This window comes from Bombina bombina, chromosome 3, assembly GCF_027579735.1.
Source record: "Bombina bombina isolate aBomBom1 chromosome 3, aBomBom1.pri, whole genome shotgun sequence".
NCBI lineage: Eukaryota > Metazoa > Chordata > Amphibia > Anura > Bombinatoridae > Bombina > Bombina bombina.
Window position 1 is genome coordinate 1,147,758,320 of NC_069501.1, and position 576,716 is coordinate 1,148,335,035.

Below are 576,716 nucleotides of genomic sequence, written 5' to 3' on the forward strand. Positions count from 1 at the left end.
ATTACATTATTATCTATGAAGAATATAGGAATATATAAAAAAAAAAAAATATGCGTAACAGGTATCGGGATTCGTAATTTAGGACTAACGCGGTCTGGTTAGCACACATGAAGAATTGCTAACTTCAATGCGCATTATTGAAATAATTAATGTAAAATATTTATAAAAATGAATACAAATTATACATACTGCAAAATATTCTAAATATTCCATAGAATATATCTATACTTCTGAGAGTATGTATAATCATTTTTAATAAAATAAAAAATACATGATTTTCATTGTGAAGAACATAGGAAGTTAAAATATATACAGTATATTATATTTATAATATATTTTATTTATGTTATGTTTAATTTAATGCAACTTTTTTTCTTCCCCAACCCTTTACGTGCACACTCATGTTGTACTAACCTGATGAGCGTAAATCACAATTGTGAGTGAGCGAACACATAATACAACTCGTAATACGTGCGCTATTTATGTTGCTTGAAAAAGCCAAAACAGTTCAAAATGAGATAACCCCTATAGGTTCCTTTCTGCTCTGTGTGCGTATATATATTATCATCCAATAAGTCATATATTTTGTTTTGTTTAAATAATTTTACATTTTTTTCAAGCAATAATAATTTGCTGCAGCTGGGCTAGACACCCCCTACCTTGTGTGCCGCAGGATTGTGTATCATTCAACTTGTCATGGGGGACGGACAGTCAGAGTGGAAAAATGGAATGTTAACTAAAAAATGTATATTGCAATTATGCTTCTTTTCACATACAAATACACTACTGTGGGTTTCAAATTGTATGAAAGTATAATTCACTGATATATAATCTCCTGATGAAGCGGTCATAGACAATGAAGTTCCAGGCCTACCATAGAAAATCCTCTTGATTCTGTTGCATGAAACTGAATACTGATACAAACCAAATTCTTTCAAGAATAAAAAAACAATAGAGACATTTGTCTTGTCAATTAAGAACTTAAAGATAACCTTTCTGGGCTGCTGTTCCTGCCCTTCATGGGACTCTGCGCATCATCTACTGCTGTCAGGAATAATAAGTGAAATCCAGCATTGAAAGCTTCAAGGACACACAGACAACAGCTCAGTATTGTGACAGACACACTGCTCCCTGAAGCAACTTCACTATCTCCAGCAAGATCGGCCTTTAAATGAATCCCATCATCAGGAAAAAAACATACGCCTAGATTATGAATTCTGCGTTAGCTTTAAAAAGCAGCGTTAAGGGGTCCTAACGCTGCTTGTTAACGCCCGCTGGTATTACGAGTCAGGCAGGAAAGGGTCTACCGCTCACTTTTTTTCTGCGACTTTTCCAGACCGCAAATCCCCTTACGTCAATTGCATATCCTATCTTTTTAATGGGATTTTCCTAACGCTGGTATTACAAGTCAAGGAAGAAGTGAGCGGTACAGCCTCTACCTCCAAGACTCCTACCGCATATAAAAGTCAGTAGTTAAGAGTTTTATGGGCTAACACCGGAACATAAAGCTCTTAACTACAGTGCTACAAAGTACAACACCCATAAACTACCTATAAACCCCTAAACCGAGGCCCCCCCACATCGCAAACACTATAATAAAATTATTTAACCCTAATCTGCTGACCGGACATCGTCGCCACTATAATAAATGTATTAACCCTTAAGCCGCCGCACTCCCGCCTCGCAAACACTATAATAAATTTTATTAACCCCTAATCTGCCCCCCCAACGTCGCCGCCACCTACCTACAATTATTAACCCCTAATCTCCCGCCCCCAACGTCGCCGCTACTATAATAAAGTTATTAACCCCTAAAACTAACCCTAACAGCCCCCTAAGTTAAATATAATTTAAATAAACCTAAATAAAATTACTATAATTAAATAAATTAATCCTATTTAAAACTAAATACTTACCTATCAAATAAACCCTAATATAGCTACAATATAACTAATAGTTACATTGTAGCTATTTTAGGATTTATATTTATTTTATAGGCAACTTTGTATTTATTTTAACTAGGTACAATAGCTATTAAATAGTTAATAACTATTTAATAGCTGCCTAGTTAAAATAATCTCAAAATTACCTGTAAAATAAATCCTAACCTAAGTTACAAATACACCTAACACTACAATATCAATAAATTAATTACATTAATTAACTACAAATATCTAAAATAAAATACAATTAAATAAACTAAACTATATTAAAAAAACAACCCTAAATTACAAAAAAAAAACAACATTACAAGAAATTTAATCTAATTAAACCTAATCTAAGCCCCCTAATAAAATAAAAAAGCCCCCCAAAATAACAAAATTCCCTATCCTAAACTAAATTACAAAGTAATCAGCTCTTTTACCAGCCCTTAAAAGGGCTTTTTGCGGGGCATTGCCCCAAAGTAATCAGCTCTTTTACCTGTAAAAAAAAGAAATACAATACCCCCCAACATTACAACCCACCACCCACACACCCCTGCTCTAAAACCCACCCAATCCCCCCTTAAAAAACCTAACACTACCCCATTGAAGATCACCCTACCTTGAGCCGTCTTCAGCCAGCCGGGCACCGATGGGGCAGAAGAGGACATCCGGACCGGCACAAGTCTTCATCCGATCGGGGCAGAAGGGGTCCTCCATCCAGCAGAAGTCTTCATCCAAGCAGCATCTTCTATCTTCATCCATTGACCTTGCATTCTATTGGCTGATCCAATCAGCCAATCGGATTGAACTTCAATCCGATTGGCTGATTAAATCAACCAATCAGATTTTTCCTACCTTAATTCCGATTGGCTGATAGAATCCTATCAGCCAATCAGAATTAGAGGGACGCCATCTTGGATGACGACATTAAAGGAACCTTCATTCGTCGTTAGTCGTCGGAAAGAAGAGGATGCTCCGCGTCGGATGTCTTGAAGATGGACCCGCTCCGCGCCGGATGGATGAAGATAGAAGATGCCACTTGGATGAAGACTTCTGCTGGATGGAGGACCTCTTCTGCCCTGATCGGATGAAGACTTCTGGCCGGATCGGATGAAGACTTGTGCCGGTCTGGATGTCCTCTTCTGCCCCATCGGTGCCGGATGGATGAAGACGGCTCAAGGTTGGGTGATCTTCAATGGGGTAGGTTTTTTTAAGGGGGATCGGGTGGGTTTTAGAGTAGGGGTGTGTGGGTGGTGGGTTGTATTTGGGGGGGTATTGTATTTCTTTTTTTACAGGTAAAAAAGCTGATTACTGATGTTGGGGTGGGGGTATTGTATTTCTTTTTATTACAGGTAAAAAAGCTGATTACTTTGGGGCAATGCCCCGCAAAAAGCCCTTTTAAGGGCTGGTAAAAGAGCCGATTACTTTGTAATTTAGTTTAGGATAGGGAATTTTGTTATTTTGGGGGGCTTTTTTATTTTATTAGGGGGCTTAGATTAGGTGTAATTAGATTTAACTTCTTGTAATGTTTTTTTATTTTTTGTAATTTAGTGTTTGTTTGTTTTTGTAATATAGTTTAGTTTATTTAATTGTATTTTATTTGAGATATTTGTAGTTAATTTATTTAATTAATTTATTGATAGTGTGGTGTTAGGTGTATTTGTAACTTAGGTTAGGATTTATTTTACAGGTAATTTTGTAATTATTTTAACTAGGTAGCTATTAAATAGTTATTAACTATTTAATAACTATTTTACCTAGTTAAAATAAATACAAAGTTGCCCGTAAAATAAATATAAATCCTAAAATAGCTACAATGTAACTATTAGTTATATTGTAGCTATATTAGGGTTTATTTGATAGGTAAGTATTTAGTTTTAAATAGGATTCATTTTTTTAATCATAGAAATTTTATTTAGATTGATTAAAAATAGATTTAAGTTAGGGGGGTGTGAGGGTTAGACTTAGGTTTAGGGGTTAATACATTTAATATAGTAGCAGCGACGTTGGGGGCGACAGATTAGGGGTTAATAATTGTAGGTAGGTGGCGACGACGTTGGGGGCGGCAGATTAGGGGTTAATAAATATAATATAGGTGTCGGCGATGTTAGGGCCAGCAGATTAGGGGTTCATAGGGATAATGTATGTAGCGGTGGTGTCCGGAGTGGCAGATCAGGGGTTAATAGTATAATGCAGGTGGCGACGATGTTGGGGGCGGCAGATTAGAGGTTAATAAGTGCAAGGTTAGGGGTGTTTACACTCGGGGTTCATGTTAGGTGTAGACTTAGAAAGTGTTTTCCCATAGGAAACAATGGAGCTGCGTTAGGAGCTGAACACTGCTTTTTTGCAGGTGTTAGTTTTTTTTTCCAGCCGTCTCAGCCCCATTGTATCCTATGTGGAAATCGTGCACGAGCACGTTTTTCCAGCTTACCGCTACCGTAAGCAACGCTGGTATTACAGGTAGAAGTGGCCCTAAATTTGCTCAACGCTCACTTTTCTGAGGCTAACACAGCCATTCAGAAAACTTGTAATACCAGCGTTGTTTAAAGTGAGCGCTGGAAAAAAAAGGAGCGTTAGCTCCGCAAGTTTTTACCGACAAAACTTGTAATCTAGCCGATTCTGTATTACTTGGAAAATCAAGTTTTTAGTTTTACTAATAGCAACTGCATACTAAAATGAAAACAATATAATGAATATAAACCTCTTAAAATGCAACTGTTTGTCAAAACTTAGATGCTGCACGTTCCTGCTTATTTTTTGACATGGATATGGGTATCTTTGGCATTTACCCCAGGTGTGTCAAGTGTAAACTTTCCTCTTAAAGGACCAGTAGTTTGCATAAGCAACAAATGCATGATAAAAAGACAATGCCATAGCACTTAGTCTGAACTTCAAGTAGTAGATTTTTTCTGACAAATTTCAGTTATGTCTATTTCCACTCCTCCTGTACCACGTGACAGCCATCAGCCAATCACAAATGCATATATGTATTTACTGTGAATTCTTGCACATGCTCATTAGGAGCTGGTGACTCAAAAAGTGTAAATGTAAAAAGACTGTGCACATTTTGTTAATGGAGGTAAATTGGAAAGTTGTTTAAAATTGCATGCGCTATCTTAATCATGAAAGTTTCATTTTGACTTGAGTGTCCCTTTAAGTGATGTCAGTAGCAACCTTTTCATTTATTGTTTTCTTAATCTATTATGCTATCCAAAAGTACATAATGCATATAGTTTTTTAATCATCACCACAACATAAAAGTTCAGCATAATAGGTTACAAGATTTCACAAGGAAAGTACTATATGTTCTCAAGATCTGCATCTATTTTAAAGGGATATGAAACTCAAAAAATATATTTTGTGATTCAGACAGAGATTACCATTTTAAAACATTTCCGATTTACTTCTATTTAAAATGTGCTTCTTTCCCATGATATTCTGTGTTGAAAAGATACCTAAGTAGGCATCTAGAGCATTACATGGCAATGGAATGGTCTTGCAAATGGATAACATTCTTGCAAAACTGCTGCCATATAGTGCTTCAGAAATGGGCTGGCTCCTAAGTAGACATCCCTGCTTTTCAACAAATGATACCAAGAGCATGAAGAAATATTGATAATAGAAGTAAATTAGAAAGTTGTTTAAAATGGCATGCTCCATCTAAATCATGGAAGAAAAATGTTGGTTTTCATATCCCTTTAAAGCATCATCTTGAAATGTATGTTGAAACTTTGCCTAAAGGGATATTAAAATCATTATACACTCACGCAAACATATATATTTGAGCACTGCATTATAAAATATCTGTAGGCAAAATAAATGCTTAAACAAAATTTAAAATGTCATTCTATTAGCATCATATCACTTGAAAAGCCTCTTGAACTTGTTTTATCTTATCTTAATGACCGATATATGAGCTCCTGCACTGAAAGAGCAATCACTGTGCAGCATGTATAAGGTTCAGGATTCTGAATTTCATGAAATACTGTCTTGTATGGTGTTAACATCTACGATTGAAAGTACATGGTAAAGTTTGCTACTATGCATAATTAAACATTTACGAGTGGAGAGGTAACAGTTACGCGCAAGCGAAAAGGGGGTTTATCACAGGTGCTTGCGCGGGCTGGTGTTTATCTCGTTGAAAGTAAATGCGATCGCTTTTCTTCATTCTCTTGGTATTTTTATTTGAAATGCAAGAATGTAAGTTTAGATGCCGGCCCATTTTTGGTGAACAACCTGGGTTGTTCTTGCTGATTGGTGGATAAATTCACCCATCAATAAACAAGTGGTGTCCAGTGTCCTGAACCAATAAATAGCTTAGATGTCATCTTTTTCTAATAAAGATAGCAAGAGAACGAAGAAAAATTGCTAATAGGAGTAAATTATTAAGTTGCTTAAAATTGCATGCTCTATCTGAATCACAAAAGAAAAAATGTGGGTTCAGTGTCCCTTTAATGTGTGTCAGGTTAGCACAACTTTAGAGCTCTGGTTAACTGTTTTGCGAAACAAAAAAGTGTCACAAAACACATCAAAAATACATGACAAAGTTATAATAACACTATCAAATAAAAATTATTTTAAAAAATATTACAGAAAAAAGTTATAATGGCTCAAAAGATACAAGGTCTATACCCATATATAATTAATTTATATAAACACTGTATATATTTATATTCTCTCTGTCTCTCTTATTAGTGCACTTGAGAATATGCAATCGTGTTTACGCGCAAGTAGGGTATTAGGTCCCCCCCCCATTTTTTTGGCTCCATTGACTTTATGGAGGAATATGTTATCATGCGCGCGGTATTCTAAGTTTGCTTTTTACGCCCGTTAGGTTAGCACATAAACGAAAACAGTTTCCTTTCAACTTGTAATACAAGCGCAACCCGATGCGTGCAAAAAGCTTACTTCTAGCGCAGTTAACGTTCGAGCTGGAGCACTAAATAGTGCTCCCCTTTGAATCTGGTCCTTTATGTGGAATAAAATATTTAAAGGACAGTAAACACCTTGTAATTACAAAACATCTATGTTGTGTTGCTATAGAATAACATATCAGCCAAGTCTTAACATCTCTAAAACAAATATCCTTTTTACAGCAATTATTTTTCAGTAGCCAAACTCCACCAACCATGTGTTCTACAGGGTTTAACCGACCCTGCAACAGTCACGCCTCTCCAGGCAAGCCTGTAACTTAGTTCAGTGGGTGTAACTGTTAACATACACCCTCCCATCTGTACTAGACTAAGGGCTAGATTTATCATAGCTGAGGCGTACAGGGGCATGTATACGCGCCCCTGTACGCCTCAGCTCGCCTGTGGCGGGGCGAAATTACCCGTAGGTAATTAACATTGCACACGAGCGCAATTTTGCGCTCGCGTGCAATCCTGCCCCCTGTCCGCGCACAGCCAATCACGCGCGGGCAGGAGCTGTCAATCTCCTCGGTCGGACTCGACCGAGGAGATTGAATTTCGCCACAATAGAGGTGGCGAAGATCTTAGGGAAGCAGCGGTCTGGTGACCGCTGCTTGATAAATCACGGCGAGCAAGTTCTTGTGAGAACTTGCTGCCGTAGGGGCTTGATAAATCTAGCCGTAAGAACAATGCCCAAAATCCCCTTTAATGCCACTCACACTAAACTTTCTCTGCTAAAACCACTTTAAAGGGACATTAAACAGTAAATAAATGCTAGATAAAACAATGCATTCAAAGTAAAGATTAGTCTAAGAATAAAATCTAGATGTATTTTTTAAAGTCTAATTAGCTGTTTAACTATTGACAAAATCAGTGTAAAGTTTTAGTGTCTATAAAAAAATGGGAGCTGCCATGTTGTTCCCAAAACACAATTCAGTAAAAATATATCTAAAAATATAATACTGTTATACTAGTCTCTTTGGTAACACAATTCAAATATTAGGCAAAGGCAAAAACTTCACAGTGCATTTAAAAAAATAAAATTAAACACATATACACACAAAATAACAGTAACTTTAACAGAATAGCCTCTGCTCCAGGGAAATTGAATGGAAACTGGTCAAGTTGAGTTCAAGTCAAAATGAGTTATAGTTTCTAACCATGCCCCTTCCAGAGTGGGCAAGGAAGGTAGCCACAATTTTTGTATGGCAGGCCTTAAACCCAATTTGCAAGCCCTGGCTGAAGTTATAAGATAAATTATAATTTTAGTTATGTATATATAATACACACATACCCTTATCAGCAATCCCATTTTGACATAATGAGGATTATGTTGATACCAAAAATGACATGCCTGTCATATTTGGCCACCCTGCAACATAAAAGTGATTAGTGCATGTCTAAAGATATCCTAGAGTGTCACCTCTGATCAACCTCAGGTTTGTGTCTTGACAGGGATACTGTTCTCTGTCACTATGTGTTGACAGGTTGGGTCATAAAAATCACTCTCCTAGGAAGAGCAGATTGCACCTTATATGTGGTTCTCCGGATGTTGGTAATCCCAAAGTCCATTCTCCAAAACAAACCTTGCCCTTCTGGTTAGAAGTTGTAAAAAAAGAGACACAGAAATATAGGCCGAAAAGAAAGAAAAATTAAACCCTCACATTCTAAAATCATGAGGTTTTCATGGCACAAAAAAAAAGCAAATAATTACATTTTCATAAAAAATAAAAACGTATTAAATTTACTAATTCACCACTAATTAATTGCAACCGAAATTTTCAGATTATGACCATTCCTCCATAATAAACTTTTAAAAGACACAATATATGATTGCTTGCTTAAAGGGACACTGAACCCAAATTATTTATTTTCTCATTCAGATAGAACATGTAATTTTAAGCAACTTTCTAATTTACTTCTATTATCAATTGTTCTTCATTCTCTTCTTATCTTTATTTGAAAAAGATGGCATCTAAGCTAAGGAGCCAGACAATTTTTGGTTCACACATGGACAGCATTTGTTTATTGGTGAATGAATTTATCCACCAATCAACAAGAATAGCCCAGGTTGTTAACCAAAAATGTGCCGGCATCTAAACTTACATTCTTGCTTTTCAAATAAAGATACCAGGAGAATGAAGAAAATGTGATAATAGGAGTAAATTAGAAAGTTGCTTAAAATTGTATGCTCTATCTGAATCACGAAAGAAAACATTTGGGTTCAGTGTCCCTTTAACTACATAAACAGAAGAAAAATTTAAATCAATGACACAGCACATACTTACAATCTGAGCACATTTTGTACTGCTTTAGGCAACTGATTTAACAAAAATAACTAGAATGTCATCTTGCATTCTAATTTCTAGCGTCTGCTAGCTTTGAATTGTTCATTTTCAAACATGTTTGGATTTGTAATTGTATAATTTCATGTCTCCGAAAGTACAGAACATTAATCATGATTACTTTCTAAGTCTGGAATACATTAGAGACTAATAAATGTATAAAAAATAGATCAGGACAAACATTTTTTGCCACCTCTGTGTAAAAATAATTTTTACGTGTTGTTATGTTATACAATGATAGATCAGATAACGACAGATAGAGAACAAAGACTTAGTTTGGCGTAGGCCTTTTAGTACAGAAATTCAAAAGGAAAAAAAACAAAACAATTTACAGCAAATTTCTTAGTTGCTTAGGATTTTTATTGGACCAACATTGAGTTTTAAAGAGACATGATAATTCCCCTATAAAATACATTTTTAAGGACATATTTGCTTTACCTATTTCTCTGAAATAAATATGTATTTTTAAAATATATTTCTATGCAAGACTGTCTTTATACAACCATACTTTAAATTCCTCATATACTTGTTAAATATGTTGGAGTATTTTTTTTGCCCTTTATCACTAATATTTTATTCATAAAAAATTGATATATAATTGTGTTTAAACTCTGCAAGGGGAATAAACACTCCAGAGCAGCAACACACTACAGGGCCTAGCTGAACACATCTGATGAGCCAAAAAGAGACAAATGTGTGTAGTCACCTAACACCAGAAAGCTCCCAGTAGTATGGAATATGTATATACAGGTGGCCCTCGTTTTACAACGGTTCAATTTACACCGTTTCAGAATAACAACCTTTTTTTCCAGTCATGTGACTGCTATTGAAAAGCATTGAGAAGCAGTCCATATATTAAAATAGCCAGTAGGTGGAGCTGTCCGCTTGTGTTGCAGCAAAGTCAAGCAAGCTGAAATTATTCAGTTTAACCAGACCTGAGCAATCGAGCAGATTTCAAAGGAACAAGATCTTCCTGTCTATAAATCAGTCCAGATTGGAATGCATAGAAAGAACTGTTTGTAGAAAAATGCAAGTGAAGTCTGTGTTGTTTGATTATTTTATTAGGTTTATAATGCTGTTTAGCATTTAAAGTCTTCATTTCAAAGCTTTAAAAATAATGTATTAGGTGTTACTTATGACAATTTTGAGAGGGGCCTGGAACCTATCTCTCTCACTTCCCATTGACTTACATTATAAACTGGGTTTCAATTTACAACGGTTTCGATTTACAACCATTCCTTCTGGAACCTAACCCCGGCGTAAACTGAGGGCTACCTGTATTCTATTTCAACAAAGGATACAAAGTGAATTTGAAAATAGAGATTTTAAAAAAGTGTTTTAAAATCACATGCTCTATCTTGAAGGGATACTAACCCCAATTTTTTTCTTTCATGACTCAGGGCATGCAATTTACTCCTATTAAGAATTGTACTTCGTTCTCTTGCTATCTATATTTGAAAAGCAGAAAGCTAAGCTTAGGAGCTGGCCAATTTTTGATTCAGCGCCTGGGTAGCACTTGCTGATTGGTGCCAGCAAGTGCTACCCAGTGCTGAACCAAAATGGTCCGGCTCCTAAGCTTAGATTCCTGCTTTTTTTAAAATAAAGATTGCAAGAGAACGAAGATAAATTGATAATAGGAGTAAATTGGAAAGTTGCTTAAAATTGCATGCTCTATCTGAATCATGAAAGAAAAATGTGGGATTTAGTATCCCTTTAATAATAGAAGTTTAATTTTCACTTTCCTATCCCTTTAATATTATTTGCTAGAAATAAACCCAAATGTAGTTTGAGTCTAAAGTTATTTTCCAATAATTACACTCTTGTCTTTGTACAGCAAATTTATAAACGTATTAATTATAGCTAATGTTTTGAGTTAGCAACATTATTTAAAAAAGAAAAAAACATAAAAAGAAAATTGTTTTACATTTATTTATAAATCCACTAGAAATGCAAAAGCTCTCTCACATATGCTTTTCAAAAATAGGTATTATTTTCAAACAATTTAAGAACTTAAAAAAATATATTGATTCTCAAATTCCCAATAAGGACAAACTATTGCTGCAGCGTATACCGGGCACCATAAGTCAGGGGATAGTGCTCTTTTATTAGCAACAGGACAAACTGCGCTTTCACCAGGGGGGCAGATCCCTTCGGCTGCTAAAATAAACTCCAGTGAGGAGCGTCCCATTTTCTGCTTGCCCTTATTATTCCACATCCCCTTCCCAGCCTGATGCCATGAGGATATAGGCAGCCATATTGTGAAGCTGTCAGCTCTGAGAAGTCCTCCATCCTCCTCCTATAACGGCCCACAGAGCCACCTCCCTCTCATTCTGTCCTCTATCCTTCCCTCCCTCGCTTCCTCCCCAGAGAGAGACTGCGCGGCCCCAGCCCCTAGTGAGCCGACATCCTCCCGGAGCCAAATAACGGAGTTTGTGGGGCAAGGAGGAGGACACAGCCCCGGAACGGAGGCCTCTCTACAGGTAATGGGGCAACTAAACTATAAGTGAGGTGGGCGCCGTGTGAATGTATAAAGTAGTCACTTTATTCTGCAGGGCCCTTAGGGGGGAACGGAGAGGGACATATTCCGACTGTGTAACTTTAGCTTTTGCACTTATATAACATTAACCACTTATTAACCCTGTATATCTATATTGTATACACTCAGAAAACTGTGTATTTAACCCTTTGGCTGTCTGAGACCCTGTGCGTTGTATCTGTTTGGCAGCTAAGCTAAACTCCCTCTGTTAATTCTGGCCATTGCAAGAGACTTGTGTGAGTCATTGCAATATATTAAATGGGTATTTTGTGTTTATAAACCGCTGTTCAGTCTGCTTTAAAAGATGCTGACACGTGACAAAATAATTCATGCTGATTCATCTTTAAAGTTAATAAACTTATGTTGTGTTAAAATGAGGGTACCAAAGTGACATTGGGACACTTCCTGTAATGCTATGAGCCAGGGAGGGCTCTCTTCTCTGATGGTACAGACCATAGTTGCTCAGTCACATTAGATTGCAAGCTCTTTCAGCAAATTATTTTTAGCTTTATGCAGTCTCAGTATTTCGTTTTGTTGCTGAAGCAAATAAGGATGTCAACACCTGCACTTTATCTGGATATGTTTGAGTGGAGTAAACCCTTTGAAATGTTTACCTGTGGGTATGCTACTTATATTTCTGTAACACATGACCTCATTAGTAATTAATAAGTAATTAAGGTATTAATCAATACAACACATTGGGCTCCATGTACTAAGCCGTCAATTCATCCGTCATTGTAGACGCGGATAAACTCGCCGTTACTCGCCGCGGGCGAAATGGTGTCCGCTGTCGCTATGTACTAATATTCCCCCAATAAATAGACAAGTCTAGCCCGCCGCGAGCAGTTGCGGATTGTTGATAAATTTGACGCCTCGCTCGCCGCGACTAAGCTGATGTACTTAACTTTCAGTTGAATTGTCTGGCCAATTATTAACACGTGACATGCAAGGTGTCACGAACATCATAGTAGTCACGGGAATAGAATTTTGCTCCTATAAAAGTTCAACTTATCTAAACAACTTTTTTATTATTGTTCAAAATTTTTTGAAGAGTGATAACAGAGCGTTATTTTTGTAATATTTATTTACAATTTGGATATGGCTTCATCTGGATCTGATAATATATAAATATTAATATAAAAATAATTATAAAGATTGACAACTATACAATACAAATTTAAAATATAGATTACTCTTTAATTACAGTCGACAAATTGGGCGCAATTTATGTACATGGAAATGAGAGACAAATTAGACGCCAGTTATGCTGTAAGTACAATGCTGATATTACTGCCTTTTATATATGTCTAGACTGGCGTCTAGATTGACTTTCCTATTGTTTTGTACCTTGCCCGCCACCTAAAAGGTGGCGAGGCAAAAATAACGAGGTGGGAGCGGAAATTGTAGCGAGCGGACAAATAGATTTTTTAGTACATTCGTTTTTGGCGAGTTGGTGGTCAAATGTGTCTAATTACAGTGAAAAATGGAGCGGTAGCGAGGTTTGGCGGATAAGTACGCTCGCAATTTTAAAGATGCGAGTTTTAACATAATTGACGGCTTTGTACATATCAGTTTGCGAATTTTGACGCGAGATTTGTTGCGGGTAGCTCGCTGACTGCTTAGTACATGGAGCCCATTATAGTTGTTTTACACTTTTTTATTTCACTGTGTCCCTATTTTTTCTTTAACAATTCAGGAAATGAGTTTATAAAATAAAGCTAGTTGACTATTTTCCTTTATCAGGTTCTATTTAATGTGGCCCATTTGATGCAAGATAAGTGTTGTAGCACAGCTTTCTATTTAGCCTTATTTGTAAACAGAGTGTGTATATATCAGTGAGTCAGGATGGCATCCATAGGTTTACATGACACATGGACATAAATAATACTTTCTGTGCTACACACAGGTTTTCTGTTTGGTGATAACCATAATTCTCCCTATTCTGTTATTATTATTTTTTTTTAGCTTTAGAGGAACAATAAGATATTGTGTATACAGGAGTGATAAATTATATCTATACTTTAATAGAAGGGGGAAAAGTTACAAGTGTGTTTCATTTTAAACATAGGAAATAGGATAATTTCTTACTAGTTTGGGACTAGTGGAAATTTCCATTCTTGCTGCTTATGTTATTTATTATGATTGCATAGCATTATGTTCTTTGGAATGTCAACACTAATTCAAAGTAAAATAGAAGTATCATTTTATTCTATAAGGGACAATAATTTACAGTGTACTTCAATATATTATATGTAACAGTACATGTGTATATATTTCCTGTCAATTATACACAGATATTAAGTTGAGAATATTTTTTTAAAAAAAATGTGGAATTAGAGGAGATCAACTATCAGGACTAGCAAAGTGTCCCCCCCCCCCCTTTTGTGCTTATTTTTGACACATACATTGGCTTTGGCACATTTTATTAATTAAAGGGGCACTGAACCCACATTTTTTCTTTTATGATTCAGATAGAGCATGCAATTTAAAGCAACTTTCTAATTTACTCCTATTATCAAAGTTTCTTCATTCTCTTGCTATCTTTATTTGAAAAGCAAGAATGTAAGTTTAGAAGCTGGTCCATTTTTGATTCACAACCTAGGTTGTCCTTGCTGATTGGACAGCACCAATAAACAAGTGCTGTCCATGGTCTGAACCAAAAATATGCTGGCTCCTTAGCTTAGATGCCTTCTTTTTCAAAAAAAGATAGCAAGAGAACGAAGAAAAATTGATAATAGGACTAAATTAGAAAGTTGCTTAAAATGCATGCTCTATCTGAATTATGAAAGAAAAAAAAATGGGTTTAGTGTCCCTTTTAAGGTAATTTTTAATTTATTTTTTGCATCTTGTAGTGTAATTGTCTAGTTTGGATTATATTGCATTTTAAAACCAATTATATCAACCAAACTATATTTACTTCCAATTGATAGAGAGATCCACTCTCGCTACAACGTTAAGACTTTCTCTTTTGAAGCGTATAGGAGTCAGTCATGTTAAGTCACTTTAATAAACCCACCTATAACAAAAGGCATACTCTGAAATCGTGACCAGGCATTGGCCCTTAAGGAACTAAGTTGGACAACCTTTTAAGCCACTCAATAGTTGCTAGGTTACTCATTGAGACAAAATCAGGGCATACAAAAGGCCTGTATATGAGTGGCATAGATCAGACACACTTTAATTTACTGTTTATTAATAAACTCAGTACATACTAGGAATGGCGCTTGTTAACACCTTATAGCCTTAGCAGAAAAAACATGCTAAGAAATTGCTTCCCCCCTGCATTTTTTTACTTAATACAGGGTACAAAAACAATTAACTGATTTAGTATTTTTAAAGTTATTGCATTTTATAGTAAATGGACTCATCTATATTTATTTTAGGATTAAAAAAAATATATAGATCAGGAGGTGCATCTTTTTTAATGCTCCCTAACCTGAAATATTTAATAAATTATTGTTATAAATAATAAAAATGCAGGTACAAATCCCTAAATACAGAAATTCTAAAATCCAGACTTTCATTAATATTATTTTTTTTTTATATATATACAGTATATAAACATCACATATTACTTTTCAAATTATAGTTCTGTACTATCTTTCTGAATGTACTATTTATACACAAGTGCTGTATTCAAAATAATATATAACTACATTTTTAAGTGACATGTAAATACTGCATACATGACATAAGATGTTGTTTACACTTGGTCCCATCCCCTCTGAAAGTTCTCTTATTTTGCAGATGAAAATATACAAATATTCTGAAATCCAAGGGTTTTGTACCTAAAAAAAAATACATTTTATATGCTGTACCTTGTAGTTCACCCCCGTTGTCGGCATATTGTATAATTTCATAACCTATCCATCTTGCTATATAAATATTTTATTCAAGTGCACATGCCAACTCCTATGCACGTGGCTCTGCACTCATTGTGTTATCCTCTGGGCAGGTACCAAATCTGACGGGATTATTATCCTTCATCCATATAACATTTGCACTTCTAGCTGTCCTATAGGCAGAACGAGTAGTGTAGCTTAAAGTAAGTGTAGTCAAAATTTAAACTTTCTTGATTGAGAGAGAGAGCAGGCAATTTTAAGCAACTTTCTAATTTACTCCTATTATCAATTTTTCTTTGTTCTCTTGGTATCTTTATTTGAAAAAGCAAGAATGTAAGCATAGGAGACGGACCACTATCGGAGCACTATCGGATTGGTGTCTAAATGTAGCCACCAATCAGCAAGCGCTACCCAGGTACTGAACCAAAAATGGGCCGCTCCTAAGCATACAAATAAAGATACAAAGATAAATTGATAATAGGAGTAAAGTAGAACGTTGTTTAAAATTGCATGCTCTATCTGAATCATGAAAGTTTAATTTTGACTAGACTATTCCTTTAAAAGAACCACAATAAACGTATTTGGTTAAAATTACCTTTGGGAAGATATAGTTGAATTCACAGATTTAGTACAGCAATGCAGAAAATTATGGAAAAAGTCTACAACATTAAATAATTAGCTTTTAGATGAAACATGGTTTTGGTATAAAGTTCTAACTTTTTAAACTTATCTTTTTAAAAATTATAGAAATGCTTTTTATAAAGTAAAAATGTGATTTTTTTAATTTTTATATACATTCAAATGTAAAAATAACATTGATTTGTTAGGTAACATATTTTTTGCATTAATAACTCTATCCAACTACGGCCTAGTTTCCATTGCTATTGTAAACTAGTAACAAGAAGTGTCTCCATTAAAGTCTATAGGTACTGTGGGGCATATTTATCAAGCTCTGTACAGAAGTTAGGAAGCAGCGGTCTAAAGACTTGCTCCATAACCTGTCCGCCTGCTCTGATGCGGCGGACAGAAATTGCCAGAAATTCACACGATCAAATACTATCAGGTTGATTGACACCCCCTGCTAGTGGCCGCAAATCTGCAGGGGGCGGTATTGCACCAGCAGTTCCCAAGAACTGCTGGTGCAATGATAAATGCAGAGAGCGTATGCTGTCAGCATTTATCAATGTGCAACTGACATGATCCGCTGTATCGGATCATGTCTGCTCGCACCATCTTAAATAGGTCCCTGTATGTTTTGTTTCCACAAGTTTTACAACAGCAATGGGAACTAGACCTCTGTGTTTAAAGGGACACTGTACCTAAATTTTTTCTTTTGTGATTGAGATAGAGCATAACATTTTAAGCAACTTTCTAATTTACTCCTATTATCAAATGTTCTTTATTCTCTTGGTATCTTTATTTGAAATGCAAAAATATAAGTTTAGATGCCAGCCCATTTTTGGTGAACAACCTGGGTTGGCTTTGCTGACTGGTGGCTAAATTCATCCACCAATTAAAAAGTGCTGTCGAGAGTTCTGAACGAAGAAAAAAGCTTAGATGCCTTCTTTTTCAAATAAAGATAGCAAGAGAACAAAGAAAAATTGATAATAGGAGTAAATTAGAAAATTGCTTAAAATTTTATGCTCTATCTGAATCACGAAAGAAAAAATTTGGGTACAGTGTCCCTTTAAGCTCAGCAATGGGGTGAGCACACAGGTAAAGTTCATTGGCTGGGTGTTTTGTCTGCCGCTTCTGATTGGCTGACCTGCTGTGTCCCGTTAGGTACCTGGAAGGTTTGCAGCAGGCAAGTATGATTTTAAACACCTGGTTATCAAGGGTCAGCAATGCAAAATTATTTACTCAAACAATTAGAATATGTAATGTTTGTATTAGAATGTCCCTTTTTATAAAATGATTTTTTTTTTTACAAATATTTAACTTAAAACCGTTTAATAGTTTTTCTGCTTTAAAAAGTTATCTAGTGATAGAAATACAAAAATTACACATTTTAAATTTAGAAAATGTTTTTTTGCATTAAAATAATACTTTAATTAAAGGGCCATAATACCCAAATGTTTAAACACTTGAAAGTGATGCAGCATAGCTGTAAAAAGCTGACTAGAAAATATCTCCTGAACATCTCTATGTAAAAAAGAAAGATATTTTACCTCAAAAGTTCCTCAGTAGCCACCTCCCATTGTAAAGGATTTCTAAGCAGCATTTTAGTGTGTTTGTCCTGGGACATCTGAAGGGACTAGCATCGTGCACTCTCATATTATTTCACCAATCAGGTAAAGGAAGTTTACAATGAAATCTCATGAGAGTTAAGTCAAATCTCATGAGATCACAGTAAGAGTTCATGACCTCAGCACTGCTGATGCTGATTGGCTGCTGTTCATTTCTTCATTTTTTTAATTTTTTTTTACCTGCAGCTGGGAGCAGCTGAGTATAACTTTTTACACAGAATTTACTCTGCTGAGCTGAGGAAATTGTGAGGTAAAATATCTTCCTTTTTTACATAGAGATGCTCAGGGGATATTTTCCTGTCATCTTTTTACAGTTATACTGCATCAGTTTCAAGTGATTTAGCATATGAGTATTATGTCCCTTTAAAGTAGTTTATGGGGTCAAACAGGGCTTGACAAAGCCACTGGCTCCTAGAGTATTAGCCCATGCCCCTAACTTTTGTTTTTTATCTATCTATCTATCTATCTATCTATCTATCTATCTATATCCTAAAAGTTTGTTTGGCTCCTAAATATTAAAGAGATTTGTCGACCCTTGACCGGTCAGATTTTTTAGAATAAATGCATAGTATATTTCTTGAAAGTAACTTTGCAGAAGTTCTGCATAAGAAATAAAATGTTTTATAAGTCTATTGAATATGTTTGTCTTTTTCTTTGGCCAGTTAGAGCCATAAGCTTCTGCAGTTACCAAAGCAATAGATGTACAGCAGCCTAGAGAGTGTGGTATGCTCCCCAGCATCTCTCAAAGCAGCAGAAAATCCACTATTTTCACCCTGTGAATTATTATATGGGAGAGGTGAGAGAGCTCTAATTAGCAGGACTGTGGAGTTGGAACAGAAACAGTTTGACTCAGTTTTTTTATATCTCATACTCCTTCATAAAAGCTCAATGTATCTATTAAAGGGACATTTTTAAACATGTTCCATAATTCTGCACTATCCCAGAGGCGAGCTGCGGCGGACAGGAGCGCATATGTACGCCCCTGTCAGCCGTAGCTTGGTAAATCGACCTCTATGTATTTAGCCCCTGTAGAGGGTATAAAACACAGTAAAAGTTGTGCTCCTGTGTCATTTAGATACAGCTGGTGAGGAAATGTGAAGCAGACTTACAGGTGTCCAGTCACTAGCCATATCCTCATCTGGAGCAGAAAGGGAGTGTCCCAGGGCTGCAATATTGAGTTCACAGTTTACATATTGTTGTCCTTCAGACAGAGCTAACCTTGCAGGATGGAAGATGAAAATGTGCCTACTGGGGGTTCCACTTATGATCTAAATACTGAGGAAGCCCAAGACTGCAGTGGGGAAAGGTGACAGCAGGTACCTTCCACGTTGCTGGCTCTAGCTGGATAATGCCCTGATGTCACTTAGTGGAGCCACAGGGATTTGTAACTTGCCCATATTCTTCCCAAAGCAAAATCAATTGCATGACAAGTTCTGTATTTAAAATATATTGGGCAAATTTAAATATTTTAATATTATAATCCTGAGCAACGCAAATTATACATAAGACTTGCCCCAGCTATGAATGCGGAGACATTCCCTGTATAACAAGAAGACCATCACACCTACAACCACCACTAGAAATTTAGGGTCCCTTACTAAATCATTGATTGGGTCCCTTCTTTGACCTGTACAATATTTAGCCAAGTGACTAAAATTTGTGCGTACTTTATTCTTGTGTAGTCAAACATTAAAATGTTGTAAAAGTATTAACACACCCACAGAAGCACACACTGAGACTCGCATACAAACACACATCCACTCACACAAACACTCATACACACACAGCAAACATAGACACACTGAGACTCGCATACACACATCCACTTACACAAACACTCATACACACAGACACACTGAGACTCGCATACAAACACACAAACACTCATATACACAGACACACTGAGACTCACATACAAACACACATCCACTCACACACACTCGTACACACACAGCAAACACACATCCACTCACAAAAACACTCATACACACACACACACACACACACACACACACACACAAAGACACACTCAGACAAATATTTAAACATGCACAATAACATTTTCTTTGAAGTAGAATAAACAAGCACCTTTTTAAATAATAAAAGTCTCATGTGGATCAGTGGGTCTGCAGTTCAGGATGCTTCTCCTTTGTGTGCCGCTCCTGGAACATCTTCCTTCCCCGTCCAGGTGTTCCAAGTGATAGGAGCCCCTCTCTTCTGCTAGGATTTACAGGCCTCTTGCTCTACATCATTCTAGGACTTTCCAGCAATTTGGCCTACAAATGGTCCAGCCACACCAGACTAAATTTTTTTTGCGGCTAGCTGTGGCAGTCAGAGTGGAGTAAGTAGGGGTCCCATGGGAGCCCCAATCCAGGGCGCCAGGGACTAATTTTAAGGCCCCTGTCTTGAGTGCCCCCTGATGGCAGCCCTTATCATACCCACCTGTATATCTTATCATAGCTAAGCATGGGGTTAGATATATACAAGTAACCTTTATTCCCCACCTCCTGACATATAAATGGTACTTGGGACCTTACAACTTTTAAAATGGGGAGTCCAACATTGTTAATAAGATTAACAATGTTAATAAGAAGTCATATGCCCTTCTTGCTGTCATGTGATTGCACATGTAATAAAAAGTTTAGCAACACTAAATTATATTGGGCTGTTTTGTGGTGGTAGGACAGTTAATGGGCCCCCAGTAACCTCCTCTACCACTGTTGATGGACAGAAAATCTTTTGGTTGAACAAGGATGGAATGAACACCTTGTAATAATAAGAGATTTTTGTTGTCTTGTCTTGCTATAGAATAATACAGGGCTCGACAAACCCAGGAGCCTGGGAGCCACTGGCTTCTAGAATTTTACCCCTGGCTCCTAACTTTTTGGGTTATTCTCCATATATCTATATACAAATCCAACTGTCTGGCTCCTAAATATTCTTACTGGCTCCTAATGTTTGAACATATTTGTCAAGCTCCTAAAAATATGCCTGGCTCCTAAATATTCTTACTGGCTCCTAATGTTTGAACATATTTGTCAAGCACTGGAATAATATATCAGCGAAGTCTTGCCTTATTTGGAAAATCCAACCAATACTCGAGTTTTAGTATAAAGTGCATTGTTTTGCTAAAGACAATTAGGGAAAAATATGTAGCAGGGCTATCCTTGTTCGGTCTGCAGTGTGCATTTCAAGCTCTGAGAATTCGAAAATCCACAATTGTCAGATGAATTATGTGAATAAAAGGAAAAATAAATAATGAAAGTATATTCCAAATGTTTTTTTCTCTCTCTCGCTTTCTCTTTTTCTCTTTCTCTTTTTCTCTTTCTCTTTTTCTCTTTTTTTCTCTTTTTTTCTCTTTCTTTTTCTCTTTCTCTTTTTTTCTCCTTTTTTTCTCCTTTTTTTTCTCCTTTTTTTTCTCCTTTTTTTTCTCCCTTTTTTTCTCCTTTTTTTTCTCCTTTTTTTTCTCCTTTTTTTTTCTCCTTTTTTTTTCTCCTTTTTTTTCTCTTTTTTCTCCTTTTTTTTCTCCTTTTTTTTCTCCTTTTTCTCTTTCTCTTTTTTTCTCCTTTTTCTCTTTCTCTTTTTTTCTCCTTTTTCTTTTTTTCTCTTTTTTTCTCTTTTTTTCTCTTTTTTTCTCTTTTTTTCTCTTTTTTTTTCTCTTTTTTTTCTCTTTCTCTTTTTTTCTCTTTTTTTCTCTCTTTTTCTCTCTCTTTCTCTTTTTTTCTCTCTCTTTCTCTCTCTTTCTCTCCTTAGAGGGAACACATTGTCCTTGTTGTCACCCATGGAGTTCAGTTATTTCTTCAATATTCTGTTTTAACTAAAATCAATATTTTTATAGAGGAAAAAACACTCTGTTCTATTAAATATTTTACGACAGGTTTTATTTTGGATTAGGAAAGCCAAAATTAAACTTGCTGTTCTCTTGGTATCCTTTTTGTTGAAAAATAATATATTTTTATATCCTATAATACTGGTAGCTAGCTGGTGCACACATTTCCCTCTTTCCATTGGTTGACTAGATGTGTTCACCTAGCTCCCAGAAGTAAACTGGAAATTTGGTTTAAAATGGTATACTCTGTTGGAATAATGAAAGGGAAAAAAAAAAAAAGTTTCATATCCCTTTTAATGTCTCACTAAGATACCCCTAAAATATATTGCATGTATATAGAACAGAAGTGTAAAAATGTCAAAGCCTTTCCTTGTAAAATGGCGCAAACATTCCAAAAATATGTCCAACGTTAAAGGGATCATAAACCCAAATTTCTTTCTTTCATGATTCAGAAAGAGCGCTCTTAAGCTTACATTTCTGCTTTTTAATTATAGATAGCAAGAGAACGAAGAAAAATTGATAATAGGAGTAAATTAGAAAGTTGCTTAAAATGGCCTGCTCTGAGGCCTATTTATCATAGGTCTTGCGGACTTGATCCAACAGTGCGGATCAGGTCCTCAAGACCTCGCTGAATGCGGAGAGCAATACGCTCTCCGTATTCAGCATTGCACCAGCAGCTCACAAGAGCTGCTGGTGCAACGCCGCCCCCTGCAGACTTGCGGCCAATCGTCCGCCATCAGGGGAGTGTCAATCAACCTGATCATACTCGATCGGTTTGAATTACGGAGATTCCTGTCCACCTCATCAGAGCAGGCGGACAGGGTTATGGAGCAGCGGTCTTTAGACCGCAGGCTCGCCAGAAACACAGGCCCTCAAGCTCCATACGGAGCTTGATAGATAGGCCCCTATATCTGAAAAAAATTGGGTTTAGTATCCTTTTTAAGTGGGTTAATTTTGAAGTTGGTATGATTGTTAAATTGCACATTCTTGTGAAAAACATTAAGCTGTATAACTTCCTGATTGACAAATGTTTGTGGGTTTTCATCAACCACAAGTTTTATTTTATGTTATGGTTGTCACCTGCTCCAGACAAAATGATTTTCTTCTTGTATAGTTTATTTGTTTTCAAAATAACAGAGTTTTGTTAGCGTTCTGTAAACTGTTCACTGACAGAGAGATCTAACGAGAATGAAATGGATGTCCACGTGATTTTGTTTTTTCTGTGGACATCTATCTGTCTTTGCTGTGCTTTGAGTCTGTTTCATATGAGTCTGTTTCATATGTGTTTTCAGAAGTAAAAATGTTAACTGAGATTTTCTATGGAAAGTTATCTATTTAGTTTGGATGGTGCTACATAATGATTTATTTTGCCTGTATCTATCCTATCAAGCTGATTTATATTTTATTGTTCAGGTCACGATCTGAGCAAACGGTTATGTAGGCAAAATTGCTACACATCTTACTGGGTGTACAGGTGGCCCTCGTTTTACAACGGTTCAATTTACACCGTTTCAGAATAACAACTTTTTTTCCAGTCATGTGACTGCTATTGAAAAGCATTGAGAAGCAGTGCATTTATTAAAATAGCCAGTAGGTGGAGCTGTCCGCTTGTGTTGCAGCAAAGCCAAGCAAGCTGAAATTAATCAGTTTAACCAGACCTGAGCTATCAAACAGATTTCAATGGAACAAGATCTTCTTGTCTATAACTCAGTCCAGATTGGAATGCATAGAAAGAACTGTTAGCAGAAAAATGCAAGTGAAGTCTGTGTTGTGTGATTATTTTATTAGGTTTATAATGCTGTTTAGCAAATGTTTTTGTTCATTTAACTTAGTTTAATTATATATTCTGTGTTGTGTGATTATTTTATTAGGTTTATAATGCTGTCTAGCATTTACAGTCTTCATTTCAAAGCTTTAAAAATAATGTATTATGACAATTTTGAGAGGGGCCTGGAACCTATCTCCCTCACTTCCCATTGACTTACATTATAAAATGGGTTTCAATTTACAACGGTTTCGATTTACAACCATTCCTTCTGGAACCTAACCCCGGCGTAAACTGAGGGCTACCTGTATATTTAGACGCTTATTCTCATTTACATTACTCTGTGCAAAGATCAAATAAGTCCTTTCTGAAATAGCCATTTAATACTTTCTATTTACCTGTCTAATGTGCTAATAATACTAAGTAAGTGACTGTGGATCTATAACATTTTATGTAAATTAAACCCATATAGCTTTTAGAAATAGCCATGATTGCATCATATTATTAGCATTTGGGATGCAATGTTAAAGGGACAGTCTACACCAGAATTTTTATTGTTTTAAAAGATAGATAATCCCTTTATTACCCATTCCCCAGTTTTGCATAACCAACGCAGTTATATGAATATACTTTTAACCTCTGTGATTATCTTGTATCTAAGCCTCTGCAAACTGCCCCTTTATTTCAGGTCTTTTGACAGACTTGCAGTCTAGCCAATCAGTGCCTGCTCCCAGATAACTTCACGTGCACGAGCACAGTGTTATCTATATGAAATACATGAACTAACACCCTCTAGTGGTGAAAAACTGTTAAAATGCATTCTAAAAAGAGGTGGCCTTCAAGGTCTAAGAAATTAGCATATGAACCTCCTAGGTTAAGCTTTCAACTAAGAATACTAAGAGATCAAAGCAAAATAGGTGATAAAAGTAAATTGGAAAATTGTTTAAAATTACATGCTCTATCTGAATCATGAAAGTTTATTTTGGCCTAGAATGTCCCTTTAATATATGTATGTGACCATCTTGCTTTGCTGCTTTATGAGGAGATAACCAGTCTTCATGCTTTTAAAACAGTCCGGTTAGGTGAAGGCCTTCAGGTCTCGGCATTATAAAGGTTATAGTTCTTTCGACAAACTTTGATATTTCTGAAGCCATAAGTCAGTCTATGTCTATTTAGTGTGTGTATATGTATGTATGTGTGTGTGTGTGTGTATATGTGTATATGTGTGTATATATATATATATATATATATATATATATATATATATATATATATATATATATATATATATATATATATATATATACATATATATATATATATATACATATATATATATATATATACACACACACATACCTACCTTGCCTGTATGTGTCTCTTTATAGTTCTACATCTGGATGACATTGTAGTGTTTAGTGAGACTTAGGAGGAACAGCTGAAGCATATAGCCAGTGTACTTGAGTGCATTGTTACAGCTGGGCTAACATTGAAAACAAGACCTTACCAGCCGAGTATGGAATAAGTGCAGAGCAGAGGGAGAAATACTGATTCCTAAGCAAAGTCAAGTGCAGTCCCTAATGACCTGGTTACTTCATAAAACTAACAAACTGGTTATATCCAAATGTACTACAGGGTACTAATGATCCCCCCCCCCCGTTGCACCTAGCAATACATTTTAAATGACCTCCTCCTGCACAAATGAATAACACCTGCATGTGAAAGGGCCTTTAATACCCTGACAGTAGCCTTTGCTGTTGCCCCTTAGTTGCATTCCTATGATTTCACCAGGTGTGTGCTGGGGCCAGTTGCGGGATAGGGGCTGTTTGTCTTAGCGCCGCCCTGCCTCTCACTAACTTGCTATGTCTGTGAGCCAGGTCATAGTCAGTCCCACCCTTTCTGATATCCAGATTATGACTGGGTCCTGCACCTTCGCCACCAGCATTACATCAAAATGATCCTCCTCACAATGGCTGACTGTAGGCTGCTAATTGGCTCCCTGCAGAGTTGACTGATGAATTTGCATTCCGTGCAGGATTGGTCTGTGACCACTTGAGACAGCCCTACACTGGGGTAGGTAAAGTGTATGCATAGATTATTGCTGCTCATATTGAAATAGCACTGTTCTTGGGGTTTGCATGTGTCTTGTCCTCTAGTACAGTGTTTCTCAACTGCGATCCTCAAGTACCGCCAACAGGCTAGGTTTTCATTATAACTGAACTACAGCACAGGTGACATAATCGACTGATGGTGGAGAGCAGGTTAGTAACCATGGTTACTGATCTGCTGATTATTTCACCTGTGCTCTAGTTCAGCTATAATGAAAACCTGTTCTGTTGGGGGTACTTGAGGACCGCGGTTGAGAAACACTGCTCTAGAATATACTTGCATATTGCCCCTTTTGTGTTATCACCTTGTGTTTATCTGTAAACTGTAATTTTGGATTTATCGCTTGCCTGCCCTATGGACAAGGGCATAAGTACAGGGGTCTCAGATTTTGCATTTGAGACTGGCCCCATATATCTAGATACCCCTTCTGGCCCTTCAGTCACAAGTGGCATTCCCTCTGTGGGGCCCGGTCTTGCCTCATGTTTGACCCTTGTGTGTGCCCCCTCCTACAGAAAGTGTATGAATTTGCCTTTATAGTTCCAGGGTTTCCAGGATGGCTACCACAATGTTGTACAGAAAAATTAGCCACCATATTTGTATGGGAAGGCTGGGCAAATGCATATTCTGTAGTGTGGACTAACGAAGGGGGAAGGACAACAGTCACGGACAAGCAGCTCCTCTTAATGGTGCCTGTTTTTGTGTGACTTTGCGTGTCTGGGTTGCATTTGTGTGTGCCTGTGAATGTCTATGTGTATGATTCATTTCTAATAAAACACCTTACATTTGCTACAAAATTGCTCAGGTTCCTGTTATTTTGAGAGGCTATGACTGCGCAGGCTGATGAGCAACAAGTCAATATTTATTTAAATGTGAACTTAAATAGTTTTTTTTTTTTTTTTTAAATTACATTTTCAGTTTTATACTCTTTAATGACAACCAACTTACAAAAAAATAGGGAAAGAAGGGTGTTGAGAAAAGCATTACAAGCTTTAAAAGTTTCTGTAAATTGTCAGATTTGGTGAATGGTTAAATAACATAACAGTGGAGTGGGTTGATCTGTCTTTAAAAATTGCTTGTATCTAGACCTGTCCTTACAGTGCCATAAAACAGGTTGAGATCTGTGCATATCCTAAAAGGGCTAATTAATATAAAATAGTTTGCATAAAAAATTTGTTTAAAAATTGCTGGTAAGTATTTTAAAATTTTCAAAAATAAGCAAAATTAATTGCATAGCTAAGCTGCCTGGAGCAGCTTACTCCACCCCTCTTATCAGTGTTTAGACACAGGCATTGTATTTCAACTGAGTTTACTGCTTCTTAGGCATGCTCCAGCAGATAATTCCTATTCACTTTTTTGCATTCTACCAAAAGAACAATGAACATAGATACAGCCATAAAAGGAATTGTGGTGGTGGTGGGGGGGGAGTTAGAGCTTTACAATTCAGAAACTAAAAAGAAAGGGTTAATGGCAAGGCACTGCAGTATAAATTTGCAGGTAAAGTAATTAAAGTACATATATTATTTTGTCTCTATCCCAACTTGTTTTTTATTTTAATGAACTGTTTTAGATCCACATTATAGCATTGCTTCCAAAATGTGATTGGGTATAATTATATTGTAATTTAAGAAATCTGTACAAAATATTTATTTCTACCATGGTCTATTGTTGAAAAAGCATTTTATCTTCTTCATCTCTCTTAGAAGAGGTAAGGCCGTGAACCTGAGGTGAACAAATAAACTGGCTGAAAAATATTAATGATTTTGGGAGACAATCCAAATTGTTTGAGTGACAACTCAATTATAACAAAGTATTATATTGTTACAGGCGTGAGTATAGGAGTTCTGTTTCTGTTTAGCCTTTTATTTTATTTATCTTTGCAATGTTTAGTTGTATTCATAGTTATGTTTGAATATTTTTTATTATTTTATTTCTTGATCATATACAATGCAGAAAAATTTTCAACCAGAAAAGGAAAAAAAAAAAAAGGGGGAGCGTGTATTATAATATTAGCACATAGCAATTCCAATAAATCCAAATGATATTCCCCCAATTCCTCCCATATATCTTAAAGGACCAGTCAACACAGTATATTTGCATAATCAACAAATGCAAGATAACAAGACATTGCAATAGCACTTAGTCTGAACTTCAAATGGGTAGTAGATTTTTTTTTTTTTCTGACAATTTTAAAAGTTATGTATTTTTCCACTCCCCCGTACCATGTGACAGCCATCAGCCAATCACAAATGCATACATGTACCATGTGACAGCCTTCAGCCATTCACAAATGCATACACACTTATTCTTGCACATGCTCAGAAGGAGCTGGTGACTCAAAAAGTTTAAATATAAAAAGACTGTGCATATTTAGTTAATGGAAGTAAATTGGAAAGTTGTTTAAAATGGCATGCTATATATGAATAATGAACATTTGATTTTGATTGAGTGTCCCTTTAATACTCTTCATGTTTCCAGGGGACACATTTTTGAATGTAGATGGCCCTGCAAAATATACAAATAACAAATCCTACCAGTCAGCCTTCTGTTTTGGAATCTACTCTGAAAAGGTTGTTACAGATTTATCATCACTTGAACCTCTTAAACAGTAATAAAGCAATAGAAATATGGTATGCTGCAAGGTTCTTATCTTTAGTAATGATCAAATAAACATGGTTCTAGGAAGGATAGGGGGGGGAGAGGGAAGTGGGGGGAATAGGTATTATTCCCACTCCCAGCGGTCCTCCGAAATCCACAGGAGATACTTAGACTCAGTGTTCAGGAATCAGATTGGGTCACATGTTCTCTTCTGGAGGGAGTCTAATTATTAATCCAATAGTACCATATTTTCTGAAATGAGGCCCTATTGTTTAATGTGTCCGCTGCAGATTCATACATGGTATAAGTGTAGCAAATTTTATTGTGTATTTCCGGCCATGGAGGAGATCCTACCTTCCAATATTTTGCTATACAGACCCTTGTCACTGTACACAGGATTCTGATGAACGTGTTAATATATCTATGGAATTTATCTATGTGTTCGTGTAAAAGTGCCTGTTGAATAGTAAGAGTAACCTCCTCCTCCAACAGTTGGCTAATAAGAGTAGAGAGTTTCTGCCAAGTCCTCTGTATCTCCCCACAGTCCCACCACATATGTTTGTAGGACCCTAGTTCACTGCATCCTCTATAACATAAGTTACTGCCGTTTGGTTGCATATGAGCCGTCCTTATTGGGGTAAGATACCATCTAAATATAGTCTTCATAACGTTTTCTTTTAGATCCATGCTAATTAATCCCCTATCAGCCCACTGGATCATTTCCTCCCATTCCTGTATTCCTTTAAGTGAATTCAGATCTTTCTCCCATGCCTTTATTACTGAGGATTTAGTTCTGTTTGGGGTTGTCTGCAGTGTTATGTATATTCTAGAAATGCTGTGTTTGGTCCTTGCCAAGCTTGCGCCACAAGTCTCTAATACCGTAGGTTGCCCAGTTTTTGATTGTTTAAGGAAGGAGTGCAAGGAGGAGCGCAACTGGAGATAAAGGTACCAATGGAGTTTTGACTGCAATTGGGTGAAGGGTAGCAGCTGTCCCCCCTTCACTATGTCCGACACCCTGTAGAGCCCCTTGTTTTCCCATTTGGCAACCAGCATGCGAGAGTCACCCGCTAGAAAGTATCTAATTGGGGTCAGTAAAGAATGTTTAGGAAACAAGTCTGCTCTCTTAAGTGTCTGCATCCATGTCTTTGTGGTCCGGTCTGAGATGAATGTTTTAGAATGAATCTTAGTTGTGTGAGTACCATAAGATTGAATCTCTTTCTTCCCAACTCCATCTCCAAAAACACCCAAGTAGCTTCTTCCGATCTCCTCATGAGACAGGAATCTTGGGCTAGTCTACCAGCCCTATAATATTCCAGAAGGTCCGGAGCACCCACTCCCCCCCGCTGCTCTGCTCCTGCATACCACCTGTTTCGCTATTCTAGCCGACTTCGGTCCCCTTATAAATGCTAGTATTTCAGTCTGTATTTTAATATCTGTTTTAACTAATTTAATGGGGAGGGCTCTAAAGAGATACAAAATCCGTGGGAGCATTTTCATTTTAAATGCTACTCTCCCCACCCAGGAGAAACCACATGTCCGCCACTTTAAAAGATCTTTTCTGAACTGACTAAGGAATGGGGTGTAGTTATATTTATATAAAGATTGCATCTGTGTCGGGAGATTGATACCCAGATATCTGATTGTTTTTGTAACCCACCGAAACTCAAAATTAAGTTCAATTATTTTCCGCGTATGTGGGGGGATGGCCATTGGAAGGAGTTCGCTTTTTTCCATATTTATTTTATACCCAGAAATGTCTGAAAAATCCTTCAATGTCGAGTGTAAATTGGGGAGTGATATGAGTGGTTTGGTAATGGTGAGCAGAATGTCGTCCGCAAATAGAGATTTCTCTTGTTAAGTGTATCCAGTCCACGGATCATCCATTACTTGTGGGATATTCTCCTTCCCAACAGGAAGTTGCAAGAGGATCACCCACAGCAGAGCTGCTATATAGCTCCTCCCCTCACTGCCATATCCAGTCATTCTCTTGCAACTCTCAACAAAGATGGACGTAGTAAGAGGAGAGTGGTGTATTATAGTTAGTTTTTTAACTTCAATCAAAAGTTTGTTATTTTTAAATGGTACCGGAGTGTACTGTTTCATCTCAGGCAGCATTAGAAGAAGAATCTGCCTGTGATTTCTATGATCTTAGCAGAAGTAACTAAGATCCATTGCTGTTCTCACATATTCTGAGGAGTGAGGTAACTTCAGAGAGGGAATGGCGTGCAGGTTTTCCTGCAATAAGGTATGTGCAGTTAATATTTTTCAAGGGATGGAATTTGCTAGAAAATGCTGCTGATACCGGATTAATGTAAGTAAAGCCTTAAATGCAGTGATAGCGACTGGTATCAGGCTTATTAATAGAGATACATACTCTTATAAAAGTGTAATATAAAACGTTTGCTGGCATGTTTAATCGTTTTTATATATGTTTGGTGACAAAACTTATTGGGGCCTAGTTTTTTTCCACATGGCTGGTTTGATTTTTGCCTAGAAACAGCTCCTGAGGCTTTCCACTGTTGCAATATGAGTGGTAAGGGCCAATTTTAGTGCTTTTCTGTGCAGATAAAAATACTGACAGAGACATTCAGCTTCTTCCTGCATGATCCAGGACATCTCTGAAGGGCTTAAAAGGCTTCAAAGTCGTGTTTGAGGAGGGTAACAATCACAGTAGACTGTGGCAGTTGTTGTGACTGTGTTTAAAAAACGTTTTTGTCATTTATTATTCTTTTTTTGTTATTAATTGGTTAATCATCCATTTGCAAGTGGGTGCAATGCTCTGCTGACTTGTTACATACACTGTAAAAATTTTGTAAATGTAACTGCCTTTTTTCACTGTTATTTCAAATTTTGTCAAAATTTGTTTCTCAAAGGCACAGTAACGTTTTTTTATATTGCTTGTTAACTTGCTTTAAAGTGTTTTCCAAGCTTGCTAGTCTCATTGCTAGTCTGTACAAACATGTCTGAAACAGAGGATACTTGTTCATTATGTTTAAAAGCCATGGTGGAGCCCCATAGGAGAATGTGTACTAAATGTATTGATTTCACCTTAAACAGTAAAGATCAGTCTTTATCTATAAAAGAATTGTCACCAGTGGCGTCTGTCGAGGGGGAAGTTATGCCGACTAACTCTCCCCACGTTTTGGACCCTTCGCCTCCCGCTCAAGGGACGCACGCTAATATGGCGCCAAGTACATCAGGGACGCCCATAGCGATTACTTTGCAGGACATGGCTGCAATCATGAATAATACCCTGTCAGAGGTATTATCCAGATTGCCTGAATTGAGAGGCAAGCACGATAGCTCTGGGGTTAGACGAGATACAGAGTGCGTAGATGCTGTAAGAGCCATGTCTGATACTGCGTCACAATATGCAGAACCTGAGGACGGAGAGCTTCAGTCTGTGGGTGACGTCTCTGAATTGGGGAGACCTGATTCAGAGATTTCTAATTTTAAATTTAAGCTTGAGAACCTCCGTGTATTGCTTGGGGAGGTATTAGCTGCTCTGAATGACTGTGACACAATTGCAGTGCCAGAGAAATTGTGTAGGCTGGATAAATACTATGCAGTGCCGGTGAGTACTGATGTTTTTCCAATACCTAAAAGGCTTACAAAAATTATTAGTAAGGAGTGGGATAGGCCCGGTGTGCCCTTTTCCCCACCTCCTATATTTAGAAAAATGTTTCCAATAGATGCCACTACACAGGACTTATGGCAGACTGTCCCTAAGGTGGAGGGTGCAGTTTCTACTTTAGCAAAGCGTACCACTCTCCTGGTTGAGGACAGTTGTGCTTTTTCAGATCCAATGGATAAAAAAATTAGAGGGTTACCTTAAGAAAATGTTTATTCAACAAGTTTTTATTTTACAGCCCCTTGCATGCATTGCGCCTGTCACTGCTGCGGGCGGCATTCTGGTTTGAGGCCCTGGAAGAGGCCATCCATACAGCTCCATTGACTGAAATTGTTGACAAGCTTAGAACTCTTAAGCTAGCTAACTCATTTGTTTCTGATGCCATTGTTCATTTGACTAAACTAACGGCTAAGAATTCCGGATTCGCCATCCAGGCGCGTAGGGCGCTATGGCTCAAATCCTGGTCAGCTGATGTGACTTCAAAGTCTAAATTACTCAACATTCCTTTCAAGGGGCAGACCTTATTCGGGCCTGGTTTGAAAGAAATTATTGCTGACATTACTGGAGGTAAGGGTCATACCCTTCCTCAGGACAGGGCCAAATCAAAGGCCAAACAGTCTAATTTTCGTGCCTTTCGAAATTTCAAGGCAGGTGCAGCATAAACTTCCTCTGCTTCAAAATAAGGGAACTTTTGCTCAATCCAAGCAGGCGAAACCTAACCAGTCCTGGAACAAGGGCAAGCAGGCGAGAAAGCCTACTGCTGCCTCTAAGACAGCATGAAGAAGCGGCCCCCTATCCGACAACGGATCTAGTAGGGGGCAGACTCTCTCTCTTTGCCCAGGCGTGGGCAAGAGATGTTCAGGATCCTTGGGCGTTGGAGATCATATCTCAGGGATATCTTCTGGACTTCAAAGCTTCTCCTCCACAAGGGAGATTTCACCTTTCAAGATTATCTGCAAACCAGATAAAGATAGAGGCATTCCTAAGCGGCATACAAGATCTCCTTGTAATGGGAGTGATCCATCCAGTTCCGCGGACGGAACAAGGACAGGGATTTTATTCAAATCTGTTTGTGGTTCCCAAGAAAGAGGGAACCTTCAGACCAATCTTGGATCTAAAGATCTTAAACAAATTCCTCAGAGTTCCATCATTCAAAATGGAAACTATTCGGACCATCCTACCCATGATCCAAGAGGGTCAGTACATGACCACAGTGGACTTAAAGGATGCCTACCTTCACATACCGATTCACAAAGATCATCGGTTCCTAAGGTTTGCCTTTCTAGACAGGCATTACCAATTTGTAGCTCTTCCCTTCGGGTTGGCCACTGCCCCGAGAATTTTTACAAAGGTTCTGGCCTCACTTCTGGCGGTTCTAAGACGGCGAGGCATAGCGGTGGCTCCGTATCTAGACGACATCCTGATACAGGTGTCAAGCTTTCAAATTGCCAAGTCTCATACAGAGATAGTTCTGGCATTTCTGAAGTCGCATGGGTGGAAAGTGAACGTGGAAAAGAGTTCTCTATCACCACTCACAAGAGTCCCTTCCTAGGGACTCTTATAGATTCTGTAGAGATGAAAAATGTACCTGACGCAGTCCAGGTTATCAAAACTTCTAAATTCTTGCCGTGTCCTTCATTCCATTCCACGCCCGTCAGTGGCTCAGTGCATGGAAGTAATCGGCTTAATGGTAGCGGCAATGGACATAGTGCCATTTGCGCACCTGCATCTCAGACCGCTTCAATTATGCATGCTAAGTCAGTGGAATGGGGATTACTCAGATTTGTCCCCTCTACTAAATCTGGATCAAGAGACCAGAGATTCTCTTCTCTGGTGGCATTCTCGGGTCCATCTGTCCAAGGGTATGACCTTTCGCAGGCCAGATTGGACGATTGTAACAACAGATGCCAGCCTTCTAGGTTGGGGCGCAGTCTGGAACTCCCTGAAGGCTCAGGGATCGTGGACTCAGGAGGAGAAACTCCTCCCAATAAATATTCTGGAGTTAAGAGGAATATTCAATGCTCTTCTAGCTTGGCCTCAGTTAGCAACCCTGAGGTTCATCAGATTTCAGTCGGACAACATCACGACTGTGGCTTACATCAACCATCAAGGTGGAACCAGGAGTTCCCTAGCGATGTTAGAAGTCTCAAAGATAATTCGCTGGGCAGAGTCTCACTCTTGCCACCTGTCAGCGATCCACATCCCAGGCGTAGAGAACTGGGAGGCGGATTTTCTAAGTCGTCAGACTTTTCATCCGGGGGAGTGGGAACTCCATCCGGAGGTGTTTGCTCAACTGGTCCATCGTTGGGGCAAACCAGAACTGGATCTCATGGCGTCTCGCCAGAACGCCAAGCTTCCTTGTTACGGATCCAGGTCCAGGGACCCGGGAGCAACGCTGATAGATGCTCTAGCAGCTCCTTGGTTCTTCAACCTGGCCTATGTGTTTCCACCGTTTCCTCTGCTCCCTCGACTGATTGCCAAAATGAAACAGGAGAGAGCATCAGTGATTCTGATAGCGCCTGCGTGGCCACGCAGGACCTGGTATGCAGACCTAGTGGACATGTCATCTCTTCCACCATGGACTCTGCCTCTGAGGCAGGACCTTCTAATACAAGGTCCTTTCAATCATCCAAATCTAATTTCTCTGAGACTGACTGCATGGAGATTGAACGCTTGATTCTAGCAAGGCGTGGCTTCTCAGAGTCAGTCATTGATACCTTAATACAGGCTCGGAAGCCTGTCACCAGGAAAATCTACCATAAGATATGGCGTAAATATCTTTATTGGTGTGAATCCAAGAGTTATTCATGGAGTAAGGTTAGGATTCCTAGGATATTGTCCTTTCTCCAAGAGGGTTTGGACAAAGGCTTATCAGCTAGTTCTTTAAAAGGACAGATCTCTGCTCTGTCTATTCTTTAGCACAAGCGTCTGGCAGAAGTTCCAGACGTCCAGGCATTTTGTCAGGCTTTAGTTAGTATTAAGCCTGTGTTTAAAACTGTTGCTCCCCCGTGGAGCTTAAACTTGGTTCTTAAAGTTCTTCAGGGAGTTCCGTTTGAACCCCTTCATTCCATTGATATTAAGCTTTTATCTTGGAAAGTTCTGTTTTTGATGGCTATTTCCTCGGCTCGAAGAGTCTGAGTTATCTGCCTTACATTGTGATTCTCCTTATCTGATTTTTCATTCAGACAAGGTAGTTCTGCGTAACAAACCTGGGTTTTTACCTAAGGTGGTTTCTAACAGGAATATCAATCAAGAGATTGTTGTTCCATCATTGTGTCCTAATCCTTCTTCAAAGAAGGAACGTCTTTTGCATAATCTGGACGTAGTCCGTGCCTTGAAGTTTTACTTACAGGCTACTAAAGATTTTCGTCAAACATCTGCCCTGTTTGTCGTTTACTCTGGATAGAGGAGAGGTCAAAAAGCTCTCTCTCCTTTTGGCTTCGGAGCATAATACGCTTGGCCTATGAGACTGCTGGACAGCAGCCCCCTGAAAGGATTACAGCTCATTCTACTAGAGCTGTGGCTTCCACCTGGGCCTTTAAAAATGAGGCCTCTGTTGAACAGATTTGCAAGGCTGCGACTTGGTCTTCGCTTCACACCTTTTCAAAATTTTACAAATTTGACACTTTTGCTTCTTTGGAGGCTGTTTTTTGGGGAAAGGTTCTACAGGCAGTGGTTCCTTCCGTTTAAGTTCCTGCCTTGTCCCTCCCATCATCCGTGTACTTTAGCTTTGGTATTGGTATCCCATAAGTAATGGATGATCCGTGGACTGGATACACTTAACAAGAGAAAACATAATTTATGCTTACCTGATAAATTTATTTCTCTTGTAGTGTATCCAGTCCACTGCCCGCCCTGTCCTTTTAAGGCAGGTCTAAATTTTAATTAAACTACAGTCACCACTGCACCTTATGGTTTCTCTTTTCTCGTCTTGTTTCGGTCGAATGACTGGATATGGCAGTGAGGGGAGGAGCTATATAGCGGCTCTGCTGTGGGTGTCCTCTTGCAACTTCCTGTTGGGAAGGAGAATATCCCACAAGTAATGGATGATCCGTGGACTGGATACACTACAAGAGAAATAAATGTATCAGGTAAGCATAAATTATGTTTTTTCTTTTATGATTCAGATATTTTAAACAACTTTCTAAGTTACTTCTTATATTTTTTCTTCCTTTGGTATCTTTTGTTGAAAAGCAGGGACCTATGCTTAGCCGGCCCATTTCTGGAGCACTATATGGCAGCAATTTTTCATGAATGTTATCTATTTGCATGAGCGCTAGATGGGAGCACTATTTCCTGTTATGTAGTGCTCCAGATGCCTACCTAAGTATCTCCTCAAAACAGAATATCATTGGAATGAAGCAAATTTGATAATAGGAGTAATTTGGAAACTTTTAAAAAATGGTGTGTTCTGCCTGAATCACAAAACAAAATGCATATCCCTTTAACTCCTTCCTGCTCAGACTTATTTGTCTACATCGGAACAAAGTTCTGATATAAACAAAAAACGAAAAAACTGATATCACGTGATCGTTCACGTGATTTCAATGATGGGATTGTTCCTTCCAGCCCACAATCCCATTCAGGAAGCGCCTTTGGCTTCATTAGAGCCAAACGGTGATGACGTTCTATGCCGTCCTGAGGGCTTTATGCTGTCCTATCCGCACTAGGCTTTAGAGCGTCATAAAGTCGGGAAGGGGTTAAACGATCTAAAAATTCTCAGAAAATTAAAATGCATGGATGTTTGAGTGCCCACTTAGGTAGTAGATGGGATATTCATTTTGTACTAAAGGTATTATTTATCTAGAAGAGATATTGGAGGCAGAAGCTATGACATAAGTTCTGTTTACGGATTCCTTCCCTCCCTGTATCTGCTTTCCTTCAGACAATAACTGAAGAAGAACCTCAGTCGGTGAAAAGGATGGATCTATTAGGACACGTCTTTAGAATTTTATATCCATTGGACAAGGATGCTCAACAGCTACCTTCTTATTTCTTACCTGGCAAAAAGAGACCCTTTCTTAGTGGCAGCCATCAAACCTATAACTATCATCCTTTTATTTGATCAGGGATGAATTATTAATTTATGTTTAAGAGAATACCTAGAAAAGGAATCTGGTTTGATGGCATTAGAGAGTTTAGCTTGATTGTTCTGCCAATCACCCCTCTTGATAGCCGGAATCACTATGGTAGGATAATGCATTTCTCCTCTACTGACAAAAAAAAGTAATAATAATAATACTAAAAAAAATGATATAATATCTTTATTTTTATTTGCAACATGCCAATTGATTCTGCAGAATGGGGTAAGCTAACTGAGATGGATGTAATGATTAAGTAAAAGCTTCACAGGATAACTCATTAAGGAATAGCTTATTTAAAGGGACATGCAAATCAAATGTTTTCTTTCATGATTCAGAGTATGTAATGTTAAACAACTTTCCATTTTTATTTTGATTGTTTCCTTTGTTGAAAAACATACTTATGTAGGCTCATTAGCTGCTGATTGGTGGCTGCACATATATGCCTCATGTTATTGGCTCACTGATGTATTGAGCTAGCTCCTAGTAGTGCAATGCTGCTTCTGCAAGAAATGATACAGAGTGAAGCAAATTAGATAATAAAAGTAAACTGGATAAATGTTACGGACAGAGAGAACATTTTTTGGATGCATACAAAGGCGCTCTACATTTCTTGATGAACTATTTAGGAAAATCTTATCCATCAAAACATATACACATTGTGTCAAAAAATAACAGTTTAGATTTCTTAAACTTTCACTAGCGCCCTCACGCCCCCCCCCCCCCATTTTTTTAAAAATACACAAATTAAGTTTGAAGGACTTTTTTTATTGTGAGGTGTCTGGAATCGCTGTCTCCAGCGCTCTCACTCTCTCACATCTAGAATCTCTTATCCTTCACATAGTAGTAGCAGCAGGACACACACCTACTTCTAATTCCACTTTTTAAATATGGAAGATTTATTCGAATTTAGAGACCAAATATTCCTTGAAATGAAAGATGATAATAGTCCACCTATGAGTTATAATACATCCGATAAAATTTCAGATTTAATGCAAAAATTAGAATCATACATGATTAAAGAATTAAAACAAAAAATGGAGCTTACTTTCTTAAACAAATATACAGTGAAAAACATCATACCAAGTGGTTTAAAACTAAACAAAAACTGTACATTTCAACTAACTGATATACTACAAGCTGAGTGGACAGACACATTAAAGAAAGCCTCTAATACCCTCATTGACATTCTGAAAAGATCAAGAAAAGAGACACTAGTAGAGATTGAACAAAATATTTTAGAAATTAAAGAAAAATTAAAAGATAAAAAAAGTAGTAATGAATATAAAGAGAAACAAAAAATAATTGACAAATTATCAAATCTCAATAAAGATCTTCTCAGAACCAAATGGAGTAAAATGGAAAGGGATATTAATGATAACAATCCGACATCCAATGAAAATATTAATAGAGAGGAACCAGAACCTACACATAGAAAAAGAACAAAAAAATTATTATACACAAGCTAAACCCATCAGAACATCTTATCCATATAATAATAAAAAAAATGAACAAGAAAATAGGAGAAATTACTATACCTATAATAATAACTATGAACAGGATAGATTCTATCATAGAAATTGGCAATATGACAGACCAAGATATCCTAGATATCAAAATAGAGAACACTTTTACTCTGAATTTTCGACACAACACTTTTAGGCAAAATCCACATAGAGAATATAAAAATAGACATAATAATTGGGAATATCCCAGAAATATGAATAGAAGGAATAGCTCTAAACAAGAACAATACTGGGAAACACCAACATATAATCGTTATGAACCCCTTGGAAATAAAAAATTAGCAAAAGAAAACCAAATAAATGACAAACCAGTTTTTTTAGAGAGGAGCCCTCTAAAGGAGGGCACCTCAAGGGATTTAATCAGACGAGAAAGAGATCAAAATGCATGAAAAAAAAGAAGCCTAGAGGAAAGAGAGGAAGAGGAAGGTCTAAACGAGGCAAAGAGGTTGAAATAAACAAACATCAGGGTATTTTTAACTTAAGTAGTAAAATCCTGAACAAAGAGGAAGAAAGGGTCCTAAGTTTGGGCTTATCATTCGCCCCAACAATACGGATGAATAAATTTAATTCTCATATTCATGTTAAAAAATTTGTCAGGAATCTAACCATTAAAAGATTCTTTCTTAAAAACCCCATAGAAAGGCAGTTAAATTTGAAACAAGATGGTATTCAACACCCTAATCTAAAAATGAAATCAAAATGTAACCCCATTCATGAAAAAGGGAATTATTTAGAAACCTTTTAAAGACTAGAATGTAAAGACATCCAAAAATGCAATTTACCAAAAATAAAAAAATATAACATGAGTATAAAAGAGAAAAAAGTAATGGAGAATTTACAAAATAACACAGAGATTACAATAAAATCTGCGGATAAGGGTAGTGGGATTGTCCTGATGGATACCACACAATATTTAAGAGAAGCCCATAGGCTCCTAAATGATAATAAAACCTATAAAAGACTAGAACTGGATCCAACAGAAAAATTTTATAAAAATCTAAACAAACTGCTATCAGAAGGTAAAAAATCAGGAATACTCAACAACAAAGAACTAGAATTTTTAACACCTAAATTCCCCAGAGTCCCAATATTCTATTTTCTGCCGAAAATTCACAAATGTCTAATTAACCCCCCCCCCGGCAAACCAATTATCTCTGGTATTGACTCTCCATCAGCAAATTTATCAAAATATGTAGACACCTTTTTTGCAAACGCACGTGAAAGAGTTAAATTCTTATCTCAAAGATTCAACTCAGGTCCTCAACCTATTAAAAACTATTAAATGGAAGAGTAATATGATTCTAGCCACTTTTGATGTCACTTCGTTATATACGGTTATTAATCACTCTAAAGGCATACAAGCAGTTGATTCCTTCTTGAAATCAGATTCAAATATGACAGACCAACAAAGAATTTTAATTCTAAAAAGTATTAGAGATATATTAGAAAATAATTATTTCTCCTTAAACCAAATTTTTTTTTTTTACAAACAGAAGGTACGGCTATGGGCACAAGGTTTGCGCCTAGCTATGCCAATCTTTTCATGGGCTCTTGGGAAGAAAATTTCTTCAGAGATGGCAGCTATGGCGCAAACCTTGTGCTCTACAAAAGATATATAGACGACCTGCTTATAATTTGGGAAGGAACAGAACAGGACCTAACTAAAATGTTTAACAATATGAACACTAATGATTTAGGCCTAAAATTCACTTCTAATTGGAGTAAGAGTTCGATAACATTTCTAGATTTAGAAATAATGGTTATAGATGAAACAATAAAGACTTGAACACACTTTAAAAAAACTGATTCTAACAACTACATACACTCTAAAAGCTGTCATTTAGAAACTTGGAAAAAAAGTATTCCAACAGGCCAATACTTAAAGGACCAGTCAACACATTAGATTTGCATAATCAACAAATGCAAGATAAGACAATGCAATAGCACTTAGTCTGAACTTCAAATGAGTAGTAGATTTTTATATAACAAATTTCAAAGTTATGTATATTTCCACTCCCCTTGTACCATGTGATAGCAATCAGCCAATCACAAATGCATATACGTATAGTCTGTGCATTCTTGCACATGCTCAGTAGGATCTGGTGACTCAAAAAGTGTAAATATAAAAGACTGTGCACATTTTTTTTAATGGAAGTAAATTGGAAAGTTGTTTTAAAATTACATGCTGTATCTGAATCATGAAAATTTAATTTAACCTGAGTGGCCCTTTAAGAATAAAGAAAAACTGTTCAAGAACTATAGACTTTGAAAATCAATCTAAATTACTAACAGATTTCTATCTAGAGGGTATAACAAGGAAACTACTAATATAGCCAAGGAAAGAGCTAGGAATACAGAAAGGGACAATTTATTAATGTACAAAGAAAAACAAAATGATCTTAAGGAAAAAATTAAAACACCATTTATTACTGATTATCATGCTGATCACAATATAATAAAAAGAATAGTGAAAAAACACTGGCACCTTATTAAGGAAGATGACATTTTAGGAGATAAGATTTCTGAGATACCAAATTTTATATTTCGAAAAGCAACTAATCTGAAGAATATACTAGCTCCCAGTGAGTTTAAACCACCTAAAAGAACTCAGTTTAAACAAAAAGATCTGAATGGAAAAGCAATTGCAGGCTTTTTTTCCATGTTACTCATGCAAGGCTAGCAAACACAGCAAAAAACTAAATAATATCAAAATAAACAAGATAGATAAACCTTTTACAATTAAAGATATAATAAGGTGCACAACTAAAAATGTAATATACATCCTAAAATGTTCCTGTAATCTCTTCTATCTAGGTGAAACAAAAAGAATGGTAAAGGATAGAATCAGAGAACACTTAAACAATATAAAGAATGGGATTGATGATACACATCTTTACAGACATTTTAAAACAGTCCATAAAGGGAATAAATAAAGACCTGTCATACTAGGGTATTAAAGTACATAAACATTGGAGAGGTGGAAACCTTGAAAATAAATTGATTAAGGAAGCAGAACTAATATATAAGTATGATACATTATACCCTAGAGGTCTGAACTCTGAATTAGATCTTTCCCCCTTCCTATTTGAATAATATTATGAATTATCCCTCAATAATGTTTCATTCATTTTCACACTAATAAATGGCACAAATGGTTTATATAGACACCACATGAACCCATTGAAAATATACAAATATCCAACAGATCTATTAAGTTGTATACTTCAAGCAATTGGAAAACTGTGGTGACAGTGTAACCCGGGTTATTTCTTTGTAAATAAAGTATTCCTTTCCTGCGTGTAAAACACTAAGTGCAGGAGTTTTTGGAATACCTTGGTTCTGAAAGGCCAAAGTGCCAAACTGTTATTATTTTACGGACCAGAAGATCAAAGACCAGACAGTGACGTCAGACGCCGATAACATGCGACGGGTCTGAGCCTTCAGTCGCATCGAGGAAAGAAGCAGTGATTGAACTGTGCACAAAGGGATAAGGTAACTCATACGATAAGTATCTTAACACAACTCTGCTCCCTTTTGATCCGCCAAGTTTGGGACTTAAATTGAACATTTTATACCTATTTGTTGCCAAAGACTTTTTTGCTGTAGCGGAAATATTGCTGTGAAAAAAAACGGTTTACTGAGAGATTTTACATTTTTTTTCTGTTGCAGAGACTCCTTTGTTGTACCGAAAACATTGTTTGAAATAACTGGCTATTAGAGATTTATATTTTATGTCATAATGTTTTATGCCCTTTTTATATATTTCAGTATTTATATTGGGGAGACCGTTCCCCTTATTCTATATCTCAAACCCTTATTTCTATATTTGTATAATAAATTACTTATATTAAGATCCATTTCTCTTCTTATTGGTTTTCTTGCATAAATTTGCACGAATAAATATAAATTCACATATAATTTGCATTTAGAAATTTTTAAAACACTAACTGATTCGAGGAAATTTACAATTTAAACACACATGAACTTTTCAGCATAGCTTCTACTTTCTATATATTGTTAAATATGAACAATTGAATGAAAAGCATTTATTTGTTGCACAAGAAATATTGCACATTGCACGTTATTCACATTTGACACTTATGATAAAACGATCATAACTGTACTCTAAACGCTATATAGCAAAAACTGCATTACTGTTTTTCAACTAAATAAGAACAAATACTTATGAAAGAAATCTTTGTTTTTACAAATTACATTTCTTGATTAACTCTTTAGGAAAATCTTATCCATCAAAACATATACACATTGTGTCAAAAATAACACTTTAGATTTCTTAAGCTTTCACTAGCGCCCTCACGCTCCCCCCCTTTTTTTATAATATACAAAGGGCGCTCTACCAGGAACAAATAGCCTGTTCTATGGCAAGTCACACCTAATATAGGAGCAGCCTCTTTTTGCTCAGTTCTGCTTTTCATCAAGAAAAACTTTCCTGAAGCATATCAGTCTGATCCTGCCAAGTAAGGTCAGTCCAGCTCCGAAATACAAGGCAATTCTCCTTTAAACAAGGAACATGACAACCGCCAGAGACGATCATTTCAGCCCCCTATGGGCCTCTATCAGTGACGGTTCAGCCATATTCGCTCATGGAGCCTTCACTGAACAAGGAGTCAAACGTCTGGTTTCCTCCCTATCACCCTTAGGGAGACCATCCCAGGGTCATTATTCAAATGCATACAAAGAGAGAAGTGCTCCTACCAGGAATTGAACAACAGCTTAATAGCTTGTTCTTTGGCGAGTCACCACCTAATATAGGGGCAGCCTCTTTTTAGCCCGGTTCTGCTTTTCACAAAGGAAAACTTTCCTGAAGCATATCAGTATGATCCTGCCAAGTAATGTCAGTCCAGCCCTGAAACACCAGGCAATTTTCAGGGCTTGACTGATATACTTCAGGAAAGTCTACCTCTGTGAAAAGCACACTGCTCTAAAAGAGGCTGCTCCTGGGTGTTAAATCACCATAGAACAGTTCCTGGTAGAGCGCTTCTCTCTCTGTATAAATTTTTATTATGACCCTGGGGAGGTCTCCCTAAGGGTAATGGGAGAAACCAGATGTGGGACTCCTTGCCCAGTGTGCTTAGAGGAATGTGGTTGCACCTCACTGACGAGACCCATAGAAGGGCCTAAAACAATCGTCTGGGGTTGCCCTGGTTCCTAGTTCGGAGGAGAATTGCCTGGTTGTTTCAGGGCTGGACTTACTTGGCAGAATCAGACTGATATACTTCAGGAAATACTTCTCTGTAAAAAGCACACTGGTCTAAAAGAGGCTGCTCCTGGGTGGTAAATCACCAATAGAACAAGCTGATGAGCTGCTGTTCCATTCCTGGTAGAGCACTTCTCTCTGTGTAAATTTGCTTATTTCTCTTGTTAAGTGTAGTCAGTCCACGGGTCATCATTACTTATGGAATATATCTCTTCCTAACAGGAAGCTGCAAGAGGATCACCCAAGCAGAGCTGCTATATAGCTCCTCCCCTCACATGTCATATTCAGTCATTCTCTTGCAGCCTAACTAAAGATAGGGTCGCTGTGAGAGGTTCCTGTGGTGTGTTTTTAACTTAGTTTATTTCTACAATCAAAAGTTGTTATTTTAAATGGCACTGGAGTGTGCTGTTTAATTCTCAGGCAGCATTAGAAGAAGAATCTGCCTGCGTTTATTATGATCTTAGCAGACGTAACTAAGATCCACTGGCTGTTCTCATCTGAGGAGTGAGGTAACTTCAGAGAAGGGGAATAGCATGCAGGGCCCCCCTGCAAATGAGGTATGTGCTAGTAATTATTTTTCTGAGGAATGGAATTGACTGAGAAAATACTGCTGATACCAATGTTAAGTAAGTTCAGCCTTAAATGCAGTGATAGCGACTGGTATTAGGCTGATGAGTGTGTGTACACTGAATGTATTTTTCTAAGGAATAGAATTGACTCTGAAAATACTGTTAATACTGAAATAATGTATGAGCCTTAACTGCAGTAAAAGCGACTGGTAGCAGGCTTATTAATAACAATTCATAACTTTTCAAATGTATGTTTAAAACGTTTACTGGCATGTTAATCGTTTTTTGTGAGGTACTTGGTGATAAAACTTATTGGGGGAATGATTTTACCACATGGCCATCTTTGTTTTCTGCATAGAAAACGGTTTTCTGAGCTTCCCCACTGTTGTAATATGAGTGGGAGGGGCCTATTTTAGCGCTTTTTTGCGCAGTAAAAAATTCAGTCACAATCTGTCTACTTCATCCTCCATGATCCAGATCGTCTCTAGAGAGCTCAGGGGTCTTCAAAATTCATTTTGAGGGAGGTAATCAGTCACAGCAGACCTGTGACAGTGTGTTTTGACTGTGAGAAAAACGTTAATTATTAAATTGTTAATCGTTTTTTGGGTATTAAGGGGTTAATCATCCATTTGCTGGTGGGTGCAATCCTTTGCTAACTTAATACATTTACTGTGAAAAATTGGTTGCTATAACTATTTTTGGTTCATTGTTTTTCACACTGTGACAGCTTTTTGTGCTTCTTAAAGGCACAGTAGCGTTTTTTATATTGCTTTGTAAATTTATTTAGAAAAGTATTTCCATGCTTGCTAGTCTCATTGCTAGTCTGTTTAAACATGTCTGACACAGATGAATCTCTTTGTTCACTATGTTTAAAGGCCAATGTGGAGCCATAGAAATTTTGTGTACTAATTGCATTGATGCTACTTTAAATAAAAGTCAATCTTTACATGTAAAGAAATTATCACCAGGACAACGAGGGGGAAGTTATGCCAACTAACTCTCCTCACGTGGTCAGTACCTTTGCCTCCCGCCTCAGGAGGTGCGTGATTTTTGTGGCGCCAAGTACATCAGGGAGGCCCTTACAAATCACTTTGCAAGACATGGCTACTGTTATGACAGAAGTATTATCTAAATTTGCCAGAATTAAGAGGCAAGGCGCGATAGCTCTGGGTTAAGGACAGAGCGCTGCGGATGAGGTGAGAGCCATGTCAGATACTGCGTCACAGTTTGCAGAACTTGAAGACGGAGAGCTTCATTCTGTGGGTGACGGATCTGATCCAGGGAGACTGGATTCAGAGATTTCTAATTTTAAAATTTAAGCTTGAGAACCTCCGCATATTGCTAGGGGAGGGTATTAGCGGCTCTGAATGATTGTAAACACGGTTGCAATTCCAGAAAAATTATGTAGGTTGGATAGATACTATGCGGGGTACCCGGTGTGTACTGACGTGTTTCCTATACTAAAAGGCTTACAGAGATTATTAGCAAGGAGTGGGATAGACCTGGTGTGCCTTTTTCCCCTCCTCCATATTTAGTAAAATGTTTCCTATAGACGCCACCACACGAGACTTATGGCAGACGGTCCCTAAGGTGGAGGGAGCAGTTTCTACTTTAGCTAAGCGTACCACTATCCCGGTGGATGATAGTTGTGCTTTTTCAGATCCAATGGATAAGAAATTAGAGGGTTACCTTAAGAAAATGTTTGTTCAACAAGGTTTTATCTTACAGCCCCTTGCATGCATTGCGCCTGTCACTGCTGCGGCGGCATTCTGGTTTGAGTCTCTGGAAGAGGCCATTCGCACAGCTCCATTGGATGAAATTATGAACAAGCTTAAAGCACTTAAGCTAGCTAACGCATTTGTTTCTGATGCCGTCGTACATTTAACCAAACTTACGGCTAAGAACTCCGGATTCGCCATCCAAGCGCGCAGAGCGCTATGGCTTAAATCCTGGTCAGCTGACGTGACTTCTAAATCTAAATTGCTTAATATTCCTTTCAAAGGGCAGACCTTATTCGGGCCCGGCTTGAAAGAAATTATAGCTGACATTACGGGAGGTAAGGGCCATGCTCTACCTCCAGGACAGGGCCAAATCAAAGGCCAAACAGTCTAATTTTCGTGCCTTTCGTAACTTCAAGGCAGGAGCAGCATCAACTTCCTCCGCTCCAAAACAGGAAGGAGCTGTTGCTCGTTACAGGCAGGGCTGGAAAGTTAACCAGTCCTGGAACAAGGGCAAGCAGGCCAAGAACCTGCTGCTGCCCCCAAGACAGCATGAAGAGAGGGCCCCCTATCCGGAAACGGATCTAGTGGGGGGCAGACTTTCTCTCTTCGCCCAGGCTTGGGCAAGAGATGTCCAGGATCCCTGGGCGTTGGAGATCATATCTCAGGGATATCTCATGGACTTCAAAACTTCTCCTCACGAGGGAGATTTCATCTTTCAAGGTTATCAGCAAACCAAATAAGAAAGAGGCGTTTCTACGCTGTGTACAAGACCTCTTACTAATGGGGGTGATCCACCCAGTTCCGCGGATGGAACACGGGCAGGGATTCTATTCAAATCTATTTGTGGTTCCCAGAAAGAGGGAACCTTCAGGACCAATCTTGGACTTAAAAATCCTAAACAAATTCCTAAGAGTTTCCATCATTCAAAATGGAAAACTATTCGAACCATCCTTCCCATGATCCAAGAGGGTCAGTACATGACCACAGTGGACTTAAAGGATGCCTACCTTCACATACCGATTCACAAGGATCATTATCGGTACCTAAGATTTGCTTTCCTAGACAGGCATTACCAGTTTGTAGCTCTTCCCTCGGATTAGCTACGGCTCCAAGAATCTTTACAAAAGTTCTGGCTCATTTCTGGCGGTACTAAGACCGCGAGGCATAGCGGTGACTCCGTACCTAGACGACATTCTGATACAAGCGTCAAGTTTTCAAACTGCCAAGTCTCATACAGAGATAGTTCTGGCATTTCTGAGGTCGCATGGGTGGAAGGTGAACGTGGAAAAGAGGTTCTCTATTACCACTTACAAGAGTTCCCTTTCTAGGGACTCTTATAGATTCTGTAGAGATGAAAATTTACCTGACAGAGGCAAGGTTATTAAAACTTCTAAATTCTTGCCGTGTCCTTCATTCCATTCCACACCCGTCAGTAGCTCAGTGCATGGAAGTAATCGGCTTAATGGTAGCGGCAATGGACATAGTACCATTTGCGCGCTCTGCATCTCAGACCGCTGCAATTGTGCATGCTAAGTCAGTGGAACGGGGATTACTCAGATTTGTCCCCCCTACTAAATCTGGATCAAGAGACCAGAGATTCTCTTCTATGGTGGCTTTCCTCGGCCACATCTGTCCAAGGGGATGACCTTTCGCAGGCCAGATTGGACGATTGTAACAACAGACGCCAGCCTTCTAGGCTGGGGCGCAGTCTGGAACTCCCTGAAAGCTCAGGGATTATGGACTCAGGAGGAGAAACTCCTCCCAATAAATATTCTGGGAATTAAGAGCAATATTCAATGCTCTCCTAGCTTGGCCTCAGTTAGCAACTCTGAGGTTCATCAGATTTCAGTCGGACAACATCACGACTGTGGCTTACATCAACCATCAAGGGGGAACCAGAAGTTCCCTAGCGATGTTGGAAGTCTCAAAGATAATTCGCGGGCAGAGTCTCACTCTTGCCACCTGTCAGCGATTTACATCCCAGGCGTGGAGAACTTGGAGGCGGATTTTCTAAGTCGCCAGACTTTTCATCTGGGGGAGTGGGAACTTCATCCGGAGGTCTTTGCTCAACTGATTCATCGTTGGGGCAAACCAGATCTGGATCTCATGGCGTCTCGTCAGAACGCCAAGCTTCCTTGTTACGGATCCAGGTCCAGGGACCCGGGAGCGGTGCTGATAGATGCTCTGACAGCCCCTTGGGTCTTCAACATGGCTTATGTGTTTCCACCGTTCCCGATGCTTCCTCGTTTGATTGCCAAGATCAAACAGGAGAGAGCTTCAGTGATTCTGATAGCGCCTGCGTGGCCACGCAGGACCTGGTATGCAGACCTAGTGGACATGTCGTCCTGTCCACCGTGGTCTCTGCCTCTGAGACAGGACCTTCTAATTCAGGGTCCTTTCAACCATCCAAATCTAATTTCTCTGAGGCTGACTGCATGGAGATTGAACGCTTGATTCTATCAAAGCGTGGCTTCTCGGAGTCGGTTATTGATACCTTAATACAGGCTAGGAAGCCTGTTACCAGAAAAATTTACCATAAGATATGGCGGAAATATTTATATTGGTGCGAATCCAAGAGTTACTCATGGAGTAAGGTTAGGATTCCTAGGATGTTGTCCTTTCTACAAGAGGGTTTAGAAAAGGGCTTATCTGCTAGTTCGTTAAAGGGACAGATTTCTGCTCTGTCTATTCTTCTACACAAACGTCTGGCTGAAGTTCCAGACGTTCAGGCTTTTTTGTCAGAGGCTTTAACTAGGATTAAGCCTGTGTTTAAGACTGTTGCTCCGCCGTGCAGCTTAAACTTAGTTCTTAATGTTCTTCAAGGCGTTCCATTTGAACCCCTTCATTCCATTGATATCAAGCTGTTTTCCTGGAAGGTTTTGTTTTTGATGGCTATTTCCTCGGCTCGAAGAGTCTCTGAGTTATCTGCCTTACATTGTGATTCTCCTTATCTGATTTTTCATTCAGACAAGGTAGTTCTGCGTACTAAACCTGGGTTCTTACCTAAGGTAGTTACTAACAGGAATATCAATCAAGAGATTGTTGTTCCATCACTGTGTCCTAATCCTTCTTCAAAGAAGGAACGACTTTTGCATAATCTGGACGTAGTCCGTGCCCTGAAGTTCTATTTGCAGGCAACTAAAGATTTTCGTCAAACTTCTTCCCTGTTTGTCGTTTACTCTGGACAGAGAAGAGGTCAAAGGCTTCGGCTACCTCTCTCTCTTTTTGGCTTCGTAGCATAATACGTTTAGCCTATGAGACTGCTGGACAGCAGCCTCCTGAAAGGATTACAGCTCATTCTACTAGAGCTGTGGCTTCCACCTGGCCTTTAAAAATGAGGGCCTCTGTTGAACAGATTTGCAAGGCTGCGACTTGGTCTTCGCTTCACACCTTTTTCAAAATTTTACAAATTTGACACTTTTGCTTCTTCGGAGGCTATTTTTGGGAGAAAGGTACTTCAGGCAGTGGTTCCTTCTGTTTAATGTTCCTGCCTTGTCCCTCCCTTCATCCGTGTACTTTAGCTTTGGTATTGGTATTCCATAAGTAATGGATGACCCGTGGGACTGACTACACTTAACAAGAGAAAACATAATTTATGCTTACCTTATAAATTTATTTCTCTTGTAGTGTAGTCAGTCCCACGGCCCGCCCTGTCTTTAAGGCAGATCTAAATTTTAATTAACTCCAGTTCACCACTGCACCCTATGGTTTCTCCTTTCTCATCTGCTTTGGTCGAATGACTGAATATGACATGTGAGGGGAGGAGCTATATAGCAGCTCTGCTTGGGTGACTCCTCTTGCAGCTTCCTGTTAGGAAGAGATATATTCCATAAGTAAGGGATGACCCGTGGACTGACTACAACTACAAGAGAAATAAATTTATCAGGTAAGCATAAATTATGTTTTTTAAATAACATTGCGCTGATTTTCAGACTCCTAACCAAGCCCCAAAGTTTTTTAAGTAGACTGTTATCTACCTACTCCAGCTTGCTCTTGTTTGTGTAAAGTGTCTTTTCATATGCAGAGGAATGGGGAGGGGGGGAGTGTCTGCTCATTTTGTGCTACACATCCCACTTTCAGTTGGTGTTCCAGCTAACTTTTTTCAACAGAGCTAAACTGGGAGCTTCTAAGTAAGGTTTTATACTGGATTTTTATATCCGTATCTGTGCATAGTATTCTTTAGTAGTTTCTATTACATGCATTTTTTTTTTAAAAATTGGTGTATACTGTCACTTTAAGCAGGCTTCTCTAGGAGCGGCCTGAATGTTTAGCACCCTTACTGAATATGACCAATATTTGCCTGAACAAGCAGTGTAGGTACTACTTAGACGCATTCATATGGTTCTTTTTTTTAGACTAATAACTAAGAGTAGTATGTCTTTATCATTAGTGTTCTTGAAGGGTGAACCATCAGTCAAAAGAATATTGATGGCTTATAGGGACACTGTAAACTAGATTTTTCTTTGCATAAATGTTTTGTAGATGATCAATTTATACAGCACATCTGGGAGTGTTTTTGTTACAATGTATAGTTTTTGCTTTTAGATCAGTATCTGTCCCTTTAAGAAGTTTATGAACATCGTTAAAGTATAGAAGTAATAAACACATAATGGAACCTCTTACTAGTCTTAGACATTTACTCAGAAATCAGATTAAAAACCGAAGGAACCGTATAAACTTTCTAGCATTCAATAGCCTAACAACATTCTAAATTCACCATTTTTCTCCTAAAGAAAAAATTGCTAGAAAACAAAAATCATGTGAACACTGCACTTCCTAAGCAGGGCTACCCAATAATAAGACACTAAATACTTGGACTTGTATCGGTGCTTCCTGTGGATGCCTCTTGTGACTGAACCAGAAGACTTAGTTGCAACAAACTGACTAATGTAACAAGGCAGAAATGTCTAACATAGTGAAGAAAAAAAAAAGTGGATTTAACGTTATATAAATTTTAGCATTTTTCACAAAGATGAAAAATAACCCTTAAAACCAGCAAAATCGTCCTATAAATCCAAGAGGATTATTTGTTTTTACTACCAAATTCTGTAGTACCGTGTGTGGTTAACATAAATACATCTGAGTAAAACAAATACAGTAAGAGGTCTGCTCTAAAGAGCTTTATAATCTACAGATTGAAAGGTGAGGAAAGTGAAAATGCTGGGTAGCTTGCCACATGGTCTGACGTTGCAGCAGTTAGACCAGGCAGTGGAATATTTATTATTATTATTATTATTATTACTATTTAGTTAGGAAGAAGACAACCTTTTAGAATAGAGGTGTGAAGGTTTTCTATATAGCTGGGTTTTCAGAGCGTGCTTAAACTAAACCAGAATTAAAGGGACATAATACTCATATGCTAAATCACTTGAAACTGATGCAGTATAACTGTAAAAAGCTGACAGGAAAATATCACCTGAGCATCTCTGTAAAAAAGGAAGATATTTTACCTCACAATCTCCTCAGCTCAGCAGAGTAAGTTCTGTGTAAAAAGTTATACTTCACCTGCTCCCAGCTACAGGTTAAAAAAAAAAAGAAAAAAAAAGAAATGAACAGCAGCCAATCAGCATCAGCAGTGCTGAGGTCATGAACTTTTACTGTGATCTCATGAGATTTGACTTGACTCATGAGATTTCATTGTAAACTTCCTTTACCTGATTGGTGAAATAATATGAGAGTGCACAAGGCTCATCCCTTCAGCTGTCCTAGGACAGACATACTAATATGCTGCTTAGAAATCCTTTACAATGGGATGTGGCTACTGAGGAACTTTTGAGGTAAAATATCTTTCTTTTTTACATAGAGATGTTCAGGAGATATTTTCTAGTCAGCTTTTTACAGCTATGCTGCTTCACTTTCAAGTGTTTAAACATTTAGGTATTATGGCGCAGCAGTATACTGCTGGGAGCTAGCTGGTTACACATGTTTCATCTCATTAGCTCAAAGACAATACCAAGAGAATGAAGCCAATTAGATAACTGAAAAGTCGTTAAAAATTGTATGCTCTGCCTGAATCATAAAAGAAAACATTTTGGCTTCATATCACTTTAAAACTGTGGGGAAAAAAAGGTCAATGTTTCAGCTATGTTATGTGTGTTTACATATTATATGGGAGGCACCCCTAGTGACTACTGGAAGGATTCTACCCACTGTAAGAATGAAGGATGAGAATAAAATGCTCTATTTTGATTAAAAAAAAAAAAAAAAAAAAAAAATCTAATTCATATTACCTTCTTTTACTATGTATTTAACATCCTCAAAATTATTAATAATATTAAAGCTAATTAATTATTAAAGCTACACTGCTGTAACACCTTCTTTCTGTCCCAGCTAAGGGTATAGCCAGTGACTGGAGCACATGCATTTGTTCCTGCTTCCCATTTGTCCACCAGATGTATCCTCACACTTTGATCATGTCTTTAACCCATTTGAGTTAAACACATAGAAAATAATTTGTTTAAATAATTGAGCATTGAATTTTTACACTGGAAAGTCACCTTAAACTTGGAATTTAAATTGTCTCAGCTGCTTTTATGTCCTTATTGTCTGTCTGTATTCCATTGAGTGACAGATATCCTCTGTATTTTATTTACAGGAGAGGACAATCCCTCATTTAAAATACTAGAAAAGAAAACACGAGAAAATGCCGAAACCGGTGAGTTACCTAATGTAGATCTTGTTACAGTATTGCTTTCCAACATAATCTTTCATACTTTAGCTTGCCAGAATACCATGTCATGAGTAAAGCTATTTAGAGCTGCAACAACTAATCAGTATAATCGATCAGTTGGTTTGTGCACAGCACCAGCTACTTTGCCCCAATGAGCTCCTGCACATGATATTGTGTTTTATAGTTATGCCCTTAGCCTAAAGGACGTCTACATACATTTTTACTTTTCACTTTTTTTAGGACAGTATACATTTCTTTTTAAGTTTACAACTACTCCTGTCTTATGTGCAACCCAGAAATAATAGCAGTCATCATTTGGATTGTTTATATAAAATCATGTGATTTGGGACTATGCTTTGCATGATATAGTGCTGAGCGTGTTATATACAGGCTGTGTTCTTTTACTAATGTATAGTCTTTAGCCCTTTTGCCATTTTTTTCTTTCTATTTTTAATTGTACCAAATTCATGCTCTGTATCTGTTATTTTAAGAGTGGACTAGATATTTGTTCCCCTAACCTTATAGCTGGTTGTTTACCACTGCATATAGGTATTCAGGATATTTTTATGTTAAAATTAAGTCCAGGCTTACTTTGTTGAGAGACCGCTTGCATTGGTGGAGAAGGAGCAAAGATAAATAGCCCACCTTGGTGAAATTGGCAAAACCCTTCTCAGGCACCTCAACAGCATCTGAGCGCCTCTTCTCTGCTGCAGGCAAAATAGCTTGCAAAAAGCGAGCCAGCCTCAGCCAGGAACATGTGGTTATGGTGACATTTTTGCATTTCAAAGCAAACTTTCTGAAAGAGTGAATAACAGAATCTTCTAAACAGCAGTAGTCTACTTTCTAGTTCTACCTCTTTTCAAACAGTTTGTGGTTTTGTTTTGCTTCATTATAAAAATGTGTTCTGCTGCTTAAAAAATTGGACAAACAGTTGTGTTAATGTAAAGTTTTAGTCTGAACTTTATATTTATAACATTTAGTATATGGCTTTTATTTTAAATATAGGAAAAAATGAATTTATTTTTTAGTCTATTAATCGGCCTCTTATTTTTTGATTATTTGATTATGAAAATAATCGTTAGTTGTAGCCCTAGATTGTTGATAGGAGCTACTTGATATCTTAACTGAAGGAATGTGACTAATATGATTGAGCTATAGGTGATAACTATAATCCCAGATTACTGATGACATTTACACGAGTAAAATCACTGATATAGCGTATCAGTAGGTGACTTTGTATAGCTCTTTCTCTTATATTACTCGTGTTTTTATGTATATGTTTGTATTGCTTCAAATGAGTTTAATATGTTGCTTGTTTACTTATTTATTTAGTTATTTAATCCACGTAGTATATTTTAGTGTTAATGTTTTTTATTTTTTGTTTGTTGATTTTTTTTTTATTTAAGTCTATGCACCATAAATTCAATAGAAAGGTAAATTTTGTTTGCATTTCATATGATGGTGTTTTCTCATATTTGAGTACTTCTGTCAACCCAAAAATAAACACGGAAAGTTATTTTATATAAGTGCATGGTCTGCTTAATGACCAATGACGGAAATTTTCTCTCATGGAACAATTGAGCAGATTTAAGCTGTGTCCTTAAAGGGACATGAAACCCATTTTTCTTTTTCATGATTCAGATAGAGAATACAATTGTAAATAGATTCCAATTTATTCCTATTATCAAATTTGCTTCGTTCTCATTTTATTATTTGTTGAACAGATAGCTAGATAGGTAGCGTGCACTTGTCTGGAGAACTACATGGCAGGAAACAGTGCTGCCATCTAGTGCTCTTGCTAACATATAACATTGTTAAAAAAAATACCTTTGCTGCAGGCACGTGCACACGCCTGAACGCACCTTCCTGCTTTTCAACAAAGGATAACAAGACAACAAAGCAAATCTGATAATAGAAGTAAATTGGAAATTTGTTTAAAATGATATGCTCTATCTGAACCACAAAAGAAAATTATGGGGTTTTATGTCCCTTTAAGTGGTTAAAACTGGTGAGCCAGTAAGGAGATGCATATACAAGTAGTCACTAATTTCTGGCTGTTTCCTCCTTAGGACTTGCAATGTGCTTTGCCTTCTGAGCGAGATATTGCAGGGTTAAATGCATGGGTAGAAAAAAGAACAGTAATGCAAAACAAAAAGCATGCATTAGCATGTCCCTTTAAATATAGCAAAACTCTTCATCCACCTGCTCCTGTATAGCAGCTTAAAACTACTAATCTTCTTTGCAGCTATGATTCTTGTTTTGTTGAATATAATACAGACTCCAACAGGCAAATGTGGATTTTCACTTGTGTAAACATGTTCTGATCATTGTAATATTACTTGGTATCTGCTAGTCATAATCTGTCTTCAGTAAATGGTGACGGTCTGTACGCTCCCACGGGATCAGACTCTTCTGTGCATGTGTGTTTGCTAATGTTGTTGTGTTTGTTCTTGTGCAAATTCATTTTACCCCATTGTAAAGCTATGCAGAGTGCATTATTTCTCCCTTATAGTTGCAGGGGTTAAAAATGCTTCTCCCTTTAACTGTCTCAGCCATATTGTCTGCTGTAAAGGCCTAAGATTCTAGTGTTGACTCCAACCTCAAACAATTTAATCAAAATATACTTGTAACTCCACGAGTGCATTATCATTATGTAAATATTCATATATGGAGTGCTGATGGAAGGATGTAGCCAACAAATACCTGCACACCGTTCTGGGGTAGAGCATGGGAAATGCCAACTGCTTAAACCTTGTGATGTCATATTTGGTGTCTATTGATTTTTAATTCATACATAAAAAATATGACATTTTTGTGTAGCATGCACAACATGTTCTATGTGGATGTAAGGGATCAGTCCAGGATTTAACCCAACTGCTAGAGTGATAAGATAAACACGCTAGCACACTGAGAGGAAACCAGGACGTGACCCACTCAGAAAAGAATAAAAGACATTTTATAATGCAGAAAACTGAGTACTCACTGGTGTTGCAGGGTCACTGGAAAGTCTCTAGAGAGATGAGGGAGTAATGTACAGAGACTTATGTTGGTTGAGGTATACCGTAAGAATGGTCAGGCAATTCAATGGTCAGCAACCGTTTTGAACAGGCAGGGGATGATCCGTTAGAGTGGTTTCGTTAACAATGGTCAATGTCCCTTCAAGCAGGTTTGTAGGATAAGGCAGCAGAGTAGTCAGGCAAAGCAATGATCAATGTCCCTTTTAAGCAGGTTTATAGGATAAGGCAGCAGAGTATTCAGGCAAGCCAAGGTCAAAATCCAGTAAGCGGTAATAAGGTAGAGAGAGCAAAAAGACACTGAGCCACAAGCAGGTAAATACACTTACAAACGGGCCCCGAGGAAAACTACTGCCGGCATTTAAGGCCATTGACGAGAGGAGGTCGTGACGAAAAAAGGGGCGTTTCAGGAAGGCCGCGTCATGTTACTAGGTGACGTGGCAAGAACACAGAGGAGATATGGGAGCCACGGCGATGAATGGATCGTGACTGTTCCTATTTTATATATATATATACTGTATTCATCCCTAGGTCTCCATAAATGTCTAGCTGAAATATTGAAGTTTTGTTGCGTGAATCTGAGTTTATTTGCAAAGCTGCCTCCTATTTAACACATTTACTTTTATGATACTTTAGGAGTTTGGAGTGTGCATGTGTCTTGTGTTTCTCCAACATAGGTGTGTCCGGTCCACGGCGTCATCCTTACTTGTGGGATATTCTCTTCCCCAACAGGAAATGGCAAAGAGCCCAGCAAAGCTGGTCACATGATCCCCCCTAGGCTCCGCCTTCCCCAGTCATTCTCTTTGCCGTTGCACAGGCAACATCTCCACGGAGATGGTTAAGAGTTTTTTGGTGTTTAAATGTAGTTTTATGCTTCAATCAAGAGTTTGTTATTTTAAAATAGTGCTGGTATGTACTATTTACTCTGAAACAGAAAATAGATGAAGATTTCTGTTTGTAAGAGGAAGATGATTTTAGCAACCGTTACTAAAATCGATGGCTGTTTCCACACAGGACTGTTGAGATGAAGTAACTTCAGTTGGGGGGGAACAGTGTGCAGACTTTTGCTGCTTGAAGTATGACACATTTCTAACAAGACTTGGTAATGCTGGAAGCTGTCATTTTCCCTATGGGATCCGGTAAAGCCATTTTATTAACAAGATATTAAAGGGCTTAAACAAGGGCTTTAAAGACTGGTAGACATTTTTCTGGGCTAAAACGATTATTTTATAAACATGTTTAATGGCTTATAGCTTTGAGGAGTTGTTTTTATCTTGGGAATTTTGTTAAAAAAAACGGCAGGCACTGTATTGGACACCTTTTTCACTGGGGGCCTTCTCTAATCATAGGCAGAGCCTCATTTTCGCGCCACTAATGCGCAGTTGTTTTTGGGAAGCAAGGCATGCAGATGCATGTGTGAGGAGCTCAGATACACAGAAAAAGCTTGCTGAAGGCGTCATTTGGAAATCGTATTCCCCTCTGGGCTTGGTTGGGTCTCAGCAAAGCAGATACCAGGGACTGTATAGGGGTTAAATATAAAAACGGCTCCGGTTCCGTTATTTTAAGAGTTAAAGCTTTCAAATTTGGTGTGCAATACTTTTAAGGCTTTAAGACACTGTGGTGAAATTTTGGTGAATTTTGAACAATTCCTTCATACTTTTTCGCATATTCAGTAATAAAGTGTGTTCAGTTTAAAATTTAAAGTGACAGTAACGGTTTTATTTTAAAACGTTTTTTGTACTTTATTATCAAGTTTATGCCTGTTTAACATGTCTGAACTATCAGATAGACTATGTTCTGTATGTGAGGAAGCCAAGGTTCCTTCTCATTTAAATAGATGTGATGCATGTGACAAACAATTTAGAGAAAATGATGCCCAAGATGATTCCTCAAGTGAGGGGAGTAAGCATGGTACTGCATCATCCCCTTCTGTGTCTACACCAGTCTTGCCCACACAAGAGGCCCCTAGTACATCTAGTGCGCCAATTCTTCTTACTATGCAACAATTAACGGCTGTAATGGATAATTCTATTAAAAACATTTTAGCCAAAATGCCCACTTATCAGCGAAAGCGCGACTGCTCTGTTTTAGATACTGAAGAGCATGAGGGCGCTGATGATAATGGTTCTGACATGCCCTTACACCCTGTCTGAAGGGGCCAGGGAGGTTTTGTCTGAGGGAGAAATTTTCAGATTCAGGAAAAATTTCTCAACAAGCTGAACCTGATGTTATTACATTCAAATTTAAATTGGAACATCTCCGCGCTCTGCTTAAGGAGGTGTTATCTACTCTGGATGATTGTGACAATTTGGTCATCCCAGAGAAATTATGTAAGATGGACAAGTTCCTAGAGGTCCCGGTGCCCCCCGAAGCTTTTCCTATACCCAAGCGGGTGGCGGATATTGTAAACAAAGAATGGGAAAGGCCCGGCATACCTTTTGTCCCTCCCCCTATATTTAAGAAATTGTTTCCTATAGTCGACCCCCAGAAAGGACTTATGGCAGACAGTCCCTAAGGTCGAGGGGGCGGTCTCTACTCTAAACAAACGCACTACTATCCCTATAGAAGATAGTTGTGCTTTCAAAGATCCTATGGATAAAAAGTTAGAAGGTTTGCTTAAAAAGATGTTTGTTCAGCAAGGTTACCTTCTACAGCCAATTTCATGCGTTGTTCCTGTCACTACAGCAGCGTGTTTCTGGTTCGATGAACTAGAAAAGTCGCTAGATAAAGATACTTCTTATGAGGAGATTATGGACAGAATTCATGCTCTCAAATTGGCTAACTCTTTTACTTTAGACGCTACCTTGCAATTAGCTAGATTAGCGGCGAAAAATTCAGGGTTTGCTATTGTGGCGCGCAGAGCGCTTTGGCTAAAGTCTTGGTCTGCGAATGCGTCATCCAAGAACAAATTGCTTAACATTCCTTTCAAGGGGAAAACGCTGTTTGGCCCTGACTTGAAAGAGATTATTTCAGATATCACTGGGGGAAAGGGCCACGCCCTTCCTCAGGATAGGTCTTTCAAGGCTAAAAATAAACCTAATTTTCGTCCCTTTCGCAGAAACGGACCAGCCTCAAGTTCTACATCCTCTAAGCAAGAGGGTAATAAGTCTCAAGCCAAACCAGCCTGGAGGCCAATGCAAGGCTGGAACAAAGGTAAGCAGGCCAAGAAACCTGCCACTGCTACCAAGACAGCATGAGATGTTGGCCCCCGATCCGGGACCGGATCTGGTGGGGGGCAGACTTTCTCTCTTCGCTCAGGCATGGGCAAGAGATGTTCTGGATCCTTGGGCCCTAGAAATAGTCTCCCAAGGTTATCTTCTGGAATTCAAGGAGCTACCCCCAAGGGGAAGGTTCCACAGGTCTCAATTGTCTTCAGACCACATAAAAAGACAGGCATTCTTACATTGTGTAGAAGACCTGTTAAAAAATGGGAGTGATTCATCCTGTTCCATTAAGAGAACAAGGGATGGGATTCTACTCCAATCTGTTCATAGTTCCCAAAAAAGAGGGAACTTTCAGACCGATTTTGGATCTCAAGATCCTAAACAAATTTCTCAGGGTTCCATCGTTCAAAATGGAAACCATTCGGACAATTCTTCCTACCATCCAGGAAGGTCAATTCATGACCACGGTGGATTTAAAGGATGCGTATTTACATATTCCTATCCACAAGGAACATCATCGGTTCCTAAGGTTCGCATTTCTGGACAAACATTACCAGTTCGTGGCACTCCCATTCGGATTAGCCACTGCCCCAAGAATTTTCACAAAGGTACTAGGGTCCCTTTTAGCGGTGCTACGACCAAGGGGCATTGCAGTAGTACCTTACTTGGACGACATACTGATTCAAGCGTCGTCGCGGTCTCAAGCAAAGGCTCATACGGACATTGTCCTAGCCTTTCTCAGATCTCACGGGTGGAAGGTGAACGCAGAAAAGAGTTCTCTATCTCCGTCAACAAGAGTCCCCTTCTTGGGAACAATAATAGACTCCTTAGAAATGAAGATTTTTCTGACAGAGGCCAGAAAATCAAAACTTCTAAGCTCTTGTCAAGTACTTCATTCTGTTCTTCTTCCTTCCATAGCGCAGTGCATGGAAGTAATAGGTTTGATGGTTGCGGCAATGGACATAGTTCCTTTTGCGCGAATTCATCTAAGACCATTACAACTGTGCATGCTCAGACAGTGGAATGGGGATTATACAGACTTGTCTCCGACGATCAAAGTAGATCAGAGGACCAGAGATTCACTCCGTTGGTGGCTGACCCTGGACAACCTGTCGCAGGGAATGAGCTTCCGCAGACCGGAGTGGGTAATTGTCACGACCGACGCCAGCCTGGTGGGCTGGGGCGCGGTCTGGGAACCCCTGAAAGCTCAGGGTCTTTGGTCTCGGGAAGAATCTCTTCTACCGATAAACATTCTGGAACTGAGAGCGATATTCAATGCTCTCAAGGCTTGGCCTCAGCTAGCAAAGGCCAAATTCATAAGGTTTCAATCAGACAATATGACGACTGTTGCGTATATCAACCATCAGGGGGGAACAAGGAGTTCCCTGGCGATGGAAGAAGTGACCAAATAATTCAATGGGCGGAGAATCACTCCTGCCACTTGTCTGCAATCCACATCCCAGGAGTGGTAAATTGGGAAGCGGATTTTCTGAGTCGTCAGACTTTTCATCCGGGGGAGTGGGAACTCCATCCGGAAATCTTTGCCCAAATAGTTCAATTGTGGGGCATTCCAGACATGGATCTGATGGCGTCTCGTCAGAACTTCAAGGTTCCTTGCTACGGGTCCAGATCCAGGGATCCCCAAGGCGACTCTAGTGGATGCACTAGTAGCACCTTGGACCTTCAACCTAGCTTACGTGTTCCCACCGTTCCCTCTCATTCCCAGGCTGGTAGCCAGGATCAAACAGGAGAGGGTATCAGTGATCTTGATAGCTCCTGCGTGGCCACGCAGGACTTGGTATGCAGGCCTGGTGAATATGTCATCGGCTCCACCATGGAAGCTGCCTTTGAGACGGGACCTTCTTGTTCAAGGTCCGTTCGAACATCCGAATCTGGCTTCGCTCCAACTGACTGCTTGGAGATTGAACGCTTGATTTTATCAAAGCGAGGGTTCTCAGATTCTGTCATTGATACTCTTGTTCAGGCTAGAAAGCCTGTAACTAGAAAAATCTACCATAAAATATGGAAAAAATATATCTGTTGGTGTGAATCTAAAGGATTCCCATGGAACAAGATAAAGATTCCTAAGATTCTATCCTTTCTACAAGAGGGTTTGGAGAAAGGATTATCTGCAAGTTCTTTGAAGGGACAGATTTCTGCTTTATCTGTTTTACTTCACAAAAAGCTGGCGGCTGTGCCAGATGTTCAAGCTTTTGTTCAGGCTCTGGTTAGAATCAAGCCTGTTTACAAACCTTTGACTCCTCCTTGGAGTCTCAATTTAGTTCTTTCAGTTCTTCAGGGGGTTCGGTTTGAACCCCTACATTCTGTTGATATAAAGTTATTATCTTGGAAAGTTTTGTTTTTGGTTGCAATTTCTTCTGCATGAAGAGTTTCAGAGTTATCTGCTCTGCAGTGTTCTCCTCCATATCTGGTGTTCCATGCAGATAAGGTGGTTTTGCGTACTAAACCTGGTTTTCTTCCGAAAGTTGTTTCTAACAAAAATATTAACCAGGAGATAGTCGTGCCTTCTTTGTGTCCAAATCCAGTTTCAAAGAAGGAACGTTTATTGCACAATTTGGATGTAGTTCGTGCTTTAAAATTCTACTTAGAAGCTACTAAGGATTTCAGACAAACCTCTTCCTTGTTTGTTGTTTATTCTGGTAAAAGGAGAGGTCAAAAGGCAACTTCTACCTCTCTCTCTTTCTGGCTTAAAAGCATCATCCGATTGGCTTATGAGACTGCCGGACGGCAGCCTCCTGAAAGAATCACAGCTCACTCCACTAGGGCCGTGGCTTCCACATGGGCCTTCAAGAACGAGGCTTCTGTTGATCAGATATGTAAGGCAGCGACTTGGTCTTCACTGCACACTTTTACCAAATTCTACAAATTTGATACTTTTGCTTCTTCTGAGGCTATTTTTGGGAGAAAGGTTTTGCAAGCCGTGGTGCCTTCCATCGAGCCTGATTTGCTCCCTCCCATCATCCGTGTCCTAAAGCTTTGGTATTGGTTCCCACAAGTAAGGATGACGCCGTGGACCGGACACACCTATGTTGGAGAAAACAGAATTTATGCTTACCTGATAAATTACTTTCTCCAACGGTGTGTCCGGTCCACGGCCCCGCCCTGGTTTTTTGAATCAGGTCTTGATGAATTATTTTCTCTAACTACAGTCACCACGGTATCATATGATTTCTCCTATGCATATTCCTCCTTTACGTCGGTCGAATGACTGGGGAAGGCGGAGCCTAGGGGGGATCATGTGACCAGCTTTGCTGGGCTCTTTGCCATTTCCTGTTGGGGAAGAGAATATCCCACAAGTAAGGATGACGCCGTGGACCGGACACACCGTTGGAGAAAGTAATTTATCAGGTAAGCATAAATTCTGTTTTTATGTGGTAGCAGTTATTGTAACAAAGTAATACTGCTCAAGATATCTGAACGGTTACCTCAGTATGCACCCATAGAAAGGTTCTAAATTGCAATAAAGGAGAGAAGGAAAAAAAAAGTGGTAAATTTAATAGATGTAAACTGGATTTTTTTTCCCCCCTAAAAGTTTACACACTGTCTTAATCATGAAAGTTTACAGGACCATTAAAGGGATATGAAACCCAAAATCTTTCTTTCATTCTCTTGGTATCTTTTTTTTTTTGTTGAAAAGCAGGGAAGTTTGCTTAGGAGCCGGCCCATTTGTGGAGCACTATATAGCAGCAGTTTTGCAAGAATCTTATCAATTTACAAGATCACTAGATGGCAGCACTATTTACTGCCATGTAGTGCTCCAAATGCTTACTTAGGTATCTCTTCAACACCGAATATCACCTAAATGAAGCACATTTGATAATAGAATATTTTTGGGTTTCATATCCCTTAAAATACAGTAGAATTGCATAATCAATAAACATAATTCATAGTTAATACAACAGCACTTTGAGTTTCAAATGAGTACTAGATTTTCTTCATAAATGGAAAGAATCCACAGCTGCATTCATTACTTTTGGGAATTCAGAACCTGGCCACCAGGAGGAGGCAAAGACACCCCAGCCAAAGGCTTAAATACCTCCCCCAGTCATTCTTTGCCTTTCATCCCAGGAGGTTGGCAGAGAAGTGTCAGAAGGTTTCAATAGTCTCTTATGGACGGTAGTACTCTTCGGCATGGGACTGGAATTTTAAGTAGTCCTGTCAGCCTCTCAGTGAGAGCATGGGTGAAAGTTAGAGTCCGGAGATGCAGGGAGTCTTTCTGCAAAAGCATCCCAACTCATATTAACAGCTCCACAAGCAATCAGTGTTGACGAGTTTCGCTGCCTGCTTTTCTTCTATAAGGTAAGACGAGTCCACGGATTCATCCTTTACGTGTGGGATATTATCCTCCTGCTAACAGGAAGTGGCAAAGAGCACGACAGCAGAGCTGTCTATATAGCTCCTCCCTTAGCTCCACCCCCCAGTTATTCTCTTTACCTACTCTAAGTACTAGGAAGGGTAAAGTGAAAGAGGTGATAAAATATTAGTTTTTAATTTCTTCAAGTAAGAGTTTATTTTAAATGTGTACTATTTACTCTCAGGCAGCAGATGGATGAAGACTTCTACCTAGAGGATGATGATCTTAGCATTTGTAACTAAGATCCAGTGCTGTTCCCACAGAGGCTGAGGAGTACAGGAAACTTCAGTGTGAGGAACGTTTTCATGCTTTGCAGCAGTGAGGTATGTTCAGTCATATATTTCTGGAGAGACTGTGTATTTCAGAAAGGCTGACAGTATCCCCATGAGGGTAAGGGTAAGCAGTAATCCTAAGAGCTAATAAGAAGGGCATTACTAAGCTTGCATAATAGGCTAATTACAAAAATGGTTGACACTGACTTGTAAATGTTTGTGGGCAAACGTTTTTATGAACTGGGAGTGCTGTTTAACGTTTTGTGGGCAATAACGTTTTGGGCAACTTTATTGAGGGTACACTTGGCTTGGCTTATTATTTTTTTGGGTCTCAGAACCCACATGGCTAGTTGAAAACCGCTCTGGTGCGGTTCTTTGAGGCTGTAGAGACATCGAGTGAGATGGGCGAGGTCTATTTTCACGCCTCAGATGCGCAGTTATTTTCTCTCAGCAAGCTCCAACTCCTGAGGGCCCTGGTGAATGTTAACCCCATATTTACTATCCCTGAGGGCAGGTAGGGCCACAGCAGGGCTGTGGCAAGGTGCTGAGTTTTTTTTTTCTCCGGATTTAGGCCTAATTTCAATCCTGTTTGCACATTAAAGGGTTCAATTTTAAAATTCCTTGTGGGGCAATCTTAACTACATATATTGTGTCTGCTTGCAAAATTTTGAAAAATTTTGTGCATTTTAAAACTGTTTTGCAGAACGTGTATGCTTTTTTTTTCCCTTAAAGGCGCAGTACCGTTTTTTAAGATTGTTATCTAACGCCCGCACAAGCGACGCCAAGTACTTCTAGTGCGTCTAATTCTTTCACCCTGCAAGATATGGCCGCAGTTATGAATACTACCCTCACAGAGGATTTATCTAAGCTGCCTGGGTTGCAGGGGAAGCGCAGTAAGTCTGGTGTGAGAACAAACGCTGAGCCCTCTGACGCTTTATTAGCCATATCCGATGTACCCTCACAATACTCTTAGTTGGGGTGAGGGATTTGCTGGCTGAGGGAGAGATTTCTGATTCAGGAAATATGTTCCCTCAGACAGACTCAGATATGACGGCTTTTAAATTTAAACTAGAACACCTCTTCTCAGGGAGGTTTTAGTGACTCTGGATGATTGTGACCCTATTGTAGTTCCAGAGAAATTGTGTAAAATGGACAGATTTCTAGAGGTTCCTGCCTACACTGATGTTTTTCTGGTCCCTAAGAGGATTTCGGACATTGTAACTAAGGAGTGGGATAGACCAGGTATTCCATTCGCTCCCCCTCCTACTCTTAAGAAAATGTTTCCCATATCAGACAACATGCGGGACTCGTGGCAGACCCTCCCTAAGGTGGAGGGAACTATTTCTACCCTGGCTAAGCGTACAACTATACCTATTGAGGACAGTTGTGCTTTCAGAGATCCTATGGAAAAGAAATTAGAGGGTCTCCTGAAGAAAATGTTTGTTCATCAAGGTTTTCTTCTCCAACCTATGTCGTGCATTGTTCCTGTAACTACTGCAGCGTCCTTTTGGTTCGAGGCTCTGGAGGAGGCTCTTCAGGTTGAGACCCCATTAGATGATATTCTGGATAGAATTAGGGCTCTCAAGCTAGCTAATTCTTTCATTACAGATGCCGCTTTTCAACTGGCTAAATTTGCATTGAAAAATTCAGGTTTTGCCATTTTAGCGCGTAGAGCGTTATGGCTTAAGTCCAGGTCTGCTGATGTGTCATCAAAAGCTAAGCTGTTAGCCATCCATTTCAAAGGTAAGACCCTATTCGGGCCTGAACTGAAAGAGATAATTTCAGACATCACTGGAGGAAAAGGCCATGCCCTTCCTCAGCATAAGACAAATAAGATGAGGACGAAAAAAATAATTTTCGTTCCTTTCGGAACTTCAAAGGTGGTCCCTCTTCCTCTTCCCCTGCCGCAAAACAAGAGGGGAATTTTGCTCAATCCAATTGAGTCTGGAGACCTAACCAGACTTGTAACAAGGATAAACAGACCAAGAAGCCTGCTGCTTGCCACCAAGACAGCATGAAGGGGTATCCCCCGATCCGGGACCGGATCTAGTAGGGGGCAGACTTTCTCTCTTTGCTCCAGCTTGGGCAAGAGATGTTCAGGACTCCTGGGCTTTAGAAATCATAACCCAGGGGTATCTTCTAGATTTCAAAGATTCTCCTTCAAGTGGGAGATTCCATCTTTCTCAATTGTCTGTAAACCAGACAAAAAGAGAGGCGTTCTTACGCTGTGTAGAAGACCTATATACCATGGGAGTGATCTGCCCAGTTCCGAAAACACAACAGAGGCAAGGTTTCTACTCCAATCTGTTTGTGTTTCCCAAAAAAGAGGGAACCTTCAGACCAATTTTGGATCTCAAGATTCTAAACAAATTCCTCAGAGTCCCATCTTCAAGATGGAGACCATTCGGACTATGCATATCAACACATCCCTATCCACAAATATCATCACCAGTTCCTCAGGTTCGCCTTTCTGGACAAGCATTACCAGTTTGTGGCTCTTCCCTTCGGGTTGGCCACAGCTCCCAGAATTTTCACAAAGGTGCTAGGGTCCCTTCTGGCGGTTCTAAGGCTGCGGGGCATAGCTGTGGCGCCCTATCTGGACAATATCTTAATCCAGGCGTCGACTTGCCAACTAGCCAAGTCTCACACGGACATCGTGTTGGCTTTTCTAAGATCTCACGGATGGAAGATGAACGTAAAAAAAGAGTTCACTTATCCCTCTCACAAGAGTTCCATTCCTGGGAACTCTGATAGATTCGGTGAATATGAAAATGTTTCTGACAGAGGTCAGGAAATCCAAACATTTTATCCATCTGCCGTGCTCTTCATTCCATTCCTCGGCCGTCAGTGGCTCAGTGTATGGAGGTAATCAGCTTAATGGTAGCGGCAATGGACATAGTTCCGTTTGCTCGCTTGCATCTCTGAGCATGCATACAACAGTGGAATGGGGATTATGCAGATTTATCTCCTCTGATAAATCTGGACCAAGAGACCAGAGACTCTCTTCTTTGGTGGTTGTCACAGGATCATCTGTCCAAGGGAATGTGTTTCCGCAGGCCAGCGTGGGTCATAGTGACGACGGACGCCAGCCTATTGGGCTGGGGTGCAGTCTGGAATTCCCTGAAAGCACAGGGTTTGTGGACTCAGGAGGAGGCTTTCTTCCCGATAAATATTCTAGAACTGAGAGCGATATTCAATGCGCTTCAGGCGTGGCCTCAGCTGGCATCAGCCAGATTCATAAGATTCCAATCGGACGATATCACAACTGTAGCATATATCAATAATCAGGGGGGGAACAAAGAGTTCTCTAGCGATGATAGAGGTTACCAAAATAATTCGATGGGCAGAGACTCACTCTTGCCATCTATCAGCAATCTATATCCCAGGAGTGGAGAACTGGGAATCGGATTTTCTAAGTCGTCAGACTTTTCATCCGGGGGAGTGGGAACTCCATCCGGAGGTGTTTGCACAATTGATTCGGCAATGGGGCACACCAGAATTGGATCTGATGGCGTCTCGTCAGAACGCCAAACTTCCTCGTTACGGGTCCAGGTCAAGGGATCCTCAGGCAGTACTGATAGATGCTCTAGCAGTACCCTGGTCGTTCAACCTGGCTTATGTGTTTCCACCATTTCCTCTCCTTCCTCGTTTAATTTCCAGAATCAAACAGGAGAGAGCTTCAGTGATTTTGATAGCACCTGCGTGGCCACGCAGGACTTGGTATGCAGACCTGGTGGACATTTTATCTCTTCCACCATGGACTCTGCCACTGAGACAGGACCTTCTGATTCAAGATCCGTTCCAGCATCCAAATCTAGTTTCTCTGCGGTTGACTGCTTGGAGATTGAACGCTTGATCTTATCCAAGCGGGGTTTCTCGGAGTCGGTCATAGATACCTCGAAAGCCTGTCACCAGAAAATTTATCATAAGATATGGCGTAAATATCTTTATTTCTCTTGTTAAGTGTATCCAGTCCACGGATCATCCATTACTTGTGGGATATTCTCCTTCCCAACAGGAAGTTGCAAGAGGATCACCCACAGCAGAGCTGCTATATAGCTCCTCCCCTAACTGTCATATCCAGTCATTCTCTTGCAAGCCTCAACCAAGATGGAGGTCCTAAGAGGAGTGTGGTGTTTTATACTTAGTTTATTCTTCAATCAAAAGTTTGTTATTTTTAAATGGTACCGGAGTGTACTGTTTATCTCAGGCAGTATTTAGAAGAAGAATCTGCCTGCGTTTTCTATGATCTTAGCAGAAGTAACTAAGATCCATGGCTGTTCTCACATATTCTGAGGAGTGAGGTAACTTCAGAGAGGGAATAGCGTGCAGGTTTTCCTTCAATAAGGTATGTGCAGTTAATATATTTCTAGGGATGGAATTTGCTAGAAAATGCTGCTGATACCGAACTAATGTAAGTAAAGCCTTAAATGCAGTGAGAGCTACTGGTATCAGGCTTATTAATAGAGATACATACTCTTATAAAAATGTAATATAAAACGTTTGCTGGCATGTTTAATCGTTTTATATATGTTTGGTGATAAAACTTATTGGGGCCTAGTTTTTTTTTCCACATGGCTGGCTTGAATTCTGCCTAGTAACAGTTTCCTGACTTTCCACTGTTGTAATATGAGTGGGAGGGGTTTTTTTGTGCAGCAAAAATTACAGACAGACATCCAGTTTCTTCCTGCATGATCCAGGATATCTCTGGAGGGCTCAAAAGGCTTCAAAGTCATTTTTAAGGGAGGTAACAAGCCACAGTAGAGCTGTGGCAGTTGTTGTGACTATTTAAAAAAACAACAAAAAAAACCCCCAAAAAAAACGTTTTTGTCAGTTATTATTCTGTGTTTGGTATTAAGGGGTTAATCATCCATTTGCAAGTGGGTGCAATGCTCTGCTAACTTGTTACATACACTGTAAAAATTATGTTAGTGTAACTGCCTTTTTTCACTGTTTCAAATTTTGGCAAAAATTTGTGTTTCTTAAAGGTGCAGTAACGTTTTTTATATTGCTTGTAAACTTGTTTAAAGTGTTTTCCAAGCTTGCTAGTCTCATTGCTAGTCTGTTTAAACATGTCTGACACAGAGGAAACTACTTGTTCATTATGTTTGAAAGCCATGGTGGAGCCCCATAGGAGAATGTGTACTAAATGTATTGATTTCACCTTAAACAGTAAAGATCAGTCTTTAACTATAAAAGAAATATCACCAGAAGATTCTGACGAGGGGGAAGTTATGCCGACTAACTCTCCCCACGTGTCAGACCCTTCGCCTCCCGCTCAGGGGATGCACGCTAATATGGCGCCAATTGCATCAGGGACGCCCATAGCGATTACCTTGCAGGACATGGCTGCAATCATGAATAATACCCTGTCAGAGGTATTATCCAGGTTGCCTGAATTAAGAGGCAAGCACGATTGCTCTGGGGTTAGGAGAAATACAGAGCGCGCAGATGCTGTAAGGGCCATGTCTGATACTGCGTCACAATATGCAGATCATGAGGACGGAGAGCTTCAGTCTGTGGGTGACGTCTCTGATTCGGGGAAACCTGATTGAGAGATTTCTAATTTAAAATTTAAGCTTGAGAACCTCCGTGTATTGCTTGGGGAGGTATTAGCTGCTCTGAATGACTGTAACACAGTTGCAGTACCAGAGAAATTGTGTAGGCTGGATAAATACTATGCGGTGCCGGTGTGTACTGATGTTTTTCCTATACCTAAAAGGCTTACAGAAATTATTAGCAAGGAGTGGGATAGACCGGGTGTGCCTTTTTCCCCACCTCCTATATTTAGAAAAATGTTTCCACTACACGGGACTTATGGCAGACGGTCCCTAAGGTGGAGGGAGCAGTTTCTACTTTAGCAAAGCGTACCACTATCCCGGTTGAGGACAGTTGTGCTTTTTCAGATCCAATGGATAAAAAATTGCAGGGTTACCTTAAGAAAATGTTTATTCAACAAGGTTTTATTTTACAGCCCCTTGCTTGCATTGCGCCTGTCACGGCCACGGCGGCATTCTGGTTTGAGGCCCTGGAAGAGGCCATCCATACAGCTCCATTGACTGAAATTATTGACAAGCTTAGAACACTTAAGCTAGCTAACTCATTTGTTTCTGATGCCATTGTTCATTTGACTAAACTAACGGCTAAGAATTCCGGATTCGCCATCCAGGCGCGTAGGGCGCTATGGCTTAAATCCTGGTCAGCTGACGTGACTTCGAAGTCTAAATTACTCAACATTCCTTTCAAGGGGCAGACCTTATTCGGGCTTGGTTTGAAGGAAATTATTGCTGACATTACTGGAGGTAAGGGTCATACCCTTCCTCAGGACAGGGCCAAAGCAAAGGCCAAATAGTCTAATTTTCGTGCCTTTCGAAATTTTAAGGCAGGTGCAGCATCAACTTTCTCCGCTTCAAAGCAAGAGGGAACTTTTGCTCAATCTAAGCAGGCCTGGAAACCTAACCAGTCCTGGAACAAAGGCAAGCAGGCCAGAAAGCCTGCTGCTGCCTCTAAGACAGCATGAAGGAACGGCCCCCTATCCGGCGACGGATCTAGTAGGGGGCAGACTTTCTCTCTTCGCCCAGGCGTGGGAAAGAGATGTTCAGGATCATATCTCAGGGATATCTTCTGGACTTCAAAGCTTCCCCTCCACAAGGGAGATTTCATCTTTCAAGGCTATCTGCAAATCAGATAAAGAAAGAGGCATTCCTACGCTGTGTGCAAGACCTCCTAATTATGGGAGTGATCCATCCAGTTCCGCGGATCGAACATGGACAGGGTTTGTATTCAAATCTGTTTGTGGTTCCCAAAAAAGAGGGAACCTTCAGACCAATTTTGGATCTAAAGATCTTAAACAAATTCCTCAGAGTTCCATCTTTCAAAATGGAAACTATTCGGACCATCCTACCCATGATCCAAGAGGGTCAGTACATGACCACAGTGGACCTAAAGGACGCCTACCTTCACATACCGATTCACAAAGACCATCATCGGTTTCTAAGGTTTGCCTTTCTTGACAGGCATTACCAATTTGTAGCTCTTCCCTTCGGGTTGTCTACAGCCCCGAGAATCTTTACAAAGGTTCTGGGCTCACTTCTGGTGGTTCTAAGACCGCGAGGCATAGCGGTAGCTCCGTATCTAGACGACATCCTGATACAGGTGTCAAGCTTTCAAGTTGCCAAGTCTCATACAGAGATAGTTCTGGCATTTCTGAGGTCGCACGGGTGGAAAGTGAACGAGGAAAAGAGTTCTCTATCCCCACTCACAAGAGTCTCCTTCTTAGGGACTCTTATAGATTCTGTAGAAATGAAAATTTACCTGACGGAGTCCAGGTTATCAAAACTTTTAAATGCTTGTCGTGTTCTTCACTCCATTCCGCGCCCTTCGGTGGCTCAGTGTATGGAGGTAATCGGCTTAATGGTAGCGTCAATGGAGATAGTGCCATTTGCGCGCCTACATCTCAGACCGCTGCAATTATGCATGCTGAGTCAGTGGAATGGGGATTACACAGATTTGTCCCCTCTGCTAAATCTGGATCAAGAGACCAGAGATTCTCTTCTCTGGTGGTTGTCTCGAGTCCACCTGTCCAAGGGTATGACCTTTCGCAGGCCAGATTGGACAATTGTAACAACAGATGCCAGCCTTCTAGGTTGGGGTGCAGTCTGGAACTCCCTGAAGGCACAGGGATCGTGGACTCAGGAGGAGAAACTCCTTCCAATAAATATTCTGGAGTTAAGAGCAATATTCAATGCTCTTCTGGCTTGGCCTCAGTTAGCAACACTGAGGTTCATCAGATTTCAGTCGGACAACATCACGACTGTGGCTTACATCAACCATCAAGGGGGAACCAGGAGTTCCCTAGCGATGTTAGAAGTCTCAAAAATAATTCGCTGGGCAGAGTCCCACTCTTGCCACCTGTCAGCAATCCATATCCCAGGCGTGGAGAACTGGGAGGCGGATTTTCTAAGTCGTCAGACTTTCCATCCGGGGGAGTGGGAACTCCATCCGGAGGTGTTTGCTCAATTGATTCATCGTTGGGGCAAACCAGAGTTGGATCTCATGGCGTCTCGCCAGAACGCCAAGCTCCCTTGTTACGGATCCAGGTCCAGGGACCCAGAAGCGACGCTGATAGATGCTCTAGCAGCGCCTTGGTTCTTCAACCTGGCTTATGTGTTTCCACCGTTTCCTCTGCCCCCTCGACTGATTGCCAAAATCAAACAGGAGAGAGCATCTGTGATTCTGATAGCACCTGCGTGGCCACGCAGGACTTGGTATGCAGACCTAGTGGACATGTCATCCTTTCCACCATGGACTCTGCTTCTAAGACAGGACCTTCTGATACAAGGTCCTTTCAATCATCCAAATCTAATTTCTCTGAGACTGACTGCATGGAGATTGAACGCTTGATTCTATCAAAGCGTGGCTTCTCCGAGTCAGTCATTGATACCTTAATACAGGCACGAAAGCCTGTTATCAGGAAAATCTACCACAAGATATGGAGTAAATATCCTTATTGGTGTGAATCCAAGAATTGCTCATGGAGTAAGGTTAGGATTCCTTGAATATTGTCTTTTCTCCAAGAGGGCTTGGACAAAGGATTATCAGCTAGTTCCTTAAAGGGACAGATTTCTGCTCTGTCCTTTTGCACAAGCGTCTGGCAGAGGTTCCAGACGTTCAGGCATTTTGCCAGGCTTTGGTTAGAATTATGCCTGTATTTAAACCTGTTGCTCCTCCGTGGAGCTTAAACTTGGCTCTTAAAGTTCTTCAAGGAGTTCCGTTTGAACCCCTTCATTCCATTTTTATTAAACTTTTATCTTGGAAAGTTCTGTTTTTGATGGCTATTTCCTCGGCTCGGAGAGTCTCTGAGCTATCTGCCTTACAATGTGATTCTCCTTATCTGATTTTTCATGCAGATAAGGTAGTTCTGCATACCAAACCTGGGTTTTTACCTAAGGTGGTTTCTAACAAGAATATCAATCAAGAGATTGTTGTTCTATCATTGTGTCCTAATCCTTCTTCAAAGAAGGAACGTCTTTTACATAATCTGGACGTAGTCCGTGCCTTGAAGTTTTACTTACAAGCTACTAAGGATTTTCGTCAAACATCTTCCCTGTTTGTCGTTTACTCTGGACAGAGGAGAGGTCAAAAAGCTTCGGCAACCTCTCTGTCCTTTTGGCTTCGGAGCGTAATACGCCTAGCCTATTTGACTGCTGGACAGCAGCTCCCTGAAAGGATTACAACTCATTCTACTAGAGCTGTGGCTTCCACATGGGCCTTCAAAAATGAGGCCTCTGTTGAACAGATTTGCAAGGCTGGGACTTGGTCTTCGCTTCACACTTTTTCAAAATTTTACAAATTTGATACTTTTGCTTCTTCGGAGGCTGTTTTTGGGAGAAAGGTTCTTCGGGCAGTGGTTCCTTCCGCTTAATCCTGCCTTGTCCCTCCCATCATCCGTGTACTTTAGCTTTGGTATTGGTATCCCACAAGTAATGGATGATCCGTGGACTGGCTACACTTATCAAGAGAAAACATAATTTATGCTTACCTGATAAATTTATTTCTCTTGTAGTGTATCCAGTCCACGGCCCGCCCTGTCCTTTTAAGGCAGGTCTAAATTTTAATTAAACTACAGTCACCACTGCACTTTATGGTTTCTCCTTTCTCTGTTTGTTTTCGGTCGAATGACTGGATATGACAGTTAGGGGAGGAGCTATATAGCAGCTCTGCTGTGGGTGATCCTCTTGCAACTTCCTGTTGGGAAGGAGAATATCCCACAAGTAATGGATGATCCGTGGACTGGATACACTACAAGAGAAATAAATTTATCAGGTAAGCATAAATAATGTTTTGTGAGAATCCAAAGGCTACTCATGGAGTAAGATCAGGATTCCTAGGATTTTGTCCTTTCTCCAAGAAGGATTGGAGAAGGGGCTATCAGCTAGTTCCTTAAAGGGACAGATATCTGCTTTATCAATTCTACTGCACAAACGTCTGGCAGATGTTCCAGACGTTCAGTCGTTCTGTCAGGCTTTAGTTAGAATCAAGCCTGTGTTTAAACCTGTTGCTCCGCCATGGAGTTTAAATTTAGTTCTTAAAGTTCTTCAAGGGGTTCCGTTTGAACCTATGCATTCCATAGATATTAAGCTTCTATCTTGGAAAGTTCTGTTTTTAGTTGCTATCTCTTCGGCTCGAAGAGTTTCTAAGCTATCTGCATTGCAATGCGACTCGCCTTATCTTGTTTTCCATGCTGATAAGGTGGTTTTGCGTACCAAACCTGGATTCCTTCCTAAGGTTGTTACTAATAGGAATATCAATCAGGGAATTGTTGTTCCTTCTCTGTGTCCTTATCCTTCTTCTCAAAAGGAGCGTCTGTTGCATAACTTGGACGTGGTTCATGCTTTGAAGTTTTACTTGCAAGCGACCAAAGATTTCCGTCAAACATCTTCTTTCTTTGTTGTCTATTCTGGAAAACGTAGAGGTCAAAAAGCTACGGCTACCTCTTACCTTTTGGCTGAAAAGCATCATCTGTTTGGCATACGAGACTGCTGGACAGCATCCTCCTGAAAGAATTACAGCTCACTCTACTAGAGCGGTGGCTTCCACATGGGCTTTTAAAAATGATGCTTCTGTTGAACAGATTTGTAAGGTTGCGACTTGGTCTTTGCTTCATACCTTTTCCAAATTTGATACCTTTTCCAAATTTTCCAAATTTGATACCTTTGCTTCTTCAGAGGCTATTTTTGGGAGAAAAGTTCTTCAAGCAGTGGTGCCTTCTGTTTAACCATCTGTCTTGTCCCTCACGTTCATCCGTGTCCTGTAGCTTTGGTATTGTATCCCACAAGTTAAAGGATGAATCCGTGGACTCGTCTTACCTTATAGAAGAAAAGTAAATTTATTCTTACCTGATAAATTAATTTCTTCTATGGTAAGACGAGTCCACAGCCCGCCCTGTCATTTTAAGACAGATTATATTTTTTTTATTTAAACTCGGTCACCTCTGCACCTTGTAGTTTCTCCTTTTTCTTCCTGTACCTTCGGTCGAATGACTAGGGGGTGGAGCTAAGAGAGGAGCTATATAGACAGCTCTGCTGTGGTGCTCTTTGCCACTTCCTGTTAGCAGGAGGATAATATCCCACAAGTAAAGGATGAATCCGTGGACTCGTCTTACCATAGAAGAAATTAATTTATCATGTAAGCATAAATTTACTTTTTTCTCTCAAGTCCATGGCAGAAGCGACGCTACCATCTGTCACACTTGAAGGGCCGCGTTTCTGTTCCATGGTGTTAATTCCGGTAAGATAGTTTCATTTTACATCCATTACTTTCATCATGGATGTATTGTAATTACAACTGTTTACCCGAGAGGGGCTACAACCTTTTGGGGATAACTTTAGGGTGTCAGTGATGCTCCTTTTTGTATCTCGGAATAGAGGGTTAATATCTCCTGAGGGGGGTTATTGAACAGGGGGTTTATAATAGTTTATGTGATTCTGTCTGCTACTGTGTAGTGTTGCTTCGGCTCATTGCTATTTTGGAACATAACGGCATATGTCTAGTGACGCAGCCTTTACGGTCGGGTGTCACGGTTTACCTTGTGACCGGGCGTGGCCAAATTTTGGCTCTCTATTTCCGCGTTCCTTACCATGTGGCGACGGAGAAATCCTGGTCCGCTGGTGTCTGGTTCCCTGGAGGTGGTGAGTGCCCCAGCCATTGGGGGTGTAAGGTGCCATTTAAATTTTTCTTATGGGTCCATTTTTATATCCCAGTTATGGAGGATTCTGATTTTTTTGGAGACGGATATCTCTGATTCAGACTCTACTTCTTGCGAAGAATATGAATTGGCCCGGGTGATACATGCCTATCAGTTATATTACGAATGCGGTTTTAGAGTGCTCTGTTCCTCGGAATCGGGGAATCAGGTGCCCACTGAGCCCTCCGCCTCTGGGGATTCTATTTCCAACGAGGCGAGTTCCCTACCACCAACTCTTACTATGCGTGCAGGTAACCCAAACGCTACTTATCCTTCTATGGATTGTGGCCTGTTCCCACCATAGGTTACGACACGGTTCCACATGGCCATATCTGTGGCACTGGCGGATCTGCACCTCCCGGGAGTGTGCTTACGATATTGTCCGTGTTCTGTTAACCGGGGCTCGGCAGGCGTGGGATTGCTTGGTCCAGTTCAGCCCTCCGGGGGAGCGACGGCCTCGGGGTCAACCTTCGTGACCGGTGTTTTCTTTTGTCCTGGCGGAGGTATGTTGCGCCTTTCATTATAGACTGGCCCGCCTTCGTGTTCTACTGAGGTACGTTTTTGGCGTTGCTAGAGGATCCCACTCTTAATGGGTCTGGGGATTCTCAGTCTTAATCATTGACTGGCTTGCTTGCATTGACATAAGGGGATGAAGTAATCTTCTTATAGTCTTTGTTATTTGCGTATCCTTTTCCAGTTCTGATCTCAGAAGTCTCTGACCCCTGTTGGGCTGGTACTGCTGGTCTGTCCGTTCTTCCTGGGCGATAACCTACGGGTTGCCTTATCTTTTTATTTTAATCCGGTGAGGAAGATTTTTATTTGGTCTAAAGCTCATGTTGTGATGTTTCCTTCAGGAACTTTCTTCTCTGGAATTAATGCTCATGATTTTGTGGTCGCACTGTTTACTTTTACAAGAGTGAGTACATACTAGTCCTATGTTCTGTCTGACTGTTCTTTATCCCTCCATCTCGGGGGAGACTCTGAGTCCTTGACAGTACTGGGGCCCTTGGTTTCAGGCTGGTCCTGAATGGGTACAAATCCTTCTGCCTTTGAGGCCTAGTTCAGACAAGTGGCACCTTTTTTATGTCCGGCTGTTCTGGTGAGGGCCTATTGAGCACAATATGATTTGTGGTGTTTACTTGTTATTTTACAAACTTCAACTAGCATCCTGAGAGGGTCCGTAGTTGCTTAGGGGCATGGGGAATTGGTTCAGTCCTCATTCCCCTTTCAATCTAGTGGGCCGGGACTCCGTTTGAGATCCGCGGCGACATACTCGGTCGTTTCCGATGTTTCCAGGAACTAGAGCGTTCCTTCCTGTTGTGGGTTGGAGGCTTTCAGGATTTAGGTCCTTCATACCGCCGTTATTACAGTTTTGCCTTTCATGATCTCTTCAGAAGTGTCCTTTTAGGATGTGTTCCATTTAGAGATTCTCTTCCTTTGGGTCGAGACTTTCTGGACTTTGTCCAGTTTTTCTGCTTGCTGTGAAGGCCATGAGGCTCTGTCTTCCTTCGGGAGTTAGTCATCTCCATATCAGGGGCGATAGGAGGCGTTATCTCTATTTCAAAGCTTTTTTCTTAGGGGATGTTTTTTCTGCCTGGGTTTGGGATGCTTTGCATTCTTCTCCCTTGGGTGTTTTCCTCTGGAATGTTAATCTGAAATGATTATGGAGACTAGCCTTTTTTCTACTCTCTCTTTTGGTTGACTCTGTTCTCCTCATTTCCCTTGTGTTGCCCTTGGGGCCTTTGGTCTCTAGAGAAATTGTGTGACTTTGTCGTGGCCTAGCACCTTTTTGGGGGGGTGTTGACCTCTGGCCAAGGGGGTTCTCTTCCCTTTGGGCTGGGAATTATGAGTGATCCCTGTATCCATTCTCCGGGTTCCCCAGTTATCATCCCCTGTGAGGTCTGATTACTTCAGAATGGGTATCTTGTGTTCCCTGGGGTGTTGTTTGTTCTAGGACGATTCTGGGTCTTGGATCCTACTTGTATGTCTGGAAATTTTTGATCCTGTGGACTGGTTCGGGATGACTCTGTTTTTTTAGGGACCCTATGTCGCGATATAGGGGCTAGCTCATTGGGCTTGCAAGCAGGAAGGCCAGAGTTCACATCCACCTTTGGGTACTGGTTATAAACTTTAAGGCCTGACTTGTCCTTTGGACGGAGTGTGCTCCTCTTTATGGGGAGTTTCTTTTTTGTTGGGTCAACAGTGGTGTTTGGATGATTTTTTTTGATCATACTATGTCTTCATGTCTTGTGGACATGTACGCTGTTCTTATCTGTGCCCTTCCCTTTTGAGGGGATAGTTGGTCTTCCTTATGGGCTGGGGTTTCCTCTCTCTGGAGGGTCATTGTCCTACCCTGTGTGTAGGAGGTTGGATCAGGTGGCTTATTTCTGTAAGGGGCAGCATCTGCTGCTCTGTGGACTCTGTTCCACCTGTTGGAAATTAATCTCTCTACGTAGAGACTTTCTAAGAGAGTTGTGACAGGTCTTACTACGGATCTATTGCACTTTTCTCTGTTCCAGGTCCTAGGGAGTTCTTCTTGGAAGTGCCTTATTTTGGAGGAGCAGATTGGGTTGGCACCCGAGCTCTGTTGGGGTGGGTGTGTTCCCCCCTTTTTCTTTCCATTCCCTGGGGGCTTGTGGTTGGGGTCTTTCTGTCCCCCCTGTCTATCAGACATGTCTGTCGCTTGGGCTGGTCCAGTGTTGGAGCAGAATCTGAGATCTGTTTGTTGCTCTGCTATTTAGTCCTCAGAGCATTTGAGGTACAGTAAGCCTCTTTGAGGTTTCTCCTTTTTCCACATTCAAGATTTGTGGGAAGGACTGGCGGCTCTTAGCCTGCGACGTTATCCGCTGGTTAGTGGATACTTAGCAATCTGGAGGATCCTATCTTCAGCTGCTTTCTACTTGCTCTGCAAGTATTTAAGTTTCAGAGTAATTTTTAGATGACTGCCGCGTGCCGTGTTTTTGCTTCAGGTGTTGTTCGTCTGACCTATCTGAGCTTGCTGCACGAGGTTTAGTTTCTGAATATTTCGGTTTTCTGAGCTACATTTTGCGACTTGGGGACTTTAGTCTTCCGTTGCTTTCTAGATGCGGTTACACTATGTTAGGGGAAGATCCCCTCTGTTTCAGACTCCAGGCCTTATCCAGTGGTTTCTGTATTTCTAGGGTCTGGGTGTCGCCTCCCCTTGTTTCTATAAAACTGGTTGGGTCTCTGTTAGCCTGACCTGGTTTCTTCGTTTTTTTGCTCTGTGTTTGTGCCCTTTTTAGTTTTTTTTTTTTTCTGGAGTAATTTATGCTAGCTCAGCATACTAATGCACTGTGGTTACTCTGCACTGTAGCAAACCGAGGGTTGCAAGTTCGATCCCCGGGGAGGTCTACTCAGCCTTTCCTTCTTTCGAGGTTGATAAAATGAGCCTCGAGTCCCTTATGGGGGATTAGCCACGCTTTACAAGTACAATCATGTTTTCTCGGTGTCTTTACTTTATTGTGGAAGAATACGGTAGTTCCCTTTCTTTAGTAAGGGGTGTGTTGTTTGGAGACTGACTCTGGGGCGACGGTGTCTCTTGGAGGCTGTTGGCTCAGTAGAGTCTAGTTCCTGCGGTCTCTAGCAAGGCTTGTGGACTATCTGCGGGTCAGTGTCCTTGGGCCTTTTCCTTTTTTTCAAAGTTGTTCTCGGCTTCGGACGAAGCAGGGTTTTGTTGGGTATGGGTTTTCAGACCTGGTGCCCTCAGAATGGGCCGCCTCTTGTACCCTCCTGTTTTTGCATTCAGTATCCTCTATATAGCTTGGGTATTGTTTTCCCAAAAGTAATGAATGCAGTTGTAGACTCTTTCCATTTATGAAAAAAAATGTAAATTATGCTTACCTGATAATTTTCTTTTATTCAGCTGGAAAGAGTCCACAACTCCCCGCCCGTATTTTTTCTGTGGGGCGTCTGTTATTTTTGTTCTTCCGGCACCTTTTCACCCTGATAGTTCTTCTACTGTTCCTTATTCCCTTGGCAGAATGACTGGGGGATGAGGGAAGTGGGGGACGTATTTAAGCCTTTGGCTGTGGTTTCTTTGCCGCCTCCTGGTGGCCAGGTTCTAAATTCCCAAAAGTAATGAATGCAGCTGGGGACTCTTTCCATCTGAAGAAAAGAAAATTATCAGGTAAGCATAATTTTAAGTTTTTAAAATGTATTAAATGACCAATCAAAGCATATTCCTGTGCTGGCAAAGAATAACTTTTGTCATAATTATTATTATTTTTTTTTATTTTTTTTTATTGAAGTCATAGATCAATACAGAGTATAGGGTATGTCTCAAAACATTCACAAAACAATGTATACAAAGCATAATTAGGAGACAATATATTCTAATATCTCAAACATTTCCATAAAATATGGGCTATCACTTAAAGAGACTTCAGTTTTGTTTTAGAGTGTAACAAATGTAATATAAGCAAAAAATGGTCCTCTCCTAGCTGTATGCAAAGAAACGTAAGGTATCTATTCAGATAAGGGTAAGACTAGTGAGGGGGTTACTCTATAATTATATGAGGGAGGGGGATGCAGCGGGCAAGAGCCGCTCAAAATATAATAGGGAGGGAGGTGGGGGGCGGAGCCAGCTAGTATGTCCTTACCAGAAGCAAATTTAGGTGGGACTAGAGTATAATTACTTAATATAAACAAAATCACACTCATCAACACCTTTGTACTCCAATAGTGGGAGCCTGAGAAGATATAATATATTATCAAGAGGAGGGGGGGACGTTAGAAAAGCTGGAGTCTGGGGGACCTGGGGTACCTCTGGGTGAGCCCCTCTCCTAGGGGAGTGCCACCTATAGGCGATGTGGGAAAAAGGAGAAGGGATATGACCCGCAGGCATTGAGTACCGGCGGGAAAGGTAGGAGAGAGGCTCAATCAAGACAACTATTATGAGCTAGTAATGTGAGCAAGAGCATAGATCAATTAGGGATGACAATCATACAGTCACAGAGAATGATAGCCAATAACAAAAAATATGAATATAACACAGCATTTAAGCAGAGAGAGGTCATATACACCACTATAAACAACAATAACTATTAAACACAATATAGAACAGGTTTTGAACTTGTTACCCAGTTACTGTTAGTGATTCATGAACTAGTATGTTGCTGGCAGTAGAAATAACTCCCCTTAAGATTTCCCAGCTAATTGTACCGTATGTTAGTAATTTTAATATATGTCCCAAGTATTTGTGTCAATTAGCTGCCTATCAATAGTATATAAGTTGCTATATGGTATACCGGGAGGGGAGTGTAGGAAGCTAGTATTGTAAAGGCTTTCACAGAGTGCAACAGTTATATGATCATAGATATAAACAGAGTAATAAAACAGCAGCAATGAGTAAGACAGTTGAAAAATGAGACGGCCACCATGAGAATAACTAATATAGAGAGCTTCATATGCAAGTCAATAAGTACCCTGCTGCGCTAATATATAAGAGGATAAAGGGCCATGTAAATCAACAGATACCTCAGCAACTCAACATATGTAATAACTAGCGTTGAACAATGAATATATAGCGTATATAAAATATAAACAGTAGTGTGCGTCCCAGGATCAACTTTACAGACCTCATTAGGATAACTATGAAAGCACTATATGTACTATGAGGCAGTTCATCAACTCTGGGGAAAGACATATAGAAAGACCCTGTAACACTGTAAGGTCTGTGTACACATAAGGGTTAACATAGGCTAACATTCACTCTCAAGGACCACATAGTAAATATATAAACTGAGAACAGTGTGGGCTAATAAGGCTATGCAATAGCGTAATAGATAAGCAAAGTTAAAAAAAACTGCTAGTCAAAACAGCACATATTAGCAAACATTTTTAACCAAAGAACTGGTGAGCATATTTATGCTTAGATATGAGAGTCATAAGGGTTGCTTGCACTATACCATGTACAGGGCTACATGTGAAGATCAGACTCATAGGTCATCATTTATACTTGCACATCCAGTGTATTATGTGTGTACAGTCCTTTCACATAGAGACCTATGGAGTGACGACTGTAGTCTTATCCTATCCCCAATCGGAGTATCATGAGTACCGGGTAATACAAAGGAGTGTGCCATCGAGGGGAGAGTTTTAGTCCCGCCAAGCTTGTCAGAGCTGGAGAACGGTAGCGTCTGCGAGAACGCAAAATCACCTCCGCTACAGCCTCTGAGTACATAGAAGAGCGATCCAGACCTCCAAACAGAGCCATCTCACTACACTGGTTCCTCTTATGTCTCGGGTGGTCGGCCGCACCCGCTCGATCTAGTGGAGATAATGCCCCAGTCTCAGACTCCTGTTCTCTGGGAGTTAACTCAAATGCGGTGTTAAGGTTCTGCACGACTTGAGCTGCTTGTGTCTTCCTGAAGGGTAGCTCAGTAGCAAGTACGTGAAATTGAGCGGATTCAATCTTAGCGTGGGCATACTGTTGGTTATTGCACTGCACAGCTCGATCATCTTCCGCCTCCATTTTGGGGTCTCTGTTGTCGTTCTCTCCATGTCGGGCTCTCATTAAAGCCCTTAGTTGAGCAAAATTACTATCCATCTTTTTAGCCAGGATGGCCAATAAATCTTTAATTGTTGTGTGAGGCGCTCCTGCCATGTTGAATTATTCTCTTGTCAGGCTCGAGTCATGTGGCGCTTTCAGCTGGAAGTGAGACTTGAGTATTGTGTTCAGACATCAAAGTCTTGTTAATAGCATCTCTCCAGAGACTTAAACCCCTCAATCAGTTCAGTATGATATGGGGAAAATATGCTTCCCTATTGTGATCCATTATTGAGCCATTTTCCTTCTGTACTAAAAGATTATGTGGGAACTGTTAGCAGAGCTCTAGAGAAATGCCGACATGTTAGTCCCCGGCTAGCTCCGCCCCCCATCATAATTATTATTTGACCTACCACTGCCCACCAACCAAGTTGTCCTTTTCAGCCAGCGACCAATCTGTCCACAGATGTTAATTGTATACAAACAAGCAACTCCTTTTCAATTACATTTAAACTGCTTTAATTTAAACTTATTCATGCAAAATATTTTAACCTGCTAAATCGTGCTCTTTCATATGCATGATAGAAACAGTTTAGTGCTGTGAATGCTATTCAAACTTATTTTTAGTCTTGGTTGATTTAAAGCTAAATACAGACCTTGGAACATATGAATTGCTAACGTGTAATTATGAAAGAAGCTGTAACGAAACTTGGTTTATTTTTACATCTTCTGTAAAAGCCTATTAAAAGCACAATTTGCTCACATGTACTTTATTAACGTAGTCGCACCCACCATATCACAGGAGACCACACTATAGTTTTCTAGTCATGGGTTAAAAGTTACTAATCCACTCAATGAAAAAGATAGGAGATATAGATACCATACAGGGCTCAAAATTTCAAGCCCTAAACTACTAGCCAGCCCAAAATGTTACTCTCCACACCCACTAGCCCCCCCTCTTTGCATATGTTTAGCCAATGTGAAACACCTTATTGTGCAGTAATTTTTTAATGTTTTTGTTTTACCATAAATTAAATAATGCTACATACAGAAATCAATTAACAATAATAAGTGCTACATAGCAGTTAGCAACATCAACAAGGGTTCTGGGGATGACAATAGCTGGACAGAAAAAGGAAGTTGTTGAACTGAGAGAAAGCAGAAAGTGTTGACATTAATGTGTGGTCATAGCAGACCTGGAAAAAATTGTTTTATAATTATCATCTCTCAACTATATTTTTCTTTATAAATGGAGAGAGTCCACAGCGGCATTACTTTTGGGAAATAAGAACCTGGCCACCAGGAGGAGGCAAAGACACCCCTGCCAAAGGCTTAAATACTCCTCCCACTGCCCTCATCCCCCAGTCATTCTTTGCCTTTCGTCCCAGGAGGTTGGCAGAGAAGTGTCAGAAGTTTGTTTTGTCTCTTATGGAGGGAGATACTCTTTGACATGGGATGGGAGTTTTAAGTAATCCTGTCAGCCTCTCAATGAGAGCCTGGATGAAAGAGTCCGGAGATGCAGGGAGAGTCTTTTGGTGAAACCATCCAGACTCCTATTAACAGCTCCACAAGCAATCGGCGTTGTCGAACTTCACTTCGCTGCCTGCTTTCTTCTCTCAAGTCCATGGCGTAGGCGCTGCTACTATTCGTCACATTTGAAGGGCCGTGTTCCTGTTACACGGCGTAGATTCTGGAAAGATCATTTCATGTTACTTCATCTGTATGTACATCTTGTACTTGTTTCCTGTAAGGTACTATCCTGCGGGACTTATAAAGTGTAAAAAATAGGGCCTCAGTGAGGCTCCTTTTGGTTCTTGGAATTGAGGATTAATATCTCCCGAGGGGGATACTTAAACAGGTTTTTTTCTCCAACATTGGTGTGTCCGGTCCACGGCGTCATCCTTACTTGTGGGATATTCTCTTCCCCAACAGGAAATGGCAAAGAGTCCCAGCAAAGCTGGTCACATGATCCCTCCTAGGCTCCGCCCACCCCAGTCATTCTCTTTGCCGTTGCACAGGCAACATCTCCACGGAGATGGTTAAGAGTTTTTTGGTGTTTAAATGTAGTTTTTATTCTTCTATCAAGTGTTTGTTATTTTAAAATAGTGCTGGTATGTACTATTTACTCTGAAACAGAAAAGGATGAAGATTTCTGTTTGTAAGAGGAAGATGATTTTAGCAGACAGTAACTAAAATCGATTGCTGTTTCCACATAGGACTGTTGAGATGAAGTAACTTCAGTTGGGGGAAACAGCAGACTTTTCTGCTTAAGTTATGACTAGCCATATTTCTAACAAGACTGTGTAATGCTGGAAGGCTGTCATTTCCCCTCATGGGGACCGGTAAGCCATTTTCTTAGTCAAAAACAAACAGAATAAAGGGCTTATTATGGGCTAAAAAACTGGTAGACATTTTTATGGGCTAAATCGATTGCTTTATTTGTGCATATTATTCAAATTTAGGCTAATAATTGACATTATAATCTTGGGGAACGTTTATAAAACGGCAGGCACTGTATTGGACACCTTTTTCAGTCTGGGGGCCTTTCTAGTCATAGACTGAGCCTCATTTTCGCGCCATTAATGTGCAGTTGTTTTTTGAGAGCAGGGCATGCAGATGCATGTGTGAGGATCTAAGAATCTCTGAAAAAGCTTTTAGAAGGCATCATTTGGTATAGTATTCCCCTCAGGGCTTGGTTGGGTCTTAGCAAAGACTGTATCTGGGACTGTATAGGGGTTAAATTGAAAAACGGCTCCGGTTCCGTTATTTTAAGGGTTAAAGCTCTGAAATTTGGTGTGCAATACTTTTAAGGCTTTAAGACACTGTGGTGAAAATTTGGTAATTTTTGAACAATTCCTTCATACTTTTTCACATATTCAGTAATAAAGTGTTTTCTGTTTGAAATTTAAAGTTTTGCCCATGCAGGAGGCCCCTAGTACATCTAGTGCGCCAATACTTATTACCATGCAACAATTAACGGCTGTAATGGATAACTCCATAGCAAATCTTTTATCCAAAATGCCTACTTATCAGAGAAAGCGCGATTGCTCTGTTTTAAACACTGAAGAGCAAGAGGACGCTGATAATTGTTCTGTCATTCCCTCACACCAATCTGAAGGGGCCATGAGGGAGGTTTTGTCTGAGGGAGAAATTTCAGATTCAGGAAAAATTTCTCATCAAGCTGAACCTGATGTTGTGACATTTAAATTTAAATTAGAACATCTCCACGCACTGCTTAAGGAGGTGTTATCTACTCTGGATGATTGTGACAATTTGGTCATTCCAGAGAAATTATGCAAGATGGACAGGTTCCTAGAGGTTCCGGTGCCCCCCGACGCTTTCCCTATACCCAAGCGGGTGGCGGACATAGTAAATAAAGAGTGGGAAAAGCCCGGCATACCTTTTTGTTCCTCCCCCTATATTTAAGAAATTATTTCCTATGGTCGACCCCAGAAAGGACTTATGGCAGACAGTCCCCAAGGTCGAGGGGGCAGTTTCTACTCTAAACAAACGCACTACTATTCCTATCGAAGATAGTTGTGCTTTCAAGATCCTATGGATAAAAAATTGGAAGGTTTGCTTAAAAAGATATTTGTACAGCAAGGCTACCTTCTACAACCAATTTCATGCATTGTTCCTGTCACTACGGCAGCGTGGTTCTGGTTCGAGGAACTAGAAAAGTCGCTCAGTAGAGAAACTCCATATGAGGAGGTTATGGACAGAGTTCACGCACTTAAATTGGCTAACTCTTTTATTTTAGATGCCGCTTTGCAATTAGCAAAATTAGCGGCGAAAAATTCAGGGTTTGCTATTGTGGCACGCAGAGCGCTTTGGCTAAAGTCTTGGTCAGCGGATGTGTCATCCAAGACAAAATTACTTAACATTCCTTTCAAAGGTAAAAATTTATTTGGACCTGATTTGAAAGAGATTATTTCAGACATCACTGGGGGAAAGGGCCACGCCCTTCCACAGGATAGGTCTTTTAAGGCTAAAAATAAGCCTAATTTAAGTCCCTTTCGCAGAAATGGACCAGCCTCTAATTCTGCATCCTCTAAGCAAGAGGGTAATGCCTCACAACCCAAACCAGCCTGGAAACCAATGCAAGGCTGGAACAAGGGTAAGCAGGCCAAGAAGCCTGCCACTGCTAACAAGACAGCATGAAGGAGTAGCCCCCGATCCGGGACCGGATCTGGTGGGGGGCAGACTCTCTCTCTTTGCTCAGGCTTGGCCAAGAGATGTTCAGGATCCTTGGGCGCTAGAAATAGTTTCTCAAGGTTATCTCCTGGAATTCAAGGAACTACCCCCAAGGGGAAGGTTCCACAAGTCTCACTTATCCTCAAACCAAATAAAGAGACAGGCATTCTTACATTGTGTAGAAGACCTGTTAAAGATGGGAGTGATACACCCAGTTCCAATAAAGGAACAAGGAATGGGATTTTATTCCAATCTGTTCGTAGTTCCCAAAAAAGAGGGAACGTTCAGACCAATTTTGGATTTGAAGATCCTAAACAAATTTCTCAGGGTACCATCGTTCAAAATGGAAACTATTCGAACGATTCTACCCACCATCCAGGAAAGTCAATTTATGACTACCGTGGATCTAAAGGATGCGTACCTACATATCCCTATCCACAAGGAACATCATCAGTTCCTAAGGTTCGCTTTTCTGGACAAACATTACCAGTTTGTGGCTCTTCCATTCGGATTAGCCACTGCTCCAAGGATTTTCACAAAGGTGCTAGGGTCCCTTCTAGCGGTTCTAAGACCAAGGGGCATTGCAGTAGTACCTTACTTGGACGACATTCTAATACAAGCGTCGTCCCTGTCAAAGGCAAAGGCTCATACGGACATCGTTCTAGCCTTTCTCACATCTCACGGATGGAAGGTGAACAAAGAAAAGAGTTCTCTGTCCCCGTCAACAAGAGTTCCCTTCTTGGGAACAATAATAGATTCCTTAGAAATGAGGATTTTTCTGACAGAGGTCAGAAAATCAAAACTTCTAAGCTCTTGTCAAGTGCTTCATTCTGTTCCTCGTCCTTCCATAGCGCAGTGCATGGAAGTAATAGGATTGATGGTTGCAACAATGGACATAGTTCCTTTTGCACGAATTCATCTAAGACCATTACAACTGTGCATGCTCAAACAGTGGAATGGGGATTATACAGACTTGTCTCCAATGATTCAAGTAGATCAAAAGACCAGAGATTCACTCCGTTGGTGGCTGACCCTGGACCATCTGTCCCAGGGAATGAGCTTCCGCAGGCCAGAGTTGGTCATTGTCACGACCGACGCCAGTCTAGTGGGCTGGGGAGCGGTCTGGGAATCCCTGAAAGCTCAGGGTCTATGGTCTCGGGAAGAGTCTCTTCTCCCGATAAACATTCTGGAACTGAGAGCGATATTCAATGCTCTCAGAGCTTGGCCTCAACTAGCAAAGGCCAAATTCATAAGGTTCCAATCAGACAACATGACGACTGTTGCTTATATCAATCATCAAGGGGGAACAAAGAGTTCCCTGACGATGAAAGAAGTGACCAAAATAATTCAATGGGCGGAGGATCACTCCTGCCACTTGTCTGCGATCCACATCCCAGGAGTGGAAAATTGGGAAGCGGATTTTCTGAGTCGTCAGACATTTCATCCGGGGGAGTGGGAACTCCATCCGGAAATCTTTGCCCAAATAATTCAATTATGGGGCATTCCAGACATGGATCTGATGGCGTCTCGTCAGAACTTCAAGGTTCCTTGCTACGGGTCCAGATCCAGGGATCCCAAGGCGGCTCTAGTAGATGCACTAGTAGCACCTTGGACTTTCAACCTAGCTTTCGTATTCCCACCGTTTCCTCTCATTCCCAGGCTGGTAGCCAGGATCAATCAGGAGAGGGCCTCGGGGATCTTGATAGCTCCTGCGTGGCCACGCAGGACTTGGTATGCAGACCTGGTGAATATGTCATCGGCTCCACCATGGAAGCTACCTTTGAGACAGGACCTTCTTGTTCAAGGTCCATTCGAACACCCAAATCTGGTCTCCCTCCAACTGACGGCTTGGAGATTGAACGCTTGATTCTATCAAAGCGTGGGTTTTCAGATTCGGTGATAGATACTCTGGTTCAGGCCAGAAAACCTGTAACTAGAAAAATTTACCATAAAATATGGAAAAAATATATCTGTTGGTGTGAATCCAAAGGATTCCCATGGAATAAGATAAAAATTCCTAAGATTCTCTCCTTTCTTCAAGAAGGTTTGGAGAAAGGATTATCTGCAAGTTCTCTAAAGGGACAGATCTCTGCTTTATCTGTCTTACTACACAAGACTGGCAGCTGTGCCAGATGTTCAAGCATTTGTTCAGGCTCTGGTTAGGATCAAGCCTGTTTACAGACCTTTGACTCCTCCCTGGAGTCTAAATCTAGTTCTTTCAGTTCTTCAAGGGGTTCCGTTTGAACCCTTACATTCCATAGATATTAAGTTACTATCTTGGAAAGTTTTGTTTTTGGTTGCAATTTCTTCTGCTAGAAGAGTTTCAGAGTTATCTGCTCTGCAGTGTTCTCCTCCTTATCTGGTGTTCCATGCAGATAAGGTGGTTTTGCGTACTAAGCCTGGTTTTCTTCCTAAAGTTGTTTCTAACAAAAATATTAACCAGGAGATAGTTGTACCTTCTTTGTGTCCGAATCCAGTTTCAAAGAAGGAACGTTTGTTACACAATTTGGACGTTGTCCGTGCTCTAAAGTTCTATTTAGAGGCTACTAAAGATTTCAGACAAACATCTTCCTTGTTTGTTGTTTATTCTGGTAAAAGGAGAGGTCAAAAAGCGACTTCTACCTCTCTTTCCTTTTGGCTTAAAAGCATCATCCGATTGGCTTATGAGACTGCCGGACGGCAGCCTCCTGAAAGAATCACAGCTCACTCCACTAGGGCTGTGGCTTCCACATGGGCCTTCAAGAACGAGGCTTCTGTTGACCAGATATGTAAGGCAGCGACTTGGTCTTCACTGCACACTTTTGCCAAATTTTACAAATTTGATACTTTTGCTTCTTCGGAGGCTATTTTTGGGAGAAAGGTTTTGCAAGCTGTGGTTCCTTCCGTTTAGGTGACCTGATTTGCTCCCTCCCTTCATCCGTGTCCTAAAGCTTTGGTATTGGTTCCCACAAGTAAGGATGACGCCGTGGACCGGACACACCTATGTTGGAGAAAACAGAATTTATGCTTACCTGATAAATTACTTTCTCCAACGGTGTGTCCGGTCCACGGCCCGCCCTGGTTTTTTAATCAGGTCTGATGAATTATTTTCTCTAACTACAGTCACCACGGTATCATATGGTTTCTTCTATATATATATTTCCTCCTGTCCGTCGGTCGAATGACTGGGGTGGGCGGAGCCTAGGAGGGATCATGTGACCAGCATTGCTGGGACTCTTTGCCATTTCCTGTTGGGGAAGAGAATATCCCACAAGTAAGGATGACGCCGTGGACCGGACACACCGTTGGAGAAAGTAATTTATCAGGTAAGCATAAATTCTGTTTTTAATCATGTTTATGTGATTCAATCTGCTTATGTGTAGTGTTAACTGGGCTCTTGGGTTAGAACGTAGGGGCCTTTGGAAGTGTCACAACCTTATGGTTAGGTGCACCTTTTTTGGACTGTACCGTTCACCTTGTGACTGGACGTGTGTACGTTCTGGTCTTCTATTTTCGCATTCCTGACTGTGTGGCGACTGGTGAGTGCCCCAGCCATTGTGGGTGTCGGGTGCCGTTTTAGATTTTTCTTTAGTCCATTCTATTATATTCTCTATACAGTTATGGAGGATTCTGATGCTGAGACTGTTCAAATTTCAGATTTTTCGACTTGGTGAAGAATGCGAATTGGCCCCGTTGACACTGGTCAATCAGTTATGTTCGATATGCCGTATTAGAGCGCCTTGTTCCTCGTGCTCGGGGAATCAAGGGTCCACTGAGCCATCCGCCTGTGGGGGTTCTCTCCTCCGAGAGGCGAGTTCCCTACCGCTTCCTACTACTACACATGCGGGTAACCCAGATTATGTTTATCCCTCCTTACAGGGTGGCTTGTTTCCCCCCCACTCTGGAGGTTGCAGCTCGTTTTTGCTTTCACATATTGTTGGCGATTTATGCGCCTGCAAAGACCAGACGTTTATTTGCGTTTGTGCTGGATTGTCCCGGGTCTCCCGGCCTTGGGTGGGCCTATACAGTTCCCTGCGGTTGTAGCTGTCCCTGAGTGTTGTGCCTTTCGTTGCAGAATAGTGCGCCTTCGCTTTTTACTCACACATTTTTGAGTTATTAGAGGACCCTATCCTCTAATTAATAAATATATATACAGGGAGTGCAGAATTATTAGGCAAATGAGTATTTTGACCACATCATCCTCTTTATGCATGTTGTCTTACTCCAAGCTGTATAGGCTCGAAAGCCTACTACCAATTAAGCATATTAGGTGATGTGCATCTCTGTAATGAGAAGGGGTGTGGTCTAATGACATCAACACCCTATATCAGGTGTGCATAATTATTAGGCAACTTCCTTTCCTTTGGCAAAATGGGTCAAAAGAAGGACTTGACAGGCTCAGAAAAGTCAAAAATCGTGAGATATCTTGCAGAGGGATGTAGCACTCTTAAAATTGCAAAGCTTCTGAAGCGTGATCATCGAACAATCAAGCGTTTCATTCAAAATAGTCAACAGGGTCGCAAGAAGCGTGTGGAAAAACCAAGGCGCAAAATAACTGCCCATGAACTGAGAAAAGTCAAGCGTGCAGATGCCACTTGCCACCAGTTTGGCCATATTTCAGAGCTGCAACATCACTGGAGGGCCCAAAAGCACAAGGTGTGCAATACTCAGAGACATGGCCAAGGTAAGAAAGGCTGAAAGACGACCACCACTGAACAAGACACACAAGCTGAAACGTCAAGACTGGGCCAAGAAATATCTCAAGACTGATTTTTCTAAGGTTTTATGGACTGATGAAATGAGCTGGATTGGTAAAGGGCAGAGAGCTCCAGTCCGACTCAGACGCCAGCAAGGTGGAGGTGGAGTACTGGTTTGGGCTGGTATCATCAAAGATGAGCTTGTGGGGCCTTTTCGGGTTGAGGATGGAGTCAAGCTCAACTCCCAGTCCTACTGCCAGTTTCTGGAAGACACCTTCAAGCAGTGGTACAGGAAGAAGTCTGCATCCTTCAAGAAAAACATGATTTTCATGCAGGACAATGCTCCATTACACGCGTCCAAGTACTCCACAGCGTGGCTGGCAAGAAAGGGTATAAAAGAAGAAAATCTAATGACATGGCCTCCTTGTTCACCTGATCTGAACCCCATTGAGAACCTGTGGTCCATCATCAAATGTGAGATTTACAAGGAGGGAAAACAGTACACCTCTCTGAACAGTGTCTGGGAGGCTGTGGTTGCTGCTGCACGCAATGTTGATGGTGAACAGATCAAAACACTGACAGAATCCATGGATGGCAGGCTTTTTGAGTGTCCTTGCAAAGAAAGGTGGCTATATTGGTCACTGATTTTGTTTTGTTTTTGAATGTCAGAAATGTATATTTGTGAATGTTGAGATGTTATATTGGTTTCACTGGTAAAAATAAATAATTGAAATGGGTATATATTTGTTTTTTGTTAAGTTGCCTAATAATTATGCACAGTAATAGTCACCTGCACACACAGATATCCCCCTAAAATAGCTATAACTAAAAACAAACTAAAAAATACTTCCAAAACTATTCAGCTTTGATATTAATGAGTTTTTTGGGTTCATTGAGAACATGGTTGTTGTTCAATAATAAAATTAATCCTCAAAAATACAACTTGCCTAATAATTCTGCACTCCCTGTGTATGTATGTGTATATATGTATGTATGTGTGTGTATATATATATATATATATATGTGTATATATAAGCTTGCATTGTGTGGCTGTTTTAGGGTCTCAGGTATTGGAGAGGACCTTGACGTGGTACCTGAGCTTGTCCCATTTGGCCAGATGCGGTGACTAACCTTTCCAGTTTTGCTTTTAAATCTTAGCTGAGAGCTTGCAAGTGAGTGCTGGGTTTTCTCTGTGTGTTGTATTAATTTGTTTTGTAATTTTCCCTATGGTTCTTGCACCCAGACCTGTCTGGGGTTAACTGCTTGTGGCTCTGGGGACAGCACAGCTTCCTGTGAGTGCCAGTGGCACCCAGGGCTGAGCATGTTGCAGGGTCATAGGATGTGTACCCGGTCCGGTATGAGAGTGCAGTTCCCTTCCGTGTTTTGTATCTGTCTAGGGTGATTACATATTCCTGTGCACCCTTTTTTTGTTTTCAGTTTGTTTGGATTTGAAAGCTTGCATTGTGTGGCTGTTTTAGGGTCTCAGGTATTGGAGAGGACCTTGACGTGGTACCTGAGCTTGTCCCATTTGGCCAGATGCGGTGACTAACCTTTCCAGTTTTGCTTTTAAATCTTAGCTGAGAGCTTGCAAGTGAGTGCTGGGTTTTCTCTGTGTTATATATATATATATATATATATATATATAACGACAAGCGCACGGGGGGGGGGGGGTGTTTTTGCATGTGTGGTATGCAACAGTAAGAAAGGCACTCATCTGGTTTCACCTCAGAAAATTATGAGGTATCTGCAAAGAATGGGTAATGTCAAACACCAAAGCGTGGTTCCCTTTCTCCTCCCTCTCCAAATCCCTTGTGTGGATACTAGCTTGATGAGTGAGATTCAGTAAAGCTCCAGGATGATACTCACAGGATTAGAGCATGAGATGGTTCAAGGGAAGGAGTGAATCTAAGGGGATTTTAAAATGACCCAGAAAAATACTTGTGTGCTGTAGTAGATTTAAAAAACAATTTATTTTCCACATAAACGTTGGACAAAATACACTCATAAAATGACAACCAAAATAAAATAAAACAAAAGCCTTTGTTTTATAAGGTGAAAATGCTGCAATTAGTGCCACAATTGCGAGTGAGAAATATAAGACTTTGTAGAAATCAAAGCCCTTAAAAGCGTGAGCAGCTCAGCACTGAATGTGTAGTGACACACAGCAGGAGCTGAAGGACCGCTGTTTCGCTTGAATCTCGTGCTTCGTATGGCGGGGCCTGATGCGTTTCACAGCGCTATTGGCTGCTTCTTCAGAGGTAGGGGCCGCCTCTCCGCTCTGTTTTATATGCTGTCAGTTTCTGGTGCCTTAGTGGTTATTTTGGTTAATGGCAAAGTTGATTGCGCCCCCTGACATAGAAAATTTAAAGATTAAATTAGACTTCTCTTCAAGTCCGTTCTGAGAACATAAAATTTAAAAGTATATGTACACACGCATCTTATCTTTTTACATCAATGGGCTTGTTTCAAGGTGCATGTATATACAAAATATAAACACACTGTGTGTGATATATATACCCTGGTTGTTATTTTTGGTTAGTAAGAGTTGCAGTTACTACCATTTCTCTGTGTGTGTGTGTGTGTGTATATATATATGTATATTTGTCTCATAGAATGGTCTTCAGAATTGTGCACTATTCTAGATAAAACCCAATTCTGATATAGAAAGTGGCATAATAACCCACTTTTTTCTACTGTGCTAATGCCTATTTCTGAATAACTGGTCTTACATGCTATGCTACTGCCTTGTTTACCAACTGTCAAATCGCCAGAATCAATAAGTTCACTAGTCCTGCTCCTGTATTCTTACTATCAATAAAATGTCATTAAGCCTGCAATTAACATGTATTTTATAATCCTAAAGATATAACTTTGCAATGCCAAATTTTAAATCACCCTGATTTGTGCAATTCTCATATTTTTATCCCTACACATTTGATCTATCCTTGCTGGAACATCAACTCAGGTACTCTGCAAAAAACAAATGAACAAAAACACCTTCCCTTGAAGCACAAAAAGCACAATTTCAAGGTAGTTTAATGCTAGTATTTCTTCTGTTATGTGTGATCAGTCCACGGGTCATCATTACTTCTGGGATATAACTCCTCCCCAACAGGAAATGCAAGAGGATTCACCCAGCAGAGCTGCATATAGCTCCTCCCCTCTACGTCAGTCCCAGTCATTCTCTTGCACCCAACGACTAGATAGGATGTGTGAGAGGACTATGGTGATTATACTTAGTTTTTATGACTTCAATCAAAAGTTTGTTATTTTAAAATAGCACCGGAGCGTGTTATTACTTCTCTGGCAGAGTTTGAGGAAGAATCTGTCAGGATTTTTTACTATGATTTTAACCGGAGTCGTTAAGATCATATTGCTGTTCTCGACCATCTGAGGGAGGTAAAGGCTTCAGATCAGGGGACAGCGGGCAGATGAATCTGCATTGAGGTATGTGGCAGTTTTTATTTTCTGAATGGAATTGATGAGAAAAGCCTGCCATACCGTTAAAATGACATGTATGTATACACTTCAGTATTCTGGGGATGGTATTTCACCGGAACTACTGTGTTAAAGGTCACTAATCCTTTTAATAACTATTCTCATGTTAAACGTTTTTGCTGGAATGTAGAATCGTTTACATTGCTGAGGTACTGTGTGAATAAATATTTGGGCATTATTTTCCACTTGGCAGTTTTTTGCTTTAATTGTGACAGTTTCGTTTCTCTTCACTGCTGTGTGGGAGAGGGAGGGGCCGTTTTTGGCGCTCTTTGCTACGCATCAAAAAATTCCAGTCAGCTACTTTTATATTTCCTGCATGATCCGGTTCATCTCTGACAGATCTCAGGGGTCTTCAAACTTCTTTGAAGGGAGGTAAATTCTCTCAGCAGAGCTGTGAGAATTCTTATAGTGACTGTGAATAAAAAAAACGTTGTTTTGTTTTCTTATGTACAAATTTAATTAGTGTTGTTTTTTACTAATGGGAACAAACCTTTGCTAAAAGTTGTGTTGTTTTAAAGTTTGATGCTATAACTGTTTTTCAGTTCATTATTTCAACTGTCATTTAATCGTTAGTACCTCTTTGAGGCACAGTGCGTTTTTTTGCTAAAAAAGATTATAACCAAGTTGTAAGTTTTTTTGCTAGTGTGTTAAACATGTCTGACTCAGAGGAAGATATCTGTGTCATTTGTTCCAATGCCAAGGTGGAGCCCAATAGAAATTTATGTACTAACTGTATTGATGCTACTTTAAATAAAAGTCAATCTGTACAATGTGAACAAATTTCACCAAACAGCGAGGGGAGAGTTATGCCGACTAACTCGCCTCACGCGACAGTACCTGCATCTCCCGCCCGGGAGGTGCGTGATATTTTGGCGCCTAGTACATCTGGGCGGCCATTACAGATAACATTACAAGATATGGCTACTGTTATGACTGAAGTTTTGTCTAAATTACCAGAACTAAGAGGCAAGCGTGATCACTCTGGGGTGAGAACAGAGTGCGCTGACAATGCTAGGGCCATGTCTGATACTGCGTCACAGCTCGCAGAGCATGAGGACGGAGAGCTTCATTCTGTGGGTGACGGTTCTGATCCAAACAGATTGGACTCAGATATTTCAAATTTTAAATTTAAATTGGAGAACCTCCGTGTACTACTAGGGGAGGTCTTAGCAGCTCTCAACGATTGTAACACCGTTGCAATACCAGAGAAACTGTGTAGGTTGGATAAATACTTTGCGGTACCGGCGAGTACTGACGTTTTTCCTATACCTAAGAGACTAACTGAAATTGTTACTAAGGAGTGGGATAGACCCGGTGTGCCGTTCTCACCCCCTCCAATATTTAGAAAGATGTTTCCAATAGACGCCACCACTCGGGACTTATGGCAAACGGTCCCCAAGGTGGAGGGAGCAGTTTCTACTTTAGCTAAGCGTACCACTATCCCGGTGGAGGATAGCTGTGCTTTCTCAGATCCAATGGATAAAAAATTAGAGGGTTACCTTAAGAAAATGTTTGTTCAACAAGGTTTTATATTACAACCCCTTGCATGTATCGCGCCGATTACGGCTGCGGCAGCATTTTGGATTGAGTCGCTTGAAGAGAACCTTAGTTCCTCTACGCTAGACGACATTACGGACAGGCTTAGAGTCCTTAAACTAGCTAATTCTTTCATTTCGGAGGCCGTAGTACATTTAACCAAACTTACGGCTAAGAACTCAGGATTCGCCATACAGGCACGCAGGGCACTGTGGCTAAAATCCTGGTCAGCTGATGTTACTTCTAAGTCCAAATTACTTAATATACCTTTCAAGGGGCAGTCCTTATTCGGGCCCGGTTTGAAAGAAATTATCGCTGACATTACGGGAGGTAAGGGCCACGCCCTACCTCAAGACAAGGCCAAAGCTAAGGCTAGACAGTCTAATTTTCGTCCCTTTCGGAATTTCAAGACAGGAGCAGCATCAACCTCCACTGCACCAAAACAGGAAGGAGCTGTTGCTCGTTACAGGCAAGGCTGGAAGCCTAACCAGTCCTGGAACAAAAACAAGCAGGCCAGGAAACCTGCTGCTGCCCCAAAGACAGCATGAACCGAGAGCCCCCGATCCGGGACCGGATCTAGTAGGGGGCAGACTCTCTCTCTTCGCCCAGGCCTGGGCAAGAGATGTTCAGGATCCCTGGGCACTAGAGATCATATCTCAGGGATACCTTCTAGACTTCAAATTATCTCCCCCAAGAGGGAGATTTCATCTGTCAAGTTTGTCAACAAACCAGATAAAGAAAGAAGCGTTTCTACGCTGCGTACAAGATCTGTTAACAATGGGAGTGATCCATCCGGTTCCGTGGTCGGAACAAGGACAAGGGTTCTACTCAAACCTGTTTGTGGTTCCCAAAAAAGAGGGAACTTTCAGGCCAATCTTAGATTTAAAGACTCTAAACAAATTCCTAAGAGTTCCATCGTTCAAAATGGAAACTATTCGGACAATCTTACCCATGATCCAAGAGGGTCAGTACATGACCACAGTGGATTTAAAGGATGCTTACCTTCACATACCGATCCACAAAGATCATCACCGGTATCTAAGGTTTGCCTTCTTAGACAGGCACTACCAGTTTGTAGCTCTTCCATTCGGATTGGCTACGGCTCCAAGAATCTTCACAAAGGTTCTGGGTGCCCTTCTAGCGGTACTAAGACCGCGAGGGATTTCGGTAGCTCCGTACCTAGACGACATTCTAATTCAAGCTTCAAGCTTTCAAACTGCCAAGTCTCATACAGAGTTAGTTCTGGCATTTCTAAGGTCGCATGGATGGAAAGTGAACGAAAAGAAGAGTTCTCTCTTTCCTCTCACAAGAGTTCCATTCTTGGGGACTCTTATAGATTCTGTAGAAATGAAGATTTACCTGACAGAAGACAGGTTAACAAAACTTCAAAATGCATGCCGCGTCCTTCATTCCATTCAACACCCGTCAGTAGCTCAATGCATGGAGGTGATCGGCTTAATGGTAGCGGCAATGGACATAGTACCTTTTGCACGCCTACACCTCAGACCGCTGCAATTATGCATGCTAAGTCAGTGGAATGGGGATTACTCAGATTTGTCCCCTACTCTGAATCTGAATCAAGAGACCAGAAATTCTCTTCTATGGTGGCTTTATCGGCCACACCTGTCCAGGGGGATGCCATTCAGCAGGCCAGACTGGACAATTGTAACAACAGACGCCAGCCTACTAGGTTGGGGCGCTGTCTGGAATTCTCTGAAGGCTCAGGGACTATGGAATCAGGAGGAGAGTCTCCTACCAATAAACATTCTGGAATTGAGAGCAGTTCTCAATGCCCTTCTGGCTTGGCCCCAGTTAACAACTCGGGGGTTCATCAGGTTTCAGTCGGACAACATCACGACTGTAGCTTACATCAACCATCAGGGAGGGACAAGAAGCTCCCTAGCAATGATGGAAGTATCAAAGATAATTCGCTGGGCAGAGTCTCACTCTTGCCACCTGTCAGCAATCCACATCCCGGGAGTGGAGAACTGGGAGGCGGATTTCTTGAGTCGCCAGACTTTTCATCCGGGGGAGTGGGAACTTCATCCGGAGGTCTTTGCCCAAATACTTCGACGTTGGGGCAAACCAGAGATAGATCTCATGGCGTCTCGCCAGAACGCCAAACTTCCTCGCTACGGGTCCAGATCCAGGGATCCAGGAGCAGTTCTGATAGATGCTTTGACAGCACCTTGGAACTTCAGGATGGCTTATGTGTTTCCACCCTTCCCGCTGCTTCCTCGATTGATTGCCAAAATCAAACAGGAGAGAGCATCAGTAATTCTAATAGCACCTGCTTGGCCACGCAGGACTTGGTATGCAGATCTAGTGGACATGTCATCCTGTCCGCCTTGGTCTCTACCTCTAAGACAGGACCTTCTGATACAGGGTCCATTCAAACATCAAAATCTAACTTCTCTGAAGCTGACTGCTTGGAAATTGAACGCTTGATTTTATCAAAACGTGGTTTTTCTGAGTCGGTTATTGATACCTTGATTCAGGCTAGGAAGCCTGTTACCAGAAGGATTTACCATAAAATATGGCGGAAATACCTATACTGGTGCGAATCCAAAGGTTACTCCTGGAGTAAGGTTAGGATCGCTAGGATATTGTCTTTTCTACAAGAAGGTTTAGAAAAGGGTTTATCAGCTAGTTCATTAAAGGGACAGATTTCAGCTCTGTCCATCTTGTTACACAGACGTCTGTCAGAAAATCCAGACGTCCAGTCCTTTTGTCAGGCTTTAGCTAGGATCAAGCCTGTGTTTAAAGCTGTTGCTCCACCATGGAGTTTAAACTTAGTTCTTAACGTTTTACAGGGTGTTCCGTTTGAACCCCTTCATTCCATTGATATAAAAATGTTATCTTGGAAAGTTCTGTTTTTAATGGCTATTTCCTCGGCTCGAAGAGTCTCTGAGTTATCAGCCTTACATTGTGATTCCCCTTATCTGATTTTTCACTCAGACAAGGTAGTTCTGCGTACTAAACCTGGGTTCTTACCTAAGGTAGTCACTAACAGGAACATCAATCAAGAGATTGTTGTCCCATCCTTGTGTCCAAATCCTTCTTCAAAGAAGGAACGTCTTTTACACAATCTGGATGTAGTTCGTGCCCTCAAATTCTACTTGCAGGCAACTAAAGATTTTCGCCAAACTTCTTCCTTGTTTGTCGTTTACTCTGGACAGAGGAGAGGTCAAAAAGCTTCTGCTACCTCTCTCTCTTTTTGGCTTCGTAGCATAATACGTTTAGCCTATGAGACTGCTGGACAGCAGCCTCCTGAAAGAATTACAGCTCACTCCACTAGAGCTGTGGCTTCCACTTGGGCCTTTAAGAATGAGGCCTCTGTTGAACAGATTTGCAAGGCTGCAACTTGGTCTTCGCTTCATACTTTTTCCAAATTTTACAAATTTGACACTTTTGCTTCTTCGGAGGCTATTTTTGGGAGAAAGGTTCTTCAGGCAGTGGTTCCTTCTGTATAATGAGCCTGCCTATCCCTCCCGTCATCCGTGTACTTTTGCTTTGGTATTGGTATCCCAGAAGTAATGATGACCCGTGGACTGATCACACATAACAGAAGAAAACATAATTTATGCTTACCTGATAAATTCCTTTCTTCTGTTGTGTGATCAGTCCACGGCCCGCCCTGTTTTAAGGCAGGTAAATATCTTTTAAATTATACTCCAGTCACCACTTCACCCTTGGTTACTCCTTTCTCGTTGATTCTTGGTCGAATGACTGGGACTGACGTAGAGGGGAGGAGCTATATGCAGCTCTGCTGGGTGAATCCTCTTGCATTTCCTGTTGGGGAGGAGTTATATCCCAGAAGTAATGATGACCCGTGGACTGATCACACAACAGAAGAAAGGAATTTATCAGGTAAGCATAAATTATGTTTTATCGCTTGTAAGAGTTCCTTGTTGTTTGTCTAATCCAGTTTACTATGCACATTTACATAGTTATGCAAAAATTCCTAGGTGAAGAAATATTGTCTTACAGTTAAAGAACATTGTTTTCATTCTCATATGATCAAAAGTGTTAATGTCCATAGTTTTGAGGACAATTCATTTTAGTGTATGCATAGCTAACAATCTATTATTATTTATTATAATACTTTATAAAGTGCCAACATATTCCATGGATACAATTCATATAAGTAAAACAATGATAAAATACTTGTAAGAGACCAGACAAAATTTTACAAATACAAGGGGAGTTGAGGGGCCTATTCCAGTAGTATCTATCTATCTATCTATCTATTTTTCTCCAACATAGGTGTGTCCGGTCCACGGCATCATCCTTACTTGTGGGATATTCTCTTCCCCAACAGGAAATGGCAAAGAGCCCAGCAAAGCTGGTCACATGATCCCTCCTAGGCTCCGCCTTCCCCAGTCATTCTCTTTGCCGTTGTACAGGCAACATCTCCACGGAGATGGCTTAGAGTTTTTTGGTGTTTAACTGTAGTTTTTATTATTCAATCAAGAGTTTGTTATTTTAAAATAGTGCTGGTATGTACTATTTACTCTGAAACAGAAAAGAGATGAAGATTTCTGTTTGTAAGAGGAAAATGATTTTAGCAACCGTTACTAAAATCGATGGCTGTTTCCACACAGGACTGTTGAGAGGAATTAACTTCAGTTGGGGGAAACAGTGAGCAGACTTTTGCTGCTTGAGGTATGACACATTTCTAACAAGACGATGTAATGCTGGAAGCTGTCATTTTCCCTATGGGATCCGGTAAGCCATTTTTATTACATAAAGAAAAAAAGGGCTTCACAAGGGCTTTTTAAGACTGTAGACATTTTCTGGGCTAAAACGATTGATATATAAGCATATTTTATACTTCATAGCTTTGAGGAATTATTTTATTCTTGGGAATTATGTAAAATAACCGGCAGGCACTGTATTGGACACCTTATTCTCTAGGGGCTTTCCCTAATCATAGGCAGAGCCTCATTTTCGCGCCTCTATTGCGCACTTGTTTTTGGGAAGCATGACATGCAGATGCATGTGTGAGGAGCTCTAATACATAGAAAAGACTTTCTGAAGGCGTCATTTGGTATCGTATTCCCCTTTGGGCTTGGTTGGGTCTCAGCAAAGCAGATACCAGGGACTGTAAAGGGGTTAAATATAAAAACGGCTCCGGTTCCGTTATTTTAAGGGTTAAAGCTTTCAAATTTGGTGTGCAATACTTTTAAGGCTTTAAGACACTGTGGTGAAATTTTGGTGAATTTTGAACAATTCTTTCATACTTTTTCACATTTGCAGTAATAAAGTGTGTTCAGTTTAAAATTTAAAGTGACAGTAACGGTTTTATTTTAAAACGTTTTTTGTACTTTATCAAGTTTATGTCTGTTTAACATGTCTGAACTACCAGATAGACTGTGTTCTGTATGTGGGGAAGCCAAGGTTCCTTCTCATTTAAATAGATGTGATTTATGTGACACAAAATTTAGAGAAAATGATGCCCAAGATGATTCCTCAAGTGAGGGGAGTAAGCATGGTACTGCATCATCCCCTCCTTCGTCTACACCAGTCTTGCCCACACAGGAGGCCCCTAGTACATCTAGTGCGCCAATACTCCTTACTATGCAACAATTAACGGCTGTAATGGATAATTCTATCAAAAACATTTTAGCCAAAATGCCCACTTATCAGCGAAAGCGCGACTGCTCTGTTTTAGAAAATACTGAAGAGCATGAGGACGCTGATGATATTAGTTCTGAAGTGCCCCTACACCAGTCTGAGGGGGCCAGGGAGGTTTTGTCTGAGGGAGAAATTTCAGATTCGGGGAAAATTTCTCAACAAGCTGAACCTGATGTGATTACATTTAAATTTAAATTGGAACATCTCCGCGCTCTGCTTAAGGAGGTGTTATCTACTCTGGATGATTGTGAGAATTTGGTCATTCCAGAGAAATTATGTAAAATGGACAAGTTCCTAGAGGTCCCGGGGCCCCCCGAAGCTTTTCCTATACCCAAGCGGGTGGCGGACATTGTAAATAAAGAATGGGAAAGGCCCGGCATACCTTTCGTCCCTCCCCCTATATTTAAGAAATTGTTTCCTATGGTCGACCCCAGAAAGGGCTTATGGCAGACAGTCCCCAAGGTCGAGGGGGCGGTTTCTACTCTAAACAAACGCACCACTATACCCATAGAAGATAGTTGTGCTTTCAAAGATCCTATGGATAAAAAATTAGAAGGTTTGCTTAAAAAGATGTTTGTTCAGCAAGGTTACCTTCTACAACCAATTTCATGCATTGTTCCTGTCACTACAGCAGCGTGTTTCTGGTTCGATGAACTAGAAAAGGCGCTCAATAAAGATTCTTCTTATGAGGAGATTATGGACAGAATTCATGCTCTCAAATTGGCTAACTCTTTCACCCTAGACGCCACTTTGCAATTGGCTAGATTAGCGGCGAAAAATTCTGGGTTTGCTATTGTGGCGCGCAGAGCGCTTTGGCTAAAATCTTGGTCAGCGGATGCGTCTTCCAAGAACAAATTGCTTAACATTCCTTTCAAGGGGAAAACGCTGTTTGGCCCTGACTTGAAAGAGATTATTTCTGATATCACTGGGGGCAAGGGCCACGCCCTTCCTCAGGATAGGTCTTTCAAGGCCAAAAATAAACCTAATTTTCGTCCCTTTCGCAGAAACGGACCAGCCCCAAGTGCTACGTCCTCTAAGCAAGAGGGTAATACTTCTCAAGCCAAGCCAGCCTGGAGGCCAATGCAAGGCTGGAACAAAGGTAAGCAGGCCAAGAAACCTGCCACTGCTACCAAGACAGCATGAGATGTTGGCCCCCGATCCGGGACCGGATCTGGTGGGGGGCAGACTCTCTCTCTTCGCTCAGGCTTGGGCAAGAGATGTTCTGGATCCTTGGGCGCTAGAAATAGTCTCCCAAGGTTATCTTCTGGAATTCAAGGGGCTTCCCCCAAGGGGGAGGTTCCACAGGTCTCAATTGTCTTCAGACCACATAAAAAAACAGGCATTCTTACATTGTGTAGAAGACCTGTTAAAAATGGGAGTGATTCATCCTGTTCCATTAGGAGAACAAGGGATGGGGTTCTACTCCAATCTGTTCGTAGTTCCCAAAAAAGAGGGAACATTCAGACCAATCTTAGATCTCAAGATCCTAAACAAGTTTCTCAAGGTTCCATCGTTCAAAATGGAAACCATTCGAACAATTCTTCCTTCCATCCAGGAAGGTCAATTCATGACCACGGTGGATTTAAAGGATGCGTATCTACATATTCCTATCCACAAGGAACATCATCGGTTCCTAAGGTTCGCATTTCTGGACAAGCATTACCAGTTTGTGGCACTCCCGTTCGGATTAGCCACTGCTCCAAGAATTTTCACAAAGGTACTAGGGTCCCTTCTAGCGGTGCTAAGACCAAGGGGCATTGCAGTAGTACCTTACTTGGACGACATACTGATTCAAGCGTCGTCCCTTCCACAAGCAAAGGCTCACACGGACATTGTCCTGGCCTTTCTCAGATCTCACGGGTGGAAAGTGAACGTAGAAAAAAGTTCTCTATCTCCGTCAACAAGGGTTCCCTTCTTGGGAACAATAATAGACTCCGTAGAAATGAGGATTTTTCTGACAGAGGCCAGAAAATCAAAACTTCTAAACTCTTGTCAAATACTTCATTCTGTTCCTCTTCCTTCCATAGCGCAGTGCATGGAAGTAATAGGTTTGATGGTAGCGGCAATGGACATAGTTCCTTTTGCGCGAATTCATCTAAGACCATTACAACTGTGCATGCTCAGTCAGTGGAATGGGGACTATACAGACTTGTCTCCGACGATACAAGTAGATCAGAGGACCAGAGATTCACTCCGTTGGTGGCTGTCCCTGGACAACCTGTCACAGGGGATGAGCTTCCGCAGACCAGAGTGGGTCATTGTCACGACCGACGCCAGTCTGGTGGGCTGGGGCGCGGTCTGGGGACCCCTGAAAGCTCAGGGTCTTTGGTCTCGGGAAGAATCTCTTCTCCCGATTAAATATTCTGGAACTGAGAGCGATATTCAATGCTCTCAAGGCTTGGCCTCAGCTAGCAAAGGCCAAGTTCATACGGTTTCAATCAGACAACATGACGACTGTTGCGTACATCAACCATCAGGGGGGAACAAGGAGTTCCCTGGCGATGGAAGAAGTGACCAAAATCATTCAATGGGCGGAGACTCACTCCTGCCACTTGTCTGCAATCCACATCCCAGGAGTGGAAAATCGGGAAGCGGATTTTCTGAGTCGTCAGACATTTCATCCGGGGGAGTGGGAACTCCATCCGGAAATCTTTGCCCAAATTACTCAATTGTGGGGCATTCCAGACATGGATCTGATGGCCTCTCGTCAGAACTTCAAGGTTCCTTGCTACGGGTCCAGATCCAGGGATCCCAAGGCGACTCTGGTAGATGCACTAGTAGCACCTTGGACCTTCAAACTAGCTTATGTATTCCCGCCGTTTCCTCTCATCCCCAGGCTGGTAGCCAGGATCAATCAGGAGAGAGCATCGGTGATCTTGATAGCTCCTGCGTGGCCACGCAGGACTTGGTATGCAGACCTGGTGAATATGTCATCGGCTCCACCATGGAAGCTACCTTTGAGACGAGACCTTCTTGTTCAAGGTCCGTTCGAACATCCGAATCTGGTCTCACTCCAACTGACTGCTTGGAGATTGAACGCTTGATCTTATCAAAGCGAGGGTTCTCAGATTCTGTCATTGATACTCTTGTTCAGGCCAGAAAGCCTGTAACTAGAAAAATCTACCACAAAATATGGAAAAAATATATCTGTTGGTGTGAATCTAAAGGATTCCCTTGGGACAAGGTAAAAATTCCTAAGATTCTATCCTTTCTTCAAGAAGGTTTGGAGAAAGGATTATCTGCAAGTTCTTTGAAGGGACAGATTTCTGCCTTGTCTGTGTTACTTCACAAAAAGCTGGCAGCTGTGCCAGATGTTCAAGCCTTTGTTCAGGCTCTGGTTAGAATCAAGCCTGTTTACAAACCTTTGACTCCTCCTTGGAGTCTCAATTTAGTTCTTTCAGTTCTTCAGGGGGTTCCGTTTGAACCCTTACATTCCGTTGATATTAAGTTATTATCTTGGAAAGTTTTGTTTTTGGTTGCAATTTCTTCTGCTAGAAGAGTTTCAGAATTATGTGCTCTGCAGTGTCCTCCTCCTTATCTGGTGTTCCATGCAGATAAGGTGGTTTTGCGTACTAAACCTGGTTTTCTTCCGAAAGTTGTTTCTAACAAAAACATTAACCAGGAGATAGTCGTGCCTTCTTTGTGTCCGAATCCAATTTCAAAGAAGGAACGTTTGTTGCACAATTTGGATGTAGTTCGTGCTCTAAAATTCTATTTAGATGCTACAAAGGATTTTAGACAAACATCTTCCTTGTTTGTTGTTTATTCTGGTAAAAGGAGAGGTCAAAAAGCAACTTCTACCTCTCTCTCTCTTTTTGGATTAAAAGCATCATCAGATTGGCTTACGAGACTGCCGGACGGCAGCCTCCTGAAAGAATCACAGCTCATTCCACTAGGGCTGTGGCTTCCACATGGGCCTTCAAGAACGAGGCTTCTGTTGATCAGATATGTAAGGCAGCGACTTGGTCTTCACTGCACACTTTTACAAAATTTTACAAATTTGATACTTTTGCTTCTTCTGAGGCTATTTTTGGGAGAAAGGTTTTGCAAGCCGTGGTGCCTTCCATTTAGGTGACCTGATTTGCTCCCTCCCTTCATCCGTGTCCTAAAGCTTTGGTATTGGTTCCCACAAGTAAGGATGACGCCGTGGACCGGACACACCTATGTTGGAGAAAACAGAATTTATGTTTACCTGATAAATTACTTTCTCCAACGGTGTGTCCGGTCCACGGCCCGCCCTGGTTTTTTAATCAGGTCTGATAATTTATTTTCTTTAACTACAGTCACCACGGTATCATATGATTTCTCCTATGCAAATATTCCTCCTTTACGTCGGTCGAATGACTGGGGAAGGCGGAGCCTAGGAGGGATCATGTGACCAGCTTTGCTGGGCTCTTTGCCATTTCCTGTTGGGGAAGAGAATATCCCACAAGTAAGGATGACGCCGTGGACCGGACACACCGTTGGAGAAAGTAATTTATCAGGTAAACATAAATTCTGTTATTTATCTATCTATCTATCTATCTATCTATCTATCTATCTATCTATCTCTTACAGAAACCTCTGGGAGACCATGATAATGTGAATGAATTAATGGAATACATTTTTCAGAAAATGTAAACATTGCTGCCATGAATATACATCCTCATGCTACATAATTAAAAAATTAAACTTTGGACTATAAGGTATCTGAAAGGGACAGTAAACCCAGACATTTTTATTATAGTAATGTAAACTGTTTATATGAATAATTCCTCCGTATACATCTATTAAAACTTTTTTGTTTAGATACTAAACTTACCTTAAATTTTTAATGATTTCCAAGCCCTCCTTGATATTCATTATTCCAGAAGGCTACCTGGGTGCCAAGCTTCTGACGGTTCACGGCACCATGCACAGTTCACTCTGTCAGACATAACTTGGAAAATGCACGCTTTAGCTGTGCCACAATCGGCAATGATGATTCTGGCACAGATTTAGAGCCCTGAGAGTTAAACATCAAACAAGGAGCATCAGGTGAAATTAAACTTAAAGTGATGGTAACCTCCCCTTTTTAAAATCATATCCGGAATGTTAGTGATTGTTACTTTTTAATATAGATCTGAAATTCAAATACCCCGTGCTCCGCCACCGACTTCTAAAGTCAGATTTCCTGTGAGCCAATGGTTTGATTTGTTCTCCATTCAGCTCTCTAGCTACAACAAAAGTGCCATATGGGGAGAGCACTGATTGGACAACAATTCAAACCTTTTGCTAAGAGAAAAATGTACTTTTGGAGTGGGTGGCAGAGCACGGGGGATTTGAATTTCATATCAACGTAAAAAGTGATAACACATCTTCATTACAACAGATAAATTAAACTCCATCTAAAATATCACTAATATTCTGGATCTGATTTCAAAAAGGACAACGTTTTTCAATCACTGTAATATTATTTGTGCGTTTCCAAAAAAAACTGAATGAATTGCAATTTCAACCCCCTTGTACTCTCTCTAAATAGCTCCAAGAATAAAGTGTAAAATAAAACCACCTGAGGTTCCCCTCCGTTACTCCACCCACCTTTGTGATGTCACATACTGTCAAAAACCCGTTGCCGGGCTTCCAGGGGGCAAATGATAATGATCCATGCTCGCCAAACGTGGCTCCTCTGTGCTAGATCCCGGCCTCCCTGGATCTCTGTGTGTTCCAGCAGTTGCCTCCTCTGGGACAGACACCAGAGGCAAGGGAAGATACTGAGCACTGAGTGGAAACAACCTCCAAGAGCCAGAAGGAGCGGAGAGCAGGTAATCCCAAGGCATTTAGTTACGTGCGGTCTCCGTTACTGGCTGCAGCTCTCTATCAGGTTGTTTGTACTCTGCGCTCGGTTTCTTACCTTGCCTCTGGTGTCTGTCCCAGAGGAGGCAACTGCTGGAACACACAGAGATCCAGGGAGGCCGGGATCCAGCACAGAGGAGCCACGTTTGGCGAGCATGGATTATTATCTTTTCTTTTCAAAAAGCGTTTTATTAAAATAAATACAATTTTAAAACAAAAAAAATCTGATTTAAAAAATCGATTTGTATCCACCCTGGTTTTCAGATACATACTGTATGAAGCTGGTTTTCTATAGAGATCACATGCTGCAAGAAATTTTAGCTGATAAATATTTGGCTTTTGAGTGCATTTTGTTCTCATTGTCTGGGCTTTATTCTTGCATAAAAACTTTGACTCGGCTATGTAACTAGCGCTGCTGATTGGATCAGCGGTAGTTACCGCTTGTTACCAGCATGGATCTTCGGGTCCTTAGTGGTGCTTTTTAACTATGGTTGAGTTAAACACATAGCTGTGCAGCATTGCTAGTGATAAAATCATGTGCTCAAATGAATTAGAACATGTCATTTTTATCACTATAATGGCCCTTTAACTGCAGGTTGTTGCAATAATTGTGATGCTTATTTGGTCTCTTTCAATCTTGATTGGTATTATGGGTAATTGTTATTGTTACCTCAGATGTAGAGCTTGGGTGATTGATACCTTTCTATTTTAGTGATAGAATACTTTAAAGTGAAGGTCAATTTTTTTTGTATTCTAAATACATCCGTTTGAAGTTTATGCTAAAAACATTAAAGTCGCTCACTTTATATGAATAAATATTTTTTACTTTGCAAACAAAATCTATATTCAATGTACCTTCGTTACCACGCTTAGCTCCGCCCATACAACACTTCCTTATTCTTCTCCTCTCACGCCGCTTTGTTTATTACAAGCGGACTACGCTCGTGCACCCTTGTTGTCTTTGCAGTGTGCATGCGTATAGTTAGCTCAATAGCGCATGCGCAACATTCACGGACGTTACTGTTGGCCAATTCGTTATTTAGATGCGCAGCCTCCTCATTCTTACCTGTTCTTATTGATCGGAGCTAATTGCTGAGGATGCGAATGAGCGATGCTGTGGATTCAAAGTAACAACAATTTTGAGAGCGGACAACGCGTGCGCGTAACATGAACGCGCATGCCGACGATGACGCAACGTTTCTTAAAATGCATACGCGGAAGGTCTCAATGACGAAACTAAAAAGGGGCTGGACGCTACGGGGTACAACAATAGATTGGAGGTTAAATGTGTCACTCAATCGAGGCTCGCTGACGGGCGGAATATACAGCATATACGGAGCGCATTAAAAACTTTTAACTTTAAACTTTTAAATTTTAAACTTTTGCTTGGATTTATCGAGTATTTGATGAATGAACATCATACTTATTTTCGATAACATTTTAAAAAATGCTAAGCACAACCCCAGACTTGACCTTCACTTTAAAAACTGGCGATCTACTTCAGATTAAACCTAAATAGGCTCATTAGAGCTAAGGCTCATGCATAGGTATTTAAGTATTCCATGGAAGCAGTGTTTACAACAGCGTATAAGATTGCTACAAACCTAGTTGCAATCACTGCAGACATATAATGCTAAAGACGCATGCTCCTGAGCTCTTATGTCCCTGCCTAGGTTTACTCTACAACATATGAGAACAAAGCTAATTTGGTAATAGTAGTAAATTGGAAGCTGTTTAAAACTGCATGATCTATATAAACCACTGGTTTTCAATCCTGTCCAGGCCAGATTTTTAGGATTTCCTTGGGTGAGAGCAGGTAAATAAGCTATGTTTACTGATCAGCCGATTTATTTTACCTGTGCTCTAGTTCAGATATCCTCAAAATCTGGCCTTTTAGGAAGGTCTGAGGACAGGTTTTAAAACCAGTAACCGTTTACTCTTGACGTTAATTTTAATTTTGTGGCTGGGCTAGTGTTAAGTTGGTGAAACCACTACTATTGCGTTAATCACACAATATGTACATTTCCTAGCATTTGTAAGATGATTTCCGTAACTAGTTTCCTGCATCTGTAAACATTACTGTTATTGGCAGTCATGGTGTTAATTTCTTGTGTACAGAAAGAAGCTAACCTTAAAGGCATCATACCGTATTAATGAGACAATCCTGCTAGGGCCTACAGACAATTAGTTGACTACATTTGATTACGCCTCTAAACATGCAAACTATGAATTTCCCTTGTGCACACTTGTTTTTATTATCCTGATCAGTCTTTGAATGACTGTAGAGTGAAAGACTATGAATACATGAAATACCTTTCAAACTAATAATATATTTCCTATAAAAATGCAATACAAAGTTTTTATAAATCATGGTAGTTGTAGAAAGTGTGTAATTATCATATGCAAAATGCATTTTAGAGACTAATACAATTGTATGTATGTGTTTGTATATGTATTATATATATATATATATATATATAGTGCAGAATTATTAGGCAAGTTGTATTTTTGAGGATTAATTTTATTATTGAACAACAACCATGTTCTCAATGAACCCAAAAAACTCATTAGTATCAAAGCTGAATAGTTTTGGAAGTAGTTTTTAGTTTGTTTTTAGTTATAGCTATTTTAGGGGGATATCTGTGTGTGCAGGTGACTATTACTGTGCATAATTATTAGGCAACTTAACAAAAAACAAATATATACCCATTTCAATTATTTATTTTTACCAGTGAAACCAATATAACATCTCAACATTCATAAATATACATTTCTGACATTCAAAAACAAAACAAAAACAAATCAGTGACCAATATAGCCACCTTTCTTTGCAAGGACACTCACAAGCCTGCCATCCATGGATTCTGTCAGTGTTTTGATCTGTTCACCATCAACATTGCGTGCAGCAGCAACCACAGCCTCCCAGACACTGTTCAGAGAGGTGTACTGTTTTCCCTGCTTGTAAATCTCACATTTGATGATGGACCACAGGTTCTCAATGGGGTTCAGATCAGGTGAACAAGGAGGCCATGTCATTAGATTTTCTTCTTTTATACCCTTTCTTGCCAGCCACGCTGTGGAGTACTTGGACGCGTGTGATGGAGCATTGTCCTGCATGAAAATCATGTTTTTCTTGAAGGATGCAGACTTCTTCCTGTACCACTGCTTGAAGAAGGTGTCTTCCAGAAACTGGCAGTAGGACTGGGAGTTGAGCTTGACTCCATCCTCAACCCGAAAAGGCCCCACAAGCTCATCTTTGATGATACCAGCCCAAACCAGTACTCCACCTCCACCTTGCTGGCGTCTGAGTCGGACTGGAGCTCTCTGCCCTTTACCAATCCAGCCACGGGCCCATCCATCTGGCCCATCAAGACTCACTCTCATTTCATCAGTCCATAAAACCTTAGAAAAATCAGTCTTGAGATATTTCTTGGCCCAGTCTTGACGTTTCAGCTTGTGTGTCTTGTTCAGTGGTGGTCGTCTTTCAGCCTTTCTTACCTTGGCCATGTCTCTGAGTATTGCACACCTTGTGCTTTTGGGCACTCCAGTGATGTTGCAGCTCTGAAATATGGCCAAACTGGTGGCAAGTGGCATCTTGGCAGCTGCACGCTTGACTTTTCTCAGTTCATGGGCAGTTATTTTGCGCCTTGGTTTCTCCACACGCTTCTTGCGACCCTGTTGACTATTTTGAATGAAACGCTTGATTGTTCGATGATCACGCTTCAGAAGCTTTGCAATTTTAAGAGTGCTGCATCCCTCTGCAAGATATCTCACTATTTTTGACTTTTCTGAGCCTGTCAAGTCCTTCTTTTGACCCATTTTGCCAAAGGAAAGGAAGTTGCCTAATAATTATGCACACTTGATATAGGGTGTTGATGTCATTAGACCACACCCCTTCTCATTACAGAGATGCACATCACTTAATATGCTTAATTGCTTAATTGGTAGTAGGCTTTCGAGCCTATACAGCTTGGAGTAAGACAACATGCATAAAGAGGATGATGTGGTCAAAATACTCATTTGCCTAATAATTCTGCACTCCCTGTGTGTGTGTGTGTGTATATATAGTGTATTTATTTCTCCAACATAGGTGTGTCCGGTCCACGGCGTCATCCTTACTTGTGGGATATTCTCTTCCCCAACAGGAAATGGCAAAGAGCCCAGCAAAGCTGGTCACATGATCCCTCCTAGGCTCCGCCTACCCCAGTCATTCTCTTTGCCGTTGTACAGGCAACATCTCCACGGAGATGGCTTAGAGTTTCAATCAGACAACATGACAACTGTTGCGTACATCAACCATCAGGGGGGAACAAGGAGTTCCCTAGCGATGGAAGAAGTGACCAAAATCATTCTATGGGCGGAGTCTCACTCCTGCCACCTGTCTGCTATCCACATCCCAGGAGTGGAAAATTGGGAAGCGGATTTTCTGAGTCGTCAGACATTGCATCCGGGGGAGTGGGAACTCCATCCGGAAATCTTTGCCCAAGTCACTCAGCTGTGGGGCATTCCAGACATGGATCTGATGGCCTCTCGTCAGAACTTCAAAGTTCCTTGCTACGGGTCCAGATCCAGGGATCCCAAGGCGGCTCTAGTGGATGCACTAGTAGCACCTTGGACCTTCAAACTAGCTTATGTGTTCCCGCCGTTTCCTCTCATCCCCAGGCTGGTAGCCAGGATCAATCAGGAGAGGGCGTCGGTGATCTTGATAGCTCCTGCGTGGCCACGCAGGACTTGGTATGCAGATCTGGTGAATATGTCATCGGCTCCACCTTGGAAGCTACCTTTGAGACGAGACCTTCTTGTTCAGGGTCCGTTCGAACATCCGAATCTGGTTTCACTCCAGCTGACTGCTTGGAGATTGAACGCTTGATCTTATCGAAGCGATGGTTCTCAGATTCTGTTATCGATACTCTTGTTCAGGCCAGAAAGCCTGTAACTAGAAAGATTTACCACAAAATTTGGAAAAAATATATCTGTTGGTGTGAATCTAAAGGATTCCCTTGGGACAAGGTTAAGATTCCTAAGATTCTATCCTTCCTTCAAGAAGGATTGGAAAAAGGATTATCTGCTAGTTCCCTGAAGGGACAGATTTCTGCCTTGTCTGTGTTACTTCACAAAAAGCTGGCAGCTGTGCCAGATGTTCAAGCCTTTGTTCAGGCTCTGGTTAGAATTAAGCCGGTTTACAAACCTTTGACTCCTCCTTGGAGTCTCAACTTAGTTCTTTCAGTTCTTCAGGGGGTTCCGTTTGAACCCTTACATTCCGTTGATATTAAGTTATTATCTTGGAAAGTTTTGTTTTTAGTTGCAATTTCTTCTGCTAGAAGAGTTTCAGAATTGTCTGCTCTGCAGTGTTCTCCTCCTTATCTGGTGTTCCATGCAGATAAGGTGGTTTTACGTACTAAACCTGGTTTTCTTCCAAAAGTTGTTTCTAACAAAAACATTAACCAGGAGATTATCGTACCTTCTCTGTGTCCGAAACCAGTTTCAAAGAAGGAACGTTTGTTGCACAATTTGGATGTTGTTCGCGCTCTAAAATTCTATTTAGATGCTACAAAGGATTTTAGACAAACATCTTCCTTGTTTGTTGTTTATTCCGGTAAAAGGAGAGGTCAAAAAGCAACTTCTACCTCTCTCTCTTTTTGGATTAAAAGAATCATCAGATTGGCTTACGAGACTGCCGGACGGCAGCCTCCCGAAAGAATCACGGCTCATTCCACTAGGGCTGTGGCTTCCACATGGGCCTTCAAGAACGAGGCTTCTGTTGATCAGATATGTAGGGCAGCGACTTGGTCTTCACTGCACACTTTTACCAAATTTTACAAGTTTGATACTTTTGCTTCTTCTGAGGCTATTTTTGGGAGAAAGGTTTTGCAAGCCGTGGTGCCTTCCATTTAGGTGACCTGATTTGCTCCCTCCCTTCATCCGTGTCCTAAAGCTTTGGTATTGGTTCCCACAAGTAAGGATGACGCCGTGGACCGGACACACCTATGTTGGAGAAAACAGAATTTATGTTTACCTGATAAATTACTTTCTCCAACGGTGTGTCCGGTCCACGGCCCGCCCTGGTTTTTTTAATCAGGTCTGATAATTTATTTTCTTTAACTACAGTCACCACGGTACCATATGGTTTCTCCTATGCTAATATTCCTCCTTAACGTCGGTCGAATGACTGGGGTAGGCGGAGCCTAGGAGGGATCATGTGACCAGCTTTGCTGGGCTCTTTGCCATTTCCTGTTGGGGAAGAGAATATCCCACAAGTAAGGATGACGCCGTGGACCGGACACACCGTTGGAGAAAGTAATTTATCAGGTAAACATAAATTCTGTTTTTCTAATTCATTCCTAAAATAAACAAATTGTTTCCCTTTTACAGTCCTCATTTCAAACAGATACAATAATGGGTGATGGTCGTCAAATCTCACCGGCATGGACAGAAATCTAGCAAATTCTTTAGGATTCTTTTTAGCATTGTATTAGATATAAATTGTGTTTCTATAATGATTTGATTGACCTCACTAGTGACGAGACTGATTAGAAAAATCTCGCCAGAGCTGAGAGCTTTAGATCATCAAACCCTATTTCACTTGCATATTTTCAAAAAGGGTCTCTTAAGGCAAAAATGTAACTTTAATGATTCAAATAGAGCATGCAATTTTGAGGAACCAGCTCCTACTGAGCATGTACAAGAGTTCAGTGTATATGAGACTGTGATTTTCCGATGACTGTCAAATGATACAGGGGCAATTATATTTAAAGGAATTTTGAAATGAATTAGAAACAATCTACTGCTCATTTACAACTGAGAGAAGGTGCTAATGCATTGTGTTTTGTATTATGTGTCGTTTAATTATTTTTACTATGTGTTGTTTGATTATGCAATTCTATTGTATTTTAATGGTCCTTTAAAGGAATAGGCTAGTCAAATTTTAACTTTCGTAAATTCAGAGCATGCAATTTAAGAAAATTTCTAATTGACTCATTCCTTTTTCTTTGTTCTCTTGTATTGTAAGCTTAGAAGATGGCCCATTTTTTGTTTAGCACCTGGGTATCGCTGATTGGTGTCTAAATCAGCTGATTGGTGCCTGATAATAGGAGTAATTTAGGAAGTTGCTTAAAATTGCATGCTCTGTCTGTATCATGAAAGTTTAATTTTGACTCGACTATTCGTTTAAAGCTTTTCCCTTGTCTGATCAAATCCGTTTTCTTAACAGATGTAACAAAACCCTAATGAGTCTGTTTATTTTTGGACACTAAATTTAGTTGCTTTGTAAATCAGTTTACAACCGATGCCCTCTTCATACCTATATCTATCAATCAAATTTAAAGGATTGCCTAAAAAACTCTTTGCAATTTGAAAGTAGAATTATAATCTTACAATATCTAAATTAAGAAAGAAACTATTAAATAATTCTTTGAATTAGGTCAAGGAGATGAGTAAAGAAAAATCAGAGAGAGTTCTTGAAAACAGACTTGGTAAAAAAATAAGGAAGCTCGTAAAAAAGAAAATAAATCGGAAAAAGTTAGTAGATTAGTCATTATCTATACCAAATTGCAAAAATAATTATTGGAATTCCTAAAATGCCAGATAAAACTTTGGTTTTCATAGCAGGAAAACCCCCAAATTAAATCTCTAATCCAAAGAAGAGGGACACGAGATGATGAATAGTTAAACTTGACATGTGATCCAGATTTGTAAATGGAGTTGTGTGGGGACTAACTAGAGCAGTTAGATTAGTAAAGAATGTTCTATTCAATTTGAACTGTACTTCTTAGAAACAGAATATATCAGGTCTATCTCTTGGAGCCCTTAAAGCTCCACAATCTAGTAAATAGGTACCTGTGCATACCTATGGAATGGATAACATATTAAAGAAATCTGCTTTGCAGATTTTCTTCATGGGATACAAATTTTCCTGTGTATAATCAAAATTCATTGATACTTTCTTCATTGTTAAGGAACTGCAAATTCATAAAAAAATTCATAAAATTCCATGAGATAGTAGAGATAAATATTTTCACCATTGTCAAAGCATGCAAAGTTGAAGAGGTTTCATATTCAACCAATCAAAGGGAAGAACATCTGATGCTGTAACCAGATCTAGCACATCCATACTTTGATCTATAGATGGGTTTGAAATTTAGAGAAGTTGAGAACAAACTTAGATCTCTGATCCGCTAGAGAAAAATGCACATGCACTGACTCCTAGAAAATAAACTCTTGATAAATGAGAGAGAACTCTCATTTATAAAACGCTAGAATGTTGATATGAAATACAGCTGAAGGAAAAATAGAACCTGAACCATTATGTTGTCCATGAATAGAGCCACTGAACTAAATCAGTACTTAATAGAGACAAGCCACTAACCAATATATAATATGTACGTGTACATATGTACACTATCTCACAAAAGTGAGTACACCCCTCAGTTTTATGACAACACTGAAGAAATGACACACTGCTACAATGTAAAGTAGTGAGTGTACAGCCTGTATAACAGTGTAAATTTTCTGTCCCCTCAAAATAACACACAACCATTAGTGGAAATGTCCAAATAGGGCCCAAAGTATCAATATTTTCTTCTTGAAACAGGGAGAGTCCACAGCTGTATTCATTACTTATGGGAAATACAGAACCTGGCCACCAGGAGGAGGCAAAGACACCCCAGGCAATGGCTTAAATACCTCCTCTACTCCCCTCGTTACAGCAGGTTGGCAGAGATGTGTTAGAAGATAACGGAATAGCCTCTTATGGAGGGTAGTACTCTTTGTGTTGGGACGGGAGTTTTAAGTAGTCCTGTCAGCCTCTCAGTGAGAGCTTGGATGATAGTTGGAGTCCGGAGATGCAGGGAAAGTCTTTCTGCGAAACCATACTGACTCATATCAACAACTCCGTAAGCAATCAGCGTTGCTGAGTTTCGCTACCTGCTTTCTGCACTCAAGTACATGTCAGAAGCGACGCTACTATCTGTCACACTTGAAGGACTGTGTTACTGTTCCACGGCATAGATTCCGGTAAGATCGTTTAATTTTCCTTTCACTGTGGAATATATGTAATGATAGAATATAGGGGTGCAGAAAATAATCATTAAGCCGATGCATCGCGATGCAGCCTTGAACGATGCTGCATCGATGCAGTGAAGCCCATAATCAATTCAGGGTCAGTGATGTCATCAGGCAACGTTACGTTAGGTGACCCTGCGCTCCTGCCCTTATCACTACCGCGGCTGCTCACTCACTGCTGGAGGGTAATGTGCTGAGGCTCATACATTGTTTGGCGCTGCAGCGCCATCTTACTCCTCCTCTCTCCCACATATTAAGCCCCGCTCACTCACTGCTGGAGAGTTATGTGCTGAAGCTCATACACTGTTCGGCGCTGCAGCGCCATCTTACTCCTCCTCTCTCCCACATATTAAGCCCTGCTCACTCACTGCTGGAGAGTTATGTGCTGAGGCTCATACACTGTTCAGCGCTGCAGCGCCATCTTACTCCTCTCTCCCACAGTTCACTGTGTAGACTGGTTTGTTCAGCCGTGCCTCCTTATACTTCCCCCTCTCACAACCTAGACTGAGTTTGTGTAGTGACACCTTTGCTGGGTTGTTGACAATGAGAACAGCTGGTATATTGAGGTGTAACTGCTAGGCATAACCTTAGTGTTTCTCCACGAGTTTGATTGCATTTATAAGCTTATGTTCTGATTTATACTAACTCGTGTTGGTGGAAAGGTTAATGGGGTGATCAGTTTATTCTCAGATATTTAAAGTACGTCTGTGCAGAGAGCCAGCTAGCAACACAATTTATTGACACTATGCCGCTCCGTTACTTTGCAAAGTAAGTGGGAGGAAAGGGAGTTAAAGTTTAAAGGTTAAGGGTTGCCGTTTACAGCATAGTGCCTGCAGCGTAGTACTAGACAGCACGAATGAATAACTTGCAGCAGATACATCAGCCTCAACAGCCACTGAGCAGTAAGGTAATGTTAACTGCTGATGTCTGTGGAAGATATAGAAATTAACCCATTATTGACACCAATACACTGTAGCATATTTATTGCATTACACTATTTATTCACTCTTAGTATATAAAATGTGCATGTATGTAAATAAAAATACCTGTTCATCCACACCATAAAACCTGGAAAATAAATTCTGTCTAAATGTTTTAACCTGCTTCTAAGTTATAAAACAATATGTCAAGCCATAATGTGTATTAGTGCTGTAGGCTATTGCATGCTATTTTGTACTGAATAAGCGCCCTTTTGGGTTCCCTCCTCCAATTTTTTAAAAAACTGGAACTTCCACTATGTGATTAAAGTGATTAGTATGCTTGATCACATGACTCATGTATGTGTGTGTGTGTGTGTGTGTATATATATGTATGTATGTATATATATATATATATATATATATATATATATATATATATATATATATATATATATATATATTACGGAATAGAACAAGTTCATGAAAATCATGGGCAGTAATAGTGATGCATCGCGGAATCGAATCGTTGACAGGATAATCGTAATCGAAATGTGAGACAAGTGAAGATGCGCACCCCTAATAGAATACAGGGTCTCATTGGGACTCCTTTATCTTTATGGAATCAAGGGTTAATATTTCCTAAGGGGGATTAATGAACAGTGTGGGACTTTTAATCATATTTATGTGATTCTGTCTGCTGTTGTGTATGGATTTTGGGCTCAGGGCTTTTGCGGAACATTAAGGTTTTTTGAGCTACGCAGTTTCTTGATGGGACTGGCACGCTTTTCCTTGACCTGTAGGTCTTTCTCTACTTGTCTGGGTCATAGGAGGTGGTGAGTGCCCCCGCCAGCCATTGGGGGTGTGAGGTGCCAGTTATTTTTGTAAAAATTTTGTTCGGTCAAGTTATTTTTCTGAGGAGGATTTCTCGGATTCAGATTCTTTTTCCTGTTTAGATTGTATGGAGGCACAGGTAATCCAGCCCAATCAATTATGTTCTGTATGCCGTAATAGAGTGCTTTCTGCTTCCTCTGGGGCACGTTACCCCTTATCTGGAAGGAGGCTTATTTTCTCCATAGGTTGCAGCTCGGTTGCGCATGGCCATACTCTTGGTGTTGGCGCGTTTACAGTTTGACGGCCAGCTAAGAGCTTATCTGTGGCCTCTTCCCCTGGGGGTGCCAGGTGAGCCGAGTATTTACTCTGGAGGAGCGGTTCCATCTGAGACTTCAGGGGTACTTCTGTCAGGGTTGAGGCCTTCAAATGCCCCGTCGGAGATGGATTTTGCTTTCATATTCAGAATAACGCGCCTGCGTGTACTGCTGAGGCAGGTTTTGGAGATTTTGGAGGAATTCAGCCTTTATTGGCCTCTGGATCCTCAGTCTTCTGATTCTGATGATGAACAGTGCTAGACAAATGGAGGGATGTGTTGCTATTCCTGATTGTCTTTTGTTTTGTGTATTTAATCCCATTTCTGAGCTCTTGAGGAATCAGGACTCCGACAGACTGGTCCTGTTGGTTTTCTATCTTTTGGCGCTTACCTGAGGGTGTGGCCTTCTTTCTTTTTATCCAGTTAGGATGTGTTTCTTTTTTTCCCGGAGCTCGAGACTGTTGTAGACTTTTCCTTTTAGGAAACTAAAAGGATTTTGATACTAACGATTTTATGGTCGCGATGGTTGTTGCTTCCGGCGGAAGTCACATATGCAACCCCCCCAAAAAAAACACACTTATATATGTTAAGACAATATTTAGACCTCAGGGCTTATTTGTCTGTTGCTTTTCTGTGTGTTTAGTCTTGCCCTGCTAGGGATTAGACCTTTTTGTTAGCCCTTGAACAGTTTCAGTTGTATCCTGGTCTGCATGCTGGTCCTGTTTGGGTACTAGTTCACTCTGTTCTTGTGGTTTTATCAGACATTTTGTTTCCTTGACTACAGGCTGGTCCTGTTTTGGGTACTAGGATTGTTTACTTCTTGCTACGGGGTTGTTCTTTTTTTCTTTAAGTTTTTGGACCTTTCTATCCTGGGTATCAGGCTTGTCTTAGGTTACAAGGTTTTTGGTCCCTGCTTTTCCCGGGATTACGATTACTGCTATGTCAGGATTTTTGTTGTTCCTGAGTCCTTGGACAGGAGCTAGAGTCCTCCTTTCTTGGGAAGGATCAGATGTCTGCTTGGAGTTCTCCAGTACCAGGTGTAGGGGGCCCTGTTTCCCCCCTATTGGTACTCCTTGTGGATAAATTGTCCGATTTTGGATCTCTTTCGCCAGTATTTATCTCAGCTTATTGAGGATTGCTGGCTTGCATTTACTCCTTTTTGGGTAGGACTTCAGAGAGACTAGGTTCTTAGGGACCATTTCTTGGTCCTTGTAGTATATCCACTTTTTTGATCCTATATGTTTGGGGATCTGGGGGATTCTAATGCAGTCTCTATTGCCATCATCCGATGGGAGTTTTAGGTTTCTTCGTTCATTCGTTTGCTCCTTGCTCTATAGGGTTCTGAGGGCTGATCCAGACTGGATCTTTAGAGACTGTCGTGTTCTCTCTCTCATGGAGTTCTGAGCTCTTTGGGTCCTTCCTTGTCTGTGGACTTTGTGGGTGTTATCATAGACTCCCTTTTGGGGCTGCATTGACAGCCACTTGGATACTCATGTGTGATCAGAGTTCAAATCCCCTTTGGGTATGGCATCTGTAATTTGTTGGGGCAATTTTACTTTTCCAGGCAACTTTGTGGTTATTGCACAAGGTTTTTGGTCTTGATCCGGCTCCTGGTGTTGGGGGTTCGTTTTCTTAACATGCTCCTTGTCTTTGACTTGGCATTTCGGTTATTTTGTTTTCAGGATTTTATAGTCTTTGGATCTGTCCGACATCAGCAGGGGGACATCTCCTTGTTACTACTGAGGTGGTTCCCTTTCTCGCTTCTGGAGAGATGGAGTTTTTTTTTCTGGTTATTTCTTTATTGAATGTTCCTGGGTTTACCTGTTTTGCTTCGAGTTGGAAGGATCTGATCTGCTGCGCCTATACTATTGGCTCCTCTAGAGGTAGTTTCCTCATCTGACTCTTCGAGTTCAGTGGGCAGAGGGCCTCTCGTCTGCTGTACCCTCCCTTCAGTTTTCTAACGGGTAATAAGGATAGGTATCCTGGATTCCGCCTGGATTCCAAGTTAGTTTCTCTGAATGTTGGTGCCTCCTTCCTTGTTCCTTTTATTAGGAACTCATGGTTGGAGATTCATTATCTGATCACTGGGCATCGCCAAAGCTGGGATATTTTAATCACTCTTGTCCTTGGGACATTGACAGTCACTTCTATGATAGGACTGTTCGCTTGGAGTAGGGGTCAGATATTCTGACTGCTCTGTTTTGGCATCAACCACGTATTTTGTCTCTAACAGGATCCTTTCTTAGGTTGGGAGGCCTTGCAGGAACCTTCCCTTAGCAGTGGTGGGTTCTTTCCTTTGAGTTTTCTTTTATACTTGCCAAGAATGTCCTGGCGTATGTTTTCTAGCTACTTGGTTGTCTCGTTACTATGGTTTTCACGTTTTTAGTCTGACGGCCTATCTGATGGAAGCCTGTGGCTTTCATTTGTGGCATAAACGTATGTTACTATTCCGTTTCTGTTCTGCTCCCGGGGTTTTTTCGGACCTACGGGTGTTCAGTTCTCTGTGCTAAGTTAGCTGTCTATGCTAAGGTAGTCTTGTTCTACCTTTTTATCCTTTTTGTCCTTCTGGGGCTTCCGTTCCGGTTCAGTCTTTACTTTGGATCCATGTGGGAGGTGTTCTGGAAAATTTACCTTTCCTTGCTCTCCGTTGGTAGTGTGTTTTCTACGGGACTTTGACAGCCTGGTAGCTGCTCTTTTTGAGTTGTGCTAGGGGCTTCTCTCTCTGTTTTGTCCTTGAATTTCGGAATGTTTAGGGAGGTTCTTTCGGACCTTCTTATTTGTTTCTGCCCTTCTTTCAGTTAGGGTGAATGTGGTGTGGGAGTTTTGTTTGTTCCCCTTGCCATTTCTTTGCTTCTAGAGAGTGGGACTTGGGTCTCCTCAGGGACTTTTGTGCTCTGTGGGGTTCAGAATTTAGAGTGCTCTCTAACTGGGATCCTTATGGTTCTAATTGTTGGGCAGTTACCTTGTTCTCTTTTGTGCTTCCTGCTTCTATTGAAGTAGTTTTGTGTTAAGCGGGAATCTGGGTTGTGTTAAGCTGTGGTGCCATCAGAATGGTCCGCCTTTTTTCTCCAACATAGGTGTGTCCGGTCCACGGCGTCATCCTTACTTGTGGGATATTCTCTTCCCCAACAGGAAATGGCAAAGAGCCCAGCAAAGCTGGTCACATGATCCCTCCTAGGCTCCGCCTACCCCAGTCATTCTCTTTGCCGTTGTACAGGCAACATCTCCACGGAGATGGCTTAGAGTTTTTTAGTGTTTAACTGTAGTTTTTATTATTCAATCAAGAGTTTGTTATTTTAAAATAGTGCTGGTATGTACTATTTACTCAGAAACAGAAAAGAGATGAAGATTTCTGTTTGTATGAGGAAAATGATTTTAGCACCGTAACTAAAATCCATGGCTGTTCCACACAGGACTGTTGAGAGCAATTAACTTCAGTTGGGGGAACAGTGTGCAGTCTCTTACTGCTTGAGGTATGACACATTCTAACAAGACGATGTAATGCTGGTAGCTGTCATTTTCCCTATGGGATCCGGTAAGCCATGTTTGTTAAGATAGTAAATAAGGGCTTCACAAGGGCTTATTAAGACTGTAGACTTTTTCTGGGCTAAATCGATTCATTATTAACACATATTTAGCCTTGAGGAATCATTTATTCTGGGTATTTTGATATGATTATATCGGCAGGCACTGTTTTTGACACCTTATTCTTTAGGGGCTTTCCCTAATCATAGTCAGAGCCTCATTTTCGCGCCGGTATGGCGCACTTGTTTTTGAGGACAGCATGGCATGCAGCTGCATGTGTGTGGAGCTCTGATACATAGAAAGGTCTTTCTGAAGGCATCATTTGGTATCGTATTCCCCTTTGGGCTTGGTTGGGTCTCAGCAAAGCAGATTCCAGGGACTGTAAAGGGGTTAAATATAAAAACGGCTCCGGTTCCGTTATTTTAAGGGTTAAAGCTTCCAAATTTGGTGTGCAATACTTTTAAGGCTTTAAGACACTGTGGTGAAATTTTGGTGAATTTTGAACAATTCCTTCATACTTTTTCGCAATTGCAGTAATAAAGTGTGTTTAGTTTAAAATTTAAAGTGACAGTAACGGTTTTATTTTAAAACGTTTTTTGTGCTTTGTTATCAAGTTTATGCCTGTTTAACATGTCTGAACTACCAGATAGATTGTGTTCTGACTGTGGGGAAACCAAGGTTCCTTCTCATTTAACTATATGTATTTTATGTCATAAAAAAATTTAGTAAAAATGATGCCCAAGATGATTCCTCAAGTGAGGGGAGTAAGCATGGTACTGCATCATCCCCTCCTTCGTCTACACCAGTCTTGCCCATACAGGAGGCCCCTAGTACATCTAGTGCGCCAATACTCCTTACTATGCAACATTTAACGGCTGTAATGGATAATTCTATCAAAAACATTTTAGCCAATATGCCCACTTATCAGCGAAAGCGCGACTGCTCTGTTTTAGAAAATTCTGTAGAGCATGAGAACGCTGATGATATGGTTTCTGAAGGGCCCCTACACCAGTCTGAGGGGGCCAGGGAGGTTTTGTCTGAGGGAGAAATTTCAGATTCAGGAAACATTTCTCAACAAGCTGAACCTGATGTGATTACTTTTAAATTTAAGTTGGAACATCTCCGCGCTCTGCTTAAGGAGGTGTTATCCAATTTGGATGATTGTGATTATCTGGTCATTCCAGAACCACTATGTAAAATGGAAAAGTTCTTAGAGGCCCCGGGGCCCCCCGAAGCTTTTCCTATATCCAAGCGGGTGGCGTACATTGTTAGTACAGAATGGGACAGGCCCGGTATACCTTTAGTACCTCCCCCCATATTTATAAAATTGTTTTCCTATAGTCGACACCAGAAAGGACTGATGGCAGACAGTCCCCAAGGTCGAGGGGGCGGTTTCTACTCTACACAAGCGCGCCACTATACCCATAGAAGATAGTTGTGCTTTCCAAGATCCTATGGATAAAAAATTAGAAGGTCTGCTAAAGATGTTTGTTCAGCAAGGTTCCCTTCTACAACCAATTGCATGCATTGTCCCTGTCACTGCAGCCGCGTGTTTCTAGTTTGATGAGCTAGGAAAGGCGATTATTAGTAATTCTTCTTCTTATGAGGAGATTATGGACAGAATTCGTGCTCTTAAATTGGCTAATTCTTTCACCCTAGACGCCACCTTGCAATTGGCTAGGTTAGCGGCGAAAAAATTCTGGGTTTGCTATTGTGGCGCAGAGCGCTTTGGTTAAAATCTTGGGCAGCGGATGCGTCTTCCAAGAACAAATTGCTTGACATTCCTTTCAAGGGGAAAACACTCTTTGGCCCTGACTTGAAAGAGATTATCTCTGATATCACTGGGGGCAAGGGCCACGCCCTTCCTCAGGATAGGTCTTTTCAAGACCAAAAATAAACCTAAGTTTCGTCCCTTTCGCAGAAACGGATCAGCCCCAAGGGCTACGTCCTCTAAGCAGGAAGGTAATACTTCTCAAGCCAATCCAGCCTGGAGACCTATGCAAGGCTGGAACAAAGGAAAGCAGGCCAGGAAACCTGCCACTGCTACCAAGACAGCATGAAATGCGGGCCCCCGATCCGGGACCGGATCTGGTGGGGGGCAGACTCTCTCTCTTCGCTCAGGCTGGGGCAAGAGATGTTCTGGACCCTTGGGCGCTAGAAATAGTCTCCCAAGGTTATTCTCTGGAGTTCAAGGGGCTTCCTCCAAGGGGGAGGTTCCACAGGTCTCAGTTGTCTTCAGACCACATAAGAAGACAGGCATTCTTACATTGGGTAGAAGACCTGCTAAAAATGGGAGTGATTCATCCTGTTCCATTAGGAGAACAAGGGATGGGGTTCTACTCCAATCTGTTCATAGTTCCCAAAAAAGAGGGAACGTTCAGACCAATCTTAGATCTCAAGATCTTGAACAAGTTTCTCAAGGTTCCATCGTTCAAGATGGAAACCATTCGAACACTTCTTCCTTCCATCCAGGAAGGTCAATTCATGACCAAGGTGGATTTCAAGGATGCGTATCTACATATTCCTATCCACAAGGAACATCATCGGTTCCTAAGGTTTGAATTCCTGGACAAGCATTTCCAGTTCGTGGCGTTTTCTTTCGGATTAGCCACTGCTCCTAGGATTTTCTCATAGGTACTAGGGTCCCTTCTGGCGGTGCTAAGACCAAGGGGCATTGCTGTAGTACCTTACTTGGACGACATTCTGATTCGAGCGTCGTCCCTTCCTCAAGTAAAGGCTCACACGGACATTGTCCTGGCCTTTCTCAGATCTCACGGATGGAAAGTGAACGTGGAAAAGAGTTCTCTATCTCCGTCAACGAGGGTTCCCTTCTTGGGAACTATAATAGACTCCTTAGAAATGAGGATTTTTCTGACAGAAGCCAGAAAAACAAAACTTCTAGACTCTTGTCGGATACTTCATTCCGTTCCTCTTCCTTCCATAGCGCAGTGCATGGAAGTGATAGGTTTGATGGTAGCGGCAATGGACATAGTTCCTTTTGTGCGCATTCATCTAAGACCATTACAACTGTTCCTGCTCAGTCAGTGGAATGGGGACTATTCAGACTTGTCTCCGAAGATACAAGTAAATCAGAGGACCAGAGACTCATTCCGTTGGTGGCTGTCCCTGGACAACCTGTCACAAGGGATGACCTTCCGCAGACCAGAGTGGGTCATTGTCACGACCGACGCCAGTCTGATGGGCTGGGGCGCGGTCTGGGGATCCCTGAAAGCTCAGGGTCTTTGGTCTCGGGTAGAATCTCTTCTACCGATAAATATTCTGGAACTGAGAGCGATATTCAATGCTCTCAAAGCTTGGCCTCAGCTAGCGAGGGCCAAGTTCATACATCAACCATCAGGGGGGAACAAGGAGTTCCCTAGCGATGGAAGAAGTGACCAAAATCATTCTATGGGCGGAGTCTCACTCCTGCCACCTGTCTGCTATCCACATCCCAGGAGTGGAAAATTGGGAAGCGGATTTTCTGAGTCGTCAGACATTGCATCCGGGGGAGTGGGAACTCCATCCGGAAATCTTTGCCCAAGTCACTCAACCGTGGGGCATTCCAGACATGGATCTGATGGCCTCTCGTCAGAACTTCAGAGTTCCTTACTACGGGTACAGATCCAGGGATCCCAAGGCGGCTCTAGTGGATGCACTAGTAGCACCTTGGACCTTCAAACTAGCTTATGTGTTCCCGCCGTTTCCTCTCATCCCCAGGCTGGTAGCCAGGATCAATCAGGAGAGGGCGTCGGTGATTTTGATAGCTCCTGCGTGGCCACGCAGGACTTGGTATGCAGATCTGGTGAATATGTCATCGGCTCCACCATGGAAGCTACCTTTGAGACGAGACCTTCTTGTTCTAGGTCCGTTCGACCCACTCCAGCTGACTGCTTGGAGATTGAACGCTTGATCTTATCAAAGCGAGGGTTCTCAGATTCTGTTATTAATACTCTTGTTCAGGCCTGAAAGCCTGTAACCAGAAAATTACCACATAATTTGGTATATCTGTTGGTGTGAATCTGCAGGATTCCCTTGGGACAAGGTTAAGATTCCTAAGAGTCTATCCTTCCTTCGAGAAGGATTGGAAAAAGGATTATCTGCAAGTTCCTTGATGGGACAGATTTCTGCCTTGTCTGTGTTACTTCACAAAAAGCTGGCAGCTGTGCCAGATGTTCTAGCCTTTGTTCAGGCTCTGGTTAGAATCAAGCCTGTTTACAAAATTTTGACTCCTCCTTGGAGTCTCAACCTAGTTCTTTCAGTTCTTCAGGGGGTTCCGTTTGAACCCTTACATTCCGTTGATATTAAGTTATTATCTTGGAAAGTTTTGTTTTTGGTTGCAATTTCTTCTGCTAGAAGAGTTTCAGAATTATCTGCTCTGCAGTGTTCTTCTCCTTATCTGGTGTTCCATGCAGATAAGGTGGTTTTGCGTACTAAACCTGGTTTTCTTCCAAAAGTTGTTTCTAACAAAGACATTAACCAGGAGATAGTTGTGCCTTCTTTGTGTCCTAATCCAGTTTCAAAGAAGGAACGTTTGTTGCACAACTTGGATGTAGTTCGTGCTCTCAAATTTTACTTAGCAGCTACTAAGGTTTTCAGACAAACTTTGTCTTTGTTTGTTGTTTATTCTGGTAAACGGAGAGGTCAAAAAGCAACTTCTACCTCTCTCTCCTTCTGGATTAAAAGCATTATCCGATTGGCTTATGAGACTGCCGGACGGCAGCCTCCTGAAAGAATCACAGCTCACTCCACTAGGGCTGTGGCTTCCACATGGGCCTTCAAGAACGAGGCTTCTGTTGATCAGATATGTAAGGCAGCGACTTGGTCTTCACTGCACACTTTTTCTAAATTTTACAAATTTGATACTTTTGCTTCTTCTGAGGCTATTTTTGGGAGAAAGGTTTTGCAAGCCGTGGTGCCTTCCATTTAGGTGACCTGATTTGCTCCCTCCCTTCATCCGTGTCCTAAAGCTTTGGTATTGGTTCCCACAAGTAAGGATGACGCCGTGGACCGGACACACCTATGTTGGAGAAAACTGAATTTATGTTTACCTTATAAATTACTTTCTCCAACGGTGTGTCCGGTCCACGGCCCGCCCTGGTTTTTTTAATCAGGTCTGATAATTTATTTTCTTTAACTACAGTCACCATGGTAACATATGGTTTCTCCTATGCAAATATTCCTCCTTAACGTCGGTCGAATGACTGGGGTAGGCGGAGCCTAGGAGGGATCATGTGACCAGCTTTGCTGGGCTCTTTGCCATTTCCTGTTGGGGAAGAGAATATCCCACAAGTAAGGATGACGCCGTGGACCGGACACACCGTTGGAGAAAGTAATTTATCAGGTAAACATAAATTCTGTTTTTTCCCTCCCGTTTGCATTGTGTCCTTCCCATAAGTAATGAATGCATCTGTGGACTCTCCCGTCTGTTTTTTTCTGTGGGCGACCTTAAAATCTATTTTTATTTGTTCTTCTGGCACCTTTTTTCACCCTGATATTTCTCCTACTGTTCCTTGTTCCCTTGGCAGAATGACTGGGGGATGAGAGAAGTGGGGGGGGGGGGGAGGTATTTAAGCCTTTTGGGTGGGGTGTCTTTGCCTCCTCCTGGTAGCCAGGTTCTGTATTTCCCATACCTAATGAATGCAGCTGTTGACTCCTCATTCAGAAGAAAAGAAAATGATCAGATAAGCATAATTTTAAGTGTCTGTGTGGCCACCATTATTTTCCAGCACTGCCTTTAACCCTCTTGGACATGGAGTTCATTAGAGCCTCACAGGTTGCCACTGGAGTCCTCTTTCACTCCTCCATGACGACATCACAGAGCTGGTGGATGTTAGAGACCTTGCGCTCCCCCACCTTATGTTTGAGGATGCTCCACAGATGCTGAATAGGGTTTAGGTCTGGAGACATGCTTGGCCAGTCCATCACCTTTACCCTCAGCTTCTTTAGCAAGGCAGTGGTCGTCTTGGAGGTGTGTTTGGGGTCGTTATCATGTTGAAATACTGCCCTGCAGCCCAGTCTCCGAAGGAAAGGGATCGTGCTCTGCTTCAGTATGTCACAGTACATGGAGAGGGGGTACTAATGGCACTAATAAGGTAGAATGGCAGGGATGCTCATATAAGTAATTGATTTATTGGTCTAAACAATTGATAGATACAATAGTGTAATGTAGTGATGAGCAGTGGTGCTATGTACTGTGTATGTAGAACAAGAATGAATCGGTCATGGACTGACACAAGTGTACATATGTATAGCACTCACATTCCTTTCAGGCCTAGTTGGATAGATAGGGGTAGGAAAAGGTAGGGGAGGGGGGAGTATGTACAGTTAAAAATTAATCTTTAATAGGGATTGTTTAAAATATCACATTCAATAATCAATTCTTCTTGCAAACAAGAGGAACCGCTATGGGCACCACATGTGCACCCACATATGCCAATCTATTCCTCGGATGGTGGGAGCACAACACTGTCTTCTTGCAAGAACATGAAGAATACATAAAACATATCTCGCTTTGGCTAAGGTACATAGATGACATTCTGTTAATATGGGAGGGACCTAAGGAGAAACTGGATGCCTTTCTACTAAAGCTAAACAACAATGACCTGAATATCAAACTAACATACCAATCCAGTCAAACTGAGATAGCATTCTTAGATTTAAGAATCTTCAAAAAAGATGTTATGGTTGGAACAGATTTATTTCGAAAGGAGACGGCAACCAACACCATCTTGCATAGTACGAGTGCACATGCCCCTAGTACAATAAAATCCCTACCCATAGGTGAATTTCTGAGGACTAAAAGAAACTGCTCTGAAGATGAACTATTCCAAACTAGAGCCAAAGAAGTAACAGACCGACTTAGCCAAAGAGGGTATAGTAAGACATCTATCAAAAAGGCAAGACAAAGAGCCAAGAACACTAAAAGACAAGACTTGTTAAAAACAAAATCTCGCCAAAAGGATGGGAAAACTAGATTGGTATTAACCTATAATGCTCAACGTCAGGAAGTGGTTAATATTGTAAAGAAACATTGGCCTTTTCTTCAGTCAGACCCTATACTTGCTAAACTAATTGGACCTAAAATAGAGATTAGCTACCGGAGAACCAGGAACCTCAAAGATCTGATAAGCCCCAGCCACTTTGTTCGCAAAAATAAAACCATGACCAACAGAAGTATACCTAACGGGTCATACCCTTGTGGTACCTGTATCAGTTGTAAATTCCTAAAAAAGACAACAACTGTCAAACACCAATTCAATAAAATATATACCATCAAATCTTTTATTAACTGTAATACAGAAGGAGTAATCTATGTCCTAAAATGTAAATGTTCCAAGGTATACGTAGGTATGACGCGAAAATTACATCAGACATACAGAATAAGAAATCTGTTACATCTGTAGCATACCATTTCTACAGATACCATCAGGCAAATACAGATGGCTTGAAATGTTACAGAATTCAAAAAGTGAAGCTTGGCATACTTGGGGGCAATAAAGAAAATGTTCTACTGCAACTTGAAAGTAGATGGATATACCTACTCAATGCAGTTCAACCTAATGGGTTAAATGAACACAACAACTATTTTTCCTATCTGTGAATGATTGATATTGCATAATAACCTGCAAATAACAATATAAGGATATAAACATTATCAACCAAGAACAAACTCCTAAAATAACTATATAAACATCGATTTAGTAGAAAATATTATTTGTCTGTATTACTACTTGTAAAATTAACTCGAACCAAAAAAAGTTTTTTTATTAATATGAAACAAACGATATAAAGCGTTAAGATAACACACAATCTTATTAGATATTAGTCACTAAGCAAATTAATAACACCAAATAGTAAGTTCCTTACTATTATTGAGTTAACACATGATCCTATTAGATATTAGTCACTAAGTAAATTCAGTAACACCTAAACAAAAAGTAAGCTCCTTATTTAGCAGCACATTTTTTTCAAATCACTTCACTTTCAATCACACATAGTTATCTCTTATGTCAGCATTGACAGCCAATATTTCTCCAACATTGGTGTGTCCGGTCCACGGCGTCATCCTTACTTGTGGGAATATCTCTTCCCCAACAGGAAATGGCAAAGAGTCCCATCAAAAGCTGTCCATATAGTCCCTCCTAGGCTCCGCCCACCCCAGTCATTCTCTTTGCCGTTGCACAGGCAACATCTCCACGGAGATGGTTAAGAGTATGTGGTGTTTAGTTGTAGTTTTTTATTCTACTATCAAGAGTTTGTTATTTTAAAATAGTGCTGGTATGTACTATTTACTCTGAAGCAGAAAAAGATGAAGAGTTCTGTTTGTGAGAGGAAGATGATTTTAGCAGCAGTAACTAAAATCGTTTGCTGTTTCCACATAGGACTGTTGAGATGAAGTAACTTCAGTTGGGGGAAACAGTTAGCAGACTTTTCTGCTTAAGGTATGACTAGCCATATTTCTAACAAGACTGTGTAATGCTGGAAGGCTGTCATTTCCCCTCATGGGGACCGGTAAGCCATTTTCTTAGTCTCAAACAGAATAAAGGGCTTAATATGGGCTATAAAACTGGTAGACACTTTTATGGGCAAAATCGATTGCTTTATTTGAGCATTTTATACATGTTTATGTTTGAAATTCACACTTATAAGCTTGGGGAACGTTTTTTAACGTCAGGCACTGAGTTAGACAGCTTTCCAGTCAGGAAGGGCCTTCGCAGTTGTAGGCTGAGCCTCATTTTCGCGCCATTACTGCGCAGTTACTTTTGAGAGCAAGACATGCAGATGCATGTGTGTGGATCTGAAAGTAGTTGGAATGGTTCCTAGAAGGCTTCATTTGGTATCGTATTCCCCCCTGGGTTTGGTAAAGTCGCAGCAAAGTCTGTAGCTGGGACTGTAGAGGGGTTAAAACTGTAACCGGCTCCGGTTTCTTTATTTTAAGGGTTAAAGCTCTGAAATTTGGTGTGCAATACTTTTAATGCTTTAAGACACTGTGGTGAAAATTTGGTAAATTTTGAACAATTCCTTCATACTTTTTCACATATTCAGTAATAAAGTGTGCACTGTTTAAAATTTAAAGAGACAGTAACGTTTTTGTTTTAAAATGGTTTTTGTGCTTTATTGACAAGTTTAAGCCTGTTTAACATGTCTGTACCTTCAGATAAGCTATGTTCTATATGTATGAAAGTCAATGTGTCTCCCCCTTCAAAATTGTGTGATAATTGTGCCATAGCGTCCAAACAAAGTAAGGACAGTACTGCCACAGATAGTAAAATTGCCCAAGATGTTTCATCAGATGAAGGGAGTAGACATAGTTCTACATCATCTCCTTCTGTGTCTATGCCAGTTTTGCCCACGCAGGAGGCCCCTAGTACTTCTAGCGCGCCAATGCTTATTACTATGCAACAATTGACGGCAGTAATGGATAACTCCATAGCAAATATTTTATCCAAAATGCCTGCATATCAGAGAAAGCGCGATTGCTCTGTTTTAAACACTGAAGAGCAGGAGGGCGCTGATGATAATTGCTCTGTCATACCCTCACACCAATCTGAAGGGGCCATGAGGGAGGTTTTGTCAGATGGGGAAATTTCAGATTCAGGAAAAATTTCTCAACAGGCTGAACCTGATGTTGTGACATTTAAATTTAAATTAGAGCATCTCCGCACGGCTTAAGGAGGTGTTATCTACTCTGGATGATTGTGACAACCTGGTCATTCCAGAAAAATTATGCAAGATGGACAAGTTCCTAGAGGTTCCGGTGCACCTATACCCAAGCGGGTGGCAGACATAGTGAATAAGGAGTGGGAGAAGCCCGGCATACCTTTTGTCCCCCCTCCTATATTTAAGAAATTATTTCCTATGGTCGACCCCAGAAAGGACTTATGGCAGACAGTCCCTAAGGTCGAGGGGGCAGTTTCTACTCTAAACAAGCGCACTACTATTCCTATCGAGGATAATTGTGCTTTCAAAGATCCTATGGATAAAAAATTGGAGGGTTTGCTTAAAAAGATTTTTGTACAGCAAGGTTACCTCCTGCAACCCATTTCGTGCATTGTTCCTGTCACTACAGCAGCGTGGTTCTGGTTCGAGGAACTAGAAAAGTCGCTCAGTAGAGAGACTCCGTATGAGGAGGTTATGGACAGAGTTCACGCACTCAAGTTGGCTAATTCTTTTATTTTAGATGCCGCTTTGCAATTAGCTAGATTAGCGGCGAAAAATTCAGGGTTTGCAATTGTGGCGCGCAGAGCGCTTTGGCTAAAGTCTTGGTCAGCGGATGTATCTTCCAAGACAAAATTGCTTAATATCCCCTTCAAGGGTAAAACTCTCTTTGGGCCAGAATTGAAAGAGATTATCTCAGACATCACTGGGGGAAAGGGCCACGCCCTCCCACAAGATAGGCCTTTCAAAGCCAAGAATAAGTCTAATTTTCGTTCCTTTCGCAATTTCAGGAATGGACCGGCCTCTAATTCCGCATCCTCTAAACAAGAGGGTAATGCTTCACAAACCAAACCAGCCTGGAAACCGATGCAAGGCTGGAACAAGGGTAAGCAGGCCAAGAAGCCTGCTGCTGCTAACAAAACAGCATGAAGGAGTAGCCCCCGATCCGGGACCGGATCTAGTAGGGGGCAGACTCTCTCTCTTTGCTCAGGCTTGGGCAAGAGATGTTCAGGATCCCTGGGCACTAGAAATAGTCTCTCAGGGTTATCTTCTGGAATTCAAGGAACTACCCCCAAGGGGAAGGTTCCACATGTCTCACTTAAACTCAAACCAAATAAAGAGACAGGCATTCTTACATTGTGTAGAAGACCTGTTAAAAATGGGAGTGATACACCCAGTTCCAACGGCGGAACAGGGAATGGGATTTTACTCAAATCTGTTTGTAGTTCCCAAAAAAGAGGGAACTTTCAGACCAATTCTGGATTTAAAGATCCTAAACAAATTTCTCAGGGTTCCATCGTTCAAAATGGAGACCATTCGAACGATTCTACCTACAATCCAGGAAGGTCAATTTATGACTACCGTGGATCTAAAGGATGCGTATCTACATATTCCTATCCACAAGGATCATCATCAGTTCCTAAGGTTCGCCTTTCTGGACAAACATTACCAGTTTGTGGCCCTCCCATTCGGGTTAGCCACTGCTCCAAGGATTTTCACAAAGGTACTCGGGTTCCTTCTAGCGGTTCTAAGACCAAGGGGCATTGCAGTAGTACCTTACTTGGACGACATTCTGATAACAAGCGTCGTCTCTCTCAAAGGCAAAGGCTCACACAGACATCGTTCTGGCCTTTCTCAGATCTTGCGGATGGAAGGTGAACATAGAAAAAAGTTCCCTGTCTCCGTCGACAAGAGTTCCTTTCTTGGGAACAATAATAGATTCTTTAGAAATGAGGATTTTCCTGACAGAAGTCAGAAAGTCAAAACTTCTAAACGCTTGTCAAGTTCTTCATTCTATTCCACCACCTTCCGTAGCTCAGTGCATGGAAGTAGTAGGGTTGATGGTTGCAGCAATGGACATAGTTCCTTTTGCGCGAATTCATCTAACACCATTACAACTGTGCATGCTGAAACAGTGGAATGGGGACTATACAGACTTGTCTCCAGTGATTCAAGTAGATCAGAAGACCAGAAACTCACTCCGTTGGTGGCTAACCCAGGACCACCTGTCCCAGGGAATGATCTTCCGCAGACCAGAGTGGGTCATCGTCACGACCGACGCCAGTCTAGCAGGCTGGGGCGCGGTCTGGGAATCCCTGAAAGCTCAGGGACTATGGTCTCGGGATGAGTCTCTTCTCCCGATTAACATTCTGGAACTGAGAGCAATATTCAATGCTCTCAGGGCTTGGCCTCAACTAGCAAAGGCCAGATTTATAAGATTCCAATCAGACAACATGATGACTGTTGCTTATATCAATCATCAGGGGGGAACAAGGAGTTCTCTGGCGATGAGAGAAGTGACCAAAATAATAGAATGGGCGGAGGATCACTCCTGCCACCTATCTGCGATCCACATCCCAGGAGTGGAAAACTGGGAGGCGGATTATCTGAGTCGTCAGACATTCCATCCGGGGGAGTGGGAACTTCACCCGGAGATCTTTGCACAATTAACTCAATTATGGGGCATTCCAGACATGGATCTGATGGCGTCTCGTCAGAACTTCAAGGTTCCTTGCTACGGGTCCAGATCCAGGGATCCCAAGGCGACTCTAGTGGATGCACTAGTAGCGCCTTGGACCTTCAACCGCGCTTATGTGTTTCCACCGTTTCCTCTCATTCCCAGGCTGGTAGCCAGGATCAAGCAGGAGAGGGCCTCGTGATCTTGATAGCTCCTGCGTGGCCACGCAGGACTTGGTATGCAGACCTGGTGAATATGTCATCTGTTCCACCATGGAAGCTACCTTTGAGACAGGACCTTCTTGTACAGGGTCCATTCGAACATCCAAATCTGGTCTCCCTCCAGCTGACGGCTTGGAAATTGAACGCTTGATTCTATCAAAGCGTGGGTTTTCAGATTCTGTGATAGATACTCTGGTTCATGCCAGAAAACCGGTAACTAGAAAAATTTACCATAAAATATGGAAAAGATATATCTGCTGGTGTGAATCCAAGGGATTCCTATGGAATAAGATCAAAATTCCTAAGATCCTTTCCTTTCTACAAGAAGGTTTGGATAAAGGATTATCAGCGAGTTCTCTAAAGGGACAGATTTCTGCGTTATCTGTCTTACTACACAAACGACTGGCAGCTGTGCCAGATGTTCAAGCATTTGTTCAGGCTCTGGTTAGGATCAAGCCTGTTTACAGACCTTTGACTCCTCCCTGGAGTTTAAATCTAGTTCTTTCAGTTCTCCAAGGGGTTCCGTTTGAACCTTTATATTCCATAGATATTAAGTTGTTATCTTGGAAAGTTTTGTTTTTGGTTGCTATTTCTTCTGCTAGAAGAGTTTGAGTTATCTGCTCTACAGTGTACTCCACCCTATCTGGTGTTCCATTCAGATAAGGTTGTTTTGCGTACTAAGCCTGGTTTTCTTCCAAAGGTTGTTTCCAACAAAAATATTAACCAGGAGATAGTTGTACCTTCTTTGTGTCAGAATCCAGTTTCAAAGAAGGAACGTTTGTTACACAATTTAGACGTAGTCCGTGCTCTAAAATTCTATTTAGAAGCTACAAAAGAGTTCAGACAAACATCTTCTCTGTTTGTCGTCTATTCTGGTAAAAGGAGAGGTCAAAAAGCGACTTCTACCTCTCTTTCCTTTTGGCTTAAAAGCATCATCCGATTGGCTTACGAGACTGCCGGACGGCAGCCTCCTGAAAGAATCACAGCTCACTCTACTAGGGCTGTGGCTTCCACATGGGCCTTCAAGAACGAGGCTTCTGTTGATCAGATATGTAAGGCAGCGACTTGGTCTTCACTGCACACTTTTGCCAAATTTTACAAATTTGATACTTTTGCTTCTTCGGAGGCTATTTTTGGGAGAAAGGTTTTGCAAGCCGTGGTGCCTTCTGTTTAGGTAACCTGATTTGCTCCCTCCCTTCATCCGTGTCTTAAAGCTTTGGTATTGGTTCCCACAAGTAAGGATGACGCCTTATTTATTTGGTAATCTCTTGTATTTTAATTCAAGAAAGGTCACCTTATCACATATTCACGATGATATCCACTAAGATCAGTTTAATATTATTATAAACTTAACTTATTGCTTCTTTATGATTATAAGTTTTTGGTGTGAATTGATACATAAGGATAACTAAAAGACGAATAATTATTCTACACAATAATTCATGATAAATTCACTGAATCAATGATTATACATACATTAATAATGATTGTATATTTAACAGTCAGATCTTATTTGATCTATATATCTAAGTTAATAATAAAAGAATAAAAATACTACAAATATAAATTTTGATATGACATCAGACTGGATAACAGTATATAAAAAATGAAATAAGGCTGTCTGTTGAATAAGTCAGATGGAGTTAGAAGATAGCTATCTTTTGGATATATCCTTATTCTCTAGTGAATACAACTGTTCACATTATCTTAATACAGCCAATGATCCTGTAGCACAGTATGGGAAACTTTCTAAAACCACTCGTGATTGGATATCTGTAAAACACACTCTGAGTGGAAGGTGACATCATAGTAGGCGGAGTATTTGTAGCCTATAAATACTCACGTTTTACGCCGCGCTGTACCCTTTGATAAAGCCAAATGTGGCGAAACATGTCAGGGACTAGTTTAATTCTTTTTGTTATAAGAGAGAATATTTTAACTTGCAGGGATAGAAATTGTTGGTGTTGATATCAGCGGTACTTGATAAAACTTAATACTAGTATGAATGTGGATAGTCACATATATTCTGACCATATTTGATCTACCTTTAGCGATACTTTATAAACTTAACAGTAGTACGAATGGGGATGGTCACATATATTTTGACCATATATGATCTACCATTATAGGTGTTATTATTCAGCAGACACTGGCTACTGCCACTTGAGGATTTGTACTCTTCCTATCTTAAGTGCATAAAAACGCTAACGGCTATTGATATTTAGCAGTATCTAACTTGTAGAACTATATACAAGTTAATTCTACTTACAGTTTAATGTATACAGCTTATATCAGACACTAAACAGATAGCAGCTACAGCGTTTTGCCGCAGCTGCTTGCTTGGATGACTGAACATACATTAACTATAAAATAACTAGATAATCAGTAAATATATGAACCCACGCTGCATATAGTCCAAATGCACATAATGTATACTTAAAATCTAACAAATAGCAACTACAGTGATTTATTATAATTGTATGTCTGGATAGTTGAATATACATCTATTCTATATAACAACTTAAATTTGTAAATATTTAAGCTTACGCTACATATATCTGAATCGCATATCATGTACATTTAACATAAGTCAGCAACTATAGCGATGCGCCGCAGCTGCATGACTGGGCGGTTGAATACAAACCAATTATAGGGAAAACAACTGAATACTTAGAAATATATGAGATTATATTATATTTATATAAAACAATTGTATACTTGTAAATATATGAGCTTAGGCTGCTCAACTTATATTTAATAAGTATTCATATGCGATCACCATAACTAAAGAAGAAACGTAGATGGCTATGCACAAAATCACTATACATTATTTATCTATAAACTTTTTGCTGTAGTCGCCCATTACTTTATATGCACTATTTTAAGAATAGTTTGATATATATCACTTTAAAACTACTTTGAACCGCACAAGTACTTATAAGATACATATAACCGCTATTTCATAATTGTATCAATCCTATAGTAAAAAAGAGTTTAGATTGGGATGTTTCTCCTCTCTCTCTATTGTTAAATTATCTGGCTATGAACACATCAAATCTTGTGTAAACACACAAAGTTACGGAAAGGGGGAATATTATTAGCTCAAGAATATACTGCAATACTATAATTTAGGATAGCACGTTAATTATATATTTCTTTCATGTAATTAGCAAGAGTCCATGAGCTAGTGACGTATGGGATATACATTCCTACCAGTAGGGGCAAAGTTTCCCAAACCTCAAAATGCCTACAAATACACCCCTCACCACACCAACAAATCAGTTTTACAAACTTTGCCTCCTATGGAGGTGGTGAAGTAAGTTTGTGCTAGATTCTTCGTTGATATGCGCTCCGCAGCAGGTTGGAGCCTGGTTTTCCTCTCAACGTGCAGTGAATGTCAGAGGGATGTGAGGAGAGTATTGCCTATTTGAATTCAATGATCTCCTTCTACGGGGTCTATTTCATAGGTTCTCTGTTATCGGTCGTAGAGATTCATCTCTTACCTCCCTTTTCAGATCGACAATATACTCTTATATATATACCATTACCTCTGCTGATTTTCGTTTCAGTACTGGTTTGGCTTTCTACAACATGTAGATGAGTGTCCTGGGGTAAGTAAGTCTTATTTTCTGTGACACTCTAAGCTATGGTTGGGCACTTTTTTATAAAGTTCTAAATATATGTATTCAAACATTTATTTGCCTTGACTCAGGATGTTCAACATTCCTTATTTCTCCAACATAGGTGTGTCCGGTCCACGGCGTCATCCTTACTTGTGGGATATTCTCTTCCCCAACAGGAAATGGCAAAGAGCCCAGCAAAGCTGGTCACATGATCCCTCCTAGGCTCCGCCTACCCCAGTCATTCTCTTTGCCGTTGTACAGGCAACATCTCCACGGAGATGGCTTAGAGTTTTTTAGTGTTTAACTGTAGTTTTTATTATTCAATCAAGAGTTTGTTATTTTGAAATAGTGCTGGTATGTACTATTTACTCAGAAACAGAAAAGAGATGAAGATTTCTGTCTGTATGAGGAAAATGATTTTAGCAACCGTCACTAAAATCCATGGCTGTTCCACACAGGACTGTTGAGAGCAATTAACTTCAGTTGGGGGAACAGTGAGCAGTCTCTTGCTGCTTGAGGTATGACACATTCTAACAAGACGATGTAATGCTGGAAGCTGTCATTTTCCCTATGGGATCCGGTAAGCCATGTTTATTACGATCGTAAATAAGGGCTTCAAAAAGGGCTTATTAAGACTGTAGACTTTTTCTGGGCTAAATCGATTGATTATTAACACATATTTAGCCTTGAGGAATCATTTTATCTGGGTATTTTGATATAATAATATCGGCAGGCACTGTTTTAGACACCTTATTCTTTAGGGGCTTTCCCAAAGCATAGGCAGAGCCTCATTTTCGCGCCGGTGTTGCGCACTTGTTTTTGAGAGGCATGGCATGCAGTCGCATGTGAGAGGAGCTCTGATACTTAGAAAAGACTTTCTGAAGGCGTCATTTGGTATCGTATTCCCCTTGGGGCTTGGTTGGGTCTCAGCAAAGCAGATACCAGGGACTGTAAAGGGGTTAAAGTTCAAAACGGCTCCGGTTCCGTTATTTTAAGGGTTAAAGCTTCAAAATTTGGTGTGCAATACTTTTAAGGCTTTAAGACACTGTGGTGAAAATTTGGTGAATTTTGAACAATTCCTTCATGTTTTTTCGCATTTGCAGTAATAAAGTGTGTTCAGTTTAAAATTTAAAGTGACAGTAACGGTTTTATTTTAAAACGTTTTTTGTACTTTGTTATCAAGTTTATGCCTGTTTAACATGTCTGAACTACCAGATAGACTGTGTTCTGAATGTGGGGAAGCCAGAATTCCTATTCATTTAAATAAATGTGATTTATGTGACAATGACAATGATGCCCAAGATGATTCCTCAAGTGAGGGGAGTAAGCATGGTACTGCATCATTCCCTCCTTCGTCTACACGAGTATTGCCCACTCAGGAGGCCCCTAGTACATCTAGCGCGCCAATACTCCTTACTATGCAACAATTAACGGCTGTAATGGATAATTCTGTCAAAAACATTTTAGCCAAAATGAACACTTATCAGCGTAAGCGCGACTGCTCTGTTTTAGATACTGAAGAGCATGACGACGCTGATAATAATATTTCTGAAGGGCCCCTAACCCAGTCTGATGGGGCCAGGGAGGTTTTGTCTGAGGGAGAAATTACTGATTCAGGGAACATTTCTCAACTAGCTGAACCTGATGTGATTGCATTTAAATTTAAGTTGGAACATCTCCGCGCTCTGCTTAAGGAGGTATTATCCACTCTGGATGATTGTGACAAGTTGGTCATCCCAGAGAAACTATGTAAAATGGACAAGTTCCTAGAGGTGCCGGGGCTCCCAGAAGCTTTTCCTATACCCAAGCGGGTGGCGGACATTGTTAATAAAGAATGGGAAAGGCCCGGTATTCCTTTCGTCCCTCCCCCCATATTTAAAAAATTGTTTCCTATGGTCGACCCCAGAAAGGACTTATGGCAGACAGTCCCCAAGGTCGAGGGAGCGGTTTCCACTTTAAACAAACGCACCACTATACCCATAGAGGATAGTTGTGCTTTCAAAGATCCTATGGATAAAAAATTAGAAGGTTTGCTTAAAAAGATGTTTGTTCAGCAGGGTTACCTTCTACAACCAATTTCATGCATTGTCCCTGTCGCTACAGCCGCATGTTTCTGGTTCGATGAGCTGATAAAGGCGGTCGATAGTGATTCTCCTCCTTATGAGGAGATTATGGACAGAATCAATGCTCTCAAATTGGCTAATTCTTTCACCCTAGACGCCACTTTGCAATTGGCTAGGTTAGCGGCTAAGAATTCTGGGTTTGCTATTGTGGCGCGCAGAGCGCTTTGGTTGAAATCTTGGTCGGCTGATGCGTCTTCCAAGAACAAGCTACTTAACATTCCTTTCAAGGGGAAAACGCTGTTTGGCCCTGACTTGAAAGAGATTATCTCTGATATCACTGGGGGTAAGGGCCATGCCCTTCCTCAGGATCGGCCTTTCAAGGCAAAAAATAAACCTAATTTTCGTCCCTTTCGTAGAAACGGACCAGCCCAAAGTGCTACGTCCTCTAAGCAAGAGGGTAATACTTCTCAAGCCAAGCCAGCTTGGAGACCAATGCAAGGCTGGCACAAGGGAAAGCAGGCCAAGAAACCTGCCACTGCTACCAAGACAGCATGAAATGTTGGCCCCCGATCCGGGACCGGATCTGGTGGGGGGCAGACTCTCTCTCTTCGCTCAGGCTTGGGCAAGAGATGTTCTGGATCCTTGGGCGCTAGAAATAGTCTCCCAAGGTTATCTTCTGGAATTCAAGGGACTTCCCCCAAGGGGGAGGTTCCACAAGTCTCAGTTGTCTTCAGACCACATAAAAAGACAGGCATTCTTACATTGTGTAGAAGACCTGTTAAAAATGGGAGTGATTCATCCTGTTCCATTAAGAGAACAAGGGATGGGGTTCTACTCCAATCTGTTTATAGTTCCCAAAAAAGAGGGAACGTTCAGACCAATCTTAGATCTCAAGATCTTAAACAAGTTTCTCAAGGTTCCATCGTTCAAGATGGAAACCATTCGAACTATTCTTCCTTCCATCCAGGAAGGTCAATTCATGACCACGGTGGATTTAAAGGATGCGTATCTACATATTCCTATCCACAAGGAACATCATCGGTTCCTGAGGTTCGCATTCCTGGACAAACATTACCAGTTCGTGGCGCTTCCTTTCGGATTAGCCACTGCTCCAAGGATTTTCACAAAGGTACTAGGGTCCCTTCTAGCTGTGCTAAGACCAAGGGGCATTGCTGTAGTACCTTACTTGGACGACATTCTGATTCAAGCGTCGTCCCTTCCTCAAGCAAAGGCTCACACGGACATTGTCCTGGCCTTTCTCAGATCTCACGGATGGAAAGTGAACGTGGAAAAGAGTTCTCTATCTCCGTCAACAAGGGTTCCCTTCTTGGGAACAATAATAGACTCCTTAGAAATAAGGATTTTTCTGACAGAGGCCAGAAAAACAAAACTTCTAGACTCTTGTCGGATACTTCATTCCGTTCCTCTTCCTTCCATAGCTCAGTGCATGGAAGTGATCGGGTTGATGGTAGCGGCAATGGACATAGTTCCTTTTGCACGCATTCATCTAAGACCATTACAACTGTGCATGCTCAGTCAGTGGAATGGGGACTATACAGACTTGTCTCCGAAGATACAAGTAAATCAGAGGACCAGAGACTCACTCCGTTGGTGGCTGTCCCTGGACAACCTGTCACGAGGGATGACATTCCGCAGACCAGAGTGGGTCATTGTCACGACCGACGCCAGTCTGATGGGCTGGGGCGCGGTCTGGGGATCCCTGAAAGCTCAGGGTCTTTGGTCTCGGGAAGAATCTCTTCTACCGATAAATATTCTGGAACTGAGAGCGATATTCAATGCTCTCAAGGCTTGGCCTCAGCTAGTGAGGGCCAAGTTCATACGGTTTCAATCAGACAACATGACAACTGTTGCGTACATCAACCATCAGGGGGGAACAAGGAGTTCCCTGGCGATGGAAGAAGTGACCAAAATCATTCTATGGGCGGAGTCTCACTCCTGCCACCTGTCTGCTATCCACATCCCAGGAGTGGAAAATTGGGAAGCGGATTTTCTGAGTCGTCAGACATTGCATCCGGGGGAGTGGGAACTCCATCCGGAAATCTTTGCCCAAGTCACTCAGCTGTGGGGCATTCCAGACATGGATCTGATGGCCTCTCGTCAGAACTTCAAAGTTCCTTGCTACGGGTCCAGATCCAGGGATCCCAAGGCGGCTCTAGTGGGCTGTTAGGCTGTGGGCTGTTAGGCTCGCAGGGGCTGAAAATGCTTCATTTTATTGCGTCATTCTTGGCGCTGACTTTTTTGGCGCAAATTTTTTTTTCTGTTTTCGGCGTCATACGTGTCGCCGGAAGTTGCGTCATTTTTGATGTTCTTTTGCGTCAAAAATGTCGGCGTTCCGGATGTGGCGTCATTTTTGGCGCCAAAAGCATTTAGGAGCCAAATAATGTGGGCGTCTTATTTGGCGCTAAAAAAATATGGGCGTCACTTTTGTCTCCACATTATTTAAGTCTCATTTTTTATTGCTTCTGGTTGCTAGAAGCTTGTTCACTGGCATTTTTTCCTATTCCTGAAACTGTCATTTTAAGGAATTTGATCAATTTTGCTTTATATGTTGTTTTTTCTATTACATATTGCAAGATGTCCCATGTTGAAGCTGAGTCAGAAGATACTTCTGGAAAATCGCTGCCTGGTGCTGGAGCTACCAAAGCTAAGTGTATCTGCTGTAAACTTTTGGTAGCTGTTCCTCCAGCTTTTGTTTGTATTGAATGTCATGACAAACTTGTTAATGCAGATAATATTTCCTTTAGTAAAGTTACATTACCTGTTGCTGTTCTGCCAACATCTAATATTCAGAGTGTTCCTGATAACATAAGAGATTTTGTTTCTAAATCCATTAAGAAGGCTATGTCTGTTATTCCTCCTTCTAGTAAACGTAAAAAGTCTTTTAAAACTTCTAATTTTTCAGATGAATTTTTAAATGAACATCATCATTCTGATTCTGATAATGGCTCTTCTGGTTCAGAGGATTCTGTCTCAGAGGTTGATGCTGATAAATCTTCATATTTATTTAAAATGGAATTTATTCGTTCTTTACTTAAAGAAGTCCTAATTGCATTAGAAATTGAGGATTCTGGTCCTCTTGATACTAAATCTAAACGTTTAGATAAGGTTTTTAAATCTCCTGTAGTTATTCCAGAAGTTTTTCCTGTTCCTGGTGCTATTTCTGAAGTAATTTCCAGGGAATGGAATAATTTGGGTAATTCATTTACTCCTTCTAAACGTTTTAAGCAATTATATCCTGTGCCATCTGACAGATTAGAATTTTGGGACAAAATCCCTAAGGTTGATGGGGCTGTCTCTACTCTTGCTAAGCGTACTACCATTCCTACGGCAGATGGTACTTCCTTTAAGGATCCTTTAGATAGGAAAATTGAATCCTTTCTAAGAAAAGCTTACTTGTGTTCAGGTAATCTTCTTAGACCTGCTATATCTTTGGCGGATGTTGCTGCAGCTTCAACTTTTTGGTTGGAAGCTTTAGCGCAACAAGTAACAGATCATAATTCTCATAGCATTATTATTCTTCTTCAACATGCTAATAATTTTATTTGTGATGCCATCTTTGATATCATTAGAGTTGATGTCAGGTATATGTCTCTAGCTATTTTAGCTAGAAGAGCTTTATGGCTTAAAACTTGGAATACTGATATGTCTTCTAAGTCTACTCTGCTTTCCCTTTCTTTCCAGGGTAATAAATTATTTGGTTCTCAGTTGGATTCTATTATCTCAACTGTTACTGGAGGGAAAGGAACTTTTTTACCACAGGATAAAAAGTCTAAAGGTAAATTTAGGTCTAATAATCGTTTTCGTTCCTTTCGTCACAACAAGGAACAAAAGCCTGATCCTTCATCCTCAGGAGCGGTATCAGTTTGGAAACCATCTCCAGTCTGGAATAAATCCAAGCCTTTTAGAAAATCAAAACCAGCTCCTAAGTCCACATGAAGGTGTGGCCCTCATTCCAGCTCAGCTGGTAGGGGGCAGATTACGTTTTTCAAAGGAATTTGGATCAATTCCGTTCACAATCTTTGGATTCTGTGGCATACATCAATCATCAAGGAGGGACTCACAGCCCTCTGGCTATGAAAGAAGTATCTTGAATTCTGGTTTGGGCGGAATCCAGCTCCTGTCTAATTTCTGCGGTTCATATCCCAGGTATAGACATTTGGGAAGCGGATTATCTCAGTCGCCAAACGTTGCATCCGGGCGAATGGTCTCTTCACCCAGAGGTATTTCTTCAGATTGTCCAAATGTGGGGACTTCCAGAAATAGATCTGATGGCCTCTCATCTAAACAAGAAACTTCCCAGGTATCTGTCCAGATCCAGGGACCCTCAAGCGGAAGCAGTGGATGCATTGTCACTTCCTTGGAAGTATCATCCTGCTTATATCTTTCCGCCTCTAGTTCTTCTTCCAAGAGTGATCTCCAAGATTCTGAAGGAATGCTCGTTTGTTCTGCTGGTAGCTCCAGCATGGCCTCACAGGTTTTGGTATGCGGATCTTGTCCGGATGGCCTCTTGCCAACCGTGGACTCTTCTGTCACAAGGTCCTTTTTTCCATCAGGATCTCAAATCCTTAAATTTAAAGGTATGGAGATTGAACGCTTGATTCTTAGTCAAAGAGGTTTCTCTGACTCTGTGATTAATACTATGTTACAGGCTCGTAAATCTGTATCTAGGGAGATGTATTATAGAGTCTGGAAGACTTATATTTCTTGGTGTCTTTCTCATCATTTTTCCTGGCATTCTTTTAGAATTTCGAGAATTTTACAGTTTCTTCAGGATGGTTTGGATAAAGGTTTGTCTGCAAGTTCCTTGAAAGGACAAATTTCTGCTCTTTCTGTTCTTTTTCACAGAAAGATTGCTAATCTTCCTGATATTCATTGTTTTGTACAAGCTTTGGTTTGTATAAAACCGGTCATTAAGTCAATTTCTCCTCCTTGGAGTTTGAATTTGGTTCTGGGGGCTCTTCAAGCTCCTCCGTTTGAACCTATGCATTCATTGGACATTAAATTACTTTCTTGGAAAGTTTTGTTCCTTTTGGCCATCTCTTCTGCCAGAAGAGTTTCTGAATTATCTGCTCTTTCTTGTGAGTCTCCTTTTCTGATTTTTCACCAGGATAAGGCGGTGTTGCGAACTTCTTTTGAATTTTTACCTAAGGTTGTGAATTCCAACAACATTAGTAGAGAAATTGTGGTTCCTTCATTATGTCCTAATCCTAAGAATTCTAAGGAGAAATCATTGCATTCTTTGGATGTAGTTAGAGCTTTGAAATATTATGTTGAAGCCACTAAGAATATCCGAAAGACTTCTAGTCTATTTGTTATCTTTTCCGGTTCTAGGAAAGGTCAGAAGGCCTCTGCCATTTCTTTGGCATCTTGGTTGAAATCTTTAATTCATCATGCTTATGTCGAGTCGGGTAAAACTCCGCCTCAAAGGATTACAGCTCATTCTACTAGTTCAGTTTCTACTTCCTGGGCGTTTAGGAATGAAGCTTCGGTTAATCAGATTTGCAAAGCAGCAACTTGGTCTTCTTTGCATACTTTTACTAAATTCTACCATTTTGATGTGTTTTCTTCTTCTGAAGCTGTTTTTGGTAGAAAAGTACTTCAGGCAGCTGTTTCAGTTTGAATCTTCTGCTTATGTTTTCAGTTTTTTTCATTATAAAATTTAAACTTTATTTTGGGTGTGGATTATTTTTTCAGCGCAATTGTCTGTCTTTATTTTATCCCTCCCTCTCTAGTGACTCTTGTGTGGAAAGATCCACATCTTGGGTAGTCATTATCCCATACGTCACTAGCTCATGGACTCTTGCTAATTACTTGAAAGAAAACATAATTTATGTAAGAACTTACCTGATAAATTCATTTCTTTCATATTAGCAAGAGTCCATGATGCCCACCCTTTTTTGTGGTGGTTATGATTTTTTTGTATAAAGCACAATTATTCCAATTCCTTATTTTTTATGCTTTCGCACTTTTTTCTTATCACCCCACTTCTTGGCTATTCGTTAAACTGATTTGTGGGTGTGGTAAGGGGTGTATTTGTAGGCATTTTGAGGTTTGGGAAACTTTGCCCCTCCTGGTAGGAATGTATATCCCATACGTCACTAGCTCATGGACTCTTGCTAATATGAAAGAAATTAATTTATCAGGTAAGTTCTTACATAAATTATGTTATTTATATATCCTAGATGGTAAAGACTCTTAGCCAAAGGAAGTATTAGATTAGCGATACATGTTACTACTTATATGATAACAATATTCCTCTTTAGACAACCGCATTAAAATTGTTACTAATATTAGCCTAGACTGAAAGTCACTAAGCTTTCCCTACATTAACCATCAGTATGCGCTGAATATCTATATCTACTATCTATATAAATATGTGATTTAACGTTCAGTATCAAACTTATAACTGCATCGGTTGCTTTAATACTTTTATATAGAGTATAGCGTATACAATTTTGGGATATAACTATATAAATAACATCTGGTGTGAATCATATGATAACAGCGTAAGCTGAACGTGATTACATAAATATTCATTCACATCTATCTATGCTGAATATCCATATCCTGAAATAAATATGTGCTATTAAATTTTCAGCAACTAGATTTATACTCCCTGATAAGAGCCTAATTGCAACTTTATATGTAGAGATTATTTCTCTTCAAACCTAACATTTAACTGGAGACCTCCTTATAAATAAACTCTTAAAAGGTAATTCACCAGTGAAACATTTTTTCAATATATACTAACTATGGATTAACGACATCCTAGGTTGGAATCTATGATCATCATTGTTACTGATAGTGAATTGACCATTATATTTTTGTAACGCATCAACACCTCAATTTCCTTGTGTTTTTAAGTTGTTCTTTCTGTGTGTATGTGAAACATTATATTTTAAACAATTCCTATTAAAGATTAATTTTTAACTGTACATACTCCCCTCTCCCCTACCTTTTCCTACCCCTATCTATCCAACTAGGCCTGAAAGGAATGAGAGTGCTATACATATGTACACTTGTGTCAGTCCATGACTGATTCATTCTTGTTCTATGTCACAGTACATGTTGGCATTCATGGTTCCCTCATTGAACTGTAGCTCCCCAGTCCCGACAGCACTCATGCAGGCCCAGACTATGACACTCCCACCACCATGCTTGACTGTAGGCAAGACACTCTTGTCTTCGTACTCACCTGCTTGCCGCGACACACGCTTGACATGATCTGAACCAAATAAGTTTATCTTGGTTTCATCTGACCACAGGACATGGTTCCAGTAATCCATGTCCTTAGTCTGCTTGTCTTCAGCAAACTGTTTGCAGGCTTTTTTGTGCATCATGTTTAGAAGAGGCTTCCTTCTGGGATGACAGCCATGCAGACCAATTTGATGCAGTGTATGGCGTATGGTCTGAGCACTGACAGGCTGATCCCCCACCCCTTCAACCACTGCAGCAATGCTGGCAGCACTCATACGTCTATTTCACAAAGATAACCTATGGATATGACGCTGAGCATGTGCACTCAACTTCTTTGGTTGACCATGGCGAGGCCTGTTCAGAGTGGAACCTGTCCTGTGAAACCACTGTATGGTTTTGCCCACCATGCCGCAGCTCTGTTTCAGGGTCTTGGCAATCTTCTTATAGCCTAGGCCATCTTTATGTAGAGCAACAATTCTTTTTTTCTTTTTTAAAAGGTACGACGAGTCCACAGATTCATCCTTTACTTGTGGGATATTATCCTCCTGCTAACAGGAAGTGGCAAAGAGCACCACAGCAGAGCTGTCTATATAGCTCCTCCCTTAGCTCCACCCCCCAGTCATTCTCTTTGCCTACTCTAAGTACTGGGAAGGGTAAAGTGAAAGAGGTGATAAAATGTTAGTTTTTATTTTCTTCAAGCAAGAGTTGTTTATTTTAAATGGTACCGGTGTCTACTATTTACTCTCAGGCAGCAGATGGATGAAGACTTCTGCCTGGAGGCTGATGATCTTAGCATTTGTCACTAAGATCCAGAGCAGTTCCCACAGAATGGCTGAGGAGTACAGGAAACTTCAGTGTGAGGAATGTTTTCATGCTATAAGCAGTGAGGTATGTTCAGTCATTTTTTTCTGGAGAGACTGTGGTATTTCAGAATTGGCTGACAGTATCCCCATGAGGGAAAGGGTAAGCATTAATCCAATAACATATAGAGGGGTATTACTAAGCTTGCATAAGGGGCTGATAAGAAAAATGGTTGACACTGAGTTTGAATGTTTGTGGAAGCGTAGAGATCAAAAAGCTACGGCTACCTCTCTTTTTGGCTGAAAAGCGTCATCCATTTGGCATACTAGACTGCTGGACAGCAGCCTCCTGAAAGAATTACAGCTCACTCTACTAGAGCGGTGGCTTCCACATGGTCTTTTAAAAATGATGCTTCTGTTGAACAGATTTGTAAGGCTGCGACTTGGTCTTCGCTTCATACCTTTTTCCAAATTTTCCAAATTTGATAATTTTGCTTCTTCGGAGGCTATTTTTGGGAGAAAAGTTCTTCAAGCAGTGGTGCCTTCTGTTTAGGCATCTGTCTTGTCCCTCCCGTTCATCCGTGTCCTATAGCTTTGGTGTATTGTATCCCACAAGTAAAGTATGAATCCGTGGACTCGTCGTACCTTACAGAAGAAAAGTAAATTTATGCTTACCTGACAGATTATGTTTTTTGATTTAAACTTCAGTCACCTCTGCACCTTTTAGTTTCTCCTTTTTCTTCCTGTACCTTCGGTCGAATGACAAGGGGGGGGAGCTAAGGGAGGAGCTATATAGACAGCTCTGCTGTGGTGCTCTTTGCCACTTCCTGTTAACAGGAGGATAATATCCCACAAGTAAAGGATGAATCTGTGTACTCGTCGTACCATAGAAGAAATCAATTTATCAGGTAAGCATAAATTTACTTTTTCAGGTCCTCAGAGTTCTTTGCCATGAGGTGTCATGTTGAACTTCCAGTGACCAGTATGAGAGAGTGTGAGGGTGATAACACCAAATTTAACACACCTGCTCCCCATTCACACCTCAGAGCTGTCACATGACACCGGGGAGGGAAAATGGCTAATTGGTCCGAATTTGGACATTTCCAATTAGGGGTGTACTAACTTTTGTTTAGACATTAATGGCTGTATCTTGAGTTATTTTGAGTTGGAGGTGGCAGTACGCTAAGCTTCCAAGTTATGTTAAAGGTCAATGGATCGGCAGGCTGCTCTGTTAGACACCCTGGCGATTCCTTAGGATTTCAGTCTGATATCCCTGTTCCTCAGTTTGCTCTCCTTCCACGAGTCATTGCTCGTATCAAATGGGAGTGAGCATCTGTATTTTAATAGTTCCTGCATAGTCTCGCAGGATCTGGTATACAGACCTAGCGGAGATGTAATTTTTTCGACCTTGGTGGTGGTTCCTGAGGAAGGACCTTCTAATTAAGGGTCCATTCTTTCATCCATTTTTCGTTTTCTCTGAGACTTTCTGCTTGGAGATTGAATGCTTAGTTCTGTCTAAGTGTGGTTTTTCTGAATCGGTCATTGAGACCATGATTCAGGCTCTCAAGCTTGTTACTGGTAACTTTTACCGTAAGATATGGTGTAAATTCCCTGATTGGTGTGAATCCCAGGACTACTCTTGGAAGTAGGGTCAGGATTCCTAGGGGGTTTGCCCTTTCTCTGGGAAGGTCTGGAGGACGGTTTATCATTCAGTTCTCTGAAGGGTCAGATTTCTGCGTTACCCTTTTTTTACACAAGTGTCTGGTGGTTGTGCCAGACGTGTAATCTTTTTGTCAGATCCTGGTTGGTATCAGGCCTGTGTTTGAGTGTATTGCTCTACTTGGAGTTTTAACCTTGTTTTTAAGCTTTTGTAGCAGACTCGGTTTGAGCCATAGCATTCCATAGATTTTAAATTTTTATCTTGGAAGTTTTCTTTTTTTTGCTTTATCTCCTGCTCAGAGTTTAGGTACTCTTGGCTTTGCAGTGTGATTTGCTTGATCTTATTTCGGATAAGGCGGTTATTTATCCTAAGTGGATAAGTGAATTTGTTGTTACCTCTCTGTGTCCTCATTCTTATCTCTTGAGGAACGTGTGTGCACAATTGCTACTTGATACTTAACAGTTTGGCTGTGGTGCTTTTTGCCGCCTCCTGCTGGTCAGGAGTGATTTTCCCAACAGTAATTGATGACATTGTGGACTCACCATATTCGGAAATAAATACATTTATCAGGTAAGCATAAATTTTGTTTTTATTTTTTCTGAGCCTCATGTCTCTCAGGTTGATGCTGTTCAGGCAATGCCACAGTTTTCTCCTTAAGCGTCCCAAGCCTTTATGGCGTCACATGCAGTGCTCTGTGGTTCCTCTCAATCTCCTGGATGAGTGTATTTGCTTACAGATTTTGCAGCTCAGGTATCTGCGACTGTAAATGCTTTTCCTTACCTACAGGGAAAATGCAAGAGGACATTTTATATTTTCAGATAGTAAGGTTTCTAATACACATGTCGCTCTCTCTCCTAAGTCTGGTGAGGAGGATTCGCCGGTAGTTTATGAGGATGAAATCTCAGATTTCGACAGTATAATTCCTTGCTGAAGTCATCGCCTTCAGATGTATGCTTGTACACCTTGTGTATTGTTAAAGGAGATTTTGGCTACTTGGATGACATCGATAATCCTGTCGTCGTCAACCCTTGAAAGTTTAGTAAACTTATCATTACTTTGATGTCCTTCCTTATGGAAGTGTTTCAAGACGTGCTATAGAATTTTTTACAGGAATAGGAGTAGCTAGGGATACCTTTCTTCCTTTCTCCCGTCCTTTAAAGGATTTTCCTGTCGCTGACTCCATTAAAAATGCACTGTGCCTTAAGTAGAAGGGAGCATTTCTACTATGGCTCAGAGAACTTCAATCCCTATATAAGATAGCTGCTCCTTTACGGATCCATGGATAAGAAGGAGGTTTATTTGATCATTTAGAGTGATGCCTTGTCTAATTAGACTTGCTGTGCTAGCCCACAAGGCATTGTGGCTGAAATCTTGGTCAGCTAAGAAGCCTACCTGTGGCTTAGTGCTACAGCCTAGGCTTTCTAACACTGCAGATGCAGGTTCAATCTCTAATTTGACAAAGACATGTGACAACCGTGGCCATATTTGGAATATATTTTATGTTTCCTCTAAGTCCGGAAATCCAATACAGGCATATAGCAGTAGGGGTGGGGGCTGCTCCTTTCAAAAATGACGTGCCTTGCTGATATCACATACATTGTAGATGCAGTTAACCCAGCAGCTAGCTAGCAGAGAGGACTGCAGTTTTAGCCTTTTTGGCAGCTGTGGGGTTAACTGCATCTGCTATGTATTTGAGCCGTTTCTCAGAGAGCAGGAGATTGTTTGTGAGGTTCCATAATGATTACATACCCTAATTTTTTTAGACGTCCCTAGGGGGAAATATAAGTAAGTGGCTTTCCCTCCTCTTCACATCTCCTGCTGGGCTCTGCTTTTAGACTTCTATAGATTAATCGACTGCTACGGAGATCACAAACAGAAAGCCATTTTACAAATGTGTGCTAAAAGCAACCACTAGATGGAGCTGGTTTGCAAGAAATCACATACAAATCAATGCAGTATAGCCACATCTGAGATTTTTTTTTTTTTTTAGAAAAAAATCGCGTACTCAAGGTTTTTAAATCGCAGCGATTAATCACGGTTTTAAATTGCATATGCGATTAATCGTGCAGCCTTAGTTCAGGACCTTCCTCTCTGAGAGTGACAGTTCCAGTAAGGGAACAGGGTCTAGGTATTTATCTCAAGTTCTCAGAGTACAGTCCTTCAAAGTAGTATTTTTCTCCTTTGATTCAAGAGGGTCTGTTCATGACAAATAAAGGCCTGAAGGCTGTGTATCCTCTTGTTCCCTTTATCCGGGATCATCTTGATTTTTCTGGGATTTGCCATCCTAAAAAGATGCTCTTAGGTCTTGGATTTCCGGAGTGCCCTACTGGACAATATATGGTTCAGGTGTCATCCCTCATTCGAACAAACTGTTTCAAGAGATCTTGTCTTTTCTACATTCGCATGGATGGGAAGTGAATCTGGGGAAGAGTTTCCTTGTTCCAACTACAAGGCTATTTTTTTATTTTTTTTTTGGGACCTTAATAGATTCTCTTTCTATGAGAACGTTTCTAACAGAGGTCAGACAAACAAAGATCTCTTCCGCTTACCTCTCTTTTCAGTCTACTGTTCGGCCAACAGCAAGCTTTAGTTGTCCAGTAGATTGCTTCGCCATCTTGTATCCAGAGGGTTGGGAGTTTGAATTCAGCTGCGGATTTTCCCTTCACTTCAGTGGCTCAATGTATGGAGGTAATTGGTCTGATGTTTCCAGGGACATCATCCCTTTTCTCGAGTACATTTGAGAGCTTTGCAGTTTTATGCATGCTCAGTCAATGGAGTGGTGACCATTCGGATCTATCTGAGGATAGATCTAGTTCAGTTTTAGAGACTATTTTCCCTGGTAGTTTTCTCAGGAGTATCTGTCTCAGGGCCCATGCTTCCAGAGTCCTTCCTGGGTTATTGTGACCATGGACGCAAGCCTGCTGGGCTTGAGAGCAGTCTGGAACCCAGAGAACGCTCTCTCCATCAAAATCTTGGAGTTGAGGGCGAATTTTCATGCTCTGTGGGTTTGTCATCAGTTGTCCTTAGCCCAGTTTTTCAGGTTCCAGTCGGACAATATCATCTTAGTGGCTTACACTAACCACCGGTGAGGAACTTGGGGTTCCTTAGGAGGAGGTGGTTCAGTTTGTTGAGTGGGCCGAAGCTCACTATTGCTGTCTATCTGCCATCCACATTCCAGGAGCGTACAACTGGGAAGTGGACTTTGTAAGCAAATAGACCTTTCTTAACGGGGAATGGACTCTCTATCCGGAGGTGTTCTCCCGGATAACCCTTAAATGGGGGGGGGGGGGGGGGGGGTGGCGGGAGTTGATTCTGATGGTGTCTCAGCAGAATGCCAAGCTTCCAAGGTACAGTTCAAGGTCAAAAGAATCTGCAAGCCGCCCTGATAGTTGCTCTGGCAGTTCCTTGGGATTTCAGTCAAGCATACCTGTTTCCTTTCTTTGCTCTCCTTCAAGTCTTTGCTCGTATCAATCTGGATAGAGCATTGGTAATTCTAATAGCTCCTGCATGACCTCACAGGACCTGGTATGCAGACCTAGTGAAGATGTCATCTTTTCCACCTTGGTGGTTGCCTCTGAGGAAGGGCCTTCTAACACAGGGGGTCCATTCTTTCATATAGATATAGTTTCTCTGAAACTGATTACTTGGAGTTGGAACGCTTAGTTCTATCTAAGCATGGTTTTTCTGAGTCGGTCATCGTGACCATGATTCAGGCTTGCAAGCCTGTTACTAGAAAGAGTTACCATAAGATATGGAGTAAAAATCTTTATTGGTGCAAATCCAAGGGCTACTCTTCCTAGGATTTTGTACTTTCTCCAGGAAGGCCTAGAGAAGGGTTTGTCGGTCAGTACTCTGAAGGGTCAGATTTCTGCATTATCTATTTTATTACACAAGCGTCTGGCGGACGTGCCAGATGTGCAATCTCTTTGTCAGGCCTTGGTCAGAATCAGGCCTGTGTTTGGAGCCTTAACCTTGTTCTTTGTTTTGCAGCAGGCTCCGTTTGAGCCATTGCTTTCCATAGATATTAAGTTATCTTGGAAAGTTTTAGTTCTAATTGCTATCTCTTCTGCTCGGAGAGTTCCAGAAATCTCAGCTTTGCAGTGTGATTTGCCTTATCTTTCATGCTGATAAGGCAGTTCTTCGTTCTAAGTTAGGCTTTCTTCTTAAAGTGGTTTTGGATAGAAATTTTAGTCAGGAAATTGTTGTTCCTTTTCTATGTCCAAATAATTTTTATTATAAGGAAAGCTGGTTGCACAACTTGGATGTTGTGCGTGCTCTAAAATTCTATTTAACAGGCGACTAAGGATTTTCGCCAGTCTTCTGCCCTGTTTGTGTGTTTTCTCAGGAAAACGTAGGGTCAGAAAGCTTCAAATTCTTCTCTTCTTTATGGTTGAGAAGTATAATTCATTTTGTTTGAGACTGGCGGTTAGCAGCCTCCTGAGAGAATTACAGCTCATTCCACTAGGCTGTTTCCTCTTTTTGGGCCTTCAACTATGAAGCTTTTGTGGAACAGATTGCAAGGCTGCAACTTAGTATTTTCTGCATATTTTTTACAAATTTTTTAAATTTGATTTGCCTCGGCTGAGGTTTCTTTTGGGAGTAAGGTTCTTCAAGCGGTGGTGCCTTCTGTTTAGGGAGGGACAAGAAAGGTAGACCTAGTCCTCTGTGTCCTCTAGCTTGGGTATTGGTTCCCAACAGTAAATGATGACATTGTGAACTCACCATATCTTAGGAAAGAAAACAAAATTTTATGCTTACCTGATAAATTTATTTACTTCCAAAATTCTCCATGGAGTTGTGTCTGTGGCTTTCCAGCCAAGCCCAACTCCCTAGAAACAAGAGCAGCCCATAAACCAGTGCACTGGAAATCCACAGACACAACTCCGTGGAGAATTTTTGAAGTTTCTACCAGAAAGGTGCATCCATTGGCTAAAAGTGTTCTACAGAAATATCAACCAGCCAAGAAATCATAGGAGGGGAATCATTACAGACTAGAGGACCACTACTTCTTTGGCTCATCCCATGTGTTAACATTACCTCATGATTGGGGTAATTTCTGGTAAGAAGACAATCATTTACCAGTCCTCATCTGCATTTCCTTACTTATTTTGTGGGACTTTAGTATCTATTATTATTAATTAATTATTATTATACTTTGAAGAAGTTTATCAATTCTGTGCGCTGAATTATTCTGATTGTTTCTTCTTGATTTTCTTATTTTAACAGTATTAAGGGTACACTGAATCTTTGTTTTACATGCTGCATGATATGATATAGAATATACCTACACAATACATTTATTGATACTCATCTATATTCGATCTAAGTTTTAGCGCTGGTATTACATCTTGACTTATACATATATGTATATGTATGTATGTGTAATAATAATAATATTATTTATTATTATTATTATATTTTTTTTTCTTGTAGCTACATTCTTTAATTCTTTCCAGAATTATTCTCTGTTCAGGTTTTTAGAAGTCATTGCCAGTTGAGGTGCCAAAGATAAGCTTGTTGGATGATGTGTGGCAGATGGCTTCTAATGATACTGACTGTTGAACCATCACATAACGTTTAGCTGTTGACACTAATCCTCACATAGAAAGCAACTTTAACAACCATTACAGCCATTAAGTCACAAGGTTGTAGCTCTTAGGATCCCCTGTGCTAAATATAGTGGGATGGGTAATTAACACATTTAAAATAAGCGATTAGATGTTATTGTCTTCATTGGGAAATATTCAGATTTTCTGTGACAGTGTCATATTTATCTTATACAGTATGTGACATATTTGCATTATTCAGTAATTATTCATATTTAAAAAGAAACACGCCACTAAATGTGAGCAATGAAACACAATACTGTACTCTATGGTGGATACGGTTAATGCTCTGTAGTACACCCATCAGAGTGGATACAATAGAGGTCACTGTCCTAAAGTAGCAATTGCTTAAACAGTTGTTCTCTAGTTAGTGTTGGCAGATTGTAAACAAGTTGATGTAACTAAATATATTGGTAAGTATTAGTTAAAGGGACAGTCCATATCCTCAAGATTCAGACAGAGCATGTCATTTCAAGTCTTTGTTAATTTGAATTATATTATCAAATTTACTTGTTATATGTTCTCTTGGTATCCTTTGTTAAAAAGCGTATGCACATATCCTCAGCTGCAGCAATGCACTACTGGGTGCTAGCTGGTGATTGGTAACTATAGCTGGTGAATTTCAGCCAATTTCCAATAGTGCATTACTGCTGCATTGGATTTGTTCCCTTTACAGTATATAAGCAATAGTAAAAACAACAGAATTTATGCTTACCTGATAAATTACTTTCTCCATCGGTGTGTCCGGTCCACGGCGTCATCCTTACTTGTGGGATATTCTCTTCCCCAACAGGAAATGGCAAAGAGCCCAGCAAAGCTGGTCACATGATCCCTCCTAGGCTCCGCCTACCCCAGTCATTCGACAGATGTACAGGAGGAAATATGCATAGGAGAAACCATATGATACCGTGGTGACTGTAGTTAGAGAAAATAATTCATCAGACCTGATTAAAAAAACCAGGGCGGGCCGTGGACCGGACACACCGTTGGAGAAAGTAATTTATCAGGTAAGCATAAATTCTGTTTTCTCCAACATAGGTGTGTCCGGTCCACGGCGTCATCCTTACTTGTGGGAACCAATACCAAAGCTTTAGGACACGGATGAAGGGAGGGAGCAAATCAGGTCACCTAAATGGAAGGCACCACGGCTTGCAAAACCTTTCTCCCAAAAATAGCCTCTGAAGAAGCAAAAGTATCAAATTTGTAAAATTTGGCAAAAGTGTGCAGTGAAGACCAAGTCGCTGCCTTACATATCTGGTCAACAGAAGCCTCGTTCTTGAAGGCCCATGTGGAAGCCACAGCCCTAGTGGAATGAGCTGTGATTCTTTCAGGAGGCTGCCGTCCGGCAGTCTCATAAGCCAATCGGATAATGCTTTTAAGCCAAAAAGAAAGAGAGGTAGAAGTTGCTTTTTGACCTCTCCTTTTACCAGAATAAACAACAAACAAAGAAGATGTCTGTCTGAAATCTTTAGTAGCCTCTAAATAGAATTTTAGAGCATGGACTACGTCCAAATTGTGTAACAAACGTTCCTTCTTTGAAACTGGATTCGGACACAAAGAAGGTACAACAATCTCCTGGTTAATATTTTTGTTGGAAACAACTTTCGGAAGAAAACCAGGCTTAGTACGCAAAACCACCTTATCTGCATGGAACACCAGATAGGGCGGAGAACACTGCAGAGCAGATAACTCAGAAACTCTTCTAGCAGAAGAAATTGCAACCAAAAACAAAACTTTCCAAGATAATAACTTAATATCTACAGAATGTAAGGGTTCAAACGGAACCCCTTGAAGAACTGAAAGAACTAGATTAAGACTCCAGGGAGGAGTCAAAGGTCTGTAAACAGGCTTGATTCTAACCAGAGCCTGAACAAACGCTTGAACGTCTGGCACAGCTGCCAGCCTTTTGTGAAGTAAAACAGATAAAGCAGAAATCTGTCCCTTCAGAGAACTTGCAGATAATCCTTTCTCCAAACCTTCTTGTAGAAAGGATAGAATCTTAGGAATTTTTATCTTGTTCCATGGGAATCCTTTAGATTCACACCAACAGATATATTTTTTCCATATTTTATGGTAAATCTTTCTAGTTACAGGCTTTCTAGCCTGAATAAGAGTATCTATTACGGAATCTGAAAACCCACGCTTTGATAAAATCAAGCGTTCAATCTCCAAGCAGTCAGTTGGAGGGAAACCAGATTCGGATGTTCGAATGGACCTTGAACAAGAAGGTCCTGTCTCAAAGGTAGCTTCCATGGTGGAGCCGATGACATATTCACCAGGTCTGCATACCAAGTCCTGCATGGCCACCCAGGAGCTATCAAGATCACCGAAGCCCTCTCCTGATTGATCCTGGCTACCAGCCTGGGAATGAGAGGAAACGGTGGGAATACATAAGCTAGGTTGAAGGTCCAAGGTGCTACTAGTGCATCCACTAGAGTCGCCTTGGGATCCCTGGATCTGGACCCGTAACAAGGAACCTTGAAGTTCTGACGAGAGGCCATCAGATCCATGTCTGGAATGCCCCATAATTGAGTTATTTGGGCAAAGATTTCCGGATGGAGTTCCCACTCCCCTGGATGGAAGGTCTGACGACTCAGAAAATCCGCTTCCCAATTTTCCACTCCTGGGATGTGGATTGCAGACAAGTGGCAGGAGTGATCCTCCGCCCATTGAATTATCTTGGTCACTTCCTCCATCGCCAGGGAACTCCTTGTTCCCCCCTGATGGTTGATATATGCAACAGTCGTCATGTTGTCTGATTGAAACCTTATGAATTTGGCCTTTGCTAGATGAGGCCAAGCTTTGAGAGCATTGAATATCGCTCTCAGTTCCAGAATGTTTATCGGGAGAAGAGATTCTTCCCGAGACCATAGACCCTGAGCTTTCAGGGGTTCCCAGACCGCGCCCCAGCCCACCAGACTGGCGTCGGTCGTGACAATGACCCACTCTGGTCTGCGGAAGTTCATTCCCTGTGACAGGTTGTCCAGGATCAGCCACCAACGGAGTGAATCTCTGGTCCTTTGATCTACTTGAATCGTCGGAGACAAGTCTGTATAATCCCCATTCCACTGTCTGAGCATGCACAGTTGTAATGGTCTTAGATGAATTCGTGCAAAAGGAACTATGTCCATTGCTGCAACCATCAATCCTATTACTTCCATGCACTGCGCTATGGAAGGATGAAGAACAGAATAAAGTACTTGACAAGAGCTTAGAAGTTTTGATTTTCTGACCTCTGTCAGAAAAATCCTCATTTCTAAGGAATCTATTATTGTTCCCAAGAAGGGAACTCTTGTTGACGGACAGAGAACTTTTTTCTATGTTCACTTTCCATCCGTGAGATCTGAGAAAGGCTAGAACGATGTCCGTATGAGCCTTTGCTTTTGACAGAGACAACGCTTGAATCAGGATGTCGTCCAAGTAAGGTACTACTGCAATGCCCCTTGGTCTTAGAACTGCTAGAAGGGACCCTAGTACCTTTGTGAAAATTCTCGGAGCAGTGGCTAATCCGAATGGAAGTGCCACAAACTGGTAATGCTTGTCCAGAAAAGCGAACCTTAGGAACTGATGATGTTCCCTGTGGATAGGAATATGTAGGTACGCATCCTTTAAATCCACCGTGGTCATAAATTGACCTTCCTGGATGGTAGGAAGGATCGTTCGAATGGTTTCCATTTTGAACGATGGAACCCTGAGAAATTTGTGTAGGATCTTGAGATCTAAAATTGGTCTGAATGTTCCCTCTTTTTTGGGAACTATGAACAGGTTGGAGTAAAACCCCATCCCTTGTTCTCCTATTGGAACTGGATGAATTACTCCCATCTTTAACAGGTCTTCTACACAATGTAAGAATGCCTGTCTTTTTATTTGGTTTGAAGATAATTGAGACCTGTGGAACCTTCCCCTTGGGGGTAGTTCCTTGAATTCCAGGAGATAACCCTGAGACACTATTTCTAGTGCCCAAGGATCCTGAACATCTCTTGCCCAAGCCTGAGCAAAGAGAGAAAGTCTGCCCCCCACCAGATCTGGTCCCGGATCGGGGGCCATCCCTTCATGCTGTTTTGGTAGCAGTGGCAGGCTTCTTGGCCTGCTTACCCTTGTTCCAGCCTTGCACCGGTCTCCAGGCTGGTTTGGGTTGAGAAGTATTACCCTCTTGCTTAGAGGATGTAGAATTAGAGGCTGGTCCGTTTCTGCGAAAGGGACGAAAATTAGGCTTATTTTTAGCCTTAAAAGACCTATCCTGAGGAAGGGCGTGGCCCTTTCCCCCGGTGATGTCTGAAATAATCTCTTTCAAATCAGGACCAAACAGTGTTTTACCCTTGAAAGGGATGTTAAGCAATTTTGTCTTGGAAGACACATCCGCTGACCAAGACTTTAGCCAAAGCGCTCTGCGCGCCACGATAGCAAACCCTGAATTTTTCGCCGCTAATCTAGCTAATTGCAAAGCGGCATCTAAAATAAAAGAGTTAGCCAATTTAAGTGCTTGAACTCTGTCCATAACCTCCTCATACGAAGATTCTTTATTGAGCGACTTTTCTAGTTCTTCGAACCAGAAACACGCTGCCGTAGTGACAGGAACAATGCATGAAATTGGTTGTAGAAGGTAACCTTGCTGAACAAACATCTTTTTAAGCAAACCCTCTAATTTTTTATCCATAGGATCTTTGAAAACACAACTATCTTCTATGGGAATAGTAGTGCGTTTGTTTAGAGTAGAGACCGCCCCCTCGACCTTGGGGACTGTCTGCCATAAGTCCTTTCTGGGGTCGACTATAGGAAATAATTTCTTAAATATAGGGGGAGGAACAAAAGGTATGCCGGGCCTTTCCCACTCCTTATTTACTATGTCCGCCACCCGCTTGGGTATAGGAAAAGCATCGGGGGGCACCGGAACCTCTAGGAACTTGTCCATCTTACATAATTTCTCTGGAATGACCAAATTGTCACAATCATCCAGAGTAGATAATACCTCCTTAAGCAGTGCGCGGAGATGTTCTAATTTAAATTTAAATGTTACAACATCAGGTTCAGCTTGTTGAGAAATTTTTCCTGAATCTGAAATTTCTCCCTCAGACAAAACCTCCCTCCTGGCCCCTTCAGATTGGTGTGAGGGTATGTCAGAACCGTTATCATCAGCGTCCTCTTGCTCTTCAGTGTTTAAAACAGAGCAATCGCGCTTTCTTTGATAAGTAGGCATTTTAGATAAAATGTTTGCAATAGAATTATCCATAACAGCCGTTAATTGTTGCATGGTAATAAGTATTGGCGCACTAGATGTACTAGGGGCCTCTTGTGTGGGCAAAACTGGTGTAGACACAGAAGGGGATGATGCAGTACCATGCTTACTCCCCTCATTTGAGGAATCATCTTGGGCAATATCATTATCTGTGGCATCATTGTCCCTACTTTTTTTGGACACTATGTCACAATCATCACATATATTTAAATGGGGAGAAACCTTGGCTTTCATACATATAGAACATCGCTTATCTGATGGTTCAGACATGTTAAACAGGCTTAAACTTGTCAACAAAGCACAAAAAACGTTTTAAAATAAAACCGTTACTGTCACTTTAAATTTTAAACTGAACACACTTTATTACTGAATATGTGAAAAAGTATGAAGGAATTGTTCAAAATTCACCAAATTTTCACCACAGTGTCATAAAGCCTTAAAAGTATTGCACACCAAATTTGAAAGCTTTAACCCTTAAAATAACGGAACCGGAGCCGTTTTTACATTTAACCCCTATACAGTCCCAGGTATCTGCTTTGCTGAGACCCAAACCAAGCCCAGAGGGGAATACGATACCAAATGACGCCTTTTATAAGCTTTTTCAGTGGTTCTTAGCTCCTCACACATGCATCTGCATGCCTTGCTCTCCAAAAACAACTGCGCATTAGTGGCGCGAAAATGAGGCTCTGCCTATGACTAGAAAGGCCCCCATCTGAAAAAGGTGTCCAATACAGTGCCTGCCGTTTTTCTTAAAACAATCCCCAAGATTATAATAACTATAAGAGTTATAATCTGCCAAATATGTTTAGTAAAGTAATCGTTTTAGCCCAGAAAAATGTCTACCAGTTTTATAAGCCCTTATGAAGCCCTTTATTCTTTTACTTAAACTAAGAAAATGGCTTACTGGTCCCCATAGGGAAAATGACAGCCTTCCAGCATTACAAAGTCTTGTTAGAAATGTGGCCAGTCATACCTTAAGCAGAAGAGTCTGCAAACTGTTTCCCCCAACTGAAGTTACTTCATCTCAACAGTCCTGTGTGGAAACAGCAATCGATTTTAGTAACGTTTGCTAAAATCATCTTCCTCTTACAAACAGAAATCTTCATCTCTTTTCTGTTTCAGAGTAAATAGTACATACCAGCACTATTTTAAAATAACAAACACTTGATTGAAGGATAAAAACTACATTTAAACACCAAAAAACTCTTAGCAATCTCCGTGGAGATGTTGCCTGTGCAACGGCAAAGAGAATGACTGGGGTAGGCGGAGCCTAGGAGGGATCATGTGACCAGCTTTGCTGGGCTCTTTGCCATTTCCTGTTGGGGAAGAGAATATCCCACAAGTAAGGATGACGCCGTGGACCGGACACACCTATGTTGGAGAAAGAGCATTTTCTTTTTGCACTTCCATGTCCCTTTAACCTGTTACATTTACAGTTTTAATTAAATGGATTATAAAACATTGGATCTTATAGTGAGTGTGCCGTCATATTATTAAATATATACAGTATGTTAAATTAGCCTGTATGGAGTTAAGCTATGAAGACCTCTTTCAGGGCTTAGCTGTTTGCCTTAATTTGGAAGGCTCTGCTTTTTTTATTGAGGAGCAACAGTATGTTGTGTAAAGTTTGCACTTCAGCCCTAGACACTGCTCAGTTGGATTGTGGGAAAACAATTTTAGAATTTTTTGTATACAATATTTTTTTCTAGGATATTAATGTTATCTTGTTCAGTATTACTAGATAAGAAATGCTAATTAAAATCTTCTTGCAAACAGCATCTAATCCAGTGATTTTCAACCTTTTTTTTTGCCGTGGCACACTTTTTTACATTAATAAATCCTGTGGCACACCACCGTCCCAAACTTTTACAAAATCACACATTGTAGCCTAATACAGTATGTGTATATATATATATATATATATATATATATATATATATATATATATATATATATATATATATATATAATCTCTATCTATCTATCTATCTATCTCATACCTCCCAATATTTCAAAATTTGAAAGTGACACCCCCGCACTGGGGAAATGTCCCCCGCACTGGGAAAAGTACCCACCCCCCCCCGCGCACAATGGGAAAAGTATATGTGTATATATATATATATATATATATATATATATATATATATATATATATATATATATATATATACACAAGCATACATGCATAAAAACATGCACATAAAAGCATACACACACACCTACAAATGCATACATACATGCGCACACATACATACATGCGCACACGCACACATACATGACAACAAAACAATTCAGACAGCAGATACAATACATACTGTATATAAACTAATTTACTTAATTCTATTGACCTATTTCTTCTCTTGGTATCTTTAAAATGTTTTCCTCCTGAACTCTAGTAAAAAACAACAACTCTGTTTTCTTCAATAAGCTACGACGAGTCCACGGATTCATCCTTTACTTGTGGGATATTATCCTCCTGCTAACAGGAAGTGGCAAAGAGCACCACAGCAGAGCTGTCTATATAGCTCTTCCCTTAGCTCCACCCCCCAGTAATTCTCTTTGCCTACTCTAAGTACTAGGAAGGGTAAAGTGAAAGAGGTGATAAAATGTTAGTTTTTATTTTCTTCAAGCAAGAGTTGTTTATTTTAAATGGTACCGGTGTGTACTATTTTCTCTCAGGCAGCAGATGGATGAAGACTTCTGACTGGAGACTGATGATCTTAGCATTTGTCACTAAGATCCAGAGCAGTTCCCACAGAATGGCTGAGGAGTACTTAAGAAACTTCAGTGTGAGGAACGTTTTTCATGCTATATATCTGTGAGGTATGATCAGTCATTTTTTTTCTGGAGAGACACTGGTATTTCAGAATTGGCTGACAGCAGGGTGGATTTAATTTAAATCAAACTCATTTAATTCACGACTTAAATCACTAGTCAGCGAGGCTTGATTTAAATCATAGTTTTCTACATAAAGACTAATTCTTGCTGGTATAACTTTAATATGCAAGTAGATGAAGATTTTTAGAATAACAACTTTTCATATTGTTTTTTTTTTTATCCCCAGTTTAATAGGTTAATCAATATAATTCTTATTTGGACAACTTTACTGTTGTACTTAGGAAGGAGAAAAATAATCATTACCTTAATAATAACAATTTAAATAGATTTATTCAACTGAAACAATAACATTACAGCATATGTTATTTGCTTAAACAAACATCCATGTTTGTTAACTAATTTGGCTAAACAAAATTATATATATTTTAAGAAACTTAGACGGTCAGCCCAGCCTACACATGAAAAACTTAAATACTGTCATCTGTATCTCACTCGTCAGCTTCTTCTTTGTTTATAATCTGGAAAAGATAAACAAGCTTTCCTGCTTTATCGGGTCCCAAACAATTTCTCAATTTAGAATGAATGAGTCCAAAGGAAGAGAATATTCTTTCAATGCCTGCAGAAGATGCTACTGCTGTTAAAAGTGAAATCATTACTTGAACAGTCTCTAAATCCAAGTGCTTAAGTGACTTCCACCAGTTCACTGGTGTGACTTTCTTTAAAATATCTTCAGCAAACATATATTTCTTAAATGGTTCCCCCTTAGCTTTAAAGTTTATTATAGTTGGCATTACAGATGGATGATTGCTGGATACCCATGTCATAGCTAACTCCTCTTCCTCAGCACTTAAAGGGACAGTCTAGGCCAAAATAAACTTTCATGATTCAGATAGAGCATGTAATTTTGAAGAATTTTCCAATTTACTTTTATCACCAATTTTGCTTTGTTCTCTTGGTATTCTTAGTTGAAAGCTTAACCTAGGAGGTTCATATGCTAATTTCTTAGACCTTGAAGCCCACCTCTTTCAGATTGCATTTTAACAGTTTTTCACCACTAGAGGGTGTTAGTTCACATATTTCATATAGATAACACTGTGCTCGTGCACGTGAAGTAATCTGTGAGCAGGCACTGATTGGCTAGACTGCAAGTCTGTCAAAAGAACTGAAAAAAGGGGCAGTTTGCAGAGGCTTAGATACAAGATAATCACAGAGGTTAAAAGTATATTATTATAACTGTGTTGGTTATGCAAAACTGGGAAATGGGTAATAAAGGGATTATCTATCTTTTAAAACAATAAAAATTCTGGTGTAGACTGTCCCTTTAAGTTTTGACCCTGATACTGGATATTGACAATATTTGCCAAAAAATGAGCTGGAGACGGTGCTTGTCCCAAATCAGATTTAAATCCAAAAAATCAGATTAACCCCTTAATGACAAGTGACGTACCAGGTACGTCCTGCAAAAACTTGCAGTTAGTGACAATGGACGTACCTGGTACGTCACTTGTCTAAGAGAGTGCTGGAAGCGATCGCAATCGCTTCCAGCAGCTCTCAGGGTATTGCAGTGATGCCTCGATATTGAGGCATCCTGCAATACCCTTTAGAAAGCATCCGATGCAGAGAGAGCCACTCTGTGGCCCTCTCTGCACCGGTAGCGATGGTGCCGGTTCGTTGGTGGGTGGGAGCGCAACAGGGAGGCGGGTGGGCGGCCCATCGCTACCCGGCATCCGGCTCCTGTAAGTGCAATGTGCACGCCGGGTGCCGGGAGCGTGCGGGGGCGCGCATGCGATTACCTACCCACACTGACACCAATGAGTGGGAAGAGGGGGGGAAAAAGTAAATATATGAGGATCTGGGAGGGGGAGGGGGTTGGGGTATTGTGGGGAGCTGCTACACTACAGAAAAATTTAAACTATCAATAAAAGATAAAAAAAAACACTTTTTTGGGGGGCAAATTGGGTACTGGCAGACAGCTGCCAGTACCCAAGATGGCGGCAATTAGGTAGGGGAGAGGGTTAGAGAGCTGGGGGGGGGGATCATGGAGGTTGGGGCTAAGGCAGGAGTCCATCACAGCTAAAACATTTTATTTTTTTTTATTAAAAAAAAGAAAAACTCCTTTTATTTAGTACTGGCAGACTTTCTGCCAGTACTTAAGATGGCGGGGACAATTGTGGGGTGGGGGAGGGAAGAGAACTGTTTGGGAGGGATCAGGGGGTGGGATGTGTCAGGTGGGAGGCTGATCTCTACCCTAAAGCTAAAATTAACCCTGCAAGCTCCCTACAAGCTACCTAATTTAACCCCTTAACTGCTGGGCATAATTTACGTGTGGTGCGCAGCAGCATTTAGCGGCCTTCTACTTACCAAAAAGCAACCCCAAAGCCATATAAGTCTGCTATTTCTGAACAAAGGGGATCCCAAAGAAGCATTTACAACCATTTGTGCCTTAATTGCAGAAGCTGTTTGTAAATAATTTCAGTGGGAAACCTAAAGTTTGTGACAAAATTTGTGAAAAAGTGAACTTTTTTTTTTTATTTGATGACATTTGGCGGTGAAATGGTGGCATGGGCCTAGATCAATACTTTGGGTTGTCTTCTAAAAAAAAATATATACATGTCAAGGGATATTCAGGTATTCCTGACAGATATCAGGGTTCCTATGTAACTAGCGCTAATTTTGAAAAAAAGTTGTTTGGAAATAGCAAAGTGCTACTTGTATTTATGGCCCTATAACTTGCAAAAAAAGTAAAGAACATGTAAACATTGGGTATTTCTAAACTCAGGACAAAATTTAGAAACTATTTAGCATAGGTGTTTTTTGGTGATTGTAGATGTGTAACAGATTTTGGGGGTCAAAGTTAGAAAAAGTGTGTTTTTTTCAATTTTTTCCTCATATTTTATATTTTTTTTATAGGAAATTATAAGATATGATGAAAATAATGGTATCCTTAGAAAGTCCATTTAATGACGAGAAAAACGGTATATAATATGTGTGGGTACAGTAAATGAGTAAGAGGGAAATTACAGCTAAACACAAACACTGCAGAAATGTAAAAATAGCCATTGTCATTAAGGGTAAGAAAATTGAAAAATGGTCCGGTCATTAAGGGGTTAAAATAAAAAAAATCAGATTTAAATAAAAAAAAAAATCAGATTTTTTTTTTTAATTTTTTTTTTTTAAAAAAAAATTGATTTTTATCCACCCTGGCTGACCGTATCCCCATGAGGGTAAGGTTAAGCAGGAATCCTAACAGAAGAGGGGTATTACTAAGCTTGCATATAGGGGCTGATAGAAAATGGTTGACACTGAGTTTGAATGTTTGTGGGCAAACGTTTATTGACCTGGGAGTACTGATATAGTTTTTGGCAGTGAAGTTTTTTATACTTTATTAGAGGGTACACTTGGCTTCTGTTTCTGGGTTTGAGAACCCACATGGCTAGTTTGTGACCGCTCTGGTGCGGTTCATTTGGGCTGAGAGACATCGCGTGAGATGGGCGGGGCCTATTTTCGCGCCTCAGTTGAGCAGTTGTATTTGCAAGTCTAGCAGCAAGCTCCAACTCCGGTGGGCACTTGTGGAAGTTTTGGGCCAAATCGAAGCTTTAATTCTATTGTTCCAGCAGGGCTGTGGCGAGGTGCAGGGGGAGTTTTTTCAGGATTTAAACCGTTATTAATGATCCGTTTTTTTACATAAGGGTTCCTTTCCTTGTGGGGCAAACGTAGCTGCTTAATTTGAATTCTTATACAAAAAATTGGAAAGATTGGATCAATTTAAAGCAGTTTTGCAGAACGTGTATGCTTTTTTTCTCTTAAAGGCGCAGTACCGTTTTTTCAGATTGTTTTTTCACTAAATAAAGTGTTTTCAAGCCTGTTTGTGGTCATTACTAGCCTGTTTAACATGTCTGACATTGAAGAAAGCCAATATTAAATGTGTTTAGAAGCCATTGTGGAACCCCCACTTAAAATGTGTCCCTCATGCACTGAAAGGGCAATAAATTGCAGAGAACATATTTCTCTTTTAAGGTGTATCCAGTCCTCGGATCATCCATTACTTTTTGGATATTCTCCTTCCCAACAGGAAGTTGCAAGAGTATCACCCACAGCAGAGCTGCTATATAGCTCCTCCCCTAACTGCCATACCCAGTCATTCTCTTGCAACTCTCAACATAGCTGGAGGTAGTAAGAGGAAAGTGGTGTAATATAGTTAGTTTTTTCTTCAATCATAAGTTTATTGTTTTTAAATGGTACCGGAGTTGTACTATTTTATCTCAGGCAGCATTTAGAAGAAGAATCTGCCTGTGTTTTTCTATGATCTTAGCAGAAGTAACTAAGATCCACTGCTGTTCTCACATATGTCTGAGGAGTGAGGTAACTTCAGAGGGAGAATGGCGTGCAGGTTATCCTGCAATGAGGTATGTGCAGTTTTAAGTTTTTCTAGGGATGGAATTGCTAGAAAATGCTGCTGATACCGGATTAATGTAAGTTAAGCCTAAATACAGTGATTTAATAGCGACTAGTATCAGGCTTGCTATCAGAGGTATATACTCTGATTAATGTGCAATATAAAACGTTTGCTGGCATGTTTAATCGTTTTTATATATGCTTTGGTGATCAAACTTATTGGGGCCTAGTTTTTTCCACATGACTGGCTTGATTTTTGCCTAGAAACAGTTTCCTGAGACTTTCCACTGTTGTAATATGAGTGGGAGGGGCCTATTTTAGCGATTTTTTTTGCGCAGTTAAAATTACAGACAGAGACATTCAGCTTCCCTCAGCAGTCCCCTGCATGCTATAGGACATCTCTGAAAGGCTCAAAAGGCTTCAAACGTCGTGTATTTAGGAAGGTAAAGCCACAGTGGAGCTGTGGCAGTTGTTGTGACTGTTTAAAAACGTATTTTTCGTTTTGTTAATCCATTTTTTGTATTAAGGGGTTAATCATTCATTTGCAAGTGGGTGCAATGCTCTGCTAACTTGTTACATACACTGTAAAAATTTCGTTAGTTTAACTGCCTTTTCTCTTAAGTGTATCCAGTCCACGGATCATCCATTACTTGTGTGATATTCTCCTTCCCAACAGGAAGTTGCAAGAGGATCACCCACAGCAGAGCTGCTATATAGCTCCTCCCCTAACTGTCATATCCAGTCATTCTCTTGCAAGCCTCAACCAAGATGGAGGTCGTAAGAGGAGTGTGGTGTTTTATACTTAGTTTATTCTTCAATCAAAAGTTTGTTATTTTTAAATGGTACCGGAGTGTACTGTTTATCTCAGGCAGTATTTAGAAGAAGAATCTGCCTGCGTTTTCTATGATCTTAGCAGAAGTAACTAAGATCCATGGCTGTTCTCACATATTCTGAGGAGTGAGGTAACTTCAAAGAGGGAATGGAGTGCAGGTTTTCCTGCAATAAGGTATGTGCAGTTAATATATTTCTAGGGATGGAATTTGCTAGAAAATGCTGCTGATACTGAACTAATGTAAGTAAAGCCTTAAATGCAGTGAGAGCTACTGGTATCAGGCTTATTAATAGAGATGCATACTCTTATAAAAATGTAATATAAAACGTTTGCTGGCATGTTTAATCGTTTTTATATATGTTTGGTGATAAAACTTATTGGGGCCTAGTTTTTTTTCCACATGGCTGGCTTGAATTCTGCCTAGTAACAGTTTCCTGACTTTCCACTGTTGTAATATGGGTGGGAGGGTTTTTTTTGTGCAGCAAAAATTACAGACACAGACATCCAGCTTCTTCCTGCATGATCCAGGATATCTCTGGAGGGCTCAAAAGGCTTTAAAGTAGTTTTTGAGGGAGGTAACAAGCCACTATTTAAAAAAAAAAACAAAAAAAAAACGTTTTTGTCAGTTATTATTCTGTGTTTGGTATTAAGGGGTTAATCATCCATTTGCAAGTGGGTGCAATGCTCTGCTAACTTGTTACATACACTGTAAAATATTTGTTAGTGTAACTGCCTTTTTTCACTGTTATTTCAAATTTTGGCAAAAATTTGTGTTTCTTAAAGGTTCAGTAACGTTTTTTATATTGCTTGTAAACTTGTTTAAAGTGTTTTCCAAGCTTGCTAGTCTCATTGCTAGTCTGTTTAAACATGTCTGACACAGAGGAAACAACTTGTTCATTATGTTTGAAAGCCATGGTGGAGCCCCATAGGAGAATGTGTACTAAATGTATTGATTTCACCTTAAACAGTAAAGATCAGTCTTTATCTATAAAAGAATTATCACCAGAGGGTTCTGACGAGGGGGAAGTTATGCCGACTAACTCTCCCCACGTGTCAGACCCTTAGCCTCCCGCTCAGGGGATGCACGCTAATATGGCGCCAATTGCATCAGGGACGCCCATAGCGATTACCTTGCAGGACATGGCTGCAATCATGAATAATACCCTGTCAGAGGTATTATCCGGGTTGCCTGAATTAAGAGGCAAGCGCGATTGCTCTGGGGTTAGGAGAAATACAGAGCGCGCAGATGCTGTAAGGGCCATGTCTGATACTGCATCACAATATGCAGATCATGAGGACGGAGAGCTTCAGTCTGTGGGTGACGTCTCTGATTCGGGGAAACCTGATTCAGAGATTTCTAATTTAAAATTTAAGCTTGAGAACCTCCGTGTATTGCTTGGGGAGGTATTAGCTGCTCTGAATGACTGTAACACAGTTGCAGTACCAGAGAAATTGTGTAGGCTGGATAAATACTATGCGGTGCCGGTGTGTACTTATGTTTTTCCTATACCTAAAAGGCTTACAGAAATTATTAGCAAGGAGTGGGATAGACCGGGTGTGCCTTTTTCCCCACCTCCTATATTTAGAAAAATGTTTCCAATAGATGCCACTACACGGGACTTATGGCAGACGGTCCCTAAGGTGGAGGGAGCAGTTTCTACTTTAGCAAAGCGTACCACTATCCCGGTTGAGGACAGTTGTGCTTTTTCAGATCCAATGGATAAAAAATTGGAGGGTTGCCTTAAGAAAATGTTTATTCAACAAGGTTTTATTTTACAGCCCCTTGCATGCATAGCGCCTGTCACGGCCGCGGCGGCATTCTGGTTTGACGCCCTGGAAGAGGCCATCCATACAGCTCCATTGACTGAAATTATTGACAAGCTTAGAACACTTAAGCTAGCTAACTCATTTCTTTCTGATGCCATTGTTCATTTGACTAAACTAACGGCTAAGAATTCCGGATTCGCCATCCAGGCGCGTAGGGCGCTATGGCTTAAATCCTGGTCAGCTGACGTGACTTCGAAGTCTAAATTACTCAACATTCCTTTCAAGGGGCAGACCTTATTCGGGCCTGGTTTGAAGGAAATTATTGCTGACATTACTGGAGGTAAGGGTCATACCCTTCCTCAGGACAGGGCCAAAGCAAAGGCCAAACAGTCTAATTTTCGTGCCTTTTGAAATTTCAAGGCAGGTGCAGCATCAACTTCCTCCGCTTCAAAAGGATGCCTACCTTCACATACCGATTCACAAAGACCATCATCAGTTTCTAAGGTTTGCGTTTCTAGACAGGCATTACCAATTTGTAGCTCTTCCCTTCGGGTTGGCTACAGCCCAGAGAATCTTTACAAAGGTTCTGGGCTCACTTCTGCCGGTTCTAAGACCGCGAGGCATAGCGGTAGCTCCGTATCTAGACGACATCCTGATACAGGCGTCAAACTTTCAAGTTGCCAAGTCTCATACAGAGATAGTTCTGGCATTTCTGAGGTCACACGGGTGGAAAGTGAACGAGGAAAAGAGTTCTCTATCCCCACTCACAAGAGTCTCCTTCTTAGGGACTCTTATAGATTCTGTAGAAATGAAAATTTACCTGACGGAGTCCAGGTTATCAAAACTTTTAAATGCTTGTCGTGTTCTTCACTCCATTCCGCGCCCTTCGGTGGCTCAGTGTATGGAGGTAATCGGCTTAATGGTAGCGTCAATGGAGATAGTGCCATTTGCGCGCCTACATCTCAGACCGCTGCAATTATGCATGCTGAGTCAGTGGAATGGGGATTACACAGATTTGTCCCCTCTGCTAAATCTGGATCAAGAGACCAGAGATTCTCTTCTCTGGTGGTTGTCTCGAGTCCACCTGTCCAAGGGTATGACCTTTCGCAGGCCAGATTGGACAATTGTAACAACAGATGCCAGCCTTCTAGGTTGGGGTACAGTCTGGAACTCCCTGAAGGCACAGGGATCGTGGACTCAGGAGGAGAAACTCCTTCCAATAAATATTCTTGAGTTAAGAGCGATATTCAATGCTCTTCTGGCTTGGCCTCAGTTAGCAACACTGAGGTTCATCAGATTTCAGTCGGACAACATCACGACTGTGGCTTACATCAACCATCAAGGGGGAACCAGGAGTTCCCTAGCGATGTTAGAAGTCTCAAAAATAATTCGCTTGGCAGAGTGCCACTCTTGCCACCTGTCAGCAATCCATATCCCAGGCGTGTAGAACTGGGAGGCGGATTTTCTAAGTCGTCAGACTTTCCATCCGGGGGAGTGGGAACTCCATCCGGAGGTGTTTGCTCAATTGATTCATCGTTGGGGCATACCAGAGTTGGATCTCATGGCGTCTCGCCAGAACGCCAAGCTCCCTTGTTACGGATCCAGGTCCAGGGACCCAGAAGCGACACTGATAGATGCTCCAGCAGCACCTTGGTTCTTCAATCTGGCTTATGTGTTTCCACCGTTTCCTCTGCTCCCTCGACTGATTGCCAAAATCAAACAGGAGAGAGCATCGGTGATTCTGATAGCACCTACGTGGCCACGCAGGACTTGGTATGCAGACCTAGTGGACATGTCATCCTTTCCACCATGGACTCTGCCTCTAAGACAGGACCTTCTGATACAAGGTCCTTTCAATCATCCAAATCTAATTTCTCTGAGACTGACTGACTGCATGGAGATTGAACGCTTGATTCTATCAAAGCGTGGCTTCTCCGAGTCAGTCATTGATACCTTAATACAGGCACGAAAGCCTGTTACCAGGAAAATCTACCACAAGATATGGAGTAAATATCCTTATTGGTGTGAATCCAAGAATTACTCATGGAGTAAGGTTAGGATTCCTAGAATATTGTCTTTTCTCCAAGAGGGCTTGGACAAAGGATTATCAGCTAGTTCCTTAAAGGGACAGATTTCTGCTCTGTCTATTCTTTTGCACAAGCGTCTGGCAGAGGTTCCAGACGTTCAGGCATTTTGCCAGGCTTTGGTTAGAATTAAGCCTGTGTTCAAACCTGTTGCTCCTCCGTGGAGCTTAAACTTGGTTCTTAAAGTTCTTCAAGGAGTTCCGTTTGAACCCCTTCATTCCATTGATATTAAACTTTTATCTTGGAAAGTTCTGTTTTTGATGGCTATTTCCTCGGCTCGGAGAGTCTCTGAGCTATCTGCCTTACAATGTGATTCTCCTTATCTGATTTTCATGCAGATAAGGTAGTTCTGCGTACCAAAGCTGGGTTTTTACCTAAGGTGGTTTCTAACAAGAATATCAATCAAGAGATTGTTGTTCCATCATTGTGTCCTAATCCTTCTTCAAAGAAGGAACGTCTTTTACATAATCTGGACGTAGTCCGTGCCTTGAAGTTTTACTCACAAGCTACTAAGGATTTTCGTCAAACATCTTCCCTGTTTGTCGTTTACTCTGGACTAGGGCTGCAACAACTAATCGGTAAGTTTGATCATAAAAATAGCTGTCAACAAATCTCATTATCAATTAGGTGGTCAGCGATTAGTTGGTCAGTTGCACAGTACCAGCTGCTTTAATCTGATGATCTACTGCAACTAAGATTGTGCAAAAAAAATTGAATTAATTTATTTTTTTAATCGTTTTTCTATCCGATTAATCGGACAATAATCATCCGATTAATCGGATAGAAAAAAAAATAATAAATAAAAATGTTTGCACAATACCATGTGCAGGAGTTCATCGGATTGAAGCAGCTGGTGCTGTGCAATTAACCAACTAATCGCTGACCACCTAATTGATAATGAGATTCTTTGACAACTATTTTTATGATCAATCTTGCCGATTAGTTGTTGCAGCCCTACTCTGGACAGAGGAGAGGTCAAAAAGCTTCGGCAACCTCTCTGTCCTTTTGGCTTCGGAGCGTAATACGCCTAGCCTATGAGACTGCTGGACAGCAGCCCCCTGAAAGGATTACAGCTCATTCTACTAGAGCTGTGGCTTCCACCTGGGCCTTCAAAAATGAGGCCTCTGTTGAACAGATTTGCAAGGCTGCGACTTGGTCTTCGCTTCACACTTTTTCAAAATTTTACAAATTTGATACTTTTGCTTCTTCGGAGGCTGTTTTTGGGAGAGAGATTCTTCGGGCAGTGGTTCCTTCCGCTTAATCCTGCCTTGTCCCTCCCTCCCATCATCCGTGTACTTTAGCTTTGGTATTGGTATCCCACAAGTAATGGATGATCCGTGGACTGGATACACTTAACAAGAGAAAACATAATTTATGCTTACCTGATAAATTTATTTCTCTTGTAGTGTATCCAGTCCACACCCCCGCCCTGTCCTTTTCAGGCAGGTCTAAATTTTAATTAAACTACAGTCACCACTGCACCCTATGGTTTCTCCTTTCTCTGTTTGTTTTCGGTCGAATGACTAAATATGACAGTTAGGGGAGGAGCTATATAGCAGCTCTGCTATGGGTGATCCTCTTGCAACTTCCTGTTGGGAAGGAGAATATTCCACAAGTAATGGATGATCCGTGGACTGGATATACTACAAGAGAAATAAATTGATCAGGTAAGCATAAATTATGTTTTTTCACTGTTATTTCAAATTTTGGCAAAATTAGTTTCTCTTAAAGGCACAGTAACGTTTTTTATATTGCTTGTTAACTTGATTTAAAGTGTTTTCCAAGCTTGCTAGTCTCATTGCTAGTCTGTATAAACATGTCTGACATAGAGGAAACTCCTTGTTCATTATGTTTAAAAGCCATGGTGGAACCCCATAGGAGAATGTGTACTAAATGTATTGATTTCACTTTAAACAATAAAGATCAGCTGTTATCTTTAAAAGAATTATCACCAGAGGATTCTGACGAGGGGGAAGTTATGCCGACTAACTCTCCCCACGTGTCGGACCCTTTGACTCCCGCTCAAGGGACTCCCGCTAAAATGGCGCCAAGTACATCAAAGACGCCCATAGCGATTACTTTGCAGGACATGGCGGCAATCATGGATAATACCCTGTCAGCGGTATTAGCCAGACTGCCTGAATTTAGAGGAAATCGCAATAGCTCTGGGGTTAGACGTAATACAGAGTGCGCAGATGCTTTAAGGCCCATGTCTGATACTGCGTCACAATATGCAGAAGCTGAGGAAGGAGAGCTTCAGTCTGTGGGTGACATTTCTGATTCGGGGAAACCTGATTCAGATATTTCTACTTTTAAATTTAAGCTTGAGAACCTCTTTGTATTACTTGGGGAGGTATTAGCTGCTCTGAATGACTGTGACACAATTGCAGTGCCAGAGAAATTGTGTAGACTGGATAAATATTATGCAGTGCCGGTGTGTACTGATGTTTTTCCAATACCTAAAAGGTTTACAGAAATTATTAATAAGGAGTGGGATAGACCCGGTGTGCCATTTTTTCCCCCCCTCCTATTTTTAGAAAAATGTTTCCAATAGACGCCACCACACGGGACTTATGGCAGACGGTCCCTAAGGTGGAGGGAGCAGTTTCTACTTTAGCAAAGCATACCACTATCCCTGTCGAGGACAGTTGTGCTTTTTCAGATCCAATGGATAAAAAATTAGGTTACCTTAAGAAAATGTTTATTCAACAAGGTTTTATCCTGCAGCCACTTGCATGCATTGCGCCTGTCACTGCTGCTGCGGCGTTCTGGTTTGAGTCTCTGGAAGAGGCCTTTCAGACAGCTACTCCATTGACTGAAATACTTGACAAGCTAGCTAATTCTTTTGTTTCTGATTCCATTGTTCATTTGACTAAACTAACGCCTAAGAATTCTGGATTCGCCATCCAGGCGCGTAGGGCGCTATGGCTTAAATCTTGGTCAGCTGACGTGACTTCAAAGTCTAAATTACTTAACATTCCCTTCAAGGGGCAGACCCTATTCGGGCCTGGTTTGAAGGAAATTATTGCTGACATTACTTTATGTAAGGGTCATACCCTTCCTCAAGACAGAGCCAAATCAAAGGCCAAACAGTCTAATTTTCGTGCCTTTCGAAACTTCAAGGCAGGTGCAGCATCAACTTCCTCTGCTACAAGACAAGAGAGAACTTTTGCTCAATCCAAGCCGGGCTGGAAAGCTAACCAGTCCTGGAACAAAGGCAAGCAGGCCAGAAAGCCTGCTGCTGCCTCTAAGACAGCATGAAGGAACGGCCCCCTATCCGGTAACGGATCTCGTAGGGGGCAGACTTTCTCTCTTCGCCCAGGCGTGGGCAAAAGATGTTCAGGATCCCTGGGCGGGCGTTGGAGATCATATCTCAGGGATATCTTCTGGACTTCAAAGCTTCCCCTCCTCAAGGGAGATTTCACCTTTCGAGATTATCTGTAAACAAGATAAAGAAAGAGGCATTCTTACGCTGTGTGCAAGACCTCCTAGTTATGGGAGTGATCTGTCCAGTTCCACAGTCGGAACAGGGACAGGGTTTTTATTCAAATCTGTTTGTGGTTCCCAAAAAAGAGGGAACCTTCAGACCCATTTTGGATCTAAAGATCTTAAACAAATTCCTCAGAGTTCCATCGTTCAAAATGGAAACTATTCGGACCATCCTACCTATGATCCAGGAGGGTCAGTACATGACCACAGTGGATTTGAAGGATGCTTACCTTCACATACCGATTAACAAAGATCATCATCGGTTCCTAAGGTTTGCCTTTCTGGACAGGCATTACCAATTTGTGGCTCTTCCCTTCGGGTTAGCTACAGCTCCAAGAATCTTTACAAAGGTTTTGGGATCGCTTCTGGCGGTCCTAAGACCGCAAGGTATATCAGTGGCCCCTTATCTGGACGACATCCTGATACAGGCGTCAAGCTTTGAGATTGCCAAGTCACATACGGACATAGTTCTGGCATTTCTCAGGTCACATGGGTGGAAGGTGAACGAGGAAAAGAGTTCTCTATCCCCACTCACAAGAGTCTCCTTCCTAGGGACTCTGATAGATTCTGTAAAAATGAAGATTTACCTGACAGAATCCAGGTTATCAATGCTTCCAACATCTTGCCGTGTTCTTCATTCTATTCCGCGCCCTTCGGTGGCTCAGTGTATGGAAGTAATCAACTTGATGGTAGCGGCGATGGACATAGTGCCATTTGCGCGCCTACATCTCAGACCGCTGCAACTATGCATGCTCAGTCAGTGGAATGGGGATTACACAGATTTGTCCCCTCTGCTAAATCTGGATCAAGAGACCAGAGATTCTCTTCTCTAGTGGCTATCTCGGGTCCATCTGTCTAAAGGTATGACCTTTCGCAGGCCAGATTGGACAATTGTAACAACAGATGCCAGCCTTCTAGGTTGGGGTGCAGTCTGGAATTCCCTGAAGGCTCAGGGATCGTGGACTCAGGAGGAGAAACTCCTCCCAATAAATATTCTGGAGTTAAGAGCAATATTAAATGCTCTTCTAGCTTGGCCTCAGTTAGCAACCCTGAGGTTCACCAGATTTCAGTCGGACAACATCACGACTGTGGCTTACATCAACCATCAAGGGGGAACCAGGAGTTCCCTAGCGATGTTAGAAGTTTCCAAGATAATTTGCTGGGCAGAGACTCACTCTTGCCACCTATCAGCAATCCATATCCCAGGTGTAGAGAACTGGGAGGCGGATCTTCTAGGTCGTCAGACTTTTCATCCGGGGAAGTGGGAACTCCATCCGGAGGTGTCTGCTCAATTGGTTCATCGTTGGGGCAAACCAGACCTGGATCTCATGGTGTCTCGCCAGAACGCCCAGCTTCCTTGTTATGGATCCAGGTCCAGGGACCCAGAAGCGGCACTGATGGATGCTCTAGCAGCGCCTTGGGTCTTCAACCTGGCTTATGTGTTTCCACTGTTTCCTCTGCTCCCTCGACTGATTGCCAAAATCAAACAGGAGAGAGCATCAGTGATCTTGATAGCGCCTGCGTGGCCACGCAGGACCTGGTATGCAGACCTAGTGGACATGTCATCCTTTCCACCATGGACCCTGCCTCTGAGACAAGACCTTCTACTACAAGGTCCTTTCAATCATCCGAATTTATTTTCTCTGAGACTGACTGCATGGAGATTGAACGCTTGATTCTATCAAAGCGTGGCTTCTCAGAGTCAGTCATTGATACCTTAATACAGGCACGAAAGCCTGTCACCAGAAAAATCTACCATAAGATATGGCGTAAATACCTTTTATTGGTTTGAATCCAAGACTTACTCATGGAGTAAGGTTAGGATTCCTAGGATATTGTCCTTTCTCCAAGAGGGTTTGGAAAAAGGATCATCAGCTAGTTCTTTAAAGGGACAGATTTCTGCTCTGTCTATTCTTTTGCACAAGCGTCTGGCAGAAGTTCCAGACGTTCAAGCTTTTTGTCAGGCTTTGGTTAGAATTAAGCCTGTGTTTAAACCTGTTGCTCCCCCATGGAGCTTAAATTTGGTTCTTAAAGTTCTTCAAGGTGTTCCATTTGAACCCCTTCATTCCATTGATATCAAACTTTTATCTTGGAAAGTTCTGTTTTTGATGGCTATTTCCTCGTCTCGGAGAGTCTCTGAGTTATCTGCCTTACAATGTGATTCTCCTTATCTGATTTTCCATTCAGATAAAGTAGTTCTGCGTACAAAACCTGGGTTTTTACCCAAGGTAGTTTCTAACAAGAATATCAATCAAGAGATTGTTGTTCCATCATTGTGTCCTAATCCTTCTTCAAAGAAGGAACGTCTTTTACATAATCTGGACGTGGTCCGTGCTTTAAAGTTTTACTTACAAGCTACTTAAGATTTTCGCCAAACATCTACACTGTTTGTTGTTTACTCTGGACAGAGGAGAGGTCAAAAAGCTTCGGCAACCTCTTTCTTTTTGGCTTCGGAGCGTAATACGCTTAGCCTATGAGACTGCTGGACAGCAGCCCCCTGAAAGGATTACAGCTCATTCTACTAGAGCTGTGGCTTCCACCTGGGCCTTTAAAAATGAGGCTTCTGTTGAACAGATTTGCAAGGCGGCGACTTGGTCTTCGCTTCATACCTTTTCAAAATTTTACAAATTTGATACTTTTGCTTCTTCGGAGGCTATTTTTGGGAGACAGGTTCTACAGGCAGTGGTTCCTTCCATTTAAGCCTGCCTTGTCCCTCCCTTCATCCAAGTACTTTAGCTTTGGTATTGGTATCCCACAAGTAATGGATGATCTGTGGACTGGATACACCTTACAAGAGAAAACATAATTTATGCTTACCTGATAAATTTATTTCTCTTGTGTTGTATCCAGTCCACGGCAGGTCTAAATTTTAATTTAAACTACAGTCGCCACTGCACCCTATGGTTTCTCCTTTCTCGGCTTGTTTCGGTCGAATGACTGGATATGGCAGTTAGGGGAGGAGCTATATAGCAGCTCTGCTGTGGGTGATCCTCTTGCAACTTCCTGTTGGGAAGGAGAATATCCCACAAGTAATGGATGATCCGTGGACTGGATACACCACAAGAGAAATAAATTTATCAGGTAAGCATAAATTATGTTTTTAGCTGATAAAAGTATGTCGCAGGATGATCTCAGTCAGAAGGGAATCGGGTTATGCCATCTAATTCTCCCCAAGTGTCACAACCATTAAAGCCCGCACAAGCGACGCCAAGTACTTCTAGTGCGTCTAATTCTTTCACCCTGCAAGATATGGCCGCAGTTATGAATACTACCCTCACAGAGGTTTTATCTAAGCTGCCTGGGTTGCAGGGGAAGCGCAGTAGGTCTGATGTGAGAGTAAATGCTGAGTCCTCTTACGCTTTATTAGCCATATCCGATGTACCCTCACAATGTTCTGAGTTGGGGGTGAGGGATTTACTGTCTGAGGCAGAGATTTCTGATTCAGGAAAGATGTTCCCTCAGACAGAGTCAGATATGACTGCTTTTAAATTTAAACTAGAACACCTCCGCTTGTTGCTCAGGGAGGTTTTAGCGACTCTGTATGATTGTGACCCTATTGTAATTCTAGAGAAATTGTGTAGAATGGACAGATATCTAGAGGTTCCTGCTTACACTGTTTTTCCGGTCCCTAAGAGGATTTCGGACATTGTTACTAAGGAGTGGGATAGACCAGGTATTCCGTTTTCTCCCCCTCCTACTTTTAAGAAAATGTTTCCCATATCAGACACCATGCGGGATTCGTGGCAGACGGTCCCTAAGGTGGAGGGAGCTATTTCTACCCTGGCTAAGCGTACAACTATACCTATTGAGGACAGTTGTGCTTTCAAAGATCCTATGGATAAAAAATTAGAGGGTCTTCTAAAGAAAATATTTATTCATCAGGATTTTCTTCTGCAACCTATAGCGTGCATTGTTCCTGTAACTACTGCAGCTGCCTTTTAGTTTGAGGCTCTAGAAGAGGCTCTTCAGGTTGAGACCCCATTAGATGATATTCTGGATAGAATTAGGGCTCTCAAGCTAGCTAATTCTTTCATTACAGATGCCGCTTTTCAACTGGCTAAATTAACGGCAAAGAATTCAGGTTTGCCATTTTAGCGCGTAGAGCGTTATGGCTTAAGTCCTGGTCTGCTGACGTGTCACCAAAATCTAGCCATCCCTTTCAAGGGTAAGACCCTATTCGGGCCTGAACTGAAAGAGATCATTTCAGACATCACTGGAGGAAAAGGCCATGCCCTTCCTCAGGATAAGACAAAAAAGATGGGGACCAAACAAAATACTTTTCGTTCTTTTCGAAACTTCAAAGGTGGTCCCTCTTCCTCCTCCCCTGCTGCAAAGCAGGAGGGGAATTTTGCTCAATCCAAGTCTGGAGACCTAACCAGACTTGGAACAAAGGTAAACAGGCCAAGAAGCCCGCTGCTGCCACCAAGACAGCATGAAGGGGCAGCCCCTGATCCGGGACCGGATCTAGTAGGGGGCAGACTTTCTCTCTTTGCTCAGGCTTTGGGAAGAGACGTTCCGGACTCCTGGACTTTAGAAATTGTGACCCAGGGGTATCTTCTAGACTTCAAAGATTCTCCTCCAAGGGGGAGATTTCATCTTTCTCGATTGTCTGTAAACCAGACAAAAAGAGAGGCATTCTTACTCTGTGTAGAAGACCTATATACCATGGGAGTAATCGGCCCAGTTCCAAGAACAGAACAGGGGCAGGGGTTTTACTCCAATCTGTTTGTGGTTCCCAAAAAGAGAACTTTCAGACCAATTTTAGATCTCAAGATCCTAAACAAATTCCTCAGAGTCCTATCCTTCAAGATGGAGACCATTCTGACTATTTTGCCAATGATCCAGGAGGGTCAATATATGACCACCGTGGATTTAAAGGATGCATATCTGCACATCCCTCACCACAAAGATCACCAGTTTCTCAGGTTCGCCTTTCTGGAGGATGATATCTTAATTCAGGCGTCATCTTACCAAATAGCCAAATCTCACACGGACATCGTGTTGGCTTTTCTCAGATTTCACAGGTGGATGGTGAATGTAAAAAAGAGTTCATTTACCCCTCTCACAAGAGTTCCATTCCTGGGAACTCTGATAGATTCGGTAGACATGAAATTCTTTCTGACGGAGGTCAGGAAATCAAAGATTTTAACCACCTGCCGAACTCTTCATTCCATTCCTCGGCCGTCAGTGGCTCAGTGTATGGAGGACTAATGGTAGCGGCAATGAACATAGTTCCGTTTGCTCGCTTGCATCTCAGACCACTGCAACTATTCATGCTCAAACAGTGGAATGGGGATTATGCAAATTTTATCTCCTCAGATAAACCTGGATCAAGAGACCAGAGACTCTCTTCTTTGGTTGTTACAGGATCATCTGTCCCAGGGAATGTGTTTCCGCAGGCCAGCATGGGTCATAGTGACGACGGACGCCAGCCTATTGGGCTGGGGTGCAGTCTGGAATTCCCTGAAAGCACAGGGAGTGTGGACTCAGGAGGAGGCTCTCCTCCCGATAAATATTCTAGAACTGAGAGCGATATTCAACGCGCTTCAGGCGTGGCCTCAGCTGGCTTCGGCCAGATTCATAAGATTCCAGTCAGACAATATCACGGCTGTAGCATATATCAATCATCGGGGGAACAAAGAGTTATCTAGCGATGATAGAGGTTACGAAAATAATTTGATGGGCAGAGACTCACTCTTGCCATCTATCAGCAATCTATATCCCAGGAGTGGAGAACTGGGAAGCAGATTTTCTAAGTCGTCATACTTTTCATCCGGGGGAGTGGGAACTCCATCCGGAGGTGTTTGCACAATTGATTCATCAATGGGGCGCACCAGAATTGGATCTGATGGCGTCTCGTCAGAACGCCAAACTTCCTTGTTACGGGTCCAGATCAAGGGATCCTCGAGCAGTACCTTGGTCGTTCAACCTGGCTTATGTGTTTCCACCATTTCCTCTCCTCCCTCGTCTGATTGCCAGAATCAAACAGGAGAGAGCTTCAGTAATTTTGATAGCACCTGCGTGGCCACGCAGGACTTGGTATGCAGACCTGGTGGACATGTCATCTCTACCACCATGGACACTACCACTGAGACCGGACCTTCTCATTCAAGGTCCGTTACAGCATCCAAATCTAGTTTCTCTGCGGCTGACTGCCTGGAGATTGAACGCTTGATTTTATCCAAGCGGGGATTCTCTGAGTCGGTCATAGATACCTGTCAGGATATCACTTAGCAATCTGCCTTTTCCTTGCTTGTGTGTATATGTCATGCTGTACCTTTAAATCCTCTCTACAATTCAGATTCCTATAAATTCACAGCAGCCCTCACTACTTTGCTTTGTATTGAATCTGGTAACTCCTCACTAAGCCTTGTGAAATCCTCACATTACCTTGGATACTTGCTGTCCGTTTGCTGAATTAGCCTGCAGTAACTTCTTTTCAGTAGCCACACTTCTACATCTGGAAGTTCTTAACGCTGCACTATTTCCAACCTGAGACTATTCTGCTGGATCTAGGATTACTCCGCGGTGACGTCACACGCCAGCTACACAGAACCTACCGACACTGTCTTTCCTCCCACCGCTCCATTACAGAGACCGGTCTCCGTTCTAGCCTACCTGACTACCAAAGATTGATCTGCCTCCCTGTTATTATTTATTTCAGGTACCTAAACATTTATTTCATATGTGGATTTGCGGCAGGATTACCGTATAGCATTCAAGCTATCACTGCTTCTCATGAGAAATGTTTATTACCCCCACGCTCACAATTTAACCCTAATATCTATGATTGCTAGAGTATACTTGTAATATATATTTCCTATTATTTCCTCTGCAACGTTGTATGTCTTTTTGGTTTGTGAAGTAAAGGGCTCTGCTGCAAGTTTTAGTGTCAACATCACAGGTGGCAGCATTAGAGTTTCTTTCACTTTGTCTACCATTATATTATCTGCTAAGTGGTTAATGAGGGTTGCAGATTACCATCTAGGTGATTTATTTGTTTACCTCACACTTCTTAGCAACAACACCACATTTATTAATCTCAACAGCTGTGGTTTAATACTAGTAAACTTTGTTCTCCTAGAGATTCTAACTTGCCTGACAATACCTTGATTCAGGCTTGAAAGCCTGTCACTAGGAAGATTTATCATAAGATATGGCGTAAATATCTTTATTGGTGTGAATCCAAAGGCTACTCATGGAGTAAGATCAGGATTCCTAGGATTTTGTCCTTTCTCCAAGAAGGATTGGAGAAGGGGTTATCAGCTAGTTCCCTAAAGGGACAGATATCTGCTTTGTCAATTTTACTGCACAAGCGTCTGGCAGATGTTCCAGACGTTCAGTCATTTTGATAGGCTTTAGTTAGAATCAAGCCTGTGTTTAAACCTGTTGCTCCGCCATGGAGTTTGAACTTAGTTCTTAAAGTTCTTCAAGGGGTTCCATTTGAACCTATGCATTCCATAGATATTAAGCTTCTATCTTGGAAAGTTCTGTTTTTAGTTGCTATCTCTTCGGCTCGAAGAGTTTCTGAACTATCTGCATTGCAATGTGACTCGCCTTATCTTGTTTTTCATTCTGATTAGGTGGTTTTGCGTACCAAACCTGGGTTCCTTCCTAAGGTTGTTACTAATAGGAATATTAATCAGGAAATTGTTGTTCCTTCCCTGTGTCCTAATCCTTCCTCTAAGAAGGAGCGTCTGTTGCACAACTTGGATGTGGTTCGTGCTTTGAAGTTTTTCTTACAAGCGACCAAAGATTTCCGTCAAACATCTTCTCTGTTTGTTGTCTATTCTGGAAAGCGTAGAGGTCAAAAAGCTACGGCTACCTCTTTCTTTTTGGCTAAAAAGCATCATCCGTTTGGCATATGAGACTGCTGGACAGCAGCCTCCTGAAAGAATTACAACTCACTCTACTAGAGCGGTGGCTTCCACATGGGCATTTAAAAATGATGCTTCTGTTGAACAGATTTGTAAGGCTGCGACTTGGTCTTCACTTCATACCTTTTCCAAATTTTACAAATTTGATACTTTTGCTTCTTCGGAGGCTATTTTTGGGAGAAAAGTTCTTCAAGCAGTGGTGCCTTCTGTTTAGGCATCTGTCTTGTCCCTCCTGTTCATCAGTGTCCTATAGCTTTGGTATTGTATCCCACAAGTAAAGGATGAATCCATGGACTCATCGTACCTTATAGAAGAAAAGTAAATTTATGCTTACCTGATAAATTAATTTCTTCTATGGTACGACGAGTCCACGGCCAGCCCTGTCATTTTAAAAAAACATAATTTTTGTAAGAACTTACCTGATAAATTCATTTCTTTCATATTGGCAAGAGTCCATGAGCTAGTGACGTATGGGATATACATTCCTACCAGGAGGGGCAAAGTTTCCCAAACCTCAAAATGCCTATAAATACACCCCTCACCACACCCACAATTCAGTTTAATGAAGTGAAGTGGGGTGATAAGAAAGGAGCGAAAGCATCAAACAAGGAATTGGAATAATTGTGCTTTATACAAAAATATCATAACCACCACAAAAAGGGTGGGCCTCATGGACTCTTGCCAATATGAAAGAAATGAATTTATCAGGTAAGTTCTTACATAAATTATGTTTTCTTTCATGTAATTGGCAAGAGTCCATGAGCTAGTGACGTATGGGATAGCAGATACCCAAGATGTGGAACTTCCACGCAAGAGTCGCTAGAGAGGGATGGATTAAATAGACAGCCAATTCCGCTGAAAAAATAATCCATAACCCAAATCAAAAGTTTTAATCTTAAAATGAAAAAAACTGAAATTATAAGCAGAAGAATTAAACTGAAACAGCTGCCTGAAGTACTTTTCTACCAAAAACTGCTTCAGAAGAAGAGAAAACATCAAAATGGTAGAATTTAGTAAAAGTATATAAAGAAGACCAAGTTGCTGCTTTGCAAATGTGATCAACAGAAGCTTCATTCTTAAAAGCCCAGGAAGTAGAAACTGATCTAGTAGAATGAGCCGTAATCCTTTGAGGCGGGGATTTACCCGACTCCACATAAGCAAGATGAATCAAAGATTTTAAGCAAGATGCCAAAGAAATGGCAGAATCCTTCTGACCTTTCCTAGAACCAGAAAAGACAACAAATAGACTAGAAGTCTTCCTGAAATCTTTAGTAGCTTCAACATAATATTTCAAAGCTCTAACTACATCCAAAGAATGTAAAGATCTCTCCAGAGAATTCTTAGGATTAGGACACAAAGAAGGGACAACAATTTCTCTACTAATGTTGTTAGAATTCACAACTTTAGGTAAAAAATTAAATGAAGTCCGCAACACCGCCTTATCCTGATGAAAAATCAGAAAAGGATAACTCAGAAACTCTTCTAGCAGAAGAAATGGCCAAAAGGAATAAAACTTTTCAAGAAAGTAATTTAATTTCCAGAGAATGCATAGGTTCAAACGGAGGAGCCTGTAAAGCCCTCAAAACCAAATTAAGACTCCACAGAGGAGAAATTGACTTATTACAGGCTTAATACGAACCAAAGCCTGTACAAAACAATGAATATCAGGATGATTAGCAATCTTTCTGTGAAAGAGCAGAGATTTGTCCTTTCAAGGAACTTGCGGACAAACCTTTTTCCAAACCATCCTGAAGAAACTGTAAAATTCTAGGATTTCTAAAAGAATGCCAAGAGAATTTGAGAAGAACACCAAGAAATGTAAGTCTTCCAAACTCGGTAATAGATCTTTCTAGACACAGATTTACGAGCCTGTAACATAGTATTAATCACTGAATCGGAGAAACCTCTATGACTAAGTATCAAGCGTTCAATCTCCATACCTTCAAATTTAATGATTTGAGATCCTGATGGAAAAATGGGCCTTGAGATAGGTCTGGCCTTAACGGAAGTGTCCAAGGTTGGCAACTGGCCATCCGAACGAGATCCGCATACCAAAACCTGTGTGGCCATGCTGGAGCCACCAGCAGTACAAACTAACGCTCCATTAGGTATTTGGAAATCACTTTTGGAAGAAGAACTAGAGGCGGTAAGATATAAGCAGGTTGATAATTCCAAGGAAGTGACAACGCGTCCACAGCTTCCGCCTGAGGATCCCTGGATCTGGACAGATACCTGGGAAGTTTCTTGTTTAAATGAGAGGCCATCGGATCTATTTCTGGAAGCCCCTAGATTTGAACAATCTGAAGAAATACCTCTGGGTGAAGAGACCATTCGCCCGGATGTAACGTCTGGTGACTGATATAATCCGCTTCCCAATTGTCTATTCCTGGGATGTGAACCGCAGAAATTAGACAGGAGCTGGATTCTGCCCATACAAGTATCCGAGATACTTCTTTCATAGCCTGAGGACTGTGAGTCCCCCCTTGATGATTGACATATGCCACGGTTGTGACATTGTCTGTCTGAAAACAAATGAACGATTCTCTCTTCAGAAGAGGCCAGAACTGAAGAGCTCTGAAAATCGCACGGAGTTCCAAAATATTGATTGGTAATCTCGCCTCCTGAGATTCCCAAATCCCCTGCGCTGTCAGAGATCCCCATACAGCTCCCCAACCTGAAAGACTCGCATCTGTTGTGATCACAGTCCAGGTTGGACGAACAAAAGAGGCCCCTTGAATTAAATGATGGTGATCCAACCACCAAGTCAGAGAAGATCGTACATTGGGATTTAAGGATATTAATTGTGATATCTTTGTATAATCCCTGCACCATTGGTTCAGCAAAGCTGGAGAGGTCTCATGTAAAAACGAGCAAAAGGGATCGCGTCCGATGCAGCAGTCATGAGACCTAGAATTTCCATGCACAAAGCTACCGAAGGGAATGATTGAGACTGAAGGTTTTGACAAGCTGAAACTAATTTCAGACGTCTCTTTTCTGTTAGAGACAAAGTCATGGACACTGAATCTATTTCGAAACCCAAAAAGGTTACCCTTGTCTGAGGAATCAAGAAACTCTTTGGTAAATTGATCCTCCAACCATGTCTTTGAAGAAACAACACAAGTTGATTCGTATGATATTCTGCAGAATGTAAAAACTGAGCAAGTACCAAGATATCGTCCAAATAAGGAAATACCGCAATACCCTGTTCTCTGATTACAGAGAGAAGGGCACAGAGAACCTTTGAAAAGATCCTTGGAGCTGTTGCTAGGCCAAACGGAAGAGCAACAAACTGGTAATGCTTGTCTAGAAAAGAGAATCTCAGAAACTGATAGTGATCTGGATGGATAGGAATATGAAGATATGCATCCTGTAAGTCTATTGTAGACATATAATGCCCTTGCTGAACAAAAGGCAGAATAGTCCTTATAGTCACCATTTTGAATGTTGGTATCCTTACATAACGAATCAATATTTTTAGATCCAGAACTGGTCTGAAGGAATTCTCCTTCTTTGGTACAATGAACAGATTTGAGTAAAACCCCAGACCCCGTTCCAGAACTGGCACAATTACCCCAGCCGACTCTAGGTCTGAAACACATTTCAGAAACGCCTGAGCCTTTACTGGGTTTACTGGAATGCGTGAGGGAAAAAATCTTCTCACAGGCGGTCTTACCTTGAAACCTATTCTGTACCCTTGTGAAACAATGTTCTGAATCCAAAGACTTTGAATCGAATTGATCCAAACATCTTTGAAAAATCGTAACCTGCCCCCTACCAGCTGTGCTGGAATGAGGGCTGCACCTTCATGCGGATTTGGGAGCTGGTTTTGACTTTCTAAAAGGCTTGGATTTACTCCAGACTGGAGATGGTTTCCAAACGGAAACTGTTCCTTTAGGGGAAGGGTCAGGCTTTTGTTCCTTATTCTGACGAAAGGAACGAAAACGATTAGCAGCCCTATATTTACCTTTAGATTTTTTGTCCTGAGGCAAAAAGGCTCCCTTCCCCCCCAGTAACAGTTGAAATTATTGAATCCAACTGAGAACCAAATAATTTATTACCTTGGAAAGAAAGAGAAAGCAACGTTGACTTAGAAGTCATATCTGCATTCCAAGACATAAGCCATAAAGCTCTTCTAGCTAAAATATCTAAAGACATATACCTGACATCAATTCTAATGATATCGAAAATGGCATCACAAACAAAGTTATTAGCATGTTGAAGAAGTTTAACAGTGCTGTAAGCATTATGGTCTGACACTTGTTGCTCTAAAGCCTCCAACCAGAAGGTGGAAGCTGCAGCAACATCAGCCAAAGAAATAGCAGGTCTAAGAAGATTACCTGAACATAAATGAGCCTTCCTTAGAAAGGATTCAAGCTTCCTATCTAAAGGATCCTTAAAAGAAGTACTATCTGCCGTAGGAATAGTTGTACATTTAGCAAGAGTAGAGAGAGCCCTATCAACTTTGGGGATTTTTTTCCCAAAACTCTAATCTATCAGATGGCAAAGGGTACAATTTCTTAAACCTTGGAGAAGGAGTAAATGAAGTACCCAGACTATTCCATTCCCTAGAAATTACTTCTGAAATAGCATCAGGAACTGGAAAAACTTCTGGAATAACTACATGAGGTTTAAAAACTGAATTTAAACGCTCATTAGTTTTAATATCAAGAGGACTAGACTCCTCCATATCTAATGCAATCAACATTTCTTTAAGTAAAGAACGAATAAACTCCATCTTAAACAAATATGAAGATTTATCAGTGTCAATATCTGAGGCAGAATCTTCTGAACCAGATTGATCCTCATCAGAAATAGATAAGTCAGAATGATGACGGTCATTTAAAAATTCATCTGAAATATTAGAAGTTTTAAAAGACCTCTTGCGTTTACTAGAAGGAGGAATAACAGACAGAGCATTCCGAATAGAATTAGTAACAAATTCTTTTACATTAACAGGAACATCCTGAACATTAGATGTTGAAGGAACAACAACAGGTAATGGATTATTACTAATGGAAATATTATCTGCGTTTGATAGTTTATCATGACAACTAACACAAACTACAGCCGGAGGAACAGTTACCAAAAGTTTACAACAAATGCACTTAGCTTTGGTAGAACCGACATCAGGCAGCGTCTTTCCAGAAGTAGATTCTGATCCAGGGTCAGGTAGTGACATCTTGCAATATGTAATAGAAAAAACAACATATAAAGCAAAATTATCAAATTCCTTAAATGGCAGTTTCAGGAATGGGAAAAAATGCAAAACAAAACAAGCCTCTAGAAACCAGAAGCAACTAAAAAGTGAGACTGAAATAATGTGAAAAAAAACTGGCGCCAAGAATGACGCCCACATTTTTTGGCGCCAAGAATGACGGCCATATTTTTTGGCCCCAAAAACTATGACGCCGGAGATGACAAAATTTTTGCGCCAAAAAAGTTTTGCATCAAGAATGACGCAATAAATTGAAGCATTTTCTGCACCCGCGAGTCTAACAGCCCGCAATTTAGAAAAAAAGTCAATTGAAAATTGAAAATTTTTAAGGTAAAAAAAAATATGATTCATATGCATTTTCTCCCAAAAAATGAAACTGACAGTCTGAAAGAAGGAATACTGATTATCCTGAATCATGGCAAATATAAGTTTAACACATATATTTAGAACTTTACATATAAAGTGCCCAACCATAGCTTAGAGTGTCATGAATAGAAATAAGACTTACTTACCCAAAGACACTCATCTACATAAAGTAGATAGCCAAACCAGTACTGAAACGAGAATCAGTAGAGGTAATGGTATATAAGAGTATATCATCGATCTGAAAAGGGAGGTAGGAGAAGAAATCTCTACGACCGATAACAGAGAACCTATGAAAAAGATCCCCTAGAGGAAGACCATGATATTCAAATAGGCAATACTCTCTTCACATCCCTCTGATATTCACTGCACTCTGAGAGGAAAACCGGGCTTCAGCCTGCTGCGAAGCGCATATCAACGTAGAAATCTAGCACAAACTTACTTCACCACCTCCATGGGAGGCAAAGTTTGTAAAACTGAATTGTGGGTGTGGTGAGGGGTGTATTTATAGGCATTTTGAGGTTTGGGAAACTTTGCCCCTCCTGGTAGGAATGTATATCCCATACGTCACTAGCTCATGGACTCTTGCCAATTACATGAAAGAAAAAAGATTATATTTTTTTTTATTTTAAACTTCAGTCACCTCTGCACCTTTTAGTTTCTCCTTTTTCTTCCTGTACCTTCGGTTGAATGACTGGGCGGTGGAGCTAAGGGAGGAGCTATATAGACAGCTCTGCGCCACTTCCTGTTAGCAGGAGGATAATATCCCAAGGATGAATCCGTGGACTCGTCGTACCATAGACGAAATTAATTTATCAGGTAAGCATAAATTTACTTTTTCCTTCTTTTGAAAAACGTTTCCCTCCTGGACTCTAGTAAAAGTATGGAGGTGCTTGCTTGGTTAAGCTTTTTTTTAGTGATATTTGACCAGCAGTCAACTTGCACACCGAAATTACCAAGAAAGAAGATATAAAGGTGGTAACAGTAAATTTGAGGACTTTTTTTGAACGTTACACTCCTGAATCATAATGGAGGTGCTTGGTTATGTTTTTTTCAGAATATGATTTGACCTGCAGTCAACTTGCACTGCACACACAAATTACAAATAACATGATATAATGTTGGTACAGTAAATTTCAGTAACCGTCAGTAAATTTGGGGAATTTTTATTTTTACCTTATTACACATTGACACTCCTGAAACCCCAACGGCTGGCTCCTTCCTCTTCCTCTCCAGTGAGTCTCCATTCCTCCGGTCATGTTCCTTGTGCTGAGAAGTTCTGGAGGAGGAGCAAAGCTACGCCAGCATGCATGGGGGATTGAAGTGTTGCGGTGTGCTGTGTGTAGAGCCGACACTAGACACGTGTTGTTGTGGGTGGGGGTTCCTTCCAAGTGTGAACACGAGTTGGGTTACGCACACACATATATAGCCTGAAGATAGAACGTTACACTCCTGAATCATAATGGAGGTGCTTGGTTATGTTTTTTTCAGAATATGATTTGACCTGCAGTCAACTTGCACTGCACACACAAATTACAAATAACATGATATAATGTTGGTACAGTAAATTTCAGTAACCGTCAGTAAATTTGGGGAATTTTTATTTTTACCTTATTACACATTGACACTCCTGAAACCCCAACGGCTGGCTCCTTCCTCTTCCTCTCCAGTGAGTCTCCATTCCTCCGGTCATGTTCCTTGTGCTGAGAAGTTCTGTAGGAGGAGCAAAGCTACGCCAGCATGCATGGGGGATTGAAGTGTTGCGGTGTGCTGTGTGTAGAGCCGACACTAGACACGTGTTGTTGTGGGTGGGGGTTCCTTCCAAGTGTGAACACGAGTTGGGTTACCCTCAGTCATTTCACTCAAAATAAAAAAAATAGCCCAGAATAAAAACAAAGCAAAATTTTTAAAAAATATGTCACACTGTTGTCAGTCTGCCGCGGCACACCTGAGGATCTCTCACGGCACACTAGTGTGCCACGGCACACTGGTTTAAAAGCACTGATCTAATCATTCAGTGCCTCCTCAACTTTATGGGCCTGGGCCATAAAAGCTTAAAGTGCCCATTATAGTAAAAAAATTATGTACATTTTAAACTATTGACAATAGACTACTGTCTGTTTAACCACCGCAAAAGAGGTTAAACACACAGTGGAAATACCGCTTTGGACTCTGAGCACTGCTGGTCCAGAGCGTAAAAAATGTCACTGTTCCAATCAGTAGCACGACTCACGTCAGAGCATTTCTACTGTGTTTTTAACTTCTTTGCGGTGTTAAACACACAGTAGTCTAGGGTTGATAATCTCTTAAAATGATGTGCTCAAACTGATTAGAGTGTCATTTTTAAAAAATTTTTTTTTTAGTATAATATCCCATATTGAACTCCCCCATATTCCTTGTAGTTGCTCCTGCCTTTTAAAAAATACTTTTGGCAATGTCCAAAGTTCCATTATTATATTGGGGTCAGGTGTTAGTTTTATAGTGCTGGACCAGATAAAGAAGATTCACAATTTTAATGAACTGGATCAATTCATAACATAGATTTCATGGATGTTTATTTATATATTTCATCTGTCTATTGCTTATATTTATCCACTCGTCCATGCTGTGGTCCATTTCTGTTTTCAGTTTTTGTAACAGAGCTAGGAGAGAACCTCTTTTGCAAGTCTTAATATTTTGTTTGGCATACATATTCACCCTGCTATTAATAGCAATCATTTGAGCCTGCAATTTTAATATTTCCTTCCTGAGATAGGGAGAGTCCACGGCTTCATTCCTTACTGTTTGAAAATACAACACCTGGCCACCAGGAGGAGGCAAAGACACCCCTGCCAAATGCTTAAATATCGCTCCCACTTCCTCATTACCCCAGTCATTCTTTGCCTTTCGTCATGTTAGGAGGTGGCAGAGAAGTGTCAGAAGATTCGGAGAGTCCTGAAAAAGGGTATCTACCCTTTGAGATAGAACTGGAGTTTTAAGTAGTCATGTCAGCCTCACAGTTGGAGTATTGATGAAAGTTAGAGTCTGGAGATGCAGGGAACATTTTTCTGCGAAACCATCCAGACTACTGCTAACAGCTCCTAAGCAATCAGTGTTGACGAGTTTCACTGCCTGCTTTCTCTCACACAAGCCTATCCGGATGAGGAGCGGTTTGGGTTGCCAGGAAGGCACAAGGGTTGTGGACTCAGGAGGAGTCCTCCCTCCCGATCAATATTTTGAAGGCTTGGCCACTTCTGGGTTTGTCCCAGTTTATCAGATTCCAGTCAGACAATATAACATCAGTGGCTTACATCAACCATCAGGGGGGAGCGAGAAGTTCCTTGGCAATGAAGGAAATATCTCAGATTCTGGAGTGGGCGGAGGCCCACAGCGGTTCACTGTCAGTGATACACATTCCGGGTGTGGACAACTGAGAGGTGAATTTTCTCAGCAGGCAATCCTTCCACCCAGGGGAATGGTCTCTCCATCCCGAGGTGTTTGCAGAGATATGCAGCAAGTGGGGGGCGCCAAAGATAGATCTAATGGCGTCCTGTCACAATACCAAGCTACCCAGGAATGAATCGAGGGATCCCCAAGCGGATCTAATAGATGCACTAGCTGTGCCCTGGAAGGTCAAACTCCTATATCTTTTTCCTCCATTACCGCTTCTTCCTCGAGTGGTGGCCCGCATCAAGCAGAAGAGCAGGTTATCCTGATTGCTCCATTGTGGCTGCGAAGGACGTGGTTCGCGGATCTAGTGGGGTTGTCCTCATCTCCTCTGTGGAAGTTACCTTGTCGCAGAGACCTGCTGATACAAGGTCCATTTGTTCATCAAAATCTAGATTCTCTGAGGCTGACTGCGTGGAGATTGAACCCTTAGTCTTAGCCAAGAGAAGTTTCTCTGAGAGTGTCATTGATACTCTTATTCAAGCTTGTAAACCAGTTACTCAGCGTATCTACCACAAGGTGTGGAGAACCTACTTATTCTGGTGTGAAGAGCGTGGTTTTTCCTGGCACAGAGTTAAGGTTGCCAGGATCTTATCTTTTCTCCAAGAAGGCTGCAGAAGGGCCTTTCTGCTAGTTCCCTGAGGGGACAGATTTCGGTCCTGTCGGGTTTTATTGCACAAGAGACTGCCTGAGCTTCCAGACATGTAGTACTTTGTTAAGGCTCTGATTAGGATCAGACCTGTGTTTAGATCGGGGGGCTCCTCCTTGGAGCCTAAATCTTGTTCTTCGGGTTTTGCAACAGGTTCCGTTTGAGCCTCTGCATTCCGTTGACATTAAATTAACTTGGAAGGTTCTCTTTTTATTGGCTATTGCTTCTGCGCTCAGAGTTTCTGAGATCTCTGCTTTGCAATGTGAGGCCCCTTAACCTAATTTTGTACGTAAAACTGCCTCATCTGCATGAAAAATCAGATTTCTCCAACATAGGTGTGTCCGGTCCACGGCGTCATCCTTACTTGTGGGATATTCTCTTCCCCAACAGGAAATGGCAAAGAGCCCAGCAAAGCTGGTCACATGATCCCTCCTAGGCTCCGCCTACCCCAGTCATTCTCTTTGCCGTTGTACAGGCAACATCTCCACGGAGATGGCTTAGAGTTTTTTAGTGTTTAACTGTAGTTTTTATTATTCAATCAAGAGTTTGTTATTTTGAAATAGTGCTGGTATGTACTATTTACTCTGAAACAGAAAAGAGATGAAGATTTCTGTTTGTATGAGGAAAATGATTTTAGCAACCGTCACTAAAATCCATGGCTGTTCCACACAGGACTGTTGAGAGCAATTAACTTCAGTTGGGGGAACAGTGAGCAGTCTCTTGCTGCTTGAGGTATGACACATTCTAACAAGACGATGTAATGCTGGAAGCTGTCATTTTCCCTATGGGATCCGGTAAGCCATGTTTATTACGATCGTAAATAAGGGCTTCACAAGGGCTTATTAAGACTGTAGACTTTTTCTGGGCTAAATCGATTCATTATTAACACATATTTAGCCTTGAGGAATCATTTTATTTGGGTATTTTGATATAATAATATCGGCAGGCACTGTTTTAGACACCTTATTCTTTAGGGGCTTTCCCAAAGCATAGGCAGAGCCTCATTTTCGCGCCGGTGTTGCGCACTTGTTTTTGAGAGGCATGGCATGCAGTCGCATGTGAGAGGAGCTCTGATACTTAGAAAAGACTTTCTGAAGGCGTCATTTGGTATCGTATTCCCCTTTGGGCTTGGTTGGGTCTCAGCAAAGCAGATACCAGGGACTGTAAAGGGGTTAAAGTTCAAAACGGCTCCGGTTCCGTTATTTTAAGGGTTAAAGCTTCCAAATTTGGTGTGCAATACTTTTAAGGCTTTAAGACACTGTGGTGAAAATTTGGTGAATTTTGAACAATTCCTTCATGTTTTTTCGCAATTGCAGTAATAAAGCCTGTAACTAGAAAGATTTACCACAAAATTTGGAAAAAATATATCTGTTGGTGTGAATCTAAAGGATTCCCTTGGGACAAGGTTAAGATTCCTAAGATTCTATCCTTCCTTCAAGAAGGATTGGAAAAAGGATTATCTGCAAGTTCCCTGAAGGGACAGATTTCTGCCTTGTCTGTGTTACTTCACAAAAAGCTGGCAGCTGTGCCAGATGTTCAAGCCTTTGTTCAGGCTCTGGTTAGAATTAAGCCTGTTTACAAACCTTTGACTCCTCCTTGGAGTCTCAATTTAGTTCTTTCAGTTCTTCAGGGGGTTCCGTTTGAACCCTTACATTCCGTTGATATTAAGTTATTATCTTGGAAAGTTTTGTTTTTAGTTGCAATTTCTTCTGCTAGAAGAGTTTCAGAATTATCTGCTCTGCAGTGTTCTCCTCCTTATCTGGTGTTCCATGCAGATAAGGTGGTTTTACGTACTAAACCTGGTTTTCTTCCAAAAGTTGTTTCTAACAAAAACATTAACCAGGTGATTATCGTACCTTCTCTGTGTCCGAAACCAGTTTCAAAGAAGGAACGTTTGTTGCACAATTTGGATGTTGTTCGCGCTCTAAAATTCTATTTAGATGCTACAAAGGGTTTTAGACAAACATCTTCCTTGTTTGTTGTTTATTCCGGTAAAAGGAGAGGTCAAAAAGCAACTTCTACCTCTCTCTCTTTTTGGATTAAAAGCATCATCAGATTGGCTTACGAGACTGCCGGACGGCAGCCTCCCGAAAGAATCACAGCTCATTCCACTAGGGCTGTGGCTTCCACATGGGCCTTCAAGAACGAGGCTTCTGTTGATCAGATATGTAGGGCAGCGACTTGGTCTTCACTGCACACTTTTACCAAATTTTACAAGTTTGATACTTTTGCTTCTTCTGAGGCTATTTTTGGGAGAAAGGTTTTGCAAACCGTGGTGCCTTCCATTTAGGTGACCTGATTTGCTCCCTCCCTTCATCCGTGTCCTAAAGCTTTGGTATTGGTTCCCACAAGTAAGGATGACGCCGTGGACCGGACACACCTATGTTGGAGAAAACAGAATTTATGTTTACCTGATAAATTACTTTCTCCAACGGTGTGTCCGGTCCACGGCCCGCCCTGGTTTTTTTTAATCAGGTCTGATAATTTATTTTCTTTAACTACAGTCACCACGGTACCATATGGTTTCTCCTATGCAAATATTCCTCCTTAACGTCGGTCGAATGACTGGGGTAGGCGGAGCCTAGGAGGGATCATGTGACCAGCTTTGCTGGGCTCTTTGCCATTTCCTGTTGGGGAAGAGAATATCCCACAAGTAAGGATGACGCCGTGGACCGGACACACCGTTGGAGAAAGTAATTTATCAGGTAAACATAAATTCTGTTTTCTTCCTAAGGTTGTGTAAGATCGCAATATCAATCAGAAGATTGTGGTTCCTTCCTTATGTCCTAATCCTTCTTCATCGAAGGAACACTTCACAATTTGGATGTGATTTGCGCCTTGAAGTTCTATCTTCAGGCTATATATGTGTGTGCGTATGTATGTATATTTTTGCTGTGATTTTCCTCTTACTCATTTACTGTACCCACACATATTATATACCGTTGTTCTCACCATTAAATGGACTTTCTAAAGATTCCATTATTTTCATCATATCCTATAATTTACTATAAAAAATGATAAAATATGATGAAAAAATTGAAAAACACACTTTTTTTTTTTAACTTTAATCCCCAAAATCTGTTACACATCTACAACCGCCAATATCACCCATGCTAAATAGTTTCTAAATTTTGTCCTGAGTTTAGAAATACCCAATGTTTACACGTTCTATGCTTTTTTTTCAAGTTATAGGGCAATCAGTACAAGTAGCACTTTGCTATTTCCAAACCTTTCCCCCCCCCCTCAAAATTAGCGATAATTACATTGCAACACTGATATCTGTCAGGAATCCCTTAATAACCCTTCACATGTGTATATATATATATATTTTTAGTAGACAACCCAAAGTATTGATCTAGGCCCATTTTGGTATATTTCATGCTCCATTTCACCGCAAAATGCGATCAAATAAATTAAATCGTTAACTTTTTCACAAACTTTAGGTTCTCACTGAAATTATTTACAAACAGCTTGTGCAATTATGGCACAAATGGTTGTAAATGCTTCTCTAGGATCCCCTTTGTTCAGAAATAGCAGACATATATGGCTTAGGCATTACTGTTTGGTAATTGGAAGGCCGCTAAATGCTGTTGCCGTTATACTCAGCAGTGAAGGGGTTAATTAGGTAGCTTGTAGGGTTAATTTTATTTTTAGTGTAGAGATCAGCCTCCCACCTGACACATCCCACCTCCTGAGCCCTCCCTGGCCCCTCTCAAACAGCTCTCTTCCCTCCCCCACCCTACAATTGTCACCCCCATCTTAAGAACTGGCAGAAAGTCTGCCAGTACTAAAATAAAAGGCTTTTTTAAATATATATTCTGCAGTGTAGGATCCCCCTTAGCCCCAAACCTCCCTAATTCCCCCCCCCCCCCCCACAGCTCTCTAACCCTCCCCACTCTACCTATTTGCTGCCATTTTGGGTTACCCAGTTTGCTAAATATTAGCCACTTTTTTATAATAAAAACGAAAAACACTATTTTTTTTTTGTAGTGTAGCTGTCCCCCACAAAACCCTACCCCCTCCCCGATCCCTTTCCAGACACTTATTTTCCCCCTCTCCCTCCTTCCCTTTCACTGAAGATGTAACATAGTGTAGCGGTCCCAACCGCTCCTGCTCCTGTCCCCTCGCGCATGTTCCCAGACCTCTCACCAGAACTCCTCCAGCGATGGGCTGCTCACCCTCTCTCTGCATCGGGTGCTTATCAGAGTGTATTGCAGGATGCCTCACTTCCAGCGCTTGAAACCCCTGAGGACGTGCCAGGCATGTCCTTGCTCGTTAACGACCTGTCTTTTGTAGGACGTGCCTGGCACGTGCTTGGCCGTTAAGGGGTTAAAAACTATTATTATTATATTGTGTAGGATTCTATTTAGCGCTCACCCGCAAGACCGATCATGCTATGTAATTGCAGAAATTGCAGCTTGTCTGCAGAAAGATCAGGAGCTGCTCCACTGTGGGGCAACTCCTGGAAAGAATGATCATCAGTGGTTGCAAAGCTATGTTAGCACAACATCAATCAGCTCTGGGCATGCACTCATTAAGATGCTGCTGGCCCCCTGTAATTTATTTAAAACGTTAAAAAGCCTTGAGGACTAAAATAATTTAGCATTAGTGTCTGCTCCCTGAACCGGTGCGCTAACTCTTCGGCTGCTACCGGGGCTGAATCTCAATCGTAAACAGGGCTCGACAATCCCAGGAGTCTGGGAGCTACTGGCTCCTAGAATTTTACCCCTGACTCCTAATTTTTTGGGTTATTCTACATATATGTATATACAAATCCCACTTTCGGCTCCTAAAAATGTCTGGTTCCTAAATGTACTTACTGGCCCCTAAATTTTAAACAGATTTGTCAAGAACTGAAATACTCGTGGTTTGCAGCAACTGCGCTTTATCTCCAGTTTGACTGGATTATATGGCGTAAGTACGTTTACAGTTTGTCTCTGTAAACAAATTATGTGTTGCAAAATTAGATTTGCAGAGCAGTATCGTGGGAGTAGTGTGGAAGCTGTGAAATATGTCTGGTTCAGATGCAATCGTTCTAAAAGCTGGAGATATGGGGATAGATAAAAGCATTGGACAGATGCTAACATGCTCTCTACTCATTTCTCTTGTTAAGTGTGTTCAGTCCACGGGTCATCCATTACTTATGGGATATATTCTCCTTCCCAACAGGAAGTTGCAAGAGGATCACCCAAGCAGAGCTGCTATATAGCTCCTCCCCTCACATGTCATATCCAGTCATTCTCTTGCAACCCTCAACAAAGAAGGAGGTTGCGAGAGGAGTTGGAGGTTTTACTTAATTATTCTTCAATCAAAAGTTTATTTTAAATGGCACCGGAGTGTGCTGTTTTTTCTATCTCAGGCAGTATTTGGAAGAAGAAAATGCCTGCGTTTTCTATGATCTTAGCAGGCGTAACTAAGATCCACTGGCTGTTCTCGACATTCTGAGGAGTGGGGTAACTTCAGAAAATGGGAATAGCATGCGGGGTCTCCCGCAAATGAGGTATGTGCAGTACAATATTTTCTGGGAATGGAATTGACTAAGAAAACACTGCTGTTACCCGTATGATGTAAGTACAGCCTTAAATGCAGTAGTAGTAACTGGTATCAGGCTGATAAATGTATGCACAGTAGAGTTATTTTCTAGGGACTAGAATTTGACTGAAAAATACTTTTAATACTGATATAATGTGTGAGCCTTAACTGCAGTAGAAGCGACTGGTAGCAGGCTTAGTAATAACTTTACACAGCATCTGAAATGTTGTTTTTAAAACGTTTACTGGCATGTTAATAGTTTTGTGAGGTACTTTGGTGATAAATCTTTTTGGGCATGATTTTTTTCCACATGGCTAACGTATATTTCTGCATAGAAACCGTTATATCAGGTCTCCCACTGTTGTAATAGGAGTGGGAGGGACCTTTTTTTAGCGCCTTGTTGCGCAGTTAAAATTCTAGCAGTGTCTTCCTGCTTCTTCCTCTTTGATCCAGGACGTCTCCAGAGAGCTCAGGGATCTTCAAAATTCGTTTTTGAGGGAGGTAATTAGTCACAGTAGACCTGTGACAGTGTGTTTGACTGTGATAAAAGCGTTAAATCTTAATTTGATATCCGTTTTTGGGTACTGAGGGGTTAATCATCCTTTTGCTAATGGGTGCAATCCTCTGCTAATTAATACATTTAAAGAATTGTTGACTATAACTGAATTAGCTCTTTGTTATTCAACTGTGTTTTAAAAAAAAAAAAAAAAAAATGCGCTGCAGCGTTTTTTATATTGCTTGTAAACTTATTGAAAGTAATTTCCAAGCTTGCTAGCTTCATTGCTAGTCTGTTTAAACATGTCTGATACAGAGGAATCTGCTTGTTCATTATGTTTAAAAGCCGATGTGGAGCCCAATAGAAATATGTGTACCAATTGTATTGATATTACTTTGAATAAAAGTCAATCTGTACCGATAAAGAAATTATCACCAGACAACGAGGGGGAAGTTATGCCGTCTAACTCTCCTCACGTGTCAGTACCTTCGTCTCCCGCTCGGGAGGTGCGTACGATTGAGGCGCCAAGTACACCAAGGCCCATACAAATCACTTTACATGATATGGCTAATGTTATGAAAGAAGTATTATACAATATGCCCGAGTTAAGAGGCAAGCGCGACAACTCTGGGTTAAGGACAGAGCGCGCCGATGACACGAGAGCCATGTCTGATACTGCGTCACAATTTGCAGAACACGAGGACGGAGAGCTTCATTCTGTGGGTGACGGTTCTGATTCGGGGAGACCGGATTCAGAAATTTCAAATTTTAAATTTAAGCTTGAGAACCTCCTCGTGTTGATAGGGGAGGTGTTAGCGGCTCTGAATGATTGTGACACGGTGGCAATCCCAGAGAAATTATGTAGGCTGGATAAATACTATGCGGTACCGGTGTGTACTGACGTTTTTCCTATACCAAAGAGGCTTACAGAGATTATTAGCAAGGAGTGGGATAGACCCGGTGTGCCTTTTTCCCCTCCTCCGATATTTAGAAAAATGTTCCCTATAGACGCCACCACACGAGACTTATGGCAGACGGTCCCTAAGGTGGAGGGAGCAGTTTCTACTTTAGCCAAGCGTACCACTATCCCGGTGGAGGATAGCTGTGCTTTCTCAGATCCAATGGATAAAAATTAGAGGGTTTCCTTAAGAAAATGTTTGTTCAACAAGGTTTTATATTACAGCCTCTTGCATGCATTGCGCTTGTCACTGCTGCAGCGGCATTCTGGTTTGAGTCTCTGGAAGAGGCGATTCGCACAGCACCATTGGATGAATCTTTGAGCAAGATTGGAACCCTTAAGCTGGCTAATGCGTTTGTTTCGGATGCCGTAGTGCATTTAACCATACTTACGGCTAAGAATTCCGGATTCGCCATACAGGCGCGCAGAGCGCTATGGCTTAAATCCTGGTCAGCAGATGTAACTTCTAAGTCTAAACTACTAAACATTCCTTTCAAAGGGCAGACCTTATTCGGGCCCGGCTTGAAGGAAATTATTGCTGACATTACTGGAGGTAAGGGCCACACCCTTCCTCAGGACAGGGCCAAATCAAAGGCCAAACAGTCTAATTTTCGTGCCTTACGTAATTTCAAGGCAGAAGCAGCATCAACTTCCTCCATTCCAAAACAGGAAGGAACTACTGCTCGTTACAGACAGGGTTGGAAAGGCAACCAGTCATGGAACAAGGACAAGCAGGCCAGAAAGCCTACTTCCGCCCCTAAGACAGCATGAAGACAGGGCCCCCTTTCCGGAGACGGATCTAGTGGTGGGCAGACTTTCTCTCTTTGCCCAGGCTTGGGCAAGAGATGTACAGGATCCCTGGACGTTGAAGATTATATCTCAGGGATACCTTCTGGATTTCAAAACTTCTCCTCCACAAGGGAGGTTTCATCTGTCAAGGTTATCAACAAACCTAGTAAAGAAAGAGGCATTTCTACAATGTGTACAAGACCTCTTAGTGATGGGAGTGATCCACCCAGTTCCGCGAACGGAACAGGGGCAAGGGTTTTATTCAAATCTGTTTGTGGTTCCCAAGAAAGAGGGAACCTTCAGACCAATCTTAGACTTAAAAATCTTAAACAAATTCCTAAGGGTTCCATCGTTCAAGATGGAAACCATTCGGACCATCCTACCCATGATCCAAGAGGGTCAATATATGACCACAGTGGACTAAAAGGATGCCTACCTTCACATACCGATTCACAAAGATCATTATCGGTACCTAAGGTTTGCCTTTCTAGACAGGCATTACCAGTTTGTAGCTCTTCCCTTCGGGTTAGCTACGGCCCCGAGAATTTTTACAAAGGTTCTGGGCTCACTTCTGGCGGTACTAAGACCGCGAGGCATAGCGGTGGCTCCGTACCTAGACGACATTCTGATACAAGCGTCAAGTTTTCAAAATGCAAAGTCTCATACAGAGATAGTTCTAGCATTTCTGAGGTCGCATGGGTGGAAAGTGAATGTGGAAAAGAGTTCTCTGTTACCACTCACAAGGGTCCCTTTTCTAGGGACTCTTATAGATTCTGTAGAGATGAAGATTTACCTGACGGAGTCCAGGTTATCAAAGATTCTCAATGCTTGCCGTGTCCTTTACTCCATTCCAATACCATCAGTAGCTCAGTGCATGGAAGTAATCGGCTTAATGGTCGCGGCAATGGACATAGTGCCATTTGCGCGCCTACATCTCAGACCGCTGCAACTATGCATGCTAAGTCAATGGAACGGGGATTACTCAGATCTGTCCCCTTTGCTAAATCTGGACCAGGAGACCAGAGATTCTCTTCTCTGGTGGTTGTCACGGGTTCATCTGTCCAAAGGAATGACTTTTCGCAGACCAGATTGGACGATTGTAACAACAGATGCCAGCCTACTAGGCTGGGGAGCAGTCTGGAACTCCCTGAAGGCTCAGGGATCGTGGACTCAGGAGGAGAGACTCCTCCCGATAAACATTCTAGAATTAAGAGCAATATTCAATGCTCTTTTAGCTTGGCCTCAGTTAGCAACACTGAGGTTCATCAGATTTCAGTCGGACAACATCACGACTGTGGCTTACATCAATCATCAAGGGGGAACCAGGAGTTCCCTAGCGATGTTGGAAGTCTCGAAGATAATTCGCTGGTCAGAGTCTCACTCTTGCCACCTGTCAGCGATCTACATCCCAGGCGTGGAGAACTGGGAGGCGGATTTTCTAAGTCGCCAGACCTTTCATCCGGGGGAGTGGGAACTCCACCCGGAGGTATTTGCTCAACTGATTTGTCGTTGGGGCAAACCGGATCTGGATCTCATGGCATCTCGCCAGAATGCCAAGCTTCCTTGTTACGGATCCAGGTCCAGGGACCCGGGTGCGGTGCTGGTAGATGCACTAGCAGCCCCTTGGGTTTTCAACATAGCTTATGTGTTTCCACCTTTTCCGTTGCTACCTCGACTGATTGCCAGGATCAAACAGGAGAGAGTATCGGTGATTCTGATGGCGCCTGCGTGGCCACGCAGGACCTGGTATGCAGACCTAGTGGACATGTCGTCCTGTCCACCATGGTCTCTACCCCTGAGGCAGGATCTTCTAATTCAGGGTCCTTTCAACCATCCAAACCTAATTTCTCTGAGGCTGACTGCTTGGAAATTGAGCGCTTGATTCTATCAAAGCGTGGGTTTTCGGATTCGGTTATTGATACATTAATACAGGCTCGGAAACCTGTTACCAGAAAAATTTACCACAAGATATGGCGTAAATATTTATATTGGTGTGAATCCAAGAGTTACTCATGGAGTAAGGTTAGGATTCCTAGGATATTGTCTTTTCTTCAAGAGGGTTTAGAAAAGGGCTTATCCGCTAGTTCACTAAAGGGACAGATTTCTGCTCTGTCTATTCTTTTACACAAGCGTCTGGCAGAGAATCCAGACGTCCAGGCTTTTTGTCAGGCTTTGGCTAGGATTAAGCCTGTGTTTAAAACTGTTGCTCCTCCGTGGAGCTTAAACTTGGTTCTTAAAGTTCTTCAGGGTGTTCCGTTTGAACCCCTTCATTCCATTAAGCTTTTATCTTGGAAAGTTCTGTTTTTGATGGCTATTTCCTCGGCTCGAAGAGTCTCTGAGTTATCTGCCTTACATTGTGATTCTCCTTATCTGATCTTTCATTCAGACAAGGTAGTCCTGCGTACTAAACCTGGGTTTTTACCTAAGGTTGTTTCTAACAGGAATATCAATCAAGAGATTGTTGTTCCATCGTTATGTCCTAATCCTTCTTCAAAGAAGGAATGTCTTTTGCATAATCTAGACGTGGTCCGTGCCCTGAAGTTCTACTTACAGGCAACTAAAGATTTTCGACAAACTTCTTCTCTGTTTGTCGTTTACTCTGGACAGAGGAGAGGTCAAAAGGCTTCGGCTACCTCTCTCTCTTTTTGGCTTCGTAGCATAATACGCTTAGCCTATGAGACTGCTGGACAGCAGCCTCCTGAAAAAATTACAGCTCATTCCACTAGAGCTGTGGCTTCCACCTGGGCCTTTAAGAATGAGGCCTCTGTTGAACAGATTTGCAAGGCTGCAACTTGGCCTTCACTTCATACTTTTTCCAAATTTTACAAATTTGACACTTTTGCTTCTTCGGAGGCTGTTTTTGGGAGAAAGGTTCTACAGGCAGTGGTTCCTTCTGTTTAATGTTCCTGCCTTGTCCCTCCCATCATCCGTGTACTTTAGCTTTAGTATTGGTATCCCATAAGTAATGGATGACCCGTGGACTGAACCCACTTAACAAGAGAAAACATAATTTATGCTTACCTGATAAATTTATTTCTCTTGTAGTGTGTTCAGTCCACGGCCCGCCCTGTCTTTTTGAGGTAGGTTCTAAATTTTTAATTATAACTCCAGTCACCACTGCACCCTATAGTTTCTCCTTTCTCGTCTTGTTTCGGTCGAATGACTGGATATGACATGTGAGGGGAGGAGCTATATAGCAGTTCTGCTTGGGTGATCCTCTTGCAACTTCCTGTTGGGGAGAATATATCCCATAAGTAATGGATGACCCGTGGACTGAACACACTACAAGAGAAATAAATTTATCAGGTAAGCATAAATTATGTTTTTTCTTTTTGTTAATATGGAATTTATATCGAATTAGAGAATATTAATGACCTTATCTACAGAAGAAAGTTATTTAATGTAACTAATGCCAGTAGGTTTAAGGACATACTGTGAAAAGTTTAACAGAGGTTTTCATTGTTCTAAATAAACATACATAATGAGAACTTTGCATTGATTGTTTGTATTTCATGCAATGATCATCATTTTCTTTTCAGGAACAAATTTTACATCACAAAAGTTATTACTTGATTAGAATTAATACATTTTTAATTTATACCAACGAAAAAATAGTGGATTTGTCAATAGTGAAAGAAAACAATTTTTGTGTTTATTTACAAACTACATACAGTCACACACACATGCATGTGTGGTGTATTTGTTGTATATGTGATTTATGTAAGTGTGTTGTTTATGTGTATTACCTTTTACTTCACTTTTAAATTTGACTACAATCGGTAATATAGTACAGCCACATTTAAGTCTCTTTGCCAGATATCCTGTTGTATATTTCTTCAGAAATGTTCAGACCAAGAATAAAGATAGGGTTGCGAAAGCATTCACTATCATTGTACTGGGTTTTGGGGGTGGGGGGGGGGGAGTTTGAAGAACCCTGCTTTAGAATTCCCTAGCAAATTATTTTTTTCTGCAAAATTCCCTGATATTTTAATTTTGAAACTTGCAGGAAATAAAATATTTATGCGTTTTTTGTATAGGGTTAGAATATGCCCTCTACATATTTAGTATTATTCATTTGGAAGTTGGAACAGTGCTCATGAATATTTTGGAATGTCATTCTTAAAACATTTTTTTTAGATTTTGTAGCAAATTTACAATGAGATGATTATTATATACTTGAGCAGAGATTAATCTTCGAATGGTCTTCACTACTTACGTACCAGGTCTCTAGAATTTCAATCAGTTAATGTCATTGGGTGATTCAGACGATCAAGTGAAAGAATCTTTTCCTTTTGATGGTACTAAATTATTTGTTCTTTCCTCACTTTCTGGCACTTTTTTTTATTTTCCGTGCATGAGTGGAGGTATTTGCGCATCTATGGTACTTGGTCTCCATATGAGGAGTTGATTCTCAGGGGGACTTGTTGCCACATAGGGATTGATGTATTAATCAAGGGCAAACAGTGGTGTACATATTTGCCCCTGTCTATCCCAGCTCTCCTCTGGCGGGCAGCAATGTGCTGCCCAAATTATTTAACATTGCACACCAACGCTATTTCTTTCATGTAATTGGCAAGAGTCCATGAGCTAGTGCCGTATGGGATATACAATCCTACCAGGAGGGACAAAGTTTCCCAAACCTCAAAATGCCTATAAATACACCCCTCACCACACCCACAATTCAGTTTTACAAACTGTGCCTCCTATGGAGGTGGTGAAGTAAGTTCGTGCTAAGATTTCTACGTTGATATGCGCTTCTCAGCATTTTAAAGCCCGATTCCTCTGAGTACAGTGAATGTCAGAGGGATGTGAAGGGAGTATCAACTATTGAATGCAATGGTTTTCCTTGCAGGAGATCTATTTAATAGGTTCTCTGTTATCGGTCGTAGAGATTCATCTCCTACCTCCCTTATTCAGGTCGACGATATACTCTCATATTCCTTTACTGCTAACTGTTTCAGTACTGGTTTGGCTATCTGCTATATGTGGATGGGTGTCTTTGGTAAGTTTTTTTTTTATTACTTAAGACACTCTCAGCTATGGTTTGGCACTTTATGCATTAATAAAAAGTTCTAAATATATGTATTGTACTTATATTTGCCATGAGTCAGGTTTATGTATATTTCCTTTTGCAGACTATCAGTTTCATATTTGGGAAAAAACATATTTAGGAAAATATTTTTCTTACCTGGAGTATAGTCTTTTTTCAATTGACTGCTTTTTCATTTATTTTTGCTTGCAAAATTAGCATTTTGCACCCTCGCGAGCCTAAAGTTTATTGCGTCATTTTTGGCGCGAGAATTTTTTGGCGCGGATGTACGTCCGATGACGCAAATTCGTAATTTCCGGCGTCTTATTTGACGCTGAGTTCCTTGCACAAGTTTGCATCTACAATGACACGAGTGTGTCATTTCCAGATGTTGTTGGCGCCAAAAAATTGTCAGTTTGCGTTGTGTGTCATACTTGCCGCCAAATAATTTCATTATTTAAAACCCCATTCCTATATGCCTCTTGCCTTTTTCTATATCAGAGGGCTATGCTGTTTGCATTTTTTCCTATTCCTGATACTGCCTAATAAGAAAATTGATAATTTTGCTTTATATGTTTTTTCTTACATTTGCAAGATGTCTCAATCTGAGCCTGTCTCAGAATCCACTGTTGAAACCCTGTTGCCTGATAACAGTTCTGCCAAAGCTAAGTTCATCCTTTTTAAATTTGTGGAGATTATATCTCCAGCTGTGGTATGTAATAGTTGTCATGATAAGCTTTTGCATGCAGAGAATGTGTCCATCAGTAATAGTACAATGCCTTTTGTTCCTTCAACATCTAATGTAGATGATATACCTGTGAATATAAAAGATTTTATTGCTGATGCAATTCAGAAGGCTTTGTCTGCCATCCCGCCTTCTAATAAACGTAAAAAGTCTTTTAAAACTTCTCATAAAGTTGATGAAATTTCAAATGACCGACAACATACTGAATTATCCTCCTCTGATGAGGATCTATCTGATTTAGAAGATTCTTCCTCAGATATTGACACTAACAAATCTACTTATTTATTTAAAATGGAGTATATTCGTTCCTTGTTAAGAGGTGTTGATTACATTGGATATTGAGGAAACTAGTCCTCTTCATATTAAAACTAGTAAATGTTTAAATTCTGTTTATAAACCTCCTGTGGTTACTCCAGAGGTTTTTCCAGTTCCTGATGCTATTTCTGATATGATTTCAAAGGAATGGAGTAGACCTGGTACTTCTTTTATTCCTTCTTCAAGGTTTAAAAAATCGTATCCTTTGCCAGCAGTTAGTTTGGAGTTTTGGGAAAAGATCCCCAAAGTTGATGGGGCTATTTCTACTCTTGCTAAACGTACTACTTATTCCTATGGAAGATAATACTTATCTTATCTTTTAAAGACCCTTTAGATAGGAAACTTGAATCTTATCTAAGGAAAGCTCATTTATATTCTGGCTATCTTCTCAGGCCTGAAATTTCTATGGCTGATGTTGCAGCTGCATCAACTTTTTGGTTGGAAAGTTTAGCGCAACAGGAAATGGATCCTGATTTGTCTAGCATTGTTCCCTTGCTTCAACATGCTAATCATTTTATCTGTGATGCCATTTTTGATATCCTCAAAATTGATGTTAAATCTATGTCTTTAGCTATTTTAGCTAGAAGAGCTTTGTGGCTCAAATATTGGAATGCTGACATGGTATCCAAGTCTAGATTACTATCTCTTTCTTTCAAAGGTAATAAGTTATTTGGTTCTCAGTTGGATTCGATTATTTCAACTGTCACTGGGGGGAAGGGAGTTTTTTTGCCTCAGGATAAAAGACCTAAGGGTAAATCTAAAGCTTCTAACCGTTTTCGTTCCTTTCGACAAAATAAGGAACAGAAACCTAATCCTTCCCCCCCAAAGATTATGGTTCCAATTGGAAACCTTCAAGTTGGAGTAAATCCAAACCGTTTAAGAAACCAAAGCCAGCCCCCAAGTCTGCATGAAGGTGCGGCCCTCATTCCAGCTCAGCTGGTAGGGGGCAGATTAAGATTCTTCCAAAACATTTGGGCAGATTCTGTCCAAAATCAATGGATTCAGAGTATTGTCTCTTAAAGGAACCGAATATGATTCAGAGTGAGACCTCCTGTGAGAAGATTTTTTTCTCTCACGGATCCTAGCAAATCCAGTAAAGGCTCAGGCTTTTCTGAAGTGTGTTTCAGACCTGAAGCTTTCAGGGGTAATCATTAGGGTTGCACCGATACCGATACTAGTATCGGTATCGGTGCAGATACCAAGTATTTGCATGAGTACAAGTACCGATACTTAAACCGATACCTCCACTTCCTACCCATACATCATCTTGTGGTGTTTTTCAAACTGCATGTTCCCATTTCATTTAAGCTGGAGTGGAAACTTAACTAAAACTTGTTCACTTCTGTTTTGCCAATACAAATTGCTGTTATTTGTATTATTGTACGTCAGAGCAGTGCTCCGAAAGCCGCTACTATACACCTTGTTCAGGCAAACCCCTAAAGTACTGGGCAGTTAATAAACTGAGATTTCCAGCTCTGGCTAAAATGGACCAAAAATATATTTCTGCCCCATGCAGTAGTGTGAAAAGTGAGACTGTTTAGCTTAGTGTCAAACGTCCTTACTGATAGCAGAAACAGAATTATAACTGAACATGCAGAGATGCTTCTGTTCATTAAAAAGAACCTGCCACTAACTTTTAAAAATATTCAAATAGCTAGATTTCCTGTTATACTGTTAGTTCTCATCTTGAACAAGTATGTTCAAAACATACTGTACTCTGAGGACTGGGAATAAAAAGAAGCCCTGGAAAAATATGAAGACCAGTCCTATTTTCTGTTGAGTCCGAAGAATTCAGATGCCCCATTTTTCTCAAAGGGGATTACTGGGACACTCCATTCCCAATATTTTTTCCAGAATTAAATTATATTACTTTGTATTAAATACAAATGTCAGATTGATGTTATATAGGCACCATACAACCCAATAGCATCCAGTAATCACCCCTTTAAATTGTAGCTTTCCTGCCACAGCTGCTGCAGCTGTTATTTATTGTTGTCATTATTAATATATTTGATTGTAATATTTTTTATTTATAAACATGTTCTGTGAACTTTGTAACAACAAATAAAACTGTTTTATTATTTCAAAATGTCTTGAGTTACAGTTCATAATTATAAAGAAGCTATCTTAATTCATTAGTCTGCATTGTGCTTGGAAAACTGTCATGATATTAAAAAAGAAGTATCGGTAATTGGTATCGGTGAGTATTTGAAAAAAAAATATCGGTACTTGTACTCGGTCTTAAAAAAATGGTATTGGTGCAACCCTAGTAATCATGCCAGTTCCGTTTCAGGAGCAGGGTCTGGGGTTTTATTCAAATCTATTCATTGTCCCAAAGAAAGAAAATTCATTCAGGCCAGTTCTAGATCTGAAAATTTTGAATCGTTATGTAAGAGTGCCAACTTTCAAAATGGTGACTATAAGGACAATTCTGCCTTTTGTTCAGCAAGGGCATTATATGTCTACAATAGACTTACAGGATGCATATCTTCATATTCCGATTCATCCGGACCACTATCGGTTTCTGAGATTCTCTTTTCTAGACAAGCATTACCAATTTGTCGCTCTTTCATTTGGCCTAGCGACGGCTCCAGGAATCTTTTCAAAGGTTCTCGGTGCCCTACTCTCTGTAATCTGAGAACGGGGTATTGCGGTGTTTCCTTATTTGGACGATATCTTGGTAGTAGCTCAGTTTTTACATTCTGCAGAATCTCACACGAATCAACTAGTGTTGTTTCTTCAAAGAAATGGTTTGAGCATCAATTTACCAAAAAGTTCTTTGATTCCTCAGACAAGGGGTCACCTTTTCTTTCATGTAATTAGCAAGAGTCCATGAGCTAGTGACGTATGGGATATACATTCCTACCAGGAGGGGCAAAGTTTCCCAAACCTCAAAATGCCTACAAATACACCCCTCACCACACCCACAAATCAGTTTTACAAACTTTGCCTCCTATGGAGGTGGTGAAGTAAGTTTGTGCTAGATTCTACGTTGATATGCGCTCCGCAGCAGGTTGGAGCCCGGTTTTCCTCTCAGCATGCAGTGAATGTCAGAGGGATGTGAGGAGAGTATTGCCTATTTGAATTCAATGATCTCCTTCTACGGGGTCTATTTCATAGGTTCTCTGTTATCGGTCGTAGAGATTCATCTCTTACCTCCCTTTTCAGATCGACGATATACTCTTATATATACCATTACCTCTACTGATTCTCGTTTCAGTACTGGTTTGGCTTTCTACATCATGTAGATGAGTGTCCTGGGGTAAGTAAGTCTTATTTTCTGTGACACTCTAAGCTATGGTTGGGCACTTTTTTATAAAGTTCTAAATATATGTATTCAAACATTTATTTGCCTTGACTCAGGATGTTCAACATTCCTTATTTCAGACAGTCAGTTTCATATTTGGGATAATGCATTTGAATCAATCATTTTTTTCTTACCTTAAAATTTGACTTTTTCCCTGTGGGCTGTTAGGCTCGCGGGGGCTGAAAATGCTTCATTTTATTGCATCATTCTTGGCGCGGACTTTTTTGGCGCAAAATTTTTTTCTGTTTCCGGCGTCATACGTGTCGCCGGAAGTTGCGTCATTTCCGTTCTTTTGCGGCAAAAGTGTCGGCGTTCCGGATGTGGCGTCATTTTTGGCGCCAAAAGCATTTAGGCGCCAAATAATGTGGGCGTCTTATTTGGAGCTAAAAAAAATATGGGCGTCACTTTTGTCTCCACATTATTTAAGTCTCATTATTTATTGTTTCTGGTTGCTAGAAGCTTGTTCACTGGCATTTTTTCCCATTCCTGAAACTGTCATTTAAGGAATTTGATTAATTTTGCTTTATATGTTGTTTTTTCTATTACATATTGCAAGATGTCCCACGTTGCAACTGAATCAGAAGATACTTTTGGAAAATCGCTGCCTGGTGCTGGAGCTACCAAAGCTAAGTGTATCTGCTGTAAACTTTTGGTAGCTATTCCTCCAGCTGTTGTTTGTGTTGAATGTCATGACAAACTTGCTAATGCAGATAATATTTCCTTTAGTAAAGTTTCATTACCTGTTGCTGTTCCGTCAACATCTAATACTCAGAGTGTTCCTGATAACATAAGAGATTTTGTTTCTAAATCCATTAAGAAGGCTATGTCTGTTATTTCTCCTTCTAGTAAACATAAAAAGTCTTTTAAAACTTCTCATTGTTAAGATGAATTTTTAAATGAACATCATCATTCTGATAGTGGTTCTTCTGGTTCAGAGGATTCTGTCTCAGAGGTTGATGCTGATAAATCTTCATATTTATTTAAAATGGAATTTATTCGTTCTTTACTTAAAGAAGTCCTAATTGCATTAGAAATTGAGGATTCTGGTCCTCTTGATACTAAATCTAAACGTTTAGATAAGGTTTTTAAATCTCCTGTAGTTATTCCAGAAGTTTTTCCTGTTCCTGGTGCTATTTCTGAAGTAATTTCCAGGGAATGGAATAATTTGGGTAATTCATTTACTCCTTCTAAACGTTTTAAGCAATTATATCCTGTGCCATCTGACAGATTAGAATTTTGGGACAAAATCCCTAAGGTTGATGGGGCTGTCTCTACTCTTGCTAAGCGTACTACTATTCCTACGGCAGATGGTACTTCCTTTAAGGATCCTTTAGATAGGAAAATTGAATCCTTTCTAAGAAAAGCTTATTTGTGTTCAGGTAATCTTCTTAGACCTGCTATATCTTTGGCAGATGTTGCTGCAGCTTCAACTTTTTGGTTGGAAGCTTTAGCGCAACAAGTAACAGATCATAATTCTCATAGCATTATTATTCTGCTTCAACATGCTAATAATTTTATTTGTAATGCCATCTTTGATATCATTAGAGTTGATGTCAGGTATATGTCTCTAGCTATTTTAGCTAGAAGAGCTTTATGGCTTAAAACTTGGAATGCTGATATGTCTTCTAAGTCTACTCTGCTTTCCCTTTCTTTCCAGGGTAATAAATTATTTGGTTCTCAGTTGGATTCTATTATCTCAACTGTTACTGGAGGGAAAGGAACTTTTTTACCACAGGATAAAAAGTCTAAAGGTAAATTCAGGTCTAATAATCGTTTTCGTTCCTTTCGTCACAACAAGGAACAAAAGCCTGATCCTTCATCCTCGGGAGCGGTATCAGTTTGGAAACCATCTCCAGTCTGGAATAAATCCAAGCCTTTTAGAAAATCAAAGCCAGCTCCTAAGTCCACATGAAGGTGCGGCCCTCATTCCAGCTCAGCTGGTAGGGGGCAGATTACGTTTTTTCAAAGAAATTTGGATCAATTCCGTTCACAATCTTTGGATTCAGAACATTGTTTCAGAAGGGTACAGAATTGGTTTCAAGATAAGACCTCCTGCAAAAAGATTTTTTCTTTCCCATGTCCCAGTAAATCCAGCGAAGGCTCAAGCATTTCTGAAATGTGTTTCAGATCTAGAGTTGGCTGGAGTAATTATGCCAGTTCCAGTTCTGGAACAGGGGCTGGGGTTTTATTCAAATCTCTTCATTGTACCAAAGAAGGAGAATTCCTTCAGACCAGTTCTGGATTTAAAAATATTGAATCGTTATGTAAGGATACCAACATTCAAAATGGTAGCTGTAAGGACTATCCTGCCTTTTGTTCAGCAAGGGCATTATATGTCTACAATAGATTTACAGGATGCATATCTGCATATTCCGATTCATCCAGATCACTATCAGTTTCTGAGATTCTCTTTCCTAGACAAGCATTACCAGTTTGTGGCTCTGCCGTTTGGCCTAGCAACAGTTCCAAGAATGTTTACAAAGGTTCTCGGTGCCCTTCTGTCTGTAATCAGAGAACAGGGTATTGTGGTATTTCCTTATTTGGACGATATCTTGGTACTTGCTCAGTCTTCACATTTAGCAGAATCTCATACGAATCGACTTGTGTTGTTTCTTCAAGATCATGGTTGGAGGATCAATTTACTAAAAAGTTAATTGATTCCTCAGACAAACCTTTTTGGGTTTCCAGATAGATTCAGTGTCCATGGCTCTATCTTTGACAGACAAGAGACGTCTAAAATTGATATCAGCTTGTCGAAACCTTCAGTCACAATCATTCCCTTCGGTAGCCTTATGCATGGAAATTCTAGGTCTTATGACTGCTGCATCGGACGCGATCCCCTTTGCTCGTTTTCACATGCGACCTCTTCAGCTCTGTATGCTGAACCAATGGTGCAGGGATTACACAAAGATATCTCAATTAATATCTTTAAAACCGATTGTACGACACTCTCTGACGTGGTGGACAGATCACCATCATTTAGTTCAGGGGGCTTCTTTTGTTCTTCCGACCTGGACTGTAATTTCAACAGATGCAAGTCTTAATGGTTGGGGAGCTGTGTGGGGGTCTCTGACGGCACAAGGGGTTTGGGAATCTCAGGAGGTGAGATTACCGATCAATATTTTGGAACTCCGTGCAATTTTCAGAGCTCTTCAGTCTTGGCCTCTTCTAAAGAGAGAATCGTTCATTTGTTTTCAGACAGACAATGTCACATCTGTGGCATACATCAATCATCAAGGAGGGACTCACAGTCCTCTAGCTATGAAAGAAGTATCTCGAATTCTGGTTTGGGCGGAATCCAGCTCCTGTCTAGTTTCTGCGGTCCATATCCCAGGCATAGACAATTGGGAAGCGGATTATCTGTCGCCAAACGTTGCATCCGGGCGAATGGTCTCTTCACCCAGAGGTATTTCTTCAGATTGTTCAAATGTGGGGACTTCCAGAAATAGATCTGATGGCCTCTCATCTAAACAAGAAACTTCCCAGGTATCTGTCCAGATCCAGGGATCCTCAAGCGGAAGCAGTGGATGCATTGTCACTTCCTTGGAAGTATCATCCTGCCTATATCTTTCCGCCTCTAGTTCTTCTTCCAAGAGTGATCTCCAAGATTCTGAAGGAATGCTCGTTTGTTCTGCTGGTAGCTCCAGCATGGCCTCACAGGTTTTGGTATGCGGATCTTGTCCGGATGGCTTCTTGCCAACCGTGGACTCTTCCGTTAAGACCAGACCTTCTGTCGCAAGGTCCTTTTTTCCATCAGGATCTCAAATCCTTAAATTTAAAGGTATGGAGATTGAACGCTTGATTCTTAGTCAAAGAGGTTTCTCTGACTCTGTGATTAATACTATGTTACAGGCTCGTAAATCTGTATCTAGGGAGATATATTATAGAGTCTGGAAGACTTATATTTCTTGGTGTCTTTCTCATCATTTTTCCTGGTATTCTTTTAGAATTCCGAGAATTTTACAGTTTCTTCAGGATGGTTTGGATAAAGGTTTGTCTGCAAGTAACTTGAAAGGACAAATCTCTGCTCTTTCTGTTCTTTTTCACAGAAAGATTGCTAATCTTCCTGATATTCATTGTTTTGTACAAGCTTTGGTTCGTATAAAACCTGTTATTATGAGTTATTGTGAGTACATGAGGCCCACCCTTTTTTGTGGTGGTTATGATTTTTTTTGTATAAAGCACAATTATTCCAATTCCTTATTTTTTATGCTTTCGCACTTTTTTCTTATCACCCCACTTCTTGGCTATTCGTTAAACTGATTTGTGGGTGTGGTGAGGGGTGTATTTGTAGGCATTTTGAGGTTTGGGAAACTTTGCCCCTCCTGGTAGGAATGTATATCCCATACGTCACTAGCTCATGGACTCTTGCTAATATGAAAGAAATGAATTTATCAGGTAAGTTCTTACATAAATTATGTTTTTAGGTTTCCAGATAGATTCAGTGTCCATGACTCTGTCTCTAACAGACAAGAGACTATTAAAATTGGTTTCAGCTTGTCGGAACCTTCAGTCTCAATCATTCCCTTCAGTAGCTATGTGCATGGAAATTTTAGGTCTCATGACTGCAGCATCGGATGCAATCCCCTTTGCTCGTTTTCATATGAGACCTCTCCAGCTTTGTATGCTGAACCAATGGGGCAGGGATTATACAAAGATATCACAATTAATATCCTTAAATCCCAATATTCGACTCTCTCTGACTTGGTGGCTAGATCACCATCGTATAGTTCAAGGGGCCTCTTTTGTTTGTCCAACCTGGACTGTGATCACAACAGATGCAAGTCTTTCAGGTTGGGGAGCTGTCTGGGGATCTCTGACAGCACAAGGGGTTTGGAAATCTCAAGAGGCGAGGTTACCAATCAATATTTTTGAACTCTGTGCTATTTTCAGGGCTCTTCAGGTTTGGCCTCTGTTGAAGAGAGAACCGTTCATTTGTTTTCAGACAGACAATATCACAACTGTGGCATATGTCAATCATCAGGGTGGGACTCACAGTCCCCAAGCTATGAAAGAAGTATCTCGGATACTTGCTTGGGTGAAATCTAACTCCTGTCTAATTTCTGTGGTTCACATCCCAGGTATAGACAATTGGGAAGCGGATTATCTCAGCCATCAGACTTTACATCCGGGGGGGGGGGGGGTGGTTGCTCCATCCAGATGTGTTTTCTCAGATTGTTTAGATGTGGGATCTTCCAGAAATAGATCTGATGGCTTACCATCTAAACAAGAAACTACCCAGGTACCTGTCCAGGTCCAGGGATACTCAGGCAGAAGCAGTGGATGTGTTAACAGTTCCTTGGTGTTACCAACCTGCTTATATTTTCCAGCCTCTAGTTCTTCTTCCAAGAGTAATCTCCAAAATCATCATGGAACAATCGTTTGTGTTGCTGGTAGTTCCAGCATGGCCTCACAGGTTTTAGTATGCGGATCTTGTTCGGATGTCCAGTTGCCAACCTTGGCCACTTCCATTAAAGGGACAGTCTAGTCCAAAATAAACTTTCATGATTCAGATATGGCATGTAATTTTAAACAATTTACTTTTATCACCAATTTTGCTTTGTTCCCTTGGTATTCTTAGTTGAAAGCTTAACCTAGGAGGTTCATATGCAAATTTCTTAGACCTTGAAGGCTACCTCTTTTCAGAATGCATTTTAACAGTTTTTCACCACTAGAGGGTGTTAGTTCATGTGTTTCATATAGATAACACTGTGGTCATGGACGTGAAATTTTCTGGGAGCAGGCACTGATTGGTTAAACTGCAAGTCTGTCAAAAGAACTGAAATAAAGGGGCAGTTTGCAGAGGCTTAGATACAAGATAATCACAGAGGTTAAAAGTATATTAATATAACTGTGTTGGTTATGCAAAACTGGGAAACGGTAATAAAGGGATTATCTATCTTTTAAAACAATAAAAATTCTGGTGTAGACTGTCCTTTTAAGGCCAGACCTTCTGTCTCAAGCTCTGTTTTTCCATCAGGATCTCAAATCATTAAATTTAAAGGTATGGAAATTGAACGCCTAGTGCTTAGTCATAGAGGTTTCTCTGACTCAGTGATTAATACTATGTTACAGGCTCGTAAATCTGTTTCTAGGAAGAATTATTATCGAGTTTGGAAGACTTACATTTCATGGTGTTCTTCTCATAAATTCTCCTGGCATTCTTTTAGAATTCCTAGAATTTTACAGTTTCTTCAGGATGGTTTGGATGATGGTTTGTCTGCAAGTTCCTTGAAGGGACAAATCTCTGCTCTTTCTGTTTTATTTCACAGAAAGATTGCTAAGATGATATTCCTGATATTCACTGTTTTGTACAGGCTTTGGTCTGTATCAAGCCTGTCATTAAATCAATCTCTCTTCCTTGGAGTCTTAATTTGGTTTTGAAGGCTTTACAGGCTCCTCCGTTTGAGCCTATGCATTCTTTGGACATTTAAACTACTTTCTTGTAAAGTGTTGTTCCTTTTGGCCATCTCATATGCTAGAAGAGTTTCATAATTATCTGCTCTTTCTTGTGAATCTCCTTTTCTGATTTTCCATCAGGATAAGGCAGTTTTGCGGACTTCATTAAATTTCTACCTAACGTTTTCTAACAACATTAATAGAGACATTGTTGTCCCTTCTTTGTGTCCTAATCCTAAGAATTCTTTGGAGTGATCCTTACATTCTTTGGATGTGGTTGAAGAGCTTTGAAATATTATTATGTTGAAGCTACTAAAGATTTCAGGAAGATTTCTATTCTATTTGTTATCTTTTCTGGTTCTAAGAAAGGTCAGAAGGCTTCTGCCATTTCCTTGGCATCTTGGTTAAAGCTTTTGATTCATCACGCTTATTTGGAGTCGGGTCAGGCCCCGCCTCAGAGAATTACAGCTCATTCTACTAGATCAGTCTCCACTTTGTGGGCTTTTAAGAATGAAGCTTCAGTTGATCAGATTTGCAAAGCAGCAACTTGGTCTTCTTTGCATACATTTATTTACTAAATTCTTTTATGTATTTGCTTCTTCGGAAGCAGTTTTTGGTAGAAATGTTTTTCAGGCAGCAGTTTGATTCCTCTGCTTATGTTTAAGTTTTTTCTTTTCATTATGAGAATAAACTTATATTTTGGGTTGTGGATTTATTTTTTTCAGCGGACAATGGCTGTTATTATTTTATCCCTCCCTCTCTAGTGGCTCTTCTGTGCAGTTTCCCATCTTGGGTATTACTATCCCATACGTCATTAGCTCATGGACTCTTGCCAATTACATGAAAGAAAACATAATTTATGTAAGAACTTACCTGATAATTACATTTCTTTCATATTGGCAAGAGTCCATGAGACCCACCCTTTTTACGGTGGTTATGATTTTTTGTATAAATCACAATTATTTCCAAATTCCTTTGTTGATGCTTAATACTCCTTTCTTTATCACCCCACTACTTGGCTTTTCATTAAAGGGACAGTCAACACCAGAATTTTTGTTTTAAAAGATAGATAATCCCTTTTTTACCCTTTCCCCAGTTTTGCATAACCAACACAGTTATATTAATATACTTTTACCTCTGTGATTACATTGTATCTAAACATCTTTTGACAGCCCTCTGATCACATGAGATTTTATTTATTATCTATTGACTTTTATTTTAGCCAATTAGTGCAGTGTCTGCCACAATTCACGGGCGTGATCACAATGTTATCTATAGGGTTTACCTGAACTAGCTCTCCCCTGCTGTGAAAAGCAAATACAAAAGCATGTGATTAGAGGCGTCCTTCAAGGGCTTAACAATTATCATATGAGCCTTCCTAGGTCTAGCTTTCAACTAAGAATACCAAAAGAACAAAGCAAAATTGGTGATAAAAGTAAATTGGAAAGTTGTTTAAAATTGCATGCTCTATTTGAAACATGAGGTTTTTTTTTGGACTTGACTGTCCCTTTAAACTGAATTGTGGGTGGTGTGGTGAGGGGTGTATTTATAGGCATTTTGAGGTTTGCTAAACTTTGCCCCTCCTGGTAAGATTGTATATCCCATATGTCACTAGCTCATGGTCTCTTGCCAATATGAAATAAATGAATTTATAAGGTAAGTTCTTGCATAAATTATGTTTCTCTTGTTAAGTGTAGTCAGTCCACGGGTCATCCATTACTTATGGAATATATCTCTTCCTAACAGGAAGCTGCAAGAGGATCACCCAAAGCAGAGCTGCTATATAGCTCCTCCCCTCACATGTCATATTCAGTCATTCTCTTGCAGCCTAACTAAAGATAGGTCGCTGTGAGAGGTCTGTGGTGTTTTTTAACTTAGTTTATTTCTACAATCAAAAGTTTATTTTAAATGGCACCGGAGTGTGCTGTTTGTTCTCAGGCAGCATTAGAAGAAGAATCTGCCTGCGTTTTCTATGATCTTAGCAGACGTAACTAAGATCCACTGGCTGTTCTCATCTGAGGAGTGAGGTAACTTCAGAAAAGGGGAATAGCATGCAGGGTCCCCCTGCAAACGAGGTATGTGCAGTAATTATTTTTCTGAGGAATGGAATTGACTGAGAAAATACTGCTGATACCAATGTAAAGTAATTTCAGCCTTAAATGCAGTGATAGCGACTGGTATTAGGCTGATGAGTGTGTGTACACTGAATGTATTTTTCTAAGGAATGGAATTGAAAATACTGTTAATACTGAAATAATGTTATGAGCCTTAACTGCAGTAAAAGCGACTGGTAGCAGGCTTATTAATAACAATTCATAACTTTTCAAATGTATGTTTAAAACGTTTACTGGCATGTTAATCGTTTTTTGTGAGGTACTTGGTGATAAAACTTATCGGGGCATGATTTTTTACCACATGGCCATCTTTGTTTTCTGCATAGAAACAGTTATCTGAGCTTCCCCACTGTTGTAATATGAGTGGGAGGGGCCTATTTTAGCGCTTTTTTGCGCAGTAAAAATTCAGTCACAATCTGTCTACTTCATCCTCCATGATCCAGATCGTCTCTAGAGAGCTCAGGGGTCTTCAAAATTCATTTTGAGGGAGGTAATCAGTCACAGCAGACCTGTGACATTGTGTTTTGACTGTGATAAAAACGTTAATTATTAAATTGTTATCCGTTTTTGGGTATTAAGGGGTTAATCATCCATTTGCTGGTGGGTGCAATCCTTTGCTAACTTAATACATTTACTGTGAAAAATTGGTTGCTATAACTATTTTGGTTCATTGTTATTTCAACTGTGACCGCTTTTTGTGCTTCTTAAAGGCACAGTAGCGTTTTTTATATTGCTTGTAAATTTATTTAGAAAAGTATTTCCAAGCTTGCTAGTCTCATTGCTAGTCTGTTTAAACATGTCTGACACAGATGAATCTCTTTGTTCACTATGTTTAAAGGCCAATGTGGAGCCCAATAGAAATTTGTGTACTAATTGCATTGATGTTACTTTAAATGGTGGCTTTCTCGGCCACATCTGTCCAAGGGGATGACCTTTCGCAAGCCAGATTGGACGATTGTAACAAGACGCCAGCCTTCTAGGCTGGGGCGCAGTCTGAAACTCCCTGAAGGCTCAGGGATTATGGACTCAGGAGGAGAAACTCCTCCCAATAAATATTCTGGAATTAAGAGCAATATTCAATGCTCTCCTAGCTTGGCCTCAGTTAGCAACTCTGAGGTTCATCAGATTTCAGTCGGACAACATCACGACTGTGGCTTACATCAACCATCAAGGGGGAACCAGAAGTTCCCTAGCGATGTTGGAAGTCTCAAAGATAATTCGCTGGGCAGAGTCTCACTCTTGCCACCTGTCAGCGATTTACATCCCAGGCGTGGAGAACTGGGAGGCGGATTTTCTAAGTCGCCAGACTTTTCATCCGGGGGAGTGGGAACTTCATCCGGAGGTCTTTGCTCAACTGATTCATCGTTGGGGCAAACCAGATCTGGATCTCATGGCGTCTCGCCAGAACGCCAAGCTTCCTTGTTACGGATCCAGGTCCAGGGACCCGGGAGCGGTGCTGATAGATGCTCTGACAGCCCCTTGGGTCTTCAACATGGCTTATGTGTTTCCACCATTCCCGATGCTTCCTCGTTTGATTGCCAAGATCAAACAGGACAGAGCTTCGGTGATTCTGATAGCGCCTGCGTGGCCACGCAGGACCTGGTATGCAGACCTAGTGGACATGTCGTCCTGTCCACCGTGGTCTCTGCCTCTGAGACAGGACCTTCTAATTCAGGGTCCTTTCAACCATCCAAATCTAATTTCTCTGAGGCTGACTGCATGGAGATTGAACGCTTGATTCTATCAAAGCGTGGCTTCTCGGAGTCGGTTATTGATACCTTAATACAGGCTAGGAAGCCTGTTACCAGAAAAATTTACCATAAGATATGGCGTAAATATTTATATTGGTGCGAATCCAAGAGTTACTCATGGAGTAAGGTTAAGATTCCTAGGATATTGTCCTTTCTACAAGAGGGTTTAGAAAAGGGCTTATCTGCTAGTTCGTTAAAGGGACAGATTTCTGCTCTGTCTATTCTTCTACACAAACGTCTGGCTGAAGTTCCAGACGTTCAGGCTTTTTGTCAGGCTTTAGCTAGGATTAAGCCTGTGTTTAAGACTGTTGCTCCGCCGTGGAGCTTAAACTTAGTTCTTAACGTTCTTCAAGGCGTTCCATTTGAACCCCTTCATTCCATTGATATCAAGCTGTTATCCTGGAAGGTTCTGTTTTTGATGGCTATTTCCTCGGCTCGAAGAGTCTGTGAGTTATCTGCCTTACATTGTGATTCTCCTTATCTGATTTTTAATTCAGACAAGGTAGTTCTGCGTACTAAACCTGGGTTCTTACCTAAGGTAGTTACTGACAGGAATATCAATCAAGAGATTGTTGTTCCATCACTGTGTCCTAACCCTTCTTCAAAGAAGGAACGACTTTTGCATAATCTGGACGTAGTCCGTGCCCTGAAGTTCTATTTGCAGGCAACTAAAGATTTTCGTCAAACTTCTTCCCTGTTTGTCGTTTACTCTGGACAGAGAAGAGGTCAAAAGGCTTCGGCTACCTCTCTCTCTTTTTGGCTTCGTAGCATAATACGTTTAGCCTATGAGACTGCTGGACAGCAGCCTCCTGAAAGGATTACAGCTCATTCTACTAGAGCTGTGGCTTCCACCTGGGCCTTTAAAAATGAGGCCTCTGTTGATCAGATTTGCAAGGCTGCAACTTGGTCTTCACTTCACACTTTTTCAAAATTTTACAAATTTGACACTTTTGCTTCTTCGGAGGCTATTTTTTGGGAGAAAGGTACTTCAGGCAGTGGTTCCTTCTGTTTAATGTTCCTGCCTTGTCCCTCCCTTCATCCGTGTACTTTAGCTTTGGTATTGGTATTCCATAAGTAATGGATGACCCATGGACTGACTACACTTAACAAGAGAAAACATAATTTATGCTTACCTGATAAATTTATTTCTCTTGTAGTGTAGTCAGTCCACGGCCCGCCCTGTCTTTAAGGCAGATCTAAATTTTAATTAAACTCCAGTCACCACTGCACCCTATGGTTTCTCCTTTCTCGTCTGCTTTGGTCGAATGACTGAATATGACATGTGAGGGGAGGAGCTATATAGCAGCTCTGCTTTGGGTGATCCTCTTGCAGCTTCCTGTTAGGAAGAGATATATTCCATAAGTAATGGATGACCCGTGGACTGACTACACTACAAGAGAAATAAATGTATCAGGTAAGCATAAATTATGTTTTCTACGCTTGCGTGCAACCCAGACGAGACCGGGGAAGTTGAAATTCTCACTACCGCATTAATTTTATCATGGGACAGATACATTACATTTCTGCTGAAGGAATTTGTATGGCAAATATCTGGTCTTGCATATACTTCCTATGGTTTTTACCTGGTCTTGCATATACTTCCTATGGTTTTTATCAGTTTTGCAGGTTTTCATTCCTTCCCAGCAGCATTTGGTAAGAATGTTTTGCAGGCAGTAGTACATTTCTGAAGTTTTATCTTTCTACCTGTGCCTGAATCAGCAGTACTTTTGATACTGGCAACTGTCAAGATTTCTATGTTATCTTGAAACTAAGAATCATTTATTTTTTATCATTTCAATATTTAAAATTATTACCTATAAACACTCAACCTAACATAAAAGCTTATGGCAAGTTTTTTTTTTTTTTTTGGGTTGCAGCATTGCAAGTCTACCACAGACCCCACAATTGATATGTAGACTGTTAGAATAACAATAATATACTGTATATGTATAACAGTTATTGTATTTATCTGCCACACTAGCAACTATAACTGCCTGACGTTATCTCCTGTTCGTTCTTTCTTTTTTTTTTAAATTAGTTATTTATTTTATTTCTGTTCATAAATGACTTATACTGATCTATCGTCATGGATACTGTATTGATATTAAAATTCAATAAAATACAATAAAAGAAAAAAAAACTCATGCATTTTCTTTAGAAATTGAATATTGTAAATTTAAACCTGATTCTAGAATTTGAAGGATAGAATGTACTGAGGATTGGGAAAACTGACAAAACTGTTCTGTAATTTTTTTTTTCCACCTATAAGAAAATATAATCTATAACTTGTGTAAATCAATCTAGTAAGTTGATTCAAAGCATATGGTGCAGTAAAGGAGCAAAAAGCTCAATGTTATTGGCATTTCTATGTATTTATTTTGTATAAAATAGTGTAGTTACATTCAGATGTAATACTGTTTTTTTTTTTGTTTTTTTTTCTTCATGCAGATCAATGTACGGGTTACCACCATGGATGCGGAGTTAGAATTTGCTATCCAGCCGAATACTACTGGTAAACAACTATTTGACCAGGTAGCTTTAATAGTTTTATTTGTCTTTTGACTTTACTGTATTTTAAAATCTCGAATGCTAGATGATACAGTATACTTAAAATGAAAAATAAATTGTTTGCCTTTAAAGGGACAGGAAACCCCAACATTTTCTTTCTTGATTAGGATAGAACATACAATTTCAAACATCTTTCTAATTTAATTCTATTATCAAATTTGCTTCATTATCTTGTTATCCATTGCTGAAGAAACAGCATTGCACTACTGACAGCTAGCTGGACATATCTGGTTAACCAATCACAAGAGACAAATGTGTGCTGGCACCAATCGGCAACTAGCTCCCACTAGTGTAGGATATGTGCGTATTCTTTTTCATACAAAGAGAACAAAGCACATTTGAAAATAGAAGTGAATTTAAGTGTCTTAAAATGACATGCTCTATCTTAATCATGCAAGATTTATTTTGACTTTCCTATCACTTTAAGTGATTTATATAACTCTTAAAAATACAAACAAAATATAAACATTTAACAGTAAAATTATCAAACTACTGAGAGCTGTCCAAGTCCTGCCATAAGGATAATGATAATGTTTTAATATTAATTGCTATTACACCTTTATTTTATTTTTTTAAATGGTTAGCCTCTTTCACTAGCAGACGTTTCAGTACATGAGTATGTAACTTTTTAGAATTACTGCTAAAGCTCTGTTTACAGCATTCATTTTATTTTTGTACATTTACATTTTAAGGTGGTAAAAACAGTTGGTCTACGGGAAGTATGGTTCTTCGGACTTCAGTATGTGGATAGCAAGGGTTACTCTACATGGCTTAAGCTGAATAAAAAGGTATGTTCTTTCTTGTTTTCATTCTCTCTTTCCCTTTGTTCCTTCTGAAAGGTTCTTTGATTTTATTTATTTTGAGCCTTTTCAACACTGGTTTCATTTCAGGCTAAATGGTTTTATTTTTAGACATGCAGTTGTTGGCACACGTGACTGCCAGGACAATGTTTTTTCTTTCTTTTTTCTCTTTAAAGAAAAATTGGTTTAATATAATTGTCAGGGTGCCAGGAATCGGTCTGAGACGAGAAGTGCAAAAATAATCACACCTTTATTAATAATAAAAAATAATAAAAAGTCCACAAAACAAATAACAAGCCAGGAATAAAAACCAGAGCTGGTAGTCAGACGAGCCGAGTTAGGAGCCAAAGCGAGTAGTCAGACGAGCCGGAATCAGGAACAAGGAGAACAGCAGAGTCAGGAACAAGCCAGGAATCAGGAACCAGGAGGGACGTCAGACAGCCAGGTAATACACAGGAGCTCTCACAAAAAAGGTCTGAGACAACGCAAGGGCAAAGCATACTGAACAGAGGCCCTTTAAATAATAAGTGATGACATCACAATTCTGAGACTGCATCCTGTCTCACACTGATGATGAACACCAGTATGGCCATAAAAGGAAGTGCAGGAAATGAGCAGCATCACACAGTATGCACCAGAGTCAGCAAGAGAGGTGAGTAAAATGGCTGCCAGCAGCACATGGCAAACAAAGGAGGGAAAAAACCCTTACAATAATGAACTGAAACAAGGTTTTTTTTAAGAAGTTAGAAGTTTTGGAATAAATCATGTTGGTTTTTATACCATATATAGCACTATGATGTAAACATAAGCCAATAAAAATAGCGTAATTGTACAAAACGCAACTAAAACACCAAACCTATTAATGGCTAGATTATGAGTTGAGCGGTACTTTGCGCTCCCGCTCACTAATTAACTTAGCTAGACGGAGGCTTTTTGCATGTGTCGGGTAGCGCAAGTGTATTGCAAGTTCAAAGTAAGCTGTTTTTCTCTTGTTAAGTGTATCCAGTCCACGGATCATCCATTACTTGTGGGATATTCTCCTTCCCAACAGGAAGTTGCAAGAGGATCACCCACAGCAGAGCTGCTATATAGCTCCTCCCCTCACTGCCATATCCAGTCATTCTCTTGCAACTCTCAACTAAGATGGAGGTCGTAAGAGGACTGTGGTGTTTTATACTTAGTTTATTTCTTCAATCAAAAGTTTGTTATTTTTAAATGGTACCGGAGTGTACTGTTTATCTCAGGCAGTATTTAGAAGAAGAATCTGCCTGCGTTTTCTATGATCTTAGCAGAAGTAACTAAGATCCTTTGCTGTTCTCACATATTCTGAGGAGTGAAGTAACTTCAGAGGGGGAATAGCGTGCAGGTTTTCCTGCAATAAGGTATGTGCAGTTAAAATATTTTTCTAGGGATGGAATTTGCTAGAAAATGCTGCTGATACCGAAGTAATGTAAGTAAAGCCTTAAATGCAGTGATAGCGACTGGTATCAGGCTTATTAATAGAGATACATACTCTTATAAAAGTGTATTTTAAAACGTTTGCTGGCATGTTTAATCGTTTTTTACATATGTTTGGTGATAAAACTTATTGGGGCCTAGTTTTTTCCACATGCCTGGCTTGAATTTTGCCTAGAAACAGTTCCCTGAGGCTTCCCACTGTTGTAATATGAGTGGGAGGGGCCTATTTTGGCATTTTTTTGCACAGCAAAAATAACAGACACAGACATCCAGCTTCTTCCTGCATGATCCAGGACTTCTCTAAAGGGCTCAAAAGGCTTCAAGTCGTATTGAGGGAGGTAAAAAGCCACAGTAGAGCTGTGGCAGTTGTTGTGACTGTTTAAAAAACGTTTTTGTCATTTGTTCCGTTTTTGGTATTAAGGGGTTAATCATCCATTTGCAAGTGGGTGCAATGCTCTGCTAACTTATTACATACACTGTAAAAATTTCATTAGTGTAACTGCATTTTTTCACTGTTATTTCAAAATTTGGCAAAATTTGTGTTTCTTAAAGGCGCAGTAACGTTTTTTATATTGCTTGTAAACTTGTTTAAAGTGTTTTCCAAGCTTGCTAGTCTCATTGCTAGTCTGTTTAAACATGTCTGAGACAGAGGAAACTACTTGTTCATTATGTTTGAAAGCCATGGTGGAGCCCCATAGGAGAATGTGTACTAAATGTATTGATTTCACCTTAAACAGTAAAGATCAGTCTTTATCTATAAAAGAATTATCACCAGAGGGTTCTGTCGAGGGGGAAGTTATGCCGACTAACTCCCCCCACGTGTCAGACCCTTCGCCTCCCGCTCAGGGGACGTACGCTAATTACATCAGGGACGTCCATAGCGATTACCTTGCAGGACATGGCTGCAATCATGAATAATACCCTGTCAGAGGTATTGTCTAGATTGCCTGAATTAAGAGGCAAGCGCGATAGCTCTGGGGTTAGGAGAGATACAGAGCGCGCAAATGCTGTTAGAGCCATGTCTGATACTGCGTCACAATATGCAGAACATGAGGAAGGAGAGCTTCAGTCTGTGGGTGACATCTCTGACTCGGGGAGACCTGATTCAGAGATTTCTAATTTTAAATTTAAGCTTGAGAACCTCCGTGTATTGCTTGGGGAGGTATTAGCTGCTCTGAATGACTGTAACACAGTTGCAATTCCAGAGAAATTGTGTAGGCTGGATAGATACTATGCGGTGCCGGTGTGTACTGATGTTTTTCCTATACCTAAAAGGCTTACAGAAATTATTAGCAAGGAGTGGGATAGACCCCGGTGTGCCCTTTTCCCCACCTCCTATATTTAGAAAAATGTTTCCAATAGACGCCACTACACGGGAATTATGGCAGACGGTCCCTAAGGTGGAGGGAGCAGTTTCTACTTTAGCAAAGCGTACCACTATCCTGGTTGAGGACAGTTGTGCTTTTTCAGATCCAATGGATAAAAAATTGGAGGGTTACCTTAAGAAAATGTTTATTCAACAAGGTTTTATTTTACAGCCCCTTGCATGCATTGCGCCTGTCACTGCTGCGGCGGCATTCTGGTTTGAGGCCCTGGAAGAGACCATCCAGACAGCTCCATTGAATGAAATTATTGACAAGCTTAGAATGCTTAAGCTAGCTAACTCATTTGTTTCTGATGCCATTGTACATTTGACTAAACTAACGGCTAAGAATTCCGGATTCGCCATCCAGGCGCGTAGGGCGCTATGGCTTAAATCCTGGTCAGCTGACGTGACTTCAAAGTCTAAATTACTCAACATTCCTTTCAAGGGGCAGACCTTATTCGGGCCTGGCTTGAAGGAAATTATTGCTGACATTACTGGAGGCAAGGGTCATACCCTTCCTCAGGACAGGGCCAAATCAAAGGCCAAACAGTCTAATTTTCGTGCCTTTCGAAATTTCAAGGCAGGAGCAGCATCAACTTCCTCCGCTTCAAAACAAGAGGGAACTGTTGCTCATTCCAGACAGGCCTGGAAACCTAACCAGTCCTGGAACAAGGGCAAGCAGGCCAGAAAGCCTGCTGCTGCCCCCAAGACAGCATGAAGGAATGGCCCCCTATTCGGAAACGGATCTAGTGGGGGGCAGACTTTCTCTCTTCGCCCAGGCGTGGGCAAGAGATGTTCAGGATCCCTGGGCGTTGGAGATCATATCTCAGGGATATCTTCTGGACTTCAAAGCTTCTCCTCCACAAGGGAGATTTTATCTTTCAAGGTTATCAGCAAACCAGACAGACAGAGGCATTCCTAAGCTGTGTGCAAGACCTCCTAGTAATGGGAGTGATCCATCCAGTTCCTCGGACGGAACAGGGACAGGGATTTTATTCAAATCTGTTTGTGGTTCCCAAGAAAGAGGGAACCTTCAGACCGATCTTGGATCTAAAGATCTTAAACAAATTCCTCAGAGTTCCATCATTCAAAATGGAAACTATTCGGACCATACTACCCATGATCCAAGAGGGTCAGTACATGACCACAGTGGACTTCACATACCGATTCACAAAGATCATCATCGGTTCCTAAGGTTTGCCTTTCTTGACAGGCATTACCAATTTGTAGCTCTTCCCTTCGGGTTGGCCACTGCCCCGAGAATTTTTACAAAGGTTCTGGGCTCACTTCTGGCGGTTCTAAGACTGCGAGGCATAGCGGTGGCTCCGTATCTAGACGACATCCTGATACAGGAGTCAAGCTTTCAAATTGCCAAGTCTCATACAGAGATAGATCTGGCATTTCTGAGGTCACATGGGTGGAAAGTGAACGTGGAAAAGAGTTCTCTATCACCACTCACAAGAGTCTCCTTCCTAGGGACTCTTATAGATTCTGTAGAGATGAAAATTTACCTGACGGAGTCCAGGTTATCAAAACTTCTAAATGCTTGCCGTGTCCTTCATTCCATTCCACGCCCGTCAGTGGCTCAGTGCATGGAAGTAATCGGCTTAATGGTAGCGGCAATGGACATAGTGCCATTTGCGCGCCTGCATCTCAGACCGCTGCAATTATGCATGCTAAGTCAGTGGAATGGGGATTACTCAGATTTGTCCCCTCTACTAAATCTGGATCAAGAGACCAGAGATTCTCTTCTCTGGTGGCTTTCTCGGGTCCATCTGTCCAAGGGTATGACCTTTCGCAGGCCAGATTGGACGATTGTAACAACAGATGCCAGCCTTCTAGGTTGGGGCACAGTCTGGAACTCCCTGAAGGCTCAGGGATCGTGGACTCAGGAGGAGAAACTCCTCCCAATAAATATTCTTGAGTTAAGAGCAATATTCAATGCTCTTCTAGCTTGGCCTCAGTTAGCAACACTGAGGTTCATCAGATTTCAGTCGGACAACATCACGACTGTGGCTTACATCAACCATCAAGGGGGAACCAGGAGTTCCCTAGCGATGTTAGAAGTCTCTCAAAGATAATTCGCTGGGCAGAGTCTCTCTTGCCACCTGTCAGCGATCCACATCCCAGGCGTAGAGAACTGGGAGGCGGATTTTCTAAGTCGTCAGACTTTTCATCCGGGGGAGTGGGAACTCCATCCAGAGGTGTTTGCTCAACTGGTCCATCGTTGGGGCAAACCAGAACTGGATCTCATGGCGTCTCGCCAGAACGCCAAGCTTCCTTGTTACGGATCCAGGTCCAGGGACCCGGGAGCAACGCTGATAGATGCTCTAGCAGCTCCTTAGTTCCTCAACCTGGCCTATGTGTTTCCACCGTTTCCTCTGCTCCCTCGACTGATTGCCAAAATCAAACAGGAGAGAGCATCGTTGATTCTGATAGCGCCACACAGGACCTGGTATGCAGACCTAGTGGACGTGTCATCTCTTCCACCATGGACTCTGCCTCTGAGGCAGGACCTTCTAATACAAGGTCCTTTCAATCATCCAAATCTAATTTCTCTGAGACTGACTGCATGGAGATTGAACGCTTGATTCTATCAAGGCGTGGCTTCTCCGAGTCAGTCATTGATACCTTAATACAGGCTCGGAAGCCTGTCACCAGGAAAATCTACCATAAGATATGGCGTAAATATCTTTATTGGTGTGAATCCAAGAGTTACTCATGGAGTAAGGTTAGGATTCCTAGGATATTGTCCTTTCTCCAAGAGGGTTTGGACAAAGGCTTATCAGCTAGTTCTTTAAACGGACAGATCTCTGCTCTGTCTATTCTTTTGCACAAGCGTCTGGCAGAAGTTCCAGAAGTCCAGGCATTTTGTCAGGCTTTGGTTAGGATTAAGCCTGTGTTTAAGAACCAAGTTTAAGCTCCATGGGGGAGCAACAGTTTTAAAGTTCTTCAGGGAGTTCCGTTTGAACCCCTTCATTCCATTGATATTAAACTTTTATCTTGGAAAGTTCTGTTTTTGATGGCTATTTCCTCGGCTCGAAGAGTCTGAGTTATCTGCCTTACATTGTGATTCTCTTTATCTGATTTTTCATTCAGACAAGGTAGTTCTGCGTAACAAACCTGGGTTTTTACCTAAGGTGGTTTCTAACAGGAATATCAATCGAGATTGTTGTTCCATCATTGTGTCCTAATCCTTCTTCAAAGAAGGAACGACTTTTGCATAATCTGGACGTAGTCCGTGCCTTGAAGTTTTACTTACAGGCTACTAAAGATTTTCGTCAAACATCTGCCCTGTTTGTCGTTTACTCTGGACAGAGGAGAGGTCAAATAGCTTCGGCAACCTCTCTCTCATTTTGGCTTCGGAGCATAATACGCTTAGCCTATGAGACTGCTGGACAGCAGCCCCCTGAAAGGATTACAGCTCATTCTACTAGAGCTGTGGCTTCCACCTGGGCCTTTAAAAATGAGGCCTCTGTTGAACAGATTTTCAAGGCTGCGACTTGGTCTTCGCTTCACACCGTTTCAAAATTTTATAAATTTGACACTTTTGCATCTTCGGAGGCTGTTTTTGGGAGAAAGGTTCTACAGGCAGTGGTTCCTTCCGTTTAAGTTCCTGCCTTGTCCCTCCCATCATCCGTGTACTTTAGCTTTGGTATTGGTATCCCACAAGTAATGGATGATACGTGGACTGGATACACTTAACAAGAGAAAACATAATTTATGCTTACCTGATAAATGTATTTCTCTTGTAGTGTATCCAGTCCACGGCCCGCCCTGTCCTTTTAAGGCAGTTCTAAATTTTAATTAAACTAGAGTCACCACTGCACCCTATGGTTTCTCCTTTCTCGTCTTGTTTCGGTCGAATGACTGGATATGGCAGTGAGGGGAGGAGCTATATAGCAGCTCTGCTGTGGGTGATCTTCTTGCAACTTCCTGTTGGGAAGGAGAATATCCCAGAAGTAATGGATGATCCGTGGACTGGATACACTACAAGAGAAATAAATATATCAGGTAAGCATAAATTATGTTTTTTTTCTCACGAGCTCTAACCTAATACGCATAAAAAGCCAAAGTTCGAATAGCACAACCATTCCCCCATAGACTTCAATGGAGTAGAAAAGTAGAATAAAACATAACACACACACTTGCATGAAGTCCCGATAGCTTTTTCTCAAGTGCACTAAACCAACAGGAAATATTATTTCACATTTCAATGTTCTTCACATAGAAGAATGTTGCATATTTTACCTAAAAACCATATAATAGAGAGAATATTTATACATACATTTTCCCTTTTCTGAGGAATATTGGAATGGCAAATATTTACATTAAATACATAGTTAAACACTTTATTCAATATAAATATTGCATAAATCTGCTTTTACATATTTTCTTCTCTAATGGAAAGAGTCCACAGCTGCATTCATTACTTTTGGGAAATAAGAACCTGGCCACCAGGAGGAGGCAAAGACACCTCAGCCAAAGGCTTAAGCCCTCCCACTCCCCTCATCCCCCAGTCATTCTTTGCCTTTCGTCCCAGGAGGTTGGCAGAGAAGTGTCAGAAAATTGTCTCTAATCCTGTCAGTCTCTCAGTGAGGGCTTGGATGAAAGTTAGCTACTATCCGTCACACTTGAAGGGCTGTGTTCCTGTTCTACGGCGTAGTTTCCGGTAAGATCGTTTCATTTTCTTTCTTCGTGAATGTACTCTACTAATATTTACCTGAGAGGCTACCACCTTGCTGGACTAACTTAACATAAGGGTCTCAGTGAGTCTCCTTTAGTATCTTGGAATCGAGGTTTAAGATCTCCTGAGGGGGGTTATTGAACAGGGTATTTTTAATCATGTTTGTTATGTAATATAATCTGCTTATGTGTAGTGTTAATCGGGCTCATGGCTGGAACATAAAGGCCTTTCAAAATTACACAACCTTATGGTTGGACTATATGGTTTACCTTCTGGCTGGGCGTGATCACGTTCCGTCCTCCATTTCCGCATTCCTGACCGTGTGGCGACGGAGAAATTCTAGTTTGCAGAGGTCTGGTTCATAGAAGGTAGTGAGTGCCCCAGCTATTGTGGTTGTCAGGTGCTGTTTTGTTTTGTCTTAAAATAGTCCATATTGGCATATTCTCTATACAGTTATGTAGGATTCAGACTCGGTTACGGAGGATTCTGAGACTGTTCTAATTTCAGATTCTTCGTCCGGGGAAGAATCCGGATAGGCCTCGTTGACTCATATTAATCAGTTATGTTCGGTGTGCCGTATTAGAGCGCCTGGTTCTTCAGGCTTGGGGAATCGAGGGTCAGCTGAGCCATCCGGCTCTGGGGGGTCCTGTCCTCCAAGAGGCGAGTTCCCTACCACTCAATACTTCTACACATGCGGGTAACCCAGATTATGATTATTCCTCCATGCAGGGAGGCTTGTTCTCCCCCCCGGAGGTTGCAGCACGTTTTCGCTTACACATATTCTTGACGATCATTCGTCTGCAGAGTCTAGACGTTTATGCGCGATTGTGCTCATGCCCTATTGTCCCGGGTCTACCGCCTTGGGGAGGGCCTGTACAGTTCCCTGTGGGTTTAAAAGAGTAATATAGCCGCACCACCAACTGTGTTTAAAACATTATTGCTTTATTGTGCCAATTAAAACAGACAACGTTTCGGACCCATGTCCTTAGTCATGTCTAACATAAAACTTTAAAATCAAACCTTAAATAGGCTAAAGCTCCGCCTACCCCACCTGTTTTCGCATGTGTTAACCTTTTAGTTATCCTTTCTTGAACTCAATGCCATCTAGTGGCCAAATTCTGAATATTTTATTATTCAAAGTGACCTTCAACAAAGGATATATAAAGAAGTTAGTCAAAATTCTTTGTATCATTTCATTTTTACCATCAAATTCTTAAACAAAAAATATTTTGTTATTAGGTGTATAGTTATTTATATTCACTGGCATATACTCCAATCCATCTCCCTGTTCATTCCATTAGGGGTCATGGTCCCTAACTAATGTATCCAATATAATTCCCTGTACTTTAACATCTTTGTTCTATTACCACCCCTCCTAGGTATTTTTATATGTTCAAGTACCTGGAATCTGAGCTGATTAATTTGATGTCCAGCCATAATAAAATGGTTGGACACAGGAGCATCTAATTTTCCTGTCCTGATATTACTCTTGTGTTGGTTGATGCGCTCCCGTACCTTCTGGGTGGTCTCGCCAACATACTCCAAACCACATGGACACTTAAAGGACCAGTCAACACAGTAAATTTGCATAATTAACAATTGCAAGATAACATGGCAATACAATAGCACTTAGTCTGAACTTCAAATGAGTAGTAGATTTTTTTTCTGACAATTTTAAAAAGTTATGTCTTTTTCCACTCCCCCTGTACAATGTGACAGCCATCAGCCAATAACAAATGCATACACATACCATGTGACAGCCATTAGCCATTCACAAATGCATACACACTTATTCTTGCACATGCTCAGTAGGAGCTGGTGACTCAAAAAGTTTAAATATAAAAAGACTGTGCACATTTAGATAATGGAAGTAAATTGGAAAGTTGTTTAAAATAGCATGCTCTATCTGAATAGTGAAAGTTTAATTTTGATTGAGTGTCCCTTTAATTATATATATTACAAATTTAGAATTGCAAGTATAGTAATTCTTCAACCTATATTTTTTACCTGTGGAGGGGTGAGTAAAAGTTGGGCCTTTGATAACATTATTGCAATTCTGGCAATTAAGACATGCAAAACATCCCAAGTATCTATCCCCAATATGCCCCTGATTTATATTCCTCTTTGGACCCACGTCAGCTTTAACTAATGTGTCTTTGAGGTTTTTGCCCCTTCTAAATGCAGTCATGGGGGGGGACTAGAAAATTCTTTCACATGTGGATTAGAGATCTGTAAAATATACCAATGTTTTCTTAACACTTTCTGTATTTTACTACTCCAAGGGGAGTATTCATTAACAAAGATAATTTTTGTATTATTCTTACTTCTTGTCCTCTCTTTGAGTAAATCGGTCCTAGGGGTTTGTAATGCATCCCTAATTCCCTGCTGAATTAAATCTGACGGATATCCTCTCTGTTTGAAGAGTTTACCCATTTCTAATAGCCTTTCTTTTACTAGATTTTCATCAGAGACAATCTGTCTCACACGCATGAATTGGCTCCTGGGTAAACTTTTCAACAGAGCAGGAGGGTGTGCACTATTAAAGTGCAACAAATTGTTATAGTCTGTTTGCTTTTTGTATAGGTTTACAGCTAGCATACCCTCCTGTTTATAAATAGATGTATCAAGAAAGTCAATTCTTTCTCTTGTTAAGTGTGTTCAGTCCACGGGTCATCCATTACTTATGGGATATATTCTCCTTCCCAACAGGAAGTTGCAAGAGGATCACCCAAGCAGAGCTGCTATATAGCTCCTCCCCTCACATGTCATATCCAGTCATTCTCTTGCAACTCTCAACAAAGAAGGAGGTCGCGAGAGGAGTTGGAGTTTTTACTTAATTATTCTTCAATCAAAAGTTTGTTATTTTAAAATGACACCGGAGTGTGCCGTTTTTTGTATCTCAGGCAGTATTTGGAGAAGAATCTGCCTGCGTTTTTCTATGATCTTAGCAGACGTAACTAAGATCCACTGGCTGTTCTCGACATTCTGAGGAGTAGGGTAACTTCAGAAAGAGGGGAATAGCATGCGGGGTCCCCCGCAAATGAGGTATGTGCAGTACATTATTTTCTGGGAATGGAATTGACTAAGAAAATACTGCTGTTACCCATATGATGTAAGTACAGCCTTAAATGCAGTAGTAGCGACTGGTATCAGGCTGATAAATGTATGCGCAGTTGAGTTATTTTCTAGGGACTAGAATTTGACTGAGAAAATACTGTTAATACTGAAATAATGTTTAAGCCTTATCTGCAGTGGAAGCGACTGGTAGCAGGCTTAGTGATAACTTTGCATGACATTCAAAATGTTGTTTTTAAAACGTTTACTGGCATGTTATTCGTTTTGTGAGGTACTGTGGTGATAAATCTTTTTGGGCATGATTTTTTTCCACATGGCTAACTTATTTTCTGCATAGAAACAGTTATATCAGGTCTCCCACTGTTGTAATATGAGTGGGAGGGACTTTGTTTTAGCGCCTTGTTGCGCAGTTAAAATTCTAGCACAGTCTTCCTGTTTCTTCCTCCTTGATCCAGGACGTCTCTAGAGAGCTCAGGGGTCTTCAAAATTCGTTTTTGAGGGAGGTAATCAGTCACAGCAGATCTGTGACAGTGTGTTTGACTGTGATAAAAGCGTTAAATCTTAATTTGATATCCGTTTTTGGGGTATTGAGGGGTTAATCATCCTTTTGCTAATGGGTGCAATTCCTCTGCTAATTAATATTTCTCCAACATTGGTGTGTCCGGTCCACGGCGTCATCCTTACTTGTGGGATATTCTCTTCCCCAACAGGAAATGGCAAAGAGTCCCAGCAAAGCTGGCCATATAGTCCCTCCTAGGCTCCGCCCACCCCAGTCATTCTCTTTGCCGTTGCACAGGCAACATCTCCACGGAGATGGTTAAGAGTTTTTTGGTGTTTAAATGTAGTTTCTCCAACATAGGTGTGTCCGGTCCACGGCGTCATCCTTACTTGTGGGATATTCTCTTCCCCAACAGGAAATGGCAAAGAGCCCAGCAAAGCTGGTCACATGATCCCTCCTAGGCTCCGCCTACCCCAGTCATTCTCTTTGCCGTTGTACAGGCAACATCTCCACGGAGATGGCTTAGAGTTTTTTAGTGTTTAACTGTAGTTTTTTATTATTCAATCAAGAGTTTGTTATTTTAAAATAGTGCTGGTATGTACTATTTACTCTGAAACAGAAAAGAGATGAAGATTTCTGTTTGTATGAGGAAAATGATTTTAGCAACCGTTACTAAAATCCATGGCTGTTCCACACAGGACTGTTGAGAGGAATTAACTTCAGTTGGGGGAACAGTGAGCAGTCTTTTGCTGCTTGAGGTATGACACATTCTAACAAGACGATGTAATGCTGGAAGCTGTCATTTTCCCTATGGGATCCGGTAAGCCATTTTTATTCAGACAGTAAATAAGGGCTTCACAAGGGCTTATTAAGACTGTAGACATTTTCTGGGCTAAATCGATTCATATATTACACATATTTAGCCTTGAGGAATCATTTAATCTGGGTATTTTTGTTAAATAATATCGGCAGGCACTGTTTTAGACACCTTATTCTCTAGGGGCTTTCCCTAATCATAGGCAGAGCCTCATTTTCGCGCCGGTATTGCGCACTTGTTTTTGAGAAGCATGACATGCAGTCGCATGTGTGAGGAGCTCTGATACATAGAAAAGACTTTCTGAAGGCGTCATTTGGTATCGTATTCCCCTTTGGGCTTGGTTGGGTCTCAGCAAAGCAGATACCAGGGACTGTAAAGGGGTTAAAGTTAAAAACGGCTCCGGTTCCGTTATTTTAAGGGTTAAAGCTTCCAAATTTGGTGTGCAATACTTTTAAGGCTTTAAGACACTGTGGTGAAATTTTGGTGAATTTTGAACAATTCCTTCATACTTTTTCGCAATTGCAGTAATAAAGTGTGTTCAGTTTAAAATTTAAAGTGACAGTAACGGTTTTATTTTAAAACGTTTTTTGTACTTTGTTATCAAGTTTATGCCTGTTTAACATGTCTGAACTACCAGATAGACTGTGTTCTGAATGTGGGGAAGCCAAGGTTCCTTCTCATTTAAATAAATGTGATTTATGTGACACTGAAAATGATGCCCAAGATGATTCCTCAAGTGAGGGGAGTAAGCATGGTACTGCATCATTCCCTCCTTCGTCTACACGAGTCTTGCCCACTCAGGAGGCCCCTAGTACATCTAGCGCGCCAATACTCCTTACTATGCAACAATTAACGGCTGTAATGGATAATTCTATCAAAAACATTTTAGCCAAAATGCCCACTTATCAGCGTAAGCGCGACTGCTCTGTTTTAGATACTGAAGAGCATGAGGACGCTGATGATAATGGTTCTGAAATGCCCCTACACCAGTCTGAGGGGGCCAGGGAGGTTTTGTCTGAGGGAGAAATTTCAGATTCAGGGAAAATTTCTCAACAAGCTGAACCCGATGTGATTACATTTAAATTTAAGTTGGAACATCTCCGCGCTCTGCTTAAGGAGGTATTATCCACTCTGGATGATTGTGAGAATTTGATCATCCCAGAGAAACTATGTAAAATGGACAAGTTCCTAGAGGTCCCGGGGCTCCCAGAAGCTTTTCCTATACCCAAGCGGGTGGCGGACATTGTAAATAAAGAATGGGAAAGGCCCGGTATTCCTTTCGTCCCTCCCCCCATATTTAAAAAATTGTTTCCTATGGTCGACCCTAGAAAGGACTTATGGCAGACTGTCCCCAAGGTCGAGGGAGCGGTTTCTACTTTAAACAAACGCACCACTATACCCATAGAAGATAGTTGTGCTTTCAAAGATCCTATGGATAAAAAATTAGAAGGTTTGCTTAAAAAGATGTTTGTTCAGCAAGGTTACCTTCTACAACCAATTTCATGCATTGTCCCTGTCACTACAGCCGCATGTTTCTGGTTCGATGAGCTAGTAAAGGCGATCGATAGTGATTCTCCTCCTTATGAGGAGATTATGGACAGAATCCGTGCTCTCAAATTGGCTAATTCTTTCACCCTAGACGCCACTTTGCAATTGGCTAGGTTAGCGGCGAAGAATTCTGGGTTTGCTATTGTGGCGCGTAGAGCGCTTTGGTTGAAATCTTGGTCAGCGGATGCGTCTTCCAAGAACAAACTCCTTAACATTCCTTTCAAGGGGAAAACGCTGTTTGGCCCGGACTTGAAAGAGATTATCTCTGATATCACTGAGGGTAAGGGCCACGCCCTTCCTCAGGATAGGTCTTTCAAGGCCAAAAATAAACCTAATTTCTCCAACATAGGTGTGTCCGGTCCACGGCGTCATCCTTACTTGTGGGATATTCTCTTCCCCAACAGGAAATGGCAAAGAGCCCAGCAAAGCTGGTCACATGATCCCTCCTAGGCTCCGCCTACCCCAGTCATTCTCTTTGCCGTTGTACAGGCAACATCTCCACGGAGATGGCTTAGAGTTTTTTAGTGTTTAACTGTAGTTTTTCATTATTCAATCAAGAGTTTGTTATTTTCAAATAGTGCTGGTACGTACTATTTACTCAGAAACAGAAAAGAGATGAAGAATTCTGTTTGTATGAGGAAAATGATTTTAGCAACCGTAACTAAAATCCATGGCTGTTCCACACAGGACTGTTGAGAGCAATTCACTTCAGTTGGGGGAACAGTTTGCAGTCCCTTGCTGCTTGAGGTATGACACATTCTAACAAGACGATGTAATGCTGGAAGCTGTCATTTTCCCTATGGGATCCGGTAAGCCATGTTTATTACGATTGTAAATAAGGGCTTCACAAGGGCTTATTTAAACTGTAGACTTTTTCTGGGCTAAATCGATTGATTATTAACACATATTTAGCCTTGAGGAATCATTTTATCTGGGTATTTTGATATAATAATATCGGCAGGCACTGTTTTAGACACCTTATTCTTTAGGGGCTTTCCCAAAGCATAGGCAGAGTCTCATTTTCGCGCCGGTGTTGCGCACTTGTTTTTGAGAGGCATGGCATGCAGTCGCATGTGAGAGGAGCTCTGATACTTATAAAAGACTTCTGAAGGCGTCATTTGGTATCGTATTCCCCTTTGGGTTTGGTTGGGTCTCAGCAAAGCAGATACCAGGGACTGTAAAGGGGTTTAAAGCTTAAAACGGCTCCGGTTCCGTTATTTTAAGGGTTAAAGCTTCCAAAATTGGTGTGCAATATTTTCAAGGCTTTAAGACGCTGTGGTGAAAATTTGGTGAATTTTGAACAATTCCTTCATGTTTTTTCGCAATTGCAGTAATAAAGTGTGTTCAGTTTAAAATTTAAAGTGACAGTAACGGTTTTATTTTAAAACGTTTTTTGCACTTTCTGATCAAGTTTATGCCTGTTTAACATGTCTGAACTACCAGATAGACTGTGTTCTGAATGTGGGGAAGCCAGAATTCCTATTCATTTAAATAAATGTGATTTATGTGATAATGACAATGATGCCCAAGATGATTCCTCAAGTGAGGGGAGTAAGCATGGTACTGCATCATTCCCTCCTTCGTCTACACGAGTCTTGCCCACTCAGGAGGCCCCTAGTACATCTAGCGCGCCAATACTCCTTACTATGCAACAATTAACGGCTGTAATGGATAATTCTGTCAAAAACATTTTAGCCAAAATTAACCCTTGTCAGCGTAAGCGTGGCTGCTCTGTTTTAGTTACTGAAGAGCATGACGACGCTGATATTAATATCTCTGAAGGGCCCCTAACCCAATCTGAGGGGGCCAGGGAGGTTTTGTCTGAGGGAGAAATTACTGATTTAGGGAACATTTCTCAGCAGGCTGAATCTGATGTGATTACATTTAAATTTAAATTGGAGTCTCAATTTAGTTCTTTCAGTTCTTCAGGGGGTTCCGTTTGAACCCTTACATTCCGTTGATATTAAGTTATTATCTTGGAAAGTTTTGTTTTTAGTTGCGATTTCTTCTGCTAGAAGAGTCTCAGAATTATCTGCTCTGCAGTGTTCTCCTCCTTATCTGGTGTTCCATGCAGATAAGGTGGTTTTACGTACTAAACCTGGTTTTCTTCCAAAAGTTGTTTCTAACAAAAACATTAACCAGGAGATTATCGTACCTTCTCTGTGTCCAAAACCAGTTTCAAAGAAGGAACGTTTGTTGCACAATTTGGATGTCGTTCGCGCTCTAAAATTCTATTTAGATGCTACAAAGGATTTTAGACAAACATCTTCCTTGTTTGTTGTTTATTCAGGTAAAAGGAGAGGTCAAAAAGCAACTTCTACCTCTCTCTCTTTTTGGATTAAAAGCATCATCAGATTGGCTTACGAGACTGCCGGACGGCAGCCTCCCGAAAGAATCACAGCTCATTCCACTAGGGCTGTGGCTTCCACATGGGCCTTCAAGAACGAGGCTTCTGTTGATCAGATATGTAGGGCAGCGACTTGGTCTTCACTGCACACTTTTACCAAATTTTACAAGTTTGATACTTTTGCTTCTTCTGAGGCTATTTTTGGGAGAAAGGTTTTGCAAGCCGTGGTGCCTTCCATTTAGGTGACCTGATTTGCTCCCTCCCTTCATCCGTGTCCTAAAGCTTTGGTATTGGTTCCCACAAGTAAGGATGACGCCGTGGACCGGACACACCGATGTTGGAGAAAACAGAATTTATGTTTACCTGATAAATTTCTTTCTCCAACGGTGTGTCCGGTCCACGGCCCGCCCTGGTTTTTTTAATCAGGTCTGATATTTTATTTTCTTTAACTACAGTCACCACGGTACCATATGGTTTCTCCTATGCAAATATTCCTCCTTAACGTCGGTCGAATGACTGGGGTAGGCGGAGCCTAGGAGGGATCATGTGACCAGCTTTGCTGGGCTCTTTGCCATTTCCTGTTGGGGAAGAGAATATCCCACAAGTAAGGATGACGCCGTGGACCGGACACACCGTTGGAGAAAGAAATTTATCAGGTAAACATAAATTCTGTTTTTCGTCCCTTTCGTAGAAACGGACCAGCCCCAAGTGCTACGTCCTCTAAGCAAGAGGGTAATACTTCTCAAGCCAAGCCAGCCTGGAGACCAATGCAAGGCTGGAACAAGGGAAAGCAGGCCAAGAAACCTGCCACTGCTACCAAGACAGCATGAAATGTTGGCCCCCGATCCGGGACCGGATCTGGTGGGGGGCAGACTCTCTCTCTTCGCTCAGGCTTGGGCAAGAGATGTTCTGGATCCTTGGGCACTAGAAATAGTCTCCCAAGGTTATCTTCTGGAATTCAAGGGGCTTCCCCCAAGGGGGAGGTTCCACAGGTCTCAATTGTCTTCAGACCACATAAAGAGACAGGCATTCTTACATTGTGTAGAAGACCTGTTAAAAATGGGAGTGATTCATCCTGTTCCATTAGGAGAACAAGGGATGGGGTTCTACTCCAATCTGTTCATAGTTCCCAAAAAAGAGGGAACGTTCAGACCAATCTTAGATCTCAAGATCTTAAACAAGTTTCTCAAGGTTCCATCGTTCAAAATGGAAACCATTCGAACAATTCTTCCTTCCATCCAGGAAGGTCAATTCATGACCACGGTGGATTTAAAGGATGCGTATCTACATATTCCTATCCACAAGGAACATCATCGGTTCCTAAGGTTCGCATTCCTGGACAAGCATTACCAGTTCGTGGCGCTTCCTTTCGGATTAGCCACTGCTCCAAGGATTTTCTCAAAGGTACTAGGGTCCCTTCTAGCGGTGCTAAGACCAAGGGGCATTGCAGTAGTACCTTACTTGGACGACATTCTGATTCAAACGTCGTCCCTTCCTCAAGCAAAGGCTCACACGGACATAGTCCTGGCCTTTCTCAGATCTCACGGATGGAAAGTGAACGTGGAAAAGAGTTCTCTATCTCCGTCGACAAGGGTTCCCTTCTTCGGAACAATAATAGACTCCTTAGAAATGAGTATTTTTCTGACAGAGGCCAGAAAAACAAAACTTCTAAACTCTTGTCAAACACTTCATTCCGTTCCTCTTCCTTCCATAGCGCAGTGCATGGAAGTAATAGGTTTGATGGTAGCGGCAATGGACATAGTTCCTTTTGCGCGCATTCATCTAAGACCATTACAACTGTGCATGCTCAGTCAGTGGAATGGGGACTATACAGACTTGTCTCCGAAGATACAAGTAAATCAGAGGACCAGAGACTCACTCCGTTGGTGGCTGTCCCTGGACAACCTGTCACAAGGGATGATCTTCCACAGACCAGAGTGGGTCATTGTCACGACCGACGCCAGTCTGATGGGCTGGGGCGCGGTCTGGGGATCCCTGAAAGCTCAGGGTCTTTGGTCTCGGGAAGAATCTCTTCTACCGATAAATATTCTGGAACTGAGAGCGATATTCAATGCTCTCAAGGCTTGGCCTCAGCTAGCAAAGGCCAAGTTCATACGGTTTCAATCAGACAACATGACGACTGTTGCGTACATCAACCATCAGGGGGGAACAAGGAGTTCCCTGGCGATGGAAGAAGTGACCAAAATCATTCAATGGGCGGAGACTCACTCCTGCCACCTGTCTGCAATCCACATCCCAGGAGTGGAAAATTGGGAAGCGGATTTTCTGAGTCGTCAGACATTGCATCCGGGGGAGTGGGAACTCCATCCGGAAATCTTTGCCCAAATTACTCAACTGTGGGGCATTCCAGACATGGATCTGATGGCCTCTCGGCAGAACTTCAAGGTTCCTTGCTACGGGTCCAGATCCAGGGATCCCAAGGCGACTCTAGTAGATGCACTAGTAGCACCTTGGACCTTCAAACTAGCTTATGTATTCCCGCCGTTTCCTCTCATCCCCAGGCTGGTAGCCAGGATCAATCAGGAGAGGGCGTCGGTGATCTTGATAGCTCCTGCGTGGCCACGCAGGACTTGGTATGCAGATCTGGTGAATATGTCATCGGCTCCACCATGGAAGCTACCTTTGAGACGAGACCTTCTTGTTCAAGGTCCGTTCGAACATCCGAATCTGGTCTCACTCCAGCTGACTGCTTGGAGATTGAACGCTTGATCTTATCAAAACGAGGGTTCTCAGATTCTGTTATTGATACTCTTGTTCAGGCCAGAAAGCCTGTAACTAGAAAAATTTACCACAAAATATGGAAAAAATATATCTGTTGGTGTGAATCTAAAGGATTCCCTTGGGACAAGGTAAAGATTCCTAAGATTCTATCCTTTCTTCAAGAAGGATTGGAGAAAGGATTATCTGCAAGTTCCTTGAAGGGACAGATTTCTGCCTTGTCTGTGTTACTTCACAAAAAACTGGCAGCTGTGCCAGATGTTCAAGCCTTTGTTCAGGCTCTGGTTAGAATCAAGCCTGTTTACAAACCTTTGACTCCTCCTTGGAGTCTCAACTTAGTTCTTTCAGTTCTTCAGGGGGTTCCGTTTGAACCCTTACATTCCGTTGATATTAAGTTATTATCTTGGAAAGTTTTGTTTTTGGTTGCAATTTCTTCTGCTAGAAGAGTTTCAGAATTATCTGCTCTGCAGTGTTCTCCTCCTTATCTGGTGTTCCATGCAGATAAGGTGGTTTTACGTACTAAACCTGGTTTTCTTCCAAAAGTTGTTTCTAACAAAAACATTAACCAGGAGATAGTCGTGCCTTCTTTGTGTCTGAAACCAGTTTCGAAGAAGGAACGTTTGTTGCACAATTTGGATGTTGTTCGCGCTCTAAAATTCTATTTAGATGCTACAAAGGATTTTAGACAAACATCTTCCTTGTTTGTTGTTTATTCTGGTAAAAGGAGAGGTCAAAAAGCAACTTCTACCTCTCTCTCTTTCTGGATTAAAAGCATCATCAGATTGGCTTACGAGACTGCCGGACGGCAGCCTCCTGAAAGAATCACAGCTCATTCCACTAGGGCTGTGGCTTCCACATGGGCCTTCAAGAACGAGGCTTCTGTTGATCAGATATGTAGGGCAGCGACTTGGTCTTCACTGCACAATTTTACCTAATTTTACAAGTTTGATACTTTTGCTTCTTCTGAGGCTATTTTTGGGAGAAAGGTTTTGCAAGCCGTGGTGCCTTCCATTTAGGTGACCTGATTTGCTCCCTCCCTTCATCCGTGTCCTAAAGCTTTGGTATTGGTTCCCACAAGTAAGGATGACGCCGTGGACCGGACACACCTATGTTGGAGAAAACAGAATTTATGTTTACCTGATAAATTACTTTCTCCAACGGTGTGTCCGGTCCACGGCCCGCCCTGGTTTTTTAATCAGGTCTGATATTTTATTTTCTTTAACTACAGTCACCACGGTATCATATGGTTTCTCCTATGCAAATATTCCTCCTTAACGTCGGTCGAATGACTGGGGTAGGCGGAGCCTAGGAGGGATCATGTGACCAGCTTTGCTGGGCTCTTTGCCATTTCCTGTTGGGGAAGAGAATATCCCACAAGTAAGGATGACGCCGTGGACCGGACACACCGTTGGAGAAAGTAATTTATCAGGTAAACATAAATTCTGTTTTTTATTCTTCTATCAAGTGTTTGTTATTTTAAAATAGTGCTGGTATGTACTATTTACTCTGAAACAGAAAAGGATGAAGATTTCTGTTTGTGAGAGGAAGATGATTTTAGCAGACAGTAACTAAAATCGATTGCTGTTTCCACATAGGACTGTTGAGATGAAGTAACTTCAGTTGGGGGAAACAGTTAGCAGACTTTTCTGCTTAAGGTATGACTAGCCATATTTCTAACAAGACCATGTAATGCTGGAAGGCTGTCATTTCCCCTCATGGGGACCGGTAAGCCATTTTCTTAGTCAAACAAACAGAATAAAGGGCTTATTATGGGCTAAAAAACTGGTAGACATTCTTATGGGCTAAATCGATTGCTTTATTTGGGCATTTTATTCATATTTATGCTGACAATTTGCATTTATAAACTTTGGGAACGTTTATTAAACGGCAGGCACTGTGTTAGACACCTTTTCCAGTCAGGGGGCCTTCCTAGTTATAGACTGAGCCTCATTTTCGCGCCATTACTGCGCAGTTGTTTTTTTGAGAGCAGGGCATGCAGATGCATGTGTGAGGATCTAAAAATTGCTGGAAAAGCTTCTAGAAGGCGTCAATTGGTATTGTATTCCCCTCTGGGCTTGGTTGGGTCTCAGCAAAGACTATAGCTGGGACTGTATAGGAGTTAAATTTATAAACGGCTCCGGTTCCGTTATTTTAAGGGTTAATGCTCTGAAATTTGGTGTGCAATACTATTAATGCTTTAAGACACTGTGGTGAAATTTTGGTAATTTGTGAACAATTCCTTCATACTTTTTCACATATTCAGTAATAAAGTGTTTTCTGTTTAAAATTTAAAGAGACAGTAACGGTTTTGTTTTAAAACGTTTTTTGTGCTTTGTTGACAAGTTTAAGCCTGTTTAACATGTCTGTACCTTCAGATAAGCTATGTTCTATATGTATGAAAGCCAATGTGTCTCCCCATTTAAATTGATGTGATAATTGTGCCATAGCGTCCAAACAAAGTAAGGACAGTACTGCCACAGATAATGAAATTGCCCAAGATAGTTTCTCAGATGAGGGGAGTAAACATGATACTACATCATCTCCTACTGTGTCTACACCAGTTTTGCCCATGCAGGAGGCCCCTAGTACATCTAGTGCGCCAATGCTTATTACCATGCAACAATTAACGGCTGTAATGGATAACTCCATAGCAAATATTTTATCCAAAATGCCTACTTATCAGAGAAAGCGCGATTGCTCTGTTTTAAACACTGAAGAGCAGGAGGGCGCTGATGATAATTGTTCTGTCATACCCTCACACCAATCTGAAGGGGCCATGAGGGAGGTTTTGTCAGATGGAGAAATCTCAGATACAGGAAAGATTTCTCAACAAGCTGAACCTGATGATGTGACATTTAAATTTAAATTAGAACATCTCCGCGCACTGCTTAAGGAGGTGTTATCTACTCTGGATGATTGTGACAACTTGGTCATTCCAGAGAAATTATGCAAGATGGACAAGTTCCTAGAGGTTCCGGTGCACCCCGACGCTTTTCCTATACCCAAGCGGGTGGCGGACATAGTAAATAAGGAGTGGGAAAAGCCCGGCATACCTTTTGTTCCCCCCCCCCCTATATTTAAGAAATTATTTCCTATGGTCGACCCCAGAAAGGACTTATGGCAGACAGTCCCTAAGGTCGAGGGGGCAGTTTCTACTCTAAACAAACGCACTACTATTCCTATCGAAGATAGTTGTGCTTTCAAAGATCCTATGGATAAAAAATTGGAAGGTTTACTTAAAAAGATTTTTGTACAGCAAGGTTACCTTCTACAACCTATTTCGTGCATTGTTCCTGTCACTACAGCAGCGTGGTTCTGGTTCGAGGAACTAGAAAAGTCGCTCAGTAGAGATACTCCATATGAGGAGGTTATGGACAGAGTTCACGCACTTAAATTGGCTAACTCTTTTATTTTAGATGCCGCTTTGCAATTAGCTAGATTAACGGCGAAAAATTCAGGGTTTGCTATCGTGGCGCGCAGAGCGCTTTGGCTAAAGTCTTGGTCAGCGGATGTGTCATCCAAGACAAAATTGCTTAACATCCCTTTCAAAGGTAAAACTCTATTTGGACCAGAATTGAAAGAGATTATTTCAGACATCACTGGGGGAAAGGGCCACGCCCTTCCACAAGATAGGTCTTTCAAGGCTAAAAATAAGTCTACTTTTCGCTCCTTTCGCAATTTCAGGAGCAGACCGGCCTCTAATTCTGCATCCTCTAAGCAAGAGGGTAATGCCTCACAACCCAAACCAGCCTGGAAACCGATGCAAGGCTGGAACAAGGGTAAGCAGGCCAAGAAGCCTGCCGCTGCTAACAAAACAGCATGAAGGAGTAGCCCCCGATCCGGGACCAGATCTAGTGGGGGGCAGACTCTCTCTCTTTGCTCAGGCTTGGGCAAGAGATGTTCAGGATCCCTGGGCGCTAGAAATAGTTTCTCAGGGTTATCTCCTGGAATTCAAGGAACTACCCCCAAGGGGAAGGTTCCACATGTCTCACTTATCCTCAAACCAAATAAAGAGACAGGCATTCTTACTTTGTGTAGAAGACCTGTTAAAGATGGGAGTGATACACCCAGTTCCAATAAAGGAACAAGGAATTGGATTTTATTCCAATCTGTTCGTAGTTCCCAAAAAAGAGGGAACTTTCAGACCAATTTTGGATTTGAAGATCCTAAACAAATTTCTCAGGGTACCATCGTTCAAGATGGAAACCATTCGAACGATTCTACCCACTATCCAGGAAAGTCAATTTATGACTACCGTGGATCTAAAGGATGCGTACCTACATATTCCTATCCACAAAGAACATCATCAGTTCCTAAGGTTCGCTTTTCTGGACAAGCATTACCAGTTTGTGGCCCTTCCATTCGGGTTAGCCACTGCTCCAAGGATTTTCACAAAGGTGCTAGGGTCCCTTCTAGCGGTTCTAAGACCCAGGGGCATTGCAGTAGTACCTTACTTGGACGACATTCTAATACAAGCGTCGTTCCTGTCAAAAGCAAAGGCTCATACAGACATAGTTCTAGCCTTTCTCAGATCACACGGATGGAAGGTGAACATAGAAAAAAGTTCTCTGTCTCCGTCGACAAGAGTTCCCTTCTTGGGAACAATAATAGATTCCTTAGAAATGAGGATTTTTCTGACAGAGGTCAGAAAATCAAAACTTCTAAGCTCTTGTCAAGTGCTTCATTCTGTTCCTCGTCCTTCCATAGCGCAGTGCATGGAAGTAGTAGGGTTGATGGTTGCAACAATGGACATAGTTCCTTTTGCACAAATTCATCTAAGACCATTACAACTGTGCATGCTCAAACAGTGGTATGGGGACTATACAGACTTGTCTCCAATGATTCAAGTAGATCAGAAGACCAGAGATTCACTCCGTTGGTGGCTGACCCTGGACCATCTGTCCCAGGGAATGAGCTTCCGCAGACCAGAGTGGGTCATTGTCACGACCGACGCCATTCTAGTGGGCTGGGGCGCGGTCTGGGAATCCCTAAAAGCTCAGGGTCTATGGTCTCGGGAAGATTCTCTTCTCCCGATAAACATTCTGGAACTCAGAGCGATATTCAATGCTCTCAGGGCTAGGCCTCAACTAGCAAAGGCCAGATTCATAAGGTTCCAATCAGACAACATGACGACCGTTGCGTATATCAATCATCAGGGGGGAACAAGGAGTTCCCTGGCGATGAAAGAAGTGACCAAAATAATTCAATGGGCGGAGGATCACTCCTGCCACCTGTCTGCGATCCACATCCCAGGTGTGGAAAACTGGGAGGCGGATTTTCTGAGTCGTCAGACATTCCATCCGGGGGAGTGGGAACTCCATCCGGAGATGTTTGCCCAAATAACTCAATTATGGGGCATTCCAGACATGGATCTGATGGCGTCTCGTCAGAACTTCAAGGTTCCTTGCTACGGGTCCAGATCCAGGGATCCCAAGGCGACTCTAGTAGATGCACTAGTAGCACCTTGGACCTTCAACCTAGCTTATGTATTTCCACCGTTTCCTCTCATTCCCAGGCTGGTAGCCAGGATCAATCAGGAGAGGGCCTCGGTGATCTTGATAGCTCCTGCGTGGCCACGCAGGACTTGGTATGCAGACCTGGTGAATATGTAATCGGCTCCACCATGGAAGCTACCTTTGAGACAGGACCTTCTTGTTCAGGGTCCATTCGAACATCCAAATCTGGTCTCCCTCCAGCTGACGGCTTGGAGATTGAACGCTTGATTCTATCGAAGCGTGGGTTTTCAGATTCTGTGATAGATACTCTGGTTCAGTCCAGAAAACCGGTAACTAGAAAGATTTACCATAAAATATGGAAAAAATATATCTGTTGGTGTGAATCCAAAGGATTCCCATGGGATAAGATAAAAATTCCTAAGATTCTCTCCTTTCTACAAGAAGGTTTGGAGAAAGGATTATCTGCAAGTTCTCTAAAGGGACAGATCTCTGCTTTATCTGTCTTACTACACAAAAGACTGGCAGCTGTGCCAGATGTTCAAGCATTTGTTCAGGCTCTGGTTAGGATTAAGCCTGTTTACAGACCTTTGGCTCCCCCCTGGAGTCTAAATCTAGTTCTTTCAGTTCTTCAAGGGGTTCCGTTTGAACCTTTACATTCCATAGATATTAAGTTACTATCTTGGAAAGTTTTGTTTTTGGTTGCAATTTCTTCTGCTAGAAGAGTTTCAGAATTATCTGCTCTGCAGTGTTCTCCGCCCTATCTGGTGTTCCATGCAGATAAGGTGGTTTTGCGTACTAAGCCTGGTTTTCTTCCTAAGGTTGTTTCTAACAAAAATATTAACCAGGAGATAGTTGTACCTTCTTTGTGTCCGAATCCAGTTTCAAAGAAGGAACGTTTGTTACACAATTTGGACGTAGTCCGTGCTCTAAAATTCTATTTAGAGGCTACAAAAGATTTCAGACAAACATCTTCCTTGTTTGTTGTTTATTCTGGTAAAAGGAGAGGTCAAAAAGCGACTTCTACCTCTCTTTCCTTTTGGCTTAAAAGCATCATCCGATTGGCTTACGAGACTGCCGGACGGCAGCCTCCTGGAAGAATCACAGCTCACTCCACTAGGGCTGTGGCTTCCACATGGGCCTTCAAGAACGAGGCTTCTGTTGATCAGATATGTAAGGCAGCGACTTGGTCTTCACTGCACACTTTTGCCAAATTTTACAAATTTGATACTTTTGCTTCTTCGGAGGCTATTTTTGGGAGAAAGGTTTTGCAAGCTGTGGTGCCTTCCGTTTAGGTAACCTGATTTGCTCCCTCCCTTCATCCGTGTCCTAAAGCTTTGGTATTGGTTCCCACAAGTAAGGATGACGCCGTGGACCGGACACACCAATGTTGGAGAAAACAGAATTTATGCTTACCTGATAAATTACTTTCTCCAACGGTGTGTCCGGTCCACGGCCCGCCCTGGTTTTTTAATCAGGTCTGATGAATTATTTTCTCTAACTACAGTCACCACGGTACCATATGGTTTCTCCTATATATATTTCCTCCTGTCCGTCGGTCGAATGACTGGGGTGGGCGGAGCCTAGGAGGGACTATATGGCCAGCTTTGCTGGGACTCTTTGCCATTTCCTGTTGGGGAAGAGAATATCCCACAAGTAAGGATGACGCCGTGGACCGGACACACCGTTGGAGAAAGTAATTTATCAGGTAAGCATAAATTCTGTTTTTTCTCGTTAAGAATTGTTGACTATAACTGAATTAGTTTTCCTTGTTATTCAACTGTATTTCTTCTGTTATGTGTGATCAGTCCACGGGTCATCATTACTTCTGGGATATAACTCCTCCCCAACAGGAAATGCAAGAGGATTCACCCAGCAGAGCTGCATATAGCTCCTCCCCTCTACGTCAGTCCCAGTCATTCTCTTGCACCCAACGACTAGATAGGATGTGTGAGAGGACTATGGTGATTATACTTAGTTTTTATGACTTCAATCAAAAGTTTGTTATTTTAAAATAGCACCGGAGCGTGTTATTACTTCTCTGGCAGAGTTTGAGGAAGAATCTGTCAGAGTTTTTTACTATGATTTTAACCGGAGTAGTTAAGATCATATTGCTGTTCTCGGCCATCTGAGGGAGGTAAAGGCTTCAGATCAGGGGACAGCGGGCAGATGAATCTGCATTGAGGTATGTAGCAGTTTTTATTTTCTGAATGGAATTGATGAGAAAATCCTGCCATACCGTTAAAATGACATGTATGTATACACTTCAGTATTCTGGGGATGGTATTTCACCGGAACTACTCTGTTAAAGGTCACTAATCCTTTTTAATAACTATTTATCATGTTAAACGTTTTTGCTGGAATGTAGAATCGTTTACATTGCTGAGGTACTGTGTGAATAAATATTTGGGCATTATTTTCCACTTGGCAGTTTTTTTTTTTTTGCTTTAATTGTGACAGTTTCGTTTCTCTTCACTGCTGTGTGGGAGAGGGAGGGGCCGTTTTTGGCGCTCTTTGCTACGCATCAAAAAATACCAGTCAGTTACTTTTATATTTCCTGCATGATCCGGTTCATCTCTGATAGATCTCAGGGGTCTTCAAACTTCTTTGAAGGGAGGTAAATTCTCTCAGCAGAGCTGTGAGAATTCTTATAGTGACTGTGAATAAAAACGTTGCTTTGTATTTTTTATGTCAAATTTAATTATTGTTATTTTACTAATGGGAACAAACCTTTGCTAAAAGTTTTGTTATTTTAAAGTTTGATGCTATAACTGTTTTTCAGTTCATTATTTCAACTGTCATTTAATCGTTAGTACCTCTTTGAGGCACAGTACGTTTTTTGCTAAAAAAGATTATAACCAAGTTGTAAGTTTTTTGCTAGTGTGTTAAACATGTCTGACTCAGAGGAAGATATCTGTGTCATTTGTTCCAATGCCAAGGTGGAGCCCAATAGAAATTTATGTACTAACTGTATTGATGCTACTTTAAATAAAAGTCAATCTGTACAATGTGAACAAATTTCACCAAACAGCGAGGGGAGAGTTATGCCGACTAACTCGCCTCACGCGGCAGTACCTGCATCTCCCGCCCGGGAGGTGCGTGATATTTTGGCGCCTAGTACATCTGGGCGGCCATTACAGATAACATTACAAGATATGGCTACTGTTATGACTGAAGTTTTGTCTAAATTACCAGAACTAAGAGGCAAGCGTGATCACTCTGGGGTGAGAACAGAGTGCGCTGACAATGCTAGGGCCATGTCTGATACTGCGTCACAGCTCGCAGAGCATGAGGACGGAGAGCTTCATTCTGTGGGTGACGGTTCTGATCCAAACAGATTGGACTCAGATATTTCAAATTTTAAATTTAAATTGGAGAACCTCCGTGTATTACTAGGGGAGGTCTTAGCAGCTCTCAACGATTGTAACACCGTTGCAATACCAGAGAAACTGTGTAGGTTGGATAAATACTTTGCGGTACCGGCGAGTACTGACGTTTTTCCTATACCTAAGAGACTAACTGAAATTGTTACTAAGGAGTGGGATAGACCCGGTGTGCCGTTCTCACCCCCTCCAATATTTAGAAAGATGTTTCCAATAGACGCCACCACTCGGGACTTATGGCAAACGGTCCCCAAGGTGGAGGGAGCAGTTTCTACTTTAGCTAAGCGTACCACTATCCCGGTGGAGGATAGCTGTGCTTTCTCAGATCCAATGGATAAAAAATTAGAGGGTTACCTTAAGAAAATGTTTGTTCAACAAGGTTTTATATTACAACCCCTTGCATGTATCGCGCCGATTACGGCTGCGGCAGCATTTTGGATTGAGTCGCTTGAAGAGAACCTTAGTTCATCTACGCTAGACGACATTACGGACAGGCTTAGAGTCCTTAAACTAGCTAATTCCTTCATTTCGGAGGCCGTAGTACATTTAACCAAACTTACGGCTAAGAACTCAGGATTCGCCATACAGGCACGTAGGGCGCTGTGGCTAAAATCCTGGTCAGCTGATGTTACTTCTAAGTCCAAATTACTTAATATACCTTTCAAGGGGCAGTCTTTATTTGGGCCCGGTTTGAAAGAGATTATCGCTGACATTACAGGAGGTAAGGGCCACGCCCTACCTCAAGACAAAGCCAAAGCTAAGGCTAGACAGTCTAATTTTCGTCCCTTTCGGAACTTCAAAACAGGAGCAGCATCAACCTCCACTGCACCAAAACAGGAAGGAGCTGTTGCTCGTTACAGGCAAGGCTGGAAGCCTAACCAGTCCTGGAACAAGAGCAAGCAGGCCAGGAAACCTGCTGCTGCCCCAAAGACAGCATGAACCGAGAGCCCCCGATCCGGGACCGGATCTAGTGGGGGGCAGACTCTCTCTCTTCGCCCAGGCCTGGGCAAGAGATGTTCAGGATCCCTGGGCACTAGAGATCATATCTCAGGGATACCTTCTAGACTTCAAATTATCTCCCCCAAGAGGGAGATTTCATCTGTCAAGGTTGTCAACAAACCAGATAAAGAAAGAAGCGTTTCTACGCTGCGTACAAGATCTGTTAATAATGGGAGTGATCCATCCGGTTCCGCGGTCGGAACAAGGACAAGGGTTCTACTCAAACCTGTTTGTGGTTCCCAAAAAAGAGGGAACTTTCAGGCCAATCTTAGATTTAAAGATTCTAAACAAATTCCTAAGAGTTCCATCGTTCAAAATGGAAACTATTCGGACAATCTTACCCATGATCCAAGAGGGTCAGTACATGACCACAGTGGATTTAAAGGATGCTTACCTTCACATACCGATCCACAAAGATCATCACCGGTATCTAAGGTTTGCCTTCTTAGACAGGCACTACCAGTTTGTAGCTCTTCCATTCGGATTGGCTACGGCTCCAAGAATCTTCACAAAGGTTCTGGGTGCCCTTCTGGCGGTACTAAGACCGCGAGGGATTTCGGTAGCTCCATACCTAGACGACATTCTAATACAAGCTTCAAGCTTTCAAACTGCCAAGTCTCATACAGAGTTAGTTCTGGCATTTCTAAGGTCGCATGGATGGAAAGTGAACGAAAAGAAGAGTTCTCTTTTTCCTCTCACAAGAGTTCCATTCTTGGGGACTCTTATAGATTCTGTAGAAATGAAGATTTACCTGACAGAGGACAGGTTAACAAAGCTTCAAAATGCATGCCGTGTCCTTCATTCCATTCAACACCCGTCAGTAGCTCAATGCATGGAGGTGATCGGCTTAATGGTAGCGGCAATGGACATAGTACCTTTTGCACGCCTACACCTCAGACCTCTGCAATTATGCATGCTAAGTCAGTGGAATGGGGATTACTCAGATTTGTCCCCTACTCTGAATCTGAATCAAGAGACCAGAAATTCTCTTCTATGGTGGCTTCATCGGCCACACCTGTCCAGGGGGATGCCATTCAGCAGGCCAGACTGGACAATTGTAACAACAGACGCCAGCCTACTAGGTTGGGGCGCTGTCTGGAATTCTCTGAAGGCTCAGGGACTATGGAATCAGGAGGAGAGTCTCCTTCCAATAAACATTCTGGAATTGAGAGCAGTTCTCAATGCCCTTCTAGCTTGGCCCCAATTAACAACTCGGGGGTTCATCAGGTTTCAGTCGGACAACATCACGACTGTAGCTTACATCAACCATCAGGGAGGGACAAGAAGCTCCCTAGCAATGGTGGAAGTATCAAAGATAATTCGCTGGGCAGAGTCTCACTCTTGCCACCTGTCAGCAATCCACATCCCGGGAGTGGAGAACTGGGAGGCGGATTTCTTGAGTCGCCAGACTTTTCATCCGGGGGAGTGGGAACTTCATCCGGAGGTCTTTGCCCAAATACTTCGACGTTGGGGCAAACCAGAGATAGATCTCATGGCGTCTCGCCAGAACGCCAAACTTCCTCGCTACGGGTCCAGATCCAGGGATCCGGGAGCGGTTCTGATAGATGCTTTGACAGCACCTTGGAACTTCGGGATGGCTTATGTGTTTCCACCCTTTCCGCTGCTTCCTCGATTGATTGCCAAAATCAAGCAGGAGAGAGCATCAGTGATTCTAATAGCGCCTGCATGGCCACGCAGGACTTGGTATGCAGATCTAGTGGACATGTCATCCTGTCCGCCTTGGTCTCTACCTCTAAGACAGGACCTTCTGATACAGGGTCCATTCAAACATCAAAATCTAACTTCTCTGAAGCTGACTGCTTGGAAATTGAACGTTTGATTTTATCAAAACGTGGTTTTTCTGAGTCGGTTATTGATACCCTGATACAGGCTAGGAAGCCTGTTACCAGAAAGATTTACCATAAAATATGGCGTAAATACCTATACTGGTGCGAATCCAAACATTACTCATGGAGTAAGGTTAGGATCTCTAGGATATTGTCCTTTCTACAAGAAGGGTTAGAAAAGGGTTTATCAGCTAGTTCATTAAAGGGACAGATTTCAGCTCTGTCCATCTTGTTACACAGGCGTCTGTCAGAAAATCCAGACGTCCAGGCTTTTTGTCAGGCTTTAGCTAGGATCAAGCCTGTGTTTAAAGCTGTTGCTCCGCCATGGAGTTTAAACTTAGTTCTTAACGTTTTACAGGGTGTTCCATTTGAACCCCTTCATTCCATTGATATAAAATTGTTATCTTGGAAAGTTCTGTTTTTAATGGCTATTTCCTCGGCTCGAAGAGTCTCTGAGTTATCAGCCTTACATTGTGATTCTCCTTATCTGATTTTTCACTCAGACAAGGTAGTTCTGCGTACTAAACCTGGGTTCTTACCTAAGGTGGTCACTAACAGGAATATCAATCAAGAGATTGTTGTTCCATCCTTGTGTCCAAATCCTTCTTCAAAGAAGGAACGTCTTCTACACAATCTGGATGTAGTTCGTGCCCTCAAGTTCTACTTGCAGGCAACTAAAGATTTTCGCCAAACTTCTTCCCTGTTTGTCGTTTATTCTGGACAGAGGAGAGGTCAAAAAGCTTCTGCTACCTCTCTCTCTTTTTGGCTTCGTAGCATAATACGTTTAGCCTATGAGACTGCTGGTCAGCAGCCTCCTGAAAGAATTACAGCTCACTCCACTAGAGCTGTGGCTTCCACTTGGGCCTTTAAGAATGAGGCCTCTGTTGAACAGATTTGCAAGGCTGCAACTTGGTCTTCGCTTCATACTTTTTCCAAATTTTACAAATTTGACACTTTTGCTTCTTCGGAGGCTATTTTTGGGAGAAAGGTTCTTCAGGCAGTGGTTCCTTCTATATAATGAGCCTGCCTATCCCTCCCGTCATCCGTGTCCTTTTGCTTTGGTATTGGTATCCCAGAAGTAATGATGACCCGTGGACTGATCACACATAACAGAAGAAAACATAATTTATGCTTACCTGATAAATTCCTTTCTTCTGTTGTGTGATCAGTCCACGGCCCGCCCTGTTTTAAGGCAGGTAAATATCTTTTAAATTATACTCCAGTCACCACTTCACCCTTGGTTACTCCTTTCTCGTTGATTCTTGGTCGAATGACTGGGACTGACGTAGAGGGGAGGAGCTATATGCAGCTCTGCTGGGTGAATCCTCTTGCATTTCCTGTTGGGGAGGAGTTATATCCCAGAAGTAATGATGACCCGTGGACTGATCACACAACAGAAGAAAGGAATTTATCAGGTAAGCATAAATTATGTTTTTTAAAAGCGCTGCAGTGTTTTTTATATTGCTTGTAAACTTATTGAAAGTGATTTCCAAGCTTGCTAGCTTCATTGCTAGTCTGTTTAAACATGTCTGATACAGAGGAATCTGCTTGTTCATTATGTTCAAAAGCCGATGTGGAGCCCAATAGAAATATGTGTACCAATTGTATTGATATTACTTTGAATAAAAGTCAATCTGTACCGATAAAGAAATTATCACCAGACAACGAGGGGGAAGTTATGCCGTCTAACTCTCCTCACGTGTCAGTAACTGCGTCTCCCGCTCGGGAGGTGCGTAAGATTAAGGCGCCAAGTACATCAAGGCCCTTACAAATCACTTTACATGATATGGCTAATGTTATGAAAGAAGTATTATACAATATGCCTGAATTAAGAGGCAAGCGCGATAGCTCTGGGTTAAGGACAGAGCGCGCTGATGACACGAGAGCCATGTCTGATACTGCGTCACAATTTGCAGAACATGAGGACGGTGAGCTTCATTCTGTCGGTGACGGTTCTGATCCGGGAAGACCGGATTCAGAAATTTCAAATTTTAAATTTAAGCTTGAGAACCTCCGCGTGTTACTAGGGGAGGTGTTAGCGGCTCTGAATGATTGCGACACGGTGGCTATCCCAGAGAAATTATGTAGGTTGGATAGATACTATGCGGTACTGGTGTGTACTGACGTTTTTCCTATACCAAAAAGGCTTACAGAAATTATTAGTAAGGAGTGGGATAGACCCGGTGTGCCCTTTTCCCCTCCTCCGATATTTAGAAAAATGTTCCCTATAGACGCCACCACACGAGACTTATGGCAGACGGTCCCTAAGGTGGAGGGAGCAGTTTCTACTTTAGCCAAGCGTACCACTATCCCGGTGGAGGATAGCTGTGCTTTCTCGGATCCAATGGATAAAAAATTAGAGGGTTACCTTAAGAAAATGTTTGTTCGACAAGGTTTTATATTGCAGCCTCTTGCATGCATTGCGCCTGTCACGGCTGCAGCGGAATTCTGGTTTGAGTCTCTGGAAGAGGCGATTCGCACAGCACCATTGGATGAGACTTTGAGCAAAGTTAGAACACTTAGGCCTAGATTTAGAGTTCGGCGTTAGCCGTGAAAACCAGCGTTAGAGGCTCCTAACGCTGGTTTTAGGCTACCGCCGGTATTTGGAGTCACTCAAAATAGGGTCTAACGCTCACTTTTCAGCCGCGACTTTTCCATACCGCAGATCCCCTTACGTCAATTGCGTATCCTATCTTTTCAATGGGATCTTCCTAACTCCGGTATTTAGAGTCGTTTCTGAAGTGAGCGTTAGAGCTCTAACGACAAAACTCCAGCCGCAGGAAAAAAGCAGGAGTTAAGAGCTTTCTGGGCTAACGCCGGTTCATAAAGCTCTTAACTACTGTACCCTAAAGTACACTAACACCCATAAACTACCTATGTACCCCTAAACTGAGGTCCCCCCACATCGCCGCAACTCGATTAAATTTTTTTAACCCCTAATCTGCCGACCGCCACCTACGTTATACTTATGTACCCCTAATCTGCTGCCCCTAACCCCGCCGACCCCTGTATTATATTTATTAACCCCTAACCTGCCCCCCACAACGTCGCCGCAAGCTACTTACAATAATTAACCCCTAATCTGCCGACCGCAAAGCGCCGCCACCTACGTTATCCTTATGTACCCCTAATCTGCTGCCCCTAACACCGCCGACCCCTATATTATATTTATTAACCCCTAATCTGCCCCCCTCAACGTCGCCGACACCTGCCTACACTTATTAACCCCTAATCTGCCGAGCGGACCTGAGCGCTACTATAATAAAGTTATTAACCCCTAATCCGCCTCACTAACCCTATCATAAATAGTATTAACCCCTAATCTGCCCTCCCTAACATCGCCGACACCTAACTTCAATTATTAACCCCTAATCTGACGACCGGAGCTCATCGCTACTATAATAAATGGATTAACCCCTAAAGCTAAGTCTAACCCTAACACTAACACACCCCTAACTTAAATATAATTTAAATCTAACGAAATTAATTAACTCTTATTAAATAAATTATTCCTATTTAAAGCTAAATACTTACCTGTAAAATTAATCCTAATATAGCTACACTATAAATTATAATTATATTGTAGCTATTTTAGGATTAATATTTATTTTACAGGCAACTTTGTAATTATTTTAACCAGGTACAATAGCTATTAAATAGTTAAGAACTATTTAATAGTTACCTAGTTAAAATAATAACAAAATTACCTGTAAAATAAGTCCTAACCTAAGTTATAATTAAACCTAACACTACCCTATCAATAAATAAATTAAATACAATTTCTACAAATAACTACAATTACATAAACTAACTAAAGTACAAAAAATAAAAAAATATTTACAAACATAAGAAAAATATTACAACAATTTTAAACTAATTACACCTACTCTAAGCCCCCTAATAAAATAACAAAGACCCCCAAAATAAAAAAATGCCCTACCCTATTCTAAATTAATAAATTTAAAAGCTCTTTTACCTTACCAGCCCTGAACAGGGCCCTTTGCGGGGCATGCCCCAAGAAATTCAGCTCTTTTGCAGGTAAAAAAAAACATACAATACCCCCCCCCCCAACATTACAACCCACCACCCACATACCCCTAATCTAACCCAAACCCCCCTTAAATAAACCTAACACTAAGCCCCTGAAGATCATCCTACCTTGTCTTCACCATACCAGGTTCACCGATCGGTCCAGAAGAGCTCCTCCGATGTCCTGATCCAAGCCCAAGCGGGGGGCTGAAGAGGTCCATGATCCGGCTGAAGTCTTCATCCAAGCGGGCCAGAAGAGGTCTTCCATCCGATTGAAGTCTTCATCCAAGCAGCATCCATCCAGAGCGAAGCGGCAGCATCCTGAAGACCTCCACCGCGGAACATCCATCCTGGCCGACGACTGAACGACGAATGACGGTTCCTTTAAATGACGTCACCCAAGATGGCGTCCCTCGAATTCCGATTGGCTGATAGGATTCTATCAGCCAATTGGAATTAAGGTAGGAATATTCTGATTGGCTGATGGAATCAGCCAATCAGAATCAAGTTCAATCCGATTGGCTGATCCAATCAGCCAATCAGATTGAGCTCGCATTCTATTGGCTGTTCCGATCAGCCAATAGAATGCGAGCTCTATCTGATTGGATCAGCCAATTGGATTGAACTTGATTCTGATTGGCTGATTCCATCAGCCAATCAGAATATTCCTACCTTAATTCCGATTGGCTGATAGAATCCTATCAGCCAATCGGAATTCGAGGGACGCCATCTTGGGTGACGTCATTTAAAGGAACCGTCATTCGTCGTTCAGTCGTCGGCCAGGATGGATGTTCCGCGGTGGAGGTCTTCAGGATGCTGCCGCTTCGCTCCGGATGGATGCCGCTTGGATGAAGACTTCAATCGGATGGAAGACCTCTTCTGGCCCGCTTGGATGAAGACTTCAGCCGGATCATGGACCTCTTCAGCCCCCCGCTTGGGCTTGGATCAGGACATCGGAGGAGCTCTTCTGGACCGATCGGTGAACCTGGTATGGTGAAGACAAGGTAGGATGATCTTCAGGGGCTTAGTGTTAGGTTTATTTAAGGGGGGTTTGGGTTAGATTAGGGGTATGTGGGTGGTGGGTTGTAATGTTGGGGGGGGGGTATTGTATGTTTTTTTTTACAGGCAAAAGAGCTGAATTTCTTGGGGCATGCCCCGCAAAGGGCCCTGTTCAGGGCTGGTAAGGTAAAAGAGCTTTTAAATTTATTAATTTAGAATAGGGTAGGGCATTTTTTTATTTTGGGGGTCTTTGTTATTTTATTAGGGGGCTTAGAGTAGGTGTAATTAGTTTAAAATTGTTGTAATATTTTTCTTATGTTTGTAAATATTTTTTTATTTTTTGTAACTTAGTTCTTTTTTATTTTTTGTACTTTAGTTAGTTTATGTAATTGTAGTTATTTGTAGAAATTGTATTTAATTTATTTATTGATAGTGTAGTGTTAGGTTTTATTGTAGGTAATTGTAGGTATTTTATTTAATTAATTTATTGATAGGGTAGTGTTAGGTTTAATTATAACTTAGGTTAGGACTTATTTTACAGGTAATTTTGTTATTATTTTAACTAGGTAACTATTAAATAGTTCTTAACTATTTAATAGCTATTGTACCTGGTTAAAATAATTACCAAGTTGCCTGTAAAATAAATATTAATCCTAAAATAGCTACAATATAATTATAATTTATATTGTAGCTATATTAGGGTTTGTTTTACAGGTAAGTATTTAGCTTTAAATAGGAATAATTTATTTAATAAGAGATAATTTATTTCGTTAGATTTAAATTATATTTAAGTTAGGGGGGTGTTAGTGTTAGACTTAGCTTTAGGGGTTAATCCATTTATTATAGTAGCGATGAGCTCCGGTCGTCAGATTAGGGGTTAATGTTTGAAGTTAGGTGTCGGCGATGTTAGGGAGGGCAGATTAGGGGTTAATACTATTTATGATAGGGTTAGTGAGGCGGATTAGGGGTTAATAACTTTATTATAGTAGCGCTCAGGTCCGCTCGGCAGATTAGGGGTTAATAAGTGTAGGCAGGTGTCGGCGACGTTGAGGGGGGCAGATTAGGGGTTAATAAATATAATATAGGGGTCGGCGGTGTTAGGGGCAGCAGATTAGGGGTACATAAGGATAACGTAGTGGCGGCGCTTTGCGGTCGGCAGATTAGGGGTTAATTATTGTAAGTAGCTGGCGGCGACGTTGTGGGGGGCAGGTTAGGGGTTAATAAATATAATATAGGGGTCGGCGGTGTTAGGGGCAGCAGATTAGGGGTACATAGGGATAATGTAAGTTGCGGCGGTTTACGGAGCGGAAGATTAGGGGTTAATAATATAATGCAGGGGTCAGCGATAGCGGGGGCGGCAGATTAGGGGTTAATAAGTGTAAGGTTAGGGGTGTTTAGACTCGGGGTACATGTTAGAGTGTTAGGTGCAAACGTAGGAAGTGTTTCCCCATAGGAAACAATGGGGCTGCGTTAGGAGCTGAACGCTGCTTTTTTGCAGGTGTTAGTTTTTTTTTTTCAGCTCAAACAGCCCCATTGTTTCCTATGGGAGAATCGTGCACGAGCACGTTTTTGAGGCTGGCCGCGTCCGTAAGCAACTCTGTTATCGAGAGTTGCATTTGCGGTAAAAATGCTCTACGCTCCTTTTTTGGAGCCTAACGCAGCATTTTTTTGGACTCTCGATACCAGAGTTAATTTTATGGTGCGGCCAGAAAAAAGCCTGCGTAGCGTTAACAGCCCATCTACCGCCAAACTCCAAATCTAGGCCTTAAACTGGCTAATGCGTTTGTTTCGGATGCCGTAGTGCATTTAACCAAACTTACGGCTAAAAATTCCGGATTCGCCATACAGGCGCGCAGGGCGCTATGGCTTAAATCCTGGTCAGCAGATGTAACTTCTAAGTCTAAACTACTTAACATTCCTTTCAAAGGGCAGACCTTATTCGGGCCCGGCTTGAAGGAAATTATTGCTGACATTACGGGAGGTAAGGGCCACACCCTTCCTCAGGACAGGGCCAAATCAAAGGCCAAACAGTCTAATTTTCGTGCCTTTCGTAACTTCAAGGCAGGAGCAGCATCACTTCCTCCGCTCCAAAACAGGAAGGAACTACTGCTCGTTACAGACAGGGTTGGAAAGGCAACCAGTCATGGAACAAGGGCAAGCAGGCCAGAAAGCCTACTTCCGCCCCTAAGACAGCATGAAGACAGGGCCCCCTCTCCGGAGACGGATCTAGTGGGGTGCAGACTTTCTCTCTTCGCCCAGGCCTGGGCAAGAGATGTACAGGATCCCTGGACGTTGGAGATTATATCTCAGGGATACCTTCTGGATTTCAAAACTTCTCCTCCACAAGGGAGGTTTCATCTGTCAAGGTTATCAACAAACCTAGTAAAGAAAGAGGCATTTCTACAGTGTGTACAAGACCTCTTAGTGATGGGAGTGATCCACCCAGTTCCGTGAACGGAACGAGGACAAGGGTTTTACTCAAATCTATTTGTGGTTCCCAAAAAAAAATCTTAAACAAATTCCTAAGGGTTCCATCGTTCAAGATGGAAACCATTCGGACCATCCTGCCCATGATCCAAGAGGGTCAATATATGACCACAGTGGACTTAAAGGATGCCTACCTTCACATACCGATTCACAAAGATCATTATCGGTACCTAAGATTTGCCTTTCTAGACAGGCATTACCAGTTTGTAGCTCTTCCCTTCGGGTTAGCTACGGCCCCGAGAATTTTTACAAAGGTTCTGGGCTCACTTCTGGCGGTACTAAGACCACGAGGCATAGCGGTGGCTCCGTACCTAGACGACATTCTGATTCAAGCATCAAGTTTTCAAAATGCAAAGTCTCATACAGAGATAGTTCTAGCATTTCTGAGGTCGCATGGGTGGAAAGTGAACGTGGAAAAGAGTTCTCTGTTACCTCTCACAAGGGTTCCTTTTCTAGGGACTCTTATAGATTCTGTAGAGATGAAGATTTACCTGACGGAGTCCAGGTTATCAAAGATTCTCAATGCTTGCCGTGCCCTTCACTCCATTCCAAGCCCATAAGTAGCTCAGTGTATGGAAGTAATCGGCTTGATGGTCGCGGCAGTGGACATAGTGCCATTTGCGCGCCTGCATCTCAGACCGCTGCAACTATGCATGCTAAGTCAGTGGAACGGGGATTACTCAGATCTGTCCCCTTTGCTAAATCTGGACCAGGAGACCAGAGATTCTCTTCTCTGGTGGTTGTCACGGGTTCATCTGTCCGAAGGAATGACCTTTCGCAGACCAGATTGGACGATTGTAACAGATGCCAGCCTTCTAGGCTGGGGAGCAGTCTGGAACTCCCTGAAGGCTCAGGGATCGTGGACTCAGGAGGAGAACCTCCTACCGATCAACATTCTAGAATTAAGAGCAATATTCAATGCTCTTCTAGCTTGGCCTCAGTTCGCAACACTGAGGTTCATCAGGTTTCAGTCGGACAACATCACGACTGTGGCTTACATCAATCATCAAGGGGGAACCAGGAGTTCCCTAGCGATGTTGGAAGTCTCGAAGATAATTCGCTGGGCAGAGTCACACTCTTGCCACCTGTCAGCGATCTACATCCCAGGTGTGGAGAACTGGGAAGCGGATTTTCTAAGTCGCCAGACTTTTCATCCGGGGGAGTGGGAACTACACCCGGAGGTATTTGCTCAACTGATTCGTCGTTGGAGCAAACCGGATCTAGATCTTATGGCATCTCGCCAGAACGCCAAGCTTCCTCGTTACGGATCCAGATCCAGGGACCCAGGAGCGGTGCTGGTAGATGCACTTGCAGCCCCTTGGGTTTTCAACATAGCTTATGTGTTTCCACCTTTTCCGTTGCTACCTCGACTGCTTGCCAGGATCAAACAGGAGAGAGCATCGGTGATTCTGATAGCGCCTGCGTGGCCACGCAGGACCTGGTATGCAGACCTAGTGGACATGTCGTCCTGTCCACCATGGTCTCTACCTCTGAGGCAGGACCTTCTAATTCAGGGTCCTTTCAACCATCCAAACCTAATTTCTCTGAGGCTGACTGCTTGGAGATTGAACGCTTGATTCTATCTAAGCGTGGGTTTTCGGATTCGGTTATTGATACATTGATACAGGCTCGGAAACCTGTTACCAGAAAAATTTACCATAAGATATGGCGTAAATATTTATATTGGTGTGAATCCAAGAGTTACTCATGGAGTAAGGTTAGGATTCCTAGGATATTGGCTTTTCTACAAAGAGGGCTTAGAAAAGGGCTTATCCGCTAGTTCACTAAAGGGACAGATTTCTGCTCTGTCTATTCTTTTACACAAGCGTCTGGCAGGGAATCCAGACGTCCAGGCTTTTTGTCAGGCTTTGGCTAGGATTAAGCCTGTGTTTAAGGCTGTTGCTCCTCCGTGGAGCTTAAACTTGGTTCTTAAAGTTCTTCAGGATGTTCCGTTTGAACCCCTTCATTCCATTGATATTAAGCTTTTATCTTGGAAAGTTCTGTTTTTGATGGCTATTTCCTCGGCTCGAAGAGTCTCGGAGTTATCTGCCTTACATTGTGATTCTCCTTATCTGATCTTTCATTCAGACAAGGTAGTCCTGCGTACTAAACCTGGGTTTTTGCCTAAGGTTGTTTCTAACAGGAATATCAATCAAGAGATTGTTGTTCCATCATTGTGTCCTAATCCTTCTTCAAAGAAGGAACGTCTTTTGCATAATCTAGACGTGGTCCGTGCCCTGAAGTTCTACTTACAGGCAACTAAAGATTTTCGACAAACTTCTTCCCTGTTTGTCGTTTACTCTGGACAGAGGAGAGGTCAAAAGGCTTCGGCTACCTCTCTCTCTTTTTGGCTTCGTAGCATAATACGTTTAGCCTATGAGACTGCTGGACAGCAGCCTCCTGAAAGAATTACAGCTCATTCCACTAGAGCTGTGGCTTCCACTTGGGCCTTTTAAAAATGAGGCCTCTGTTGAACAGATTTGCAAGGCTGCAACTTGGTCTTCACTTCATACTTTTTCCAAATTTTACAAATTTGACACTTTTGCTTCTTCGGAGGCTATTTTTTGGGAGAGAGGTTCTACAGGCAGTGGTTCCTTCTGTTTAATGTTCCTGCCTTGTCCCTCCCTTCATCCGTGTACTTTAGCTTTGGTATTGGTATCCCATAAGTAATGGATGACCCGTGGACTGAACACACTTAACAAGAGAAAACATAATTTATGCTTACATGATAAATTTATTTCTCTTGTAGTGTGTTCAGTCCACGGCCCGCCCTGTCTTTTTGAGGCAGGTTCTAAATTCTAAATTATAACTCCAGTCACCACTGCACCCTATAGTTTCTCCTTTCTCGTCTTGTTTCGGTCGTATGACTGGATATGACATGTGAGGGGAGGAGCTATATAGCAGCTCTGCTTGGGTGATCCTCTTGCAGCTTCCTGTTGGGAAGGAGAATATATCCCATAAGTAATGGATGACCCGTGGACTGAACACACTACAAGAGAAATAAATTTATCAGGTAAGCATAAATTATGTTTTCTTCACTCAGTCAGTTTAAATTTTATATGCTGTGTAGCACAATTTAGATCATTAACAAATTGTTCCAGGGTTCCAATATCGCCCAACCAAATGCCAAAAATATCATCTATATAGCGCCACCATGTGGCGCCATATAGATGAAACAGCTGCTGGCTGTAAACAAAATATTCCTCAAATGTATTCATGTATATATTTGCATAGGTTGGGGTGACATTGGAACCCATGGCAGTACCCTGTAATTGCAGATAAAAATTATCTTGAAATAGGAAGAAATTGCATCTTAAAATAATGTTCAGAAGATCCAAAACAAATGCTCGCTGTTCCTTACTTACTTATGTCTTGTGTTAAACACCTATTCACTGCACCATGCCTGCCTCATGGGTAATTGAGGTATAAAGGCTTGTTACATCAAGACTAAATAGTATACCTTTATTATTATCAAGAATTACATTTTGTATTTTGTTGATAAAATCCCCCGTATCTTTAATATAGGAGGTGGAGTATATATAGGGTCTAAGGACTCTATCCAGATAAATGGATGCTTTAGATAGTGTGGAACCCACCCCTGCCACTATTGGGCGGCCTGGAGGTCTTTCCAAATTTTTATGGACTTTAGGGAGTGTATATAGGACAGGTATAATATCCTCTGTATCCAAAATAAACTTCACTGTTTTGTTATCAATCACCCCAATTTTTTCAGCTCTTATTACACATACTTCCAGCTCCTTCTTTATTTTATAAACTGGATTCATTGATAACAATTGATAAACTTCCCTATCTGCCAATTGATCCATAATTTCCTGTACACAGTAATCCTTCTCCAGAATTACTAAGGCACCACCCTTATCAGCCTCCTTGAAAATGAGTTGAGTATTCTCCCTCAGGCTCTTAAGGCTGCTCCTATCCTCCCTATTAAAGTTGTGGGACCCATATAAATGTTTGGAATAATGATTTTCTATGTTTCTGCATAAATTTTCAATGTCATGTTCTACTAATTGTATGTAGGTGTTAATACCTGAGTTTACAGTTTGTGGCATGAAATTACTTTTATTGTGCAAACCCAGTGTTATATTTTACATATTTTACAGATCTCTAATCCACATGTGAAAGAATATTCTAGTTCCCCCATGACTGCATTTAGAAGGGGCAAAAACCTCAAAGACACATTAGTTAAAGCTGACGTGGGTCCAAAGAGGAATATAAATCAGGGGCATATTGGGGATTAGAACTTGGGATGTTTTCCATGTCTTAATTGCCAGAATTGCAATAATGTTATCAAAGGCCCAACTTTTACTCACCCCTCCACAGGTAAAAAATATAGGTTGAAGGATTACTATACTTGCAATTCTACATTTGTTATATACCTTATTAAGTGTCCATGTGGTTTGGGGTATGTTGGCGAGACCACCCAAAAGGTACGGCAGCACATCAACCAACATAAGAGTAATATCAGGACAGGAAATTAGAAGCTCCTGTGTCCAACCATTTTATTATGGCTGGACATCAAATTAATCAGCTCAGATTCCAGGTACTTGAACATATAAAAATACCTAGGAGGGGTGGTAATAGAACAAAGATGTTAAAGTACAGAGAATTATATTGGATACATTAGTTAGGGACCATGACCCCTAATGGAATGAACAAACAGGGAGATGAATTGGAGTATATGCCAGTGAATATAAATAACTATACACCTAATAACAAAATATTTTTTGTTTAAAAATTTGATGGTAAAAATGAAATGATAGAAAGAAATTTATTTAACTAACTTCTTTATATTTCCTTTGTTGAAGGTCACATTGAATATCTTTTGAAAAGATTCAGAATTTGGCCACTAGATGGCATTGAGTTCAAGAAAGGATAACTAAAGGTTTACACAGGTGTAACACCAACACCAACCTAACACAGGGCTCCATAATGTGTGATATAATTCCGCCACTAGGGGGAGGCCAGGAGCCCACACAAGCTTAAAATCCCTCCCACCTCTGTTCAGTTCTGTTCTTGGCCTCCCAGGAGAAATTTGAGAATAGAGGTGTCCAGCTACTTATGAATTAATGTTTGGGAGCTTAGACCCATGTGAGTCCCTTATCTCTGGGACATCTGGTGGTGGGGTGCTACTATAAGTTAGTCACTTATCATAGCGCACACACACAGCCCTGAGGCTATTAGAAGATACTCTGACACTAGTACAGCATAGTCGGGGGACTTAGCCTGCTCTCCTTTCACGCTCCCCCCCCCCCCTAATCTTAGGTACCTGACTGCCCTATCTCACTCTGGGGGACATACCTACAATACTGGTAACCATTTTAACTGGAGCCCTGGGGACACCTTTTTTTTTTCTGCTTCTTTGGCCTCTCTGATGCACTGACGCCCTTTTCCCTTCTACTATGGAGCTGAAGCTGAGGAGGATTACAGTTTACAGGCACATTTTAACTATCTTCAGCATTATTACAGCCTACTTTTCGATCTGGTCACCGGAGGGGGGATGCGTACCCATACAGGAGCTGCCAATGGGCTAATGTATGGTGTTAATATTAATTATTTTCTTTCATGTAATTAGCAAGAGTCCATGAGCTAGTGACGTATGGGATATACATTCCTACCAGGAGGGGCAAAGTTTCCCAAACCTCAAAATGCCTATAAATACACCCCTCACCACACCCACAATTCAGTTTTACAAACTTTGCCTCCGATGGAGGTGGTGAAGTAAGTTTGTGCTAGATTCTACGTTGATATGCGCTCCGCAGCAAGTTGGAGCCCGGTTTTCCTCTCAGCGTGCAGTGAATGTCAGAGGGATGTGAGGAGAGTATTGCCTATTTGAATGCAGTGATCTCCTTCTACGGGGTCTATTTCATAGGTTCTCTGTTATCGGTCGTAGAGATTCATCTCTTACCTCCCTTTTCAGATCGTCGATATATTCTTATATATACCATTACCTCTACTGATTCTCGTTTCAGTACTGGTTTGGCTTTCTACAAACATGTAGATGAGTGTCCTGGGGTAAGTAAATCTTATTTTCTGTGACACTCTAAGCTATGGTTGGGCACTTTGTTTATAAAGTTCTAAATATATGTATTCAAACATTTATTTGCCTTGACTCAGAATGTTCAACTTTCCTTATTTTTCAGACAGTCAGTTTCATATTTGGGATTATGCATTTAAATTATTCATTTTTTCTTACCTTCAAATTTGACTCTTTTTTCGCTGTGGGCTGTTAGGCTCGCGGGGGCTGAAAATGCTTCATTTTATTGCGTCATTCTTGGCGCAGACTTTTTTGGCGCAAAAATTATTTCCCGTTTCCGGCGTCATACGTGTCGCCGGAAGTTGCGTCATTTTTTGACGTTATTTTGCGCCAAAAATGTCGGCGTTCCGGATGTGGCGTCATTTTTGGCGCCAAAAGCATTTAGGCGCCAAATAATGTGGGCGTTTTATTTGGCGCTAAAAAATATGGGCGTCGCTTTTGTCTCCACATTATTTAAGTCTCATTTTTCATTGCTTCTGGTTGCTAGAAGCTTGTTCTTTGGCATTTTTTCACATTCCTGAAACTGTCATTTAAGGAATTTGATCAATTTTGCTTTATATGTTGTTTTTTTCTCTTACATATTGCAAGATGTCTCACGTTGCATCTGAGTCAGAAGATACTACAGGAAAATCGCTGTCTAGTGCTGGATCTACCAAAGCTAAGTGTATCTGCTGTAAACTTTTGGTAGCTATTCCTCCGGCTGTTGTTTGTATTAATTGTCATGACAAACTTGTTAATGCAGATAATATTTCCTTTAGTAAAGTACCATTGTCTGTTGCAGTTCCTTCAACATCTAAGGTGCAGAATGTTCCTGATAACATAAGAGATTTTGTTTCTGAATCCATCAAGAAGGCTATGTCTGTTATTTCTCCTTCTAGTAAACGTAAAAAATCTTTTAAAACTTCTCTCCCTACAGATGAATTTTTAAATGAACATCATCATTCTGATTCTGATGACTCTTCTGGTTCAGAGGATTCTGTTTCAGAGATTGATGCTGATAAATCTTCATATTTATTTAAAATGGAATTTATTCGTTCTTTACTTAAAGAAGTATTAATTGCTTTAGAAATTGAGGATTCTGGTCCTCTTGATACTAATTCTAAACGTTTAGATAAGGTATTTAAATCTCCTGTGGTTATTCCAGAAGTTTTTCCTGTTCCTAATGCTATTTCTGCAGTAATTTCCAAAGAATGGGATAAATTGGGTAATTCATTTACTCCTTCTAAACGTTTTAAGCAATTATATCCTGTTCCGTCTGACAGGTTAGAATTTTGGGACAAAATCCCTAAAGTTGATGGGGCTATTTCTACCCTTGCTAAACGTACTACCATTCCTACGCCAGATGGTACTTCGTTTAAAGATCCTTTAGATAGGAAAATTGAATCCTTTCTAAGAAAAGCTTATCTGTTTTCAGGTAATCTTCTTAGACCTGCTATATCATTGGCTGATGTTGCTGCAGCTTCAACTTTTTGGTTGGAAACTTTAGCGCAACAAGTAACAAATCGTGATTCTCATGATATTATTATTCTTCTTCAGCATGCTAATAATTTTATCTGTGATGCCATTTTTGATATTATCAGAGTTGATGTCAGGTTTATGTCTCTAGCTATTTTAGCTAGAAGAGCTTTATGGCTTAAGACTTGGAATGCTGATATGGCTTCTAAATCAACTCTACTTTCCATTTCTTTCCAGGGTAAGAAATTATTTGGTTCTCAGTTGGATTCTATTATCTCAACTGTTACTGGTGGGAAAGGAACTTTTTTACCACAGGATAAAAAATCTAAAGGTAAAAACAGGGCTAATAATCGTTTTCGTTCCTTTCGTTTCAACAAGGAACAAAAGCCTGATCCTTCATCCTCAGGAGCAGTTTCAGTTTGGAAACCATCTCCAGTCTGGAATAAATCCAAGCCTGCTAGAAAGGCAAAGCCTGCTTCTAAGTCCACATGAAGGTGCGGCCCTCATTCCAGCTCAGCTGGTAGGGGGCAGGTTACGTTTTTTTCAATTCAATTTGGATCAATTCTGTTCACAATCTTTGGATTCAGAACATTGTTTCAGAAGGGTACAGAATTGGTTTCAAGATGAGACCTCCTGCAAAGAGATTTTTTCTTTCCCGTGTCCCAGTAAATCCAGTGAAAGCTCAAGCATTTCTGAATTGTGTTTCAGATCTAGAGTTGGCTGGAGTAATTATGCCAGTTCCAGTTCTGGAACAGGGGCTGGGGTTTTATTCAAATCTCTTCATTGTACCAAAGAAGGAGAATTCCTTCAGACCAGTTCTGGATCTAAAAATATTGAATCGTTATGTAAGGATACCAACGTTCAAGATGGTAACTGTAAGGACTATCTTGCCTTTTGTTCAGCAAGGGAATTATATGTCCACAATAGATTTACAGGATGCATATCTGCATATTCCGATTCATCCAGATCATTATCAGTTCCTGAGATTCTCTTTTCTGGACAAGCATTACCAGTTTGTGGCTCTACCGTTTGGCCTAGCTACAGCTCCAAGAATTTTTTCAAAGGTTCTCGGTGCCCTTCTGTCTGTAATCAGAGAACAGGGTATTGTGGTATTTCCTTATTTGGACAATATCTTGGTACTTGCTCAGTCTTTTCATTTAGCAGAATCTCATACGAATCGACTTGTATTGTTTCTTCAAGATCATGGTTGAAGGATCAATTTACCAAAAAGTTCTTTGATTCCTCAGACAAGGGTAACCTTTCTGGGTTTCCAGATAGATTCAGTGTCCATGACTCTGTCTTTAACAGACAAGAGACGTCTAAAATTAATTACAGCTTGTCGAAACCTTCAGTCACAATCATTCCCTTCGGTAGCCTTATGCATGGAAATTCTAGGTCTTATGACTGCTGCATCGGACGCGATCCCCTTTGCTCGTTTTCACATGCGACCTCTTCAGCTCTGTATGCTGAATCAATGGTGCAAGGATTACACAAAGATATTTCAATTAATATCTTTAAAACCGATTGTTCGACACTCTCTAACGTGGTGGACAGATCACCATCGTTTAATTCAGGGGGCTTCTTTTGTGCTTCCGACCTGGACTGTAATTTCAACAGATGCAAGTCTCACAGGTTGGGGAGCTGTGTGGGGATCTCTGACGGCACAAGGAGTTTGGGAATCTCAGGAGGTGAGATTACCGATCAATATTTTGGAACTCCGTGCAATTTTCAGAGCTCTTCAGTTTTGGCCTCTTCTGAAGAGAGAATCGTTCATTTGTTTTCAGACAGACAATGTCACAACTGTGGCATACATCAATCATCAAGGAGGGACTCACAGTCCTCTGGCTATGAAAGAAGTATCTCGAATTTTGGTTTGGGCGGAATCCAGCTCCTGTCTAATCTCTGCGGTTCATATCCCAGGTATAGACAATTGGGAAGCGGATTATCTCAGTCGCCAAACGTTGCATCCGGGCGAATGGTCTCTTCACCCAGAGGTATTTCTTCAGATTGTTCAAACGTGGGAACTTCCAGAAATAGATCTGATGGCGTCTCATCTAAACAAGAAACTTCCCAGGTATCTGTCCAGATCCCGGGATCCTCAGGCGGAGGCAGTGGATGCATTATCACTTCCTTGGAAGTATCATCCTGCCTATATCTTTCCGCCTCTAGTTCTTCTTCCAAGAGTAATCTCCAAGATTCTGAAGGAATGCTCGTTTGTTCTGCTGGTAGCTCCGGCATGGCCTCACAGGTTTTGGTATGCGGATCTTGTCCGGATGGCTTCTTGCCAACCGTGGACTCTTCCGTTAAGACCAGACCTTCTGTCTCAAGGTCCTTTTTTCCATCAGGATCTGAAATCCTTAAATTTAAAGGTATGGAGATTGAACGCTTGATTCTTGGTCACAGAGGTTTTTCTGACTCTGTGATTAATACTATGTTACAGGCTCGTAAATCTGTATCTAGAGAGATATATTATAGAGTCTGGAAGACTTATATTTCTTGGTGTCTTTCTCATCATTTTTCTTGGCATTCTTTTAGAATACCGAGAATATTACAGTTTCTTCAGGATGGTTTAGATAAGGGTTTGTCTGCAAGTTCCTTGAAAGGACAAATCTCTGCTCTTTCTGTTCTTTTTCACAGAAAGATTGCTATTCTTCCTGATATTCATTGTTTTGTACAAGCTTTGGTTCGTATAAAGCCTGTCATTAAGTCAATTTCTCCTCCTTGGAGTTTGAATTTGGTTCTGGGGGCTCTTCAAGCTCCTCCATTTGAACCTATGCATTCATTGGACATTAAATTACTTTCTTGGAAAGTTTTGTTCCTTTTGGCCATCTCTTCTGCCAGAAGAGTTTCTGAATTATCTGCTCTTTCTTGTGAGTCTCCTTTTCTGATTTTTCATCAGGATAAGGCGGTGTTGCGAACTTCTTTTGAATTTTTACCTAAAGTTGTGAATTCCAACAACATTAGTAGAGAAATTGTGGTTCTTTCATTATGTCCTAATACTAAGAATTCTAAGGAGAAGGGGGTGTCGGGCAAGCACTGACGTATGCGTGACGTGACGCATTGAGAGCTGCGCCAGTCGGGCTGAGCGAGACGCCACTGGTCAGGCGTCCTCGCACACATTCGAGCCCGATACAAAGTTTGGCTGCGGGGTGGAAGTGGGCTACGGACCGGGATCCACAGCCGGTCGACTCAATTCCACCTACAAGGCCATCTACGCAGGCATATCAGACCGGATCCTTAGGTGAGACGAGCAAGGGGGGAGACAGCGCAAGGAAAATCTCTAAGTGTTTCTTTTTATAGCAGCGAAGCAAGCAGCAATTTTTCTCTTATTTACAAACATATGGGTGTTGGGTCCTCCTTGCGTAGCCTCTCAGGATCTGGCTCTTAAATTTTTTACTTCTGAGAGGCTTGCCAAATTCTCACTGCAATAGTTAAGCAGTGTTGAAAACCCCCTATTAAAATTAGGTCTGTGGAAATAGGGTAATGTAAGTGGAGTATGCCATGGCCCACTGCACACATACTTAAAAGTTATACCAAAAGGACTTTTGTGTTGGAAAATATATCGGATAAGTGGCCTGTGAGGGCAAGAGTGACTTTATTGCATTTCCCTCGCTAACAATAAGTTTGGGAGACGAGGTTATAAAGGATACTGAGATATTGCCAAAGACAAAAGGCTCAGACGGGCTATTCTGTATTTCCTGAGGCTGCTTTACTCCTGCAACGAAGCCAAACGTGGAAACAGCGAGCTGGGCTGCTGTAAAAGGTCTAGCCTGACTTACTAGGCACACTTGGGTGCCGCAACTTTTGTGAGTATTCTGTGAAAGTTTAAGCTGAATCATTAGATGCATTCCTAACAGATTTACACATGATTCTTCTTTTCTCTATGCATTTTGTGTCTTGCTTTATGCCTCTACGGTCGTGCACTCCACGCCTGAACCACGTCGGATGTAAAGATATCCTGGGGAAACAGCGAGCTGGACTGCTGCTAAAGGTCCAGCCTGAATCTATTGGCACAAGAGAGTGCCTTACCAGAATGTGAGTACCCTGTGTTTACTATATGTGGGGATAAGAGGGGGATCGACAGATACACACATGAGGAGGCCTTGTCTTCTTTCTTTCCCTGCACAGATTGAATATCGAAGTTTGGAGCCCCTTTAAATTTTCTATGGTCAACAAGTGGACATAATCTCTTTAAACCTCTGCCAACTCAGAGGGGGAAGCTGGGGAGAATCAGCAGACAGAACTTTTTTGCAGCTCTGGAATAGAATCCACTTGAGTATCTGATTGACTCTTGTCCTATATTTTGTGTCTTCTGTATAATTATATTTTTTGTCTTTTTCTTTTTCCTTTTTTTTTATTATTGGGCAATTCCTATTAATGGCACTTTGCTATGAAATGGTCGTGCAGGGATTAATGACTAAATTAACAAGTTCTAGGTTATCACTTATCTAAAAGGTTATAGTCAATTCTAATCTAGACAAATAAGATATAGAAGGAACAGATAGGAAAATCTTTGCAAGAATTGGAAGGGAACTTATTTGAATATCTGATTGACTCTGGCTTCTATTTTTATGTCCCCATTTCTTTCCATGTACTGCCCTATATTCTATTCTACTGCATTCTCTTTTTCTCTTTTTTTCTTCTGAGATACTTTTCATTAATGGCATGATGCCATAAGAATTGCTGAGAAGGAGTTAATGATTAGACCAATAGCTTTAGGTCACCACTAACACAAAAGCCTCTAGTTAAATTCAAATTAGCCAACTAAGGTAAAGTCTCTTACTTAGAAGTAAATAGGGGTAAATAGAAAATTTTAAGGCTCTTACAACTATTCTTTATGGATAAATTCCTCCTCCCCTCAGCTAACAATAAAACAGCAAGTATGGCAAGTAGAAGGCAGCAGGAAAAAAAGTTAATAAGACGAAGCACTGAGAATAGTCAGGAAATTTCACAAGAAAATGTGGTTGAAACAGTAAACAACTCTGATTTATTAAAACAAATAAGTGAAGTATTTCTTCCTAAATTTGAGGCAATTCAATCAAGCATAGACTCAGTGTCACAAGATATCAAGCAGATGGTTACCAGAATGGGTTTAGCAGAACAGCGAATATCAGATCTGGAAGACAGAGATATAGAGAAAGATAAGGACTTAACATATATTCAGAAACAAGTCAAATATCTTAGCGATAAAGTTGAAGATATGGAAAATAGATCTAGGAGAAACAATGTAAGAGTGATTGGGGTCTCTGAAACAGTATCTGAAAGAGAGCTAATCCACTTTGCTTCAATCCAACTGCCCTCCTTGTTAAACATCAATGAGCCAACATGCACATTCATAGTAGAAAGAGCTCATAGATTAGGCAGGGTAAGAGATCAAGAGGATGATAAGAGTAGACCTAGACCAATTATTATCAAATACTTGAACTTTCAAGAAAAGGTCAAGATCATGCAAGCTTATAGAGCACAAAAAACAGTCCTCTTTCAAAATAAGAAATTATTAATTTTCCAAGATTTTGCATATGAAACAGCTAGCAAGAGGAAGTTATGTGCCCCCATCTGCTCACGTTTGATCCAGGAAGGCAGGATAGTTAGGCTATTGTATCCAGCCAGAATCAGTATACAGACTAAAGAAGGTTTTAGGATTTTTGATAATCCTCAGGACCTAGAGGACTTTTTGAGAACAGAGCAAAGGTAAAAGTGATCAGATGAGGGATACAAGCCTTATATCAGAGATAGCCATGCTGAGTAAAGAGTGGAATAGGAGAAGGGAGAAGAAAGGAGATAAATCTTTAGGTGCAGAAAAGGGGTCAAGTAAGAAGCTAAATATTATAAGTAGGGGGCAGGATAGGAATGTTAGGAATGTGTGCGAAAGGGATTCTTTCTCTTTTTTTTTTTTTTTTTTTTTTTTTTTTTTCTCCTCCCCTCATCCCCCCCCCCTTCTCTTAGATTTTCCATGTCTCTACCTAGAAGTAGGAAAGAAGTATAAGATATGACGGAATTATGTAAATTTGGTTCATGGAACGTGGGAGGGTTTACCTCCCCGGTTAAAAGGAAAGCAATATTACAACACTTTAACAAACTTAAAATTGATATTGGCCTCCTACAGGAGACCCATTTAAATGAGATAGAAAGTCAAAAACTCAAATGGGGATGGGTGGGCGAGGTTATCTATTCGGCAGGAGTACAGAGAAAAAGAGGGGTAGCTATACTTTTTAGGAAATCATTAAAATATAAAATTCTAAAACAAGAAATTGATCAACAAGGGAGATTTATCATATTAGAGATAGAAATAGGCTTAAAAAGATTCGTGTTATGTAATGTTTATGGTCCAAATGTAAAAAAAACCGAGTTCTGGGAACCTCTTCAAAATAAATTATTAGAATACAATCAAAATATAATACTAGGAGGAGACCTGAATCTGGTGGCATCTAGCTTCCTAGATAGGAATCAGAGGGGGAAAGAGGCTATATCAGGCGGCAAGGATACAAAAATTTTTAAAAAATTCTGCTTTAATCTAGGCTTATTAGACATCTGGAGGAACATTTATCCAGACAGTAAAGAATTTACGTGTTTATCCAAAGTATATAAATCATTTTCACGAATCGATATGTTCTTAATTAGCGACAAATTGTTCTCTCTGGCAAAAAAAGCCGAAATTTTGCCTATCACAATTTCGGATCACGCCCCCATCACTATCTCTTTGTCTATCTTGAATCCTAAACCAGGGAATCACAGATTATACTTTCCAACATATCTTTATAATAATTTAAAATTTAGAGGCTTTTTGCTAGAGAAATGGAATCTCTATTACAATGAGAATAAAGGATCAGTCTTGAATATAGAGTCTTTGTGGCAAGCTTTCAAAGCCGTGATAAGGGGAGAAATTCTGGCTTATATGATAAAAGTAAAAAGGAAAAATGATGCTTATTGGATCCAACTTTCTAAGCAGATTATTAATAAATTTCAAAAATATGTTGCAGATAATAGTCAAGAGAACTGGAGAAACTATTTGGAAGTCAAAAAACAAAGAGACAATTGGCATATATCAAAAGAAATCCAGCATGAGCTGAAAAGAAATAGCAACTATATGCAGTTCGGTAATAAGATAGGGAAATTCTTAGCCAGATTGGTAAGTACTAGAAAATCTAACAGTATAATATCAATAATAAAAACCAAACATAAAACTTGCACTCTCCCCCATGATATTTTAGAGGAATTCACGCACTACTTTAAACAATTATATCAGGCTCAACCTATAGATAAAACAAAAAAAGCTCTCTTCTGGGATAGGATTAAAACACCTCAAATAGCCAAAGACGATCTGGATCTCCTCAACTCTCCAATCAAGGAGGAGGAGATTAAAAACTCTATTACGAAATTAAAGCTAAACAAAGCGCCAGGCCCGGATGATCTTCCTGGAGAATTATATAAAATTCTTGCAGATTCGGTTACCCCCATTCTCTGTGAGCTTTTCAATGGTTTCCTACAAGATAATCAAACACCTTCTAAATATTTTACAGAATCTAGAATAATCTTAATTTACAAACAAGGTAAAAATAAAGAGCTAATGGAGTCTTACAGACCCATCTCTCTGTTAAACGTGGATTACAAAATCCTTACCCACATCTTAGCAGACAGACTGCAAAAAGTGATTAGTGAACTGGTCCATCCTGACCAAACTGGTTTTATCAAAGGAAGGACACTTATTAAAAACCTCAGGAAACTAGAAATAGCAATTAATTACTGTGAACAAAAAAAAGAAGGGAGAGAAAAGCTCACAGAGGATGCAGCAATTATTTCGATTGATACTCAGAAAGCGTTTGACACGCTACTTTGGGATCATATGTTGACAACTATTAATAAGTTTGGTATCCAGGGTAAATTTTCCCATATTATTGCCTTACTGTACTCTAATCCAGGGGCGAGTCTAAGTATTAATTCCTTAACTTCAGAACACTTTAGACTCCAGCGAGGAACGAGACAAGGTTGTCCGCTATCCCCGTTGCTTTTTAACTTAGCGTTAGAACCTCTGGCAATATTGTTTAGACAAGAACTGCTAGGGATAAATATCAATGGACACAGAATAATCCAAGCCATATATGCCGATGATCTGCTTATATTTGCTCAAAATCTCCAATATAATCTGCCTATAATTATGGAAGCTTTAGAATCTTTTCAGGCTTTCTCCGGCTTTGCAATTAACAAAGAAAAATCAGAACTTATGTGGCTTATCAAATTAAAAAGCTCTCCAGAAACCCCTTTTAAAGTAACCAAAGATCATATTACATATCTAGGGATAAAATTTGCATCTAACTCTAAGAGATGGTACAAGTTAAATTTTGTACCAGCTATTGCATCACTCCAGGCAGATTTAGAAAGATGGAAGAACCTGCCTATTTCATTTATGGGACGAATACATTTAATAAAAATGATTTCTCTCCCTAAATTTTTATATATTTTTCAGGCTCTCCCACTTCTACTACTGAGGAAAGATTGTCAGTTAATCAATAAACTAATATCGCAATTTATTTGGTGCAAAAAAAAAACCTAGGATAGCGTTGAAACGTTTGAGTGCCAGGAAAGAGGCTGCAGGTTCGGCTCTTCCCGATTTTGAGATGTATAACATAGCTTCTAACCTAAAATTTGTTTGGGACTGGTTTTCGGAAACAGGACACTTCTCCTTGCTAGAAATTGAAGGAGCTCTAATAGCACCTTATGCCCTGAAAGCATTAACACACATGCCTTTAAAACTAATTCCTATAGAAACAAGGGGGATGCTTATCATAGACCAACCAATACGGGCCTGGCGTCAATTCTGTGCTAAAATTGGGATCAGCTATCGGGGTTCAGCTTTCCTCTCAATTAAAGGTAATCCTGAATTCGAGGTAGGCTATGACTCAGCTAGATTTAATGCCTGGTCAGACCGTGGGATTAATCATATTGCACAGCTAATTAAAAAAGAAGATAACTCGATTAAATCTTTTAATGAATGTAAATCGGAATTTGACATACCAAATCGTTTATTCTTCTCTTATTTACAACTACGGCACTATGCTGATCAGTGTAGGAAAATAATGGCTTTAGAGTGGGACAATGATATATTAAGGCAGATAACTAGTATGTTTCAAGCAGGAAATTATTCTATCACAAACTCTTATAATGCTTTACTTACTTCTCAAGAACAAAGCAATAAAAGATATTTGGAACTTAAATGGGATATAGCAGGTGATAACTTACAAGAATTAGATTTATTTAAGAACTCGGGAGATAGGGTAGCAAAGGCAATGAGAGGGGAATACTTTAGAGAACAACAGTTAAAGATTTGGTATCAATGCTATTTTACACCTAGCTGGCAGGCTCGGTGGGACAAAAAACATGAGAACATAGCCTGTAGGAAATGCAAGTATTTGGCAGCAGATATGTTCCATCTTTTTTGGTCCTGTCCTGTAATCCAAAGATTCTGGGGGAAAATCTCATTTTGGGTCACTAAAATCTTAAACCAACACTTTCAAGTTAGTAAACATGCAGTCTTTTTTTTAGCAAACCAGGAAGAAGTAGGCCCTAGTTATTTATTAATAAACACAATGATACTGTTCGGTAGGAAACTGGTTTTAAAATATTGGCAGTCTAACAAAGAACCCAAATTCTCTGAATTTAAAAAGGGGATAACATATCAAATGTTTCTAGAACAAGCCTTAGTAAAAGCACAGATAGATAACAATATTAGGTTCTTTATAAATAAATGGGGGATTTTCATTAAATCTCTGGATCAGGAAACTCAAAAATTGATCCTGCAGCCATTTAAAAATTCTCTTTTCTTATTGGAAGCTAACCTTAGAGGTGAGTGGCTACTTGACTGAAGGATTTTGGTGAAAGCTGGGTGAGGAGAGGGGGGGCTGTGTGGGTTTTTTTTTTTTTTTTTTTTTCCTTCTTTCTTCTTCTTTTCTCTTCTCTGTTTTTCTTTTCTCTGTGTGTGTGCCAGTTAGGATCTAGAGTTTATAGCATTAATGGTGATCAGAGTTTTGGGAGGGTTTTTATGTATTAAGAAAAATTGCCAGGTCAGAGTTGTCTTTCTTTCATTTCTCGAGTGGATAGGTGAATTTCTCCACCCATTTAAGGTGTCCTTTCATGTCTAAGCGAGACTGTATTCTGTTTTGTATTAACGTACACTTTATTGCAAGCATTTTTCTTATTTGCTTTTTTGTTGGATTCACCTACTGTTAAATGTTTATCTTTCTTGGCAAAATAAAAAAAAAGAAATTTAAAAAAAAAGAATTCTAAGGAGAAATCGTTGCATTCTTTGGATGTTGTTAGAGCTTTGAAATATTATGTTGAAGCTACTAAATCTTTCCGAAAGACTTCTAGTCTATTTGTTATCTTTTCCGGTTCTAGAAAAGGCCAGAAAGCTTCTGCCATTTCTTTGGCATCTTGGTTGAAATCTTTAATTCATCTTGCCTATGTTGAGTCGGGTAAAACTCCGCCTCAGAGGATTACAGCTCATTCTACTAGGTCAGTTTCTACTTCCTGGGCGTTTAGGAATGAAGCTTCGGTTGATCAGATTTGCAAAGCAGCAACTTGGTCCTCTTTGCATACTTTTACTAAATTCTACCATTTTGATGTATTTTCTTCTTCTGAAGCAGTTTTTGGTAGAAAAGTACTTCAGGCAGCGGTTTCAGTTTGAATCTTCTGCTTATGTTTTTCATTAAACTTTATTTTGGGTGTGGATTATTTTCAGCAGGAATTGGCTGTCTTTATTTTATCCCTCCCTCTCTAGTGACTCTTGTGTGGAAAGATCCACATCTTGGGTAATCATTATCCCATACGTCACTAGCTCATGGACTCTTGCTAATTACATGAAAGAAAACATAATTTATGTAAGAACTTACCTGATAAATTCATTTCTTTCATATTAGCAAGAGTCCATGAGGCCCGCCCTTTTTTGTGGTGGTTATGATTTTGTATAAAGCACAATTATTCCAATTCCTTATGTTATATGCTTTCGCACTTTTTTATCACCCCACTTCTTGGCTATTCGTTAAACTGAATTGTGGGTGTGGTGAGGGGTGTATTTATAGGCATTTTGAGGTTTGGGAAACTTTGCCCCTCCTGGTAGGAATGTATATCCCATACGTCACTAGCTCATGGACTCTTGCTAATATGAAAGAAATGAATTTATCAGGTAAGTTCTTACATAAATTATGGTTTTTTTTAGGTGTCAGAGGTGTTAATTGGGCTACTGTAGAAGGCTCTCTACCATTTTATTATTGGGGAATGTGTTATTACCACATACTATGTTTTGCTAAGTTATATCTGCATATTATAGAACATAGTAAATCTGTCCTCACTGAAACCATGCTACATCTTGTATAGGAGCACTGCTGACATCTCCTCTTGTATGTATTTGTTTATTTTGCAAATATGTTCCAGTGTGCTAGGTCAAGCAACTCAGTGACAATTGTCAACCTCAGTTTTTGCATACAAATCAGCTGCAACCTTCTAATGCCCCTAAGGAATTATGTCCTGTGTATGTTACTCAGGTGGCTACTACTGACTTTACCCCTGAATTTAAAAATAGCTTGCACAGGGCTATGGCAGAATATTTAGCAGCTTCCATTGAAGTCTATGGGGAGAATAGGTTAACGCAGTTCCATTATCTGAAGTCCAACTCTTTTTTATACGCGCACTACCCATCGCGCGCAAAACGTTTACCTCTAGGGAAGTTAACATGCAAGCTGGAGCGCCAAATAGCGTTTCAGTTGTATTCTAACCCATATAACACAACACAAAACAAAAGCAGAAGATCACTTTTAAACCTTGTGAAGGAGTGAAGTTCTTTATATGCACTTTAAATTGCAAGCTGTTTAACATTCCAGATTTCTATGAATCTCCCTTGAGTATTTCAGGGGTATAAACCAAACAATTAAGAAGTATGATTGATTGATTTTTAAATGCATTATTTTTTTCTTTATTGCATGAGGTATATAGCTCATTTAAAAACTGAAGGCTGATGTACCTAATGCTAATAAAATTGGTTGATTTTCCGTTTTCTGTTTGCTTCCTAGGTAACCCAGCAAGATGTTAGAAAAGAAAATCCTCTTCAATTTAAGTTTCGGGCTAAGTTTTTTCCTGAAGATGTATCAGAGGAGTTAATTCAGGAAATTACCCAAAGACTTTTCTTTCTGCAAGTTAAAGAAGCAATATTAAATGATGAAATTTACTGCCCTCCCGAAACAGCTGTGCTGCTTGCCTCATATGCTGTCCAAGCCAAATATGGAGATTACAGCAAGGAGGTCCATAAACCAGGATACCTGGCCAATGACAGGCTTCTTCCCCAACGGTAAGTGAGAAGTATAAATATTATATCTGAATGTCCTTCTCTTCACTTCCATTCTTTTGGTGAAAGAAATGGCATAACATTTTTGTTGTTATAATGGATAATGGAGTATGTCCTCCTTTAGAAAAAATAACTTAATGCCTATTTTCTTTAGATATTTTCCGTTAGCTTTTTAAAAAACAAAACAAAAAAAGCCTGAGGATTCTATCACAAACCCTTTATTATCTCATATTACTTTATAAAAATATATAAATCTGTAATAAGCTGTGATTGTTCAATAAGGATTTTAAAAATGAATTTGCAAGTTATTACAGTGCTTGCTTATTAACACTTTCTCTGCTGAGCCATTTTCACACGCCTGTGCTGGATGTATTTTTAGTTGTTTGACCTTCACTACATTTACAGGTACATTTTTAACTTTTTTTTTTTTTTTCTGTGAGGCACCTACACAAGCTAGATCTATTTTTTTTTCAGCAGACCAAACATTCTTAGAAAATAATTTAGTTTGTAGAAATATCACAATATGGAAAAATTATGTTGTATGAGATGCAAAAAATAAAGAAATGGTGTAATTTTATATGTTTCATATAGTAAATAGCAGCATGGGTGTATTTTTTATCGAAATATTTCAAGCCCACATTTATTTACCCGCAATTAGTATAAGTTCACCTTCCTATTCAAATTAACAATTCCAAATCGCAAGAGAAGTTTATAATTTTCTTCTGTTATGTGTGATCAGTCCACGGGTCATCATTACTTCTGGGATATAACTCCTCCCCAACAGGAAATGCAAGAGGATTCACCCAGCAGAGCTGCATATAGCTCCTCCCCTCTACGTCAGTCCCAGTCATTCTCTTGCACCCAACGACTAGATAGGATGTGTGAGAGGACTATGGTGATTATACTTAGTTTTTATGACTTCAATCAAAAGTTTGTTATTTTACAATAGCACCGGAGCGTGTTATTACTTCTCTGGCAGAGTTTGAGGAAGAATCTGCCAGAGTTTTTTACTATGATTTTAACCGGAGTTGTTAAGATCATATTGCTGTTCTCGGCCATCTGAGGGAGGTAAAGGCTTCAGATCAGGGGACAGCGGGCAGATGAATCTGCATTGAGGTATGTAGCAGTTTTTATTTTCTGAATGGAATTGATGAGAAAATCCTGCCATACCGTTAAAATGACATGTATGTATACACTTCAGTATTCTGGGGATGGTATTTCACCGGAACTACTCTGTTAAAGGTCACTAATCCTTTTAATAACTATTTATCATGTTAAACGTTTTTGCTGGAATGTAGAATCGTTTACATTGCTGAGGTACTGTGTGAATAAATATTTGGGCATTATTTTCCACTTGGCAGCCTTTTTTGCTTTTATTTGTGACAGTTTCGTTTCTCTTCACTGCTGTGTGGGAGAGGGAGGGGCCGTTTTTGGCGCTCTTTGCTACGCATCAAAAAATTCCAGTCAGTTACTTTTATATTTCCTGCATGATCCGGTTCATCTCTGACAGATCTCAGGGGTCTTCAAACTTCTTTGAAGGGAGGTAAATTCTCTCAGCAGAGCTGTGAGAATTCTTATAGTGACTGTGAATAAAAACGTTGCTTTGTATTTTTTATGTCAAATCTAATTATTGTTATTTTACTAATGGGAACAAACCTTTGCTAAAAGTTGTGTTGTTTTAAAGTTTGATGCTATAACTGTTTTTCAGTTCATTATTTCAACTGTCATTTAATCGTTTAGTACCTCTTTGAGGCACAGTACGTTTTTGCTAAAAAAAGATTATAACCAAGTTGTAAGTTTTTTTTGCTAGTGTGTTAAACATGTCTGACTCAGAGGAAGATATCTGTGTCATTTGTTCCAATGCCAAGGTGGAGCCCAATAGAAATTTATGTACTAACTGTATTGATGCTACTTTAAATAAAAGTCAATCTGTACAATGTGAACAAATTTCACCTAACAGCGAGGGGAGAGTTATGCCGACTAACTCGCCTCACGCGGCAGTACCTGCATCTCCCGCCCGGGAGGTGCGTGATATTTTGGCGCCTAGTACATCTGGGCGGCCATTACAGATAACATTACAAGATATGGCTACTGTTATGACTGAAGTTTTGTCTAAATTACCAGAACTAAGAGGCAAGCGTGATCACTCTGGGGTGAGAACAGAGTGCGCTGACAATGCTAGGGCCATGTCTGATACTGCGTCACAGCTCGCAGAGCATGAGGACGGAGAGCTTCATTCTGTGGGTGACGGTTCTGATCCAAACAGATTGGACTCAGATATTTCAAATTTTAAATTTAAATTGGAGAACCTCCGTGTATTACTAGGGGAGGTCTTAGCAGCTCTCAACGATTGTAACACCGTTGCAATACCAGAGAAACTGTGCAGGTTGGATAAATACTTTGCGGTACCGGCGAGTACTGAAGTTTTTCCTATACCTAAGAGACTAACTGAAATTGTTACTAAGGAGTGGGATAGACCCGGTGTGCCGTTCTCACCCCCTCCAATATTTAGAAAGATGTTTCCAATAGACGCCACCACTCGGGACTTATGGCAAACGGTCCCCAAGGTGGAGGGAGCAGTTTCTACTTTAGCTAAGCGTACCACTATCCCGGTGGAGGATAGCTGTGCTTTCTCAGATCCAATGGATAAAAAATTAGAGGGTTACCTTAAGAAAATGTTTGTTCAACAAGGTTTTATATTGCAACCCCTTGCATGTATCGCGCCTATTACGGCTGCGGCAGCATTTTGGATTGAGTCGCTGGAAGAGAACCTTAGTTCATCTACGCTAGACGACATTACGGACAGGCTTAGAGTCCTTAAACTAGCTAATTCTTTCATTTCGGAGGCCGTAGTACATTTAACCAAACTTACGGCTAAGAACTCAGGATTCGCCATACAGGCACGTAGGGCGCTGTGGCTAAAATCCTGGTCAGCAGATGTTACTTCTAAGTCCAAATTACTTAATATACCTTTCAAGGGGCAGTCTTTATTTGGGCCCGGTTTGAAAGAAATTATCGCTGACATTACAGGAGGTAAGGGCCACGCCCTACCCCAAGACAAAGCCAAAGCTAAGGCTAGACAGTCTAATTTTCGTCCCTTTCGGAATTTCAAAACAGGAGCAGCATCAACCTCCACTGCACCAAAACAGGAAGGAGCTGTTGCTCGTTACAGGCAAGGCTGGAAGCCTAACCAGGCCTGGAACAAGAGCAAGCAGGCCAGGAAACCTGCTGCTGCCCCAAAGACAGCATGAATCGAGAGCCCCCGATCCGGGACCGGATCTAGTGGGGGGCAGACTCTCTCTCTTCGCCCAGGCCTGGGCAAGAGATGTTCAGGATCCCTGGGCACTAGAGATCATATCTCAGGGATACCTTCTAGACTTCAAATTATCTCCCCCAAGAGGGAGATTTCATCTGTCAAGGTTGTCAACAAACCAGATAAAGAAAGAAGCGTTTCTACGCTGCGTACAAGATCTGTTATTAATGGGAGTGATCCATCCGGTTCCGCGGTCGGAACAAGGACAAGGGTTCTACTCAAACCTGTTTGTGGTTCCCAAAAAAGAGGGAACTTTCAGGCCAATCTTAGATTTAAAGATTCTAAACAAATTCCTAAGAGTTCCATCGTTCAAAATGGAAACTATTCGGACAATTTTACCCATGATCCAAGAGGGTCAGTACATGACCACTGTGGATTTAAAGGATGCTTACCTTCACATTCCGATCCACAAAGATCATCACCGGTACCTAAGGTTTGCCTTCTTAGACAGGCACTACCAGTTTGTAGCTCTTCCATTCGGATTGGCTACGGCTCCAAGAATCTTCACAAAGGTTCTGGGTGCCCTTCTGGCGGTACTAAGACCGCGAGGGATTTCGGTAGCTCCGTACCTAGACGACATTCTAATACAAGCTTCAAGCTTTCAAACTGCCAAGTCTCATACAGAGTTAGTTCTGGCATTTCTAAGGTCGCATGGATGGAAAGTGAACGAAAAGAAGAGTTCTCTCTTTCCTCTCACAAGAGTTCCATTCTTGGGGACTCTTATAGATTCTGTAGAAATGAAGATTTACCTGACAGAAGACAGGTTAACAAAGCTTCAAAATGCATGCCGTGTCCTTCATTCCATTCAACACCCGTCAGTAGCTCAATGCATGGAGGTGATCGGCTTAATGGTAGCGGCAATGGACATAGTACCTTTTGCACGCCTACATCTCAGACCGCTGCAATTATGCATGCTAAGTCAGTGGAATGGGGATTACTCAGATTTGTCCCCTACTCTGAATCTAAATCAAGAGACCAGAAATTCTCTTCTATGGTGGCTTTATCGGCCACACCTGTCCAGGGGGATGCCATTCAGCAGGCCAGACTGGACAATTGTAACAACAGACGCCAGCCTACTAGGTTGGGGCGCTGTCTGGAATTCTCTGAAGGCTCAGGGACTATGGAATCAGGAGGAGAGTCTCCTGCCAATAAACATTCTGGAATTGAGAGCGGTTCTCAATGCCCTTCTGGCTTGGCCCCAGTTAACAACTCGGGGGTTCATCAGGTTTCAGTCGGACAACATCACGACTGTAGCTTACATCAACCATCAGGGAGGGACAAGAAGCTCCCTAGCAATGATGGAAGTATCAAAGATAATTCGCTGGGCAGAGTCTCACTCTTGCCACCTGTCAGCAATCCACATCCCGGGAGTGGAGAACTGGGAGGCGGATTTCTTGAGTCGCCAGACTTTTCATCCGGGGGAGTGGGAACTTCATCCGGAGGTCTTTGCCCAAATACTTCGACGTTGGGGCAAACCAGAGATAGATCTCATGGCGTCTCGCCAGAACGCCAAACTTCCTCGCTACGGGTCCAGATCCAGGGATCCGGAAGCAGTTCTGATAGATGCTTTGACAGCACCTTGGAACTTCGGGATGGCTTATGTGTTTCCACCCTTCCCGCTGCTTCCTCGATTGATTGCCAAAATCAAACAGGAGAGAGCATCAGTAATTCTAATAGCACCTGCATGGCCACGCAGGACTTGGTATGCAGATCTAGTGGACATGTCATCCTGTCCGCCTTGGTCTCTACCTCTAAGACAGGACCTTCTGATACAGGGTCCATTCAAACATCAAAATCTAACTTCTCTGAAGCTGACTGCTTGGAAATTGAACGCTTGATTTTATCAAAACGTGGTTTTTCTGAGTCGGTTATTGATACCCTGATTCAGGCTAGGAAGCCTGTTACCAGAAGGATTTACCATAAAATATGGCGGAAATACCTATACTGGTGCGAATCCAAAGGTTACTCCTGGAGTAAGGTTAGGATCGCTAGGATATTGTCTTTTCTACAAGAAGGCTTAGAAAAGGGTTTATCAGCTAGCTCATTAAAGGGACAGATTTCAGCTCTGTCCATCTTGTTACACAGGCGTCTGTCAGAAGATCCAGACGTCCAGGCCTTTTGTCAGGCTCTAGCTAGGATCAAGCCTGTGTTTAAGGCTGTTGCTCCGCCATGGAGTTTAAACTTAGTTCTTAACGTTTTACAGGGTGTTCCGTTTGAACCCCTTCATTCCATTGATATAAAATTGTTATCTTGGAAAGTTCTGTTTTTAATGGCTATTTCCTCGGCTCGAAGAGTTTCTGAGTTATCAGCCTTACATTGTGATTCCCCTTATCTGATTTTTCACTCAGACAAGGTAGTTCTGCGTACTAAACCTGGGTTCTTACCTAAGGTAGTCACTAACAGGAACATCAATCAAGAGATTGTTGTTCCATCCCTGTGTCCAAATCCTTCTTCAAAGAAGGAACGTCTTCTACACAATCTGGATGTAGTTCGTGCCCTCAAGTTCTACTTGCAGGCAACTAAAGATTTTCGCCAAACTTCTTCCCTGTTTGTCGTTTATTCTGGACAGAGGAGAGGTCAAAAAGCTTCTGCTACCTCTCTCTCTTTTTGGCTTCGTAGCATAATACGTTTAGCCTATGAGACTGCTGGACAGCAGCCTCCTGAAAGAATTACAGCCCACTCCACTAGAGCTGTGGCTTCCACTTGGGCCTTTAAGAATGAGGCCTCTGTTGAACAGATTTGCAAGGCTGCAACTTGGTCTTCGCTTCATACTTTTTCCAAATTTTACAAATTTGACACTTTTGCTTCTTCGGAGGCTATTTTTGGGAGAAAGGTTCTTCAGGCAGTGGTTCCTTCTGTATAATGAGCCTGCCTATCCCTCCCGTCATCCGTGTACTTTTGCTTTGGTATTGGTATCCCAGAAGTAATGATGACCCGTGGACTGATCACACATAACAGAAGAAAACATAATTTATGCTTACCTGATAAATTCCTTTCTTCTGTTGTGTGATCAGTCCACGGCCCGCCCTGTTTTAAGGCAGGTAAATATTTTTTAAATTATACTCCAGTCACCACTTCACCCTTGGTTACTCCTTTCTCGTTGATTCTTGGTCGAATGACTGGGACTGACGTAGAGGGGAGGAGCTATATGCAGCTCTGCTGGGTGAATCCTCTTGCATTTCCTGTTGGGGAGGAGTTATATCCCAGAAGTAATGATGACCCGTGGACTGATCACACAACAGAAGAAAGGAATTTATCAGGTAAGCATAAATTATGTTTTACTTGACATGACTAAGGGCAACAGGCCCGAAATGTGGTCTTGATTTGTGTACCATTGGGAGATTCCATTATACATGGGAACTTTTGCATACGTTTGAGTGCTGCTGTCTTTTGGACTTTTCACGTTTGCACACTTTGATGTTTTTGGTGTAGAACCTCAGACAGATTTGTACCACAGCTGACTCACATTGGTGCTGGACACGGTTTTCTACTGTAAAGTTTATCATTTTAGTTGCTATTTGCCATTTTGCAGTTTATACAAAAAAGGATTAGGTATACAATATCTAACCATACAAATATTGCATAGATTTATAATTAATCAAAATTTTGATTTTCCACAGGAATGGCTTAACCCATTATGACAGTGCGTGCATGTTCCTACCATAAACTCACTCAGAATAGCAAAAAATATATTAAAACAATAAAATAACTCATAACATAGTTTTACCAAAAGTCATTCTATATAGAATTTCTCAAAATAACACATATTCCTCTTTCACATAAGAAGTCACATACCCCACTAATTAAAACAGAGGGGTTGATAGGGGCTCTGTAGTAGCCCCCTCCCCCACCGCTAGAAATCACTTTTTCTGGTAGGGCAGGTGATCACCAATTTTTAAAATATTATTTTTTATTTTCTCATAAATTGGTGAAAGTCCACTAGATCATCACATGTGTGATTTTACTCCCTGTCTACTAGGTGGAGGCAAGACCCCTTCATACTGGAGCTTTGAACTCTCCCAAAATCCTTTCGTCAATTTTTTGTCTCCTTGATGGAGTGAGGTGAATTTGTAAGTGCTGATCTACAAATAAAAAAAGGATTCTCTAACCTATGCAAAATCTTCTTCTAGTGCAAAAATGTCAAAGGCCTCCTAGGTGAAATGTGGATTTATCCACTACTCCTTTCAGAGTGCTGCTTCTTTTATGCTGGCACTGTGCCCCCAGGCCAGATGTGGATTTATCCGCCAATCTCCAGGCTTAGTGACTGATCCTTGGCATCTTGCTTGCACTGCCTTGGGTGGGGTTGTTGCGTTAGCGGTCTTGGATTTGCTATTTTCTGATATACCATCAGTATTTCCTTACTTAAAACCTTATATTCTAATACGGAGGAAATGGGTACAGCTTAAGTCATTTGGAGGGGAGATCTACTGAACATTTAATCCCTTCTAACCCCTGTTTACTCTCTAAGGATAATTAGGTGTGTTTCCCTGCTCAACTTTACACTTCTTGTTCAGTAACCATGGCTAATTCTAGACAGAGTACTCCATTGTTGTCTTATTCCCAGACTTCCCAGGGGTCTGCACTACCCAGAAATTATACCCTAGGAATTGCCACTGACATTATTAGTAAGACGAAGTAAGAACATCATTCACGATATCTACAGTGGATAAAGCATGGGTTCCAATGAACAGTGTTCTGAGAAACTGACACCTGCCAATTTGACTACTGCCATCGTAGGCTACGGGTCAAGAATGTGAAACAGATTTATATATGTACATGTACCATGTAATGTGATCAAAAGAAAAGTTTTTTTGTTCCAATGAGCTAGGGCCATCCTTAACAGAGTTTTGTAAGTTTCCGTAAACATCTGTATGACCAAAATTTGTTGTGCACCATGACACAAAGATGACAGCCGTGGTGCAACCAAGTAAAATAAAACTAAAAAACTACTGTTTTTTCAATACCAACACATAGAGGTAAGCACTAAAAAAAATATGAAAATTAAAAATGGTCAATCACTTGAGAGAGATTGACCCTGTTATGCCTCCAGCTGCCAAACACAGATGCATGCATGAAGCAGGCAGTTATCATTCTAGACTTTTAGCTCAACTGGGATCTCTCATAAAGATAACCCTCTTCAATTCCCCTCTGAGACAAGAGATATATTTAACTTCCACAATTCCTCTTCTGAGGGTGGATTATCAGAAAGTAAGGGCTCTTTTCCTGAACCTCCCTGAATCGGTGACAGTCGATGTTTCCTTTAATTTCAAAGTAGATTCATTCTTCTTTATGGGAAGTTTTAAATGCTTTGGAGGTGGATGACCCTCCTTTTCCTTTCTACCTTCCTTCTTCATTTCAAAGCTCTGGTATGTATTGGTGTTTTGCCTGCTCCTTGTGATCAGGAAGTGTAAACATGCATGTGATAATCTTGTGGACTCTCACCATTATGAAAGAAATTTGTTTTATTAGGTAAAAAATGTTTTTTTTTTCTCTTTTGGTAATACAGATGTTCCTTTAATTAGAAAACAAAATATAAATTTTTTTACTATAAAATAAATGCATATGGGTGTTCCACCTGCCTTATTAAACACTAGAAAGTTTCACAATGAATGAATATTTGTGAGCTGGTATTCACATTTAAATAGACACCAGACCAATGTCAGTTTTCTCCTCAGGACCAATTTATGGGCACACCAACCAGCTGATTTTACAACCACCCCGCTAAAATTAAGCCAATATTAAGCTAAAATTTGCTAATATTGTTTTTTTCAATGTTGTACACATCATTAAATTATGCAACTAACTTGTGCTGCATAGAACACTTCCATAGTGTATATTAAAGCGCTTAAACATGTTTTTATTAAAAACACCAATAAAAGAATTAAAAAGAAAAAAGGCGGCATAATAATGAAGGTATAATGAAAAATTGTTTTACTATGTATAATTAAGCATGTAATATTGCAATATCAAATTTGGTTACTGTTTGTCGGATATCATTTTCAGTTTAAGGGGTTGAATAGTGTACTATTGTCGAAAGGCCTCTGGGAGTGAGGCGTGCAGTAATAGCACGGTCTTGCCACTGTCAGCGAGACCTGCTGTATTACAGGGCTCCAAACCCCTTTGGACATGTTATGTACAGGGTATGTCAGTGTTGTTAATGGGTTGATGTGCAAAATGACACTAGTCCTGGAATCAAACCTTGACCTATACAATCTTGCTTATTTTGTGATGTCAACATTTCATTCTAGTGTTCTGGAACAGCATAAGTTGACAAAAGAACAATGGGAAGAAAGGATACAAACCTGGCATGAGGAACACAGAAGCATGTTAAGGTAACAAGTGTATCTGTTTGTTTATTCATATTTGTAGCTACTGAATAATTAGAAAATAGCATGATGTTTTGTTTTTGTGTAGTAGATGAACAGCTTTGTGTTTTATTTTATACAGTGGCACTTTAATTCCATTAAATGGGTCAGCAGTGCTCCCAGAACTGACAAACTTAATCCAGATAAAACTCGCCAGTAGATTTGTGCATTTGGCATTTTTGTTCAATGCCAGATTCTATTTTGTGTTGTAGTTGTTCATTGGGTTCTATTCTCTACTCCTGAGATAACAAGAGAAAAGGCGTGGTCGAAGGAACTTGGCCTTTCTGAATGACAGCTGGTATATTAATTTAACCTAAAGCTGTTTTTTCAATTAAACAGTATTTTTTTCCTCTAATCAAATTTAGGTTTTCAGCTAGCTGGGTTTAAAAAAAGAAAGAAAAGATAAATGGAATCTGATGTACTGTACCTCTTATGCTCTAGTTTATGGAAAAGAAAAAGTCAACACCTCAAGTGTAATGTGATCCTTTTTATCAGTCTAGATAATCGGATTTTTTAATGTTGTAAAAAGCTTTTATGTTTGTAAAAAATATATATATTTAATGTTTTTTTTATTTATGTATCTACAGGGAAGATTCTATGATGGAGTATTTAAAAATTGCACAAGATTTAGAGATGTATGGTGTCAACTATTTTGAAATAAAAAATAAAAAGGGAACAGAACTTTGGCTGGGAGTTGACGCATTAGGTCTGAATATTTATGAGCATGATGACAAGTAAGTAATTTATTTTTTTATTTAATGCATTAGTTAAAGAAAGGTTATATCTATGTAACAGGGTTTGGCCTAGGCCCACAATTACCCCTGTGGGTCTTTCCCCATCTACCTCCATGTGCTCTGCAGGCTGATCCTGAGCCTCCGCTACCTGGGAGTTGGGATATATGACTGTGGCAGTGCCTCCACCTGACTGGGCATCCAGGACAAGGATTGGTTTCCCAGACAGGAACATAATAAATAACTACAACACACACACTGATAACAGTAAACAGTATGAACATTTATTAAAGGATTATGGCAAATTAAAGTAAGGCTAACTAACACACCAACTCTGTCTAACCCAGCCCAGGCCCACCTAATGGCTGATGTGTACCAGTTGGTGCACATAAATGTTGGGGCCCTTTAAGGTAATCCATATGCATTTAAACAGTTACAACTCATAGGAAGCTGCAATCCACAGGAAGAGCTGTGTATAAGTATCTGTGATGGACAGAATGCCCTGTCAGTATGACAAGGGGAGAGGATACTCTTTTACCACTAAACAGGATTCAACTGCACAAGCTGAAGGGGAGCTCCAGGGTCTACCAGTCATTTACTTTGTCTGAATCCAGCTCCACAGATCTCTCACACGGTCAGACTGCAGCTGGCAGCATACACTACATCAGCAGATTAGAGAAATGCTGTTACTTTACACAAGATGGAGTCTCTATGCAGCTCATCTCACTGCCAGGCCTCACACACTCCTTCACTGTTTTGTCATGTGTGCTTCCTCTTTGTAGTTTCAACATCAGGATCTTCCCTGTAGGCTCAATTGATCACATGACCAACCAGTCTGATAGTTAACTAGGCAACGTCTCCTGCAGTCACTGTATTCAGGTGCAAAAGTTCAAAAGGAAAATGTGAGTGGCTTTATTTATATAATCTCAATAATGTTATGTTACATGAATGGTCAAATATATGCTTTATTAACAGCTTAAAAACACATATGCTCCTATATAGAAACGGATGATACTGGTACAGTAAAGATTTAGAATGAACCTGCCTCATTCCTTGAAAATAACTGTAACTGTTAGTGACTGTAGGTATCAATGAGATTTATGATCATATAGTAACTAATACACAAGTTAACTTTATGTTCTAGGCAAGTAACATGCTCCCTACAATTCGTTAATTACCCACCTTAATTAAGGGTTCTTGACTATAACCTTCCTCAGTGAAGCATAGGTTTTTGTCCTCCTGTGGCTGGGGTGCTCTAAAAACTAGATGTGCATTCAGAGGTTTCGGATACCTCAGAATACAGAAGAAGGTGGCCGTTCATGGGGCAGGAGTCCCGAAACATTTCTGTTGAACTAATAAAAAAAATTTCTTCACACAGAGTGCAGCTTCCTCCTTTTTCCTAGTATACTGAAATCTGCCTGTGTTAAAATCACACACTACTTTATACATAGCCTAGGAACCTTCCCCCCATAGGGTAATTACATACTGCTCAAGTAGCATTGATCATGTTTGCTGGCTGCTTGGCAGATATTGGTCCTAGGGAAATATGTTAACCAACTTGGGCCATTCCATGTGCCCACTGCATGCACATTTTATGGCATATCATTTTTATGATATTTTTACAAGGCCATAGATACCGGACACCACACACCCCAGTTTAAATGGCTTGCATTTCCCATGTAGTCTCTCAGCACTAAAACTTACCTAGGCTTGTTTAGGCTTACTTGATACCTGCTTTTGTCATCACCTAAAATATCTCTACATGGATACTGAAGATGATTTCTGTGAAGTGTTATTCATAATTACTAACAACTAACTCTGACCTCCAGCTGTGTAAAAACCTGTCAGGGTGCCAGGAATCAGACTGAGACGAGAAGTGCAAAAATAATCACACCTTTATTAATAGCAAAAAATAATAAAATGTCCACAAGTCAAATAACAAGCCAGGAGTCAAAACCAGAGCTGGTAGTCAGACGAGCCAAGCCAGGAGCCAAGGCGAATACTGGCCGAGTCAGGGGTCAAAGCGAGTAGTCAGAAGAGCAGGAATTAGGAACAAAGAGAACAGCGGAGTCAGGAACAAGCCAGGGATCAGGAACCAGAATGGACGTCAGACAGCCAGGTAATACACAGGAACTGGAACTCACAAACAGGTCTGAGACAACGCAAGGGCAAAGCATACTGAACAGAGGCCCTTTAAATAATAAGTGATGACATCACAATTCTGAGACTGCAACCTGTCTCACATGGATGATGTACACCAGTCTGGCCATAAGAGAGCGTGCAGGAAATTAACAGCATCACACACTATGCGCCAGAGTCGGCAAGAGAGGTAAGTAAAATGGCTGCCAGCAGCACATGGCAAATAAAGCAGGGAAAAAACCCTGACAGTACCCTCCTCTTAACGACCCCTCCCCCGCGGGAGGACAAAAGGATTATTGGGGAAACGGGCATGGAAGGCACGGAGAAGGGCGGGAGCATGAACATCAGAGGAGGGAACACATGAAGGCTCCTCCGGACCGTAGCCCCTCTAGTGAACCAAATACTGTACGCGGCCCCTGGACATACGAGTCAATGCTGCTGACCTCATATTCTTCATGGTTGTCAACAAACATGGGACGAGGCAACACAGTGGTAAACCGATTACAAACCAATGGTTTTAAGAGGGAGACATGAAAAACATTGGAGATGCGCATTGCAGGAGGAAGGTCAAGAGCGTAGGCCACATGATTGACCCGTCTGAGTATTCGAAAAGGACCAACATAACGGGGAGCCAGTTTATTGGAAGGCACATGAAGGTTCATGTTGCGGGAGGACAGTTAAACCCTCTCACCAACCTGGTAGGAAGGCGCGGGCATACGCCTACGATCAGCCTGGTACTTTTGTCGCTGCATAGAACGATGACGGCAATCCTGAATCTGCACCCACGTGGAACGGAGTTGACGGAGATGCTCCTCCAAAGCCGGAATACCCTAAGATATGAATGAATCGGGCAACAAGGATGGTTGAAACCCATAATTCGCCATCAACGGGGATAACTTGGAGGAATTATTAATAGCACTATTACGAGCAATCTCTGCCCAAGATAACAGTTCAGACCAATTATTGTGGTGATCTGAGACATAGTAACGGAGGAACTGTTCCAGAGCTTGATTAGACCGTCCCGCAGCCCCATTGGATTGAGGGTGATATGCCGAGGAGAAGGAAAGCTGGATCCCCATTTGAGCACAAAAGGAACGCCAAAATCTGGAGACAAACTGGCTACCCTGGTCCAACACTATCTCCTTGGGTAGCCCATGTAAACGGATGATCTCCCGGGCAAAAATTGAAGCAAGCTCCTGAGCGGTAGGCAGCTTCTTCAAGGAATGTAATGTGACATTTTAGAAAAACGGTCAACCACCATAAGGATAACAGTATTGCCACTGGAAACAGGGAGCTCGACAATGAAGTCCATGGAAAGATGTGTCCAAGGACACTCACCATTAGCAATAGGTTGAAGAAGACCCACAGGAAGACGTTGAGGAGTCTTATTCTGTGCACAATCTGAGCAGGAGGCAACATACGCAGCAACATCAGAACTAAGACCTGGCCACCGAAATTGTTGAGTGACAGACCAAATCATTTGGTTCTTGCCTGGGTGACCTGCGGCTTTAGGATAGTGGTAAGTGTGCAAAAGTTTAGTTCGAAGATTCTCAGGAACAAAACACTTACCACTAGGTTTCTCAGGAGGTGCATTGGTTTGTGCAGCCAGGAACTCCTCCCCCAAGGGAGAAGTCAAATTAGTATGCATGGTAGCCAAAATATGGTCAGGAGGTATAATTGGAGTAGGTACAGACTCTTCCTTGGACAGATGCGAAAATTGTCGAGAGAGGGCATCAGCCTCAAGAACGAAAGGCAGGACAGGGTTAGGATGAGCCAGAACTGGAGCGGCAGCAAAGGCAGTCTTAAGACTATCAAAGGCCTTAGTGGCAGTAGGTGACCAATGGAGGGGATCATTCTCTTTACGGGTCATGTCTGTGATAGGTTTGACCAAGGAAGAAAAGTTTTTAATAAACTTTCTATAGTTATTGACAAACCCCAAAAAACGTTGAATAGACCGAAGACCAACTGGGCGAGGCCACTGCAGACAACTTGTCAGGATCCATGGAGAACCCTGCAATGAAGATAACATAACCTAGGAAAGTTACTTGAGTCTGATGGAACTCACATTTCTCGAGTTTACAAAACAGGCCGTTCTGACATAGTTTCTGAAGAACCCGTGTAACATCAGAACGATGAGCCTCCGGGGTGGGTGAGTGTATGAAGATGTCGTCTAAATACACCCCAACACACTGTTGCAACATATCTCATAGGATATCATTAATAAATTCCTGGAAAACAGCAGGAGCATTACATAGGCCAAAGGGCATTACAAGATATTCATAATGCCCGCTCCTTGTGTTAAATGCTGTTTCTCTTGTAAGGTGTATCCAGTCCACGGATTCATCCATTACTTGTGGGATATTCTCCTTCCCAACAGGAAGCTACAAGAGGATCACCCACAGCAGCTCCTCCCCTAACTGCCACCTCCAGTCATTCTCTTGCAGCTCTCGACAAGGGAAGTATCAAGAGAGATGTGGTGAATTAGTGTAGTTTATTTGCAATCAAAAGTTTGTTATTTTTAAACGGTACCGGCGTTGTACTGTTTTTTTTACCTCAGGCAGAAATTAGAAGAAGAGTTTTGCCTGAGGTTTTTGATGATCTTAGCAGGTTGTAACTAAGGTCCACTGCTGTTCTCACACATAACTGAAGAGTATGGGGATACTTCAGCTGGGGGAACGGCCTGCAGAATTAACTGCCCTGAGGTATGTTCAGTATATTTTTTTCTAGAGGAATGATAAGAACTAGAAAATGCTGACAGTGCCTGATATATTTAAGGTAAGCCTGATTGCAGTGATTTAATAACGACTGGCATCATGCTTGCAGTAAAGGCTAATATTCATATTACTTTCTATTATGGCTTAGTATGTAAAACGTTTGCATATATATAAAGAACGTTTTTTACTGAGGGTGATAAATCTTTATTTGGGGCCTAGTTTTCCACATGGCTGACTAGATTTCTCCTAGTAGTAGTTATTTATGGCCCTTTCACTTTGAGTGCATGGTGGGAGGGGCCTATTTTTGCAATCTAATTGCGCAGTTGTTTTTACATTCTGAGAAATCCAGCTTCCCTGAAGGAGTCCCCTGACATATTGGAACTCTGTAAAGGGTTTTTGTGCCTACAAAAGTCGTTTTATGGGCAGGTAGGAGCCACAGTAGAGCTGTGGCAGTTTGCTTGTGACGTTTTACCGTTTTTTACCGTTTTTTTCCTTAGTTTTTGAGCCTGAGGGGTTAATCATCCATTTGCATGTGGGTGCAATGCTATTTTAGTCTGTTATACACACTGTAAAAATTTCATAAAGTTAACTGCTTTTTTCACTGTTTTGCAGTTTTTGTTTTTTTCTCTTAAAGGCACAGTACCGTTTTTTTATAATCTACTTTTTCACATTAATTAAAGTGTTTTCCAAGCTTGCTGGTCTCATTACTAGTCTGTTAAACATGTCTGACATAGAGGAAACTCCTTGTTCATTATGTTTAGAAGCCATTGTGGAACCCCCTCTTAGAATGTGTACCAAATGTACTGATCTTACTATAAGTTATAAAGACCATATTCTGGCTTTAAAAGATTTATCAACAGAGGAAATTGACAAGGGGGAAGTTATGCTGACTAACTCTCCCCACGTGTCAGAGCCTATAACTCCCGCTCAAGGGGCGTCAAGTACATCTAGTGCGCCCATTGCGTATACTTTACAAGACATGGCGGCAGTTATGAATCATACCCTCACAGAGGTATTGTCCAAACTGCCAGGGTTGCAAGGAAAGCGAGACAGCTCTGGGGCTAGAACAAATACAGAGCTCTCTGACGCTTTAGTAGCTATGTCTGATATACCCTCACAATGTGCAGAAGACGAAGAAGGAGAGCTTCTATCTGTGGGTGATTTTTCTGATTCAGGGAAGACACTTCAACCTGATTCTGATATGTCTACATTTAAATTTAAGCTTGAACACCTCCGCATGCTACTCTGGATGACTGTGACGCCATTGTAGTCCCAGAGAAAATGTGTAAATTGGATAAATACTATGCAGTGCCTGTTTATACTGATGTTTTTCCAATACCTAAGAGGTTTTCAGAAATTATTACTAAGGAATGGGATAGACCAGGTGTACCGTTTTCTCCCCCTCCTGTTTTTAAAGAGGTTTTCCATAGATGCCGCTACACGGGACTTGTGGTAAACGGTCCCTAAGGTGGAGGGAGCAGTCTCTACCCTAGCAAATCGTACAACTATCCCTGTCGAGGACAGTTGTGCTTTTCTAGATCCAATGGACAAAAAATTAGAGGGTTACCTTAAGATAATTTTTATTCAACAAGGTTTTATTCTCCAGCCCCTTGCATGCATTGCCCCTGTCACTGATGCTGCGGCCTTCTGGTTTGAGTCTCTAGAAGAGGCTCTACAGGTAGAAACCCCATTGGATGATATCCTTGACAAGCTTAAAGCTCTTAAGCTAGCCAATTCATTTCTCTCTGACGCCGTTGTTCATTTAACCAAGCTAATGGCTAAAAACTCAGGTTTTGCTATTCAGGCGCGTAAGGCGCTATGGCTTAAATCCTGGTCAGCTGACGTTACTTCAAAGTCTAAGCTTCTCAATATTCCCTTCAAGGGGCAGACCCTATTCGGGCCTGGACTGAAGGATATCATTTCTGATATTACTGGAGGAAAAGGTCACGCCCTTCCTCAGGATAGGTCCAACAAATTAAGGACCAAACAGACTAATTTTCGTTCCTTTCAAAACTTCAAGAGTGGCGCAGCTTCAACTTCCTCTAATACAAAACAAGAGGGAAATTTTGCCCAGTCCAAGCCGGTCTGGAGACCTAACCAGGCTTGGAACAAAGGAAAGCAGGTAAAAAAACCTGCTGCTGCCTCTAAGACAGCATGAAAGATCAGCTCCCGATCCGGAAACGGATCTAGTAGGGGGCAGACTTTCTCTCTTCTTGGGCAAGAGATGTCCAGGATCCCTGGGCGTTGGAAATTGTGTCCCAGGGATATCTTCTGGATTTCAAAGCTTCTTCCCCAAAAGGGAGATTTCATCTCTCACAATTATCTGCAAACCAGATAAAGAGAGAGGCATTCTTACATTGTGTTCAAGACCTAGTTATGGGAGTGATCCACCCAGTTCCAAAGGAGGAACAGGGGCAAGGCTTCTATTCAAATCTGTTTGTAGTTCCCAAGAAAGAGGGAACTTTCAGACCAATCTTAGATCTCAAGATACTAAACAAATTTCTCAGGGTCCCATCCTTTAAGATGGAGACTATTCGAACCATCCTACCTATGATCCAGGAGGGTCAATATATGACTACCGTGGACTTAAAGGATGCTTATCTTCACATTCCGATACACAGAGATCATCATCGGTTTCTCAGGTTCGCCTTCCTAGACAGGCATTACCAGTTTGTGGCTCTTCCCTTTGGGTTAGCTACGGCACCAAGAATCTTTACGAAGGTTCTAGGGTCACTCCTAGCGGTCCTAAGGCCACGGGGTATAGCAGTAGCCCCTCACTTAGACGACATTCTGATACAGGCGTCGAATTTTCAAATCGCCAGGTCCCATACGGACATTGTGCTGGCATTTGAGGTCTCATGGGTGGAAAGTGAACGAAGAAAAGAGTTCTCTATCCCCTCTCACAAGAGTTTCCTTCCTAGGAACTCCGATAGATTCTGTAGAAATGAAGATTTACCTGACAGAGGCCAGGTTGTCAAAACTTCTAAATTCCTGCCGTGTTCTTTATTCTACTTCTCGCCCTTCAGTGGCTCAGTGTATGGAAGTAATCGGCTTAATTGTAGCGGCGATGGACATAGTGCCGTTTGCCTGTCTACATCTCAGACCGCTGCAACTTTGCATGCTCAGTCAGTGGAATGGGGATTACACAGATTTGTCCCCTCTACTAAATCTGGATCAAAAGACCAGAAATTCTCTTCTCTGGTGGCTATCTCGGGTCCATCTTTCCAAGGGTATGACCTTCCGCAGGCCAGATTGGACAATAGTAACAACAGATGCCAGTCTTCTGGGCTGGGGTGCAGTCTGGAACTCCCTGAAGGCTCAGGGCTCGTGGACTCAGGAGGAGGCACTCCTTCCGATAAACATTCCTGAACTAAGAGCGATATTCAATGCTCTTCAGGCTTGACCTCAGCTTGCTGCGGTCAGGTTCATCAGATTTCAGTCGGACAATATCACGGCTGTAGCGTACATCAACCATCAAGGGGGAACAAGGAGTTCCCTAGCAATGTTGGAGGTTTCAAAAATAATTCTATGGGCAGAGGTTCACTCTTGCCATCTATCAGCTATCCATATCCCAGGAGTAGAGAACTGGGAGGCGGATTTTCTAAGTCGACAGACTTTTCATCCGGGGGAGTGGGAGCTCCATCCGGAGGTGTTTGCACAGTTGATTCAACTTTGGGGCAAACCAGAACTGGATCTCATGGCGTCTCGTCAGAACGCCAAGCTTTGTTGTTACGGATCCAGGTCCAGGGATCCCAAGGCAGCGCTGATAGATGCTCTAGCAGCGCCTTGGTCCTTCAACCTGGCTTATGTGTTGCCACCGTTTCCTCTGCTCCCTTGTCTGATTGCCAAGATCAAGCATGAGAGAGCTTCGGTGATTTTGATCGCACTTGCGTGGCCTCGCAGGACTTGGTATGCAGATCTGGTGGACATGTCATCCCTTCCACCATGGACTCTGCCGCTGAGGCAGGACCTTCTACTTAAGGGTCCTTTCAACCATCCAAATCTAATTTCTCTGCGTCTGCGTCTGACTGCTTGGAGATTGAACGTTTGATTTTATCAAAACGTAGTTTCTTCGAGTCGGTCATTGATACCTTAATTCAGGCTCGAAAGCCTGTCACCAGGAAAATCTATCATAAGATATGGTGTAAATATCTTCATTGGTGTGAATCCAAGGGTTACTCATGGAGTAAAGTCAGGATTCCCAGGATATTATCTTTTCTCCAAGAAGGATTGGAGAAGGGATTGTCAGCTAGTTCCTTAAAGGGACAGATTTCTGCTCTGTCTATTCTTTTGCACAAGCGTCTGGCGGATGTTCCAGACGTTCAGGCGTTTTGTCAGGCTTTAGTTGGAATCAAGCCTGTGTTTAAACCTGTTGCTCTGCCATGGGGTTTAAATTTAGTTCTTAAAGTTCTTCAAGGGGTTCCGTTTGAACCTCTGCATTCCATAGATATCAAGCTTTTATCTTGGAAAGTTCTGTTTTTGGTAGCTATCTCTTTGGCTCAAAGAGTTTCAGAGTTATCTGCCTTACAGTGTGATTCCCCTTATCTGATCTTCCATGCAGATAAGGTAGTTTTGCGTACCAAACCTGGGTTTCTTCCTAAGGTGGTATCTAATAAGAATATCAATCAGGAGATTGTTGTTCCGTCACTGTGTCCTAATCCTCCTTCAAAGAAGGAACGTCTATTACATAATCTTGACGTGGTTCGTGCTTTAAAGTTTTATTTACAAGCTACTAAGGATTTTCGTCAAACATCGGCATTGTTTGTTGTCTACTCTGGACAGAGAAGAGACCAAAAGGCTTCAGCAACTTCTCTTTCTTTTTGGTTAAGAAGTATAATCCGCTTAGCTTATGAGACTGCTGGCCAGCAGCCTCCTGAAAGAATTACAGCTCATTCCACTATAGCAGTGGCTTCCACATGGGCTTTTAAAAATGAGGCTTCTGTTGAACAGATTTGTAAGGCGGCGACTTGGTCTTCGCTTCGTACTTTTTCTAAATTCTACAAATTTGATACTTTTGCTTCTTCGGAGGCTATTTTTGGGAGAAAGGTCTTACAGGCAGTGGTGCCTTCCGTTTAAGCGCCTGCCTTGTCCCTCCCTTCATCCATGTCCTTTAGCTTTGGTATTGGTATCCCACATGTAATGTATGAATCCGTGGACTGGATACACCTTACAAGAGAAAACAAAATTTATGCTTACCTGATAAATGTATTTCTCTTGTGGTGTATCCAGTCCACGGCCCGCCCTGTCATTTTAAGGCAGGTGTTTTTTATTTTTAAACTACAGTCACCACTGCACCCTATAGTTTCTCCTTTCTCTTGCTTGTCTTCGGTCAAATGACTGGAGGTGGCAGTTAGGGGAGGAGCTATATAGACAGCTCTGCTGTGGGTGATCCTCTTGCAGCTTTCTGTTGGGAAGGAGAATATCCCACAAGTAATGGATGAATCCGTGGACTGGATACACCACAAGAGAAATAAATTTATCAGGTAAGCATAAATTTAGTTTTTCCATTCGTGGCCCTCCTTGATCCTAACAAGATTGTACGCTCCTCTCAAATCAACTTTAGAAAAGAGTGTAGCTCTCTTGAGGCGGTCAAAGAGTTCCCTAATGAGTGGAATAGGATATGCATTCTTAATGGTAAGACGATTAAGACCCCTGTAATTGATGCATGGTCTTAAAGGGACAGTATACACTCATTTTCATATAACTGCATGTAATGGACACTACTATAAAGAATATGCACAGATACTGATATAAAAATCCAGTATAAAACTGTTTAAAAACTTACTTAGAAGCTGTCAGTTTGGCTCTGTTGAAAAGGTAGCTGGAAAGCCCATTGCAAGTGACAAATAAGACACTCCCCCCCCTCCCCCTTCTTTTGCATATGAAAAGACCCTTTACACAAACAGGAGCAAGCTGGAGTAGGTAGTCGAGCGTATTCACATAAAACTTTGGGGCTTGGTTAGGAGTCTGAAAATCAGAGCAATGTTATTTAAAAATAAGCAAAACTATACATTAATTAAAAAAAAAAAAACTTTATGGGCTATATAAATAGATTATCTACAAAACATTTATGCAAAGAAAAAAAAAAGAGTGTATAATGTCCCTTTAACTCGCCACCCTTTTTCTTCACAAAGAAGAAGCCAGACCCTGCAGGAGAGCAGGATTTGCGAATGATCCCCCGTGACAGAGCATCGGCAACATACTCCTCCATAGCACAATTCTCCGCAACAGACAGAGGGTAAACACGGCCCCGGGGAGGAATGGCTCCGGGTTGCAGGTCTATGGCACAATCGTAAGAGCGGTGAGGAGGCAACATACCGGCACACACCTTGTCAAAAACATCTAGGAGCTATCAGTACTCCTCTGGCAATTGAGATACCGAAAAAGTGCATAAGACTTTAACTGGTTTCCGAAGTGGAAATACATTGCGGAGACCACAACAAAATTTCGGACCTGAGCCAGTTGAGACTGGGATTGTGCTTTTGGAGCCAGGGATAACCCAGAACAACTGGAAAATGCGGAGAATTTATCACCTGGAACTGGAGGGTTTCAAAATTGAGAGCCCCAACAGCCATGGACAATGGAGCAGTTTCATGAGTAACGAGAGTGCGCTGAAGGGGCCTGCCATCAATGGCCTCAATAGCAAGCGGAACAGACCGAGGCAAAACAGGAATGGAGTGCTTTGATACAAAAGCACTGTCAATGAAATAGCCTGCAGCACCGGAGTCAACAAGAGCCTGGGTGACTATGGAGGAGTCCATCCCAGGAAAGGACAAGCGTGACCAAAGGTTTCTCCTTTAGCAGTTACGGGGACGAGGATAAACCACCCAGTCAAATAACAAGCCAGGAATCAAAACCAGAGCTGGTAGTCAGACGAGCCAAGTCAGAAGCCAAAGCGAGTAGTCAGACGAGCCGGAATCAGGAACAAAGAGAACAGCGGAGTCAGGTACAAGCCAGGGATCAGGAACCAGAAGGGACATCAGACAGCCAGGTAATATACAGGAACTGGAAGTCACAAACGGGTCTGAGACAACGCAAGGGCAAAGCATACTGAACAGATGCCCTTTAAATAATAAGTGATGACTTCACAATTCTGAGACTGCAACCTGTCTCACATGGATGATGTACACCAGTCTGGCCACACTATGCACCAGAGTCAGCAAGAGAGGTGAGTAAAATGGCTGCCAGCAGCACATGGCAAACAAAGCAGGGAAAAAACCCTGACAAAACCATAAAAATTGACTAGTGTTAAATTCAGAGAAATATAGACCTAGGGGGACTTTGAATTCAGATACCTCATTGTGATAATGTTGTTCAAAAGTTACACCATTTAGTTAAATTCTGAGTTCACATGAAATTGTTTTAACCCCTTAAAAGCTTGTAGGAAGATATCCTACACTTTACATAACACCATAGATTTTGAATTCACATGATTGTATTAATTCCTTAATGGCTAAGAGAAAAATATTTCTCCAACATAGGTGTGTCCGGTCCACGGCGTCATCCTTACTTGTGGGATATTCTCTTCCCCAACAGGAAATGGCAAAGAGCCCAGCAAAGCTGGTCACATGATCCCTCCTAGGCTCCGCCTACCCCCGTCATTCTCTTTGCCGTTGTACAGGCAACATCTCCACGGAGATGGCTTAGAGTTTTTTAGTGTTTAACTGTAGTTTTTCATTATTCAATCAAGAGTTTGTTATTTTCAAATAGTGCTGGTACGTACTATTTACTCAGAAACAGAAAAGAGATGAAGAATTCTGTTTGTATGAGGAAAATGATTTTAGCAACCGTAACTAAAATCCATGGCTGTTCCACACAGGACTGTTGAGAGCATTAACTTCAGTTGGGGGAACAGTTTGCAGTCTTTGCTGCTTGAGGTATGACACATTCTAACAAGACGATGTAATGCTGGAAGCTGTCATTTTCCCTATGGGATCCGGTAAGCCATGTTTATTACGATTGTAAATAAGGGCTTCACAAGGGCTTATTTAGACTGTAGACATTTTTTGGGCTAAATCGATTGATATTAACACTTATTTAGCCTTGAGGAATCATTTATTCTGGGTATTTTGATATAATAATATCGGCAGGCACTGTTTTAGACACCTTATTCTTTAGGGGCTTTCCCAAAGCATAGGCAGAGTCTCATTTTCGCGCCGGTGTTGCGCACTTGTTTTTGAGAGGCATGGCATGCAGTCGCATGTGAGAGGAGCTCTGATACTTATAAAAGACTTCTGAAGGCATCATTTGGTATCGTATTCCCCTTGGGTTTGGTTGGGTCTCAGCAAAGCAGATACCAGGGACTGTAAAGGGGTTAAATATAAAAACGGCTCCGGTTCCGTTATTTTAAGGGTTAAAGCTTCCAAATTTGGTGTGCAATATTTTCAAGGCTTTAAGACACTGTGGTGAAAGTTTGGTGAATTTTGAACAATTCCTTCATGTTTTTTCGCAATTGCAGTAATAAAGTGTGTTCAGTTTAAAATTTAAAGTGACAGTAACGGTTTTATTTCAAAACGTTTTTTGTACTTTCTTATCAAGTTTATGCCTGTTTAACATGTCTGAACTACCAGATAGACTGTGTTCTGAATGTGGGGAAGCCAGAATTCCTATTCATTTAAATAAATGTGATTTATGTGATAATGACAATGATGCCCAAGATGATTCCTCAAGTGAGGGGAGTAAGCATGGTACTGCATCATTCCCTCCTTCGTCTACACGAGTCTTGCCCACTCAGGAGGCCCCTAGTACATCTAGCGCGCCAATACTCCTTACTATGCAACAATTAACGGCTGTAATGGATAATTCTGTCAAAAACATTTTAGCCAAAATGAACCCTGTTCAGCGTAAGCGTGGATGCTCTGTTTTAGTTACTGAAGAGCATGACGACGCTGATATTAATATCTCTGAAGGGCCCCTAACCCAATCTGAGGGGGCCAGGGAGGTTTTGTCTGAGGGAGAAATTACTGATTTAGGGAATATTTCTCAGCAGGCTGAATCTGATGTGATTACTTTTAAATTTAAATTGGAACATCTCCGCATTTTGCTTAAGGAGGTATTATCCACTCTGGATGATTGTGAAAATTTGGTCATCCCAGAGAAACTATGTAAAATGGACAAGTTCCTAGAGGTGCCGGGGCTCCCAGAAGCTTTTCCTATACCCAAGCGGGTGGCGGACATTGTTAATAAAGAATGGGAAAGGCCCGGTATTCCTTTCGTCCCTCCCCCCATATTTAAAAAATTGTTTCCTATGGTCGACCCCAGAAAGGACTTATGGCAGTCAGTCCCCAAGGTCGAGGGAGCGGTTTCTACTTTAAACAAACGCACCACTATTCCCATAGAGGATAGTTGTGCTTTCAAAGATCCTATGGATAAAAAATTAGAAGGTTTGCTTAAAAAGATGTTTGTTCAGCAGGGTTACCTTCTACAACCCATTTCATGCTTTGTCCCTGTCACTACAGCCGCATATTTCTGGTTTGATGAACTGATTAAGGTGCTCGATAGTGACTCGCCTCCTTATGAGGAGATTATGGACAGAGTCAATGCTCTCAAATTGGCTAATTCTTTCACTCTTGACGCCTCTTTGCAATTGGCTAAGTTAGCGGCTAAGAATTCTGGGTTTGCTATTGTGGCGCGCAGAGCGCTTTGGTTGAAATCTTGGTCGGCTGATGCGTCTTCCAAGAACAAGCTACTAAACATTCCTTTCAAGGGGAAAACGCTGTTTGGTCCTGACTTGAAAGAGATTATCTCTGATATCACTGGGGGTAAGGGCCATGCCCTTCCTCAGGATCGGCCTTTCAAGGCAAAAAATAGACCTAATTTTCGTCCCTTTCGTAAAAACGGACCAGCCCAAGGTGCTACGTCCTCTAAGCAAGAAGGTAATACTTCTCAGGCCAAGCCAGCTTGGAGACCAATGCAAGGCTGGAACAAGGGGAAGCAGGCAAAGAAACCTGCCACTGCTACCAAGACAGCATGAAATATCGGCCCCCGATCCGGGACCGGATCTGGTGGGGGGCAGACTCTCTCTCTTCGCTCAGGCTTGGGCAAGAGATGTTCTGGATCCTTGGGCGCTAGAAATAGTCTCCCAGGGTTATCTTCTGGAATTCAAGGGACTTCCCCCAAGGGGAAGGTTCCACAGGTCTCAGTTGTCTTCAGACCACATAAAAAGACAGGCGTTCTTACTTTGCGTAGAAGACCTGTTAAAGATGGGAGTGATTCATCCTGTTCCATTGAGAGAACAAGGGATGGGGTTCTACTCCAATCTGTTCATAGTTCCCAAAAAAGAGGGAACATTCAGACCAATCCTAGATCTCAAGATCTTAAACAAATTTCTCAAGGTCCCATCTTTCAAGATGGAAACCATTCGAACTATCCTTCCTTCCATCCAGGAAGGTCAATTCATGACCACGGTGGATTTAAAGGATGTGTATCTACATATTCCTATCCACAAGGAACATCATCGGTTCCTAAGGTTTGCATTCCTGGACAAACATTACCAGTTCGTGGCGCTTCCTTTCGGATTAGCCACTGCTCCAAGGATTTTCACAAAGGTACTAGGGTCCCTTCTAGCTGTGCTAAGACCAAGGGGCATTGCAGTAGTACCTTACCTGGACGACATTCTAATTCAAGCGTCGTCCCTCCCTCGAGCAAAGGCTCACACGGACATCGTCCTGGCCTTTCTCAGATCGCACGGCTGGAAAGTGAACGTGGAAAAGAGTTCTCTATCCCCGTCAACAAGGGTTCCCTTCTTGGGAACAATTATAGACTCCTCAGAAATGAGGATTTTTCTAACAGAGGCCAGAAAGACAAAGCTCCTGGACTCTTGTCGAATACTTCATTCCGTTCCTCTTCCTTCCGTAGCTCAGTGCATGGAAGTGATCGGGTTGATGGTAGCGGCAATGGACATAGTTCCTTTTGCGCGCATTCATCTAAGACCGTTACAACTGTGCATGCTCAGTCAGTGGAATGGGGACTATACAGACTTGTCTCCAAAGATACAAGTAAATCAGAGGACCAGAGACTCACTCCGTTGGTGGCTGTCCCTGGACAACCTGTCACGAGGGATGACATTCCACAGACCAGAGTGGGTCATTGTCACGACCGACGCCAGTCTGATGGGCTGGGGCGCGGTCTGGGGATCCCTGAAAGCTCAGGGTCTTTGGTCTCGGGAAGAATCTCTTCTACCGATAAATATTCTGGAACTGAGAGCGATATTCAATGCTCTCAAGGCTTGGCCTCAGCTAGCGAGGACCAAGTTCATACGGTTTCAATCAGACAACATGACGACTGTTGCGTATATCAACCATCAGGGGGGAACAAGGAGTTCCCTAGCGATGGAAGAAGTGACCAAGATCATTCTATGGGCGGAGTCTCACTCCTGCCACCTGTCTGCTATCCACATCCCGGGAGTGGAAAATTGGGAAGCGGATTTTCTGAGTCGTCAGACATTGCATCCGGGGGAGTGGGAACTCCATCCGGAAATCTTTGCCCAAGTCACTCAACTTTGGGGCATTCCAGACATGGATCTGATGGCCTCTCGTCAGAACTTCAAAGTTCCTTGCTACGGGTCCAGATCCAGGGATCCCAAGGCGGCTCTAGTGGATGCACTAGTAGCACCTTGGACCTTCAAACTAGCTTATGTGTTCCCGCCGTTTCCTCTCATCCCCAGGCTGGTAGCCAGGATCAATCAGGAGAGGGCGTCGGTGATCTTGATAGCTCCTGCGTGGCCACGCAGGACTTGGTATGCAGATCTGGTGAATATGTCATCGGCTCCACCTTGGAAGCTACCTTTGAGACGAGACCTTCTTGTTCAGGGTCCGTTCGAACATCCGAATCTGGTTTCACTCCAGCTGACTGCTTGGAGATTGAACGCTTGATTTTATCGAAGCGAGGTTTCTCAGATTCTGTTATCGATACTCTTGTTCAGGCCAGAAAGCCTGTAACTAGAAAGATTTACCATAAAATTTGGAAAAAATATATCTGTTGGTGTGAATCTAAAGGATTCCCTTGGGACAAGGTTAAGATTCCTAGGATTCTATCCTTCCTTCAAGAAGGATTGGAAAAAGGATTATCGGCAAGTTCCCTGAAGGGACAGATTTCTGCCTTGTCGGTGTTACTTCACAAAAAACTGGCAGCTGTGCCAGATGTTCAAGCCTTTGTTCAGGCTCTGGTTAGAATCAAGCCTGTTTACAAACCTTTGACTCCTCCTTGGAGTCTCAATTTAGTTCTTTCAGTTCTTCAGGGGGTTCCGTTTGAACCCTTACATTCCGTTGATATTAAGTTATTATCTTGGAAAGTTTTGTTTTTAGTTGCAATTTCTTCTGCTAGAAGAGTTTCAGAATTATCTGCTCTGCAGTGTTCTCCTCCTTATCTGGTGTTCCATGCAGATAAGGTGGTTTTACGTACTAAACCTGGTTTTCTTCCAAAAGTTGTTTCTAACAAAAACATTAACCAGGAGATTATCGTACCTTCTCTGTGTCCGAAACCAGTTTCAAAGAAGGAACGCTTGTTACACAATTTGGATGTTGTTCGCGCTCTAAAATTCTATTTAGATGCTACAAAGGATTTTAGACAAACATCTTCCCTGTTTGTTGTTTATTCAGGTAAAAGGAGAGGTCAAAAAGCAACTTCTACCTCTCTCTCTTTTTGGATTAAAAGCATCATCAGATTGGCTTACGAGACTGCCGGACGGCAGCCTCCCGAAAGAATCACGGCTCATTCCACTAGGGCTGTGGCTTCCACATGGGCCTTCAAGAACGAGGCTTCTGTTGATCAGATATGTAGGGCAGCGACTTGGTCTTCACTGCACACTTTTACCAAATTTTACAAGTTTGATACTTTTGCTTCTTCTGAGGCTATTTTTGGGAGAAAGGTTTTGCAAGCCGTGGTGCCTTCCATTTAGGTGACCTGATTTGCTCCCTCCCTTCATCCGTGTCCTAAAGCTTTGGTATTGGTTCCCACAAGTAAGGATGACGCCGTGGACCGGACACACCTATGTTGGAGAAAACAGAATTTATGTTTACCTGATAAATTTCTTTCTCCAACGGTGTGTCCGGTCCACGGCCCGCCCTGGTTTTTTAATCAGGTCTGATAATTTATTTTCTTTAACTACAGTCACCACGGTACCATATGGTTTCTCCTATGCTATTATTCCTCCTTAACGTCGGTCGAATGACTGGGGTAGGCGGAGCCTAGGAGGGATCATGTGACCAGCTTTGCTGGGCTCTTTGCCATTTCCTGTTGGGGAAGAGAATATCCCACAAGTAAGGATGACGCCGTGGACCGGACACACCGTTGGAGAAAGAAATTTATCAGGTAAACATAAATTCTGTTTTTCTCCAACATAGGTGTGTCCGGTCCACGGCGTCATCCTTACTTGTGGGATATTCTCTTCCCCAACAGGAAATGGCAAAGAGCCCAGCAAAGCTGGTCACATGATCCCTCCTAGGCTCCGCCTTCCCCAGTCATTCTCTTTGCCGTTGTACAGGCAACATCTCCACGGAGATGGCTTAGAGTTTTTTGGTGTTTAAATGTAGTTTTTATTCTTCAATCAAGAGTTTGTTATTTTAAAATAGTGCTGGTATGTACTATTTACTCTGAAACAGAAAAGAGATGAAGATTTCTGTTTGTAAGAGGAAAATTATTTTAGCAACCGTTACTAAAATCGATGGCTGTTTCCACACAGGACTGTTGAGAGGAATTAACTTCAGTTGGGGGAAACAGTGAGCAGACTTTTGCTGCTTGAGGTATGACACATTTCTAACAAGACTTGGTAATGCTGGAAGCTGTCATTTTCCCTATGGGATCCGGTAAGCCATTTTTATTAAATAAGAATAAAAGGGCTTCACAAGGGCTTTAAAGACTGGTAGACATTTTTCTGGGCTAAAACGATTGATTTATAAGCATTTTTAATAGTTTATAGCTTTGAGGAGTTATTTTATTCTTGGGAATTATGTTAAATAACCGGCAGGCACTGTATTGGACACCTTTTTCACTGGGGGCCTTCTCTAATCATAGGCAGAGCCTCATTTTCGCGCCACTAATGCGCAGTTGTTTTTGGGAAGCAAGGCATGCAGATGCATGTGTGAGGAGCTCAGATACATAGAAAAAGCTTACTGAAGGCGTCATTTGGTATCGTATTCCCCTCTGGGCTTGGTTGGGTCTCAGCAAAGCAGATACCAGGGACTGTATAGGGGTTAAATATAAAAACGGCTCCGGTTCCGTTATTTTAAGAGTTAAAGCTTTCAAATTTGGTGTGCAATACTTTTAAGGCTTTAAGACACTGTGGTGAAATTTTGGTGAATTTTGAACAATTCCTTCATACTTTTTCACATATTCAGTAATAAAGTGTGTTCAGTTTAAAATTTAAAGTGACAGTAACGGTTTTATTTTAAAACGTTTTTTGTACTTTGTTATCAAGTTTATGCCTGTTTAACATGTCTGAACTATCAGATAGACTATGTTCTGTATGTGAGGAAGCCAAGGTTCCTTCTCATTTAAATAGATGTGATGTATGTGACACAAAATTTAGAGAAAATGATGCCCAAGATGATTCCTCAAGTGAGGGGAGTAAGCATGGTACTGCATCATCCCCTCCTTCGTCTACGCCAGTCTTGCCCACACAGGAGGCCCCTAGTACATCTAGTGCGCCAATACTCCTTACTATGCAACAATTAACGGCTGTAATGGATAATTCTATCAAAAACATTTTAGCCAAAATGCCCACTTATCAGCGAAAGCGCGACTGCTCTGTTTTAGAAAATTCCGAAGAGCATGAGGACGCTGATGATAATGGTTCTGACATGCCCCTACACCAGTCTGAGGGGGCCAGGGAGGTTTTGTCTGAGGGAGAAATTTCAGATTCAGGGAAAATTTCTCAACAAGCTGAACCTGATGTGATTACATTCAAATTTAAATTGGAACATCTCCGCGCTCTGCTTAAGGAGGTGTTATCTACTCTGGATGATTGTGACAATTTGGTCATTCCAGAGAAATTATGTAAGACGGACAAGTTCCTAGAGGTCCCGGGGCCCCCCGAAGCTTTTCCTATACCCAAGCGGGTGACGGACATTGTAAACAAAGAATGGGAAAGGCCCGGCATACCTTTTGTCCCTCCCCCTATATTTAAGAAATTGTTTCCTATGGTCGACCCCAGTAAGGACTTATGGCAGACAGTCCCCAAGGTCGAGGGGGCGGTTTCTACTCTAAACAAACGCACTACTATCCCTATAGAAGATAGTTGTGCTTTCAAAGATCCTATGGATAAAAAATTAGAGGGTTTGCTTAAAAAGATGTTTGTTCAGCAAGGTTACCTTCTACAACCAATTTCATGCATTGTTCCTGTCACTACAGCAGCGTGTTTCTGGTTCGATGAACTAGAAAAGTCGCTCAATAAAGATTCTTCTTATGAGGAGATTATGGACAGAATTCATGCTCTTAAATTGGCTAACTCTTTTACTTTAGACGCCACTTTGCAATTGGCTAGATTAGCGGCGAAAAATTCGGGGTTTGCTATTGTGGCGCGCAGAGCGCTTTGGCTAAAATCTTGGTCAGCGGATGCGTCTTCCAAGAACAAATTGCTTAACATACCTTTCAAGGGGAAAACGCTGTTTGGCCCTGACTTGAAAGAGATTATTTCAGATATCACTGGGGGTAAGGGCCACGCCCTTCCTCAGGATAGGTCTTTTAAGGCTAAAAATAAACCAAATTTTCGTCCCTTTCGCAGAAACGGACCAGCCCCAAGTTCTACATCCTCTAAGCAAGAGGGTAATACTTCTCAAACCAAGCCAGCCTGGAGGCCAATGCAAGGCTGGAACAAAGGTAAGCAGGCCAAGAAACCTGCCACTGCTACCAAGACAGCATGAGATGTTGGCCCCCGATCCGGGACCAGATCTGGTGGGGGGCAGACTTTCTCTCTTCGCTCAGGCTTGGGCAAGAGATGTTCTGGATCCTTGGGCGCTAGAAATAGTCTCCCAAGGTTATCTTCTGGAATTCAAGGAGCTACCCCCAAGGGGGAGGTTCCACAGGTCTCAATTGTCTTCAGACCACATAAAAAGACAGGCATTCTTACATTGTGTAGAAGACCTGTTAAAAATGGGAGTGATTCATCCTGTTACATTAGGAGAACAAGGGATGGGATTCTACTCCTATCTGTTCATAGTTCCCAAAAAAGAGGGAACATTCAGACCAATCTTAGATCTCAAGATCCTAAACAAATTTCTCAAGGTTACATCGTTCAAAATGGAAACCATTCGGACAATTCTTCCTACCATCCAGGAAGGTCAATTCATGACCACGGTGGATTTAAAGGATGCGTATCTACATATTCCTATCCACAAGGAACATCATCGGTTCCTAAGGTTCGCCTTTCTGGACAAGCATTACCAGTTTGTGGCACTTCCATTCGGATTAGCCACTGCTCCAAGAATTTTCACAAAGGTACTAGGGTCCCTTCTAGCGGTGCTAAGACCAAGGGGCATTGCAGTAGTACCTTACTTGGACGACATACTGACTCAAGCGTCGTCTCTACCACAAGCAAAGGCTCATACGGACATTGTCCTGGCCTTTCTCAGATCTCACGGGTGGAAAGTGAACGTAGAAAAAGTTCTCTATCTCCGTCAACAAGAGTTCCCTTCTTGGGAACAATAATAGACTCCTTAGAAATGAGGATTTTTCTGACAGAGGCCAGAAAATCAAAACTTCTAAGCTCTTGTCAAATACTTCATTCTGTTCTTCTTCCTTCCATAGCGCAGTGCATGGAAGTAATAGGTTTGATGGTCGCGGCAATGGACATAGTTCCTTTTGCGCGAATTCATCTAAGACCATTACAACTGTGCATGCTCAGTCAGTGGAATGGGGATTATACAGACTTGTCTCCGACGATACAAGTAGATCAGAGGACCAGAGATTCACTCCGTTGGTGGCTGACCCTGGACAACCTGTCACAAGGGATGAGCTTCCGCAGACCAGAGTGGGTCATTGTCACGACCGACGCCAGTCTGGTGGGCTGGGGCGCGGTCTGGGAACCCCTGAAAGCTCAGGGTCTTTGGTCTCGGGAAGAATCTCTTCTCCCGATAAATATTCTGGAACTGAGAGCGATATTCAATGCTCTCAAGGCTTGGCCTCAGCTAGCAAAGGCCAAATTCATACGGTTTCAATCAGACAACATGACGACTGTTGCGTATATCAACCATCAGGGGGGAACAAGGAGTTCCCTGGCGATGGAAGAAGTGACCAAAATAATTCAATGGGCGGAGACTCACTCCTGCCACTTGTCTGCAATCCACATCCCAGGAGTGGAAAATTGGGAAGCGGATTTTCTGAGTCGTCGGACATTTCATCCGGGGGAGTGGGAACTCCATCCGGAAATCTTTGCCCAAATAATTCAATTGTGGGGCATTCCAGACATGGATCTGATGGCGTCTCGTCAGAACTTCAAGGTTCCTTGCTACGGGTCCAGATCCAGGGATCCCAAGGCGACTCTAGTGGATGCACTAGTAGCACCTTGGAGCTTCAACCTAGCTTATGTGTTCCCACCGTTTCCTCTCATTCCCAGGCTGGTAGCCAGGATCAAACAGGAGAGGGTATCGGTGATCTTGATAGCTCCTGCGTGGCCACGCAGGACTTGGTTTGCAGATCTGGTGAATATGTCATCGGCTCCACCATGGAGGCTACCTTTGAGACAGGACCTTCTTGTTCAAGGTACATTCGAAAATCCGAATCTGGCCTCACTCCAACTGACTGCTTGGAGATTGAACGCTTGATTTTATCAAAGCGAGGGTTCTCAGATTCTGTCATTGATACTCTTGTTCAGGCCAGAAAGCCTGTAACTAGAAAAATCTACCATAAAATATGGAAAAAATATATCTGTTGGTGTGAATCTAAAGGATTCCCATGGAACAAGATAAAAATTCCTAAGATTCTATCCTTTCTTCAAGAAGGTTTGGAGAAAGGATTATCTGCAAGTTCTTTGAAGGGACAGATTTCTGCTTTATCTGTTTTACTTCACAAAAAGCTGGCGGCTGTGCCAGATGTTCAAGCTTTTGTTCAGGCTCTGGTTAGAATCAAGCCTGTTTACAAACCTTTGACTCCTCCTTGGAGTCTTAATTTAGTTCTTTCAGTTCTTCAGGGGGTTCCGTTTGAACCCCTACATTCCGTTGATATCAAGTTATTATCTTGGAAAGTTTTGTTTTTGGTTGCAATTTCTTCTGCTAGAAGAGTTTCAGAGTTATCTGCTCTGCAGTGTTCTCCTCCTTATCTGGTGTTCCATGCAGATAAGGTGGTTTTGCGTACTAAACCTGGTTTTCTTCCGAAAGTTGTTTCTAACAAAAATATTAACCAGGAGATAGTCGTGCCTTCTTTGTGTCCGAATCCAGTTTCGAAGAAGGAACGTTTGTTGCACAATTTGGATGTAGTTCGTGCTCTAAAATTCTATTTAGAGGCTACAAAGGATTTCAGACAAACATCTTCCTTGTTTGTTGTTTATTCTGGTATTCTACCTCTCTCTCTTTTTGGCTTAAAAGCATCATCAGATTGGCTTATGAGACTGCCGGACGGCAGCCTCCTGAAAGAATCACAGCTCATTCCACTAGGGCCGTGGCTTCCACATGGGCCTTCAAGAACGAGGCTTCTGTTGATCAGATATGTAAGGCAGCGACTTGGTCTTCACTGCACACTTTTACTAAATTTTACAAATTTGATACTTTTGCTTCTTCTGAGGCTATTTTTGGGAGAAAGGTTTTGCAAGCCGTGGTGCCTTCCATCTAGGTGACCTGATTTGCTCCCTCCCATCATCCGTGTCCTAAAGCTTTGGTATTGGTTCCCACAAGTAAGGATGACGCCGTGGACCGGACACACCTATGTTGGAGAAAACAGAATTTATGTTTACCTGATAAATTACTTTCTCCAACGGTGTGTCCGGCCCACGGCCCGCCCTGGTTTTTTAATCAGGTCTGATGATTTATTTTCTCTAACTACAGTCACCACGGTATCATATGGTTTCTCCTATGCAAATATTCCTCCTTTACGTCGGTAGAATGACTGGGGAAGGCGGAGCCTAGGAGGGATCATGTGACCAGCTTTGCTGGGCTCTTTGCCATTTCCTGTTGGGGAAGAGAATATCCCACAAGTAAGGATGACGCCGTGGACCGGACACACCGTTGGAGAAAGTAATTTATCAGGTAAACATAAATTCTGTTTTTAAAAAACATGCCTTTGCATGACAGTATCAGCATTCTCAAGGGTTTTTGACTACGTTGCAGTGATTTCAATTAATTGTAAGTTCATCACTTTATTTCCTTCTTAATATGAGGAGAGTCCACGGCTTCATTCCCTACTTGTGGGAATATAGGAGGAGGAGGCAAAGACACCCCAGCCAAAGGCTTAAATACCTCCCCCATATCTTAGTCATTCTTTGCCTTTCGTCACAGGAGGTTGGCAGAGAAGTGTAAGAAGATAGAGTATTTTCTTATAAGGGGTATCTACCCTTTGAAATGGGACTGGAGTTTTAAGTAGTCTTGTCAGCCTCTCAGTGAGAGCATTGACGAAAGTTAGGGTCTGGAGATGCAGGGAGAGTCTTTCTGTGAAACCATCCAGACTCGTATTAACAGCTCCTAAGCAATCAGTGTTGACGATTTTCACTGCCTGCTTTCATCACTCAAGTCCATGTTAGGAGCGATGCTACAAGACTGTCACACTTGAGAGGCTCTGTTTCTTTTCCATAGCATAGATTCCGGTAACATCGTTTCATTTTTTACACATATGGTAACGCTAGAAGACAGGGTCACAGTGTGGCTCCTTTTATCGGTATGGAATCAAGGGTTAATATCTCCTGAGGGGGGATTATTGAACAGTGGGGATAAATCTCATACATTTTTATTTGATTAATACTGCGTTGTGTGAGATGTTTTCTGAGGCTCATAGGCTGAGGTTGGAACATACAGGTTACTTTCTTATCGTGCTGGTTATTGGAGAGACGCGGTTTACTCTGTGTGCCTGGGTCATAGGAGGTGGTGAGTGCCCCAGCGATTGGGGGTATAAAGGTGCCGTTTTTATATTATATATAACGTTCGTTGTTATTTTAGTACATAGCCCACAGCTATGGATGAATCTGACGTTTTAGAGGATATTCCCTCTATACCTAAGACTAATGCCTGTTTATATTGTCAGGAGGCCGAGGTATACCCGCCCTCTCAATTATGTTCCACATGCCTAGAAAAAGTGATCATGTCAAAAAAGGTTAACATGTTTGATACCATTGAGCCTTCCACCTCTGAGGGGTGCACACCCTGCTTTCATCTCCTAATACACAGGCAGTTTCCCATAGCACACCTGATCCTCTATCTGGAGGAGGCCTTTTACCTCCAGACTTTACTGCGCCGTTACAAACGGCGGTATCTGCGGCCATTAGTGCTCCACCTCGCCCTGCTAAGCTAGGGTTGCCACCTCGGCCATGTTTTTCTGGACACTTATGAGTTACACATGCTGCAGTGAAATCAGGAAGGAACATGAATAGTGCTGACCAGGGGTGCAATTCATGTGCCCCTCTGCACACCCTGCAGCATGTGTAATGCATAAGTGTCCAAGAAAACATGGCCGAGGTGGCAACCCTACGCTAAGCGCAAGCGAAAGGGCAAACATTGTTCTCCTTCCCAGGGGTCATCATCTAGTTTATTGGCTATACCTAATAGACGGTTATCTGATGAAGTTCTTTCTGATACTTAAGAGTGTGAACTTTCTGGGTCTGAATTGGCTGCCTCTAAGCCTCTGATTGCGGAGGAACCAGATTTTAGATTTAGGATGGAGCACTTCCGCTTTCTTTTAAAAGGAAGTTCTGGCTACCTTAGAGGTTCCAGAGGCCAAACTGCCTGAAGAACCTTTAATTCCTAAACTGGATAGAGTTTACAAAGACAGGGTTGCTCCTCAGACTTTCCCTGTTTTTGTAAAGATGGCAAACATTATTAAGAACCAATGGGAGAGGATTGGTTCTTCCTTCACCCCTTCGTCAGCCTTTAAGAAACTGTTCCCGGTCCCTGACTTTCAATTGGAGTTATGGGGTTCAGTCCCTAAGGTAGATGGTGCTGTCTCCACGCTGGCAAAACGCACTACTATTGTCAGAGAGGTTTAGAGAGGAGCGCCAGTTAAGTCAAGGTCTGGTGTGTATGTGTGAGAAATGTATTCACACTTTAGTAGATAGAACCCTTTGTGAGGGCTGAGTGCCTGTGTCTAGCTACAGAGGCTATTGCGATAGTAAGACCATAGAATAGAGAAATGCAAAAGATATGATACAATTTATTACAATTACAGATTCAATCTATAAACATGGATCCATGGTACATAAAAATATGAAAACCGTTTAGAAATGATAATACATAAAATTCCAAGGGGAAAATATTCCTCCAAGGGCAAAATGTCCCCAAAATAGTATACAGAGAGTGGTAGATATAATTGGACTAGACTACCCTCTGCTTCATATCATCATATAAAAACCTGTACAACAGGTTGGTGGAATAGTTTCCACTGATATAGGAAATACAATCTTATGCAAATAAGGATGCAGCTGACCAATATATCATGTGTGAACAATATATCATAGGTGAAAAACATAATGCTAAAAAATGTGATCAAAATGAACTAGTGTGTACACAATCTAGTGTAAAAAATGTTCTCAAAAAATGATGGCACAAGAAGGTGTGAAAAGTATATAAAAAAGTGTAAAAAATGTGTTACAGATCACATAGCGAGTGATATGTAGTGAAAAGCAAAAAAAGTGAAAAATGAACAATGTTAAATGTAGGTGAACAATCACAGAAACGTGAACAATATATTTTCATAGAATGTCACAAATATAAACAATATAAAATACAGAGTGGAATCGAATCAATGTCTATAAAAAATCGGATAGTGATGATGTTGTGGCGATCCTGATAAAAAAGTGTGTCCAAAAAGTTATGATAAAAGTAAGTGATTCCAATAAAGGCGTTTCTTATCCTCCAATGAGTCTTAGTAGTTTTGAGAAAGGCCCAAGCTGTGGGCCGAAACGCGTTGACAACTATATGGTGAGCTATATTTCTTGATTTATTTACATTTTAACAGTATTATACTATGTTATTTTTCTCTATCCTTAGGTTTTGAGGATTTTCCATCTTTTTTATATTGCTATCTTTTTATATTGCCATTTTTGTTTTTATTTTTGCTTTGATACTGAAGCTTTGGAATTGTTTTATATTGGATTACTAAGACTCATTGGAGGATAAGAAACGCCTTTATTGGAATCACTTTTATCATAACTTTTTGGACACACTTTTTTATCGGGATCGCCACAACATCATCACTATCCGATTTTTTTATAGACATTGATTCGATTCCACTCTGTATTTTATATTGTTTATATTTGTGACATTCTATGAAAATATATTGTTCACGTTTCTGTGATTGTTCACCTACATTTAACATTGTTCATTTTTCACTTTTTTTGCTTTTCACTACATATCACTCGCTATGTGATCTGTAACACATTTTTTACACTTTTTTATATACTTTTCACACCTTCTTGTGCCATCATTTTTTGAGAACATTTTTTACACTAGATTGTGTACACACTAGTTCATTTTGATCACATTTTTTATCACTTTTGTCGTTTTTGTGTTTCTTTTCACCTATGATATATTGTTCACACATGATATATTGGTCAGCTGCATCCTTATTTGCATAAGATTGTATTTCCTATATCAGTGGAAACTATTCCACCAACCTGTTGTACAGGTTTTTATATGATGATATGAAGCAGAGGGTAGTCTAGTCCAATTATATCTACCACTCTCTGTATACTATTTAGGGGACATTTTGCCCTTGGAGGAATATTTTCCCCTTGGAATTTTATGTATTATCATTTCTAAACTGTTTTTATATTTTTATGTACCATGGATCCATGTTTATAGATTGAATCTGTAATTGTAATAAATTGTATCATATCTTTTGCATTTCTCTATTCTATGGTCTTACTATCGCAATACCCTCTGTAGCTAGACACAGGCACTCAGCCCTCACAAAGGGTTCTATCTACTAAAGTGTGAGTACATTTCTCACACATACACACCAGACCTTGACTTAACTGGCATATTCGCATCACAACAGCTGTGCATGCTGAGAAAGTGGAACAGCTATCATTCGGCTTTGTCTCAACAGATCTCTCTGGACAACCGGTCAAGAGAATCACTCTCTTGGTGGCTCTGTCCAGATCACCTGTCCCAAGGGACATCCTTTTTAAAACCATCTTGGGAGATTGTGACTACAGATGCGAGTCTCTCAGGATGGGGAGCAGTTTGGGGAGCCAAGAAGGCTCAGGGCCTTTGGTCTCGGGAGGAGAGCTCTCTTTTGGTCAACATTCTGGAACTTTGAGCAATCTTCAATGCTCTGAAGGCTTCGCACTTTCTGGGTTCGTCCCAGTTTATCAGATTCCAATCAGACAATTTCACCTTGGTGACTTACATCAACCACCAGGGAGGAACGAGGAGCTCCCTAGCAATGAAGGAGGTGTATCTGATTCTGGAGTGGGTGGAGGCCCACAACTGTTCGCGGTCAGCGATCCACATTCCGGATGCGGACAACTGGGAAGTGGATTTTCTCAGACAATCCTTTCATCCGGGAGAATGGTCTCTCCATCCCGAGGTGTTTGCGGAGATATGCAACAGGTGGGGGACTCCGGGGATAGATCTCATGGCATCCCTTCTCAATACCAAGCTTCCCAGGTATGGGTAAAGATCCAGGGATCCTCAGGCGGAGCTAATAGTTGCATTAGTGGTGACTTAGAGATTCAGTCTAATATGCCTTTTTCCTCCATTACCTCTCCTTCCTCGAGTAGTGGCCCGCATCAAGCAGGAGCGGGCATTAGTGATACTGATTGCTCCATCGTGGCCGCGAAGGATGTGGTTCGCGGATCTAGTGGGGATGTCGTCATCTCCTCCATGAAAGTTACCTTGTCGCAGGGATCTGCTGGAACAAGGTCCTTTTTGTTCATCAAAATTTAGGTTCTCTGAGGCTGACTGTGTGGAGATTGAAGCTTAGTCCTAGCCAAGAGAGGTTTCTCTGAGAGAGGTATTGATACTCTTATTCAAGCTCGTAAGCCAGTTACTCGTCGCATCTATCGTAAGGTGTGGAGGACCTACTTATTCTGGTGTGAAGAGCGTGGATTCCCCTGGCATATGGTCAGGGTTTCCAGGATTCTTTCCTTTCTCCAGGATGGTCTCGAGAAGGGCCTTTCTGCTAGCTCCCTTAAGGGACAGATTTCGGCCCTATCTTTTTTACTGCACAAGAGGCTTGCTGGGCTTCCAGATGTTCAGTCTTTTGTTCAGGCTCTGGATAGAATCAGGCCTGTGTTTAGATCTAGCGCTCCTCCTTGGAGTTTAAATCTTGTTCTTAATGTTTTGCAGAAGGCTCCGTTTGAACTTATGCATGTAGTTGACATTAAATTACTGACTTGGAAGGTTCTTTTTCTACGGCTATTGCTTCCGCGTGCAGAGTCTCTGAAAAGACTGTTCTTCGTCCTGGGTTAGGTTTTCTTCCTAAGGTCGTTTCAGATCGCAATATCAATCAGGAGATTGTGGTTCCTACCTTGTGTCCTAATCCTCCTCCATCTTTGAAGGAACGGTTACTTCATAATTTGGATGTGGTTTGGGCCTTGAAGTTCTATATTCAGGCTACAGAGGATTTTAGACAGACTTCTTCTTTGTTTGTTGTCTATTCTAGGAAGCGTAGGAGCTTTGGGGAGAAATGTTTTTTTGCCCTCCTGTTCATTCAGTGTCCTCTGGACTCCTGGAGCTTTGGGTATGTTTCCCACAAGTAAGCAATGAAGCCGTGGACTCTCCTCATATTAAGAAGGAAAAAATAAATTATGCTTACCAGATAATTTCCTTTCCTTCTGTATGAGGAGAGTCCACGGCCCCCGCCCGTATTCTCCGAAGGGCGAACCTAAATTTTGTTTTGTTCTTCTGGCACCATTTATACCCTGATATTTCTCCTATTGTTCCTTGTTCCCTTGGCAGAATGACTGGGATATGAGGGAAGTGGGGGAGGTATTTAAGCCTTTGACTGTGGTGTCTTTGCCTCCTCCTGGTGGCCAGGTTCTGTATTCCAACAAGTAAGGAATGAAACCGGGGACTCTTCTCATACAAAAGGAAAGGAATTTATCTGGTTAGCATAATTTGTTTGTTTTTTTTACAACTTTTTTTTTTAAATTTGTATAAAAAGAAATGTACTTCTGTTATCAATTTTGCTTCATTGCCGTTATATACTTTTATTGAAGGAGCAGCAATGCACTACAGGGAGCTAGCTGAACATATTGTTAAGCAAATAAAGAGGCATTTATGTGCAGTCACCAATCAGCAGCTAGCTCCTGAGCCTACCTAGATAATAGTAGTAAATTGGAAAGTTATTTAAAATGTATATGCTGTATCTGTATCATGAAATAAAAATTTTGTTTGATATCACTTTTAAGTGAAGCTTTTATGTTTTCTAAATAACGTGTGTAGTTAAAGTGGTTGTAAAGTTTAACCCCTTAACGACCAACGACGTATGGGGTACGTCCTGCAAAAAATACCCCGTACGTTGTTGGTCTTTTGAAAGCGGTGGAAGCGATCCTGATAGCTGCCTGTACCCAAGATGGCTCCCAATAAGGTAGAGGGGGAGGGTTAGAGAGCTGTTTGGGGGGGATCAGGGAGGTTGGGGGCTAAGGGGGATCCTACACAGCAGAATAATTTTTTTTTTTTTTTGTAAAAACAAAACAAAAAAACAACTTAATTTAGTACTGGCAGAGCCAGTACTTAAGATGGTGGGGACAATTGTGGGGGAGGGAAGAGAACTGTTTGGGAGCTGTTAAAATTAACCCTATAAGTTACCTAATTAACCCCTTCACTGCTAAACATAATACACGTGTAATGCGCAGCGACATTTAGCGGTCTTCTAATTACCAAAAAGCAACGCCAAAGCCATATATGTCTGCTGTTTCTGAACAAAGGGGATCCCAGAGAAGCATTTACAACCATTTGTGCCATAATTGCACAAGCGGTTTGTAATTAATTTCAGTGAGAAACCAAAAAATTTGTGAAAAAGTGAACAATTTTTTTATTTGATCGCATTTGGCGGTGAAATGGTGTCATGAAATATACCAAAATGGGCCTAGATCAATACTTTGGTTTGTCTACTACATTACACTAAAGCTAAAATTAACCCTACCAACTCTCTTTAAAACCATTTGTGCCATAATTGCACAAGCTGTTTGTAAATAATTTCAGTGAAAAACCTAATGTTTGTGAAAAAAAAAGTGAATGATTTTTTTTATTTGATCGCATTTGGCGGTGAAATGGTGGCATGAAATATACCATGGGCCTAGATCAATACGATGGGTTGTCTTCTAAAAAAATAATATATTCATGTCAAGAGATATTCAGGGATTCATGATAGATATCAGTATAACAATGTAACTATCGCTAATTTTGAAAAAAAAAAGTGGTTTGGAAATAGCAAAGTGCTACTTGTACTTATGGCCCTATAACTTTCAAAAAAGCAAAGAACAGGTAAGCATTGGGTTTTTCTAAAGTCAGAACAAAATTTAGAAACTATTTAGCATGGGTGTCTTTTGGTGGTTGTAGATGTGTAACAGATTTTGGAGGTCAAAGTTAGAAAAAGTGTGTGTGGTTTTTTTTTTCCTCTTATTTTATAAAAACTTTTTATAGTAAATTATAAGAGTTGATGAAAATAATGGTATCTTTAGAAAGTCCATTTAATGGCAAAAAAACCCCAGTATATATAATGTGTGGCTACAGTAAATGAGTAAGAGGAAAATTACAGCTAAACACAAACACCGCAACATTTTTAAAATAGCCTTGGTCCCAATTGGTCAGAAAATGGGAAAAGTGCTGTGGTCCTTAAGGGGTTAATGAATAAGTTGCCGGTATCTGAAAATTAAGCTTTTTTAAAAATTACTTTTTCTTTATGGAAAACAGACTGGCGATCCTCCGCCCGCATCTGCTGCTGTAGTTAGCACAGCGATGACGAATCCGGCTTTCTCCAATTGTTGTAATCGAAAGCGAATTCGTCATCGCTGTGCTAACTACAGCAGGAGAAGCGGGCAGAGGATCGCCCGTCTGTTTTCCATTAAAAAAAAGGTAAGTATTTTAAAAAAGAAGCTTCATTGTAAAGTTTAAATAATTAAATTGCCCCTGTTTTAAGAGTATTTTTAGATACCAGGCACATATTCATTAAACTTTACAATCACTTTAATAGTCCCTTTGACCAGACCTATAGAGCAGTGTTATAGCCTGCCGTGACTATTGACTTTAGCATACAGTGCGTTGTAGGAATAAAGAGCAGTGAACTTGATCTGTAAATTAACTGTGAGCTGTTGCTGTATAGAAAGACCATTTTTGCCAAGTAGCTAATAGGTCTGCCAGCTCAAAACAAGGTTTTCTTTCTACAGCCTGTCATAGATTTCAACAGCATTCAATAATAGTTGTTTTTCCCAACTGAATTTTTGCCACAGCTGTCAAAAAATGTTTTCATATTCTCTATATTTTCATCATAACTCTTGTGTAAGAAATCCCTATTTTTCCATAACCGCTAACAGAAATCTTGTTTTTGTTTGAAAAAAATAACTTAAATTATAAGTTTTGTTAAATCTGGCCTTTCGTTTTCCCCTGCTGTGGGTTTTTAAATGAGTGCTTCAAATGTCTGTTCGCTAGCAAGTATTTAGAGTTCACTGGAGCTCTTTATTGTGAAAACATGTTTGTTAGTGCCTTAGTAATTTAGTTTGCTCCGTGCTCCCTGCTATTTTATTGGCAGCTTTGCCAATGCAGAGTTGTCTTTCTGTTAAAATTTTGTTATTTTTTCTCTTCTAAGGTTGACACCGAAAATTGGTTTTCCTTGGAGTGAAATTAGAAACATTTCATTTAATGACAAGAAGTTTGTTATAAAACCAATTGACAAAAAAGCTCCGGTAAGAGATGCTTTTGGCTTACTGTTTACAGTGTGTAATTCCTGTTATGTTATACAGTGGTACTATGCTTGCTTTTAAATATATTCTCTTTTTTTAATGAGACTGTTAAAGGATATTTTATAAAATGTTAAGTTATGTATAATGAAACAACTTTGCAATATATTTTTATTTATTTTGTCCCCTTTTATATAATTAAGCTTTGATAATTGAGCAATTTCTAATTCTCAGAACTTGAAATGTACCCTGTTGACTTTAAAAGCCTAACCCTGCTACATATCTGTCCCTTATTGGCTTTATCAGATAACAACTCAATGTAGTTTGACACTGGCTAGCCTTGTCTGCAGACAAAAATAAATAAATTGCCAAATAAGGCAAATGGTGTGTGGAGTTTGGCTATTGAAGAATAATTACAGTAAAAAGGATGTTAGTGTGTTTCAAAAATGTTAATATATGCTAATATATTCCATAGCAACACTATATTGTTCTATAGCAACTCAACAGAAATGGCTTGTAAAGCTAGAATTATGCTTTTTAATGTGAGTTTCTGTGCCTATTACAAGATGAAGGTAAAGGTCAAATGTTTGTGCGCAAGTGAAGCCCAATGCAACTTGTGAGAGCGCCAATGCATTCGCCCCATAGGCTTCAATGGAGCGTGTTATGAAAAAAAAAATAACACAAACCAAGTGTTTTCAACCTGATGCGAGTTATACATTCCAATGTTCTTCACATAGAAGAAAAATGTATTTGTATGTTTAAAAAAATAATATATATATATTTAAAGCGCACTCTCACTCAAAACTACATCCACCAGGGTGCCAGAGGTTAAATATAAAGGCTCAAATAAAGGCACTCACTGATGTATATATATCTCCAAGGAAGGATAAGCACAGTCTTACAAAATTCAAGCAACTGCCAGGGTACACTTTAGCCAATATTCAAAGTCCCTTCAAAGAAAGGCACTCGCTGGTCTTCATAAAAAATAACTTTTATTTTAGGTCATCATAAAAAAGACATAACGTTTTCGTGTAATGCAACACCTTTGTCAAATGTCATGCTAAAAAAACAAGCCTCCAAGAAACAGAAGAAACATATATGTATGCTTTTTTTGGATTCTGTTTCTTGGAGGCTTGTTTTTTTAGCATGACATTTGACAAAGGTGTTGCATTACCCTGAAACATTGTCTTTTTTTATGATGACCTAAAATAAGTTATTTTTTATGAAGACCAGCGAGTGCCACCAGCGAGTGCCTTTCTTTGAAGGGACTATATATATTCGAAAAAGGCATGCATTCACTGGATTTGTGAAAAAAGTGCTTTTATTGACACATCGAAAATAGGTAACGTTTCGGGGATCAATCACCTTCATCTGACTCATACTCACCAGCCACTTTATTAGGTACACCTTGCTAGTACCGGGTTGGACCCCTTTTGCGTTCAGCACTGCCTTAATTCTTTGTGGCATAGAACAAGGTGTTGGAAATATTCATCACACATTTTGGTCCATATTGACATGATAGCACCACGCAGTTGCTACAGATTTGTCGGCTGTACATCCATGATGGGAATCTCCAATTCCACCACATCCCAAAGATTGCAATCTGGTGACTTTGCAGGCCATTGGAGTACAGTTAACTCAATGTCATGTTCAAGAAACCAGTTTGAGATGATTTGAGCTTTGTGACATGGTGCATTAGCCTGCTGGAAGTAGCCATCAAAAGATGGATACACTGTAGTCATAAGGGGCTGGACATGGTCAACAACAATACTCATGTAGGCCGTTTCACTTAAACAGTGCTCAATTGGTACTTTGGGGCCCAAAGTGTGCCAAGAAAATATCCCCTTTAAAAATAGAAAAAGCTCCAGTAGATAAAGTATAAAAAGGGTAAACTTTATTAAACCATTCAAACATGGAGGGACGATACCCCTTACAAACAGAAGACTAACCTGTTTCGTCCGAAGCCGTATTCATAGTCCTTAAAATCATTCACACACTGTGAGTTTAAAAAGCCCACACCGGGCCCTAATTGGTGGGATTATTTCCCTTGAATTTGCATTTAAAGATACAGGGCCAATAGTATATATAGTTTCATTAGAGTTGAACACATATTGCAAATAGACATAGCTGGAATCTCTCTACGAATACCTGTCCACTGAATCCAATTACTTTACTTGTATTTTTTCTATTATTTGTTTCAGATTACATTTACTATATATATATATATATATATATATATATATATATATATATATATATATATATATATATATATATATATATATATATATATATATATATATATATATATATATATATATATAGTAAATGTAATCTGAAACAAATAATAGAATATATATATATATATATATATATATATATGGATAATATTAATTTCAAAGCTAAGGACATCTCTTGGATACGTATAAATGAGATTGTATACTAACCCAAAAATTAAAATAAAAAATGGTGGTATAGTAGTATCACTATAGCATAACAATGCTATAATAATATTACATCTTGAGCAAACATCGGACATATATTGCACAGGTACATTTCATTGGAAGAGCATAGACTGGTCGGATTAAGATTGATTTTATTCAAATTACATAACAACACTTAGATCCATTTGAAAAAAATTATCACATCATTAAGCCAATGTCTCATATTATTTGTGAACATAAGTCAATCAGAATAACAATATTTATTCTGCAGAGGAAAAGAGTTGGGATACACAAGAATCATTATATACATCCATTTCAATAATGAGCATATAATGCATATAGATGATTGAATAAACAGATGTATGCATAGGCGAGATCTTCAGTAGTAGTTAGCAAACCATGCTAAAGAACTAATGTCCTTGCTATGAGTATCCATAGAGGTAACTTAATTTAAGTAATCAATCATATAAATACATACACACACATGCATCCACATACATATATATGAATGTATATAGACACATGTAGATATGCACAGAAGAGGGTGAGGAAGAATCAATTCAGCACCAGTAATTAACAGTCATATTCAGATTCAGGCCAAGCGGTATCTTGGTCTCCAGTCTGAATATCCAATACATTTCTTGTCTAGATAATACTTGGAATTTATCCCCTCCCCTCTTCTGTTGTTGCACCTTCTACAGTGAGCACCATTGCAGGTTGATGTAATAGGTCGCACGACAATTCAGGCATGATGTAATGTTAAAAGTTTCCCCTGTAACAAATGCTCTGAAATGTTGTGTCCACTTGTACATGTTCACAAGCCTTACATTGGGAATATCCACATTTGAAGGTCCCTTTTGTGTCTCAGCCATGACGATGATTCGATTGCAGGTACTGGTCTCTTAAGCTGTGAGGGAGATATCTTACTTCCTACAGATTTATACCGTCTATAGGAGAACCTACAGCCTTGTTTGACCGTATCTGCAAGGGCGTCATCCGCTACAAGTAGTTGAAAATGTTTTCGTACAATACCACATATCTCCTGGTACTGAGTGGAATAGTCTGTTACAAATGTTAGTTTATTATCTGACACTCCTCTATGTTCTTTGTTGTTTCTCAATAGAGTATCCCTTTTCATGCTGGTTACTTCTCCTCTATCTCTTTTGATCACATTCATGTTATATCCCCTATCAAGTAGTCTCTTTTGCAAAACATCCGCATGTTTCTCAAAACTGCCCTTTAAGGTACAGTTCCTTTTCAAACTGACAAATTGTCCTTTGGCCACCGAATAAGGGGACATGTCGAGGGTGACAATTCTTAGCATGTAAGAGACTGTTACCAGAGATTGGTTTCCTATAAACCTCTGAAGGAATACGTCCTGATGACCACCCTCTCAGTTCAAGATCCAAATAGTAAACCCTTGAGTTATCGAAGTCATAAGTAAATTTTAAGTTCAGATCATTCTGGCTTAACGACTCAACAAAATCTCTAGCTGATTCACTTCCTCCCTTTCAAATAAGTAACAAGTTGTCAATGAAACAACAATATACTCCAATGTATGGCCTATAAGGGTTACTATCTGCATAGATGTGAGACCGCTCCCACCAACCCATGTAAAGGTTGGCATAGGTTGGCGCAAATTTAGCGCCCATTGCGGTCCCACATCTCTGCAGATAGAACTCATTTTCAAATTGGAAAAAATTGTGCATCAGCAAGAACTTGGTTACCTCCATTATAAATAATCTGAGAGGCTCACTGTGTGTTTCCCTGATCAAAAAGTATTCAATCGCTTTTAATCCCATGTCATGGGGTATAGATGAATACTGGGAAACATCCACAGTGAGCCATCCCGAATCCATAGTCCATTCAATCTGCTCTACCACATTCAGGACATGTTTCGAGTGCCTGATGTGGCTAGGAAGTATCTTAACCAAAGGCTGTAGGACATCATCTAGCCACTCTAAGTGTTCCAGCATAGAGCCTATACCACTTATGATAGGCCTACCTTGTACATTACTAGTCGACTTATGCGCCTTTAGTAAGTGATAGAAAATCAGAGTCACAGGGTGCTTCACGTATAGATATTGAGCCGTGTCGTCAATAAATCCCTGCTCTAGTGCCCCATCCAAAAGGTGCATAAGGCAACGCTGAAAAATTCTAGTGGGGTCCTGACTTAATTTCTCATAGTTCCCACTGTTCCCCAGTTGCCTGAGTGCTTCCTCAACATAATGGGACCTGTTCATGAGCACAACCAAACCCCCCTTAGCAGCCTGTTTAATTACTATGTTCATGTTCTCGCCTAAGTTGTTTAAGGCCAACTGTTCATATTTAGTCAGATTTCTCTTAGACTGTTTTTGGGTAAGTCCTCAGGTTTCTCTCTACTCTCTTATAAAAGGTTTCAACTATGTTACCTCTACTATGTACGGGATAAAAAGTAGATGGGTTTTTATACTTCTTACTCAAAACTGACCCGCTCCTGTCATATTCTGGTATACTCTCACTCCCCAGATCTTCCAGAGCAATAAGATCACGGGCTTCTGCGAAGGAGAAACCCTGATTTGCACTGGTGTTCCCTAGTGCCTGAGTAGGATTAACATCTGAATCAGTTTGTATTGAGGAAAAATGTTTGCATAAAGTTACATTACGTACAAATTTATTGAGATCTAACATAGTTCGAAACAAATTAAAGTTTGCAGAGTGTACAAAACCCAAACCTAAACTAAGGACTTTTCTCCAACATAGGTGTGTCCGGTCCACGGCGTCATCCTTACTTGTGGGATATTCTCTTCCCCAACAGGAAATGGCAAAGAGCCCAGCAAAGCTGGTCACATGATCCCTCCTAGGCTCCGCCTACCCCAGTCATTCTCTTTGCCGTTGTACAGGCAACATCTCCACGGAGATGGCTTAGAGTTTTTTAGTGTTTAACTGTAGTTTTTTATTATTCAATCAAGAGTTTGTTATTTTAAAATAGTGCTGGTATGTACTATTTACTCTGAAACAGAAAAGAGATGAAGATTTCTGTTTGTATGAGGAAAATGATTTTAGCAACCGTTACTAAAATCCATGGCTGTTCCACACAGGACTGTTGAGAGGAATTAACTTCAGTTGGGGGAACAGTGAGCAGTCTTTTGCTGCTTGAGGTATGACACATTCTAACAAGACGATGTAATGCTGGAAGCTGTCATTTTCCCTATGGGATCCGGTAAGCCATTTTTATTCAGACAGTAAATAAGGGCTTCACAAGGGCTTATTAAGACTGTAGACATTTTCTGGGCTAAATCGATTCATATATTACACATATTTAGCCTTGAGGAATCATTTAATCTGGGTATTTTTGTTAAATAATATCGGCAGGCACTGTTTTAGACACCTTATTCTCTAGGGGCTTTCCCTAATCATAGGCAGAGCCTCATTTTCGCGCCGGTATTGCGCACTTGTTTTTGAGAAGCATGACATGCAGTCGCATGTGTGAGGAGCTCTGATACATAGAAAAGACTTTCTGAAGGCGTCATTTGGTATCGTATTCCCCTTTGGGCTTGGTTGGGTCTCAGCAAAGCAGATACCAGGGACTGTAAAGGGGTTAAAGTTAAAAACGGCTCCGGTTCCGTTATTTTAAGGGTTAAAGCTTCCAAATTTGGTGTGCAATACTTTTAAGGCTTTAAGACACTGTGGTGAAATTTTGGTGAATTTTGAACAATTCCTTCATACTTTTTCGCAATTGCAGTAATAAAGTGTGTTCAGTTTAAAATTTAAAGTGACAGTAACGGTTTTATTTTAAAACGTTTTTTGTACTTTGTTATCAAGTTTATGCCTGTTTAACATGTCTGAACTACCAGATAGACTGTGTTCTGAATGTGGGGAAGCCAAGGTTCCTTCTCATTTAAATAAATGTGATTTATGTGACACTGAAAATGATGCCCAAGATGATTCCTCAAGTGAGGGGAGTAAGCATGGTACTGCATCATTCCCTCCTTCGTCTACACGAGTCTTGCCCACTCAGGAGGCCCCTAGTACATCTAGCGCGCCAATACTCCTTACTATGCAACAATTAACGGCTGTAATGGATAATTCTATCAAAAACATTTTAGCCAAAATGCCCACTTATCAGCGTAAGCGCGACTGCTCTGTTTAAGATACTGAAGAGCATGAGGACGCTGATGATAATGGTTCTGAAATGCCCCTACACCAGTCTGAGGGGGCCAGGGAGGTTTTGTCTGAGGGAGAAATTTCAGATTCAGGGAAAATTTCTCAACAAGCTGAACCCGATGTGATTACATTTAAATTTAAGTTGGAACATCTCCGCGCTCTGCTTAAGGAGGTATTATCCACTCTGGATGATTGTGAGAATTTGATCATCCCAGAGAAACTATGTAAAATGGACAAGTTCCTAGAGGTCCCGGGGCTCCCAGAAGCTTTTCCTATACCCAAGCGGGTGGCGGACATTGTAAATAAAGAATGGGAAAGGCCCGGTATACCTTTCGTCCCTCCCCCCATATTTAAAAAATTGTTTCCTATGGTCGACCCTAGAAAGGACTTATGGCAGACTGTCCCCAAGGTCGAGGGAGCGGTTTCTACTTTAAACAAACGCACCACTATACCCATAGAAGATAGTTGTGCTTTCAAAGATCCTATGGATAAAAAATTAGAAGGTTTGCTTAAAAAGATGTTTGTTCAGCAAGGTTACCTTCTACAACCAATTTCATGCATTGTCCCTGTCACTACAGCCGCGTGTTTCTGGTTCGATGAGCTAGTAAAGGCGATCGATAGTGATTCTCCTCCTTATGAGGAGATTATGGACAGAATCCGTGCTCTCAAATTGGCTAATTCTTTCACCCTAGACGCCACTTTGCAATTGGCTAGGTTAGCGGCGAAGAATTCTGGGTTTGCTATTGTGGCGCGTAGAGCGCTTTGGTTGAAATCTTGGTCAGCGGATGCGTCTTCCAAGAACAAACTCCTTAACATTCCTTTCAAGGGGAAAACGCTGTTTGGCCCTGACTTGAAAGAGATTATCTCTGATATCACTGGGGGTAAGGGCCACGCCCTTCCTCAGGATAGGTCTTTCAAGGCCAAAAATAAACCTAATTTTCGTCCCTTTCGTAGAAACGGACCAGCCCCAAGTGCTACGTCCTCTAAGCAAGAGGGTAATACTTCTCAAGCCAAGCCAGCCTGGAGACCAATGCAAGGCTGGAACAAGGGAAAGCAGGCCAAGAAACCTGCCACTGCTACCAAGACAGCATGAAATGTTGGCCCCCGATCCGGGACCGGATCTGGTGGGGGGCAGACTCTCTCTCTTCGCTCAGGCTTGGGCAAGAGATGTTCTGGATCCTTGGGCACTAGAAATAGTCTCCCAAGGTTATCTTCTGGAATTCAAGGGGCTTCCCCCAAGGGGGAGGTTCCACAGGTCTCAATTGTCTTCAGACCACATAAAGAGACAGGCATTCTTACATTGTGTAGAAGACCTGTTAAAAATGGGAGTGATTCATCCTGTTCCATTAGGAGAACAAGGGATGGGGTTCTACTCCAATCTGTTCATAGTTCCCAAAAAAGAGGGAACGTTCAGACCAATCTTAGATCTCAAGATCTTAAACAAGTTTCTCAAGGTTCCATCGTTCAAAATGGAAACCATTTGAACAATTCTTCCTTCCATCCAGGAAGGTCAATTCATGACCACGGTGGATTTAAAGGATGCGTATCTACATATTCCTATCCACAAGGAACATCATCGGTTCCTAAGGTTCGCATTCCTGGACAAGCATTACCAGTTCGTGGCACTTCCGTTCGGATTAGCCACTGCTCCAAGGATTTTCACAAAGGTACTAGGGTCCCTTCTAGCGGTGCTAAGACCAAGGGGCATTGCAGTAGTACCTTACTTGGACGACATTCTGATTCAAACGTCGTCCCTTCCTCAAGCAAAGGCTCACACGGACATAGTCCTGGCCTTTCTCAGATCTCACGGATGGAAAGTGAACGTGGAAAAGAGTTCTCTATCTCCGTCGACAAGGGTTCCCTTCTTGGGAACAATAATAGACTCCTTAGAAATGAGGATTTTTCTGACAGAGGCCAGAAAAACAAAACTTCTAAACTCTTGTCAAACACTTCATTCCGTTCCTCTTTCTTTCATAGCGCAGTGCATGGAAGTAATAGGTTTGATGGTAGCGGCAATGGACATAGTTCCTTTTGCGCGCATTCATCTAAGACCATTACAACTGTGCATGCTCAGTCAGTGGAATGGGGACTATACAGACTTGTCTCCGAAGATACAAGTAAATCAGAGGACCAGAGACTCACTCCGTTGGTGGCTGTCCCTGGACAACCTGTCACAAGGGATGACCTTCCGCAGACCAGAGTGGGTCATTGTCACGACCGACGCCAGTCTGATGGGCTGGGGCGCGGTCTGGGGATCCCTGAAAGCTCAGGGTCTTTGGTCTCGGGAAGAATCTCTTCTACCGATAAATATTCTGGAACTGAGAGCGATATTCAATGCTCTCAAGGCTTGGCCTCAGCTAGCAAAGGCCAAGTTCATACGGTTTCAATCAGACAACATGACGACTGTTGCGTACATCAACCATCAGGGGGGAACAAGGAGTTCCCTGGCGATGGAAGAAGTGACCAAAATCATTCAATGGGCGGAGACTCACTCCTGCCACCTGTCTGCAATCCACATCCCAGGAGTGGAAAATTGGGAAGCGGATTTTCTGAGTCGTCAGACATTACATCCGGGGGAGTGGGAACTCCATCCGGAAATCTTTGCCCAAATTACTCAACTGTGGGGCATTCCAGACATGGATCTGATGGCCTCTCGGCAGAACTTCAAGGTTCCTTGCTACGGGTCCAGATCCAGGGATCCCAAGGCGACTCTAGTAGATGCACTAGTAGCACCTTGGACCTTCAAACTAGCTTATGTATTCCCGCCGTTTCCTCTCATCCCCAGGCTGGTAGCCAGGATCAATCAGGAGAGGGCGTCGGTGATCTTGATAGCTCCTGCGTGGCCACGCAGGACTTGGTATGCAGATCTGGTGAATATGTCATCGGCTCCACCATGGAAGCTACCTTTGAGACGAGACCTTCTTGTTCAAGGTCCGTTTGAACATCCGAATCTGGTCTCACTCCAGCTGACTGCTTGGAGATTGAACGCTTGATCTTATCAAAACGAGGGTTCTCAGATTCTGTTATTGATACTCTTGTTCAGGCCAGAAAGCCTGTAACTAGAAAAATTTACCACAAAATATGGAAAAAATATATCTGTTGGTGTGAATCTAAAGGATTCCCTTGGGACAAGGTAAAGATTCCTAAGATTCTATCCTTTCTTCAAGAAGGATTGGAGAAAGGATTATCTGCAAGTTCCTTGAAGGGACAGATTTCTGCCTTGTCTGTGTTACTTCACAAAAAACTGGCAGCTGTGCCAGATGTTCAAGCCTTTGTTCAGGCTCTGGTTAGAATCAAGCCTGTTTACAAACCTTTGACTCCTCCTTGGAGTCTCAACTTAGTTCTTTCAGTTCTTCAGGGGGTTCCGTTTGAACCCTTACATTCCGTTGATATTAAGTTATTATCTTGGAAAGTTTTGTTTTTGGTTGCAATTTCTTCTGCTAGAAGAGTTTCAGAATTATCTGCTCTGCAGTGTTCTCCTCCTTATCTGGTGTTCCATGCAGATAAGGTGGTTTTACGTACTAAACCTGGTTTTCTTCCAAAAGTTGTTTCTAACAAAAACATTAACCAGGAGATAGTCGTGCCTTCTTTGTGTCCGAAACCAGTTTCGAAGAAGGAACGTTTGTTGCACAATTTGGATGTTGTTCGCGCTCTAAAATTCTATTTAGATGCTACAAAGGATTTTAGACAAACATCTTCCTTGTTTGTTGTTTATTCTGGTAAAAGGAGAGGTCAAAAAGCAACTTCTACCTCTCTCTCTTTTTGGATTAAAAGCATCATCAGATTGGCTTACGAGACTGCCGGACGGCAGCCTCCTGAAAGAATCACAGCTCATTCCACTAGGGCTGTGGCTTCCACATGGGCCTTCAAGAACGAGGCTTCTGTTGATCAGATATGTAGGGCAGCGACTTGGTCTTCACTGCACACTTTTACCAAATTTTACAAGTTTGATACTTTTGCTTCTTCTGAGGCTATTTTTGGGAGAAAGGTTTTGCAAGCCGTGGTGCCTTCCATTTAGGTGACCTGATTTGCTCCCTCCCTTCATCCGTGTCCTAAAGCTTTGGTATTGGTTCCCACAAGTAAGGATGACGCCGTGGACCGGACACACCTATGTTGGAGAAAACAGAATTTATGTTTACCTGATAAATTACTTTCTCCAACGGTGTGTCCGGTCCACGGCCCGCCCTGGTTTTTTAATCAGGTCTGATATTTTATTTTCTTTAACTACAGTCACCACGGTATCATATGGTTTCTCCTATGCAAATATTCCTCCTTAACGTCGGTCGAATGACTGGGGTAGGCGGAGCCTAGGAGGGATCATGTGACCAGCTTTGCTGGGCTCTTTGCCATTTCCTGTTGGGGAAGAGAATATCCCACAAGTAAGGATGACGCCGTGGACCGGACACACTGTTGGAGAAAGTAATTTATCAGGTAAACATAAATTCTGTTTTTCCTCATCCCTAGTAAGCCTGTGATCTGACAAATTTATTATGGTTTGTACTTTGAGGGTACTCTGGTCTGCCTCATTGGTTACCTCCCTTGTTGGATTTTCTGTGGGTTCATCCCACCTCATCCTCCCTCCCTGGTATGTTGGTCCACCCGAAAAACCTGCTCTAATTGAGCACGTTCCTCATCAACTGTTCCTGTGGCTCCAGCATTTGGGAGGTCATGGGAATAAATATAATTATGTGTGGGTTGGTATCTTCTATGTTGTTGTGCATGAAATCCAAAAGGCCTTGATAGCTGTGTTGCATGTGCTCTATTTGGACCCTGTCGTGTATCCATTCTCATACGTGTGCTATTGCTTCTCCCCATATATCTGTTATATTCAGTATTCCTGTTGACTAATTCTTGCGGGAAACTGTCTTCACTGCCTGATTGTACACTTTCATCTCCAGAATCTGCCTCACTGTCTGAGAAGGTTACTGATCTGTGTCCTCTGCCTCTCCTATATCCTCTATTTTTATTCTGACTTCTCCTATATTGAAATCTCTGACCTTTTTTCCAGATATATACCTTACCAGTATCATAGTCAGATTTATCTCTTAAAAATTTGGTATGCTTGATGTTAATCAATTCACTTTTTGCATCTAATACCACTTTCTGTAACAATCAATCAAATTTTGGATAATCAACCGTATTACAAAAGCCATTCAATAATAATTGAACCTCATCAATCTCCAATATGATTTTCACTAACATGTGAGATTTATGCCCTATCAAAAGCTTCATCAATCTTAGGGAACATTCAGTCAAAACAGTATTCCACATATCAATAAATTCTTGGTCATCAGTCTCAAAAGTAGGGAATTTGCTAATGCGCAAACCCCTTGGTATCATTTTTAATTCAGTATATTTTTCAAGAGTCCAAATGTCCCATTTTAGCTTTTTCTTTCATCATGAGACATTATCAAATAGCATTGGTAAATCATAATTATTCCAGTCCAAGGAAAAAAATCTGGTCAATCTCCAAACTGTCCTTGTCCCTCTCATTTACTTTCTTTAAAGAATAGAAGGAAATAATTGCTTATTTCTCCTACATTGGTGTGTCCGGTCCACGGCTTCATCCTTACTTGTGGGAATATTCTCTTCCCCAACAGGAAATGGCAAAGAGAGCACAGCAAAAGCTACCCATATAGCCCCCCCCCCTCTGGCTCCGCCCCCAGTCATTCTCTTTGCCGCTCTGAACAAGTAGCATCTCCACGGGGATGGTAAAGAGTATGTGGTGTTAGTTGTAGTTTTTTATTCTTCTATCAAGAGTTTTTTATTTTAAAATAGTGCCGGTTTGTACTATTTACTCTACAACAGAAAGTGATGAAGAGTTCTGTTTAAAGAGGAGTATGATTTTAGCAGCAGTAACTAAAATCCATTGCTGTTCCCACGCAGGACTGTTGAAACCAGAGAACTTCAGTTGAGGGGAACAGTTTGCAGACTTTTCTGCTCAAGGTACGACTAGTCGTTTTTCTAACAAGACATAGTAATGCTAGAAGACTGTCATTTCTCCAACATTGGTGTGTCCGGTCCACGGCGTCATCCTTACTTGTGGGAATATCTCTTCCCCAACAGGAAATGGCAAAGAGTCCCAGCAAAGCTGGCCATATAGTCCCTCCTAGGCTCCGCCCACCCCAGTCATTCTCTTTGCCGTTGCACAGGAAACATATCCACGGAGATGGTTAAGAGTTTTTGGTGTTTAAATGTAGTTTTTTATTCTTCTATCAAGTGTTTGTTATTTTAAAATAGTGCTGGTATGTACTATTTACTCTGAAACAGAAAAGGATGAAGATTTCTGTTTGTGAGAGGAAGATGATTTTAGCAGACAGTAACTAAAATCGATTGCTGTTTCCACATAGGACTGTTGAGATGAAGTAACTTCAGTTGGGGGAAACAGTTAGCAGACTTTTCTGCTTAAGGTATGACTAGCCATATTTCTAACAAGACTGTGTAATGCTGGAAGGCTGTCATTTCCCCTCATGGGGACCGGTAAGCCATTTTCTTAGTCTCAAACAGAATAAAGGGCTTAATATGGGCTATAAAACTGGTAGACATTTTTATGGGCTAAATCGATTGCTTTATTTGGACATTTTATACATGTTTATGCTGATAATTCACATTTATAAACTTGGGGAACGTTTTTTAACGGCAGGCACTATGTTAGACACCTTTTCCAGTCAGGGAGGGCCTTCCCATTTGTAGGCTGAGCCTCATTTTCGCGCCATTACTGCGCAGTTGTTTTTGAGAGCAAGACATGCAGATGCATGTGTGAGGATCTGAAAGTAGCTGGAAAAGTTTCTAGAAGGCGTCATTTGGTATCGTATTCCCCTCTGGGCTTGGTTAGGTCTCAGCAAAGGCTGTAGCTGGGACTGTATAGGGGTTAATTTGTAAACGGCTCCGGTTCCGTTATTTTAAGGGTTAAAGCTCTGAAAATTGGTGTGCAATACTCTTAATGCTTTAAGACACTGTGGTGAAATTTTGGTAATTTAACAATTCCTTCATACTTTTTCACGTATTCAGTAATAAAGAGTTTTTGTTTAAAATTTAAAGAGACAGTAACGGTTTTGTTTTAAAACGTTTTTTGTGCTTTATTGTATATGTATATGTAAATTAAGTTTACGCCTGTTTAACATGTCTGTGACTTTGGATAAGCTATGTTCTATATGTATGAAAGCCAATGTGTCTCCCCATTTAAATTTGTGTGATAATTGTGCCATAGCGTCCAAACAAAGTAAGGACAGTACTGCCACAGATAATGAAATTGCCCAAGATGATTCCTCAGATGAGGGGAGTAGACATGATACTGCATCATCTCCTACTGTGTCTACACCAGTTTTGCCCACGCAGGAGGCCCCTAGTACATCTAGCGTGCCAATGCTTATTACCATGCAACAATTGACGGCTATAATGGATAACTCCATAGCAAATATTTTATCCAAAATGCCTGCATATCAGAGAAAGCGCGATTGCTCTGTTTTAAACACTGAAGAGCAGGAGGGCGCTGATGCTAATTGTTCTGTCATTCCCTCACACCAATCTGAAGTGGCCATGAGGGAGGTTTTGTCAGATGGGGAAATTTCAGATTTCTCAACAAGCTGAACCTGATGTTGCGACATTTAAATTTAAATTAGAGCATCTCCGCGCACTGCTTAAGGAGGTGTTATCTACTCTGGATGATTGTGACAACTTGGTCATTCCAGAGAAATTATGCAAGATGGACAAGTTTCTAGAGGTTCCGGTGCACCCCGACGCTTTTCCTATACCCAAGCGGGTGGCGGACATAGTGAATAAGGAGTGGGAGAAGCCCGGCATACCTTTTGTCCCCCCCCCCCTATATTTAAGAAATTATTTCCTATGGTCGACCCCAGAAAGGACTTATGGCAGACAGTCCCTAAGGTCGAGGGGGCAGTTTCTACTCTAAACAAGCGCACTACTATTCCTATCGAGGATAGTTGTGCTTTCAAAGATCCTATGGATAAAAAATTGGAAGGTTTGCTTAAAAAGATTTTTGTACAGCAAGGTTACCTTCTACAACCCATTTCGTGCATTGTTCCTGTCACTACAGCAGCGTGGTTCTGGTTCGAGGAACTAGAAAAGTCGCTCAGTAGAGAGACTCCATATGAGGAGGTTATGGACAGAGTTCACGCACTTAAGTTGGCTAACTCTTTTATTTTAGATGCCGCTTTGCAATTAGCTAGATTAGCGGGGAAAAATTCAGGGTTTGCAATTGTGGCGCGCAGAGCGCTTTGGCTAAAGTCTTGGTCAGCGGATGTATCATCCAAGACAAAATTGCTTAACATCCCTTTGAAAGGTAAAACTCTATTTGGACCAGAATTGAAAGAGATTATCTCAGACATCACTGGGGGAAAGGGCCACGCCCTTCCTCAAGATAGGCCTTTCAAGGCCAAGAATAAGTCTAATTTTCGTTCCTTTCGCAATTTCAGGAACGGACCGGCCTCTAATTCTGCATCCTCTAAGCAAGAGGGTAATGCCTCACAGCCCAAACCAGCCTGGAAGCCTATGCAAGGCTGGAACAAGGGTAAGCAGGCCAAGAAGCCTGCTGCTGCTAACAAAACAGCATGAAGGAGTAGCCCCCGATCCGGGACCGGATCTAGTGGGGGGCAGACTCTCTCTCTTTGCTCATGCTTGGGCAAGAGATGTTCAGGATCCCTGGGCACTAGAAATAGTTTCTCAGGGTTATCTTCTGGAATTCAGGGAACTACCCCCAAGGGGAAGGTTCCACATGTCTCACTTATCCTTAAACCAAATAAAGAGACAGGCGTTCTTACATTGTGTAGAATGCCTGTTAAAGATGGGAGTGATACACCCAGTTCCAATAAAGGAACAAGGAATGGGATTGTATTCAAATCTGTTCGTAGTTCCCCAAAAAAGAGGGAACTTTCAGACCAATTTTGGATTTGAAGATCCTAAACAAATTTCTCAGGGTACCATCGTTCAAGATGGAAACCATTCGAATGATTCTACCCACTATCCAGGAAGGTCAATTTATGACTACCGTGGATCTAAAGGGTGCGTACCTACATATTCCTATCCACAAAGAACATCATCAGTTCCTAAGGTTCGCCTTTCTGGACAAACATTACCAGTTTGTGGCCCTCCCATTCGGGTTAGCCACTGCTCCAAGGATTTTCACAAAGGTACTAGGGTCCCTTCTAGCGGTTCTAAGACCGAGGGGCATTGCAGTAGTACCATACTTGGACGACATTCTAATACAAGCGTCGTCCCTGTCAAAAGCAGAGGCTCATACAGACATTGTTCTGGCCTTTCTCAGATCACACGGATGGAAGGTTAACATAGAAAAAAGTTCTCTGTCTCTGTCAACAAGAGTTCCCTTCTTGGGAACAATAATAGATTCCTTAGAAATGAGGATTTTTCTGACAGAGGTCAGAAAGTCAAAACTTCTAAGCACTTGTCAAGTTCTTCATTCTGTTCCACGTCCTTCCATAGCGCAGTGCATGGAAGTAGTAGGGTTGATGGTTGCAGCAATGGACATAGTTCCTTTTGCACGAATTCATCTAAGACCATTACAACTGTGCATGCTCAAACAGTGGAATGGGGATTATGCAGACTTGTCTCCCCAGATTCAAGTAGACCAGTTAACCAGAGACTCACTCCGTTGGTGGTTGACTCGGGATCACCTGTCTCAGGGAATGAGTTTCCGCAGACCAGAGTGGGTCATTGTCACGACCGACGCCAGTCTATTAGGCTGGGGCGCGGTCTGGGACTCCCTGAAACCTCAGGGTCTATGGTCTCGGGAAGAGTCTCTTCTCCCGATAAACATCCTGGAACTGAGAGCGATATTCAATGCGCTCCGGGCTTGGCCTCAACTAGCGAAGGCCGGATTGATAAGATTTCAGTCGGACAACATGACGACTGTAGCTTACATCAATCATCAGGGAGGAACAAAGAGTTCCTTGGCGATGAGAGAGGTATCCAAGATCATCAAATGGGCGGAGGATCACTCCTGCCATCTATCTGCAATTCACATCCCAGGAGTAGACAACTGGGAGGCGGATTATTTGAGTCGTCAGACTTTCCATCTGGGGGAGTGGGAACTCCACCCGGAGGTCTTTGCCCAGTTAACTAAATTATGGGGCATTCCAGACATGGATCTGATGGCGTCTCGTCAGAACTTCAAGGTTCCTCGCTACGGGTCCAGATCCAGGGATCCCAAGGCGACCCTAGTGGATGCATTAGTGGCGCCTTGGTCGTTTAACCTAGCTTATGTGTTTCCACCGTTTCCTCTCCTTCCCAGGCTCGTAGTCAGGATCAAACAGGAGAAGGCCTCAGTGATTCTGATAGCTCCTGCGTGGCCACGCAGGACTTGGTATGCAGACCTAGTGAATATGTCATCGGCTCCACCATGGAAGCTACCTTTGAGACAGGATCTTCTAGTACAAGGTCCATTCGAACATCCAAATCTAGTCTCTCTGCAGCTGACTGCTTGGAAATTGAACGCTTGATTTTATCTATGCGTGGGTTTTCAGATTCAGTTATGGATACTCTGGTCCAAGCCAGGAAACCTGTGACTAGGAAAATTTACCATAAAATATGGAAAAAATATATCTGTTGGTGTGAATCCAAGGGATTCTCTTGGAGTAAAATTAAAATTCCTAAGATTCTTTCCTTTCTCCAAGAGGGTTTGGATAAAGGGTTGTCAGCGAGTTCTCTAAAAGGACAGATATCTGCTTTGTCTGTTTTGTTACACAAACGCCTGGCAGCAGTGCCAGATGTACAAGCTTTTGTACAGGCCTTAGTCAGAATCAAGCCTGTTTACAGACCCATGACTCCTCCATGGAGTCTAAATTTAGTTCTTTCAGTTCTTCAAGGGGTTCCGTTTGAACCTTTACATTCCATAGATATTAAGTTACTGTCTTGGAAAGTTCTGTTTTTGGTTACTATCTCTTCTGCTAGAAGAGTTTCTGAATTCTCTGCTTTGCAGTGTGATCCACCCTATCTGGTATTCCATGCAGATAAGGTTTTTTTGCGTACCAAACCTGGTTTTCTTCCAAAAGTGGTTTCCAACAGGAATATTAACCAGGAAATAGTTGTTCCTTCTCTGTGTCCGAATCCAGTTTCGAAGAAGGAACGTTTGTTACACAATTTAGATGTGGTCCGTGCTTTAAAATTCTATTTAGATGCAACAAAGGATTTCAGACAGACTTCATCTTTGTTTGTCGTTTATTCTGGTAAGTGGAGAGGACAGAAAGCTACTGCTACCTCTCTTTCTTTTTGGCTGAAAAGCATCATCCGATTGGCTTATGAGACTGCCGGACGGCAGCCTCCTGAACGAATTACAGCCCACTCTACTAGAGCTGTGGCTTCCACATGGGCCTTCAAGAACGAGGCTTCTGTTGATCAGATATGTAAGGCAGCGACTTGGTCTTCTCTGCACACTTTTGCCAAATTTTACAATTTCGATACTTATGTTCTTCGGAGGCTATTTTTGGGAGAAAGGTTTTGCAAGCCGTGGTGCCTTCCGTTTAGGTAACCTGACTTGTTCCCTCCCTTCATCCGTGTCCTAAAGCTTTGGTATTGGTTCCCACAAGTAAGGATGAAGCTGTGGACCGGACACACCAATGTAGGAGAAAACAGAATTTATGCTTACCTGATAAATTTCTTTCTTGTACGGTGTGTCCGGTCCACGGCCCGCCCTGGCTTTTTAGTCAGGTTTCAATTTTTTTCTTTCTATACACTACAGTCACCACGGCACCCTATGGTTTCTCCTTTTTCTCCTAACCGTCGGTCAAATGACTGGGGGGTGGAGCCAGAGGGGGGGCTATATGGGCAGCTTTTGCTGTGCTCTCTTTGCCATTTCCTGTTGGGGAAGAGAATATTCCCACAAGTAAGGATGAAGCCGTGGACCGGACACACCGTAGGAGAAAGAAATTTATCAGGTAAGCATAAATTCTGTTTCCTCCTGAATATTATCTTGCTGCATGGTAGTGTCTAATGTGGATGAGTGCTTTGCCAGATTGCACTCCAAATCAAAACTCAGAACAAACAAATGTCCACTTAAACACCAAAAGATATATATATATATATATATATATATATATATATATATATATATATATATATATCTGAACAATTCGACCACTATATCCAGTACATGGGAATGTAGGTAACGCACAAAAAATAAATACCCCCCACACCATTACACCACCAGCCTGAACTGTTGATACAAGGCAGGATGGATCCATACTTTCTTGTTGTTTACACCAAATTCTGACCCTACCATCTGAATGTCGCAGCTGAAATTGAGACTCATTAGACCAGGCAACGATTTTCCAATCTTCTATTGTCCAATTTTGGCGAGCCTGTGCGAATTGTAGCCTTAGTTTCCTGTTCATAGCTGATAGGAGTGGCAACCGGTGTGGTCTTCTGCTGCTGTAGCCCATCTGCTTCAAGGTTTGACGTGTTGTGCATTCAGAGATGGTATTTTGCATATCTTGGTTGTAACGAGTGGTTATTTGAGTTACTGTTGCCTTTCTATCATCTCAAACCAGTCTGCTCATTCTCTTCTGACCTCTGACATCAACAAGGCATTTTCGTCCACATAACTGCCACTCACTGGATTGTTTCTCTTTTTCTGAGCATTCTCTGTAAATCCTAGAGATGGTTTTGCATGAAAATCCCAGTAGATCAGCAGTTTTTGAAATACTCTGACCAGCCCTTCTGGTATCAACAACCATGCCACGTTCAAAGTCACTTAAATCCCTTTTCTTTCCCCATCTGATGCTCGGTTTGAACTTCAGCAAGTCGTCTTCACCATATCTAGATACCTAAATGCATTGAATTGCTGCCATGTAATTGGTTGATTAGCAATTTGTGTTACCAAGCTATTGAACAGGTGTACCTAATAAAGTGGCCGGTGAGTGTGTGTATATGTAAGTATATACACACACACTATCTTACAAAAGTGAGTACACACCTCACATTTTTGTAAATATTTCCTTCTTAATATGAGGAGAATCCACTGCTTCATTCATTACTTGTGGGGATACAGAACCTGGCCACCAGGAGGAGGCAAAGACACCCCAGCCAAAGGCTTAAATGCCTCCCCACTCCTCTCATCCCCCAGTCATTCTTTGCCTTCCATCACAGGAGGATGGCAGAGAAGTGCCGGAAGATTCTGAGTAGTCTCTTATGGCGGGTATTACCCTTCGGTATGGGACTGGAGTTTAGAGTAGTCTTGTCAGCCTCTCAGTGAGAGCATTGATGGATGTTAGGGTCTGGAGATGCAGGGATAGTCTTTCTACGAAACCATCCAGGCTCGTATTAACTTCTCCTAAGCAATCAGTGTTGACAAGTTTCACTGCCTGCTTCTATCACTCAAGTTCATGCCAGGTGCAATGCTAACTTGACAGTAAGATCATTTCATTTTATACTCATATGATAACGCAAGAAGACAGGGTCACAGTGTGACTCCTTTTATCTGTATGGAATCAAAGGTTAATATCTCCGGAAGGGGATTATTAAACTGGGTGGATTGACGCATAATTTGCTTTATTATGTTTTATGCTGCGACATGTGTAAGATAAGCCCCAGGCAGATGTTGGAACATTCAGGTTTTACATCTACCAACTTGTTGGTTTTATCTGATACAAGATTATCTGCTGATAAGAATGCCTCTGATACTTCAGAGGATGCTCTTTCTGGGTCAGAATCTGCCGCCTCTAAACCTCCGGCTGCGGAGGAACCAGACTTTAGATTTAGGATCAAGCATTTATGCTTTCTGTTAAAAGAAGTGTTGGCTACTTTAGAGGTTCCAGAACCTAAGTTACCCGAGGAACCTTCTATTCCTAAGCTTGATAAGGTTTATGAGGACAGGGTGGTACCACAGACTTTCCCGGGTTCCCGTAAAGATGGCAAATATTAAGAATGAATGGGAGAGACTTGGATCTTTTTTCTACCCTTATTCTTCCTTTAAGAAATTGTTCCCAGTTCCGGACTCTCAATTAGAGCTGTGGGGTTCTGTCCCTAAGGCTGATGGAGCTATCTATGCGCTTGCTAAGCGCACTACTATCCCGCTTAAGGATAGTTCATAGTTTAAGGAGCCCATGGATAAGAAGCTAGAAACTCTGTTAAGAAAGATGTTTTAGCACACGGGTATTTGTTTCAACCTGCAGCGGCGGTTGCTGGAGACTCTACCGATTGGTGCGAGACTCTGTCGGAAATGATCTAGGTGGAAACTCCCCTTGACGAGATCCAGGAAAGAATTAAGGCCTTAAGGGTAGCTAATTCTTTAATCTGCAAAGCCAATATGCAGGTCATTCGCCGGAATGTCAAGACATCAGGTTTTTCTGTTCTAACCCGTAGGGCACACTGGCTGAAGTCTTGGTCTGCGGACATGACTTCAAAATCTAGATTACTTTCCCTTCCATTTAAGTGGAAGATTCTTTTCAGTCCAGGCTTGGACTCAATCATATCCAAGGTCACTGGGGGCAAAGGTGACTTTCTACCGCAGGATGAATAAACCTAAAGGACAGGGTCCTAATTTTCGGCCCTTTCGTTTGGATAAATCCCAACGCCAGCAGCCCTCCATGAAGCCTGAGCAGTCCAAGGGAACTTGGAAAGTCTCAATCTTGGAATAAATCCTAGCTACTGCTCCAAGAATCTTTACGAAGGTTCTGGGGGCTCTTCTAGCCGTTGCCAGAACTCAGGGTATTGCAGTAGCCCCATACTTGGACAATATTCTGGTGCAAGCACCATCCTTTCGTCTTGCAAAAAAATTCTCAGAGTCCCTTCTCAGTCTTCTTTGATTACATGGATGGAAGATAAACTTGGAAAAGAGTTCTCTTATCCCAAGTACCATGGTGGAATTCCTGGGTACTCTAATAGACTCCATATACATGAGGATATTTCTATCTGACCAGAGATGTTGCAAGCTAACTTCGGCATGTCTTGCCCTCCGGACCTTCTTGAGTCCCTCTGTGGCTCAGTGTATGGAGGTGATTGGTCTCATTGTGTTCTGCATGGTCATCATTCCTTTTGCCAGGTTCCGTCTCAGACCTTTACAACTGTTAATGCTGAGGCAGTGGAATGGCGATCATTCAGATCTGTCTCAACAGATTGTATTAGACAGCCGATCGAGAAAATCGCTCTCTTGGTGGCTCTGTCCAGATCATCTGTCCCAAGGGACATGCTTCTTAAGACCATACTGGGAGATTGTGACTACAAATGCAAGCCTATCAAGATGGGGAGGTGTTTGGGGTGCCAGGAAGGCACAGTGGTTGTAGACACAGGAGTCCTTCCTCCGATCAATATTTTGGAGCTACGGGCAATCTTCAAGGACTTGAAGGCTTGACCACTTCTGGGTTTATCCCAGTTTATCATATTCCAATCACACAATATAATCTTGGTGGCTTACATCAACTATCAGGGGGGAACGAGAAGTTCCTTGCCGATGAAGCTGTCAGCGATCCACATTCCGGGTGTGGACAACTGGGAGGCGGATTTTCTCAGCAGGCAATCCTTCCATCCAGGGGAATGGTCTCTCTATCCTGAGGTGTTTGCAGAGATATGCAGCAAGTGGGGAATGACGGAGATAGATCTCTTGGTCTCCCGTCTCAATACCAAGCTACCCAGGTACGGGTAAAGGTCAATGAAGACCCACGCGGATATAATAGAGGTTTAAACTCATTTATCTTTTTTTTCTCCATTACTGCTTCTTCCTCGAGTGGTGGCCCGTATCAAACAGAAGTGGGTATCGGTAATCCTGATTGCTTCATCGTTGCTGCGAAGGACGTGGTTCGCGGATCTAGTGTGGATGTCCTCATCTCCTCCGTGGAAGTTACCTTGTCTCAGAGACTTGCTGCACAAGGTCCATTTGTTCAACAAAATCTAGATTTTCTGAGGCTGACTGCGTGGAGATTGAACGCTTAGTCTTAACCAAGAGAGTTTTCTCTGAGAGTGTCATTGATACTCTTATTCAAGCTCGTAAACCAGTTACTCTGCGTATCTACCACAAGGTGTGGAGGACCTACTTATTCTGGTGTGAAGGGCGTGGTTTTTCCTGGCACAGAGTTAAGGTTGCCAGAATCTTATCTTTTTCCAGGATGGGCTGGAGAAGGGCCTTTCTGCTAGTTCCTGAGGGGACAGATTTTATTGCACAAGAGACTGGCTGAGCTTCCAGACGTGCAGTCCTTTGTTAATGCTCTGATTAGGATCAGACCTGTGTTTAGATTTGGGGCTGCTCCATGGAGCCTAAATCTTGTTTTTCTGGTTTTGCAACAGGTTCCGTTTGAGCCTCTGCATTCCGTTGACATTAAATTATCTTGGAAGGTTCTCTTTTTATTGGCTATTGCCTCTGAGCGCAGTTTACGAGATCTGTGCTTTGCAATGTGAACCCCCTTATCTGAATTTTCATGCAGATATGGCAGTTTTACGTACTAAATTAGGTTTTCTTCCTAAGGTTGTGTCAGATCGCAACATCAATCAGGAGATTGTGGTTACTTCCTTGTGTCCTAATCCTTCATCGAAGGAACGCTTACTTCACAATTTGGATGTGGTTCACGCCTTGAGTTCCATCATCTTCAGGCTACTAAGGAGTTTAGACAATCTTCCTCTTTGTTGTCTATTCGAGGAAGCGTAAGAGGCAGAAGGCTACTTCGACTTCTCTATCTTTTTGGTTAAGGAGTTTCATCGCTTAGCTTACGAGACAGCGGGGCATCGTCGTCCTGAGAGGATAACTGCTCAGTCCACTAGAGCAGTGGCTTCCTCTTGGGCCTTTAAGAACGAGGCCTCTGGATCAGATTTGTAAGGCGGCTACCTGGTCCTTTCATACTTTTTTTCAAAATTTTACAAGTTTGATGTTTCCTCCCGCTATTCATCCTGGAGTCCTCTGGAGCTTGGGTATAGTTTTCCCAGCAGTAAGGAATGAAGCCGCAGACACTCCCTATCTTAGGAAGGAAAACATAATTTATGCTTACCAGATAAATTCCTTTCCTTCCGGATTGGTAGAGTCCACGGCCTCCGCCCATTTTTTCTTGTCTATGGTCGGTTCCCTATTTATTTTTTTCTTCTGGCACCATTTATACCCTAATGTTTCTCCTACTTTTCCTTGTTCCCTCGGCAGAATGACTGGAGTAATGAGGAAGTGGGATGAATATTTAAGCCTTTGGCTGGGGTATATTTGCCTCCTCCTTGTGGCCAGGTGTTGTATTTCCCAACAGTAAGGCATAAAGCCATGGAAATTTTAAGAAAAGGAAATTGGAAAGTTGTTTAAAATTGCATGCAATATCTGAATTTAAAATTTTTGTTTGAGTTGACTGTCCCTTTGAGTATCAGAGATAGACTGACGCATAAAAGCACTACTCGCTCTTAAACAATCTTTTTTTTCTTTTTCTTCTTCGATCCATGGCCAAATGGCTACTGTAGTTTCTTTAGATTCTTGGCTAAAACTTATGATGCTCAAGACTTTTTTTGGAGGCAGGTACGTTTTCTCCAAATTGCATTACAGCCCGTTCTAGAAGATCAGATTCCACTTCCTGGGCTTTTTAAATGATACTTAAGTTGAATACATTTGTAAGTCAGCAGCATCATTTTACTAAAGTCTTGAGGTTTATGCTTCCGTGGAAGTGTTTTTTGATAGGAAAGTCCTAAGGACTGCAGTGTCTGGAAAATAGGTGCATGTCGTCTTAAAAAACAAACAAAAAAAAAAACTTGTGGACTCCATTGCTTGGGTATTAGTTGCCAGGACTAATGAATCGTGGACTCTCACCACCTAATGAAAGAAAAAATATATGCTTATCTGATAAATTATTTTCTTTCATATTAGTGAGAGTCCACTTTCAGGCTGGCTGGATATTCACAGTTGCTCCGCTTAATGAAACATCCAGCAGCTTGTCTGAACCACACATCTCCAGTACAGACTTGTTTATTCCCCAGCAGTACAACTTGCCAGCAGCTCAGTAATATCTATAACATGTTACATATTAATTAATGAAGAGGGGATTTATAAAACTATCATTTGATTAATGGACTTCTTATAGCTCTTCCTTCAGGCATGCACAGGGCTTCAGTCTGCTTTATGTATTTCTTTAAGAGCAATCCAAAATTATTATATGGGAACGTTTAATTTTAATTCTGTTTGTTAGGGGTCGATTTGTTTAAAGGCTTTGCCAGTCTTCAACGCCCTATGACTGTTCTTGTGCAATGCTGAATTCCGGGAGCGGAATTCAGCCCGCCAGAGGCTCCTCCGCAGCTTGATAAAACGACCCCTAAGAGTGTCAACTTGCATGAAAATGTTGAAATCTTATCTAGGAGTGTAAACATTTTCTTAAGAAAAAAAATATTTCTCTTATAGCTATTTCTCCAACATAGGTGTGTCCGGTCCACGGCGTCATCCTTACTTGTGGGATATTCTCTTCCCCAACAGGAAATGGCAAAGAGCCCAGCAAAGCTGGTCACATGATCCCTCCTAGGCTCCGCCTACCCCAGTCATTCTCTTTGCCGTTGTACAGGCAACATCTCCACGGAGATGGCTTAGAGTTTTTTAGTGTTTAACTGTAGTTTTTTATTATTCAATCAAGAGTTTGTTATTTTAAAATAGTGCTGGTATGTACTATTTACTCTGAAACAGAAAAGAGATGAAGATTTCTGTTTGTATGAGGAAAATGATTTTAGCAACCGTTACTAAAATCCATGGCTGTTCCACACAGGACTGTTGAGAGGAATTAACTTCAGTTGGGGGAACAGTGAGCAGTCTTTTGCTGCTTGAGGTATGACACATTCTAACAAGACGATGTAATGCTGGAAGCTGTCATTTTCCCTATGGGATCCGGTAAGCCATTTTTATTCACACAGTAAATAAGGGCTTCACAAGGGCTTATTAAGACTGTAGACATTTTCTGGGCTAAATCGATCATATTTACACATATTTAGCCTTGAGGAATCATTTAATCTGGGTATTTTTTGTAAAATAATATCGGCAGGCACTGTTTTAGACACTTTATTCTATTGGGGCTTTCCCTAATCATAGTCAGAGCCTCATTTTCGCGCCGGTATGGCGCACTTGTTTTTGAGAACAGCATGACATGCAGCTGCATGTGTGTGGAGCTCTGATACATAGAAAAGTCTTTCTGAAGGCATTATTTGGTATCGTATTCCCCTTTGGGCTTGGTTGGGTCTCAGCAAAGCAGATTCCAGGGACTGTAAAGGGGTTAAATATAAAAACGGCTCCGGTTCCGTTATTTTAAGGGTTAAAGCTTCCAAATTTGGTGTGCAATACTTTTAAGGCTTTAAGACACTGTGGTGAAATTTTGGTGAATTTTGAACAATTCCTTCATACTTTTTCGCAATTGCAGTAATAAAGTGTGTTCAGTTTAAAATTTAAAGTGACAGTAACAGTTTTATTTTAAAACGTTTTTTGTGCTTTGTTATCAAGTTTATGCCTGTTTAACATGTCTGAACTACCAGATAGATTGTGTTCTGACTGTGGGGAAGCCAAGGTTCCTTCTCATTTAAATAGATGTGATTTATGTCATAATAAATTTAGTAAAAATGATGCCCAAGATGATTCCTCAAGTGAGGGGAGTAAGCATGGTACTGCATCATCCCCTCCTTCGTCTACACCAGTTTTGCCCATACAGGAGGCCCCTAGTACATCTAGCGCGCCAATACTCCTTACTATGCAACAATTAACGGCTGTAATGGATAATTCTATCAAAAACATTTTAGCCAATATGCCCACTTGTCAGCGAAAGCGCGACTGCTCTGTTTTAGAAAATACTGAAGAGCATGAGGCCGCTGATGATATTGTTTCTGAAGGGCCCCTACACCAGTCTGAGGGGGCCAGGGAGGTTTTGTCTGAGGGAGAAATTTCAGATTCAGGAAAAATTTCTCAACAAGCTGAACCTGATGTGATTACTTTTAAATTTAAGTTGGAACATCTCCGCGCTCTGCTTAAGGAGGTGTTATCCAATTTGGATGATTGTGATTATCTGGTCATTCCAGAAACACTATGTAAAATGGACAAGTTCCTAGAGGCCCCGGGGCCCCCCGAAGCTTTTCCTATACTCAAGCGGGTGGCGTACATTGTTAATAAAGAATGGGACAGGCCCGGTGTACCTTTCGTACCTCCCCCCATATTTAAAAAATTGTTTCCTATAGTCGACCCCAGAAAGGACTTATGGCAGACAGTCCCCAAGGTCGAGGGGGCGGTTTCTACTCTAAACAAGCGCACCACTATACCCATAGAAGATAGTTGTGCTTTCCAAGATCCTATGGATAAAAAATTAGAAGGTTTGCTAAAAAAGATGTTTGTTCAGCAAGGTTACCTTCTACAACCAATTGCATGCATTGTCCCTGTCACTACAGCCGCGTGTTTCTGGTGCGATGAGCTAGAAAAGGCGATTATTAGTAATTCTTCTTCTTATGAGGAGATTATGGACAGAATTCGTGCTCTTAAATTGGCTAATTCTTTCACCCTAGACGCCACCTTGCAATTGGCTAGGTTAGCGGCGAAAAATTCTGGGTTTGCTATTGTGGCGCGCAGAGCGCTTTGGTTAAAATCTTGGTCAGCGGATGCGTCTTCCAAGAACAAATTGTTTGACATTCCTTTCAAGGGGAAAACACTGTTTGGCCCTGACTTGAAAGAGTTTATCTTTGATATCACTGGGGGCAAGGGCCACGCCCTTCCTCAGAATAGGTCTTTCAAGGCCAAAAATAAACCTAATTTTCGTCCCTTTCGCAGAAACGGACCAGCCCCAAGTGCTACGTCCTCTAAGCAGGAGGGTAATACTTCTCAAGCCAATCCAGCCTGGAGACCAAGGCAAGGCTGGAACAAAGGAAAGCAGGCCAAGAAACCTGCCACTGCTCCCAAGACAGCATGAGATGCGGGCCCCCGATCCGGGACCGGATTTGGTGGGGGGCAGACTCTCTCTCTTCACTCAGGCTTGGGCAAGAGATGTTCTGGATCCTTGGGCGCTAGAAATAGTCTTCCAAGGTTATCTTCTGGAAGTGATTCATCCTGTTCCATTAAAAGAACGAGGGATGGGGTTCTACTCCAATCTGTTCGTAGTTCCCAAAAAAGAGGGAACGTTCAGACCAATCTTAGATCTCAAGATCCTAAACAAGTTTCTCAAGGTTCCATCGTCCAAAATGGAAACCATTCGAACAATCCTTCCATCCAGAAAGGTCAATTCTTGACCACGGTGGATTTAAAGGATGCGTATCTTCATATTCCTGTCCACAAGGAACATCATCGGTTCCTAAGGTTCGCATTCCTGGACAAGCATTACCAGTTCGTGGCGCTTCCTTTCGGATTAGCCACTGTTCCAAGGATTTTCACAAAGGTACTAGGGTCCCTTCTGGCGGTGCTAAGACCAAGGGGCATTGCTGCAGTACCTTACTTGGACGACATTCTGATTCAAGCGTCGTCCCTTCCTCAAGCAAAGGCTCACACGGACATAGTCCTGGCCTTTCTCAGATCTCACGGATGGTAAGTGAACGTGGAAAAGAGTTCTCTATCTCCGTCGACAAGAGTTCCCTTCTTGGGAACAATAATAGACTCCTTAGAAATGAGGATTTTTCTGACAGAGACCAGAAAAACAAAACTTCTAAACTCTTGTCGGATTCTTCCTTCCGTTCCTCTTCCTTCCATAGCACAGTGCATGGAAGTGATAGGTTTGATGGTAGCGGCAATGGACATAGTTCCTTTTGCGCGCATTCATCTAAGACCATTTCAATTGTGTATGCTCAGTCAGTGGAATGGGGACTATACAGACTTGTCTCCGAAGATACAAGTAAATCAGAGGACCAGAGACTCACTCAGTTGGTGGCTGTCCCTGGACAACCTGTCGCTAGGGGTGACCTCCCGCAGACCAGAGTGGGTCATTGTCACGACCGACGCCAGTCTGATGGGCTGGGGCGCGGTCTGGGGATCCCTGAAAGCTCAGGGTCTTTGGTCTCGGGAAGAATCTCTTCTACCGATAAATATTCTGGAACTGAGAGCGATATTCAATGCTCTCAAGGCTTGGCCTCAGCTAGCGAGGGCCAAGTTCATACGGTTTCAATTAGACAACATGACGACTGTTGCGTACATCAACCATCAGGGGGGAACAAGGAGTTCCCTGGCGATGGAAGAAGTGACCAAAATCATTCAATGGGCGGAGACTCGCTCCTGCCACCTGTCTGCAATCCACATCCCGGGAGTGGAAACTTGGGAAGCGGATTTTCTGATTCGTCAGACATTGCATCCGGGGGTGTGGGAACTCCATCCGGAAATCTTTGCCCAAATCACTCAACTGTGGGGCATTCCAGACATGGATCTGATGGCCTCTCGTCAGAACTTCAAGGTTCCTTGCTACGGGTCCAGATCCAGGGATCCCAAGGCGACTCTAGTAGATGCACTAGTAGCACCTTGGACCTTCAACCTAGCTTATGTATTCCCGCCGTTTCCTCTCATCCCCAGGCTGGTAGCCAGGATCAATCAGGAGAGGGCGTAGGTGATCTTGATAGCTCCTGCGTAACCACGCAGGACTTGGTAGGCAGATCTGGTGAATATGTCATCGGCTTCACCATGGAAGCTACCTTTGAGACGAGACCTTCTTGTTCAAGGTCCGTTCGAACATCCGAATCTGGTCCTACTCCAGCTGACTGCTTGGAGATTGAACGCTTGATCTTATCAAAGCGAGGGTTCTCAGATTCTGTTATTGATACTCTTGTTCAGGCCAGAAAGCCTGTAACTAGAAAAATTTACCACAAAATATGGAAAAAATATATCTGTTGGTGTGAATCTAAAGGATTCCCTTGGGACAAGGTAAAGATTCCTAGGATTCTATCCTTTCTTCAAGAAGGATTGGAGAAAGGATTATCTGCAAGTTCCTTGAAGGGACAGATTTCTGCCTTGTCTGTGTTACTTCACAAAGAGCTGGCAGCTGTGCCAGATGTTCAAGCCTTTGTTCAGGCTCTGGTTAGAATCAAGCCTGTTTACAAACCTTTGACTCCTCCTTGGAGTCTCAACTTAGTTCTTTCAGTTCTTCAGGGGGTTCCGTTTGAACCCTTACATTCCGTTGATATTAAGTTATTATCTTGGAAAGTTTTGTTTTTGGCTGCAATTTCTTCCGCTAGAAGAGTTTCAGAATTATCTGCTCTGCAGTGTTCTCCTCCTTATCTGGTGTTCCATGCAGATAAGGTGGTTTTACGTACTAAACCTGGTTTTCTTCCAAAAGTTGTTTCTAACAAAAACATTAACCAGGAGATAGTCGTGCCTTCTTTGGGTCCGAAACCAGTTTCGAACAAGAAACGTTTGTTGCACAATTTGGATGTTGTTCGCGCTCTAAAATTCTATTTAGATGCTACAAAGGATTTTAGACAAACATCTTCCTTGTTTGTTGTTTATTCTGGTAACAGGAGAGGTCAAAAAGCAACTTCTACCTCTCTCTCTTTTTGGATTAAAAGCATCATCAGATTGGCTTACGAGACTGCCGGACGGCAGCCTCCTGAAAGAATCACAGCTCATTCCACTAGGGCTGTGGCTTCCACATGGGCCTTCAAGAACGAGGCTTCTGTTGATCAGATATGTAGGGCAGCGACTTGGTCTTCACTGCACACTTTTACCAAATTTTACAAGTTTGATACTTTTGCTTCTTCTGAGGCTATTTTTTGGGAGAAAGGTTTTGCAAGCCGTGGTGCCTTCCATTTAGGTGACCTGATTTGCTCCCTCCCTTCATCCGTGTCCTAAAGCTTTGGTATTGGTTCCCACAAGTAAGGATGACGCCGTGGACCGGACACACCTATGTTGGAGAAAACAGAATTTATGTTTACCTGATAAATTACTTTCTCCAACGGTGTGTCCGGTCCACGGCCCGCCCTGGTTTTTTAATCAGGTCTGATGATTTATTTTCTTTAACTACAGTCACCACGGTATCATATGGTTTCTCCTATGCAAATATTCCTCCTTAACGTCGGTCGAATGACTGGGGTAGGCGGAGCCTAGGAGGGATCATGTGACCAGCTTTGCTGGGCTCTTTGCCATTTCCTGTTGGGGAAGAGAATATCCCACAAGTAAGGATGACGCCGTGGACCGGACACACCGTTGGAGAAAGTAATTTATCAGGTAAACATAAATTCTGTTTTTAACGCTTAAAAGGACAGTCTACACTAAAATTGTTATTGTTTAAAAAGATAAATAATGCCTTTACGACCCATTCCCCAGTTTTACACAACCAACATTGATATATTATTGTACTTTATAACATTTAAACCTCTAAGTTTCTGCCGTTTTCTAAGCCAATACAGATAGCCTCTTAATCTCATGCTTTTTCTTATGGAGAGTCCACAACATCAATTACTAGTGGGATATCACTCCTGGCCAGCAGGAGGAGGCAAAGAGCTCCACAGCAAAGCTGTTAAGTGTCACTTCCCTACCCACAAACCCCAGTCATTCTCTTTGCCTCTGTTAATGGAAAAGGTGAAGTTTTGGTGCTTGAAGAAAATTGGATTTTTTTTTCGCTACAAGCAAGATTTGGGGTATAGCTGTAGTCAACATCAATCTATTCAGTTGAGTAGTGGTGGCTTTAGAGCAGTTAGGAACTTCTAAGGTGGGCCTTGCTGCACTTTTCTAACATTTTGCTGCCCTAGTTTAGAAAGTCAGAGTAGGTTTACTCTGTTCATTCTTTTTTATACAGGCCTCTGTAAGCAGTTGGCATCCTTCCACGCTTTGTGAGCTGTCCTCCTGCCGGACTGCTTGAAGTGCAGATAAGTGCAATTTGTCTTCTGGGGCTGGTAGGCTGGCCCTGAAGGGGTTAAGTATTATTTCTCTGCACAGATTTGGGACTAGAATCCTGGGTACAGTATTATTTTAGGCAGGGAGCAGGCACAGGTTGTATGTGAGAAGATAGGGTTAATCTCCTTTATAAGGAAAGGGATTAACTTAATGCGGTGGCTCATGTTTTTATTATGGGGTTTTATTAACAGTGGGGTGTGAGCTACTAATAAGGACCTTTTTATAGGCGGTTTATTATTTTTGCCTTCAGGCCTGAAGCGCGCGCTTTACATGTGTGGCGCAGCTGCTGAAGCCAATCACGTGACCTTCCGGCTCCGCTTTTGCAGACTTACGGAGCAGTCTTCAGCGCCATTTCTTGCAATCTGGATCTTCCTACGCTAGATTGAGGGGCAGGTAGGCACCTCAGTCATGGACTGGGGTGTAAAGGTGTCCTGATTACTCAATTGTCTTGTGCTTGACTTTTTTTTGTTTTTTGGGTGATATTAAGTTTGCAAGTTGTGAGGGGCAGATCTAGTTAAAGCAACAGTACTGCAATTAGATTAATTTAAAAAAAAAAAATCCAATCATGGAACAGGACTCATATGGACAGGTGCCTGCTCTGCTTGGAGAATCAAATTGTGTTGCCTTTACAATTTTGTTCCTCATGTGTAGAGGACTTTGAAAAATAAAAACAGAGTTTTTGTTTCTGAGCCAACCGTCTCTCAGGATGATGCTGTTCATGCTATGCCACAGCTTTCTCCTCAAGCGTCCCAAGACTTAGTGGCGTCGCATACAGTGTCCTGCAGTTCCTCAGTCTCCTGGAGGAGTTTATTTTCCTGCAGAGTTTGCTGGTCAGGTAAATTTGGCGGTATCTGCAGCATTATCTGCCATCCCTATGCTAAAGGGGAAGCGCAAGAGGAACATTAGGGATTCAGAGAGTAAGGTTTCTGTTCCAACCTCTGCTATTTAGGATAGATCGGTAGCCTCTGAGGGTGAAATCTCAGATTCGGACGGTATAATTCCTTCATCTGATGCTGAAGTAGTATCCTTCAGATTTAAGCTTGAACACCTTTGTGTATTGTTTAAAGGAGGTTTTGGCTACTTTGGACGACTCCGACCCGCCTGTCGTTGTCAACCCTTAGAAATAAAGTAAACTTAATAAAATACTTTGATGTTCCTTCATCTGTGGAAGTGTTTCCTGTTCCAGACGTGCAACGGAGATTATTGCGCAGGAATGGGAGAAGCCAGGGATACAGTTTTCCCCGTCTCCTGTTTTTAAGAAGTTTCCTGTCGCTGACTTAATTAAAGATTCTTGGCGTACGTTGTCTAAAGTAGAACGGGCTATTTCTACTCTGGCTAAGAGAACTACTATTCCTATAGAGGATAGCTGTTCTTTTAAGGATCCAATGGACAAAAAGTTAGAAGCTTATTTGAAGAAGATGTATGTTCATCAAGGCCTCCAATAGCATCCTGCAGTTTGTATCGCCACTGTGTCTAGGGCGGCATCTTATTGGTACAGTGCTTTGTCTGAATTTCTCCAAGTAGAGACTCCTTTGGAGGAGATCCAAGAAAGGATTAAGGCTCTCAAGCTAGCCAATTCATTTAATTCTGATGCTACCATGCAAGTGATTAAGCTGGGAGCCAAGATATCTGGCTTCGCTATCCTAGCTCGCAGAGCGTTGTGGCTACAATCATGGTCAGCGGATGTTACTTCTAAGTCTAAACTTCTAGCGCTCCCTTACAAGGGTAAGACCTTGTTTGGACCTGGCCTGGCAGAAATAATCTCTGACATTACTGGTGAGAAAGGGTCTTTTCTGCAGCAAGACAAGAAGAATAGGCCTAAAGGACGTCAGTAATTTTCGTTTCTTTCGTAACTTCAAAGGGAAACCTTCCTCTCCCTCTTCCAAGCAGGAACACTCCAAGTCTTCTTGGAAGCCCAATCAGTCTTGGAACAAGGGAAAGCAATCAAAGAAACCTGCAGCTGAGTCTAAATCCGCATGAGGGGTTTACCCCGATCAGGGACCGGATCAAGTAGGGGGCAGACTTTCTCTGTTTTACCAAGCATGGGTACAAGATGTCCCAGATCCTCTGGGGGCTCTCTTGGCAGTGGTCAGTGCTCGGGGAATTGCAATGGCGCCCTACGTGGACGACATTGGTTCAGGCGCCATCTTTTCAACAAGCAAACTCTCATACAGAGACCTTGTCTTTTCTACGTTCCCACGGATGGAAAGTGAATCTGGAAAAAAGTTCCCTTGTTTCAGCTACAAGGGTGGTTTTCTTAGGAACCATAATAGATTCCCTATCTATGAGAATTTTTCTGACTGAGGTCAGAAAAAACTAAATTCTGTCCTCCTTGCCTCTCTCTACTGTTCGGCCATCATTGGCTCAGTGTATGGAGGTAATTGGTCTGATGGTTGCTTCCGTGGACATCATTCCCTTTGCTCAATTCCATTTGAGAGCTCTGCAGTTATGCATGCTCAAACAATAGAATGGGGACCATACGGATCTGTCTCAGAGGATAGATCTGGATCACTTGACAAGAGACTCTCTCCTGTGGTGGCTGTCTCGGGGCACATGCTTCCGGACACCTTCCTGGGTGATTGTGACCACGGACTCATTAAAAGTGCAGGGATTATGTACTCGGGAGGAGTTGGCTCTCCCTATAAACATCTTGGAGTTGAGAACAATTTACAATTCTCTGATGGCTTGGCCTCAGTTGTCCTTAGCCCAGTTTATCAGTTTCCAGTCGGGCAGTATCACCTCAGTTGCTTACATCAACCACCAGGGAGGAACTCGGAGTTCCTTAGCCATGAAGAAGGTGGCTTGGATTGTTCAATGGACGGAAGCTCACTATTGCTGTCTTTCTGCCATCCACATTCCAGGTGTGAACAACATAGAATTGGACTTTCTGAGCAGACGTACGTTTCATCCCGGCGGGTGGGCACTCCATCCGGAGGTATTCTCCAGGTTAACCCTTAAATGGGGGATGCCGGAGTTGGACGGTTCAAGGTTGAGAGATCCGCAGGCCGCCCTGATAGATGCTCTGGCGGTGTCTTGGGATTTCAGTCTGGCATATCGGTTTCCTCCTGTTCCTGTCCTTCCATAAATCATTGCACGTATCAAACAGGAGAGAGCGTCGGTAATTCTAATAGCTCCTGCATGGCTTTGCAGGATCTGGTATGTAGACCTAGTGAAGATGTCATCTATTCCGCCTTGGAGGCTGCATCTGACGAAGGACATTCTAACTCAGGGCCCATTCCTTCATCCAAATCTTGTTTCTCTTAAGCTGACTGCTTTGAGATTGAACGCTTAGTTCTGTCTAAGCATGTTTTTTTCTGAGTCGGTCATTGAGACCATGATTCAGGCTTGCAAGCCTGTCACTAAAAAGATTTACCATAAGGTATGGTGTAAATACCTTTATTGGTGTGAATCCATGGGCTACTATGTTTGCTTCTCTGGTAAGCGCAAAGGTCAGAAGGCTACTGCTTCTTCTCTTTCTCCCTGGTTGAGAAGTATGATCCATTTTGCTTATGAGACTGCTGAACAGCAGTCTCCTGAGAGAATAATCACTCATTCCACTAAGGCTGTCGCCTCTTCTTGGTCTTTCAAAAATGAAGCTTCTGTGGAACAGATTTGCAAGGCTCCAACTTGGTCTTCTCTGCATACTTTTTCCAAATTTGATACATTTACTTCGACTGAGGCCTCTTTTGGGAGAAAGGTTCTGCAAGTGGTGGTCTGCCTATCTTGTTCTCCCCCCCAGTCATCTGTGTCCTCTAGCTTGGGTATTGATTCCCACTAGTAATTGAGGACGTCATGGACTCTCCATATCTTAGGGAAGAAAACTAAATGTATGCTTACCTGATAAATTTCTTTCTTTCCGGATATGGAGAGTCCACAACCCCACCCTTAAATTTAAGATAGTAGTTTTTATGACTAAACCTCAGGCACTTTTACACCTTTGTGTTATTCCTTGTTTCCATTTTCCTTTGGTCGAATGACTGGGGTTTGTTGTTAGGGAAGTGACACTTAGCAGCTTTACTGTGGTGCTCTTTGCCTCCTTCTGCTGGCCAGGAGTGATATCCCACTAGTAATTGATGACATTGTGGACTCTCCGTAAAGAAAGAAATCAGGTAAGCATAAATTTTATTTTTATTTGCTTTTCACAACAGGAGACTGCTAATTAATGTGGGCCATATAGATAACATTATGTTCACGCCGAGGAGTTATTTAATATTTAGCACAACACAGTACTAAATGCAAGCCAATAGATAATAAATAAAAAGTCATGTGATCAGGGGGCTGTTAGAAGAGTCTTGGATATAAGGTAATCACAAAGGTAAAAAGTATTTCTTTCCAGGGAGAGTCCACAATTTCATTCCTTACTGTTGGGAAATACAACACCTGACCACCAGGAGGTGGCAAAGACACCCCAGCCAAAGGCTTAAATATCCCTCCCATTACCCCAGTCTTTCGTTACTAGAGGAGGATGGCAGAGAAGTGTCAGAAGATTTGGATAGTCCTTAAGTGGGGTATGTTCCCTTAAGTGGGTATGTTCCCTTAAGTAATCATATACACCTCTCAGTGAGAGTATTGATGAATGTTAGAGTCTGGAGATGCAGGGAAAGTTTTTCTGCGAAGCGATCCAGACTATCTAACAGTTTCTGGGCAATCAGTGTTGAAGATCTGTTCCACAACATAGATCCTGGAGGGTAAGTCTGCTTTATTTTACTGTTTAGCAGGGACTCCAATTATTAGGGTCACAGTGTGACTCCTTGTAACCTCAATAGGATCAAGGGTTAATATCCTCTAATTCAGAGATTTATTTGGAACAGTTTGGCGATATATATATATATATATATATATATATATATATGTATGTACTGCTTTGTTCTTTAAGGAACACATTGTGAAGGTTTTGTGCTCAAATAGACTTTTTGGCAATGGAACTGAAAGGTTTTACTTTCATTTTTGCGCAGCTACTAATAGCTTTACGCTTTTTCTTATAGCAGGGGAGGTCCCTTCTTGCACATCACATAATCGGGTGCGGCTCATTACGTTTTCCTTGCGATCTTACTGTAGTACCTCTGCCAATCCTACGGAGAGCGTTCTATAACTGTCTGGGTCTAGGAGGTGGTGAGTGCCCCAGCCATTGGGGTTATAAAGGTGCCTCTTTGTATTATTAAAAAATAGTCCTAGAAAATTTGTTGTTTAAATCTTTCCTTACTGTGGGATTGTATTTCCAGCTATGGAGGACTCTGATAATATGTTAGAAGGTTCTGCACATCCTATTGTAAATAATACCTGCTTATACTGAGAGTATGCAATGGTTTGTCCACCTGCTCAATTTTGTTCCATTTGCCTGGGTGCCGTTCTAAAGTCTAAGTAGGGAGCTAAATCTTCTAACCCCCTAGCATAATTAGTCCCTCTGAGCCGTCAACCTCAGGATTTTGTAGTCCCCACTGCACGCCTAATACTCCGGCTGTAGTGGGCTTTTTCCCTGCAGACTTTACCACGCAGTTACAATCTGCTCTATCTGCGGCCCTGGGTGCCTTACCTATCTGGGAAACGTAAGAGAAAGATTAAACATAGTTTTACTGAATTAGATTCAGCTAATCGGATTTAGCCAGTATGTCTCAATTGTCTGAGGATGAGTTAACCTCTGTAGAGTCAGAGGGCGAGCTCTCTGAGTTGGGGACTTTATCTACTAAACCCCCTCCTTCCGATTTAAGATTGAGCATCTGCGTTTTTTTGCTAAAGGAGGTTTTGTCTACATTAGAGGTTCCAGAAGCATCTCTACCAGAGGAACCCAAGATTCCTAAGTTAGACAGGGTTTATGAGGACAGAAACGTTCCACAAACTTTTCCTGTCCCAGTTCTCATGATGAATATTATTATATGATTCTCAGCTGTAATTGTGGGGTTCCATCCCTAAGATGGATGGTGCCATTTTGACGCTAGCTTAGCGTACCACTATCCCTCTGGAAAATAGTTCTTCCTTTAGGGAACCCATGGACAAGAAGTTGGAACATTCTTCTCAGAAAACTTTCCAGCACACAGGATTTTTATTTCAACCGGCGGCGGCATTTTCCGCTGTGGCTGGGGCCGCCACCAACTGGTGTGACTCTGTCAGAATTTATCGAGGTGGAATCTTCCCTCGAGGATATTCAGGAGAGGATTAAGGCTTTAAGAATAGCTAACTTTTATCTGTAATGCGAATATGCAGCTTATACATCTGAATGCAAAGGCCTCAGGTTTTGCGGTCCTTGCTTGCAGAGCAGAGCTCTCTGGTTGAAACCTTGGTCTGCGGATATGGTTTCTAAATCCAGACTCCTTTCCTTACCCTTCAAGGGGAAGGTTTTATTTGGTCCAGGCCTGGACTCTACTGTTACCGGAGGAAAAGGTGCTTTTCTTCCGCAAGATAAGAACAACAGACCTAAGAGATGGCAGTCCTCTAATTTTCGTTCGGACAAGTCCCAGAGAACTTAATCGTCCTCCAAGCCTGAGCAACCCGAGTACCTGGAAACTTTCTCAGTCCAGGAATAAGTCCAAGCAGACTAAGAAGCCCATCAGATAACAAATCTGCATAAAGGGGCAGCCTCCGATCCAGGACCAGATCGAGTAGGGGTCAGACTATTGTTTTTCTCAGATGCTTGGTTTCAGGATGTTCAGTTAGCTGCATCAGAAAGAGGTATGGGGTTCTAGTCAAACTTCTTTGTGGTTCCCAAAAAGAAGGGAACTTTTCGTCCAATTCTGGACTTAAAGTGCCGAAACAAATTTCTAAGCGTCCCCTACTTCAAGATGGAGACGATCAGATCGATCCTTCCCCTGGTTCAGGAAGGACAATTTATGACTACCATCTATCTGAAGGATGCATTCCAGTTCATAGCACTTCAATTTGGCTTAGCTACTGCACCTAGGATATTTACAAAGGTCCTGGGTGCTCTTATGGCAGGGACCAGAACTCAAGGAGTTGCAGTAGCACCGTACCTGGACGATATCTTGGTACAGGCACCATCTTTTCGTCTGGCATTTCTTCTGAGTCTTCTTCGGTCTCATGGATGGAAGATAAACTTGGAAAAGAGTTCTCTTACTCCAAATACAGGGGGATTTTCCTGGGTATGGTTATAAACTCGGTATCCATGAGGATCTGTCTTACTAGGCTTATTGCGTGGAAATTAAATGCTTAGTCTTAGCCAGGAGAGGATTCTCAGAGTGTCATAGACACTTTGTTTCAAGCTCGGTTACTCGGCGCATCTACCATAAGGTATGGTAAACTTACCTGCAGTGGTGTGAGGAGCGTGCTTTTTCTTGGCATCAGGTAAAAGTTGCCAGAATTTTATTTTCTCCAGAATGGTTTGGAGAAGGGCCTATCTGCCAGTTCTCTGAAGGGACAGATATTAGCCCTGTCGGTGTTGCTGCACAAAAGATTAGCTGAGTTTCCAGATGTGCAGTCCTTTAAGGCTCTGACTAGGATCAGACCTGTGACTCCTTGGAGTCTCAATCTTATTGTTCTTGTTTTGCAGCAGGCTCTGTTTGAGCCCATGCATACTGTTGACACTAAACTGTTATCTTGGACAGTTTTGTTTCTATTAGCCATTGCCTCTGCTCACAGAGTCTCTGAGATCTCGGCTTTACAGTGTGACCCACCTAACCTAGTTTTTCATGCCGATAAGGCGATTTTGCGTACTCGGTTAGGTTTTCTTCCTAAGGTAGTGTCAGATCATAACATCAATCAAGAGATTGTTATTCCTTCCTTGTGTCCCAATCCTTTTTCAGGGAATGAACGTTTGTTTCACAATCTGGATGTGGTTCATGCTTTGAAGTTTTACCTTCAGGTTATTAAAAGATTACTTTCTGTTATAATTTTTAAGCTAAACAACTAACATTAAAGTTAATAAACATTAATTAAATCCTACTGACCTATATTTTCTCCAAAACGAGGTTTCATAACGTTCTAAAAGTTATATCTTTTATTCGCCGATGATGTCACGTTATCCTTCCCACTATTTTCAGCACTGAGTGTTCAAAATACTTAAACCAATAACTTTGTGTTTAAAGCGCCATTTTGAAACCTAGGTATTGTAAACGGATTGGTACAGAGCAAAGGATACCCACGGAGTGGGTTTGGAAAACAATTAAATTTGCAGACAAGATTTCTGATATACGGTAGAGATATGTTAATGAAATGCTATTGATAAAAAGCGTATTTGGGGTAGTTGGTTAGTAACAGGCATAGAAAATATTTACTTACAGTGGCCCTTTAAGGAATTCAGACAATCTTCATCTTTGTTTGTCGTTTATGCGGGTAGACGTAGGGGGCAGAAGGCCACTATGTCTTCCTTGTCTTTCTGCTTGAGGAGTGTCATCCGCTTGGCTTATGAGAAAGCGGGACAGCAGCCTCTTGAGAGGATTACGGCTCATTCCACTAGAGCTGTTGCTTCTTCCTGATCCTGGATCAGATTTGTAAGGCGGCTACCTGATCCTCCTTACATACTTTTTCAAAATTTTACAAATTTGATGCGTTTGCTTCTGCTGAAGCAGCTTTCGGGAGAGAGGTTTTGCAGGCTTGTGGTGTCCTCAGATTAGGGTCTTCCTTTTTCTTTATTCCCTCCCGTTATTCCTGTAGTGTCCTCTGGAGCTTGTTTATTGTTTTCCCAACAGTAAGGAATGAAGTTGTGGACTCTCCCTGCCTTATGGAAAGAAAACAAAATGTATGCTTACCACATTAATTCCTTTCTTTCCTGGCAGGGATAGTCCACGACCCCGCCCGTTAACATTATTTTGGACGGCTCCCTTTTTGCTTATCTTCTGGCACCTTTATACACTGATGTTTCTCCTACTTTTCCTCGTTCCCTCGGCCGAATGATTGGGGGAAGGGGAGGGATATTAAAGCCTTTGGCTGGGGTGTGTGTGCCTCCTCCTGATGGCCAGGTGTTGTATTTCCCAACAGTAAGGAATGTAGTCGTGGACCCTCCCTGCCAGGAAAGAAAGGAATTTATCTGGTAAGCATAAATTTTGTTATTAATATAACCGTGTTGGTTATGCAAAACTGGGGAATGGGTAATAAAGGGATTATCTATCACAGCAATTAAAATTCTATTGTAGACCGTTTAACCAGGTAAGATTTTAGATATACCATAAAATGTATTGTTTATTGGTATGATCAATGTAAAAATACTAAACTTGGTGTTTTTCAAGCTTCAATCTCTGTTCCAAATTCCCTAAAAAAACAAAATTTAAGGTACCTTTTCTTATACCAACATAACTTTTTTTGCAATATACTTCTAGTAAAGTTATCACTAATGACATTTTTTGCTGCATGTGGCTTCTGAGCATATGGCATTAGCTTGCGTTCATTTACATTCCCTAATTACGTTTGCTCACAGTGTTGTCAGTGTCACGCGTCTGAGCAGGTGCAGTTTAAGAATTGGAGTCCAAATAACATATGGGCATATCTTCTGCAGGTATCGTGCTCACTAAACATTAAAACTAAATTTAACCCCTTAACTACATTGGCGTAACCTGCATGTTGCAAGGTGCTTCCAAAGCTAACCCAGCTCGAGTCTCAAGACTGCACTATTTCAGCACTCTGTTGACAAGACCAATGCTCTTACACCCCTGGGAAGCTCAACAGACAGCTGATGTACAGAGTATGCCGGCTGTCGTTAAGGGGTTTATTAAGCACTGATACATTTACTTAGAAGCATTTTTGCTACTAGTAATATATTTCTAGATGTTTTAATCAACCTTAAAGATATGTGAAATCTGAAAACATTTGTGTCAAATTTGCTTTGTTCCATGGTATTTGTTGAAGAGATACTTAGGAGGTGTCTGTCACTACATGACAGGAAATCATGCCTACATCTAGTGCTCTTGCTAATGTAAAACTGATTCCAAAGTAGTAAATTAGATGTTTAAAATTGCATCTGAACCAAAAATATGGGGTTTCGTGTCCCTTTTAAAATGCACTGTTGTAGTTAAATTTGAAATACTCAATAGTCCCTTTAAACACAAATAGACTGGGAGGCATTGCTAAAGGTTGAGCTTCTTTTTTTATTGCTGTGACAGTAAATTTGTATTTTTGCATTTTCATTGATTGAAAATATGATTTGCATACCTTCACATTTTAGGATTTTGTGTTTTATGCACCCCGTTTAAGAATTAACAAACGTATCCTGGCTCTGTGCATGGGTAATCACGAGCTCTATATGAGAAGAAGAAAGCCAGACACCATTGAAGTTCAGCAGATGAAGGCTCAGGCCAGAGAAGAAAAGCACCAGAAGCAGCTCGAGAGGTACAGTATTTATTCTTCTTTGGTTTACTTTATACAGATGGTCTTGGAAAAATAAGATTGACTAGTCTTCAAACTTAACACTTTTGGGGACAGCTAGGGGCGGAACTATCAGTGATGCAGCAGTTACCGTCGCGACCGTGCCCCCGGGAGGTCCCCCATCAGGGGGGCCCCTGCTTCAGCACGTTTTTTATTTCCTTTTTTTTTAACTTTTCTTTTTTTTTCCCAAATATTTCATAGGGAATCCACACAATCATATTGGTAATCGTAGTAGGGAAAGTATCTAGTAAAATGTATGTACAGTACAATTATTCAATGTGACATTTATAATTGGAAGAGAAAGTACTGAAAGTGATTGTGAAGAGATTACTATATACACATAGCTCAGTATCTGGTTGTTAACCATTGTTTATTGGTTATTTTAATTGTCTTATATTAAATATATATATATATTTTTTTTATAAGTAAATGCATTAAATGTTTTCTTTCTAATGACATGGTAAGTTCACAGATCATCATCAATTACTGTTGGGATATCACTCCTGGCCAGCAGGAGGAGGCAAAGAGCACCACAGCAAAGCTGATAAGTATCACCTCCTACCCACAATCCCCCAGGGCAAGGAGGAGGTGAAGTTTAGGTGTCTGATGAGAAGTTTTTCTTCATAAATGGAAAGAGTCCACAGCTGCATTCATTACTTTTGGGAATTCAAAACCTGACCACCAGGAGGAGGCAAAGACACCCCAGCCAAAAGGCTTAAATACCTACCCCACTTCCCTCATCCCCCTGTCATTCTTTGCCTTTTGTCCCAGGAGGTTGGCAGAGAAGTGTCAGAAGTTTGATAGTCTCTCATGGGGGGTAGTACTCTTCGGCATGGGACTGGAGTTTTAAGTAGTCCTGTCAGCCTTTCAGTGAGAGCATGAGTGAAAGTTGGAGTGGGACTCATATTTACAGCTCCACAAGCAATTGGCGTTGACGCTGCCTGCTTTGTTCTCTCAAGTCCATGGCAGAAGCGACGCTACTGTCTTTCACACTTGAAGGGCCGTCCCCAGCGTAGATTCCTGTAAGATTGTTTCATTTTACTTTCATCATGGATGTATTGTAATTGCAACTATTTATCCGAGAGGGGCTACAACCTTTCGGGGATAACTTTAACATAGGGTCTCAGTGAGGCTCCTTTTTCTATCTAGGAATCAAGGGTTAATATCTCCTGGGGGGGGGTTATTGAACAGGTTTTTTTTTAATCATGTTCGTTATGTGATTCTGTCTGCTACTGTGTAGTGTTGCTTTGGCTCATGGCTATTTTGGAACATAATGGCCTATGTCTAGTGACGCGGCCTTTACAGTCAGGCACACTTTTGCATGGACTGCATGGTTTACCTTGTGACATTTCCGCATTCCTGACTGTGTGGCGACTGAGAAATCCTAGTCCGTAGGTGTCTGGTTCTCTGGAGGTGGTGAGTGCCCCAGCCGGTGTAAGGTGCTGTTTAGATTTTTTATTCAGTGTCCCAGTTATGGAGGATTCTGATTTTTTTTTTTTGGAGACGGATGTCTCTGATTCACACTCTACTTCCTGCGAAGAATATGAATTGGCCTGGGTAATACATGCCCATCAGTTATGGTTTCCGAATGCTGTTTTAGAGTGCTCTGTTCCTCAAGATCGGGAAATCAGGTGCCCACCGAGCCATCCGTCTCTGGGGATTCGATTTCCCACGAGACGAGTTCCCTACCACCAAAGGCTACTTATCCTTCTATGGAGTGTGGCCTGTTCCCACCGGAGATTAGGACACGGTTCCTCATGGCCATATCTTTGGCGCTGGCACATCTGCACCTCCCGGGAGTGTGCTTACGATATTGTCTGTGTTCCATTAACCGGGGCTTGTCAGGCGTGGGATTGCCTGGTCCAGTTCAGCCCTCCGGGGAGCGACTGTCCCTGAGGCCTCAGGGGGTCAACCTTCGGGGCAGGTGTTTTCTTTTGTCCCGGCAGAGGTATGTTGCGCCTTTTGTTATATACTGGCGTGCCTTCATGTTCTGCTAGAGTGTTCCTTCCCATTGTGGGTTGGAGGCTTAAAGGAGTTAGGTCCTTCATACTGTTAGGTCCTTTTAGGACTTGTTCCTTTTAGAGGTTCTCTTCCTTTGGGTCGAGACTTACTGGACTTCGTCCGTTTTTTCTGGCGGCTTTGGCCGCTTAATTAGGAAGTGAAGACCGTGAGGCTCTGTCTTCCTTCTGGAGTTAGTCGTCTCCATGTCGGGCGATAGGAGGAGTTGTCTCTCTTTCCAAGCTTTTTGCTTAGGGGATGGTTTTCTGCCTGGGTTTGGGATGCTTTGCATTCTTCTCCCTTGGGTGTGGTCCTCTGGAACGTTAATTTGAAAGGATTATGGAGACTAGCCTTTCTTTCTACTGACTTTTTGGGTGACTCTGTTCTCGTTCTCATTTCCCCTAGTGTTCCCCTTTGGGGCCTTTGGGCTCTAGAGAGATTGGGTGAATTTGTTGTGGCCTAGCACCTTGTTGGGGGGTTTTGACCTCCAGCTAGGGGTGTTTTCTTCCCTTTGGGCTGGGAATTACGAGTAAGTCCTGTACCCGTTCTCCTGGTTTCCCGGTTCTCATCCCTTGTGAGGTCTGATTGCTTCAGGCGGGGTATCTTGTGTTCCCTGGAGTGTCGTTCGTTCTAGGACGATTCTGGGTCCAGGGTTCTTGTCTTGGATCCTTCTTGAATGTCTGGAGACTTATGATCCTGTGGACTGGTTTGGGACGACCCAGTTTTTTCAGGCACCATATGTTACAACATAGGGGCTAGCTCATTGGGCTTGCAGGCAAGGAGGCCAGAGTTCACATCCACCTTCGGGTACTGGTTATAAACTTTAAGGCCTGACTTGTCCTTCGGACGGAGTGTGCTCCTCTTCATGCGTAGTTTTTTTCTCTGTTGGGTCAACAGTGGTGTCTGGATGATTTTTTCATTCGATCGTGTTTTGATCATACTATGACTTCATGTCTTGTGGACATGTATGCTGTTCTTATCTTTGCCCTTCCCTTTTGAGAGGATAGTTTGTCTTCCTTATGAGCTGGGGTTTTCTCTCTCTTGAGGGTCTTTGTCCTGCCATGTGTGTAGGACGTTGGATCAGGTGGCTTATTTCTGTAAGGGGCAGCATCTGCTGCTCTTTGGCTCTGTTCCACCTGTTGGAATTTGATCTCTCTACGTAGAGTGTGTCTAAGAGAGCTATGACAGGTCTTCCTACAGATCTATTGCACTTTTCTCTGTTCCAGGGGGTTCTCCTTGGGAGTGCCTTATTTTGGAGGAGCGGATTGAGTTGGCACCCGAGCTCTGTTGAGGTGGGTGAGTCCCCCCTTTTTCTTTCTATTCCCTGGGGGCTTGTCAGTTGGGCTGGTTACGGTGTTGGAGCAGGATCTGAGATCCGTTGCTCTGCTAAATTCGTCCTCTGAGCATTTGAGGTATGGTAAGCCTCTTGAGGCTTCTCCTTTCTCCATCTTCAAGATTTGTGGGAAGGACTGGCGGCTCTTAGTCTGCAACGTTATCTGCTGGTTAGTGGATACTTAGCAATCTGAAGGATCCTTTCTTCAGCTGCTTTCTGCTTGCCCTGCAAGAGTCATTTTTTGATGACTGCAGCGTGCAGTGTTTTTGCTTCAGGTGTTGTTCGTCAGACTTATCTGAGCTTGCTGCACGAGGTTTCGTTTCTGTATATTTCGGTATTCGGAGCAACATTTTTGCGACTTGGGGACCTTCGTCTTCAGTTGCTTTTTAGAGTGCGGTTGCACTGTGTTAGGGGAAGATTCGCTCTGTTTCAGACTCCCGGCCTTCTCCCGTGGCTTCTGTTTTTCTGTTTCTATGAGACTGGTGGGTCTCTGTTGGTCTGGAGTTCCTTATGCTAGCTAGACAGCTAGCTCAGCATACTAATGCACTGTGACTACTCTGCACTGTAGCAAACCGAGGGTTGCAAGTTCGATCCTCGACGAGGTCTACTCAGCCCTCCTCCTTTCGAGGTTGATAAGATGAGCAGTGTCTTGAGTTCCTTAAGGGGGATTAGCCCCACTTTACAAGTACAGTCATGTTTTTCTCCATCTCTTTTCTTCTTTGTGGAAGAATACGGTAGCTTGTTCCCTTTCTTTAGTAAGGGGTGTGTTGTTTGGAGACCGACTGCTGGGAGACTCTGTCTCCTGGAGGCTGTTTACTCAGTCAAGTCTAGTTCCTGCGGTCTCTAGCAAGGCTTGTGGACTATATGCGGTCAGTGTCCTTGGACCTCTTCCTTTTTTTTTAAAGTTTTTCTCGGCTTCGGACTAAGCGGGATGTTGTTGAGTAGGGGTTTTCAGGCCTGGTGCCCTCAGAATGGGCCGCCTCTTGTACCCTCCTGTTTTTGCATTCAGTGTCCTCAATAACTTGGGTATTGTTTTCCAAAGTAATGAATGCAGCTGTGGACTCTTTCCATTTATGAAGAAAAACTTAAAATTATGCTTACCTGATAATTTTCTTTTCTTCAGATGGAAAGAGTCAACAGCTCCCGCCCGTATTTTTCTGTGGGGCGTCTGTTATTTTTTGTTCTTCTGGCACATTTTCACCCTGATAATTCTTCTACTGATCCTTGTTCCCTCGGCAGAATGACTGGGGGATGAGGGAAGTGTGTGTGTGTGTGTGTGTGTGGGGGGGAGGGGGGGGGGTATTTAAGCCTTTTGTCTTCAATCAAGATTTTATTATTTTTAAAGTGGAGTAAGCTTACTCTGATCTTTCCTGGGGTCTAGCCTTAGCCCACATCAGTCTCTTCAGTAGGGCAGTGGTGGCTTTTGAGCACTTGGGAACTTGTGGGGTACAATCCTCACTGCGTTTTCTCAAGAATTAGCTGCCCTAATCAGAAAGCCTGAGTAGGTTTACTCAGATTCTTTCTTCACAGGTCCATGTGAGTTACTGCACCCTCTCAAACCAGGTGAGATGTCCTGCTGCATTTTTTCAGGTAATTTTTATTTTGCAATAGAGAATCTGGCACTTTTAACAGCTAAGGGCTGTTTTATCAATGAGACATTAAAATTTTAAAGTAAAGACCTTCATGTTTGGGGTTAATTGGCAGCGTTGTGGGCATCAAGACTGTGAGGAGCAGGGATTTCTTGGTGGCTCAGTTAGTTCTGGTTTTTTTATTACGGATGTTAACTTACTTTTTAGTTTGACATGTCAGTTTGTTTTACTTAAGTCGTTACAGGCAGTTAGGCGCACTTAAACCGCAAGGACCGCTTCGTACATGAAAAGGGGAGGGTCTTCATAGAGGCGGTTCACCTTTTGGCTCGCTTTTAGTGCGACTGTGGAAATCTGACAAAGAGCTGCGGCAGCTGTGACGTAGTTGTCGGCTGCTCCGGTCTCCTTTTTCTCTGCGCTGCTGTTGCAGGTCCGTATCGTTTCTTCTGTGAGGGAAGTCACTACTGAGGGCTGCAGGATAGGTAGGCACCTCAGTAAAGCTACGGAGGTGTTTAGGTTGCCTGGGGCCAATTTGTTTTTTTGAATACATACGCTGAAACATATTACAACTTTCTTAAATGCACAGTACTTTTAATTTTTGTTTGAAATAAAAACGTTTTATTTCTCTTGTTAAGTGTGTTCAGTCCACGGGTCATCCATTACTTATGGGATATATTTTCCTTCCCAACAGGAAGTTGCAAGAGGATCACCCAAGCAGAGCTGCTATATAGCTCCTCCCCTCACATGTCATACCCAGTCATTCTCTTGCAAAACTCAACAAAGAAGGAGGTCGTGAGAGGAGTTAGGAGTTTTTTACTTAATTATTCTTCAATCAAAAGTTTATTTTAAATGGCACCGGAGTGTGCTGTTTTTTCTCTCAGGCAGTATTTAGAAGAAGAATCTGCCTGCGTTTTCTATGATCTTAGCAGTAACTAAGATCCACTGGCTGTTCTCGTACATTCTGAGGAGTGGGGTAACTTCAGAGAAGGGAATAGCATGCGTGGTCACCTGCAAATGAGGTATGTGCAGTAAAATATTTTCTAAGGAATGGAATTGACTAAGAAAACACTGCTGATACCCATATGATGTAAGTACAGCCTTAAATGCAGTAGTAGCAACTGGTATCAGGCTGATAAATGTATGCGCAGTAGAGTTATTTTCTAGGGAATGGAATTTGACCGAGAAAATAATGTTAATACTGAAATAATGTATGAGCCTTAACTGCAGTAGAAGCGACTGGTAGCAGGCTTAGTGATAACTTTACATAACGCTTGAAATGTTTGTTTTAAAACGTTTACTGGCATGTTAATCGTTTTATGAGGTACTCGGTGATACATTTTTTGGGGCATGATTTTTTTCCACATGGCTAACGTATATTTCTGCATAGAAACCGTTATATCAGGTCTCCCACTGTTGTAATATGAGTGGGAGGGGCCTTTTTTTAGCGCCTTGTTGCGCAGTTAAAATTCAATCACAGTCTTCCTGCTTCTTCCTCCTTGATCCAGGACATCTCCAGAGAGCTCAGTGGTCTTCAAAATTTATTTTTGAGGGAGGTAATCAGTCACAGCAGACCTGTGACAGTGTGTTTGACTGTGATAAAAACGTTAAATGTTGAATTGATTATCTGTTTTGGGTATTAAGGGGTTAAACCATCCTTTTGCTAGTGGGTGCAATCCTCTGCTAATTTCATACATTTACTGTTAAAATTTGGTTGCTATAACTGAATTAATTCATTGTTATTTCAACTGTGACAGTTTTTTTGTGTTTTTAAAAAAAGCGCAGCAGCGTTTTTTATATTGCTTGTAAATTTATTGAAAGTATTTTCCAAGCTTGCTAGCCTCATTGCTAGTCTGTTTAAACATGTCTGATACAGATGAATCTGCTTGTTCATTATGTTTAAAAGCCAATGTGGAGCCCAATAGAAATATGTGTACCAATTGTATTGATTTTACTTTAAATAAAAGTCAGTCTTTACCGGTAAAGAAATTATCACCAGACAACGAGGGGGAAGTTATGCCGGCTAACTCTCCTCACGTGTCAGTACCTTCGCCTCCCGCTCAGGAGGTGCGTGATATTGTGGCGCCAAGTACATCAAGGCCCTTACAAATCACTTTGCAAGATATGGCTAATGTTATGACAGAAGTATTATCTAACTTGCCTGAGTTAAGAGGCAAGCACGATAGCTCTGGGTTAACGACAGAGTGCGCTGATGACACGAGAGCCATGTCCGATACTGCGTCACAATTTGCAGAACATGAGGACGGAGAGCTTCATTCTGTGGGTGACGGATCTGATCCAGGGAGACCGGATTCAGAAATTTCAAATTTTAAATTTAAGCTTGAGAACCTCCGTGTATTGCTAGGGGAGGTGTTAGCGGCTCTGAATGATTGTGACACTGTTGCAATCCCAGAGAAATTATGTAGGCTGGATAAATACTTTGCGGTACCGGTGTGTACTGACGTTTTTCCTATACCTAAAAGGCTTACAGAGATCATTAACAAGGAGTGGGATAGACCCGGTGTGCCTTTTTCCCCTCCTCCGATATTTAGAAAAATGTTCCCAATAGACGCTACCACACGAGACTTATGGCAGACGGTCCCTAAGGTGGAGGGAGCAGTTTCTACTTTAGCTAAGCGTACCACTATCCCGGTGGAGGATAGTTGTGCTTTCTCAGATCCAATGGATAAAAAATTAGGTTACCTTAAGAAAATGTTTGTTCAACAAGGTTTTATATTACAGCCCCTTGCATGCATTGCGCCCGTCACTGCTGCGGCGGCATTCTGGTTTGAGTCTCTGGAAGAGGCTATTCGCACAGCACCATTGGATGAGATTATGAACAAGCTTAAAGCACTTAAGCTAGCTAATGCATTTGTTTCGGATGCCGTTGTGCATTTAACCAAACTAACGGCTAAGAACTCCGGATTCGCCATCCAGGCGCGCAGAGCGTTATGGCTTAAATCCTGGTCAGCAGACGTGACTTCTAAATCTAAATTGCTTAATATTCCTTTCAAAGGGCAAACCTTATTCGGGCCCGGCTTGAAAGAAATTATTGCTGACATTACTGGAGGTAAGGGTCACACCCTTCCTCAGGACAGGGCCAAATCAAAGGCCAAACAGTCTAATTTTCGTGTCTTTCGTAATTTCAAGGCAGGAGCAGCATCAACTTCCTCCGCTCCAAAACAGGAAGGAACTGCTGCTCGTTACAGACAGGGTTGGAAAGGCAACCAGTCCTGGAACAAGGGCAAGCAGGCCAGAAAGCCTACTTCTGTCCCTAAGACAGCATGAAGAAAGGGCCCCCTATCCGGAAACGAATCTAGTGGGGGGCAGACTTTCTCTCTTCGCCCAGGCTTGGGCAAGAGATGTCCAGGATCCCTGGACGCTGAAGATCATATCTCAGGGATACCTTCTGGACTTCAAAGCTTCTCCTCCACAAGGGAGATTTCACCTGTCAAGGTTATCAACAAACCTAATAAGGAATGAGGCATTTCTACAATGTGTACAAGACCTCTTAGTAATGGGAGTGATCCACCCAGTTCCGCGGACGGAACAAGGGCAAGGTTTTTACTCAAATCTGTTTGTGGTTCCCAAAAAAGAGGGAACCTTCAGACCAATCTTAGACCTAAAAATCTTAAACAAGTTCCTAAGGGTTCCATCGTTCAAAATGGAAACTATTCGTACCATCCTACCCATGATCCAAGAGGGTCAATATATGACCACAGTGGACTTAGAGGATGCCTACCTTCACATACCGATTCACAAAGATCATTATCCGTACCTAAGATTTGCCTTTCTAGACAGGCATTACCAGTTTGTAGCTATTCCCTTCGGGTTAGCTATGGCCCTGAGAATTTTTACAAAGGTTCTGGGCTCACTTCTGGCGGTACTAAGACCGCGAGGCATAGTGGTGGCTCCGTACCTAGACGACATTCTGATACAAGAGTCAAGTTTTCAAAATGCAAAGTCTCATACAGAGATAGTTCTAGCTTTTCTGAGGTCGCATGGGTGGAAAGTGAACATGGAGAAAAGTTCTCTATTACCACTCACAAGGGTTCCCTTTCTAGGGACTCTTATAGATTCTGTAGAGATGAAGATTTACCTGACGGAGTCCAGGTTATCAAAAATTCTAAATGCTTGCCATGTCCTTCATTCCATTCCAAGCCCATCAGTAGCTCAGTGCATGGAAGTAATCGGCTTAATGGTCGCGGCGATGGACATAGTGCCATTTGCGCGCCTGCATCTCAGACCGCTGCAATTATGCATGCTAAGTCAGTGGAATGGGGATTACTCAGATCTGTCCCCTCTACTGAATCTGGACCAGGAGGCCAGAGATTCTCTTCTCTGGTGGTTGTCTCGGGTCCATCTGTCCGAAGGAATGACCTTTCGCAGGCCAGATTGGACGATTGTAACAACAGATGCCAGCCTACTAGGCTGGGGCGCAGTCTGGAACTCCCTGAAGGCTCAGGGATCGTGGACTCAGGAGGAGAAACTCCTCCCAATAAACATTCTGGAATTAAGAGCAATATTCAATGCTCTTCTAGCTTGGCCTCATTTAGCAACACTGAGGTTCATCAGATTTCAGTCGGACAACATCACGACTGTGGCTTACATCAACCATCAAGGGGGAACCAGAAGTTCCCTAGCGATGTTAGAATTCTCGAAGATAATTCGCTGGGCAGAGTCTCACTCTTGCCACCTGTCAGCGATCTACATCCCAGGCGTGGAGAACTGGGAGGCGGACTTTCTAAGTCGCCAGACTTTTCATCCGGGGGAGTGGGAACTTCACCCGGAGGTCTTTGCCCAACTGATTCTTCATTGGGGGGGAACCGGAACTGGATCTCATGGCATCTCGCCAGAACGCCAAGCTTCCTTGTTACTGATCCAGGTCCAGGGACCCGGGAGCGGTGCTGATAGATGCACTAGCAGCCCTTTGGGTTTTCAACATGGCTTATGTGTTTCCACCGTTTCCGTTGCTGCCTCGACTGATTGCCAGGATCAAACAGGAGAGAGCATCGGTGATTCTGATAGCGCCTGCGTGGCCACGCAGGACCTGGTATGCAGACCTAGTGGACATGTCGTCCTGTCCAGCATGGTCTCTGCCTCTGAGGCAGGACCTTCTAATTCAGGGTCCTTTCAACCATCCAAGCCTAATTTCTCTGAGGCTGACTGCATGGAGATTGAACGCTTGATTCTATCAAAGCGTGGTTTTTCGGAGTCGGTTATTGATACATTAATACAGGCTCGGAAACCTGTTACCAGAAAAAATTACCATAAGATATGGCGTAAATATTTATATTGGTGTGAATCCAAGAGTTACTCATGGAGTAAGGTTAGGATTCCTAGGATATTGTCTTTTCTACAAGAGGGTTTAGAAAAGGGTTTATCTGCTAGTTCGTTAAAGGGACAGATTTCTGCTCTGTCTATTCTTTTACACAAACGTCTGGCAGAAGTTCCAGACGTTCAGGCTTTTTGTCAGGCTTTAGCTAGGATTAAGCCTGTGTTTAAGACTGTTGCTCCGCCGTGGAGCTTAAACTTAGTTCTTAAAGTTCTTCAAGGTGTTCCGTTTGAACCCCTTCATTCCATTGATATTAAGCTGTTATCTTGGAAAGTTCTGTTTTTGATGGCTATTTCCTCGGCTCGAAGAGTCTCTGAGTTATCTGCCTTACATTGTGATTCTCCTTATCTGATTTTTCATTCAGACAAGGTAGTTCTGCGTACTAAACCTGGGTTTTTACCTAAGGTAGTTTCTAACAGGAATATCAATCAAGAGATTGTTGTTCCATCATTATGTCCTAATCCTTCTTCAAAGAAGGAACGTCTTTTGCATAATCTGGATGTAGTCCGTGCCCTGAAGTTCTACTTACAGGCAACTAAAGATTTTCGGCAAACTTCTTCTCTGTCGTTTATTCTGGACAGAGGAGAGGTCAAAAGGCTTCGGCCACCTCTCTCTCTTTTTGGCTTCGTAGCATAATACGTTTAGCCTATGAGACTGCTGGACAGCAGCCCCCTGAAAGAATTACAGCTCATTCCACTAGAGCTGTGGCTTCCACCTGGGCCTTTAAGAATGAGGCCTCTGTTGAACAGATTTGCAAGGCTGCAACTTGGTCTTCACTTCATACTTTTTCAAAATTTTACAAATTTGACACTTTTGCTTCTTCGGAGGCTGTTTTTGGGAGAAAGGTTCTACAGGCAGTGGTTCCTTCTGTTTAAATGTTCCTGCCTTGTCCCTCCCATCATCCGTGTACTTTAGCTTTGGTATTGGTATCCCATAAGTAATGGATGACCCGTGGACTGAACACACTTAACAAGAGAAAACATAATTTATGCTTACCTGATAAATTTATTTCTCTTGTAGTGTGTTCAGTCCACGGCCCGCCCTGTCTTTTTTTGAGGCAGTTCTAAATTTTAATTTAAACTCCAGTCACCACTGCACCCTATAGTTTCTCCTTTCTTGTCTTGTTTCGGTCGAATGACTGGGTATGACATGTGAGGGGAGGAGCTATATAGCAGCTCTGCTTGGGTGATCCTCTTGCAACTTCCTGTTGGGAAGGAGAATATATCCCATAAGTAATGGATGACCCGTGGACTGAACACACTACAAGAGAAATAAATTTATCAGGTAAGCATAAATTATGTTTTTGTTTGCATTTTACTCTTACTATTGCTAGATTGGATCAAGAGGCCTTTCAAGCTGCTGTGTTCCAGTTATGTTTTGATGCCAAGGTGGAACCTCCAGTTCCTTTTTATTCCTCATGCATTGAGAGAACCTTAAGCTATAGAGAAAACGTTTGACCATGTGCCACCATTATCCCAGGTGAATGCTGTTCAGGTGTCTCCTGTAGCAGACATGCCACAGCTTTCTCCTCAAGCGTCCCAAACTTTTCAGTCTCCACATGCAGTGCCCTGCGTTTTCTCTCACAATCCGGTAGGATTTTCTTTACAGGACATTGCTACCCAGGTATTCTCTGCTGTATCTGAGGCATTGTCAGCTTTCCCCATGCTGCAGGGAAGACGTAAAAGGAAACTTAAGGAATCAGTTAGGTTTCTGATCAAATTGTGGCTACCCATGTTGTCCTTTCTCAAAAGTCTGAGGAAGAAGACACGTCGGTAGCGCCTGAGGGTGAAATCTCATACTCAGATGGTGTAATTCCTTCTGCTGTTGCTGAAGTGGTATCCTTCAGATTTAATCTAGAACTCCTTTGTTTATTACTTAAGGAGGTCTTGGCTACTTTGGACGACTCCGATATGACTGTCTTAGTCAACCCTAATAAAAACTAGTAAGCAGAACAAGTGTTTTGATGTTCCTTCTGCAGTGGAGGTTTTTCCAGTACCAGACCATGCTACAGAGATTATTGCACGGGAGTGGGAGAGACCTGGTATTCCCTTTTTTCTCCATCTCCTATTTTCAAGAAGGTTTCCTATAACCGATTCCATTAAGGAGTCGTGGCAGACGGTTCCTAAGGTAGAAGGAGTGATCTCCACTTTAGGTAAGAGGACTACTATTCCTATAGAGGATAGTTTGTTCTTTTGAAGATCCAATGGATAAGAAATTGGAAGCATTGCTAAAACAGATGTATGTTCACCAGGGTCTCTAATGGCAGCCTGCGGTGTGATACTCCTCTTGAGGAGATCCAGGACAGGATTAAGGCCCTTAAGTTAGCAAATTCCTTTATTACGGATGCTTCCTTACAAGTCATTAAACTGGGAGCAAAAATTTCTAGTTTTGCGGTTCTAGCTCACAGAGCCCTGTAGTTGAAGTCCTGGTCTGCGGATGTTTAATCTAATTACAGGAGGGAAGGGTTCTTTTCTTCCTTAAGATAAAAAGAATAATCAGAAAGGACGTCAGAGTAATTTTCGTTCCTTTCGTAACTTTAGAGGCAAGCCTTCCTCTCCTTCCTCCAAGCAAGATCAAACCAAGTCTTCCTGGAAGCCTAGCCAGTCCTGGAATAAAGGGAAGCAATCTAAAAAGCCTGCAGCTGACTCAGTCAGCATTAAGGGTTGTCCCCTGATCCGGGATCGGATCCAGTAGGGGCAGACTCTTTTTTTCGCAAGCCTGGATAAGAGATGTTCCGGATTCCTGGGTGGTGGACATCGTGTCCCAGGGATACAAAATAGAATTCAAGACTTTTCCTCCCAGAGGCAGGTTTCTCCTCTTCAGATTATCTGTAGACCAGATAAAAGAGAGGTGTTTCTTACATTGTGTCAAGGACCTGGCTGCTCTGGGGGTAATAGTTCCAGTTCCTCCACAGGAACGAGGTCTGGAGTTTTACTCAAACCTGTTTTTAGTTCCCAAAAAGGAGTGAACTTTCAGGCCAATTTTAGACCTAAAGTGCCTAAACAAGTTTCTCAGAGTGCCATCCTTCAAGATGGAGACTATACGCTCCATTCTTCCTTTAGTACAAGAGGGTAAGTTCTTGATAACCATAGACTTAAAAGAGGCATACCTTCATGTTCCCATTCACAAGGATCATTACAGGTTTCTGAGATTTGCCTTCTTGGACAATAACTTTCAATTTGTGGCCCTTCCATTCAGGCTTGCCACAGCCCCGAGAATTTCCTCAAAGGTTCTGGGGGCTATTTTAACAGTGCTTCGGTCTCTGGGCATTGCAGTGGCGCCATACTTAGACGACATTCCAGTTTGACTCTCAAATAGGGACAGCCAGAACTGGATCTAATGGCTTCTCTGCAGAATGCCAAGCTCCTGAAGTACGGTTCAAGGTCAAGGGATCCACAGGCAGTTCTAATAGATGCTCTGGCGGTTCCTTGGAACTTCAGTCTAGCATACCTGTTTCCTCCGTTCGCTCTCATTCCAAGTGTCATTGCACGGATCAAGCAGGAGAGGATGTCTGTTATTCTCATAGCCCCGGTGTGGTCTCGCAGGATCTGGTATGCAGACCTAGTGGAAATGTCATCCTTCCCACCTTGGAGATTTCCTCTGAGGAAGGACCTTCTACTTTAGGGTCCCTTCCCTCAGCCAAATCTCGTTTCTCTGAAGCTGATTCCTTGGAGATTGAACCCTTAATTTTATTTTTTGCAAATCTTTATTGAAAGTCAAGTAAATAGAGGTTACAAACATTAACAATCTGTAAGTACATTAGAGACTAGAACAGTCGGGTCTCGGTTGGATCAGAAATACAAGTGTCTTTCAGGCATTACAAAGTCTCACCTCAGATGATCAGGGTCTATTAGTCAAACCTCTATTGCTATGAGTCCTTGAGAAAGATTTGCCTTTATTTTAACATTTTATAAGTTTTAAATCTGAACAGTAAGAGTTGAGCATTTTGAGGAAGCACATTCTGTTTCAGTTAGTAGTTTTTTGTTTTTAGCAGGGGAAAAAAGGGGGGGGGAGAGGTGAAGGGGGAAAGAGGGGGCAGGGCGAAAAACGGCCAGGAAAGGAAAGGAGGAGATCTAGGTCAGACGTTGCGAGCAGTTTCGCGATATTGTATCGACTTTTCAATCAAGGGGGTTTCCCCCCCAGGTCAAGAGCATGAGTTCATGTAGATCAGATTTACCTACTTTGAGATAGTGGTATCTTTCAAGCTGAAGCTGTGTGGAAACTAGCGCCTTCCACTCTGAGAGACTAGGAATTGTATCCGTTTTCCATTTTCTGGGAATTAAAGTCTTAGCCCCATTTAACATGACAATGAGGAGAGCCTTATCATATGTGCTAGTAAGTCTTGGGAGATCATGGTAAAGTATTAGCGTGGGGTTTGGGTGGATTGTTATTGCCAGTTTTTGGCTAATTTCAGCGAAGACCTCCCTCCAGCTTAGGACAGTCCCACCAGATATGTATCATGGATCCCACCTGGCTGCAGCCCCTCCAGCACCTGTCCGATGTGTTAGGGTATATTTTTTTAACTCTTTGGCAAGTCAAATACCACCTGCTCAGGAACTTTTATTGTGTTTCTTGGGTTCTGGCGAATATGGAGCATTTTTTGGTGGTCTCAAAGATTTGGAGACATTTCTTAGGCTCTAGTTCAAGTCCTAGTTCGTTATGCCAACTCAGCACATACGAAGGGAAGTTCTTGAGGACGTCACGTTGAAACATATTGTATAAGATTGAGATGAGGCGCTTGGTTGGGTTAGTATGTGTGCATAAGGTTTCGAATGTTAGAGGTCTGAGGAGTGAAGATTTGTGTCTATGTGCAGCGATGAAGTGGTACAGTTGGGGGCAGTGAAACCAAGAGCAGAACAGGTCGGGATCCCATTCCATGAGGTCCTTTTGAGTTTTATGGTTTTTTTGGGTTAGGGCGTTATAGATGGCTAGTTTATTTAAAGGTGAGGTGTCCTTTGCTGGCATTGTGGGAGTACGAATGCCCAAGGACGGATTATCTCGCATCGGTATTAGGGGTGAGGTTGGAGTTGAGATATTGCTCTGTGTGGCATCAATCCCATCCCATGTAGCTAGGGTCTCTTTTAGTAATGGGTACAAGGATATTTGGGGCGGACGGAGTCTGTGTGGAATCCACGCCAAGGAACCCGCATTGCTGCATTTAAGAATGTCAGTGTCCAATTTCACCCAGGCCTTATGTGCTACATTTTGGCTCCATTCAATGACCCGTTGTAATGAAATGGCTTGTCTGTAAAAGTATAGATTTGGTACTCCTATTCCTCCTGCTGACCTGGTTTTGTATATTGTGTGTTTATTAATCCTTGGTTTAATTCCCTGCCATATGTATTATTCTATTGCATTTTGTATATGTTGAGTGTGTGTGGTGGTTAGTGGGATTGGGATAGTTTGTAACAGAGAACTCTAGGTAGAATATTCATTTTAACTATGTTAATACTTCCCAGCCAGGATATGTTTTTCTTTTTCCAGCTGGACAGGTCGGATATGATTTCATCTTTTAATTTTTTGTAATTGGATTCAATTAGGTCTGGGAGGGAGGGTTTGATAATTATGCCTAGATACCGAATTTCTTTGTCTACTACTTTTATAGGGCAGTATCTCCTGATGGTGTTGAATGTCGCATGGGGTTGAACCCTTAATTTTATCTAAGCGTGGGTTTTCAGAGTCGGTCATTGAGACCTTGATCCAGGCTCGTAAGCCTGTGACTCGTAAGATCTACCATAAGATTTGGCATAAATATTTGTATTGGTGTGAATCCAAGGGATACATTTGGAGTAGAGTCAGGATTCCTAGGATTTTGTACTTTCTCCTGGATGGTCTGGAGCAGGGTTTGTCAGCTAGTACTTTGAAGGGTCAGATTTATGCATTTTCTATTTTGTTGCATAAGCGTTTGGCGGATGTGCCAGACGTGCAATCGTTTTGTCAGGCCTTGGTCAGGATCCGGCCTGTGTTTAAACTGGTTACTCTTCCCTGGAGTCTTAATCTTGTTCTTAAGGTTTTACAGCAGGCTCCATTTGACCATATGCATTCCTTAGATATTAAGTAGTTATCTTGGAAATTTTTGTTTCTTGTTGCTATTTCCTCTGCTCATAGAGTTTCAGAGCTCTCAGCGCTTCAGTGTGATTCCCCTTATCTTATCTTTCATTCTGATAAGGTGGTTTTGCGTACTAAGTTGGGTTTCCTGCCTAAAGTTGTTTTGTTCAAGAATATTAATCAGGAAATAGTTGTTCCTTCCTTGTGTCCTAACCCTTCTTCTCATAAGGAACATTTGTTGCATAACCTAGATGTTTATGCGCTGAAATTCTATCTGCAGGCGACTAAGGACTTTAGTCAGTCCTCTGCCTTGTTTGTTTCTCTGGGAAACACAAGGGTCAGAAAGCTACGGCTACTTCACTTTCCTTTTGGCTGAAGAGTGTTATCCGTTTTGCCTATGAGACTGCTGGACAGCAAGCTCATTCCACTAGGGCTGTTTCTTCTTCCTGGGCTTTCAAGAATGATGCTTCTGTGGAACAGATTTGCAAGGCTGCAACTTGGTCATCTCTGCATACTTTTTCTAAATTCTATAAGTTTGATACTTTTGCCTCGGCTGAGGCATCTTTTGGGAGAAATGTTCTTTAAGCAGTAGTGCCTTCTGTTTAGGTTACCTGTCTTGTCCCTCCCTTATCATCTGTGTCCTCTAGCTTGGGTATTGAATCCCAACAGTAATTGATGATGATCCGTGCACTCACGGTGCCATTAGAAAGAAAACAAAATTTATGCTTACCTGATAAATTTCTTTCTTTCTTGACATGGTGAGTCCACGGCCCGTCCTGTTTTTCAGACAGTTTTTTTATTTGTCATATAAACCCCATACACCTCTGCACCTTGTTACTTCCTTTCTCTCCTTTCCTTTGGTTGAATGACTGGGGGATTGTGGGTAGGGAGGTGATACTTATCAGCTTTGCTGTGGTGTTCTTTGCCTCCTCCTGCTGGCCAGGAGTGATATTCCCAACAGTAATTGATGATCCATGGACTCACCGTGTCAAGAAATAAATAAATTTATCAGGTAAGCATAATTTTTTTTTCTTTTTGCAAAATATAAATTTGAAGATACAGTCAATAAGGTTGCTGTGCTTAATGTGAGTGCCCAGAAATCTTTTTTTCCCCCCATCTCTGGATACTGGATATTTATATAATATTACTTAGACACTGGGCACACCCCATTTTGTATACAATTTAATTAACATTTTTATAAGATGAGAGTTAGTAGATAAGCAGGATTTGGATATTGGTTGCGGTGAAAATTCTTGATATATTTAAATTATAACCCTATTAAAGAACTATTAAAGCCAAACAAATGAAATGCTCTAATCCTTTAGAGTATGTAATTTTAAAATGATTGACCCTAGACTACTGTGTGTTTTTTTTTTTTTACTATAATGGCTCTTTGATAGGACATATGTCTTGTTTTCAAATAAATACAATTGTTTCATTTTAAAATATGACATAATACATGAGATACCTGATTCTTACATTGCTCACTGGCATGGAATGAGTATTCTTTTTTTTCCTGTTAAAAATACACACACATGCCACTAGCAAAAATATTTTGACTCGCTGAAGGCTCAGAAGATGATTAGAAATTTTTAGCACCAACGTATTTTTTTTTATTATAGATTTAATGCCATTGCACACTTAATAGACTACAGTATAGTGTAAATATAATTTTTATTTGCACTGGGAAACCAAACAATTTGTGTGACTTGCTTTATTGCGGTGGTCTTGAACCAAATCCGCACCAAGTTAATGTTACTTTTATAGATACAATGAGCATTTATGACAAAAAAAAAAACCCCACTTAAAATGTCTTGCTTGAAAAAACGCCATATGGTTATGATAAGCTGGGAGATGTTTCTTTCTTCTTTCTGTGTTGCTGTGTGAGAAGATGCTGTAAGCTGAGCATTCTCTGAATTAGGGCAGAGGAGGAGTTACAGGTCAGCTCAGTGTCACATACAAATAACCCGGAGGTTTGCAATTTGTTCCCTTTATTACAAAGGACTTAAACGTGCTGAAACTATTTTTAAATACATTATTAAATGATTAATTAATTTTGACCCAAAGGCTGTTCTACTGAGCAATATTTAACAAAGGCTATTTAGTACAGGGACAACCCTGCATAGGTGATCAGCAGGTTTCTTTTGATGTAGGGATTAAAATAGATTATGTAGTGCAGGTTTATAGTGACTAAGACTGGGAATATCAGCTTGTTTGCAAGAATGGAATACTGTCTGAGTGTGGTATGTACTGAGATGTCACATATATATATATATTATATATTATATATTATATATTTTTTTCTTTAAAACTTGACATTTTATTGCCTTGGGATCAGAATAGAAAATGTACATAGAGTTCTTTAATTTACTGTTCTAAGCTAAGATAGTTTCTGATCATTACAGTTAAGTAAATTTGATGTTCAGATTAAAGGGACAGTGAAACACCCTGAGATTTGTATATGAAATGTTATGCACAACAACACGTAATTCCTGTTATGTTATAAAGTGGTATTATGCTTGCTTTTTAATATATTCTTTTATTATATTTGTGTTAAAGGGACAGTATATTTGTATATAAAATGTTGTTACGCATAATGAAACAACTTTGAAATATATTTTCATTACTTTCCCCCCTCTTTTTATGTAATTTAAATCTGAAAATTGAGCAATTGGTAATTCTCAGAAATTAAAATGCACCCTGTTGACTTTTTAAGGCTACCTCTGCAATATATCTGTCCCTTATTGGCTTAATAATATAACAACTGCAAAACAATGCATTTTATACTAACTTTATGACAATAGCTAGCCTTGTTGACTGTGAACTAAAGCCCAGATTGGCTCCTCCTCATAAGGCAAATGATGGGTGGCTATTAAAAAATAATTGCAGTTAAAAGGATGGTAATTTGTTTTAAAAACATTTAGTCTTCACTGATATGTTACTCTATAGCAACACAACAGAAATGTCTTATAAATAAAAGTTGTTTACTGTCCCTTTTTAAATGTGCACAAAAAAGTTTTTTATTTTTTTTACTTTAATGCATATTATATTACTGGACCCTGTAATGCTGTATATTAAGTTAATAGTAGGATCATCTTAATATATTATTCCATTATTCTTCATTATTGGTTTTTATTTCCAGTAATTTCTATATTAAGAAAGCCTGTCTTGACAAGTTAAGAGTGTAAAGTTTTTAGTCACTTTGGTTGTAAAGAACTACTATAAGTTGTATGTGGTTGTAGAATTGTTTTGAATTAAAAATGTTCTGTAAACCTATTTATTGAATAAAATAGAAAAGCTTTAAAGAAAAAAACAATTGGTATGCTTAAAGCGACAGTATACACCAATTTTCATATAACTGCATGTAATAGACACTACTATAAAAAATAATATGCATAAAAATCCAGTATAAAACTGTTTAAAAACTTACTTAGAAGCTCCCAAGCTCTGTTAAAAAGGTAGCTAGAACACCCACTTAAAGTGGGAAATAACAGACACTTGCCCCTTCCTCTGCATATGAAAAGACACTTTACACAAACAGGTGCAAGCTGGAGTAGGTATACGTCGGTATTCTATTACTTTGGGGCTTGATTAGGAGTCAGAAATTTATAGCAATGTTATTAAAAAATAAGCAAAACTATGTTTGTTTGTTTTTTTTTAAAAAATCCTGTATGGGCTATATAAATGGATCATCTACAAAACATTTATGCAAAGAAAAATCGAGTGTATAATATCCAGGTTAAATTCTAAGTGGATTAACAATAAAAAGTTAGATTATTATGCTTGGTTATTTCTTTCTAACATATGTTTTATTGGATACATCAGGGAGGCATAACTTTAGTTCACTTTCTGCGATGAGATTTTTTTAATGGAAAATTTTTCTGCAGGTTATTTTTATAAAAAATTCAATTTTAAATTAGGCAGTAATGCTAAAGCACCAGCTCAATTGCAATGTGTTGATTAACTGGAGAATAAACCAATTGTAAAAGTGTTATAATATATAGCAGCAGTTTAAAATTGGATTGCAAATTAGCTGCAGACAAAACAAAATTAATTGTAAAATGTCTCTTAAATTAATTTATTTCCTTTTCTCTTGATCTAACATAGAAATGTAGCAATAAAAAGGTGCATTGCTCATAAGAATGTCATTTAGAAAACACAGCTTTGCAGGCTGAGAGCCAGTCAACACTGCAGAGATAGTCTATGCTGCATATTTGACTTTTCACTTCAAACAGAACTTTACTGTGGATGCCCTGTGTTAAGGAAAACTTACACAGTGCTACCAGAGCAAAGCTCTTTTTGAAGAGAACAGCCTGATGTGGAGCAGTGCTTCAAAGTTAAAGCAGTAATAGTTTCTGCGTGTGTCCTGTTCTTTCTGCAGACATGCTGCATTTTCTGCGATGACATCTCAGGTCACTCACTGCATGTTCTGCCTTGGGCATCAGGCTTTGTATACTTTCCTTTTATTTTTGTACCTATTTCATTTTTGTAAATGTGTGAACTGAGCATGAAGAAAAAAAAAGTGAAAACATAAGCTCTTCCAAACAGGCCATACTGAGTTTTCAAGATGTAGTATTAATCAAACATCTGTGTGAAAAGTTTTTCCTTTCATAAGTTGATGAGTTCACAAGCCTTGGCATGTCGAATTCAACTCCTGGCCACTAAGAGGAGGTAAAGATACCCTTAACACCAAGAGCTTTTGACCTCTCCCACCTCGCTCAAGGTTGTCATTATAACCTTTTTATTGTTCCCGAAAAGGGGGACACTTTCAGACCTATCTTGAATTTAAAGACCTTAACCAAATTCTTGAGAATTTGGAGACCTAATATACTATTTTACTTCTAGTACATCAGGGTCATTTAATATCCACAATAGATCTGAAGGATGCCTACCTTTATATACTTATTGTCAGGTTTCCTGGTTCCTCCATCACCCTTCCTGTCCAAACTCCTCCCATGTTGCCTTTAAGACTCTGGCACACCCTCAACCTAGTGCTTAGTATTTTGTTAGTTGTCAAACAAACCAGACGGAATTCTAAGCTCCTGTAACACTGTTACGCTACCCGATCTTATAACCTCCACTAGGGACACATCCTCACCCATCGACTTGCTACGGGAGGTAAATTCATTAGATCTCTACCTTAAATCAGAGATTCTGTATCTCACAAAGTCCGCAATCGGCATCACTCTCAGCTGAGCTAAACAAACACATTCTGTCCAACCCGTAATACCCATACCTGAATCGGCTGCTCTGATATCAGACGCAGGGAATTCCTCCGCTGCACCAGCTTGGATTACCGGGAGACTTAAATAAATCTCTGTCTAGTTTTGCATTGCTGTTTATTTTTCCTCTTGGCAGTCTGCCATGGAACACGGAAGTTGGTTGAACAGCTGAACCTCGCTGACGTCACATGTCAGTCAATCCTAGGCAGATACATTGTTTCGCTTGTGTTAACTCACGCTCTCAATGAACTAAATAATATCCCACCAGTCTTCAATCAAACTTGCTCTAAGACTGTTACCTTGTTACGCAGCAGACGCATAACCATCTTCCTGTAAAACCAGATATTACCAGATCCACCGCTGTCAACTTGCGCTTACCGGGTTCAGCAGTTTATATTTCTTCTGTTAAGTGTGATCAGTCCACGGGTCATCATTACTTCTGGGATATTACTCCTCCCCAACAGGAAGTGCAAGAGGATTCACCCAGCAGAGCTGCATATAGCTCCTCCCCTCTACGTCACTCCCAGTCATTCTCTTGCACCCAACGACTAGATAGGATGTGTGAGAGGACTATGGTGATTATACTTAGTTTTATATCTTCAATCAAAAGTTTGTTATTTTAAAATAGCACCGGAGTGTGTTATTATCTCTCTGGCAGAGTTTGAAGAAGAATCTACCAGAGTTTTTGTTATGATTTTAGCCGGAGTAGTTAAGATCATATTGCTGTTTCTCGGCCATCTGAGGAGAGGTAAACTTCAGATCAGGGGACAGCGGGCAGATGAATCTGCATAGAGGTATGTAGCAGTTTTTATTTTCTGACAATGGAATTGATGAGAAAATCCTGCCATACCGATATAATGTCATGTATGTATACTTTACACTTCAGTATTCTGGGGAATGGTACTTCACTAGAATTACACTGTAAGAAATACATAAAGCTGTTTAATAACTAGAGATTATGTTTAACGTTTTTGCTGGAATGTAAAATCGTTTTTATTTACTGAGGTACTGAGTGATTAAATGTTTGGGCACTATTTTTCCACTTGGCAGTTGCTTAATCTGTTTTCTGACAGTTTCTGTTCTCCCTCACTGCTGTGTGTGAGGGGGAGGGGCCGTTTTTTGGCGCTTTTTCTACACATCAAATATTTCAGTCAGCAACTCATTGTATTCCCTGCATGATCCGGTTCATCTCTACAGAGCTCAGGGGTCTTCAAAACTTATTTTGAGGGAGGTAATTTCTCTCAGCAGAGCTGTGAGAATTATAGTTTGACTGAGATAAAAAACGTTTATTCTGTAATTTGTTTCCTGCTTTCAGAATTTGTTATCTTTGCTAATGGGATTAAACCTTTGCTAAAGTTGTGTTATTTACAAGGATTGAGGCTATAACTGTTTCAATTTATTAATTTTCAACTGTCATAGATCTTCTGTGCTTCTTAAAGGCACAGTACGTTTTAATATTATTCTAATTGAATTGTATTTCCAAGTTACAAGTTTATTTGCTAGTGTGTTAAACATGTCTGATTCAGAGGATGATACCTGTGTCATTTGTTGCAATGCCAAAGTGGAGCCCAATAGAAATTTATGTACTAACTGTATTGATGCTACTTTAAATAAAAGTCAATCTGTACAAATTGAACAAATTTCACCAAACAACGAGGGGAGAGTTATGCCGACTAACTCGCCTCACGTGTCAGTACCTACATCTCCCGCTCAGAGGGAGGTGCGTGATATTGTAGCGCCGAGTACATCTGGGCGGCCATTACAAATCACATTACAGGATATGGCTACTGTTATGACTGAGGTTTTGGCTAAATTACCAGAGCTAAGAGGTAAGCGTGATCACTCTGGGGTGAGAACAGAGTGCGCTGATAATATTAGGGCCATGTCAGACACTGCGTCACAGGTGGCAGAACATGAGGACGGAGAGCTTCATTCTGTGGGTGACGGTTCTGATCCAAACAGACTGGATTCAGATATTTCAAATTTTAAATTTAAACTGGAAAACCTCCGTGTATTACTAGGGGAGGTGTTAGCGGCTCTGAATGATTGTAACACAGTTGCAATACCAGAGAAAATGTGTAGGTTGGATAAATATTTTGCGGTACCGACGAGTACTGAGGTTTTTCCTATACCTAAGAGACTTACTGAAATTGTTACTAAGGAGTGGGATAGACCCGGTGTGCCGTTCTCACCCCCTCCGATATTTAGAAAAATGTTTCCAATAGACGCCACCACAAGGGACTTATGGCAAACGGTCCCTAAGGTGGAGGGAGCAGTTTCTACCTTAGCTAAGCGTACCACTATCCCGGTGGAGGATAGCTGTGCTTTTTCAGATCCAATGGATAAAAAATTAGAGGGTTACCTTAAGAAAATGTTTGTTCAACAAGGTTTTATATTGCAACCCCTTGCATGCATTGCGCCGATCACGGCTGCAGCGGCATTCTGGATTGAGTCTCTGGAAGAGAACATTGGTTCAGCTACTCTGGACGACATTACGGACAGGCTTAGAGTCCTTAAACTAGCTAATTCATTCATTTCGGAGGCCGTAGTACATCTTACTAAACTTACGGCGAAGAATTCAGGATTCGCCATTCAGGCACGCAGGGCGCTGTGGCTAAAATCCTGGTCAGCTGATGTTACTTCTAAGTCTAAATTGCTTAATATACCTTTCAAAGGGCAGACCTTATTCGGGCCCGGGTTGAAAGAGATTATCGCTGACATTACAGGAGGTAAAGGCCATGCCCTGCCTCAGGACAAAGCCAAAGCCAAGACTAGACAGTCTAATTTTCGTTCCTTTCGTAATTTCAAAGCAGGAGCAGCATCAACTTCCTCTGCACCAAAACAGGAAGGAGCTGTTGCTCGCTACAGACAAGGCTGGAAACCTAACCAGTCCTGGAACAAGGGCAAGCAGACTAGGAAACCTGCTGCTAGTGGGGGGCAGACTTTCTCTCTTCGCCCAGGCTTGGGCAAGAGATGTTCAGGATCCCTGGGCGCTAGAGATAATATCTCAGGGATACCTTCTGGACTTCAAATACTCTCCTCCAAGAGAGAGATTTCATCTGTCAAGATTGTCAACAATCCAGACAAAGAAAGAGGCGTTTCTACGCTGCGTACAAGAGCTCTTGTTAATGGGAGTAATCCATCCAGTTCCACGAACAGGGACAGGGGTTTTACTCAAATCTGTTTGTGGTTCCCAAAAAAGAGGGAACTTTCAGACCAATCCTGGACTTAAAGATCCTAAACAAATTCCTAAGAGTTCCATCGTTCAAGATGGAGACTATTCGGACAATTTTACCTATGATCCAAGAGGGTCAGTACATGACCACTGTAGATTTAAAAGATGCTTACCTTCACATACCGATTCACAAAGATCATTATCGGTACCTAAGGTTTGCCTTCCTAGACAGGCATTACCAGTTTGTGGCTCTTCCATTCGGATTGGCTACAGCTCCAAGAATCTTCACAAAGGTTCTGGGTGCTCTTCTGGCGGTACTAAGACCGCGGGGAATCTCGGTAGCTCCATACCTAGACGACATTCTGATACAAGCTTCAAGCTTTCAAACTGCCAAGTCTCATACAGAGTTAGTGCTGGCATTTCTAAGGTCACATGGATGGAAGGTGAACGAAAAGAAAAGTTCACTCGTTCCACTCACAAGAGTTCCCTTCCTGGGGACTCTTATAGATTCTGTAGAAATGAAGATTTACCTGACAGAGGACAGGCTAACAAGACTTCAAAGTGCTTGCCGCACCCTTCATTCCATTCAACACCCGTCAGTGGCTCAATGCATGGAGGTAATCGGCTTAATGGTAGCGGCAATGGACATAGTACCCTTTGCACGCTTACACCTCAGACCACTGCAACTGTGCATGCTAAGTCAGTGGAATGGGGATTACTCAGACTTATCCCATTCTCTGAATCTGGATCAAGAGACCAGAAATTCTCTTCTATGGTGGCTTTCTCGGCCACATCTGTCCAGGGGGATGCCATTCAGCAGACCAGACTGGACAATTGTAACAACAGACGCCAGCCTTCTAGGTTGGGGTGCCGTCTGGAATTCTCTGAAGGCTCAGGGACAATGGAGTCAGGAGGAGAGTCTCCTGCCAATAAACATTCTGGAATTGAGAGCAGTTCTCAATGCCCTCCTGGCTTGGCCCCAGTTGACAACTCGGGGGTTCATCAGGTTTCAGTCGGACAACATCACGACTGTAGCTTACATCAACCATCAGGGAGGGACAAGAAGCTCCCTAGCTATGATGGAAGTATCAAAGATAATTCGCTGGGCAGAGTCTCACTCTTGCCACCTGTCAGCAATCCACATCCCGGGAGTGGAGAACTGGGAGGCGGATTTCTTAAGTCGTCAGACTTTTCATCCGGGGGAGTGGGAACTTCATCCGGAGGTCTTTGCCCAAATACTTCGACGTTGGGGCAAACCAGAGATAGATCTCATGGCGTCTCGACAGAACGCCAAGCTTCCTCGTTACGGGTCCAGATCCAGGGATCCAGGAGCAGTCCTGATAGATGCTCTGACAGCACCTTGGGACTTCAGGATGGCTTACGTGTTTCCACCCTTCCCGTTACTTCCTCGATTGATTGCCAGAATCAAACAGGAGAGAGCATCAGTGATTCTAATAGCACCTGCGTGGCCACGCAGGACTTGGTATGCAGACCTGGTGGACTTGTCATCCTGTCCACCTTGGTCTCTACCTCTGAAACAGGACCTTCTGATACAGGGTCCCTTCAAACATCAAAATCTAACTTCTCTGAAGCTGACTGCTTGGAAATTGAACGCTTGATTTTATCAAGACGTGGGTTTTCTGAGTCAGTTATTGATACCTTAATACAGGCTAGGAAACCTGTTACCAGAAAGATTTACCATAAGATATGGCGTAAATACCTATATTGGTGTGAATCCAAAGGTTACTCTTGGAGTAAGGTTAGGATTCCTAGGATATTGTCTTTTCTACAAGAAGGTTTAGAAAAGGGTTTATCTGCTAGTTCATTAAAGGGACAGATCTCAGCTCTGTCCATTCTGTTACACAAACGTCTGTCAGAAGTTCCTGACGTCCAGGCTTTTTGTCAGGCTTTGGCCAGGATTAAGCCTGTGTTTAAAACTGTTGCTCCACCATGGAGTTTAAACCTTGTTCTTAATGTTTTACAGGGCGTTCCGTTTGAACCCCTTCATTCCATTGATATAAAGTTGTTATCTTGGAAAGTTCTATTTTTAATGGCTATTTCCTCGGCTCGAAGAGTCTCTGAATTATCAGCCTTACATTGTGATTCTCCTTATTTAATTTTTCATTCGGATAAGGTAGTCCTGCGTACTAAACCTGGGTTCTTACCTAAGGTAGTTACTAACAGGAATATCAATCAAGAGATTGTTGTTCCTTCTTTATGCCCAAATCCTTCTTCAAAGAAGGAACGTCTACTGCACAACCTGGATGTAGTCCGTGCTCTAAAATTTTACTTACAGGCAACTAAGGAATTTCGACAAACGTCTTCTCTGTTTGTCATTTACTCTGGGCAGAGGAGAGGTCAAAAAGCTTCCGCTACCTCTCTTTCTTTTTGGCTTCGTAGCATAATTCGTTTAGCTTATGAGACTGCTGGACAGCAGCCTCCTGAAAGAATTACAGCTCATTCTACTAGAGCTGTGGCTTCCACTTGGGCCTTCAAGAATGAGGCCTCTGTTGAACAGATTTGCAAGGCTGCAACTTGGTCTTCGCTTCATACTTTTTCCAAATTTTACAAATTTGACACTTTTGCTTCATCGTAGGCTATTTTTGGGAGAAAGGTTCTTCAGGCAGTGGTTCCTTCTGTATAAAGAGCCTGCCTATCCCTCCCGTCATCCGTGTACTTTTGCTTTGGTATTGGTATCCCAGAAGTAATGATGACCCGTGGACTGATCACACTTAACAGAAGAAAACATAATTTATGCTTACCTGATAAATTCCTTTCTTCTGTAGTGTGATCAGTCCACGGCCCGCCCTGTTTTTAAGGCAGGTAAATATTTTTTAATTTATACTCCAGTCACCACTTCACCCTTGGCCTTTCCTTTCTCGTTGGTCCTTGGTCGAATGACTGGGAGTGACGTAGAGGGGAGGAGCTATATGCAGCTCTGCTGGGTGAATCCTCTTGCACTTCCTGTTGGGGAGGAGTAATATCCCAGAAGTAATGATGACCCGTGGACTGATCACACTACAGAAGAAAGGAATTTATCAGGTAAGCATAAATTATGTTTTTTCTGAAGCAAACTCACTCATACAGAAAACTACTTAAACCCATAGTGGTTTCTCAGTTTGTCAGTATTTATGATAAGAATCTAAGTAGTGCTCTCCAAATAATATATCCGCTTATGGCAGGGTTATAACACAATACAAATAATAATTATCCTTAAAAATAGAAACCCTTAACCAACATGCATCTCCTAGAAACCATACAATTAATATAAATACCTGAATTATTTTATTTAGTTAATATCCATGAACATTTTGAAATATATTTGCAATACCAGAATATGACACAATATTATATACGTTAAAACCAACCATTATCCTTGTTACAAAGCCCAGAAAAATTTACCTTAAAAAATCAGCCTTATTTACAAATAGCCTTTCATTCAGTTAACACAATGGGACTAAAACCTTTAACTTTTAACATCCAAGCAATACAATCCTGACAGTGCTTATGAACAATAAGATAATATATATATTGTGCTATTTAACTGCAATTTATCCTAACACAATATTGATTTAAAACATCATAACTTTCACAGATAAATTACTTAGCCTACCAGATACAAATTTAAACAATACCTAGGCTTATGAAATACTATCTTGAAATACAAACTACTTCTTTAAATCTGCTTATTATAATTTAACTGTAGTGACTATGCATATAACTTATCTTACCAATAACATTGTATACTTTACCAAATAAACCAATCGATATCCGGTTTCCAATGTTTCTCAACAGATTCAATTTCAACTCAGAATTTCAAAATTGGGGATATTGCATATGGAGTCCAAGAGTAGCTGTGTGCTTTAATAATAACCACAGTAGTTATTCCTCCAGGATTAGCCAGCAGCTTTTTTTCTCAGTCTCTATGCTTGGGGATAAATCATCTGATTTCACCCCTCCCCTTTTTTGATCAATTATCTATCATTGGTGAGTATTGGAAACGCCCACGGAAGCCTTGTCTCGGATTGGTTCTTTGCAACTGAACATGGATTGGTTCATCTGGGAATGTATGTTGTCAAGGAAATGCATCCTTGCAACATCCAATCATCTCATGGCTGCAATTCTTGCATCATAACACTGGGTGGCAGCAGACAGCACAGCACAGCAATACATGCAATATTTCTAGACAGTTAAAAAAAAAATAAAAAAATATTTCTTTAAACTATGTAATAACTGCCATAATTTCTTGTATTAATCTCTCCCAAAATTAATTATAGATGGAGCAGCATCAGATCAATTCCCTGATCGTTTTGATATGAAACATCATGTGTTTTTTTTTTAATATTACATTATATTAAAAGAATTATGCTGCTAATTATTTTGAAATTAACGGCATTTAAACATCTGTCATATATGTATTTACACAATTTCAGCCTATTTCACATTTCCAATAGTTTGCCTGCATGCACTCCTCTATGATCCATCTGAAAAATAGAAAATGTATGTTATATATATATGCACTTCAAATATGGGATTATTAAAATGGTTATTTAATCTATACTAATTCTGAATTTATTTCCTATATAAATATCCCATGCAGCAATTATCTATTTAATATAATGTGTTTAATTTCAATATATATTCATGTGTTTATATTTATTATCATATAAAAGACCGTCATATATCCGTTAAAATATATATTTTCTTATAATGCTGAAGTGTATTCTACTTGCCTATAACATAGTTGTTTTAAAATCACAATGGGAGCCATGTGCTTTCTTTGTGTTATCCTCCCCAGACTCTTCGTCTCTTACTCACCACATGGGGTCTTTTTGTACCTGAGAGTAATGCTGACATTCTCACAAAAATGTCACTTTAAACTAGACTAACAGGTTCCTTTTGTTTTGTTTTTTACACAGCAGGAAGTGGGCTTCAAAGGCTGTGTTAACTCTCAATTATGGTAAAACATGTTTGTATTTTCATCTAGGTAGCAAATGCTTTAGTGTCAGCCTCTGGAGACATCCTGTCTGCAGTTTAGTCCTGAAATGTTTATTCAAACTTGTGGGGGTTTTGTGAATCAAATCCTGACATCAGAATTTAAACCTCATTCCAGTAATTTATGATAAAAATATGGTTTCATACATAAACACATTTCCCTGTCCTATTGACATACATATATATATATATATAAAAATATGTATTTACCTGTGCCTTGATAAGTGATACACATACATATAGTATACAATAATAAGAGTCTGTAGATGAGATCCACAGCTTAACTACTCACTAGGATTAAGCGTGACACCTATTCAAAGAGATAATCATCAGTTCCTCAGATTTGCTTTTCAAAGCAAATATTTCCAGTTTGTTGTTGTTCCATTTGGTTTGGCTACAGCTCCCAGAGTATTCACAAAGATTTTGGGAGCCTTGTCAGCAGTGATAAAAGCTCCATGCATTTCAGTAGCTCCTTACCTGCCATTGGCATTTCCCCACACAAAGAAGTTTCTATCCTTCCTTCGCAACCATGGTTGGAAGATACATTTTCAAAAATAGTTCCTTCTCTCTTAATACCAAAGTTTGTTTTCTGGGAGTAATGATAGACTCGGTTTTCATGAGAATTCATCTCACAGAGACACTCAAATTACAGAAGGCCTGCACCAAACTACAGGTGACTCTGCATCCATCAGCTAAATGCATGAAAGTGATTGGTCCCTTTTGATCACTTTAAGCCCTCTTCAACGTTTTTTTATTTTTTATTTTTATTTTTTTTAAGTTTTTATTGTTTTTTTCCAATGAAATTTATACATACAAGAAAATTCAAGACATTGCAAATCTAGTAAGTATATTCAGGATGCATACTGTGAAACCTTTGACATTTGATTTTTAATGAGCTATACTATGCCCATTTTCATCTCGACAAAGTACAAGCATTCCCTATTTCCATGGGGCAAGGAGTCCAACCATGTTATACCTGTCACTCAAAATCTCACTCTACACCGAGTTATCACTAGAGTTCTAACGAAGTATAAGGTTCGTGAGTATGTCATCTATTTCTATCATATATATATATATATATATATATATATATATATATATATATATATATATAATATAATCCAGGGTTCCCAGATTGATAAAAACTGATCTTAGGTATCTAGAATGTCCGTTGTAGCACTGCTCATCTGGAAATAAAAATTGATCTTACGTTCAGCAATTTGAAATGTTGGTATTATAGTTTACCAATATCTTGCTATACTTACTCTAACTATAGTGCATATAATGGCTACTAATTTGTTTGCTTTGGTATGGAAACCTGGTACTGGTTCTTGCAATAAAGCTTGAGTGGGTGTCAAACAAATATTTTTATCAAAAAGTTTACTCAGGATGTTAGAAACATGACGGCAATCCCACCACATATGTGAGTAGGTTCCCCTCTCATCACAGCCTCTTAGGCAATTATTATTATGATGCTGTTTGCCATGTATTCTAGAGAGGTGAAAGTACCACCTAAATGCCACCTTTAAATACTGTTCTTTAAAGTGTGCACATATTGATAAAGAAGAACCGGATCCCAAAATGTCATGTCATTTTTCTGTTGGCCAGTCAAAATTTAAAGTCAGATTCCCATTTTTGCATAAATGAGAGCTTAAAGGAACATAAAACCCACATTTTTTCTTTCATGGTTCAGAAAGAGCATGCAATTTTAAACATCTTCCTAATTTACCTCTATTATCTAATTTGCTTCATTCTCTTGATATTCTTAGCTAAAAAGCATATATAGATAGGCTTAGCTGCTGATTGGGTGCTGCACATAGATGCCTTGTGTGATTGGCTCACATATGTGCATTGCTATTTCTTCACAACAAATTATATCTAAAGCATGAAGCAAATTAGATAAAATAAGTAACTTGGAATGTTGTTTAAAATTGTATTCTCTACCTATATCATCAAAGAAAGATTTTGGGTTTAGTGTCCCTTTAACTATAGCAGAAGTATTATTGAACATCATGTATAAATTAGAAATAGTACCTCTTGTTCTGTGTGGTGTAAGACATATATGTTCTAGATACGTGTTAACGCCTGTCTTATTTGTCCCAGCTATCTCATCAACTCTAGATCTTAACTGTAAGTAGTGAAACCAGTTTGATTTTTCTTGGACATTGAGCTCTGCATATTGATTGTAAGTCAAAAAGTTATTCCCCCTGAAGGTGTCTGCAATTCTGTAAAGGCCTCTGTTGACACATTTTTGTTGAAGAATATGATCCTGTTCCTCATTTGAGATTACTAGGGGAGTCACCCTCTAACCCGTTTGAACAATAGGATAGATTATATAGGATTGAACAATAGGATAGATAGATAGCGAGCCCTATTCAAGTTTTTATGTTTAACAGTGAATGGGGGATTACAATCATTTGTCTCAATCTAGATTATAAGGTGAAGCAGTCTGTATCTTGGTGGAAAAATCATCCTAGAGACATCATTCTTTTGTCCATCTTGGGTCATTGTAATCACAGATGCCTGTCTTTCAGGATGGGTTGCGGTCTGGGTTGCTCAGAGAGTGCAAGGATACCAATAAACAATTTGAAACTTTAATTTTCTGGGCTCTCCAGACATGGCCTCTCCTGAAAAGAGAAAGGTATCTATGTTTTCAGTCAGACAATGTCATGGATGTTGTATAGATCGATCAATCAGGATGGAACTCGAAGTCCGTTAGCAATGAAGAAGTTAGCTTGAATTTTAATATGAGCAGAACAAATCTTTGTACTATTTCAGCGATTAACACTCTCTGGGTCAACAATTGGGAAGCAGATTACCTCAGTTGTCAATTGCTGTATTTGGGAGAGTGGTCTCTCAACCAGGAGATATTCAATCAGATCGTCTTGAGGGGGGGGGGTGTTGTTCCTGAGATAGACTTGATGACTTCCTGTCTCAATCACAAATTCCACAGTTATTGTGAAAGATCCAGAGATCCGCGAGCAGAGCTTGTAAATGCTCTTTTAGTTCCTTGGACATTTTCACTTACCCAGTTGTAGCCAAATTGGTCACTAATGAGTTTATTTAACAGAGACTGGCCCATATATTGTTTTAGTGTATTATTCCAAAAGAAACAAGATTAAAAAAAACGGGAAAAAAAAGTTCTATAAAGGTGCTGGAGTAATCCACGTTACACCTTTTTAACCAATGTCCTTAGTTCTAGAAGTTATCGATCCTCAATCTTCAAACCCACTCCAGCATCTAAACACATGTAGTAAACTATATGTAGTAAGCCATGATAATTAAGATTAATTAACACGTACATCAACGTATACAATATATCAATATGTATAAGTGTATATTTTTGCACATATGCTTTAGCCTGGAAATGAATAATTTACCTACTTCAGTGTACTCTGGTTATTATTTTGTACAAGTGTATATGTATATACACAGATGCTATATACACAGTATGTTCTAAAGGTAACCTGTGTATTTAAATAGAAATAGTGTGCATTTATTTGCTGATACTGTGTATCCAAAAATTTTGTTAAATGCATTTCAAATATATATCTATGTAAAGGTGTGCATAGTGTGAATTTCTACTTTCAGAGTTTGAATATTCTGCTAAAACTAGCGGTTACTATAACCTCTGTTAGCAGATGAACAAGCAGTTAGCTGCTTGTTCATCTGCAGAAATTCTTCAAATTTGTATTAAGGCTCTTAAGATGCCTTATGTTTTCACTTGCAATGCAGTTATGGACATTAGCAAGTTTGATGTAAAATAGATTTCCTTCTTAACATAGGCAGAGTCCACGGCTTCATTCCTTACTGTTGGGAAATACTGAACCTGGCCACCAGGAGGAGGAAAAGACACCCCAGCCAAAGGCTTAAATACCTCTCCCACTTCCCCTATCCCCCAGTCATTGTTTGCCTTTCATCACAGGAGGATGGCAGAGAAGTGTCAGAAGATTTCGGAGTTGTTCCTCAGGAGGGGTATATGCCCTTCGATATGGGACTGGAGTTTTAAGTAAGCTTGTCAGCCTCTCAGTGAGAGCATTGACGAAAGTTAGTCTGGAGATGCAGGGAGAGTCTTCCTGCGAACCCATCCAGACTGCCTGCTAACAGCTCCTTAAGCAACCAGTGTTGACGCGTTTCACTGTCTGCTTTTTCTTCACTCAAGTCCATGTCAGGAGCGATGCTACAAGACTGTCACACTTGAAAGGCTGTGTTTCTGTTCCACAGCATGGATTCTGGTAAGATCGTTTCAATTTTTACATATGTTGAAAACGCTAGAAGACAGGGTCACAGTGTGGCTCCTTTTATCTTAGTAGAATCTTGGGTTAATGTCTCCTGAGGGAGGTTATTGAACAGTGGGGATTAATCACATGTGATACGTTGATTTATGCTGCTTTATGTGAACATTTGTTGGGCTCATAGATTGTTGTTTTGCGGTAACGGAACACACAGGTTTTTGCTTTCACTTTGAACGCTGCGCAGTTTGTAGCTTGGCGCGCTTTTTCTCATAGCAGGAGCGGTCCTGTCTTGCACACCACGTGACTGGGTGTGGTCATACTTTAGTTTTGAAAGTGATTGAGGAGCACAGGTGAGAATGAGTTGCAACAAAAAGGTTTATTTGAAACGACTTGCAATGTTACAACGCAAATGAGTGAAACAGAAAACAAACAGTGTGAGGGGAGAAAAACATGCTCCCCGGGGCTAATCCATGACAAACAGAATCTACTGTTAGAAAGCAGACTACAAAAAAGACAGGTATACGCGTTTCAGCAGAATGCCTTACTCATTACCTGGTTAAAAGTAAATATGTGTGCTCTTTAAAAAGACTAGTAGGCAGCTTCCTATTGGTTACTAGGGACCCACCCCCTTGTTGCTAGGTGTAAACAACAAACCAATTACGAAGTTCTGTAGATACACAGAAAATCACTACCAGTGTTAACATTGAAACTCCTAAAGTATTATGTGATAATCTGAAGAACAAACAAACTAACAAACTTATCATTACTGCATAAATTAAATAAAAGGGCACCAATTTATCCAAGTTATTTTAACTATCTGGGTAAGGGTGACCTAATGCAGGAAAATACAGATGAGGGTTAGTAATCTAACTATGTCATGTGTTTCATGGGTAATATGCAGTTCATCATTTTTTCTCTTTGATTTAAAGTGGAGCTTCTGCTTCCATACACTCTGAAACATAATACAGAAAATTATATGAAAATAGTTATTCAAGACATTATACAGATTATCATTTGAATTCTAAATTCTAAATATTTTAAATGCACAGACGGTAAACAACACTAATTAGTCCTAGATAATGTTCCTGGAAGGGAAGGTAAAATTTAGGTTATTCCAGTGTGAACAAGTATCCACTAGCAAAATAATGGTATTGCATCAATAGCAATTGTTGTCTAGACAACCTTGCTGATGGAGGTTTACCGGGAACAGGGGCCAAGAAGATGGTGAGAATATGTGGGCAGTAAGCTATAGTTCCACTTACGTGAAGCTAGCCCGAGATGTTGCTTACTCGGTTTTGGATGAAGAGGCATAGAGAGGTGAGCAGGACCTCGGGCTGGGAGAGAAATAAGTAACAACAGGGGAGAATAAATTCTCACCAAAAGTTAATTAGGTCATATTCAGAATTGAGACCTTCAGGAACTCTTGTCCTGAGTTTGAAAATCCAAAATACTTCTCTCTCCCCCAGCCTTCGGTCCCTATCTTGTCCCCTCTTCAGTGGGGGGACCTTTTCTATGACGGTCCAAGAGAAGTTAGAGGTATCTTTAGCATGTATACCTGCAAAATGTTGTACCAGAGGGGTGGATAATACTCCCGCCCTAATATCTGCTAAGTGTTCTTTTATTCGGACCCTGACTTCCCTGGTCGTGAGACCCACATATTGAAGTGAACAATTCCTACAGCTAATGAGATATATCACATAGGTGGATCTACAATTTAGACATGTGTCTATTACAAAAGCTTGGCCAGTTGTTAGTGAATTGAACTGATTTCCTGTTGTCACTTTCTCGCATGCCACACAAGTTCGATGGTGGCAGCGGAAAGTGCCCTTACAGCTCAACCATGATGACACATTTTGGCCTTGTGTTTTCAATCTAGTAGGTGCTATTAGGTTGCCTATGGTTTTATTCTTCTTATAGGATACTCTCAAGCCTCTCTCTACTACCTCCTTCAATCTGTCATCAGCAGACAGCATGCAGAAGTTTCTCTTGATGATTTGACAAATATCATCATATTGTTTAGAGTATTCTGTTAAGAAAATGATCTTGTCATCTGTCCTCAGTCTTTCCCTCGAAGCCCTAGATGGTCCAAGGAGTTTGTCCCTAGGTATACTCTCTACAATTTTCCTAGCCTTGGAGATGACCGAATCCCTATAGCCTCTCTCCCTAAGCCTTCTCTCTAGGTCATCCGCCTGTTTATTGTAAACTGCTGCATCGCTGCAGTTTCTCTTCAGGCGGATGAACTGTCCCTTTGCAACCCCCTTGAATACTCCTTGCGGGTGACAACTTTTTGCATGTAAAAGGGAATTTCCCGAGATTGGCTTCCGATAGGTTTCTGAGGCTATTGTCTGTCCTGGCTCACCTACCAATGTTACATCTAGAAAGTTGATACTCCTACTTTGTACTTCATGGGTAAAGTGGATTCCCATGGCATCATCATCAAGGCTGTCCAAAAAGATCTGTAGGTCAGACCTATTGCCCCTCCATATGAACAAGAGGTCATCTATAAAACGGCCATACCAAATAATACATCCTTTGTGGGGATTGCCATCTCCAAAGACGTGGGACAGCTCCCACCAACCCATGAATAGGTTGGCATATGAGGGGGCAAACTTTGCCCCCATCGCTGTCCCACGCCTTTGGAGAAAGAAATCCCCTCCAAATTCAAAATAATTGTGGCTCAATAAAAAATGTGTTACCTCTACTACATAGTCCACAAAGGCAGAGTCTGACCCCCAGTATCTTTCCATAAAGAAGCGAATGGCCTCCAATCCCCTTTCATGTGGAATGGAGGTATAAAGTGACCTTACGTCAGCTGTTACCCATAAGAAATCTTCAGCCCACTTCACACGTGAGAGGAGATTGAGGACATGCTTAGTGTCTGAAAGGAAGCTCCAGAGTGAGCTCACCATTGGTTGTAGCACCTGATCAAGCCACTCTGACAGGTGCTCCAGGAGGGAGCCAATTCCACTTACAATTGGCCTCCCCTGCACATTCTGGACAGACTTGTGTACTTTGGGCAAGTGATTGAAGGTAGGTATTGCTGGGTTGGACACCAACAGGTAATCCCTTGTATTGTCATCAATAATGCCCATCTCTACTCCATTATCGACAAGGGAGGCCAACTGCCGCCGATAGAGCCTTGTAGGGTCACCTGCCAGAGTGGCATAATCATCCTGATTCCTCAGTTGTCTATAAGCCTCATCCTTAAACTCCTCTATACCAAGTACTACTATAGTACCCCCCTTATCCGCGGCCCTCACCACAATATTAGCATTGTTAGCCAAGCTATCCAGCGCTTTCATGTGCTTAACAGAAATGTTCCGTTTTTGGCCTCTTGTGGAGCTATAATATAACCTGGTGAGGTCTTGCTCTACCCTTTGCTGGAATTTCTCAAGAATTGATCCCCTGTTATGTAGGGGATAAAAAGTTGACTTACATTTAAAGGATGGTTCTCGAATAGACATCCCAGTAGTGTGATCACCCCCTGTTGCCCCCAATGTTTCCAGGGCTCTAATATCACAATACTCCTGGAACTCAAGGTCCCCTCCATCCCCATCCCCCCTGATTTCAGGAGGCCTAAATGTAGGAATGGATTCGGGACTCTCACAATCTCCAGCCTGTTGGGAGTGGTAGAACTTTTTTAATGTTAACTTCCTTATTAACTTGTTCACATCAAGCAAAGTTCTAAATAGATCAAAGTCCACGTCTGGTGTGAATGATAGTCCCAGACTGAGTACCTCTAATTCGTACTTGTTTAGTACCTGGTCTGACAGATTCAGAACATTCTGTAGTTGCCCCTTCGTCGGCCCTTCCTCTGGGGGTATCTCCTCTGCTCTTTGAACTGGACGCTTGGTTCCATTCTTTCTCCTCCCCCCCCGTCTGGTGTTCTTTGGGGGGCCCGAAAAACCTGTTCCAATTGGGCATTTTCCGTCTCTCTGGTGTCCCTTGAGGTTGCTCCTACACATTCTTGTTCTTCTCTGTAGTGTGAATGTGACTGGACTGTATGGGTCTTGAGTATAGGTGGTGGGAGCGCCGTTGCTATTGTGCTCTCTTTGGGTCTTGTTACCTGTTCCCTTGGTGGTAGCTCTTCCCCACCAGATCCAGAACCCTCGTCATATGACTCCCCCTCACTCTCATAGAAATTGACCCTTCTTCCTCTGTTTCGCCTTTGCTTATTCCTTCCCCTCTGTTGGTTTGGAAAGTAAGAATTTTTATTATGGTCCTTTTTCAAAAGGTACCTGTCCCTCTTGTTCCAAATATATACCCGGTTCAAATCATAATCTGATTGATCACGCAGGTATTTATTGTGTTTCACTTCTAGAAGTAAGGTTTTAGCCTCCGCTATCACTTGTTGTAGTGTCGTATCAAACTTAATATAGCTTGCCTCCTTGCTTCTGTTGTTGAGTTCCCTTTGGATTTCCTTTATTTTGGTTGCTAGTTCATCCAATGATTTCCTCTTGAACTCACATATTAAGTCCATTAATTTGAGTGAGCAAGTGGTCAAATGGCCATTCCAGAGCTCAATGAATACCTTATCATCCGTTACGAATGTGGGGAACTTGTTCAGACGTAACCCCCTAGGTATAATACCCAGTTCTTGATATTTTATCAGGGTTTTTATGTCCCAACTCAATTTGTTCTCTTTTAATAAAAGGAACTCCAGTTCCTCAAACAGAGCAGCTAAGCTATAATGAGATTTATCAGTCGAAAAAACTTTATTATAATCCCCTTGGATCGTATCTCTTTCCTGTGCATTTCTTAGAGAGAATAATAACTTTGGAGTTTCATCATTATTAGCCCCCTCACTCATGCCTGACCGTTACAGCACCGTTATTATTTGAAAAATAATGACTCAAAAATAGTGTTTCGAAAAAAGATATGCAGAGAATGTGGTCACTCTTCCCCAGGGCCCGGCCCAGACCCTTCAATCAATGTATGAACAAAGTCAAATTCAGGGAATTAGCTGTGGGGAAGAGTAAAATTTGGCGTAGTGTGCTAGCACCAATAGTGTGCTCATAAACTGTAAAGGTATGTTCAATTGCCAGTTATGCAGTGCTCTCTTGAAGTAATCTTGAGCACATAAGTACATATAAATACTTTAGTTTTCCCTTTCCTGACCGTGCTAGCTGTCAGAGAAGACATTGGTTTCTCTGTTGCCTGGGTTTAGGAGGCGAGTGCCACAGTCATTGGGGGTATAAGGTTTCATTTTTTGAGAAATAAAAGATAATTTATTCTTGCAAGCTATGGATTCTGATATGCTCAAGGGTACTCCCTCTATCCCTAATAGTAATACCTGCCTATTTCTTTCATTTAATTGGCAATAGTCCATGAGCTAGTGACGTATGGGATATACAATCCTACCAAAAGAAGCAAAGAAAAAAAAAAAAAACTCAAAATGCCTATAAATACACCCCTCACCACACCCACAATTCAGTTTTACAAACTTTGCCTCCTATGGAGGTGGTGAAGTAAGTTTGTGCTTGATTTTCTTCTGTGATATGCGTTTCTTAGCATTTTGAAGCCTGATTCCTCTGAGTACAGTCTTTGTCAGAGGGATGTGAAGAGAGTATCACCTATTGATTCTATGGTTTTCTTCACAGGAAATCTTTTCAAAGGTTCACTGTTATCGGTCGTAGAGATTCATCTCCTACCTCCCTTTTCAGATCGAAGATATACTCTCATGTTCCATTACCTCTACTGATACTTTTTCAGTACTGGTTTGGCTATCTGCTATATGTGGATGGGTGTCTTTCGGTAAGTATGTTTTCATTACTTAAAGGGACACAGAACCCACATTTTTTATTTCATGATTCAGATAGAGCATGCAATTTTAAGCAACTTTCTAATTTACTCCTATTATCATTTATTCTTCGTCCTCTTACTATCTTTATTTGAAAAAGAAGGCATCTAAGCTGGACTGCACTTTTTTATTGGTGGATGAATTTATCCACCAATCAGCAAGAACAACTCAGGTTGTTAACCAAAAATGGGCCGGCATCTAAACTTACATTCTTGCATTTCAAATAAAGATATCAAGAGAATGAAGAAAATTTTGATAAATTAGAACGTGGCTTAAAATGTCATGCTCTATCTGAATCACAAAAGAAAAAATTTGGGTTCAGTGTCCCTTTAAGACACTCAGCTATGGTTTGCCACTTTTTATGTAATTATATAAAGTTTTATATATGTATTGTACTTATATTTGCTATGAGTCAGGTTTATGTATATTTCCTTTTGCAGACTTTCAGTTTCAAAATTGGGAAACATATTTAGGAAGTTATTTTTTCTTGCCTGGGGTATAGTCTTTTCTTCAAATTGACTGCTTTTTCATTAATTTTTGCGGGGCAAAATTAGGCTTGTGAGGTCGCAAAATGCTGATATTTATTGCGTCATTTTTGGCGCGAGAATGTTTTGTGCGGAGGTACGTTCGGTGATACAAATTCGTACTTTCTGGTGTCTTAGATGACGCCAGGTTTCCTTCCACAAGGTTGCGTCTGCCATGACGCAAGTTGCGTCATTTCCGGATGTTGTTAACGCCAACAAATTTCATTTTGCGTGGCGCGTCATACTTCGTGCCAAATAATTTAATTATTTAAACCCCACTTCCTATATACCTCTTGACTTTTTTTATGCTGCTTGCATTTTTTTCCCATTCCTGAAACTGCCATATAAGGAAATTGATAATTTTGCTTTATATGTTATTTTTTTTTCTCTTACATTTGTAAGATGTCTGAATCTGATCCTGTCTCAGAAACCACTGTTGGAACCCTGCTGCCTGATGACAGTTCTACCAAAGCTAAGTGTATCTAAATTAGAGGAGATTATATCTCCAGCTGTAGTATGTAACAGTTGTCATGATAAGCTTTTACATGCAGAGAATGTAATCATCAGTACTAGTACAATGCCTGTTGTTCCTTCAACATCTAATGTACATTATATCCCTGTGAATATAAAATATTTTATTGCTGATGAGATTCAGAAGGCTTTGTAGGCTATTCCGCCTTCTAATAAACGTAAAAGGTCTTTTTAAACTTCTCATAAAGTTGATGAAATTTCAAATGACGACAACATACTGAATTATCCTCCTCTGAGGAGCTATCTGGTTCAGAAGAATCCTACCTGAGATATTGACTCTGACAAATCTACTTATCTCTTTAAGATGGAGTATATTCGTTCCTTGTTAAAAGAGGTGTTGATTACTTTGGATATTGTGGAAACTAGTCCTCTTGATACTAAAACTAGTAAACGTTTAAATTCTGTTTATAAACCTCCTGTGGTTACTACAGATCTTTTTCCAGTTCCTGATGCTATTTATGATATGATTTCAAAGGAATGGAATAGGCCTGGTACTTCTTTTATTCATTTTTCTAGGTTTAAAAAGTTGTATCCTCTGCCAACTGTTAGATTGCAGTTTTGGGAAAAAATCCAAGTTGATGGGGCTATTTCTACTCTTGCCAAACGTACTACTATTCCTATGGAAGATAGTACTTCTTTTAAGGACCCTTTAGATAGGAAACTTGAATTTTATCTAAGGAAAGCTTATTTATTTTCTGGCTACATTCTTAGGCTATATCCATGGCTGATGTTGCAGCTGTATCAACTATTTGGTTGGAAAGCGCAACAGGAAACAGATCCTGATTTGTCTAGCATTGTTCGCTTGCTTCAACATGCAATTCATTTTATCTGTGATGCTATTTTTGATATCAAAATTGATGTTAAATCTGTCTTTAGCTATTTTAGCTAGAAGAGCTTTGTGACTCAAATATTGGAATGCTGACATGGTATCTAAGTCTAGATTACTATCTCTTTCCAAGGTAACAATGTATTTGGTTCTCAGTTGGATTCAATTATTTCAACTGTCACTGGGGGGAAGGGAGTTTTTTTACCTCAGGATAAAAGAGCTAAGGGTAAATCTAAAGCTTCTAATCATTTTCGTTCTTTTTCGACAGAATAAGAAACAGATAGCCAATCCTTCCCCCAAAGAATCTGGTTCCAGTTGGAAACCTTCAAGTTGGAATAAATCAAAGCCTTTTAAGAAACCAAAGCCAGCCCCCAAGTCTGCATGAAGGTGCGGCATTTATTCCAGCTCAGTTGGTGGGGGGCAGATTAAATTTTTTCTGAAACATTTGGGCAGATGCTGTCCAAAGTAAATGGATTCAGAGTATTGTCTCTCAAGGGTATCAAATAGGATTCAGAGTAAGACCTCCTGTGAGAAGATTTTTTTTCTCTCACACATTCCAGCAAATCCAATGAAGGCTCAGGCTTTTCTGAAGTGTGTTTCAGAGCTAAAGCTTTCAGGGGTAATCAAACCAGTTGCGTTTCAGGAACAGGGTTTGGGGTTTTATTCAAATATATTCATTGTCCCAAAAAAGAAAATTCATTCAGGCCAGTTCTAGATCTGAATTTTTTTTTAATCGTTTTGTAAGAGTGCCAACTTTCAAAATGGTGACTATAAGGACTATTCTGCCTTTTGTTCAGCAAGGTCATTATATGTCCACGATAGACTTACAGGATGCATATCTTCATATTCTGATTCATCCAGACCACTATCTGTTTCTATATTTCTCTTTTCTAGACGAGCATTACCAATTTGTCGCTCTTCCATTTGGCCTAGCGACTGCTCCAAGATTTTTTTCAAAGGTTCTCGGTGCACTACTCTCTAATCGGAGAACAGGGTATTGCGGTGTTTCCTTATTTGGACGATATCTTGGTACTAGCTTAGTCTTTACATTCTGCCGAATCTCACACGAAACAACTAGTGGTGTTTCTTCAAAATCATGGTTGGAGGATCAATTTACCAAAAAGTTCCTAGTTTTCTCAGACAAGGGTCACCTTTTTTAGGTTTCCAGATAGATTCAGTGTCCATGACTCTGTCTCTAACAGACAAGAGACAAATAAAATTGGTTTCAGCTTGTCAAAACCTTCAGTCTCAATCATTCCCTTCAGTGGCTATGTGCATGGAAGTTTTAGGTCTCATGACTGCAGCATCGGACGTGATCCCTGTTTTCATATGAGACATCTTCAGCTTTGTATGCTGAATCAATGGTGCAGGGATTATACAAGGATATCACAATTAATATCCTTAAATCTCAATGTTAACCCCTCTCTGACTTGGTGGTTAGATCACCATTGTATAGTTCAAGGGGCCTCTTTTGTTCGTCCAACCTGGACTGTAATCACAACAGATGCAAGTCTTTCAGGTTGGGGAGCTGTCTGGGGATCTCTGACAGCACAAGGGGTTTGGAAATTTCAAGAGGCGAGGTTACCAATCAATATTTTAGAACTCCATGCTATTTTCAGGGCTCTTTAGGTTTGGCCTCTGTTGAAGAGAGAACCATTCATTTGTTTTCAGACAGACAATATCACAACTGTGGCATATGTCAATCATCAGGGTGGGACTCGGTCTACTAGATATGAAAGAAGTATCTTGGATACTTTCATGGGCGGAATTCAGCTCTTATCTAATTTCTGCAGTACATATCCCAGGAGTAGACAATTGGGAAGCTGATTATCTCAGCCGTCAGACTTTACATCGGGGGGAGTGGTCTCTCCATCCAGATGTGTTTTTTCAGATTGTTCAGATTTGGGGTCTTCCAGAAATAGATCTAATGGCTTCCCATCTAAACAAGAATCTTCCCAGGTCCAGGGATCCTCAGGCAGAGTCAGTGGATGCGTTAGTAGTTCCTTGGTTTTACCAACCTGCTTATATCTTCCTGTCTCTAGTTCTTCTTCCAAGAGTGATCTCCAAGTTCATTATTGAATAATCATTTGTGTTTATGGTAGCACCAGCATGGCCTCACAAGTTCTGGTATGCGGATCTTGTCCGGATGTCCAGTTGCCAATCTTGGCTACTTCGTTTAAGACCAGACCTTCTGTCTCAAGGACCATTTTTCCATCACAATCTCAAATAGTTAAATTTGAAGTTATGGAAATTGAACGCTTAGTAATAGAGGTTTCTCTGACTCAGTGATTGATTATAGGCTCGTAAATCTGTTTCTAGGAAGATTTATCATAGAGTTTGGAAGACTTACATGTCATGGTGTTCTTCTCATAAATTCTCCTGGCATTCTTTTAGAATTCCTAGAATTTTACAGTTTCTTCAGGATGGTTTGGATAAAGGTTTGTCTGCAAGTTCCTTGAAGGGACAAATCTCTGCTCTTTCTGTTTTATTTCTCAGAAAGATTGCTAAGCTTGCTGATATTCACTGTTTTGTGCAGGCTTTGGCCCGTATCAAGCCTGTCATTAAATCATTCTCTCCTCCTTGGAGTCTTAATTTGGGTTTGAAGGCTTTACAGGCTCCTCCTTTTGAGCCAATGCATTTTTTATATATTTAACTACTTTCTTGGAAAGTGTTGTTCCTTTTGGCTATCTCTTTTGCTTGAAGAGTTTCCGAATTATCTGCTCTTTCTTGTGAGTCTCCTTTTCTGATTTTCCATCAGAATACGGCAGTTTTGCGGACTTCATTTAAATTTTTACCTAAAGTTGTGAATTCTAACAAAATTAATAGGGAAATTGTTGTTCCGTCTTTGTGTCCTAATCCTAAGAATACTTTGGAGAGATCCTTACATTCTCTGGATGTTGTAAGAGCTTTGGAATATTACGTTGAAGCTACTAAAGATTTCAGAAAGGCTTCTATTTGTTTTCTTTTCTGGTTCTAGGAAAGGTCAGAAAGCTTCTGCCATTTCCTTGGCATCCTGGTTAAAGCTTTTTTTTTTTATTGAGGTTATTATAGTATAACAGAAAGAAAAAATAAAGTAAAGAATAAGTCATATGATAAGACATCCAATCAGTTTACATGAATACATTAAACATATACACTCTGTTCTAATGCAGTAAAGATGATTCTATTAACCTCAAATTTTCAAATTACACATGATCAGTTATTGGACATGACAGTCAGAAAACATTTTCTCATTATGTCAATAATTACAGAGAGAGAAAAACATAGTTTTTATATTCTACATGGTGATATGTACTAAACATATATATATCTATAAGTCTAAGAGTCTGAACAAAAAAAAAAAAAGAAAAAAGGTAGATATTTTTTAAGGAGGTGGTGGGGGGAGGTGGCCGGGCGCAGAGAGGAAAAAAAAAAAAGGAATTAAATTTTTACATAGGATTTCTATACCTCTTGATAAACTCCAGCCACTTACAAGCAAATCTATGTTGTTGAATAGGTCCAGTATTAGCATTGTCTAGTTGTTCTATTATATATTGTGAATGTAATAAATATGCTAAATTATTCATCGTTGGTGCTTGTGTAGCTTTCTAGTTTTTCAGAATTAGATATCTAGCACCCAAGATTGCTGTGTTAACAAAAACAATGTTATGTGTAACGTCAGACAATTCTATCAGGAAAAAAAATGTCCTGTTGTTGAAATATTAAATGAAAAGCTAATATCTTATTTAACCAGAATTGAACCCGGCGCCAAAACTGCAGGATTTTCTGGCAGCTCCAGAACATGTGGACCAGGTCGGCCCGCCAGGAACAACATTGTGGGCATGTACTTGTTAGGTTACCAAACCATCTATTTAAGCTTGCAGGAGGTGTATATACACGGTTTAGCAATTTAAAATGTGATTCACGCCAGGACGCAGAAAGGGTAGCCCGCTCAACCGCAGATATACTATATTTCACCTTGGCAATATCCATTGCTTGAATATCTTGTGACCACCTAGCACAAATGTCCAATAGGTTACCTTCCCCCCCATACCATTAACACCATCCTATACCAATAACTGCTAGAATATTTTCCCAACTTGAACAGGGCAAGACCCATTCTTATGGCAGGGTGGATCCACTCTCTCTAGTATAATTTTGAGTAATTTCATTATACCAGTGCCGGACTTGCAAATACGCGTAAAAGTCTGCATTTGTAAGTTGATAACGAATTTTGAGTGTTGCAAAGGTGTATATAGAGGTATTTTCGGGATCCCCGAAATTAATTAAATGAGAGAGACCCTGTGCTGCCCATCTATTAAACAATTTATTGTTTAAACCGGGAGTGAAGCAGGGATTCCTCGTGATGGGTACATCATCTGAACTCAGAGGATTATCTTCCATGTTACTCCGAATAGACTGCCAGGCTTTAATAACATTCACTAGTGTACATCTCTTCTTTATCTTACTTGGTATCGCGTTAGCGGGGCAATGCAGTAAAGCAATCAAAGAAAAGGGATAAGCTAGTTTTTGTTCAACCTCCAAAGAGGCAACATGAGACCCACCGGTAAGCCAGTCCATGGCTACCTTAGCTAGGCATATTTTATTATACAGAGAAAAAATAGGCAGTGCTAGTCCTCCAAATTGTTTGAGTTGTGCCAATTTATGTAGCGAAATAAGTTTCCTTCCACTACCCCAAATAAATAACCTAATATGCCTATCCAAAAGTTTAAGATCGTTTTTTGTTAACAAAACAGTAATGTTTTGCATAACGTATAGCAGTTTTGGTAAAATGGTCATCTTAATCAGATTGACTTTTGCAGTGAGTGATAGCGGAATGTTTGCCCAATTTCTTAGATCTGCTTCTATTTTACTTAAGAGTGGAATGTAATTAAGATTATACCAATCCGTTGAATTTCTGCTGATTTTAATACCTAAGTAAGTTATATGATGATCTGCCACTTTAAAAGGGGGAACGTAGTCCGAGTGTACTGATGAATTTAACCAGAGCATATCGACTTAGTAATAATTTTATAGCCCGAGAATGACCCAAAGTTATCTATAATCTTTAAAATACCAGGGATTTCAGCTTGTGGGTTATTAAGAAAGAGTAGCAGATCATCTGCCTATAATAATATTTTACAATAGTTATCTCCTAGGCGGATCCCTTTGAGATGTGATTTTAGCAGTAGCGCCAATGGTTCAATTGCCAGATTGAACAAGAGGGGTGAGATTGGGCAACCTTGTCGAGTACCGGTCTTAATAAGAAAGGAGTCTGTAAATGAACTATTCACCGTTAACACTGATGACGCATTTGCAAGTCCCGAATACAGTTAGGAAATTGCCCTCTTAAACCAAAGTGATTCATGGTATAAAATAAGTGATCCCATGTAATAGAGTCGAACGCCTTTTGGACGTCGAGGGACAAAATAGCTGGATCATCATGACCTTTACTCATATTGAGTTGGAAGAAATCTAACCTTAAAAGAATTTTTTCGGATACTCAATGCGCCATGAAGCCGACCTGGTCCACATGAATAAGAGATCCCATAATGGATTGGAGTCTAAACGCTAAAATAGAGGTAAATAGTTTGTAATCAGAATTTAGTAATGATATTGGGCGATATGAATCTATTAATTCTGAATCTTTGCCCTTTTTCGGGATCAGGATAATTTTAGATGCTGCAAAAAATTTAGAGGGTACTTTGCCATTGCATAGGTAGTCATTGAATAAGTTTAGTAGAGGTAGATTTATCTCTTCTCTAAGGATTTTATAGAACTCCGCCGGAAGTAAGTCTGGGCCAGCTGCTTTGCCCAATCTTAATTTATCAATGGCTTGACTTACTTCTATGTTTGTAATGGGTTGGTTAAGCTTTTCAGCTTCCTGTGTAGATAACGTAGGAATCCGGATTTTCCCCCAGAACGTCTCTTTGTTATACTCATCAATCTGGGGAGCGTCATACAGACGCTTAAAAAAAAATCATGAAAACCTGTTTTTATATCCTTAGGGTTAGTTAATCTTATCCCGTCAATCCTTATAGATTTAATACTTTTATGTGCCTGATACATATTCACGCAATTTGCTAGCAGTTTACCCACCTTGTTGCCAAATCTATAGAATTTAGTCCTATAGCGTAGTTCTTGCATAGCAGCTTTCTACATAGATATATTTTCCCACTTCTGTTTTGCTTTAACATATTTCAGCCAATTATTCTGATTAGGGATTGTTATATACATATTATATGTGTTTCTCAGGTAATTGGATAACTCAGTTTCCCGTAAACACGTTTTCGTTCTAAGCTTGCAGGTGTATTTTCTAACTTCAACTCTAATCACCGCTTTAGCAGCTTCCCAAAAAGTCTCTGGTTTGTTAATAAATGAGTTATTTTGTAGCACGAAGTCATACCACCTATCACGAATATATTTTTTAAATTCACTATTATCGGCTAGGTAGCGAGGAAAAGAATAGCCTCTGGCCGGTTCAAAAATGGTGTTACCCAGACCAATTTCTAGTGAGATAGGGGCATGGTCTGAGATGGTAAAATCTCCTATCTCAACTTTTTGAGTGTTCCCCAGGACTCTATCTGAGCCCAGGAAAAAATCTATACGAGAGTATGATCTATACTGTTTAGATTCACACGTAAATGCACGCCTGTTAGGAAACCTGTGCTGCCATATATCCTTAATTTTTAGTGCACTACAGAAAGTTTTAAGCATTCTTATTGCTTTATGTGAGATTTTAGGAGATGTTGCCTTTTCTGGCTGGAGTCTATCAATGTTGTTAAAACCCAAGTTAAAGTCACCTGCCACTATCATATTAGTATCCACATAGTTAAACAGTTTGACCTTCAAGTTGACCCAAAATGGCTCATCAATGTTGTTTGGGCCGTATACATTACAAATAGTGTAGATAAATGAGCCCAATTTAATTTTCACAATAATATAACGTTCACTCGGATCTAATTCTTGAGAGATAATTTGATATTCCAAACTTTTCCTAAATAGTAAAGCCACTCCCCGTTTACGAGAGGCGCAGGTGGTAAAAATAACTTCCTGTACCCAACCAACTCGCAGTTTTTGGTGTTCTTGTTCGGACAGATGTGTTTCTTGTAAAAGAACTACATCTGCCTTGCATTTGTTAAGATGAGCTAGTATTCCTTTTCGTTTGATCGGGCTAGTAATACCACCCACATTCCACGAGATCAAATTTATTTTCGACATCTTAATTTAAAATACAGGACAGTCGAGAAGAAAAAAATTTTTTAAAAAAATTCCCCGCCAGGCCACCAACCCCCATCAGTTCCCTCCCATTCCAACCAACAGCAGTGTACAGAGTCACTGCTTCCCAATAGTACAGCTCATATTTACAGAAGTTACAGTATACATAGTTATATTTAGTAGACCTTATATTCATTTATAGCAGTAAACCATTGGAAACATAAGAGCATACATCAAAAATATTATAAGGTATATTACCAGCCTATCTACCTAAACTAGTGGCCCCCTTTGTACTTATCTAGAAAGGTCTTAGCCTCTTGAGGTGTATTTAGCATAGTTATTTCATTGTCAATAAGGATCTTGATCTTAGCAGGGTAAATTAATCTAGCGAAGAGCCCTAGATTTATAAATGGAGTGCAAAATGGTGCCATTGCCTTTCGTTTGTTAGCTGTCTGCATAAAGTAATCCTGAAATAGTAAAATTCTGTTCTGATCTATTTCCAGGTTTTGTGTCTTTATATAGGCTCTTAAAATGTTAGTTTTGTCCTGGAAATTCAGATATTTCACCATTACAGGTCGTTTCTGAATTATGTTTTCTGTAGACTGCCTAATACTGCACATACGATGGGCTCTCTCCACTAAAATACTCTGACCTAGTTGATTAATACCCAAGAGCTGAGGTAACGTTATTGCAGCAAAATGATTAAGATCTTAATATGCAGCACTTTCTGGTAGGCCAATAATCTTTAGATTATTTCTACGCGATCTATCTTCTAAATCCTCAATTTTTTTGTTGAGTTCGACTAATATTGTACAATTCTGTTAACTAAGTTGATCCAATTTAAACGTAGAATCCTCAATGTCCGAGATTCTAGTCTTGGCTTCTGAAAGCCTTAAAGTGAAATTTTTCATTTCTGTGGACAGTGTGGAAATCTCTGTTTTGATTAGATCAAAATGTGGTGGAAGTAAATAGGCAACTTGTCTTGATATTGCCTCAATATCTGCTTTGTTTATGTTTAAGCTATTTAACTCTGGCCTGGGCTCACAGTTGGGTTCCAAGCTATTCCTGGGTCTCCGATCCTTCATTTTTGCTGGCATTGCGTGAGATTTGGGTGATAAAAATGTATCCATATATTGGAATCGTAAACATGTGAGAAAATTGCGAGAGAAAAAAAAAAAAAGGAAAAAAAAGAAGGGGGGGGGAAAGGAGTGAACGTGTGGGAGTAATTAAGTATATTCCAGAAGTTTTAAGATTATGTCAAGTACAGTGAGCAGCTAATAGGAAAGTGACACCATAAGTGCACATTGAATGTAATGCCAGTAAAAAAATAAAGAGGGACCGCTTGTATCAAATTTAGAAACCTCCACAGTATATGCAAAGCTTGGATGTATGACCGAAAAAAACAGGTTAACGTATATATCTTGATAATGAACTATTCTTCAGTAACCTAGACTATAACTGAACAGTATAAACTATGTAAACAAGTATATCCTCCTAGACCTTGTCTATTGGGAATTAGTAGATACGATTATAAATAGGCCTCAATTATTTGCCAGTCATGAGTTCCTGAATAAGGATCGCAGCTTGATCCAAGAGAAGTTTTTTCTTATACAGCAAATGTTTAAAATAAATCCCAAACAATTGTTCTAGAATATTCTGTCGCGTTATGCAACTATACAGAAAAGGATAATTATCAGAGCTTGTGGTCCTTCACTCTATTAACTTTCCTAATACCAGCAACAGGAAAGGGGAGATAAATGTCGATATATATAATCATCAGGCTCACCCGGCCTGGCTTTAATCAAGTTTAACTCTGGGAAAGTACAGTTTTAAGTGAGAGGCCTATTAACCGCTAACTTAATAGGTATATATTAATACTATAATAATAGTACAGTAAGAATGGCCTAAATATACCCAGTTAGCCAGAAAAATAATTATTTGAAAGTGCGAATTCAGATTCTAAACACTTTAGCCTTTGTAAAAAAGAGCTGTATTTCAGGGGTGTTAAACAGTGTGCCCTGACCTCCACACTTAACCCCACTAATTAGATAGTAATGGAGCGTTCTGAGGGCCAAGGTAACCTCCTTTAACCACAAACAAGGTGACTTAGCAGGTCAATAAGAAATACTCTAACAATGGTTATTTACTAGACCCAGTTTTCTATAAATATATCAATACATTTATTCTGCGTGCCTTAACAGCACATAAGGTTATCAAGAGATTTATACCAATATACCTGTCCACTTATACCTATCTGAATGTAATAGGGTTAAATTTAGTGGGTGTATTCCATAGCTCAACAAACTTTCATAATAAACTAAAGTAAAGCATATAGATATGCCGAATAGATCTTATAAAACCTGTTAAATAACAAAGTAGGACCTAGACTGAATGTAATACTATCTCTTTTTACATAGGCAGGGCACCTTAAACGGCCTGGTAATTTTACCAAAGACTCTACAATTTTTACATAAAGTCTAGTTCAGCACCTCATCTGGAATCTGTGAGGTATTACCTTAAAAAAAAAAAAAAGAAAGCAAGGAGAAAAACATCAGAGTGTCATAGTCACATTCAGCAGGTTGGCAAGAAATAAATAAGGTTAAACACATGCAATATTTCTTATAGATGCCAATATTAGCTGCATTAGAGTATAACAGTGTTATGCATATTGTATAATGATACTAAGTTCAGCAAATTTATAAGCTCTCCTCTGAGATGTAATAACTGTAGCCAGGTACAAACATATATGTCCTCCAGTTATGTGTAGATAATACTGATAGTGAGGGTCCGAATTAAGCATGAGCAGATCGTCACTTAGTATTAGACAAGCAGATCCTTCCCTAAAACGCAAGGATCTTTCGTACTTCCATGGGTTGAACACGGAGAAAGTCAGTAATAACAGCGTTCTAACACCCTGGTTGCTCCCATGATATGAGCTCTTCTGTTATAAACTTGCATAATATATCCGCAACAGTCTGCCATAATCATACTCACAATCTCTTAGTGTTTTCCATGCACTTTTAGATTTCTTAATCCCTTTTTAAAGAGAACCCACTAGCCTCCTCTCCTCTTCTTACCTTCACCCGGCAGTTCCACCGGGACTTCTATGAGAAAGTATTCAGACCATCCAAGTTAAGGTCTAGCCACCGAGTTGCTTCAAGCACGCCGTCGGCCACCGCCAGTCTCCTCCAACCAGGTGGAGTCGCATTCTGCTATCAGGTATGGCGGCGTTTCCAAGCACCGCTCACAGAAAGGGACTTCCCCGGTAACTCCCCGCCTCTCACACGGGGGCTCCGTCCCGGGCCGATCAATCTAACCTGTGCTCTGATACTTCCAGGTGGTGCAATTTAGGTGGTTGGGGCTCTACTTGTGATGTGATTCTGGTCCAACGTGACCGCAGCACCTCGGTCTCTTGCTGTCGGAGAGCTTTCCAATCGCCTGCAACGAGTGGTAGCCGCCACTCACAGAGATCCGAGCTGCGATGTAGCTTCACAGCCCAAGGATAGTGACGCGTCCGCACAATGCCAGGTGCGATAGCGGCAGACAGAAGCACAGCGAGAATCACACAGCGCTCCTCCCACCAGAAGCTCTCTCTGGTTAAAGCTTTTGATTCATCAGGCTTATTTGGAGTCGGGTCAGGCCCCGCCTCAGAGAATCACAGCTCATTCTGCTAGATCAGTTTCCACTTTGTGGGCTTTTAAGAATTAAGCTTCAGTTGAACAGATTTGCAAAGCAGCAACTTGGTCTTCTTTGCATACATTTACTAAATTCTACCGTTTTGATGTATTTGCCTCTTCAGAAGCAGTTCTTCAGGCAGCTGTTTCAGTTTGATTCCTCTGCTTATGTTTTCAGCTTTTTCTTTTTAATTATGAGAAAAACTTATTTTTTTGGATGTGGATTTAATTTTTTCAGCGGAAAATGGCTGTTTTTATTTTTATCGCTCCCTCTCTAGTGACTCTTCTGTGGAGTACCACATCTTGGGTATTGATATCCCATACGTCACTAGCTCATGGACTCCTGCCAATTACATGAAAGAAAACATAATTTATGTAAGAACTTACCTGATAAATTCATTTTTCATATTGGCAAGAGTCCATGAGACCCACCCTTTTTATGGTGGTTGTTTTTTTGTATAAATCAATTATATTTCCAGTTCCTTTTTTTGATGCTTTTTACTCCTTTTTCTATCACCCCACTACTTGGCTATTCATTAAACTGAATTGTGGGTGTGGCGAGGGGTGTATTTATACGCATTTTGAGGTTTGGGAAACTTTGCCCCTCCTGGTAGGATTGTATATCCCATACGTCACTAGCTCATGGACTCTTGCCAATATGAAAGAAATGAATTTATTAGGTAAGCTCTTACATAAATTATGTTATTGTGGGGATGCCTTGGTATATCCGCCCTCACAACTATGTTCCATGTGCATCAACAAGGTTATTATGTCTAAGAAGGTTGACCCCTTTAGTACTACTGAGCTGTCCACTTCTGAGGACTCTCCGTCCCGTGAGGTGCATACCCATCAGTCATCTCCCTCATCACATGCAGCTTTCCGTAGCACGCCTGATCCTTCGTCTGGAGGGAGCCTTTTACCATTGGGCTTTACTGCGCAGTTAAAGAAGGTGGTGTCTGATGCTCTTAGTGCTTTACCTCACATTGCAAAGTGCAAATGAAAGGTTAAACATAGCTCTCCGGTCCAGGGGTCATCCAGTGATTATTAGATTTGTTTGTTTTTTAAGTATCCAAGGATGGGTCACACTCTAAGTCTTCAGAGGTTGAACTCTCTGGATCGGAGTCTGCTACCTTTAGACCTCCGGCTGCAGAGGAGCCAGCCTTTAGATTTAAAATTGAACACTTACATTTTCTTCTAAAGGAGGTTCTGTCGACATTAGAGGTTCCAGGGGCCAAGTTGCCTGATGCTAATTTGATCCCTAAATTAGAGTGTACGAGGACAGGGTAGAACTTCTAACTTTTCCTGTACCTGTAAAAATGGTGAACATTATTAAGAACGAGTGGGGCAGAATTGGATCTTCCTTTTCCCCTTCGTCTGCCTTAAAAAAATTATTCCCGGTCCCGGACTCTCAGCTGGAGTTGTGGGGTTCCGTTCCTAAGGTGGATGGCGCTATCTCCATGCTAGCCAAGCGTACTACTATCCCACTTGAGGATAACTTGTCATTCAGAGAGCCGATAAATAAGAAGATAAAACATTTTTCTGAGAAAAGTTTCCAACATATGTGATACCTGTTTCACCGGCAGCGGCTTTTGCCTCGGTTGCTGGAGCTGCGGCCTACTGGTGCGACTCCTTAGCGGATTTGATAGAGGTGGAGGGTCCCCTCAACGTTATCCATGAAATAATTAAAGCCTTGAGAATTGCTAATTCTTTTATCTGTGATGCAAGCATGCAGATTATTCGCCTGAATGCTAAGATTTCTGGTTTCTCAGTACAGACCCGTCATTTGCTCTGGCTGAAGTCCTGGTCTGCGGACATGACTTCTAAGTCTAGACTACTTTCCCTTTCCTTTAAGGGAAATATTTTATTGGGTCCATTCCTGGACTCCATTATCTCCACGGTTACAGGGGACATGGGTGCCTTCCTACCGCAGGATAAAAAGAAGAAATTTAAGGGACAAGGATATAATTTTTGTTCCTTTCATTCTGAAAGTCCCAACGTCAGCAGTCCTCCTCTAAGCCCGAGCAAACCAAGACACTTGGAAGCCGGCCCAATCCTTGAATAAATTCAAGTAGAACAAGAAGCCCGCGCAGACCAAGTCGGCATGAAGGGCCGTCCCTGGTACGGTGCTCGATCGTGTAGGGGGCAGACTGTCGCTGTTTTCAGACGCTTGGTTCAGGGACGTGCAGGATCCATGCGTCCTGGATATCATAGCTTAGGGATACAAGATCGGTTTCAAATCTCATCCACCCAAAGGCAGATTTCTCCTCTCAAGCCTGTCTTCCAGACCAGAAAAGAGGGAAGCCTTTCTGGGGTCAGTGAGGGATCTGGTCGTCTTAATGATCATTGTCCTGGTTCCTATCACAGAAAGAGGTTTGGGATACCATTCAAACCTGCTCATGGTTCCAAAGAAGGAGGGAACTTTCTGCCCGATTCTGGACCTAAAGTGCATAAACAAGTTTCTAAATGTCCCCTCGTTCAAGATGGAGACAACAAGGTCCATCCTTCCTCTAGTTCAGTAAGGATAGTTCATGACCACTGTAGATCTGAAGGGTGCCTACCCTTCACTTTCCAATCCACAGGGACCACTTCCAGTTCCTAAGGTTTGCGTTCCTGTATCAGCACTTCCAGTTCATTTGCACTTCCATTTGGTCTAGCTACTGCTCCACAAATCTTCATAAAGGTTCTAGGGGCTCTCCTTGCCATTGCCATAACCCAGGGTATAGCAGTAGCTTCCTACTTGGACAACATTCTGGTTCAAGCACCATCCTTTCGTCTAGTGGAAGACCATTCGGTATATCTTCTCTCTCTTCTTCAATCTCATGGATGGAAGATAATCTTAGAAAAGAGTTCTCTTATTCCAAGCACCAGGTCCAAGGAAAGATCTTTTTTGGATCCTATTTAGACTCTATTATAATGACCGTTACTGGGGTAAAATAGCTTTTCTTCATGAGGGCAAGAAGTTAAAAAGAATAGGTCAAGAAACCTTTCAGAAGACAGAGTCATCCTAACCTGCCAGAAAACCTTGATTTTCTTGAGGCAAAATAAGCAAACCGTTCTGGTCTACTATAGATTCAAGGATGCGTACCTTCATATACCTTTTCACAGGGATCTTTCTCCGTTTCTCAGGTTTGCTTTCCACAACAAACTCTATAGTTTAGCTGTCCAGTCCTTTGGTCTAGCCACAGTTTCTTGCATTTTTTCAAATGTGTTAGGAACTTTGGTGGTGGTAATCAGAGCTCAGAATATATCTGTGACTTCATGGATGACATCCTAGTCCAAGCCCCTTCTCTGCCACTAGCGATGTCTCACAATCTAAGCCTCTTATCCTTTCCACAGGACCACGGTTGGAGGATGTTCCAAAGAGCTCTTTAATTCCAGCCACTACGGTTTCTATTCTTTTCTCCTAACGTACATGTTCCCAATAGTTGTTCTTCTGCCAAGATTATTGCTTGAATCAAACAGGAGTTTGCATCAGTCATACTGGTAGTTCTACTTTAGTTATGCAAAATATGATGTGTAAACTTGGTCCAGATGTCTTGTTTTCCTCATTGGCTTCTTTCTGAGAGGCAGGACCTCTTTTCCTCTTTCTTCAAGACCTCAAATCTCTAAGTTTGATTGCTTGGAGGTCAACCACTAATTCTGCAATGCAGAATATTCTCAGATTCTGTTTTAGACTTGTTTTGCAGACTAGGAAGGCAGCCAGTTAAACAAACTATTTTCCACAAGATTGGAAGTGTACTTTGAATAGGGATCTTCCAGAAGGTTTCTTTCTGGCATTCCTTTCTGATTCCTCCGTTTCTACAAGATAAGATGGCCTACACAAGGGATTGTCTTCTAGTTCCCCGAATTTCAACTTTCTCTCTGTATCATAAGAAACTAACCAGTCTTCTTGATATGCATACCTTTGTTCAGACCTTGGTGAAAATTAGACTTGGTGTTGGACCTATTTCTCCGCCATGGGATAAGAATTAAGTTCTTTCATTTCTCCTAGGTCCTTATTTTTGATCCATCCCAGAAAGTTCTTTTTCCTGTTAATTATAAGAAGACTTCTCCATAGCTTTTAAGTTATCGAGCGTTAAGATTTTATCTTCAAACTTCTAAGGATTTCAGACAAAGTTTTAGTTAAATTTTTCTGGTCCTCTTAATGGTCAGAAGATTTCTGCAATAACTTTAGCTTCTTGGCTCAATAGATGATTCACAGCTCATTCCACTAGATCATTTGCTATTTCATAGGCTTTCAAAAATCATGCTTTCTTGGAACAAATTTCCAAAGCGACAACATGGTCTTCTCTACATACATTCTCAATTTTTCAGTTTTTTCTGCTTCAGAAGTGTCTTTTTGGCAGGAAAGTCCTTCAGGCCACAGTGTCAGGAAAATAAGAACTGCTCAATTTGTCCCACCCGTTCCTTGTTGTGGACCTTCAGCTTGGATATTAAATCCCACTCATCAAGGTTTCTTTCTGTACTCTTATCTTACAAAAGAAAATGTATGCTTACCTGATAAATTCTTTTCTTTCTGGATGATGAGTCCATAGGCCTCACCCTATTTGTGGCGGCGGTAATTATTTGAACCTCTGTAGACACTGCTTTTGTCTTTCCTACCTAGCTGTCCTCTCTTCTCTGCTCAGCTATACGTTAAACTGATTAGAGGTGGGAAAGATCAAAAGGTCTTGTTGTGGGTTCTTTGACTTCTCCTAGTGGCGGGAATAATATTCCACAAGTCAAGGTTTCCTGTGTACTCTAATCATCCTGAAAGAAAATAATTTATCAGGTAAGCATACATAATTTCATTTTATTTTTTGCTTTCACCAGCAAAAAGCATAGGAAATGTTTTTGTATTTAAAATGTATTAATTTTTTTTTAAATCTGTAATAAAGAAAAAATAGACTTTAAATATTCCTTTAAAGGGACATGAAACACAAAAAAGTAATATCATGATTTAGGGATCATACGCTTTTAAACTGTTTTCTAATTTACTTCTGTCATCTAACTTGCTTCCTTCTCTTGCTGTCCTTTGTCAAAAAACATACCTAGAAAGATTCAGGAGCATTACTGCAATCTAAATTCTAATTGGTAGCTGCACATATATGCCTCTTGTCATTGGCCCGATGTGTTCAGCTAGCTCTCAGTAGTTTAATGCTGCTTCTTCAAGAAAGTATGCCAAGGGAATGAAGCACATTTTATAGGCAAAGCATACTCTTTTAGGTAGATAGTAGGGGTGTGCATCTTCACTGGTCTCACGATTCAATTCGTCTACAATTATCCTGTCAACGATTCGATTCCGCGATGCATCACGATTACTGCCCATGATTTTCATGAACTTGTTCTATTCCATATTTTATATATATATATATATACATATATATATATATATATATATATATATATATATATATATATATGTACTGTATATATATTATCAGGCACTAAGGGGGGGCACACTCAGTATCAGGCACTGGGGGGGCACACTCAGTATCAGGCACTAGGGGGGGCACACTCAGTATCAGGCACTAAGGGGGGCACACTCAGTATCAGGCACTAAGGGGGTCACACTCGGTATCCGGGACTAGGGGGTCACACTCGGTATCCGGGACTAGGGGGCACACTCGGTATCCGGGACTAGGGGGCACATTCGGTATCCGGGACTAGGGGGCACATTCGGTATCCGGGACTAGGGGGCACATTCGGTATCCGGGACTAGGGGGCACACTCGGTATCCGGGACTAGGGGGCACACTCGGTATCCGGGACTAGGGGGCACACTCGGTATCCGGGACTAGGGGGCACACTCGGTATCCGGGACTAGGGGGCACACTCGGTATCAGGCACTAAGGGGGGGCACACTCGGTATCAGGCACTAAGGGGGGGCACACTCGGAATCAGGCACTAAGGGGGGGCACACTCGGTATCAGGCACTAAGGGGGGGCACACTCGGTATCAGGCACTAAGGGGGAGCACACTCGGTATCAGGCACTAAGGGGGAGCACACTCGGTATCAGGCACTAAGGGGGAGCACACTCGGTATCAGGCACTAAGGGGGAGCACACTCGGTATCAGGCACTAAGGGGGAGCACACTCGGTATCAGGCACTAAGGGGGAGCACACTCGGTATCAGGCACTAAGGGGGAGCACACTCGGTATCAGGCGCTAAGGGGGAGCACACTCGGTATCAGGCGCTAAGGGGGAGCACACTCGGTATCAGGCGCTAAGGGGGAGCACACTCGGTATCAGGCGCTAAGGGGGAGCACACTCGGTATCAGGCGCTAAGGGGGAGCACACTCGGTATCAGGCGCTAAGGGGGAGCACACTCGGTATCAGGCACTAAGGGGGAGCACACTCGGTATCAGGCACTAAGGGGGAGCACACTCGGTATCAGGCACTAAGGGGGAGCACACTCGGTATCAGGCACTAAGGGGGAGCACACTCAATGCTAAAACTTAGCGTTAAATGTTTGTAGCTGTGTCAGATCCTAGAGGTGCTGTATACTTGTCCCTACGCTGCAGGACCCCTCAGTATACGGCTGCGGCAAATGCCTACTGCTGAGGCTCTGGCAGACATATTAACTGATGGCAACAAGTAATAGGGATACACATCTTCCGTCTTGTGTACAGCAGCGGAAACACGCGGCCGCCATTTTTATTCCTGGCACAAGAGTAACTTCCTGCGTTGGTTATAGAGGGGTTTTTACTTTATGCTCCCAGGTGCCCGGGCAAGGTATGGGCACACCCTAACACCCCACTGTGAGACTGGCCAGTGGGCAGCACATCCCCCTGCGACCCTCACGTGTTAAAGCATTTTGTGCACATAAAATAAGACATGAATTCTACTTCAGTTTTCCATGCAGTCTGATTATTACTTGCTACATTAACATTGTGTTAACAGTGAGAGCAATGAATTGTAATAAGCTTTGTATTCACAAATAATGTGCTTTGTATTCTCTACTGACTATATGCAAAGGTTGCAACTTGAATACAGTGCATTCGGCTTGCGACCTTTGCGTATAGTCAGAGAATACAAAGCGCAGTATACTAGCGCAGTGATTGACGTTAAGTTGGACTTAGTAACTGAGCATAAGCTAGCAGAACACCTATTTAAAGGAAAGCAAGATTGTAGCCTGCATGAACACTGAACACCGTAGTATAGTATGCTCTAACACTGTTGTTAAAGGGACACTGTACTCAGAAAATTTATTTCGTGATTCACATAGAGCATGCATTTTTAAGCAACTTTCTAATTTACTCCTATTATCAAATTTTCTTCATTCTCTTGGTATGTTAATTTGAAAACCAAGAATGTAAGTTTAGATGCCGGCCCATTTTTGGTGAACAACCTGGGTTGTCCTTGCTGATTGGTCAGCACCAATAAACAAGTGCTCTCCATGGTCCTGAAGCAAACAATTGCTGGCTCCTTAGCTGAGATGTCGTCTTTTTCAAATAAAGATAGCAAGAGAACAAATTAAAATTGATAATAGGAGTAAATTAGAAATTTGCTTAAAATTGCATGCTCTATCTGAATCATGAAAGAAAAAATTTGGGTTCAGTGTCCCTTTAACTTGTTACTGAACTAGTATGTGATAGGGAAAGAATGGGAAGGAAGATGTGTGCCGGTGGGGACACGTGATGCCGCGTGAATCGATTCAGCCTCTTCACTGCATCGATGCAGCATCGTTGAGGGTTGCATCGTGATGAATCGTGGTGGAGATTATTTTCAACACCCCTAGTAGATAGACTGTGGCCATGCAGGTTAACCATTAAGAATTACAAGAGTGATTGAAGGATACGAGTACACTTGGTTCTTGCTTAAATAAAATCTCACTTTATTCCATCTTTGGTTAAAACATGTAACATCATATCCAAGGCATAGATATATAGCGTGTCATAGTTTGCTTGTCAGAAGTGCTGATGCGTTTCGGCTTTGTGAGCCATAGTCATAGCTTAACAGCTTGTAAGCAAACCGGGAGATTTAAAACCGGTACTCAACTGTGATTGGTTAAAAACAATGACCTCACGTTGCACATTAGTAATACCATCTATTAACACTTTAACTTCAGTGTACGGTTAGCTATATACAGTATATAACTGAATTGGTATTTTATGGGTGCTCAGATATGCTGATAGTTAATAGTGCATTCTATTTACCTAAGGCAAATAAATTCACAAACATGTTGTATATTATGCTTATCTAAAGCTAAGATTTGCATAACACTCGTATCTTCTTAAACATTTGTCTTTGTCTTAAACATATGGTACATATTGTGTATCTAATCATTCCTGGTTTGGTTAGACATTCCATATCAAAAACTTAGCTTGACAGTTGTAAAGCGATGTTGACTTCCTAAGATAACATCTATAATAAATTAATTCAATATTCATTAAATTGTATCACGTTTGTATTACATTTTAACATGTCAGGCTAACATAGTGTATGATAAATCCTCAACCTAATTCCAATAATTGATTAGATCATACTCGCTATTTAACCCTTGAGGTTTTTGGTCTTTAATGTTAATATCCAGAATACCTCTTTTCTGGCTAAAAGTTGGTCTCTATTACCTCCCCTGTATGTTCCACTATTGTCCATACATTTCACGCATTAAGAATTACAAGTCCAGACAGAATTCCATGTTGATAAGCTTTTAAGATTCAGATAGAGCATGCAATTTTAAACAACATTACTATTTACTTCTATTATAGAATTTGCTTTGTTGAAAAACACAACTTATGCTTACCTGATATATTTATTTATTTCATGGTGGTGAGAGACCACAAATCATTACTCCTGGGAATTACTCTTCTCTGCCACTAGGAAGAGGCAAAGATTTCCTAAACCCAAGAGCTTTATAAAACCCCTCCCATTTAACTGACACCTGAGTCTAAAGTATAGCCAACCAAAAGGGGAAGGAAAAGAAATGAGCAAAAAAAGATTAAAATGTGTGCAAGAAAAAAACACCACAAGAAAAAAAACAAAAAACAGAGTGGAGTCTCATGAACTCTCACCGCCATGAAATTTATCAGGGATGCATAAATTATGTTTTCTTTCATACAGGTGGTAATAGTCCACAGTCACTTATTAAGGGTGCTAAACACACCCTGTCTGTTCAGAGCCTCAGGCCGCCCACAGCACTTTTCTCTCAATGAGGTGATGTTTCCACCTCTAAACAAATAGCCGTGCCTGTCATCTGACAGTGTTCTGAGTGCTAGCACAGCTATTGGTTTAGAGGTGTAAACTTCACCTCATTGGGCGGCAGGAGGCTCTGACTTTAGCAAGCTGCCGCGGCACAGAGAGGGTGAGTTTAGCACCCTTTTTATTCATAAATGAAAAGAGTCCACAGCTGCATTCAGTACTTTGGGGAATTCAGAACCTGGCCACCAGAAGGAGGCAAAGACACCCCAGCCAAAGGCTTAAATACCTCTCCTACATCCCCCAGTCATTCTTTGCCTTTCGTCCCAGAAGGTTGGCAGAGAAGTGTCAGAAGTTTTCAATAGGGTATTACTCCGCCATGGGACTGGAGTTTTAAGTAGTCCTGTCAGCCTCTCAGTGAGAGCATGGATGAAAGTTAGATGCAGGGAGAGTCTTTCTGCGAAACCATCCCGACTCATATTAACAGCTCCACAAGCAATCAGCGTTGACAAGTTTTGCTGCCTACTTTCTTCTTTTAAGTCCATGGCAGAGGCAGTGCAACTATCTGTCACACTTGAAGGGCCGTGTTCCGGTTCCACGGCGCAGATTCAAGTAAGATTCTCAGGGTCTCAGTTAGGCTCCTTTTGTATCTTTGTATCTTGGAATCAAGGGTTAATATCTCCTGAGGGGGGTTATTGAACAGGGGGGGTTTAATCATGTTTATGTGATTCAACCTGTATATGTGTAGTGTTATTTAGGCTCTTGGCTATGGAACATAACGGCCTTTGGAAGTGACGTGGCCTTTACGGTTGATTGCACTTTTTGTACTGTACGGTGCACCTGGTGACCGAGCATGGTCACGTTTTGACTCTCCATTTCTGAATTCCTAACAGTGGGCAACGGAAAAATTTTGGTCCACTGGTATCTGGGTCCTAGGAGGTGGTGAGTTCCCCAGCCATTGTGGGTGTCAGGTGCCGTTTACAGTTTATTATTTGGTCCATTTTTTTGTATTCGATATACCAGTTATGGAGGATTCTCATATTGTGGAGACTAACGTCTCTGACTCAGATTCTTTTTCTCGTGAGGAATACGAATTGGCCCGGGTGATACATGCCCTTCAGTTATGTTCAGAATGCTGTCTTAGAGTGCTCAATTCCTTGGGTTCTGGGAATCAAGGGGCCGCCGAGCCATCCCTCTCTGGGGGGTCCGTTCCCCGAGTGGCGAGTTCCCTACCACCAACACTTACTACAGATGCAGGTAATCCAGATTTTGCTTATCCTTCTCTGGAAGGTGGTTTGTTCTCCCCCGGAGGTCATGGTACATTTTCGCATTTCCATTATTATGGCTCTGGCGCATTTGCAACTGCCAGAAGTGTGCTTGCGCTATTCTACGTGTTCTGTTGACTGGGGATCTTCAGATATGGGATGGCCTGCTCAACTCTCCGGGGGAACGACTGTCCCTGAGCCTTCAGGAGGTCAACCTTTGGGGTTTGGGTCGTCTTCTGCTCCGGTGAAGGTATGCTGTGTGCCTTCGTGTTCTTTTGAGACACAATCTGGCGTTGTTGGAGGATCCCATCTTTATCGGATGTGGGAATTCTCAGTCTTCTACTTTGAGCGGCTTGCAGCATTAGCTATATAAAGTTGAAGTAATCTTTCTATAGCCTTGTTTATTGAGTATCCTTTCCAGTCCTGAGCTGGGAGAACACGATCCCGGTCCTCCGGGTGTGTCTGTTCTTCTTGGGCGATAACCTATGGGTTGCCTTATTTTTATTTTAATCCGGTTTATGCATTTCCTCGGGAGTTTTTCTGGAATCAACACTCGCAATTTTTGTTCGCTCAGTTTACTTCTGCAGAAGTTTGTTGGTGGGAGGACTTTAGTCTTATGTTTGTCAGATGTTTATTCTCCATCTCTTGGGATGCCTATCTGCAGCCTTGACCGTATCGACCCTGAATTTCAGACAGGTCCTGAGTGGGTTAGGACCCTTCTGTCTAGCGACCTATCTCAGGCATGTGGCGCCTGTTCTGGCTGGTCCAGTTGGGGGGGCCAAGTGGTTCACATTATTATTTGTGTTTTTCCTTGCTTTTCTTTTACAAGTTCAGCTAAGCATTTGAAGGGACCTGAGGGTCTGCGAGGCATGGAGGATTGGTTTAGTCCTTACTAGCCTTTCTAGCTGTTCGACTAGGTAAGGTTCCGCTGCGACAACTCGGTTGTTTCCATTATTTCATTTGGACTTATAGTGTTTCCTTCCCACGTGGGTTGGAAGTTTGGAGGACTTAGGGCCTCCTTGCCTCCGGTTCCTGGCGGTCTTGCCTTCATAGGGTTTCATCTTTCTTTTTTAGGTAAATATTTAATTTGGTTCTGGTTTGGTTCTGGTAAATCTAAAGTTTCTAACCATTTTTGTTCCTTTCGACAAATTAAGGAACAGAAACCCAATCCTTCCCCCAAAGAATCTAGTTCCAATTGGAAACCACCTTCAAGTTGGAGTAAATACAAGCCGTTTAAGAAGCCAAAGCAATGAAGGTGCGGCCTTCATTCCAGCTCAGCTGATAGGGGGCAGATTAAGATTCTTCCAAAGCATTTGGGTAGATTCTGTCCAAAATCAATGGATTGTCTCTCAAGGGTACCAAATACGATTCAGAGTAAGACCTCCTGTGAGAAGATTTTTTCCCTTACGCATCCCAGCAAATCCAGTAAAGGCTCAGGCTTTTCTGAAGTGTGTTTCAGACCTGAAGCTTTCAGGGGTAATCATTCCAGTTCCGTTTCAGGAACAGGGTCTGGGGTTTTATTCAAATCTATTCATTGTCCCGAAGAAAGAAAATTCATTCAGGCCAGTTCTGGATCTGGAAATTTTGAATCGTTGTAAGAGTGCCAACTTTCAAAATGGTGACTATAAGGACTAATCTGCCTTTTGTTCAGCAAGGGCATTATATGTTCACGGTAGACTTGCATGATCTTCATTTTCCGATTCATTCAGACCACTATCAGTTTCTGAGATTCTCTTTTATAGACAAGCATTACCAATTTGTCGCTCTTCCATTTGGCCTAGCGACAGCTCCAAGAATCTTTTCAAAGGTTCTCGGTGCCCTACTCTCTGTAATCAGAGAACGGGGTATTGAGGTGTTTCCTTATTTGGACGATATCTTGGTACTAGCTCAGTCTTTACATTCTGCAGAATCTCACACGAATCAACTAGTGTTGTTTCTTCAGACGTGGTTGAAAGATCAATTTACCAAAAAGTTCCTTGATTTCTCGGACAAGGGTCACCTTTTTTAGGTTTCCAGATAGATTCAGTGTCCATGACTCTGTGTCTAACAGACAAGAGACAATTAAAATTGGTTTCAGCTTGTCGGAACCTTCAGTCTCAATCATTCCCTTCAGTAGCTATGTGCATGGAAGTTTTAGGTCTCATGACTGCAGCATTGGACGCGATCCCATTTGCTTGTTTTCATATGAGACCTCTCCATCTTTGTATGCTGAATCAATGGTACAGGGATTATACAAAGATATCACAATTAATATCCTTAAATCCCAATGTTCGACTCTCTCTGACGTGGTGGTTAGAACGCCATCGTATAGTTCAAGGGGCTTATTTTGTTTGTCCAACCTGGACTGTGATCACAACAGATGCAAGTCTTTCAGGTTGTGGAGCTGTCTGGGGATCTCTGACAGCACAAGGGGTTTGGAAATATCAAGAGGCGGGGTTGCTAATCAATATTTTAGAACTCTGTGCTATTTTCAGGGCTCTTCAAGTTTGGCCTCTGTTGAAGAGAGAACCATTCATTTGTTTTCAGACAGACAATATCACAACTGTGGCATATGTCAATCATCGGGTGGGACTCAGTCTCCTAGCTATGAATGAAGTATCTTGGATACTTTCTTGGGCGGAATTCAGCTCTTGTCTAATTTCTGCAGTACATATCCCAGGTGTAGACAATTGGGAAGCTGATTATCTCAGCTGTCAGACTTTACATCTGGGGGAGTGGTCGCTCCATTTCTCAGATTTTTCAGATGTGGGGTTTTCCAGAAATAGATCTGATGGCTTCCCATCTAAACAAGTATCTTTCCGGGTACCTGTCCAGGTCCAGGGATCCTCAGGCGGAGGCAGTGGATGCGTTAGCAGTTCCTTGGTGTTACCAACCTGCTTATATCTTCCCACCTCTTGTTCTTCTTCCAAGAGTGATTTCCAAGGTCATAATGGAACAATCGTTTGTGTTTCTGGTAGCTCCAGCATGGCCTCACAGGTTTTGGTATGCAGATCTTGTCCGGATGTCCAGTTGCCAACCTTGGCCACTTCCTTTAAGACCAGACCTTCTGTCTCAAGGTCCGTTTTTCCATCAGGATCTCAAATTATTAAATTTGAAGGTATGGAAATTGAATGCTTAGTGCTTAGTAATAGAGATTTCTCTGACTCGGTGATTAATACTATGTTACAGGCTCGTAAATCTGTTTCTAGGAAGATTTATTATCGAGTTTGGAAGACTTATATTTCATGGTGTTCTCATAAATTCTTCTGGCATTCTTTTAGAATTCCTAGAATTTTATCGATTCTTCAGGATGGTTTGGTGTCTGCAAGTTCCTTGAAGGGACAAATCTCTGCTCTTTCTGTTTTATTTCACAGAAAGATTGCTAAGCTTCCTGATATTCACTGTTTTGTACAGGCTTTGGTCCATATCAAACCTGTCATTAAATCAATCTCTTTTCCTAGTAGTCTTAATTTGAGTTTGAAGGCTTTACAGGCTCCTCCTTTTGAGCCTATGCATTCTTTGGACATTAAACTACTTTCTTGGAAAGTGTTGTTCCTTTTGGCCATCTCTTCTGCTAGAAGAGTTTCTGAATTATCTGCTCTCTCTTGTGAATCTCCTTTTCTGATTTTCCATCAGGATAAGGCAATTTTGCAGACTTCATTTAAATTTCTACCTAAGGTTGTGAATTCTATCAACATTAATACAGAAATTGTTGTTCCTCCTTTGTGTCCTAATCCTAAGAATTCTTTAGAGAGATCCTTAGATTCTCAGGATGTTGTAAGATCTTTGAAATATTATATTGAAGCTACTAAAGATTTCAGGAAGACTTCCAGTCTATTTGTTGTCTTTTCTGTTTCTAGGAAAGGTCAGAAAGCTTCTGCCATTTCCTTGGCATCTTGGTTAAAGCTTTTGATTAATCAGGCTTATTTGGAGTCAGGTCAGAAGTCTGCCTCAGAGAATTACAGCTCCTTCTACTAGATCAGTCTCCACTTTGTGGGCTTTTAAGAATGAAGCTTCAGTTGATCAGATTTGCAAAGCAGCAACTTGGTCTTCTTTGCATACATTTACTAAATTCTACCCTGTTTATGTATTTGCTTCTTCGGATGCAGCTTTTGGTAGAAAAGTTATTCAGGCAGCTGTTTCAGTTTGATTCCTCTGCTTATGTTTAAGCTTATATGTTTTCAACTATGAGAAAAAACTTTTTTTTTTTTGGTTGGGGATTAAGTTTTTCATCGGAAAATGGCTGTTATTATTTTTATCCCTCCCTCTCTAGTGACTCTTCTGTGGAGTTCCACATCTTGGGTATTAATATCCCATACGTCACTAGCTCATGGACTCTTGTTAATTACATGAAAGATAATTTATGTAAGAACGTACCTGATAAATTAATTTCTTTCTTATTGAGTCCATGAGACCGACCCTTTTTATGGTGGTTATGATTTTTTTGTATAAAGCACAATTATATTTCCAGTTCCTTTTTTTTATGCTTTTTCTTCTTTTTTTATCACCCCACTACTTGGCTATTTATTTAACTGAATTGTGGGTGTGGTGAGAGGTGTTTATAGGCATTTGAGGTTTGGGAAACTTTGTCCCTCCTGGTAGGATTGTATATCCCATATGTTACTAGCTCATGGACTCTTGCCAATATGAAAGAAATGAATTGATCAGGTAAGTTTTTACATAAATGATGCTTTTTAACCAAAAGGAAGAACCAGCATCCACATCAGTAATAGAAACTGCTGGTCTAAAAAGATAACCTGCTTGCTTGAAAACCCTCATAACAAAGGATTCTAACTTCTTTTAAACATAATTACTGTCCTCCAAAGAAATAGTGGTATGTATAGCCAGAGTAGAAATAGCCCCACCCCCTTTGGGGATAGTTTCCCAAAATTTAACGTAGGCTAGGAAAGGATACATTTCCTTAAACCTTGGAAAAGGATTAAAAGGAATACCTGGTTTAGCCCAATCTCTGGAAATAATGTCAGACGCATCAGGGATATGAAATACAACTGGGGTTTTAAGCATTGGTATAAAAACTGAATTTAAACTGTTAACCGACTTGTCTCCATCTACTTTAGGACCTCTAAAGTAAAGAACGTTTCTTTAAAAAGCGAACGAAAATGCTCAGTTTAAACGAATAAGTATATATTAAAGATTTATTTTCTGAAGTAGACCCCTGATCATCATATCAAAACCTTTCCCTCTGAGGACAGGGCAGCTTTGTGACTAGAATCGTTAACCTTAACGGACGTAGAGGTAGTAGTAGGTAAATTCTTACCTGAACGTTAATGCAGATAAAAACAAGCATACAGCTAAACAATAATATCCCCATTTAAAAAAATAAAGCGCTTTAAAGAAAGCAAAAACACTTAACCCCTCTGAAAAATTCCAAAGTTATAAAACCAGAAATGCGATAGTCCATAGGACACCTGTTATCTAAATAGTGTACATATGAGAGAAGGAGCTTGGAAATCTGACATCATATAGAGAAAAAAGCACACCAAAATGTACTCACGCTGCCATGCGTTAAAAGTATGCTGGCGGAAAAATCCAGTGTGCATTTAAATAAGCCATTAAGCAATAAAAAATGCAGGCAGGTGAAATAATAAAAAAAATTAAAGGGGAATTGCTTAAAATATATATCTGTCCCAAGGTCATATACATATATAATAAATATATCTAACAATAACCTAACAGGCTTATAGAGTGCCAAATAATAATAATTAAAAAAAAAAGTACTTACCAATAGTCCTACTACTGGAGGAAACCAGAAGGAAGCCAAAACCAGGGCTGAAACATAACAGCAGAGGACCTGGAATAAGAGTATATTAATAAACCAAAATAAGGAGGCAAAGGAAAAAGTCCCTGCGACATCCGTGGAAAGGCTTGTGACTAAATCGCAATAGGTGAAAAATATGCCACTATCTATACTCCAAATACATCCCTCCAACAATCACTGTACTCTGAGGGGAAATGGGCTTCAACTCAGTCTGAGAACCCCTCTCACTGAAGAATTAAATGCACATCTTCATTCTTCCAGCAGAGGCAAAGACAAGACTGAGGTGCCAGTGAGGTGGTATGGGTTTTATAGAGATCTTTGCCTCCTCCTAGTGGCAGGGAAGTCATTCCTAGGAGTAGTGGATCGTAGACTCTCACCACCTGTATGAAAGAAAGTATAGCTAGTAGGGATGTGCATTCAGCATTTGTTGATGCAAACAAATGCCAAATCTGACCGCAGGTCATGGCATTTGGCTCTTTTTGAAGCTGGATATATTTGTGTAGTAGTGCAATACACAAAGATCTGGATTTGCACAGGTGTTTGTGTGATGCTATTACACAACTATATCCTGCTCCAAAAAGAACTGAATGCCGCGACCTGCAGCCAGATTCAGCATTTGTTTGCATCAGCGAATGCTGAATGCAAATGCTAATACCTAGGTAGGCTCAGGAGCAGCAATGAACTACTTGTGTGCTAGCGCCTGATTGGTGGCTGCTTATATATGCCTCTTGTCATTGGCTTACCAGATTTGTCGAGCTAGCTCTCAGTAGTGCATTGCTGCTCCTTCAACAATAGATACCAAAAGAATGAAGGGAATTTGACAATATAAGCAAATTGGAAAGATGTTTAAAATGATATGCTCCAGCTAAATCATTAATGAAAAAAATGGGTTCCAAGTCACTTTTATAGACTCAGGACTTTATAATTTTACAAATCTCTGACAGTGTTCAGTCAGGTAGCGCTAACCTATGCTTGGAGCAAGGACTGCAGTATAGACGCTAGTATAGACGCTGACAAAACATGGCATGAATCAGTGTATCTATTGCTATTTCCCACTAAGCTGTATACTGTATAGAAGAAAGAATAAAACCGTAACATTTTGTGTAACAATAAAAAACATTTAGAAAGTAAGTACAGGTAAATATTCTCAAATATGGAAAATTCCAAACTTTTTCTAAAATCAAAACGGTTTTATTTTTTTAGAAAATTATCAAAAATTACTGTTATTTTTGTTGTTAATTACTTTATTCTTTTAGTCATATGTGTTTTGAAGACCATACCTAACTAGCTCAGGAGTGTGCATGTGCCTTTATCGCTCTAGGCAGCAGTGTTTGCAGCAATAATTTAAAACAATGTTATACATTGTGGCAAACACTGCTGCCATATAGTACAGACTCCTCTGGCTTACCTAGGCCTGCAAATTCAGCAACCAATAACAAGAGAACAAAATATATTTGGCAATAGAATAGTTTGTTTTGTTTGTTTTATTACATGTGTCACCGGAATCATGAATGTTTAGTTTTGACTTTCATGTACCTTTTAGGGTTTGCTATAAATGAGTAACAATTCCAATATATTTGCTGTCTTCGTTTTATTGTTTAGAGCGCAACTGGAAAATGAAAAAAAGAAAAGAGAAATAGCTGAAAAGGAAAAAGAAAGAATAGAACGTGAAAAGGATGAACTGATTGAGCGACTTCGACAAATTGAAGAACAGACACTAAAAGCCCAGAAAGGTATCAACTCCAATGATACTAAAATACATTTTTGTAGTTGGGAAGTCTGTTTTAGCCAGGTCTAAATAAGAGTTTCACAAGTTAAAATGGTAGCACAAGTTGAGTATTCGAGCAAAATAACAATAACAACAGACATGGGGTTGAAGCATTAAGTTGGAACTAAAATTCAGGCAGCATTCTGCGAAATTATCTGAACACAGCAACTAACATAATTATATATTATCTTGAACACTGAAGCACTGTGTAGTATAGCCTCACCCTCTGGCATATTCAGGGCTGGAGATTGCTATATTTATCTAAACAGTGCAATCAATCGGGTTGTGACACTTATGTTTTTTATTAAAATAAATTTATCAGCCAGGAGGGAATTTTTTTATTTTAATGGTAAGCTGAGGACTTTTGAGTTAACATCTAGCACACCAGGCCTGCTCCAAATCCTGAGCAGTACACAGTTGGCAATTGGCGGTGACCCTAGTCGTGCATTGCTTCTCATTTTAGCTGCATATTGTGATGGTTAAATACATTACCAGTAACCAAAGGAAGTGTGCATCACATTCATTTCCCTTTAACCCATTTAGTGTGAATGTCACATGGTTGTCTTCCGCACAAGGTATTTTGTGTGGGTGACAATCAGATGTCGTCCTCATCGTTGTGGTGGTGATTTTGGTGCTCAGCGTCCCTGCATCTCTGTTAGTCTAATAATTAATTAAATTGCAATTGTAATCCAAGGATAATGTTGCCGTGCATGTGTGTAGTTATATCACCAGGCAGGGCAGGCACACAGGGCTTAAGGCAGCTGGATTAGGTGGTTCATATACAAAACTTTCATCTGCCTCAAGCCCTAGAAACCCAGTTTACAGTTTAAAATATACAAATAAACACATTTATCCACAAATTTCACATAACTATACACAAAGGCCCTTATTTATATGGGGACAACCCATTCTTTTTACTATAGATTTTAGGGATTAGTCGGATTAGTATCTGCGCCTTATTTATCAATGAAAATAAGCAACTATTCTCTATGTAAGTCCATGTATAAACCAATAGAAATATTTATACAGCCTTCCTAGTAGCTTTAACGCCCCACTTCAACAAACTGTCAAGTAAGAAAATAGATCTACATTTTCATTGTTTTTGTGCTTCAATTTTAGCTCTTCATTTATATCTTATTTTTATGCCCTAATAGATATAATTTTTTGCTGTTATATATTATTTTGGCGCTCCATTTTATATATATATATATATATATATATATATATATATATATATATATATATATATATATATATATATATATATTATCACCCCAATATAAATTATTGCGCTCCAATAAACATTATTATTGCGCTTTGCTATAGATGATTTTTGCACCTTGCAGAGCCTTTCTTTCTTTTCTTTTTTTTTTTTTTTTTTTTTTTGTAACATTGCTTCTACAACTGGTAGATAATTGATTTATAATGCTGTTCTCCACTGTAACTATAGAGAACTTTAATGCAGAAACTTGCAGTCCTCTATAGAATATCAATAATAAATCTAACTTTATAAGAATTAATGAGAACTATATGAAATACAACTAGAATGATCTAATTTAACCCTTATTTTGGAGAACCTGTTCTCCAAGGAGAATGGGAACAGAGTAGGAGAATTTTATAGTCAAACTTGCCCAATTTTAGGTGCATTTTTAATGATAAATTGGGGCATTATTTCTCAAGAGAACTTTTAGGAGACAAAATAGGAGAATATGAATAATAATCTGCTTGCTCTTCTCTTTTTTTAAAGTATGAAAATTACAGTGAGGTTGTAGCAAGCAAGGAAAATGATTATTGCTACAAAATAACATTCTTATTTCTCTGGTAGTTATAGGGTTAATGTGTGCAGTCATTTTTGCATCCTCCTAAAAATATCAAATGAAACCACGGTAATGGTGAGCAATCCTAAGAAATCTTAGCATATTATTAAAATTATTTAAATAAGAGATTTTAGTCTGTCCTACTTACTAGTTTGGCTCTTTCAACCTGGCAAGTAGTTTTTATGAATTGTCTTATTAACATTAGGCAACAAATCAATAAAACCTTTTTTACACTTTGCCAAAACCTTAATTTTATTTTACCAAATCAGTTTTTCTTAGCATTTTTCCAATGACCTTTGCTTAATTAGAATTTTTCTTTTTTTTTTTTTCTTCTTTTAAATAATTCAGAGCTAGAAGAACAAACACGAAGAGCTTTAGAGTTAGATCAAGAACGTAAAAGAGCAAAAGAGGAAGCAGAGCGGTTAGAGAGAGAGCGGCGATCTGCTGAAGAAGCCAAAGCGGCTCTGGCACAGCAAGCTGCAGACCAGATGAAAAACCAAGAGCAGCTGGTGAGGAGATATACCTGTTTATCATTTCATTGTAGAAGTTATTTTCTATCAGGTTTTTTTTTTTTAAACAAATGATAAAATTGTTTCTGTACTTAACTGAGACAGTTTTGGCATTTTGCTCTGTATCCGTTTCACCATAATTATCTCTATTTTGTTAAAACATGGAATATTATATGTATGGGCGCATTTAAACATACAGCGCTTTTTTCATTTCTGCACATCTAGTGTAGCTAAAGAAAAGTACGTCAAAATAGATTTTGTCCTGATTTTTAGAATATCTCATATGTTTAGGTTTCCAATTCAGATAAAGTCTAAACCATACAAGGAGGAAATTATTGCTAACGCTAAAAGTTTCCAAAATTTTCTATTCTTAGACTGTAAAATTAAAGGGACAGTACACCATTTCCTTCTTAATATAAGGAGAGTCCACAGCATCATTCCTTACTGTTGGGAATACTGAACCTGGCCACCAGGAGGAGGCAAAGACACCCCGGCCAAAGGCTCAAATACTCCCCCTACTTCCCTCATATCCCAATCATTCTTTGCCTTTCATCACAGGAGGTTGGCAGAGAAGTGTCAGAAGATACAGAGTAGTTCCTTATGAGGGGTATTTGCCCTTCTAAATGGGACTGGAGTTTTAAGTAGTCTTTTCAGCCTGTCAGTGAGAGCATTGATGAAAGTTAGAGTCTGGAGATGCAGGGAGAGTCTTTATGCAAAACCATGCAGACTCAGATTAACAGCTCCTAAGCAATCAGCGTTGAGGAGTTTCACTTCCTGCTTTTTCCTCACTCAAGTCCATGTCACAAGCGATGCTACAGTCTGTCACACTTGAAGGCCCGTGTTTCTTTTCCACGGCATAGATTCCGGTAAAAGAGTTTCATTTTTATACACATATGATAACGCAAGAAGATGGGTCACAGTGTGGCTCCTTTTATCTGTATGGAATCAAGGTTTAATATCTCCAGAATATTTTAGGGCCTTAATGTTCTTTCACTACAGTATCAGTATACGTGTCAGAGGGATTATTGGGCTTAGTGCAGAGGTCTCTCTGCCATTTTGTCATATATATGTGTATGTTTGGTGGCTCTTTGCAATTACACATTATGGAGCACACTGAATCCGTCCTCACTGATGTCAATTTTTAGCACATTAGAGCAGTCATCTACTGATAACCCTCCGTATTATCCATTATTATGAGCTATTTACCTTAAATTTTGCATGCAAAACAGCAACACCCTTCTACCTCCTATAGGGAGTTTTGTCCTGTGTATATCATTCAGGGGGCTACTACTGACTTTACCCCTTAATTTAAAACCAGCGTACACAAGGTTGTTGCAGATTATTTAGCGGCTATCCCCAAAGCAAGCAGCGTAATTCAGGGTATTTACCTCAAACTTCTGAGGTAAATGTGCAAAATGTTTCCCTCTCAAATTCCTGCTATTCTACAGATCTCTGACTCTGAGGATGCAAAATCATCTAATTCTGAGTGAGAAGTGTCATTTGGAGAACAGGACCCTGTTCTCGATTCTGAATTTGACAATTCTTTCAGAATTAAAGTGGAGCATTTCTGTAATTTATTGCATGAGGTTTTAAAAACCTAGGGGACAACCCTGCTAAAAACAAACCTTTAAATCAGTTAAATGTTGTTTTCAAGGCTCCACCAAAAATGCCAGAGATATTTCATATTCCTGACCTGGCCTCTGATTATATTGCCAAGGAATGGAAAAAGCAAGGTGTGCCTTTTGCTCCTTCCTCCAGATTTAAGACATTTATTCCATTCCAGAACAGAATGTGGAAGTGTGGGAAACGATTCCTACGGTTGATGGAGCGATCTCCACCTTTGCCAAACGCTCAACTAATCCCTATGGAGGATAGCACTTCTTTCAGAGACCCAATGGACCCCAAACTGCAGTCTTTCTTTCGAAAACTCTTGCTTCTGACCGGTCGTCTACTTAAACCAGCAGTTTCTATTACGTGTGGCTGCTGCTGGGTTTTTCTGTTCTGGTAGGGGGCAGACTGTCTTTTTTAGAAGACCTGGTTCAGGAGAGTCTAGGACCCCTGGGTTCAAAATATAATTTCCCAGGGCTACAGGATAGGCTTTTGGCCCAGACCTCTTTAAGGATGATTCCTTCTGTCTCATGTCCTTTAGTGACAATTACTGTAGTAAAATGTGCCAGACTACCACACTTGAGACAGAGTGCACTGTAATGCTGTAAAAAGACCGAACTGCACATAATAAAATTGTGTCAGTCGCCTATCTTGCAATGAGTTCAGTACTGTTTCAAAATCCTTGGAGGTTGGACTTCCACTCCATATGAGCTCTGTAATAGAAAAGCTCTGTAAAGCGGGGTATTCCTGTACATGCTGGATTCCTGAAGAACCTCCGTACAATTGTCCAAGTGTCAGCTGTCTCAGCCATTTGTAAAGTAGACATGGGCGCAAAGTTAATTGTGAATGTGTAGTGCCTTCATAGAATTAACCTTTGTTCCTTGAAGATTTTTTTTTGCTTTTTCATTTTAAATCTTTCCAGGAAGCTTACCTCTGGTAATTCATATTGATTTTTTTTTTTTTTTCTTGCCTGTCACCTCGGGTGGGTTTCTGAGCTACAGGCACTGACCTCTTAAAATTGTTACTTCAAGGACCAGTAAATCAACAAATAAATGATAAAAAAAAGACAATGCAAAAGCATTTATCTTGATCTCCAAATGAGTAGATTTATTTCTGCAAACTTTAATGTTACATCTTGCACATGCTCAGTAGGAGCTGACTTAAAAAGTGTAAATATTAAAAAGACCGCACATTTTGTTAATAGAAGTAAATTGGAAAGTTGTTTAAAATTGCATGCTCTATCTGAATCATGAAAGTTTATTTTTGACTTGATTGTCCCTTTAAAGTGAAGGTAAACATTGGTGAATGAAAACCCGTTTTTTAAAAATACTATTAAAAAGATGGACACTTTCATTCATCAAAGTTTACAAAGCAACCATTTTGTTAAAAAAAATTACCTTTTTTTTTTCTTTTCACAGCCAGAGCAGCTTCCCCCTCCTGGAAATCCTCTCTTCACACGTCATCAATGACTAATCTGGCTTCCTCCAATCACGGCTTTCCCGCCAGGGTAGTCATTGCCTAAGGCCATGCTGTGATTGGAGGAAGCCGGATTAGTCATTGCTGACGTGTGAAGAGAGGATTTCCAGGAGGGGGAAGCTGCTCTGGCTGTGAAAAGAAAAAAAGGTAAGTTTTTAATAAAAACGGCTGCTTTGTAAACTTTGATGAATGAAAGTGCCCCTGTTTTTAATAGTATTTCTAAAAAACGGGCTTTCATTCATGATTCATCAAAGTTTACCTTCACTTTAAGTAGCACTCAATAAACAAGCCACCCTTATTTTTTTGTCTCCCTGCTTATTACATAAGAGTGGTTTGAGGTAAAAAGGGGAGAGATCTTATCCCTGATTAGGGAATTGAGCCAACATGGGAGTTTTAGTGAGTGATATTGAATTGAATTTTATTTTTAATATCCTATATTTTGTAAGTACTTAAACCTCTCCCCAGGAAAAATACTGAAACACATTTACACTTTTTACTTATATTTATGGGATCAATTTAGTGAGAAGTTTACCAGCAGTATATAGAGTTTACTTGGTGCTAAATTTAAATTTGTTCTCTTTCTGGGTGAAACAGCTTTGGTGCATATTATTTACAATATGATTTAAGAACCATTAAACTTGTTTCAAGAATGCATACAATGTTTCAATATTACAAGTGAAACAATATTGCTATATGCATTCATTATTTCTTTTATGTAATTGGCAAGAGTCCATGAGCTAGTGACGTATGGGATATACAATTCTACCAGGAGGGGGCAAAGTTTCCCAAACCTCAAAATGCCTATAAATACACCTGCCACCACACCCACAACTCAGTTTTACAAACTTTACCTCCTATAGAGGTGGTGAAGTAAGTTTGTGCTTGATTTTTATGATTTCTTCTATGATAAGCGCTTCTAAGCATTCTGAAGCCCAATTCATCTCAGAGTACAGTGTTTGTCAAAGGGATGTGAAGAGAGTATCGCCTATTGTTTTCATGGTTTCTCTCACAGGAAATCTTTTCAAGGGTTCTCTGTTATCGTTTGTAGGGATTAATTTCCCTACAACCGATAATTATTTTTGGTTATTATTAATTTAATATACCATTACCTCTGCTGATAGCTTTCAGTAATGGTTTGACCATCTGCCATATGTAGATGGGTGTCTTTCGGTAAGTATGTATCATTATTTAAGACACTCTCGGCTATGGTTTGGCGCTTTATACATTTAATATAAAGTTTTAAATATTTGTATTTTACTTATATTTGCCATGAGTCAGGTCTATGTTTATTTCCCTTTTGAATTTGTAACAGTTTCAGTATAGGAATCATGTTTGGGAAAGTTTATTTAAACTTTTTTTCTTACCTGGGATTTTCAGTCTTTTTCTAATTTGACTTGTTTTTCAATTTTTTTCGCGGGCAAATGTAGGCTCGTGAGGACGCAAAATACTGTTATTTATTGCGTCATTCTTGGCGCTAAATTTTTTTGCCACGAAGTTGCGCATTTAATGGTGCAAATTTTGTAATTTCCTGCGTCTTTGTTGACGCTAGTTGATTTTGCGCAAAGTTGCGTTTGTTATGACGCGAGTTGTCATTTCCCGGTGTTGGTTTTGTGCCAAAAAATGTTTTACTTTCTTTTGCATAATACGTCATTCTTGGCGCCAAAATGTTATTTTACCCCTCTATTGCTCGCTGTTTTCGTGATTTTTGAAAGCTATTATGCCTGCTTTTTTATTTTATTTTTTTGTTTAAAAAATAAAAAAAATACTATCTTTGTTTTTTTCCTATCTACTGAAACTGTTACATTGTGGGAATTGAATGTTTTGCCTAATGTTGTTCTTCTTTTTCTGTTACATTTTGTGAGATGTCTCATTCTGATCCTGACTCTGATGTTACTGTAGAAACTATGATGCCCTGAAACACAATTCTTCAAAGCTAAGTGTGTTTTTTTCCGTTATTAAGCTGTTATTTCTTATGCAAGATGTACAGAGTCCACGGTTTCATCCTTACTTGTGGGATATTATCCTTCCTAACAGGAAGTGGCAAAGAGAGCACCCACAGCAGAGCTGTCTATATAGCTCCCCCCTTAACTCCACCCCCCAGTCATTCTCATTGCCGGCTCTAAGCAGGAAGGGTAAAGTGAAAGAGGTGATAAACTGTTAGTTTTTATTTTCTTCAAGCAAGAGTTTATTTTAAAATGGTACCGGTTTGTACTATTTACTCTCAGGCAGGAGATGGATGAAGATTTCTGCCTGGAGGATGATGATCTTAGCATTTGTAACTAAGGTCCATTGCTGTTCCCACAGAGGCTGAGGAGTACAGGAAACTTCAGTGTGAGGAACGGTTTCTTGCTATACAGCAATGAGGTATGTTCAGTCATATTTTTCTGGAGAGACTGTGTATTTCAGAAAGGCTGACATTATACCCAGGAGGGTAAGGGTAAGCAGTAATCCTAGAGCTAAAAAGAAGGGCATTACTTAGCTTGCTTTTGGGGCCAATTACATATATGGTTGACACTGAATGTAAAATATTTGTGAGCAAACGTTTTTTGGATGGGAGTGCTTTAACGTTTTCTGTGGGAAATAAACTTTTTGGGCAACTTATAAGGACACACATGGCTTATTTTTAGGGTCTTGGAACCCACATGGCTAATTATAACCGCTCTGGTGCAGTTCTTTAAGGCTCAGGGAACATCGAGTGAGATGGGCGGGGTCTATTTTCGCACCTCAGTTGTGCACTTAGTTTTGTAAAACAAGCTCTAACTCCTGAGGGCCCTTGTGTATGTTTGGGGCCAAATCGAAGCTTTTACCCCACACTTTCGATCCCTGAGAGCAGGTAGGGCCACAGCAGGGCTGTGGCAAGGTGCTGAGTTTTTTTTTTTTTCTCCGTATTTGGGCCCATGTTCGATCCGGTTTGGACATTAAGGGGTTAATTGTTAAAAAAAAAAAAAAAAATTGTGGTGCAATCTTAACTACCTATTGGGTGTCTACATAAAAATTTGGTGAATGTTTAGGCTGTTTTGCAGAATGTGTATGCTTTTTTTTCTCTTAAAGGCACAGTACCGTTTTTTAAGATTGTTATTTTTTTCACTAAATAAAGTGTTTTCATGCTTGTTTGTAGTCATTACTAGCCTGTTCAACATGTCTGACATTGAGGAAAGTCAATGTTTAATATGTTTAGAATAGGGATGCACCGAAATGAAAATTCTGGACTGAAACCGATACCGAAAATTCAGGATGATCCTAGCCGAAAACCGAAACCGAAATAGTTTTTTTCTTTTTTAACTACAGTGTGTGTGTGTGTGTAGTTGAGAGAGCTTGTAGGCGGGAAAGCTCCAACAAATGGACATGGTCACTTGTACAGTAGGTCGTGATCTGCAGTGAAACTGGAGCTCTATAAGGGAGAGCGTGGTTATAGCCAAACAACAATACGAGGTGGACATGCGTATTGTTTTTGGGTATAGTTATCCGTGCGATGAGCGTGGCTGCACCTGATCGTCTCTCATCGTATCTCCGCCTAGTTCCTGGTTCGGGTCTCACACTGACCCGTCAGATTATATGTCCTGAGCCCCAAATGGAGTCTGCCTATCACCAGGACCACTGGACTTAGCTACATCCTTACGTGCAAGGTGGTGATAGAAAGTTACTGTGCTTTTTTGTATACACTGTCTGGTGGGTGCTAATTTGTACCAACTGTGTGCGAGCTTGGGGCTTATGCATATATAGTGTGCACGCATATTTGCCTCAGGCGAATATAATGTCTACGCACAAGAGGCTGATGTATGAGCACTGTATATAAAGCTTATTCACTGTGTGTGCTTAGGGCTGTGTCTGATAATATCAAGTGTTTATAAACATGTTACTTATCATCCTTTGATATTTGTATTCACTATTCAGAACTTTGGTTTCCTTCTCTGCTGGTTTCACATATCATCATGTAATGGTACTTATGTGTGTGCTCTGTGTACCATACCAGTGCTGTGCTGCTCACCTTATGCTAAGGATAGACAAGTAACTCAATAGAACAGGGGAGGGCTGTACATTTTTAGCCATTTTGGTCCTCTTTGGGCTGAAATTGGAATTGCACATTTTCGTCAGCCCAAATCTTGGTGCATCGCTAGTATTATTCTTTATTTAGTTCTGTGTAACAGAATCAGATTTAACCGTTTTTGTTTTGTTACCAATTATCAAAATAAAGTATAGTCCTAGAAAACTATTATTATATGCAAAACAGTAAGTCAAGTAATGAACTCAAACAGCAGCTCTAGGCTGGCATCAAATTTAAAATATGCTACACAATAATTTTGCCGAAAATAAAAGGCAAAAAAAACGAAAACCGAAATAACAAAAAATGCTATTTTCGGCTGAAACTTTCTGCGGCCGAAATTTCGGTGCATCCCTAGTTTAGAAGCCATTGTGTAACCTCCACTTAGAATGTGTCCCTCATGCACTGAAATGTCAATAAATTGTAAAGAACATATTTTAGCTACTAAAAGTATGTCGCAGGATGATTCTCAGTCAGAAGAGAACATATTTTAGCTACTAAAAGTATGTCGCAGGATGATTCTCAGTCAGAAGAGAATCCAGTTATACCATCTAATTCTCCCCAAGTGTCACAACCATTAACGCCCGCACAAGCGACGCCAAGTACTTCTAGTGCGTCTAATTCTTTCACCCTGCAGGATATGGCCGCAGTTATGAATACTACTCTCACTGAGGTTTTATCTAAGCTGCCGGGGTTGCAGGGGAAGCGCAGTAGGTCTGGTGTGAGAACAAACACTCTGCCCTCCGATGCTTTATTAGCTATATCTGATGTACCCTCACAATGTTCTGAAGTGAGAGATTTGCTGGCTGAGGGAGAGATTTCTGACTTAGGAAATATGTTCCCTCAGACAGATTCAGATATGACGGCTTTTAAATTTAAACTAGAACACCTCCGCTTATTGCTCAGGGAGGTTTTAGCGACTCTGGATCATTGTGACCCTATTGTAGTTCCAGAGAAATTGTGTAAAATGGACAAATTTCTAGAGGTTCCTACCTACACTGATGTTATTCCAGTCCCTAAGAGGATTTCGGAAATTGTTACTAAGGAGTGGGATAGACCAGGTATTCCGTTCGCTCCCCCTCCTACTTTTAAGAAAATGTTTCCCATATCAGACGCCGTGCGGGACTCGTGGCAGACCCTCCCTAAGGTGGAGGGAGCTATTTCTGGACAGTTGTGCTTTCAAAGATCCTATGGATAAAAAATTAGAGGGTCTCCTGAAGAAAATATTTGTCCATCAAGGTTTTCTTCTCCAACCTATAGCGTTCATTGTTCCTGTAACTACTGCACCGTCCTTTTGGTTTGAGGCTCTGGAAGAGGCTCTTCAGGTTGAGACTCCATTAGAGGATATTCTAGATAGAATTAGGGCTCTCAAGCTAGCTAATTCTTTCATTACAGATGCCGCTTTTCAATTGGCTAAATTAGCGGCGAAGAATTCAGGTTTAGCCATTTTAGCGCAAAGAGCGTTATGGCTTAAGTCCTGGTCTGCTGATGTGTCATCAAAAGCTAAGCTTTTAGCCATCCCCTTCAAGGGTAAGACCCTATTCGGGTCTGAACTGAAAGAGATCATTTCAGACATCACTGGAGGGAAAGGCCATGCCCTTCCTCAGGATAAGATGAATAAGATGAGGACCAAACAAACTAATTTTCGTTCCTTTCGAAACTTCAAAGGTGGTCCCTCTTCCTCTGCCACGAAGCAAGAGGGGAATCTTGCTTAATCCAAGTCAGTCTGGAGACCTAACCAGACTTGGAACAAAGGTAAACGGGCCAAGAAGCCTGCTGCTGCTGCTACAGGACTCCTGGGCTTTATAAATAGTAACCCAGGGGTATCTTCTAGATTTCAAAGATTCTCCCCCAAGGGGGAGATTCCATCTTTCTCAATTGTCTGTAAAACAGACACAAAGAGAGGCGTTCTTACGCTGCGTAGAAGACCTATGTTCCATGGGAGTGATCTGCCCAGTTCAGAATACAGAACAGGGGCAAGGGTTCTACTCCAATCTGTTTGTGGTTCCCAAAAGAGAGGGAATTTTCAGACCAATTTTGGATCTCAAGATCCTAAACAAATTCCTCAGAGTCCCATCCTTCAAGATGGAGACCATTCAGACTTTTTTGCCAATGATCCAGGAGGGTCAATATATGACCACCGTGGACTTAAAGGATGCGTATCTACACATTCCTATCCACAAAGATCATCACCAGTTCCTCAGGTTCGCCTTTCTGGACAAGCATTACCAGTTTGTGGCTCTTCCCGTCGGGTTGGCCACGGCTCGCAGAATTTTCACAAAGGTGCTAGGGTGCTGTCTGGCGGTTCTAAGGCCGCGGGGCATAGCTGTGGCGCCTTAACCCGATATCTTAATCCAGGCGTCCACTTACCAATTAGCCAAGTCTCACATGGACATCGTGTTGGCTTTGCTAAGATCTCACGGGTGGAAGGTGAACGTGCAGAAGAGTTTACTTATCCCTCTCACAAGAGTTCCATTTCTGGGACCTCTGATAGATTCGGTGGGCATGAAAATTTTTCTGATGGAGGTCAGGAAATCAAAGATTTTATCCGTCTGCCGAGCTCTTCATTCCATTCCTCGGCCGTCATGGCTCAGTGTATGGAGGTAATTGGTTTAATGGTAGCGGCAATGGAAATAGTTCCGTTTGCTCGCTTGCATCTCAGACCACTGCAACTTTGCATGCTTAAACAGTGGAATGGGGATTAGGCAGATTTATCTCCTCGGATAAATCTGGACCAAGAGACCAGAGACTCTCTTCTTTGGTGGTTGTCACAGGATCATCTGTCCAAGGGAATGTGTTTCCACAGGCCAGCATGGGTCATAGTGACGACGGACGCCAGCCTATTGGGCTGGGGTGCAGTCTGGAATTCCCTGAAAGCACAGGGATTGTGGACTCAGGAGGAGGCTTTCCTCCCGATAAATATTCTAGAACTGAGAGCGATATTCAACGCGCTTCAGGAGTGGCCTCAGCTGGCGTCGGCCAGATTCATAAGATTCCAGTCGGACAATATAACGACTGTAGCATATATCAATCATCAAGGAGGAACAAAGAGTTCTCTAGCGATGATAGAGGTTACCAAAATAATTCAATGGGCAGAGACTCACTCTTACCATCTATCAGCAATCTATATCCCAGGAGTGGAGAACTGGGAAGCAGATTTTCTAAGTCGTCAGACTTTTCATCCGGGGGAGTGAGAACTCCATCCGGAGGTGTTTGCACAATTGATTCGGCAATGGGGCACACCAGAATTGGATCTGATGGTGTCTCGTCAGAACACCAAACTTCCTTGTTACGGGTCCAGGTCAAGAGATCCTCAGGCAGTACTGATAGATGCTCTAGCAGTACCCTGGTCGTTCAACCTGGCTTATGTGTTTCCACCATTTCCTCTCCTTCCTCGTTTGATTGCCAGAATCAAACAGGAGAGAGCTTCAGTGATTTTGATAGCACCTGCGTGGTCACGCAGGACTTGGTATGCAGACCTGGTGGATATGTCATCTCTTCCACCATGGTCTCTGCCACTGAGACTGGACCTTCTGATTCAAGGTCCGTTCCAGCATCCAAATCTAGTTTCTCTGCGGCTTACTGCTTGGAGATTGAACGCTTGATTTTATCCAAGCGGGGTTTCTCTGAGTCGGTCATAGATATCTTGTTTCAGACTCGAGAGCCTGTCACCAGGAAAATTTATCACAAGATATGGCGTAAATATCTTTATTGGTTCGAATCCAAAGGCTACTCATGGAGTAAGATCAGGATTCCTAGGATTTTGTCCTTTCTCCAAGGATTGGAGAAGGGGCTATCAGCTAGTTCCTTAAAGGCACAGATATCTGCTTTATCAATTCTTCTGCACAAACGTCTGGCAGATGTTCCAGACGTTCAGTCGTTCTGTCAGGCTTTAGTTAGAATCAAGCCTGTGTTTAAACCTGTTGCTCCGCCATTGAGTTTGAAATTAGTTCTTAAGGTTCTTCAAGGGGTTCCGTTTGAACCTATGCATTCCATAGATATTAAGCTTCTATCTTGGAAAGTTCTGTTTTTAGTTGCTATCTCTTCGGCTCGAAGAGTTTCTGAACTATCTGCATTGCAATGCGACTCGCCTTATCTTGTTTTCCATGCTGATAAGGTGGTTTTGCTTACCAAACCTGGATTCCTTCCTAAGGTTGTTACTAATAAGAATATTAATCAGGAAATTCTTGTTCCTTCTCTGTGTCCTAATCCTTCCTCTAAGAAGGAGAGTGTGTTGCACAACTTGGACATAGTTTGTGCTTTGAAGTTTTACTTGCAAGCGACCAAAGATTTCCGTCAAACATCTTCTTTGTTTGTTGTTTATTCTGGAAAACGTAGAGGTGAAAAAGCTACGGCTACCTCTCTTGCCTTTTGGCTGAAAAAATCATCCGTTTGGCATAAGAGACTGCTGGACAGCAGCCTCCTGAAAGAATTACAGCTCACTCTACTAGAGCGGTGGCTTCCACATGGGCTTTAAAATTGATGCTTCTGTTGAACAAATTTGTAAGGCTGCGACTTTGTCTTCACTTCATACCTTTTCCAAATTTTACAAATTTGATATTTTTGCTTCTTCGGAGGCTATTTTTGGGAGAAAGGTACTGCAAGCAGTGGTGCCTTCCTTTTAGGTTCCTGTCTTGTCCCTCCCTTCATCCGTGTCCTAAAGCTTTGGTATTGGTATCCCACAAGTAAGGATGAAACCGTGGACTCGGTACATCTTGCAAAAGATAACGGAATTTATGCTTACCTGATAAATTTTTTCCTTTTGCGATGTACCGAGTCCACGGCCCGCCCTGTGTATTCAAGACAGATAGTATTTTTTATTGAAAACTTCAGTCACCTCTGCACCTTATAGTTTCTCCTTTTTCTTCCTAAGCCTTCGGTCGAATGACTGGGGGGTGGAGTTAAGGGGGGAGCTATATAGACAGCTCTGCTGTGGGTGCTCTCTTTGCCACTTCCTGTTAGGAAGGATAATATCCCACAAGTAAGGATGAAACCGTGGAATCGGAACATCTCAAAAGAAAGAAATTTATCAGGTAAGCATAAATTCCGTTTTTCTTCAACTCAATTATGTGGGTTTTTTTTATAATGTTTCTATATGTACAATGACATTTACTGTTTTTACTTACTCAGTTCATGTACTTGATTTCATCTGCAAATATCATGTTATTTATTTTATCTTAAAGGTTTTGACTGCTATTATGCCTTTAAGTAAACTTACAAGGTCTTTTCAAAATTAAGATTTAATTAATTTTGTTCTGACCGACGGCATTCTTAAGTTTATTCTACTGATGAAGGTTTCTTTGGCTCAAAGGATCCTGTATCAGACAGTTTGTTAAACATTCTCCTTATTTTTCATTTGACCAGTTTTATTCTTTGTTAAGAAATTTGTTATTTTTAGCTTTTAAGAATCTAGTCCTCTTATTAACTATGTTATTAATCCTTTTCAAATCTGGATTTTAAGATTTTAATTTGCTTTTGAGGTTTTTCCTATTCAATATACTATCTGTATATACTCTAGAGAATAGTTATCTTGATTCCCTCTTGGGACTGTACTAATATTATATGGAAATGTGTTACTTATTTTCAGGGTTCTTTAGAGTTTGAATATAACCTTAGTAGAGCATATTCACATACTGTTTATTTTTAACTCAGCTTTATCTGTGGCTGACATTACTGTTTTCTCAACCTTTTGTTGAACAGTTGGCATAAGCAGTTTCAGATTCTCAAGTATATAACTCTGTTTATTTACTTCAGATGTATTCATTTAATTATGTTTACTATATCTATTATTATGGTTTCAAATATATTTTATTATCTCTATCTTGTTAGAATAATAATTTTTTTGATTTCTTTTATCTCCACTATTTCTGGAGGTTTAGAGTTTTTTCGGCCCTACTTTCAGTCTGGTGATGTAGATCAGTTGGTGAATGTCCTGACTACAATCGCTTGTTCTAGATTCAAGGGTCATAGATTCATATCGCGGCAGGGTTAATACCGCCCTTTGGCCTTTTAAAGTCAATTTATTGTGTACCATTTATTTGTGTAATAATAACTTTTATTTTTTTCAGCTGCTGATTTGGTTAACTCTGGGTGCAAGCACTGAAAAAGCGTTTTTTTATCCTTCTGGGAGAAAAATGCTATATAATTACTAGTTATTAAAACTGTATAAAGGTGCAGTTCTCAAACCAGTCCTTCTGGTGGGGAGCAGATTCAATTGTCTTTGGAAATTCAATTTATAGGGTTTTGAATTGATTTTTTAGAACGAAACCTTCTATGGGAAATTATTTCTTTCTTAATACACTCTGTGAATTTTCAGGAGTGATTATACCAGTTCTTTAGCAAGAACAGGGTTTGGGTTTCTATTCAATTCTATTCTTTGTCCCTAATAAGAAGGGTTTATTCAGTCCAATCTTGCATCTGAAGATGACATTATATTGTTTTGTAAGAGTCTCAACTTTCAAGTTGGCGACTATAAGGACTATTATGCCTTTTGTTCAGCAAGGTCATTTCATGTCCACACAATTTTACAGAACGTTTATCCTCATATTTTATTTCATTCAGACCACTTTTGGTTTCTGAGATTCTCTTTTTTTAGGTAAGCTTTACCAATTTGTTGCTTTTCCTTTTGGTCTAGCGACAGCCTTATGAGTTTTTTCAAAGGTTCTTGGTGCTCTTCTTTCTGTATTCAGACAGTAAGGTATTGTGGTGCTTCCTTATTTGGATGGTATTGGGTATTGGCTTAAACTTTTCTTTTATTAGAATCTCTCCTGAATCAACTAGTTTTGTTTTTCAAGACTTGGTCAGAGGATTTAATCTACCTAAGAGTTTTGTGATTCCTTAAGACAAGGTTCAGCTTTTTTTGTGTTTCTAGATGGATTCAGTGTCATGACTTTGTCTTTTTTGGAAAAGAGTCAATTGTAATTAGCGTTAGCCTGTCTAAACTTACAGTCTAGAACATTCCTTTCAGTGGCTATGTGCATGGACGTTTTAGGTCTTATAACTGCAGCATCGGACGCGTTCACGTTTGCTCGTTTTTCATTTAAGACCTTTGCATTCTGAATCAATGCTGCAGGGATTGTTTTCAGACATCACAGTTGATATTCTTAAATCCCAACACTCAACTCTCTCTGATTTGGTGATTAGACTATCATCGTTTTATGCAGGGGGCCTCCTTTTGTTCGTCCTTCCTGGGCTGTATTCTCTATGGATGCAAGTCTTATAGGTTAGGGAGCTGTCTGGGTGTGTCTGACAGCACAAGGGGTTTGGAAACCTCAAGAGGCGAGGTTACCAATTAATATTTTAGAACTCCAAGCTATTTTCAGAGCTCTTCAGGCTTGGCCTCTATTTGGAGAGAACTTTTCATTTCACTTTCAGACTGACTATATCACAACTGTGGCATATGTCAATCATCAAGGGGGGGACTCGCAGTTCCTTAGTGATTGAAAATTATCTCAAATATTTTTTTTAGCCGGAATTCATCTCCGGTCTAAATTTTACGAGTCATATCTCAGGTTTAGATAATTGGGAGTCGGATTATCTCAGCCGTCAGATGTTAAATCCGGGAGAGTGGTCTCTCCATACAGATGTTTTCTCAGTTTGTTTAGCTGTGGGATTTTCCAGAAGTGGTTCTAATGGCCTCTCATCTAATCAAGGAGTTTCCCAGGTACCTTTTCAGGTTCAGGGATACTCAGGCCGAGATGGTGGATGCATTAGCAGTTTCTTGGTTTTGCAACCTGACTACATCTTTCCGCCTCTGTTTTATTCTTCCAAGGGTGATTTTTCAAGATCATATTGGAACAGTCTCATGTGTTTCTTGATAGCATTAGCATGGCCTCACAGGTTTGGTATGTGGATCTTGTCCGGATGTCCAGTTGCCATTCTTGGCCGCTTTCTTTGGTCAGACCTCTTGTCTCAAGGGCCTTTTTTCCATCGGGATCTCAAATTACTAATTTGAAGGTATGGAAATTGATTGCTTAGTATTTAGTCATAGAGGTTTCTCTGACCCTATATTTCATGGTGTTCTTCTCATAAATTCTCTTGGCATTCTTTTAGATGGTTTGGATAAGGTTTGTCTGCAAATTCTTTGAAGGGACAAATCTCTGTTCTTTCTGTTTTATTTCTTAGAAGGATTGCTAAACTTCCTGATATTCACAGTTTGGTCCAGGCTTAGGTTTGTTTCAAGCCTGTTAATTAATTTATCCTCTTTGGAGTCTTTATTTGGTTTAAAGATTTTGTAGGCTCCTTCTTTTGAGCCTATCCATTCTTTGAAGATTAACTACTTTCTTGGAAAGTGTTGTTTTCCTTTGGCAATCTCGTCTGTTAGAAGAGTTTCTGATTTATCAGCTCTCTTTTGAGTCTCCTTATCTGATTTTTCATCTAGATAATCTGTTTTGTGGACTTCATTTTAATTTCTTCCTAAGGTTGTGAATTCGAACAACATTAGTAGAAAATTGTTGTTCCTTCTTTGTGTCCGAATCCTAAAATATTCTCTTGAGAAATCTTTAAATTCTTTTGAGGTGGTAAGAGCTTTAAAATACTATCTCGAGGCTACTAGGATTTCAGAAAGGCTTCTAGTATATTTGTTGTTTTTCTGGTTCCAGAAAAGGTTAGAAAGCCTCTGTCATTTCTTTGGCATCTGGGTTAAAGCTTTTGTTTCACAAAGCTTATTTGGAGGCAGGGCAGGTTCCGCATCAGAGATTTACAGCTCATTCTACTAAGATCAGTCGCCACTTCTTGGGCTTTTTAAGAATGAAGCTTTGGTTAATCAGATTTGCAAAAGCAGTAATTTGATCTTCTTTGCATACATTTATTGATTTTACCATTTTTAACTTTTTGGTAGAAAAGTTCTTCAGGCAGCTGTCTCGGTTTTATTCCTCTGCTTTTGATTTACATTTTTTTAAAAATTTTTAGGAAAAACTTAATTTTTGTGTGGATTTAATTTCTCAGTGGAAATAGCTGTTGTTGTTGTTTTATCCCTCCCTCTCTAGTGACTCTTCTGTGGACTTTCACATGTTGGGTATTTCTATCCCATACGTCACTAGCTCATGGACTCTTGCTAATTACATGAAAGAAAACATAATTTATGTAAGGACTTACCTGATAAATTAATTTCTTTCATATTGGCAAGAGTCCATGAGGCCCACCCTTTTTATGGTGGTTATGTGTTTTGTTTTTTTTGTATAAAAGCACAATTATATTTCCAGTTTTCTCTTTTTGTATGTGTTTTACTCCTTTTTTATCACCTCACTACTTGGCTATTAGTTAAACTGAGTTGTTAGTGTGGTGTGAGGTGTGTTTATAGGCATTTTGAGTTTTGGGAAACTTATCCCCCTCCTGGTAGGAATGTATATCCCATACGTCACTAACTCATGGACTCTTGCCAATATGAAAGAAATGAATTTATCAGGTAAGTTCTTACATAAATTATGTTTTTGCAGCCTTTTGCTGTAAAATACATCTAAAAATTGTGCTAGTTTAACTTTCTCACAGGGAGGCTTGGATTTATTACTTAGTCAATTTAGGTGAACCTTTGTTTACTTTTTCCCTCCCTGTCTAAGCCTCTATGGTGTCACATGCTTTTAAAAGGCGGATTATCAGTTTTGCATACAATCATGATGGAAAAATTATTATTTGCAATATTAACCAAGTTCAATCAGTGCTAAACTTCCTTAAGGGAAAACAAGAGGACAGGCTACACCTGTCTGCACATGTGCAAACAGAGCTTGTGCTGAATCTGAATATTTTTTTGTGATTGGTTAGCGTGGGTTCTTTGTTATGTGGGACAGGGAAATTGGTGAAAAGAATACCCATAAAACAATATACTTATTTGACAAAATAAAGCTGCAGTTTTCATTGCAAAATTATTCTTATATATGAAGGTTCATAATCATGTAGTTTATAATTTGTGTTTAATAACCCTTTAAAGGCACTTTATAAGTTACAGGGTTCTTGAATTGTGCAGAATATTTTTGACTAACTAGGACCATTTGCATTATTGTTTAGTTTTTTTAATATGTATAATTATGTTACTGATTGGTATTTGTTTGTTTTATAGGCTGCCGAACTTGCAGAATTTACAGCCAAGATTGCATTGCTTGAAGAAGCAAAGAAAAAGAAAGAGGAAGAAGCTACAGAGTGGCAACAGAAAGTAATATGCTTATTCCTCTGTAAACTAGGTTGTGTTCATTTGGACTATGATATAAATACTTGCGTATACTTGGCGCCTGTATCTTTATCTTATTGCATTTATTTTACTTAACTTCTCACATTAAACATTTTAAGGCATATACACTTTTAGGAGAACATATCTGCTTTTCTCTTTGCAGGCTGTTCACTACATGGTAGATTTGCATTATTATTGCTAATAGAAACAGTTAGACCCAGTGTAATTTGCTTCCAGAAGTGGCTGTGATTATAAAGTTACTTAAAAGCTCTTTGAGGACATTCAAGCTTCTGTCAGAACTGCATTCTGTCACCAGAAAAAAATCTTTACCTGTCCTTCAACTTGTTTTCTCAAAGGTAGCAAGATAGGAACATTAAATGATGGCACTACCTTGACAATACAAGCAACTGTTTGTTAAGGGAATGCAAGGTCTTTCTAATTGTTTAATTTATGAAAACTGTACTTTATTTTTTTATAAATTAAAAACTTCCAAATATAGCAATATAGATGTTGTCTTTTAAACGGACATTCCGGACAAAATTTAAATGTACATAGATAAATTACATCTTTGAATAGAAACATATTTGCAATGTACCAGTATTGTCAAAAATTCTTCTTGTAAGTTTTCAATATTTTAGTGTCTGGCTCCTAAATATTCTTACTGGCTCCGAAATTTTAAACAGATTTGTTGACTCCTGCCTTAGGCTCTCTGGGCAAGTGCTGTGTTTAAAATGCTAGTGTACGGGTGCATGCTTAAATACACATTTGAAACCTCTATAACATTTATAAAAAGCATTTTATTTTCTTAAATGGAAAGAGTCCACAGTTGCATTCATTTACTTTTTAAGAACCTGGCCACCAGGAGGCGGCAAAGACACCCCAGCCAAAGGCTTAGATACTCCTCCCACTCCCCTCATCCCCCAATCATTCTTTGCCTTTTGTCCCAGGAGGTTGGCAAAGAAGGGTCAGAATTTATTTTGTCTCTTATGGAGGGTAGTACTCTTCGGCATGGGACTGGAGTTTTAAGTAGTCCTGTCAGTCTCTTAGCGAGGGCTTGGATGAAAGTTAGATCCTGGAGATGCAGGAAGAGTCTTTCTGCGAATCAATCCCGACTCATGTTAAAAGCTCCTCAAGCAATCAGCGTTGTTGAACTTCGCTCCGCTGCCTTCTTTCTTCTCTCAAGTCCATGGCGGAGGCGATGCTACTATCCGTCACACTTGAAGGGCCGTGTTCCTATTCCACGGCATAGATTCTGGTAACATTTTTTAATTTTACTTTCTTTATGCATGCACTGTTATGCAATTGTGTTCCCGAGAGGCTACCACCTTGCAGGTCTAACTTAACATAAGGGTCTCAGTGAGTCTCCTTTAGTATCTTGGAATCAAGGGTTAATATCTCCTGAGGGGGGTTATAGAACAGGGGGGTTTATAATCCATGTTTGTGATTCAACCTGCTTATGTGTGGGGTTTACGGGCTCGTGGTTGAAACATTGAGGCCTTTGGAAATGACGCAACCTTATGGTTCGGTGCGCTTTTATACTATATGGTTCACCTTGTAGTTGGGCGTGGTTATGCTCTGTCTTCCGTTTCCACATTCCCGACCGTGTGGTGAAGGAGAAATTCTAGTTCGCAGGGGTCTGGTTATGGTAGGTGGTGAGTGGCCCAGCTATTGTGGGTGTCTGGTGCCGTTTCTTTCATGTAATTGGCAAGAGTCCATGAGCTAGTGACGTATGGGATATACAATCCTACCGGGAGGGGCAAAGTTTCCCAAACCTTAAAATGCCTATAAATACACCCCTCACCACACCCACAATTCAGTTTGACAAACTTTGCCTCCTATGGAGGTGGTGAAGTAAGTTTGTGCTTAAGATTTCTACGTTGATATGCGCTTCTCAGCATTTTAAAGCCCAGTTCCTCTCAGAGTACATTGAATGTCAGAAGTATGTGAAGGGAGTATCACCTATTGAAATCAATGGTTTTCCTCACCGGAGATCTATTTCATAGGTTCTCTGTTATCGGTCATAGAGATTCATCTCCTACCTCCCTTTTCAGATCGACGATATACTCTCATATTCACTACCTCTACTGATAACCGTTTCAGTACTGGTTTGGCTATCTGCTATATGTGGATGGGTGTCTTTTAGTAAGTATGTTATTACTTAAGACACCTCAGCTATGGTTTGTCACTTTATGCATTAATATAAAGTTCTAAATATATGTATTGTACTTATATTTGCCATGATTCAGGTCTCAATATATTTCCTTTTGCCGACTGTAAGTTTCATATTTGGGAAATGCACTTTTTAGGAAAACTTATTTCTTACCTGGGGTATAGTCTTTTTTTCAAATTGTCTGGCATTTTAAATTTGCGGGCAGAATTAGGCTCGCGAGGGCGCAAAATGCCAAACTATATTGCGTCATTTTTGGAGCGAGATTTTTTTTGGCACGAAGTTACGTTCAATGCCGCAAATTCGTAATTTCCGGCGTCTTTGTTGACGCCGAGTCCTTTCACAAGGTTGCGTTGTTAGTGACGCGAATGTGTCATTTCTGGATGTTGTTAGCGCCAAAAAATGTCTCTGTTGGCGCCAAATATTTTCATTATTTAAACCCCATTCCTATATGCCTCTTGCCTTTTTTCTCTATCAGAGGGCTATGCTGTTTGCATTTTTTCCCCCATTCCTGAAATTGCCATATAAGGAAATTGATAATTTTTCTTTATATTGTGTTTTTTCTTACATTTGCAAGATTTCTCAATATGATCCTGTTTCAGAAGTCACTGTTGGATTCTTGCTGACTGATATCAGTCCTACCAAAGCTAAGTACATTTGTTGTAATTTTGTGGAGATATTACAAACCAAAGCTGGAGATATTAAGTTGTCTTGATAAACTGTTACATGCAGAGAATATGTCCATCAGTAATAGTACATTGCCTGTTGTTCTTTTAACATCTAATGTACAAGATATACCTGTGAATTTATAACAATTTATTGCTGTTTTCTATTTAGAAGGCTTTGTCTGCCATCCCGCCTTCTAATAGATGCAAAGGTCTTTTAAAACTTCTCATAGAGTTGATGAAATTTCAAATGACTGACAACATACTGAATTATCCTCCTCTGATGAGGATCTATCTGATTCAGAAGATCCTTCCTCAGATATTGACACTGACAAATCTACTTATTTTTTTTATCGAGTACATTCGTTCTTTGTTGAAGAAGGGAGTTTTTTTGCCTCAAGATTATGATCTAAGGGTAAATCTAAAGCTTCTATCCGTTTTTGTTCTTAAATAAGGAACAGAAATCTTATTCTTCCCCAAGGAATCTATTTCCATTTGGAAGCCTTCTTCAGATTGGAATAAATCCAAGCCATTTAAGAGATCCCCCAAGTCCGCATGAAGGTGCGGCTCTTTTCCAGCTCAGCCGGTTGGGGGCAGATTAAGATTTTTCTAAGATGTTTGGGTCAATTCGGTCCAAAATCATTGGATTCAGAATATTGTCTCTCAGGGGTACAGAATAGGATTCAGGGTAAAACCGCTTGTGAGAAGATTTTTCTCTCACGTATTCCAGCAAACCCAGTAAAGGCTCAGACTTTCCTGAAGTGTGTTTCAGGCCTGGAGTTCTGGGGTAATCATGCCAGTTCCGTTTCAGGAACAGGGTCTGGGGTTTTATTCAAATCTATTCATTGTCCCAAAGAAAAAGATTCATTCAGACCAGTTTTGGATCTAAAAATTTTGAATCAATATGTAAGAGTACCAATTTTCAAAATGGTGATTATAAGGTCTATTCAGCACAAGGGGTTTGGAAATCTCAAGAGGCGAGATTACCAATCAATATTTTGCAACTCCGTGTAATTTTCAGGGTTCTTCAGGCTTGGCCTCTGTTGAAGAGAGAACCGTTCATTTTTTCTCAGACAGACAATATCACAGCTGTGGCATATGTCAATCATCAGGGTGGGATTCAGTCTCCTAGCTATGAAAGAAGTATCTTGAATACTTTCTTGGGCGGAATCCAGCTCTTGTCTAATTTCTGTGGTACATATCCCAGGTGTAGACAATTGGGAAGTGGATTATCTCAGCCATCAGACTTTATATCCGGGGGAGTGGTCTCTCTATACAGATGTGTTTTCTCATCTAAACAAGAAACTTCCCAGGTACCTGTCCAGGTCCAGGGTTCTTCAGGCGAATGCAGTGGATGCGTTGACACTTCTTGGGTGTTGCCAACCTGCTTATATTTTCCTGCCTCTAGTTCTTTTTCCAAGAGTGATATCCAAAATCATCATGGAACAGTTATTTGTATTGCTGGTAGCTCCCGCATGGCCTCACAAGTTTTGGTATGTGGATCTTGTTTGGATGTCCAGTTGCCAACCTTGGCCTCTTCCATTAAGGTCAGATCTTCTGTCTCAAGGTCTGTTTTTCCATCAGGATTTCAAATCATTAAATTTGAAGGTATGGAAATTGAACGCCTAGTGCTTAGTCATAGAAGTTTCTCTGACTCCGTGGTTAATACTATGTTACAGGCTCATAAATCTGTTTCTAGGAAGATTTATTATCGAGTTTGGAAGACTTATATTCATGTGTCCTCATAAATTCATTTGGACATTCTTTTAGAATTTCTAGAATTTTGCAGTTTATTCAGGATGGTTTGTATAAGGTTTTGTCTGCAAGTTCCTTGAAGGGATAAATCTCTGCTCTTTCTGTCTCATTTTACAGAAAGATTGCTAAAGCTTCCTGATATTTACTGTTTTATACAGGCTTTGGGCTGTATCAAGCCTGTCATTAATTCATTTTCTCCTCCTTGAAGTCTTAATTTGGTTTTGAGGGTGTTTCAGGCGCCTCCATTTGAGCCTATGCTTTCTTTGGACATTAAACTACTTTCTTGGAAAGTGTTGTTCCTTTGGCCATCTCCTCTGCTAGAAGAGTTTCTGAATTATCTGCTCTTTCTTGTACATCTCCTTTTCTGATTTTTCATCAGGATTAGGTGGTTTTGCGGACTTCATTTAAATTCTTACCGAAGGTTGTGAATTCTAACAACATTAATAGAGAAATTGTTGTCCTTTTCTTGTGTCCTAATAAGAATTCTTTGAAGAAATCCTTATATTCTTTGGATATGGTAATAGTTTTAAATATTATGTTGAAGCTACTAAAGATTTCAGGAAGACTTTTAGTCTATTTGTTATCTTTTCTGGTTCTAGGGAAGGCCAGAAGGCCTCTGCCGTTTCCTTGGCTTTGTGGTTACAGCTTTTGATTCATTCAGCTTATTTGGGGTCGGGTCACACCCCGCTTTAGAGAATTACAGCTCATTCTATTAGATCAGTCTCCACTTTGTGGGCCTTTAAGAATGACACTTTGGTTGATCAGATTTGCAGAGCCGCAACCTGGTCGTCTTTGCATACATTTACTAATTTCTACCATTTTGATGTATTCGCTTCTTCGGAAGCAGTTTTTAGTAGAAAAGTTTTTCAGGCAGCTCTTCCAGTTTGATTCTTCTGCTTATGTTTTAAGTTTTTTCTTTTCATTCATGAGAATAAACTTATATTTTGGATTTGGATTAATTTTTCAGCGAGAAATGGCTGTTTTTTATTTTTATTCCTCCCTCTCTAGTGACTCTTGCGTGGAGTTCCACATCTTGGGTATTGCTATCCCATACGTCACTAACTCATGGACTCTTGCCAATTACATGAAAGAAAACATAATTTATGTAAGAATTTACCTGATAAATTAATTTCTTTCATATTGGCAAGAGTCCATGAGGCCCACCCTTTTTATGGTGGTTATGATTTTTTTGTATAAAGCACAATTATTTCCAAATTCCTTTGTTGATGCTTTTTACTCCTTTATCACCCCACTACTTGGCTATTCGTTAAACTGAATTGTGGTTGTGGTGAGGGGTGTATTTATAGGCATTTTGAGGTTTGGGAAACTTTGCCCCTCCTGGTAGGATTGTGTACCCCATGCGTCACTAGCTCATGGACTCATGCCAATATGAAAGAAATTAATTTATCAGGTAAATTCTTACATAAATTATGTTTTTTGTGTTACTTCTTTAGTCCATATTTGCTTTCCTCGATCCAGTTATGGAGGATTCTGATGCTGAGACTATTTTAATTTCAGATTCTGCGTCCGGTGAAGAATCCGGACTGGCCTCGTTGACACATGTCAACCAGTTTTGTTCTGTATGCCATATGAGAGCACCTGGTTCCTCGGACTCAGGGAATCAGGGGTCAGCTGAGCCATCTGCCTCTGGGGGTCCCGTCCTCAGAGAGGCGAGTTCCCTACCGCTCCATACTTCTACACATGCGGGTAATCCAGTTTATGGTTATTCCTCCATGCAGGGCGGTGTGTTCCCCCAGGAGGTTGCAGCACGTTTTCTCTTCCACATATTTTTGGCAATTATTCGTCTGCAGAGTCCGGATGTTTATGCGCGTTTGTGCTCGTGCCCTATTGTCCCGGGTCTACCACCTTGGGGAGGGCCTGTACAGTTCCCTGCGGGTGTAACTGTCCCTGAGTGTTGTGCCTTACGTTATAGAGTGGGGCGTCTTCGCGTCCTACTCACATGTGTTTCAGTTATAAAATGATCCTATCCTCGGATACAGGAATTTTCAGTCTGCTTCTAATGGTATACCTCAGTAGACATGTGAGGATGATGTAATCTCCTGACTATTCTTGTTTGAGATCCTTCCCAGTTTGTTTAGATTAGGGCTCCGTTCGGCTGGTCCTGCGGTAGGCCTGTTTCCTTATTGGGCATTAATCTACGAGTTGCCTTATATTTTCTTTTTATCTGGTTAGGATGACTTTATTTTGTTTATTATTTTCCTTCAGGAATCTTACACTGGGATCGATGCTCTCTGTAACTTCGGCGGAAGTGTTTTTTGGGTTCATGTTTGTCTGTTTCCCTTTTTCCCCTCTGAGGGAGGATTTATACGGCCTGATGATTAGGACCCGGATGCAGGCTGGTCCTGTTGGGTACGGTTCTGTCTTGTGGCTGTTCAGACATGTGACGCCATCCTGATTGGCTGGTCCGGTCAAGGTGTCGAGTGCTCATGTTATTTCAACTAAGCATTCTAGAGGACCTGTGGGTCTACAAGGCAAGAAGGATTGTCTCAGTCCTTATAGCCTTCGATTTGGATGACTGGGTCAGTGGATTCTCCGCTGCGTCATTCTATGGCATCTGCTATTCCGGACCCTAGTGTTCCGCTCCTACGTGGTGGAGAGTTGGAGGACTTAGCTCCTTCCCGCCGTGTGGCGGTTGGGCCTTTTTTCTCTTGAGGCTTGAGGATTTTCATTGGACTTTGTTCTCAGCAGCTAATAAGTTAAAGTAGTTTGGCTGTCTTGCAGTACTGTCTAGCTGTTTTTATGAGATATTTGATGATCTCCCTCTGTGATCTCCATGTTAGGCCTCCTTTTAGGGGCCTGGGAGATGTTTGTTCCCGGTTAGGGACACTGGGCGTGGTCTCCTTGGGCTTGTTTGGGGTTCCTCCCGGAACTGGGGATGGTTCGCTCTCCTTCTCCCTGTGATCATCTGCTTGTGTGGAGGTGATGTGGAGACCAGCCTTTGCTCAAGTGGTTTTAACCTTGAGGTATCCCCTTGCCTTATTGTCCTGAGGCTGTCGGTCTAGAGTCTAGAAGCTCTAGCATCGTTGCACGACTTTTTTCCCCTTGGCTCCTTGGAGAGTGGGACTTCGGCAAGGGGTGGTCTCTTCCTTAGGTCGAGTTTATCTCATTATCCAGGTGATCTGGATATTGCATTTAGTATACCCTGTAGTCTGGGTTGTTATTCAGATGGGGTGTTAAGTTTGCGGGTACTGTTTATCTAAACAATTGGGAGTTTGGGCCTGTTCTCCCTGGGGCTTCTGGTTGCTGGGTTTCCTTCAGCATTTTCCCTTGTGGATTTGTTACCGGACCTTAAGGCTTCAGGGTTGGTTCGGGGTCCCCAGTACCTAGAATCTTGGACTATGTCCTTTTGCTCGGATTCTTGATCTGGTCTTGGTTGGCCAGGTTTTTCTGAGTGTCGTTGCTTGTTGGTGCTTATGTTGTACCTTAGACGGTTTCCTTTAGTCAGCTTGCCAGTATCCATCAAATTTACTGCTCTGCTGGTGAATGCATTTGCAGTGTCACTGCTGTTACTATTACTATTGCACATTGGTTGCATGTTAGCAGACTAGTTTTTGAGGGTATCACTTTTAAGAGGGATTGTTCTTTCCTTTCTCCTGTAGCTTCGTGGCTTATGGAAGGTGCTGCCTGTTAGCCCGTTCCCCTTCTTGTGTGGGAGCTTAGTTTCCTTTTAGAGAGAGTTGGTCCTTTTATTAAGGCTTCTCCTGGTTCAGATGTTGGGACCTGTGAGTTTCCCTAAATGAGAAGGTTTCTCTCTCTGGGTTATGTTCCATTTGGAGTCTTACCGGCTCCATGTCAAGACTAAGTGGATCTTTTTGCTAGATCCTTTAAGTCTGCGGCCCTGTTGTCTGTTCTCAGGAGTCGGGTTGCACCCGTGCTCTGTTGGATTGGTTGTGGCCATTCTTTCACTCATTTTGAGCTGGTTTTGGGGGTGCTTCTGTTTCCCTGTTTCAAACCTGCCGTTGCTGGGGTTTGCGCCCGGTTGGGAGTGGGTTCTGAGAGCTGTTGTCATCTTCAGGGTCTAGGTGGGCTTCTTGGATGGCTAGTTCCGCATTCTCATGCTCTGTGACTACTCTGTACTGTAGCAGACTGAGGGTTACTAGTTTGTTCCCTGCCGATGTCTGCTCAGCCTTTCTTCCTTTTGAGGTTGATAAAATGAGCAGCACATTGTGTCCCTTAAAGGGGATTAGCCACATTTGCATAGTATCTAGCTGGCTACCAGCAGATGGTCTAGGATTGCTCCACCTCCGGTTCGAGGTGTCTCTCCTCTTCTTGGGGGACCTTGTGGAGGTTATAATCCCCCTTTTTTTTGGATGAACTGTAGGTAGGTCTAGCAACCTGGATTGCCTAGAGGGTGCCCTTTGTCTAGGAGTGGGCTTTTTCTCTCAGCAAGTATTCTCTATGTAATCCTGGGGATGGGAGCGTATTCTGGACTTAAGGTTTTTAGTCTGGGTCTGTTACAGGTTTTTTGTAGCGGAATACTTTTGAGGTCCAAGTTCAGGACTCTGTGAGGACTCCGTCCTCTGTTGTCCTTGGTGCTTTTGCATGACGCTTGAGAGAGAGGTTTTCTATGCCCGGTCCTACACCTCCGGTTTCCTTGGTCTAGGCGTAGTCTTCCCTTGTTTGTTGGCCCCATTTGGGCCTTTGTGAGCTGGGCTCACTCGGAGGGGTTTTCTCTTCTGGATGTGACCTTTCGGTCTTTTCCTTCGTTTCTCCTGGTTTTCTCCCTTTGGGAGTTTAGGCTGGTGTTCCCTTCTTTTGTGAGGGGTGTGTGAGGAGGAACAGACTGTTGGGCGATGGTGTCGCTTTGAGGCCTGTTGGCTCAGTTGAGTCATTTTTTGCAGACTCTGGCTTGGCTCTGGACTACCTGCGGGTCTGTGTCATCAGTGTTTTTCCTTTCAAAGTTTCTCTGCTTTGGAAGAAGCTATTTTTTGTTGTTTTTTGGGTAGTGATTTCACGCTTGGTGCCCTCAGTATGGGCTGCCTACTGTACCCTCCCGTCTTGGCATTCAGTGTCCTCTATAGCTTGGGTATTGCTATATTAATCACACAAGTTTATTTGATTATGCTGCAACATGTGTGAGATGAGACTCAGGCAGATGTTGGAACGCACAGGGTTTTTACTTTAGTTTTAGAAGCTGCACAGCCTGTATGGCTTGGCGCTTTTTCCATTTAAAGGGGAGAAGAGTCTACGGCTTCATTCATTACTTGTGGGAAATAAGAACCTGGCCACCAGGAGGCAGCAAAGACACCCTAGCCAAAGGCTTAAATATCTCCCCCCACTTCCCTCATCCCCCAATCATTCTTTGCCTTTCGTCACAGGAGGTTGGCAGAGAAGTGTCGGAAGATTCAGAGTAGTCTCTTATGGAGGGTAGTACTCTTCGAAATGGGACTGGAGTTTTAAGTAGTCCTGTCAGCCTCTCAGTGAGAGCATGGATGAAAGTTAGGGTCTAGAAATGCAGGGAGTGTCTTTCTGCAAAACCATCCCGACTCATATTAACTGCTCCACAAGCAATCAGCGTTGACGAGTTTTGCTGCCTCCTTCCTACACTCAAGTCCATAACAGGAGCAATGCTACTACACTGTCACACTTGAAAGGCCGTGTTCCTTTTCCACGGGGTAGATTCTGGTAAGACAGTTTCATTTTTGTGTGATGCCTTTTATCTTTATAGAATAAAGGGTTAACATCCCTAGTGAAGGGATTATTGAACAGGGGGGTTTATACATAATATTGTTCATTTCTGCGATATGTGTGAGATGAGGCTCTGGCAATGGGTGAACTTTAGTTTCCTTTCTGCCTTGCGCGGCTGTTTTTGGCGAGTTTTCTCCCTAGTGCAGGGGCGGTCCTGCAAGCCATTCCTGCGTTCCGGGTGTGGCCTAATTTACTTTCTGGACTGATGGTGCAAGAGACGGAACGGTTTCTGTGGTCCAGGTCCTAGGAGGTGGTGAGTGCCCTGGCCATTGATGGTTATAAGGGTGCCATTGTTTATATTTTATTCTAGTCTGTAACAAAGCCGTAAGCTATGGAGAACTCTGACACGTTAGAGGGTACTCCCTCTTTAACTAAGTCTAGTACCTGTGTTTATTGTGAGGAGGTTTCCGGTAGATCCGCCTACTTAACTATGTTCCCCTTGCCTTGATAAGGTCTCGGCTTCTCGAAAGAAGAAAATGTCTAGTACTACTGAGCCGTCCACCTCTGAGAGCTCCTCGTCCCGTGTGGTGCGTCACCTGCATTCATCTCAGAGTACACATGCAGCGCCCCAGGGCATGCCTATATCTCCTTTGGGGGAAATCCGTTGGCCGTCCCAAAGGTGATTACTGCCTTACCACGTTCTGTTAAGCGTAAGCGTACGGTAAAATATGGCAATCCGGCCCAGGAGTCATATACTCCTATGATATCTCGGAAAGGTTATCCGCTGACAAGGATGACTCCAACTCTTCAGATGACGTTTCTTCTGGGTCGGAATCCATGTCATCTAAAGCTCCGTCTGCGGAGGAGCCTGGCTTTAGGTTTAGGATGGAAAATTTGCGCTGTTTGCTGAAGCAGGTGCTTGCTACTCCCGAGATTCCGGAACCGCAACTACCGGAGGAACCTTCAATACCTAAGCCTGATAAAGTGTATAAGGACAGGGTAATACCTCAGACCTTCCCAGTTCCTGTTAAGATGGCTAATATTATTAAGAATGAATGGGGAAGATGTTTCAACACACAGGGTTTGTTTTTCAGCCAGCAGCGGAGGTTGCCGTCGCAGCAAAGTATTGGTGCAAATTTCTGTCTTTATATGGTCGAGAGGGAGACTCCTCTCAACGAAATACAGGAGAGAATTAAGGCCTTGAGGGTAGCTAATTTTTTTATTTTTGATGCCAATATTCAAATTATTCCCCTGAATGCTAAGGTTACAGGGTTTTCTGTACTAGTCTGCGGACATGACCTATAAATCCAGACTGTTATCCTTTCCCATTCAGGGAAAGATCCTTTTTGGTCCAGGATTGGACTCGATCATAACCATGGTTAAACCTAAGGGATCTACCTTTCGTCCCTTTTCGCCAGCAGCCCGCCACGAAAGCGGGTCAGTTCGATGGTGCTTGAAAGCCGGCTCAGTCTTGGAACAAGTCCAAGCAGAACAAGAAACCCCCTGAGAAAATGTCGGCATGAAGGGGCGGCCCCCAACTGGTCTCCGGACCAAGTAGGGGAAGATTATCTCTCTTTTCTGAGGCCTAGTTGCAGGATGTTCAGGACCTTTGGGTTCTGGAGGTTGTCGCCCAAGGATACAGGATAGGGTTCAGAACTCATCCACCCAGGAGCAGATTACTCCTGTCAAATCTGTCTTCCAGACAAGAAAAGAGAGAAGCCTTTCTAGACTGTGTGAGGGATCTCTCTTCTCTCTGAGTTATTGTACCAGTACCCCCAGCAGAAAGGGGTCTAGGGTACTATTCAAACCTTTTCGTGGTCCCAAAGGAGGGCACGTTCCGCCCGATTCTAGACCTAAAATGTTTAAACCAGTTTCTTGCTTTTCTATCGTTCAAAATGGAAACGATAAGAGGGTCAGTTCATGACAACAATAGACTTGAAGGATGCCTTCCTTCATGTGCCGATCCACAGGGATCACTTCAGGTTCCTGAGATTTGCATCTCTTCACCAACATTTCCAATTTGTGACCCTTCCCTTTTGGTCTGGCGACGGCCCCAAGAATCTTCACAAAGGTTCTGGGGCACTGCTTGCAGAGACATTGCTGTTGCGCACTACCTGGACAATATCCTAGTCCAGGCGCCGTCGTTCAGCCTCGCAGAGGACCACTCGAGGGCTCTTCTGCTTTTGCTCCAATCTCACGGTTGGAAGATAAACTCAGGAAAGAGCTCCCTGATTCCCAGCAACAGGGTGGCGTTCCTGGGAACGATAATAGATTCTATATCCATGAGAATATTTCTCACAGATCAGCGACGCAGGAAAATTGTGTCTGCCTGTCTTGCCCTTCAGTCCTACTCCAGTCCCTCTGTCTCCTCTGTGTATGGAGGTGATCGGGCTCATGGTATCCAGCATTGATGTCATTCCATTTGCCAGGCTCCATCTGAGACCTCTTCAGTTGTGCATATTGAGACAGTGGAACGGCGATCATACAGATCATACAGATCTATCCCAACCGATTTCTCTGGACGTTCGGACGAAGAACTCCCTCTCTTGGTGGATCTGTACGGAACAACTGTCCCACGGGACATCCTTCCTGAGACCGTTCTGGGAGATTGTAACCACGGACGCGAGTCTGGCAGGATGGGGAGCTATTTCGGGTGCCAGAATGGCACAGGGAAAGATGGTCTCGAGAAGAGTCTCTCCTCCCAATCAATATTCTGGAACTTTGAGCGATCTACAATGCTCTGAAGGCGTGGCCTTTTCTGGGGTCGTTCAGCTTCATCAGATTCCAGACAGACATTACCTTGGTGGCTTTCATCAACCATCGGGGGGGGCGAGAAGCTTCTCAGATTTTGGAATGGGCAGAGTCCCAGAACTGCTCGCTCTCAGCAATCCACATTCCGGGTGTGGACAACTGGGAAGCGGATTTTTTCAGCAGGCAATCCTTCCATCCGGGGGAACGGTATCTTCCCCCTAGGTGTTTGTGGGGATTTGTTACGAATGGGGGACTCCGGAGATAGATCTCATGGTGTCCAGATACGGGTCGCGGCCCAGGGATCCCCAGGCAGAGTTGAGATACCTTGGCGGTACCTTGGGGATTCAACCTAGTTTACATTTTTCCACCGTTGCCACTTCTACCTCGTGTAGTGGCCCACATCAAGCAGGAGCAGGCATCCGTGATACTGATTGCTCCCTGGGGGCCGCGAAGGATGTGGTTCGCGGACCTGGTGGGGATGTCCTCATCTCCTCTGTGGAAATTACCTTGTCAAAGGGATCTGCTGGAACAGGGTCCTTTTTGTTCATCAAAATCTAGATTCTCTGAGGCTGACTGCGTGGAGATTGAACGCTTAGTCCTATCCAAGAGAGGTTTCTCTGAGAGGGTTATTGACCCTCTCTCATTCAGGCTTGTAAGCCTGTTATTTGTCACATCTATCATAAGGTGTGGTGAGCTTACTTATTCTGGTGTGAAGTGTGGTTTAGCCTGGCATAAGGTTAAAGCTGCCAGGATACTTTCCTTTCTCCAGGAGGATCTGGAGAAGGGCCTTTCTGACAGTTCCCTGAGGGGACAGATTTTGGCCCTTTCTGTTTTGTTTTTGTGTATTGTTAAAGGAGGTTTTGGCTACTCTGGACGACTCAGATATTTTGTCGTTGTAAACCCAAGGATATCTAGTAAATGTAATATTTGCTGGAATTCCTTTGTGGAAGTGTTTCCTGTTCCAGACCGTGCTAAGGGATTTTTTTCCTCAGGAGAGAGAAGTCAGGGATTCCTTTTTTCTTCTCATATCTTACAAGATGTTTTCCTGTCACTGTCCCCTTTGAATATATTGGTGCACGTTGCCTATAGTAGAAGGAGCTTTTCTACTCTAGCTATGAGACTCTGATCCCTATAGCAGATTGCTGCTCCTTTAGGGATCAATGGATAAGCTGGAAGCTTATATAGCAGTTTGTAGGGCCACTGGATAAAGTGTGGCATCCTTTGGGTGCAGCGACCTGTCTGATCTCTTTTTTGGTAGAGGCTTCTTTGGAGGAGACCCAGGACAAAATTTGGATCTTAAACTAGCTAATTCTTCCCTTCTATTGCTTCCATGCAAGTCATTTGACTGGGAGCCAGGATAGCCTTCTGGGCGTTGTGGATCATGTTTTGGTTGGATTTTTTCCCAAGACAAAGCTTCTGATGCTCCTTACAAGGGTGGGACCTTGTCTAGTCCTGGCCTGACAGAAATGTTTCTGATCCTGTAGGTGAAAAAATATTTTTTTCCTACGTTAAACTAAGAAGCTTAGACCTTAAGGACGTCGGAGTAGAGTCCTACTGCTGGGTTTAATTCAGCATGAGGGCTTGCCCCCAATCATGGGATATGGATTGAATATGTGGGGGACTTCATTTCACGTTTTTTTTCTTCAGCGTGGATACGAGATGTCCCAGTTAGACTGTGGTCATTGCATCTCAAGATTTACTTATACCTTCCTTTTTGAGGGAGGTTCCTCTCATATTTATCTGCAGTCCAGATTAGAGAGAGGCATTTTTGCTTTAATTTGGACTTAAAGTATTTCTGCAAGTTTTTCTCAGGGTACTGTTCTTCAACCGGAAAACCATTTGTTTCTTTTTTCCCTGGTCTAGGAGGGTCAGTTCTTCCGGCCATAGACATAGAGTAAGCGTATTTCAAGTTCCTGAAATTTGCTTTTATGAAAGGCCTTCCTGGAGACTATTTGTTTCAGGCACCATAATGTTAATAGACAGTCTCTCATTCGGAGATCTTGTCTTTTCCATGCTTCACAGGTTGGATAGTGAGTCTGGAAATTAGTTCCCTTGTTCCAGCTACAGGGGTAGTTTTCTTGGGGACCATAATATTCCTTTTCTTTGATATTTTTCTGACAGTGATCAGAAAATCAAAGATTTTCTCCTCTTATTTTTCTCTGGGTTTAATGTTCGGCCTTTAGTGGCTCTACGGTTGAAGGTATTTGGTCTAATGGTCGTCTCCATTGACGTATTCCCCTTGTTCGGCCCCATTTGAGAGCTCTAGTGTGTATGCTCGACAATGGCATGGACACCATACGGATCTGTTTCATAGGATAGATCTAGATCAGTCGACAAGGGATTCTCTCTCGTGGTGGTTTTTCTCAGCAATTTCTGGCTCAGGGTGCATGCTTTCTGAGACCTTCCTGGGTGATTTTGACCACGGACGCCAGCTTGCTGGGCTGGGGAGCAGTCTGGGACTCATTAAGGGTGCAGGGACATTGGACTCGGGAAGAGCCTGCTTTCCCCATCAACATATTGGATTGGCTTTGGTTGTCCTTAGCCCGGTATTCCTTCTTTTTGTTAAGGACGTTATTGCACATCTAAAATGTTGTGCATAATTTAAAAAAAATTTGACAGGTGACTAAGGATTTTCATCAGTCTCTGCCCTGTTTGTTTCTCTGGGAAACGTAAAGGTCAGAAAGCTTCTGCTACTAATCTTTCTTTTTGGTTACAAAGTATAATTAGTTTGGCTTGTGAGACTGCTGGAGAGAGCTTTTAGAGCTGTTTCATCTTCTTGGGTTTTCAATTATAAAGATTCTGTGGATCAGATTCGCAAGGCTGCAACTTGGTCCTCTTTGCATACTTTTGCAAATTTTACAAATTTGATACTTTTGCCTCGGTTGAGGCTTCTTTTGGGAGAAAGGTTCTTTAGGCGGTGGTACCTTCTGTTTATTTCTGCCTGTCTTGTCCCACCCTATTCATCTGTGTCCTCTAGCTTGGGTATTGGTTCCCAACAATAATTGATGAAACCGTGGACTCACCATATCTTAGGAAAGAAAAGAAAATGTATGCTTACCTGTTAAATTTATTTCCCGATAGGGTGAGTCCACGGCCCGTCCTTTATTTCAAGACAGTTCTTTTTGTCTAAAACCTCAGGCACCTTTTACACCTTGTGTTACTTCATTTTTCTCCATTTCCTTTTGGTCGAATGACTGGGGGTTGTGGGAAGGGAAGCGATACTTAACAGTTTGGCTGTGGTGCTCTTTGCCTCCTCCTGCTGGCCAGGAGTGATGTTCCTAACAGTAATTGATGAAACTGTGGACTCACCATATCCGGAAAGAAAGACATTTATCAGGTAAGCATGAATTTTCTCTTTTTAATTTGAGAAGGCAATTTTTCATAAATCCTTGGACTGTATTGTTGATTAGCAATGTCATAACAAAACTGAAATGACTGTACATTGTTTTTGTGAAACCAGACCTCCTCTTTGCTTGTTCAGGCTTTTGCTGCTCAGGACGATTTAGAAAAGACAAAAGAAGAGTTGAAGACCGTAATGTCGGCTCCACCCCCACCCCCACTTCCTCCACCACCTGCAGCTCCCACAGAAAATGAAAATGAGCACGAACATGATGAGCAAGATGAGAACAGTGCGGAAGCTAGTGCTGAATTGTCATCCGAGGGGGTGATGAACCACAGAAGTGAGGAAGAACGATTGACAGAAACGCAGAAGAATGAAAGAGTAAAGAAACAGCTTCAGGTTAGAGACCATATTCTGTTTTTCAAATTCTGGTCATGTATCAAAAGTCAAGGTTAGGGTTAAAGCGTAAAAACCTGTTAGGGGAAAAGCTTTAAAGAAAAAAGCAGAGTAAATATATAAATGGGGGGTTCCGCATAGATGGCGTGAAGCATAAAATTACAGTCTTATTTGTTTTGTTGAATATTAGTAGTAGTATTAGGAAGTAGTATGTGACAGATTAAAAAGACCACCTCACAATTTGTCAGGAAAGCTGCACTGCCTCACTTCCTTTAAAATAATTGTTCTCTCAGGGAAGGTCTTAAAAATATAGACATATATTTATTTACAGAACCGTTAAGTACAGTAATCCACAAAGGTATAATAAAAATACAGACAATGTAATAATACTTTCAAATTAGTAGTAGAATAATTTCTTTCTGACAAATGTCAGTTATGCTTTTCAAACTGCAGCAATGACTTCCACAAGGCTCATCTCTAAGACAGATCCACTCTGGAGACCTCAAAAGGAACAGACCAACAATAGTACCAGAACAGATTTCAAAGTTACTTTCCTGCACCCTGTATCATGTGACGGGTATCGTCCTATCACAAAATGCATATGCATAAATACTGTGAACTCACATGCTGCCTCAGAAAATTTGTATATAAAAAAATGGACCATTTTGATAATGGAAGTAAATTAGAAATTAAATTAGAAAATTTTAAAATGACATGCTCATGAAAGTTTAATTTTGACGTTTGTTTACATAGGGAGCAGTTGATTGGGGCAAATGTAATCCTAGCTTACAGTTGACTGTAGAAGATAGTCAAGTATGAAATAAGCTCAGAGACAGTTTGCAAAAGCAAAAAGTCTCCTGTGCCTTTCTTGTTTATAAAGTTATTAGAGACCATTGGTATAAGGTGGCTACTTTTTGGTTCATCTCAAATAGCAGATATTTAAGCACCCAGTAACAAAGCAAAAAATAAAAGGGGTATTTATACCAAAAACAAATATCCGATTACTGTACAAGCAATACAAAAGGTCTTGAAGAATCTATAATCTTTAGAGATAAGTCTAAAAGGCAGAAGCACCTATTTCTTTTTTTTCATACTTAAAGCCAAATATTTGTTGCAAGCACAGATCAATAAAGGGATATGAAACCCATTTTTCTTTCTTTCTTGATTCAGATAGAGCATGCAACTTTAATAATTTGAGTAAAATTATATAGTTGCTTAATTTTTCTTCGCTCTTAGGAGCCAGCCTATTTTTGGTTCAGCGCCTGGGTAGCGCTTAGTGGCTGAATAAAAAAGTATGACTGGAATCACATAAATTGTAATCTATAAATTCTTATTTGTATATATTAAAGTAGACTATGGAATTTAAAAAATTTGACTGGCGAACGTTTGTCAGTGCAGTTTTAGTGGTTTTAGCTTTGTATTTCCCAATGCACTTTTCTCTTGCAAGATGTATCGAGTCCACGGATTCATCCATACTTGTGGGATATTCTCCTTCCAGGAGAATACAGGAAGTGGCAAAGAGAGCACCCACAGCAGAGCTGTCTATATAGCTCCACCCCCCAGTCATTCTCTTTGCCTACTCTAAGTTCTAGGAAGGGTAAAGTGAGTGTGGTGACAAAAATGCAATCTTACTAAGGCTTTATGATTCTACTGTAAAAAGTTCGTAAAGTTTACTGCTTTTTTACACTGTTTTGCAGAGTTTGTGCATCTTTTTTTCTCTTAAAGGCACAGTACCGTTTTTTTCTAAGTATTGTTTACTTTGAATAAAGTGTTTTCCAAGCTTGCTTGTTTTATTACTAGCCTGTTTAACATGTCTGACATCAAGGAAAATCCTTGTTCAATGCATATTATAGCACTTAAAAATATAGCAATAGATGATTCTCAGACAGAAGGAAATGAGGTTATGCCATCTAGCTCTCCACAAGTGTCACAACCAGTAACGCCCGCACTTGTGACGCCAAGTACCTCTAGTGCGTCAACTTCGTTTACTTTACAAGACATGGCCACAGTTATGAATACAACCCTCACAGAGGTTTTATCTTAACTCCCTGGGTTACAAGGAAAGCGTGACAGCTCTGGGTTAAGAACTAATGCTGAGCCTTCTGACGCTTTGGGTAGCCATATCCAATATAACCTCACAATGTTCTGAAGTAGGGGTAAGGGATTTGCTATCTGAGGGAGAGATTTCTGATTCAGGGAAGACGCTCCCTCAGACAGATTCTGATATGACGGCCTTTAAATTTAAGCTTGAACACCTCCGCTTGTTGCTCAGGGAGGTTTTAGTGACTCTGGATGATTGTGACCCTATAGTGGTCCCAGAGAAATTGTGTAAAATGGACAAATACTTAGAGGTTCCTGTTTACACTGATGTTTTTCCAGTCCCTAAGAGGATTGCGAATATTATTACTAAGGAGTGGGATAGACCAGGTATACCGTTCGCTCCTCCTCCTGTTTGTAAGAAAATTTTTCCCATATCTGACACCATGCGGGACTTGTGGCAGACGGTTCCTAAGGTGGAGGGAGCTATTTCTACTCTCGCCAAGCGTACAACTCTACCTATCGAAGACAGTTGTGCTTTCAAAGATCCTATGGATAAAAAATTAGAGGGTTTCCTAAAGAAAATTTTTGTTCATCAAGGTTTTCTTCTCCAACCTATTGCGTGCATTGTTCCTGTAACTACTGCAGCTGCTTTCTGGTTTGAGGCTCTAGAAGAGGCTCTTCAGATGGAGACTCCATTAGAGGATATTATGGATAGAATTAAGGCCTTTAAGTTGGCTAATTATTTCATTACAGATGCCGCTTTTCAACTGGCTAAATTAGCGGCAAAGAATTCAGGTTTTGCCATTTTAGCGCGCAGGGCGTTATGGCTTAAGTCCTGGTCTGCTGATGTGTCATCAAAATCTAAACTTTTGAACATCCCTTTCAAAGGAAAGACCCTATTCGGGCCTGAACTTAAAGAGATTATTTCAGACATCACTGGAGGAAAAGGCCATGCCCTCCCTCAGGATAAAACAAATAAAATGAGGACCAAACAAAATAATTTTCATCCTTTCGGAACTTCAAGGGTGGTCCCGCTTCAGCTTCCCCTGCCACAAAGCAAGAGGGGAATTTTGCCCAATCCAAGTCAGTCTGGAGACCTAACCAGGCTTGGAACAAGGGTAAACAGGCCAAGAATCCTGCAGCTGCCTCTAAGACAGCATGAAGGGGTAGCCCCCGATCCGGGACCGGATCTAGTAGGGGGCAGACTCTCTCTCTTCGCTCAGGCTTGGGCAAGAGATGTTCAAGATTCCTGGGCTTTAGAAATTGTGTCCCAGGGATATCTTCTGGACTTCAAAGACTCCCCAAGGGGGAGATTTCACATTTCTCAATTGTCTGCAAACCAGACAAAGAGAGAGGCGTTCTTGCGCTGTGTAGAAGACCTACATACCATGGGAGTGATCCGCCCAGTTCCAAAAGCGGAACAAGGGCTAGGGTTTTACTCAAACCTGTTTGTGGTTCCCAAAAAAGAGGGAACTTTCAAACCAATCTTGGATCTCAAAATTCTAAACAAATTCAACAGAGTATCATCATTCAAGATGGAGACTATTAGGACAATTCTGCCTCTGATCCAGGAGGGTCAATATATGACTACCGTGGACTTAAAGGATGCGTATCTGCACATCCCTATTCACAGAGATCATCATCAATTCCTCAGATTCGCCTTTCTGGACAGGCATTACCAGTTTGTGGCCCTTCCCTTCGGGTTGGCCATGGCTCCCAGAATTTTCACAAAGGTGCTAGGGTCCCTTTTGGCGGTTCTAAGACCGCGGGGCATAGCAGTAGCGCCTTATCTAGACGACATCTTAATTCAAGCGTCGACTTTCCAGCTAGCCAAGTCTCACACGGACATCGTGTTGGCTTTTCTGAGATCTCATGGGTGGAAGGTGAACATAAAAAAGAGTTCTCTCTTCCCTCTCACATGAGTTTCCTTCCTTTGGACTCTGATAGACTCGGTAGAAATGAAAATATTTCTGACGAAGGTCAGAAAATCAAAACTCTTTACCACCTGCCAAGGTCTTCATTCCATTCCTCGGCCATCAGTGGCTCAGTGTATGGAGGTAATCAGACTTATGGTAGCGGCAATGGACATAGTTCCTTTTGCCCACCTACACCTCAGAGCACTGCAACTATGCATGCTTGAACAGTGGAATGGGGATTATGCAGATTTATCTCCTCAGATACATCTGGATCAGGAGACCAGAGATTCTCTTCTCTGGTGGTTGTCTCGGGACCACCTGTCTCAGGGAATGTGTTTCCGCAGGCCAGAGTGGCTCATAGTAACGACAGATGCCAGCCTGCTGGGCTGGGGTGCAGTCTGGAACTCCCTGAATGCACAGGGCTTATGGTCTCGGGAGGAAACTCTCCTCCCGATAAACATTCTGGAACTGAGAGCGATATTCAATGCGCTTCAGGCGTGGCCTCAGCTAGCTGCGGCCAAATTCATCAGATTTCAGTCGGACAACATCACGACTGTAGCTTATATCAATCATCAAGGAGGAACACGGAGTTCTCTAGCGATGATGGAGGTAACCAAAATAATACGATGGGCGGAGACTCACTCTTGCCATCTTTCAGCATTCCATATCCCAGGGGTAGAGAACTGGGAGGTGGATTTCCTAAGTCACCAGACTTTTCATCCGGGGGAGTGGGAGCTCCATCCAGAAGTATTTGCCCAGCTGACTCAGCTATGGGGCACACCAGAATTGGATCTGATGGCGTACCGTCAGAACGCCAAGCTTCCTTGTTACGGGTCCAGGTCCCGGATCCCCAGGCAGTACTGATAGATGCTCTAGCAGTACCCTGGTCCTTCAACCTGGCCTATGTATTTCCACCGTCTAATCCAAGGTCCATTCAAGCATCCAAATCTAATTTCTCTGCGTCTGACTGCTTGGAGATTGAACGCCTGATTTTATCAAAGTGTGGTTTCTCTGAGTCGGTCATTGATACCCTGATTCAAGCTAGAAAGCCTGTCACCAGGAAAATCTATCATAAGATTTGGCGCAAATATCTTAATTGGTGTGAATCCAAGGGTTACTCATGGAGTAAGATTAGGATTCCTAGAAAATTGTCTTTTCTCCAAGAAGGATTGGAGAAGGGATTATCAGCTAGCTCTTTGAAAGGACAGATATCTGCTTTGTCTATTCTTTTACACAAATGTCTGGCAGATGTCCCAGACGTTCAAGCGTTTAGTCAGAATCAAACCTGTGTTTAAACCTGTTGCTCTGCCATGGAGCCTTAACTTAGTTCTTAAAGTTCTTCAAGGGGTTCTGTTTGAACCTATGCATTCCATAGATATTAAGCTTCTATCTTGGAAAGTTTTGTTTTTAGTAGCTATCTCTTCGGCTCGAAGAGTTTGAGTTATCTGCTTTACAGTGTGACTCACCTTATCTTGTTTTCCATGCTGATAAGGTGGTTTTGCGTACCAAACCTGGATTCCTTCCTAAGGTTGTTTCTAATAGGAATATCAATCAGGAAATTGTTGTTCCTTCGCTGTGTCCTAATCCTTCTTCAAAGAAGGAAAGTCTGTTGCACAATCTTGATGTGGTTCGTGCTTTAAAGTTCTACTTACAAGCAACTAAAGATTTCCGTCAAACATCTTCATTGTTTGTTTGTTTGTTCTGGTAAGCGGAGAGGTCAAAAGGCTATGGCTACCTCTTTCTTTTTGGCTGAAGAGCATCCTGAAAGGATTACTGCTCATTCTACTAGAGCAGTGGCTTCCACATGGGCTTTTAAAAATGAGGCTTCTGTTGAACAGATTTGTAAGGTGTCGACTTGGTCTTCGCTTCATACTTTTTCCAAATTTTACAAATTCGATACTTTTGCTTCTTCGGAGGCTATTTTTGGGAGAGAGGTTCTACAAGCAGTGGTGCCTTCCGTTTAAGGTACCTGTCTTGTCCCTCCCTTCATCCGTGTCCTAAAGCTTTGGTATTGGTATCCCACAAGTATGGATGAATCCATGGACTCGATACATCTTGCAAGAGAAAACAGAATTTATGCTTACCTGATAAATTCCTTTCTCTTGCGCTGTATCGAGTCCACGACCCGCCCTGTAGTATATTTTTATTTAAAAAAATACTTCAGTCACCTCTGCACCCTATAGTTTATGTTTTTTCTTCCTAGCCTTCAGTCGAATGACTGGGGGGTGGAGCTAGGGGAGGAGCTATATAGACAGCTCTGCTGTGGGTGCTATCTTTGCCACTTCCTGTAAGGAAGGAGAATATCCCACAAGTATGGATGAATCCGTGGGCTCAATACATCGCAAGAGAAAGAAATTTATCAGGTAAGCATAAATTCTGTTTTCCCTTTTATTTTATTTTTTGACTATCAAAAGGTTTTGGTCTCTAGACAGTGAGCATATATCTCATAACAGTCAGATAAATTTAGAAGCCCTTTCTTGTGCTGGACAATTTTTATGCAGAGCTGGTGTGGTACTGTGCTCATCTGCACAACATAGATTTAATTGTTTCTCTGAAATTGCATGTTCAGAAAGATTAAATTGCATATCACAAATCAATTGGTGGTCCTTATGTTAAAAATATTCGTTCAAAATCATTGCTCAAAAAGCAATAATTAAATATCTTAGTCTTTGTTGGATTTTAATTTATTTAGTCTAGCAATATTTTTCCTCGTAAAGTTATGGCAGTACATTTTAGCATAGAAACAAGTATTTTGCTTATCTTTGCACAAGCAGAAGCTAATGATTTTTTTTTTTATTTTTTTTTTTTATTTATTTTTTTTCTTCAAAAACAAAATAGATTTTTTTCCAGCCATTGATGTATACAATTATTTGTATTGCATATTGAATGTTCAAGGATTTAGGGTATATAATAGTTTTATTGATTTGAAAGAAACCTTTAAGCTATATTTTATAAGCTGATGAGGTTTGATTGACTGAAAAGGTCTGGCGTAGAAAAAAAATAGAGCAGAAATGTCTTGTATATTACAACAATGCAGATGTAAAATTGTTGTGTAGAGAACTTCAAGTATTTTTTTTTTTTTTTTTACAGGCTTTGAGTTCAGAGCTGGCTCAAGCAAGAGATGAAACGAAAAAAACACAAAATGATGTTCTCCATGCTGAGAATGTAAAAGCAGGTCGAGACAAGTACAAGACACTCCGTCAGATTCGACAAGGCAATACAAAACAGCGTATAGATGAATTTGAATCAATGTGAAGATGCATTCTAAATAATGCTAAAAAAATGTAGGCCTTTGCAGCATTGATGGAGCGTCCCACCTTGCCAAAGCACTTGCACCAGTCTGACTGTGGAGGTTAGGAGTACACCACGTAAATAAAGTTCAACTTCAGTGGCTCATATTACCTCTGATTTCAGTCTGTAACATAACATCTAGGTCTTGTCCCTTTATCCTATATTATTGTGACTATTTCTCTTGAAATTAGAAAATACAGCGTTCACAACATCTGCTTCATACTTAAGAATTTTGAAAGGACTTTGTAGGGTAAAATCTATATTACAAAGGATTTGTTACATTTGTTATGCTAAAATTTGGATATTTTTTTCTTTCATTCAGTAAAATAATATTGCTTGTAATTTCATTTTCTGATATAACTCATTTTCATTGTCTGCGTAGAAAGATCTTGGAAGTCAGGTAACGCTTTGACCTTATAAGTTATTGTAGTATATTGTATCTTTATACTTTAATCCCTGAAAACTATATGTAAGTTGACATACTGTTTAGGTATAATAGCAATAAGTAGAACAGACCTTTATGGGTGTGTGGAATACATGGAAATGGTAATCCCAAAGAGTCGACGGCATACTACTACCTCAGGTACAGATGACTGGTCTTTCACCTCAGTATAATACCAACAATATATTTTATTCACTAAGGCTTACTTAAAGAGTTTGAGTTTTTTTGTACTTTTTAATTTAATTTTAGAGCTTATCACAGTTAAACTGCCTATATTAGTTTGCAAGTAGACATTAGTATGTATGTGTGTGTGTATATATATATATATTTATATTTATATATATATATATATATATATATATTTAGAAGAGGATGCAATTATAAATACTAATGTGTAAATAACATGGAGTACTAAATACAGTTATTATTCAGTGCAGGCTTTAAAGTTGTTTCTTTCCTTTATGCATTTTACGCATTTATATAATGTCATTGCTATACTGATATAGGCATTTTGCTCTAATGTCCTACATACTAATGTAATTATTTTGCTTATTCATGTTACAATTTTCTGGAATAGTTTACATTTTTATGTATAAATACTTTCAATGTGCTGCATATTAATGCTTAAATCTGAAATGTATACAATATTGCACACACACACGATTCTATCTAGTGTTGGCAAGCTCCAATCAGTGTGCTATAGCTTCATGAATATTACTAAATAATCCTGCAATTAACAAGCCTATATACCTTTTTATGTTTATCTTATTCATTTATAGGTAAGGGATATTGTGTTTAAAGCAATTGATACAGGGAACTAGTTGTGCAAAACATAATAAACTGCTTTCCTCGTACCCCGCTCCACAAAGGATAAGACTGCTTATGATCTTTGTATAAACATTAGATTTCAAATAAACCATTCAATTCCTTTTAGGTGCCAGGTTTTCTAGAGCAAAACTCAATCACACAATAAATAGCTAAAAATTATATTTTTAAGGTCAGTTTTGGTGCAATTCCTAGTTTTGAAATGATTACTTGTCCAGACTCATAGACCGCTTTAGGTTCAGCAGTCTTTGATGCCGGCAGAGAATATTGTGCATATTGGGCTTTTATTTGTAATTTTAGGACTGTCTCTTTTTAAATTGGAACACTTCTAAAGGAATATGAAACCCAAAAAAATGTATTTTGTGATTCAGACACAGCATACTATTTTTAAAACGTTTTCAATTTATTCTATTATCACATTTTCTTCGTTCCCATGATATTCAGTGTTGAAGAGATACCTAGGTAGACATTTAGAGCACTACATAGCATAGTGCTGCCATCTAGGTTTTTCTTTTAGAACTGCTGCCATATAGTGCTCCAGAAATGATCCGGCTCCTAAGCATACATCCCCGCTATTCAACAAAAGATCATGAAGAAAAATTGGTAATAGAAGTAAATTAGAAAGTTGTTTAAAATCAAAATCTCTATCTGAATCATGATAGAATTTTTTTTTTGGGGTTCATACCCCTTTAATCACCTAAAGGGATTTGTGCATGTAATTGACATGGCTTGTTTTTTTGCAGTGCATTCAGAAAGTATTTTGCTTTCAAACAGTCAGTTTCTCAGTATGTATTCTAAAGGAACCGCCTTTGTATTCATTGTTTCTTATGCATCTGCCACTTTAGATTCTTTCTATAATGTTGCTATTATTTACTCAATACTGCATCAGTGTTTTTTGATAAACCATTCATTATATTTTCTGTTCTTTTTGTTCCATAGAGCAGTAGTATTCTTTACAGGACAATTCCATAGGCCCTCAATAAACCAATTGCCAGTGCAATATACACAAAACTCTACTATCAGTTTGATGTCCAGATTTTGTCCAGTTGAACTGAATGGTTAAAAAAATGTATTTGCACTTTAGGAATAGTATAAAAGGAAACTGAGCAGACTTTATTGCTGAACCATGTTACAGGGCATCAGGAGTGAGGCCTATTTATTCATTTCTTGAGTTTGAAGTACTCTTCGGCAGTGTCCTTGAAATCAGTAATAGAAATTCTATGTGGATGTAATTTGTTCGATTATTTTTTTCCGTTAAAAGCAGAAATAATCTATCCTTTGATAATACTCTATGAACAAGTTGTAAACAACTACTACTGCAGATTACAGTGGGCTATTATTTCCAGAAGGTTAAGAATGCATTTAATAGGTTTCATAATTTTTTTTATTTTTCTTCCTTAGACTCTTTGTTGTAAATTAATGCTACAGTTACGACTATTTTGAACAAGGTTGTTTAACAATAAAGCTATAATGGAGATATTTTGGCTCAAGTATTTATTTTCGTATAAAATGGTCCTTTTTTAATATTTGTTTTTAGAATGACAAAGCAAAATATTGACACCTATCAAATATAGTAGTACACCACATTAAAGTATGACATATTTCCAAGGACATGAGCAAGCTGTAAATATCTCGCTCGCTATCATGAAGGACTGTGAACATAACTTTTTTTTGTTAACTCTGAAATACACAAAACTTGAACCCCAGAATAAAATGGGCCATACAGTACCTTTTATACCATATTCACAGATGTTTACTAATGATTAAATACGGGGGGGGGGGGGGGGAACTTATATAGAAACAAAGTAAGAAAAGAATCATTCAATGTACATTTTCATGCATATTAGTGTTGTGATCAGACTGAAATTGGACATCCACAAATAAATGTTTATTTCTCCAACATTGGTGTGTCCGGTCCACGGCATCATCCTTACTTGTGGGAATATCTCTTCCCCAACAGGAAATGGCAAAGAGTCCCAGCAAAGCTGGCCATATAGTCCCTCCTAGGCTCCGCCCACCCCAGTCATTCTCTTTGCCGTTGCACAGGCAACATCTCCACGGAGATGGTTAAGAGTATGTGGTGTTTAGTTGTAGTTTTTTATTCTACTATCAAGAGTTTGTTATTTTAAAATAGTGCTGGTATGTACTATTTACTCTGAAACAGAAAGAGATGAAGAATTCTGTTTGTGAGAGGAAGATGATTTTAGCAGACAGTAACTAAAATCCTTTGCTGTTTCCACATAGGACTGTTGAGATGAAGTAACTTCAGTTGGGGGAAACAGTTAGCGGACTTTTCTGCTTAAGGTATGACTAGCCATATTTCTAACAAGACTGTGTAATGCTGGAAGGCTGTCATTTCCCCTCATGGGGACCGGTAAGCCATTTTCTTAGTCTCAAGCAGAATAAAGGGCTTAATATGGGCTATAAAACTGGTAGACACTTTTATGGGCAAAATCGATTGCTTTATTTGGGCATTTTATACATGTTTATGCTGGTATTTCACACTTATAAACTTGGGGAACGTTTTTTAACGTCAGGCACTATGTTAGACACCTTTTCCAGTCAGGAAGGGCCTTCCCAGTTGTAGGCTGAGCCTCATTTCCGCGCCATTACTGCGCAGTTGTTTTTGAGAGCAAGACATGCAGTTGCATGTGTGAGGACCTGAAAATAGTTGGAAAAGTTCCTAGAAGGCGTCATTTGGTATCGTATTCCCCTCTGGGCTTGGTAGAGTCGCAGCAAAGGCTGTAGCTGGGACTGTAGAGGGGTGAAAATTGGTGTGCAATACTTTTAATGCTTTAAGACACTGTGGTGAAAATTTGGTAAATTTTGAACAATTCCTTCATATTTTTTCACATATTCAGTAATAAAGTATGCTCTGTTTAAAATTTAAAGAGACAGTAACGGTTTTGTTTTAAAACGGTTTTTGTGTTTTACTGACAAGTTTAAGCCTGTTTAACATGTCTGTGCCTTCAGATAAGCTATGTTCTATATGTATGAAAGTCAATGTGTCTCCCCCTTCTAAATTATGTGATAATTGTGCCAAAGCGTCCAAACAAAGTAAGGACAGTACTGTCACAGATAATGAAGTTGCCCAAGATGATTCATCAGATGAAGGGAGTAGACATGGTTCTACATCATCTCCTTCTGTGTCTACGCCAGTTTTGCCCACGCAGGAGGCCCCTAGTACTTCTAGCGCGCCAATGCTTATTACCATGCAACAATTGACGGCTGTAATGGATAACTCCATAGCAAATATTTTATCCAAAATGCCTGCATATCAGAGAAAGCGCGATTGCTCTGTTTTAAACACTGAAGAGCAAGAGGGCGCTGATGATAATTGTTCTGTCATACCCTCACACCAATCTGAAGGGGCCATGAGGGAGGTTTTGTCAGATGGGGAAGTTTCAGATTCAGGAAAAATTTCCCAACAGGCTGAACCTGATGTTGTGACATTTAAATTTAAATTAGAACATCTCCGCGCACTGCTTAAGGAGGTGTTATCTACTCTGGATGATTGTGACAACCTGGTCATTCCAGAAAAATTATGCAAGATGGACAAGTTCCTAGAGGTTCCGGTGCACCCCGACGCTTTTCCTATACCCAAGCGGGTGGCAGACATAGTGAATAAGGAATGGGAGAAGCCCGGCATACCTTTTGTCCCCCCCCCCCCTATATTTAAGAAATTATTTCCTATGGTCGACCCCAGAAAGGACTTATGGCAGACAGTCCCTAAGGTCGAGGGGGCAGTTTCTACTCTAAACAAGCGCACTACTATTCCTATCGAGGATAATTGTGCTTTCAAAGATCCTATGGATAAAAAATTGGAGGTTTTGCTTTAAAAGATTTTTGTACAGCAAGGTTACCTTTTCTCAACCCATTTCGTGCATTGTTCCTGTCACTACAGCAGCGTGGTTCTGGTTCGAGGAACTAGAAAAGTCGCTCAGTAGAGAGACTCCATATGAGGAGGTTATGGACAGAGTTCACGCACTTAAGTTGGCTAACTCTTTTATTTTAGATGCCGCTTTGCAATTAGCTAGATTAGCGGCGAAAAATTCAGGGTTTGCAATTGTGGCGCGCAGAGCTTTGGCTAAAGTCTTGGTCAGCGGATGTATCATCCAAGACAAAATTGCTTAATATCCCTTTCAAGGGTAAAACTCTCTTTGGGCCAGAATTGAAAGAGATTATCTCAGACATCACTGGCGGAAAGGGCCACGCCCTCCCACAAGATAGGCCTTTCAAAGCCAAGAATAAGTCTAATTTTCGTTCCTTTCGTAATTTCAGGAACGGACCGGGCTCTAATTCTGCATCCTCTAAGCAAGAGGGTAATACCTCACAGACCAAACCAGCCTGGAAACCGATGCAAGGCTGGAACAAGGTTAAGCAGGCCAAGAAGCCTGCCGCTGCTAACAAAACAGCATGAAGGAGTAGCCCCCAATCCGGGACCGGATCTAGTGGGGGGCAGACTCTCTCTCTTTGCTCAGGCTTGGGCAAGAGATGTTCAGGATCCCTGGACGCTAGAAATAGTTTCTCAGGGTTATCTTCTGGAATTCAAGGAACTACCCCCAAGGGGAAGGTTCCACATGTCTCACTTATCCTCAAACCAAATAAAGAGACAGGCATTCTTACATTGTGTAGAAGACCTGTTAAAGATGGGAGTGATACACCCAGTTCCAACGGCGGAACAAGGAATGGGATTTTACTCAAATCTGTTTGTAGTTCCCAAAAAAGAGGGAACTTTCAGACCAATCCTGGATTTAAAGATCCTAAACAAATTTCTCAGAGTACCATCGTTCAAGATGGAAACCATTCGAACGATTCTACCCACAATTCAGGAAGGTCAATTTATGACTACCGTGGATCTAAAGGATGCGTATCTACATATCCCTATCCACAAAGAACATCATCAGTTCCTAAGGTTCGCCTTTCTGGACAAACATTACCAGTTTGTGGCCCTCCCATTCGGGTTAGCCACTGCTCCAAGGATTTTCACAAAGGTACTCGGATCCCTTCTAGCGGTTTTAAGACCAAGGGGCATTGCAGTAGTACCGTACTTGGACGACATTCTAGTACAAGCGTCGTCTCTTTCAAAGGCAAAGGCTCACTCAGACATCGTTCTGGCCTTTCTCAGATCTCACGGATGAAAGGTGAACATAGAAAAAAGTTCCCTGTCTCCGTCGACAAGAGTTCCCTTCTTGGGAACAATAATAGATTCCTTAGAAATGAGGATTTTCTTGACAGAAGTCAGAAAGTCAAAACTTCTAAACGCTTGTCAAGTTCTTCATTCTATTCCTCGTCCTTCCGTAGCTCAGTGCATGGAAGTAGTAGGATTGATGGTTGCAGCAATGGACATAGTTCCCTTTGCGCGCATTCATCTAAGACCATTACAACTGTGCATGCTGAAACAGTGGAATGGGGACTATACAGACTTGTCTCCAGTGATTCAAGTAGATCAGAAGACCAGAGACTCACTCCGTTGGTGGCTAACCCAGGATCACCTATCCCAGGGAATGAGCTTCCGCAGTCCAGAGTGGGTCATCGTCACGACCGACGCCAGCCTAGTGGGCTGGGGCGCGGTCTGGGAATCCCTGAAAGCTCAAGGACTGTGGTCTCGGGAAGAGTCTCTTCTCCCGATAAACATTCTGGAACTAAGAGTGATATTCAATGCTCTCAGGGCTTGGCCTCAGCTAGCAAAGGCCAGATTCATAAGATTCCAATCAGACAACATGACGACTGTTGCGTATCTCAATCATCAGGGGGGAACAAGGAGTTCCCTGGCGATGAAAGAAGTGACCAAAATCATACAATGGGCAGAGAATCACTCCTGCCACCTATCTGCGATCCACATTCCAGGTGTGGAAAACTGGGAAGCGGATTATTTGAGTCGTCAGACATTCCATCCGGGGAGTGGGAACTCCACCTGGAGATCTTTGCCCAGTTGACGCAACTATGGGGCATTCCAGATATGAATCTGATGGCGTCTCGTCAGAACTTCAAGGTTCCTTGCTACGGGTCCAGATCCAGGGATCCCAAGGCGACTCTAGTGGATGCACTAGTAGCGCCTTGGACCTTCAACCTAGCTTATGTGTTTCCACCGTTTCCTCTCATTCCCAGGCTGGTAGCCAGGATCAAACAGGAGAGGGCCTCTGTGATCTTGATAGCTCCTGCGTGGCCACGCAGGACTTGGTATGCAGACCTGGTGAATATGTCATCGGTTCCACCATGGAAGCTACCTTTGAGACAGGACCTTCTTGTTCAGGGTCCATTCGAACATCCAAATCTGGTCTCCCTCCAGCTGACGGCTTGGAGATTGAACGCTTGATTCTATCAAAGCGTGGGTTTTCAGATTCCGTGATAAATACTCTGGTTCAAGCCAGAAAACCGGTAACTAGAAAGATTTACCATAAAATATGGAAAAGATATATCTGCTGGTGTGAATCCAAGGGATTCCCATGGAATAAGATAAAGATTCCTAGGATCCTTTCCTTTCTACAAGAAGGTTTGGATAAAGGATTATCTGCGAGTTCTCTAAAGGGACAGATTTCTGCTTTATCTGTCCTACTACACAAACGACTGGCAGTTGTGCCAGATGTTCAAGCTTTTGTTCAGGCTTTGGTTAGGATCAAGCCTGTTTACAGACCTTTGACTCCTCCCTGGAGTTTAAATCTAGTTCTTTCAGTTCTTCAAGGGGTTCCGTTTGAACCTTTACATTCCATAGATATTAAGTTGTTATCTTGGAAAGTTTTTTGTTTTTAGTTGCTATTTCTTCTGCTAGAAGAGTTTCTGAGTTATCTGCTCTACAGTGTACTCCACCCTATCTGGTGTTCCATTCAGATAAGGTTTTTTTGCGTACTAAGCCTGGTTTTCTACCAAAGGTTGTTTCCAACAAAAATATTAATCAGGAGATAGTTGTACCTTCTTTGTGTCCGAATCCAGTTTCAAAGAAGGAACGTTTGCTACACAATTTAGATGTAGTCCGTGCTCTAAAATTCTACTTAGAAGCTACAAAAGAGTTCAGACAAACTTCTTCTCTGTTTGTCGTCTATTCTGGTAAAAGGAGAGGTCAAAAAGCAACTTCTACCTCTCTTTCCTTTTGGCTTAAAAGCATCATCCGATTGGCTTATGAGACTGCCGGACGGCAGCCTCCTGAAAGAATCACAGCTCACTCCACTAGGGCTGTAGCTTCCACATGGGCCTTCAAGAACGAGGCTTCTGTTGATCAGATATGTAAGGCAGCGACTTGGTCTTCACTGCACACTTTTGGCAAATTTTACAAATTTGATACTTTTGCTTCTTCGGAGGCTATTTTTGGGAGAAAGGTTTTGCAAGCCGTGGTGCCTTCCATTTAGGTAACCTGATTTGCTCCCTCCCTTCATCTGTGTCCTAAAGCTTTGGTATTGGTTCCCACAAGTAATGATGACGCTGTGGACCGGACACACCAATGTTGGAGAAAACAGAATTTATGCTTACCTGATAAATTACTTTCTCCAACGGTGTGTCCGGTCCACGGCCCGCCCTGGTTTTTTAATCAGGTCCGATGAATTATTTTCTCTAACTACAGTCACCACGACACCCTATGGTTTCTCCTATTTTTTCCTTCTGTCCGTCGGTCGAATGACTGGGGTGGGTGGAGCCTAGGAGGGACTATATGGCCAGCTTTGCTGGGACTCTTTGCCATTTCCTGTTGGGGAAGAGATATTCCCACAAGTAAGGATGACGCCGTGGACCGGACACACCGTTGGAGAAAGTAATTTATCAGGTAAGCATAAATTCTGTTTTCATCATACCATGCTTTTTATATTAGGCAAATATATGTTTTCCAAAATAAGTGGTTTGTCTCAAGTGAAAAAACTATTTTGTACTAATACATTCCAAAGTTCTAATGAAATAATTCAAAACATTATCATTTAGTTGTTACTGTCTGGTCTGACATCATATCAGCTAGTAATGAATGGTTTTTTTTGTTTGTTTTTTTTTTCTTCTCTTTTCTTTTAAAAAAAAAATAAAATGAATGGTTCTTAATAAAACGTTTTGCATATGCAGAGGGTATATGTTTACATTTCTTTCTATGCATTTATTACTTTGCACAAATGGATCCCTAGACTACAACATCTTTGATGTTTTAGCAACAAGCCGTAATTTAATGGGATTAGCCAAAAGGCTACATTGCATTCTAATCACATTTTAGTTATACATTGCATCAAAAGTTAGTAATTATTACTGCTTTCTGCTCTGCTTTGGTGGGACCACATAAAAACCCTTAGAGGGGTCAGATTGTGACCCATTAGCCGCTCTAACACAAGAACAGTATGATATCAAATGACATACACTTGGTTCTATCTTAGGGCCTGATGATTAAAAGCTTGTTGGCATGAACAGAAATCACACATTTTTTTAAGCATTATATTGTAATGTAGGGGTGTCTCCACATCCTAGAACTCTGCATACTGAGATAAACGACGCTTAAGCTAAAATTTGCCTTTCTAAAAACTTTGACTTCCTTACAAGACTTCCAAGGAATTCTTTTCAACAAAGCATATAAAGAGAACAAAGAAAATGTGGTAACAAGTAAATTGCATTCTTTTTCTAAATTTATGAAAGTTTTTCATTTCTTTCATGAGATGGTGAGAGTCCATGAGACATCACGTGGGAATTACACTCCAGTTCACTAGGAGGCAAAGATACTCCAGTATACCAGAGCTTAAATCCCTCCTAAATATTTATTTTTATTTTTTTTTGCCTCCAAGATGGAGTGATCTGAATTCTGAAGTGCTGATTTTCTTTTTTTCTGAATCCCATTTCCTCCTCAGAGTGCCTACAAAAGACAGAGGGGTAGACAGGATTTTTCACTCAGCCAGTGAAAAATCTTTTTCTTCCTTAATGGAAAGAGTCAACAGCTGCATTCATACTTTTGGGAAATAAGAACTTGGCCACCAGGAGGAGGCAAATACACCCCAGCCAAAGGCTTAAATACTCCTCCCACTTCCCTCATCCCCCAGTCATTCTTTGCCTTTTGGCTTGTTAGAACAGGGGCCATGTGGGTTCTGAGTGGACCTGTGGGTTTGTGAGGCATGGGGGATTGGTTCAGTCCTCATTGACCTCTGCAGCTTGCCGACTCAGCCCTTCATCCTTCTGACGATACATTGAGTACAATTCAGATTGGGTAATAATCACAACTATTACTATTCAGCGGCCGATTTGGTTCATCCGAGAGCGGGCACTGCAAAAACGCTTTGTGTCCCATTGGGAGAAGGACGCTATATAAATAAGTTTGACTCTCATTATTCCGTCTTTGTCGGGATGTGGAGTGTTCCTCCCCGCGTGGGTTGGTGGTTGGGAGGATTTTAGACCTCCTTGCCGCCGTTTCTGGCGGTCTTGCCATTGTGGCTCTTGGATTTGTCCTTTGGATTTTTCCTTTTGAGGTTCTCCTCTTCGGATGAGACGTTGGGACTTATGTTGCCCCTTAGCGGTGTTACCCGCCTTATGGGAGGTCCTTGTGGCTTTTTCCTACTTCGGGAATAAAGTCGTTCCGAAGGATGGTAGGCTGTGTTGTCTCCTTCTCCAAGCTTCGCTTAGGGGTTTTTATACCGGGTTTTAGGATGCTCTGCATTCTTTTTCCCTGGGTATGGTCCTCTGATACTCCGGAGGGGATTATGGAGACTAGCCTTTGTTTTGCTCACTCTTCGGGTGACCTTGTCCTGTTTTTTTCTGGGTGTTGTTTTATCGCCTTGGTGGGCTCTAGGCCACTCAAGTTTTCTCTGTGAAATGGATCACAAAAACAAAGGCGCCTCCTAGTGCGATATAGTAGGTGCAAACGGATAATGTGATAATCAAAATGATACTCACAAATGAAGCAGCACTCAGTTGTGCTAAATCAAACAGACTGGGATCTCACAGTGTCCCAGCTCACTGACACAGCCAGAATACTGGTTTCTCCAGTGTCCTACAGGACCGAATAAGCTCAGACTCTTAAAGTAAGGTTATAATAAAACCACAATTTAATGGCAAAATAAAAAGTGTCAACAATATAACACTTGATATTAAAACACAATAAGCAACGCGTTTCTCAGACTGCTGTCTGTTTCATCAGGCTTCTATTCATACAATGAGAGAACTGGCTTAAATACATACAAATAACCAATCCTAATTCATTATCAGTTGACACACCTATTCAGGTGTGTGTGCATATAATTGATCTCATTAAAAAAACGTTGCATACAATGAAACAAGGGTTAAAAATAAGACTCATATGCATACTTTCTGATCCCTTCCCCATAATGCATATATATATATTTATATATTAATAATAATTCAATGAGAGCACTTTCACTTCCAAAATATTAAGTGCCAGGGTGCTAGCAGATATGAATGTATAAATGATGGAAAGCACTCTCTGGTCTTTTAGTGAAAATTTAATGTATCAAGCGTTGACGTTTCGGGGACACACTCCCCTTCCTCAGACAAACAAAAATTGCATTCAACTGAAAATTTAAACAAAATAAGCCCCTCCCCCAGTGAGAAAATTGCACCAAATTTCAAAAAAACGTTGTCATGGTGATCCTCAATAAACAATTGCTTGATAACTAATGCCTAGTGCAAAGTACAAAAACAGAAGAGCTCTACATACATAAACTAAATCATTACAAAGAGCAATTGATGTGAACAGTAAAAGATAAAACTACATCAGTTCTTATAATGTGCTAAAATAGAATGGCATCAAAATATTGTCATAACAAACAAGTGAAAAATGTGCATCTATCACACATCTGACATCCTGGTTAAAGTAAACTATACAAAAGCTGTGATCCGTGCAATATCAGGTGATTGCTAGTGTTAGTGAACAACCTAAATGGGCACAGGATACCTTTAAACATCAGGGACTTTGATTTTTTTAGGGTTGTACCTAAATAAAGTTTGCAGAAACATCCCATTGCTAACGATTAAACTATGTTACTAGAGGGAATATAACCCTATCTATTTGGTCAATGTTCAGATACCTGTTTGATGTATTTGGTTGTATGGAACATTGGATTGTAGCGAGGAACACGCTCATCACGGCCATGTTGTGACGTCAGTACTGGGCGCCATGCCTCATTCAAAGGTTAGTTGCCATAACAACCTTATACATCAAGCACTACGCGCCATGTCTTACACAGAAATAGGTTGCCATAGCAACCTTATACGCCAAGCCTCCAGAGGGGAAATTATTGCAATGATCACTTAATCTATACTACCATTTTAATAGTGCTAACTAAAAATCAAATGATCTAGTCTAATAGAGTTAAATGTGACACGCTCATCACTGAGCCCCATCTCGGCATCTTCAAAGCTCCGCATTTAGTTTACACTACTAGTTGCCATAGCAACCGCACAAGAAAATCGGGTACTAACAAGAATTCAGAATAATTAAATGTCACTAGGTTACGGCTGGCTTACAACCACCACCCCTTGCAGGGAACCGCTACATATATGTACCAAGCCTAGCGGAGTAAACATTACACAACCTGTCTAACATATAACATATTGAAGTAACTGGAATTTCTCAAGAGGCTATACAATGCATAGACATAATATCTACATAGTTGGTTCATCCCTAGAATAACTTCAATACCTCAAGGGGAGGAACAGATCCATTTAGATGATCTAATATATGTACATCTCCTATAACAGACAATGCACAAACTTGTGTTAAACCCAACAAATTGCTTATGTTAAACCTAACAAATTGCCACTATCCATTGTACTCTGATATTAAGCTGCACACAAAATCAACATGACCACCAACCAGAGATAGATACTGAAATAATAATAGTAAAAATCAAACAAAAATAACACAAAAAAATAAAAATAAAATAAAATAATGAAAATAAAAATAATAATACTAATAAATATAAGAATAAAAATAAAAAATAAAAGTAATAATAAATTTAAAAATAAAAATAATACAAACCCAGAAAATAAAGCTAGTACTACATGAAGTAAATAAATATTAAATAAAGTAAAATAAAATAAATAGAAATATAGATAAACAAAACAGAATGTAAGAAGTGACCCAAGTGTGATCAATAGATAGAGATACACAACCCACGCTTGATACATTAAATTTTCACTAAAAGACCAGAGAGTGCTTTCCATCATATATATATATATATTAGGGCTGCAACTAACGATTATTTTCATAATCGATTAATCGGCCGATTATTTTTTCGATTAATCGGATAAACAGAGAATCAATAATAGTTTTCTATGTTTTAAATAAAATGCACATAATGAGTGCTACAAATATAAACTTCAGACTAAAATGTTACATTAACACAACTGTTTCTTCAATTTTTAAGCAGCAGAGCACAGTTTTATAATTAAACAAAACAAAACCACAAACTGTTTGAAAAGTGGTAGAACTAGAAAGAGTTAGGCTATCAATGTTAATAACATTCTGTTATTTACTCTTTCAGAAACTTTGCATTGAAATGCAAAAATCTCAACATGTCCACATGCTTCTGGCTAAGGCTGGTTCTCTGTTTGCAGCTATATTTCCTGCAGCAGAGAAAAGGCTGTTGAGGTGTATAAGTAGGGTTTTGCCAATTTCACCAGTGGGATATTTATCTGTGTTAGCTCTTCACCAATGCTAAGTGTTTTCTACCTTGGCAAGGGGCCTCTCAATAAAGTAACCTTTGACTTCATTCTAACATAAAAATATCTTGAATATCTATATGCAGTGGTAAATAACCAGCTATAAGGTTAGGGGAAATATCTAGTCCGCTCTAAAAATAACGAATATATACTTATAACGGTTGAATCTGGTACATATTATCACAATTTATTAAAAATATAAAAAAAAACAATAAAAACAAAATCAAAAGCGCTAAGGACTGTATATCAATAACAGGACAAAGCCTTGCACATTTATTTATACAGTACATATAATCAGCAATAGCAAGCAGCAATATGCTAATAATTGTGCAAACAGATAATAGTGCACGTCAATTTAAATAACTCCCATCAATCTAGGGGCAAGGTGTAAATAACAAGCTCAACACTATATCATGCAAAGCATAGTTCTAAATCACCAGATTTAATATAAACAATCCAAATGATGACTATTATATCTGGGTTGCACATAAGCCAGGGGTAGTTGTAAATGTATACTGTCCTGAAAAAGTGAAAAGTAGACGTCTGTAGACGTCCTTTAGGCTAAGGACATAACCATAAAACACAATACCATGTGCAGGAGCTCATTGGAGTGAAGCAGCTGGTGTTGTGCACAGACCAACTGATTGCAAACCAACTAATCGATTATGAGATTCGTTGACAACTATTTTCATAATCGATTATGACGATTAGTTGTTGCAGCTCTAATATATATATATATATATATATATATATATATATACATAGCTTTTAAAAACATATCTTGTGATCAATGTCATATCAATACCATATTTATGTTTTTAAAAAGGATCCTGTCTATTCAATGGGGATCTAAATACTGATAATGATCTTCTAAATTTTCTCAGACCGGTAATGATTTTTATAAATATAAATGCTGATCCGGTTAATTGCATTTTAAACTGAAAAGATCACTATGAGTATCCATTTTGAAAACGATCTTTAAGATGTTCCTGACTACTTTTAATTTGTAAACAAAGATCACTGTTGTTCATATGCGATTGTGTATAAGGTCATATTTATAATATAATAAAGCTGTTCTGATTATTATCTCCGATATAAGAACATATCAAGAGATATCTCATAATACCTTTCTTTCATGTAATTAGCAAGAGTCCATGAGCTAGTGACGTATGGGATATACATTCCTACCAGGAGGGGCAAAGTTTCCCAAACCTTAAAATGCCTATAAATACACCCCTCACCACACCCACAAATCAGTTTTACAAACTTTGCCTCCTATGGAGGTGGTGAAGTAAGTTTGTGCTAGATTCTACGTTGATATGCGCTCCGCAGCAGGTTGGAGCCCGGTTTTCCTCTCAGCGTGCAGTGAATGTCAGAGGGATGTGAGGAGAGTATTGCCTATTTGAATGCAATGATCTCCTTCTACGGGGTCTATTTCATAGGTTCTCTGTTATCGGTCGTAGAGATTCATCTCTTACCTCCCTTTTCAGATCGACGATATACTCTTATATATATATACCATTACCTCTGCTGATTTTCGTTTCAGTACTGGTTTGGCTTTCTACAAACATGTAGATGAGTGTCCTGGGGTACGTTAGTCTTATTTTCTGTGACACTCTAAGCTATGGTTGGGCACTTTTTTATAAAGTTCTAAATATATGTATTCAAACATTTATTTGCCTTGACTCAGGATGTTCAACATTCCTTATTTTCAGACAGTCAGTTTCATATTTGGGATAATGCATTTGAATCAATCATTTTTTCTTACCTTAAAAAATTTGACTTTTTCCCTGTGGGCTGTTAGGCTCGCGGGGGCTGAAAATGCTTCATTTTATTGCGTCATTCTTGGCGCGGACTTTTTTGGCGCAAAATTTTTTTCTGTTTCCGGCGTCATACGTATCGCCGGAAGTTGCATCATTTTTTACGTTCTTTTGCGTCAAAAGTGTCGGCGTTCCGGATGTGGCGTAATTTCTCCAACATTGGTGTGTCCGGTCCACGGTGTCATCCATTACTTGTGGGATATTCTCCTCCCCCACAGGGAAAGGCAAGGAGAGCACACAGCAAGAGCTGTCCATATAGTCCCTCCCAGGCTCCGCCCCCCCAGTCATTCTCCTTGCCGCTCTGAACAAGTAGCATCTCCTCGGGGATGGTGAGGAGTTTGTGGTGTTTAGTTGTAGTTTTTTATTCTTCTATCAAGAGTTTATTTTAAAATAGTGCTGGTATGTACTATTTACTCTGAAACAGAAAGAGATGAAGAGTTCTGTTTAAAAGAGGATTATGATTTTAGCAGACAGTAACTAAAATCAGTTGCTGTTCCCACACAGGACTGTTGAGATGAGATAACTTCAGTTGGGGGGAACAGTTTGCAGACTTTTCTGCTCAAGGTATGACTAGCCATTTTTCTAACAAGACTGTGTAATGCTGGAAGGCTGTCATTTTCCCCTCATGGGGATTGGTAAGCCATTTTCTTAGTCTCAAACAGAATAAAGGGCTTATTATGGGCTATAAACTGGTAGACACTTTTAGGGGCTAAATCGATTGCTTTATTTAAGTATTATATGCAGTTTGAAGTTGAATTTCACACTTTTATAACATTGGGGAACGTTTTTTAGCACCAGGCACTTGTTAAGACACCTTCCCAGTCAGGAAGGGCCTTTCTCTGTAGTAGGCAGAGCCTCATTTTCGCGCCATTACTGTGCAGTTAATTTTGAGTTCAGTACATGCAGCTGCATGTGTGAGCGTCTGGAATCCACTAAAAACGTTCCTAGATGGCTTCATTTGGTATCATATACCCCCCTGGGATTGGTGAAGTTGCAGCAAAGGCTGTGGCTGGGACTGTAAGGGGGTTAAAATGAAAAACGGCTCCGGTTTCCACATTTTAAGGGTTAACAGCTTGAAAATTGGGGTGCAATACTTTGAATGTATTAAGACACTGTGGTGAAAATTTGGTAAAGATTGGATAATTCCTTCATAGTTTTTCACATATTCAGTAATAAAGTGTGCCCTGTTTAACATTTAAAGAGACAGTAACGGTTTTGTTTTAAAACGGTTTTTGTGCTTTATTAACCAGTTTAAGCCTGTTTAACATGTCTGTACCTTCAGATAGATCATGTTCTGTATGTATGGTAGCCAATGTGGTTCCCCCTTCAAATATAGTGTGATAATTGTGCCATTGCGTCCAAACAAAGTAATGACAGAACTGTCACAAATTGTAAAGTTGCCCAGGATGATTCCTCAGATGAAGGAAGTAGACATAGTTCTACATCATCTCCTTCTGTGTCTATACCAGTTATGCCCGCGCAGGCGACCCCTAGTACTTCTAGCGCGCCAATGCTTGTTACTATGCAGTAATTGACGGCAGTAATGGATAACTCCATAGCTAATATTTTATCCAAAATGCCAGCATTTCAGAGAAAGCTCGATTGCTCTGTTTTAAACACTGTAGAGCAGGAGGGCGCTGATGATAATTTTTCTGTCATACCCTCACACCAATCTGAAGTGGCAGTGAGGGAGGGTTTGTCAGATGGGGAAATTTCTGATACAGGAAGAATTTCTCAGCAGGCAGAACCTGATGTTGTGACATTTAAATTTAAATTAGAGCATCTCCGCGCACTACTTAAGGAGGTGCTATCTACTCTGGATGATTGTGACAATCTGGTCAACCCAGAAAAATTGTGCAAGATGGACAGTTCCTTGAGGTCCCGGTGCACCCTGATGCTTTTCCGATACCTAAACGGGTGGCGGACATAGTGAATAAGGAGTGGGAGAAGCCAGGCATACCTTTTGTCCCTCCTCCTATATTTAAGAAATTGTTCCCTATGGTCGACCCCAGGAAGGACACATGGCAAACAGTCCCTAAGGTCGAGGGGGAGTTTTCTACTCTAGCCAAGCGCACGACCATTCCTATTGAGGACAATTGTGCTTTCAAAGATCCTATGGATAAAAAAATTGGAGGGTTTGCTTAAAAAGATTTTTGTACAGCAAGGTTACCTCCTTCAACCTATTTCGTGCATTATTCCTGTCACTACAGAGGCGCTCAGTAGGGAGACTCCGTATGAGGAAGTCATGGACAGAATTTACGCACTTAAGTTAGCTAATTCCTTTATTTTAGACGCCGCTTTGCAGTTAGCGAGGTTAGCGGCAAAAAATTCAGGGTTTACAATTGTGGCGCGCAGAGCGCTCTGGCTAAAGTCTTGGTCGGCGGATGTATCTTCCAAGACAAAATTGCTTAATACCCCTTTCAAAGGTAAGACCCCTTTTGGGCCAGAATTGAAAGAGATTATTTCAGTCATCACTGGGGGAAAGGGCCATGCCCTCCCACAAGATAAACCTTTCAAGGCTAAGAATAAGTCCAATTTTCGTTCCTTTCGCAATTTCAGGAACGGACCGGCTTCCAACTCGGCAGCCTCTAGACAAGAGGGTAACGCTTCCCAGACTAAACCAGCTTGGAAATCATTGCAAGGCTGGAACAAGGGTAAACAGGCCAAGAAACCTGCTGCTGCTACCAAGACAGCATGAAGAGGTAGCCCCCGATCCAGAACCGGATCTAGTAGGGGGCAGACTCTCTCTCTTTGCTCAGGCTTGGGCAAGAGATGTTCAGGATCCCTGGGCACTAGAAATAGTCTCTCAGGGTTATCTTCTAGAATTCAAGGAACTACCCCCAAGGGGAAGGTTCCACATGTCTCACTTATCTTCAAACCAAGTAAAGAGACAGGCATTCTTACATTGTGTAGAAGACCTGTTAAAGATGGGAGTGATACTCCCAGTTCCAACTGTGGAACAAGGTCAGGGGTTTTACTCAAATCTGTTTGTAGTTCCCAAAAAAAGAGGGAACTTTCAGACCAATTCTGGATTTAAAAATTCTAAACAAATTTCTCAGAGTGCCATCGTTCAAAATGGAAACTATTCGAACGATTTTACCTACAATCCAGGAGGGTCAATTTATGACTACCGTGGATCTAAAGGATGCGTATCTGCATATTCCTATCCACAAAGATCATCATCAGTTCCTAAGGTTCGCCTTTCTGGACAAACATTACCTATTGTGGCTCTCCCATTCGGACTAGCCACTGCTCCAAGGATTTTCACAAAGTTGCTCGGGTCCCTTCTAGCGGTTCTAAGACCCAGGGGCATTGCAGTGGCACCTTACTTGGACGACATCCTAATTCAAGCGTCGTCTCTTTCAAAGACAAAGGCTCACACAGACATTGTTCTAGCCTTTCTCAGATCTCACGGGTGGTAGGTGAACATAGAAAAAGTTCCCCGTCTCCGTCAAAAAGAGTCCCTTTCTTGGGAACAATAATAGATTCTTTAGAAATGAAGATTTTCCTGACAGATATCAGAGAGTCAAAGCTTCTAAACGCTTGTCAAGTTCTTCACTCTGTTCTACGGCCTTCCATAGCTCAGTGCATGGAAGTAGTAGGGTTGATGGTTGCAGCAATGGACATAGTTCCTTTTGCGCGAATTCATCTAAGACCATTACAACTGTGCATGCTCAAACAGTGGAATGGGGACTATACAGACTTGTCTCCAGTGATTTAAGTAGATCAGAAGACCAGAGACTCACTCTGTTGGTGGCTGACTCAGGATCACCTGTCCCAGGGAATGAGCTTCCGCAGACCAGAGTGGGTCATTGTCACGACCGACGCCAGTCTATTAGGCTGGGGCGCGGTCTGGGATTCCCTGAAAGCTCAGGGTCTATGGTCTCGGGAAGAGTCTCTTCTCCCGATAAACATCCTGGAACTGAGAGCGATATTCAATGCTCTCCGGGCTTGGCCTCAACTAGCAAAGGCCAGATTCATAAGATTCCAATCAGACAACATGACGACTGTTGCTTACTTCAACCATCAGGGGGGAACAAGGAGTTCCCTGGCGATGAGAGAGGTGACCAAGATCATCAAATGGGCGGAGGATCACTCCTACCACCTGTCTGCGATCCACATCCCAGGAGTGGAAAACTGGGAGGCGGATTATCTGAGTCGTCAGACCTTTCATCCGGGGGAGTGGGAACTCCACCTGGAGGTGTTTGCCCAGTTGACCCAATTATGGGGCATTCCAGACATGGATCTGATGGCGTCTCATCAGAACTTCAAGGTTCCTTGCTACGGGTCCAGATCCAGGGATCCCAAGGCGACTCTAGTGGATGCATTAGTGGCGCCTTGGACTTTCAACCTAGCTTATGCGTTTCCACCGTTCCTTCTCATTCCCAGGCAGGTAGCCAGGATCAAACAGGAGAAGGCCTCGGTGATTTTGATAGCTCCTGCATGGCCACGCAGGACTTGGTATGCAGACCTGGTGAATATGTCATCGGCTCCACCATGGAAGCTACCTTTGAGACAGGATCTTCTAGTACAAGGTCCATTCGAACATCCAAATCTAGTTTCTCTCCAGCTGACTGCTTGGAAATTGAACGCTTGATTTTGTCTAAGCGTGGGTTTTCGGATTCTGTGATAGATACTCTGGTACAAGCCAGAAAACCTGTGACTAGAAAGATTACCATAAAATATGGAAAAGATATATCTGTTGGTGTGAATCCAAGGGATTCTCATGGAGTAAGATTAAAATTCCTAGGATCCTTTCCTTTCTCCAAGAAGGTTTGGATAAGGGATTATCAGCGAGTTCTCTAAAAGGACAGATTTCTGCTTTATCTGTCTTGTTACACAAACGACTGGCAGCTGTGCCAGATGTTCAAGCTTTTGTTCAGGCTTTGGTCAGGATCAAGCCTGTTTACAGACCCTTGACTCCTCCCTGGAGTCTAAATTTGGTTCTTTCAGTTCTTCAAGGGTTTCCGTTTGAACCCTTACATTCCATAGATATCAAGTTGTTATCTTGGAAAGTTCTGTTTTTGGTTGCTATTCTTCTGCTAGAAGAGTTTCTGAATTATCTGCTCTGCAGTGTAATCCGCCCTATCTGGTGTTCCATTCAGATAAGGTTGTTTTGCGTACTAAACCTGGTTTCCTTCCAAAGGTTGTTTCCAACAAGAATATTAACCAGGAAATAGTTGTGCCTTCTTTGTGTCCGAATCCAGTTTCAAAGAAGGAACGCTTGTTACACAATTTAGATGTAGTCCGTGCTTTAAAGTTCTATTTAGAAGCAACAAAGGATTTCAGACAAACGTCTTCTCTGTTTGTAGTTTATTCTGGCAAGAGGAGAGGTCAAAAAAGCTACTGCTACCTCTCTTTCCTTTTGGCTGAAAAGCATCATACGATTGGCTTACGAGACTGCCGGACAGCAGCCTCCTGAACGAATCACAGCTCACTCTACTAGGGCTGTGGCTTCCACATGGCTTCAAGAACGAGGCTTCTGTTGATCAGATATGTAAGGCAGCAACCTGGTCTTCTCTGCACACTTTGTCCAAATTCTACAAATTTGATACTTTTGCTTCTTCGGAGGCTATTTTTGGGAGAAAGGTTTTGCAAGCCGTGGTGCCTTCTGTTTAGGTAACCTGATTTGCTCCCTCCCTTCATCCGTGTCCTAAAGCTTTGGTATTGGTTCCCACAAGTAATGGATGACACCGTGGACCGGACACACCAATGTTGGAGAAAACAGAATTTATGCTTACCTGATAAATTACTTTCTCCAACGGTGTGTCCGGTCCACGGCCCGCCCTGGTATTTTAATCAGGTTTGAAGAATTTCTTTCTCTATACACTACAGTCACCACGGCACACTATAGTTTCTCCTTTTTTTCTCCTAACCGTCGGTCGAATGACTGGGGGGGCGGAGCCTGGGAGGGACTATATGGACAGCTCTTGCTGTGTGCTCTCCTTGCCTTTCCCTGTGGGGGAGGAGAATATCCCACAAGTAATGGATGACACCGTGGACCGGACACACCGTTGGAGAAAGTAATTTATCAGGTAAGCATAAATTCTGTTTTTTGGCGCCAAAAGCATTTAGGCGCCAAATAATGTGGGCGTCTTATTTGGCGCTAAAAAAATATGGGCGTCACTTTTGTCTCCACATTATTTAAGTCTCATTATTTATTGCTTCTGGTTGCTAGAAGCTTGTTCACTGGCATTTTTTTCCCATTCCTGAAACTGTCATTTAAGGAATTTGATCAATTTTGCTTTATATGTTGTTTTTTCTATTACATATCGCAAGATGTTCCACGCTGCAACTGTGTCAGAAGATACTTCAGGAAAATCGCTGCCCGGTGCTGGAGCTACCAAAGCTAAGTGTATCACTTTTGGTATCTGTTCCTTCAGCTGTTGTTTGTATTAAATGTTATGACAAACTTGTTAATGCAGATAAAATTTCCTTTAGTACTGTTACATTACCTGTTGCTGTTCCGTCAACATCTAATACTCAGAGTGTTCCTGATAACATAAGAGATTTTGTTTCTAAATCCATTAAGAAGGCTATGTCTGTTATTTCTCCTTCTAGTATACATAAAAGTCTTTTAAAACTTCTCTTTTTTCAGATGAATTTTTAAATGAACATCATCATTCTGATACTGATAATGGTTCTTCTGGTTCAGAGGTTTCTGTCTCAGAGGTTGATGCTGATAAATCTTTGTATTTGTTCAAGATGGAATTTATTCGTTCTTTATTTAAAGAAGTATTAATTGCATTAGAAATAGAGGATTCTGGTCCTCTTGATACTAAAACTAAACGTTTAAATAAGGTTTTTAAATCTCCTGTAGTTATTCCAGAAGTGTTTCCTGTAACTGATGCTCTTTCTGAGGTAATTTCCAGGGAATGGAATAATTTGGGTAATTCATTTACTCCTTTTAAAACGTTTTAAGCAATTATATCCTGTGCCATCTGACAGATTAGAGTTTGGGACAAAATCCCTAAGGTTTATGGGGCTGTCTCTACTCCTGCTATATTTTTAGCGGATGTTGCTGCAGCTTCAACTTTTTGGTTAGAAGCTTTAGCGCAACAAGTAACAGATCATAATTCTCATAGCATTATTATTCTATAACATGCTAATTATTTTATTTGTGATGCCATCTTTGATATCATTAGAATTGATGTCAGGTATATGTCTCTAACTATTTTAGCTAGAAGAGCTTTATGGCTTAAAACTTGGAATGCTGATATGTCTTCTAAGTCAACTTTGCTATCCCTTTCTTTCCAGGGTAATAAATTATTCGATTCTCAGTTGGATTCTTTTATCTCAACTGTTACTGGAAGGAAGGGAACTTTTTTACCACAGGATAAAAAATCTGAGGTAAATTTAGGTCTAATAATTGTTTTCGTTCCTTTCATCACAACAAGGAACAAAAGCCTGATCCTTCATCCTCAGGAGCGGTATCAGTTTGGAAACCTTCTTCACTTTGGAATATATCCAAGCCTTATAGAAACCCAAAGCCAGCTCCTAAGTCCCCATGAAGGTGCGGCCCTCATTCCAACTCAGCTGGTATGGGGCAGTTTACGTTCTTTTCAAAGAAATTTGGATCAATTCCGTTCACAATCTCTGGTTTCAGAACATTGTTTCAGAAGGGTACAGAATTGGCTTCAAGTTAAGGCCTCCTGCAAAGAGATTTTTTTCTTTCCCGTGTCCCAGTAAACCCAGCAAAGGCTCAAGCATTTCTGAAATGTGTTTCAGATCTAGAGTTGGCTGGAGTAATTATGCCAGTTCCAGTTCTGGAACAGGGGCTGGGGTTTTATTCTATCTCTTCATTGTACCAAAGAAGGTCAATTCCTTCAGACCAGTTCCGGATCTATCAATATTGAATCATTATGTAAGGATACCAACATTCAAGATGGTAGCTGTAAGGACTATCCTGCCTTTTGTTCAGCAAGGGCATTATATGTCTACAATAGATTTACAGGATGCATATCTGCATATTCCGATTCATCCAGATCACTTTTAGTTTCTGAGATTCTCTTTTTTAGACAAGCATTACCAGTTTTGTGGCTCTACCGTTTGGCTTAGCATCAGCTCCAAGAATTTTTACAAAGGTTCTCGGTGCCCTTCTGTCTGTATTCAGAGAACAGGGTATTGGTATTTCCTTATTTGGACGATATCTTGGTACTTGCTCAGTCTTCACATTTAACAGAATCTCATACGAATCGACTTGTGTTGTTTCTTCAAGATCATGGTTGGTGGATCAATTTACCAAAAAGTTCATTGATTCCTCAGACAAGGGTAACCTTTTTAGGTTTCCAGGTAGATTCAGTGTCTATGACTCTGTCTTTGTCAGACAAGAGAAGTCTAACATTGATATCAGCTTGTCAAAACCTTCAGTCACAATCATTCCCTTTGGTAGCCTTATGCATGGAAATTTTAGGTCTTATGACTGCTGCATCGGACGCGATCTCCTTTGCTCATTTTCACATGCGACCTCTTCAGCTCTGTATGCTGAACCAATGGTGCAGGGATTACACAAAGATATCTCAATTAATATCTTTAAAACCGATTGTACGACACTCTCTGACGTGGTGGACAGATCACCATCGTTTAGTTCAGGGGGCTTCTTTTGTTCTTCCGACCTGGACTGTAATTTCAACAGATGCAAGTCTTACAGGTTGGGGAGCTGTGTGGGGGTCTCTGACGGCATAAGGGGTTTGGGAATCTCAGGAGGTGAGATTACCGATCAATATTTTGGAACTCCATGCAATTTTCAGAGCTCTTCAGTCTTGGCCTCTTCTGAAGAGAGAGTCGTTCATTTGTTTTCAGACAGACAATGTCACAACTGTGGCATACATCAATCATCAAGGAGGGACTCACAGTCCTCTGGCTATGAAAGAAGTATCTCGAATTCTGGTTTGGGCGGAATCCAGCTCCTGTCTAATCTCTGCGGTTCATTTCCCAGGTATAGACAATTAGGAAGCGGATTATCTCAGTCGTCAAACGTTGTATCCGGGCGAATGGTCTCTTCACCCAGAGGTATTTCTTCAGATTGTTCAAATGTGGGAACTTCCAGAAATAGATCTGATGGTTTCTCATCTAAACAAGAAACTTCCCAGGTATCTGTTCAGACCCCGGGATCCTCAGGCGGAGGCAGTGAATGCATTATCACTTCCTTGGAAGTATCATCCTGCCTATATCTCTCCGCCTCTAGTTCTTCTTCCAAGAGTAATCTCCAAGATTCTGAAGGAATGCTCATTTGTTCTGCTGGTAGCTCCAGCATGGACGGATTCTTTTTCGGATGGCCTCTTGCCAACCGTGGGCTCTTCCGTTAATACCAGACCTTCTGTCGCAAGGTCCTTTTTTCCATCAGGATCTCAAATCTTTAAATTTAAGGGTATGGAGATTGAACGCTTGATTCTTGGTCAAAGAGGTTTCTCTGACTCTGTGATTAATACTATATTACAGGCTCGTAAATCTGTATCTAGAGAGATATATTATAGAGTCTGGAAGACTTATATTTCTTAGTGTCTTCTCATCATTTTTCCTGGCATTCTTTTAGAATTCCGAGAATTTTTTTACAGTTTCTTCAGGATGGTTTAGATAAAGGTTTGTCCGCAAGTTCCTTGACAGGACAAATCTCTGCCCTTTCTGTTCTTTTTCACCGAAAGATTGCTAATCTTCCTGATATTCATTGTTTTGTACAAGACTTGGTTCGTATAAAACCTGTCATTCAGTCAATTTCTCCTCCTTGGAGTTTGAATTTGGTTCTGGGGGCTCTTCTAGCTCCTCCTTTTGAACCCATGCATTCATTTGGACATTAAACTTCTTTCTTGGAAAGTTTTGTTTCTTTTGGCCATCTCTTCTGCCAGAAGAGTCTCTGAATTATCTGCTCTTTCTTGTGAGTCTCCTTTTCTGATTTTTCATCAGGATAAGGCGGTGTTGCGAACTTCTTTTGAATTTTTTCCTAAGGTTGTGTATTCTAACAACATTAGTAGAGAAATTGTGGTTCCTTCATTATGTCCTAATCCTAAGAATTCTAAGGAGAAATCATTGCATTCTTTGGATGTTGTTAGAGCTTTGTAATATTATGTTGAAGCTATTAAGTCTTTCCGAAAGACTTCTAGTCTATTTTTCATCTTTTCTGGTTCTAGAAAAAGCCAGAAAGCTTCTGCCATTTCTTTGGCATCTTGGTTGAAATCTTTAATTCATCATGCCTATGTCGAGTCGGGTAAAACTCTGCCTCAAAGGATTACAGCTCATTCTACTAGGTCAGTTTCTACTTCCTGGGCATTTAGGAATGAAGCTTCGGTTGATCAGATTTGCAAAGCAGCAACTTGGTCGTCTTTGCATACTTTTACTAAATTCTACCATTTTGATGTGTTTTCTTCTTCTGAAGCAGTTTTTGGTAGAAAAGTACTTCAGGCAGCGGTTTCAGTTTGAATCTTCTGCTTATGTTTTCATTAAACTTTATTTTGGGTGTGGATTTTTTTCAGCAGGAATTGGCTGTCTTTATTTTATCCCTCCCTCTCTAGTGACTCTTGCGTGGAAAGATCCACATCTTGGGTAGTCATTATCCCATACGTCACTAGCTCATGGACTCTTGCTAATTACATGAAAGAAAACATAATTTATGTAAGAACTTACCTGATAAATTCATTTCTTTCATATTAGCAAGAGTCCATGAGGCCCACCCTTTTTGTGGTGGTTATGATTTTTTTGTATAAAGCACAATTATTCCAATTCCTTATTTTATATGCTTTCGCACTTTTTTCTTATCACCCCACTTCTTGGCTATTCGTTAAACTGATTTGTGGGTGTGGTGAGGGGTGTATTTATAGGCATTTTAAGGTTTGGGAAACTTTGCCCCTCCTGGTAGGAATGTATATCCCATACGTCACTAGCTCATGGACTCTTGCTAATATGAAAGAAATGAATTTATCAGGTAAGTTCTTACATAAATTATGTTTTTTGACCGCCTTCCCCCTTTCATATGTCGGAATTTATTTCCGTAAGCGTCACTCTTTCAGGAATATCATTATGGCTATCAGAGCTAAGGTAAACGAATCACTGAAACATCACTTGATTCCCGTGCTGACGTAATTCGCTTAGAATATACATGGGTAGAGTCCACAACCTGTGTGGTATTTCAGTCATGTTTACTAGCTGCCTAAGTCGTGTAATGCTTATAGAGTCTATGTCCATGAAATTAATAATCTATCACATAGTTCAACATATACAACTTGGTATGTTATATCCAAAATTAAAATTGTGTGTAAATAAGATAAAAGTACAGGTAAGATGATAATTGTACTAAAGATGATGTGAAAAATGTGCATATAGTTATAATGTGAATAAATGCTGATGACTACTATATATATATATATATATATATATATATTTCTCTTGTAAGGTGTATCCAGTCCACGGATCATCCATTACTTGTGGAATATTCTCATTCCCAACAGGAAGTTGCAAGAGGACACCCACAGCAGAGCTGTCTATATAGCTCCTCCCCTCACTACCATACCCAGTCATTCTCTTGCAACTCTCAACAAGCATGGAGGTAGTAAGAGATAAGTGGTGAAATGTAGCTGTTATTTTGCTTCAATCAAGAGTTTATTATTTTTAAATAGTACCGGAGTTGTGCTAATTTGTTCCAGGCAGGAAAAAAGAAGAATCTGCCTGGGATTTCTATGATCTTAGCAGGTTGTAACTAAGATCCATTGCTGTTCTCACACATGTCTGAAGAGAGAGATAACTTCAGCGGGGGAATGGCGTGCAGGTTATCCTGCTATGAGGTATGTGCAGTTAATATTTTTCTAGAAGATGAAATGAAGGCTTGAAAATGCTGCTGATACCAAATTTATGTAAGGTAAGCCTGAATACAGTGATTTAATAGCGACTGGTATCATGCTTACTTTCTGAGGTAAAACTCTTTTATATTTACAATATAAAACGTTTGCTGGCATGTTTAAACGTTTTTATATATACTTTGGTGATAAAACTTTATTGGGGCCTAGTTTTTTTTCCACATGGCTGGCTTAAATTTGCCTAGAAACAGTTCCCTGAGGCTTTCCACTGTGTTACTATGAGTGGGAGGGGCCTAGTTTACCGCTTTTTTTGCAAGTTAACTATTACTGACTGAGACATCCAGGAGTTCCCTGAATGCTACAGGACATCTCTAAAGGGCTTTTAGGCTTCCAAAATCGTTTGTTGGGGAAGGTAGGCCCACAGTAAGGCTGTGGCAGTTTGGTGTGACTGTTAAAAAACTTCTATCGTTTTTTTGATCCGGTTTTTAAACTAAGGGGTTAATCATCCATTTGCAAGTGGGTGCAATGCTCTGTTAGCTTATTATACACAATGTAAAAATTTCGTTTGATTTACTGCCTTTTTTCACTGTTTTTCAAATTCTGACAAAATTTGTTTCTCTTAAAGGCACAGTACCGTTTTTATATTTGCTTGTTAACTTGATTTAAAGTGTTTTCCAAGCTTGCTAGTCTCATTGCTAGTCTGTATAAACATGTCTGACATAGAGGAAACTCCTTGTTCATTATGTTTAAAAGCCATGGTGGAACCCCCTCTTAGAATGTATACCAAATGTACTGATTTCACTTTAAGCAATAAAGATCATATTCTGTCTTTAAAAACTTTATCACCAGAGGAATCTGACGAGGGGGAAGTTATGCCGACTAACTCTCCCCACGTGTCAGATCCTTTGACTCCCGTTCAAGGGACTCACGCTCAATTGGCGCCAAGTACATCCAGGGCGCCCATAGCGTTTACTTTACAAGACATGGCGGCAGTCATGGATAATACACTGTCAGCGGTATTAGCCAGACTACCTGTATTTAGAGGAAAGCGAGATAGCTCTGGAGTTAGACGAAATACAGAGCATACTGACGCTTTAAGAACTATGTCTGATACTGCCTCACAATATGCAGAAGCTGAAGAAGGAGAGCTTCTTTCTGTGGGTGATATTTCTGACTCAGGGAAGATGATGCAAACTGATTCTGATATTTCTACATTTAAATTTAAGCTTGAACACCTCCGCGTGTTACTCAGGGAGGTTTTAGCTGCCCTGAATGACTGTGATACAATTGCAGTGCCAGAGAAATTGTGTAGACTGGATAAATACTATGCAGTGCCGGTGTGTACTGATGTTTTTCCAATACCTAAAAGGTTTACAGAAATTATTACTACGGAATGGGATAGACCAGGTGTGCCGTTCTCTCCCCCTCCTGTTTTTAGAAAAAAAAATCCAATAGACGCCACCACACGGGACTTATGGCAGACAGTTCCTAAGGTGGTGGGAGCAGTTTCTACTCTAGCAAAGCGTACTACTATCCCTGTCGAGGACAGTTGTGCTTTCTTAGATCCAATGGATAAAAAGTTAGAGGGTTACCTTAAGAAAATGTTTATTCAACAAGGTTTTATCCTACAGCCCCTTGCATGCATTGCGCCTGTCACTGCTGCTGCGGCGTTCTGGTTTGAGTCTCTGGAAGAGGCTTTACAGGTAGCGACTCCATTGGATGAAATACTTTACAAGCTTAGAGCACTTAAGCTAGCCAATTCTTTTGTTTCTGATGCCATTGTTCATTTGACTAAACTAACGGCTAAGAATTCTGGTTTTGCTATCCAGGCTCGCAGAGCGCTATGGCTTAAATCATGGTCAGCTGACGTTACTTCAAAATCAAAGCTGCTTAACATTCCCTTCAAGGGGCAGACCCTATTCGGGCCTGGTTTGAAGGAGATTATTGCTGATATCACTGGAGGAAAAGGTCATGCCCTTCCTCAGGATAGGTCCAAACCAAGGGCCAAACAGTCTAATTTTCGTGCCTTTCGAAACTTCAAGGCAAGTGCGGCATCAACTTCCTCTAATGCAAAACAAGAGGGAACTTTTGCTCAGTCCAAGACGGTCTGGAGACCTAACCAGACCTGGAACCTAACCAAAAAACCTGCTGCTGCCTCTAAGACAGCATGAAGGAACGGCCCCCTATCCGGTAACGGATCTAGTAGGGGGCAGACTTTCGCTCTTCGCCCAGGCATGGGCAAGAGATGTCCAGGATCCCTGGGCGTTGGAAATGATATCCCAGGGATATCTTCTGGACTTCAAGGCTTCCCCCCCCAAAAGGGAGATTTCAGCTTTCACAATTATCTGCAAACCAGATAAAGAGAGAGGCATTCTTACACTGTGTAAAAGACCTCCTAGTTATGGGAGTGATCCATCCAGTCCCAAAGGAGGAACAGGGACAGGGATTTTACTCAGATCTGTTTGTGGTTCCCAAAAAAGAGGGAACCTTCAGACCAATTTTGGATCTAAAGATCTTAAACAAATTCCTCAGTTCCATCATTCAAGATGGAGACTATTCGTACCATCCTACCTATGATCCAGGAGGGTCAATACATGACTACAGTGGATTTAAAGGATGCTTATCTTCACATTCCGATACACAAAGATCATCATCGGTTTCTCAGGTTTGCCTTCCTAGACAGGCACTACCAGAGCCACGGGGCATAGCAGTGGCCCCTTATTTAGACGACATCCTGATTCAGGCGTCAAACTTCCAAATTGCCAAGTCTCATACGGACATAGTGTTGGCATTTCTGAGGTCTCATGGGTGGAAGGTGAACAAGAAAAAGAGTTCTCTATCCCCCCTCACAAGAGTTTCCTTCCTAGGGACTCTGATAGATTCTGTAGAAATGAAAATTTACCCAACGAGTCCAGGTTATGAAAACTTCTAAATTCCTGCCGTGTTCTTTATTCCATTCCTCGCCCTTCGGTGGCTCTGTGCATGGAAGTAATCGGCTTAATGGTAGCGGCAATGGACATAGTGCCGTTTGCACGCCTACATCTCAGACCGCTGCAACTATGCATGCTCAGTCAGTGGAATGGGGATTACACAGATTTGTCCACTTTACTGAATCTGGACCAAGAGACCAGGGATTCTCTTCTCTGGTGGCTATCTCGGGCCCATCTGTCCAAAGGTATGACCTTTCGCAGGCCAGATTGGACAATTGTAACGACAGATGCCAGCCTTCTAGGTTGGGGTGCAGTCTGGAACTCCCTGTGAAGGCTCAGGGATCGTGGACTCAGGAGGAGTCACTCCTTCCAATAAACATTCTGGAACTAAGAGCGATATTCAATGCTCTTCAAGCTTGGCCTCATCTAGTGACAATGAGGTTCATCAGATTTCAGTCGGACAACATCACGACTGTGGCTTACATCAACCATCAAGGGGGAACAAGGAGTTCCCTAGCGATGTTAGAAGTCTCAAAGATAATTCGCTGGGCAGAGATTCACTCTTGCCACCTATCAGCTATCCATATCCCAGGTGTAGAGAACTGGGAGGCGGATTTTCTTAGTCGTCAGACTTTTCATCCGGGGGAGTGGGAACTCCATCCGGAGGTGTTTGACAATTGGTTCTTCGTTGGGGCGAACCAGAACTGGATCTCATGGCGTCTCACCAGAACGCCAAGCTTCCTTGTTACGGATCCAGGTCCAAGGACCCCAAGGCAACGCTGATAGATGCTCTAGCAGCGCCTTGGTCCTTCAACCTGGCTTATGTGTTTCCACCGTTTCCTCTGCTCCCTCGTCTGATTGCCAAAGTCAAGCAGGAGAGAGCATCAGTGATCCTTATAGCGCCTGCGTGGCCACGCAGGACTTGGTATGCAGATCTGGTGGACATGTCATCCTTTCCACCATGGACTCTGCCGCTGAGACAGGACCTTCTACTTCAAGGTCCTTTCAACCATCCAAATCTAATTTCTCTGAGGCTGACTGCCTGGAGATTGAACGCTTGATTTTATCAAAGCGTGGTTTCTCCGAGTCAGTCATTGATTCCTTGATTCAGGCATGGAAGCCTGTCACCAGGAAAATCTATCATAAAAAATGGCGTAAATATCTTTATTGGTGTGAATCTAAGGGCTACTCATGGAGTAAGGTCAGGATTCCCAGGATATTATCTTTTCTCCAAGAAGGATTGGAGAAAGGATTGTCAGCTAGTTCCTTAAAGGGACAGATTTCTGCGCTATCTATTCTTTTGCACAAGCGTCTGGCGGATGCCCCAGACGTTCAGGCATTTTGTCAGGCTTTAGTTAGAATCAAGCCTGTGTTTAAACCTGTTGCTCCACCTTGGAGCTTAAATTTGGTTCTTAAAGTAACTTTTTTGGTAGCTATTTCCTCGACTCGTAGAGTTTCCGAGTTATCTGCCTTACAATGTGATTCTCCTTATCTGATCTTCCATGCAGATAAGGTAGTTCTGCGTACCAAACCTGGGTTTTTACCTAAGGTGGTATCTAATAAGAATTTCAATCAAGAGATTGTTGTTCCGTCTTTGTGTCCTAATCCTTCTTCAAAGAAGGAGCGTCTATTACACAATCTGGACGTGGTTCATGCTTTAAAGTTTTACTTACAAGCTACTTAGATTTTCGTCAAACATCTGCTTTGTTTGTTGTCTACTCTGGACAGAGGAGAGGTCAAAAGGCTTCGGCAACCTCTCTTTCTTTTTGGCTAAGAAGCATAATCCGCTTAGCCTATGAGACTGCTGGCCAGCAGCCTCCAGAAAGGATTACAGCTCATTCTGCTAGAGCTGTGGCTTCCACATGGGCCTTTAAAAATGAGGCTTCTGTTGAACAGATTTGCAAGGCGGCGACTTGGTCTTCGCTTCATACTTTTTCAAAATTCTACAAATTTGATACTTTTGCTTCTTCGGAGGCTATTTTTGGGAGAAAGGTTTTACAGGCAGTGGTACCTTCTGTTTAAGTACCTGCCTTGTCCCTCCCTTCATCCGTGTACTTTAGCTTTGGTATTGGTATCCCACAAGAAATGGATGATTCGTGGACTGGATACACCTTACAAGAGAAAACATAATTTATGCTTACCTGATAAATTTATTTCTCTTGTGGTGTATCCAGTCCACGGCCCGCCCTGTCATTTTAAGGCAGGTATTTTTTTAATTTTAAACTACAGTCACCACTGCACCCTATGGTTTCTCCTTTCTCTACTCATGGTAGTGAGGGGAGGAGCTATATAGACAGCTCTGCTGTGGGTGTCCTCTTGCAACTTCCTGTTGTGAATGAGAATATCCCACAAGTAATGGATGATCCGTGGACTGGATACACCACAAGAGAAATAAATTTATCAGGTAAGCATAAATTATGTTATAATATAATAAAGTTATTACATTAATATCTAAGAAGCTCCTATAATAATTAAAAATTAAATCCTATCTAGTATAGTGATAAAACCTATGTGTAATCAATAGTGAATAATATTGTGTAACATGTAGAGGAATATATGGGAAATGGGAATTGCTGTTAACAATAGTTATATGAGAAAAGGATCCTATAGATGTGGCAAAAAATGGTGTAATATGTGTAAATATGTCACCCACGGGACCACTAGTGTCATCTCTTCAACCTCAGGATATACTTACCAACTTAGAGAAAGATTGGATTGTGGTTCCAATTATGTTATATATCTACTTACCTGCGAATGTGGGGCCCAGTATTTAAGTAGAACCATCAGAAAGGTTAGAAGCAGATGGGGGAACATTATAGAAATATAGTAAAAAAAAAAAAGTCTAAAACATAGTGTATCTAGACATCATAACCAATGCCAAGTTGGCAATAAGTGTCAGTTTCGGATCACACCACTGGAAAGGATCCAATACAAACAAGGTACTAATAGGTTCAAAACCTTTGTCAGAGAGAAACCTACTGGATCTATAAATTTAACACACTGTATCCAGCAGGTCTAAATGGAAATATTGATATGTCTGCATTTTAAATATGTATATCATATTTTATTAATCCATCATTGTACATCTTGTTGAACAATTGTCATATCACTATTATTTTTGCATGCAACAATAGATAAGATTATTTCATTATAAGTTCATTTTAAGGTATGTACACGTCACTATATAATATAGATCAACACACTTATTGTTAATACTGTAGTATAATAATAATTATTTAGCACCATTCCATCATATATATACACATTTGGTACAGCTATTACATGGTACTAACATTCACATAGTAGGATGAATCTTCAATCATCCTTGTGTGCACGCACATATGTAGGTATGTATATATCTAGGTGAGTATGTAAGCAGTCACGTATGTATGTGGGTATGCTAGTACGTTTGCTAGTATGCATGTATTTATGTCAATTTAGGTGTGTATGTGAATGTGGGAGAATATGTGTTTGAGTGTGTAAGTGAGTGTATGAGTATGTATGTGTATGTAAGTACATATGATGGTTATGAATTAGACTGCATGTGTGTTATGGTTCTTTTTGTGTGTGTGATTTTTTGTTGAAGTGGATGTAAGTATATATGCACTGGCTTAATAGATCTCCCAGACATTTATTCCTCCACATGTTACACAATATTATTCACTATTGATTACACATAGGTTTTATCACTATACTAGATAGGATTGTGGTTTTATTATAACCTTACTTTGAGAGTCTGAGCTTATTCGGTCCTGTAGGACACTGGAGAAACCAGTATTCTGGCTGTGTCGGTGAGCTGGGACACTGTGAGATCCCAGTCTGTTTGATTTAGCACAACTGAGTGCTGCTTCATTTGTGAGTATCATTTTGATTATCACATCATCCGTTTGCACCTACTTTATCACACTAGGAGGCGCCTTTGTTTTTGTGATCCATTTCACAGAGAAAACTTTGTATCCAGATCCTGTTTACCTGGGAAAGCAGCAGACTCCAACCTTTGAGTGTGATTTCCAGATCATCTGCATTTTATGGGACTATCATCACAAAGGGATTGATTCTTTTTCATCGCTGAAGAAGGTTCCTTATACAGATAAGAACTTATAGGACCTAACTGTGTGCTCATTATAACCTATTAGACTTTTATTTGTTTTGTTTTGTAGATGTTCATTTGAATAACTGTTATTGTATTGTACTTATATTATAGATCATATAATTACATTGATTTTTTTTGTATCGAATATATTATATTATTTCAGTTTACATACTAGTTCCACATTACAGATGTATGCATTTGGATTTTAGTAATAAGTGATCAAACATATCCCTATTGTCTTTGGTATATTGCGCCACCTAGAGTCAACACAGTGCTAGTGTTGTAGATTTTTTATCTCTAGGCCACTCATGTGAATCTGTCGTACTTTAGTTCCCTTTGGAGTGTCATCTTCCCTTTTGGCTTGGGATTTCAGAGTGTGATTTGTTCCCGTTTTCCGGGTTGGTCCGGTTATGTTCCTTGGGAGGTTTCCTGGAACGATCTGGAACTCAGGCCTATAGTTTTTACTCGGGCCTATAGTTTTTGTTGTGGATCTTCTGGCTGTCCGGAAGACTTACGATCCTGTGGCTGGTTCGGTGCGATCCAGTTTTTCCAGGGAACACAGGCTATGACCTTTGGTCTAGAAGGCTTGGCTAGGATTTCTGTGCCCTTTGTCTGAGGTGTGCTCTACTCCCTTTTTGGTGAGTTCCTCGATGTTCATCTATGACATCTAGATGATTTAATTTGGAATGGTTTCCTCAGCCTATGGCTTCATGTCTTATGAGCTTGTGCGCTGTTCCTTCCGTACTCTCCCCTTCGGGGGGGGTCGTTGTCCTCCTTATGGGGGTGGGGTTTACTCTCTCTGGAGGTTGGTTGTCCTGTCCTGTGTGCAGGTTGTTGGAACGGGAGTTTATTATCCTCTAGAGGTGAGCCTCCGTTCTGGGGTTCTGTTTCCTCTGGGATGATGATGTCTCCATGTTTGAGACTGTCATGGAGTGTCGTGCTGGGGCTTCTGAGGCTCTATTGCATTTTCTCTCTTCCTCTCCTATGGATTCTATTGGACTTCCTATTGTTCGAGTTCTGTTGGGTGGCTGAGTCCATCCTTTTCCGTCCTCTTTTTGGGGACTGATGTTTGGGCTTTTTCTGTTCCCCTGTCCTTTAGACGTGACAGCCAGCTGTAGAGGCCTGTTGGTTACTTTGCTGCATAGCAAGCGGTAGGTTGCAGTTTGAAATCAGTCGTAACCGTTTGCACTTTATCGGTGTGTTGGCAGATTTTTACCAAGACTCTATGTTCGCCTTTGGGCCCTAATGGTACGGTGAGCCTTTTGAGGTTTCTGTGCTTCTCCATATTCAGGATATGGATTAGGGCTGGCGGATTTTTGGTTACTCCTGAGCTGGGTCCACTGCTTAGTGGATGTTCTGCAGTCTGTGGTAGGGTTTGTGACCTATCCTCTGCTGCTCTTGTCTGCAAGTAGTTTACTACTGAAGTCATCCTGGTATGACTGTAGTGTCTGGTGTGTACCCAGGGGCTTGCCTTCTGGGTTTGCTGCACGTATATTGGTTTATGGAGTCTTCAATATTTTGAGTTCCTTGAGCACTCTGTCTTCATCCTTCTTTTAGGGTGCAGTTGCACTATCTTGAGGAGAAGCTCTTCTCTGTGTCGGATTCCTGGTTTTAACCTTGTGGTTTCTGTACATCTGGGGTCTGGACGTTGCCTCCCCTTGATCACGTATCTGGCTTCGGTCTCTGTGAGTTTGGCTTGGTTCTTGGTGTTTTCCTTTTTTGGAAATTGTTATACCCTTTTTTGGGTTTTCAGGGAATCCTTGCTTGTTCCAACATTTCTTTTCCTTTTGGCTTAGTTGTGTTCTTTCTGCGGTCTCTAGCAAGGCTGAGGACTATCTGCTGGTCAGTGTCCTTGGGGCCTTTTTTCTTTTCCAAAGTGGGAGGAGTATTTACGCCTTTGGCTGGGGTGTCTTTGCCTCTTCCTGGTGGCCAGGTTCTTATTTCCCAAAAGTAATTAATGCAGCTGTGGACTCTCTCCATCTGAAGAAAAGAAAATTATCAGGTAAGCATAATTTGTTTTTCCTGTGTGGAAATGTCACAGGCGTCCCAGGGGAAATGCAGATTTATCGGCCTGTCCCCTGATCTACTGCATGCTACTCCTTGTGTGAGCCAAAGCCTTCCCCAGGTGAAATGGGGATTTATCTTCCAACCACCAGGGTTGTAGAATACTGTTCCTTATGAGATTCATCCATCTACTTAAAGCAGTTATATGCAACTGAGGTAAGCACTGTGGATGAAGGTGCTAGCAGGTAAGTACATTGCACCTTCTTAGCCGACCGACTGTATTTCCTTATAGAGATTTTTCAGTTTTACATTGTGCCACTTCTGTCAATTGTGCCATTGTGCCTTCTTACTGCTTATTTGCTTCAGGCTATCTCTGATACTTAGACAGTCTAGTCCAAATTAAACTTTCATGATTCAGATAGGGCATGCAATTTTAAACAACTTTCCAATTGACTTTTTAAATCAAATTTGCCTTGTTCTTTTTTGTTGTTCTTTGTTGAAAGCTCTAGGTAGGCTCATATGCAAATGTATGAGCCCTCGAAGGCCGCCTCTTATCTAAGTGCGTTTTTCACAGCTAGACAGTGCTAGTATATGTGGGCTGTATAGATAACATTGTGCTCATTCCAGTGGTGGTGTTTAGATATATTAATATTACCATGTTGGTTATGCAAAACTGGGGAATGGAATGGGCAATAAAGCTATTGTCTTTACTTACTTATTTGTATTTTACTATGGGGCAAGTTGGTGCAGCTCAGCTCTTTGGACCATCAGATGATCCTTTAAAAGGGAGATTGACTGATAATTTAACCCTTTCCAATTTGTGTTTGCTTTGTAAGTATTTTCAGTTTTGTCCCTCTTCTCGTCTGTGTATCTCATGTGCTGAGTCTGTGTCTTACTCTAGAAAGGGATTTGCTTTGCTGCCCTTTTATCAGAGTGTTCAAGGGTCTATGGCCCACAATGGCAGCACCCACAAGGTTTTTTTCAGAACTATTGCCAGATTTTAAGGAATATATTCACTTTGCTGCCTTCAGCAGTTAAATGCATGCAAGGGTTCTCTGTCTTTTGGCTCTTAAGTGACATCCCTTAGGAGCGACCCTTCTCAATTCCCCATAGATAAAGGAGCACTTTATGAATCTAAAGATTCCTGTCCTGATGACTGATTTTCTCAAACCCAGGACCTCACCACTGTGGCAAAGAATGTATCCTTTAATTTCAGGCTTGAGCATATTATAGGGGTTTTAATTGCTTTGGAAGCAGCTACAGACTTTGTTTTTCTTATGACGCCATATTGACACACGCCTCCTCTCATATGTATGATGTTTAGCTAACAGGTGTCCTGTGTACTACCGCATATTTGCTTTTATAATTTTTTAATTTGTAACTTTTTAAGAATTCCTTTTAGGAGGGGGTAAGTGTTTCCCTTTCTTTAAAGTTTTTTTTTTTTTTTTATGGGGATATTACTTTTTAGCTGTATGCTTCTTTTTTTCAGCACTTAACGTATGTATAAGTTCCTTGCAGTTATGGAGCCTTCTGAATTTGTCCCTAAATCAGCATTAGATGGTGGCAAAGATTTCCAAACCCCAAAAGCACTATAAAACTCCTCACACGTACCTCAATCTAATGTATAGCCAAGCAAAGTGAGGTAAGAAAAAGGAATAAGTCATAAAAAGGAGCAGGGACAAAAGATGTTCTAAAGAAAAGATTAACCCTAAAAAAACATAAGGGTGGGCTTTCATGGACTCTCGCCACCATAAAATAAATTAATTTAACAGGTAAGCATAAACTGTTTTCTTTCATACAGGTGGTGAGAGTCCATGATCCATTACTCCTGGGAACTGATACCCAAGCTGTGGCGTCCACACATAATAACATAAAGGGAGGGATTAAAAACATCTCTTTTTCACTGAGAAATAAAATTGACAACTCCAATATTTTTTTTTTTTTGCCACTTAAAATAAAACAGTCAATAATTCGAATTGAGACAGCTGCCTTACAAACCTTCCTACCAAAGGCTGCTTTAGAAGAATCAAAAACGTCAAAATTGTAGAATTTTGCAAAAGTATGCAAAGAAGTCCAAGTAGCTGCCTTACAAATCTTATCAACTGAAGCCTCATTCTTGAAAGCCCTAGAAGTAGCAACTTACCTAGTAGAATGAGCAGTAATCTGCTGCAGTGGAGGCTGACCTGCCTTCAAATAAGCTTTTGTGAATCAAAAGTTTCAACCAAGATGTAAAAGAAACAGCAGAAACTTTGACCCTTCCTAGGGCTTGAAAAATGAAAAACAAACTAGAAATTTGTCTAAAGTTCCTAGGGCATTGAAATATTACATTGATTGGTTACAAGAAAGAGCAGATAATTCAGAAACTCTTCTAGCAGAAGAAATAGCACTTTCCAAGAAAGTAGTTTAATGTCCACTTTATGCATAGGTTCAAAAGGAGGAGTCTGTAGCACCCTTAATGGGACAGTATACACTTTCATATAACTGCATGTAATAGACACTACTATAAAGAATAAGATGCACAGATACTGATATAAAAATCCAGTATAAAACTGTTTAAAAACTTGCTTAGAAGTTCTAAGTTTAGCTCTGTTGAAAAGGTGGCCGGAAAGCTCACTGCAAGTGGCAAATAAGACACTCCCCCACCCCTCCCCCTTCTTTTGCATATGAAAAGACCCTTTACACAAACAGGAGCAAGCCAGAAAAGGTGGCTGACGGTATTCTCATAAAACTTTGGGGCTTGGTTAGGAGTCTCAAAATCAAAGTAATGTTACTTAAAAATAAGCAAAACTATACATTTAAAAAAAAAAACACTTTATGGGCTATATAAATAGATCATCTACAAAATATTTATGCAAAGAAAAAATGAGTATATAATGTCCCTTTAACACAAAGTTAAGATTCCATGGAGGAGAAATTGGCTTGACTACAGGTTTAATATGAAACAGGGCCTGTATAAAACTGAATATCAGCAAGATTAGCAATCTTCCAGTGAAACAAAACTGAAAAAGCAGAAATGTCCTCCCTTCAGAGAACTGGCAGATAGGCCCTTATCCAGACCATCCTGCAAGAACTGCATAATTCTGGGAATTCTTAAAGAATGCTAAGAAAAACCATGATCTACACGCTAAGAAATAAAGGCCTTCCAAGCCTTGTGATCGATTCTCCTAGTTACAGGCTTACAAGTTTGAATCAAGGTTTCAATCACAGAATCAGAGAAACCCCTTTGTCTAAGGACTAAACGTTCAATTTCCATACCATCAAGTTCAGAGACTTGCGACCCGGATGGAAAAACGGACCTTGAGAGGCTGCAGAGGCCAAGGAGGTCTGCTGGACATCTGAAGTAGATCTGCATACCAAATTTTGAGAGGCCATGCTGGAGCAATCAGGATTACTGACCACTTCTTTAGGCTTATCTTGGAAATCACTATGGAAAGAAGTACCAGAGGAGGAAACAAATAAGCAAGCTGAAAAGACCAAGGAACTTCTAGAGCATCCACTAACTCTGCCTCAGGATCCCTGGACCTCGCAAAGTAAGTGAAGTTTGTTGTTCAAATTAGAGGCTATCATATCTATCTCTGGGAGACTCCAAAGATTTACAATCTGATTAAGCACATCCTGGTGGAGACCACTCCCCTGGATGTAAAAATTGACGACTTAGAAAGTCTCCCTCCCAGTTGTTCACCCCTGGGATATGAATCAGAGAGATTAGACAGGAATTGGTTTCTTCCCTTAAGAGAATTTGAGACACCTCCATCTTTGCTAGGGAATTGCCCCCCCCCCCGATAGTTGACATAAGATACTGCTGTGACATTTTCTGAAAACGGAGATGAGACTTATCAACAGAGGCCAAGCTTGAAGAGCCCTGAAAATTGCACAGAGTTCTAGAACGTTGATTGGTAACCTTGCCTCCTGAGGATTCCAAGCTCCCTGTGCTCTGAGACCCCCAAACAGTTCCCCAAGCTTGTATCAAGAAACTTGCATCTGTAGCGATCACAGTCCAGGTAGGACAAGCAAAAGAAGCCCCCTTAATAATAAACTGATGAGCCAGCAAGTTAGAGACTGACTTGTACTGGGGTCCGAAAATATCCTTTGAGACAGCTGAGTATAATCTCTGCACCATTGACGCAGTATACAAAGCTGAAGAGGCCTCATGTAAAAACGTGCAAATAGAATTGCATCTGAAGCTGCAATCATGAGGCCTAGGACTTCCATACAAAGAGCAAGCTGAAACCAATTTTAACCACCTCTGTGCTCTATGAGACTCATGGAGGCTGAATATATTTGAAAACCCCAAAAAGTTTCCTTTGTCTGATGAGCCAAATAACTTTTCAATAAATTGATCCTCCAACCATGCTGTTGAAGAAACAACAAGAGTCGGTTGATGTGAGATTCTGTTAAAGGAAAAGACAGAGCTTGAACCAAGATGTCGTCCAGGTATGGAAACACTGCAATACCTTAGACCTGGTCACAGACAAATCGGCACCCAGAACAAACTGAAAATGCCTGTAAAGAAAGGCAAACTTTAGAAACTGGAAATGTTCTTTGTGAATTGGAACATGAAGTTAAGCATCCTTTAAATCTATTGTGGACATAAACTGACCTTGCTGAACAAAAGGCAGAATAGTCCAAAAAGTTTCCATTTTGAAAGATGGAATCCTTACAAACTTGTTCAGTTTTCAGATCCAGAACTAGTCTGACAGTACCTTCCTTCATTGGAATAATGGTGAGATTTGAATTAAATCCCATCCCCTCTTCCTGCAAAGGAAGTGGAACAATCACTCCCATATCTTCCAGATCTGAGACAGACTTGAAAAAAGCTTGAGCTTTTACAGGACTCCTTGGAAATGACAGAAAAAAAACTTTATCTGGGAGGCCTTGTTCTGAATCCTATTTGATATTCCTGAAACATACACCTACTGTATATACAAAATACTCAAATGTACTATAATAGTCCCAAATGGGGTCAGTGCTGTGAACTATCCACGGTGTAAGAGAATTTTCACAGGGAGCTGACTGCACTTAGGTGTGTAGCTTGGATCCCGTGGGACCCCCCACAGCCTCCGGAATTTCTGTATCTGACCTTGTGATAGTAGAGTGAGTCACTAAAACCTGGGACGCCTTTAACAAGCAAGGGGACAGGTATTTGATCCTAGACCGGTGGAGTTGGCTACTTGCTGACGGCGGTCTGACCAGTGGAGTTGGCGGTTGCTAACGGTGGTCTGCCTGGTTATTACCCTGCTGGTACTTATGTGGACACTTCATGTGTGGTCATTTAATATGTAGTTTACACTTTGAGTCTTTGACTTGCCTGCTTTGAATGCTTTACGCTCCTAACATCCAGCTTATGCCTCTTTATGCTGAACTTTACATGTTTATGGTGCACCATATGGAACTTGCTAAGCTGGCTAGTTATGCTTATTTGTGAGGGGCCCATGTGTTTTGTATGTTTGTCTGTCTTCATCTGTTTGTATATATGCATGTTGGTTTTTATATATTTATGATCACATAAAGTTTATATATTTTTTTCATATTACCTAAACTGTCCCTGTGATTTATTTTAGATAGTCAGTGTGCTATACCCCTGGTCTTTTGGATGTCTCTTTTACCGGTCTATCCACTTTTCTAAATAATTCATATATTAAAACTGGCTGAACTCCTCCTCACAGATGAATCCAGATGAGACTATAAAGTGAAACACGAAACAGAGTGGAGCCTCATGTGTAGATCAACCAAGTTGATTAATAATATATGAAACAGAAGCTAAAAGGGTACTCACATTTCGCAATAGCACCCTAATGTGCTAGTAGTCGCAGGCTGATACCTCAGGGTGTATCAGCTCACCCACTATCGGTTCCACAAAGCAGGCTGGATCATAGGCAGGATACAGGGCTCATATCAGTGTGGCACTCCAATGGACATGAGAATATAAGGTGCTTTAACTATGCTTAAGTTTAAAACTTGTTTATTAAAAACAAAAGCAGTGAGTAAAAAAGGGGTGTCAGTTTTACCCCTAGGGTAACTTTGACACCCCTTTTTTACTCACTGCTTTTGTTTTTTTATTATCTTAATTTTTATTGAGAACTAAATTATACAGTAACATTCATGCAGAATATTCATTACAAGTTCGTTGTAGGAAAAAAAAAATTTAACATTGTTTTGCGTTTATATATGAACTGCAGATAATATTCAGATAAATCAGTTGAAATTGGTAAAAGATATAATAAGAGGGGAAAAAGAAAAAAAAACATTAGGGAAGGAAAAGAAATATGAACAAATGTTTGTTGGGCAAAACGGGGACTTATACAGGATGTGGGCAGTCTCCTGGGTTTTCTTTGCTGGTTATGTTGTATGAATGATTAGGTAGATAAAGAATCATATTTGGAATAGCTGGTAGTGCTATAAGTTTATTCATGACTTTTTTTTTTTTAGAGTCTTATATGAGTCTCACAATAGGGAATGGTTTGAATGATCAAGTTTGGTAATTTTATTCCCATAAGAATAGTATCTCATTACTCTACAGAGACAGCAATTGTCAAGGTTACCAATGACCTACTTACAACAAAATCCAAAGGCCACTTCTCTCTGCTTATCCTCCTTGACCTGTCTGCAGCCTTTGACACTGTTAACCACCCTCTTCTGCTCCAAACCCTCCAATCCTTCGGCATCTGTGACACAGCTCTCTCGTGGTTCTCTTCCTATCTGATTAACCGTACATTTAGTGTAGCCTTCTCCGGAGCATCCTCTGCCCCGTTACCACTTTCTGTTGTGGTACCTCAAGGCTCTGTCCTTGGTCCCCTTCTCTTTTCAATCTACATGTCATCACTAGGTTCCTTAATAAAGTCCCATGGATTTCAATACTATTTGTATGCCGATGACACCCAAATCTACCTCTCTGCACCAGACCTACCTCCTTCCTAACCCGTGTCACTAACTGTCTTTCTCACATCTCATCTTGGATGTCCTCTCACTACCTTAAGCTAAATCTCTCCAAAACTGAACTCCTTATTTTTCCCCCTTCTTACAATGTCTCCACCCCCAAAATGTCTATAACTGTTGATAATTCCATCATTACCCCTACCCCGCACGCCCGATGTCTTGGGGTCACACTTGACTCAGATCTTTCCTTCACTCCTCACATTCAGTCCTTGGCTAAAGCCTGCCGCTTTCACCTTAAAAACATCGCTAAAATTAGACATTTCCTTACACAAGATACAACCAAGATTTTAATCCACTCTCTCATCCTTTCCCGCCTAAACTACTGCAACTCCATCCTCTCTGGTCTACCTAGCTGCCGAATAGCTCCTTTACAATCCATTATGAATGCCTCTGCAAGGCTCATCTTCCTTACTCGTCGCTCTTCATCTGCTGCACCTCTCTGCCAATCCCTTCACTGGCTTCCTCTTGCCTCTAGGATTAAACATAAAATCCTCACCCTAACATATAAAGCTCTCAACTGCACTGCACCCCCCTACATTTTAGAACTTCTCTCTAGATACTCTCCCTCCCATCCCCTTCGATCAGCTCAGGATCTCCTCCTCTCTTGTTACTTCCTCACATTCCCATTTACAGGACTTCTCCAGACTGGCCCCCATCTTGTGGAATTCCCTGTCTGGCTCCATAAGACTCTCCCCTAGTTTTAACTGCTTCAAGCACTCCCTAAAAACTCTACTATTCAGGGATGCATACAACAAACACTAACCTTTCCTAACTCCATTGCTTTCCCCTTGAACCCCTTAGAATGTAAGCCTATGGGCCCAGCTGTTTACAGATCGCTTCATAAGAGCCGACTACAACAGTGAAACTCTCGCAGGGACCTCTACCCACTTGACCCCTACAAAAGCTATCCTGTACACTGACGATGTTTACAGCGCTGTGGAATATGTTGGCGCTCTACAAATACCTGATAATAACAATAATAATAGAAGTAGAGTTTGTTAGTGGAGAAGTAGAAATATTTTTCATATGCAATATTTTGTGCTAATTGTGTTTTCCATTCCACTATGGTGGGGGCATGTGTTTGTTTCCATCTTCAAGGAATAAACTGTTTAGCAGTGTTTAGGGCTAGTTGCAATACGTTCGTATGGGCTCTAGATTGGAGTTTGGGGGTATCATATAATAGGAAAATTAAGGAATCAAGTGGAATATTGCTGTTGAGTAATTCGGTTATTTAAATTCTAATTTGTGTCCATAATTGTTGGAATTCGGGGCATGTCCACCACAGGTGAAACATAGAGCTGATTTGTCTGCATTGTCTCAAACAGCGATTTTAGGTTTGTGGAAAAATGTGTTTCAGTCATTGTGGAGTTAGATACCAACGCATTAGGAAGTTATAGTTAGTTTCTAGCAGGGAACTAGAGTGTGAGGATTTGGTTGTATGAAAGAATATGTTGTCCCATTCTTTGCTAGAGACTTGTTTGGGCAGCTTTATTTGCCATTTGTAGGTATATGAGGAGGGAAGATGTTCTTTTGAAGGATTAATAAGGATATAATATAGTAGGGAAATTGTATGTTTTGGGTGATGGGTTGAGCTGTATAAAGTTCCAAAGGCTGTCCGGGGACGCATGAGTTGGGTTTTGCATTTGTGCATATTAAGGAAGAGTGCCAATAGGTTCTATTTAAGCCAGGAAATAAAGAAACCATCTTCTATAGATTGGAGTTGGGGAAAAGATAATAGTTTTGAGGAGTCAGAATATCGGGACAAGACAATTTATGTCTAAGGTGGTTGGGGGTATCCTGATCTGTCCTATCTGAAATTCAGAGTTTTGTAGTGTCAGAGTCAAGGGGGAGGGTATTGAGGATATGTTTGGGATTTTTTTTCAGGATTGTGTCCCAGGTGTCGAATGTTTCTTTGATAATTGAGAAATCAGATAAATTAGACGGTCTTTGTGAGTTAGATAGCCAAGCGCAGCTGCCCAGTTGTGGACTTGAGGTAAGGTTATCTTCTAAATGTACCCATGATTTGTTTTCTTGGGAGTCTTGGTAACTCCAGTCTAATAATCTGTTCAAGATCGTGGCATAGCGATAGAACTGTATATTTGGGATTTTAAGGCCCCCTCTCATATTTGGTAAAGTGTCTGTTTTGCTATCCTAGGGGGTTGCTTTCGCCAGATGTATGAGTTCAGTATGCATTGGAGTTTAGGGATGTACGGTTTGGGTAGGGGTATAGGGATAGTTTGGAAAACATAGAGTAGCTTTTGTAGGAAAATCATTTTAACTACTCCAATCCTTCCAAGCCATTAAATAGTTTTGGGGAGCCAAGTTTCAGTGAGTTGATGGAACTCGTTTAGTTATCTTTCGTAGTTTAATCGGTATAGGAGTTTGGGGTCCGTGGATAAATATATATCTAGGTATTTCAGTGCCTTTTCTTGTATTTTGCAGGGAGTGTTTCCATCTTAATGGGAGGAGAGTCGACTGCTTCATTCATTACTTGTGGGATTTAAGAACCTGGCCACCAGGAGGAGGAAGAGACACCCCAGCAAAAGGCTTAAATACCTCCCCCACTCCCCTCATCCCCCAGTCATTCTTTGCCTTTCATCACAGGAGGTTGGCAGAGAAGTGTCGGAAGATTCAGCGTAGTCTCTTATGGAGGGTAGTACTCTTTGAAATGGAACTGGAGTTTTAAGTAGTCCTATCAGCCTCTCAGTGAGAGCATGGATGAAATTTAGAGTCCGGAGAAGCAGGGAGAGTCTTTCTGTGAAACCATCAGCGTTGACAAGTTTCGCTGCCTGCTTTCCTGCTCTCAAGTCCAAGTCAGGAGCGATGCTACTACCCTGTCACACTTGAAAGGCTGTGTTCCTGTTCCACGGCATAGATTCTGGTAATATCATTTAATTTATACACATATGATAACGTGAAAAGACAGGGTCACAGTGTGTCTCCTTTTATCTGTATAGAATCAAGGGTAATACCCTCGGAAAGGGGGTTATTAAACAGGAGGGGATTTGTGCATAATATTATTTATTGTGTTTAATGCTGTGACATGTGTGAGATGAAGCTCTGTCAGTGTGTGAACAGTTTTCTTTGCGAGAGATCGACGCAGGTTTTTTTTGGCGAGTTTCTTCTCTAGTACAGGGGCGGTTTTGCATGGCATTCCATGTGATCGGGTGTGGCCTCTCTAACTTCCTCTTTCTTGACCGGTGGTTGTAGGAGATGAAGCGGTTTCTCTGTGGTACGGGTCATAGGAGGTGGTGAGTTCCCCAGCCATTGGGATATAAAGGTGCCATTACATTTCTATCTAGTCCGCAAAAAAGGCGTAAGCTATGGAGGACTTTGATATGTTAGAGGGTACTCCCTCTTTAATTAAACCTAATAACTGTGTCTATTGTGAGGAGGTTCCGGTTGATCTGCCTATTTAACTTTGTTCCACATGCTTTGATAAAATTGCAATATCTAAAAAGAATAAGATATTGAGTACAACTGAGCCGTCCACCTGAGGGTTCTCCGTCCCGTGAGGTGCGTTCCCTACACTCATCTCCAATTGCACATGCAGCTCCCTAGGGCACTACTAATCCTCCCGTGGGAGGGGCCCTTTGGCCGCCAGATTTCGCTGATCAGTTGAGGACATCTGTGGCCAGGTGTATGGAGGTGATTGGGCTCATGGTATCCAGCATAGATGTCATTCCATATGCCAGGTTCCATCTCAGACCTCTTCAGTTGTGCATTTTGAGACAATGGAACGGCGATCACTCAGATATATCCCAATAGATATCTCTGGACAACCGAACGAGGGAATCCCTCTCTTGGTGGATACGTCCAGGACAGCTGTCCAAGGGGACATCCTTCTTGAGACCATCCTGGGAGATTGTGACCATGGATGCAAGTCTATCAGGATAGGGAGCTGTTTTGGGTGCCAGAAAGGCACAGGGTAGGTGGACTTGAGAGGAATAGAGTCTACCGATAAATATTCTGGAACTCCGAGTGATATTCAACGCTCTGAGGGCTTAGCCCCCCCTGGGGTCGTCCCAATTCATCAGATTCCAGTCGGACAACACTACCTCGGTGGCTTACATAAACCATCAGGGGGAACGAGAAGCTCCCTAGCCATGAGGGAAGTATCTCGGATTCTGGAATGAGCAGAGATCCACAATTGTTCGCTCTCAGCGATCCACATTCCAGGTATGGACAACTGGGAAGAGGATTTTCTCAGCAGACAATCGTTTCACCCAGGGGAATGGTCTCTCCATCCTGAGGTGTTCACGGAGATCTGCAGCAGATGGGGGACACCGGAGATAGACCTTATGGCGTCAAGACTCAACTTCAAGCTACCCAGATACGGGTCGCGGTACAGGGATCCCCAGGCAGAGCTGATAGATGTCTTAACTGTGCCCTGGGAGTTCAACCTACTTTACATTTTTCCACTGTTGCATCAAGCAGGAGCAAACTTCGGATATTCTGATTGCTCCGTCATGGCTGCGGAGGACGTGGTTTGCATATCTGGTGGGGATGTCATCATCTCCTCCATAGAGGTTACCCTGTTGCAGAGATCTGCTGGTTCAGGGTCCCTTTCTGCACCAAAATCTCAATAATCTGAGGCTGACTGCGTGGAGTTTGAACGCCTAGTCTTAGCCAAGAGAGGATTTTCGAAGAGAGTGATTGATACTCTCAGGCCAGGAAACCGGTCACTCGTCGCATCCATCATAAGGTGTGGAGGACCTACTTGTCCTGGTGTGAGGAACGTGGATATCCCTGGCACAAGATGAGGGTATCCAGGATTCTGGCCTTTCTCCAGGACGGACTGGATAAGGGTCTTGCCGCCAGTTCTTAGGGAGAGATTCCGGCTTTATCTGTACTGTTACACAAGAAGCTAGCAAAGCTTCCTTATATTCAGTCCTTTGTTCAGGCTCTGTCTAGGATCAGACCTGTCTTTAGAAATTCTGCTCCTCCTTGGAGCTTAAACTTGGTTCTTAAGATTTTGCAGAGGGCTCTGTTGGAGCCTATGCATGCACTTGAAATTAAAATTCTTTCCTGAAAGGTCCTATTCCCACTGGCTATTGCATCGGCTCGCAGAGTCTCTGAGTTAGCGGCCTTGCAATGTGAGCCTCCTTACCTGTTTTTTCATGCTTACAATGCTGTTCTTCGCACTGGACTGGGTTTTCTTCCCAAGATTGTGTTGAATCGTAACATCAGTCTGTAAATAGTAGTTCCTTCCTTGTGTCCTAACCCTTCTTCATCAAAGGAAAGGTTGCTTCATAATTTGGATGTGGTTCGGCCTTGAAGTTTTATCTTCAGGCCACGAAGGAATTCAGATAGACTTCGTCTTTATTTGTTGTGTATTTGGGGAAGTGAAGGGGACAGAAGAGGGCCTCTTCCACTTCACTGTATTTTTGGTTTAGGAGCATTATCCGTCTGGCCTATAAGACAGTGGGACATAAGCCTCCTCAGAGGATTACAGCTCACTCAACTAGGGCTGTGACCTCTTCTTCGGCCTTTAAGAACGAGGCTTCTATGGAGCATATGTAAGGCGGCTACTTGGTCTTCTTTACATACAAATTTTATGTTTTTGCTTCGGCGAAAGCAACTTTTGGAAGAAAGGTTCTGCAGGCTGTGGTGCCCTCAGTTTAGGGTCCGCCTCCTTTTACCCTCCCGTTCATTCAGTGTCCTCTAGAGCTTGGGTATTTGTTTCCCACAAGTGATGAATGAAGCAGTGAACTCTACTATTAAGATGGAAAACATAAATTGTGTTTACCTGATAATTTCATTTCCATTTCCATTTCCGTTTCTCCGGTGGGAAGACCTAAATTTAATTTTATTCTTCTGACACCATTTATACCCTGATATTTCTCCTACTGTTCCTTGTTCCCTTGGCAGAATGACTGGGGGATGAGGGGAGTGGGGGGAGGTATTTAAGCCTTTGGCTGGGTTGTTTTTGGTGGCCAGGTTCTTAATTCCCCCAAGTAATGAATGAAGCAGTGGACTCTCCTCCCACAGATGGAAATTAAATGATCAGGTAAGCATAATTTATGTTTTTCTCATATGATTTTATGATGTTGGTCAGGTAATATTAACGGGAGTAGTTCAGATTTGGAATAATTGATGGAGTAATTAGAGACTTTACTATATTCTGTTAAAAGGGTATGTGCCACTGATAGGGATTTTAAGGGAGAAGACAAGGATAGCAGCAAATTGTCTGCAAATAGCGTTATTTTGTATTCTGTCCTATTTTATTTCCCTTAATATGTTGGGTTAGATCTAAGTTTTATGGCTAATATTTCCATAGAAAGCACAATAGTAGGGGTGACAGAGGACATCCCTATCTCGTGCCATTTCTGATAGGGAATGGGTCATATAGAATACCATTGACTTTAACTCTGGCGGATGGTAAGGAGTATAGTACTAACATTTTGGAAATCAACTCTTCTGGAATGCCGAATTTCTGTAGGGTGAGGTAGAGAAAGATCCAGTCCAGCCTGTCGAAGGCCTTTTCTGCATCAGTCGTCAGGAGGACTGAGGGGATATTGTTAAGCTTAGTATATTGTATGAGATGTAATAGTCTAGTGATGTTGTTCCTGGATTCTTGCCCAGGCACAAACCCCACTTGGTCCATATGTATTAAGGATGGGAGGACTGAGTTAAGGAGGTTTGCTAGGACATTGGCGTATAGCTTCAAATCGATATTGAGAAGCGATATGGGCCTGAAGTTGGACAGGAGATCCTGGGTTTTCCCAGGTTTGGGGATGACAGAAACAAAAGCCTCTAACATCCTTGGGGGCATTGGATTATTTTGATCGAGGGAGTAGAAGAGGATGTGTAGATGAGGGATCATTTTGTCTTTATAGGTTAAGTAATATGACTTACTAAAGCCATCTGGGCCCGGACTTTACTATTTTTAGAGACTGAATGGCTACACCTATTTCTTGAGGTGTGATAGGTTGTTTTAGTAGGTCTATCATTTCAGGACTTAATTTAGGTGTCTCTATGTCTTGGAGGTAAGAGTAGCATTGTTTGGTATGAGTCTCTTTTGATCGGGTAGGGAAAAGGTCATAAAGATTTGCGTAAAATTGTTTGAAAGTTTCAGCTATGGTTATTGAGTCTTCAATTTTTTGCTCCTGGGATTTGTTTATTGAATAAACATAGAGGAAGTTTTGTTTTTTTCTAATTGCTCTAACAAGGAGTCTTCCTGCTTTATTCCCTTCCACATAAAATTTCTGGTTCAGGTAGAAAGTTTGTTTTGGGGTTTTATCGAATAGTAGGTTATTGAGTTTAGTTCTGGTATTTGTGAGTTCTTTTAAAAGGGTTTCATCTTGTGGGTGAAGTTTGTGTAGGTAATCAAGATGGTAGTATGTCTTGTGTAAGTTTGTGGTGATGTGCCCTAATTTTTTTTGTCTTAGTTGCCTTAAGTTTTATCAATTCCCCTCTAATGGAGCATTTATATGCCTCCCAAATCGTATTTATATTCGCATTTTCCGTTCTCCTAAAAGAAATTAGTGATGGAGTTTTTTTATATGAGCGGAATTGAGTGGGTCTAGGAGAATGGTGTCGTCAAGGCGCCAGATAAAAGGTCTTAGAGGTTGGGAGGGCCAACTGAAACAACTAATCACCGCAGAGTGATCAGTCCAGGAGGTGGGTTTTATATGGGATGTAATTAAGTGATTTAGGAATATGTGATCATCGAAAATGTAGTCCAGACGCGAGTAAGATTTATTGGGGTTAGAAAAAAAGGTATAGTCCCTACTATCCAGATGCAGATGTTGCCAAGTATCATGTATGGATAGTAAGTGTATATTTGACCAAATGGATTTTAGGGCTTTTTTAGGGATCTGTATTGTCGTCGGAGCTATCCATAGATGGGTTAAGTGGAAAGTTCATGTCACCTACTATGAGAAGGGTTCTTTTGGTCAGGGATATGGTAAGGTCTGTTATAGTCTGGAAAAATGTAGATAGGTGTGTTTTTGGGGCATAGATGTTGATTAGTGTTATGGGTCTTCCATAAAGGAGACCTTGTATACCTAAATATCTGCCTTCTTTATCTGTTTTCAGATGGTGAAGTTGGAATGGCATACATTTGTGGCTAAATATGCTGACTCTGGTTATTTTCTTCATAGGGTGTAAGCTGTGGTAGTGTAAGGGATGGTGTGATGACAAATATGAAGGAGTAGAGCCCTGTTTAAAATGAGTTTCCTGAAGGAACACAATGTCGCTGTGAGTGTGCCTAATGTCATTGAAGGCGATGGATCTCTTATGAGGTACATTAAAGCCTTTGACATTTTGAGTCATGAAAGTTGGTAGGTGAGTTTGTGATTTAGCCATAGTCTGGGGAAAGGGTTATATAGTGATAGGGTGCTCACGGAGACAGGGGTGTGAGTGAGGGGGTTGCCCAGAGAAGGAAACAAAAGACAAAAACAATAAGAATTAAACATGACATTTTTAACAAAAACATTACCAAGAACATTGGTATCTGGAATAACAATGTGAACATAAATATTAGGGGAAAATTACCCCGTCTTTTTATAATTAATAACTATCATGGTAACTTGGTCGCAGAACATATGAAGTTATTTTTTTAACATTTAACTATGCATCCAGTAACTCTCATATTTAGTTTGAGAGATGGGAGGAATTGGTGAAATATTATAAGTAAAGCAAACATTTATCTAACAATAGTCCAGCATGAGTGAGTTTGTATAGGTTATACTGTACATATTTACCAATTGAATCAAGTGCATATTGGATAGTCCGGTGATGTACACAAGAATCTGAAAGATTTGATGAGGATGAAAGTCCATCAGAGATTGTATGAGTGAGTCATTTAGGTGACTGTAGCTTTTGTTTTTTTTGGGTGGAATTGTCTGCCATTTGAGTCTTTGGTCTTTTGGAAGGTCCAGTGATTGTGGTTCTTTAGCTTTTAAAGGATTTTTTTGAAAAGGAGGTATGCTGATGTTGAGCTCTGTACAGAAGGAATCTGCTTCCGAGGGATCTTTACAGGTCAATCTTTGACCTTGACGGAGCACTTGTAGCGAGCATGGGAATCCCCATCTGTAGGCTATGTTTTGGGAGCGTAGATGAAAAGTAAGTTCTCTGAATTCTCGTCTTCTTTCTAGGTGTCAGGTCAGCAAAGATCTGTATTTTGTGTGTCTGAAAAGTTATTTGTTTTTGTCTGGACAATTGCATGATTTCTTCCTTGTGTTGGTAGTCTTTAAACTTTATGATGACATCTCTGAGGTTCATGGTGCCTGTTGGTTTAGAGCAAAGAGCTCTATGGGCTCTGTCGAAAAGAAGCGGAGGGTCAAAGGCAGATCCTTTAATGGTGGTAAACAGGTTGACCAGGTATTGGGCGAGAGAGGTGGATGGTACATCCTCCAGGATTCCTCTGATTCTCAAATTTTGTCGTCTCTCCCGATTTTCTAGATCCTCCAATTTATCAGATAATTCCATGATAGATGATTCCTGTCCTCTGACCATTTGATGAAGGATAGACATCTCTTCCAGATTGCTTTCCTGCACTTCTTCCAAGTATGACACTTTATTTCCTATTTCGTTAATGTCTTTTCCTAAGCTAGATATTTTTATTTGATGCAGCTGTGGACCTGCCCCAATAGGGTCTTAAGATCCTCTTTAGACGGTAGAGACTCTAGCAGTGATTTTGACAGTACTACTGTGTCTTCCATTTCTTCATCACTAGCGTCAGATGTATGGGAAGAAGCAGGCCTTCTTTGCCTGGATGTACTGTAGGTTGTTCTAGAGATGTTGTCACTGCTTGAGTTTAAAGAATGTATTGACCGAGGGTGTCACTGTAGTTGCAGGTTTAAAGGTCTTGTCCTGTTTAGTCAGTTTTTTAGGCGACATTTTTGCAGAGTTCTGTGATTATATTTGTAGGCTGTCAAAGTTACTGGGTATCTCTGGCGGCTGTCCTGTGTTATATATCAAGAGTTTTTAAAATTTATGCTGCGGTATTAGAATGATGGTACTGCTATCATATCAGTGATCAGGTCAGAGGACGTCAAGAGCAGGTTTTTATAGCAATTGTGTCATTACCCTAAGGTGGTGTATTGATAGTGGGTATCAGCTGTTTTCACTATGTTGTGGTTATTAGATGATATGTTCAGTCTCTTGAATTAGACTATTTTTATAAGCAGAATTACAAGGATTGTTTTTGTATATAGAAGCTAAATGCTGACCATGTTTCTCAGAAGAATTTACATTTAAGGAATCTGCCAGTATACGTTATACATAGAGGGATAGGAAGAGTATACTTATCTCCACTTGCTTTAAATTCAGGCCTTTGTTATAGGTATATTTGCCATGTGGTTACCAATGATGTGTGCATAGTTTCAGCCATCTGTAGGATTCATGCCGGTGTGGGAACCATGGTACTCTGTTAGTGGATGCTCTTTCCCTGCATTTAGGATACGGAGCCTGGTGGAGTGTCAGATTTGCCAATTATAAACTGAGCATATTGCAGCAGCATGGCCGGTGTAGGGCGTATGCTGTAGAAGGCACCGGGTGTTGCAGAGCTACAGGAGTAGCGATCAGAGGTGGTGGCCGCTCTTGTTAGTGAGCTCTAAAGTCTCTTACTTTTGATGGGCTGCATGTAGATCCGCCGTATCGCATTTAAGGGCCTCCGGCGTTTGGAGCTGATATGTGCCGTATACTGACTTAACGATTATCCAGGTGTGACCGGACTTTAATTGGCCAGATCCTTATGGGCTAACAGAGAGTTAGAGAGTTCTGCGATGGTCCAGAGCTAATTTAACAGACAGGCTGTTTGGAGCACACTTAAAGTGCAGCCATACTACTTCCTTGTTTATTAAAAACAAATTTAAAACTTGTTTTTAATAAACAAGTTTTTAACTTAAGCATAGTGAAAGCACCTTATATTCTCCTGTCCATTGGAGTGCCACAGTAATATGAGCCCTGTATCCGGCCTATGATCCCGACTGCTTTGTAGAACCGGGAGTGGGTGAGCTGATACACCTTGAGCTATCAGCCTGCAACTACTAGCACATTAGGGTGCTATTGCCAAATGTGAGTACCCTTTTGGCTTCTGTTTCACATATTCCTTATTAACTTGGTTGATATACACGAGGCACCCCTCTGTTTTGTGTTTCACTTTATACTTCCAAAAGAATAGTTAGTACATTTAACCATAGTGGAAATGGCCACATCAACTTTGGAGACTGTTTACAACAAATCAATATTAGCAGCAGTTAAAGGATATACGTTTTTAAACCTTCCAGAAGGTGTAAATGAAAACCTAGGGGAGATTAACAGATCTTAAAAATGGAATTTAAATGATTACAATGCCTATCATCAGAAACTTTAGGACCTCTTTTAAAAGACAATGAATATGTTCAACTTTAAACAAAAAAAAAGAAATATCAGGTTCAACATCAGTTGAAGATTCCTCATCACCAGAGGAAACTTCACCATCTGAAGACATAACAGTATCCCTGGTTTTAGGTCACATTAAACTTATAGAAGGTAAAATCTGAACTGACCTTTTACGCTTGTTTAAATGCGGGAGAGCAGCCAGCGCCTCAAACTGCAGCTTTGATAAAAAAAAATCACAGTAATGAACAAACAGAAGGTGTCTTAAAGAGCCATGATACCCAAATGTTGAAGTACATGCCCCAGCACAGCTGTAAAAAGCTGACTAGAAAATATCACCTGAACATCTCTATGTTTTTTAACACACCTTCTGTTTGTTGATTTTTTTTTTATGCTCAGGTGATATTTTCCTGCAGCTTTTCACAGTTGTGCTGCATCACTTTCAAGTGATTTAGAATATGAGTATTATGTCCCTTTAATACCAAAAAAGAAACAGCATTAAGTTGGCCTGATTGCATTAATAATTCTAAACATGAGTCACATATAAATGAGCTTGAGACGGCACCTCAGCTCTTTTACAATAAGCAGTAGAAAGTGTTCAGGGGACTCAGTTTCTTAGGTATAGGGACAAAATCAAACTGCTCCATTATAGCATATGGCAAAGTAATGCAATAAACACTATACCCACTTTAAAAAACTCTTGAGGAATGGAAATCACTTACCCCTTCCTAAGTAGCTTTTTAAATAAACTCACAGGTACAATGCGCGCTAAGCCAAACTGCAAAACAAAACAGGAGACATAAACATAACATACGAAGGCAGATAACACTAACAGCTAAAAGGAATTTTAGCATGCCGAAAACCAGATGTGCTAAGGACAAACGTGAGTAAACTGGCCAATGCGCAAAAGAACTATAGATTGACTAAAGGGATGTACGCTAACTCGATACGCATAAACCTAAAGGTTAACGCACAGAAATCAAACTAAGGGAGCCAAAAAAGCCGATGTAAATAGCAAGGGAATAGTGTAAAAGTTTCTGTCCCAGGGCCATGTAACTTAGTGTATATATATATATATATTATAATCGCATTTGTAACGTGTCCGTCTGTGTCGCCAGTTGCGCACGCATCCTCAAAGGAATGTTGCCAACGCGAGGCAGACAACAGAATGTTGGCTGCACGCGCAGCCAAAAGAATTCACAGGTGGATTCTTTCACCACCCTGCCATTTTCGGAATCCACCAGGATGCAGTGAAGGCAAATGGAGCATTACAACAACAACAAAAAAACGCCCGCAATAAGTATTAAAAAGGAAAACCTAACCGCACGCAATAAGTATAAAAACAAAAATTAACCGCCCACAATAAGTATTACAAAAAAAACCTAAGCGCCCGCAATAAGTTTTTTTTTTTAAAACGCCCATACTAAGGGCTAGATTTATCAACGCTGAGGCATATACACGCCCCTGTACGCCTCAGCTCTCCTATGGTGGGGCAAAATTACCCTCAGGTAATTAACATTGCACACAAGCGCAATTTTGCGCTCGCGTGCAATCCCGCCCCCTACCTGTGCACAGCCAATCACGCGAGGGCAGGAGCTGTCAATCTCCTCGGTCGGACTCGACCGAGGAGATTGAATTTCGCCACAATAGAGATGGCGTAGATGTTAGGGAAGCAGCGGTCTAGTGACCGCTGCTTGATAAATCCCGGCGAGCAAGTTCTTGAGAGAACTTGCTGCCGTAGGGGCTTAATAAATCTAGCCCTAAATATTAGGATAAAAATAAACTAACTGACCACACAAAGTATTAAGAAAAAAAAACTACCTAATAAAATTATTAACCCCTAAATCCGCAAACCCCAACATTGCAAACTACCTAATACATCTATTAACCCCGAATCTGCCAACCCCCCACAACACATTAAACCTAATTTACCTATTACCTCCTACGCCGCCAACCCCCACAACGAAAAAAACTAATTTAATGACTAAGCCCCCTAACCTAACACCCCTAAATTAACCCCTTAATTACAATAAAAAAATTAGATTAGGGGGTGTTTTTATTTTGGGGGTGATTTTTTTTATTGGGTATTAGTTTAGGTTTCAGTTTATTATTTTGGATAGCTTTGTTTATTTTTTCCTGTATTTTTACTTTTTTATTTTTTGTAGGTTGGGGGTTGTATTTTTGACAAATAGACTGCCCTCTGGCAGGCTTATCAACTAGTGTATATATATATATATATATATATATATATATATATATATATATATATATATACTTATATACTTATATACTTAAAAAGTGCCCATAACATAGCTATAGAGAAACTAAAATATTTAATAAATGATACTTACCAATAGACACTCGTCCACCAGTAAGACAGCCAAACCAGTACTGAAGCATATCAGCAGAGGTTAAAGGGACAGTATACACCAACTTTCATATGACTGCATGTAACAGACACTACTATAAAGAATAATATGTACAGATACTGATAGGGCTCTTAAGATTTGGGCACCTTTGCCTCCTCCTAGAAGTAGAGAAGAGTAATTCCCAGGAATGATCGTGGACCACCTGAATGAAAAAAATTCTGATTTTACCTATGTTTAAATCCACACATTTATTTCCTATACCTGATGCAGTCTCTGAGATCATTTCCAAGATCGGGCTATGCCAGGTATTCCATTTAATCCTTCTGCATGGTTTTAGGAAATATAGTATATTATATAGTATAGTATAATTTTCTAGCCTCCAGTATTCAATTTTGTGAAATTTTTCCCAACGTGAGTGGGGCTATTTCTACTCTGGCTATTCATACCACTATTCCTTTGGAAGATAGTTCTTCTTTTTAAAGGAAATTAGTATACTTCCATAGGAGGGTTTTTAAGCAAGCAGGTTATCTTTTTAAATTGCCAGTTTATATTCCTGATGTGGCTAATGCTTCTTCCTTTTGGTCAAATAATCTTTTTGGTTAGTTTTCTGACGATTCTGCTAGTGAAGATTTTTTTAAACCTTTTTGGAATTGCTCATATTTGCTAATGCTTTCATTTGTGATGCTATTTTTATGGTCAATACAGGTTTTTATCTCTTTCTTTCCAGGGAAATATGTTATTTCGATCTGGTTTGGATTCTTTTATTTCTACTGTGATGTAAGGTAAAGGAGCTCAGGACTAGAAGTCCAAGGGTAAATTTTAAACTCCTAATCATTTTTGTCCTCCACAGGAGGAAGGTGAAGAATTGGAGTGCTCCTGATTCTTCATTGAGAGGGACCTTCAGGCCGATTTGAGGGCCATTTTCTACCTCAGTTACTATTTTGGACAGAGGGGAAATTGGAGTATTGGGCAGAGACACAATTACTCCCAGTGAGGAGTTAGTCAAAAGCCTGCCACAGGTGTTATGGGGGTATGTCCTTTTTCATCGTCCTGTTGTGTCATCTGATATACTCTACACTTAGATCCTCTGCATGGGCTCTCTGCTGGAAGCAGTCATTTCTGCAGCTGGTAAGCATGGTAGAGTGAGTGCATCTGAAGGTAAGTGAGCTAATTCATGCACTCACATAGCCTATAGTCTATTAGCAGATACACCATTCATGAGGTACATCATAGTCAGTGGACATTAGTGGAGTCCATGAGCTAGTGACGTATGGGATATACAATCCTACCAGGAGGGGCAAAGTTTCCCAAACCTCAAAATGCCTATAAATACACCCCTCACCACACCCTCAATTCATTTTTAACGAATAGCCAAGTAGTGGGTGATAAAGAAAGGAGTAAAAAGCATCAACAAAGGAATTTGGAAATAATTTGCTTTATACAAAAAATCATAACCACCATAAAAAGGGAGGGCCTCATGGACTCTTGCCAATATGAAGGAAATTAATTTATCAAGTAAGTTCTTACATAAATTATGTTTTATTTAATGTAATTGGCAAGAGTCCATGAGCTAGTTATGTATGGGATAGCAATACCCAAGATGTGGAACTCCACGCAAGAATCACTAGAGAGGGAGGGATAAAAATAAAGTTTATTCTCATAAACAAAAGGAAAAAAATTAAATCAAAAGCAGAAGAATCAAACTGAAACAGCTGCCTGAAGAACGTTTCTACCAAAAACTGCTTCTGAAGAAGCAAACACATCAAAACGGTAGAATTTAGTAAATGTATGCAAAGAAGACCAAATTGCTGCTTTGCAAATCTGATCAACTGAAGCTTCATTCTTAAAAGCCCACGAAGTAGAGACTGATCTAGTAGAATGAGCTGTAATTTCTCTGAGGCGGAGCTTGACCCGACTCCAAATAAGCTTGATGAATCAAAAACTTTAACCACAAAGCCAAGGAAACAGCAGAAGCCTTCTGACCTTTCCTAGAACCAGAAAAGATAACAATAGACTAGAAGTCTTCCTGAAATCTTTAGTAGCTTCAACATAATATTTCAAAGTTCTTACCACATCCAAAAAATGTAAGGATCTCTCCAAAGAATTCTTAGGATTAGGACACAAGGAAGGAACAACAATTTCTCTATTAATGTTGTTAGAATTCACAACCTTAGGTAAGAATTTAAATGAAGTCCGCAAAACCGCCTTATCCTGATGAAAAATCAGAAAAGGAGATTCACAAGAGAGAGCGGATAATTCAGAAACTCTTCTAGCAGAAGAGATGGCCAAAAGAAACAACACTTTCCAAGAAAGTAGTTTAATGTCCAAAGAATGCATAGGCTCAAACGGAGGAGCCTGTAAAGCCTTCAAAACTAAATTAAGACTCCAGAGAGGAGATATTGATTTAATGACAGGCTTGATATGAACCAAAGCCTGCACAAAACAATGAATATCAGGAGGTTTAGCAATCTTTCTGTGAAATAAAACATAAAGAGCAGAGATTTGTCCTTTCAAGGAACTTGCAGACAAACCTTTATCCAAACCATCCTGAAGAAACTGTAAAATTCTAGGAATTCTAAAAGAATGCTGAGAGAATTTATGAGAAGAACACCATGAAATGTAAGTCTTCCAAACGTGATAATAAATCTTTCTAGAAACAGATTTACGAGCCTGTAACATAGTATTAATCACTGAGTCAGAGAAACCTCTATGACTAAACTCTAAGGCCTAGATTTGGAGTTCGGCGGTAGCCGTCAAAACCAGCGTTAGAGGCTCCTAACGCTGGTTTTGGCCGCCCGCTGGTATTTGGAGTCAGTGATTAAAGGGTCTAACGCTCACTTTTCAGCCGCGACTTTTCCATACCGCAGATCCCCCTACGCCATTTGCGTATCCTATCTTTTCAATGGGATCTTCCTAACGCCGGTATTTAGAGTCGTTTCTGAAGTGAGCGTTAGAGCTCTAACGACAAAACTCCAGCCGCCTGAAAATAGCAGGAGTTAAGAGCTTTCTGGCTAACGCCGGTTCATAAAGCTCTTAACTACTGTACCCTAAAGTACACTAACACCCATAAACTACCTATGTACCCCTAAACCGAGCTCCCCCCACATCGCCGCCACTCGATTAAAATATTTTAACCCCTAATCTGCCGACCGCCACCTACGTTATACTTATGTACCCCTAATCTGCTGCCCCTAACCCCGCCGACCCCTGTATTACATTTATTAACCCCTAACCTGCCCCCCACAACGTCGCCGCCAACTACTTAAAATAATTAACCCCTAATCTGCCGACCGCAAAGCGCCGCCACCTACGTTATCCCTATGTACCCCTAATCTGCTGCCCCTAACACCGCCGACCCCTATATTATATTTATTAACCCCTAATCTGCCCCCCTCAACGTCGCCGACACCTGCCTACACTTATTAACCCCTAATCTGCCGAGCGGACCGCACCGCTACTATAATAAAGTTATTAACCCCTAACCCGCCTCACTAACCCTATCATAAATAGTATTAACCCCTAATCTGCCCTCCCTAACATCGCCGACACCTACCTTCAATTATTAACCCCTAATCTGACGACCGGAGCTCATCGCTACTATAATAAATGTATTAACCCCTAAAGCTAAGTCTAACCCTAACAGTAACACCCCCCTAACTTAAATATAATTTACATCTAACGAAATAAATTAACTCTTATTAAATAAATGATTCCTATTTAAAGCTAAATACTTACCTGTAAAATAAATCCTAATATAGCTACAATATAAATTATAATTATATTATAGCTATTTTAGGATTAATATTTATTTTACAGGCAACTTTGTAATTATTTTAACCAGGTACAATAGCTATTAAATAGTTAAGAACTATTTAATAGTTACCTAGTTAAAATAATAACAAAATTACCTGTAAAATAAATCCTAACCTAAGATATAATTAAACCTAACACTACCCTATCAATACATTAATTAAATAAACTACCTACAATTACCTACAATTAACCTAACACTACACTATCAATAAATTAATTAAACACAATTCCTACAAATAAATACAATTAAATAAACTAGCTAAAGTACAAAAAATAAAAAAGAACTAAGTTACAAAAAATAAAAAAATATTTACAAACATAAGAAAAATATTACAACAATTTTAAACTAATTACACCTACTCTAAGCCCCCTAATAAAATAACAAAGCCCCCCAAAATAAAAAATTCCCTACCCTATTCTAAATTAAAAAAGTTACAAGCTCTTTTACCTTACCAGCCCTCAACAGGGCCCTTTGTGGGGCATGCCCCAAGAATTTCTGCTCTTTTGCCTGTAAAAAAAAACATACAATACCCCCCCCCCAACATTACAACCCACCACCCACATACCCCTAATCTAACCCAAACCCCTCTTAAAGAAACCTAACACTAAGCCCCTGAAGATCTTCCTACCTTGTCTTCACCATCCAGGTATCACCGATCCGTCCTGGCTCCAACATCTTCATCCAACCCAAGCGGGGGTTGGCGATCCATCATCCGGTGGCTGAAGAGGTCCAGAAGAGGCTCCAAAGTCTTCCTCCTATGCGGCAAGAAGAGGACATCCGGACCGGCAAACATCTTCTCCAAGCGGCATCTTCGATCTTCTTCCATCCGGTGCGGAGCGGGTCCATCTTGAAGCAGGCGACGCGGATCCATCCTCTTCTTCCGTTGTCTCCCGACTAATGACGGTTCCTTTAAGGGACGTCATCCAAGATGGCGTCCCTCGAATTCCGATTGGCTGATAGGATTCTATCAGCCAATCGGAATTAAGGTAGGAATTTTCTGATTGGCTGATGGAATCAGCCAATCAGAATCAAGTTCAATCCGATTGGCTGATCCAATCAGCCAATCAGATTGAGCTCGCATTCTATTGGCTGTTCCGATCAGTTCCTTATTAACTTGGTTGATATACACGAGGCACCCCTCTGTTTTGTGTTTCACTTTATACTTCCAAAAGAATAGTTAGTACATTTAACTATAGTGGAAATGGCCACATCAACTTTGGAGACTGTTTACAACAAATCAATATTAGCAGCAGTTAAAGGATATACGTTTTTAAACCTTCCAGAAGGTGTAAATGAAAACCTAGGGGAGATTAACAGATCTTAAAAATGGAATTTAAATGATTACAAGGCCTATCATCAGAAACTTTAGGACCTCTTTTAAAAGACAATGAATATGTTCAACTTTAAACAAAAAAAAAGAAATATCAGGTTCAACATCAGTTGAAGATTCCTCATCACCAGAGGAAACTTCACCATCTGAAGACATAACAGTATCCCTGGTTTTAGGTCACATTAAACTTATAGAAGGTAAAATCTGAACTGACCTTTTACGCTTGTTTAAATGCGGGAGAGCAGCCAGCGCCTCAAACTGCAGCTTTGATAAAAAAAAATCACAGTAATGAACAAACAGAAGGTGTCTTAAAGAGCCATGATACCCAAATGTTGAAGTACATGCCCCAGCACAGCTGTAAAAAGCTGACTAGAAAATATCACCTGAACATCTCTATGTTTTTTAACACACCTTCTGTTTGTTGATTTTTTTTTTATGCTCAGGTGATATTTTCCTGCAGCTTTTCACAGTTGTGCTGCATCACTTTCAAGTGATTTAGAATATGAGTATTATGTCCCTTTAATACCAAAAAAGAAACAGCATTAAGTTGGTCTGATTGCATTAATAATTCTAAACATGAGTCACATATAAATGAGCTTGAGACGGCACCTCAGCTCTTTTACAATAAGCAGTAGAAAGTGTTCAGGGGACTCAGTTTCTTAGGTATAGGGACAAAATCAAACTGCTCCATTATAGCATATGGCAAAGTAATGCAATAAACACTATACCCACTTTAAAAAACTCTTGAGGAATGGAAATCACTTACCCCTTCCTAAGTAGCTTTTTAAATAAACTCACAGGTACAATGCGCGCTAAGCCAAACTGCAAAACAAAACAGGAGACATAAACATAACATACGAAGGCAGATAACACTAACAGCTAAAAGGAATTTTAGCATGCCGAAAACCAGATGTGCTAAGGACAAACGTGAGTAAACTGGCCAATGCGCAAAAGAACTATAGATTGACTAAAGGGATGTACGCTAACTCGATGCGCATAAACCTAAAGGTTAACGCACAGAAATCAAACTAAGGGAGCCAAAAAAGCCGATGCAAATAGCAAGGGAATAGTGTAAAAGTTTCTGTCCCAGGGCCATGTAACTTAGTGTATATATATATATTATAATCGCATTTGTAACGTGTCCGTCTGTGTCGCCAGTTGCGCACGCATCCTCAAAGGAATGTTGCCAACGCGAGGCAGACAACAGAATGTTGGCTGCACGCGCAGCCAAAAGAATTCACAGGTGGATTCTTTCACCACCCTGCCATTTTCGGAATCCACCAGGATGCAGTGAAGGCAAATGGAGCATTACAACAACAACAAAAAAACGCCCGCAATAAGTATTAAAAAGGAAAACCTAACCGCACGCAATAAGTATAAAAACAAAAATTAACCGCCCACAATAAGTATTACAAAAAAAACCTAAGCGCCTGCAATAAGTTTTTTTTTTTTAAAACGCCCATACTAAGGGCTAGATTTATCAACTCTGAGGCATATACACGCCCCTGTACGCCTCAGCTCTCCTATGGTGGGGCAAAATTACCCTCAGGTAATTAACATTGCACACAAGCGCAATTTTGCGCTCGCGTGCAATCCCGCCCCCTACCTGTGCACAGCCAATCACGCGAGGGCAGGAGCTGTCAATCTCCTCGGTCGGACTCGACCGAGGAGATTGAATTTCGCCACAATAGAGATGGCGTAGATGTTAGGGAAGCAGCGGTCTAGTGACCGCTGCTTGATAAATCCCGGCGAGCAAGTTCTTGAGAGAACTTGCTGCCGTAGGGGCTTAATAAATCTAGCCCTAAGTATTAGGATAAAAATAAACTTACTGACCACACAAAGTATTAAGAAAAAAAAACTACCTAATAAAATTATTAACCCCTAAATCCGCAAACCCCAACATTGCAAACTACCTAATACATCTATTAACCCCGAATCTGCCAACCCCCCACAACACATTAAACCTAATTTACCTATTACCTCCTACGCCGCCAACCCCCACAACGAAAAAAACTAATTTAATGACTAAGCCCCCTAACCTAACACCCCTAAATTAACCCCTTAATTACAATAAAAAAATTAGATTAGGGGGTGTTTTTATTTTGGGGGTGATTTTTTTTTGGGTATTAGTTTAGGTTTCAGTTTATTATTTTGGATAGCTTTGTTTATTTTTTCCTGTATTTTTACTTTTTTATTTTTTGTAGGTTGGGGGTTGTATTTTTGACAAATAGACTGCCCTCTGGGCAGGCTTATCAACTAGTGTATATATATATATATATATATATATATATATATATATATATACTTATATACTTATGTACTTATATACTTAAAAAGTGCCCATAACATAGCTATAGAGAAACTAAAATATTTAATAAATGATACTTACCAATAGACACTCGTCCACCAGTAAGACAGCCAAACCAGTACTGAAGCATATCAGCAGAGGTTAAAGGGACAGTATACACCAACTTTCATATGACTGCATGTAACAGACACTACTATAAAGAATAATATGTACAGATACTGATAGGGCTCTTAAGATTTGGGCACCTTTGCCTCCTCCTAGAGGTAGAGAAGAGTAATTCCCAGGAATGATCGTGGACCACCTGAATGAAAAAAAATCTGATTTTACCTATGTTTAAATCCACACATTTATTTCCTATACCTGATGCAGTCTCTGAGATCATTTCCAAGATCGGGCTATGCCAGGTATTCCATTTAATCCTTCTGCATGGTTTTAGGAAATATAGTATATTATATAGTATAGTATAATTTTCTAGCCTCCAGTATTCAATTTTGTGAAATTTTTCCCAATGTGAGTGGGGCTATTTCTACTCTGGCTATTCATACCACTATTCCTTTGGAAGATAGTTCTTCTTTTTAAAGGAAATTAGTATACTTCCATAGGAGGGTTTTTAAGCAAGCAGGTTATCTTTTTAAATTGCCAGTTTATATTCCTGATGTGGCTAATGCTTCTTCCTTTTGGTCAAATAATCTTTTTGGTTAGTTTTCTGACGATTCTGCTAGTGAAGATTTTTTTAAACCTTTTTGGAATTGCTCATATTTGCTAATGCTTTCATTTGTGATGCTATTTTTATGGTCATTAAGTTTTATGCTAAAGTATTTCTTTGGCAGTACTTTCTAAAATGGCTTTACGGTTAAGTCTTGGTCTGCTGATATGGTTTCTCAATACAGGTTTTTATCTCTTTCTTTCCAGGGAAATATGTTATTTCGATCTGGTTTGGATTCTTTTATTTCTACTGTGATGTAAGGTAAAGGAGCTCAGGACTAGAAGTCCAAGGGTAAATTTTAAACTCCTAATCATTTTTGTCCTCCACAGGAGGAAGGTGAAGAATTGGATTGCTCCTGATTCTTCATTGAGAGGGACCTTCAGGCCGATTTGAGGGCCATTTTCTACCTCAGTTACTATTTTGGACAGAGGGGAAATTGGAGTATTGGGCAGAGACACAATTACTCCCAGTGAGGAGTTAGTCAAAAGCCTGCCACAGGTGTTATGGGGGTATGTCCTTTTTCATCGTCCTGTTGTGTCATCTGATATACTCTACACTTAGATCCTCTGCATGGGCTCTCTGCTGGAAGCAGTCATTTCTGCAGCTGGTAAGCATGGTAGAGTGAGTGCATCTGAAGGTAAGTGAGCTAATTCATGCACTCACATAGCCTATAGTCTATTAGCAGATACACCATTCATGAGGTACATCATAGTCAGTGGACATTAGTGGAGTCCATGAGCTAGTGACGTATGGGATATACAATCCTACCAGGAGGGGCAAAGTTTCCCAAACCTCAAAATGCCTATAAATACACCCCTCACCACACCCACAATTCATTTTTAACGAATAGCCAAGTAGTGGGTGATAAAGAAAGGAGTAAAAAGCATCAACAAAGGAATTTGGAAATAATTTGCTTTATACAAAAAATCATAACCACCATAAAAAGGGAGGGCCTCATGGACTCTTGCCAATATGAAGGAAATTAATTTATCAAGTAAGTTCTTACATAAATTATGTTTTATTTAATGTAATTGGCAAGAGTTCATGAGCTAGTTATGTATGGGATAGCAATACCCAAGATGTGGAACTCCACGCAAGAATCACTAGAGAGGGAGGGATAAAAATAAAGTTTATTCTCATAAACAAAAGGAAAAAAATTAAATCAAAAGCAGAAGAATCAAACTGAAACAGCTGCCTGAAGAACGTTTCTACCAAAAACTGCTTCTGAAGAAGCAAACACATCAAAACGGTAGAATTTAGTAAATGTATGCAAAGAAGACCAAATTGCTGCTTTGCAAATCTGATCAACTGAAGCTTCATTCTTAAAAGCCCACGAAGTAGAGACTGATCTAGTAGAATGAGCTGTAATTTCTCTGAGGCGGAGCTTGACCCGACTCCAAATAAGCTTGATGAATCAAAAACTTTAACCACAAAGCCAAGGAAACAGCAGAAGCCTTCTGACCTTTCCTAGAACCAGAAAAGATAACAATAGACTAGAAGTCTTCCTGAAATCTTTAGTAGCTTCAACATAATATTTCAAAGTTCTTACCACATCCAAAAAATGTAAGGATCTCTCCAAAGAATTCTTAGGATTAGGACACAAGGAAGGAACAACAATTTCTCTATTAATGTTGTTAGAATTCACAACCTTAGGTAAGAATTTAAATGAAGTCCGCAAAACCGCCTTATCCTGATGAAAATCAGAAAAGGAGATTCACAAGAGAGAGCGGATAATTCAGAAACTCTTCTAGCAGAAGAGATGGCCAAAAGAAACAACACTTTCCAAGAAAGTAGTTTAATGTCCAAAGAATGCATAGGCTCAAACGGAGGAGCCTGTAAAGCCTTCAAAACTAAATTAAGACTCCAGAGAGGAGATATTGATTTAATGACAGGCTTGATATGAACCAAAGCCTGCACAAAACAATGAATATCAGGAGGTTTAGCAATCTTTCTGTGAAATAAAACATAAAGAGCAGAGATTTGTCCTTTCAAGGAACTTGCAGACAAACCTTTATCCAAACCATCCTGAAGAAACTGTAAAATTCTAGGAATTCTAAAAGAATGCTGAGAGAATTTATGAGAAGAACACCATGAAATGTAAGTCTTCCAAACGTGATAATAAATCTTTCTAGAAACAGATTTACGAGCCTGTAACATAGTATTAATCACTGAGTCAGAGAAACCTCTATGACTAAACTCTAAGGCCTAGATTTGGAGTTCGGCGGTAGCCGTCAAAACCAGCGTTAGAGGCTCCTAACGCTGGTTTTGGCCGCCCGCTGGTATTTGGAGTCAGTGATTAAAGGGTCTAACGCTCACTTTTCAGCCGCGACTTTTCCATACCGCAGATCCCCCTACGCCATTTGCGTATCCTATCTTTTCAATGGGATCTTCCTAACGCCGGTATTTAGAGTCGTTTCTGAAGTGAGCGTTAGAGCTCTAACGACAAAACTCCAGCCGCCTGAAAATAGCAGGAGTTAAGAGCTTTCTGGCTAACGCCGGTTCATAAAGCTCTTAACTACTGTACCCTAAAGTACACTAACACCCATAAACTACCTATGTACCCCTAAACCGAGCTCCCCCCACATCGCCGCCACTCGATTAAAATATTTTAACCCCTAATCTGCCGACCGCCACCTACGTTATACTTATGTACCCCTAATCTGCTGCCCTTAACCCCGCCGACCCCTGTATTACATTTATTAACCCCTAACCTGCCCCCCACAACGTCGCCGCCAACTACTTAAAATAATTAACCCCTAATCTGCCGACCGCAAAGCGCCGCCACCTACGTTATCCCTATGTACCCCTAATCTGCTGCCCCTAACACCGCCGACCCCTATATTATATTTATTAACCCCTAATCTGCCCCCCTCAACGTCGCCGACACCTGCCTACACTTATTAACCCCTAATCTGCCGAGCGGACCGCACCGCTACTATAATAAAGTTATTAACCCCTAACCCGCCTCACTAACCCTATCATAAATAGTATTAACCCCTAATCTGCCCTCCCTAACATCGCCGACACCTACCTTCAATTATTAACCCCTAATCTGACGACCGGAGCTCATCGCTACTATAATAAATGTATTAACCCCTAAAGCTAAGTCTAACCCTAACAGTAACACCCCCCTAACTTAAATATAATTTACATCTAACGAAATAAATTAACTCTTATTAAATAAATGATTCCTATTTAAAGCTAAATACTTACCTGTAAAATAAATCCTAATATAGCTACAATATAAATTATAATTATATTATAGCTATTTTAGGATTAATATTTATTTTACAGGCAACTTTGTAATTATTTTAACCAGGTACAATAGCTATTAAATAGTTAAGAACTATTTAATAGTTACCTAGTTAAAATAATAACAAAATTACCTGTAAAATAAATCCTAACCTAAGATATAATTAAACCTAACACTACCCTATCAATATATTAATTAAATAAACTACCTACAATTACCTACAATTAACCTAACACTACACTATCAATAAATTAATTAAACACAATTCCTACAAATAAATACAATTAAATAAACTAGCTAAAGTACAAAAAATAAAAAAGAACTAAGTTACAAAAAATAAAAAAATATTTACAAACATAAGAAAAATATTACAACAATTTTAAACTAATTACACCTACTCTAAGCCCCCTAATAAAATAACAAAGCCCCCCAAAATAAAAAATTCCCTACCCTATTCTAAATTAAAAAAGTTACAAGCTCTTTTACCTTACCAGCCCTGAACAGGGCCCTTTGCGGGGCATGCCCCAAGAATTTCTGCTCTTTTGCCTGTAAAAAAAAACATACAATACCCCCCCCCCAACATTACAACCCACCACCCACATACCCCTAATCTAACCCAAACCCCCCTTAAAGAAACCTAACACTAAGCCCCTGAAGATCTTCCTACCTTGTCTTCACCATCCAGGTATCACCGATCCGTCCTGGCTCCAACATCTTCATCCAACCCAAGCGGGGGTTGGCGATCCATCATCCGGTGGCTGAAGAGGTCCAGAAGAGGCTCCAAAGTCTTCCTCCTATCCGGCAAGAAGAGGACATCCGGACCGGCAAACATCTTCTCCAAGCGGAACAGCCAATAGAATGCAAGCTCAATCTGATTGGCTGATTGGATCAGCCAATCGGATTGAACTTGATTCTGATTGGCTGATTCCATCAGCCAATCAGAAAATTCCTACCTTAATTCCGATTGGCTGATAGAATCCTATCAGCCAATCGGAATTCGAGGGACGCCATCTTGGATGACGTCCCTTAAAGGAACCGTCATTCGTCGGGAGACAACGGAAGAAGAGGATGGATCCGCGTCGCCTGCTTCAATATGGACCCGCTCCGCACCGGATGGAAGAAGATCAAAGATGCCGCTTGGAGAAGATGTTTGCCGGTCCGGATGTCCTCTTCTTGCCGGATAGGAGGAAGACTTTGGAGCCTCTTCTGGACCTCTTCAGCCACCGGATGATGGATCGCCAACCCCCGCTTGGGTTGGATGAAGATGTTGGAGCCAGGACGGATCGGTGATACCTGGATGGTGAAGACAAGGTAGGAAGATCTTCAGGGGCTTAGTGTTAGGTTTCTTTAAGGGGGGTTTGGGTTAGATTAGGGGTATGTGGGTGGTGGGTTGTAATGTTGGGGGGGGGGGGGGGTATTGTATTTTTTTTTTACCGGCAAAAGAGCAGAAATTCTTGGGGCATGCCCCGCAAAGGGCCCTGTTCAGGGCTGGTAAGGTAAAAGAGCTTGTAACTTTTTTAATTTAGAATAGGGTAGGGAATTTTTTATTTTGGGGGGCTTTGTTATTTTATTAGGGGGCTTAGAGTAGGTGTAATTAGTTTAAAATTGTTGTAATATTTTTCTTATGTTTGTAAATATTTTTTTATTTTTTGTAACTTAGTTCTTTTTTATTTTTTGTACTTTAGCTAGTTTATTTAATTGTATTTATTTGTAGGAATTGTGTTTAATTAATTTATTGATAGTGTAGTGTTAGGTTAATTGTAGGTAATTGTAGGTAGTTTATTTAATTAATGTATTGATAGGGTAGTGTTAGGTTTAATTATATCTTAGGTTAGGATTTATTTTACAGGTAATTTTGTTATTATTTTAACTAGGTAACTATTAAATAGTTCTTAACTATTTAATAGCTATTGTACCTGGTTAAAATAATTACAAAGTTGCCTGTAAAATAAATATTAATCCTAAAATAGCTATAATATAATTATAATTTATATTGTAGCTATATTAGGATTTATTTTACAGGTAAGTATTTAGCTTTAAATAGGAATCATTTATTTAATAAGAGTTAATTTATTTCGTTAGATGTAAATTATATTTAAGTTAGGGGGGTGTTAGTGTTAGGGTTAGACTTAGCTTTAGGGGTTAATACATTTATTATAGTAGCGATGAGCTCCGGTCGTCAGATTAGGGGTTAATAATTGAAGGTAGGTGTCGGCGATGTTAGGGAGGGCAGATTAGGGGTTAATACTATTTATGATAGGGTTAGTGAGGCGGATTAGGGGTTAATAACTTTATTATAGTAGCGCTCAGGTCCGCTCGGCAGATTAGGGGTTAATAAGTGTAGGCAGGTGTCGGCGACGTTGAGGGGGGCAGATTAGGGGTTAATAAATATAATATAGGGGTCGGCGATGTTAGGGCAGCAGATTAGGGGTACATAGGGATAACGTAGGTTGCGGCGGTTTACGGAGCGGCAGATTAGGGGTTAAAAAAAATATGCAGGGGTCAGCGATAGCGGGAGCGGCAGATTAGGGGTTAATAAGTGTAAGGGTAGGGGTGTTTAGACTCGGGGTACATGTTAGAGTGTTAGGTGCAGACGTAGGAAGTGCTTCCCCATAGGAAACAATGGGGCTGCGTTAGGAGCTGAACGCTGCTTTTTTGCAGGTGTTAGGTTTTTTTTCAGCTCAAACAGTCCCATTGTTTCCTATGGGGGAATCGTGCACGAGCACGTTTTTGAGGCTGGCCGCGTCCGTAAGCAACTCTGGTATCGAGAGTTGCATTTGCGGTAAAAATGCTCTACGCTCCTTTTTTGGAGCCTAACGCAGTATTTGTTTGAACTCTCAATACCAGAGTTAAATTTATGATGCGGCCAGAAAAAAGCCCGCGGAGCGTTAACAGCCCTTCTACCGCCGAACTCCAAATCTAGGCCTAAGCGTTCAATCTCCATACCTTCAAATTTAATGATTTGAGATCCTGATGGAAAAACAGACCTTGAGATAGAAGGTCTGGCCTTAGTGGAAGTGGCCAAGGTTGGCAACTGGACATTCGGACAAGATCTGCATACCAAAACCTGTGAGGCCATGCTGGAGCTACCAGCAGCACAAACAATTGCTTCATGATGATCTTGGAGATCACTCTTGGAAGAAGAACTAGAGGAGAAAAAATATAAGCAGGTTAATAACACCAAGGAATTGTCAACGCATCTACTGCTTCCGCCTGAGGATCCCTGGACCTGGACAGGTACCTGGGAAGTTTTTTGTTTAGATGAGATGCCATCAGATCTATTTCTGGAAGCCCCCACATCTGAACAATTTGAGAAAACACATCTGGGTGGAGAGACCATTCTCCTGGATGTAAAGTCTGACGACTGAGGTAATCCGCTTCCCAATTGTCTATACCTGGGATATAAACCACAGAAATTAGACAGGAGCTTGATTCCGCCCAAACAAGTATCCAAGATCATTCATAGCTTGAGGACTGTAAGTCCCACCCTGATGATTGACATATGCCACAGTTGTGACATTGTCTGTCTGAAAACAAATGAACGGTACTCTCTTCAACAGAGGCCAAAATTGAAGAGCCCTGAGAATCGCGCGGAGTTCCAAAATATTGATTGGTAATCTCGCCTCTTGAGATTTCCAAACTCCTTGTGCTGTCAGAGATCCCCAAACAGCTCCCCAACCTGAAAGACTCGCATCTGTTGTGATCACAGTCCAGGTTGGATGGACGAAAGAGGCCCCTAAAATTATACGATGGTGCACTTTTCCGGCCCAGTGTACCTGGTTTTCAAACCGCCGCCCTGGAGGCGGCGAATCCCATACGAATCAATGGGAGTCTGACCATAGCGAAAGTACAAGTTCGCTGCTGCCAGATATCCCATTGATTCCTATGGGAGCTGTCTGCACCTAACACCCTAACATGTACCCCGAGTCTAAACACCCCTAATCTGTCCCCCCTACACCGCCGCAACTAAATAAAGTTATTGCCCCCTAAACCGCCGCTCCCGGAGCCCACCGCAAGCTACTCTATACATATTAACCCCTAAACCGCCGCTCCTTGACACCGCCGCAACTATAATAAATGTATTAACCCCTAAACCGTCGCTCCCGGAGCCCACCGCCACCTACATTATACCTAGTAACCCCTATCCTGCCCCCCCTATACCGCCGCACTCTATAATAAAGTTAACCCCTATTTAAAACTAAATACTTACCTTTAAAATAAACCCTAATATAGCTACAATATAAATAATAATTATATTGTAGCTATCTTAGGATTTATTTTTATTTTACAGGCATCTTTCAATTTATTTTAACTAGGTACAATAGCTATTAAATAGTTATTAACTAAAAAACTAACCTAAGTTACAATTACACCTAACACTACACTATACTTTAATAAATTATTCCTATTTAAAACTAAATACTTACCTGTAAAATAAACCCTAAGATAGCTACAATATAACTATTAGTTACATTGTAGCTATCTTAGGATTTATATTTATTTTACAGGTAACTTTGTATTTATTTTAGCTAGTTATAATAGTTATTAAATAGTTATTAACTATTTAATAACTACCTAGCTAAAAGAAATACAAAATTACCTGTAAAATAAATCCTAACCTAAGTTACAATTAAACCTAACACTACACTATCATTAAATCAATTAAATAAATTACCTACAAATAACTACAATTAAATACAATTACATAAACTAACTAAAGTACCAAAAATAAAAAAAGCTAAGTTACAAAAAATAAAAAAAATAAGTTACAAACATTTTAAAAATATTACAACAATTTTAAGCTACTTACACCTAATCTAAGCCCCCTAATAAAATAACAAAGCCCCCAAAAATAAAAAATGCCCTACCCTATTCTACATTAAAAAAGTTCAAAGCTCTTTTACCTTACCAGCCCTTAAAAGGGCCTTTTTTGGGGGGGCATGCCCCAAAGAATTCAGCTCTTTTGCTTGTAAAAGAAAAATACAACCCCCCCAACATTAAAACCCACCACCCACATACCCCTAATCTAACCCAAACCCCCCTTAAATAACCTAACACTAATCCCCTGAAGATCATCCTACCTTGAGTTGTCTTCACTCAGCCGAGCAGCGATGGAACCGAAGAGGAGACCCGGAGCGGCAGAAGTTATCCTCCAAGCGGCGCTGAAGAAATCTTCCATCCGATGAAGTGATCCTCCAAGCAGCTCTGAAGAAGTCTTCCATCCGGGCGATGTCATCTTCCAAGAGGCGCTGAAGAAGTCTTCTATCCGGGCGATGTCATCTTCCAAGCGGGGTCTTCAATCTTCATCCCGCCGACGCGGAACATCCTTCTTTACCGACGGACTACCGACGAATGAAGGCTCCTTTAAGGGACGTCATCCAAGATGGCGTCCCTTCAATTCCGATTGGCTGATAGGATTCTATCAGCCAATCGGAATTAAGGTAGGAAAAATCTGATTGGCTGATTGAATCAGCCAATCAGATTCAAGTTCAATCCGATTGGCTGATCCAATCAGCCAATCAGATTGAGCTTGCATTCTATTGGCTGTTACGATCATCCAATAGAATGCAAGCTCAATCTGATTGGCTGATTGGATCAGCCAATCGGATTGAACTTGAATCTGATTGGCTGATTCAATCAGCCAATCAGATTTTTCCTACCTTAATTCCGATTGGCTGATAGAATCCTATCAGCCAATCGGAATTGAAGGGACGCCATCTTGGATGACGTCCCTTAAAGGAGCCTTCATTCGTTGGTAGTCCGTCGGGAAGGAAGGATGTTCCGCGTCGGCGGGATGAAGATTGAAGATTGAAGACCCCGCTTGGAAGATGACATCGCCCGGATAGAAGACTTCTTCAGCGCCTCTTGGAAGATGACATCGCCCCGGATGGAAGACTTCTTCAGCGCCGCTTGGAGAATCACTTCATCGGATGGAAGATTTCTTCAGCGCCACTTGGAGGATAACTTCTGCCGCTCCGGGTCTCCTCTTCGGTTCCATCGCTGCTCGGCTGAGTGAAGACAACTCAAGGTAGGATGATCTTCAGGGGATTAGTGTTAGGTTATTTTAAGGGGGGTTTGGGTTAGATTAGGGGTATGTGGGTGGTGGGTTTTAATGTTGGGGGGGGTGTATTTTTCTTTTACAGGCAAAAGAGCTGAATTCTTTGGGGCATGCCCCCACAAAAGGCCCTTTTAAAGGCTGGTAAGGTAAAAGAGCTTTGAACTTTTTTTAATGTAGACTAGGGTAGGGCATTTTATTATTTTGGGGGGCTTTGTTATTTTATTAGGGGGCTTAGATTAGGTGTAAGTAGCTTAAAATTGTTGTAATATTTTTAAAATGTTTGTAACTTATTTTTTTTATTTTTTGTAACTTAGCTTTTTTTATTTTTGGTACTTTAGTTAGTTTATGTAATTGTATTTAATAGTAGTTATTTGTAGGTCATTTATTTAATTGATTTAATGATAGTGTAGTGTTAGGTTTAATTGTAACTTAGGTTAGGATTTATTTTACAGGTAATTTTGTATTTCTTTTAGCTAGGTAGTTATTAAATAGTTAATAACTATTTAATAACTATTCTAACTAGCTAAAATAAATAAAAAGTTACCTGTAAAATAAATATAAATCCTAAAATAGCTACAATGTAATTATTAATTATATTGTAGCTATTTTAGGGTTTATTTTACAGGTAAGTATTTAGTTTTAAATAGGAATAATTTATTAAAGTATAGTGTAGTGTTAGGTGTAATTGTAACTTAGGTTAGTTTTTATTTTACAGGTTAATTTCTCTTTATTTTAGCTAGGTAAGCTATTAAATAGTTAAGAACTTGGACGCATTTCCGGCTACAAAATAAACGAGAGTAAATGCGAAGCATTCGGTATTAATTTGCCACAGCACACCCAAAAATTAATGAAATTAAATTTTTCATTTAGCTGGCCAAAAAAGTCCATCAAATACCTTGGAATTAATCTATCCAGCAATATACATTCCCTGTATCACCTGAATTATTTACCAATATTTTCATATGCTAGAGAGTTGTTAGCGAAGTGGATGAAACTGAAACTATCCCTATATGGCAGAATTATATCTATAAAGATGTCTTTACTTCCCAAACTGCTGTACTTATTCCGCTCTCTGCCAATAACACTACCACTCACGGAACTGCACAAACTTCAGAGGGACATTCTTCATTTTATATGGCAAGGCAAAAGGGCAAGGATCAATAAAAAAATCATGTGCACTGACAGGAAGGGGGGGGGGGGTGGGATTACCAAACCTAATCCCATACTATTATTCGGCCCGTATGGTGCAAACCTTAAAGTGGTTCCTCACCAGTAACATACCACAATGGGTTCATATTGAATCTAAGGCCCTAAACATTTTCCCAGTATCTAACTTATTATGGACCCCACATAACACTGCGACACATAAAAAATATGAATACATTGCAATTCAACATACTATATACATATGGAAAAAACTAAATTTAAAATTTCCTCTACTCAGTAAAAAATCAAAAATAACCCCTCTGATAACTCCACAATCTCTTATTGATTCAGCTACACAACAGAAGTGGAGCAACAGGGGGTTATATAGGATAGCAGATGCATATAAAGAAGGGTCACTGATGACCTATGATCAATACCAAGCCCTTGACCCTGAGGATAAACATATTTGGTACCATTACCTACAACTGAAATCTAGGGTTCAACAGATAATGGGTAATGAAAAATCCCCACCCTGCACTACACTTGAAACATTAGGTCTATCGACCCATCATATAAGGGGAAGCATCTCAACCCTATACAAAATCTTTAACCGGCCACCGAAAGCTGACAAATCTCACCTCATGTTAAAATGGGAACAGGACACAGGGAAAACGTGGTCAATCGAACAGTGGACAGAAAATCTTAGGGGTGGGTTATCATTCTCACAAAACGCAACACTCAAGGAAAATTTTTATCAAAGTGGCCTTTAGGTGGTACCTTTACCCGGCTAGATCGGGAGGGGGGACTGACCCACTAACTAAACTGTGTTACAGAGGGTGTGGAGAAACAGGGACCTACTCTCACATGTGGTGGAGTTGTAGATACGCAAAGGAAATCTGGGATCATACCTCTAACCTCATTAGCGAGATCTTCCAGAAGAGGGTGACTTTAACTATGGAACAGGCCTTACTCCACTTCCCGATTGGGGGATTCACCAAACATAACAACAGATTAATTATGTGGATTTGCACTATAGTTAGGTTGAGTGTAGCCCAATTTTGGAAAAGTACCCCACCCAGTTTTGATAGGGTAAAGCAAAAAATATCTTACCACTTCGAGAAAGCAACTGCAGTAGCTGAAACCCTAAATAATAGGGACGCATACTTGTTGCAATGGGGACCTTACATTCACTACTATGAGGCCTCTAGAAGGGGGGGGGAGAGCAGGACATGCGGAAAGGCGGATCATGCCATAAATAGAGAGCAATAAAAGACATAAAAATGTTTTTCTCTTTATTTTTCTTTTATTTTTATTTTTATATTTAACTACTTTACAAGTGAGAGTTGAGCATAAGTAATGTTGGATTTATTAGACTATTATTTGTTTTGTTTTATGTATGTATGTACAAAAACCTAAATAAAAATATTTCAAAATAAATAGTTAAGAACTATTTAATAGCTATTGTACCTAGTTAAAATAAATTGAAATTTGCCTGTAAAATAAAAATAAATCCTAAGATAGCTACAATATAATTATTCGTTATATTGTAGCTATATTAGGGTTTATTTTAAAGGTATTTAGTTTTAAATAGGATTAATTTAGTTAATAATTGAAATATTATTTAGATTTATTTAATTAATATTTAAGTTAGGGGGGTGTTAGGGTTAGTGTTAGACTTAGGTTTAGGGGTTAATAATTTTATTACAGTGGCGGCGGTGTAGTGGGGGGCAGGATAGGGGTTAATACATTTATTATAGGTGGCGACGGTGTAGGGGGGGCAGGATAGGGGTTAATAAATTTAATATAGGTTGCGGCGGGGTCAGGGAGCGGCGGTTTAGGGGTTAAACTATTTATTTAGTTGCGGCAAGGTGCGGGATCAGCAGGATAGGGGTTAATAACTTTATTATAGAGGGCGGCGGTATAGGGGGGGGCAGGATAGGGGTTACTAGGTATAATGTACGTGGCAGCAGTGTCCGGGAGCAGCAGTTTAGGGGTTAATACATTTTTAACAGTTGCGGCGGGGTCTAGGAGCGGCGGTTTAGGGGTTAGTAACTTTATTGAGTTGCGGGAGGCTCCGGGGACGCCGGTATAGGGGTAGAACAGTGTAGTTTAGTGTGAGTGCTTAGTGACAGGCTAGCAAGAAAGCTGTCAATAAGCCGAAGAGCAGCAAGATCGGATGAGTGATAACTCTCACAGTCCGCTGCTCATCGCCCCGTACTTGGTGCGCGGCTTTTCTTTCATGTAATTAGCAAGAGTCCATGAGCTAGTGACGTATGGGATATACATTCCTACCAGGAGGGGCAAAGTTTCCCAAACCTCAAAATGCCTATAAATACACCCCTCACCACACCCACAATTCAGTCTTACAAACTTTGCCTCCTGTGGAGGTGGTGAAGTAAGTTTGTGCTAGATTCTTCGTTGATATGCGCTCCGCAGCAGGTTGGAGCCCGGTTTTCCTCTCAGCATGCAGTGAATGTCAGAGGGATGTGAAGAGAGTATTGCCTATTTGAATTCAATGATCTCCTTCTACGGGGTCTATTTAATAGGTTCTCTGTTATCGGTCGTAGAGATTCATCTCTTACCTCCCTTTTCAGATCGACGATATACTCTTATATATACCATTACCTCTACTGATTCTCGTTTCAGTACTGGTTTGGCTTTCTACTACATATAGATGAGTGTCCTGGGGTAAGTAAGTCTTATTTTCTGTGACACTCTAAGCTATGGTTGGGCACTTTTATATAAAGTTCTAAATATATGTGTTTAAACATTTATTTGCCTTGATTCAGGATGTTCAACGTTCCTTATTTCAGACAGTCAGTTTCATATTTGGGATTATGCATATGAATAAATCATTTTTTTTTTTTTTTCTTACCTTAAAATTTGACTTTTTTCCTGTGGGCTGTTAGGCTCGCGGGGGCTGAAAATGCTTCATTTTATTGCGTCATTCTTGGCGCGGACTTTCTTGGCGCAAACATTTTTTGGTCATTGTTTTGACGTTTTTGCGCCAAAAAATGTCGGCGTTACCGGATGTGGCGCCATTTTTGGCGCCAAAAGCATTTAGGCGCCAAATAATGTGGGCGGCTTTTTTGGCGCTAAAAAATTTGAGCGTCATTGTTGTCTCCACAATATTTAAGTCTGATTATTTATTGCTTCTGGTTGCTAGAAGCTTGTTCATTGTCATTTTTTCCCCATTCCTGAAACTGTCATTTAAGGAATTTGATCATTTTTGCTTTATATGTTGTTTTTTTCTATTACATATTGCAAGATGTCTCAGATTGTCCCTGAATCAGAAGCCACTTCTGGAAAAACGCTTAACTGAGTTTCAGTTCTACCAAAGCTAAGTTCATTTATTTTAAATGTTATAAATGTTTATCTTTAGCTATGGTTTGTATTAAGGTATTATGATATACTTTTACATGCAGAATCCATTAGTGTTTATGCTTTATATATTTCCATTCTTACATTTTATGTACAAGAAATATTTAGAAGATTTATAAGAAATATTTTCTGATTCTATTTTAAAGGCTTTGTCTGACTTCGTGCCTTCTAATAAAATTTTTAGGTCTTTTTTACTTCTTTTTTAATTATTGAAGTTTCAAATGACCAACAACATACTGATTTATCCTTCTCTGATGATGTTTTTTCTCTTTCAGAAATTTTCTTCATCAGATATTGACACTAACAAATCTACTTTTTTATTATTTTTCTATTATTAAAGTACATTTGTTCTTTGTTGAAAAGGTGTTGATTATTTTGGATATTAAGGTAACTAGTTCTTCAAGACTAGCTGACACTATTTCTGCCTATTTATTTCTTCTGTGTTTTCAGAGGTTTTCTTTCCAATTCCCCATTCTAGGGAATGGAATAGGCTGAGCATTTTCTTTTATTCCTTTTTCAAAGGTTTTTAAACTATATTCTTTGCCAGCAGTTAAATTCAATTTGGAGGGTTCTCCAATTTATTGGGGCTATCTCTACTTCTACTAATTATGCTATTGTTTCTATAGCAAAATAGTATTTATTTTCCTTTAGATAGTTGTATCTTATTTATGGAAAATTATTTAGTTTCAGGTACTTATTTTGGTCCTGTGATTTATTTGGATATTGCAATTGCTTCATTTTTTCTGTTTACTTTAAGTATCAGATTATGATTTATTTTAGCATTGTTAAAGGACAACATTTACTAGACTAGGTGCTGTTGCATTTGTCTTGTTGTTTTGCATTTTTTGATTATGCAAGTCCACTGTATTGACTGGTCCTTTAAACTGGACTATCATGCTAATAATCCCATTTGTGTCTTCATTTTATTGAATATTTTCGCAAATGAGGGTTAATCTATGTCTTTAGCTATTTTAGCTAGAAGAATTTTGTTCTAAGATAATCAATTATTTGTTTTTATAATTGGATTCAATTCTTAACTGTTACTCTGGGCTTCAAGATTGAGTTCTAAGACTAAACCTTTAAGCTTATACTAGTTTAATTGTTCTTATTAAGGAACGAATTCCTGAGTTCTTTCCCAAGTAACATGTTTGTAATTGGGGTTCGAAATCAGCTCCCTAATATTGCGATGTACGTGCCGTATTCCAGCTTGGCTGGTAAGGGGCAGGTTAAGACTTCTTTGAAAATTATTTGGTTCCATTTTGTCCAAATTTCTTTGATTTTATTCCAGTAAGGCTAACACTTTCTTTAAGTGTGTTTCTGTCCTATATATTTTGGGTACTGTTGAAGCATGGCTGGGCACCCATGGGGTTCAAGCGCTGCTCAGACCTGGAATCTTCTGGGGAATTTCTTCCAGTTCCTTTTTTAGGAACCGGGTTTGGAGTTTTATTCAAACTATTTTGCCTTTTTATGGTCATTGATAGCATTATTTGTTTTCATTAGATACAATAAATGCATATTTTCATTTTTCTGTTTTCATTCAGATTATTATCTGAGGATGCGGAATCTCATATGATTCACTTGCTCTTCAGGACAAAGTTAGAGGATCTTTTTTTCGAAAGCTCTTGATTCCTCACACAAGGGTCACCTTTTTTAGGTTTCCAGAAAGTTTGTGTCACTGTCTTTGTCTCTATCAGACAAGGGATAATTCTATTGGGTTCCGTCTGTCGGTACCTTTAGTCTCTATTATTTCCTTCAGTTGCTATATATGCATAGAAGTTTTAGGTCTTATGGCCTCGGCATTGGATTCAATTCCCTTTGCTCATTTTCTCTAGAAAGAACCTTTCCAGTCTTTTATGAGTGTTGTTTCTTCTAGAATATGGTTGGAGGATCAATTTACCATTCAGTTCTTTGATTCCTCAGACAAGGGTAACCTTTTTTAGGTTTCCTGATAGATTCAGTGTCCTTGACTCTGTCTCTGACGGACAAGAGACGTCTGAAATTGGTTTCAGCTTGTCGAAACCTTCAGTCTCAATCTTTCCCTTCGGTAGCCTTATGCATGGAAATTCTAGGTCTTATGACTGCTGCATTGGACGCGGTTCCCTTTGCTCGTTTTTCACATGCGACCTCTTCAGCTCTGTATGCTGAACCAGTGGTGCAGGGATTATACAAAGATATCTCAATTAGTATCTTTAAAACCGATTGTACAACACTCTCTGACGTGGTGGACAGATCACCATCGTTTAGTTCAGGGGGCTTCTTTTGTTCTTCCGACCTGGACTGTGATTTCAACAGATGCAAGTCTGACGGGTTGGGGAGCTGTTTGGGGGTCTCTGACAGCACAAGGGGTTTGGGAATCTCAGGAGGTGAGATTACTAATCAATATTTTGGAACTCCGTGCAATTTTCAGAGCTCTTCAGTCATGGCCTCTTCTAAAGAGAGAATCGTTCATTTGTTTTCAGAAGACAATGTCACAACTGTGGCATATATCAATCATCAAGGAGGGATTCGCAGTCCTCTGGCTATGAAAGAAGTATCTTGAATTCTGGTTTGGGCGGAATCCAGCTCCTGTCTAATTTCTGCGGTTCATATCCCAGGTATAGACAATTGGGAAGCGGATTATCTCAGTCACCAAACTTTACATCCGGGTGAATGGCCTCTTCACCCAGAGATATTTCTTCAGATTGTTCAAATGTGGGGACTTCCAGAAATAGATCTGATGGCTTCTCATCTAAACAAGAAGCTTCCCAGGTATCTGTCCAGATCCAGGGATCCTCAGGCGGAGGCAGTGGATGCATTGTCACTTCCTTGGAAGTATCATCCTGCCTATATCTTTCCACCTGTAGTTCTTCTTCCAAGAGTAATTTCCAAAATTCTAAGGGGTGCTCGTCTGTTCTGCTGGTGGCTCCAGCATGGCCTCACCAGTTTTGGTATGCAGATCTTGTCCGGATGGCCACTTGCCAACCGTGGACTCTTCCGTTAAGACCAGACCTTCTATCACAAGGTCCTTTTTTCCATCAGGATCTCAAATCCTTAAATTTGAAGGTATAGAGATTGAACGCTTGATTCTCAGTCATAGAGGTTTCTCTGACTTTCTGATTAATACTATGTTACAGGCTCGTAAATCTGTATCTAGGAAGATATATTATCGAGTCTGGAAGGTTTTCTTTTCTTGGTGTTTTTCTCATCTTTTTTCTTGGCATTCTTTTAGAATTCCTAGAATTTTACAGTTTCTTCAGGATGGTTTGGATAAAGGTTTGTCTGCAAGTTCCTTGAAGGACAAATCTCTGCTCTTTCTGTTCTTTTTTACAGAAAGATTACTAGTCTTCCTGTTATTCATTGTTTTGTACAAGCTTTGGTTCGTATAAAACCTGTTATTAAGTCAATTTCTCCTCTTTGGAGTTTGAATTTGGTTCTGGGGGCTCTTCAAGCTCCTCCGTTTGAACCTATGCATTCGCTGGACGTTAAATTACTTTCTTGGAAAGTTTTGTTTCTTTTGGCCATCTCTTCTGCTAGAAGAGTTTCTGAATTATCTGCTCTTTCTTGTGAGTCTCCTTTTCTGATTTTTCATCAGGATAAGGCGGTGTTGCGAACTTCTTTTAAATTCTTACCTAAGGTTGTGAATTCTAACAACATTAGTAGAGAAATTGTGGTTGCTTCATTGTGTCCTAATCCTAAGAATTCTAAGGAGAGATCATTGCATTCTTTGGATGTAGTTAGAGCTTTGAAATATTATGTTGAAGCTACTAAGAATTTCCAAAAGACTTCTAGTCTATTTGTTATCTTTTACGGTTCTAGGAAAGGTCAGAAGGCCTCTGCCATTTCTTTGGCACCTTGGTTGAAATCTTTAATTCATCATGCTTATGTCGAGTCGGGTCAAACTCCGCCTCTAAGGATTACAGCTCATTCTACTAGGTCAGTTTCTACTTCCTGGGCGTTTAGGAATGAAGCTTTGGTTGATCAGATTTACAAAGCAGCAACTTGATCTTCTTTGCATACTTCTACTAAATTCTACCATTTTGATGTGTTTTCTTCTTCTGAAGCAGTTTTTGGTAGAAAAGTTCTTCAGGCAGCTGTTTCAGTTTGATTCTTCTGCTTATAATTTCATTTTTTTTCATTATAAGATTTAAACTTTATTTTGGGTGTGGATTATTTTCAGCGGAATTGGCTGTCTTTATTTTATCCCTCCCTCTCTAGTGACTCTTGCGTGGAAGATCCACATCTTGGGTATTCATTATCCCATACGTCACTAGCTCATGGACTCTTGCTAATTACTTGAAAGAAAACATAATTTATGTAAGAACTTAAATTCATTCATTTCTTTCATATTAGCAAGAGTCCATGAGGCCCACCCTTTTTGTGGTGGTTATGATTTTTTTGTATAAAGCACAATTATTCCAATTCCTTATTTTTTATGCTTTCGCACTTTTGTCTTATCACCCCACTTCTTGGCTATGCGTTAAACTGAATTGTGGGTGTGGTGAGGGGTGTATTTATAGGCATTTTGAGGTTTGGGAAACTTTGCCCCTTCTGGTAGGAATGTATATCCCATACGTCACTAGCTCATAGACTCTTGCTAATATGAAAGAAATTAATTTATCAGGTAAGTTCTTACATAAATTATGTTTTTGACAGCTTTTTTGATAACTTAGGCAAATTTTTGCAGGTCCGCGGCGGCGATGTGAGGCGAGCTTAGGCGGGCGTATTGGTCCGGCGAAGACAGGTAAAATAGACACGTTGATAACTACCCCCCTAAGAGTTCCGTCAATCACAGGCAGAAAGATAATAAAGCAATCGCTACAGAACTTACACTGAGCATGCGCGACTCACGAACGAGCACGGGTGGAAGTAGGTTGAGTTTAGTCCGACGCATGTGCTCAGTCATCGAGTGACGTCAGAATGGATGGGCTAAACCCCTGAAGGGGAAACAGCGGATTGGTCTATAATATCGGTAGCGACTGTCAATCAAAGTTCCCAAAATGTCGGGCGGACGAAAAATTGGTGTCGGAACAATAGTTCAACGTTAGTAAAATATGTAATTATGTGAAATATTACTCGAATGATGAATGAAACTTATGTTATTTTTTAATAATAGTAAACATAGCGTTAAGTAGTGTGCTGAACTTTACCTTACCTTTAAGGATATTAATTGTGATATCCTTGTATAATCCCTGCACCATTGGTTCAGCATACAAAGCTGGAGAGGTCTCGTATGAAAACGAGCAAAGGGGATCGCGTCTGATGCTGCAGTCATGAGACCTAAAACTTCCATGCACAAAGCTACTGAAGGGAATGACTGAGACTGAAGGTTCCGACAGGCTGCAACCAATTTCAAACATCTCTTGTCTGTTAGAGACAAAGTCATGGACACTGAATCTATCTGGAAACCTAAAAAGGTTACCGTTGTCTAAGGAATCAAATAACTTTTTGGTAAATTGAGCCTCCAACCATGTTTTCAAAGAAACAACACTAGTTGATTTGTGTGAGATTCTGCAGAACGTAAAGACTGAGCGAGTACCAAGATATCGTCCAAATAAGGAAACACCGCAATACCCTGCTCTCTGATTACAGAGAGTAGGGCGCCGAGAACCTTTGAAAAGATTCTTGGAGCTGTCGCTAGGCCAAAAGGAAGAGCAACACATGTTTGTCTTGTAATGTTTGTCTAGAAAAGAGAATCTCAAGAACTGATAATGATCTGGATGAATCGGAATATGAAGATATGCATCCTGTAAGTCTATTGTGGACATATAATACCCTTGCTGAACAAAAGGCAGAATAGTCCTTATAGTCACCATTTTGAAAGTTGGTACTCTTACATATCGATTCAAAATCTTTAGATCCAAAACTGGTCTGAATGAATTCTCTTTCTTTGGAACAATGAATAGATTTGAATAAAACCCCAGACCCTGTTCCTGAAACGGAACTGGCATGATTACCCTTGATAACTCCAGATATGAAACACATTTTAGAAAAGCCTGAGCCTTTACTGGGTTTACCGGAATGCGTGAGAGAAAAAATGTACTTACTCTGAATCCTATTCTGTACCCCTGAGAGACAATACTCTGAATCCAATGATTTTGGACCGAATTGATCCAAACATCTTTGAAAAATTTTAATCTGCCCCCTACCAGCTGAGCTGGAATGAGGGCTGCACCTTCATGCGGACTTGGGGGCTGGTTTTGATCTCTTAAATGGCTTAGATTTATTCCAATTTGAAGAAGGTTTCCAATTGGAAGCAGAATCCTTGGGGGAAGGATTAGGTTTCTGTTCCTTATTTTGACAAAAGGAACGAAAATGGTTAAAAGCTTTAGATTTACCCTTAGGTTTTTTTTATCCTGAGGCAAAAAAACTCCCTTCCCCCCAGTAACAGTTAAAATTATTGAATCCAACTGAGAACCAATTTATTACCTTGGAAAGAAAGAGATAGCAATCTGGATTTAGAAGTCATATCAGCATTCCAAGATTTGAGCCACAAAGCTCTTCTAGCTAAAATAGCTAAAGACATAGATTTAACATCAATTTTGATAATATCAAAAATGGCATCACAAATGAAATTATTAGCATGTTAAATCAACTTAACAATGCTAGACAAATCATGATCCGATACTTGTTGCGCTAAAGTATCCAACCAAAAAGTTGAAGTAGTTGCAACATCAGCCAAAGAAATTGCAGGCTGAATAAGATGACCTGAATATAAATAAGCTTTCCTTAGATAAGATTCAAGTTTCCTATCTAAAGGATCTTTAAAAGAAGTACTATCTTCCGTAGGAATAGTAGTACGTTTAGCAAGAGTAGAGATAGCCCCATCAACTTTGGGGATCTTTTCCCAAAACTCCAATCTAACTTCTGGCAAAGGATACAATTTTTTAAACCTTGAAGAAGGAATAAAAGAAGTACCAGGCGTATTCCATTCCTTAGAAATCATATCAGAAATAGCATCAGGAACTGGAAAAACCTCTGGAATAACCACAGGAGGTTTATAAACAGAATTTAAATGTTTACTAGTTTTAATATCAAGAGGACTAGTTTCCTCCATATCCAATGTAATCAACACTTCTTTTAACAAAGAACGAATATACTCCAATTTAAATAAATAAGAGGATTTATCAGTGTTAATATCTGAGGCAGGATCTTCTGAATCAGATAGATCCTCATCAGAGACGGATAATTCAGTATGTTGCTTGTCATTTGAAATTTCATCAACCTTATGAGAAGTTTTAAAAGGCCTTTTACATTTATTAGAAGGCGGAATGGCAGACAAAGCCTTCTGAATATAATCAGAAATAAATTCTTTTAAATTTACAGGTATATCTTGTGCATTAGATGTTGAGGGAACAGCAACAGGTAATGAACTACTACTGATGGATACATTATCTGCATGTAAAAGTTTATCATGACAACTATTACAAACCACAGCTGGAGGTAGAATCTCCACAAGTTTACAACAAATGCACTTAGCTTTGGTAGAACTGTTATCAGGCAGCAGGGATCCAGCAGTGAATTCGGAGACAGGAACAGATTGAGACATCTTGCAAATGTAAGAGAAAAAAAACAACATATAAAGCAAAATGATCAATTTCCTTATATGGCAGTTTCAGGAATGGGAAAAAATGCAAACAGAATAGCCCTCTGACATAGAAAAAGGCAAGAGGCAAATAGGAATGGAGTCTAAAATAATGAAAATATTTGGCGCCAAGTATGACTCACAACAAACAGAAAAATATTTTTTGCCGCCAAAAACGTCCGGAAATGACACACTTGCGTCATAGATGACGCAACCTTGTGAAAGGACCCGGCGTCAACTAAGACGCCGGAAATGACGAATTTGCTTCAACGAACGTAACTTCGCACCAAAAAAATCTCGCGCCAAGAATGACGCAATAAACTTTAGCATTTTGCGCCCTTGCGAGCCTAATTCTGCCCGCGATTTAGAAAAATGACAGTCAATTGAAAAAAAGACTACACCCCAGGTAAGAATTTTTTTTCTAAAAAATGCATTTCCCAAATATGAAACTGAGTCTGCAAAAGGAAATATACTGAAACCTGAATCATGGCAAATATAAGTACACTACATATATTTAAAACTTTATATAAATACATAAAGTGCCAAACCATAGCTGAGAGTGTCTTAAGTAATGAAAACATACTTACCAAAAGACACCCACCCACATATAGCAGATAGCCAAACCAGTACTGAAACAGTTATCAGTAAAGGTAATGGTATATAAGAGTATATCGTCGATCTGAAAAGGGAGGTAGGAGATGAATCTCTACGACCGATAACAGAGAACCTATGAAATAGACCCCCGTTAGGGAAATCATTGTATTCAATAAGTGATACTCCATTCACGTCCCTCTGACATTCACTGTACTCTGAGAGGAAACAGGCTTCAAAAAAGCTGAGAAGTGCATATCAACTTAGAAATCTTAGCACAAACTTACTTCAGCACCTCCATAGGAGGCAAAGTTTGTAAAACTGAATTGTGGGTGTTGTGAGGGGTGTATTTATAGGCATTTTGAGGTTTGGAAAACTTTGCCCCTCCTGGTAGGATTGTATATCCCATACATCACTAGCTCATGGACTCTTGCCAATTACATGAAAGAAATGCCCTTAGAGATCACCTTCAAAGTTTTAATGTCATTTCTTATAGTGAGAGACTGCCTGAGTGAGTAAGCTGCTGACCCCAAACACCAGCCTTTAGTACTCCCTCCCCCATTGTACACAGGAGCCAGAAATGTAATTTATCCTGCAGCTTTATCTGAAGCAACAGATTCTTTTTTTTAACTTTAGTTTCTAAATAAAAAAGGTTTAAATCCTCTTTGCTGCCTAATTCTATTGTATCTCAGTCAGCTGATCTCAGTCACCCGGGATTTAGCAGAGTAAACAGAATCAGGGTTTAGGATCCCTTACTGCTAGGAGAGAATCCCTGATAGCTCAGCTTTAAATGTGATCAGAGATATGCTGATTTGGGATAGTTTGTTGGGGAATCTCTTGTAACTTGGGGAATCTCGTGTCTTGAACTGTCACATGAATATTATATTCGATACAGTGCAGACTGCAGACACAGAGCACTCATGTCATCCCCTCACTCCCAGTGGTGCTAATATGGAATGGAGCTGCCAGCTCCTTGTAATATGCGAGCGCTGCGCTATGTGCTAAAAGCAGCCGGACGCTCCGTGCATGGCCTCCCTTCCAGCTACTGAGTGTCTCCAGACCCCAGCCGGGTTGCCCACTGGGAAATTTCTTGGCATTCCAGCTGGACAATCTGGCCCTAATTGCAGCTATTTTGTATATTACTCCAAGCATAAAAATAGGGTTGTGAAGGTATATGGCACTGGGCCTTGGGGAAAAAAAGTTTGAAGAACCCTGGTCTAAGGGATTATTAAGAGGAATAATAGCATATCACTAAAGGTATAGCAAACAGACACTAAGAAATATAGAGTCTTAGATATCATTCATTTATTTCACACAAGTGACAGGGAGAAGGCTGAAGTTTTTTTCTACAGTATACACAAGAGAGGAACCATTGGATGATACTTTGGAACAAAATAGAACATGCCAGCCCATACCATTAATTGGTTTATGTATAGAGGATATCAGGAACAAATTGGATAATATTAAGGTAAATAAAACTCCAGGCCCAGATGGAATACACCCAAGGGTGTTAAGGGAACTTAGCACTGTTATAGACAAGACTCATTATCCTCAGGCATGGTACCCAAGGATTGGCGTAAAGCTGATGTGGTGCCACTCTTCAAAAAGGGAAGTAGGGATGATCCAGGAAGCTATAGACCAGTTAGTCTCACATCAATAGTGGGGAAGATATTTGAAGGGATTATACGGGATTATATTTATGACCATATTCGTGTAAACAAGATTATGAGTTCTAATCAACATGGTTTTAGGAGAAATAGATCATGTCAAACTAATCTAATTAGATTCTATGAGGAAGTGAGTAAAAATATAGATAAAGGGGAATCAGTTGATGTGATATACTTAGATTTTGCAAAGGCGTTTGATACAGTGCCACATGAGAGATTAATGCACAAAATTAGGAGACTGGGAATAGCTGAAAATGTTAGTTTGTGGATAAATAACTGGATAAAAGATAGGGAGCAACGAGTAGTAGTAAATGGATCATACTCAGATTGGACAAAGGTAATCAGTGGAGTACCCCAGGGATCAGTGCTAGGCAATTCTTTCTTATTAATATTTTTATAAATGACTTGGAGCTAGGATTAAATAGCGACATCTCTATTTTTGCAGATGATACTAAGTTAAGTAAGGTTATTAGGTCAGAGCAGGATGAACTTGCGTTACAAAGGACCTGCAAAAATTAGAAGTATGGGCAGGTAAATGGAAAATGAAATTTAATACGGGAAAATGCAAGGTTCTACATTTTGGAAGTAAAAATAAGCAGGCAACGTATTATTTAAATGGGACAAGACTTAGCCAAACACAGGAGTAAAGGGATTTGGGGGTAGTAATAGATAACAAGCTAAAGATGGGTGCACAATGCAGGGCAGCAGCTTCAAAGGCTAATAAGATACTAGCATGTATTAAAAGAGGCATTGACTCAAGGGAGGAAAGCATAATTCTGTCACTATATAAAGCCCTGGTAAGACCTCACCTTGAGTATGGAGTGCAGTTTTGGGGACCAATCGCAAAAAAAGATATTGCAGAACTAGAAAAAGTCCAGAGAAGGGCCACAAAGCTAATAAGGGGATTGGAGAATTTAACCTATGAGGAGAGGCTAGCCAAACTGGGTCTGTTTTCTTTAGAAAAAAGGCGCTTAAGAGGTGACATGATTACTTTTTATAAATATATTCAAGGCCCATATACAGAGATGGCAGAAGCTCTGTTTTTTCCAAGAAAATTGTTTGTGACCAGAGATCACAATTTAAGGTTGGAGGAAAGGAGATTTAATCTCCTGCAACGGAAACATTTTTTCACTGTAAGAGCAATAAAATTGTGGAACTCATTACCAAAGGAGGTAGTGAATGCCAATACCCTAGATACATTTAAAAATTATTTGGATACATTTCTGTCTATAAACAAAATTCATGGATATGATTGCTAGTTTTAAATGGGTCACCTTTTAGTGGGATTATTTAAGCTTAACTGGAGCTTTTTGTAAATATTTTAGATTTGTATAGGTTGAACTCGATGGACTTCGGTCTTTATTCAACCTCATCTACTATGTTATATTAGCTCGTTTGTATTATGTGCAGCTCTCCTCTGAGTATCTTTATAGAAAATATTATTTCTTACCACTTAGTTGCAGCACTTTCATACTGTAGTCCTGAAGCAATTAATAATGTATCTATTAATCTTGTTTTTAAATTAATATTATTATTATGTTTTTACATTTCAAGCTTGCAGGTTGTTACTGAAGGCCCAAAAGTGGCCTATAATGTAATTGCAACATGAAATTTAGATTATTTGAATAATATGGTCCAAAAGTGGCCTATCATGCAATTACGCAAGTACTGTATATATTTCTTTTTTCTTTCTAATTTTGAAAATTGATAGATTAGGTTTCTTAATAGAGAATATCTACTGAAGGTGTTATAGAACATTATATTATGCTGTTGTGAGTTATAGGATATTGTTTAAACCAGGTTGATGGTAATCGATTTGATATTTAATCTGCAGATTGTAAATCTTGTATTCTTTATTGTATGGCGTATAAATGCACTAATGCCTTCTCTAATTAAAAATATAATTTGGAATTTTTTTTTTATATATGTATATTTTTTTTTATATAGGGGGTGCTTATAATAGTCCATCATAAAGGCCTTTAGACCCCCAAGACCCCTTTTTTAAAGTCCAGAAGCCCCTTTTTAAAATAAGCCCTTATATTGGTTTTAATAGCCAGGTGATCACTTTGGTAAAAGTTATCACCTGTTGTTAATAAATGTGCATTTATTTTAGTAGTGGTTAATGGGAGCCACTACATACACATTAAAGTTAAATAACTATACCTAAAGGCCCTTATTTATACGAGTATAACCCCTTCTTCTTCTTACTACTTTTTAGAGAAAAGAACCACAAAGGCACACAATTTTTTACAACCTTGTTTAATAACATTTTAATGAAAATAGTTTTTTCACACATTTTGATGTAGAGTTCTTACATGTAATGATATATACATAAAATAATGGTATAGTTTGAATCTGAGAAAATAAAATATTTAACCCCTTAATGACCACAGCACTTTTCCATTTTCTGTCCGTTTGGGACCAAGGCTATTTTTACATTTCTGCGGTGTTTGTGTTTAGCTGTAATTTTCCTCATACTCATTTACTGTACCCATGCATATTATATACCGTTTTTCTCGCCATTAAATGGGCTTTCTAAAGATACCATTCTTTTCATCATATCTTATAATTTACTATAAAAAAAATTATAAAATATGAGGAAAAAATGGAAAAAAACGCAGGTTTTCTAACTTTGACCCCCAAAATCTGTTACACATCTACAACCATCAAAAAACACCCATGCTAAATAGTTTCTAAATTTTGTCCTGAGTTTAGAAATACCCAATGTTTACGCGTTCTTTGCTTTTTTTGCAAGTTATAGGGCAATAAATACAAGTAGCACTTTGCTATTTCCAAACCACTTTTTTTCAAAATTAGAGCTAGTTACATTGGGACACTGATATCTTTCTGTAATCCCTGAATATACCTTGACATGTATATATATTTTTTTAGAAGACATCCCAAAGTATTGATCTAGGCCCATTTTGGTATATTTCATGCCACCATTTCACTACAAAATGCGATCAAATAAAAATTTTTTTTCACTTTTTCACAAATGTTTTCACAAACTTTAGGTTTCTCATTGAAATTATTTACAAACAACTTGTGCAATTATGGCATACATGGTTGTAAATGTTTCTCTGGGATCCCCTTTGTTCAAAAATAGCAGACATATATGGCTTTGGCATCGCTTTTTGGTATTTAGAAGGCCGCTAAATGCCACTGCGCGCCACACGTGTATTATGCCCAGCAGTGAAGGGGTTAATTAGGGAGCTTGTAGTTTTAATTTTAGCTTTAGTGTAGTGTAGTAGACAACCCAAAGTATTGATCTAGGCCCATTTTGGTATATTTCATGCTACCATTTCACCGCCAAATGCGAACAAATAATAATAAAACGTAACATTTTCCCAATTTTAGGTTTCTCACTAAAATTATTTACAAACAGCTTGTGCAATTATGGCATAAATGGTTGTAAAAGCTTCTCTGGGATCCCCTTTGTTCAGAAATAGCAGACATATATGGCTTTGGCTTTGCTTTTTGGTAATTAGAAGGCAGCTATATGCCGCTGCGCACCATACGTGTATAATGCCCAGATGTGAAGGGGTTAATTAGGGAGCTTTTAGGGAGCTTGCAGGCTTAATTTTAGCTTTAGTGTAGGTATCAACCTCCCACATGACACATCACACCCCCAGATCCCTCCCAAACAGCTCTCTTCCCTCCCCCACCCCACAATTGTCCCCGCCATCTTAAGTACTGGCAGTAAGTCTGCCAGTACTAAAATAAGAGTTTTTTGAGGGATTTTTTTTTTGAAAATAATAATTCTGTTCTGTAGTATCCTCCCTTAGCCCCCAACTTCCCTGATCCCCCCCAAACAGCTCTCTAACCCCCCCTCTCTCTGCCTTATTGCACCATATTGGGTACTGGCAGCTGTCTGCCAGTACCCAGTTTGAAATCAAATATGTTTTTTTTTAAAAAAAAAAAAATACTATTTTCTGTAGTGTAGCTGCCCTCCCTCAACCCCCAACCCCTGCCAGATCGCTAAACATTTTTAATATGCCCACCCTCACTTCCACCGAGTACCACCTTGTGCTTTCATACAGTTGTTCCATAGTGTAGGGTTCCCGCCCGCCCGCGCGCGCACCTGCTCCAGTTCACGCGCGCGCACCCGCACTCGATCCCGCCACCCACCAGCCTCCCTGGGTAAGCTCCCACCCACCAACGAACATGGCCATCGATGGCCGATGCAGAGAGGGCCACAGGGTGGCTCTCTCTGCATCGGACGGCTAAAAAATGTTATAGCAGGATGCCTCAATATCGAGGCATCACTGCTATAACATGAAAGCAGTTGGAAGTGATCAGGATCGCTTCCACTGCTTTCAAAGACCAACGACGTACAGGGTACGTCCTTGGTCGTTAACAGCATTTTTTTGCAGGACGTACCCCATACGTCGTTGGTCGTTAAGGGGTTAATGTGTACGTTTTTTCACTGAATAATAATGCGGAAAGTGGCAGCTGCTCGCACCATGTGATACTTTGAGCCGGATTGCTTCTTGTGAAACTGCCATATGCTAAGATCTGTGCAAATTTAGATCTTAGTGTGTTGAACTTTCACAACAAGAAATCCGGCACCAAAAAGAGCCAAATGCCGTGCGACCGCCCTCTTCTGCATTTGGGTCACCATGATCATACAAATACACAAGCTTACTGAAATATATTCTAAAGTAGGGCTTAAATGTGAGCAGCATCTAAAAACTCCAAAACTACTCAACACATGGGTTGAAATGGTTCAGCGGTAAAGGGCTCAATTCATATTTGATGGCAATGTATGGTAGTATATCACACTATGTTCAGTTTTTTGCTTTCTTTTTGTTCATCTGCTTTCTGCAGCTCGCATGTTCATTCTGGAAATGATTTCAGATGTGTTTACAATTTATGGGTGCAAATGCTTATTGTACAAATAATACTACAGCAAGATGTGATGTTTTTTCGTTTTTTGTCTTGACAATTATATGCTGATCAAAGGAGTATAATGTTGGTGCTTGAATGGATTATATAGAACTGGAGCATCTCAATTTTTTTTCACTATTTACAGATGATGGTCATTGATTTTCCAACAAAAAAAGCATTTTAATGGTTCTGATCTCTGATTCTTTTCACAGTGTTTGATCTACTTATGGTTCCTATATACCTATTCATTAAAAAGTAGGTTAACAGACTCATTGAAGTGCAAACAGTAATTCCTTAAACAGAACTTTAGAATTCTCACTTCCGGCAAACGTTAAAGATCAGATCTCATAACCACTGTTTGAGATATTACATTTATAATGCAAAAAATGACATCCTCTAAATCTAACATAATAATAACAAGAATAATAATAATTTATTGACAGCACTAATTTCATTATTGTTTCAATAAAAAATGGCCCAATACGTAAAATAGACTACTTTTTTCCAAAGTCCAAATTCTCGATACTTGAAAAAGGGGCACGTTCATTCATTAAAATATTTAAATATGCTTCCTTCCTAAAATAAATATTTAAAGATGCTGGACGCCAATGGGGGCACGCAGCAATTGGCTGAAGCCAAATTAGTTATCGACAAAGACAAAAATCAAGTATAAGATGCGGGCGGGGGAACTGTGCAGTGTTTATGATCAATGAATGGTAATTATTTTAGGAAGGAAGTGTCTTTAAATATTTTAATGAATGAAAGTCCCACTGTTTTTATGAATAATTTTATATACTGTGGATTAAATTGCCAAAGTTTACAATCACTTTAACATCACATATACAGGACCACTTTTCACTTTTTTCAACATGTTTTCAAATGTAGCGTAGCCTTAACACATGGCCAACACACACTGTATTTACATGTTGCCATACTGAACAACACCAAACAGATACAAAGAATTTTAAAATGTACTTTGTTCTCTTTGTATCAGTTGTTAAAAAGCAGGTATGTAGGTTCAGTAGCATGCACGTCTCTAGCTCTATGTGAGAGCAGTTTTGTAGGAATGCTTTTAAAAATATTATGCAAGAGCACTAGATGGCAGTGTTTGCTCCAGACACGACTGAACTACCTACCCAGGTATGCTCTTCAACAAAGAATGCCACGTGAACAAAGCAAATTTGATAATAGAAGTAATCTGGAAACATTTTTTAATTGTGTATTCTGTCTAAATCATAAAAGAAAAGTATTGGGTTTCATGTGCCTTTAAAGCTAAAAAATAATATGCACTTTTACACTAAAATTAGTGAAATCAATCACTAAAAAATATACATGCCCACTATAGCAATAATGGTTAGTCTGTCTGTCCCCATCGGGTGAGGATGCTCACCCCATCTTATTATATGTGAGTCTGTATGTTGATGGTTGTTTGGTTTTGTTACAAACTATGGCCAGGGTCACAATCTTTCTGATATCCTGATAACAAGGTTTCAGCCAATATGGGCAAATGAGTTTTCACTAAAAAATAATCAGAAAACTTGTTTAGTCAAGTACTTATCAAAACTGGCAAATACAATGGCCTTTAAAGTTTCTATTACACGTGTTTTGAATGAATCTCTTTGTACAGTGTTTAAGGAAATTCATCATTTACCTATTGAATCCATCCTGATCACTGGTAAATCTGAAAGCAATTTGTACAATGATTATATTATCACTTAATATTTAAAAAAAAAAAAAATGTTTTTTATTATTTATTGAGAAAGCACAATTTTTAGGTTTGGCAAGATAGGCATCCAAAATAAAAAAGAATACTGAGAAAAATGATTTTGTTTTAGAAGAAAGTGGCACTGACTGATATTCTTGAACAGGATTTTAACAGTTCTCATACTGTAATGTAAATTGTAAAAGTTATGAGATTTACTCTTTTGCAATAATTTAGCTGCAACAATGTTGCCAAACTTCCAAAACTTCACTGTATCATTGTAAATGCAATGATACAAAACACTAAAAAAAAGTGCAAAAATCTCGGTCACTAAAAAGGTGGAACAGCAATGGTTAAATCTCATTCATAATGATGTGATTCCCTATTGAAAATCCTTTGAAAAGAAAAAAGTACATATACATATGCAAATATCTATTTCGCCAACTGCAGATGGATTAAACAATGCCGAAGAGAAGTTTAATGAATCGAGACCATATGTACAAATATACCTCTAAAATGGTTTCCGTGGCCATTTCAGAGTGTATTGTACATGAACAATATAAAATAATAATTAAAAATCATCTTGGAATACTCACAAATATGTCAAAATATGTCTTTTTTTTTTGTGAGCCAATAATGGATTTTCAGCTCAGAGAAACACCCAAAAACCTGCTATTGTGAACGACTTGAAATGAAAAGTGTCTTTTTTTTCCCCTCACAACTCGCCAAAAAACTAATTTGGCTGAGATTGTGTTCCAGCCCTATATTACATAAAGTTTTGAGAAATAAAGCTCCCTTACACACTAAATGAAAAATACTACTCACCTACTTTTCCTC

The 576,716-nt window shown here is 40.8% G+C and overlaps 1 protein-coding gene across 1 annotated transcript; it reads left to right on the forward strand.

Annotated features, from left to right (window-relative positions):
* Positions 1 to 11,391: 11,391 nt before the first annotated feature.
* Positions 11,392 to 483,058, forward strand: RDX (radixin). Its single transcript, XM_053708539.1, has 14 exons — positions 11,392 to 11,660; positions 52,444 to 52,503; positions 222,962 to 223,045; positions 223,774 to 223,869; positions 281,187 to 281,461; positions 291,020 to 291,103; positions 291,724 to 291,870; positions 324,609 to 324,705; positions 366,143 to 366,306; positions 436,563 to 436,693; positions 438,894 to 439,054; positions 456,235 to 456,327; positions 472,811 to 473,068; positions 480,112 to 483,058. The coding sequence occupies exons 2-14, from the start codon at positions 52,492 to 52,494 to the stop codon at positions 480,274 to 480,276; spliced, it is 1,767 nt and encodes a 588-aa protein (XP_053564514.1). The 5' UTR covers positions 11,392 to 11,660; positions 52,444 to 52,491; the 3' UTR covers positions 480,277 to 483,058.
* Positions 483,059 to 576,716: the final 93,658 nt, after the last annotated feature.

Bases quoted from the DNA above. Each gene is read 5' to 3' on its own strand.
- RDX (XM_053708539.1), top strand. The intron at 436,694-438,893 runs GTATCAACTCCA...TAAATAATTCAG, and splicing joins GACACTAAAAGCCCAGAAAG to AGCTAGAAGAACAAACACGA. The intron at 456,328-472,810 runs GTAATATGCTTA...TTGCTTGTTCAG, and splicing joins CTACAGAGTGGCAACAGAAA to GCTTTTGCTGCTCAGGACGA.